Genomic DNA, 432,592 nt, shown 5'->3' on the forward strand with positions numbered 1-432,592 from the left:
GAAATAAAAGTATAACGAAGAAGAGGAGAAAGGGCAGGAGAAAAGGTAAAGGAGGTAGGAGAGGAGGAGGAGGAGGAGGTGGGGGAGAAATAGAAGTATAAGGAAGAAGAGGACGAAGGGCAGGAGAAAACGTGAAGAGGTAGGAGAGGAGGAGGAGGTGGGGGGAGAAATAGAAGTATAAGGAAGAAGAGGAGGAAGGGCAGGAGAAAAGGTGAAGGAGGAGGACGAGGAGGAGGTGGAGGAGGTGGGGGAGAAAAAGAAGTATAAGGAAGAAGAAGAGGAAGATCAGGAGAAAAGGTGAAGGAGGGAGGAGGGAGAAGGAGGAGGAGACGGTCCGGGAGGGAGGGAGGCGGAGGCAGTGGGGAGGAGAGAAGGAGGGAGGAGGGAAAGCGGCGGGGAGAGGAGAGGAGAGGAGAGCGGAGAGGGTCGGGAGGCGCGGGTGGTGGCGGTTGTGTGGTCTGTGTCCATTCTGTTTGGGTGTCCGGAGCAGGGGGGGGGGCGGAGGTGGACGGGGCGGAGGAGGAGGAGGCGGAGGAGGAGGAGGAAGAAGAGGAGGAGGAGGAGGCGGCGGCGGCGGCGGCTGGCCATGGCGTCCAACTTTAACGACATCGTGAAGCAGGGCTACGTGCGGGTCCGCAGCAGGAAGCTGGGGGTGAGTGGCCCGGGGGGCGCGGGGGGAGGGGGGGGGCACCGCAGAGAGGGGCGTCCGTTCGGCCGGGACACTGCCCCGCACCAGCCCGCGGACCGGGCCCCCCCCCCCCCCAACCTCCGACCATTGGGGTCACATTTCTGCGATTGGGTGGGTGGGTGTGTCTGGGTGGGTGGCTGGGTGGGTGTGAGCATCTAGGGGAGAGGGAGTTCGTGTAGGTGTCTCCGTGCAGCTCTGTGCGCTCTGGGTATACGGCCCTCTCTCTCTCTCTCTCTCTGTGTGTGTGTGTGTGTGTGTGTGTGTGTGTGTGTGTGTGTAGGTGGGGGTGGGGGCTCGGGGGCGTGGACGGGGCTGATGCCCGGGCCGGGACGGGCTGGGCTGGGCTGGGCTGGGCTGGGCTAGGGGCGAGAGCCGGTCCCATGCAGAGGGAAGGGCGTGGGCGTGGGGATGGGGATGGGCATGGGGAAGGGGATGGGGAAGGGGGTGGGGATGTGGAAGGGAATGGGCGTGGGGCTGGGGATGGGGACGTGGAAGGGGATGGGGATGGGACGATTGGCTGGGTGGCTGGATGGCTGGGCAGGGGGCCGGGCCGGGCCGGACCTGCTGGAGGGGCGGGGGGAGGGGGAGGGGTCCGCCCTGCAGGGGGGTGGTCTGCCCGGGGTCCGCCGGGGGGTCTGCCAGCCTCCGCACGGGCTGTCTGGGCGGGGAGGAGAAGGGAGGAGGCTCCCGGGCTGAGAGGGGCTTGGACAGGAGGCTGGGCCTCAGGTGGACACTTCTGGGATGGGGCTGGGGCCGGACTGAGCCCGGGCCTCCCTCTCTCTCTCTCTCTCTCTCTCTCTCCCCCGGCTCTGGGGTCGTCCTGGCCTGGGCTGGGCTGGCTGATGCGCTGAGTACAAGGCAATGAGCGAGCTGGGCACGGCCCGGACCTGGGACTAGAGCTGGGGCTACAGCTGGGCTACAGCTGGGGCTACGGCTGGGCTACAGCTGGGGCTACGGCTGGGCTACAGCTGGGGCTAGAGCTGGGCTACAGCTGGGGCTACGGCTGGGCTACAGCTGGGCTACAGCTGGAGCCGGGAGGCCATCGGTGCCCAGCCGGGACCTGGGCGGCCAACACGGGGAGGGCGGACGCGGAGGGGCCCGGACGGGACCCACAGTCAGGGCGAAAAATGCCGCGGACCCCCCACTGACCCCCACCGGCCCCTACACACCCGGACGCCGCCCGGCACCGCCTGGGCACCGCCCGGCTCCGTCGTTGGGTAGGGACCGTCTCTAGCTGTTGCCCGATTGCACTTTCCAAGCGCTTACTACGGTGCTCTGCACGCAGGAAGAGCTCAATAAATACGATTGATTGATTGAATGAATGACAAACCTGCCCCACCTCTCCTCCTGGGACTGGGGGGGGGTGTGAGCGTGTGTGTGTGTTGGGAGAGGCTTAGGAGGAGGAGTGTGTGTGTGTGTGTGTGTGTGTGTGTGTGTTACGAGAGGCTTGGGAGGAGTGTGAGTGTGTGTGTGCGCGCCTTGGGAGAGGCTTAGGAGGAGTGTGTGTGTGTGTCAGGAGAGGCTTGGAAGGAGTGTGTGTGTGTGTGTGTTAGGAGGGGCTTGGGAGGAGAGTGTGTGTGTTGGGAAAGGCTGGGGTGGAGTGTGTGTGTGTGTGTGTGTTAGGAGAGGCTTTGGAGGAGTGTTTGTATGTGTTTGTTGGGAAAGGCTTGGGAGGAGTGTGGGTGAGTGGGAGTGCAAGTCAGTGGTATGTATGTACGTATGTACATGAGAGGGTGTGTGAGTGTGTTTGTCAAAATGCAAGCACATGTGTGTACAAGTGCATCTGTGCATAAGTGTGGGTGTGCATATGTGTCAGCACTTGAGTGTGCAAGTGTGTTTGGGTGTGGGAGTTGGCACCCGTGAATGAGAGTGAGTACGTCTGTGACCACGTGACTCTGTATGTAATGCCCATGCGTGATGGGAGACAATACCTTTGTGTAACAGTGTGGGACACTGTGCGACAGTGTAGGGGTTTGTGTGCAAACCCTCTCCGTTTCGGCCATAGCTGCGGAGCCCGGGTCCCCACCCCGGCCCTGGGTCCGGCCCAGGCCGCGGGCCCATCGCCGGTCAGCCGGCCCATCCGTCGGCCAGAACGGCACACCCACTGACCCTTGTCGCCCACTTTGTTTTGGACTTTTGGAAAGAGAAATGGGACCGTGCGCTTTGACCCTAAAATCCTAAAATCCGTATGTGTCCATCCTGGCTTTGTCCAGGACTAGCATTTGTACCAACCACCCCTTTAGAGAGGCCTCGTCCATGTGCACTACTGGCAGCAAAAGTTCACACTGCAAAGCTTCAGGCAGAGGGTAGTATAAGCTTGGTATGGAAAGAGAGGAGGCAGCAAGGTAAAACGGAATATTAACAAAGGCTTTTCACAACTAGGCAAGGTTTTCCCGTGCAGGAGAAAAACTTGGGTCAGAAACTACCACTGAATTGCCGGGATTGTTGTGCATTTACAATTTTGAAAGGAGGTAGATGTGATACATTATCTATAAGTCATTGCATTTCGTGAAGAGAGGATACGTTTCAATACATGTCTCAGTGGCTGATGTTCAAATGTTATTTGATTGTTGATGAGAATTGAGGGGTTACTTTATTTTGAAAAGGCTCGTAATGAATATTTAATTGTGCACACTGATTTATTTTATGTCAGTGAATTGTGTCAAGAGATAATTAGAATAGTACTGATGATAATAATGATTGTGTTTTTTGTTAAGTGTTTTCTATGTGCCAGGCACTGTATCGAGAGCTGGGGTGGATACAAGCAAATCAGGTTGAACACAGCCCCTGTCCCACATGGGGCTCACAGTCTTAATCCCCATTTCACAGATGAGGTAACTGAGGCACAGAGAAGCAAAGTGACTTGCCCAAAGTCACCCAGTGGAGAAGCAGCAGAACGGGGAATAGAACCCAGGTCCTTCTGGCTCCCAGGCTTGTGCTCTATCCACTGGGCCACTGGGCTATCATTGCCCATCACAGGTTCCTTGGCATCTGTTCATTCATTCATTCAATCATATTTATTGAGCACTCACTGTGTGCAGAGGACTATACTGAGCCCTTGGAGAGTACAATAGAACAATGAACAGACATAGTCCCTCCCACCAGGAGTCTGAGATTCTGAGGAAAAGCCCTAAGTGGCTGACACTTAGAACTCTCTTAATCAATGCTATCTATTGAGCGCTCACTGTGTGCAGAGACCTGTCCCCAGCTACCTGTTTTGCTCCATCGATCATCAATTATTGGTATTTACTGAGCACTTACTTTGTTCAGAACACTATACTGAGCACTTAGGAAAGTGCAATACAGTTGGTAGATGGGATCCCTCCCCTGAGAGACCTTATGATCTAGCCAGGGAGACAGATAGTCAAATAAATTACAGGTAACGAAAGCAGCATATATGCTCTAATCACACTCACTGAATTTTCAGGAGTAAAATTCATATCCAAGCGATGTCGACTCAGGCTAAAGCTTATCTGCTACCAAGGCTCTCTAATCCCATTCAGCCTCCTTGCTTATCTTTGGGTGTTGCCGCCTGCATGTTTTCATAGCTCTTTAGATTGGTGTGAGCATGATAGAAAGAAGACCGTGCCAGGAACACATTAAGCACTCCATAAATACGATTGAATGAATGAGTGAATGACCAGGACCTTGGGTTACTCAGGGGGTTAGGTACTGGCATCCTGGTCTCCTGGTGTCTTGCCATCTGCACAAACCCCTCTGTCAGACCTCTTAGAAAGACCCGGCCAACAGGGGATACCGGGGAGAAGTCTTATTCATTCATCCAATCGTATTTATTGAGCGCTTACTGTATGCCGAACACTGTACTTAGCGCTTGGAAAGTACAATTCGGCAACAGAGATAATCCCTACCCAGCGGGCTCACAAGTCTAAAAGGTGGGAAGACAGACAACAAAACAAAACAATGCAAGTGGACAGGCATCAATAGCATCAATATAAATAAATATAATTATAGATGTATACACATCATTAATAAAATAAATAGAATAATAAATATGTACATACATACACAAGTGCTGCGGGGCGGGCAGGGGGTGGGATAGAGCAGAGGGAGAGAGCCGGGTCGATGGGGAGGAGGAGCAGAGGAAAAGGGGAGCTTGGTCTGGGAAGGCCTCCTGGAGGAGGTGAGCTTCCAGTAGGGCTTTGAAGGGGGGAAGTGTGCTAGTTTGGCCGATGTGAGGAGGGAGGGATTTCCAGGCCAGAGATAGGATGTGGGCCAGGGATCGAAGGTGGGACAGGTGAGAACAAGGCCCAGTGAGCAGGTTAACAGCAGAGGAGTGGAGGGTGTGGGCTGGGCTGGAGAAGGAGAGAAGGGAGGTGAGGTAGGAGGGGGCGAGGTGATGGAGACCTTTGAAGCCCAGAGTGAGGAGCTTTAGCTTTATTTGAAGGTTGATAGGCAACCACTGGAGATTTTTGAGGAGTGGGGTGACATGCCCAGAACATTTCTGTAGAAAGATAATCTGGGCAGCAGAGTGAAGAGTAGACTGAAGCCGGGAGAGACAAGAGGATGGGAGATCAGAAAGGATCCTGATGCACTAATCTAGTCGGGATATGATGAGGGATTGTACTAAAAAGGTAACGGTTTGGATGGAGAGGAAAGGGTGGATGTTGGTGATGTTAATAAACTGAGACTGGCAGGTTTTGATGACAGATTGGATAGAGAAGCAGCATGGCTCAGTGGCAAGAGCCCGGGCTTGGGAGTCAGAGGTCATGGGTTCAAATCCTGGCTCCGCCAGTTGTCAGCTGTGTGACTTTGGGCAAGTCACTTCACTTTTCTGTGCCTGTTACCTTATCCATAAAATGGGGATGAAGACTGTGAGCCCCATGTGGGACAACCTGATCACCTTATATCCTCCTCAGTGCTTAGAACAGTGCTTTGCACATAGTAAGCACTTAACAAATGTCATTATTATTATATGTGAGGTGAATGAGAGAGCGGAGTCAAGGATGACACCAAGGTTGCCGGCTTGTGAGACGGGAAGGATGGTAGAGCCATCCACAGTGACGGGAAAGTCAGGGAGAGGATGGGCTTTGAGAGGGAAGATAAGGGGCTCAGTCTTGGACATGTTGAGTTTTAGGTGGCAGGTGAACATCCAGTTGGAGATGTCCTGAAGGCAGGAGGAGATGCGAGCCTGGAGGGAGGGAGAGAGAACAGGGGAGGAGATGTAGATTTCTTATGGGATGATATTATGTACAGTAAGGTATCAACTGCTGAATCTTAGCTTAATTAACAGAATAGTTCTACACTTTAATTGACCAAACAGTGCTGGTGGCATGAGGTGTGCTGGACATTCCAGGAATGATTGACAGGGCAAGTAAATGAGTCTCACCAAAGGTAATGAAGGTGTGTCACAGAGAAAGCCTTGCAGTTGACCCACGCAACTCACACCTATCAGTGCCCTTAGCGTTCCGGGCACGCCTTTACCCTGGCTGCTCTCTAAATCTTGCCAGGCATATTCTATGATCTCCAAATCTGGTTAGTTACTTGAAGTAGTAGTAGTGCTAGACTGTGAGCCCACTGCTGGGTAGGGACTGTCTCTATACATTGCCAACTTGTACTTCCCAAGCGCTTAGTACAGTGCTCTGCACACAGTAAGTGCTCAAATACGATTGATTGATTGATTGATTGATAGTAGTAGTAAGAGCCCTAGGGTTGTGTCTACCAACTCTGCTAAACTGCCCCAAGTGCTTAGTACAGTGGTCTGCACACAATAAGCACTTAGTAAATACCACTGATTAACTGACAGTGATTATTCAGGGCCTTCTTACTGTGGGCTTGTACTGTACTGTACAAGCTATTTGGGAAGTACAGAATATTGAAATGACACATTCCCTGCCCACAAGGAGTTTCCAGGCTAACAGCGCCCAGATTATCATCACAAAAGCATGGCTAGTAGATAGAGATGGGCCTGGAAGTCAGAAGGACCTGGGTTCCAATCCCAACTCTGCCACTTGTCTGCTGTGTGACTTTGGGCAAGTCACTTGACTTCTCTGGGTCTCAGTTCCCCTCATCTGTAAAGTGGAGATTAAGGCTATGAGCCCCATGTGGGACGGGACTGTGTTCAACCTGATTTGCTCGTATTAACCCCAGAGCTTAGTAAAGTGCCTGGCACAGAGCAAGCCCTTAATAAATACCACAATTATTATTATTACTATTAGAGATGTGCCTGGGCACTCTGGAGCCCATGACAATACCGGACTTATAGCTACCCCTCACCCTTCTCTCTCTCTCTCTCTCTCTCTTGCTCTTTCTCTTGCTCTCTCCCCCTTTTTTCCCTACTCTCTTTGCTACTTTCTCTTCACCATCTTGAAAAGTAGTGGTGGTTGGGGATTGTTGCAGTTATTTGAAAATCTTCCTGGCTTTGGATAGCTGAAGCATCGGTGATGTACTGGTAATCTTGATAAAAGTTGCCTGACAATAGTTTAGGAGGTTGGACAAGCCAAATGAGGGATCCCATCGGTCCCCTAGTCTGCTCTATGCTTACACAGTAAGTTCTCAATTAATACCATTGATAGATTGCTCCATCTGACCCAATCCTGCTCCACCCCAACACTGCCCTACTCAGCTCTGGATGGGGGGCATGGACGCCAAGCTGGAATGTCTTCTGCCCCGACTAGCTGATTCATGAAGTAAAGCAGGAAGGGGAGAACATTGTGATTTTCTCTTCCCTTCTCCCTCATCCTTCTCCCTGCAAGCTATTCAACAGGAGGCTGCCTGAAATACCTTCATTTCTGAGGTGCCACAAACTCTCCGGGAATTCTGAGTTGGTCACGTGCTCCCTAGTCATCCCACTTGGCCGCACTTCACAGCTGCTGCAGATGCCAAATGGGCTAAGACCGTTCAATCCCTCTCCAGGCTGTGCTGCATCCTGACCTCACAGGGTCAAGAAAGCAGAAGAAACTGCTAAAGAAAAATCACCGGGAAAGTAGAGTGGTAGCAATTCTGTGAGCCAATATCAAAAAATCGTGTATGGGAATTGAAGCTTTTCTTGCTGATTAGACACCCTGGAATGAGAGATCTAGGGTCCGTTTACCATGACAATTAAAGCCGCTTAAAATCACTCTTCCCAGTGGTATCCCTGGCTCTTTGTTCAACTTTCAGAGTAAAATCCTGTTTGATGTGTTATCATCGCTGGAAAGTCACAAAAAGGAAAGCCCTAATTTTTCGGGATGAACTCTGGGAGACTCTTGCCAACTAGATTTGATTGTAATGGGATGTGCTGTTGGGGTCATACTCGTGTCATAACTGGGACTGCCAAAGGGACCAGTTGTCTTTATCTCCCGGAACAATGTCAAGTGATGTCAAACTAAGTGGCAGCCGGTGGCTGCTACACAGAGAGGCTGATACCGCCGTGAGAGAGTTCAATCAGCCAGTCAATCAGTGGTATTTATTGAGCATTTACTGTGTGCAGAGCACTGCACTAAGCATTTCAGAGAGTACAATACAACATTGCCGGCGGACACAATCTTGTTTTCTTTTTAATGGCATTTGTTAAGTATTTACTGTGTGCCAGGCACTGTTCTAATTGCTGAGGTAGATACAAGGTAAAAATGATGATAATAATTATGGTATGTATGAAGCACTTACTATGTGCCAGGCACTGAACTAAGCACTGGGGTAGGTACAAGCAAATCAGGTTGGACACAGTCCCTGTCCCATGTGGGGCTCATAGTCTCAACGTCTATTTTATTGCCTATTTTACAGATGAGGGAACTGAGGCACAGAGAAGTGAAGTGATTTGCCCACGGTCACACAACAGACAAGTGGGAGAGAAGGGATTAGAACCCATGACCTTCTGACACCCAGGCCCCTTGTCTAACTACTACGTCATGCTACTTCCCGATAATCAGGTTGGACACAGTACCTGTCCAACATGGGGCTCACAGCCTTAATCCCCATTTTACAGATGAGGGAACTGAGGCCCAGAGAAGTGAAGTGAGTTACCCAAGATCTCACAGCAGGCGAGTGGCAGAGCCTGGATAAGAACCCAGGTCGCTCTCACTCCCAGGCCCGTGATCTAACCATTAGGTTATGCTGCTTCCCTGCCACAAAGAGCTTACAGCCTGGAAGGGGAGACAACTATTAAAATACATTATGGTTATGTGCGTAAGTGCTGTGGGGCTGAGGGTGGGGTGACTATCCGGACTTTGAAGGGAACAGATCCAAGTGTAAGGGTGATGTAGAAGGGAGAGGGAGTAGGGGGAATGATGGGTTAGTTGAGGAAGGAGTGTTGGAGGAAATGTGATTTTACTGGAGTTTAGAAACTGGCGAGTGCAATGGTCTGTTGTCCAGGGTGGGGGAGGGAGTTTCAGGCCAGAGGGAATATGTGGGCAAAGGCTCAGGAGCAAGATCAACAGCCTCAGGGTGCGGTTACTAGGTTGGCATTAGAGGAAGGAAGTGTGTGGGCTGGGTCGTGGTAGAAAATCAGCAAGTTAAGATCGGAGGGGGGCAAGGTCTGAACCTCCTGTCTCTCCACACTCCAGTCCATATACTTCACTCCGCTGCTCAGATCATCTTTCTCCAGAAATGTTTAGGACATGTCAGCCCCCTCCTCCAAAATCTCCAGTGTTGCCTATCCACCTCCGCATCAGACAGAAACGCCTCACCGTTGGCTTTAGAGCACTCCATCACCTTGCCCCCTCCTACGTCACTTCCCTTCTCCCCTTCTCCAACCCAGCCTGCACACTTCACTTCGCTAGTGCTAGCCTTCTCACTTTGCATCCATCTCGCCTGGCTCGCTACTGACTACTTGCCCACATCCTTGCCTCTGGCCTGGAGCACCCTTCCTTCTCAAATCTGACAATGACTCTCCCCACCTTCAAAGACTTATCGAAGGCACATCTCCTCCTAGAGGCCTTCCCAGATTAAGCCCCACATTTCCTCATCTCCCACTCCCTTCTGCATCACCCTGACTTTCTCCCTTTGCTCTCCCCCACCCCTAGCCCCACAGCATTTACGTATATATCTGTCTTTTTATTTATTTGTATTGATGTCTGTCTCCCCCCCAGACTGTGAGTTTGCTGTGGGCAGGGATTGTCACTGTTTATTTTTGTACTGTAATTTCCCAAGTGCTTAGTACAGTGCTCTGCACACAGTAAGTGCTTAGTAAATACTATTGAATGAATGAATGAATGAATGAAATGAGTGCTTTAAAGCCAGTGATAAGGAATTTCTCTTTGTTATGGACATGGATGGGTAACCACTGGAGGTCCTTGAGGAGTGGGGAAACATAGACTGAACTTTCTTTTAGAAAACTGATTCAGACAGCAGAGTGACTGGGGTGGGGAGAGATAGGAGGCAGGTTTGGTCAGCGAGGAGGCTGATACCATAGTCAAGCCAGTCTAAGATAAGCACTTAGTTCAGTGCTCTGCACACAGTAAACACTCAAAAAATATGATTGAATGAATGGATCAACGAGGTAGCAGTTTGCTTGGAGAAGAAAGAGTAAATTTCAGTAATGTTGTAATGTATGGGAGAGATGAGTCAAGGATAATGACAAGGGTAAGGGCTTGAGAGCTAGGGTGACTGGTAGTGCTGTCTACAGTGATGGGAAAGTCAGGGGGAGGGCTGAGTTTAGATGGGCAGGTGAGGAGTTCTGTGTCGATTTGAAAGTGTGGTTCCTTGCTGTCCCTACCCGGGCTAAGCTGCCTGTGATCTTCCTCCCTTTAAAGCCCTACTGAGAGCTCACCTCCTCCAGGAGGCCTTCCCAGGCTGAGCCCCCTTTTTCCTCTCCTCCTGCCCATCCCCCTGGCCCTGCCTCCTTCCCCTCCCCACAGCACCTGTATATATTTGCACAGATTTATCACTCTATTTATTTTACTTGTACATATTTACTGCTCTATTTATTTTGTTAAAGATGTGCATATAGCTATAATTCTATTTATTCTGACAGTTTTGACACCTGTCTACATGTTTTGTTTTGTTGTCTGTCTCCCCCTTCTAGACTGTGAGCCTGTTGTTGGGTAAGGACCGTCTCTATATGTTGCTGACTTGTACTTTCCAAGAGCTTAGTACAGTGCTCTGCACACTGTAAGCACTCAATAAATCATTGAATGAATGGATGAGAAGCAGTTTGGACCCCTGGAAAGAGCACAGCTTTGGGAATCAGAGGAGCAGGATTCTAATCATTCATTCATTCATTTAATTGTTCTTTTTGAGAGCTTACTGTGTGCAGGACACTGTACTAAGCACTTGGGAGAGTACAATATAACAATAAACTGACATATCCCCTGCATACAGTAGAGCTTACAGTTTAGAGGCGAGCTTACAGTCCTGGCTATGCCACTTCAATCACTCAATCAATCCACTGTATTTATTGAGCACTTACTGTGTGCAGAACACTGCACTAAGTGCTTGAGAGAGTACAACACAACAATATCACAAACACATGCCCTGCCCACATTCCCAAACTGAGCCCCTTTTTTCCTCTCCTCCCCATCCCCCAGCCCTACCTCCTTCCCCTCCCCGCAGCACTTGTATATATTTGTACAGATTTATTACTCTATTTATTTTACTTGTACATATTTACTATTCTATTAATTTTGTTAATGATGTGCATATAGCTATAATTCTATTTGTTCTGATAGTTTTGACACCTGTCTTCATGTTTTGTTTTGTTGTCTGTCTCCCCCTTCTAGACTGTGAGCCCGTTGTTGGGTAGGGACCGTCTCTGTATGTTGCCAACTTGTACTTCCCAAGTGCTTAGTGCAGTGCTCTGCACACTGTAAGCACTCAATAAATACGATTGAATGAGTGAATGAATGAACAAATGAGCACTTGCCAGCTATGTGACCTTGAAAATTCACTTCATTTTCCTACACCTCAATTTCCTCACCTGTAAAATGGGGATTCATTACCTATTCCCCCTTCCCATAAGATGGCAAGCTTCAAGTAAGACAAGGACTGTGTCCAACTCAGTTATCTCGAATCTACCCCAGTGCTTGGTATAATGCTAGGCGTAAAGTAAGCACTTAACCGAGGTTATTATTATTATTACTTATAACACCAAGAGTAATAATAATAATGATAATTGAAAAGGCCTCTCCTATATTCCCAAAGAGGTGACTGTGAGATGAAAAAAATTCTGCCTCATGAATGAGCCCATCAGTGGAAATCAGTGTTGCCTGGGGACTCACATTTTCTTCCGTTTCTGCTTCTGATATCATAAGCCATCTTTTCCATCTCTGTGGAGATGAAAACCATTTGAAGGAGCAGCAATTCAACCAAAAAAATCAAGCAATCAGTAGCAACTTCTGGGTGTGTGTGTACTGTGAATATACCATGTGTGTTCTGCCTGTCAGCATCTGGGAGAGTATGCTAGATTTAGTAAGATGGGATCAGTGGCCTAGTGGATCCCATCTAGTGGATCCCATCTAGTAAGATGGGATCAGTGGCCTCAAGGAACTTACATTCTAGCCGGGGAGACTGACACCAAGATGGGAGAAAGAAGCAAAATTGGGTGTGTAGGTGAGAGAAGTAAGATCTGTGAAATAAGATTTGTATGCTACATACAGTCCAGTCCCTTGGATTGTGGGAGCCAACCCAACTGCTTCTATTTTCTAACGCAATGAGCGGGACTAGGGGCTAAGTGGCTCATTTGGTAATTGAACACGATTTTCCAAAGAGAAAATTGTATGGGCCAGTTAACCTTAAGTAATAAATAATGGACTAAAGTGAGTAAAATATTTTTGCCACTAAGAAAACTCTTTTTTACATGCTAATAAATTATCCCTGGAGTAACAAATAGCTCATTAAACATTGGGTTAGTATGTTTCCCCCTGGTTTTGGAACTGATTGGAGAGACTCGGTGGATTGGTTGGGATTTAGCAAGAACACTGCTTACAATAGCAACCTCAACCTGCAGCCTCTTCAGTTTGAAAACCTCCTGATAAATAAGGCTCAGAATGAGAGTGCCAGACAGAAAAAGCCATTTTGGTTTTCTTAATTGATATTTTGGTGTGGACACATGATGCAGCTACAGATATGTTTGGTTTTGTTCTCTGTCTCCCCCTTTTAGACTGTGAGCCCACTGTTGGGTAGGGACTGTCTCTATATGTTGCCAATTTGTACTTCCCAAGCAGTTAGTACAGTGCTCTGCACATAGTAAGCGCTCAATAAATGCGATTGATGATGATGATGATGATGATTTCACCCAACTTGAAATCCCAGTGGTGAAGTGTTAGGTTTACGGAAATTACCGTGGTCTAAGCAAAGGGAACTGGACACTTGAAAGATGCTCTTCAATGCCCCTGGATTGCTGGAGCTTGTGCTGAGCTAACACAGTAGCAGTGTCTGTCTTGGTACTAGACTGATCAATTAGACTGTAACCTCCTCCTCTAGACTGTAAACTACTTAATAATTATGGTATTTATTAAGTGCTTACTACATGCCAGGCACTGTTTTAAGTACTGGGGTAAATACAAGCTAATTGAGTGGTACACAGTCCCTTTCCCCTGCGGGGCTCATAGCCTTCATCTCCAATTTCCAGATGAAGGAAGTGAGGCACAGAGAACTGAAGTGACTTGCCCAAGGTCACACAGCAGACAAGTGGAAGGGCCAGAACTAGAACCCATGATCTTATGACTTCCAGGACCATGGTTTATCCACTATGCCATGCTACTACTTGCGGGCAGGGAATGTGTCTACCAACTCTTCTGTACTGTACTCTCTCAAGCATACAGTTCAGGACTCCGCACACAGTAGGCACTTAGTAAATATCATTGATGGATTGATTATTAGAAGAAATCATTTGATCACCTTTCTGCAGGCTGACTGGTGGTGAGAAGAGGCAGGAAGGGGAGGGATAGGTGGCAGGCACTGGCATTTGTTGGGTTAGGATGCCATCCTAGTATCCTTGATTTTAACTTCAGGACCCTAGCAACAGTGACTTCTCTCAAAGCACACTGCCTGTGATTCCATAGATCCTCCCAGCTCTCCTCAGGAAATAGTAATGATGGTATTTATTAAGCACTTACTGTGTGCCAACCCTGACGTAGATATGAAGTGATCAGATCAGACACAATCCCCATCCCACAAGGGCCCCCCATTCTAAAAAGATCAGGTATCAGAGCTCTATTTTACAGATGATGGAATGAAGCCCAGAGAGGTGTAGATTCTAGGCCAAGATCACACAGCAGGCCAATTGGTGGGGCTAGAGTTAGAACCCAAGTCTACTGATTCCTCAGCCAGGGAATCTGCTAATTTCCCAGCTTTTTTTTTCCAGTTTTTCAGTTTCGTGGTAACCCTGTACTGTGCTATCCATCCAGTCTTTGCAAACAGAAGAATGCGTGCATCCCAGAATCCCCATTCATTGTGAGTGATCCATATTCTTCCAATTTGGATATTATTTTCTCTAATTCCAAATTTTTATCTGCCCCATGCAGAACTTGGAGACTGTTCTTACTCACCCAGCATCAGCCACACAGCTCGTCCTGGGGCTTGAATTTTCTCTGGATTTCACATGCTCTCCTGACATCTGAAGGGTAGAGTGTGAATTCAAGACACTCAGAATTCTTCACTATCTCCTGCTCTCCTGCTTTAGAGCAGGGGCACAGGCAGAACCTTATCGGTGTCAAATCACCTCTGTTAAATTGTATTTTCCCAAAATTTAGTACAGTGCTCTGCACACATTGTGTTCAGTATATTTTTATACTTTTTAAATGCTTACTATGTGCCAGGCACTGTACTAAGTGCTGAGGTGGACAAGCTAATCAAGTTGGTTGCAGTCCATGTTCCACATAGGACTCACAGTCTTCATCCCCATTTTACAGATGAGGTAACTGGGTCCCAGAGAAGTAAAGTGACTTGCCCAAGGTCATACATCAAACAAGTGGAAAGGCTGGGATTAGAACCCAGGCCCTTCTGACTGTCAGGCCTGTTCTCTATCCACTAGGCTATACTGTCGGTTGATTGATAATTGATGGATTACTCCTCCAAGTGGAATCAGTAAACCACTGCCTTTGCAGGGCCCTTCCTCTTTCCATTTCCATTCAATTCAGCCTTTTTAAGCACCACAGGATGGTCTTGGGGTTGACTAAATTGCGGGATAAACCCCCCCCACTAAATTTAATTGAGAAAACTACTTGCATTGTACACTGCCCCTCCACCACGATTACAACAGCAGTGAGAGTTTCATCTGGTGTGGGACCCTCTCCCTATTTCTATTCTATTAAGCTACTCCCCCATGAGAAAGTGACTCTAAATAACCACTAACTACACTTTGGCTTTAGCAGCACTTTTGATACTGATTTCTCTCAAGGTTCAGGCAACTTTAAAGTGACATTTTTGCGATGGCACATTTAAAGTTAACTTGCAAAGCTCTCTTTCATCCAGTGATATAGTGATTTTTGGAGCAAAATATTTCCAGGGATATCTGACTGACCAAATAGCTTTATTTTAGACTGGGCACAACTCTTTTCTTCAGTGTTGACAGACAAAGAATGCTCAATCTCAAAGAACAGTAGCTGGCAGCTCTAACCTGGTGCTGAATTTAGGTCATAGTCTACTTTCATTGCGGTCAACCTGTTGTATACTGGATTTGTTCATGTGCCTCCCAGAAGAATGAATCTTGCAGGTTGGGATTTGGGTGTCCTGCTCTGGTGTGGAGCCAGCATGAATATTTAAAGTTTATTTACAAGAAAATGAGAATCTCTTCATGAACACTTTAAAATATTTTCACGGGATCACTCCGACATGTAGGTTACTACACATAAAGAAGTGAGGGTGGCCCTCAGTATTTTGAGAATGGATTCCTCCTTGGATTATATATACCAGCTTCACCAATCTACTAAAGCACCGTTGTTAAGTCTCCAGCAAGTCCAATTGTAGTACTGACTGTGTTTGCCAAATGAAGCCTCACTGTTGAGCTTAGTTGTTAATCTACAAATCCGAGGATTAGTGTGAATTTCCCCCTCTGCTTCATGGAAGCTCTGCCAGATGGGCCCCTCTGGGAACCCCAACCATTTACTGCTTGGATGGCTCCTTTCTGAGGTTAGTGTGCACATGTGAAGGTCTCGGATCCTTCCAAGAATTCCCTCATTTGTGAAGAAGTCAAAAGGAAAAAGCAAATCCTTCTTTGAAGGCAAGGACAGCTGTGAACTATCAGACCATGTGAGCAACGACTGGGTGGTGGCTGGGACCCAGTGCCTGATACTTCCCTAGGGGAAAACTGGGACTGACTCTGGAGCAGTGGCCGCAGTGGCTATGGGTGCCGGAGGAAAGAAAATTCACTTTCTGGGATGAGATTCCCCTGCCAGACTAGGAATGAGCATATGTGGCCTTGGGGAGAAGGAGGGGGAGAGCTCCTCAAACGAGGCTGGGCCTAAGCATTTAGTATAAGCTTGTCGTGGGCAGGGAATGTGTCCCTTTATTGCTATATTGTACTCTCCCAGGCATTTAGTACAGTGCTTTGCACACAGTAAGTGCTCCATAAATGCAATTGAATGAATGAATGCAGTGCTCTGTACGTAGTAAGTGCTCAATAAATATGACTGATTGACCAACTAAATATGGGGGGCTCACAGTCTTCATCCCCATTTTCCAGATCAGGTAACTTAGGCACAGAGAAGTGAAGTGACTTGCTGAAAGTCACACAGCTGACAAGTGGAGGAGCTGCCCATTGTGGGCAGGGATTGTCTCACTTTATTTGCTGCATTGTAGTTTCCAAGTGCTTAGAACAGTGTTCGGCACATAGTAAGCATTTAACAAATGTCATCATCATCATCATCATATTTACTATTCTATTTATTTTGTTAATGATGTGTATTTAGCTTTAATTCTCTTTGTTCTGATGACTTGACACCTGTCCACATGTTTTGTGTTGTTGTCTGTCTCCTCCTTCTAGACTGTGAGCAAGTTGTTGGGTAGGGACCGTCTCTATATGTTGCCGATGTGTACTTCCCAAGCGCTTAGTACAGTGCTCTGCACACAGTAAGCGCTCAATAAATACGATTGAATGAATGAACGGGCTCACAGTCTAGATGGGGGGAGACAGATATTAATACAAGTAAACAGGCATCAATATAAATAAAGAGACAAAGTAACAAAAAACCCTCAAGGAGCTTACACTACTGAGGGAGGCAAACATAAATATTTACAACAAGTAGTCAAAGTGAACAATTGAGTATATATTCATATGCTAAGGAAAGTTTAAATATGTTCATAAATGCTCAAGTTAGCAGGGGCTTCAGGGGACTGGGAGTTCACCTGGGGAAGGCTTGTTGGAGGAGGTAGGGTTTTAGGAAGGCTCTGTGTCCCTCTAGACTGTAAGTTCATTGTGGAGAGGAAATGTATACTTATTGTTATATTGTATTCTCCAAAGTGCTTAGTGCAGTGCTCTACACACTGAAAACTGCTCAATAAATATGATTGATTGACCAACTAAATACGGGGACAGATGTAGGGAGAGAAGGAGAAATAAGTTCGGGGAATTGCAGGAGTTGGTGGAGTGGAGGTGGGAGAGTCAAGAGCGAAGTACAGCTAGAAAGTACAGCAGATATGTTGGGGTCTCAATACATCAGCCCAATAATAATAATCTTAATAATAATACTAATAATATGATTTGTTATGCACTTTCTATATGTCAGTCACTGTACTAAGCACTGAGGTGGATACAAGTAAATCTGGTTGGACACAGTCCCTGTCCCACCTGGGGTTCACAGACTCAATTCCCCTTTTCCAGATGAGGTAACTGAGGCCCAGAGAAGTGAAGTGACTTGCCCAAGGTCACATAGCAGACAAATGGCAGGGCTGGGACTAGAGCCCGCCCATGATCTTCTGACTCCCAGGCCTGTGCTCTAGCCACTAGGCTGTACTGCTTCTCATCAGGTCATGCAGCTGAAGAACTGAGCCTCTAGGGTGATAGAGAGGAATTTGACAGGAAAGTGCCTGCTTCCTTCCAAGGAGACTAGCACACCCTTTGGCCCCCCTGCCTCACCTCGGCCTCACAGAAAGAGCAGTGAGGTGGTGCGGGGAGGGGAGATCCAGCAGTCCCCTCCAGGGAGAAAGGTAGGAGAAGTGAAGGGAGGTGGGAAACACAATCTGGGGGTGGTGGAGATTATGCTACCCCTGGAATTCCATAACATCGAGTCTCACTGCACCCCAGAAGTTCAATACTCTCATTTTTTCCATTTGGCCTGCTCACTGATTTATTAATTTGGGAGAAATTATACATGGGATCTTTTTTGCAGTTTCAAGGTAGTATTATAACATTGTGATATTTAGTATACAGGGATAAGGGGCCAAGTCCTGGGATACATTCAGGCCATTTTTCCCCTCTTCTCAAGAATCTCCAGCGGTTGCCCAGCCACCTACGCATCAAACAGAAACTCCTCACCATTGGTTTTAAATCACTCAATCACCTTGCCCTCTCCTACCTCTTCCCACTATTCTCCTACTACAAGACAATCCTCACACTTTGCTCCTCTAATGTTAAAATTCTCACTGTACCTCGATCTCACACACATCCTTCGTCTTGCCTGGAATGCCCTCCCTCCTCATAACTGACAGACAATTACTCCCCCGACCTTCAGAGCTTATTGAAGGTACATCTCCTCCAAGAGGCCTTGCCTAAATAAGCCTTCCTTTCCTCTTTTTCCACTCCCTTCTGAACGCCGGACTCTCTCCCTTTATTCATCCCCACTCCCAGCCCTAAGGCACTTATGTACATATCTGTAATTCATTTACTTATATTAATGTCTGTCTCCCCCTCTAAACTGTAAGCTCACTGTGGACAGGGAATGTGCTTGGTTATTGTTAAATTGCACTCTCCCAAGTGTTTAGTACAGTGCTCTGCACACAGTAAGCCCTCAATAAATACGATTGAATGACTGAATGCATGACTGATAGGTAAAAGTTTGAGAGCCTGCATGCTGTCCCTGTGCCAAAAGGGGTTCACTACTTAGCTCACTCTGTAGATAAGGAAACTGAGGCCCAAAGAGGTTGTGATTTGCCCAAAGTCACACAGTATGTAACTGGAAATCAAGTCCTTGTTCCTGCAACCAATCCTGTGTGCTTTCCATAGACCACCCCTCCTCTCTGCTCAATTTGAAGTGATATAATATGTGCCCCCTTCTCCAGCAGAGCCCATTAGAGTCTCTGGAAACTAATCATTTCTGGACACTCAGTTGACTCAACCAGGAGATGCAGAACAAAACTGATCTGAGCACTAGCTTCAGTTCTCCATAAGTCGAGGCTGGCTGAATCGGAGAAAGATTTGTTCCATAGTTCCAGCCTCATTCCATCTGCCTCAACTTCCGTGAAATTTCTTGAGGGAATTTGGCTTTGTTCCCACCCACGGGGCGCGATTAAGCTACATCTCTAGCCAGGATGATAGTTAATCTCGGTTTCTCTTTAAATGATAATGAAACTGTCCACTGCACAAAGTAAATAAAACCCCCAATAAAGCACAGTATTAAGATGTCTCAGTTATGCGTTTTTACACTGACAAGTCAATTTACATTCCTAGAGAAAGGCAAAGGAAAAGGCTAGCCTAGAAAGATTACCCGGCAACAACTGCAGTTAGAGGGAATTGTGAATTGGCACTAAGTAGGACAATCAAAGGTCAAAGTCAAGGTTTTGCCTGCTGTCCTTTGAGTCAGTCAGTCATATTTATTGAGGGCTTACTGTATGCAGGGCATTGTACCAAGAGTTTGGGAGAGTACAATATAGCAGACACGTTCTCTGGCCACGACGAGCTTACAGTCTAGAGGACTCCCCCCGTCCTTCTGTTTTCTCTCTCTTCAGTACCTCTGCCCTCTCCCAAGCTTTGCACCAGAAGAGAGTGAGCTGAACTTGTGCTGGTACCTTTAAGCTGGAGGTTCAGGGTCTGTGCTGTGGGAGATGGGTCTGTAACCATCGGTAACATGCGTAGAAGGTGGACGGGTTTACAGAGTATTTACTGTGTGCGGAGTACTGTACTAATTGCTTGGGTGCATACAGTAAATAGGAATCAATTAAGGACATTTATTGAGCACTTACTGCTTGCAGGGAACCGTACTAAGCTCATGGAAGAACACAGTACAATAGAATTGGTATACACTCTCCCTACCCACAAGGAGTTAACCAATTTTTCTCCCTTGGGCTTTCCAAATTTTTTCCTTTCTCTGGTGAAAATTTGTTGAGTAGGGATCGTCTCTATATGTTGCCGACTTGTACTTCCCAAGCGCTTAGTACAGTGCTCTGCACGCAGTAAGTGCTCAATAAATACAATTGAATGAGTGAATGAATGCTTGTTTCAGATTGCATTGTCCCTCTCCCTGCAAAAGAAGTTGGAAGATGAGAGAAGGTGAACATTAAACATTTTAATATCTTTTGGAGCAGGTCTCACCCAAGGTTTTGGATCTGATTAGCTGCCTCTTCACCCTGCCTACAGGAGGCATAAATTAGTTGAGGCTTTTAGGATCGGGACTCCTGACAACGAAGACTTTTTGATTTATTATTTGCTCTAATCTTCCATTTCAACAGCTCTGGCTGATAGATACACTTAATCTTTCACTCGTGTTCGCCCACAACTCTCCCAAAAACGTACAAGGCGAAGTGTTACAGCAAAATGGCATCAGATTTCTCCAAAATTCAAGGGTTCCTGATTGCTATCTTTGAAATGTAACTTCTCGTGATAAAGAAATCCTATGTTGTTGGAGCTCATGGAGAGCAGCTTGCTGAACCAGATGTGAAGACTGACCTTAGCCTCCTGCCCAACCCCACAGTTAAAATGATTAGTGTCTTATCATTCACTCCAGATTTCAAGTATAAAATTTGAACATAAATGCAGATGTTGGAATTGTTTAGATATGAATTTCCTCCTGAAATAAAGGATGAAAGCTGAGTTTATCAGAAAAAGACACATCGGCACTCAAAAACACCTATATCTGCATTCAGATGCTATAAGAAAAGATGCTTAATTGTCCTATTTTAGTAAGTGGGTGTTAGTAGGTACCCATCTTTGTTGTGGCTTTTGGAACACACAGACTCAGACTAGTTCAAGCTATACTGTCTTAACTGTTGGTTCTACACTGCAGTTTTTACTAGAAAGTCTTGGTTCAAGCTGTAATTTGTTAACGAGAGAGAAAATGTATCATTTACATAAAGTGTAAGGATTTAGGGCAGACATTTCTGTAATATACACGATGACAAACTGGATAAAATATTGCAGTGGGTAATGATCACTCTGCTGTTTTAAACTAATGAATGCTCTTTCTCTGAAGAGAATACCAAGAAAAATGGTGTATCGTTGTAGCTCCTTCCCAAATAAATCTATAGTTAAAGTGATAGTTGGATGTCTTACATCATCGATTCCCCAGGCTCTTAATTATCCAAAAGCTTTTAGCCTGCAATGGGACAAACACACCTATTAACTCTACATTGTGTCATGAGGTCTAGAATTGATTTGGGAATAACAGAGAAAAGGGGGCCAACGTGTCCTAAAGCTTGTCCCTGTCAATTCTTTCCTCTCCCTGATTTCCAGTTTTAGATCATTTGGTAAACATAGATCTCCATTTCAGATAGCTCAGGTAGAAGGATAGGTTTGACCAAAAGGAAACATATTGCATTTTGGCATGTTATTTGAAAGGTTGTTTTGTTCATAAGGCATAAAAACATTTAAATGCTTGTCACACTTTAAATAGTTCCTCAACTACCAATTAAGCTATTTTAAAATATGAAAAGAAGAGGGGGAACAAAATATGGAGAGGCAAAGATAGAGAGAGAATGGAGATGATTTTTAAAGGGAATCACCACTTGGATGGGGATATATGCAGTAACCCATGAAATATTTTTGAAGAATTAGTTGTAGAGGAAGAAGTGTGCAGTAGTAGTAGCTGATTGCTACTTCGCATAAAAACAGCATTAAACATAAAAACATAAAACATTCGCATAAAAACAAGTATTTTATCCCCATTTTACAGATAAGAAAACTGAAGCTCAGAGCACTTAAGTGACTTGCCCAACATCACCCAGCAGGCCAGAGACAGAGCCAGGACTTGACTTTGGGCAAGTCACTTCACTTCTCTGTGTTTTGTTTACCTCATCTGTAAAATGGGACTGAACACTGTGACCCTCATGCTGGACAGATACTCTGTCCAATCTAATTAGCTTGCATCTACCCCAGCACTTAGTGCCATGCCTGGCATATAGTAAGTGCTTAACAAATAGCAAACCCAGTGCTTAGAACAGTGCTTGGCACATAGTAAGTGCTTAATAAATGCCATCATCATTCTAATTAATTAATTAATTCATTCATTCATTCAATCGTATTTATTGAGCGCTTATGAAATATTTTTGAAAAATTAGTTGTAGAGGAAGAAGTGTGCAGTAGTAGTAGCTGATGGCCCACTACAATCCAGCAGGTTCACTTCACTTCATACCAACCTACTCACTGTACCTCGATCGCATCTATTTTGCTACGGATCACTTGTCCACATCCTGTCTGTGACCTGGAAAAGCCCTACCCTTTCATATCCAACAATCAATCAATCAATCAATCGTATTTATTGAGCACGTACTGTGTGCAGAGTACTGTACTAAGCACTTGGGAAGTACAAGTTGGCAACATATAGAGACAGTCCCTACCCAACAGTGGGCTCACAGTCTAGAAGGGGGAGACAGAGAACAAAACCAAACATAGTAACAAAATAAAATAAATAGAATAGATATGTACAAGTAAAATAAACAAATAAATAAATAGAGTAATAAATATGTACAAACATATATACATAAATACAGGTGCTGTGGGGAAGGGACGGAGGTAAGACGGGGGGATGAAGAGGGGGACGAGGGGGAGAGGAAGGAGGGGGCTCAGTCTGGGAAGGCCTCCTGAAGGAGGTGAGCTCTCAGTAGGGCCTTGAAGGGAGGAAGAGAGCTAGCTTGGCGGATGGGCAGAGGGAGGGCATTCCAGGCCCGGGGGAGGACGTGGGCCAGGGGTCAATGGCGGGACAGGTGAGAACGAGGCCTAACGGTGAGGAGATTAGCGGCAGAGGAGCGGAGGGTGCGGGGTGGGTTGGAGAAGGAGAGAAGGGAGGTGAGGTAGGAAGGGGCGAGGTGATGGACAGCCTTGAAGCCCAGGGTGAGGAGTTTCTGCCTGATGCGCAGATTGATTGGTAGCCACTGGAGATTTTTGAGGAGCGGAGTAACATGCCCAGAGCGTTTCTGGACAAAGACAATCCGGGCAGCAGCATGAAGTATGGATTGAAGTGGGGAGAGACATGAGGATGGGAGATCAGAGAGAAGGCCGACAGTCACTCTCTCCACCTACAAAGCCTTAACGAAGTCCAATCTTCTCCCTGACTAAGCTTTCATTTCCCAACTCCTTCTCCCTTCTGCATTGTCCTTGCACTCGGATTCATATCCTTTATCCTCTGTACTTGCAGCCCCGCAGCATTTATGCATGTATTCATGATTTATTTTAATGTCGGTCTTTCCTTCTCCATTATACACTGCTTGTGGGCAGGGAACTTATCTACCAGTTCTTTTATATTGTACTAGGGAGCAGTGTGGCTTAGTGGATAGAGCTCAAGCCTGGGAGCCAGAAGGACCTGGCTTCTAATTCCAGCTCCACCACTTGTCTGCTTTGTGACCTTGAGCAAGTCACTTCATTTCTCTGTGCCTTAGTTACCCATCTGTATCATCTATCATCTCTATGCCGATGACACCCAAATCTACATCTCTGCCCCTGCTCTCTCTTCCTCCCTTCAGGCTCGTGTCTCCTCCTTCTTTCAGGACATCTCCATCTGGATGTCTGCCCGCCAACTAAAACTCAATATGTACAAGACCGAGCTCCTTATCTTCCCTCCCAAACCCTGCCCTCTCCCTGACTTTCCCATCACCATAGATGGCACTACCATCCTTCCCATCTCACAAGCCTGCAACCTTGGTGTCATCCTCGACTCTGCTCTCTCGTTCACCCCTCACATCCAATCCGTCACCAAAACCTGCCGGTCTCACCTCCTCAACATCACCAAGATTCACCCTTTCCTCTCCATCCAAACCTCTGACCTTGCTGGTTCAATCTGTCATCTTATCCCGACTGGATTAAGGCATCAGCCTCCTCTCTGATCTCCCATCCTCCTGTCTCTCCCCATTTCAGTCTATACTTCATGCTGCTGCCCAGATCAACTTTGTGCAGAAACACTCTGGCCATGTTACTCCCCTCCTCAAAAATCTCCAGTGGCTCCCTGTCAACCTACGCATCAAGCACAAACTCCTCACTCTCGTCTTCAAGGCTCTCCATCACCTCGCCCCCACCTACCTCACCTCACTTCTCTCCTTCTGCAGCCCAGCTTGCACCCTCCACTCCTCTGCTGTTAACTTCCTCACTGTACCTCGTTCGCACCTGTCCCAACGTCGACTCGTGGCCCACATCCTTCCCCTGGCCTGGAATGTCCACCCTCCACACATCTGCCAAGCTAGCTCTCTTCCTCCCTTCAAAGCCCTACTGAGAACTCACCTCCTCCAAGAGGCCTTCCCAGACTGAGCCCCCTTTTTCCTCTCCTCCTCCCCATCCCCCCGCCCTACCTCCTTCCCCTCCCCACAGCACCTGTATATATGTTTGTACAGATTTATTACTCTATTCATTTTACTGTACATATTTACTATTCCATTTATTTTCTTAATGATGTGCATTTAGCTTTAATTCTATCTGTTCTGATGACTTGACACATGTCCACATGTTTTGTTTTGTTGTCTATCCTCTCCTTCTAGACTGTGAGCCCATTGTTGGGTAGGGACCATCTCTATATGTTGCCAACTTGTACTTTCCAAGCGCTAAGTGCAGTGCTCTGCACACAGTAAGTGCTCAATAAATATGATTGAATGAATGAATGCATGAGTAATAATAATAATAATGATGGCATTTATTAAGCACTTACTATGTGCAAAGCACTATTCTAAGCACTGGGGAGGTTACAAGGTGATCAGGTTGTCCCATGGGGGGCTCAAAGTCTTCACCTCCATTTTACAGATGAGGGAACTGAGGCCCAGAGAAGTGAAGTGACTTGCCCAAAGTCACACAGCTGACAAGTGGCAGAGCTGGGATTTGAACCCATGACCTCTGACTCTAGAGCCTGTGCTCTTTTCCACTGAGCCACGCTGCTTCTCTGAGTAAGAGAGAGGGAGAACAGGTATTTTATCCCCATTTTACAGATAAGAAAACTGAAGCTCAGAGCACTTAAGTGCACCCAGCAGGCCAGAGGCAGAGCCAGGACTTGACTTTGGGAAAGTCACTTTACTTCTCTGTGCTTTGTTTACCTCATCTGTAAAATGGGACTTAAGACTGTGACCCTCATGCTGGACGGATACTCTGTCCAATCTAATTAGCTTGCATCTACCCCAGCACTTAGTGCCGTGCCTGGCATATAGTAAGTGCTTAACAAATAGCAAACCCAGTGCTTAGAACAGTGCTTTGCACATAGTAAGTGCTTAATAAATGCCATCATCATTTAATTCATTCATTCAATCGTATTTATTGAGCGCTTACTGTGTGCAGAACACTGTACAAAGTGCTTGGAAAGTACAAGTTGGCAACATATAGAGACGGTTCCTACCCAACAGTGGGCTCACAGTCTAGAAAGTGGGCTCACAGTCTAGAAGGTGGTCTCACAGTCTAGAAGACTGTGGTGGGCTCTCTCCAATAGGTCACATCACCTGAAATTCCAAGTATGGGTCACCATATCAGGAAGGACAGAACAGAGATAGAGAAGGGCCAGAGAAGGGCAGCCATGGGATCACAGGCAAGGAGAGGTTTTCTTATGAAAACAGGGTGCTCTTCAATCTGGAAAGCACCTTTTGGAGAAGAGGCAGAATTGAAATTGAGAAAAACATGAAGGATGTCAATGAGGAGGGCATGGAATTATTGCTCACTAACTGCCCAATGCCAGGCTGAGGGCACTATTGAAATCCAAATAAGGCAAGTAGCACACAAGCAAATGGAGACACTTCTCCATGTGAGAAAAATGGGACTTTTCTTCTATCAATCAATCAATCAATCAATCATTCATATTTATTGAGCACTTACTGTGTGCAGAGCACTGTACTAAGTGCTTGGGAAGTACAAGTTGGCAACATATAGAGACGGTCCCTACCCAACAGTGGGCTCACAGTCTAGAAGTGGGAGACAGAGAACAAAACAAAACACATTAACAAAATAAAATAAATAGAATAGATGTGAACAAGTAAAATAAATAAATAAATAGAGTAATAAATACGTACAAACATATATACATATATACAGATGCTGTGGGGAAGGGAAGGAGGTAAGGTGGGGGGGTGGAGAGGGGGAGGAGGGGGAGAGGAAGGAGGGGGCTCAGTCTGGGAAGGCCTCTTGGAGGAGGTGAGCTCTCAGTAGGGCCTTGAAGGGAGGAAGAGAGCTAGCTTGGCGGATGGGCAGAGGGAGGGCATTCCAGGCCAGGGGGATGACGTGGGCCGGGGGTCGACGGCGGGACAGGCGAGAACGAGGCACGGTGAGGAGATTAGTGGCAGAGGAGCGGAGGGTGTGGGGTGGGCTGTAGAAGGAGAGAAGGGAGGTGAGGTAGGAGGGGTCGAGGTGATGGACAGCCTTGAAACCGAAGGTGAGGAGTTTCTGCCTGATGCGCAGGTTGATTGGTAGCCACTGGAGATTTTTGACTTCTAGACCGTGAGCCCACTGTTGGGGAGGGACTGTCTCTATATGTTGCCAACTTGTACTTCCCAAGCACTTAGTACAGTGCTCTGCACACAGTAAGCGCTCAATAAATATGATTGAATGAATGAATGAATATGAGAAGGGGGTGAAGCATGGAATGTGTTCCCACTGGAGCTTGGGATAGCAGAAAATATCAACAGATTCCGGAGGGGTTTGGATGATACAGAGAGAAGTGGTCCATAATGGGTTCCTATGTAGAAGATTAGGGATGTAGAGGGGAAAAATGATTGCTAAATGGTCTATTCTTAAGCATTAGGATGGGCAACCAATTAGATCTTCTATAACCAGCTTCTTTAAATTTATATTTGGTCCTATTAGACAAGTCCTGGGCAAATTGTGAGCTGGCCTAAGAAAAGTGTTTTGGCTCTATATTCACATGATTTCTTTTTTTTTTTTTTGACTGCATAGTTTATTGTTCTTGTTCTACCTAAACCAGATAAGAGAAATAAATGGAAACATTAAAGTAATGGTAATAATTGTGGTATCTGGTTACTCTACTATATGCTATATGCTAAGCACTGTACTAAGTTCAGGGGCAAATATAAGATAACCAGGTCCCACATGGGGCTCATAATCTAATTAAGAGGGAGAAATAACAATCATTCCACATTTTGTAGATGAGGGAACTGAGGCACAGAGAACTTTAGTGATTTGTCCAAGGTCATGCTGGAGACAAGTGTCAGAGGTGGGACTATTATTATTGGGGTTTTTTTGGGGTATTTCAGCACTTAATATATGCCAGAAGGCACTGTACTAAGTGCTGAGGTAGATACAAGGTAATCAGGTTGGGCACCATCTGTGGTCCCACATGGGGCTCACAATCTTATTCCCCATTTTACAGATGAGGTAACTGAGATACAGAGAAATTAAGTGACCTGCCCAAGGTCATATAGCAGAAAAGTGGAAGAGTCAGGATTCGAACCCAGGTCCTTCTGACTCCCAGCCCTGTGCTCTTTTCAATAGGCCCCGCTACTTGTAGTAGTAGTAGTAGTCATAGTAGTAGTAGTAGTAGTAGTAGTAGTAAAGGTATTTATTGAGCACCCATTAGGTGCAGTGCCCTGTACTAAACTCATTCCTCCAGTTTATTTTCTTAGTTTGACTAGGGCTAGGGTGATTTGCATGTGTGTGTGTGTGTGTGTGTGTGTGTATGTGTGCGTGTGTTTGTGTGTGTATGTACCTGTGTGTATGTAGGGAAGTGAAAGGTTGAGAATGATATTCTTCTCATCTGCCATTAATCTTATGCTGAGCTTGACAAATCACATAGTGGTTGTTGACATATGATTAATGAGATGGATAGCGCTATTCTACAAAACTTTGTTTAAAAAAACCTGAAAGTTCAGAGCAATGAAATGTCTACAGATATGAAATAAATAGAAAGTAAAAGCTCTATTTTCCTTCAAAATAGAGGATTTTATTTCCTTCTCATTCAGGTAGTTCTGAAAATGGTGTCTTTAATTGAAACCTCTATGTTGGAACCAATTTTATCTTTGGAAAAATGTTATAAATGGGGGATTGGTCCCTGAAATAAGGTCAGATACCCTATTTTTAAAGAAAAGTATGCATGATAGTATAGTCAATTAATTATAGATGAGTGCCCTGAGTATATTAATGTATTTGGATTGAGTCAGAATGAGGGTAACTGACTGTGACTTTACCAGAAAGAAAATGGCTATTTTGCCTGTTCCTGGTGATTCCCCAGTCTCCACACCCGGTCATCTCCCACTCTGCCCTCTCCTGCATCTATAAAGCTTCCCTCACTTCCCTGTCCCTGGTCGAAGCTTTTAAAATTGATTCCACATTTTTTCTTTGCTTGTATGCAACTATCACCTGTCCCCATGGATCCATCTACCCTCCTCTTCTGGAGCTCCTGAATCCTCCATCGATACGCCATCCTGCAATGACTCCCTTTCTCTTCTCCCATCCAGGCTGTAACCAGGAGGAGCAGTGTGCTTAATGGATAGAGCATGGACCTTGGAATCAGAAAGACCTGGGTTCTAGACCCGGCTCCACAACTTGTCTGTTATGTGATCTTGGGCAAGTCACTTCATTTCCCTGTGCCTTAATTACCTCATTTGTAAAATGAGGAAAAAGAGTGTGAGCCCCATGGGGGACAAGGACTGTGCGCAAAGTGATTAACTTGTATCTTCTTCAGTGCTTAGACGGTGCTTGGCACACAGTAAGTGTTTAAAAAGTATCATGTAACAAGCACTTAGTACAGTGCCAAGTGCTTAGTACCATGCTCTGCACACAGTAAATGCTCAATAAATACGATTGAATGAAACTACCATATCTAACACAGGCCGTGACATGAATTGTAACCAGAAACGTTGAAGTTGAAAACTGCCTATATGAAAAAGAATCAAATTTCACATTTCATGATCCTTCTACCTGGGCATCGTATGAAGACTATGCTTCTAGACTGTGAGCCCGCTATTGGGTAGGGACCGTCTCTAAATGTTACCAACTTGTACTTCCCAAGCGCTTAGTGCAGTGCTCTGCACACAGTAAGCACTCAATAAATACGATTGAATGAATGAATTACATGAGTAGGAGGGTGTGCCCGTGTTTGCATAGAAAGAGTGTGAAAGAAAGAAAGACAAAGAAAAAGAGAGAGGGAGTTGTCCTTTGGTTTCAGCATGGTTTAGTGGAAAGAGCAGGGGCTTGGGAGTCAGAGGTCATGGGTTCTAATCCCGGCTCTGCCACTTATCAGAAGTGTGACTTTGGGCAAGTCACTTAATTTCCCTGTGCCTTAGTTACCTCATCTGTAAAATGAGCATTCAGACTGTGAAACCCACATGGGACAACTTGATAACCTTGTATCTACCCCTGTACTTAGAACAGTGCTTGGCACATAGTAAAGCACTTAAACACCATCTTTATTATTAATGGATGGATCCTACCTAAGCGTTTGAGTGGGATTGAGAAGACTGATTCGTGGCCGAGAAAGTCTGGCACATCGTTGGCACGAGATGGGTAGATGTTTGCTGTGTTAACGGGTTTATCCCATTCAGAGCCTCTTTCTGCTGCATCTCTTTGAAGTGTTTTCTGAAGGAGATCATTCCCTCTCCCAGTTGCTGCATTCCAGGCTGTTCTGTCATCTTAAGTGGTCTCCCAACAGTTCATGGCCATTTTGCCCTGTCTGAGACTGGGTTTTATGATATCTTTACTGTTTTTCTGTCCTTTTGACTTCTCTGTGCCCTCTTGCACTTCGTCATTTTCATGAAGCTGAGCTGAGTTGCTGTGAGCATTGTTTCAGTGCTGGTGATCAGACTGTACTCTTGGACCTTATTGTTGACAATCTTGCCCTGGAATAGGAGAAGCAGCATGGCTTAGTGGAAAGAGCACAGACTTGGGAGTCAGAGGTCATGGGTTCCAATCCTAGATCCGCCACTTGTAATTAATTAATTAATTAATGATGGCATTTGTTAAGTGCTTACTACATGCAGAGCACTGTTCTAAGCACTGGGAGGGGGGATACAAGGTGATCAGGTTGTCCCACGTCGGCCTCACAGTCTTAATCCCTATTTTACAGATGAGGTAACTGAGGTCCAGAGAACAATAATAATAATAATAATGATAATAATAGTAATGATGGCATTTGTTAAGCACTTACTATGTGCAGAGCACTGTTCTAAGCGCTGGGGAGGATACAAGGTGATCAGGTTGTCCCACGTGGGGCTCAGAGGCAATCCCCATTTTACTGATGAGGTAACAGGCACAGAGAAGTTAAGTGACTTGTTCAAAGTCACACAGCTGACAAGTGGCAGAGCCAGAATTAGAACCCATGGCCTCTGGCTCCCAAGCCCGTGCTCTTTCCACTGAGCCACACTGCTTCTCTGGCTTGTAGGCTGTGTGACTTTGGGCATGTCACTTAACTTCTCTGTGCCTCAGTTACCTCATCTGTAAAATGGGGAATAAAACTGTGAGCCCCACATGGGACAACCTGATTACCTCATATCTACCCCAGCGCTTAGAACAGTGCTTGACACTTAGTAATTACTTAACAAATACCATCATTATTATTAGGTTTTGCATATAGTTTGTAGGTGCTACTGGTGAAACTCCCGTACAAGATGGTGGATGTGTTGTCAGCGATATACAGTCCAGGGATGAGCAGATACACAAAGAAATATAAATCAAAACCAAAAAAAGTGTTTGGTCACATGTGACATCAAGGCAATCATTGACGTGTCTTAAGCTGTCAAGTCATCTCCAACCCAGAACACCCCACCTCCAACTGCAATCCTTCCAATAGTGTACCCATAGAGTTTTCTTGGTAAAAATATGGAAGTGGTTTACCATTACCTCCTTCTGTGCAGTAGGCCTAAGTCTCCACCCCTGACTCTCTCCCATCCCGCTGCTGCCCAGCACAGGGGAGTTTTGATTTGTAGCAGATTGCCTTCCACTCGCTAGCCACTGCCCAAGCTAGGAATGGAAGGGTAGGCCTCTGCTTGACTCTTCCTCCCATAGTTGGGACAGGTAGAGTACTGGAAACTCACCAGGTGCAACCCTGAGAGGGGCAAGGCAATCATAGTGTTCAATTTTCTTTAAGGAAAATTGGTAATAACAATAATAATAGTAATAATGACTAGCGTACTTCTTACTATGTGCCAAGCACTGTTCTAAGCACTGGGGTAGATATAAGTTAGTCCCTGTCTCACATGGGGCTCACACTCTTAATTCCTATTTTACAGATGAGGTAACTGAGGCTCAGAGAAATGAAGTGACTTGCCCCAGGTCATACAGCAGACTTGTGGCAGAGCCAGGATTAGAACCCAAGTTCTTCTGACTCCTAAACCCGTGCTCTATTCACTAAGCCATGCTGCTTTTCCAGCAGGATACCTAAACTATAAACTTCGTGGGAGCAGATATCTCACCTACCTATTCTATTATATTGTACTGTCCCAAGCACTTAGTACAGTGCTCTCTGAACATAGTAAGAGCTCAGTTAATACTACTGATTGATTGTACTCTCCCAAGCCCTTAGACAATATTCTGAACATAGTAAGTGCTCAATAAATATGATTGACTGATTGACTGATGGAGAACTGAAATTGGGAAACTCAAAGCAAGTAAAGAGTAAAAGTATTAAGGGCATAATGAAAAGTAGCTTCAGGCAATGCTGCAACCCAGGTGAAAATTGGAAGTCACTTCCCAAAGACAGACTAGAATGGTGCACTGATTTCAAGGAAGGAAAAGCTTTTTTTTTGAGCTAAGCTTTGTAGGAAAGGAGAGACAAGGAGACAAAAGAGGAAAGAGTACTAGGCCAGTCAATCAACCCTATTTATTGAGTGCTTACCCTGTGCAGAGCACTAAGATGTTAGGAAAGTACAATGTAACAGACACATTCTCTGCCTACAATGAACTTACATCTAGAGTAAGCTCCAGATGTAAGCTTCTAGACTGTGAGCCCGTTGTTGGGTAGGGACTGTCTCTATATGTTGCTGACTTGTACTTCCCAAGTGCTTAGTACAGTGCTCTGCACACAGTAAGTGCTCAATAAATATAATTGAATAAATGAATGAATGAATGAATAGAAGAGGAGACAGACAATAGGCATTCCAAAAAGCAAGCATAGCGATAGCTATTTGAGTATCCAGGGTTGTGGGTCCCAGGTTGGCCTTTTAAGCAGAATACACACCCATAGAAAAACAGTGTGGCCAAGTGATGGAGCAGAAGCCAAGGAATCGAGGATCCTGAGATCTAATCCTGACTCTGCTTGGCACATAGTAAGCACTTCAAAATATATAAAAAAGAAAAGGGACAATCATAGATGTAATAGATGTCTTAAGATGGCTCCCACTGATAGGATGATGTTGCTGGTGCTGTTTTTCTTTTTTCACTAAAGTATGGAAATCGACAGAAGAAGCAGCCTTTGGGCTGTATGTGAAAGCTCTGCTTGAGCCCTGGGAAGCTTTCCCTCACAGGGAGGCATTTGGGATTAATCATAATAATGATAATAATAATAATGACATTTGTTAAGCACTTACTATGTACCAGACAACTGTACTAAGCACTGGGGTGGATACAAGCAAATCAGATGGACACAGTCCCTGTCCCATGTAGAGCTCACCATCTTGATCCCCATTTTACAGATGAGATACCTGAGGCACAGAAAAGTAAAGTGACTTACCCAAGGTCACACAGCAAAGTGGCAGGTCGCAAAAGAGAAGAGAACACACTTTTGCTCAGCTTTGCTCTTGAATTTGAGTGTTGGATGTCTGTGAGTGGATCTGTGGACTGATGAGGCTGACACAAAGACTGAGGAAGAAAAAAAAATAAAGGGGAGGTTTTGTTGTTTATCAAGCAACTTCAGCCGAAGCCTCACTCAAATGACCATCTCTGGGAAAGCAGACCAATGGATGGGCAAAGAAATGGGAAAATCAGGATTCAGTAGCAAAAATTTCACCAAACTGACAATTTTCTAGTCAGGCCTGTAATTCATATATTGAGGAACATCACTTATTAGATTATAAAGTAAACTGGAATATGTCATGTGGATGCTCTGCACAGAAACTAGCACATTGTAAGTGTTCCATTAATAGTAAACAATGTGTTAGTCACCACAATTGTAGCAAGAAGAATCAAAAAGAAAAGAAGAGATGCCCTATTTCAAAACTGGGGATTGTTCTTTGGGAGAATGATTTTTGACTTCAATCAGTATTTTTGACAACATAAATTAACAGATCATCTCACCGTAAGCTAAATTTCCTTCAGTCAAATTGCAAAGGGAAGACTTTTTTTCCAGAATACATGGTTTGTTCCTCACAAGGTGAGCTGGAGAAAATCAATGGTAAACTAATTTTCACCTCTTTCTTCCTTTTTATTTCTTTCTTTCTCTCTTTCTTCCTTTATTTCTTTCTTTCTCTCTTTCTTTCTTTCTTTCTTTCTTTCTTTCTTTCTCTCTCTCTCTCTCTCTGTCTCTCTCTCCTTCCCCCTTCTCCTCTCTCTCTCTCTCTCTTTCTCTCTCTCTCTTTCTCTCTCTCTCTAACCACCATTCCTTTTAATCAATCTTATCCAGGAGTATGGGAGATGGAAATGATACTTTCACATTTAGACATAAAAAAATACCAGCTATCACTAACCATAGAGAGGAGGCATTGAACATCTCCAAACTCTGTTAATCAAGAATCATAAATCAATGCCCAAGTGGGCTCTCACAACTAAACTTTTGCCTCATCCACATTTTGACTTTCTTTTTTCCTCTGACCTTTCCCCCAAAGGATCAATTAAACTGAGTAATCAGCTAAAACAAATGTTTTCTGCATTATTATAAGGTCTACTGACTGGGAATGGATTGTATCTTTATCTGTGCCTGAGTGAGTATGAAAAGAAAGAACACATTTTCAGGGGTTATTAAAGATAAAACGACACCTACATGTATGTATTAATTTTATCCTTCATTTTGCAATCCAACTGTTTTAGAATAAATTTCATCTTGCACTAGTTCTGTACGTTTCTGAATTACAGTCTGGGTTTTCACACCAATCTGATATTGGAATCTTGACAATGAAACGCTTTCATATGAATTCCAATTCATGTTGTTACTAGGCTTTATCTCATTACCTATTTTATGAAGGACTTCCTTTGATTTAAACATAAAAACTGACCTCTTTTGAAGAGGAAGTAATGTGAAGTGTTCCCCAAGAATTCTGTGCATGCTTCCTGTTGGATAGGATTGTACCCACTGTTGATCCCACCCTCAGCCCCACAGTATTTATGCTTGTAGCTGTAATTCATTTATTTATATTGATGCCTGTCTCCCTCTCTAAACTGTAAGCTCCTTGTGAACAGGGAGCATGTCTACCAATTCCATTATATTGTATTCTTCTAAGTGTTTAGTACAATGCTCTGCACACAGTCAGCACTCAAGAAATGTAATTGATTGATTCATTCATTCATTCATTCAATCATATTTATTGAGTGCTTACTGTGTGCAGAGCACTGTACTAAGCACTTGGAAAATACAATTCAGCAACAAAGAGAGACGATCTCTGCCCACACTGGGCTTACAGTCTAGAAGGGGGTAGACAGACATTCATTCATTCATTCAATCATATTTACTGACCGCTTACTGTGTGCAGATCACTGTATTAAGCACTTGGGAAGTACAAGTTGGCAGCATATAGAGAAGGCCCCTATCCAACAATGGGCTCACAGTCTAGAAGGGGGAGACAGACAACAAAACAAAACATGTGGACAGGTGTAAAGTCATCAGAACAAATAGAATTAAAGCTAAATGCACATCATTAACAAAATAAATAGAATAATAAATATGTACAAGTAAATAGAGGAATAAATCTGTGCAAACATGTATACAGGTGCTGTGGGGAGGGGAAGGAGGTAAGGCCGGTGGGATGGGGAGGAGGAGAGGTAAAAGGGGGCTTAGTCTGAGAAGGCCTCCTGGAGGAGGTGAGCTCTCAGTAGGGCTTTGAAGGGAGGAAGAGAGCTAGCTTGGCGGATTGCGGAGGTAGGGCATTCCAGGCCAGGGGGAGGACGTGGGCTGGGGGTCAATGGCGGGACAGGCGAGAATGAGGCAAGGCGAGAACGACATCAAAACAAGTAAACAGGCATCAATATAAATAAATAGAACTATAGATCGATACACATCAAAACAAACAGGCATTTATGTATATAAATAAAATTATAGATATGTTCATATATACAGAAGTGCAGTGGGGTGGGGGGTTTGAGCAAAGGGAGCGAGTCGGGTTGATGAGGAGGGGAAGGGAACTGAGAAAAGGTGGGGCCTAGTCTGCGAAGGTCTCTTGGAGGAAGTGAGCTTTCAGTAGGGCTTTGAAGAGGGGAAGTGTGCTAGTTTGGTGGATTTGAAGAGGGAGGTTTTTCCAGGCCAGAGGTAGGATATGAGCCAGGGGCCGACGGCGGGACAGGCGAGAACAAGGCCCACTGAGGAGCATAGCACCAGAGAAGCAGAGTGTGTGGGCTGGGATGTAGAAGGAGAGAAGGGAGGTGAAGTAAGAGGGGGCAAGATTGACTGATTGATTGATTGATAGTAGTAGTAGCGGCAGCAGCTGCAGGAGCAGGAGTAGAGGTAGTAGAAGTAGAGTAGTACCTGCTGTTGGGTAGGGATTGTCTCTGTTGCTGAATTGTACTTTCCAAGTGCTTAGCACAGTGATCTGCACTCAGTAAGTGCTCAATAAATATGATTGAATGAATGAGAAGAAGTGGTAGCAGTAATAATAATAATAATAATGGTGGTATTTGTTAAGCTCTTACTATGTGCTAAGCACTGTTCTAAACACTGGGGTAGATACAAGGTAATCAGGTTGTCCCACGTGGGGCTCACAGTCTTCATCCCCATTTTACAGATGAGGGAACTGAAGTAGCAGAACTAGTAGTAATCAAACTGGTTCTGGCAGGAATAGTACAATACCTGGCACATAATAAGTGTTTAAATACTATAATTATTACAGTAATTAGTATTAATAGAAGTAGTGGTAACAGGAGTAGAAGTAGTAATAGAAGTAGTGGTAGCATAAGCGGTAGCAGGAGTAGTGGTAGTAGCAGTAGTGGTAGCAGCCGTAGCAGTAGTGGTAGCTGCCATAGCTGTAGTAGAAGTAGTGGTAACAGCTGCAATAGTAATAGCAGGTGTAGCAGTAGTAGTAGAATTAGTGGTAGCAGTGACAGTAGTAGTAGCAATAGTAGTAACAGTATTAATAGCATTATTAGTAGTAGTAGTGGTAACAGCTGCAATAGTAATAGCAGGTGTAGCAGTAGTAGTAGAATTAGTGGTAGCAGTGACAGTAGTAGTAGCAATAGTAGTAACAGTATTAATAGCATTATTAGTAGTAGAAGTAGTGGTAGCCAGAGTAGTAACAGCAGGGTAGCAGCATGGCTCAGTGGAAAGAGCATGGGCTTTGGAGTCAGAGCCCATGGGTTCGAATCCCAGCTCTGCCAATTGTCAGCTGTGTGACTTTGGGCAAGTCACTTAACTTCTCTGTGCCTCAGTTCCCTCATCTGTGTAATGGGGATTAAGACTGTGAGCCTCACATGGGACAACCTGATCACCTTGTAACCTTCCCAGCACTTAGAACAATGCTTTGCACATAGTAAGCGCTTAATAAATGCCATTATTATTATTATTATTATTAATATTATAATTAATATATAAAATATTATATAATATTAATAATAATAATAATAGAGGCAGCAGCAGAGGTATAGCAGTTAGCAGCTTGCTAAAGAGTATTTTGTGCCTTCTAAATAATAATAATAATAATAATAATTATGGTATTAAGTGCTTACTATGTGCCAAGCACTGTTCTAAGCTTTTAGACTGTGAGCCCACTGTTGGGTAGGGACTGTCTCTATATGTTGCCAACTTGTACTTCCCAAGCGCTTAGTACAGTGCTCTGCACACAATAAGCTCTCAATAAATACGATTGATTGATTGATTCTAAGCACTGGGATAAATGCAAGGTAATCAGGTTGTCCCACAAGGGGCTCACAATCTTAATCCCCATTTTACAGATGAGGTAACTGAGGCACAGAGAAGTTGTGACTTGCCCAAAGTCACACAGCAGACAAGTGGCAGAGCCGGGATTAGAACCCATGCCCTCCGACTCCCAAGCCTGTGCTCTTTCCACTAAGCCATGTTGCTAAAGTCTGCAGCTGAACCCGAACCGTGCTACTTACCTGCCCATACCTAGTTGTTCTGCCAAATTTTCATGGTAAACATTTTAATGAAAACTGATCTGGATATCTTCAGGGATTCTCTCACATTTTAAAATATCAAACATGAAATTCCCTGCAAATCAGTTAATCAGTTGCATTTATTGAGTGCCCAAATGTGGCAGCATCAAGCCCCCGGGGACAAGCTTTTGTAATAGAAAGCTCCCATTTCCTATCTGTAACCTGCAAAATTCCCTGTAAAGTTGGCCTGCAAAGTTTCCACTCGGCACAGTTTCAAACGAAACCTTGACTTGGGAAAGTGTTGAGTCGGCCAGCTACGCCAGTCTCGTGACTGTCAATCTTTAAGGGATTCTCCAAATAGCAGGATCACTGCCAATAAAGGTGCCGTTCCTTCGTGGGATTGCAATGGCTTTTAGTGAACGCCTCTGGCAGCAGTGTACTGTAGTTGTGAAGCACAAAACAAGCGACACATTTCCTGCCTACACAGAATTTACAGTCTAATAGAGGAGACAGACCTAAAAATATTGACAAGCAGAATAATCCCAATAAATCCTGACTGAACAATTCAATCAATCAGTAGTGTTTGAGCACTTGGTGGGGAGCACTATACTAATTTCTTGGGACAGTACAATACAATAGACTTAGTAGATACAATCCTTCCTCTTAAGGAGCTTACAATATAGTCACATATTTGTCATCTTTCTTCAGAAAGGCTCCAGAGCCACCACTGACAGTAGATATTGTGCAGAACAACAAAGTAGACTAGCATCACTGGGACCCCTATTAATGAGAGAGGAAAGAGGCAGTATGGAACACTGTATCCAATAGATTTCAGAGGCTGTCTCCTGGCCGTTTCCCTGTGAATCTGGGAGAATTGAACATCTGTGTGATGACATAGAACAAAATCCTAGTGGTCAGCACTACGTACCCACCTCCCAAACTTTCATTTGATGAATGAATCAGAGAAAACTCTGGCCCACACAGGGAAGTCCTTTGCTGTCACAGGGTATTGGATCTTGATAAGAATTTTCCATGAGCCTCTAGTCATGCCATAGAGAGGGAGCTTCCAGCAGGTTGTATGCATGTCACTACGCCTGGTCTTACTGATGGCACATGGCTATTTCTCCCTTCCCTTGGAGAGAAATCATAAACAAAAGCATTGGAAAATCCTGCCTGAGTTTCAGCAGAAAGCGCCAAAGCAGCTGAACAGACACTCAGCCCATGATTCTGCTCTCTGTGACGTATTTGCAATCTGATTTCATCCCAGTGAGGCTAATTAACATGAATAGACTACTTGGAGCCTCTGGAAATGACCAAAGGATAAGGAACTAGCTTTAAACTTTCAAAATTCACTTGAAACGTCTATGCTTTTCCTGGTAAATTTCAGTTTCTTTGGTGATTCATGGAGACATTAAATCAGTCTTCAAAGCCCACATAAACCCACACTTCACATCAGCACAGGCTGAAGTTAAGGGAACATTTCATTATTGTTACATTATTGAATTACCATACTATTGTTGAAAACAATAAAAATTAGTCTGACAGGAACTCTAATAAAGACAAGCTTAATATTCATAATTCACAGAATGATTGATTTTCATAAAAAAAGGTTTTGCCAAGGTTTGTTTGAAGTTAGATGTTTTCTCTGTCAGGCACTTAATTTGTTTCGACTGTTCAAACAGATCTGCCACAAGCATTCTGGATGTAAGAGAGGACGAGTAACCCCCTGAGCACAGTCGGGGTTCATAAGGCCTGGCTGAGTTTCCATTTTCAAGGGAAAAATTGGCTTTCCTGGAAATTTCAGAAATATCAGAATCTCAGAAAAGAGTGAGAGTCCAATCTCTCTCTTCCTAGGGAAAAAAATGATGCACAAATAACCCCCCAACTTTAGTTTGATCAGTGACTTCAATCTCCACTCTATGGCATCGTTCAGTAGTGCCACCCCGAACAAATAGCTAAACTGACAGTTTGATTTCATTTCTTCTCCCTTCTGTCACCCTCCCCTCTTCCTCTCTTGGAAGGTTGAATGATGAAATGGTTAAGGGGTAATACAAGGAGAGGAAGGAGAAGTCTGAGCCAGGATCTTCCTGCCCTTGAGGATAAGCATATTAACTAGACTATATACAGTTCAATTTCTGCATCAGGACAATAGTGCATACAGCCAAGGATTGTATCTCCGACAGGAACACCAGGATTCTTGGAAGGACGATGCTCAGGCTTCCTTTCCAAATGCCCAGCATCATGGCTATGGATAGTCCATCTCACAGCCTTATTGAAGGCACATCTCCCCCATAAGATCCTTCCCTAACTAAGCCCCCCATCCTCTTCTCCCACTCCCTTCTGCGTTGCCCTGACTTGCTCCCTTTATTCATCCCCCTTCCCAGCCCCACAGCACTTATGTACATATCTGCAATTTATTTCTATTAATGTTTGTCCCCCCTCTAGACTGTAAGCTCACTGTGGGCAGGGAACATGTCTGTTTATTGTTATATTGCACTCTCCTAAGGGCTTAGTACAGTGCTCTGGACACAGTAAGTGCTCAATAAATACGATTGACTGAGTGAATGAACAGTCCTAGTTTTCCCCATCTACAATCCAAATGTCCCCTCTGTTGATCCATTATCAGCGTGGTTCAGTGGAAAGAGCACGGGCTTTGGAATCAGAGGCCATGGGTTCAAATCCTGGCTCCGCCATTTGTCAGCTGTGTGACTTTGGGCAAGTCACGTAACTTCTCTGTGCCTCAGTGACCTCATCTGTAAAATGGGGATGAAGACTGTGAGCACCCCATGGGACAACCTGATCACCTTGTAACCTCCCCAGTGCTTAGAGCAGTGCTTTGCACATAGTAAACTCTTAATAAATGCCATTACTATTATTATTATTATTCATTAAGGTACCCATGCCCTTCGTGAATCTGCTGATGATTTTTTGCCAAGACAGCTTTCTCTGAAAATAAACTCCTAATGTTTACCCCATCATTGGGTGAAGAAGTGTCTTGAACTTGAGAGTGTTTTGAACTTCATACTCTCCAGGGGAAGCCCCCTCATCCTGGTGCTGGGGATAGTAAATGCCAATTCTGGGTTCACCTTGTCCACCACTCTCATGCTTTTGTCAACCACGATTTGTCCCTTCTCCATTTCTGAAGAGTCCCAATGCTTTCAGTTCATTTTCAAGAGGAAAATGGTTCCAAAGCACTGGCTCTTTAAGGCTGAATCCGGCATCCAAGTAGAGCTGTCCTGAAGGCAGGAGGAAATAGCGCACTGCAGAGAAGGAGACAGATATCAGGGCTGGAGAGGTAGATTTGTGAATCATCTATGTAGAGATGGTAGTTGAAGCCATGGGAGCAAATGAGTTCTCCAGGGGAGTGGGTGTAGATGGAGAACAGAAGGGGACTCAGAAATGAGCTGTGAGGGAATTCCACAGTTAGAGGGTGGGAGGCAGAGGAGGAACCTGTGAAAGAGACTGAGAAGTAGCATCCAGAAAGATAGTAAGAGAACCAGGAAAGGACAGTGTAGTGAAGCCAGAGTTAGATAATGTTTCCGGGAGAAAGGGGTGATCCACAGTGTCACTGGCATCTGAGAAGTTGGAAGAGGATTAGAATGGAATAGAGGACATTATATTTGGCAAGAAGGAGATCAGTGGTGACCATTGAGAGAGATGCTTCCGTGGAGCCAAGGGGGCAGAAGTCAAACTGGGTTAAGCAGAGGATTGAGGCAAAGTGGAGGCAGTGGTTGTAACTAATAATAATAATAATAATAATAGTATTTGTTAAGCATATACTATGTACCAAGTACTGTTCTAAGTGTTGGGGTAAATTCAGAGTAATCAGGTGGTCCCACGTGGGGCTCACAGTCTTAATCCCTGTCACGAGCCCCCGGCTCGTACCAACCAGGACCTTCTTGGAACAGGGGAGCCTTGGTGACACATAGTAGAGTTCAAACCACTCCTCTAATTACCAAGGTTACTGTGAAAAGTTTTTTGCTTAGTTTTACCAGTGTGCAGAGTGGCACTTGCTCATGCTCACTCATTCCACCACCCAAGCGTCCAATATCAGTCTGTGGTCAAACAAGCCCGTCTGTCAATCCTTCTTCTTTCTGTTTCCAAGTGCTTCTGCCTTCTGCTGCTTTTCAGTGTTACTCTCAGCATGCTTCCTTCTTGCTTCTCTGTATGCTTCTGCTCCTCTGCATGCCTCCATGCTGCCTCCACGTGCCTGCTTTTTGGCGTGCCTCCTGTGAGTCAAAGGAACCACCTTTTATCTGTCTTAGGTGTTGCAGCTGTGGCTCTATGTGGCAGTTATTGATTGATCCAGGCCTGTTGCTGGGTAGAACAGGGAGAGAAAGCTCCACCTCCCTCCATGCTCCACCCCCACTGACCCTCAATCACCTGTCCCAGGTAGAGTCCACGAGTGCCTTAGCAAAGTCTCTCCCTTGTTGTTGTTCACGGGCTCATAAACAGTCATTAATAAGGCAGCTTGTTGTGGGCTCACCAAAATCCCCATTTTACAGATGAGGTAACTGAGGCACAGAGAAGTTAAGTGGCTTGCCCAGGGTCACACAGCAGGCAAGTGGAGGAGCCAGAGCTCTAATTAGAACCCACATCCTCCAACTCCCAAGCCCGTGCTCTTTCCACTAAGCCACGCTGCTTCTCTAGTTGTAGACAACAAGTCTCTCAAAAAGTTTGGAGAGGAATGCTGGGAGGGAAATAGGGCAATAACTGGAGGGAGCAGTGGGGTCAATGGAGGGTTTTTTTTTAGTTAAGGGGATACATGAGCATGTTTGAAAGCAGTAGGGGAAAAAACCATTGGAAAGTGAGTGGTTGAAGATGATGATGATGATGGTATTTGTTAAGCGCTTACTATGTGCAAAGCACTGTTCTAAGCACTGGGGAGGTTACAAAGTGATCGGGGGGGGGGCTCACGGTTTTAATCCCCATTTTTGCAGATGAGGTAACTGAGGCACAGAGAAGTTAAGTGACTTGCCCAAAGTCACACAGCTGACAACTGGTGGAGCCATAATTTGAACCATGACCTCTGACTCCAAAGCCCAGGCTCTTTCCACTGAGCCATGCTGCTTCTCTGGTAGATGGTCATCCAATGTCCATACAGCAGGTCACACCATGTTTTAAGCTGTTTGTCCTACTGGTGGACAGGGAGGGAAAAAAGGAGTGGGAAGGTGATTTGATAAGATGTGAAGGGATGGGTTGAAGGTGCAAGTGAAGCGGGTAGATTCTGAGAGGATGTGGGAGATCTCTTCATTTTTATGGTATTTGTTAAGAACTTACTATGTTCCAGGCACTGTACTAAGCAATGGAGTAGATGCAAGCTAATCAGTTTGGACACAGTCCATATCCCACATGGGGCTCACAGTTTAAATCCCCCATTTTACAGATGAGGTAACCGAGGCACAGAAAAATTCAGTAACTTGCCCAAGGTCACCTAGTAGACAAGTGTCAGAGCTCTCATTAGAACCGAGGTCCTTCAAACTCCCAGTCCTTCACTCTATCCACTAGACTGCTTTTGAGATACTCTTGAGATACTGCTGGGGAAGAGGGGAGGATGAAAAAAGGGACAGGAGAAGGGAAGGACTAGAGTGTTGCAGGGGAGATATAAGGGAGATCATGTCTTATAGTTTCAAATTTACCAGTAAAATATGTGACCAGGCCATTAGGGACAAGAGATGGAGGGCAACAGGAAGAGGGAGTTTGAGGAGGGAGAGAAATGTCAGGGTCATCATTAGACCTAGATCCTTTAACGGATCCTTCTTTTTCTGTTTTATTGGAAAGGTAACCTCCATCTGGGTTGCAGCTGGAGGGGAACGAGGATTAGAGGATAAGAGGAGGGGAGAGAGGTTCCTTAAAACCTTTCAACAGTATTTCATTAAATATAGGCCTGGTCGTTCCTAAGATGAAGATTTATATAATGCTGTCATGTGGCTCACTAAATAAAGAGAATGTTGTTGTCCGCTTCCGCACGGGGAACAAGTCCTGATAAATATACCAGGGCAGAGCCCTCTTTCTCCTCTCACCTGCTTCATTCCTGAAATGCAGGCTGTGACGTGGAACCCTGTGTCAGTCAGCCAAAGATTTGCCTCACCAGGGAGGAGGATGTGTGATGGATAGGGTTGTTTGTTTTTCAATATGGATGTTACGTCAGAGCCAAGTAGAGTGGTAAGATTAATTGATAGCAGATGAGCTGTGTGGAAAGCTATGGGGGAAGCTATTTGAAATTGAAAGTGCTGGCAGAAGCAGCCACCTGCAACTGCACCAGAGAGGGATTGGCTTCGGAAAGTCAAACCATGGGGATGTCAGCGACTTGTACTAGATATAAATGCTTAGGACACCACGTATCTGTAATCAATTCATTTATATTAATATCTGTCTCCCCCTCTAGGCTTTAAGCTTGTGGTGGACAGGGAATGTGTCGATTTATTGTTATATTGGATTCTCCCATGCACTTAGTACAGTGCTTGGCACACAGTGAGCACTCAACAAATATGATTAATAAGATGAATGAATGAATGAACACTCTGCACAGTCTCAATAAATGCCATTTATTGATTGATTAATGGAACGTATCAAGCTCTTAGTAGAGTGCTCTGCACACAGTAAGTGCTCAATAATTACGATTGAATCTACCCCTCTAGACTGAAAGCTTGTTTTGTGTAGGGGATGTATCTACTAACTCTATTGTATTGTACTCTCCCAAGTGTTTAGTACAGTGCCCTGCCCACAATAAGCATTCAATAAATACCATTGATTGGTTGGTTGATTAAACAACAGCAAAAACAGGACTGTTACAACTGATCTTGCCCCTCTCTCTTCCTTGGGTTTTTTGGGGGCAATAGGAAGCGTGAAGAAGTTAGAAAAACCAAAATGCCTAATGAGCCTGGGCTCAGAGGTCAAAACCCTGTGGACATTCTGTAGTTTTGGGGCAGCCCCAAGGAACAGGTTTTCCGTTCTGCTTTCTTCTTATCCTATTGAACAATAAGAGCTTAACATACAGAACAATTAGGCATTTACAATGCCTTTCCCCATTCTAGAATGATAATTATGGTATTTATTAAGAATTTACTTGTACTAATTCATTCATTCATCAATCGTATTTATTGAGCGCTTACTGTGTGCAGAGCACTGTACTAAGTGCTTGGGAAGTACAAATCGACAACCTGTAGAGATGGTCCCTACCCAACAATGGGCTCACAGTCTAATGCTGGGGTAGGTTACAAGGGTACCAGATCGAATGCAATATAATAATGTATATAAAGCAGCAGCGTGGCTCAGTGGAAAGAGCATGGGCTTTGGAGTCAGAGGTCATGGGTTCGAATCCTGGCTCTGCCACATGTCTGCTGTGTGACCTTGGGCAAGTCACTTAACTTCTCTGAGCCTCAGTGACCTCATCTGTAAAATGGGGATGATGACTGTGAGCCCCACGTGGGACAACCTGATCACCTTGTATCCCCCCCAGTGATTAGAACAGTGCTTTGCACATAGTAAGCGCTTAATAAATGCCATCATTATTATTATTATATAATATATAATAGCATAATAATTATATAATATAATGTATATCATAACATAATACAATTAAATAATAATATATAATGATATGATGATATTGATGATATTAATCAGAAGCAGCGTGGCTCAGTGGAAAGAGCACAGGCTTGGGAGTCAGAGGTAATGGGTTCAAATCCCGGCTCCGCCGCTTGTCAGCTGTGTGACTTTGGCCAAGTCACTTAACTTCTCTGTGTCTCAATTACCTCATCTGTAAAATGGGGATTAAGAGTGTGAGCCCCACATGCGACAACCTGAACACCTTGTATCCTCCCCAGGGCTTAGAACAGTGCTTTGCAAATAGTAAGTGCTTAACAAATACCAAAATTTTTATTATTATTAATAATAATATAATAATCTCTAGACTGTAAACTGGTTGTGAGCAGGGAATGTGACTTCACTGTTGTAATGTACTCTGTCAAGCGCTTAGTACAGTGCTCTGTACCCAGTAAGTGCTCAATAAATATGATTGAATGAATGAATAATACGAGAATCCATGTCTCAGGTGGTATTCACAGTCTAATGGGGAGAGGGAGCAGGTGTTTAATCCCTATCTGAGGAAACCGAGGCCCAGAGAATTTAGTTGTCTGTCTCAAGGTCATACAACTGGCAAGTCCCAGAGCCAGGAATAGAACCTAGGCCTCCTGACTCCCAGTTTTGTGCTCTATTCATTAGGCCACAATAATCATTCATTCATTCATTCAGTCGTATTTATTGAGCGCTTACTGTGTGCAGAGCACTGTACTTAGGTGCTTGGGAAGTACAAGTCAGCAACATATAGAGACAACCCCTACCCAACAATGGGCTCACAGTCTAGAATTCTATTTTATTTTACTTCCCCTATATTATACAGGTGAAGCAGTGTGGCCTACCGAAAAGACACGGCCTTAGGAATCAAAGGACCTGGGTTCTAATTCTGACTCTGGCACTTGCTTGCTGAATGACCTAGGGCAAGCCACTTAACTTCTCTGTGCCTCAGTTCCCTCATCTCCAAAATGGGGGTTCAATACCTGTTCTCCCTCCTACTTAGAATGTGAGCCCCATATGGGACCTGATTATTTTGTATCTACCTCAGTCCTTGGCATGCAGTAAATATTTAGCAAATACCTCAATAATTATTATTACTGTTATGATTATTACTCTCTCAATTGCTCAGTGTAGTGGTTTGTACACAGTAAGCAATCAATCAATCAATTAATAATATTCACTGAGTACTGTGTGCAGAGCACTCCACTGAGCACTTGGGAGAGTACAGTACAATAAAGTTCCCTGCCCTTAAGGAGTTTACAATCTAGACAGGGAGAGAGATATTAAAATAAATTATGGATATGTACCTAAGTGCTGTGGGGTTGAAGGTGGGGTGAATATCAAATGTTTTAGGTCTACGGATATGTATAGATCCAAGTGCATAGGTGACACAGAAGAGAGAGGGAATGAGAGGAAATGAGGGCTTAGTCAGGGAAGGCCTCTTAGAGGAGATGTGATTTTAATAAGGCTTTGAAGATGGGGAGAGTGGTGGCTTATCTTATGTGAAGTGAGACTGAATACCGGGTCAGATCAAGGATGCGGGCAAGAGGTTGGCAGTGAGATAGATGAGATGGAAGTACAGTGAGTAATTTGGCATTAAAGGAGAGATATGTTTGGGATGGCTTTTAGTAGGAAAGCAGTGAGATAAAGTAGGAGGGAGGAGAGCTGATTGAGCGCTTTAAAGTTGATGGGAAAGAATTGCCATTTGATGTGAAGGTGGATGAGCAATCACTGGAGGTTCTTGAGGAGCGAGGAGAAATGAACTGATCTTTTATTTTAAAAGAGCAGTAGAGTGATGTCAGGACTGGAATGGGGAGAGTCAGGAGACAGGGAGTTCAGTGAGGAGGCTGATGCAGTGGTCAAGATAGGATGTAAGTACTAGGATCAGCAGAGTAGCAGTTTGTACGGAGAAGGAAAGGTGGTTTTAGTGATCTCGTGCAAGTAGAATCACCAGACTTTGGTGACAGTTTGAATACGCGGACTTAATGAAATCGATTTGTTGATGATAATGAATGCCAAAGTCCCACATAGGGCTTGCAGTCTTAATCCCTATTTTAAAGATGAGGCAACTGAGGCACAGGGAAGTGACACTGTCAACCACCCCATACTCCCGGAAACATTATCCAACCTTGGCTTCACTGACACTGTCCCCTCCTGGTTCTCCTCCAATCTCTGTGGCCAGTCATTCTAAGTCTCTTTTGTGAGGTCCTCCTCTGCCTCCCACGCCCTAACTGTGGGGGTCCCTCAAGGTTCAGTTCTAGGTCCCCTTCTAGTCTCCATCTACACAAACTCCTTTGGAGAACTCATTCACTTCCATGGTTTCAACTACCACCTCTATGCAGATGATTTCCAAATCTACATCCCCAGCCCTGACCTTTCTCTCTGTCTGCAGTCTTACATTTCCTCCTGCCTTCAAGACATATCTACTTGGATGTCCTCTCATCACCTCCAACTTAACATGTCCAAAAAAGAGCTCCTTATCTTCCCACCCAAACCCTGCCCTCCACTGATTTTCACATCACAGCATCGTCCTCAATTCATCTGTCTCCTTCAACCCACATATTTAATCTGTCACTAAGTCCCATTTGTTCAAGCTTCACAACATTGCTAAACTCCACCATTTCCTCTTCATCAAACTGCTATTACATTAATCCAAGTACTTATCCTATACCGCCTTGATTTCTGTATCAGCCTCCTTACCTCCCATCTCTCCTCACTCCAGTCCATACTTCACTCTGCTGCCTGGATCATTTTTCTACAAAAATGTTCAGTTCATGTTTCCCCACTCCTGAAGAACCTCCAGTGGTTGCCCATCTGCCTCAGTATCAAACTGATACTCCTTAACACAGGCTATAAAATTCATTCACCTTGACCCCTCCTACCTTACCTAGCTGCTCCCCTACTACAACCCACTCGTCTAATGCCAACCTACTCAATGCACCTCGATCTAATCTATCTCGCCACCATCATCTCACCCATATCTTGTCTCTGGCCTGTAATGCCCTCCCTCTTCTTAAATGACAGACAATTACTCTCCCCACCTTCAAAGTCTCATTGAAGGCACATCTCCTCCAAGAGGCCTTCCATGACCAAACCGTCATTTCTTCTTCTCCCACTCCCTTCGGCATCACCCTTGCACTTGGACTTGCTCCCTTTATTAATAATAATAATACTAATAATAATAATGGTATTTGTTAAGCACTTACTATGTGCCAAGTACTGTTCTAAGCCCTGGGGTAGGTAATCAGGTTGTCCCACGTGGGGCTCACAGTGTTTATCCCCATTTTACAGATGAGGTAATTGAAGCACAGGTGGCTTGCCCAAGGTCACACAGCAGACAAGTGGCAGAGCCGGGATTAGAGCCCACATTGTCTGACTCCCAAGCCTGTGCTATTTCCACTAAAGCCATGCTGCTTCTCACCTTTATTCACCCCTCCATTTGTCCCACAGGACATTTATTTATTCATTTGTTTATATGGCTCTCCAACTCTCCAGCAAGGTTGGGGGGAATTGAACTTTTGGTCATGGAGAAAAGGATAGCAGGGTGATGTCACAGTGGCACAGAGATTCATCATTGAGCGATTCAGCCGGCAGCTCCCCTGCACAGACAGGTGGAGGGGGCAACTTCTCTGTCTGCAGTACAGTTCACGTAAGAGTCATTCATGTAAGAGTCATATGCTTACTGAGCTCTAGCAAAGCGGAACAAAATGAGGCCACTATCCTGTTCCACTCAACTTAATGCTCTTTTCATTCTTGCCCTTCTTCCATCATTCTCTGTTACTCTTCCCCCCTTCAAAGCCTTATTGAGGGCACATCTCCTCCAAGAGGCCTTCCCAGACTAGTCCCCCCACCCCTTTCCTCCTCTCCCACTCCTTTATGCATTATCCTGGCGTTCCCTGTGCTCTTCTCCCTGCCCAACCCCACAACATTTATGTACATATCTCTAATATATTTATTTGTATTGATGCCTGTCTCTCCCCTCTAGACTATAAACTCATTGTGGGCAGGAAATGTGTCTGCGTATTGTTGTATTGCACTTTCCCAAGCACTTAGTACAGTGTTCTGTATACAGTAAGCACTCAATAAATACAATTGAATGAATGAATGAACATGTTTGCCTGTTGTTCAAGAGACTTCTCACTCCCAAAGGGAGGTGGGTTTATTGAAGCATAAGATTCAAGCTGAAGTCTCCATTTGTAGTCGCCTGGAAAAAGGCACTGTGCCATTCTTGGAAATAGCCTAGGCATGCTGCAAGCATTCTACAGTCTACATTCTTAGATTGAAGAAGATTTTTATTCTCTGCCCCGATTACGTGGTACTTTTATCGTATGCCCCGAATGCCTAGTTCAGTGTTCTGCTCACTGTAGGTGCCTAGTAAGATGCCTAGCTTATCATAAGTGCTCAGCAGCTACTTAATCAATACTCTGAATGGTAGTGATGATGGGTAGCCTTATGGAAAGACTGGGGAGCAGGGAGACAGAAATTGAGGTTGTAGTTCCAGATCCACTACCTGACTATGTGCCTCAGTTTCATCATATGTAAAATACCTGTTTTCCCTCACTTTCAGCCTGTGAGCTTCATATGGGATAGGGGCTGTGGCCTATGTGATGCTCTTCAATCTCCCTGAGCACTGAGCGTGTGTCTTGGCATCTAGTTAACATTTTAAAAATATGATGATGATGATGATGATGATGGTGATGATGATAATGATGATGATGATGTAGAAAAGGAGGAAGATAAGGGATGCAGCGTGGCTTAGTGGAAAGAGCCTAGGCTTGGGAGTCAGAGGTCATGGGTTCTAATCCTGGCTCTGCCACTTAGTTGTGTGAATTTGGGCAAGTCATTTAACTTCTCTTGGCCTCAGTTACCCCACCTGTAAAATGGGGATTAAGACTGTGAGTCCCACATGGGACAATCTAATTGCCTTGTATCTGCCCCTGTGCTTAGAACAGTGCTTGGGACATAGTAAGCACTTAACAAATGCCATCATTATTATTATTATTATAAGGGGAGGAAAAATACTTCCTGCACTACCAAAACAGACTGTTGGTTAGTTGAGTTAATATACTCACCCTCACTCCCTTAATTCTGCAGAGCATTCCTATTGACAATTCATTACTTGCAATCCTCCCTAGAAAGACCGTAATTAAACCCACTCTGTGAGAACGATATATTCAGCAGACATACACACAGAGACTGTCTGTGGACAAGGAGGATCAAATAAGAAGAACTGGACTTAAATTCAAGCATGAGAGGTTCTCGTTGCAGTAGTAAAAGGGCTTTGGGATCAGTAGAGTGGAAAGTCCTCACACTGGTGATCCTGCGAGGGTGTGGGATCTGGATGTCGGGAAGGAGCAAGAAAATCCTCTCTGGCCTGGGGGATAGTTACCCATCTGACTTCAGGGAGGGGATTGGAGCAGATGACCTCTCAAGGCACAGCGTAGGACTTGAATTCTACAAAGTTATGATCTGGATCCAAAATATCTCAGCCTTCCCTAAAATTTCCCCATTTCCCAGTGGCTTAAATGCTACATTCAGAGGTTTGTTTTACAGAATGTGCGCGTTTTCGAGAGCCGGAAGGCCAAGATTATTTCTGCGTGTGGCGTCATGGTCAATATGCCTCTTCGGAAAGCAATGGAGTGGGAAATAGAATATAATGCATAACAGAGGAAAAAGGATGGTGCCATTCTTCTATTGTGCTTTGCATTTTTATTTATAAACATAAAGTGGAATAAATCAAATTCTCTGCATTTTGGAAGGGCCTTTAGGATCCAGGTGCTGAAAGCCAAAGAGATTTTCACTTCTCTTGAGGGTGAACCTCATCCCAGTTGCATCTGGGAGTTAATGGATATCATTGGATAGTCCTCTGAACAGTAAGCTCATTGTGGGCAGGGACTATATGTGTTATATTGTTATATTGTACTCTCCCAAGTGCTTAATACAGTGATCTGTACACAGCAAGCACTCAGTAAATGCAACTGACTGACTGATATCAATTCCAGGATCACTGGTATTTACCAAATCCAGAAACTGTCCTTCACTGATGGTGTCACAAACACATTTTGCACCAGGAGACCAGTCAGACTGTTCAGGTTGAAGGTGATAAATCACAAGTTAAATGTTGAAAGGCCAACTAATTGATTGTTTCTTTACCCCATGCGATGGCAAGAGAAGCTTAAACAGCTTGTGTGCTGAGTGGATCTGAGCTGGGATCCAGACTGAGCTGTGAGCCGTTCTCTCCACTGGACTGTGCAACTAACCGGGACTTTTGTGTTGTGTGAGGGACACTGGGCTTGGGTTTTGGCATTGGGGTTTAGTGTTGGATCACTCAGGGAAGCAGAAGGAGATGTGATTATTAACCCCTCCCCTGTCCCCCCTCTCCGCCCCCTGAAGTGGCTCCAGGGGAGGTAGGTGGAAATTCCTGGAAGGCAGAAGGTCATGGTTTCTAATCCCAGCTCTGCCACTTCATAATAATAATAATAGTAGTATTTGTTAAGTGTTTACTTTGTGTCAAGCATTCATTCAATCATTTATTGAGCACTTACTGTGTGCAAAGCACTGTAGTAGAAGCAGCATGGCCTAGTGACAAGAGCACAGGCTTGGGAGTCAGAGGTCCTGGGTTCTAATCCTGATTCTGTCACTTGCCTGCTGTGTGACCTTGGGCAAGTCACTTCTCTTCTCTGTGTCTCAGTTACCTCATCTGTAAAATGGGGATTGAAAGTGTGAGCCCCACATGGGAAACCCTGATGACTTTGTATCTCCCCCAGTGTTTAGAACAGTGCTTGGCACATAGTAAGCTCTTACCAAATACCATTATTATTATTATTATTATTATTATTACTAAGCGCTTGGGAGAATACAACAACAAACAAGCACTGTTTTGAGCGCTGGGGTAGATACAAGGTAACAGTCCCTGTCCCACACAGGACTCACAGTCTTAATCCCCACTTTACAGTTGAAGGAACTGAGGCACAGAGAAGTTCATTCATTCATTCATTCAATCAATTGTTTTTATTAAGCACTTACTGTGTGCAGAGCACTGTACTAAGTACTTGGGAAAGTACTGTACAGTAGAGTTGGTAGACATGATCCCTTCCCACAATGAACTCACAGCCTAGGGGAGGAGAGACAGAGCTATACATAAGTGTTGTGGGGCTGGGAGAGGGGGAAAGAGCAAAGGGAGCAAGTTAGGGTGAAGCAGAAGGGAGTGGGAGATGAGGAAAAGTGGGGCTTGGTCTGGTAAGGCCACTTTGAAGAGCTATACCTTCAATAAGGCTTTTAAGAGGGGAAGAGTAATTGTCTGTTGGGTATGAGAAGGGATAGAGGCAGAGGCCAGAGGGCAGGATAATGCCAAGATTATGGACTTGTGAGACAGAGGATGGTAGTTCTGTCTACAGTGATGGGAAAGTCAGGGGAAGGATATAATTTGGGTGGAAAGATGAGGAGCTCTGTTTGGACCTGTTAAGTTTGAGATGTTGGCGGGATATCCAAGTAGAGATGTCCCAAGGCAGGAGGAAATGTTTGACTGAAGAGGAGGAGAAAGATCAGGGCTAGAGATGTTGACTTGGGAATCATATTCATGGAGAGGGTAGTTGAAACAATGGGAAAGAATGAGTTCTCCAAGGGAGTGGGTGCAGTTGGTAGTTGAAGTAGTAGATATAGTGGTGGTAGTGGTAGTAATCATAATACTGATATTAAGCCTTTACTCTGTGTCAGGGACTATACGAAGTGCTGAGCTAGATGTGATAAGATGATCAGACACAATCCCTGTCCCGCTTGGGGCTCACGATCTTGGGGGGAGGGAGAACGAGTGTTTTATCTCCATTTTATGCATATGTAGAAACTGAGGCCCAAATTGACACAGCAGGGAAGTGTCAGAGCCGGGATCAAAACCCAGATCCTCCGATTTCCAGTCCTATGCTCTTTCCAGTAGGCCACACCGCTTCTCCATTGGCTCCACAACCTCATTTCTCCCCTCAAGCCCAGCCAGGGAAGGGATTCATACTGGTTTCATTACAGCCTCAACCCACCTTCCAACATGATTCTTCATGGGAACCAGGCTTCCGTCCACCATTTATCCATGGTGATAATAATAATAATATAAATAATAATAATAATAATACTTGTTAAGAGCTTACTGTGTGCCAAGCACTGTTCTAAGCACTGTGATAGATACAAGTAAATCATGTTGGACACAGTCCCTGTCCCTCACAGTCCAAGTAGGGAAGGGAACAGATATTTATTCAATCGTATTTATTGAGCACTTACTGTGTGCAGACCACTGCACCAAGTGCTTAGAAAGTACAATTCAGCAATAGAGACAACCCCTGCCCACATTGGGCTTACATCTCAGTTGAGGAAACTGAGGCACAGAAAAGTATCTCGCCCAAGGTCACACAGCAGACAAGTACAGAGTTGGGTTTAGAACCCAGGTCGTCTGACTCCCAGGCCGGTGCTCTTTCTAGGTAATGAGAGGGTCAGGGTCACTACTGCCCTCTTAGAGGTCTTGGAGGTGTGGATCAGACTCCTACTGATGCACCTGGTGTCTATGTGGCCTCCAGTGCTTCCCATGTCCCTTCTGCCTCAAGCAGAAACTGCTTCCCTCTAGTTTCAAGCCTTGTCCATGGCTCTCTCTATCCTATTTATCAGTTCTCTTCACTAGTTACTCCCCAGCTTGGACTCCTTTGGTCCTCCCAAGAGCCCCTTCTAACTGTTCCAACCCCTCAATTCCCCTGCCTCTGACCCCTTCCTCACTGCTATTACCTCTACCTGGAAATCCCTCCCCACCCAAATCTGCCAGACCTCATCTTTCCCCATCTTCACAGCCATCCTAAAATCCAATATTTCATTCATTCATTCATTCAATCATATTTAGTGATCTCTTACTGTATGCAAAGCACTGTACCAAGCACTTGGGAGAGTACAATAGAATAATAAACAGACACATTCTCTGCCTACAATGAGCTTACAGTCTAGAGCATCCAGAAGCTTCATCTAATTCATTCACAACACCTTGCCTCAAAAGCTCAACACTCAACTGTAACACTTGGGAATTTTATTCCTATCCCAAACGCTCATATACAAGCCATTCCCAAATGCCTAGTAAAGAGCATTGCATCAACTTAGTGCTCAATAAATGCTTCTAATCAATCCATAAATCAATGTTATTTATTGAGCATTTACTGTTTCCAGAGCAATCATTCATTCGGTTGTATTTTTGAGGGCTCATTGTGTGCAGAACACTGTACTAAGCCCTTGGTACTATACTAAGTGCTTGGGAGAATACAATATAATAGAGTTGGTAGACATGATCCTTGCCCACAAGAAATTTAAGTCTTCTTCTTCTACTACTACTATTACTACTACTGCTACTACTATGTATGCTACATTCATAATTAGGTATATCTTCACTTGTTTAAACATTTTATTCACATATTTATCTCTGCATTCAGTTGTTTATTCTGCTGTTACATCATCAAATAAACATCCAGTTCATACAATTGATTGACTGATGTGTTTGTGCTATTTCCTATTTTAACCTTGTTTTCCTTCTGCTTTCACTGTGTACACACTTTTTTTCCTGCCTTCCCCATTAAATATTTTCCCAAGCACTTAGTATAGTGCCTAGCACTCAGTAGGTGTTCAGTAAATAGCATTGACTTATTGATCAATCAATGGTGTTTATTGTTTGCTCTGTACAGAGCACAGTACTAGTATTTGAGACGAAAATAGAGTAAGTAGACACAATTTCTGCCTTCAAGAAGCTTACGGTCAGCAGGGGAAACAGAAAATAAAATACAGTACCATAATCAGAGACACATACGTAAGTGCTTAGGGTGGTGGGTGTGAATAGCTAAGTGCTAAAAGATAAAGCTCAAATGCATAGATGATGCAGTATTAAGGGAAATAGGGTGGGAGGTGAGAGATGATTATTCAGGGAAGGCTTCCTGGAGGAGATGTAATTTTAATAGGGGTATGAAGATGGGGAGAGTGGTGGTATGTGATTGATGTCTAAGATTCTCAACTTACAACCAGCACATAATGAACCTGTGCTGTGATGAAGGGAAGGAGCGTGGCCTAGTGGACAGAGCACGAGACCGAGAGTCAGAAATTCTGGATTCTAATCTCAACTTTCCCACTTGTCAGCTGAGTGACCTCTCACCCATGTCCCGCTTCTGACCTGGAACGCCTTCCCTCTTCATATCCAACAGAAGATTACTCTCCCCACCTTCAAAGCCTTATTGAAAGCACATCTTCTCCAAGAGACCTTCCCCAACTAAGCCCTCATTTCCCCTCCTCTGACTCCCTTCCACCTCACCCTTGCACTTGGATTTGCATCCTTTCTTCACCCCTCATCCCCACAGGACTTATGTACATGTCCATAATTCATTAATTATATTAATTTCTGTCTCCCTCCAAACCGCAAGTTTGCTGTGGAAAAGGAACATGTCTACCAACTCTAATGTACTGTACTCTCCCAAGCACTTAGTACAGAGCTCTACACACAGAAAGTGCTTAATAGAGATGATCAATTATTTGATTGATTGACCTTGGGTAAGTCACTTAACTTCTCTGTGCCTCAGTTACCTCATCTGTAAAATGGGGATTAAGAGTGTGAGCCCCACATGGGATATAGACTGTGTCCAACCTGACTAGCTTGTATCTACCACAGCACTTAGTACAGTGCCTGACACATAGTGAACGCTTAACAAAAACCAATTCTATTAAATTTATATATATATAAACTAACCCTTTGAAGTGGATTTTCCACCAGAGAATAATGCCTGGATTTAAATGTCCTTCAGTAGTTATTATTAACTCAGTGTAATAACAAAAGATTGACTTTACTGAATATGGAAAATAAGATGATTTCAGTAACTCCCAAGAGGGAGTTAAAATTAAGACATTTTTGAACTGATTGTTTAAAAACCAATCATGAGAAATGTATTAGGTTGTAGAATTCCAAACCCAGATTGAGGGTGAAAATCTTCAACCATGTAGAGGTCTGTTGATGACTCAGTCTTCCAAGACACTCTAGCACTCAGGGACCGTGTTACAGGATCTGGCAGCAAGCTGCCATACAGAGGAGCTCCTGAATGATGGTCTGAAGAACTTCGGATGAAACAAATTAGTCCATGTTTGAGGATTCCCAGAGGTCTGGAAATGAAATCTAACACCTCTCCATGTTTCCTTTTGAGTTCTTCAGCTTGGCAAGACCCAGTTAGCCTCCAATGGACCTATTAATCTCTCTTCACTCACAGGAAATGAGGCGGCTCAGACTGACCGTCAGCAGCTCTGGCACTACTGGCCGTTATCATCATGGGGGTTACTTTGACATCTCTAAGAACTTTCCTGGTAACCTAAAACAGTTTGATAACATCATAAGACCGGAATCAGGGGCACAGCACAGATCAGAGAAGCAGCGTGGCTCAGTGGAAAGAGCCTGGGCTTTGGAGTCAGAGGTCATGGGTTCAAATCCCGGCTCTGCCAACTGTCAGCTGTGTGACTTTGGACAAGTCACTTAACTTCTCTGTGCCTCAATTACCTCATCTGTAAAATGGGGATGAAGACTGTGAGGCCCATGTGGGACAACCTGATCACCTCGTAACATCCCCAGTGCTTAGAAAAGTGCTTTGCACATAGTAAGCACTTAATAAATATCATTATTATTACTATGATCATGTCCACTCCCCTACGGCCCCTCTCCCAATCCACCAGCTCTCTCAGCCAATTACCACCTCAGACCATCTTTGAGCTAATCAGAGCAGTTGGAGCCAACGATCCAGGCAGCAACACTCTGGGGAAGATGCAGCAGTTCTCCCAAAGGTCTCCTGGGGAGGGCTGTGTGAAACGATTCTTGTTAAGCCTGACACCAGGATCACAGGACCAGATGATTCAAAATGGTAGTAAGGGGAGGGGAACTTTGGGAAGAAGAAGCCGATGTCTATTCAGGAAGTTCAGGAAAGTTACCTATTTGCAGGGTTAATAGTAACCCAAGAGCTGGCAGTTTTGTAATTTCATAAAGCACATTGCTATGTAATAGGCTGTGATGTAAGTAAGAGGCCATTTTATTCTGTTTTCAAATGAAATGAACATTTCTGTTGTTTCTTACCGTGGGGCTCATTATTACTTCATGGTTTAACCCCTTGATGTGATTATAGTGATTCATGAAGCTTTCTCTGGTTTATTTGGTATACAGTTGCCATTATATAATGGGAGAAATTTAATGTTTCTCATCGTGAAGGAATTGCCTTCCTTTTATTTGATTCCACTTGGCATCTGATCTTCAGGAAGAAAATGATAAATTCCTTTATGACAAATACAGGCACAGTGGTTCTATTTCCACTAAATCTGAATGCCATACTTTTTTTTCCCCCAAAGGAACAGTACTGGGTTGAATTGGATAGATTTGGGTTTCAAAGCCATTCTTTGGATGCATCAGTCTAGTCTTCTTCCTTAATGCATGGAGATAGATGTCTCTTATGAATCTAGATTGTAAGCTCGTTGTGGGCAGGGAATGTGTCCATGTATGGTTGTATCGTACTCTTCCAAGCACTTAGTACAGTGCTTTGCACACAGTAAGTACTCCTCCCCTCCTCCTTCTCCCCTCCCCATCTCCCCCCTCCCTCTGCCCTACCTCCTTCCCCTCTCAACAGCACTTGTATATATTTCTACATATTTATTACTGTATTTATTTTATTTGTACATATTTACTATATTTTATTAATGATGTGCATATAGCTATAATTCTATTTATTCTGATAGTATTGACACCTGTCTACTTGTTTTGTTTTGTTGTCTGTCTCCCCCTTCTAGACTGTGAGCCCGTTGTTGGGTAGGGACTGTCTCTATATGTTGTCGATTTGTACTTCCCTAGTGCTTAGTACAGTGCTCTGCACACAGTAAGTGCTCAATAAATACGATTGAATGAATGAATGAATAAATACTATTGGGTGAATGAATGAATTAAATTTTGCAGAAAAAGTGCTAATCATGGAATGACTCCATATACGATTGCCTGTACGTTCAGACCATTGCCTGTTACATTCAGACCATTGGGTTGTGTGTGTGTAGCTGTATGCTCTGGGAAAGTTTAAATACTATAAGTATTTATCAAGGGCCCACTGGGGGCAATTCACTGTAGTAAGCACTTGGGCAGTGCAAAACAAAAAATGGCATTTTTCATGCTTACAACAAGCTTACCCTCTAATGGTAAATTGGAGCTGAGGGTCTCTTCTCAAACACTTTTGGTTCCATTAATACCTGGTGGTACTATGCTTCCTGGTCAACCCTGCAGTGCCCTCGGCTGTCTTCTGGCTCTCTACTTGCCCCCTTCCCTTTTGGGGATATTTGGGTTGAGACCCAGGTGGTGCAGACCAAACTGCTATGAAAGAAGGAGCTAAGAGGAAAGCAGCTGTGCAGATGGTGCTGCGTGCTGGATGGAATTGTTTTGATTGTGGGAGGCAAACTCAGTAAAGGAATGACAGAAAACCAAAGAGAGGGAATGGAGACAGGAACCAGGAGGTAGGGCACAGTGATTTGATTTTTTTTTTTTTTGGTCTTGCAAATAGCTTCCTTTTAATAATAATGATGGCATTTGTTAAGTGCTTACTATGTGTGAAACACTGTTCTAAGCCCTGAGGGGGGATGCAGGGTGATCGGGTTGTCCCACGTGGGGCTCACAGTCTTAATCCCCATTTTACAGATGAGGTAACTGAGGCACAGAGAAGTGAAGTGACTTGCGCAAGGTCACACAGCAGACAAGTGGTGGAGCTGAGATTAGAACCCATGACCTCTGACTCCCAAGCCTGGGCTCTTTCCACTGAGTCACACTGCTTCTTTTGTCTCCAACCATCAGATTAACAATCCTGGCTCTGCCACCTGTCTGTTGTGTGACCTTGGGCATGTCACTTAACTTATCTGTGCCTCAGTTACCTCATCTGCAAAATGGGGATTGAGACTGTGAGCCCCACGTGGGATGGGGACTATGTCCAACCCAATTTGCTTGTATCCACCCCAGTGCTTAGTACAGTGCCTGGCATGTAGTAAGTTCCTAATACCATAATTATTATTATTATTATTTTTTAATTATTTAGTCTTGAGGAAGAAGAGATCAGTGTGTGGGAAGAGTTTTGGTTATTATTATTTTTATTGTTGTTATAATTGCTAACATTTATAAAGCACCCACAATGTGCAAATGTGCAAAGTGAAATAGAAGCAAACCGATTCAGACAAAGACTCTGCCATGAAGGCCTCACAGCTCAAGTGGGAAAAGAGTGACACAGATGCTTAGAACAATAATTCCCAATCAGTAACTAGCAATGGTTGCCCATTTCCCTCCACAACAAGCAGAAACTCCTGACCATTAGCTTAAAGACACACAATCAACTTTCTTCTTCCACTGCACACCAGTTCACACTTTGGTACCCCTCAAACTTATCTTCATATGTTACCACAGTCCTGCTTCTCTCTAACCTCTCACTTACACTCTCCCTTCTGCTTGGAACCTTCTCCTTGTTCATATTCATTCATTCATTCATTTGCATTTTCCACAAACCACTTCTTCCCCCAACTTCATAGTCCTTCTGAAAACACAGCTCCTCCAGAAGGCCATCTCTGACTTACTTCTAACCTCGCCACCTTTTATCTCCAATCAATCAATCCATCATATTTATTGAGCACTTATGTGTGAAAGCACTGTACCAAGTGCTTGGGAGAGTACAATATAACTATAACAGAGTTAGAAAAACCGTTCCCTGTCCACAGCACGATTAGAGTCTAGAGAGGGAGACAGATATTAATTGAGTACAAATCTGTACATAAGTGGTTTGGGGCTAAGGGAGGGGTGAATAAAGGGAGCATATCAAAGTGCAAGGGAAACACAGAAGGGAGTGGAAGAGGAAATGAGGGTTTAGTCAGGGAAAGCTACTTGGAGGAGATGTGCCCTATTGTAGACAGCACCACCGTGCTTCCTGTCTCCTTGGCATTATCCTTGACTCCTTTCCAACATTCAACCCACAAATTCAACCCATCACTAAATCTTGCCAGTCGCACCGTTACAACATTGTTAAAATCCACCCTTTCCTCTCCATCCAAATTGCTACCTCGTTAATACAATCACTCATCCCAACTGGATTATTGCATCAGTCTCCTTGCTGACCCCCAAGCCTCCTGTCTCTCCCCACTCCAGTCCATACTTCACTCTGCTGCCCAGATCATTTTTCTATAAAAACATTCAGGACACATCACCCCACTCCTCAAAATACTTCAAAATATTCCAGTGGTTGCCCATCCACCTCCGCATCAAACAAAACCTCCTCACCATTGGTTTTAAAGGACACCACCAACTTGCCCTCTCCTACCTTACCTCGCTACTCTCCTTCTACAACCCAGTCCACACAATTTGCTCCTCTAATGCTAACTGTGCCTCTACCTCACCTGCCTTACTGCCAACCTCTACCCCACATCCTGCCTTTTCCTGGAACTCCCTCTCTTCTCAAATCCAACAGACAATTACCCCTCTCCCGCCACTTCAAAGCCTTATTTAGGCACATATCCTCTAAGAAGCTTTTCCAGACCAAGCTCTCCTTTCCTCTCCTCCCACTGCCTTCTGCATCGACTTGACTTGCTCCTTTGGTTCTTCCCCACTCCGAGCCCCACAGCATTTTAAGTACATAGCTGTAATTCATTTATTTGAATTGAAAGCCGTCACCACTCCTCTTGACTGTAAGCTCGTTGTGGGCCAGGAATGTGTCTGTTCATTGTTGTATTGTACTCTCCCAAATGCTTAGCACAGTGCTCTGCACATAGTAAGCTCTCAATACTATCGAATGAATGAGTGTAGTAAGTTGAATTGATGGCTGTCCCCACCCTTCTAGACTGTAAGCTCGTTGTGGGCAGGGAACATGTCTGTTATAATATTATTATATTTTATTCTCCCAAGTGCTTAGTACAGTGCTCTGCACACAGTAAGTACTCAATAAATATGATCGATTGATTGATGGACTTTTTTTAATGGTAAGTGTTAAGCCCTTACTACGTGCCAGGGACTGTAACAAGCACAGGAGTAGATACAAGCTAATAAGGTTGGACACAGTCTATTGATCGCTGCCTGAGTGCTGAGTAGTATACTGAGTGTTTGGGAGAATTCAGTGGAATCAAAGAAGGGGAGGAAGGAGGTGACCGGGGGTGAAGTGGGACTGAGAGCCTGGAGCCATCAGGAAACCAAGGAAAGAGGAAAGTCTGTGGCAGAAGAAGCAGGGTTGAAGATAGAGGGGCAGAGCAGAGATAGTAACCTCCTCATCGCAGACTGCACATTTGGTGATCTGTCAGCCAGTCAGTCAGTCGTATTTACTGAACACTTATTGTGTGTAGAGCACTGTACTAAACACTTGGGAGAGTACAATATAACAACATACCAGATACAGTTCTTACCAACAATGAGCTTACAGTCTAGGGATCATCCCAGGTAAATGTGTTTTTTTCACTTTCCCCAAATATGCTGTATTTGGAGACTATACTGTTCAGAGCCTGGTAAACAGGAAACTGAAAAAAGGAGCCACTGGAACCCAGAATCATAATATGAATGATAATTATGATATTTGTGAAGTTCTTACTATGTTTCAAGCTCTGTTGTATGGACTGGGTTAGATACAAGAAAATCAGGTTGGGCACAGCCACTGTCCCACATGGGGTGCACAGTATAAATAGGAGAGAGAGAGCAGGTATTATATCCCCATTTTACAGCTGAGGAAATGGAGGCATAGAGGAGCTGACTTGCACAAGATCACACAGCAGACAATTAACTAGCAGAACTAGGATTAAAACCCAGGTCTTTTGTCTTCCAGACCTGTGCTCTTTCTACTAGCCCACACTGCCTCCCTGTTAATTCATTCATTCATTCATTCAATCGTATTTATTGAGCGCTTACTGTGTGCAGAGCACTGTACTAAGCGCTTGGGAAGTACAAGTTGGCAACATATAGAGACGGTCCCTACCCAGCAGTGGTTAATCATCCCTTAAAAGATAAAGAATACCATAGAGAATACTATTGTTAGCTTCCACTAGTGCAGTACTGACATGCAAAACTTTCAGGTTTCATGAAGTTTCATTCAGAAATTGAGGTTCAAAGGAAATTTAGATATTTTAGGATTTAAGCTTGGCTCTTGAGAATGTGCATGTTGCCATGGAGAGAAAAATTGAATGTACTGCAAGCACTTATTCACTAGTCATTTTCAGGGTCCAGGTTTAATGGTTGAAACACTATTGTAGACTTATTCAGCAGTCTCCCACATTAGAGAGTAAGGTCTTTGTGGACAGGGAATGTGTTCACGTCTTCATTCTGTACATCCCAAATGCGTAGTACAGTGCAGGGCACCCAGTGGAAACTCAACTAATAGGATGTCGAAAACTCTGCAAGTGCAAGTGCTTAGTTTTTTTAAACTCTCCCCTTTAGTAATTCCACTGTGGGACATTGAACACTCTCTAATCCATTAGAGAGGAAGTGCCTTTAGGGCAGGGAATTTGTGTTTTGCTTCTGTTGTACACTCCAACACACCTAGAACAGTACTTGACACTCAGTAGGGGCTCTATAAATACCATTGATTCATCAACTGACACTTTTGGGACATTAAATGCTCAGAGCTAGAAAATGTAATAGGAAGTTTCCCAAACCTTCCCATAGTATATATTCAGTGTACCAGGCTTTATGTAACCACAAGGAGAGAGCTGGCACATTCAGACCTAGATGGACCTATAAAATGCATTTCAAAGTTTAAGACATGAGGTGGAATGGATGGCAAATTTCCCAGCGTTCGGGAGGGCAGGGCAGTTGGAAGATGGTGGATGCAGTCATTATGTAGAAGCACAAGCCAGGGAAAGGTAATCTTTGGTGGACTGACTTCCTCCAGATACTACTGCTTGAGCATTACTCTGTCTGGGAATAGAATCCGCATCCGTACTCCGGGTTCCCAAACCGTGTCTCCCGAATCCATCAATCATTCAATCAATGGTTTTTACTGAGCGCTTACCATGTGCAGAGAGAACTGTACTAAGCATTTGGAAGAGCACAATATAACAGAAGTGGTAGAAATGTTCCCTGTTCATCAGGAGTTTATTCATTCATTCAGTCGTATTTCTTGAGAGTTTACCGTGTGCACAGCACTGTACTAAGTGTTTGGAAAAGGACAGTACAACAATAAACAGTGACAATTCCTGCCCGTAATGAGCTCACTGTCTTGTACTTCCCAACCACTTAGCACAGTGCTCTGCATACAGTAAGTGCTCAGTGAATATGATTGAATGAATGAATGGAGAGGTGGAGACAGACATCAATACAAATAAATAAAATTATAGAACTATCCATAAGCGCTTAACAAATACCATCATTATTCAGCAGGCTTTGAACAGGCAGAGACTTTTCCAACTCAGTGAGAGCATTTCTGCATGTGAGCATCCTCTAGCAGATTTGAGTTGGAATAAACTGGATTATCTGCTCTCCCAGGCAACACAGGGCCAGTGAAAACACTCCTCTCCTTTTCCTTCCTCCTCAGAAAGGAAGAGTTGATCTCCATCATTAGCTCCTTCTCCTCCTCACCCGGACCTGCTCAGAACATTCATTCATTCATTCAGCCGTATTTATTGAGCGCTTACTGTGTGCAGAGCACTGTACTAAGTGCTTGGGAAGTACAAGTCGGCAACATATAGAGACGGTCCCTACCCAACAACAGGCTCACAGTCTAGAAGGGGGAGACAGAGAACAAAACAAAAAATGTAGACAGGTGTCAAAATCGTCAGAACAAATAGAATTAAAGCTATATGCACATCATTAACAAAAATAAATAGAATAGTAAATATGTACAAGTAGAATTGAGTAATAAATCTGTACAAATATATACAGATGCTGTGGGGAGGGGTAGGAAGTAGGGCGGGGGGGACGGGGAGGAGGAGAGGAAAAAGGGGGCTCAGTCTGGGAAGGCCTCCTGGAGAAGGTGAGCTCTCAGTAGAGCTTTGAAGGGAGGATGAGAGCTAGCTTGGCGGATGTGTGGAGGGAGGGCATTCCAGGCCAGGGGAAGGATGTGGGCCGGGGGTCGATGGCAGGACAGGCGAGAACTGGCCTGCCTGGAACTTCCTAAGGAAATACCTAATAGAGACGATGAGATGAGTCAAAGGGGCCAGTCTCCTGTTTCAGGGATAATAATAATAATAATAATGATGGTATTTTTTAATGGCATTTATTAAGCGCTTACTATGTGCAAAACACTGTTCTAAGTACTGGGGAGGTTACAAGGTGATCAGATTGTCCCACAGGGGGCTCACAGTCTTAATCCCCATTTTACAGATGAGGGAACTGAGGCACAGAGAAGTTAAGTGACTTGCCCAAAGTCACACAGCTGACAATTGGCAGAGCTGGGATTTGAACCCACGTCCTTCTGACTCCAAATCCCATGCTCTTTCCACTGAGCCATGCTGCTTCTCGTGACAAGTTAAGTGACTTGCCCAAAGTCACACAGCCGATAAGTGGCGGAGGGATGGGGCCAGCACTTTACCTTTGAGATCAAAGCCAAACTGAAGCATACAGTTTCATTTTCCTTACACGAAGACCAATCTTTCTGCCTTTTTAGCAGGATTTCTCACATTGGATCACCCATTAGGGCTATTTTCTGCTAGCCATCCAGTCCCCGACATCTTTATCAGCCCATTGGCCTAAGGTTAAAGGCTTGTCTCTGTTCAGCCAGTTGCTAATGCATGTTTCCTGAATCACAGGCTAAAATGCACTGGGCACCTGGGAGCTTTCTTGACCCCTCAAGATATGTCTGTGTTGGAATGATTATTTTTCTTCCTAATTAGCTTTCAGCTTGTTCTATCCACAAGTGCAAGGAATTCTCTTTCCCTTTATTTGCACCATCACCCACCGGACTAAAATATGGGTGCTGCATTCTCCTGTTTACCCCACGGGTCATGGAGGTTGTGGTTTGAATCGGGAACTGGGAAAGGGAACTTCTAGCCTGGTCTTGCTCTCCCTCAGCCTGTGGACAATTTTGAGGGACAGAGGATTAGTAATTAGAACTCTCACATTTTGAGGAAATGCAAATATTTACAAACATTTTCCCTCATCTGCAGCATTTGGATGGAAGACTTTGCACCTGGGAAACAGCAGGGCAGGGCCTCCTGGCCCCACATGTAGAAGTGAAGGATATTATACTTCCCATGTGACCTTGGGCAAGTCACTTAACTTCTCTGTACCTCAGTTTCCTCATCTGGAAAATGGGCAGTGTGAATGAATGAATGAATAATGGCTAAAGTATGGGCCTTGGAGTCGGAAGAATCTGGGTTCTAAGCCTGGCTCCACCACTTGTCTGCTTGAATTTCCTCATCTGTAAAATGGGGATTGAGGCTGGGAGCCCTATGTACAACAGGTACTATATCCGACCTGATTATTCATTCATTCATTCAATAGTATTTATTGAGCACTTTCTTGGTACAGAGCACTGTACTAAGCACTTGGAAAGAACAGTTCAGCAACAAATAGAGACAATTCCTGTCCACAGCAGGCTCACTGTCTAGAACGGGGAGACAGATATCAAAACAAGTAAACAGGCATCAATGGCATCATTATAAATAAGTAGAATTATAGATATATCCACATCATTAATAAAATAAATAGAATTATAAATACGTAGCTGGGTTGTAGAAGGAGAGAAGAGAGGTGAGGTGAGAAGGGGTAAAGTGTTGGAGAGCTTTAAAGCCAATAGTGAGGAGTTTTTGCTTGATACAGAGGTTGATAGGCTACCACTGGAGATTTTTGAGAAGCGGGGGAACATGCCCAGAACGTTTCTGTAGAAAGATAATCTGGGCAGCAGAGTGAAGTATAAACTGAAGTGGGGAGAGACAGGGGGTTGGGAGATCAGAAAGGATGCTGATGCAGTCGTCCAGTCGGGATATGATGAGTGATTGTACTAACGTGGTAGTGGTTTGGATGGAGAGAAAAGGGCAGATCTTGGCGATGTTACGAAGGTGAGATCGGCAGGTTTTGGTGACGGATTGGCCATGTGGGGTGAATGAGTGAAGTCAAGTGCTTAACAAATACCATTATTATGATTATCTGTTCTCCCTCCCCTTTTTATGTGAGTCCCATGTGGGACAGGGACTTCATCTGATCTACTTATATTGTACCTTACCCCATCTTGGAACATCAATTAACAAATATCAATCAATCAATCAGTCGTACTTGTTGAGTGCTTTCCATGTGCAAAGCACTGTAGTAAGTGCTTGGGAGAGTATAATACAACAAAGATGATATATGCATTACCTGCCTACAGGAATCTTACAGTCTAAAGGGAGCTTACTCTGTTACTATTATTATTATCATTGTTGTTATTGTTTTTTTTTTTCCCTTCCAATCTGTAACCTGTTTCAGTGTCTGACTCCCTAATAAGATTGTGAGGTTTTTAAGGACAGAGATCCTGTTTACTAATTTGACTGACCTCTCGCAAAGGATTAGTACAGTGCTTTGCACTCAATAAATGCTCAATAAATACTATTGATTGATTGGTTGACATTCATATGCTTTCAAGTGTGAAAATTGAGCACTCATTGCCCTTCAATGTCTATCACTGAAAATGTGACTTAAGTTAATTCTTCAGTTATTTGTGGGGTGAGATTACAAGAAGTTCCTTCTTGAAAGCTTACAGCAAGAAGAATGGGAATTTAATAGCTGTAGCATTGAAATGGAAAAGATTTGTGCCAAAGCCAGAGGGAATGTTCCTCATTTTGTCAAGTGATTTCTAGCTGGATTTAGGATTTTAATCCATAACACACATTAAATATTCAGAAGTGTGATTGACTATGTTTTGCATGGGAAATAAATGTCAAGGGCTTAGGTAACACTGGAGCAATTTCTTTCAATTATTTAGACATCACTGTTAAATATTTACATAATCTAGATAGAATGAAAGTAAAAATCATGTGCTTCGTTCAGGCAAATGTCATTTTTCCAAGGGAAAATAATCTTTAAAAGCTGGTTCCCAAACTATTACAGATGTTCCAAATAAGGCTCCATGATTCTAGTTGTACCCATCCATGTTTTTGTAAGGGTTTATTTGTATTCCTTTTTCCTAACTGCTGGTTTATTCAGCCCTAACTAGGACCTCACAATTTCATGAAGGATAGTGGTTATGATCTCAAAATGATTGTATCATCACAGATTGTAAAATTCCTATTAGATTGCCAGCTCCTTGAGCACAGGGACCATTCTCTTATTCGGTCATTCTATCCCAATCTATAAATATAGTGTTTGGCACATAGTTTGATACATTTGATTCTTTTCTGTGAATGAATCTGTGTCCTGGAATGAATGAATCAACCAATAGTATTTATTTGGCACCTGAGAAGTAGCGTGTCCTAGAAGAAAGAGCAGGGCCTACAAGACAGAAGACTGTAAACTCATCATGAGTAGGGAACATGTTTACCAACACTGATAGATTGCATTCTCCCAAGTGCTTAAGTTCAGTGCCCTGCAAACAGTAAGCACTCAATTAATACCATGGGTTGAAATGATGTTGCCCAACCAAAAGCCAAATGTTGGCAGCAAACTGTCTCTGACTGCTCTTTCAATCAGCCTGCTTGGGCCTCAGTTATCTCATCTTTAACATGGGGACATTTTGCCTGTCTCTTCCTACCTCACAGGGATTTTGTGAGGGTCAAGTGAGACAATGAAAGGTACAGGGCTCTTGGAAAGTGAAAAGCACAATTCAAGTCAAAGGGATGCAAATTATCCAAGGCCCTGGGCTCTACCTCCGAATACCACCCATCTCTTGCCTTATGGCCCACCTACTCTGAGTCATTTCCAAGTCATTAGGAGTTTCTGAAATTCAGGTTTTCTGCCTGTAAACTATGGATAAGAAAAGTTTTGTTAAGTTTTGGCAGCCTTCTTTTACAATTCTGCAAAATGGTTGCTTGAAAGTGTGGAAGAGTGCATTTAGAGATCATAAATTAAGCATGAATTCCTTTCATATTTGAAAGACTGAAATAAATGAAGCAGGTGGGTTCTGTATTTTTTTTTTTTTGGTTTGATAACTTGCAGTCTCCTTGTGCCTATGTTTATTCCCCTTCAGTAGGCCAGGCATTCTGTCTGGAGCCTTTGGGTCTTCCAAATCTCTGTAGTGCTCACAGAAATGCACTGAACTGGCTTTCTAGAGGTCTATGAGACTTATTGCTCCTCCCACAGGGTCTGTCTAACTCTCAGACACAACCTGAGGCTCTGGGAGAGTTGGACAGTGAATGGCTTAAGAGAATTAGAAAACTATAAGGCATTATTCAAAAACATAAATACTTAATGTCTCATAGATCACCCTGTGATTCACTTTAAAATGTAGTAAAGCTAATTTTCATTAACTGTCAAGTTTAAAGGAGAAATTCCAATTAGTTTTGTAATTTTTTTACAATGAAATATTCAAACCATTAAATATTTTACTGTATTTAACAGGAAAATGGAAGTTAGAATTGGCTTGTTTTTAAGCAAAAAGTGATGCCTCTATTTATAAATTTTTAAGGCACAGTGTAGGCTTTGGGTAGACCAGCATTGTCATTTCACTTCCAGACTGTTCAGAAACTGTTCCCCTGTTGGTCTAGTTTGATAGACTGCATAAAATAGTGCAGGATTCTGAAATGACCGATTGGCCACAGCGATGGGTGTTTCTTCCAAGGATTGAGCTCTCGGCGGAGAAGTAGAAGGTGGGATCCATTGTTATTCTCAAATCTGCTTTTAGCAAGGGTTGGTCGCTACTGGAATGGGGAGAACCTGAACTTGTTCATTCATTCATTCATTCAGTCGTATTTATTGAGCGCTTACTGTGTGCAGAGCACTGTACTAAGCACTTGGGAAGTACAAGTCGGCAACATCTAGAGATGGTCCCTACCCAACAACGGGCTCACAGTCTAGAAGGGGGAGATGGACAACAAAACAAAACATGTAGACAGGTGTCAAAATCATCAGAACAAATAGAATTATAGTTATAAGCACATCATTAACAAAATAAATAGGATAGTAAATATGTACAAGTAAAATGAATAGATTAATTAATCTGTACAAATATATACAAGTGCTGTGGGGAGGGGAAGGAGGAAGGACGGGGGGATGGGGAGGAGGAGAAGTACTTATAAGAAGAGCTATGAGATAGTCATCACTGGTTGGCACTGCCTGTATATAATAAGCCATGAAAGCTCCTCATCTAGACTGTAAGCTGTTTGTGGACAGGGAACATGTATAGTCAGTCAGTCAATCATGTTTATTGAGCGCTTACTGTGTGTAGAGCACTATACACTATAACAATAAACAGGCACATTCCCTGCCCACAACTAGCTTAAAGTCTAGAGGGGGAAACAGACGTTAGTATAAATAAATTACAGCTATGTATACAAGTGCTATGGGGCTGGGAGAGGGGATTCATTCAATTGTATTGCTATTCTTTCATTCAATTGTATTGCGCGCTTACTGTGTGCAGAGCACTGTACTAAGCGCTTGGGAAGTACAAGTCGGCAATACATAGAGACAGTCCCTACCCAACAGTGGGCTCACAGTCTTAGAAGGGGGAGCCAGAGAACAAAATAAAACATATCAACACAATAGAATAAATATGTACAAATAGAGTAATAAATATGTACAAACATATATACAGGTGCTATGTACAAATAAAAGAGAGTGAGACAGGGTGGTGCAGAAAGGAGTGGGAGAAGAGGAAAGGAGGGTTTAGTCAAGGAAGGCCTCTTGGAGGAGATGTGCCTTCAGTGAGGCTTTGAGAGGGGGAGTAATTGTCTGTAGGCTTTGTTGTACTCTACTAGGCACTTAGTGCAGTGCTCAGCACATGGTAAGCACCCAATAAATACAACTGATTGATGGATCGATTGACTGATTGGATTATTCTAGGCTCACAGCACTTCTCCAGTCAGCTGGACCAATTTCCTTATAAAGTGTTGGCTGGCCTCCCCACCGGCTGGTGCATCTTCTGGTGTCTGTTTTCCTCCTTCCTTGACTCCATCTGATATTCTCGTCTCCCCCACCCTGTGGCCTGTTCCTAACTCCAGTGAACCCGGGGGTTACCTGGGCCTCAGCCATTCTGCACATTGGCACAGCAAAGCTTCAGCTCTGTCTGCCTCATCGGCCGGACTAAATCTTTATAAAGGGGAAGGATTGTATTTGAATTGGCCTGATATGAAGTTTCATTATATAAATCTCTTTTCTAATTTCATTAGTCCACCAGTTTCTCGCTATAAACAGAAAATGATTGATTCTAAAACAAGGGGACAGGTAAGAGTGGTGCCTGCTATACTGAGGAAATGTGATTTTCCCATATTTCTTTCTCTCCCATCCTTCCTGAAATGCACTTGGGAAGATCATTTATCTTGGGGATGTGACCAACATAGAACACCTCTGGCTTATCTTCCAGCCAGAGGATGTTATAATTCATCTGCAGACGGTGACACATTTGGCCTCGCGTGTCCTGACAGGGCATCCTGCTTTGGGCAGAGGAGAGACGGTAGTCCTTCTGTCATGGGAGCAGGTGGGTTCAATCTCTTTCTTTTTGAGGCACTGAGTGAGATTTCCCAAGGTTTTCTGGCATCCAGGGACCCGTGAACTGAGCCAGGACTGCATGTTTATGTTGCCCACCCTTGGGGGTTAGAGAGTCAATCAATCTATCCTCAAAATCTGTCTATCCTCAAAAATCTCCAGTGGCTACCAATCAATCTGCGCATCAGGCAGAAACTCCTCACCCTGGGCTTCAAGGCTGTCCATCACCTCGCCCCCTCCTACCTCACCTCCCTTCTCTCCTTCTACAGCCCACCCCACATCCTCCGCCGCTAATCTCCTCAGCGGGCCTCGTTCTCGCCTGTCCCGCCATCGACCCCCGGCCCACGTCATCCCCCAGGCCTGGAATGCCCTCCTCTGCCCATCTGCCAAGCTAGCTCTCTTCCTCCCTTCAAGGCCCTACTGAGAGCTCACCTCCTCCAGGAGGTCTTCCCAGACTGAGCCCCTTCCTTCCTCTCCCCCTCGTTCCCCTCTCCACCCCCCCATCTTACCTCCTTCCCTTTCCCACAACACCTGTATATATGTATATATGTCTGTACATATTTATTACTCTATTTATTTATTTTACTTGTACATATCTATTCTATTTATTTTATTTTGTTAGTATGTTTGGTTTTGTTCTCTGTCTCCCCCCTTTTAGACTGTGAGCCCACTGTTGGGTAGGGACTGTCTCTATATGTTGCCAACTTGTACTTCCCAAGCGCTTAGTACAGTGCTCTGCACACAGTAAGCGCTCAATAAATACGATTGATTGATTGATCTATCACTCGATCAAAAATCTGTATGCTTCCCTCCTGCTTTCCTCCTGGGTTCCCAGTGTGGTTGAGCTTGTCCGGCTCCTCCACTTGTCTGCTGTGTGACCTTGGGCAAGTCACTTCTCTTCCTCTGTGCCTCAGTTACCTCATCTGTAAAATGAAGATTGAGGCTGGGAGCTCCACATGGGACAGAGGCTGAGTCCAATTCGATGTGCTCGTATTCTCCCCAGTGCTTAGTATCATGCCTAGCACATAGTAAGCACTAACAAATACCATTATCATCATCATCATCATCATTAGTCCTAGATCATACTGAGCTATCTTCCCAGCTCTTGAGGGAAGGGAGGTGCCACGGGCTTGGGGAGGGGTGTCAAAGCTTAGTACAGTGCCTGGGAACATAGTAAGTAGCGTGGCCTGTTGATAGAGCCTGGGCCTGAGAGTCAGAAGGTTCTGGGTTCTAGTGCCAGCTCTGCCACTTGTCTGTTGTGCGACTTTGGGCAAGTCTTTTTAACTTCTCTGTGCCTCAGTTACCTCAACTATAAAATGGGGATTAGGACTGAGTCCCATGTGGAACATGGACTGTGTCCAATCTGATTAGTTTGTATCTACCCCATTGCTTAGAACTGTGCTTGGAACAACCCAGAATGCTCACTTCACTCCTCCAATGACAACTTTCTCACTCTACCTCAATCTCATCTCTCTTGCTGCCATTTCCTTGCCCAAATCCTGCCTTTGGCCTAGAACTCCTTCCACCCCACATATTCGATAGATCACCTCTCGCCCCACCTTCAAACCACATCTCCTCCAAGAGTCCTTCCCCAAATAAGACTCATTTCCCCAACTCCCTCTCCAAATGCCACAGTTCTAATTATGGCAAGCGCTTAACAAATACTATTATTATTATTTGTGTTTGGCTAAGTGAAGTAATGCTTTAGACGAAGATGAAAGTCTGTATTTTAGCGATACTGTGAAGAGAGACCCAGCATTATTTGGTAACAGATATAATATGTGGATTGAAGGAGAGAGATGAATCGAGGTTAATTCTAAGGTTACAGGCTTGTGAGACAGGGAGGATGGTGGTACTGTCTACAGTACCTTGAAGGCAGAGAATCTGTGGGATAATTCTATTGTGCTCTCTTAAGCACTTAGTATAGTGTCATAAGTAGACTCAACGAATTCCATAGATTGATTGTAAACCTCTTTGCTGGATTGTAAATCGAGGAGACAGGGATCATATCTACCAATCCTATTGTACTCTCCCAAGTGTTCAATATTGTACTGAACAAACTAGTGTGCACTGATTGCTTGATAGACTGGGAGTGCAGTGCTCTGCACACAGTAAACGTTCAATAAAAACGATGGAATGAATGAATGATTGAGTTGTGTTCATTGTGAGCAGTGCTCGTAGACACTGGAGGGGAGCTGCTGAATGCTGCCTAGTGAAACTTTCTGCTGCTCCTAGAACATATTCTTCTACACCTTCCACTTCTCAACTCTGCAGAGAGCTCTATATGCTTGGACAGAAGCCGTCACTAACAGGATCACCATTCAACTTTCTTACATAGAACTGTTTGATCTCTAAAACTAGATATTTAGTTCCATTACCATTTTACGCTTGTCCCAAGGCATTAAACTGGTGAGGCACTGACCGTCCGTGTGACTCTTCTTGACTAAAGTCCATGAGAAAACTGATTTTCCAGAGGCTGTGATATTGGGCAGATGTACGCCCTGGGTCTTGAGTGGACAGAGCAGTTCAGCCTTGGAGGCCCATCTTGGCTCATTTTGGGGCTGGCCATGGACAGTCAGAGCAGAAGTTGGGGGGAGGACAGTGCTTCTCCATCAAACATCCTTAACCGGCCACCTTGCTCTTCTGCCTCCACATCTTACAGAATAGATCCCTTTCACTGTGGAAAGCTTAAATCCTTTACTTAGCTCCCTCCCCAAATCACTGTCTTCGTTTCTCCCATACTAACCTTCTAAAACTAATTGGTTCTTGACTAAATGTTTACTACAGTGCTTTGCCCAACATAAGGTTTCAATAAATATGATTGAAGCAGCATGGGTAAGTGGAAAGAGCACGGGCTTGAGAGTCAGAGATCATGGGTTCTAATCCTGGCTCTGCCACATATCTGCTGTGTGACCTTGAGCAAGTCATTTCACTTCTCTGAGCCTCAGTTACCTCATCTGTAAAATGGATATTAAGACTGTAAACCCCACGTGGGACAATCTGATCACCTTGTATCCTCCCAGTGCTTAGAACAGTGCTTTGTACATAGTAGGCACTTAACAAATGCTATTATTATTATTATTATTAAATGAATGACTCTCCCTCTACCTTGTTCATGCTGTTTCTCCACTTTGGACCTTCCTCCCTCCCTCCCTCCCTGTAACAGACAGACCACAAAGCTCCCCATGCTCACAGCCCTCTAAAAACCCCACCTCCTCCAACAAGCCTCCCTACTTATTTCTCACACCTCAAGTCTTAGAAAACCATTAGCCAGCTCTAGCAATTACAATCATATTTAACCTCAACATTAGCCCTTCTGTACACCAATGTATTCAATTACTTATTCTGTTATTGATCTCGATTAGTTGCAAATATTTTTATATTTGTCTTCCTCATTAAAGTGGAAGCTCCTTATGGGAAGGAAATGTGTTATTATGCTTACTAAGCTTAGTACCGTGCATTATTCATTCATTCACTCATTCATTCAATCATATTGATTGAGCGCTTACTGTGTGCAGAGCACTGTACTAAGCACTTGGGAAGTACAAGTTGGGAACAGATAGAGACGGTTCCTACCCAACAATGGGCTCACAGTCTAGTAGGGAGAGACAGACAACAAAACAAAACAAGTGGATGGGTGTCAAAATGTCAGAACAAATAGAATTAAAGCTAAATGTACATCATTAACAAATAGAATAGGAAATATGTACAAGTAAAATGGAGTAATAAATCTGTACAAACATATATACAGGTGCTGTGGGGAGGGGAAGAAGGTAGGGCGGGGGGGATGGGAAGGAGGAGGGGAAAAAGGGGGCTCAGTAGGTGTTCAAAAATACTATTAATACTACTGGAGGGTTTCAATTTTTTTTTTATGCAGCACTAAGAGATAAGAAGTAAAGTCCCAAACAGATGCAGCTGAACTCTATCTGATCTGATTTTATTGTACCTACCCCAGTATTTATGGGGAACATCATGGCATAGTGGATAGAGTACAGGCCTGAGAGTCTAATCCCGGCTCTGCCATATAATAATAATAATGATGGCATTTATTAAGCGCTTACTATGTGCAAAGCACTGTTCTAAGCACTGGGGAGGTTACAAGGTGAAAGGTTGTCCCACGGGGGGCTCACAGTCTTTATCCTCATTTTCCAGATGAGGGAACTGAGGCCTAGAGAAGTTAAATGACTTGCCCAAAGTCACACAGCAGCCATATGCCTGCTGTGTAGGCCTGGGTAAGTCACTTCATTTCCCTGCACCTCAGTTCCTAATAATAATGATAATAATAATAATAATAATGGTATTTGTTAAGCTCTTACTATGTGCCAAACCCTGGGGTAGATACAAGGCAATCAGGTTGTCCCACGTGGGGCTCACAGCCATAATCCCCATTTTACAGATGAGGTAACTGAGGCACAGAGAAGTTAAGTGGCTTGCCCAAGGTCACACAGCAGACAAGTGGCGGGGACAGGATTAGAACCCACAACCTTTGACTCCCAAGCCCGTGCTCTTTCCAACAAGCCACACTGCTTCTCAACTGTTAAATGGGGATTAAGACTGTGAGCCCCCTGTGTGACAGGGACTGTGTCTAACCCAATTTGCTTATATTCATCACAGCATTCAGTACAGTGCTTGGTACACAGTAAATGCTTAATACCACAATTTTTATTTTTAGTAATTAGCATATTGCACTTAAAAATACTTATTATTAGGTTATGATATGTTATGTTAATTATTTTAGTTATTGTTATGATTATGATTATTCTCCATCTGAACACTTTGCTTGGGGCTGGGCAGCACCTGTGGCTGATAATGCTCATTTGTCCTCAGGTTTTTGTTCAATCTATCACTCACTCAATGAATAGAATTTATTAAGCACCTACTGTGGGCAAAGCACTGTAATAAGTGCTTAGGGGATCACAACAGAATTAATAGACAAAATCCCGACCCTGATAGAGTTTACAGTCTAGTGGGGGGAGATAGAGAGTGAGTCTTGTCTTGTCTCACGCCATCGAGTCGTCTCTGACCCATAGCGACTCCATGGGCACATCTTTCCCAGAATGCCCCACCTCCGTCTGCAATTGTTCTGGTAATGTATCACTAGAGCTTTCTTGGTAAAAATATGGAAGAAGTTTACCATTGTCTTTTCCCACACAGTAAACTTGATTCTCCCCCCTCTACTCTCTCCTACTACTCTCTGCTACTGCCCAGCAAAGGTGAATTTTGACTTGTAGCAGTTTGCCTTCTACTCACTAGCCACTGCCCGAGCTAGGAATGGAATGGATATGCCATTGCTTGACTCTATGTCCCTTAGCCAAGACTGGTAGAGTACTGGAAACTCTCCAGATGTGATCCTGAGAGGGTTAGAGAGTGAGGGGGCACTTAAATGATTTACAGGTGGAAAGAAGAAGGAAATGGAGCAAATGTACATAAGTCAGTGGGGAGCAGGGAGAAGAGCTGGGAGGGTGGGAGGGGAGCAGGGAGACTGGGTGGGGATCAGGGAGGAGAGTTGGGAGGGGAGCAGGAGGAGAGTTGGGAGGAGAGTTAGAAGGGGAGCTGGGAAGGAAGCTAGAAGTGGAGCTGGGAGAGGACCTAGAAGGGGAGCAGGGAGGGGAGCAGGGGGGGAAGCAGGAGAGGAGCAGGGAGTGGAGCTGGGAAGGGAGCTAGAAGAAATGGTTGGGGAGCAGGGAGGAAAGCAAGGGAAGATGTTCCCTTCTCACTCTACCTAGGGCAGTGGAACTGCAGGAAGTACGGTCCCTCCTCCAGAACATCCCTGAATATGGATGGCTCTTGGGGAGGGACGGGGAGAAGGTGGAGAAATAAAATCCCAGAGATGCTCAAAACCTGATCTCAGTTAGTCACTTTCTTCCCACAAGGCTTTCACCGGAGCAGCTACCCTTAACCTCCTGCTGGAGAGGGGCTCACAGGCAGAGAAATGACCCATTTGGGAAGAAGAGAAAGATGAAAGGTGTGGGCTTAGATCAGGGCCTTGGGAACTCCTCTAGCATTTTCGTGCAAGGCCTGAAGGGGGTTTGGTGAAAAGGCCTAGGCCTGGTAGATTGCTAGAAAATAAAATGATTTGCAAAGTGTGATTTTTGCGTCCCTAGACCTTGTTGCTATGTTCAGACAACTTCAGCCAACCAGTTGTCAATCAATCAATGGTATTTATTAAACGCTTACTAAACACTTGGGAAAATACAACAGAGTATGTAGGTGGGAACCCTGCCCATAAGAAGCTTACAGTCTACAGGGGAAGACAGACATTAAACTAAATTACAGATTGAGGAAAGAGTAGAAGGCTATGTTCATAAATGTCTTGGGGCTGGGATGACTATCAAACTGCTTAAGGAGTATACAGCTAAGTGCAGCGGTGAAGCAGAGGAGAGGTAGTAGAGGGGAAATGAAGACTTAGGCAAGGCCTCTTGGAGAAGATGTGATTTTAGGAGGGTTTTGAAGGCTGGGCAAGTTGTGGGCTGTTGGATATGAGTGGGCAGGGAGTTCCAGGCCAGGGGAAGCATATGGGCAAGGGGTCAGAGGTGAGATAGATAAGATTGAGGTACAGAGAATAGAAGTCCTTGCCACTGCCTCTGCTGCTGTTCCTACTTCTGCTGCTGCTTCTTCCTCTCTGGTCCTCCTGCTCCCAAACTCCAAAACCCACAAGGAGCTGCCTGATTCTCAGAAACACAGATAGCATGAAATGTAAAAGACTCCACTTGGGGTTCCCTAAGCCCCAAACCCTGCAGTAGTCTGTGGTGTTGTGTTCAGGGAAATGTTAGGGTTAGAGAGGGATGGATGTGTGTGTGTGTGTGTGTGTGTGTGTGTATGTATGTGTGTGTGTGTGTGTGTGTGTGTGTCTGTGTACCACGGGTTAGTGAGGGAGAAACACATGCCTGATGTTATAGTCAAATACTCCCCTCGCCTTCGAGGTTTACGCAATTAAGAATGAAATATGTTCGGCGAATCCCTGTTGAACATGCAAGTCACTGAGAATTTACATTCCTAAACGTGGGTCACCACAGAAATGATTTGACCTGACATGAGAGGACAAATCCATTCGACATGAATAACTGCCATCCAGGATCACAACTTTTCTGTGTGAATTCACTGGCGACAATCCAGACATTTTTATGGGGTGATGCTTTATACCTGCCAGACAGAAGGACATTAGTCCGTTTCTTACGCCTCCGGAATTTCAAATTATATATCCATAAAATATTCAGTATGCTTATTTATCAACATAAATACTAGCAAATCTGTGTCATTTTGTTAGAAATTCAACTCATCTGCACTTATTCATCCAGCTTAAATTAATATTTCAAGGAATAAATTGAACATCTAATCAGTTAAGTTATTTAGGATTAAATGAGTTTGTGAGTGTACTAACACATTAACAACTTTTGATAATGACCTGTTCCCCGCTGACTTATCTTTAAATGTATCAGCCCTTCTGATAATTAACATTGAAATCAGGCCATAGAAGGCTCACAGGAAATCCAATAGACTCACAGAAAATCCAACAGATGCAAAGAAAATGAATAATCATTTTAGTGTCCAGCTTCATTTCAAAATATTGGATCGGGATGTTGGTTCCTCCTTCAGAAATGATTCAATATTATGCATTTAACTAGTGTTTGTTATGCTTTTTCCTCCTGGTAGAACCGTTTGCACATCACCAGGGCTGATTAAGAAAAGTTCTTTGAACAACTTTCGCAGAGGAATAACATGCCATGGCATAATAGACTTTTGATTTTCATTGATTAGAGAAGCAGCGTGGCTTAGTGGAAAAAGCCCGGGCTTGGGAGTTAGAGGTCATGGGTTCTAATCCTGACTTGCCACTTGTCAGCTGTGTGACTTTGGCCAAGTCACTTCACTTCTCTGTGCCTCAGTTACCTCCTCTTTAAAATGGGGATCAAGATTGTGAGCTCCAAGTGGGATAACCTGATAACCTTATATCTATCCCAGTGTTTAGAACAGTTCTTGGCATATAGTAAGCACTCAACAAATACCAACATTTTTATTATTATTTGGTTTGGTATGATGCCTTCCACAGAGCAAAATAGTCTCTCTTCTTTCCCTGTCATCCTGACCCTTGGTCAGGATAGGTTTTATCCCCATTTTTGAGGGAAATCTAGGCCCACTGACATGTGCAGAATCACAGAGCATGTGCAATAGCACCCACACCTCTGGCCTGAGGCCTGCCTCTGGAGGGAGTAGGCAGGCCCTCCTGGAAAGGATTCAAGTCCCACTGTGTTGAACAGGGTCGGGGGCAGGGGTGGTCGCATATGTTAAGTGCACACTTCATACCAAGCACTCTACTATGCACCTGGGCTGTTTCAAGATTCTCAGATCAGATTCAGTCCTTGTCCCAAATGGGGATCGCAGTCTAAGGAAGACGGAGAACAGCTATTTCATCCCCATTTTGCTGATGAGGAAACTGAGGCACAGAGAAGCAGCATGTCTCAATGGAAAGAGCATGGGCTTTGGAGTCGGAGGTCATGGGTTCAAATCCTGGCTCCTCCACATGTCTGCTGTGTGACCTTGGGCAAGTCACTTAACTTCTCTGAGCTTCAGTTCCCTCATCTGTAAAATGGGGATTAAGACTGTGAGCCCCCCGTGGGACAACCTGATCACCTTGTTTCCCCCTCAGCACTTAGAACAGTGCTTTGCACATGGTGCTTAGCAAATACTATTATTATTATTATTATTATTATTATTATTATTATTATTAAATGGGGGCTATGCACATCCAGGCCTTGGGGGCCTGGGTGAGTATGAGGGGCATTGCAGAGATGGTGGGGACAGATGTGGGAGCACTGGAGGTAGGGAAAGGAAATGAAGAAACACTTTTAAAAGCTGGAGGGGAGTGGTTAAAAGAGAGGACAATTTTAAAAGGAGGCGGCAGAATGGGAGAAGCCAGAGAGCAGGAGCAGAAGGGGGAAGAATTGCTGGAATGTGTGTTATATTGTTGTTCTGTACTCTCCCAAGCACTTAGTACAGTGCTCTGCACACAGTAATGCTCAATAAATACAACTGACTCATTGACTGACTTACTGGTCACCAGGTGAAGTTGCCAGCCAGTTTGGGGACTGAAGTAAAATCCAGCTCCGATCCCCTGGGCCCCTCAGAGGGCTGCAGAGGGAGAAGACCAGGAGCAAAATAGCGGGGCAGGTCAGGCCTCTAGCTGTGGCATCGCAGCAATGGTGAGTTGGTGGCTTCCCAGCTTCCGGAAAGGTGAAGACAGATTTGTCATCCAACACCACCAGGACATTATATTGGACAGGCATGATCTGGGGGCAGATGTACAGTGACTGAGGTGAGAGGCCAGGATGGGACATGAGGCACTAGAATTTGATTGCTTATCCCATTTGTAAGTGAATCAACGAGTCAAAATCATACAGAAATCCTCAGTCCGGAGGAAGCTCCCAAACTAGAGCACTGGAGGAGCCAGGGTACTGTGGCCCTAGTTGCAAGCTTGGCCAAGCAGAGTGGCCTAATGGATAGAGCATGAGCCCGGGAGTCAGAAGGACCTGGGTCCTAATTCTGGCTCCACCACTTGTCTGCTGCTGTGTGACCTTGGCAAGTCGCTTCACTTCTCTGAGCCTCAGCTACCTCATTTGTAAAATGGGGACGAAGACTGTGAGCCCCATGTGGGACAGGGACTATGTCCAACCTGATTACCTTTTATCTACCCCGGCACTTAAAACAGTGCTTACTGCCTAGTAAGCCCTTAAGAAATAATAATAATAACAATAATGATGGCATTTGTTAAGCATTTACTATGTGTCAAGCACTGTTCTAAGTGCTGGGGGGGGATACAAGGTAATCAGGTTGTCCCATATGGGGCTAACAGTCTTAATCCCCATTTTACAGATGAAGTAACTGAGGCACAGAGAAGTTAAGTGACTTGCCCAAAGTCACACAGCTGACAAGTGGTGGAGCTGGGATTAGAACCCATGACCTCTGACTCCTAAGCCCATACTCTTTCAACTGAGCTGCACAGCTTCTCTACCATCATCATCATCATCATCATCACCTGGCCAGAGGAGGGACCCAGCAAAAAGTGTTGTGGTTGAAGCCCTAAAATAGTTGTGGCAGACATGGCATTTGTTGTGTGTCCATTTGGTGCCATACACAGTAATAATAATAATAATAATAATGGCATTTATTAAGTGCTTACTATGTGCAAAGCACTGTTCTAAGCACTGGGGAGGTTACAAGGTGATCAGGTTGTTCCACAGGGGGCTCACAGTCTTAATCCCCATTTTACAGATGAGGTAACTGAGGCACAGAGAAGTTAAGTGACTTGCCCAAAGTCACACAGCTGACAATTGGCAGAGCTGGGATTTGAACCCATGACCTCTGACTCCAGAGCCCGTGCTCTTTCCACTGAGCCATGCTGCTTCTCTGGGAGAATACAATATACAATAGAAGCTTGAGACAGAGTCCCTTTCCCCAAGGAGTAAGTGTTCACTCTCTAGTTTGCACGCATAGGATGCTGGCGGATCCAGTCCCTGGGTGTGTAAGTGCATCTATGTGAGTGTGCCCCTATGTATGTGTGTGTAAGTGCTTGTGATTGTATTGAATGACAGGGTTTTAGGAAGTGCTGTGCTGACCTGTGGGATGGGAATGGGGCAAGCTAGCATGTGATCTTCCCTCCAGAGGGGAGGAGGGAAACAATAACCCCCTCCATAGTTTGGAGGCTGGAAAGACAAAATCATGACGCAAGTGAGTTTATATTTAGTTTTGAGACATCAACTAGGTCATCCTACAACTATTTTTAAAAGTTTGATTGTCTTGGCTGAGTTTCTTTGAGGTATAGTTGAAGGAGACCTAGGACCTACTCGAAAAAATATGAGTTCACGATACGTAGTTCAAAATGAACTGTGTGGAGCACCAACATGCTCACTGTGGGAAGGGTATAACTCAGCCACCATTGCTGCAAGAGGAATAGCAGCAGTAAAGTAGCAGACACTCGTTGGCTCCCTGACAGAATCCAGCACTAGTTGCTGCTAGTTGCTGGATCAAGGTTGTTGAACTGTCCTGATCCCTGCCCTCCATGAGTTTTCAATCTAAGACAGACATCATGGGATAGAAAGACACAGACTATAGTCTAATGGATACTCAGCCACCAAGTAAATGAACCAAGTGATAAGCTTGCGAGAGACAATTAGTTCAGAGCCATCCTTCATATTTCAGTTTGATGGTATCAATGGTTCAGTGCTATCTCAGCATGCAATTGAGGCTGAAAAGATCAATGTATAAATCGAGGACCTTTTCCCAAATGTATACATGGAAGGATAGTTCCTTGCTACACAGATCCATATTCATCCTACTACTTGTGATTGTTGTCTTCTCTTTCTCCTCTTCTTCACCTCCCTCCTCCCCATCCTCTCCCTCCTTCCTCCACCTTCTCCTTCTCCCCCCCTACCCCTCACAAGCATGTAGAAAGCTGCAGAGCACAATCAATTAAGCAATAGTATCTACTGAGAGCTTACTGGTTATGTAGCATTACACTAAGCACTTGGGAGAGTACAATATAACAGAGGTGGTAGACACAATCCTTGCCCACAGAGAACTTTCAGTCTAGAAGGGAATACAGACATTAAAAGAAATTATAGGAAAGGGAAAAGTGGAGTGTAAGGATATGCACCTAAGTGCTGAGGGGCTGAGCAAATCTGAGCCCCTGAGGGGCAAATATCAAGTGCTTAAGGAGTACAGATCAAAGTACATAGGAGATACAGAGTGAGGGCTTAGTTAAGGAGGGTCTCTTGGAGGAGATGTGATCTTAGGACAGCATCAAAGGTGGGGAGAGGGGTGATCTGTTGAATATGAAGGGAGAAGCATTCCAAGCCAGAGTAGGCAAGAGGTTGGCAGCAGGATAGACACGATGGAGGTAAAGCGAGCATGTTGGATTTGGAGGAACAAAGTGTGTGGGCTGAGTTGTAGTAAGTTGTCTGCAGGTAAGGTAGGAATAGGGAGAGCTGGTTGAGTGCTTTCAAGCTGATGGTAAGAAGTTCCTGTTGGATATAGAGGTAGATCACTGGAGGCTTTTGAGGAGTGGAGAGGTATTTTTTTTTAGAAAATTGATCCACGCAGCAGAGAAATATGAACTGGAGATGGGAGAGACAAGAAGCAGGAAGCTCAGAGAGGAGTGGATAATAATAATAATAATAATAATGGCATTTATTAAGCACTATGTGCAAAGCACTGTTCAAAGTGCTGGAGAGGTTACAAGGTGATCAGGTTGTCCCACGGGGGGCTCACAGTCTTAATCCCCATTTTACAGATGAGGTAACTGAGGCACAGAGAAGTTAAGTGATTTGCCCAAAGTCACAGAGCTGACAATTGGTGGAGCCAGGATTTGAAACCATGACCTCTGACTCCAAAGCCCGTGTTCTTTCCACTGAGCCACACTGCTTCTATGATGCAGTACTGGATGCAGTAATCACTGCGGAATACAATAAGTGGATCAGCATGGTAGAAGTTTGGAAATGGCAGATTCTTAGAGGTGTTGTGAAGGCAGTACAGACAGGATTTGGTGACGGATTGAATATGTGGGTCAAAAGGGAGAGATGATTTGAGGATAATGCCAGGGTTATGGGCTTGTGAGACAGGCAGGACAGTGGTGTTGTCTACAATGGTTGGACAGTCAGGTGTAGGATAGGGTTTAGATGGGAAGATGTAGGGACCTCAAACTACTCCTACCCCAATCATCTCAAGTTCAGGCACAATCAAAGCTTCCCAAAGTTCTGAAATTCCTAGAGATCTCCTGCTGCTATACTTTCAGTCGCACAGCCCGGTACATATTGGAAGCAGAGGCATAGGTGCACTATGGGAAGGTGCAAGCTTTTCCCAGTAATTTCATCTGCTTCACGGATGCAGATGAAAAAGAAAGCGTGAAGGGGAAGACAGAAGGCGGCGGGATCTCAGGGAGCTCTGAAGATTGCTAACCCCTCTCCCTGAGGCAATAACATATTTATAGAAAATATTTGTTCACTTATTTCATTTGGCCAAATATCTCATTATTTCAGAGCAGCAAATCTGTATGACAGCACTATTTTTTAAAGGCAATATGCAATTTTAGATTACGTGTTTAGGTTGATTAAAAAATGAATCATAATGTGAGAAACCTATCAGCATTTAGAGGTGGACCATATTTCACTGGGAAACCTGACTTCTCTGGGAACTGCCATCCCATTCTAAAATAGATTAGAAACACACATTTCATATTTTATTTGTACTAGACTGGCAGTAAGCGGCTATGGAAAAGCTAGAACACTTGTCTCCATTTTCAATAATGTCTACTAAAGAATTCACAAATAATGGTGTCCGTTGGCCTCATTATTATAATGCCACGTGGAAATGGGGCATAATAGAGCCATATATTTATTTACATTTATATTTAGAAGGCAGCTGGATCCCTCCAATAATAGCGATTTTGATGATCGGGTTGTGAAGAAAGCAGTTTGTTCTGTTAAAGCGCTGAATATCCCAGAGCGCTTAGTCAGTGAGGGAAAGAAAGTCCAAACTTGAGGTGTGAATCTGAGGAATATTGCGCTAGTACCTATGGATCTGTATCCTTTGGGAACTTGATATACATTCCACCCTCAGCCCCACAGCACTTATTGATGGCTTGACTGATTGATTGATAGTGCCACTTGAATATCTGTAAATGTCTGTGTGGCATTCATCCCCAGAGTCAACAACAGGAGTCTCATTAGAGAAGCAGCGTGGCTCAGTGAAAAGAGCATGGGCTTTGGAGTCACAGGTCATGGGTTCAAATCCCAGCTCTGCCAATTGTCAGCTGTGTGACTTTGGGCAAGTCACTTAACTTCTCTCTGCCTCAGTAACCTCATCTGTAAAATAAGGATTAAGACTGATCTGCACCTGGGACAACATGATCACTTTGTATCCTCCCCAGCGGTTAGAACAATGCTTTGTTCATAGTAAGCACTTAATAAATGCCATCATCATTATTGTTATTATTACAGTCCATCAAGAAATTAAACTAGACTGTAAACTCCTTGAGGACAGGGATCCTGTCCCCCAACTTTATTGTATTGTACTCTCACAATCACTTAGTACAGTGCTCTGCACATTGTAAGTGTTCAATAAATACCAGTAGTTGTTTGAACAAATCCCACTAGAATGTCCCAAGCCAGGGCTGGGACCCCCAGGGTCCTTGGAGGGTCTGGGAGAGTATCCCAAGACCCAGAGCTGCTAAAATCTCCAGGAGGGAAATTGTTTTTTTTGTTTTGTTTTGTTTTAATGGTATTTGTTAAGTACTTACTTTTTGCCAGGCACTGTTCAGAGCTCTGGGGTAGATACAAACCTTCAGTGCTTGGAGGGGGCTCAGTCTGGGAAGGCCTCCTGGAGGAGGTGAGCTCTCAGTAGGGCTTTGAAGGGAGGAAGAGAGTTAGCTTGGCGGATATGCGGAGGGAGGGCATTCCAGGCCAGGGGGAGGACGGGAGCTGGGGGTCGATGGCGGGACAGGCGCGAACGAGGCACAGTGAGGAGGATAGCGTCAGAGGAGCGGAGGGTGCAATCTTAGGGCTATCTGCTCTAAGGATGCTGCTATATAAAAGAAACCATGGCCACCTATCAGTGCACTTGCGGTGGCCCACAGCTGGTGTGAGAGAGGGAGGGAAGAGTACGGGAAGGGAATCAGAGGAGGGGAAATGAAGGGGAGGAGCAGGGAAGAAATTAGGACGAATGGTTCCCTGCCCACACTGGGCCACGATAGAGCTGCACGAGCACTCTGCCACTGGGACCTCGCCACCCAACTGCCACCGTTGTCAGGCTTGTTCCGTCAGGGTCTGGTTCCATCAGGGCCTGAGGGTCAGAACCAAGACTGCAGCCCTCCACCTGCCCCACCCCTCCCCCAGGGGACAGTAGCCCTGACTCACCCAACCCATCCTGGGCCAAGCACAATACCTACTCCCATTGCAGGAAGTGCAAGTTCAGGAACACCTCCAGGAGGCCTTCCCAGACTGAGCCCCTTCCTTCCTCTCCCCCTCGTCCCCCTCTCCATCCCCCCCATCTTACCTCCTTCCCTTCCCCACAGCATCTGTATATATGTATATATGTTTGTACATATTTATTACTCTATTTTACTTGTACATATCTATTCTATTTATTTTATTTTGTTAGTATGTTTGGTTTTGTTCTCTGTCTCCCCCTTTTAGACTGTGAGCCCACTGTTGGGTAAGGACTGTCTTTATATGTTGCCAACTTGTACTTCCCAAGCGCTTAGTACAGTGTTCTGCACACAGTAAGCACTCAATAAATACAATTGATGATGATGAAAGGAACTCAGTGGGCCTCGGAGTCAGAGGACCTGGGTTCTAATGCCATCTGCTTACCTGCTGTGTGATCTGGGACAAGTGACCTAAAATCTCTGTGCCTCAGTGACCTCATCTGTAAAATGAGGATGAAATACCTGTTCTTAGATGGTGAGCCCTATATGGCACAGGGACTGTGTCTGACCTAATTATCTTGTATTTATCCCAGTGCTTAGCACAGGGCTTGTCATATAGTAAGTACTTAATAAATACCACAATTACTACTAACACCTTTGCCCTGGCAGTCCACTGGTCTGCCTGGAAACTACACAAAAATTGGGTCCATTACTTTCTCAGGGCAAAAACAAACTAAATGTGCCTTAGTCACAGTCATGAACTAATAGGTGGACAACTCATTTTTGGAAATTATGAGGCTTTTCCAAATAGATAAATTTAATTCATCCTCTTGTATAATTATATTGAATCTCATTTGGCAATATGAATCATTTATATGAACATCTAAAGTAAGTTTAATCCATTATGTATTTTGAGAATTGATCGTCACTGTAATTTATAATTTTTGAATCGTTTGCCTTCGGATAGAAGAATAAATTGTTTATTCTCTGCAAGAGCTGGAGCAAGAGATTTTATGAGATGGGAATAAGAATTATTTATTAAAGTGTTTGGATAAATGTTAAATTCTGTTTTATCCTAAATGAATAATTGCAGCAGGAATACTATGATTTATTTCAAAGCAAAACCACAATACGGTTTTTCTAAAATATGACTAGTTTCAGATTAATTAACTCATTACGATAACATGGTTTAGTGGAAAGGGGACAAGATTGAGAATCAGGAGATCTGGGCTCTGACCCCAGCTCTGCTCCTGGCCTGCTATGTAACCTTGGGCAAGTCAGTGAATCTCTGCATATCCTAGTTTCCTCAAATATAAAATGGGATTAAGATATCTACTTTCCTTTCCTCTTAAAATAAGAGCCTTTATGGGACAGGGTCTGTGCCCAATCCAATCATCTTGAATCTATCCCAGGATTTAGCAGTTGGTTAAGTCCCTTAACTTCTCTGTGCCTCAGTTACCTCATCTCTAAAAATGGGGAGTAAGACTGTGAGCTCCATGTGTTACATGTACTCTGTCCAACCTGATTAGCTTTTATTTACCCCAGTGCTTAGTACAGTGCCTGGCACATAATAGGCACTTAGCAAATACCATTAATAAAAAGACTCTTACAACCAAATGGGTCGAGAAAGGGTGCAGGCTGTCATAAAGAAAGGGCATTATTCGTTCATGGTTACTAGTGTGTTAACACTTCCTTCAAAACAACCTTTGTGGTTGATAAAGTGATCTTTTTCTTTTCTTACAAATCCAGTTGGAATAGCTGGTGTCTGAAGGTTCCAAAGAGCTATAAAATACCATTTTTCTTCTTTTAGAGGCATACTAGGGCAGGTAGAAGAGTGGTTTTTAAGACATTTTTCATGCGACCTGGGGCTGGGCTCCTCTAAAATGGCATTTTAGGTACTCTGAGGATGCACTGATCCTTGGAACTACCAGCTGAGTCCATACTAGATGCTCACTAACCTAAGCCCTAATGAGACTGCCTTTCTCCTGAGCCTTAATTTGCTGTCAAAATGGCTTTCATTTCTGCAGTGCCCACGTTCACCCTCCCCCCCCCCCCCCCAAGTCCATTTGGCCTAATTTAATCCAGATAAATAAGAGTAGTAATAATAATTACTAAATACTACTAATATTACTAAATACTCCCTATGTACGAAGCACTCTACTAACTGATGGGGTATGTATCTGCACCTTAGCCACTGGTGACATAGCCAGTCAAGCCAGGAAAGACCGAACTAGATTATAAAATGCTTATGAGATTGCAAGCTCATCAGCGCTTAGAACAGTGCTTTGCACATAGTAAGCACTTAATAAATGCCATCATTATTATTGTGGGCAGGGATCATATAATTTCCCAAGCCCTTAGTACAGCATTCATCAGAAAGTGCTCAATAAACACCATTGACTGAGGCAAGGTCACACAGTTCACTCCCATTCATTCCCAGTGGGAAATGAATGAAGCAAGCATGGCCTGTCCATCTGGGACATGGACTGTGTCCACCCTCATTAGATTATTTCTACCCTAGGACTTGCCACATAGTAAATGCTTAACAAATAACACAAGGAGCAGCATGGCCTAGTGGATAGAGGGTGGCCTAATGGCTAGAGCACAGACCTGGGAATCAGAAAGACCTGAGTTCTAATCCCAAATTCGCCACTTTTCTTCTGTGCGACCTTGGGCAAGTCACTTCACTTCTCTGTGCCTCACTTACCTCATCTGTAAAATGAAGATTAAGACTGTGAGCCCCAGGTGGGATAGGGATACTTCCAACCTGATTACCTTGTACCTACCCCAGCACTTAGAATAGTGCCTGTCACATAGTAAGCACTTTACAAATACCTTTAAAATAAATAAATAAGTAACAGGACAAAAATAATGTCTGTCTCCCCATCTAGACTATAAACTATCTGTTGGCAGGGGACTGGTCTATGAAATCTGTTGTATTGTGCTCTCCCAAATGTTTAGTACAATATTCTACATACAGTAAACACTCAATGAATACTACTAATTGATTGACTGATTCAATCAATGAATCAATAAATCAGTCAATCTACCAACCAAGCACTCCTTACTGAGTGCTTACTGTGTGCACAGGAAGGAAGTTGTCTTCACAACCTCCATTTGACTTTTTTCATGGTTTACTCCTCTCTGCTTTTCTAGCAGGCTCTCCACTACTCAGCATGGCATAGTGGATAAAGCATGGGCTTGTGAGTGAGAAGGTCATGGGTTCTAATCCTGATTTGTCTGCTGTATGATCTTGGGCAAGCCACTACCCTTCTCTGTACCTCCGTTACCTTATCTATAAAAAACAGGGATTAAGACTGTGAGCCCAATGAGGAACAGTGCATAGTACTAAGCCAGGCACATAGTAAGAACTTAAATACCACAATTATTGTTATTATTATTATTACTGTCACAAGTTCTCAGTTCATACCAACCAGGACCAAGGGAATCTCAATGACACATAGTAGAGTTCAAACCACACCTCTGATCACCAAGGTTACTGTGAAAAGTTTTTTACCTAGTTTTTCCAACCTGCAAGGGAGTGACACACACACACACTCATTCACTCCACCACCCAAGGGCCCAATACCAGTCTGTGATCAAAGAAGCCCATTTTGCCAATGCTTCTTCTTTCTGCTTCCAAGTTCTGCTGCTTGTGCTGCTCTCCAGTGTGCTCCTGTGCTTCCACATATCCCCTCGCAGTTCAAAGCAACCACCTTTTATCTGGTTTTGATGTTGCAGCTGTGGCCCTACGTGGCAGTCACTAATTGATCCAGGCCCATTACCCAGTAGAACAGGGAGAGAAAACCCCACCTCCCTCCGTGCTCCACCCAGCAGGCCCGTAATCACCTGCCTCAAGTTGAGCCCATCAGTCTGTTCTTTGTTGTTGTGTACAGGATCACAAACAGTCTCTGACAAGGTAGCTTCTTGTGGGCTATCCACAATTACTCCTAAGGGTAGGCTGAGCAGAAGGAAACTGGGAGTCAGTTGCTGAGAATGACCAGCATGGCATGCTCCTCTTAAAAAAGGAGTGGCTTTTTTTGAGCAAAAACTTCCTAAAGAAGGACACATAGGGAGTTAAAAGAGAAAACAGCCCCAGGCACTGTAACCATTAAGCAAGACCACACAAAGAGGGGCAGTCCTTTTTGTGGGCATGATGTGGTTGGGAGTCCCACATTGACATTTTCAGCCACATATGCACTCGTGAGTGAATTTAACTGTTCCTAGTGACTTACTAGCAGCAGTAGTGTTAGTAGTAGCATTTATTAAGTGCTTAGATTGTGCAGAGCACTGTACTAAGATCTGGGAAAGAGTCAAACATTGGGAATTAGATGGGATCCTGTCCCTTGAGGGCTCACAATCTATGAATAAAGCTGGTCGGGGGCAGTCATATTTATTGAGCACTTACTGGGTGCAGAGAACTGTACTAAACGCCTGGGAGAGTACAATATAACAGTAACCAGACACATTCCCTGAAAGGGAGGGAAGACTGGAGGTAAACAAACTGTTTTCTTCAAGTATCAGGGACAACTCTATGGCAGGAGACGGGAATGAGAAATTTAGTTGGGCTATCATCTGAGTGAGAAATGTTACCCTTTCTTCTGTCAGTCATCCAAATCCAGATGCTGGCACTTTGAGCTCCCACCCATTCTCAGACATGCCCTTGGTTTCCCCTCCTCCATCTCCCATTCAAGGCGGAAGAGAGATTTTAGCTCTTGAATCACTTTTACCATTTCAGTGAGTTTTCAATGACTTTCTCTGAAATATGTGACGATTCTATCAACCACTAATTATGAAATGGAACTCTACCTCAGAGAAGTGTCTCCACAGGGATGTTATTTATATGGAGACATTAAAAGCACTCAAACCGTTCCATTTAGAATTGGGTGAGGGGGGAAATAAATGATGGGAGGCTATGTAATAGCCTGGAGAATTTATGAAATGGTCGCATTTTGTTCTCTAATACCAGAACATGACTGAATATGATGAAAGTAAAATTCAACAGAATGAGAATGAATAAAAGGATGTTTCATTTTAATGCTTCAAATTAATTATTGCAAGGTTTTGTTGAGGAAAATAAGAACCTCATTTCTAAACCTGCTTAGCTGAGACATTGAGAATGGCAGAATATAATTTGCATAGTTTGGAAAGTCACAAATGACTAAATGCCTCTTCATCGAGCGAACTGATCACTAGTGTGACCTAGAAAGGAGTGCTTCCAACCACCTCCGTAAGATTAAAGTTATTCTAGAAAATTGTGACAGATGATGGATTCTGCAATTAAGCAGAAAGTATAGGTGCCTGGTGAAAACAGTCAGGGGACTCCATGGACCACTCCATTTTCCGTAGAACAAGATTGGCAAGGGCTGCCCATGATAATAAAGGATGATTCAGTTTTGGCATCATCAGCACGACACTTGCCACTGCCACAGACATTGTGCCCGGCTTTTTGGCTAGTTTGATTGACCATTCTGTCTTCATGTTGCAAAAAAGAATACCTAAGAAGGAGTGCACAGGCCAACTGGTCAGCCTTGATGATGATGATAATGATAGTACTTTTTAAGAACTTACTATGTGTCAAGCACTGTTCTAAGCACTGGGGGAGATACAAGGTAATTGAACATGACAGATGTATGACCACTACCTCCTCCAGCATGCGCAGTTCTATCGTACAAACATGGACCGACACATGACCACCGTCTCTTCCACACTACACACATACACACCATCCAAACGTAGATGGACACATGACCACCATCTGGTCTTCACTATATGCATGCACACCATCTGAAAATGGAAAAATATATGACCATTGTCTCCTCCAGAATGCACAGTTGCATCATTCAAACATGACTGACACATGACCACTGTCTCTTCTGCACTACATACTTGCACATCATCTGAACATGGACCAACACGTGACTACCATCTCCTCCACACTACATTTATGCATACCACACTAGTGCAGGAGCTGCACTGACGATTACGCTGAGATTAAGATGGAGAAAATAGAACTGCTACTTTGGAAACAGATGTTTGGGGTGAATCTCTGGGAGTGCTCTGTATTATGTTTGAAATCTGAGGTGTGGTGATTGGATACTTCCAGAAGCTTTGAGGGCACTGATTTTGTTACTAACAAGCAGGAGATATTTATTTTAGCTCAATCTGTTCTACCTGGCAGAAAACTAGATTCTAGAAGATGTCAATCAAATTCCTGAGGTGTTCTGCATCTCCCGAGGGAGCCAAGAGAATATCTAAACCTAAGGGTGCATTTTCCTCAAAGAAAGTGACATGAAAGGATTGGGTCTCCTTAAATGACCAAGTAGGAAAACTGCAGATGTGAAAAGGAAATTTTTTTATCCCGGGTAATTTAGACACCATGAACAATTCCGTTTAAAATGTGAAATCTTGCCTTGGGCCTAGACTTTGTAATTTTTAAATAATCTGCACTGTATTTTTTCCCAAGCCTTAAGGAAATGGAAAACCACCTTAAGAAGGATAAAAACAACCTCATGGTGCATGCTGCCAACTCACCTAATAATTAATAATAATTGTGTTCTTTGTTACAGGTTAAATATATAAATCAAAAACTGTGCTAAATGCTGGCCTAGATACAATGCATTCAGTTTGGAGACAGTTCCTGTCCAACAATGGGGATCTCAGTTTAAGGGAGAGGGAGAATAATAATAATAATGGTAATCATAATAATAATAATTGTAATAAATGTGGTATTTGTTAAGCACTTACTATGTGCCAGGCATGGTTGTACAGTGCTTTGCACATTGTAAGCGCTTAATAAATGTCATCATTATACTAAGCACCGGGGTAGATGCAAGTTAGTCAGGGACACAGTCCCTGTCCCATGAGGAGCTCACAGTCTTAATCCCCATTTTATAGATGAGGAATCTCAAGCACAGAGAAGTTAAGTGACTTGTCCAAGGTCACACAGCAGACAAGTGATTGAGTCAGGATTAGAAACCAGGTCCTTCTGACCCCAAGGCCTGTGCTCGAATTCCCATTTTACAGATGAGGAACAGAGGCACAGATAAATTAGATAAATAAATTAATCTGTGGTTTTTAATGAGCACTTACCACGTGCAATCACTTTACTAAGTGCTTGAGAGAGTACAACAGAACAGAGTTAGAAGACATATTCCCTGTCCACGTAGAGCTTACAGACTAGAGGGAAACAATGACTTGCCCAAGGTCACACAGCAGGTAAGTGGCAGAGGCAGGACTAGAATCCAGATCCTCTGACCCCCAGGCCCGGGATCTTTCCACTAGGCCACGGTGCTTCTCACCTGGGAGAGATCCCGTTTCTCTGAACTGGAGGTAAGGCCGTAAGAGCAGGTAGCTGGAGCTGTCGGAAGGGATTGTGTCCACCAACTCTTATAGTAATAATAATAATAATAATGTTTATTAAGTGCTTACTATGTGCAAAGCACTATTCTAAGCGCTGGGGAGATTACAAGGTGATCAGGTTGTCCCACGGGGGGCTCACAGTCTTAATCCCCATTTTACAGATGACATAACTGAGGCAAAGGGAAGTGCTTACTTAGTACAGTGCTCTGCACACAGTAAGCGCTCAATAAATACAATTGATTGATAGAAGTGACTTACCCAAGGCCACACAGCAGACAAGTGACAGAGCCAGGATTAAAACCCATGACCTTCTGGCTCCCAGACCCATACTGTATCCACTAGGCCATGTTGCTTCCCAGAAAATCTAGTAAATCACCTGCCTGAAGGCAGGGGGCTGGACCAGATGACCTTCCAAGGTCATGTCCAGCTAGATAAATCTAAAATTGTAAGAACCTTAAAATCTCCCAAGGGTGTGGAATGGCTGAGGAACTCCTGGGAAGGCCCGTAGGGAAGGCCCATTGCTAATACAACTGCAAGAGCCGTTTTTCATCAACAGTGACCGGCTGATGCGGCATCGCAAGATGAACTGCATTAACTTCAGAGAAAATGAGTTAAATTCCTAGAATAAAATCTAGTTTTCCTGCAATTAAATGCTAGATCAATTCTTACCTCTTAAAGTCCCAAATCCTCCGTTTAATCGAAGATCCTTTCCCGTGTCATTTTTTTCTTGTGAAAAAAAATCAATTCAGTCATTTAATAAAGTTAGATCTGTTCCAATTTGCCCCATTAGACAAGGGTCCATCTGTCAGTTGCTTATTGGCTTAATTATTTAAATGATTCAGACCCAGCCACCTCTTTCATTTTACTTCTCTCTCTGTCAGAAATGAAATCTGGAAGTGGTCAGTCCAGATAGGCATGGCCAGACGGGAGCCAGCGGGAAGGGAAAGCTGGTTCTCCTAAGGGCCAGTAGGACAGAACATCACTTCATCACTTCTGGGAGTCAGAAGGAACTGGGTTCTAATCACGGTTCTGCCACGTGTCTGCTCTGTGAGCTTGGGCAGGTCACTTCACTTCTCTGGGCCCAATAAGCACCACTGATTAATGGATTGATCAATCAATCAATTGTATTTATTGAGCGCTTACTGTGTGCAGAGCACTGTACTAAGCGCTTGGGAAGTACAAGTCGGCAACATATAGAGACAGTCCCTACCCAACAGCAGGCTCACAGTCTAGCTCTGTCTCTATATGTTGCCGACTTGTACTTCCCAAGCGCTTAGTACAGTGCTCTGCACACAGTAAGCGCTCAATAAATACGATTGATTGATTGATTGATTGCTTTATCCCTACAGCAGAGCAAACCCTGTTTCGACGAATCAGGATGTCCATAATTTCCTCTTAGCCCTACAGGTATGAAGTGGGCTCATTCATTCATTCATTCATTCATTCATTCATTCATTCATTCATTCATTCATTCAATCGTATTTATTGAGCGCTTACGGTGTGCAGAGCACTGTACTAAACACTTGTAAACTACAGGAATGTGTGCTCCATTGGATCCTGGGAAGATATTTCAAATTTCCCCTTTTGATGGGGCAGCATTAGCTCAAGAGATTTCATTGTCCCTCTATTTCCTTTCTCTTAATGATAATAATAATAATAATAATAGTAATAATAATGGCATTTATTAAGCACTTACTATGTGCAAAGCACTGTTCTAAGCGCTGATAATTATGGTATTTGTTAAGGACTTACAATATGTCAGGCACTGTACTAAGTGCTGGGATGAATACAAGCAAATAGGGTTGGACATAGTCCCTGCCCCTAGTGGGGCTCACAGTCTCAATCCTCATTTTACAGGTGAGGTAACTGAGGCACAGAGAAGTAAAGTGACTTGCCCAAGGTCACACAGCAAAGTGTTGGAGCTGGGATTAGAACCCATGACCTTCTGATTCCCAGGCCCATGCTCTATCTACTACACCATGCTGCTTCCCTCTCTTTCTCCTCTTACACACACGCACACACACACCCCTCTCTCTCCCTCACACAAATCTTCACATAGTCTCTCTTTCCCTCATACACACACCCACACACCCACAAAATCCTTATCCCATTCACATTCATTTATGCACTCTCTCTCTCTGTGTCTCTCTCCCTCACACACACTCAGTCTCCCTCTCCCTTTCATACACACTTACACACGCCTGCACACCCATGTGTGCACACAGTCTGTCTCTCTCAGACATACACACATAGCCACACCTCTGATTCTTCAGCTGTCTCCTTTCCCTAGAAACATTATCTATAGACTCTGTTCAATCATCCTGTCAGGCAGACATCTGTGGAGGAGAGGCCAGAAAAGCAGGGTTGGTTACCCATCAAACTGTCACACAGATGGAACAAAAAGAAGTAGGACCTATTCAAGACTGTCACTACTGCTGTAATCTTGATAGGACTGCAGTTCATGTGCTGATCAGTCTCACTGGGCTTCTAGCTGACTGCATTTTGACATCATGTAAGCTGCTTGTGGGTAGGAATACCCCAGTGCTTTGAACAGTGCTTGGCACATAGTAAGCACTTAACAAATACCATAATTATTATTATTATCACTAACTTGTCCTGAACTAACCAAATGCTTAGTATGGTGCATTGCACCCCTTCATTCATTCATGCATTCAATCATATTTATTTATTCATTCCATCAAATTAAATGAGCACTTTCGTGTGCAGAGTGATGTACGTTTTGAGAGCTTACTGTGTGCACTAAGCACTTGGAAGAGTACAACAATAAACAGACACGCTCCCTGCCCATAAAGAGCTTACAGTCTAGAGGCAGAGAGATAGATATATGCATAAGTGCTGTGGGGCTGGGAGAGGGGAAGAACAAAGGGAACAAGTCAGGGTGAGGCAGAAAGGAGTGGGACATAAAGAAAAGTGGGGCTTAGTCTAGGAAGACCTCTTGGAGGAGATGTACCCTCAATAAGACTTTGAAGGCGGAGCAAGTAGTTGTCTGTCAGATTTGAGGAGGGAGGGCATTCCAGGCCAGAGGCAGGACATGGGCAAGAGGTTGGCAGCAAGACAGTCAAGATCAGGGCACAGTGAGAAGGTTAACACTAGAGGAATGAAGTATGTGGGCTGGGTTGTAGAAGAAGAGTAGTGAGGTGAGGCAGGAGGGGGCAAGGAGGTGGACTGCTTTAAGCCAATGGTGAGAAGTTTTTGTTTGATGTGGTGGTGGATGGGTGCTCAATAAATACTATTATTACAAAGTGAGGGACTCCAAGCCCCTACATGGCACAAACACCAGTGTTCCTTCAGACTTCCCCACTGTATATTTTGCTGCTTGGCAGCACTTTGGGAAAGGCATTAATCCTTTCAGGGCCCATACTATTTATATGAAAGCATAAAGGCAATAGTTTACTGCTCTGCCATTAAAGCCTCCATAAGCCTGAAAAATCAAGATTATTTATTGAGCACCTACTGTGTGCAGGACATTATACTAAATGCTTGGGAGAATACAATAGAATTAGTAGATATGGGCCCTGCCCTCAGAGAGCTTGCGATCTAGCTGGGGAGACAGACACACTAAGAGTTTATGGATAAGGGAAGAAGGGAAAGAGGATATGTTCATGACATAGTATTTAAGTAACAGGGTGTGTAAGTAATTTTCAAGTAATTTTGAGCACACAGGTATGTGGTTGGCAAAGAAGTGGTAAAGTGGCAGTTATGGAGCTATAAACTAAGGAGAACAGAAATGAAAAGCCCACATTGAGAAATTAAGTTATTATTTTAGCTATGTAGGACTTTTGGGGTAAAATGAATATGCCTCTCGCTTAACGGATTCTAGGGCACAACTCTTATAACAGGAAAATCTGACTGACTGACCACTGCCTGACTAACTGATCACTGACTGACCACTGTCTAACAACTGTTTGTCTGATGTCCCACTGTCTGACTGATCATTGTCTGACTGACCACTCTCCAACTGACTGATCACTGTTTGAATAACTAATCACTGTCTGAATGACTGACTGACAATCAGACAACTGTTTCTGAACACTTGCTCAACCATGCCAGTACCATGAAGTATCCCAATGCTTTGAAGGAAGACACAGTCTAAACATTTTTGCCTTTTTTATAAAGATGGTTGCTCTCCAGTGATTTACAATTTGAAAGGATGTGCTTAAAGAATATAACTAATTCTCCTAACAAGAGACCAAGGAAAGGGACGCATGCTGTACAGCACCTATAAAAGCATTACTGCTCATTAATGCTCTCAAACTGCAACACCCTATATATCCTAGGACTCTAAGTGCCCATTGGAATAGAAGTACCAATCCATATTTCATGGGGCCTTTACTCTGTCACACTATCTCTCACCTTGTGAACTCTTCTGGAAGGAACACGAAAGGAGACATAGTCTGCATTTTCAATATGGTTGGAAAAGTCTTGCATTCTGCCCTAGTTTTTAACCGTGTTACAATTCGCATCTGACTCACAGATTGCTTCCTAGCAGGCCATCAGCATGTGAAGTGTAATTCACAGGTCTTTGTTTTCCTGGTGATGAAAGTTTGTGTCTTCCTTTGTCTTTCTTTACTCCATCCTTCGAAGGCAAACAGGAATCAATGAGGCAGTTAAGAGTCACCAGGGAAAGCAACTCAGAAGGTGGTTTAAAGGTGTAGATTAGGCAGAGGCCTAAAGGATGTCTATCAATCAATTTTATTTATTAAGCATCTACCGAGTGGAAAGCACTCTACTAAGCATGTGGGAGAGTACATCAGAAGCAAAACACACAGATACAGCCCTCGAGAATAAGGAGAACAGAACATTTTACAGATGAGAAAACCAAGGCACAGAGAAGTGCTCCCAGTCACACAGCAGGGAATTAACAGAACCAGGATTAGAACCAGGTCCTCTGATTCCCAAGCCTGTTGTCTCTCTACCAGGCCACACTGCTTCTCTGCTTCCTACTTTTCAGCCTGGGCCTGAAACAGAACAGAGAAAAAAAATCACAGAATCATCTACTCTAAAATCCTATTTCTGGCAGTGGAACCGAAAGATACCTTGAGGGTTGCCCTCGTGGATGTACCTTCCTTCGAAAACCCATGTACTTACGCAAAATATTCTCCAAAATGCTGGTGTTTTCAGTCTGCAAGGCATCTCATGGAAATGAGATGCCATCCATTGTGAGAAAAAGGTTTTCCTTTTATTTGGTTTGAACCTTCCATTCCTTCAAGATTCCATGGATGTCCTGTTGTAAGTTTAGGGAACAGCAATTCTGTCTCCACTCTTTCCACAGTTTGAGACTTCATAAGTTTTAAACATGAACCTTTCCAACCACTGTCTTTTCAGAATGAAGGGTTCTAATATCTTCAGCCTCTCCTCATAGAGAAGCTGTTCATCAATCGGCCATCAGTGCTATTAATTGAGTGTTTGTGTTGTGCAGAGCACTGTAATAATTACCTGAGAGAGTACAATAGCATTAGTAGAAGCTCGTTGTGGGCAGGGAATGTGTCTATTCATTAACTCATTCAATCATATTTATTGAGTGCTTACTTTGTGCAGAGCACTGTACTAAGAGCTTGGAAAGTACAATTCAGTATCAAATAGAGACAATCCCTACCCAATGGGCTCACAGTTTAGAAGAGGGGAGACAGACAACAAAGCAAAACAAAGCAAGTGAACAGGCACCAATTGCATCAGTGTAAATAAGTAGAATTGAGAAGCAGCGTGGCTCAGTGGAAAGAGCCCGGGCTTTGGAGTCAGAGGTCATGGGTTCGAATCCCGGCTCCACCACATGTCTGCAATATGACCTTGGGCAAGTCACTTTACTTCTCTGAGCCTCAGTTCCCTCATCTGTAAAATGAGAATTAAGACTGAGAGCCCCACGTGGGACAACTTGATCACCTTGTATCCCCCCAGCGCTTAGAACAGTGCTTTGCAGATAGTAAGCACTTAATAAATGCCATTATAATAATAATAATAATAATAATAATGATAATTGTAGATATATACACGTCACTAATAAAATAAATAGAATAATAAATCTGTACATATATACACAAATGCTGTTGGGCAGGGAGATGGGTAGAGCAGAGGGAGGGACTAGGGGTGATGGGGAGGGAAGGAGGAGCAGAGGAAAAGGGGGGCTCATTCTGGGAAGGTCTCTTGGAGGAGGTGAGCTCTCAGTGGGGCTTTGAAGGGGGGAAAAGAGCTAGTTTGGCATATGTGAGGAGGGAGGGCATTTCAGGCCAGAGGTAGAATGTGGGCCAGGGGTTGATGGCGAGACAGGTGAGAACCAGGCACAGTGAGGAGGTTAGTGGCAGAGGAGTGGAGTGTGCGGTCTAGGCTGGAGAAAGAGAGAAGGAAGGTGAGGTAGGAGGGGGGGAGGTGATGGAGAGCTTTGAAGCCAAGAGTGAGGAGTTTTTGTTTCATGCCAAGGTTGATAGGCTAACACTGGAGATATTTGAGGATGGGGATCACATGCCCAGAGTATTTCTATTGTTATATTTCACTCTCCCAGGGGCTCGGTACAGTGCTCTGCACACAGTAAGCACTTAATAAATACGATTGAAGGAATGAATGAATGAATAAATGTTCCCTGCCCTCAAGGAACTTATAATCTAGCCTCTGATGGGTCAGATGTCCTTCTCTGTCCCTTATCCAGCTCAATTTTGTCCTTCTTGAAAAGTAGTGCCTGGGACTACAGAGAATAGCTCACAAAAGATTCAGTCTGGCTCACCCTTTCCATCCCACTTGGTTAGTGGAGAAGCAGCATGACAGAGTGGTTAGAGAACAGCCCTGGTGATGGTTAGATCACAGTTGTTAGTGGTTAGAGTGGTTAGATAACAGAAGGTGATGGGTTCTAATTCCAGCTCTGCCACTTGACTGATATGTGACCTTGGGCAAGTCACTTCACTTCTTTGTGCCTCAGTTCCCTCATCTGGAAAATGGGGATTGAGTCTGTGAGCCCCACATGGGACAGGGACTGTGTCCAACTCAATTTGCTTATTTCCACCCCAGCACTTAGTACAGTGGCTGGCACATAGTAAGAACTTTTGACACCTGTCTATGTGTTTTGTTTTGTTGTCTGTTTTCCCCTTCTAGACTGTGAGCCCGTTGTTAGGTAGGGACCGTCTCTATATGTTGCTGACTTGTACTTCCCAAGCGCTTAGTACAGTGCTTTGCACACAGTAAGTGCTCAATAAATATGACTGAATGAATGAATGAAATACAAGAATTATTATTTTTTATATATATGATATTTGTTAAGCACTCACTGTGTTTTAATTGCTGAGTTCTAAATTCTAAAGCACTTGTTCTAAATTATGCATTCAAAGCAGTTCTAAGCACTGTTCTAAACCTTTTGGGATACTGCCCCATATTGGACAAAGCAGATCTCCCCACCCATAGGTCTTTAACATCAGTGTCAAGTAATTAAACGATGAGTTGTTTGCCAGGGACATGGCATCCCAGTAACTACTGATTATCTCCACACAGAGAAACTGAGCTGGCTTATTCTTAATAACTAAGATGGAGTGGCACACTGAGGGATTTTTTATAGTTATAAACATTTGGTAGAAAAGGCAGCACTTGTTTGAATCAATAAAACATGTAAAACATAAAAATACAGAGCATCTGTAAATTGAAAGTAATTATCTTTGTTTCTGAGAGGATGGTGAGGCTATTTCCACTTGCAAGTCCTGCAAAGTCAACACAGATAAGGCAGCGGGCTGCCTGTTTGCCTTTTTATTTTGTAATGGTATTTGTTAAGGGCTTACTGTGTGCCATGCATTGTACTAAGTGTTAGGGTGCATAAAAGCTAATCAGGTTGGACATAGTCCCTATCTTGTATAAGGATCACAGTCTTAATCTCCATTTTGTAGATGAGGCAATCGAGGCAGAGACTAGCAGTAATAATAATAATAGTGTTTGTTAAGCACTTACTAATGCCAATCGTTGTTCTAAGCTCTGGGGTGGATACAGGCAAATTAGGTTGGACACAGTCCCTGTCCCACGTGGGGCTCAATCTTAATCCCCATTTAACAAATGAAGTAACTGAGGCCCAGAGAAGTGAGGTTACTTGCCCAAAGTCACACAGCATAAATGTGGCAGAGCCAGAAGTAGAATCCATGACCTTCTGACTCCCAAGCCCATGCTCTATCTGCTATACCATGCTGCTTCTCTACTATGCCATGCTAAGTTAAGTGACTTGTCCAAGGTCACACAGCAGGCAAGTAGTGGAGCCAGGATTAGAACACAAATCCTCTGACTCCTGAGCCCGTGCTCTTTTCACTAGGTAATGCTCCTTCTCTTGCCTTAAAATGATCTTTCCCCCAGAGGATCCTCTGTTGGCTGGTTTTCCCTCAGAGATGCTGTTTGGTGACTTTACAAAGTGAATATAGGCCAGAAGGATTTGCATTTCTACTGCAAATGAACTGGAGCTAAATTGCTACCTTCACAGTTTCTTATTACTGCAAAAGTCTCATTTATAATTCAAACTCTCAATTACATTTTTTTTTTGCTAAAATGAAATCAATACCCAAAAGGTTCGAAGTAGTTTGTTTTAAAAATGTTCTGGAGTGAACTCAGAGTTGAGGCATTGCAATGGCAAAATCTGTGCAGGATGGAGATCGTGATAATCAAAATCTACTTGCAAGTCCATTTGTAGACTAGGAAACTGGGTTCCTATATTACTTGGGAAATGCTTATAAGTTTCACTGATTTCCCTGCAGAGTCTCTGAGTCATATAGAATGGTCGGAAAGTTACATTTGAAGTCATTGCTGAACATCATGTTTTCTTCACGTAATCTGCTCTAAGTCAAAACTCACCTATGCTGGGCAGCAGCGGCATGGGAGAGAGTTGATGGTGGAGACTCCGCTTTACTGCACAGAAGGAGGCAATGGAAAACTCCTTCTGTATTTTTACCAAGAAAATTCCATAGATCCACTACCAGATTGCAGGTGGAGTTGGAGTGTTCTGGGAGAGATGTGTCCATGGCGTCACCATGGGTTGGACATGACTCGACAGCATAAGACAACCACAACAACTGTACTTTAACAAGTAATCAGTACAGTACTCTCAATCCACTAAGTGCTCAATACATATGATTGATTGATTGATTGCTAGCCCCAGAATTCTGTTGGAAGATTTTGTTTGTTTGTTTGTTGCTTCAGGACTGAAGCAGTCTCTTTAGCAGGCTTAAGCAGGATCAACAAGAACTGGGGCAAGAAAATTCCCATTCCATCCATATGGGTTTTACAATTAAGAGAAAACCTGAAGATGTCTGAGTGGGATGGAATTTTGGGATATTGACCCAGATATTTGGGAAATGTAGGAAAGATGCAATGCTTCTGGCTCTGTCCGTTTTCCCCCCATTGCCTAGTGTTTCTCTGGCTGTGCTGTAGCAATTGAGGGAATGAATCTACCAGCTCGATGTTGACCCTAGTCAAGCTTCAGCCTAGTGTTGTTGGCACAGGGATGGGTGGGTCAACCCGGGGCCAATCTTAATAATAATAATGAGAGCAGCATTTGTTCAGCCCTTACTGTGTGCCAAGTACTATACTAAATACTGGGATTGATATACTCCCTGACCTGCAAGAAGCTCACAGTGGAAGGAGGGAGAACAGGCATTGAATCTCCAGTTTTAACAGATAATAATAATAATAATAGTGGTTTTTGTTAAGTGCTTACTATGTGCCAGGCACTCTACTAAGTGCTGGGGTGGATACAAGCAAATAGGATTGGACTTAGTCCCTGTCCCACTTGGAGCTCACAGTTTCAATCCCCATTTTACAGATGAGGAAACTGAGGCCCAGATAAGTGACTTGCCCAAGGTCACACAGCAGACAAGTGGCAGAACAGGGATTAGAACCCAGGTCTTCTCTTTTTTTAATTGCATTTATTAAGCTCTTACTATGTGCCAGCACTGTACTCAGCACTGGGGTAGATATGTTAATCAGGTTGGACACAGTCCCTGTCCAATGTGGAGCTCGAAGTCTTAATCCTTGTTTTGCAGATGAGGTAACTGAGGCATGGGGAAGTTAAGTAACGTACCCAAGGTCACTCAGCAGACAAGACACCCAGGCCCATGCCCTTTCCATGAGGCCACACTGCTGTTCCATTCTTTTCATCTAAGGATGTGAGGTCCTGGATGGCAAGACTCTTGTCTAGCGATGCAAGGATCCATACATCCATAGCTGGTTGGTATTCACACCTCAAGATGGTTATCATTACCTTTTTTGGAAACTATATTTACTTCCCAGGAGTAAATGTTTTTTGGGGTGTTTTTTTGCCTTACTGCCTATTTCAGCATTTCTTTCACAGTTACTAGTTAATAGAACACTCATAAGGGAGACAAATTGGACCAACTGACAAGAAATTTCCATTCAACCCCTAGCCATTTCCGCTCTATGGTAATAGAAAGTTTGAGGCTCAGGAGGGACATAGAAGAGGGCTTTATTTGTTTCTAATCTTTTCAGGGGGATGTTGGCATTGATATTTTTCATGCATAATCTTGTTACATCTTTGAGGATACTTTAAAATACAGTCACACATTTTCAATACTAAATTTGGAGCATTTTGCAACCTAACCTTAAAAGAACATTTATCTCAAGTCTGAATAACCCAAGGAAATCTCCAAATGACCTGTTTGGGAAATGGAATCAAGAAGTTCTATGTGGGCCTGATTAAAAACTAATCAGTCAGTGGTATTTTTGAGTTCTTACTGTGTGCAGAGCAGAGTACAATACAACAGAATTAGTGGACAAGTTTCTTGCCCACAACAACCTTACAATCTGGTACTTCAGAAGTTGTATGGAAAATAACTTATTTCCCACCTGCGGGGCAGAAAGCTGTGCGTTTGTCACTGTAACACAATCCAGTGCTAGGGACTTGCACAGTAAAATTTCTACAGTGTAGTTGTTCTGGCTTTTGTTGCAGAGAAATCTTCTTCAGGTTTGAAATGACAGAGCTGTGTAATTCCTAGGGACAAATTCAATATAATCCACTGAACTCTATTGCTCTGGCATTCATTAGCACAGAGCTACTAGTCCTGTTTGGGGGTGTGATATGCTACGAACTAGAATCCCAGAGAAACAAATATGGGGTGATATTTGTCTTTCAATTAACCTCCTCTTTTTTTTAAATGGTACTTGTTGAGTGTTTACTATGTGCCAAGCACTATACTAAGCACTCATTTATCTTGCTATCTACCCCGTTTCCACATCCACCCTCTGGACTGGAACTCCCTCCCCTTTCATATTCATTAATTCATTCAATCATATTTATCGAGTACTTACTGTGTGCAGAGCACTGTGCTAAGTGCTTGGGAGAGTACAACAATAAACAGACACAGTTCCTGCCCACAACAAGCTTACAGTCTAGAGCTTACAGTCCATATATGCCAGACCACCACTCTCCCCAACTTCAAAGCCTCATAAAGGTCACATCTCCTCCAAGAGGACTTCCTTGATTAAACTTTCTTTCCCCAGATCCTGATATCTACTGTATTATATATGCAGCTGGATCTATGATCTATGGATCTACAAGACCTTTGGACTTTTGATATTCACCCCAACCTCAACCCCACAGCACTTATGTATATATCAAACTCTTTTGTACTGTACGTTCCCAAATATTTAGTACAGGGTTCTGTACACAGTGTGTGTCAATGTATATATAGCTATATATCTAGATATGTAGACATGTAGATATATATAGATATATATGTGTGTGATTACTATGTGCCAGTCACTGTTCTAAGCACTGGGGTGGATGCAAGCTAATAAGGCTGGACACAGTCACTTTCCCACAGGAGGCTCACAGTCTCCATCTCTGTTTTAAGGATGAGGTAACTGAGGCACAGGGAAATGAAGTGACTTGCCCATTGTCACACAGCAGACAAATGACAGAGCTGGGATTAGAGTCCTTCTGACTCCCAGCCCCCTGCTCTATCCACTAGTTCACACTGCTTCTCTGGATATATCATTAATTGATTGATTGATTGAAGTAGAAAAAAGATAATCAAGTTGGACACAGTCCCCATCTCGCATATGACTCAAAGTCATTCCTTCATGGTACCCCTTCGTGGGGGTGGGGAAGAAGGTAACAGCTTTACCTCCCTTCAACACCCACACCTCGCTTTATCCTCAACATCCAAAACAGTGCTCTGCACACAGTTGGCTTTCAAAAAATACAACTGACTGATTCATTAATTCATTCATTCAGTCATATTTATTGAGCACTTACTCTGTGCAGAGCACTGTACTAAGGGCTTGGGAAGTGCAAGTTGGCAACATATAGAGATGCCCTACCCAACAGCGGGCTCACAGTCTAGAAGGGGGAGACAGACAACAAAACAAAACATGTAGACAGGTGTCATCAGAACAAATAGAATTAAAGCTAAATGCACATCATTAACAAAATAAATAGAATAGTAAATATGTACCGTAAATATGATTGATTGATCTAACATCTCCCTGCTAAGCTGAATGAAAAATTACAAGAAGTAGTCACGATCCTCTCTAGATGCACACCTGAACAGGACAAATGGCCGTGATTTCCTGGGTGCTTTACAGAGTTTTCCTCTCATGCCTCGTAAGTCGGATTGTTCTCACTGAAACCAAGAGATCCCCCAGGGATGTCTCTGGCTGTGTGTTATAGAAAAGTCATGTGACTCATCTTCATTTCTCCTCATCTTCTGCCCAGAAATGGCTGTGGAAGGAGCACTATTTTTGCCAGGAATGTACAGATTGATTGAATTGCCTCCTCCTGAGTTTTATTAAATCAATATCGCTGTACGCAGGGCTAATGGAAGCAAGAGCCATGCTGATGATTAGATAGAAAGTCTGCCTAGTGATGATGTTCCTGGGAGATAAATATCCTAGTTTGTGGTGCTCAAGCTTATTCTTCTTTTCCACTTGTTTTGGCTAATATTTGATCATCTTTAAATGCATTCCAGCTTTCTTATTAAACATCTAGAGCAACAAAATGTGTATCTGTCATATTCAAAAGGATGCCAGCTCTTGATTACTGTCATTTTTCTTATTGCCATTAATGGAAACTCGCAGCATTGCTTTTATTTAATTTTCTCCTTTAAATAATGGAAACATCTCCTGTCAACGGTCAAGACAGGGCAGTACCGTGGAGGCCCTTACTTCATGGGTATAAGCATTTCCTGATTTATTCCCAGGAGCCTCTTTTTGATGGCATTTGGGAAGCACTTACTATGTGTCAAGTACTATTCTAGGCGCTGGGGTAGATACAAGTTTATCAGGATGAACACAATCCCTGTCTCTCAAGGGCTCACAGTCTAAGTTAGAGGGATGAGGGTTTACTCCCCATTTTACAGATGAGGTAACTGAGCACAGGAAAGTGAAGTGACTTGTCCAAGGTCATACAGCAAGCAACTTGCAGAGCTGGAATTAGAACTCAGGTCCTCTGACTCCCAGTCTCGTGCTCTTTCATTCATTCATTCAATTTTTCATTCAATCGAATTTATTGAGCACTTTCTGTGAGCAGAGTACTGTACTAAGCGCTTGGGAAAGTACAATACAACAACCAACAGTGACATTCCCTGCCCACAACAAGCTCACAGTCTAGAGCCGGGATGACAGACATCAATACAAGTACACCACATACACACACATGCACTCAGAGACACACCTGACCTGTCCACTAGGTCATCCTGCTTCTTCCCTGAGTTTAAGCATGGTACACACAAAGGAGTTTTACACTGTATAGAAAATTAATGGGATTGTAGGTTTTAGACCTGATGGGATCTAAGCTAGCAACTTCCTAAAGCAACTCTTGCATGCGTTGTGGATTGTATCATTTAGGAAGGACAAAGTGGGAAGGGTGAAAGGGATATTGGAGGGATCCGGCTCTCTGCTTGCAGATTGGACTCATCAGGTTTTGGTGGTTTAAAGGCAGGGGTGGATATTCCACATTCAGCATTTCTTGTCATTCCAAACATCCTCCTTAGCCTCCAGGAACCAAGCGTGAGGGAAGAGAGAGAAAAGAGAGAGCAGCAGCAGCAGCAGCAGTTCATAATGGATTGGGAATTGAGGTTGGGGACAGAAAGGCAAACATTTACTCATGCCTCGGGTATCCATGCCTTGGGTTAGTAGCACCCCTAAACAGTCAAACACAAGGGCACAGACAAGTTCCCACAAAGACACATATACATACACAGAAACACACATATGTACACAAACATATCCTTAGAATAATAGTAATAATCATAATGATGGTATTTGCCAAGCACTTACTAGGTACCAAGCACTATTCTAAGTGCTGGGGTAGATACAAGGTAATCAGGTTGTCCCACGTGGGGCTTACAGTATTAATCCCCGTTTTTCAGATGAGGTAACTGAGGCACAGAGAAGTTGTGACTTGCCCAAAGTCACACAGCTGATAAGTGGCAGATCCAGGATTAGAACTCACATCCTCTGACTTCCAAACCCATGCTCTCCACTAAGCCATGCTGCTTCTCTATAATGGCATTTGTTAAGTGCTTACTGTGGGCCAAGCACTGTTCTAAGCACTAGGGTAGATAGAAGGCAATCAGGTTGTCCCACATGGGGCTCAGTGTCTTAATCCCCATTTTACAGCTGAGGTAACTGAGGCACCAGGAAGTTAAGTGACCTACCTGAAGATACCACTCTACAAGTGGTAGAGTCAGGATTAGAACCCATGACTTCTGCCTCTCAAGCCCATGCTCTTTCCACTGAGCCACGCACCTCTCCCACTCCCCACAGGAGTGCCTTTCCCTCTCAGCTTTGCCACACCTCATCAATTCCCCTTAATAATGACAATGGTATGTATTAAGCACCAGCTATGTGCCAAAAACTGTACTAAGCATTGGGATAGATACAAGATACTGAGATCAGACACAATCCCTATATTCATTCAATCGTATTTATTGAGCGCTTACTGTGTGCAGAGCACTATACCAGGCAGAGCCCACTAACTCAGAAAGATGGCAAACAATTCTTCATTCCCCACATTATAGATGAGAAAACAGGCCCAGGGAAGTGCAGTGATATTCCTAAGGTCACACAGCAGGCAAATGGCAGAGGCAGGACTAGATACCAAGTCTTCTGACTCACAATCCCACACATTTTACATTAGGCAAAGCAGTCTTCCCATCCTTCAAAATTCTCTTTTAAGAACCTTTTCTTCTAGTCACTTCAGCACAAATGTGTCTGATTATTAAATCTATAATTATTCTGCTTGGCATTTTGACCTATTTGCATTGTCTTCAGTATTGCTTATTCATCAACTTATCGCAGTCATCCCCATTATTATCAACATTATCGATGATATTGATTGATCAACTACTGAGTGTGAAGCCCACTACTAAGTAACTGGCAGAATACAACAGAGGCGAGACATAACATTCACTCTGGTCCAGGAATTTACAATCCAATACAATTTACCCAAATTGGCCTAGTGATGAGAATGCAGGCCTGAGTGTCAGAGGACTCCCATCTTCTTACTATGGGAGTCCTTGAGGGCTCAGTTCTGGGTCTGTTTCTATTCTCCATCTATACCCACTCCTTTGGAGAAACCCTTCACTCTCGTGGCTTCATCTACTCCCTCCATATGCATGATATTCAAATCTAAATCCCCAGCCCTTCTTTCTCTCCCTCTCTGCAGTCTCGCATTTCCTTCTGCCTTCAAGACATCTCCACTCGTATGTCCCACTGACATCTCAAACTTAACTTGTCCAAAACAGAACTCCTTATGTTCCAACAAAAACCCTGTCCTTCCCATGATTTTCCCATTACTGTGGACAGCACCACCATCCTTTTTGTCTCTCAAAGCAATAACCTTATAATAATAATAATAATGGCATTTATTAAGTGCTTACTATGTGCAAAGCACTGTTCTAAGTGCTAGGAAGGTTACAAGGTGATCAGGTTGTCCCACATGGGGCTTACAGTCTTAATCCCCATTTACAGATGAGGTCACTGAGGCACAGGGAAGTGAAGTGACTTGCCCAAAGTCACACAGCTGGTAATTGGTGGGGACGGGATTTGAACCCATGACCTCTGACTCCAAAGCCCGTGCTCTTTCCACTGAGCCACTCTGCTTCTCATTGGCATTTTCCTCGTCATTTTCCTTGACTTTTCTTTCTCATAGTCACATATTCAGCCCACATAGTTAATCCATCACAAAATCCCGTCGGTTCAACCTTTGCAACATTGATAAAATCCACCATTTCAATCCAAACTGCTAGCACTTTAATCCAAGCACTTATCCTATCCCTTCTTGATTACCATATCAGTCTCCTTACTGACTTCCCTGCCTCTTGTTTTCCCCCGATCCAGTCCATAGTTCATTCTGCAGTTCAAGTTATTTTTCTATAAAAACTTTCAGTCCATGTTTCCCCACTCCACAGGAATCTACAGTGGCTGCCCATCCACCTCCACATCAAACAGAAAGTCCTTAAGATAGGATTTAAAGCACTCCATCACCTTGCCCCCTCCTACCTTACCTCGCTGTTCTCCTATTGCAACCAAGTCTTCACATTTCCCTTCTCTAATGCCAACCCGTATTCACTGCACCTCAATTTTGTCTATCTCATCACCAAATTCTCACCCATGCCCATCTTTGGCCTGGAATGCTCTCCCTCATCATATCCAACAGGCAATTACTCTCTCCACTTTCAAAGCCTTCAAGACATCTCCTCCAAGAGGCCTTCCCTGTCTAAGCCTTCATTTCCCCCACTCTTTCTCCCTTCTGCATCAGTCTGATTTGCGTCCTTTATTCACCGCCCCCCTCAGCCCTACAGTACTTACATACATATTCATAATTCATTAATGTCTGTCTCCCCTTCTAGACCGTGAGCTCCCTGTGTGCAGGGAATGTGTCTACCAAGTCTGTTGCATTGTACCAGCACATAGTACAGTACTCCACACACTGTAAGTGCTCAATAAATTGATTGATTGTAAGTGCTCAATAAATTGTCATTCAATTGATTGATTGACATAGGTTCTAATCATGGCTTGGCCACTTGCCAGGTGGGTGACATTGAACAAGTCATTTAAATGATTTGTGTCTCAGTTTCCACACTTGTAAAATGGGGATTAAATCCTATTTCCCTCCTAATTAGACTGTGAGCCCCATTTGGGACAGTGACTATCCCTGATAACTTTGATTCTACCCGAGCACTTAGTTCAGAGCTTAGCAAATTGTATATTTAACAAATATAATTATTATTATTATCATCCCTAGTAATTGTTTACCAATATTGGGGTTAGGAGGAAGAATGAAGATCTAACAGAATGTAGTAATGTCTCAGGATGATCTATCTGAATGAATATTTAAATACAATATACCAATAAAGAAACAATATTTTAATTTTACCTCAAGAACTAAACTAAGTAAATGGAGAAATTAGGTAATTAAAACTTGTATATCTGTAATTCATTTGTTTATTTATTTATATTAATGTCTGTCTCCCCCTCTAGACTGTGAGCTCGTTGTGGGCAGGAACGTGTCTGTTGTTATATTGTACTCCCCCAATCGCTTAGTACAGTGCTTTATACACAGTCAGCGTTCAATAAATACGATTGAATGAATGAATGAATGAAATGAATGAAGACCTCTCTAAGTCTTTTGTAAGGTGGTGATATTTATGTTGCATTAGAAAATGTAGAATATAAATGCAGTCCAAAATCAACTAAAATGTTGACATGCTTTATGGCTTTCTTTTGTCGCTTAATGAAATTTTCTCCGAAGGCTCTAAAAAAGGCATTTATCCTGCAGATGTGTACATTAAGCAAAGGGGCACTCTAGGCATGGATTTTAGAAGTCAGTTTATACACAAGGAATGCTTGCTTTCAGCTACAAAGATGAGTATCCTGGAAAAATGTTCTTGGCAGTAATTTGATTTTTTTTTTCCTGGAAAAGGAAACATCTATTCTGAAAAAAGATCCTATGTGCAACTGTATCTTGTCAGTTTCCATTTGTCTCTGTGTTAATCCTTCACCCATTACTAGAGGCCAAGACACCAATACAGATATTAGAATAGGGTTGTTGGGCTGCATTGGCATCCTGCTTCAGTCCTATTGTTCCTTCTTGAGCCCTCCGTTATTTGTTAGGCAGAGATGGAGGCGCAAGAGATGTTTCTATTTAATGAGCCTTGCTGCACATAATCTCATCCATGCCCCCTGCCCTCTCTGATGTACTTTTTACGGTATTTGTTAAGGCCTTACTACATACAAAGCATTACATTAAGTCCTGGGGTAAATACATGAGAAGCAGCGTGGCTCAGCGGCAAGAGCACGAACTTGGGAGTCAGAGGTCATGGGTTCTAATCCCTGCTCTGCCACATGTCTGCTGTGTGACCTTGGCAAGTCACTTAACTTCTCTGAGCCTCAGTTACCTCATTTGTAAAATGGGGATTAAGACTGTGAGCCCCACGTGGGACAGCCTGATAACCTTGTATCCTCCCTAGTGCTTAGAACAGTGCTTCACACCTAGTAAGCACTTAACAAACACCATCATTATTATACAAGATAATCAGGTTGGACACAATCCATGTCCCACATTCATTCATTCATTCATTCAATCGTATTTATTGAGCGCTTGCTGTGTGCAGAGCACTGTACTAAGCACTTGGGAAGTACAAAGTTGGATGGGACTCACAGTTTTAATCCCCATTTTACAGTTATGGTAACTGAAGCACAGTGAAGTAACTAGCTCAAGGTCACATAGCAGACAGGTGACAGAACCAGGATTAGAACCCAGGGCCCTCTGACTCCAAGGCCCGGGCTCTAACCATTAGGCCATGCTGCTCCTCTGTACTTGGACAAAGTACTCTGTTCTGTGCTTGGACAAAGAACCAGGGCCCTGGGGCCTGGTTCATTCAGTCTATTTATTATTATTTGCTGTCTGTCTCCCCCTTCTAGACTGTGAGCCCATTTTTGGGTACAGACTGTCTCTCTGTGTTGCCGAAATGTACTTTCCAAGTATTCTGTATTCTGCACACAGTAGGTGCTCAATAAGTACAATTGAGTGAGTGAGTGAATGTACTTATCACTCTCCTCCTATCTTACCTGGCTGATTTCCTGTTACAACTTGGCATGTTGACTTCATTCCTCTAAATGCCAATCTACTCACTGAACCTCAGTCTCACCTATCTCCCTGCTAACCCCTTGCCCATATCTGGCCTCTGTTGTGGAACTCCTTCCTCCTTCATATCCAACTCATCATCACTCTTCCCACCTTCAAAAACTAATTAAAATTACATTTCTTCCATGAGGCCTTCCCTGACTAAACCCTCATTTCACCTACTCCTTCTCCCTTTCTGTGTTGCCCTTCCATATTTATTGAGCTCTTACTGTGTGCAAAGCACTGTACTAAGCACTTGGGAGAGTACAGTACAACAACAGACACATTCCCTGCCCACAATGAGCTCACAGTCTAGAGGGGAAGACAGATATTAATATACATAGATAAATACCAGACATATGCATATGTGCTGTGGGAAGGGAGGAAGGATGAGTGACTTGCCCAAAGTCTCATGACAGGCTAACGGCATGGCTTTGACTCAAACTTGGGTCCTCTGGCTTCTAGACCAACTCTCTGCCGCTTTGCCACACTGCTTCCCCTAAGAATGGACTTAACTAAGTATGGAGTATGGACTGAAGTGAGGAGAGAGAGGAGGCATGGAGGTCAGCAAGGAGGCTGATACAATAATTAAGGCACTTGTTTATATTGGACTAGATTTTATGGAGTTTGGATGGAGAGGAATTGGCAAATTTTAACGATGTTGTGAAGGTAGAACTGACAGGAGTTAGTGATGGCTTGAATATGTGGGTTGAATGGTAGAGTGAAGTCAAGGATAACACTGGGATATGTACGCTTCATTTAGCCCACCCTCAGCTCCACGGCACTCATGTGCATATCTGTAATATATTTTAATGTCTGCCTCCCCCTCTAGACTGTAAGCTCCTTCATTCATTGATTGAATCATATTTACTGAGCACTTACTGCATGAAAATCACTGTACTTGGGAGAGTGTGATATAACAATAAACAGACATATTCCATGCCCACAACTAGCTAATAGTCTAAAAGGGGAGACAGACATTAATGTACATAAATAAAGAAATCAAAGATCAATACATAAGTGTCATGGAGCTGGGATGGGGGATGAATGAAGTAAGCCAGGGTGATGCAGAAGGGAGTGGGAGAAGAGGAGAGGAGGGCTTGGTCAGGGAAGGCCTCTTGGAGGAGATGTGCCTTAAGGCTTTAATGGGGGAGAGTAATTATCTGTTGGCTATGAGGAGGGAGGGTCATGATTAGAAAAGCCAATTCAGGACCCACAGTCCTGCTCATACTGTGCACAAGGAAAGACTCTCTCTTTCTGTGTTGTCCTGCTTTATAGTTGCAGCACCTCAAGCTGTTTTTACTACTACAACCTCAAGTTTCTTACAAAGGTTTTGCTCCAACAGAACCATTCCCCTTTTTGATGGCAGTGCATCATGAGGTCTGTCTTCAGCTACTGACTCCCAGTTTTCAGCTGGGATTCACTATTCCCTGAGGCTTTATTTTACCCTGTTCTTAAAATGTTTCCTCTGTCCTCCTTGCTTTTCATTCATTCAATTGTATTTATTGAGCACTTACTGTGTGCAGAGCACTGTACTAAGTGCTTGGAAGAGTACAGTACAGCAATAAACAGAAACAATCCCTGCCCACAATGAGCTTACAGTCTAGAGAGGGGGAGACAGACATCAATACAACTAAATAAATTACAGCTTTGTGTCTAAGTACTGTGGGCTGGGAGGGAGGAAGAAAGAAAGGAGTAAATCAGGGTAACACGCAAGGGAGTGGGAAAAGAAGACAGTGGGGGCTTAGTTGGGGAAGGCTTCGTGGCAGAGACGAGCCCTCATTAAGGCTTTTGAAGGTGGGGAGAGTAATTGTCTTTCAGATTTGAGGAAGGAAGATGTTCCAGATGAGAAGCAGGGTGTGGGCTAGTGGTTGGCGGTGAGATAATAATAATATTAATAATAATAATAATAATAATGGCATTTGTTAAGTGCTTACTATGTGTTGAGCACTGTTCCAAGGGCTGGGGGGGGATACAAGGTGATCAAGTTGTCCCACATGGGGCTCACAATCTTAATGCCCATTTTATAGATGAGGTAACTGAGGCTCAGAGAAGCTAAGTGACTTGCCCAAGGTCACACAGCAGACATGTGGCAGAGTCGAGATTCAAAGCCATGACCTCCAACTCCAAAGCCCGTGCTCTTTCCACTGAGCCATGAGGTGAGATCAAGGCACAGTGAGAAGGTTGGCATGAGAAGTGTTTGGGCTGGGTTGTAGAAGGAGAATAGCAAGGTGAGGTAAGAAGTGGAGGTGTGCTTTAAAGCTAATGGTAAGGAGTTTTCATTCTATGTGGAGGTGGACGGGCAACCACTGGAGTTTTTGAGGAGTGGGGTGACATGTCCTGAATGTTTTTATAGACGAATGATCTGGGCAGCAGAGTGAAGTATGGACTGGAGTATGGACAGACAGGAGGCTGGGAGGTCAGCAAGGAGGCTGATGCGGTAATCCAGGTGGGATAAGATGAATGATTGTATTAATGTGGTAGCAGTTTGGATGGAGGGGAAAGGACAAATTTTAGTGATGTTGTGAAGGTGGGACCAACAGGATTAAATGATGGACTGAAAATGTGGGTTGAATGAAAGAGAGGAGTCAAGGATAACACCAAGGTTATGGGCTTGTGAAACGGGAGGGATGGTGGGACCATTTCAAATGTTGGAAAATTCAGGGGGAACACAGGTTTTGGATAGGAAAACAAGGAGTTCTGTTTGGGACATGTTACACTTGAGGTGACCGGAGGACATCCAAGTGCAGATGTCTTTAAGGCAGGAGAAAATGAGAGACTCTAGAGAGGGAGAGAGATCAGGGCTGCAATTGTTTCGGTGTCCTGCTGTTGCTCCTTCTCATTACTCATCCCACCCAGTATAGCTTTTTCTTTTATGGTATTTCTTAAGCACTTACTATGTGCCAGGCACTGTTCTAAATGCTGGGGTGTAGATCCAAGGTAATCAGTCCGTGTCCCACGTGGGGCTCACAGTCTTAATCCCCATTTTACAGATGAGAACTGAGGCACAGAGAAGTTAATTGATTTGTCCAAGGTCACAGAGCAGACAAGTGGCAGAGTCAGGATTAGAACCCTCATCCTTCTGACTCCCAGACCCCCGGAAGTGATCATAGTTTCCATGTTAGGAGACAGATTACATTCCAGAACTTCACTGTTTGTGATATGCTTCGGATGGTGCTCTGCCCCAAGCAGAATCTCCATTAATACTTTTGAATGAATAAATGAGGGACTGAGACCCCTCCCCTCACTTCCTCCAGGGAGCAACTTAAGCCTGGAGGGAAACTCCTACCCTTGATTATGATTTTAGTATCCATATCACCGTCCCTGACACAAAAGCAAATAGTTTTATTGTTTTCACAGCCATCCAGAATATTCCAGAGAGGACTTGCAGAATACTTGAAGGAAGAGCAGGTAGTTCATCTTTTCCCAGATACTTTACTATTAAGTTTTCTGCTGCCCGGACAGCAGTCGGAGAGAAAATATCGAGCTCTCGATTGTCTGCTGACCTCATTCAAGGTAGCAGCAGATGATGGATGTTCCACCCAAGCCGGGAAGAAGCTGAGCTGTCAAAATAGATCATGAGACCTCCAAAAACCTAAAGAACAGTGTTTATCAATCACGATTTCATTAGAAACCATCGACGCTGTCTTTCCAGGACAAGGGTGTTGGTGAGTGGAGAAGTTACCTGTGCTGAAACTAAAAAGAGTTTCTCAGCAACGGCAAATTTCATTTTGGCTCTGAGGAACCAGATGCTCTCTCCTGAATCCCTCATTTCCCTTTGTCTGGCTGACGATAGGGGGATGTTAGCCCAGTGTGCCATTTTTCATGGTTCTCTGGGTCTAGCAGCAGCTGTTGGCCTCTGCAGACCTTCTGAATTAAATCCCCTGCTGATGGGAGCAGTCGCTTCTACCAATCAAAACCCCAAGCCCTGATGTGGCACATTTCATGTTGTGGCACATTTCATGCCCATGGACTCTGAAGGATGGCAAATAATGTAGACAGGAGGAGATTTATACTCCAGATCTTCTTTTTCCACACTGGTGTGTTGTGAGACTGCCAGATTTTTTAAATATTTAGCCATCTGCTACACTACTTGAAATAAACGGGATCACACATACAAAGCTCTTCATTTCCCAAACCAACATGCCTCTGATCAAGCTGCTGATCACGTTACACATGAGCATCATACTGCTTCTACCCTTGCTGTACTGGCCCCGGAAGGAGAGAGTATCGGGAACAGCGTGTAGATGTGTAATGACAGAGAGTTGGTCGCGGCGTTCGTGGTGTGATAACCTTTCTGGCGTGAAGGTGCAGTGTGACCCAGGCAGTATTTCCTCTGCTTTGAAAGGAAGTCAGATTCTTAGTCAGCCACCCATCAGCCTCCCTGTTCGGTGCAGCTAATTAGATAACCTGCCCCTCTGTCTCTGTCTGGTCGATCATTTATCTTGACGTCTTTGTGTTTCACAGCTTTTCAAGGTATCATTTCAATAAGAGAAGCAGTGTGGCTTAGTTTAAACAGCACACACCTGGAAGTCGGAAGTTCCCGGGTTCTAATCCCAGCTCTGCCACTTGTCTGCTGGGTGACCTTGGGCAAGTCACCTCACTTCTCTGGGCCTGTTACCTCATCTGTAAAATGGGAATTAAAACTGTGAGCCCCGTGTGGGATATGGATTGTGTCCAACCTGATTAGCTTGTATCTACCCCAGTACTTAGTACAGTGCCTGGCCCCTAGTAAGTGCCAACAAATAACATAGATAAAATGAAATAAATAAGAAAATAATAAGGCTGAGTGAAACACTGCAAAGCGTGAGCACCAGGCTGGTAAGTGTCCCCTTCTCCATGAAAGAGCTATTTTGAATCGTTCTCTTTGCTTTACTGCAAAGACAGTTTAAGGAAAAAAGGGGAAACAGATTACGGGTGACTGTCCTTATGCTCATGGCGATGAACATAAATTGAAAAAGAGAGGAAGAAGACAGGGAGGAACAGTACAGGAGGAGGTCCAAAAGTCAAATGCTCTGAATTCTAATCCTGCCACTCAGTGATCGCTGTGTCCTCTGAGAGTTTCTGTGTTAGCTGCGGAGTGGTAGGCCTTTTCATAGCAGCTTTATGGAGCTCTTAGCCAGAGCATCAGAACCGGGAATGTTGGTGCTAAATTGGTTTTCTTTGGGCTAAGAGTAGAGAGTGGACTTGCAAAGAGACATGTGTAAACCTTACCTGTCACTCCTGTTACATCCCAGCCTGGAGTTGGCACAGTTAGACCCGCTCCCTCTCAGAGGCCAGCATGGTGTATGTTTTTATTGCCAAGTACCAATCCAGTTCTCTGCACAATGTCTAAATCCAGTACAGTTTTTGTCATACAGTGAAACCTCATTAGAATATTCTGCATTCAAAAGGAGGTCAATACAGTGTGCTGTTACCCAATAGACACCCAATACAGTGCTCTGCACCTAGTAGGAAATCGGTTTGGTGCTCTGTACCCAATAGGCACCCAGTAAAGTGTTCTTTACTCATTAGATAATCAGTACAGTGCCCTAGACCCAAAAGGCACCAAGTAAGCAGTCAAAACAGTGCTATGCAATAATAATAATAACAGTATTCGTTAAGTGCTTTGTGTCAAGCACTGTTCTAAGCACTGGGATAGATACAAACTAATCAAGTTGGACACAGTCCTTGTCCCATGTGGGGTTTACAGTCTTAATCCCCATTTTACAGATGAGGTACGTGAGTCCCAGAGAGGTGAAGTGATTTGCCCAAGGTCACACAGCAGACAAGTGGCAGAGCCAGTATTAGAACCCAGGTCTTTCTGATTTCCAGACCTGTGATCTATCCACTAGGCCATGCCGTTTCCCTGTCCAGCTGCACAGGTACAAAATAGGCCCCCATTGAGCAGTCAGTACAATGCTCTGTACACAAGAGGCTCCCAGGATCATGCTTTCCTGTGGTCACTGTCAAGGTGTCTGTGGCTGGCGTGAATGGCTGGCCCTGAGCTGAAGTCTGCCCTCCCCTACCCTGGTTTCTCTCACAGAGAATCCCATGAGGAACCAACCAAACCCGTTTAGGGGCCCCATAAATAGTAAAATAAGAAAACCTTCCCCTTGGACCAGATTAGATGAGAGAAGCTGTGTAATCTAGTGGACAGAGCACGGTCCTGGCAGTGGGAAGACCTGGTTTATAATCCTAGCTTAGTCACTTGCCTGCTGTGTGATCTTGGACAAATCAGCATAGTCCTGTGAATAGAGCCCAGGCCTGGGAGCCACAAGGACCTGGGTTCTAATCCTGGCTCTGCCACTCATCTGCTGTGTGACCTTGGGAAAGTCACTTCACTTCTCTGAGCTTCACTTCCCTCATCTTTAAAATTGGGAATTAAGAATATAAGCCCCATGTGGAACTGGGACTGTGTCCAACCTGATTTGCTTGTATCCATCCCAGCACTTAGTACAGTGCCTGGCACATAGTAAGCCCTTAACAAATAGCACAATCACAATTATTTCTCTCTGTGCTTCAGTTCCTCATTTGTAAAATACGGATTCAATACCTATCCTTTCTCTTACTTAAACTGGGAGGCCCCATGTGGGACAGGTCAGTATGGTCTTGTGGATAGAGCCCAGGCCTGGGAGTCAGAAGGATCTGGGTTTTAATCCTGGTTCTGCCACTTGTCTGCTGTGTGCCGTTGGGACAATCACTTCACTTCTCTGGGCCTCACTTCCCTTGTCTGTAAAATGGGGAATTAAGACTATAAACCCCATTTGGGACAGGAACTGTGTCTAACCTGATTTACTTGTATCCATTCCAGCGCTTAGTACAGTGCCTGGCACGTAGTAAGCCCTTAACATAGTAAGCACAGAGAGTAATAATAATAAAAAGACCACAATTATTATTGTTACTACTCTCTGTGCTTCAGTTCCTCATTTGTAAAATGGGGATTCAATACCTGTTTTGCCTCCTACTTAAACTGAGAGTCCCCATATGAGACATGTATTATGTCGCAGTTGATTAATTGATATCTACCAGAGTGATTAGACCAATGCTTAACACATAGTAAATGCTCAACAAATACTATGGTAATAATAACAACCAGTTTTCCCAGAACATGTGCAGCTGGCTGCATATGTCACCAGTATCCATGGCAGACTATCAGAGATTCCAGTAAGTTGTCACAGTAGCTGGGGCCCCTGGACCCCAAGGTCTCTGCCAACATGCCCTACAAGCACATACCATTTCCAGTGTCGAAATGGGCAGCAGAATGGTACTAGGTACAGTGCTCTGCACATAGTAAGCGCTCAATAAATGCGATTGATGATGATGATGAGGTAGGTGGCAGCATCCCCATTAAAGAGCAGTAGTCCCCTTCCCAGATTCATTCATTCATTCATTTAATCGTATTTTTTGAGTGCTTACTGTGTGCAGAGCACTGTACTAAGTGCTTGGGAAGTACAAGTTGGCAACATATAGAGATAGTCCCTACCCAACAATGGGCTTACAGTCTTAATCAGAGAAGCAGTGTGGCTCAGTGGACAGAGCCCAAGCTTTGGAGTCAGAGGTCATGGGTTCGAATGCCGACTCCACCAATTGTCAGCTGTGACTTTGGGCAAGTCACTTCACTTCTCTGGGCCTCAGTTCCCTCATCTGTAAAATGGGGATGAAGACTGTGAGCTCCCCGTGGGACAACCTTATCTCATTGTAACCTCCCCAGCGCTTAGAAAAGTGCTTTGCACATAGTAAGCACTTAATAAATGCCATTATTATTATTATTATTATTAATCAGGTGGCAGCAGGAGCACAGTTTGCCCAGAGATGGTGCAAAGAAACTGTGGGGGAAACCTCCGTATGTCCAGATGACCAGCTCACTGCTGTCCCACTGTCTGAGCCTGGGCTTCTCTGCCTCATGGAAATACAGCTTGAACCACTTGGCTTGTGTGTGCCCTCATGCAGTTTACTACTACTACTAATAATAATAACTGTGGCATTTGTTAAACACTTACTATGTGCCAAACACTGTTCTAATCGCTGGGATGGATACACGCAAATTGGTTGGAAAGAGTCCCTTTGCCACACGGGGCTCACAATCTTCATCCCTATTTTACAGATGAGGTAACAGGCACAGAGAAGTAAAGTGACTAGCCCAAGGTCACCCAGCAGACATGTGGCAGAACTCAGATTAGAATGCAGATCCTTCTGACTCCCAAACCCATGCTCTATCCAATAGGCTATGCTGCTTCTTCACTACAAAGCAGCTATTTGAAGACACTGATTAGCCCATTCCCCTCCCTCATCTCATCGGGTGAAGCTCAGCTGCAGTAAACTAAACCTCAAGGCAGACAAGCTGCCTGGGGTCTAGCCGTCATTGTTGGTACCTTGCTTTGCTGTTAGAGCTCGGCTCACAGTCGAAACTGATGAGACTGTTCAAGAACCTGGATTATCTCCAGTGGTAAGTTCAAGTCTCACCGCCATGTGAAAGGTTAGATGGCCCTATTTATTTTGTAGACCTTCAATTTAGTGCAAAGCCTGATGCCCTGCTGTTCATTAATTCTGTCTGTCAATCTCCCAAAAACCATGCTGACCTTTTTCATTCCATATTTTACCTCTTCATCTCTCCATGCATGGTCGGAGAATGGACTACGGAGAGAGTAGAAATTGCTGACCGCATTATGTTCCGGGTTGCCACTGAAAATATCTGTAGGGTTTTCCAGGTATAAGGTGACCGATAAGTTCAGTTTCCTTCAGTTGTAGTTGTCAGATCACAGCACCAGGTCAACACTGCAAAGAGATCTATAAACATTTGCATGCTGTCCCGGGTCCTCACCTCAAGGGTACGGCTGTCGCCATACAGCAGTTTCTGGATTGCTCTACCTAAGACTTTTGGTGATGCTTGTTGCCCGTTGAGTGGGAATAATTTATCGGTGGATTAGAAGTGGATTTCTGCTCCAACTTCACAGATTGATGGATCAGTCAATCAATCAATTGTATTTATTGAATGCTTACTGTGTGCAGAACACTGTACTAGCTCTTAGAACAGTGCTTTGCACATGGTAAGCGCTTAATAAATGCCATTATTATTATTATTACTAAATCCTAGGGAGAGCACATTATAGCAGAGTCAGTTCCTTGCCCACAATGGATCTTACAGTCTAGAAGGGGAAGACAGACATTAATAGAAATAAGTAAATTATGGATATGTACATCAGTGCTGTGGGAATGAGGGTGGGGTGAATGAAGGGGGCAAATCCAAGTGCAAGGGAGATACAGAAGGGAGAGGAAGTGGAGGAAATGAGGTCTTAGTTGGGGAAAGTGCTTTTAATAAGGCTTTGAAGTTAGAGAGAGTGACCTTCTGGCAAATCTAAAGGGGGAGGGAGCTCCAGGTCAAAGGCAGGATGTGAGAGAGGGGTCACTGGTGAAATAGATGAGATCATCATTATATCCACAAATATGGTGGCACTGTAAATTGACTAGGACTAGACCTACCTTGCAACCTTGTTTTACTTCCCAGATGTTAGGAAAAAGGTCAGACAGAGCACCTTCAAGCCTGATTTGGTTAATCATTCTAAAATGGAGTAGCTTAATTATTTTGGTGAACTTCTCAGAGGAGCTGAATTTATGCAGTATTTTCCAGAGTCCTACTTTACTAATGGCTTCAGTAACACTTTTAAGGTCTTCGCAATCAACATTGTGTCCTGAATTTTTCCTGCATACATCCCTCCGAAAAGATCATATCTGCTTCGGCTTTCTTCTGCAATGCCCCGACTTTCTTCCTTTATTCATCATCCACCCTCCCAGTCCCACAGCATTTACATACATACCTGTAATTTATTTTTTTATATTCATGTCTGTTTCCCCCGCTAGACTGTAAGCTCAGTGAGGGCAGGGAAGGTGTCTCATACTGTGGTACTGTACTCTCTCAAGCACTTAGTACAGTGCTCTATACACAGTAAGTGCTCAATAAATAAAGTTAACTGATTGATTGGTCAGGTAGTGCTTTGGTGGCTAAATTACTCAGATACCAGGATCAACAGGCAGAATTGGCTTCTTTTTTTAAAGTAGATTTAGGTAGGTTTTAATTACCTGGTAGGCTTGGACATTAGACTATTTTTGTGCATTGTGACTAGCAAATGACCTTTCACAAAACTTTAGCCTAAAATATGATGTCGGATAATCCCACTTTTTACCACTGAAATACTTGCATAGGTTTTCTATTGACCTTTCCCATATGGATTGGCTGGATGAATTTTTTGGTGATTAAAAAAAGTTTCAATTAAAAACGGATTATTTTAAAAATAGTTTTCTAAAGAATACAGTGCTTCCAATTTTTGAATCATGAGAAAAGAAGCAGACTAGTAATAAGGCAGTGCACATCATCTAGACGTATCCCTGTAGGTAAGTAGTTCAAAGAAAGGAAAATGACTCAAGTGACCTAGACAGAAACAGGAAGACAAATACAAGGTAGTGCCCTTAGGGTAGAAAAAATACAGAAATCCACGATTGAAAAGGCTGGCCTGCAAAAGTTCAGCAGAAATGGCCCTGGGGCCAGAGCTGTTCACGACTCAGAAGAGAAAGACTGGTTCAGCATGAACTAGTGTAACGAGCAAGGTTCTAAAAATCAGAGGATCTGTTTTTTAATCCCAGCTCTTCCACTTGATTGCTCTGTGACTCAGGGTAAGTCACTTCTCTGGGCTTCAATTTCCCCTTCTGGGTATTCAATATATTTCCGCCCTCCTACTCAGACTGTGAGCCCCATGTGGGACGGAGACTGAGCCTTATTGAAGGCTCATCTCCTCCGAGAGACCTTCCCTGACTAAGCCCTCATTTTTTCTTCTCCCACTCCCTTCTATGTCACCCTTGCATTTGGATTTGCTCCTTTTATTCACCTCTCCCTCAGCCCCACCGCACTGATATACATAGCCATAATTCAGTTATTTATATTAATGTCTGTCTCCCCCTCTAGACCATAAGCTCACTGTAGGCAGGGAATGTGTCTACCAACTCTATTACACTGTACTCTCCCAAATGCTTAGTACAGTGTTCTGCATATACTAAACTCTCAATAAATATGATTGATGGATTGATATTGTGTCTGACCTGATTACCTTGTATGTAGAACACTACTTACCACCTAATGAGTGCTTAAATACCACAAATATTATTATTTTGGGTGGAACAGAAGGTAATAGACAGCAATCATTCAAATAAGCTCTGCCCTGGAGAGACCCAAGGTACAGTTCTGCATCCTGGTTGGTCACTGCATTTTAAAACCGGGTACACAGACTTTAGAAAGCTTGAGCAAATTCCCCAATAGTGCTGAAAGGCCTAGAAATAGACCCTGATCACAAGATCAAGAGGAAGTGGAGAAGAAGGAGCTCAGCGAGGACTCCATAACTCTTTTCAGATGTCTGTCACTTGGACGGTCCTCTTTTCCAGGAGGAAGTGTTCAGGCAACTCTCCAGGGGCCCCTCAAGCCCCTTGTCAGAAACCCAGGATGCAGCATGGTGAGGGGAGACCTCAATAGAAACACTCACAAGGGGATGTACTCACCCTTAGCTAGATAGATCTAAATCCTAAAACCATTGCCCAGCCCTTACCTCCGAGTTCATTCAATCCCCACCAAAACAGTACCATTCTCCAAATCTCTCCATTTTGTTCTAGAACAAGAGCCACTTTATCTATGCTGAGAATTCTGGACATGCTGATTCCAGGCTTTTGTCCTGGCAGGAACTTCCTGTTAAAGACCGACCCTGATGAAATGGTCATCCTGAAAGCAGGACACAGTCCAGTGGGATATCGGGAAGATTTCTCAACTGTCAGTGATGGAGCACTCAGGCTACCAAGAGACACTGTAGCATTTCCACTCCCACAGTCAATCAATCAATCAATGTTTTCTGGGGATGCCTGCTGTTAGCAGAGCAGTGTAGTGAGTACTTGGGAGAGTAGAATAGAATTATCATTACAATAGAATTGGGAGAAGAGACATGATCCTTGTCCTCAAGGAGCTTACAGGCTAATCTTGATGGGTTAGTCACATACTTTACCAACACCATCTTCGAGTCCCCAGGAAAATGAAAGCCTTCAAAACTGCACCCACAGCCATAATGCCACTATACAATTGCTGAAAATCATCTTTCAGTAACAGGATAAAAAATGATGCCCCCCTGCAAGTTGTCGAGAACTGGAATGCCTCTCATAGGTACATTCAAGCTGGTAGCACAACCAGCATCTTGAAAAATGGCCACCAAAATCCAGCTAGACCTATGTCAAGATCCTGAAGAATGAGGGCCTTGTGAGGAACCTGTGACATCAGAGTTCCATTAGAACAGAGAATCCCAATTTCAAATATCAGCCTAAGGTATCTACAGCCTCTGATCTTGCCAACATCCTTATTGATAAAAATCAAAACTAGTAGGTGTAAGCAAACCAAATTCTTCTCCCCCTCACGCCTTCCAGCTCCTTTCATGCCCATCTTTATTCTCTCAGGTTTCTCAGGCACATCTCAAGAAATCTTCCATCTTTTTTCAAAAAAGCCACTCCCTCTAATTGGGCCTTTGATACCATAACTTCTTACCTTTTACAAATGATGTCTCTCTCTTCTCTCCTCTTGGACTACCATCTGCAACTGCTTACTCTTTGATGGCTCCTTGCCCACTCCCTGCATACATTGACCCAACCCTAAAAAAAAAAGTATCCTTTGGATCCCACCACATCATCTAGCTTCACACACTCAAAATTAATCGATGATATTTACTGAGCACTTACTGTGTGCAGAGCACTGTACTAAATGTTTGGAAAAATGCAATGAGTTGGTAGACGTGATTCCTGCCCACAAGGAGCTTACAGTCTACAGGGAGATGGCCCATCATCTCTCACCAATCCATACCAGACCAAACTCCTTGACTGGGGTGTAAATACCCACTGTCTAGATTTCCTCTTCTCTGACTCCCTTCTTTACTTTCTGCAATTCCATCCCCTTCAGTCCACATATATTACTCTCTCCATGGTCTCTAATGACTTCCTTCTTTCCAGAGCTAAAAGACTTTCCCCCATCCAAATCCTCCTCCATCTCTCTACTGCCCTTGGCACTGTAGCCTGTTATCTTGTGAACACTATCTAACCCGGGTTTTACTGGCACAGTTATCTCTTTGTCCACCTCTTTTCCCATTTAAAGGAATAACTTGAATGGCAGGATAGGAAGCTACTGTTTTTAGTACCCATTTGGTTTAAACCAAAATTACTGCACAAGAGAGACCTGCATTTTGCAGTCATGCCATATAGTTCTATGAAGGAGAAATTCAGTGGCAGCCTCAAGATCACCACCTCATCTTTACAGCTCTTATACCATTGTTTGACACCATTCACAGTGCTAAACTCTGGATTTTGGTAGCCATTAAGCAATATGGTTGCCCTGTGAAATTCTCCTAGATGGCCGGGCTACTAACATAGGTGTTGCAAGAGGTAAAGACTTCAGCAGAAAGGCCAATTTATCAGAGCCCACAATGTGGAATGGATGCAGGGGATTGGAATAAATTGTCTCCAAAAGTGTCTCCCTACTCCATTACTCAATGATTCTGGATTTTGGTAATTATCTGAACAGTTGTTCTGTCAGCATTATCCAATTTATACATTACCAAATTGCTATGAAATCTTTTTACTTGAGCTAGTGGCAGTAGACGACTCACATCATTTCAGAAAACAATAAATGAATATGGCCTAAAAGCTTGGTATTGATTTGGAAATTGATCTGAAATTTCTGCTGTTTCATCATTCATTTCACAGATGCACTTGCACACTTATTCTTCCTTCTCAGACAGCCAACAGGTGGAAAGTAGGGAGATTAAAATACACTGTTGGCAGAAATCAAATAGAATCATGCTAAAATAAGTTTTCTGTAACTCCTGCATAATGCATTGTGTTGATGACCATTGGGTGTCAACATGGTTTAGATCTACGTTGAGATCAGTAAGGGCTTGCTATGTGCTAGTAAATTAGTAACATGTATTAATCTCCTTCGCCAATTTACGACACTTCAGCATGAGCCAATGTGATGAAGTACAGGCAACATGTATACGTCATGTATGTCATGAGGTCTTAATGTAGTAAGTACCTCATTGCATTCAACATTAAGAATTGAAATTCTACTCTACTGATGTAGAGCTGAAACAACTTGAGTATAAAGAAGAAAGAGGCAATCATTTCCCATTTTACTGGCTTTGCTATTGGCTTTTACAGCTCCTCAATAGACAATGAAAAGGTTTTATCGAGCATGGTCTGTTTCTTTCATACCCTCTCTTTCAGGAACTATTTGCAGAGCCATCAAAAGTCAGGCTTTTGGTTGGATACTATCTGCAGGTTAAGGAAACCTTCAAGAAGCAGCATGGCCTAGTGGGAAGAGCCCAGGCCTGAGAGTCAGAAGGTCCTGGGTTCTAATCCCGGCTCCATCACTTGTCTGCTGGGTGACCTTGGGCAAGTCACTTCACTTCTCTGTGCCTTGGTTACTTCATCTGTAAAATGGGCATGAAGACTGTGAGCCCCATGTGGGACAAGATCTGTGTCCAACCCGATTTGCTTGTATTCACCCCAGCACTCAGTACAGTGCCTGGCACAGGATATGTGCTTACTTAATACAACAATTATTATTAGGAGCTAAAAGACGTGTAAACTTTGGGTTGTTCATAAGCACATAAATAAGTCCTTTCCTTTTTTTCATGAAGTAGTTATTTAGATGATAAAAGTGACAACCAATTATCTTCTAAAAATATCTTTAATTAAGAGAATAATAATTGTTGATATCCTAGTTCAGGTATGCAACTGGATCACTGCTTATTCTGAGAGCTTCTGGGTAAGGCTCATCTTCTGGAATTTTGAAGTCAAGTGTATTTTTTATGCAACCCAAACTGTGCATGGAAAGATGCTGGGAGTATCCATTAATGTTCAAGTCTTGGGGAAAGGGCCTCAGCACAGGGCATATGTGTCGATTGGATCAAAGTGATTTTCACGGGGAAATTATGCTGTAGCTGAAATGAGCAGTAGGTTTCCAGGAAACTGAACACGGAAAAGCAGATGCTGCTTAAGGCCCTTCTGTGGGGGTAAGAGGGATTTGAATCAAGTTTAGGCTAAGATCAAATTAGAGAGTCTGGAAACTGGATGCCAGTTCAGTTGCAGGATTTAGCCAGCAAAGTAGCTGAGGAAGGGAGCTCCATGACCTGCCCCTGGAAGAGATTCAATTCTGCATCAGAGTAAGTGAGATTTGGAGTGGGAGAGGAAGAAAAAGAATAAGATCATAATAATAACAATAATAATAATATAAAGATGATACTCAATAAGCACTTGTTCAAGCTCTGCGGTATAGGCAGTATCATCAAATCGGTCAGAGTCTCTGTCACGCCAGGGCTCACAATCTAACACTAACCAAAGGGTTAATTCCATTGGCTAGTGATCATACTGGAAGTGAGGATTCAAATCAAATCCTCTGTTTCATGGTCCTTCTTAGTTGTGATCTGAGATGGAGTCTAAGTTATTGTCATTTTTTTAGCTGCGGAGTGGGCAGGGGAAGTAGCTGGTGGGCTCTGAAACAGTTTAGAAATGATGATTTTCCCTTGGTGAATGTAATCATGGTTGACAGCTTGATGGGAAAAAACAAAACTATCATTCATTGCCACTGGCTTCTGAATCCCCACAGCCCTCACCCTCAGGCGACAGCAACACTCACTCTCTGTTCCTGCTCCAGTTTTTTCTCAGAACTCCAATTTTTGTGTCCTGAATTTTTGGACAAATCAGTCCCCTGAACTGGAACTAAAAATGACCATTTACTTTTCCATATGGGTCTTTACATTTGGATTTGGTCAAACTCGAACAAATAATAATTGCACTGAGAGGGAAATGGTTCCAGAGGCATTGGGTGACTGTATTCAGGTAAGAAATCACCTGAACAGCTTCGGGAAAGCAATTTAACAATGGGTTTTCTGGAATTAGACTATTTATGAATCGGTAGTATTTACTGAGCCCTTAATGTATGCAGAGAACTGTACTAAACATTTGAAATAGTTTGTAGATTACTGGAGGGCAGTGGTTATATCTTTTACTCTTATTGCAGTCTCTCCAGTGCTTAGTACTGTGATCAGCCCTTGTCTGCTCTGAGATCTTGGGCAAATCACTTAACTTCTCTGTGCCTCAGTTACCTCATCTGTAAAATGGGGATTAAAACTATGAGTCTCATGAGGGACTGGGACTTTGTCCAACCTGATTTGCATGTACCTACCCCAAGGTTTAGAACAATGCCAGCACATAGTAAGCACTTAAAAATGCCACAGTTATAATTATTATTAGACCACATATCGGTGACTGACTGATTGGAAGAGTTGGCATTTGTATTCTATAGCATGATGGAATTGCATGAGCCAAGCGCTGAGAAATCATCTACTCTCCAATATGGGGCTTTCTGAGCATTTAGAGACGGGTAGACAAACCCCATTTCCTATTCTAAAGCAATAGCATGATTCTCTCCACTGAGTGGAGGGAGACCAAAGCAACACACGTGTGTAGACACTACTACCCTGCCCTCGTTTACCCAGAAAGGGAGGGCACTACCACTCCTCCCTTGGCTCCCATTACACAGATCGTTCAGAGTATTCCTGCAGAGAAGCCGAATCCCAGGAGTAGATTTAGTTCTGTTATGGGATGCATCCAGACTGGGAACTCAGTAGTGGGTTGGCTGCTGGAACTCCCTCTCCTCTTCATATATGCAACACCACCACTCTTTCCACCTTCAAAGCATTACTAAGGTCACATCTCTTCCAAGAGGCCTTTTCCAATTGAGCCCTCTTTTCCCCAGCTTGCTCTCCATTCTGTGGTCAGACTTGGTAGACAGGTTCCCTGCCCATAACAAGCTTACTCTTACTACTACTGAAAATAATAATAATGATAGTAATAAAAATAACAATTATGACATTTATTAAATACTGTGTGCTAAGCATGGGGGTAAGATACAAGGTTAACAGGTCAGACAAAAGTCCCTGTCCCACATGAGGTTTACAAGCTTTCTTATCCCCATTTTACATATGAAGAAGCAGGCCTAGAGAGGTTAAGTGACTAAGAGAAGCAGCATGGCTCAGTGGAAACAGCCTGGGCTTGGAAGTCAGAGGTCATGCACTTGGAAGTACAAGTTGGCAACATATAGAGACAGTCCTTACCCAACAACAGGCCACTTAGCTGTGTGACTTTGGGCAAGTCACTTAACTTCTCTGTGCCTCAGTTACCTCATCTGTAAAATGGGAATTAAGACTGTGAGCCCCTTGTGGGACAACGTGATTACCTTGTATTCCCCCCCCCCCCCACCCCACCCCCAGGCCTTGGAACAGTACTTGGCACATAGCAAGCATTTAACAAAAACCATCATCAGTATTATTATTATTATTACCCAAGGCCAGTGTCAGAGTAGGGACTAGAATCCAGGTATTCTGACTCCTTGTTCTTTGTTCTCTAGACCACACAGAAAAGAAGGGTGGGTTTATTGCTCTCCTGATGTAGGATCCAGTTTATATACGATGGCTGAGGGAGTCTTTCGCTTTTGATAAACAAAACATTTGCAACCATACCCACAAAATTGGAAGTGCCAATTTTAGGCAATGAAAGAGCCTGTTCATGCTGAAGTGTCTATGGAACTCTGCACTATTCTCCAGGTTAGCCAGGGAACACAATGGGCAGAGTCGTTGATGGTATTTTTTAAGTGCTTACTGAGGTAGATACAAGGTAATCAAGTTACACACAGTCTCTGTCCCACAGGGAGCTCACAGTTTAAATCCCCACTTGACTGATGAGATAACTGAGGCACAGAGAAATTAGATGACTTGCCTAAGGTCACACAGCAGACAAGTGGCGGGGCTGGAATTAGAACCCAGGTCCTTCCAACTCCCAGGCCCATGCTCTATCCACTAGACCACGCTGGGTTTTTCCCAGAGTCTCCACTGCTGTAAGGCAGTGGAGGGACATGGTGTCAAAATAAAAACTGTTAGGGAACCCCAAATAACAAGCATGGTGTACAACCTAATCAGAAAAGATATTGCAACTGGACAGTATTAAACATTGCCTGGCTAAGATGAGGAAAGTAAGTTGGCGATTCTAGATACGGTTGGAGAAGATGTATAACTAGGGCAGATAGTAATAGAGAGAAATTTCAATTATCTTCACTAGATTGGCTGAATAATTCAACTGGCCTGGAAGTGGTGGTGGGTTTCGGGGTAGGTTAAATGACTATTTTTCTCTAACAACTTGCCAGGGAAGAGCATTAAAATCTGAAAAAAAAGTAATTGGATAAAGTGCTACTTCAGTTAAGAAACAGATGAAAAGAGTTAACTTCAAAGAAGAAATGATAAGAGTCATGGAGACTATCTTAAAACAATTGGAGATGTCCAGGTAGAAACTACGTTTCAGAAGAAAAAATCCCACAGAAATGGCCCTCTAAAAAAGGGTAATAAAACTGAAACATTGATTTGTAAACCAGCCAAGTAAAAGAGATCAACAGAAGGAAACCTTCCTCTCCCCCTCGTCCCCCTCTCCATCCCCCCCATCTTACCTCCTTCCCTTCCCCACAGCACCTGTATATATGTATATATGTTTGTACATATACATTGTACATATATATGTACATGTTTCCTTCTAAGCCCACCCCGTACCCTCCGCTCCTCTGCCGCTAATCTCCTCACTGTGCCTCGTTCTCGCCTGTCCCGCCAGCGACCCCCGGCCCACGTCATCCCTGGAATGCCCTCCCTCTGCCCATCCGCCAAGCTAGCTCTCTTCCTCCCTTCAAGGCCCTACTGAGAGCTCACCTCCTCCAGGAGGCCTTCCCACACTGAGCCCCTTCCTTCCACTCCCCCTCGGCCTCCTCTCCATCCCACCCATCTTACCTCCTTCCCTTCCCCACAGCACCTGTATATATGTATATATGTTTGTACATATTTATTACTCTATTTATTTATTTATTTTACTTGTACATATCTATTCTATTTATTTTATTTTGTTTGGTTTTGTTCTCTGTCTCCCCCTTCTAGACTGTGAGCCCACTGTTGGGTAGGGACTGTCTCTATATGTTGCCAACTTGTACTTCCCAAGTGCTTAGTACAGTGCTCTGCACACAGTAAGCGCTCAATAAATACGATTGATCGATTGATTGATTGATTGAAAAAATTATATTTTAAAACATGTTTTTCCAACTGAGGACATTAAAGTTCATGAAATGTTTCAGGTAGCTGGAAATAAGAAATTAGGCTGTGAGCCTGCTGTTAGGTAGGGACCGTCTCTATATGTTGCCAACTTGGACTTCCCAAGCGCTTAATACAGTGCTCTGAACATAGTAAGCACTCAATAAATAAGATTGAATGAATGAATGAATGAAAGGAGTTTTAACAGCACCTTATACAGAACACCCAAGCTAAAACTAAAAGATTCTTCAGTTCTCACAAAAAGGGTATGTTGATTGGGGAATTAGTGGGGCCACTTGATGAGCGCTTAGTACAGTGCTCTGCACACTGTAAGTGCTCAATAAATATGATTGAATAAATAAATGATTGCAGTGTCAAAGATGAGCACAGGGGTGAAAAGAAGAAATTTGGGATCCTCAACGAATTCTTTAATTTAGTCTTAAGCATGAAGATAAGAGGAAGAGTCCTCCCAAAAACTTGAATTTTCTAGCAGACAGGACAGAGGATCTATGTTAAATTGTTATAAACACAGAGGATGATTTAGACTAAATAAACTAGCTATCAACAAATCAATAGGCCACATGACATTTAGTCAAAATTTCCAAGATGCTCAAAGGAGGTTGGATGGGGAGGGGGAGGAGGGGACTAGGAAAAAGAGGGCTCAGTCTGGGAAGGCCTCCTGGAGGAGGTGAGCTCTCAGTAGGGCTTTGAAGGGAGGAAGAGAGCCAGCTTGGCAGATGTGTGGAGGGAGGGCATTCCAGGCCAGCGGGAGGACGTGGGCCGGGGGTCGATGGCGGGACAGGGGAGAACGAGGCACAGTGAGGAGGTTAGTGGCAGAGGAGCGGAGGGGGCGGGCTGGGCTGTAGAAGGAGAGAAGGGAGGTGAGGTAGGAGGGGGTGAGGTGATGGAGAGCCTTGAAGCCGAGGGTGAGGAGTTTTTGCCTGATGTGTAGGTTGGTTAGTAGGAGATTTTTGAGCAGGGGAGTAACATGCCCAGAGCGTTTCTGCACAAAGATGATCCGGGCAGCAGCATGAAGTATAGATTGAAGTGGGGAGAGACAGGAGGATGGGAGATCAGAGAGGAGGCTGATGCAGTAATCCAGTTGGGATAGGATGAGAGATTGAACCAGTAGGGTAGCAGTTTGGCTGGAGAGGAAAGGGCGGATCTTGGCAATGTTGCCGAGGTGAGACCGGCAGGCTTTGGTGATGGATTGGATGTGAGGGGTGAACGAGAGAGAGGAGTCGAGGATGACACCAAGGTTGCGGGCTTGTGAGACAGGAAGGATGGTAGTGCCATCAACAGTGATGGGAAAGTCAGGGAGAGGGCAGGGTTTGGGAGGGAAGATAAGGAGTTCAGTCTTGGACAGGCAAGAACAAGGCACAGTGAGGAGGTTAGCAGCAGAGGAGCCGAGTGTGTGGGCTGGGCTTTGGAAGGAGAGAAGGAAGGTGAGGTAGGACGGGGGAAGGTGATGGAGAGCTTTGAAGCCAATAGTGAGGAGTTTTTGTTTCACTTGAAGGTTGATAGGCAACCACTGGAGACTTTTGAGGAGGGGTTGACATGCCCAGAGCGTTTCTGTACAAAGATAATCCAGGCAACAGAGTGAAAGTACAGACTGAAGTGGGGAGAGACAGTAGGAAGAACAGCAGTAGCAGAAGATCTGTGCCTGGGGAGCTAGAAGTTCAATTAACCAATCAATCAATAGGGTATTTACTAAGTGTTTTCAGTGTGCAGAGCACTGCACTAAGCACTTGGGAAAGTACAATACAGTATAATACAATAGATATGATCCCTACCCACAAGGACCATTCAGTCTAGAATTCAGGTACCAGGTACCACTGGCAGGAAGGGGACAGATTTGGGTTTGGGTAACAGACTAGCTCTGATTAGGGAAAGATTGCTTCCCCACATAGTATAGGATTAGATACCTTTGACTGCTTCAGGATCAACCCCTAAGATCCACCCCATCCACCCTTTTCCCCTTTCTCCTCGGTCCATACATCATCACCCGTCTCCATCCGCCCCATCTTACCTCCTTCCCTTCCCCACCGCACCTGTATATATGTATATATGTGTGTACATATTTATTACTCTATTTATTTATTTATTTATTTTATTTGGACATATCTATTCTATTTATTTTATTTTGTTAGTATGTTTGGTTTTGTTCTCTGTCTCCCCCTTTTAGACTGTGAGCCCACTGTTGGGTAGGTACTGTCTTTATATGTTGCCAATTTGTACTTCCCAAGCACTTAGTACAGTGCTCTGCACATAGTAAGTGCTCAATAAATACGATTGATGACGATGATCATCCTCTCACCCTGGACTCTGAACTTCTAGAGCTGGCTTCATCCTTCTGACGTGAACAGCCCTATTTGGGAAATTTGCCAAGAACTAATTGGTCTAAAAAGTCACTGATGCCCATGAAATGCCATGAAATCCCATTGAATATCATGGGATCCCATAAAATCCCATGAAATGCCATTGAATTTCATGCGATCCCACAAAATCCCATGACAGTCCAAGAAATCCCATGAAATTCCATGAACTCATCAGGAGCTCATTTCTTTGTCCCAAGTAGGTAATGTAGGCAGAAATCAATATTGGCATAGGTATTCTAGGCAGGATGCCAGGGCTATTGTACAGTGTTGGGCCTTCCTGAAAATGGCTCAGATGGGGCCGCCTGAAGAGGAAGGTGAGTCGTAAAGGTGACGAACAGACTTCTTAAACTAAAAATTACATTTCTGAGGTGAATACGGTCAAATCGTTGAACAGAGATTTTCACAGCCAGAATATCCTGACCCACTGCTGCTATTTCTCTGCATGGGGACATCATCCGCACACCAAGAGACTCTTTCCTTGGGGCATAAAAAATAAAAATAAAAACCACCCAAGCCTGAAAGCCAATAAACAGATCTGACTACACATCACCCATTAAAACTTAATGCAACAAGTTGGAACATACGTCTCTTTCGATTACATATTCATGTTTTTCTGACTTTTATAGATGCCGATTAATAAGTCTGGACTGAATTTACTGAACCAAATCCATTCAAAGGTGTTCTGGGGTTAGAACTAAAGTTTAGCAGTCCAGTGATTAAAACCTTGCTCAGGACTTTCACACACAGATCGATTCTGTGGCCTTGCGATTTCCTTGTAATTATGATGGTGGTTAAAGGAATGAGATAAAACCAAATATCCACTGATGAGCGTAGCTTTTCTTGAAACCCATGTTGGTCCAGGTATTGTGACTCACCAATTCATCCTCAGCCCAACAGGCTGATTATCCACCATGCCCTCACTAGCTGTGAGAAAACACAGATTAATTCTTGACTCTTGAGTGACCTAATCCTGGAGTGTTCCATAAACTGTCAGTGAAAAGGCACTCATTGGCCCTGGGCAAATGATGGAGTCAATACCGATGATCTTTTTACTACTAATGATAATAATTAAGGTATCTGTTAAGCACTTACTAAGTACCAAGCACTGTTCTAAGCACTGGGGTAGGTATAAGGTAATCAGGTTGTCCCACATGGGGCTCACAGTCTTAATCCCCCTTTTACAGATGAGGTAACTGAGGCACAGAGAAGTTATGTGATTTGCCCAAAGTCACACAGCTGACAAGTGGCAGAACCGGGATTAGAACCCACATCTTTTGAGCCCCAAGCCCATGCTCTTGCCACTAGGCCATGTGTTGCCACTTTTCCATTTTTCTCTGCCCATTCAGGGCATGGCTAGACTAACCCATTGCATTATACGGAAATGCTTGTTGAAGCTCTCCTTACTGGCTCAGAACTCAGTGAGCCACAAGCTCCTCAGATCTAGGTCTAGTGAAAATTGCAAGGGATTAACATTACAATTAAAGCACTTTGTGTGTCCCCAAACAAGGCCAGAGAGGGTTCAACTCCTACACCTCCCTCCTCCCTCTTCTAGGCCCTTGGGGTTCATCCTGGGATTTCCCAGGAGTGCTTTCAGACTGGATCTGACTCTGGTTCTCCAGTTAGACAAAATGCATCACTGACCTCTGACGAGTAGACACAAGGCTGGTCTTTGTTGTTATGTTCTCCCAATATATATAGCTTTTCTTGGGTTTTGAAGATGATGCTACTGATGGTAAGAAGCAGCATGGCCTTGTGGATAGAGGACGGGTCTGAGAGTCAGAAGGACCTAGGTTCTAGTTCTGGCACTGCTACTTGTCTGTTGTGTGACATTGGGCAAGTCACTCTGCCTCAGATATGTCATCGGTAAAATGAGGATTAAGACTGTGAGCCCCATATGGGACATGGACTGTGTCCAACCTGATTTGCCTGTGTCTGCCCCAGAGCTTAGTACAGAGTGTTCATTCATTCATTCATTCTTCAATCGTATTTATTGAGCACTTACTGTGTGCAGAGCACTGTACTAAGCTTTTGGGAAGTACAAGTTGGCAGCATATAGAGGTGGTCGCTACCCAACAACGGGCTCACAGTCTAGAAGGGGGAGGCAGACAACAAAACAAAACATGTGAACAGGTGTCAAGTCATCAGAATAAACAGAAGTAAAGCTAGAAGCACATCATTAACAAAATAAAATAAATAGAATAGTAAATATGTACAAGTAAAAATAAATAGAGTAATAAATCTGTACAAACATATATACAAGTGCTGTGGGGAGGAGGAGGATGTAAGGCGGAGGGGGTGGGGAGGGGGTGAGGAAGGAGGGGGCTCAGTTTGGGAAGGCCTCTCATTTGTTCAATCATATTTATTGAGTGCTTACTGTGTGCAGAGCACTGTACTAAGCACTTGGGAGAGTACAATAGAACAACAGAATGGGCACATTCCCTGCCCACAATGAACTTTCAATTTAGAGGGGGAGACATATTAATATAAATAAATAAAATTACAGATATGGACATAAGCGCTGTGAGGCTGAGAGGGGGGAATGAATAAAGGGAGCAAGTCAGGATGACGCCTAAGGGAGTGGGAAAAGAGGAAAGAAAGACTTAGTCAGGGAAGGCCTCTTGGAGGAGATGGGCCTTCAATAAACCTTTGAAGGTGTGCAGAGGAATTGTCTGTCAGATTTCAGGAGGGAGGGCGTTCCAGGCCAGAGGTAGGATGTGGGCCAGGAATCAGCCCCAAGATAGGCGAGATCAAGGTACAGTGAGGTACAGACTAGTACATAGCAAGAGCTTAATACCATTAAAAAAATACATGTTCGCCCTCTTACTTAAGACTGCGGGACCTGATTGCCTTGTATCTACCCCAGTCCTTAGTTCAGTGCTTGTCATATAATAATAATAGTAATAATAATAATAATGATAATAACAACTGTGGTATTTGTTAAGCATTCACTATGTGCCAGGCACTGTGCTAAGCGCTGGGATGGCTACAAGCAAACCGAGTTGGACGCAGTTCCTGTACCATGTGGGGCTCGCAGTCTCAATCTTCATTTTACTGATGAAGTAACTGAGGCCCAGAGAAGTAAAGTGACTTGCCCAAAGTAAAACAGCGGACTGGTGGCAGAGCCAGGATTAGAACCATGACTTCCTGACTCCGAGGCCCATACTGTGGCCACTAAGCCATGCTGCAAATAGTAATCGCTTAACAAATGCCACAATTATTATTATTAGAGGGCAATGATCATGGCTCTTACTTATGGTGTACTCTCCCAATCACTTAGTACAGTGTTCTGCACATAATAGATGGTCAGTAAGTACCACTGATAATAATGATTATGACTTTTCTGAAAACCTATTTTGAAGCCACAGTGTGACTTTGCACATCCTACCTTCTCACGAGTAATATTTAAATTTATGGTGAACGGATTGCTGCTGTATTCATTTTGAGAGTATTTTCTCTCAGATCCATTGAACATGTATGGCAGGCTAAATGCATACAATGTATGCACCTGGATTCCCATTTATCTGTTTGGCCATAGCTACTCTAAAGGAACAATTACAATCTGGGGGACTGATAATGCACAGATGAACGGTCCCAAAGGCCATCTGATACAATAGCTTGCCATGTTTCCAAAGCAGGATGCCACATATTGTGTTCATGAGCTGCAAGTCATGGGGAGATTGTTTAATATTTTTTTTCTTTCTTCACTTTAGTCCCCCTCTGAGAGAGTCCTAATGAGGAGCTCCTTAGCAACGTGATAATGTACAGACATAATTCTACCATCAAATGCATTCAGCCTTCTTATTAGAACTATGAAGACAAGAATGCTCAAAACGGTGGGGGAAAGCCTACTTAGCAGTAAATGGGATTCCATCCCTCAGCCAATTGGTGCTCATTGAAGGCTGACACAATGAAACCAAATCTCAAACAATGTGGCATAGCAGAGGGCATCAGGATAATAGCCACAAACAACAGACCAGCCTGGCGTAGAGCAATCGGCAATGGGGTAGCTCTCTTAGAACAAGGATTTGGGCAACACTAACACAAAGAGAGAGAAACAAAATAGCAACAGGAACATTTTAGGCACTTCACTGAAAAAATCCCCTGTATGACCACAAGCACAATGAATCACTCAATCAGTGGTATATATTGAGCACTTTGTGCAGAGCACTGTACTATGCATTTAGGAGCATACAATATGGTTGGTAGCCATGATCCCTACCCTTCAAGGATCTCACAGTCTAGCAAACTAACCTCCACTCATGGACACGACTATCATGGAAGCACTGGTGACAATTCGAAGACTGTGTCTGACTTGGTTGCCCTGTATCTACAGTCATCACAGTGCTTGGCACGTAATGAGTGCTTAACACAAACTGCAAATATTAATGGACTGTTCAATGGACTGAAAACAGGCTCTGAATGTGGGCCTAACTAGAAACGGGTGAATTAGTGGCCTCTGTACAGTGTGGCTGAGCCCACCTTTGGGATTCACGTGGCTCAGTGGAAAGAGCATGGGCTTGGGAGTCAGAGGTCATGGGTTCTAATCCCGGCTCCAGTACTTGTCAGCTGTGTGAACTTTGGGCAAGTCACTTAACTTCTCTGTTCCTCAGTTCCCTCATCTGTAAAATAGGGATTAAGACTGTGAGCCCCATATGGGACAACTTGATCATCTTGTATCCTCCCCAATGCTTAGAAAAGTGCTTTGCACATAGTAAGCGCTTAACAAATGCCATCATCATTGTTTAGACAAGCTTATGTCGGTAGCAGAAGGCTGCTCTGTACGATGCCAGAGAAGCCAGGATAATCATATGTGTTTAGGGCTAATGTTGATAAGGGGTGTCAGTCCAAGACAAGTCTGAGTTTTTTGGTTTTGATGGTATTCATAAAGTACCAACTATGTGCCAAGCACAGAGGCACAGAGGAGTTAAGCAACTTGCTCAAGATCACACAGCAGGTAAATGGTGGAGCCTGGATCAGAACCCTCATCCCCTGACTCCAGGTTTGTGTTCTTTTGGCTGGACCAAACTGTTTCCTGAGTGTCCTTCAACCTCGATGAGTTGCTCCAGGTTACACCTATCTTCAAGTGGGGGCAAAGGATCCACTTCACTCTCTGCATTGCTTTTCTCCTCTACATTCCCCCTGCCTTAACTCCTTCCCTCCCCACAGCACCTGTATATATGTATATACGTTTGTACATATTTATTACTCTATTTATTTATTTATTTTACTTGTACATAGTCTATTTATTTTATTTTGTTAATATGTTTTGTTTTGTTCTCTGTCTCCCCCTTCTAGACTGTGAGCCCATTGTTGGGTAGGGACTGTCTCTATATGTTGCCAACCTGTACTTCCCAAGTGCTTAATACAGTGCTCTGCATACAGTAAGCACTCAATAAATATGATTGAATGAATGAATGAATGAATGAATGAATGAACGAAAAGCTGCTGGTCTGAGCCCCATGTGCAGTGGACTTCGAAGGACCAGCAGGGACACACGCAAGTCTCCGTGACAGGCGCTCTTTCTGAGGGATAATCACTCAAGTCAAGCATGGTGGCCTCAGACCCCAAATTATAAATTCCCAAATGCTTAGTCTTGAGGATAAAAATCAGAGAGTTCAGCCATTTCTTATCCCTAACCAGAGTCTGCACTGCATGGCCTAGTGAAAAAAAAAATCACGGGATGGGGATTCAGGGGCTTGGGTTCTACTCCCAACTCTGCTGTTTGGCAGAGTTGAGCAAATCTGACCTTGAGCAAATCACTTCCCTTCTCTTTGCCTCAGTTTCCTCATCTGTGAGCAGTATGGTGCAGTGGAGAGAGCACGGGCCTCAGAGTCAGAAGGTTGTGGGTTTTAATCTCGGCTCCAAGGTCTGATGTGACTATGGGCAAATCACTTCATTTCTATGTGCCTCAGTTTCCTCATCTGTAAAATGGGGATTGAGGCTGTCAGCCCCACATGGGACAGGACTGTGTCCAACCTGATTTGCTTGTATCCACCCCAGCACTTAGTACAGTGTCTGGCACACAGTAAGTGCTTAACAACTGCCAGAATTATTAGAATTATTATTATTGAGATCCAAATACCTATTCTCCCTTCTCTTTAGACTGTGAGCTCTATGTGGGCCAGAGACTGTGTAATTATGTTTCTCTACCCTAGTGCATAGCATATAGTAAGCACTAAGTAAATATCACTATTGTTATTATCCCTATTATTATTCACATCATCATTTCCTTTGGAGCTGCTAACTCTAAGTAATTATATTCATGTGCTTTTTCGCTTTCCAGAGATTTTCCTCAGTAGAAAGAGGCCTTTCAGAGGCTAAGCCCTGGTGACTCAAGAGCTCATCTCTACAAAGCAAGGAGTTTAAACAGACTCTGGAAATGGGATGGGGTTCTTTATTGTGCTTTAAAAACCACGACTAGGTAGTAAGGCAGTTATGAGCTGTGATGTTCCCTGTGGGTAGAAGCCAAGAGGCTTATCTTGCCACTGTTCCATCAGGGCATATGACATCAAATGAGAGCTGAAATATTAGGTGACTGCCTCTCCAATTATCCCAGGGGAATTGCTCATAACTCAGTTCAGTTATCTCAGTGTTTAAGAGCAGAGAATTATGGCAACTTCCTAGTCTACCGGCCGACAGTCTAGGGATTTGTGTCATTCCTAGACTTCTGCACTATTGCTAACTACATTCCTTCCACGTCTCCGATTGGTATTATATGACATGAGGTCCTTTCTTTTAAAGGGGCTCTAAAGAAAATGAATCTTTCTAGTTACCCACAAGGCACACTCTACAAACCTCCAATTGATGTACAGGGTTGCACTGGGCACGTCACTTAGGATGTCCAATACTTGATGTGCTTGGGGAGACGCTTCGCTAATAGGGAAATCATTTCCCTCTGCATACTGACAGAAGTGAATGTTGAGTTTGGTTCACCTGTTGATATCATGCTGAGGGTGGAGGGTGGGGAGGGTCAGGACGTGACCCAACTAAGCCAAATAGAATGGCTGAATCGGGCCATGGTCTGTGTTCTCATGGGTGTCACCATGTGGACTCCCGAGAGCGGCCACTGCCAGTCTGACTGTGAAATGTCCACTGGGTGACCATCCTGATTGCCCTAGAGTCATTCCAACTGACCAGGCTTGAGGAGTGGACATTACATTGTTCCCCCATCACTGCAATCACATGACCAAGGGCAAGAGGTCACCATGGAATCACCATACCCCCAATGGCCAGGCAGGGCTGGAGGGGCTGTAAGCTCATCGTGGGCAGGGATTGTGTACTATACTCTCCCAAGTACTTAGTACAGTACTTTGCACACAGTAAGAACTCAATAAATACAACTGACTGACTGACTGACAGAAAGGGCTTAGAGCTCAGGTGTCAATCATGTGTCTGTCTGGGTATTAGCATGGCCACTGGAGGCTCTGAGGGAAAACTTCCTTGGACATTTCTCCAGGTGCGCAGCTATCCCCAACTCAGTGTGATTCGACTTTGATAGTGATATTGATTGGCCCAAGCAGACTTGGGTCACCTGAGGAATCTTAATTCCTTTCAAAAAGCTCTCCTGACCCAGACCACATCCCAGGCCAGGCTTCCTGTAGCCCAGGATGCTTAGTCAGGTGTCTGGTGGAAGTCACTGCCTGCCACTTATGCTATTGTCGTGGCAACTGCCTACCGGCTGGAGTCCAGTGAAGAAAAAGTGAGGAAGGGGCCCAACTCCCACGCAAGACCCTTCCAGAGGGTCCTAGACCCCCTCACTGCTGCTCCCACAACTTTGGTGGGCCAGTTGGGCCCAGGTCCAGTGTCTCTGGCTGGGTGGACAGCTCTGGGGGGTAAAGGCAGCAGCGAGGCCTGGATGCTTTAGCTTCCCTCCCGCTCAGTCTTCCCAGCCTCAGGACCAAACCGAGGGGCCCCAGTGTTAATCATCCAGCCAGCCATGTCCAAATGGTCACCTCAGTTGGTCACTTGGCCAAGAGGTGGCCAAGTGTAAAAGGAGCATGGCTACCTGAAATTCAAGCCCACAGAGTGAGGCATCCATCCCCAAGCATTTTAGAAGCCACAACTGATCAATCAATGGTATTTTTTAAGCACATACTGTGTGAAGAGCACTGTACTAAGCACTTGGGAGAGTGCAATACACACTGTCCTCTCCAAAGTACTACCACGTTAATCCATACACTTATCCTACCCCACCTTGATTACTCTATCAGCCTCCTTGCTGACCTCCTTGCCTCCTGTCTCTCTCCACTCCAGTCCACACTTCACCCTGCTGCCCTAATTATTTTTCTACAAAAACATTCAGTCCATGTTTCCTCACTCCTCAAGAACCTCCCATGGTTGCCCATCTACCTCCACATCAAACAGAAACCCCTTATCATCGGCTTTAAAGCACTCAATCAACTTGCCCCCTCCTTCTTCACCTCACCAGTCTCCTACTACAAGCCAAACCAAACACTTCACTCCTCCCATGCTAACCTTCTCTCTATCCCTCAACCTCGTCTATTTCGCCACCAACCTCTCACCCATGTCCTACTTTAGGCCTGGAACACCCTCCCTCTTCATATCCAACAGACAACTACTCTCCCCTTTCAAAGATTTATTGAAGGCACAACTCCTCCAAGAGGCCTTCCCTGACTAAGTCTTCCTTTCCTCATCTCCCACTCACTTCTGCTCCACCTTGACTTGCTCTTTTTATTCATTCTCCCTCCCAGCCCTACAGCGCTTATTTATATACATAGCTGTAATTTTATTAATTCATATTAATGCCTGTCTCTCCCTCTAAACTGTAAGCTCGTTGTGATCATGGAATGTGTCTGTTATATTGTACTCTCCCAAGTGCTTAGTACAGTGCTCTCCAAGCAGTAAGTACTCAATAAATACAATTGACTGACTACAATGTAACAGAGTTGGTAGACATGTTCCCTGTCACCATGTCATGGCAGGGATAGCTGTGCTGAGGAGAGGCCACGGTGGGAATTCAGAATGTCTTTTGCCTATGGTGAGCAAAGCACTGTAATAAGTACTGGGAGAAAAAAAAAGGAATCTAGTGAGAATTAAACAAACCCCGGGTTTCAAAAGGATAATTAGATAGATTATCTATTGACACAATCTCCTTCTCCATACCAGGCTTCCTTGGCTACAAACCTGCCAGGTGCCTTGATGAAAACTATTTCTAGTTCTGTGGCTGAACAGAGCAGACTTGCCCAAGGTCATTCATTCATTCAATTGTATTTATTGAGTGCTTACAGTGTGCAGAGCACCACACTGAGCACTTGGGCAACTGCAATGTAACAATAAGTAGAGCCATTTCCTGCCCACAATGAGCATAATGTCTGGTCGGGGGGGCACACAGCAGGTAGATGCAGAGTCAGGATTAGAACCCAGGTCCTCTGACTCCCAGATCTGTGCTCTTTCCACTGGACCCCACTGTTTCTGTGTCCATTTACGGTACCACGTTTAACCTCAAGTGTCTCCAAGGAAAGGAAAGGAAACCTTGCCAAATTCAAGTATCTATCATGAGCTAAGGATAATTTCTCTCACATTAATCCTCAGGGGGATGGGATCGTGTCCAACCTGATCATCTAGCATCTACCCCAGAGCTTATACAGTGCTTAGCATGCAACAAGCATTTAATAGCGCTCAATAAACACTATTGAATGAAGGAATGAATGAATGAACAAATAGATATTGTAAGTGTCTTGACGACAGGGATGGCATCTCCCAACTCTCTTGTATTGTGTTCTGCCAAGTGATTAGTACAGTGCTCTGAACACAGCAAGTGCTCAATAAATGCCAGTGATAAATTAATGATTGATTAAATCCTGGTTCAGTGGGTGCTGGCATCCACTGAACCAGGAAAGCACTGTTACCTAGTGGAAAACGCATCGTCCTGGGAGTAAGATGACCTGGGTTCCAATCTGGCTCTTCCATACATCTGCTTTGTGATCTTGGAGAAGCAGCATGGCTTAGTGGAAAGAGCCCGGGCTTGGGAGTCAGAGGACATGGGTTCTAATCCCAACTCCGCCACTTGTCTGCTGCGTGACCTTGGGCAAGTCACTCAGCTTCTCTGTGCCTCAGCTACGTCATCTGTAAAATGGGAATTAAGACTGTGAGCCCCATGTGGGACAACCTGATTAGATTGTATCTACCCCAGTGCTTAGAACAGTACTTGGCACATAGTAAGCACTTAACAAATACAATTATTATTATTCATTATGCCATAGTCCCTTCATCTGCAAAATGGGGATTCAATATCTGTTCTCCCTCCTACTCAGACTGCAAGATCCACGTGGGTTCTGATTATCTTGAATCTGCCCCAGTGCTTAGTACTATGCTTGGCACAGCATAACAAATATCAAATATGATACACAAATATCACAATTATGATGCAGTTCTGGACCTCCATAGAGACCTACAATATCCTGCTGGCTGTACCCTGACCAGAAGCCAGGAAGAAGCCCCCCTATGGTGGAAGAAGCAGGCCAGATTGGGCTGGTGATGGAGGTGTGAGTTGCCCAGAATGGGGAGAAGAGCAGCGAGGAGGGTGGAAGAGCAAGCTGGTGCCACTTCTTAGCTAGAAATACTCCCTCCTTCCACCCCAGAATTCTCCCTTCAGAAAATTACCCACTTCCCCAAGCCCCAGTTATCCTTCTCAAAGTCCAAGCACATTTACCAGGAGCAAGAGTTTAGGAGATCTCATTTATTAATGATAAGAAAAATAATAGTAATAATATTTCTTAGGCACTTACTATGTGCCAAACACTGTACTAAGCACTGGGATAGATATAGGAGAATCAGGCCCCACATGGGGCCCATAGTCTAAGCAGGAAGGTGAAGAGGCATTAAATCCCCATTCTCCAGATGAAGGAACTGAGGCACAGAGATGTGCCCAAGGTCATTCATTAATTCAATCGTATTTGTAGAGTGCTTATTGTATGCAGGGCGCTTGGCCAAGTACAATATAACAATTAGTAGAGATATTTGGGAAACACTGCAGATAGATGCAGAGTCAGGATTAGAAACCAGGTCCTCTGATTCCCAGGCTTATGCTCTTTCCACTGGACCACATCACTTCTGTGTCTATTTAAAGTGCCTACCATGTACTGCACCAGGTTTCTTCCTCAGTGTCTCCAAAGAAAGGAAAGGACACCTTGCCAAAGCATGGGCCTTCACTGTTTACACCACCAGTAGGCATTTCCAGCTTTTGAAGTTGCCAGGTTTCTGAAGAGGTTTGGTGTACTGGGGCTGACTAGAGGACAGAGTCTGAGGGGATTTTACTGGGATATTTCCGGTCATTTTACTGAATCCCAAATATGAACCATTGATCCCGGGATGGCCTGGTCAACTGGCTGGACCTGGGAATGTGCCATCACCAGAGGCTTGTGAAATTGCCTCCCCTGAGATCTTTAAACAGGAGTTCAGACACTCATCCATATGGGCTTTGAGACCATGAACCGGAAGGGAAAAAAAACCAAATTAGTGCTTCCTGCTCCGTTCAGCTACAGAACTGGGAATCATGACCATCAAGACACCTGACCGGTTTGTAACCAAGGAAGCCTGGTGTGGAGAAGGAGACTGTGTCAATAGGTTTGCCACTGGCATCAAGTTCAAATGTGGACAGGGATGGGCTAACCAGAATCAGTTCTGAAGTCTTTTTTCCCCGAAGTCCACCCTTTCGTCACAAATTTTTTTTCACGTAAACATCTTCAGTGTATTGAGGATATATTGATTTGGGAAGGAAAGTATTTTCTGTAGCGGCCATTTGTTAAAATTACTCGAAGTACTAATTATTAGTTCTACATAATGCATTCACTCCAGGATGCAATTAGAAATAGATTATTTAGATTGATTCATTTTATATTACAGAACCTAATGATTGTATCCATCTAAAGACTCCTTCACTCTCTAGCACTGCGGGTGGTGTTTAAAGCAAAATGATTTTCTGTCATTCCTAGTTTACTCCAAAATTGGAATCCTTTTCATTTGCTCGAGATTGCTTCTTACCACTAAGAGGGAACCACCAGAACTGAATTTTTGCCACCATAGATCAGGGGCTTAAATGGTAGATGGGCATCTGGGGTCCCATAGGAAGCCTCCGCAAGTGGAACTATATCATGATTAGTCAGTACTAACCAAGCATTTACTGTATGAAAACACTATGCTAAAAAAAGGCTGAAGTTCATCAGATCGGGTCCAGAGTCAATCTCATACAGAGCTCAAATTCTGAGAGATAGGGAGAGAATATGTCTATTTTACATATCAGGAAACTATGGTCCAGAGAGAGGTTAAGTGACTTGTCCAAGGTCACCCAGCAGGCAAGTGGCAGACCTGGGACTAGAACCCTGATCAGGAGACTCCCAGTCCTGTGATCCTTCCACTAAGCTGATGAAATCTGAGTGACTTAGGTTCAGTTCCCCTAGGAACAGAGAAGAGAAAATTGCATTTTTCATTGAATTCACTTCTTACCTTGGATTCTACCGAAAAAGCGGTAGGAGTCCCAGCCAGAGACACAACTGGTATGAAAAGCTCTGAATGATGGAATCATTCATTCATTCATTCAATCATATTTACTGAGCACTTACTGTGTGCAGAGCACTGTACTAAGTGCTTGGGAAGTACAAGTTGACAATATACAGGGACAGTCCCTACCCAACAGTGGGCTCACAGTCTGGAAATCAATCAGTGACTCTGTCCACAGCTGTTTTACATCAATCAATCAATCAATGGTATTTATTGAACACATAATGTGTGCAGAGCACTATATTAAGAGCTTGGAGAAGTACAATACCATGGAGTTGGTAGACACGATCCTGTCATCAGATCGGGTCCAGAGTCAGTCTCATACAGAGCTCAAATTCCAAGAGATAGGGAGAGAATATGTCTATTTTACATATCAGGAAACTATGGCCCAGAGAGAGGTTAAGTGACTTGTCCAAGGTCACCCAGCAGGCAAGTGGCAGAGCTAGGACTAGAACCCTGATCAGGGGACTCCCGGTCCTGTGATCCTTCCTGTGACACGATCCTGGCCCACAGGGAATTTCAAGCCTATAGAAGACAAGCCAGATGAGCCTGGCTGCTGCTGTTTCATCCGTTGCAGGGGCCTGGAAGGAAAGCCTAGTGGTGTCTTCATCCCCACTCCCCTACCCTGGAATACTGGCTCCATCTGGGTCAAGGCCAGAGACTACGATAACACAGACAGATTCCCCAAATTGGCATAGGGGTCATGCGCTTCCCTATATTCAGGACGACATTAAGAATAAAACTACAGTCATGAAGAAGTGTGTGTGTGTTCACTCTGTTTTTCTCTTAGTTGACACTCTTCTCTCTGTAAATTTAACCACAAACTCCTGAAGCTTTTCCGATACCTTGATTGTGCTCTTTATGCCATTGCAGAAAGAATATCTAACAGTCCCTGAGCAACTAAGTTGACTTTCCCTCAGTGACAAGAAGCCTCTCTCCCACCACCCAGGCTGATGGAGGATTTATTCACCACTTCTAGTAGCCCTTTAGGGGTTGTGGGAGACAAGAAAAGGCCAGGAAGAGTCACTGGAATTTCTCCCGAAGTTAGTCCAGAAGGTTAGCTAGTCCTCCCACTAGATTTCATTCTTAGGTTGATGACCCAGAGCCATGAACCAGAACTCTCCTGCGGCAGTCTCTCCTCAGACTCAGAATGCCCCAGAGAGTAGCACTGTCACACTGAGAGACCTCCCATAGGACAACCAGCCCCCATCCTGGCTCCCAGCAGAAGGGCAGCACCTAGAATTACCTAACCATATGCCTTCTTCTGAAAATTAATTAATCAGTTGATCATATTTATTGAGTGAGTACTGAGCTTACGGTCTAGAGGGTGAGACAGACATTAATATAAATAAATAAATTACAGAGAGGTAAACAAGGGCTGTGGGGATGGGGGTTGGGGGAGGGGGCGTTGAATAAAGGGAGCAAGTCAGCATGATGCAGAAGGGAGTGGGGGAAAAGAAAAAGTTTTCCCACCCTAACCCTATCCTCCCCATGACTTACTTATCACTTTCTCATCCCACCACCATCACCACTGTCTCACAAGTCCATAACTTTGGCCTTTTCTTTGACTCATCTCTCTCAGCCAACCCACATATTCAATTTGTCACCAATTTTTATCATTTCAGCCTTCACAACATCTCTAAGATCTGCCCTTTCCTCTCCATCCAAACTGCTATCACATTAATTGAAGCACTTAGCCTATCCCACCTTAATTACCGCAATCAACATCCTGGCTGATGATGACGGCATTTATCAAGCGCTTACTATGTGCAAAGCACTGTTCTAAGCGCTGGGGAGGTTACAAGGTGATCAGGTTTTCCCACAGGGGGCTCACAGTCTTAATCCCCATTTTACAGCTGAGGTAACTGAGGCACAGAGAAGTTAAGTGACTTACCCAAAATCACCCAGCTGACAATTGGCAGAGCTGGGATTTGAACCTATGACCTCTGACTCCAAATAATAATAATAATGATAATAATAATAATAATGGCATTTATTAAGTGCTTACTATGTGCAAAGCACTGTTCTAAGCACTGGGGGGATATAAGGTGATCAGGTTGTCCCACGTGGGACTCACAGTCTTCATCCCCATTTTACAGATGAGGTCACTGAGGCTCTGAGAAGTTAACTGACTTGCCCAAGGTCACACAGCAGACATGTGGCGGAGCCGCGATTCAAACCCATGACCTCTGACTCCAAAGCCCGTGCTCTTTCCACTGAGCCAGGCTGCTTCTCTAAAATAATAATTTTGGTATTCGTTTAGCACTTACTATGTGCAAAACACTGTACTAGGCGCTGGGGTAGATACAAGGTGATCAGGTTTTCCCACAGGGGGCTCACAGTCTTAATCCCCATTTTCCAGATGAGGTAACTGAGGCACAGAGAGATTAAGTGACTTGTCTAAAGTGGGGGCTCACAGTCTTAATCCCCATTTTCCAGATGAGGTAACTGAGGCACAGGGAGATTAAGTGACTTGTCTAAAGTCACACAGCTGATAAATGGCGGAGCTGAGATTAGAACCCATGACCTCTGACTCCCAAGCCCGTGCTCTTTCCACTGAGCCACGCTGCTCTCCCTGCCTCCTCTATATCCCCGCTTCAGTCCACACTTCACTCTTCTCTATGGAACATTTTTCTTTAAAACCATTTAGTCCGTGTCTTCCCACTCCTCTAGTGATTGTCCATCCACTTCTGCATTAAATAGAAACTCTGTACCATTGACTTTAAAGTGTTCAATCATCTTGCCCCCTCCTTCCTTCCCACCCTGATTTCCTACCATTACCCAGTCTGCATACTTCATTCCTCTAATGCCTACCTACCCACTGTATCTCCAGCTCATATATCTTGTTACCAATCCCTCATCCACATTCTGCCTCTGGCCTGGAACTCCCTGCCTCTTCACATTTGACAGGCAATCAGTCTCCCCACCTTCAGAGCCACACTCTCCTCATCTTCAAAAACTCATTAAAATCACATGTCCTCCAAGAGGCATTCCCTGACTAAACCCTCATTTCCTCTTCTCCTACTCTCTTCTGAGTCACCCTTGAACTTGCACACTTTATGCACTTACGTACATATTCACATTATTTATTTACATTAATGTCAGTCTCCCCCTCTAGAATATAAGCTCCTTGTTGGAAGGGAACATGTTTACCAACTTTGTTAGATTGCACTTTCCCAAGCGCTTAGTACAGTGCTTTGCCCACAGTAAGTGCTTGATAAATGATGGACTGATTCATCATCATCATCAATCGTATTTATTGAGCGCTTACTATGTGCAGAGCACTGTACTAAGCGCTTGGGAAGTAAAAATTGGCAACATATAGAGACAGTCTCTACCCAACAGTGGGCTCACAGTCTAAAAGGGGGAGGCAGAGAACAAAACCAAACATACTAACAAAATAAAATAGAATAGATATGTACAAATAAAATAAATAAATAGAGTAATAAATATGTACAAACATATATACATATATACAGGTGCTGTGGGGAAGGGAAGGAGGTAAGATGGGGGGGATGGAGAGGGGGACGAGGGGGAGAGGAAGGAAGGGGCTCAGTCTGGGAAGGCCTCCTGATTGATCAAGCTAAGAAAAAAATATGTGTGGTGGGGTTCAAAGCAGAAAAGTCTCACTCTGCTCAGAACACCACTGAGCTAACCATTTCCTGATGTCTCTATCTGGGTTTAAATATGTTTGCTACAGCACCAGTGAAAAGTTTAGAAAAATCAATGGTATTTATTGAGCATGTAATGTGTGCAGAACACTGAGCTAAGTGCTTGGGAGAGTACAACAGAATTGGTTGACACATTCCCAGCCCACAAGATGCTTAACAGAAGGAGAATTATAAAGAGGTGACACTTGCAAACAATTGAGGATGATAAGCTAGGAAGAATAATTAACCTGTCAACATGTGAAGATACTGAGAGAATCAATCAATCAATCAATCATATTTATTGAGAGCTTACTGTGCGCAGAGCACTGTACTAGGCGCTTGGAAAGTACAAGTTGGCAACATATAGAGACAGTCCCTACCCAACAGTGGGCTCACAGTCTATGCAAGAAGACAGTGGACTTGGTGTCATCTTCCTCTTTTTCTCTTCCTTTGACAGTAGCTCTTAGCCTCCTTGTGTCTGTAATATTAATAACTAGTGCATTTGTTGAGTGCTTACTATATGCCAGAAACTGTACTAAGAGCTGGGGTGGATATAAGCAAATCAGGATGGACACAGTCCCTGCCCCAGTGGGACTCAAAGTCTCACTCTCCATTTTCCAGATGAGATAACTGAGGCCCAGTGACTTCCCAAAGCCAAATAGCAGGCAAGTGGTGGAGTCAAGATTAGAACCCATGACCTTCTGACCCTCAGGCCCATGCTCTATCCACTACGCCATGCTTTTTCCCCACCACAGGCCGACATACCCCCTTGAGACCATAAGCTCACTGTGGGCAGGGAATGGATCTACCCACCTTCTTGTATTGTACTCTCTCGAGTGCTTAGTACAGTGCTCTGCATACAGTAAACACTCAGTAAAGCAGCAACAATGAACTGAGAAGCAGTCACATCATCAGCAACACTAATAAGATTTTTAATGAGTTCTTTTACCTTACCAAATAAATGCTTGGCCTTATCAATATATTTTTTAATAGAGAATAAGTAGATAATTTAAAAAATTAGCAAATTTATTCAATGCTGTTGAATATGCAATTTATCATAATGAAGATAAGGGTTGTTCTCCAGCAGGCATTTAGTTGAAGTAAGGTTGGCTGTTAGGATGCCAAGACCACTTTGCTTCATTAATTTGATTTTTAGATTATTTTTTTTTCTTTTTGCCCAAAGAGCTGTTCTCCTCTTTGATTACATTGGTCTCAGCAGTCGATGAATAAATAATGTATCTAAAAATTAATGACATTAAAACTGGTGTTCCCTTTGCCTTCATTACTCCAGCTATCAATTCCTAATTTATTCATTGTTCTTCCTTTAATTTTCTAGTTATTCTTAGTTTGTGTTTCTCTCTCTGACACCCCAATCCTTATAGATTGTCAGTCCTCTGGAGGTCAGAGGTGGTGTGTTAATTGTCCTTATCCCTTTGCCCAGTGCTTAGTAGAGGAAAAGGCCCAAAATAAGGGTTCAGCAAACAGTAACAGGAATATAACAGCAACAATGATAATGATAAGGTGGATGATCAAGTAATCAAAATGTTGATCAAAGACAACAGCAACAACTTAAGATTTTACTTTGCAGAAGAAGGCAATGGTAAACCACTTCAGCATATTTTACCAAGAAAATTCTATGGATTAATCCATAAAGTTTCTATGAATAGGGAATGCCTCAATGACATTTAATGAAAAAGAAAAAGAATTATAATAATAATAGTAATCCCACCACCTCATGGAGAAAATGCAAAGTAATTATAATGATGGTATTTGTTAAGTACTTACTCTGTGCCAAGCTCTGTTCTAAGGACTGGAGTAGATAGTCTTAATCTCTATTTTACAGATGAGGTAACTGAAGCGAAAGTTAAATGACTTGCCCAGATCACACAGATGACAAGTGGCAGAGCTGGGATTAGAACCCGTGTCCTCTGATTCCCAAGCCCATGCTTTTTCCACAAAGCCATGCTGCTTCTCTACATTACTAGAAGCATGGCGTAGTGGATAGAGCACAGATTTGGGAGTCAGAAAATCATGGGTTCTAATCCTTGCTCTGCCACTTGTCTGCTGTGTGGCCTTGGGCAAGTCACTTCACTTCTCTGTGCCTCAAATACTTCATTGTTTAAAATGGGGATTGAGACTATAAGCACCACATGGGACAGGGATTGTGCCCAACCCAATTTGCTTGAATCCACCCCAGCGCTTAGTACAGTGCCTTGCACGTAGTAAGTACTTAAGAAATACCACAATTATTATTATTATGATCTTCCAAAAAGTAAACCTTGAGCTAAAATTCCAGTTTTACCTCTTTTGCCTACATCTAAACCCATATTCTCAGGGAGTCTATATCTATTAATAGTCTTCAGGTACAGAAACCTGCATATTTCAAAGTACAAAAGTATTTGTGCCTACAAAATCCAGAGACCTGAGACCCCAGTGTATTTTTAGGTTTGAATTACCAGCTTCCTTTTAAATAAAACATGCCCAACCTCAGTTATAGGACTCAGTTTCCCTCTAGACTGTAGACTTGTTATGGGCAGGGAATGTGTCTGCTAATTATGTTGTATTGTACTGTCCCGAGTGTTTAGTATAGTGTTTTGCATATAGCAAACAATAAATAAGCCCAATGTGGGCAGGGATTGTCTCTATTGATGAATTGTACTTTCCAAGCACTTAATGGAGTGCTCTGCACACAGTAAGTGCTCAATAAATGCGACTGAATGAATGAATGATTGATTGATTGAGTCAGACCTAGAATAAGCCGCTGCTGAGGAAATTTAAACTAACTCTGAGCACATGTAAACCTTTAGACAAAACTCATATTAGTTATCTTTCTGGGAAAAGAAGGACCTGCTACATCTGAGTGATCTGGCTTTCTGTGAGGAAATAATAAAATCCAATGAGAGGGAATCCTCTTAATATTTTCAGACTGTGCCTCATCTCATTGTAGTGTATCTAGCCTAGCACTTAGCACAGGGCTTGTAATATAGTGAATGCTTAACAAATGCCCCAATTATTATTATTATTGTTATCATCATTATTATCAAAATTACCATTATAAACTTGATAACTGAATCACCAATGGGATTTGGATATTTGTCCAATTTTTCATAGATTCAGAATCCAAATCTACATAGGGTGACTCTACAGTCATCACAGAGAAAGTCCTATGAAGCCCCAAGAAACATGGCATCAGTCTGATTGGCGGATATGCTTCAGACTTCTCATCATCATCAATCATATTTATTGAGCGCTTACTGTGTGCAGAGCACTGTACTAAGCACTTACTGTGTGCAGAGCACTGTACTAAGACTTCTCCTATATCTAGTCTTGTTTCTTTACCCTGTTGCCACCTTTGCCAGCCTCTGGACAATTCCTGGTGTTCTCCCTGGTTGGTACGTGGTTGGAAGCAGTCCAGAGATCCCTTATACTGTTGGGAGAATATCAATCAGAAAAATGCCAGGACCAATCAAGAAGCCTACTTTTCACACGATAGCCCAATAACAAATAGGACAACAGGACAATAACCCCTGCTTTTAGGAGGTGAGGAGATTTTTTCACACACAGCTCTTGAAGCATCCTGAGTTTGCTTCTGAAATTGATATTATCCCCAAATTCAAGTCTTTGAAGTTATCCGTCTTTTACTAAGAATGCACCAAACATTTGCCCAAAACGTCAGGGAAAAAATGGGTTTCAGCGTGACCTAGAGGAAATCACCCAGGATTAAGACTCAGGCTAAGGGTCCGGGTTTCAGCCCTGCCTTTTTCTGGGCAAGTCACTTTAATTTCTGGGTGTCTTAATTTGTAAATTAAAAATAAAGTGTATGTTCTCTCTCCCACTTAGACTGTGAACCCTGGGTTGGGCAAGGACTGTGTCCAATTCGATTATTTTGAACCTACCGTACCCATCGTCGAAGGGTAGAAATGCCCATTAAAAATAAACTTTTAAATAGAGTGCTAATCTTCTAAACATTAGAGCTGTTGGAAAACTCAATAAATCAAGCCAAAATTGATTTTAACATTTCTTAGCATATAAAAATGAGGATATAAACACTTCAGCACACTAAAAGACAGATTTGAAAATGGGCATGTGTGGCTTGTATGAGGTTATTTTACTTTTTCATTTGAGAGCTATGTGTTGCTTTTATTCTTAGTTCAGTGCCGGGCATATAGTAAGTGCTCAATAAATACAATCATTAACAATTTACTCCCCTTACAGTGATTGAAAGTCCTGGGCGACAGGTAACATTACGGATGCTAGGGTGGGAGAATGGGAAAATGCGAGGAAATACCTGGAATAAGCCGGGATCCCTGCTGTATAAAGAAGCACTAGAATCTTATCATTTTGGTCATATTGATATCTAGCCTGGGTATTTTCATAAGTGCAGCTCAAAATATAAAATAGGAATAAGGTGTGGCCTCAGATATCTGTGTATCAGAATGAAAGTATTGTGAATGTCACATTTTTTGGATATATGCTCTTTGTTGTCACTAATGAGACATGGGTATTATCCCAATTCAAAGAGAACTAGAGTCTTTAATATCACTCATAATGCAGTTCCCCAGCAGGGGGATAACTCAAGGTTATCTGAATGTTTCATCTCCAAGAAATTCAGGCGATTGATCGTCAATGAAAGCACATTAATCTATTTTCATCCATAAAGATTATGTGCACAGAGAACTCTGAAAAGTTATAACAATCATCGTTAAAGGGTAGAAATACCCATTAAAAATAAACTTTTAAATAGAGTGCTAATCTTCTAAACATTAGAGATGTTGGAAAACTCAATAAATCAAGCCAAAATTGATTTTAGCATTTCTTAGCATATAAAAATGAGGATATAAACACTTCAGCACACTATAAGACAGATTTGAAAATGAGCGTGGGTGGCTTGTATAAGGTTATTTTACTATTTCATTTGAGAGCTATGTGCTGCTTTTATTCTTTTGGGGGTACTGAATTCAGTTCTCACATGACTAAACTTTAGGATACAACTTCATCCTCCAAGGCTGCACTTGACTGGAAATGGCTGACTTTTATGATTACCACTTACATTAGCAATTCCTCTTGTGCTCCACAATCCATGCAATTCATTTTAAACCTAATCCTGAACATACTCTAGTAGTAGTATTAATAGTATTTATTAAACTCTTACCGTGAGCAGAGCACTGTATTAATCCCTGAGAAAGAAGCAGCAAGTTATAGTGGATAGAGCCAAGCCTGGGAGTCAGAAGATCCTGCTCTGTGACCTTGGGCAAGTCACTTCACTTCTCTGAGCCTCAGTTACCTCATTTGTAAAATGGGGATTGAGACTGTGAGCCCCAATTGTCCAACTCAATTTACCACCCCAGCACTTAGTTCAGTGCCTGGCACATGGTAAGAACTTATTAATAATAATAATGATAACAATAAATAATAATTATGGTACTGGTTAAGCACTTACTATATGCCAAGCACTGTTCTAAGCACTGGGTTGGATAAAAGGTAATCAAGTGTGGACACAGTCCCTGTACCACTCTGGGCTCACATTCTTAATCTGCATTTCTTACAGATAATAATAATAATAATGGTGGAATTTGTTAAGCACTTACTATGTGCAAGGCACTGTTCTAAGCACTGGGGTAGATACAAGGTAATCAGGTTGTCCCACATTGGGCTCACAGTCTTAATCCCCATTTTACAGAGGAGGGAACTGAGGCCCAGAGAAGTGAAGTGACTTGCCTAAGGTCACACAGCAGACAAGTGGCGGAGCCGGGATTAAAACCCATGACCTCTGACTCCCAAGCCCAGGCTCTTTCCACTGAGCCATGCTGCTTCTTACAGATGAGGTACCTGAAGCACAGAGAAGTTAAGTGACTTGCCCAAGGTCATGCAGAAGACAAGTACTGGAGCAGGGATTAGAACTCATTCCCTTCTGATACCCAGGCCCATGCTCTATCCACTACATCACGATGCATCCCAGCACTTAAATACCATTATTATTATTATTATTATTATTATTATTATTATTATTATTATTATTATTACTATTATTATTATTTATACACAGGTAGATAGCAATGTAATTCCAGCATCAGTTTTCAAAAGTCAGTTGGGCAAAGACCATGTAAGAACAGGTGTGGAGGAACACAAGCTTTGTATTGTGCTTTTGTGAAAGGGATTTTTGTGCAATAAGGTGGAGACCAACAAACCCAATGACTGGAGCAGGAAATTTTGTAATTGAGAGCTTGGAGACAGGGGATCTTGGTGGCTGCACAGAACATTCTCTGTCCAGGAACATCCAATTTGATCCCAGGGATGGGGTTGCAGACTGAGCTAGAACTCCCAGCTCTAATATGAAGGTGAATGCTGTAGTTTGGGTGGAGTTGCTGAGGGAAACCCAGTGGAAGTCTTTGTGGAAAGCACTTGCGGTTGGCTTGGTGTGTGCGTCATCCTTTGTTTGCTTTCCCGAGTGACTGCTCCATAGCTATTCTACCAACACCACACTAACATCACATGGACCGTTGAATGCTAGTCCACCCACCTCTGCCTTAACCTCAAGCGTTTCTTTAGGGGAACCTCTGACCCCAGTCTCTTCCCGAGCCATTGGTTCCACCCTCCGCAGGGCATTGCTTACCAAGTGGAGAACTTGGTGGCAGGACCTGAGGGGTAGGGAGGATGGTTAATTGAAATAAAAATCCAGCACGTAAGGGCATCTGGTGCTACGTCAGTAATGGGCGGTGGACCAACCAGTTAAAAACCAGGCTATTCAGGGTAAGGCCAGATGAATAAAAATAGAAAGAGTGTGGCTCAGTGGAAAGAGCACAGGCTTTGGAGTCAGAGGTCATGGGTTCAAATTCCGGCTCTGCCAATTGTCAGCTGGGTGACTTTGGGCAAGTCACTTAACTTCTCTGGGCCTCAGTTGCCTCATCTGTAAAATAGGGATTAAGACTGTGAGCCACATGTGGGACAACCTGATCACCTTGTATCCCCCCAGCGCTTAGAACAGTGCTTGGCACATAGTAAGCACTTAACAAATACCATCATTATCTCCCCCTTCTATACTGTGAGCCCATTGCTGTGTAGGGACTGCCTCTATATGTTGCTGACTTGTACTTCCCAAGTGCTTAGTACAGTGCTCTGCACACAGTAAGCGCTCAATAAATACGATTGATTGAATGAATGAATGAATAGCCACACTAGCTCCAAGATCCAGGGGGATGCAAAGAAATTGGTTTGGGTGGCCTCATCACAGATCTCCCATGCAAAAAACTGTAAGCTCCTTTAAGCCAGGGATCATATCTCCCTACTCTACTGAACTCTCTAAGTGTTCTATATACAGTAAGCACTCAATAAATACTCTAGACTGTAACCTCTTTGTGGGCAGGGAACATGCCAACCAACTCTGTTGTACTGTACTTTCCCAAGCACTTAGTACAGTGCTCTGCACACAGTAAGTGCACAATAAATACCACTAATTGATCCGAGAAGCCCAGCAGACCATTACTCTTCTCCATCTTCAAAGCCCTACTAAAAACCACATCTCCCCCAGGAAGCCTCCCTAAGTCTCTCATCTCCCCCACCCTATTTCCCCCAGAACTGCATTACTTATGGGATTGAGTCCTTACCGACTAATCACTGAGATACTCACCTCACCCTCTAGCCAATGCAGTTACTTATGTACATATCTTTAACTTGATTTAGTTTCCCCTCTTCAAGTAATGTTCTTTAGTGTTTATCTGCCTTACTACACTGTAAATTCCTTGAGGGCAGGGATCAGGACTACTAATTCCATTGTACTCTCACAAGTGCTGAGTACAATGCTCAACACAGAGTAAGTGCTCAATAAATATTATTGATGGATTAATAGGAGACTGACTGGTTCAACAGGGAGTTTGAGGCTGCCTCGAGGTTGGGGGTGGGAGGGATTCCCTCCAATCTTTCCTGAATTGGTCAGGTCTCTAACCTGCCTGGGAATTAAGAGAGGGTTGATAATGATAGTGGAGAGCCAATCCAGAATGTAGAATACATTCAAATGGATGGGAAGCCAACTTGTTATGAGCCTGATCATCATTGAGCATTTTAGAAAATGGTCTTTTTATAAATTAAATAATCCTTTCTTTAAGAGCTCCTTAATGAACAACATGTCAAGGGCCAATTAAAATTGCAGTTTGAGAGGATTCTTCATTCTTCATCAAAGATGGCTGCTTTCATTGAAATTGCTTCACAGTGGATTAATTGAACCAGACAAATCAGGTTTCTAGTGCTCATAAGCTTGTTTAAGGAAATGTGTAACAAGAGTCCTTCACTTTCTTGCAGATATTCAGGAGGTGTTGGTTGGTTTTCAAGAAGGCTTCTAGCAAAGGACCCAGAAGACTAGAAAAATTTCCAGATGAGAAGGCAGCTTATTTCAGAAACTTTCATAAGGTATGTTACAACCTTTGTTTCCTTGGGGAATAATTGAATCCAACATCGGTGTGGAGGGGAGTATTCCCTTTGACAAGATGTAAAGAAAATGGCCACTCCAATATCTCAAGATGTCCTTCCCATAGGAAAAGTCCCCATAGGAAAAGTTCCTGCTCCCTATTGTTATTTGATGAGCTTGTCTAAAATGCTGGTGGTGTCCTGTAAAATGGAGGGACTTCTCTCACTACCATGCTGCAAAAACAGGATGGTGCATAAGTCAACTTGAAAATTTTCAAAATGCTTAATAGGCATATTGTTCCAGCTAAGCTTAACTGTGTATTTACTGGGGTTATTCAAACCATAGACCAAGTCTGGGGTATGCCAACCATGGAGTTTAGTTGATAGTATTACTAATTCTATCAAGATCTTAGATGCACCCCATTTTCTCCTATCTTTTTACTGCATTTTGGGCCCTGGGAACATCAAATAGAGATGTTCCACTACACCACCTAAAATAGTTAATTCACTGATAGTTCACTGCAGGGGATAGAGTGCTCAATTTTGGCTTTTACTGAAAATAGACTTTCCTCTCAGGGATGTTTACATGAATCTTAAACCACAAATAGCAGCACTGTGATTTGAGACTGAATGAACCTGGAGAACTTGTCCTCAGCTTGTTCCTGGTCATATCTCATCATGGCATTGAGATTCTTTGTCCCACATTGGCAGGGGAGTTGCTCGGTCTTCTACTTCTCCTTAGAAGATTTGGCCAAAGAGAGCCAGCAGGAAAAGTTGCTATTTCATGAGAATAGCAGGAAATTTCCTGTTCTGAGTTTGCCAAAGAAGACTTCAAAATTATTCCTTGTCTTGGACCTGGTCAGCCTATTCTCTTTGGCCAGAACAATCAGTCAAAATCAATGGTATTTATTGAGAGCTTACTGTGTGCACAGCACTGTACTAAGCACATGGAAAAGTACAATAGAGTTGATAGACATAACCCCTGCCCACAAGGATTTCACAGTCTACAGGGGTAGACAAACATTACAGATAAGAGAAATAGTAAATGGTAAGGTTATGATAATAACTGCTGGGGGATGAGATTATTAAGATTATTATGATGATATTTTCTAAGTGCTTATTATGTGTCGAGCTCTGTTCCAAGCACTGGGGTAGATATAAGTTAATCAGGTCGGACCCAGTCCCTGACCTACACGGGTATCACAGTCAAACAAGGAGAAGAACAGTCACTGAATTCCAATTTTTCAGATAAGAAGACTGAGGCACAGAAAAGTTATTACTTGCCAAAGTTCACACAACAGGCAACTGATAGAGTAGGGATTAGAACCCAAGTTCCCTGACTCTCAGATTTGTGATCTTTCCACTAGGTGAAGCTTCTCCCCTAAATTGGTGTGCTTAGGGGGGACATAGTCAAGTGCAGAGTAGCACAGAGGGGAGGGTGGTTAGAGAAAATGAAGACTTAGGGAAGCCCTCTTGGAGGAAATCTGATATTAGGTAGATGTCAGACTCATTAGATTAGTCTAGGTGGCTAATGCTATTATGGAGATGGTGATCATTTTTTGAAAAGGTAGCATTAGCCACCTAGACTCCAATCCAACAGTCTCCCTCTGTTCTTTCACTCAAATCTTGGTATGTCTTTTCTAATCATTAGTCCTCTTCTAGGTCCAAAGCCTTGTTTGGTTTAAAAATTGAAAGTTTTACTAAAAGAAGTAGCTTGGTTTAGTGGACAGAGCACAGGCCTGGGAGTCAGAAGAACTTGGGTTCTAATGCCAGCTCTGCAACCTTGGGCAAGTTACTTAACTTCTCTGGGTCTCAGTTACCTCATCTGTAAACAGGATTAAGAGTGTGAATCCCATGTCACATAGGGACTCTGTCCAACCTGATTAACTTGTCTCTACCCCAGCACTTAGAACAGTGCCTGACACATAGTAAATGCTCAACAAGTACCATAATTATTATTATTATGATTATTATTAGTGGCTCTACTGTCTCGGCTCCAGGCATGATACCTACTAATTCTCCCTCTCAAAACATGAGCCCAACAGACTTTTCAGGCATTCTTAGGTAACACGGATTACGTGAAATGTCAGATTTAGAGAGAGTAGGTGCCAGGCGAAACATTAATCACTCATCCCCTCAGAAACTGTTGAAGTCCCACACCCTTTGAAGATATTTCCAGGAGGCAATGAGGCCAGTCCAAAAGAAACAAATGGACCTTAACTGAACTAAGACAAAATGAAAGCCCCAACGCCCTGCCACCACAAAATCCAGGCCAAGAACATTGCTACCGCAGGAGCTGCTTTGATTACAACCTCACTATTCTACCTTCGAGGAGGGGATACCAACTTTTGAGGAATTTTGGGGGTATTTCTGTCTATCGGCTTACTCCTCCTCTGTCCCTCAAAGGAAAGAGAAAAAACAGATGTGAACTTTCACTGTGAATCCATTCACTCTCTCTGTGTTCATTAAAAAACAAATAATTGATCTCTATATATGATTAAATAATGGAAGTGCAGCTCTCTAATGTCCTCTCTTCAACAAGTATCATTTCCTGCTGATTCTACAGATGCTTCCAGTATCCATCAGAGAAAGAATATCCAAATAAATCAAAAACAAAGCACCCAGGTTTTCCATATGACCAGGCTGCATAAATGCCCTGTCCTAGTCTTAGCCACCTTATTCCAGTGTATTTGGAATAAGCAGCGTGGCTCAGTGGAAAAGAGCCCGGGCTTTGGAGTCAGTGGTCAAGGGCTCAAATCCCGGCTCTGCCAACTGTCAGCCATGTGACTTTGGGCAAGTCACTTCACTTCTCTGTGCCTCAGTTCCCTCATCTGTAAAATGGGGATTGTCTGTGAGCCCCCCATGGGACAACCTGATCACCTTGTATCCCCTAATACCTTAGAACAGTGCTTTGCACATAGTAAGTGCTTAATAAATACCATTATTATTATTATTATTATTATTATTATTGTTATTATTGGGAACATAGGGACTCCACCTGATAGTGGTCACTTCCTAGAGCTTAATGGTTGCTCCCCGTAGTTATAGAGCATGGGCCTAAGAATCAGGAGCACCTGGGTTCTAATCCTGGCTCTACCACTTGTCTTCTGTGTGACCTTGGGCAAGTCACTTCACTTCTCTGTGCCTCAGTTACCTCATCTGTGAATTGGGGATTGAGACTGTGAGCTCTATGTGGAATAAGGACTGTGTCCAACCCTATTTGCTTGTATCCACCCCAGTGCTTAGTGCAGTGCCTGGCACATAGTAAACACCTAACACATACCACAGTTATTATTATCATTATTGTTTTGTTATTGAGGTTTTATCTGTTCAAAATATATTATTGCCAGGGCCAATTTGAAGGGAAAGCATGCAAAGCACTACTTACACTTTGATTTAAAACTGCAAGCTATTATTTTCCCAATTTGTAAAGGAATACACCAAGGCACACTTAATTTATTGGTGGGATGTACCTAGCGGGGAAGTGGCAAAGTCTAGAACAAATCCTAGACCTCTTGATGCCCAGTATCAAATTCTATTTCATCTCCCACTAAAACTCCAAAAAATGATTGAGACATTTCATTCATGGATCGAACAACCAGTGGCATTTAATGAGTTCTGTACTCAGCCTCTGAAAGAGTATATTAAAAGCAAAAAATACACTCATTCCCTGCTGCCTTCGAGGATCTTACATTCTAATTTTTTCCTCATTTAAATAAGGCATAAATATAAGGTGCTTAGTTTTGAGTTTTTTTGGATTTTTTTTGGTATTTGTAAACTGCTTATTATGTGCCAGGCACTAAACTAAGTGCAAGCTTACATGGTAGGACACAGTTCCTGTCCCACATGGGGCTCTTAGTCTTAATTCCCATTTTAGAGATAAGGTAACTGAGGCACAGAGAAATTGTGACCTTGCCCAAGGATACAAGTGGTGGAGTCACAATTAGAACGCAGACCCTCCTGACTCCTGGGCCCATGCTCTAACCATTAGGTCAGAATGCTCCTCTGAGTTTTCACAAGTCATCTCTTTGACCCCTCCCTGCTGAATATTTTCTCATCTTGTGTTGCGCAGATGGTTGAAATGGTGCCCCAGTTTTTCCTACTACATGGGCACTGGTTGTATCTTCTTTTGGGTCATTTACTCTGCTTGGAAACTATTTGTTAGCATTGGCAAATCCAGTAATTTACTAGAAACTCTGGGAGTTTGAGGTGGGAAATTGGGCAAGGAGACAACAGGCAGTAGTTGGGATGGCTGTCTTCAAAGAGGTGGCAAATTACAGAAAGCACCATTTAAATGAGAAACTGCTAGTAGAATAATGGTTAAAATGTTAAATGTTCTGCACACCAAACCATAAAATTTATGGTAATTATCAAGACTCTCTTAAATATAAAGCTATCTGCACAATGTAATTGTTCTAAAGAGACATCCTCTGTACCCAAAAGCAAATTACAAAATAATTGGAACTGTGCAAGCCATAAATGTGTTATTGGAGATTCAGGACCCCAGCAGGCAACAGGTGAGATAATACTGGGAAATCCCTTTAAACTTTAGTAGCAGCTAATGCATTTCCAGATATGCCATGCAGCAAGAACTTGGTGTCATAAAAGCCTCTGAGAAAGACAGCTCATAAGGCCCATCTTCACATAAGCAAGAAAACAAATAATCAATTTACTCATCCAATTTATAAATGAAATCCAGCCAACAATCATTCTTTACAAGTCTTCCTATAACAACATAATAATACCTCTCCAGACATTTCAGTTTTTGAATGGTAATGATAAGAAAATTAAAGATAGAAAGGGTGCTTGTGTTATTAATCAATCAATCAATCAATCAGTTGCATTTATTGAGCGCTTACTATGTGCAGAGCACTGTACTAAGCGCTTGGGAAGTACAAATTGGCATCACATAGAGACAGTCCCTACCCAACAGTGGGCTCACAGTCTAAAAGGGGGAGACAGAGAACAGAACCAAACATACCAACAAAATAAAATAAGTAGGATAGAAATGTACAAGTAAAATAAATAAATAGAGTAATAAATATGTACAACCATATATACATATATACAGGTGCTGTGGGGAAGGGAAGGAGGTAAGACGGGGGGATGGAGAGGGGGACGAGGGGGAGAGGAAAGAAGGGGCTCAGTCTGGGAAGGCCTCCTGGAGGAGGTGAGCTCTCAGCAGGGCCTTGAAGGGAGGAAGAGAGCTAGCTTGGCTGATGGGCAGAGGGAGGGCATTCCAGGCCCAGGGGATGACGTGGGCCGGGGGTCGATGGCGGGACAGGCGAGAGCGAGGTACAGTGAGGAGATTAGTGGTGGAGGAGCAGAGGGTGCAGGCTGGGCAGTAGAAGGAGAGAAGGGAGGTGAGGTAGGAGGGGGCGAGGTGATGGACAGCCTTGAAGCCCAGGGTGAGGAGTTTCTGCCTGATGCGCAGATTGATCGGTAGCCATTGGAGGTTTTTGAGGAGGGGAGTAATATGTCCAGAGTGTTTCTGGACAAAGATAATCCGGGCAGCAGCATGAAGTATGGATTGAAGTGGAGAGAGACACGAGGATGGGAGATCAGAGAGAAGGCTAGTGCAGTAGTCCAGACGGGATAGGATGAGAGCTTGAATTAGCAGGGTAGCGGTTTGGATGGAGAGGAAAGGGCGGATCTTGGCAATGTTGCGGAGCTGAGACCGGCAGGTTTTGGTGACGGCTTGGATGTGAGGGGTGAATGAGAGAGCAGAGTCGAGGATGACACCAAGTTTGCGGGCTTGTGAGACGGGAAGGATGGTAGTGCCGTCAACAGAGATGGGAAAGTCAGGGAGAGGACAAGGTTTGGGAGGGAAGACAAGGAGCTCAGTCTTCGACATGTTGAGCTTTAGGTGGCGGGCGGACATCCAGATGGAGATGTCCTGAAGGCAGGAGGAGATGCGAGCCTGGAGGGAGGGGGAGAGAGCAGGGGCAGAGATGTAGATCTGGGTGTCATCAGCGTAGATGTCATTATCTGTTTAATGTTCAAATCTTATGCAAGCACTCTCTGTACTGCTATTTTAACATTCCATGACTCTAGCTATTTTTAAGACATTACTTTAATCCATGCAAGAACACCAAACAGTGTTAAAAACATCAGAAGGCATACCCTAACTGCAATAAGCGGCTATCAATCAATCATATCTATTGAACACCTACTCCGTGCAGAGCACTGTATCAAACGCTTGGAAGAGTACAATATAACAGATTGGTTGACATGTTCCTGTCCACAATGAGCTCACAGTCTAGACGGGGAGACAGACAGACATAAATAAATTATGGATATGTACATAAGTGCTATGGGGCTGAGGGAGGAGTGAATAACAGGAATAATAATAATAATGATAGTGATGGTATTTGTTAAGCTCTTACTATGTGCCAATCACTCTTCTAAGCGCTGGGAGAGATACAGGGTTATTAGGTCATCCCACTTGGGGCTCACAGTCTTGATTCCCATTTTACAGATGAGGTAACGGAGCCCCAGAGAAGTGAAGTGACTTGCCCAAAGTCACACAGCTGACAGGTGGCGGAGCTGGGATTAGAATTTACGACCTCTGACTCCAAGTCCGGGTTCTTGCCACTAAGCCATGGACAGTGGTAAATTACTACAGTTCTTTTTCAATGAGATTTAAAACCCCACTGCTTGAATCAGCAGCCAGTGGTAGAAATTTTTAAATTGTAGGCTTTATTGTCAATAGTCGATGAACTGATTTAAGATCTTTGGCAAGTAGGAATGGGTAAAAGGTGTGTTGCACAGGCAATAATAATTAGTATACATTACATTCGCATTACTTTTAGACTACCCATTTCCAAAAGTTGAACACTTATATCAGGTTTCGATTTGTTTGGATGGTCACACACAGAAGCATTTACTAAGCCTCTGGCAGATGTCACACACACCCAACTGTACAGATTTTTAGAACCAGTTGCAATAACAAGAGATCCTTAAATTATGAAAAATATCAAAGTGCTATATTAAAAGCCTCCCACCCAACAAACTGAATCCACTCCCAAATAACTTCCTCTTTGTTCAGGTACGTTTCTCCATCTAATAGAACCAGAAGCATAATATAAAATTAAAGCATTATCTAGCATTTGCATGTTGTTAGCAATGCCACACAGAGAGTTCCAGTTAAACTCTAGTTGGATATTGCTAGACTTCATTAAAAATAGTACTGTTGTAAGAAAAATGCTGGCAGATCCTATAACATCAGTAAGAGGTATGGAATTAGAAAAAGGAGGATTTTTTTACAACTTTCAGGTTCCTCATCGGGTTGGCTCATGCAAAGTCAAAATGCAGCTTAAGATTCCAGGAAAAAACTCCAAAGAGCTGCTAAACATACTGGGTGTGTAAGGTAATAATCATAAGTGTATTTGTTAAGTGCTTGCTGTGTGGGAAGCACTGTACTGTGCTGGGGTAGATACAAGATGATTAGGTCCCACACGGGGCTCACTGTCTAAGTAGGAGGGCAGATATTGAAACACCACTTTACAGATGAGGGAACTGAGGCACAGAGAAGTTAAATGACTTGTCTAAGGCCAGGCAGCAGATAAGTGGCACATCCGGGATTGGAACCCAGGTTCTTCCGACTCCGGGCCTTTTTTCCATCCACTAGACTGTGCTCCTTCCTGAAGTAAGCACTTAGTGAATACTGTTACTACCACTATCCTTGGTTCCTGTGTCAAACATCCGGCTCTGAACTACAGCCCCAAACCAGTAACCGACCATTTGTTCCTCTGATTTTAAAATATGGAGCTATATAATAACATGAATAGTTCCTTGGGAATGGTGAAGGAAGATGTCAAGTGGATGAATATGTGAATAATTAACAATTACGGTACTTGGTAAGCACTTAGTATATGTCAAGCACTGTTTAAGCACTGGGGTGGATACAAGATAATAAAGTTGGGTAGCATCTCTCTCCCACTTGGGCCTCACAGTCTAAGAAGGAGGGAGTACACATTTACAGATGAGGAAACTGAGGCACAGAGAAGTTAAATGATTTACTCAAGGTCACAGGAGCAGACCAATGGAGGAGCCAGTATTAGAACATACATCCTCTGTCTCCTGGGCCATTGCCCTTTCCACCAGGTCTTGCCACTTCCCTGAACTACCAGATTGTGCAACTCTTAAAAGAGTCATGTCCCTTCTGTATTGACCATCCTCCTGTTAGAGAACAATGTCATCGTTGGATCAGGTTGCTATAAAATGGTTGGCAGGAGGATTGTAAAGAAGGGAGTTTGGACTATCAACTTCATGGTGCAAATGGGCTGTTTTTGCCTCCTCTTCCCAGAGGCCATTGTTGAGTCTGAGAAGAAGCTGCCAATAGTAGGAAAGTGAGTTCTCCTTAGAGAGGGAGAAAGGAGAAGTGAACTAGTTGGAGTTTCCTATGGTAAGGCTATCTGGTTGTCAGCTCCTCTAAGAACCAGCCAGAAGAGATTTCCATTAACAATGTACTTTCAGTGGCTTAAGATATACCTGGAGTGAAAAGGTAGCTAAAATGAGTTCATCTGGGGGCCATTTTACCAACTCGATCAGCCAGTCAGTCAATTGTATTTATTGAGTGCTTATTGTATACAGAACCCTGTACTAAGTGCTTGGGAGAGTGCACTATAACAATATAACAGACACATTCCCTCCCTCCACAAGCTTACAGTCTAGAAGGGAAGACAGACATTATTATAAATCTATAAATTACAGATATGTGAGTAAGTGCAGTGGGGCTGGGACAGGGAATTAATAAAGAGAGCATTTCAGGGCACCACAGAAGAGAGTGGAAGAAAAGGAAAAGAGGGTTTAGTAAGGAAAGGCCTCTTGGAGGAGATGTGCCTTCAATAAGGCTTTGAAGGTGGGGTGACTAGTTATCCCCCCCAACACGAGAAGCAGTGTATCTCAGTGGAAAGAGCATGGGCTTTGGCGTCAGGGATCATGGGTTCAAATTCCAGCTCTGCCACTTGTCAGCTTTGTGACTTTGGGCAAGTCACAACTTCTCTGTACCTCAGTTACCTTATCTGTAAAATGGGGATTAAGACTGTGAGTCCCAGGTGGGACAACCTGACCACCTTTTAACCTCCCCAGCACTTAGAACAGTGCTTTGCACATAGTAAGTGCTTAATAAATGCCATTATTATCATTATTGTTATTATTATCCTCAACCAAGATCTCAGGTAGCCACATGACAAGAACATATGTTGTCTGGCTTTTGTTGATCAGATCATCAGGTTGGCCCCGGCAGTCTTTAACTTCAGTGCCTCGAAATGTTACCTTTGAAACCCCAATTTTAGTATTTTTGGTTGTTTTCCTTTCTAATTTGTGATACCAATTAACCACTGACTTGCATCAAGATTGTGTTTGGAATATGGTCACTGTGGTCTTCACAGAACTCTCAGATGGCTCCTGGCTGGAACTTTTAATCCCACATCTTCTTTGCCTCATCCAAAATAAAGTCTGATTTGGGTGCTCATTTGGAACTAAGCAATTTTGCTCTCCTAGGATAAAGGCCACAGAATTTAATACTTCCCCTTGTTCTGTCCCCTAAACCCCATCCTTCCTTTACTTTAAACTGAAGCCCTTCATTTACATTGAATTTTCTCCAGGATGCTACCCTTGGGTTAAACTGCAGTCCTGTTGGTATGTCCCTTTCAATTCTCCATAGAGCAACTTCCTGAACATCTTGCAGTCCATCCATCCTCCTCTCATACCCACACAGTGCAATACTTGGGGAAGCGTGTGTCAGTAAGATCATCTCGAGATCTGAAGCTACTCTGCTCACCATCTTCCCAACGACTCCAGCTCTCTGTGGGCTCTGAAAAAGCTTTGTCTAATCGGGAAATCCACAGGTGGGAATCAGCAGATGGGCCGAGTGAGAAGCAGCATGAACTAGTGAAAACATCCCAGGCCTGGAAGTCAGAAGGACTTGGATTCTAATCCCAGCTCTGCCACCTTTCTGCTGTGTGACCTTGGACAAGTTGCTTCACTTCTCGGTGCCTCAGTTACCTCATCTGTAAAATGGGGATTGAGACTGAGAGCCCCATGAGGTACAGGGACTGTATCCAACATGATTCGCTGGTATCCTCTCCAGCGCTTAGTACGGTGCCTGGCACAAAGTAAGTGGTTAACAAATACCACACTCATTATTAATATTAATATTGTTATTATTATTATTAGGAGGGCAGGGAGCCTACGCCGATGGCCTGAATGCCCTCCAAGCTGTTGTGCTTCTCTGCCACTCTTCCCCAAGTGGTCCGCCATAACTCTGCTGCACCCTGCTGCCCCCAATGACCCCCGCTCTCCCCCTAGCTAGGTGCTAGGCAGTAGACAACACATAGACATCTGGGGCTCCCCCCAACTCCCTGGGTACTTCCCCCACCAGGACCAGACTGAGTGTTCAAAACAAAACCTGACATAAACTGCGTGACATCTGTGGGCAACAGGAGACTGGAGAGGGGAGGGGAAGACCTCTGATGAGCTCTAGACTGTAAGCTCATTGTGGGCAGGGAATGTGGAGAAGCAGCATGGCTCAGTGGAAATAGCCCAGGCTTTGGAGTCAAAGGTCATGGTTCAAATCCCCGCTCCGCCACTTGTCAACCGTGTGACTTTGGGCAAGTCACTTAACTTCTCTGTGCCTCAGTTCCCTCATCTGTAAAATGGGGATTAAGACTGTGAGCCCCCCGTGGGACAACCTGATCACCTTGTAACCTCCCCAGTGCTTAGAACAGTGCTTTGCACATAGTAAGCGCTTAATAAATGCCATTATCATTATTATTACCAACTCTGTTGTATTGTACTCTCCCAAGTGCTTAGTACAGTGCTCTGTACATGATAGATGATGGCTCTGTTGGAAGTCTCTTTGGGTGGGATAGGTGTCAGACCCAGCCCATCTCCACTAAGTCCCAGAATCCAATGGGAAAAGTACTTTGACTCTTGGCTGTGGCAGAGGCCAAGGTTTGGGATTAGTTTAGCCAGGAGGGGCTCACCCAAGAGGAGAGTCTTCATTTTCCCATTTGAAGAATATTACAGAAATCTGTAATTTTTCCATAGTGTTGGTGAGTCCCCAGGCCTAATTGTGTCAATAAATCAAATGACTAAATTCCACAAATGGAATGTTTCCAGCCCAAATTAGACATTGCTGAGGAACAGGAAAGCAAGGGAACATTTCTTTATCAACTTTAATCTTTTTGCCATGCTATATGGGGATTATAAATATTGCAAACCGTATGGGTATTAATGGGCTCATTTAAACATTTGATGTGTTTACTGCAGGAGGAGATCTAGCTACATAACTCAATTTTTAAAAATATGAAAACAGCTATAAAAACGGTAATTTTTACTTCTTGGTAGAAAGAAATTTGAAATTCAAATCATTGGCTGGTGAAGGAAGTTATTAAAAATACATTAGGGCTGAAAATGTAGCTGTATATAATTGTCATAACAGATATTCAAAACAAATCTATCCTCAGTGAAAACCGAACCAGAGGAATTTACATAAAATCAGCTAATAAATCCCCCTTAATTCCTCCAGCAGATGAAAACGTAGCTGCTTCAAGGGACTTTAATCAAATAAATCCCGGTGCTGTCGATTTATGGTGGAGTTGAGCCCACTCCCCAGAGGGAGGAGGGAGGGAAGGCCTGGGCTGAGGAAATTGCAGGTGGCCAGGGATTCTAGGAGGAATGGATGACACCAAGGAATTCCCCACTCCCCTTTGTCCTCCTGAAGCCGGTCCCATAAATATGGGCTTCATTTCTAGGCCAGAGATGGCAGGATTTGATGTAGAAGGAGGCTGGGTGTTTAAAAATGAAAATACCAGCACAAAGCCAGTCAGTTGTATTTATTCATTCATTCAATCGTATTTATTGAGTGCTTACTGTGTGCAGAGCACAGTACCAAGTGCCAGGGAAAGTAAGCAACGTGGCTCATTGTTAAGAGCACAGGCTTGGGAGTCAGAGGTAGTGAGTTCTAATCCCAGCTTCGCCGCTTGTCATCTGTGTGACTTTGGGCAAGTCACTTAACTCTATGGGCCTCAGTTACCTCATGTGCAAAATGGGGATTAGGACTGTGAGCCCCACGTGGGACAACCTGATTACCTTGTATCTCCCCCAGCGATTAGACCAATGCTTTGCACATAGTAAGCACTTAACAAATATCAAAATTATTATTAGTAGTAGTAATAATAATAATAATAATGATGCTTGTTAAGTCCTTACCACATGCCGAGCACTGTTCTAAGCACTGGGGTAGATACAAGTTAATCAGGTTGAACACGGTCCCTGTCCTACATGGGGCTCAGGCCCATCCCCAACTTGTACTTCCCAATCGCTTAGTACAGTGCTCTGCACACAGTAAACGCTCAATAAATACGACTGACTGATTGATTGATTGATTTATCCCCATTTTACAGATGAGGTCATTGAGGCACAGAGAAGTTAAGTGACTTGTACAAGGTCACACAGCAGACATGTTTTAGAGCCGGAATTAGATCCCAAGCCCTTCCGACACCCAGGCTCACGCTCTATTCACTAACCCATGCTGCTTCTCAATATTGAATACAATATAACAATAAACAGGCACATTCCCTGCCCACAACGAACTTACAGTGTAGAGGCTGTAAGACTCCCTGGACCACATCAGTACCCTAAAAGGGACCTACCTGAAGATTGTAAGCTCCTTACAAGCAGGGACCGTGTCTTTTCCCTGCTTTCCCAAGCACTTAGTACAGTGTTCTGCCCACAGTCGCCACTCAATAAACACCATGGATTGATTGAAGGGTTCGACCAGGTGAGAAAGAACTTCTGCCGTGAAATCAGACGTATGACTTCACTACAAGCGAAGCAGGCCAGAATAAAAGGCAGTCTTCTCCTTCTCAACTCCCCTCCGACCTCACCCAGGCCTGGGGACGGGCACGGATGGGCCCAGACTGCTTGGTTAGCAGGAGCTGGCTCCGTCTTTCGGCACCCACCCCCAGGAGAACCCCACTGGCCCAAGAGTCTGAGGGAATATTTGAGCTCCCTGATCAGCAGCAGGAGCAGCGGCAGCAGATGGACATTCTCAACCAGAGATGCAGGTTGGCCTCAGACCCCAGTGAGGTACAGTGGACACCAACTTTGCTACCAGCCATTACGAGATTATCACCGGGAAGGATAAGAAGAAGCAGTGTGGCTTAATGAGAAGCAGTGTGGCTAAATGGTTTAGAGCACAGGCTTGGAAGTCAGAAGGAACCTTGGTTCTAATCCGGGCTCCGCCGCTGTCTGCTGTGTAACCTTGGGCAAGTCACTTTACTTCTCTGTGCTTCAGTTACCTCATCTGTAAAATGGGGATTAAGACAGTGAGCTCCCTGTGGGACAGGGACTGTGTCCAACCTGATTAGCCTGTAGCAACCCTAGCGCTTAGTACAGTGCCTGGCACATAGTAAGCACTTAGCAAATACCAAAGTGATTATTATTATTAAGACTGCTGCACAATGTCCCTATGCCTTACCAATGCATCCACACCTTCAGAAGGCTCAGGCTTGGCTACTGAAAAAGAAGGTTGCCATGGGAAATCTACCAAGAGAGGTAAGGTGGTCTGATGAGAAACAAACATGGGACTTTGGGAGCAAGGAGGCCTAAATTCTAGTCCCACTTTGCCACTTATCGGCTGCGTGACCCTGGACAAGTCACAACTTCTCTGTACCTCTGTCTTCTCATCTGTAAAATGGGGATAAAATACCTTTCTTCCCTCTTCGACAATGAGCCCCAGGGAGGAGAAGGACTATGTCTGGTTTTATAATCTTATATTCATAGCACTTGGCACATAGTAAGCACTTAATGAGTCCCTTAGATCTCTCCTAAAATCACTCCAGGATGATACATCTGGTTGTGACAGAATTAGACAAGCCTTGTACAATCTTGTTCTCATCCCCAGTGGAGTGAAGTGGGGCTGGGGATTGAATCTTGATTTGCTTGCATCCACCCCAGTGCTTAGTACAGTGCCTGGCACATAGTAACTTTAAAAATACCATCATTATTATTGGCTCAGTGGAAAGAGCCTGGGCTTGGGAGTCAGAGGTCATGGATTCTAATTCTGGCTCCGCCATGTGTCTGCTGTGTGACCTTGGGCAAGTCACTTCACTTCTCTGTGCCTCAGTTCCCTCATCTGTAAAAGGGGGATTAAGACTGGGAGCCCAACGTGGGACAATGTGATTACCTCGTATCTACCCCAGTGCTTAGAACAGTGCCTGGCACATAGTAAGCGCTTAACAAATACTAACGCCTACTTGTTTTGTTCTGTTGTCTGTCTCCCCCTTCTAGACTGTGAGCCCATTGTTGTATAAGGATGGTCTCTATATGTTGATGATTTGTACTTCCCAAGTGCTTAGTATAGTGCTTTGCATCCAGTAAGTGCTCAATAAATATGACTGAATGAATGAATTATTATATAATATTCCTCACAGCAGCCATATTTGGGGACTCAACCAGGAATCTAGCAGCTAGTGTCAGAAGCTCTTCCAAAACTCCAGGAAACTTTCAATTCCATTGGCTGAAAGCTTCTTCAAAGGACCTTGTGCCACCCAACAGGAAATCAATTGAGCAATCATACTTACTGAGTTCTTTCTCTGTGCAGAGCACTGTACTGAGCATTTGGGAGAGTACAACTCTGCAGAGTCAATAGACATAGTCCCTGCTCACAATGAACTTACAGTCCAGAGGGAACTCTTGTATGCCAGCTTTGCTCCTGAAGACTGCATGCAGAAAGATGTGTGGAAAATAAGGAAGCACTTCTTAGAATCAGCAAAGTGCTATGGGCTCACAATTAGTCTGAAGAAGACCAAGTTTAAGGGGCAGTTTAGACCTAGCAAACCCTACATATACCAAGGATCTCCACTGGAGACTCAGAGGTGACGACTCATGGAAAACTAAATCCACAACCCTAATGTGTTCTTTGGAAGATCAAGAGTGGGCCAGCGTGGCACCATTATTCAAACCAAAATTAAGGTCTGCTGAGCAATTGTACAGGTCAACCTTCATGGATGTGATATTTGGATAGATTAGAGAGGCCACACCCAGTTTCTAGAGAGGTTTCATTAGTGGCTGGAGAAGCAGTGGGGCTTAGTGGATACAGCATGAGCCTGAGAGTCAGAAGGACCTGGGCTCTAATCCCGGCTCTGCCACTTGTCTGCTGTGTGACCTTGGGCAAGTCATTTCACTTCTCTGTGCCTTAGTTGCCTCATCTGCAAAATGGGGATGGAGACCATGATCCCCATTTGGGGCAGGGACTGTATCCATCCTGATTTGCTTGTATGCCATCCCCACGCTTAGTACAGTGCCTTAAAATAGTAAGCATTTAACAAATATCATTATTATTATTATTATTATTAAACTGTGCACTACACGTCATTAAATGGCAGATAAGATAACAAACAGTAACGTCCTGGAGCACAGATAATAATGATAATAATGGTATTTGTTAAGCATTTACTATGTGCCAGGCACTGTACTAAGCACTGGGATCAATACAAACAAATAGGGCTGGACACAGTCCCTGTGCCACATGGGGCTCACAGTCTTAATCCATCATAATAATAACAATAATAATTGTGGTATTTGTTAAGCACTATGTGTCTGACACTGTACTAAAAGCTGGGGAAGATACAAGGTAATCAGGTTGGACACTGCCCCTGTCCCACGCTCTCAGACTTAATTCCCATTTTACAGATGGGGGAACTAAGGCCCAGAGAAGTGAAGTGACTTGCCTGAGGTCACACAGCAGACAAGTGGTGAAGCTGGGATTAGAACCCAGGTCCTTCGAACTCCCAGACTTGTGCTCTGTCCACTAGGCCATGCTGCTTGCATTGCATTGCATCACAACTGCACGGGGTGAGACATTTGCAAACAACAAAATATTGTTAGTATTATTACTATTATATTTGGTAAGCACTTAACTGTGTGTCAAGCACTGTTCTAAGCACTGCTTATACAGTAAAATACCCAAGTAAAGCTATGGGCACCTGAATAGGGAAGGTTTATAATCCCAGCTCTACCACTTGTCTGCTGAGTGAATTTGGGCAAGTAACAACTTCCCTGTGCCTCAGTTACCTCATCTGTAAAATAGGAATTAAAACTGTGAGCTTAATGTGTGATTGTACCCTTGTACGACTGTATTGGATACAAGGTCACGCAGCGGGCCGGTGGCAGAGGAGGGATTAGAACCCAAGGACTCCCAGTTGCATGCTCTCTCCACTAGTTAATTTGTATCTACCCAAGCACTTAATACAGCACCCAGAAAAACCTTAAATGGCATGGCATAGCCATGGACTTTTGGTCGACAGCAGTAAAAGTCAGGCCAGCCTGCTGTTCAGCATGTAGAATTGGGACAACTCTTTGAGAACAGAGGCTTTTGGAAGATTCCGAAATCCAGGTGGGAGAATTGAAAATGATATCGGATGCACTGAGTAGCAAATACAACAATTCAGCAGGGGTGATCTTTATGTGCACATGATATGGAAGGAAGCATTGGGCTTATCACTGATACCCAAACATGCAGACAAAATCAGCATAGTGTCATCTTCAGCCAGAAGGATGGCTTCATGTAAATAGTAACTTAAAAATCTATTTGCAACCAAGATGGATGGTAGTGACTGACTTGGATTATACTACACAAAGCCAGGTTTGAAGGATTTCACCTTTCAGCATCTAACAAGATTTGATTTTTTTCTTAAAGGCAACATGGAGCTTTAACTCTCATTTGACCAACTCATGACACTGGGAATGAACGACCACTGTAAGCCAATTAGGGCTAACTGGTTTTCTTGCCTCCCCAGTGGGCAATGTTACTGCTGGGTATTTTGAGGTGAGGTAAAATAGCTTGACTTCATGATAGCTGTGCTCTTCTGTCTAATGGCTAGTAGTCAACATTCCTAATTAACCTGATGAAATCCTTCCAAGCAAGAAGACAATGAAATGGGCTTTGAGCAATATTCAGTGGGCTACCAGCAAACTAAAGAAGCCAGGCCACAGGAAATGATCCAATCAATCTTGTCAGCAGCAGTTAGGCATTCCCTGCCAGATATAGTCCACTGAAGTCGCCTGTTACTCAAATACCAATCCCTCTCCTCGCTGCAAAACTTAGACTGAATTTCAACTCTACCCCAGGCATCCCGCATACCCTTCCCTCTATATCTTCTCATGTCCAGACTCCAGTGCTTAACTACGCACATATATCAACAGCAATATTTATCATATGCTTGCTATTATGGTAAACATTGGGGAAGATCACAAATTATCAGACAGGGTATGGTCCCTAGCCTTCACGGGAACTGCAATCTAAGGGATTGAGAGGGCAATCATTGCATCCCCATTTTACAGATGAGGAAACTAAGGCCCAGAGCATAAGTGGCTTGCCCAAGGTCACACACAGCAAGTCACTGGCAGAGCTGGGATTAGAACCCAAGTCTCCTGATTTCCAGGCCCATGCTCTTTCCACTAGACCATCCTGCCTCCTTTTTAAAAAAAACAAAAACATCTAACTTCTATCTCCAGATGAAATCTGTGATGAGTCTTTTCTCCACCACTGAAAGAAGCTTAACTGCTTCCCCCCAGTCCTTTAAACCCCTCTCAGGACCACACCTGGAGAGTTTCCAGTCTTGGCTCTGGAAGGGAGAATCAAGCAGAGGCATACCCATACCATTCCTACCTTGGGCAGTGGCCAGTGAGTGGAAGACAATCTACTATAAGTCAAAACTCACCTGTGCTGGGCAGCAGTAGCATGGAAGAGAGTGGAGGGAGGAGACTCTAGTTTACTGTGTGGAAGGAGGCAGTGGTAACCAAGTCCAGGTTTGTACTAAGAAAACTCTATGGATATACTACCAGAACAATTGCATACAGATCATTCTAGAGAAGCAGCGTGGCTCAGTAGGAAAGAGCACGGGCTTTGCAGTCAGAGGTCATGGGTTCAAATGCCAACTCTGCCAATTGTCAGCTGTGTGACACGGGACAAGTCACTTAACTTCTCTGTGCCTCAGTGACCTCATCTGTAAAATGGGGATTAAGACTGTGAGCCCCACAAAGGACAACCTGATCACCTTGTAACCTCCCCAGTGCTTAGAACAGTGCTTTGCACATAGTAAGTGCTTAATAAATGCCATTATTATTATTATCATTATTATGCGTTCTTGGAGTCGCCATGGGTCGGAGACTACTCAACAGCATAAGACAAGAGAAGTCTTTTAAAAGTTGCAAGTGCTTATTTATTCACAACTGTACACTGACCTGATCTACTGGATTTTTTCATTCATTTATTCAATTGTGTTTATTGAGCATTTACTGTGTACAGAACACTGTACTAAGCTCTTGGAAAGTACAATTCAGCAATAAACAGAGACAATCCCTATCCAACAATGGCCTCCTAGTCTAGAAGGGGGGAGACAGACAACAAAACAAAACAAAGCAAGTAAACAGGCATCAGTAGCATCAATATAATAAGATTTGAAATAACTGAAACTTTCTTTATTTGATATACGATATGGAAGTGGAGATGGGCAGTGAGGTCAGGGTGTGGCCTAGAGGAAAATATCACAGATGTGGGAGTCAGAGGACCTGGGTCCTAGTCTCAGCTCTGCCACTTGTCTGCTGGGCCACTTTAGGCAAAAGGCAGCATGGCATAGTGGGTAGAACTTGGGCCTAGGAGTCAGAAGGTCATAGGTTCTAATCCTGACTCCACTTGTCTGCTTTGTGACCTTGGGCAAGTCACTTCACTTCTCTATGCCTCAGTTTCCTCATCTGTACAATGGGGATTGAGACTGGGAGCCTCTTGAGGAACCGGGACTGTGTCCAACCCAATTTGCCTCTATCCACCCAAGCGCTTTGAACAGTGCCTGGTACATAGTAAGTGCTTAACAAATACCAAAATTATTATTATTATTAAGTCATTGAACTACTTTGTGCCTTAGTTTCCTCAGCTCTTAAATCATCATCATCATCAATCGTATTTATTGAGCGCTCACTGTGTGCAGAGCACTGTACTAAGCGCTTGGGAAGTACAAGTTGGCAACATATAGAGACAGTCCCTACCCAACAGTGGGCTCACAGTCTAAATGGAGACTCATTACCCATACTTCCTCCTACTTAGACTCTGAGCCCCATTTGGGACAGGAACTATATCCAACCTGATTATCTTGCATCTACTCCACCATCTGCTGGGGTTGATTCAAACATAACAAATCAATCAATCAATTAATGGTATTTACTGAGCACTTACAATGTGCAGAGCATTGTACTAAGCACTTGAGAGAATACAAAAAAGATGGCAGATACATTCCCTGACCACAATGAGCTTATAGTCTACAGGGAGAGACAGACATTAATATGAATAATTTAGAATATTCAGTTCCAAGACACGTACACAAGTGCTGTGGGTCAAACATCAAATACCAAAGGTCACAGATCCAAGTACATAGATGACACTGAAGGGAGAGGGAGCCAGGAAAAGAAGGCTTAATCAGGGAAGGCCTCTTGGAGGAGATGTAACCTTAATAATACTTTTAAGCTTTGAAGAGTGGTGATCTTGTGTATTTGGAGAAAGAGGGAGTTCCAGGGTAGGGGGGAGGATGTGGGAATGGGGTTGGCAGTGAGATAGACAAGATTAGATCAGCCTCCCTCTCCTCTCTGCCCCACTATATGAGATTTACAATTTGTGTTGAAGCAGAAAGATAAAAAACTACTGTTACAAACTGACTGTAAACAACTATCAGTCAATCAATCAATGGTATGAATTGAGCACTTATTGTGTACTTCTCCAATACGCTTTCTCCCCAGCCCTTTTTCTTGGCTTGAAAGTTATATTTTGTTGAATTTTCTCATCTTTTTTCTGTTCTCTTCTCTGCTGCCTTTTCCTCCGATGACCATACAAGGGCCAGCCCTCTGTCCCTTGTCCAGATGTGGGTCTGTCCACGGGCACCAGGCAGGCCTGTCTGCTGCTTTAGGGTCTCTGTGAGAGGCAGGGGGCTGGTGTAGCACCTGTATATATGTATATATGGTTGTACATATTTATTACTCTATTTATTTATTTATTTATTTATTTTACTTGTACATTTCTATCCTATTTATTTTATTTTGTTGGTATGTTTGGTTCTGTTCTCTGTCTCCCCCTTTTAGACTGTGAGCCCACTGTTGGGTAGGGACTGTCTCTATGTGTTGCCAATTTGTACTTCCCAAGCGCTTAGTACAGTGCTCTGCACATAGTAAGCGCTCAATAAATACGATTGATTGATTGATTGATTGATTGATTGATTGGTGGAGGAACCCACATAGGGAAATGAGTCCTTTAGGTTTCCTGGGCTCAGCAGATAGCAGGGCTCTTAGGTGGAATCATCATCATCATCAATCGTATTTATTGAGCACTTACTATGTGCAGAGCACTGTACTAAGCGCTTGGGAAGTACAAATTGGTGGAATTTCAGAAAGGTTCAAGATACCTGCTTCACAGGAGAAACCCATTACTGTGACTTCAGAGCAAAGCTAGTCGGGGACATGAGTTTATGGTTTTCTTTGTTTCAACCCAAATGAATGATGCATTGGGTGACATTGTTTTCTCTCTTGGGCACATGTAATGATGCTACATCCAGGCAACCCTGAATTCCATTGTTCTGTGAAGGGCAGCTGAGCTGTTTGGGAGTTTATCTTTTGGGGCATATTATTACGCGGGCTGCAACCAGACATACAGGCAGTAAAAGGTGTTGAAGTGGCAGTGTAGGTTTCTGATATTCTTGAAATCTTTCTCTTCTCTCATTGTCTCCACCTGTCTTAATCCTCTCTATTTCTCTTTCGACATCTCCCTCAATTTTTCTTTCTCCCTGGCAGATTTGCATGTAAAATGTATTTCTGTTCTTATACATTCCATTCCCAGATCATTGAATGGAGACAGAAAATGAGGTTTTTGCCAGCATCCTTCCATCCCTAACATTTCACGTCTTCCTTCGAGGATGGATTCTCCTTCCTGGAATTATTTCTCCACCGGACTTGGCTTGCTCTTTAGTAAATCCCCCAGACCTTTCTAGAATCAACCCTGTGATGTAGGTCTCTAAATTATTTTGGTTGAAGTCTCTTCAATAAGGTTTTTCATAATGGGCATGGTGCTCTGAGAGGCTTAAACTGGTTGTTAATACCGACATTCAAGCTCAGAAACCTGCTTAGCAACAAGATTCAAGACTTGCCATCCTGAGCACAGCAGGGATTTCTCAGATCTTTCGACGTGATGGCCATATTAACGACTTCTTCCCAAATGGCTCAAGGGCCGCCTTGATATATTATATGGCAAAATAGCAGGGCCTGTGGTGATGGAAGCCACTCTTTCTTGGGGCCCAGATGTGGCTAGAAATATTTTTTAACAATCCATCATTTTTACATTGATAATGTCTTTTCACTGATGTTATTGTTGCTGGGTTCAGTTTTTTCATTTCCTGAATAAGCAGTAGAGAAATTATTTTGTAAATATTATCCCCAAAATGGAGATTTATGTTTTTTTCAGAGAAATACCAAGCTCTGACCAGTTGAAAATCTGCAACTCAGAGAGCAAGGTGAACAAATTATGGACAAAGGCCAAATTCAATAAAATTTCTATTTTCATCCTTGACTGGAAAATCCATTTTCCTGGGCTAATGAAACCTTTGGGTTCACTCAACCCAACATTAGTTCATTTTGCCCCCAAATAAGACTGTGTCTTCCAAAAACCTGAGGGAACTCCAGAAAATATAAGGTTTAATTAGGATAAGTAGCAGAGTTGCAAAGTAGACTTCAATTCCAGTTCTTCTAACTCTCCTTAAAAACATAATCCAGAAGTTTTGTTATATAATGAGAAGCAGCATGGCTCAGTGGAAAGGGCCCGGGCTTTGGAGTCAGAGGTCATGGGTTCAAATGCCAACTCCTCTGTCAGCTGTGTGACTTTGGGCAAAACACAACTTCTCTGTGCCTCAGTTACCTCATCTGTAAAGTGGGGATTAAAACTGTGAGCCCCACATGGGACAACCTGATCACCTTGTAACCTCCCCAGCGCCTAGAACAGTGCTTTGCACATAGTAAGTGCTTAACAAATACCATAAAAAAGCTAATTGCCTTTAACCTTTAATAAGCTAGGTAAACTAGAAAAATGAAATATGGCATTTAAGGAGTCAAGCCACTTATTTCAATTTTGTGGATTGTGGATAGAATGACAGATGAGAGGTACTTTAAAGGACAAAAAAAAGATTATCAATCCATTTTCCCAATCATCCTATATTTAGGGAAATGTGAAAATATAATTGTTATATAATGGAGGGTGGGGAAATGGGTAAGACACTATTGATTCCAAAGTTCTGGGACAAATATTGGTATATTCATCAGCATTTCCCCAACTACTACATTCATAAACAAAACTAAAAATTAATTGCATGCATTCTGCAGTTAATGGACCCAGGGTTATATATTAATCAATAGTATTTATGAAGCACCTGCAATGTACTGAGTTTACAATCTAGTGAGTAGCAATATACAATCTATAATCTATAAATTACATTCCATAATAGAGCTGCAGTGTTGACCAATAATCTGGGAATTAAAAAGGACCTGGTGTTGAATCCTGGTTCCATCACTTGTCTGTTGGGTGGCCTTGGGCAAGTCATTTAACTTCTCTGTGCCTCAGTTAACTAATCTGTAAAATGGGAGTTAAGACTGTGAGCCCCATGGGAGGACATGGATTGAGTCCATTCTGATTATCTCGTACCTACCATGGTGCCTGGCACATAGTAAATGCTTAACAAAGACCATTATAAAAAATCTAGATGTGGAAAACACTGGACAAAATGAAGGTACTCTTCAGCCTCAGCAGTTTCTCTTTGAATGCTGGGCCCCACATCCGCTTTGATCAGATTTCTCAATGTTATGCTCAGAGGGCAATCTTTAGAATTCTATTAGAAGATCCAATTGTTCCCTTCGTTAATTTGAAAAACACATGGGTTTCAATGAAAGGAAAGTAAGTTATAAAGCACCATTCTTAAAAGAACAGCTCACACTGTCTCAGTCCATTCACTCTAACAGGAATTTTAAAGTCCCACAACATGCAGAGGTGTCTGTTCATGGACACTAAGACCTTACTAATTTGTAAATAATACTTACATCAGCAAGAGTCGGGGAAGCTCGACAGCTGAACAAACCCTCAACATTGTGTTTGTGATGTTTTATAGTACTCAGAAAAATAGCATTTGAGGGTCCATTAGATGCAATATACTGGATACTTGGGAAGTACTAAACAAGCAACATATTCCCTGTCCACAAGGAGCTTGTGCTCTAGTGGAGACAGATATAAAGGTATTTAAAAACAGATTAATAAAAATAAATGATTGATTGTTCAGTTAAATAAATGCATATATTTAGGACAGGGAAAAGTAAGAATAAGTGTAACTTTGGATGTCATTATTAATTTATTTATATTTATTGAGTGCTTACTGTCAGCAAAGTTCTGTATTAAGTGCTTGGGAAAGTATAATATAATAATAAAGAGAGACAAGCCTGGTTCACAATGAGCTCACAGTCTGCGGGGGAGGGGGAGGCAGACATCAATACAAGTAAACAGATACCAATATAAATAATAAAATTATACTTATAAATATAAATTATATTTATGAATTTAATAATAATAATAATGTTGGTATTTGTTAAGTGCTTACTATGTGAAAAGCACTGTTCTAAGCACTGGGGAGGATACAAGGTAATCAGAGTTGTCCCACGTGGGGCTCACAGTCTTAATCCCCATTTTACAGATGAGGTAACAGGCACAGAGAAGTAAAATGACTTGCCCAAAGTCACACAGCCGACAAGTGGCGGAGCCGAGATTTGAACCCATGACCTCTGACTCCTAAACCCGTGCTCTTTCCACTGAGCCATGCTGCTTCTCATTTAGTATAAAATTTAGTATATAATATAGTGCTGTGAGACATTAATTTTCTAGTAGAAGGAGGAGGTGGAGGAGGATGCAGCAGAGTACTTACTGAGCATCCACTGGCTACAATGCAAGACCCTCTGGACAAAGGGAACCAGTTACACAGGGTGATTTATGGAACAATTCAACACTGAAAAGACCATGCTTCGGTGGGCAGTCACACCTCACCTTTGGCCAGAAGGATCGTCGCCAGGGTAGGGAATGCCGGGAGACCGTGGCATGCTGAGTGTTTGCCAGGCATTGACTGCATCCCAGGATGTAGATGCTTCCTCCTCCCTAAGGTAAAGGAACCAGAACTAACAAGAGATGAAAACAAAAGCCCCAGAGGCAGAGGTTGGGATGAGATTTCCAATGTCAACCATGTTGACTGGGCTTCACTCTCCCTGTCCAGGCTTCAGGGCCCTTTATATGGCCATATTCCTGGCCCCAAACATGGAGAATTTTCATTCTCATATCTTGTCCTTCCTCTCACTCCCTTTCAGCACTCAGGAGTGGGGAGAAGAGTAGAGGGTGAGTGGGAGAAAAGGTGTTAAGAGGCCCTTTCAGCAAGCCTTTTCTTTCTTAAGCTCATTCTGGATAATAATAATGATGATGATATTTGTTAAGCGCTTACCATGTGCTGAGCACTGTTCTAAGTGCTGGAATAGATACAAAGTTATCAGGTTGTCTGTCCCATGCGGGGCTCACAGTCTTAGTCCCCATTTTACAGATGAGGTAACTGAGGCACAGAAAAGTTAAGTGACTTGCCCAAAGTCACCTGTCTACCAATTCTGTTGTATTGTACTCTCTCCAGTGCTTAGTACAGTGCTCTGCACACAGTAACCGCTCCGTAAATACCACTGATTGATTTCTTTCAGGAATTTATTGAGTGCTTACTGTGTGAAGAGCAATTTACTAAGGGCTTGGGAAAGTACATTACGATTTGGCAGATTCAGTCCCTGCCCACCCAAGCTTACAGTCTAGAGGAGGAGACGATTTTATGTGAATGCATTAAGATAGGGGCATCACACCAGGGTGGGGTGGGAGGAGGAGAATTCATTCATTCAATCGTATTTATTGAGCACTTACTGTGTGCAGAGCACTGTACTAAGCGCTTAATTGAACGACCAAGATTGTTCTAACCAAACTATTGATAGATATGTGATTTTTCCCCATTTCCAATTACCAGGGCTCTTGAACTAGATCCTTAGAATACAAGGTCAGGGCTTGTCAAACTTGGTTCTGCACTAGTCGCGGCAGACTGATTTAGCCAGAGCCAAATCAATCAGAAAGACATGCAGGTCTGGATACCTGAGAAGATTCAACCCAGCAGACAGAGTAGATAAAATTGAAATGCAAAGGATGTTACTAGGCAGGGGCTAGAGAGGAATTCCTTTGACTGCTGAGCTGCTTTGCATTTTCCAGGGCAATCGTTGGGAGTACTTTTTGTTTGTTTCTTTTGTGCCAGGCACTGTACTTAACGCTGGGGTAGATACAAGATAATCAGGTTGGACACAGTCCCCGCATCACACAGGGCTCCCAGTCTTAATCCTCATTTTATAGACGAGGTAACTGAGGCACATAGAAATTAAGTGGTTTGCCCAAGATTGCAGACAAATGGTGGAGTCGGGATTAGAATAATAATAATAATAATAATTGCATTTGTTAAGCGCTATGTGCAAAGCACTGTTCTAAGCGCTGGGGGGATACAAGGTGATCAGGTTGTCCCGCGTGGGGCTCACAGTCAACATCCCCATTTTACAGATGAGGTCACTGGGGCTCCGAGAAGATAAGTAACTTGTCCAAGGTCACAGAGCAGACGTGGCGCAGCCGGGATTCGAACCCTCAACCTCTGACTCCAAAGCCCGGGCTCTTTCCACTGAGCCACGCTGCTTCTCAATAATGATAGTATTTGTTAAGCGCTTATTATGTGCAAAGCACTGTTCTAAGCGCTGGGGGGTATACAAGGTCATCAGGTTGTTCCAGATGGGACTCACAGTCTTCATCCCCATTTGACAGATGAGGTAACTGAGGCACAGAGAAGTTAAGTGACTTGCCCAAGGTCACAGCTGACAAGTGGTGGAGTCAGAATTCAAACCCATGACCTCTGACTCCCAAGCCTGCGCTCTTTCCACTGAGCCACGTTGCGACTCCCAATCATCATCATCAATCGTATTTATTGAGCGCTTACTATGTTCAGAACACTGTACTAAGCGCTTGGGAAGTACAAATTGGCAACATATAGAGACAGTCCCTACCCAACAGTGGGCTCACAGTCTAAAAGGGGGAGTCTAAAAGGGCGGGGGGGGGGGGAGTCTAAAAGGGGGATCCCGTGATCCCGTGATCTTTCCACGAGGCCATAGTACTTTTCAAGCAGGTGTGAAAGGTCATCGAAGGTGGCCCAGATGTGAGCACAACAGTCTTTGGGTTAACTCTTCTGTAATTCCAAAGGGCAGAGAGCTTGCGTTTCCCCTGACCATACTTGGATTCCAATGTGATATCAGATGGGCGGGTGCCTGAACTCACAGATCCTAGCTTGAGAAATGCTGTCCGTTGGATAGAGAGGGCAACAGACTATTGACCTTCTCAAAGCATGAGGGGCAGGATGACTTTTAACAGGGAGAGAGTGGAAGAAAGAGATTTGAAGTGTCAGACAGCCTTTCAATCATTCCAGAGGCTTGCCAAGGATCTCCTTCCCTTCTCCCTGCAAACCTGCGTGGGGTAAAAAGTCTTTGAACTGTGGCAGAATCAGCTGTTCAAAATATGCTCTGCTTTGCACTAATAATAATAATAATTGATAATTATGGCATTTTTAAGCCCTTACTATGTGTCAAGTGCTGTTCTAAGTGCAGCTTGGCTCAGTGGAAACAGCATGGGCTGGAGAGTCAGAGGTCATAGGTTCTAATCCCAGCTCTGCCACTTGTCAACTGTGTGACCTTGGGCAAGTCACTTAACTTCTCTGAGCCTCAGTTACCTCATCTGAAAAATGGGGAATAAGACTGAACCCCACGTGGGACAACCTGATTACCTTTTATCCCCCCCCAGCACTTAGAACAGTGCTTGGCACATAGAAAGCGGTTAACAAATACTAACATTATTATTATTATTATGCAAGCTAATCAGGTTGGATATAGTCCCTGTTCCACATCAGGCTCACAGTCTTAATCCCCATGTTACAGATGAGGTAAGTGAGGAACAAAGAAGTTAAGTGACTTGCCCAAGGTCACTGAGCAGACTAGTAGTGGAGATAATAATAATAATAATGATGGTATTTGTTAAGTGCTTACTATGTGCCAAGCACTGTTCTAAGCACTAGGGTAGATACAAGGTCATCAGGTTTACCCACAAGGGGCTCATAGTCTTAATCCCCATTTTACAGATGAGGGAACTGAGGCCCAGAGAAGTGAAGTGACTTGCCCAAGGTCACACAGCAGACAAGTGGTGGAGTCGAGATTAGAACCCAGGTTCTTCTGACTCCCAGGCCCACGGTCTATCCACTAGGCCATGCTGCTTCCCTCTTTGAGAGCCCAGATGTTTCTGCCATTAATGAATCAGGAATTCAGAATCATTTCCACGTATGGCCTCTGGTTTTTGTCCCTGCACAGACTCAGAGAAGTCAGTGCTTCTGGGTTTTCACAAAATCCTCCAAGGCAGAACCCAGTGACACTCAGAATCTAACTGCATATCATAAGAGTGTTTGCAGTACTAGTACTTTGTGGTACAGAGATTTGCCCTCGCCTTCAGTATTGCTATTTACTGCTGGCAGTTCCTGAATCACTGCAATTCCTCTACACTGTCTCAATATGGATCAACAACGACGAGGAACACAGGTTTTTCAGAGCTATGCTGTTCTGACATCTGTTTGAAGTGGTTGGCTGCAGCCCTAAATGACAATTTTCCAGGAGAGCAACCCCTTTGTCTGAACTATATAGCCAGTAATGGAGCCTGCACCTGTCAGAGAAGCTAGCCGACGACACCACCTTGGATTTGGGTGACCCGCTCATTAGATAACGTTTCCCGACCCACCCTTTTATGAAATCATCTTAGAGGGCCTGGAACAAAATATACACAGGAGAAAGATAGAGAATGTAGAATCAGTGACAACTGCTTCAAGGCCACTTTTCTTTGGAAAAACCCCATTCTAAGAAAGGCTTTAGGACAGGTGAGCTGATGTTCTTTAGGGGACTTAAAACAGGAAAGGGGTTTTAGAATCAAGGAACCCTCTCCCCTTTGTTTATAGATCTATAGAGTACATTGAAATGAAGATATAATAATAATAATAATAATAATAATAATTGTGGCATTCATCAAATGCTTACTATGTGCCAATCCTAATCTTAATCTAATCCTAGCTCTGCCACTTGTCTGGTGTGTGACCCTGAGGAAGTCACTTCACTTCTCTGTGCCTCAGTTACCTCATCTGTAAAATGGAAATTGAGACTGTAAGCCCCACGTGGGACAGGGACCGTGTCCAACTTGATTTGCCTGTATCCACCCCAGCGCTTAATGCCTTAGTGCCTGGCACATGGAAAGCGCTTAACAAATATGATCACCATCATATGCCAGGAACTGTAGTAAATGCTGAGGTAGATAACAAGAAAATCGGGTTGGACACAATCCCTGTCCCACAGTCTTAATCCCTATTTTATAGATGTGATAACAGGCACAGAAAAGTTAAAAATTACTTACTCTGGAGGTCACAAAGCAGACAAGTGACAGGGCCAGGACAAGAACCCAGGTCCTCTGACTTCCCCACTTGTACTCTTTCCACTACATCCTGTCGAGATCACCCAATTCTCAGTTTGCTCCCTGAAAGAGCAGAGTAGCTAGCATCAACATCTCTGCCTTCAAGGAGCTTACAGTCTAGTGGGGGGAGACAGATATTAACACAAGTTACCCATAGGAGGTAGAAAGAAAATGCAATAGGTAGATAAGGGAGTGTTTTAAGTAACAGGATCTGTAAATCCAGATGGACAGAAGCACTACAGGTAGTTGTGAGAACCCAATGCAGAGGTGGTCCTGAAGTGGCTTTAGGGGAATGTTAATGGGGAGATTAGAAACGAATCAAGGAAGGCTTTCTGGAGGAAATGTGACTTTAAAGGGGCTTTGAAAATAGGGAGAGCTGTGTTCTGGCTGATTTAAAGAAAGGAGTTCCTGGAAGGAGGAAAGGTATGAGCAAGGAACTGGCAGTGGGAGAGACAGAAATGAGTATATCGGCTACAGTAGAAGGAAACTATCTGTGATTTCCTATTGGCATAACTATCATTTTTCCAATTTCTGTTGGCAAACTGCATTTCAGTCAAACCTGATACAGTGAGCTTGCTTTCATGCTCAAAGCTGATGCAGTTTTAATCTCTATTTCCTCAAGACTGCTCAGAAACTGTGTTCTGCTAGAACTCTGGCTGCTCTTTGGCCACAAATGATAATGGGGGAAAAAGAGATTCCTAACAGAGCATATATATCTGACCATAAAGATGTTTAGAGAGTACTTGATAAGGGTTTATAGACTTCTGATGCCTTTTTAAACTTTTTAATCTGACCTTTCTTTTTCCTATCCTGTTCCATGTGGACACACATGGCTTCGATTTTGAATGTAAGTGTGATGGAAGTTAATGGTCTAGGTCATTTTAATAATTCCTGTTTAAAACCCACAGTGCAGTTTGTGCTGTTTCATGTGCCCAGTGGCTACTGTCAGGCCCAGCAGAGTTGACCACTGATTGTCACGTATGGCAGTGCCTTCGATCAGCACTGCCTACCATGGTGCTTGGCTCTCTCTCTGAGGTTCCTGAGAATGTGGCACTTGCTCACTCTGGGAGTCTGAAGCCAGAACACACTGGCCATCAATAATAATTGTGGTATTTGTTAAGTGCTTACTATATGCCATGCACTGTACTAAGTGCTGGGGTGGATACAAACATGGGGTTGGACACAGTCCCTGCCTCACGTGGGGCTCACAGTCTCAATCCCCATCTTACAGTTGAGGTAAATGAGGAACAGAGAAATAAAGTGATTTGGGCAAGGTCACACAGCAGACAAGTGGTGGAGCTGGGATTAGAACCCATAACTTTCTGGCCCAGAGAAGCAGCGTGGCTCAGTGGATAGAGCACAGGCTTTGGAGTCAGAGGTCATAGGTTCAAATTCCGGCTCAGCCAATTGTCAGCTGTGTGACTTTGGGCAAGTCGCTTAACTTCTCTGGGCCTCAGTTACCTCATCTGTAAAATGGAGATTAAGACTGTGAGCCCCCCGTGGGACAACGTGATCACCTTGTAACCTCCCCAGTGCTTAGAACAGTGCTTTGCACATAGTAAGTGCCTAATAAATGCCATTATTATTATTATTATTCGGACTCCCAGGCCTGTGCTCTATTCACTAAGCCATGCTGCTTCTCATCAGCCCTGCATGGTCTGCCCTTGCCATTTCTGCCCCATCCCTGAGTCAATCAGTCAATCTTGTTTACTGAGAGCTTACTGTGTGCAATGCACTGTACTAAGTACTTGGGATAGTACAATTCCACAAAAAACAGTTACATTCCCTGCCCACAACGATCTTACAGTCTAGAGCAGGAGACAGACATTAATATAAATAAATTACAGATATGTACATAAGTGCTGTGGTCTGGGAGAGGGGAGGAATAAAGAGAGCAAGTCAGGGAGAAGCAGAAGGGAGTGGGAGTAGAGGAAAAGAGTGCTTCTGCACTGACTATCCTGCCCTGCCTCCAACCTGACCTCCCCCTGCCCTTCACTATCTACCCTGTGCCTGCCCTACACTGCCATGCTCTATCCCTCTTCCTCTCTTTAAGCTTAGCACAGTACTCTGTTCAGAGTAAGAATTCATTCATTCAGTCATATTTATTGAGTGCTTACTGTGTGCACAGCACTGTACTAAGCGCTTGGGAAGTAAAAGTCGGCAACATATAGAGACAGTCCCTACCCAACAATGGGCTCACAGTCTAGAAGGGGGAGACAGGCAACAAAAAAAAAGCATGTAGACAGGTGTCAAAATCATCAGAACAAATAGAATTAAAGCTATATGCACATCAAACAAAATGAATAGAATAGTAAATATGTACAAGTAAAATAAGTAGAGTAATAAATCTATACAAATATATACAAGTGCCATGGGGAGGGGAAGGAAGTAGGGCCAGGGGATGGGGAGGAGGAGAGGAAAAAGGGGGCTCAGTCTGGGAAAGCCTCCTGGAGGAGGTGAGCTCTCAGTAGGGCTTTGAAGGGAGGAAGAGAGCTAGTTTGGTGGTTGTGTGGAGGGAGGGTATTCCAGGCCAGGGGAAGGACGTGGGCTGGGGGTCGACAGCAGGACAGGCAGGAACGAGACACAATGAGGAGGTAAGGGCTGGGCTGTAGAAGGAGAGAAGGGAGGTGAGGTAGGAGGGGGCGAGGTGATGGACAGCCTTGAAGCCGAGAGTGAGGAGTTTTTGCTTGATTCGAAGGTTGACAAGCAGCCACTGGAGATTTTTGAGGAGGGGAGTAACATGCCCAGAGCATTTCTGTACATTAATATAAATAAATGAATAAATAAATAAATAAATAACAGATATGTACATAAGTACTGTGGGCTGGGAGAGGGGATCAGTAAAGGGAGCAAGTCAGGGAGAAGCAGAAGGAAGTGGGAAAAGAGGAAAGGAGTGTTACTGCATTGACTCCTCTGCCCTGCCTCCAACCTGCCCTCCCCCTGCCCTTAACTATCTACCCTGTGCCTGCCCTTTACTGCCATGCTCTGTCCCACTTCCTCTCTTTACATTTAGCACAGTACTCTGTTCAGAGTAACAACTCATTAAACATCATTAGTGCTTAGTACAGTGCTTTGTCCCTCTCAGGGTAACACCTGGAGGGTTTCCAATACTCTACCAGCTTCGGCAATGGGAAGGAGAGTCAAACAGAGGCATACCCATTCCATTGATAACTTAGGCAGTGGGCAGCAAGTGGAAGGCAATCTGCTACAGATCAAACTCACCCATGCTGGGCAGCAGTAGCATGGGAGAGACTCAAGGGCAAAGACTCAAGTTTACTGTGCGGAAGGAGACAATGGGAAACCACTTCTGGATTTTTACCAAGAAAACTCTGTGGATACACTACTAGAACAATTGCAGATGAAAAGCGGGTTGTTCTGGAAGAGACACGTCTGTGGAAATGCTATGGGTCATAAACATCTTGACAGCTTAAGACAAGACGTTGCTTTGCACACAGTAAGCCTTCAATAAATATGATTGAATGAATTAATTGATCATCAATGACCTGAGTCTGGGCCATGGACTGGTACCACTCAGTACCCCGGACCTTGGCTCCATCACTGGCTCCATTCTGAGTCAGGGTCACTAGAGGTCAAAACCAGATGTCCTGTGTGTGGTGGGGCAACTACAACCCCCAAGTAGGTCCCTGTTCTCTGGTCCGCTCCCACCTAAACAGTGTTTGCTTAGGTGGTGAATAAAGGGAGCATATCTGGGTGATGCAGAAGGGAGTTGGAGAAAAAGAAATGAGGGCTTATTTAATCTCATCCTATCCTGACTGGATTACTGCATCAGCCTCCTTTCTAATCTCCCATCTCCCTGTCTCTCCCCTCTTCAGTCTATATTTCACTCTGCTGCCCGGATTATCTTTGTACAGAAACATTCTGGACAGGTCACTCCCCTCCTCAAAAATCTCCAGTGGTTGCCTGTCAACCTTCGAATCAAGCAAAAACTCCTCACTCTCGGATTCAAGTCTCTTCATCACCTCACCCCCTCCAACTTCACCTCCCTTCCCTCCTTCTACAGCCCAGCCAGTACACTCTGCTCCTCTGCTACTAACCTCCTCACTGGGCCTCATTCTCGCCTGTCCCGCCATGGACCTCTGGCCCACATCCTTCCTCTGGCCCGGAATGCCCTCCCTCCACACATCTGCCAAACTAGCTCTCTTCCTCCCTTCAAAGCCCTACTGAGAGCTCACCTCCTCCAGGAGGCCATCCCTGAGCCCCCCTTTTTCCTATCCTCCTCCTTCTCCCCTCCCTATCGCCCCCTCCCTCCCTCTGCCCTACCCCTTCCCCTCCTCACAGCACTTGTATATATTTGTACATATTTATTACTCTATTTTATTTGTACATATTTACTATATTTATTTTATTAATGACGTGTATATAGCTATAATTCTATTTATTCTGATGGTATTGACACCTATCTACTTTTGTTCTTTTGTCTGTCTCCCCTCTTCTTGACTGCGAGCCCATTGTTGGGTAGGGACCATCTCTATGTTGCTGATTTGTACTTCCCAAGTGCTTAGTACAGTGCTCTGCACACAGTAAGCACTCAATAAATATGATGGAATGAATGAATGAAAGGGAAGACCTCTTAGAGGGGATGTGCCTTCAATAAGGCTTTGAAGTTGGAGAGAGTGATTGTCTGACAAGTAAGAGGAGGGAGGGCGTTCCAGGCCAGAGGCAGAATGTGGACGAGAGGTCGGTGGTGAGATAGATGAGATCACGGTATAGTGAGTAAATTGGCATTAGAGGAGCTAAATGTGTGGGCTGGGTTGTAATAGGAGAGCAACAAGGTGAGGTAGGAGGGCCAAGGTGAGTGAGTGACTTAAAACTCATGGTAAGGAATTTCTGTTTGGTATGAATGTAGATGGGCAACCACTAAAGGTTCTGGAGAAGTGGAGAAATATGGAACGAACATTTTTGTAGAAAAATGATCTGGGCATCAGAGTGAAGTATGGACTGGAGTGGGGAGAGACAGGAGGCAGGGAGGTCAGCAAGGAGGTGAGGTCAGCAAGGAGGCCGATACAGTAATCAAGACGGGAGAGGATAAGTGCTTGGATTCAAGTAGTAGCAGTTGGGATGAATAGGAAAGGAAGGATTTTAGCAATGTGAAGGTTGAACTAACAGGATTTAGTGATAGATAGAATATATGGTTTGAATGAGAGAGAAGAGACAAAGATAACACCAAGGTTGTTGGCTTGTGAGACAGGAAGGATGATGTCTACAAGATGGGAAAATCAGGGGAAGGACAGAGTTTGGTGGGGAAGGAAAGGAGTTCTGCGTCGCCCTGATTTGCTCCCTTCATTCACCGTCCCACCTTGCCCCAACACCACAAGTACTTATGTAAATATCCATAATTTATTTATTTATATTACTGTCTCCTGCTCTAGACTGTAAACTTGTCACGGGCAGGGAATGTGTCTACCAACTCTGTTATATTGTACTCACCCAAACATTTAGCACGCAGCTCTCCACAGAGTACGTGCTCAATAAATGATTAATTGATTGTCAGTCTCCCTCCTGAGGCATGTAGGGAATGCTGTATCAGTGCCACTAGTCCAGGAATGATTGGCCTCTCTCACTGGGAAGGGACTTAAGTGGATAATTGGAGAGGGAGGGAGAGGAAGAGTTGCATGTGCATGCACACACACACACACACACACACACACACACAGAGTTTCAGTCAATTGTATTAATTGAGCACTCATTGTGTACAGAATGCTGTACTAAGCACTTGGGACTGTACAATATAACAATGACAGATACATTCCCTGCCCACAACAAGCTTACAGCCTACAGCAGGAGATAGATATCAGTACAAATAAATCAATTATTGATACTTACATAAATGCTTGTGGGGTTGGGGCAAGGGGGCAAGAATAAATTGAGCAAGTCAGGGTGATGCAGAAGAGAGCTGAAGAAAAGGAAATGAGGGCTTAGTCAGGGAGGGTCTCTTGGAGGAGATGTGCCTTCAATAAGGCTTTGAAGCAGGGGAGAATAAATTATCTGTTGGATATGAGGAGAGAGGGCATTCTATGCCAGAGGCAGGACATGGGCGAGAGGTCGGGAGCAAGATAGGCAAGACCAAGGTAAAGTAAGGAGGTTAGCATTAGAGGAGCAAAGTGTGTGGACCCAAAGCCTGTTGTTTTCAGAACAGGGTAAACAGGGAGAGAAAAGAGTGAGGTTTGACAGCACTGAAAATCACTGATCATCCCTCTCAAGGAAGGAAGAGTGTCCTTTTCTAGGAAAAACCAGAGTTCAAGGAGAATCACCTTCCTATTTTTGTTTATGCAGCATTTCAGGGTCTTGGTATGAATCCCAAACTCCAGTTGTAACACCCTAGGCTCACTTACAGTTTCAAAGAAGCCGTAAGGAGACCCAATTCTGCCATTCTTGAGAGAGCTGGCAGCTAGTCCCTGCCACGCCTACTCATTAGAGGTTTGGGCGGATCTAGTGAATGTGCTCGAGTAAGCATCACATTCATTAAAACGTGCCTTTCTCCCTTTCCAGGTAACCGAACTGCACAACATTAAAAACATCACCAGACTGCCTCGGGAGACAAAGAAGCATGCAGTAGCAATTATCTTTCATGATGAGACGTCAAAGACATTTGCCTGTGAGTCAGGTAAGCAATTACAAGCATATTTCCAGCTTGCAATGATGGAGCTGCTTTTGAAACAGTGGCCCAGATCGATTAAGATCCCACCCAGAATAGGATGCCATATCGCCATGGGAATGGGCTTAACTAAAGGCATATAATAATAATAATTGTGGTATCTGTTAAGTGCTTACTGTAGGTCAAGCACTGCACTGCGCACTAGGATGGTTACAAGCAAACTGGGTTGAACACTGTCCCTGCCCCACAAAGGACTCACAGTCTTAATGCCAGTTTTACAGATGAAGTAACTGAGGCATAGAGAAGTTAAGCGACTTGCCCAAGGTCACACAGCAGATAAGTGGTGGAGCCTGGATTAGAACCCAGGCCCTTCGACTCCCAAGTCCTTGATCTATTCACTAGGCCACCCCACTTCTTTACGGGCATATGTAAGAAAACTCTGGAAGTGTTGATTTCTCAGTGATTAGAGTCTTTGTTTATGATCTGCCAGGATCTGGAGAGTGCTCCCAGGGTCCTTGAGGGTTTCATCCTAGCATTCAAAATTAAGGACGTGAGGACTGGGGAATACCGGAAAAGTTTCTGTGGGGGCAGCCCAGATCTCACCCACCATCGCCACAGACTTGTGCTAAGGCAATACCATTGCTGTCACTGCAATAACAATGGTGGTATTTGTTAGACTCCTACTGTGTGCCAGGAACTGTTCTAAGTGCTGGGGTGGATGCAAGCAAATTGAGTTGGACACAGTCCCTGTCCCAGTTGGGGTTCACAGTCTCAATCCCCATTTTACAAATGAAGTAACAGAGGCAAAGAGGAATGAGGGGACTTGCCCAAGGTCACACAGCAGACAAGTGATGGAGTTGAATTAGAACCCATGACCTTCTGACTCCTAGCCCATGCTCTATCCACTACATCATACTGCAAAATCTCCAAACATATGGAAACTGAACTTTGGGCAATTTGTAGCCCACAGTGGCTCTTGGTTCAACAAATAGATACACTTTTTAGGGTGGATTTTGGCCTCCAGTTCACCAAACTGCAGAAGCAATAGAGCCATTGTTTATGCACACCTGGATGCCTCTTTGAAAGCTCTGTCATAGAGAATCCAAGTTGGCTCCATAGATGATCCTGAAGGTCCTTTTCAATCCAGAGATTTGTTCATTTTGTAAGAGGCAGAAAGCAAATTCTAGAAAGACAGGCCAGGTTGGCAGGAATGGGTGGCATGGGTGGAGCTGAAACAGCTTAAATACAGCTGGATTGAAATAGGCATTTGACCAAAGTTCATTCATTCATTCATTCAATCGTATTTATTGAGCACTTACTGTGTGCAGAGCACTGTACTAAGCACTTGGGAAGTACAAGTTGGCAACATATAGAGACAGTCCCTACCCAACAGCAGGCTCACAGTCTAGAAGGGGGAGACAGACAACAAAACATATTAACAAAATAAAATAAATAGAATAAATATGTACAAATAAAATAAATAGAGTAATAAATACTTACAAACATATATACGTATATACAGGTACTTTGGGGAGGGGAAGGAGGTAAGGCAGCGGGGGATGGGGAGGGAGAGGAGAGGGAGAGGAAGGAGGGGGCTCAGTCTGGGAAGGCCTCCTGAAGGAGGTGAGCTCTCAGTAGGACTTTGAAGGGAGGAAGACAGCTAGCTTGGCGGATGTGCGGAGGGAGGGCATTCCAGGCCAGGGGGATGACGTAGGCTGGGGGTCGACAGTGGGACAGGCGAGAACGAGGCGTGGTGAGAAGATTAGTGGCAGAGGAGCAGAGGGTGCAGGCTGGGCTGTAGAAGGAGAGAAGGGAGGTGAGATAGGCGGGGGCGAGGTGATGGAGAGGCTTGAGGAGTGAGGAGTTTTTGCCTGATGCATAGACTGATTGGTAGCCACTGGAAATTTTTGAGGAGGGGAGTATCATGTCCAGAGCATTTCTGCACAAAGATGATCCGGACAGCAGCATGAAGTATGGATTGAAGTGGGAAGAGACAGGAGGATGGGAGATCGGAGAGGAGGCTGATGCAGTAATCCAGTCAGGATAGGATGAGAGATTGAACGAGCAGGGTAGCGGTTTGGATGGAGAGGAAAGGGCGGATCTTGGCAATGTTGCGGAGGTGAGACCGGCAGGTTTTGGTGACGGATTGGATGTGAGAGGTGAACAAGAGAGCAGAGTCGAGGATGACACCAAGGTTGCAGGCTTGTGAGACGGGAAAGATGGTAGTGCCATCAACAGTGATGGGAAAGTCAGGGAGAGGGCAGGGTTTGGGAGGGAAGATAAGGGGTTTAGTCTTAGACATGTTGAGTTTTAGATGGTGGGCAGACATCCAGATGGAGATGTCCTGAAGGCAGGAGGAGATGGGAGCCTGTAGGGAGGGAGAGAGAGCAGGGGCAGAGATGTAGATTTGGGTGTCATCAGCGTAGAGACGATAGTTGAAGCCGTGGGGGTGAATGAGTTCACCAAGGGAGTGAGTATAGATAGAGAACAGAAGGGGACCAAGAACTGACCCTTGAGGAACCCCTACAGTAATGGGATGGGAGGAGGAGGGGAAGCCCGCAAAAGAGACTGAGAATGAACGGCCGGAGAGATAAGAGGAGAACCAGGAGAGGACAGAGTCTGTGAAAGCCAAGGTTGGATAGCATGTTAAGGAGAAGGGGGTGGTCCACAGTATTGAAGGCTGCTGAGAGGTCGAGGAGGCTTAAGATAGAGTAGGAGCCATTGGATTTGGCATGCAGGAGGTCATTGGTGACCTTTGAGAGGGCAGTTTCTGTGGAATGTAGGGGACAGAAGCCAGATTGGAGGGGGTCGAGGAGAGAGTTGGAATTGAGGAATTCGAGGCAGAGCATGAAGACAACTTGTTCAAGGAGTTTGGAAAGGAATGGTAGGAGGGAGATAGAGAGATAACTAGAAGGTGAGGTGGGGTCAAGAGAGGGTTTTTTTAGGATGGGAGAGACATGGGTATGTTTGTAGGCAGAGGGGAAGGAACCAGTGGAGAGTGAGTGGTTGAAGATGGAATTTGATCACGTCTGGATTACTGTATCAGCCTTCTCTCTGATCTCCCATCCTCCTGTCTCTCCCCACTACAATCCATACTTCACGCCGCTGCCCAGATTGTCTTTGTCCAGAAACGCTCTGGGCTTGTTACTCCCCTCCTCAAAAATCTCCAGTGGCTACCAATCAACCCATGCATCAGGCAGAAACTCCTCACCCTGGGCTTCAAGGCTGTTCATCACCTCGCCCCCCCACCTCACCTCCCTTCTCTCCTTCTACAGCCCAGCCTGCAGCCTCCGCTCCTCTGCCGCTAATCTCCTCACCGTGCCTCGTTCTCTTCTGTCCCGTTGTCGACCCCCAGCCCACATCATCCCCCTGGCCTGGAATGCCCTCCCTCCCAACATCTGCCAAGCTAGCTCTCTTCCTCCCTTCAAGGCCCTACTGAGAGCTCACCTCCTCCAGGAGGCCTTCCCAGACTGAGCCCCCTCCTTCCTCTCCCCCATCCCCACTCTCCATCCCCCCACCTTACCTCCTTCCCTTCGCCACAGCACCTGTATATATGTATATATGTTTGTATGTATTTATTACTCTATTTATTTTACTTGTACATATTCTACTTATTTTGTTACTATGTTTTGTTTTGTTCTCTGTCTCCTCATTCTAGACTGTGAGCCCACTGTTGGGTAGGGACCGTCTCTATATGTTGCCAACTTGTACTTCCCAAGCGCTTAGTACAGTGCTCTGCACACCGTAGAGCTCAATAAATATGATTGAATGAATGAATGAAAGTTAAGGAGGAGAGAAGGGATGGAGCGAGAGATTTCATAAAATGAGAGGGAATGGGGTCAGAAGCACAGGTGGCCAGAGTAGCACTTGAGAGGAGGGAGGAGATCTCCTCTAAGGATACTGCTGGGAAGGATGAGAGAGTAGCAGAGAGCATTGAGAGCCAGGGGGTTGGAGAAAGCGGGGGAGTGACTTTGGGGAGCTCAGACCTGATGGATTTAATTTTATTAATGAAGTAGTAGGCCAGATCGTTAGGTGTGAGGGAAGGAGGAGGGGGAGGAACCGGGGGCCTGAGTAGGGAGTTAAATGTACGGAAGAGCTGACGGGAATGATGGACATGGGTGTCAATAAGGGAGGAGAAATAGTTTTGTCTGGCAGAGGAGTGGGCAGAGTTAAGGCAGGAAAGGATAAACTTGAAGTGAAAGATCTGCTCGTACAGCTGACGGTCACTGAAGTTCCCAGAATCCAGGGATCGTCAGAATTTTTCTCATTCCTAAGAAGGCAAAAAATTTGCACTCTGCTAATAGGCAGAGTCTACAAACCTGCAGTGAGACAGCCTGAGCCATCTGAGAATATTGAACGATTTGAGTAACTATGCTAGGAAGGTTTGCAAAGACGTTTGTTACATGTAACAAACTGGATATGGATCGCCAAATCCATTACCAACTGTGCAAATGTCATGGGTCTTCTTTCCTTTCAATCAGCAGAAAGATTTTTGCTGCATTAAATGGCTGTGAGGTTAGCATCTATAAAGCAGTGTCATTTTTACTAGGCACTGAAGTTAAATTGTAGTTTGGTATGCCATTTCCCCTACATAGAAAATCCTTTGCCCTTTATAAAAAATCACTCCACAAAGGATACAAGTTCTCCCTTAGTAACTCTCTTTGCTCTTTATGAAATGGCCCCTACCTCCCAACCTGTCTGGGTGGTATTAAAGACGCATTTCAGAGAAAAACATACTGCTCTCAGTTTTGGGGAAAAGAATAATCTGAAATTGTGTTTAAGTATCTGGAAATCTCCCTTAGATATTTTCATTTAGTAGTCTGTGAAGCTAATAGTGTACTCTAACAGTTTCAATGTCTTTTACCATTTAAGCATGGATCTATGCTGTGAATTGCCAAGAGATACCACTCTGAAGGATACTGTAGACCCTGAAACAGAAGACTTTTCTAACTTTATTCTTCAGAAATCATCTCTTATCCTTATTTCTCCCTACTGGCTTTATAAACCAAGGCACATCTCCTCCCTGACTAAACTCTCATTTCCTCTTTTCCCCTCCCTTCTGTGTGGCCCTGGTTTGCTTCCTTTATTCACCCCTCCCTCAGTCCCTCAAAACCTATGTAAATGTCCATAATTTATTTTTCTATATTAATGTCTGTCTCCCCCTCTAGTCTGTAAACTCCTTGTGGGCAGGGAATTCATTCATTCTGTGTTTATATTATACTCTCCCAAGCACTTAGTACAGTGCTCTCCACACAATAAGTGCTTAATAAATAGGATGGAATGATTGATTAATTTAAAGCTGGGGCACATACCTTGGAGCCTGAGGAAATGGAGTCCTCCTACAACACAGATCTCTTGGTAAGGAGCTGTCTTGCTTGTGTGCCTTGGAACTACTTAGCTGTATTCTAGAACCTAGAGGTCATGGGTTCAAATCCGACTCTGCCGCTTTTCAGCTGTGTAAGCTTGGGCAAGTCGCTTGACTTAGTTGTGCCTCAGTTATGTCATCTGTAAAATGGGGATTAAGACTGTGAGCCCCCCGTGGGACAACCTGATCACCTTGTAACCTCCCCAGCACTTAGAACAGTGCTTTGCACATAGTAAGTGCCTAATAAATGCCAGAGTTATTATTATTATTTTTAATCCTGTCCTGCAATTTGAGGTTGAGTGTAACTTCTAGGTGGCACTAAAGAAACTACTGCTACCTGAGGACAGGGGACATGTCATTTCTTGATTTAATAATGATAATAATAATGATGATATTTATTTAGTGCTTACTATGTGCCAGGCACTGAACTAAGCACTGGGATGGATACAAGCAAATAGAGTTGGACACAGTCCCAGTCCCCATTTTACAGATGAGACACAGAGAAGTGAAGTGACTTGCCCAGGTTAAAAAGCAGCCAACTGATGGAGCTGGGATTAGAACCCATGACCTCTGATTCCCAGGCCTGTGCTCTATCCACTATGCCATGCTGTTTCACCTAGCTCTTAGTACAGTGCACTGCACCAAATGGGATACTGATATAACTATAACAGGATGTATCTTCTCTAATAAGTTCAGGTCACCATCATTTTATTGTGAGATGGACAACCCAACAGCCTTGCAGATCTTCAACTTAGTATAGAACTTGGTGTCCCATTTTTCACCTGTCTTTCACATTCCCCAAATTATGATGATCACCTTGATATTACTTTCTACTTCTTAGCCTATCTGTTATTCCTTGAAAGTACATTCTCTCCAGAAAGAAAGACCAGCTAGATAGGTAGCAAACTAGCAATCAGGAGAGGAATAGCTCTCCAAAAGCAAAGACTTTGAGAAGTTCAGGTTACCCTGTGGGGGACTTGAAAACTGAGACATGTCTTGCTTGAGGCACATGTTTTAATGCAGCAAGGTGTTGCCTTAGTGGAAAGAACATAAAACTAGGAGTCAGGGAAGCCAGGGTCTAGTCCTAGTTCTGCCTCTTTCATTCATTCAATCATATTTATTGAGTGCTAACTGTGTGCAGAGCACTGTACTAAGCACTTGGGAAGTACAAGTTGGCAACTTATAGAGACGGTCCCTCCCCAACAACGGGCTCACAGTCTAGAAGACTGCCACTGGCCCGCTGTGTGAATCCTGCACATGTCACTTAACTGCTATAAGTCTCATTTTCTTCACCAAGATACCTGTTCTCCCTCTCTGCTTGACTGTGTTCCTTGTGTGGTCAGAAACTGGGTTCAAACTGATTATCTGCCATATAATAATAATAATGATTGTATTTGTTAAGCTCTTACTATGTGTAAAGCCCTGTTCTAAGCAATGGGGTAGATACAAGATAATCAGGTTGTCCCACTTGGGGCTCACAGTCTTAATCCCCATTTTATAGATGAGGTAACTGAGGCACAGAGAAATTAAGTAAGTTGCCCAAGGTCCACAACAGACAAGTGGTGGAGCCAGGATTAGAACCCAGGTCCTCTAACTCCTAGGGCAAGGCTGTTTCCGCTAGACCACACTGCTTCTCTATTAGTCCAAGATAGTGGACAATGGGAATAAATAATACAAACTCCAAATAACTGGTTATGTCACAGGAAAGAAAACTTGGAATTATTACCACCTACTCTATTAAATTACATGCAGTGGCTGTGAAGAAGCAAAACAAAATGTTCATCTTCATGATGAAGAAAAGAAACAAAACAAAAGGTAAAACTGCCAATGCAAAAACCAGGAGAGCCTCACTCCTCAAATATTGAAGGGACTCCTAGTTTCCACATTTTAGGAAAAACATAAAAGAATAGAAGAAGGTACAGGAAAGGGGAATGAAGTGTGGGGAAACCTCCTAATGAGTATAAACTGAGACTATTTAGATCCCTTGCCTGGAAAGATGAAACATGAGAGTGGATGTAATTGACAGAACCTCGGAGAGTTTGGATCAGGGGAACACAAAATTGTTGCTCATCAAATCCCACGGCAACAGAACCCTGGAGCATCCACTGAAGATTAAAGGCAGGCTTAAAACAAACAGGAATTTGTTACCGCAGGAAATTAGTAACAGTGGTTTTTACCATGGCCAAGTTGAAGCTAAACCTAATAATGAGGAGATGGGTTCTTGGGATAAAATAATAAGCATTTATGTGGGTCAGTCACCAAGCTTTCAGAGGACAACCAGGCCCTGCCTCACATCACCAGAGAAGCAGCATGGCTCAGTGGAAAGAGCACGGTCTTGGGAATCAGAGGTCATGGGTACGAATCCCTGCTCTGCCATGTCAGCTATGTGACTTTGGGCAAGCCACTTAACTTCTATGTGCCTCAGTTCCCTTATCTGTAAAATGGGGATTAAGACTGTGAGCCCCACATGGGACAATCTGATCACCTTGTATCACCGCCCCCCCCCCAGCACTTAGAACAGTGCTTCACACCTAGTAAGCACTTAACAAATACCATCATTATTATTATTATTATCACCATGTACAAGTGATGGGACAGCCTGCTTTCCTCCACCCCTGCTTGGATGCTGTTACTTAAGTTAGTTTTGAAAATTCCCCCTTTTCAGCCTCCTAGTCTCCCCAGCATCAGAATCTTACTGAAGGCACATCTCTTCTAAGAGCCCTTCCCCAACTAAGCCCTTCATTTCCTCTTCTCCCAATACCTTTGGTGCTGCCCTTTCACTTGGATTTGCACCTTTTTATTCAACCTCCATCAACCTCACAGCATTTATGTCTTATGCTGTCGAGTTGCCTCCGACCCATAGCGACACCATGGACACATCTCTCCCAGAACGCTCCAACTCCATCTGCAATTGTTCCGGTAGTGCATCCATAGAGTTTTCTTGGAAAAAATAAGGAAGCGGCTTACCATTGCCTCCTTCCACTCAGTAAACCTGAGTCTCCGCCCTCGACTCTCTCCTATGCCACTGCTGCCTGACACAGGGGAGTCTTGACTTGTAGCAGATTGCCTTGCACTTGCTAGCCACTGCCCAAGCTAGGAATGGAATGGATACCCCTCTGCTTGACTCTCCCTCCAGTAGTCCAGACTAGTAGAGTACTGGAAACTCTCCAGGTGCAACCCTGAGTGGGTGAGTACTTTCCTACATAGAATAATAATAATAATAATAATAATAATAATAATAGCATTTGTTAAATGCTTACTATGTGTGAAGCATTGTTCTAAGAACTGGGGGGATACAAAGTGATCAGGTTGTCCCATGTGGAGCTCACAGTGTTAATCCCCATTTTACAGATGAGGTAACTGAGGCGCAGAGAAGTTAAGTGACTTGCCCAAGGTCACACAGCAGACAAGTGGCAGAGCAGGATTAGAACCCATGACCTCTGACTCCCAAGCCCGGGTTCTTTCCACTGAGCCACACTGCTTCTTCATTTATTCACATTAACATCTGTCTCCCCCTCTAGACTGTAAGCTCGTTGTGGGCAGGGAATGTCCAAGTGCTTAGCACCATGCTCTGCATACAGTAAGCATTCAGCAAATATTTTTAAAGGAATGCTTAGGAATCCATAATGTTTGAAAGCCAACTTCATCTGTTTTCCATGGCATTCACTTCCTTCTACAGTTTGCAGTTTTGCATGAAATCTCCACTTTTGGCCTTTAAGAATCCAAAAACAAGGTAAAATATATTTAAAAACAAGGTAGGAAAACATATCTTCAGCCTTCAGAACTGCTGCTTAAAGGAGTCGGTAATTGGGAACAGTCAAACCAGAATGGGCAGTTAGGGAACTCAGATGAAGCGGTTTTCTAGCAGGCTGGGTGTATTGTAGGTGTGTGTAGACTGTAAGCTCACTGTGGGCAGGGAATGTGTCTACCAACTCTGTTCTATTGTATTCTCCCAAGCACTTAGTACAGTGCTCTGCATACCGTAAGAATTCAATAAATATGATTGATCGACTGAATTGATGGAATACTTGGACTGTGAGTCCCATGTGGGAGAGAGATGGTGTCTGACCTGATTAACGTGAATCTACCCCAGCACTTGGATCAGTGCTTGACACAAACTGGGTGCTTAACAAATACGACAACTATTTACAATTGTATGACTGCTCCAAGCGTTGTGTGCTACAGGACTGGGAGGACATTCCCTTAAGGTTTGTTGTGCGCTACATGAGAAGCCCCAGGTTCCTCTGAGGGTCAGGAAAACCCAAGGGATCAGAATTGTAAGATCTGCACCAGGGTGGATCCTCTCTGTGTCATTGACAGGTCCCTGTCTCCTTACCTACAATAGTGGTAGCATTTATTGAGCTCAAGCAAGTGACACATTCCCTGCTCACCTGGAATTTATACTCTAAAGGGGGAATTGTACTGCCAAAACCAACAGCAGTTTCCAGCAGGGGTTGGACGAATTCCAGAAGATTCATTTATAATGAGTATTAGAGGGAGAATTAGGGATGAAGACAGGAAAGTGCAGGACTGTTAGGTGGTTAATCACTCAATCAGTGGTATTAATTGTGCATTTACTCTGAGCAGGGCACTGTGACACCCTAAGAGACTAGATTGTGAGCCCGTTGTTGGGTAGGGACTGTCTCTATATGTTGTAGACTTGTACTTCCCAAGCGCTTAGTACAGTGCTCTGCACACAGTAAGTGCTCAATAAATACGACTGAATGAATGAATGAATAAATGAATGAAATAGAGTCAAGCAGCAAGGCCTAGTCTAGCAGATAGAGCACAGGCCTAAGAGTCAACAGGACCTGGATTCTAATCCCACTCCACCATTTGTCTGCTGAGTGAGCTTGGGCAAGTCACTTTGTCCTCGGTGCCTCAGTTAACCTCATCCGTAAAATGGGGATCTGTGATTCCCATATGGAACATGGGCTGTGTCCAAGCTGATTAGCTTGTATCTACCCCAGCACTTAGCTGAGCGTCTGGCACACAATAAGTGCTTAATAAATACCATAAAAAACTAGGATGGACTGAAAACACGGTGGCAGCCTAGGCAAAGCAAAGCAGTTGAACATGTGGAGAGAAGCATAAATTGGAAAGAGCAGAATAACTCCCTTGGCAACTGACTAGATTCCCTATGTGCCAGAGCTGGTCCTGTTGGGATGCATGTCAAAGAGGGCGACCACTGCATGCTTCCTCCAATTATCTTATATCTACTGTCAGACAGAGAAAACTGGTCTGAACCAGCAGTGACATTTCTTATGTTCTCATCTGCTGTGAAAAACATTTCAGGAGACCACAGCTTATTTCACAGGTTTCTGGACTGAATCGGAGACAATTTCCCAAAGTACAAAGCAAAGAGGTAGACTAAGGCAGATGCACACATTCATTTGATTCTTCTGGATAGGGAGCAATTAGCCAAGTTACTAAAAGTGGACAGATTCCTTTGTGGAATGCGCACAGTCAAAATTCAAAATCCTAAGGGAAAGGAGAGATATAAGCTAAATAAAAGAATGTCTTTGAGAAAGCAAATTCCATCAGTTCAAGGCTCTGGTGGTTAGTGTATGATGGGGAAAAAAAAGCCAAAGAGATAAAGGCATCTTGAAAGACAATTCTGCTGGCTCAAGAACAAACTAGGAAAAGCAATAAAGGTGACAAAATGGTAAGATGGCTTACTAGAACTCTACTGAGACTTGAAAGATGGGAGAGCAAGTCATACAATCCCAAATGCTTAGCACAGCGCAATGCATCCCGTTGGTATTGGTTGCTGTGACTATAGGTATACTGTGGATTCCATATCATGTTGAGACTGAAATTCTACTCCCCAATCACAGGTCCCTATTGACTTCAATTGTTTTAATTTCATGTATTGTGAATTCATTCCTTATGCTGTTTTTAATGTTTTATTCTTTCACTGCTCACTAATAATAATAATGATGGCATTTGTTAAGCACTTAGTATATGCAAAGCACTGTTCTAAGTGCTGGGGGAGATACAAGATGATCAGGTTGTCCCACATGGGGCTCACTGTCTTAATCCCCATTTTACAGATGAGGTAACTGAGGCTCAGAGAAGTTAAGTGATTTGCCCAAGGTCACACAGCAGACATGTGGCAGACCCGGTATTAGAACCCATGACCTCTGACCACTAATCACCATCATCAATTATATTTATTGAGTGCTTAATGTGTAGAGCTCTATAATAAGCATTTTGAGGGACAGTGCAATACAACTGGGTTGGTAGACACGTCCCCTGCCCACAACGGGTTTGTGGCCTAGACAGATGATGACCATATCACTGTTTCTGTCTCTTGCCCCTTATGCTGTTCTACTGTCTTATTCCTTCATTGTTTCCCATGTGTCTGTCACTAGCCTTCTCCCCAATCTATATTCACAGATTCAGCCCCACAGGAGACGAAAGTCCTTGTCAAAATAACACCTGTATATTCTTTCCCAGTACTTAATACTCTGATCTGCACGCTGTAGGAGTCTATTAGTAGTATTATTATTAGAGAAACAACGTGGCTTAGTGGAAAAACCATGGGCTTGGGAGTCACAGGACGTGGGTTCTAATTCAGCTCCACCACTTGTCTTCTATGTGACCTTGGGCAAGCCACAACTTCTCTGTGTCTCAGTTACCTCATATGCAAAATGGAGATTAAGACTGTGAGCCCCAAATGGGACAACCTGATTACCTTGTATCTACCCCAGTGCTTGGCACATAGCAAGTGCTGAACAAGTACCATTATTATTATTTTTATTATTATTATTACTACTGTTAGTATTGTTATTACTACTACTAAAAGTGGAGATTAGGCCAGATCCCTGAAGACTGTCACAAGACCTACTGAATGCTGAGGATTCTGTTCTTAAAGAACAAAACACAAGAAGATGTGCAGATGATAACTCAGAGTGCTCATTTAATTATTTATTATTATGGCACATGTTAAGTGATTATTCTTTGCCAAGCACAGTGCTAAGACCCACCTGGGACTCACAGTCTAAGTAGGAAGAACAAGCAAGTGATTGTAAAGTACTTCACTGAAAGACAAGCAAATGATTAGTAAACCGCTTCGAATCAGTCAGGCACCTTGGGATGACGATAAGCCTTAAGAAATCTCAGATGAAGTATCAACCTGCAACCGGAAAGCTATACAACTAATAAAAAATTATTATTGGTAATGCAGAGCTAAAAGCTGTGACAGAATTCTGTCACCTAGGAAGCACACTGACAAACAGAGCCTAGCAACATCCTTCAGGAGACCGTCAGAGTGTGGTGGCAGTAAGCTAAGTCCAAACTCCCAATTGGAAAGGCAGGAAAGTCTAGAAGGATGGGAGCCAGAATACCCACGTTCTTATCGCATCTCTAGCACTGAATGGCTGTTTGATCATTTAACGTCTCTGTGCTTCAGTCTCCTCATCTGTGAAATTAGGGTAAAATGTTTGTTCACCCTGCATCATAGACTATGAGTCTCCTGTGGGCCCCATTCTGCTTCTGGTCTGATCATCTTGTATTTACCCCAGCACTTAGCACCATGACTTGTGCATAGTAAGTGCTTAATAAATACCATAACAAAGGTAGGAAAATAGCTGTGGAACAGTATCCAAATGGACAGATGAAAGAGTCATAAGGGAGTCATCACCAATCAAGATAAGAAAGACTGGCTTGACAGTCAATCGACAAAGTCCCGGAGTTCATGAAGAAGCCAAGAAAACCAAAGTATAGATACAAGTCCATCTTATCCTCTCCTACTTTACATCAACTTTTGGTCTAGTCCTGATCCCAGAGAATGTAGAAAAAGCCTTCTGGAATGTCTTACGCTTCTGATCAATAGTGTACCCAGCCACTTTTCTCAAAGCAGCATGGTTTGGTGGATAGAGAATGGGCCTGGAAGACAGAAGGTCATGGTTTCTATTCCTGGCTTGGCCACTTTGCTGTGTGACCTAGACTAAGTCACTTGACTTTCCTGTGCCTGTTACCTCATCTGTAATATGGGGATTGAAAGTGTGAGCCCCACATGGGACAGGGAGAGTGTCCAACCTGATTTGCTTGTATCCACCCCAGTGCTTAGTACAGTATGTGGCACAGAGTAAGTGCTTAAGTACCATAATCGTTGTTATTTTCTCCAAAATGTATAAACCAATTCAAAATCACCTGGTCTTCTCCAGGCTAGAGTAAGTGTCAATGGAGTGCCCTCCAAAAATAATTTTGAGTTCGTTAGTAAGTCCCTGTCACTTGAAAAGTGAGGTGCGCTGAGTCCTTTTGAGCCAAAGTAGAAAATCCAGTAGCCTTAATTATTATAATGTGAAACCTGGGGATTTCCATATTTCTAACTTGGAAGTCTCACATAGTCAAGGAGCTTATAGTGCCGTAAGCTTGGTTTCATCCTTGACTCCGCTCTCTCATTCAACCCACATATCCAATCCGTCACCAAATCCTGCCTGTCCCACCTTCACAACACCACCAAGATCCACCTTTTCCTCTCCATCCAAACCACTACCATGTTAGTACAATCATTCATTTTATCCCACCTAGATTACTTCGTCAGCCTCCTTTCTGACAAACCAACCTCCTTCCTCTCCCCACTTCAGTCCATACTTCACTCTGCTGACTGGATTATCTTTCTACAGAAATGTCCAGGGTGTGTCACCCCTATCCTTAAAAGTCTCCAGTGGTTGCCTATCCACATACATATCAAACAGAAACTCCTCACTATTGGCTTTAAAGCTCTCCATCACCTTGCCCCCTCCTACCTCACCTCCCTTCTCTCCTACATCCCAGCCCACAGACTCCACTCCTCTGGTGCTAACCTTCTCACTGTGCCTTGAGCTCGCCTGTCTCACTGCCAACCCCTGGCCCACATCCTACCTCTGACCCAGAACACCCTCCCTCATCAAATCCCCCAGACAATCACTCTTTCCCCCCCTTCAAAGCTCTACTGAAGGTGCACCTCCTCCAAGAGGCCTTCCCAGACTAAGCCCCATTTTCCCTCAGCTCCCACTCCCTTCCGCATCTCTCTAACTCACTCCCTTTGCTCTTCCTGCCTCTCCTCACCCCACAGCACTTATGTATATATCTATAATTTTATTTATTTATATTGATACCTGTTTTCTTGTATTGCTGCCTGTCTCCCCCCCTTTAGACTGTGAGCCCATTGTGGGCAGGGATTCTCTCTATTGCTGTATTGTACTTTCCAAGTGCTTAGTACAGTGTTCTGCATACAGTAAGTGCTTAATAAATACGACTGAATGAATGCCATTAGGCAAGGGAAACATGAATGTTCTGAGATATACTTTAAGGTACCAAAATTAATACTATCACCAAAAGCTGTTCTGTACAGTATTCACTATAGCCACAAAGGATCCTTTCCACCCAATGCCCCCCTTGCCGACAGAGGCCTTTTCACACCAAAGCTGAATTTCAGACATTAACAGTCACCTGCAATTAGGCAACAGTGCTCAGCATTGCAATGAGCTCCCTGCAGGGGAAGGAATATCCACTATTTAGGGAGTTTGGAGTCCAAGTTTCAGTAAAGATTTCTTGGGGAGTGGGGAGGTCTCCCTCAGAAAAACAGGCAGGGAAAGAGATTTGGGTGAGCTAGAAAAGCCTTATTGTGAAATCCCCAGTGATTTCACAATAAGATGGTAATTCTGTGAAAGCACATCAACTGTGAGGTGAAGCACTCTTTAGCTTCTGCATTTCTTGGGATACTTTGGAAGAAAACCCTTTCTGATTGCAGGACACTTGAAACTTTGGCTGGTAAAAAAAATCCCCAGGCATTTATGTCCAGTGACCTGGTCATAGATTACTAAGAAATGGAATCTGTCAAAAAGAAATTTATGAGGGCTTGGGTAACTGGCCTGGCTTGAGGCAGAGGGATAGACTAGATGACTTCTCCAATGTTAACTTAAGAATTATAGTGTTTGTAAAGTGCTTGCTTTGTGATAAATTTTAAGGTAAATGAGAAGTAGCATAGTGTAGTGATCCAGCACTTAGTACAGTGCCTGGCACATAGTAAGCACTTAAATACATTAATTATTATTATTATTGTAAGACCACAGGCCTGGGAGTCAGAGAACCCGGGTTCTAATCCTGGTTCTACCACATGTTTTCTGGGTGCCTGAGGCAAGCCACTTTACTTCTCTGTACCCTAGATACCTCAGTGGTTAGAACAGTGCTTTGCACATAGTAAGTGCGTAACAAATGCCATCGTTATTATTATTATTATTTACCTCATCTCTAAATGGGGATTAAAACTGTTTGCCTCATGTGGGACCTGGATTTGGTTCAACTTGATTATCTTTTATCTACACTAGCGTTTAGAACAGTGTCTACCACATAGTAAGTGCTTAACAAATAGCATGAAAAAAAAGAGGTAGACACAAGATTATCAGACTAAACACAGTTCTTATCCCATCTGGGGTTCCCAATCTATGTTATCCCTCTTTGCAGATGAGAAAACTAAGATCTAAGAGGTCGAGTGACATGCCCAAGGTCATGCAGTAAGTCAGTGGTCAAGCTGGGATTGGAGCACAGTCCCTCCTCTTTTCCACTTAGAGGTGCTCCCTTCCTGAGTTGCGGACTGGGGGATAGTGCTCCCTCCCATCCCAGCCTCCAGGTATCTGGTCCCTACCCTGAGCCTGTGGCTATTACAGTCTCACCTCACAAAGGTTACCTGGGCCTCCACCACCGCCTGTTGGCTACTTCTGGCCCTCGGCACCCACAGGCCCAGGGTGCTTGGGATTGAAAACCTTCCCCCCAACTGGAGAAGCACTGATGAGCCGCCTGCTTTGAGGTGAGACTGCAGGGCTGCTCTCAGTTCCTGACCACTTGCCCAGGGGCTGTGACTGCTCTTTGCACCGAGGATGCCAGGGTAAGCATTGTTTTGAGAGAGGGAGAGAGAGAAAGAGAGAGAGAGGGAGAGAGAGAAAGAGAGAGAGAGAGAGAGAGGGAGAGAGAGAGAGAGGAGGTGTATGTGTGTGTGTGTGTTTGTGTTTATGTATTGCCCATGAGGTGAGAACAGCACTTTTTCAAGTCTGCCACAATACTAATACAAATTTCACTCTTTTCTTTCCATGGCTTAGATTTGTTTACAAATTTGAAAATGTTGAATAGGTAGCCCTGAATTTTATCAGTAAGAAGAAGAACTGTGGGATTTGTTAGATGAAGCATCCTCCTCTGGCCTGGAACGTTCTCCGTCTTCATATCTGATAGACAATTACTCCCTCCACCTTCAAAGCCTTATTGAAGGCATATCTCCTCCAAAAGGCCTTCCCAAACTACACCCTCCTTTCCTCTTCTCCCACTCCCTTCATTCAGCCTCATCCTCCGACTGGGCCCCACAGCACTTAATGTACATATACGTAATTAATTCATTTATACTGATGTCTGTCTCCCTATAGACTGTAAGCTCATCTTGGGCAGGGAATGTGTCTACCAACTCTGTCATATTGTACCCTCTAAAGCGCTCAGTACAGTGCTCTGCACACAGCAAGCACTCAATTTACACCACTGATCGATCAATTGATCCTATCAAACATAGTCCCTCTCCCACTTGGGCTCACAGTCTAAATGGGAGGCAAAGAGAGAGGTTTTTTAATCCCCATGTTACTCATGAGAAAACTAAAGCCCTGATAAATTGACTCCAAGGTCACATAGCCTGCAAGTGTTGTTTTGCAAAGTAATTGAACACATTAAATCACATGAACAATGAGGGTTAGTCATTGTCACTGTTCATTAATCATTTATTTTAATGTCTTCCTTCCCCTCTAGACCATAAACTCATTGAGGGCAGGGAACTTGTCAACCAGCTCTGTTGCAGTATACTCTCCCAAACACTTAGTTTAGTGTTCTGCACCCAGTAAGTACTCAATAAACACCACTGATTGATTAAAGAATTCTGATTGTGAAAACTATCTAGATCCAGGTCTAACTAAAGACCATGAGTGACACTACCCTGGATAGCCCCATGGTACATCAATCCCAAGAGTGTCTACAGCAGAGCGGAGTAACGGTTACCCTCATGGCTACCCATCCTCTTGGTTAAGGATGGACCACCAAATAAGCCTGACTATCCTCTCTTTTTCACATACACTTCATAACCTTTCCCTGCCACAACACACTGGTTCATGTAAATCCATCTTTACCTATGGGTATATAGTCAACCTGCCCACCTTCCTCTGATAAAAACATTCCATAACCTTTATAACGCACTGTGTGAAAAAGTATAAACTGTATTCTTTTAAATAATTCAATTCCTCATATTTTGGAGCATTAGACTGATGAGAAATAAGACTCAAGGTAACAGTACCGCAGCCCAAGTTCAGCAGATAATTCTTCAAAGTTTCTGGGTCAGTTTGGAATTTAGACTTTTGTGTTTTCCTGAGGACTTAAGTTATGTTATTAATGATGTTTCCAGAGGCTCTGTTGAGCTCTGAATATTATTTAATGACAATTTGCAAGTAGACATTTCTTGCAAAGCCTACTTATAAGGAATTGTCTGTGGCTTTTGAGAAAATATATCCAGGAACACGATTTTATTATTTTGTCATCTGGAAGGTTTTATTTGGATTTATGTTGGCCTTCAGAAGGTTGATTTCACCTTCAATTATAAGCGGGGAATATCTTTAGCTTTAAAATGAAATTTTAATTTAAGTGTTTTCCTAACATCCACTGGGAATAGCAGACTATTTTCGATGTCTAAAATGTCAGAAACATAAAGAGGGATTAGGGCAGAGGATCATCAGACTCTTGTTATATTCAGGTGCTTGTGCTTTCTGGTAGTTGATACAGCGCTAACCCTGAAGAACAGGAGAAGGGGAAGAAAGGATGGGAACAAGTCCAGAACTGGGGCAAGGAGAGTAATGAGGACAGAAAGGAGAGGCAACAGGATTGGCAGTTGAGGAGGAGTTAGGGGAGGAAGAGGGGGTGAATCTTTTTCCTAAAGCTCCATAGGGGGCTACGCACCATCTCCTCCCTGCCCCATTCACAGACCACTCCCCACCTCACCTTCTCCGGCAAAGCACAGGAGATGCTTCAAACCAGCTCCACTATTCACCTGCTGTTTGATCTTGGAAAAGTCACTCAATTTTTCCGTGCCTCAGTTTTTTCATCTGTAAAATGGAGGTTAAATAGTTGCCGACTTGTACTTCCCAAGAGCTTAGTAAAGTGCTCTGCACACAGTAAGCACTCAATAAATACGATTGAATGAATGAATAATAATAATAATAATGATGGCATTTATTAATGGTCTCTCTCCCCACTTAGACCATGAGCTTCAAGTGGAACAAGGGGTGTGTCTGATCTGATTACTTTGATCTACTCCAGCACTTAGCAAAGCGCTTTGCACCTAGAAAGCATTTAGAAAAAACAAAATCATGATTATTATTATTACTGTTCCCTGGGTGATTGGGCTTGTGATAGCATTTCCTTCACTAAAGACCAGACCTGATACATGCCTTCATCAATTATTCAATCATTATTGAGCACCTACTGTGTGCTCTGTACAGTGCACTGTACTGAGCACTTGGGAGAGCACAATGGAGAAGTAGACATGACAACATAAACTAGACATAAACTGCCCTCAGGGAGTTTACATTCTGGCCAGAGAGACAGGTACTGAAATAATGGCTAGGAGAAAGGAGGAGGATAATCATCAGGATAATAATAATAATAATGAAGAGGAGGAGGATTATAGCACTTAAGCACTTACTATGTGCCAAGCATTATTCTAAGTGCTGCGGCAAATACAACTTAATTAGGTTGCACAGAGTCCCTGTCCCACATGGGGCTCACACTCTTAATCCCCATTTCATAGATGGGGTGAGAAGCAGCGTGGCTCACTGGAAAGAGCCCAGCTTTGGAGTCAGAGGTCATGGGTTCAAATCCCGGCTCTGCCAATTCTCAGCTGTGTGACTTTGGGCAAGTCACTTAACTTCTCTGTGCCTCAGTGACCTCATCTGTATAATGGGGATGAAAATTGTGAGCCCCATGAGGGACAACTTGATCACCTTGTAACCTCCCCAGCACTTAGAACAGTGCTTTGCACATAGTAAGCGCTTAATAAATGCCATTATTATTATTATTATTATTATGAGGCAACTGAGGCCTAAAGACTTGCCTAAGGTCTCACAGCAGATACGTGGCAGAGCTGGAATTAGAACCAAGGTCCTTCTGACTCTCAGACCCATACTCTTTCTACTATCTTGCTTCTACCCCAACACTTGGCACATAGAAAGCACTTAACAAGAACAATAATAATAATAATCAATAGTATTTATTAAGCACTTGCTATCATCATCAATTGTATTTATTGAGCGCTTACTGTGTGCAGAGCACTGTACTAAGCGCTTGGGAAGTACAAATTGGCAACATATAGAGACAGTCCCTACCCAACAGTGGGCTCACAGTCTAAAAGGGGGAGACAAAACCAAACATACTAACAAAATAAAATAAATAGAATAGGTATGTACAAGTAAAATAAATAAAATAAATAAATAGAGTAATAAATATGTACAAACATATATACGTATATACAGGCACTGTGGGGAAGGGAAGGAGGTAAGATGGGGGGATGGAGAGGGGGACGAGGGGGAGAGGAAGGAAGGGGCTTGCTTGCTATGTGCAGAGCGCTGTTGTAAGTGCTTGGAAGAGTACAATACACAAGTATTAAGAGACAAGTTCCCTGCCTATAATGAACTTAGAGGGGGAGACAAACAGTTTTGGCTTATGCTGTCCAGTCGTCTCCAACTCATAGAAACACCATGGACACAACTCTCCCAGAACACCCGTCTGCAATCGTTGTGGTAGTGTATCCATAGAGTTTTCTTGGTAAAAATATGGAAGTGGTTTACTATTACCTCCTTCCATGCAGTAAATTTGAGTCTTCTCCCTGACTCTCTCCCATGACACTGCTGCCTGGCATAGGGGAATTTTGATTTGCAGCAGATTTCCTTCCACTCTCTAGCTACTGTCCAAGCGAAGAATGGAACGGGTATGCCTCTGCTTGACTCTCCTCCCGTAGTTGAGACTGGTAAAGTACTGAAAACTTTCCAGGTGTGACCCAGGTAGACAGACATTATTATTAATAAATAATTTATAATAAAGATATGTGCGTAAGTGATTTGGGGTTTGGGGTGGGGCAAATATCAAATATCCAAAGGTCATGGATCCAAATGCATAAATGAAGCAGAAGGGAAAGTGAGTCAGGAAAAAGAGGGGAAGTCCTTTTGGAGAAGATATGACCTTAATAATCCTTTGAAGGTGGAGAGAATGGTGGTCTGCTGTATATGGAATGGGAGGAAGTTCCAGGCTAAGGGGAGGATGTAGGAAAGGGTTTGGTGGTGTAATAGATGAGATGGGGATACAGTGAGCTGGCACCAGAGGAACAGAGTGTGCCAGCTGGGCTGAAGGAGGAGATGGGTGAGGTGAGGTAGGATGGGGTCAGCTGATGGAGTGATTAGCAATAATGAGAAGTTGATATGTATACACATTAGGAAAAAAAAGTACGATTGACTAGGTTTCTCATCAGCTGATAAAAGCACCCTGAAAGGAATTCCTGCTAATGCTTCTAGTTCTATGTTTTCAGGGAATAGACAGCACGTTGTGAAATCTGGGCACCATCCCAAAGACAGCCAAAATGTAGCTGGCTCACGGGGGGATGGAGGGCTTGACACTCAGCTGAGTGACAGGACACATAATGGCATTGCAAATCCATCAGTGCTATTTATTAATTAATGGTAGGTGGTTTGGAGACTGATCCCAACAGCCTCTCTCCCAGTCACAGGGTACTGAGATTCGGACCAAGCACCTCCCATTCCTTTGCACCACACTTGGCTTCCCAGCAAGCACAGAAGTCCATTACAGTACCATTATCAGCATATTTAGTTTCAGGGAAATGGATTCTCACATTGCACAATCTCCTTAAACCTAAAAAAATCCCATCACTACATTCTAACCCTTTTCGTCACTGTGCAGGCTGAAGGTTGGGCTCCCCTCTAGATTGTAAGCTCCTTGTGAGCAGCAAATATTGTTTTTTGTATTGTGTTGATTTTCATTCATTCATTCAATCGTATTTATTGAGCATTTACTGTGTGCAGAGCACTGTACTAAGCAATTGGAAAGTAAAATTCAGCAACAAATAGAGACAATCCTTACCCAACAACGGGCTCACAGTTTAAAAATATGGACAGAACACAGGCCTGGGAGTCAGAAGTTCAAGGATTCTCATCCCAACTCCACCACTTGTCTGCTGTGTGACCTTGAGTAAGTCACTTCACTGGGCCTCAGTTACCTTATCTGCAAAATGGGGACTGAGACTGTGAGCCCCACATGGGACAGGGACTGTGTCCAACCCATTTTGCTTGTATCCAGTGGTAGGCCCATGCTAAGCACTTAAATACCACAATTATTATTATTACTATTATTGCTCTTCACATAGTAAGCGATCAATAAATATCACTGCTTGCTTGATTGGTAGGGATGTTAGATGGGAGGCACTTTAATCTACTAGTACATGTTGGGTGCCTTCTCAGATCAAAGACAACCACCCAGTGAAAATGACCTGCACACCGCATAGAAGAATGACTTTTCTGATGTGGCTGAGCGGTCTGCTCTTTCCATTCTAGTCCCTTGCTTGGAGACTCTGAAAACCACAATCCGGCCTGGAGCGAAAGCAAGGATGATGTCATAGAGGGGCAGTGTGCCAGTATTTTTAGAACAGACCCAGCTTTTTACTCTTTCCCATAAGCTGCCTTGCTGAAAGAAGAGTTGGGACATACCTAAACATGTATTTATTTCCATTCCTTTTCTTTAGGCAGTGTAAATGGACAGCTCCAAAGGATTTAATTCAATATTTTGTTTCTGGCTAAACTGCCTCTTTCCTCCAGAGTTTCCTGATCTCACTGCTGTTTTTCCAGTCAATCCGGGTCTGGGGATACTCATAGCACTTCACACCTAAGAGAGTTTCCCCCCATCAGGGCCCCATTTGGGTCTCAGTTCCAAAAGGTGATCAAACCTATTGTTAAAAAAAAATGGGTCCATGGAGGAGCTGGGAAACCTCACCAGCATAGTACAATAGCCATTGCTTATCTCATGAATGTAAATTCATCCTTGTGTTCAGAAAAAATTACAGAAAAAATAGGCCCTTAGTATCAGGTGTTCCTGAATCAACTCGAGTACTGTACTACTAATACCATTTTTTAAAGCATTTATTCTGTGCAGAGCAATGTATTAATAATATACAGGTGGGAATTAGACACCCCTGAGGAGCTCACAGTATACATGCTTCTGAAAGAACTTCATTCTGTATTTTAACATTTCTAATGTTAAACCCAGAGCTACTCCCCAAAGTTCAGGTTTTGCTAGCTCTGTCCTAATAATAATAATAATAGATATTTGTTAAGTGCTTAATATATGCTAAGCACTGTATTGTGTGCTGGGTCAGATACAAGAAATCAGGTCCCACAGTTTAAGTAGAAAGGAGAACAGACATCGAATTCTTTTTTCGCCGATGAGGGAACTGAGGCACGTAGAAATGACTTGCTCAAGGTCACATGGCAGATAAGTGGTGGAGCTGGGATTAGAATCCAGCTCCTCTGACTCCTAGGCCTGGGGTCTTTCCATTAGGCCACACTGCTTCTCTGTGCTATACCAGAAATTACCTGCCATTGCTCTCAGAGCCCATGTAGGACCTAACTGGTTTCCAAGCTCCCAGGTACAGTATCCCATTCCTCCAAGGGTTTTTTCGATCAATCAGTGGTATTTTGGCTTAGTGGTTAGAGCACGAGCCTGGGAGTCAGAAAGTCATCGGTTCTAATCCCAGCTCCGCCACGTGACTGCTGTGTGACCTTGGGCAAATCACTGCACTTCTCTGGGCCTCAGTTACCTCATCTGGAAAATGAGGATTAGGAGTGTGAGCTCTAATGGGACAGGGACTGTGTCCAACCTAACTTCTATCTACCCCAGCAATTGGCACATAGTAAGCACTTAAGTACCATAATTATTATTGGTATTACTGAGTGCTTACTGTGTGCTGATCACTGTACTAAACTTTCATTTATTCATTCAATTTTATTTGAGCACTTACTGTGTGCAAAACACTGCACTGTAACAACGAGCTTACAGTCAAGAGCGTCTGGTGGGGGAGACATATCAAAACAAATAAATTACAGATGTGTACATAAGTGCTGTGGGGTGGGGGCATTGGAGAACAAAGGGAGACACAGAAGGGAGTGGGAGAAGAGGAAAGTGGGGGCTTAGTCTGGGAAGACTCTTGGAGGAGATGTGCCTTCAGTAAGGTTTACATGGTGGGGAAGAGAGGGCAGGAGTAATCTGACAATTGTCCATCAGATTTGAGGAGGGAGGACATTCCAGGCCAGAGGAAGGACATGGGCTTGTAGTTGGCAGCAAGATATGTTTGGGAGACTACAATATAAAACAGGGTTGGTAGATGTGATCCCTTCCCTCAGGGAGTTTACAGTTGACAGGGGGTAGGCAGACATAAAGTGGATTAAGGATAGGGGAAATAGAGTATAAGAATATGTAAGATAATTATGGTAATAATAATGGTATTTATTAAGAATTTATGTGTGACGCACTGTACTAAGCTCTGGGGTAGAAACAAGAAAATTAGGTTGGTCACAGTCCCAGTCCCACATGGGGCTCATGGTCTATAAATAGAAGGGAATAAGATTTAATCCCCATTTTACAGATGAAGAAATTGAGGCCCAGAGAAGTTATGTGACTTGACTAAAGTCACACAGCAGGCAAATGGCAGAGCTGGGATTAAAACCCAGGTCTCTGACCATATCTCTCTCACACACACATGCACACACTCTCACACACACACATTGTGGGACAGGGGTGAGAATTCACTCTCTGCTTCAAGGCTCTCCATCACCTCACCCCCCCCACCTCACCTCCCTTCTCTCGTTCTACAGCCCAGCCCACACCCCTGGCTCCTCTGCCGCTAACCTTCTCACTGTGCCTCATTCTCCCCTGTCCCGCCATCAACCCCTGTCCCACATCTTTCCCCTGCCCTGGAATGCCCTCCCTTCACACATCCGCCAAGCTAGCTCTCTTCCTCCCTTCAAAGCCCTACAGAGGGCTCACCTCCTCCAGGAGGCCTTCCCAGACTGAGCCCCCTTTTTCCCCTCCTCCTCCCCATCCTCCCCCAACCCTACCTCCTTCCCCTCCCCGCAGCACTTCCCTATATTTGTGCAGATTTATTACTCTATTTTACTTGTGCATATTTACTATTCTATTTATTTTGTTAATGATGTGCATATAGCCATTTGTTCTGACTATTTTGACACCTGTCTACATGTTTTGTTTTGTTGCCTGTCTCCCCCTTCTAGACTATGAACCCATTGTTGGGTAGGTACCATCTCTATATGTTGCCGACTTATACTTCTCAAGCCCTTAGTACAGTGCTCTGCACACAGTAAGAACTCAATAAATGATTGAATGAATGAGTGAATTAAAATATTTAAGAGGTACAAAGCCAGGCTTTTCTCCAGCTGATCAATTCTGTTCTTGAACAACAGTGTAGCTCATTGATATTCACTCCCAGTCCCATAGCACTTAAAGTATATATCTTTATACTTGACTATTTCCCCTATTGTTATTATTATTAAGTGCAGTCGAGTCATTTCTGATTCTTAGTGACTCCATGGATATACTTTCTCCAGAACGTCCTGTTCTCTGCCATAATCTGCAAACTTTCTAACGGCTCTTCCGTTATCGTTGTTACAGTTTCTATCTATCTAACTGCCTGTCTGCCTCTTTCGCATTTACTTCCCAAGCGCTTAGTACAGTGCTCTGCACATAGTAAGCGCTCAATAAATACGATTGATTGATTGATTGATTTTCCCTGGACTTTTCCTAGCATTAGTGTCTTCTCCAGAGAATTAGTCCACCTGATTATTTGTCCAAAATATGCTAATCTATGTAGAGTCATTTGGCCTTCCAAAGACCACTTTGCTTTAATTTGCACCAAAATCCATTTGTTTGTTTTTTGGGCAGTCCATGGTATTCACAAAAGCCTTCTCAAACACCATATTTCAAAATAATCGATGTTCTTTCTATCCTTTGTCCAGCTTTCTGAGCCATACATTGTCAGTGGAAATACCATAGAGTTGACAATTTGCATGTTTGTGGCTATTGTTACATCAGCACATTTCCTGACTTTTTCTAGGCTCTTCATAGCAAGTCTCCCTAACATTATTCTTTGGCATATTTCTTGGCTACTAGTGCCTTTATTGATTATCGATCCCAGGAGAGAAAAATTGTTAACTATTTTAATCTTCTCTCCATCCACTATAAATGTGTTCAAACTTTCAGTTGTCATGATCTTTGTTTTCTTGACATTGGAAACACAGGCCCATCTTTTTGCTCTGCCTTAACTTTTACGAATAAGCCCTTCAAATCTACTTCATCTTCTGCTAGAAGGGTAGTATCAGTATAACAAAGGTGGTTTATATTCCTGCCTCCAATCTTTATTCCCCATTCATCTTCATCCAATCCAGCTTCTCTCATTATGTATTCAGCATAAAGGATGAACAGATGAGGTGATAAGATGCATCCTCCTCTTACACCCTCACTAATGGGAGACCAATCTGTTTCTCCATATTCTGTTCTTATTGTAGCCTCCTGTTTGTCACACAGGTTCCATATTAATGCAATTAATGGTCCAGCAAGCCCATTTTCCTTATTGAGCTCCATGATCCACGTAGTTAGAGGCCTTACTATAATCGATAAAGCACCTACTAACTTCCTTTTGATATTCGCTTGTCCTTTCAATTATCCAACAGACATCATCATCATCATCATCATCAATCGTATTTATTGAGCGCTTACTGTGTGCAGAGCACTGTACTAAGTGCTTGGGAAGTACAAATTGGCAACATATAGAGACAGTCCCTACCCAACAGTGGGCTCACAGTCTAAAAGGGGGAAAACATCAGCAATAATATCACACATCCCTCTTCCTTTTTGGAATCCTGCTTGAACATTGAGCAACTCGGGCAACTATTTCCCCTATTTAAAATTTATTTTAATGCTTTTCTCCCCCTGTAGACTGTAAGCTCCTTTTGAGTAGGGATCATGTCTACCAACTCTATTATACTGTACTTTCCCAAATGTTCTGAACACAGTATGTACTCAATAAATACCATTGATTGAGCAAGTTTTCCTTTGAAATGAGTCTTTTAAACAGGAAAAAGCTCCATAGTTCTCTATCTCATCTAAACCAGAGAAAACACAAACAATGAACAACCATGCAAATAATTACTTCAATCCCAAGACAGCCAACGCTCATTTGAGCCACAATGAGAACTGTTCATTCTTAGTAATGATACTGTCTTGCTGTGTAGAGCGTATTTTATTTTTCTAAAGCACTTGCATATTAGTTCTGTCATGTTACCCTCACAACACCCTCCGTAAACAACAAGAGGGAGCATGAGGTACCTCATTTAATTGATGAGAATACACAGGCATGGAGAAGAGCTAGGTTTTTCAACCAGGTAGAGTTAGGATTTTGAAACTCGGGCCTCCTGTCTCCCAGACCCCTGGGAGGTCGAAGAGTAGACCGCTACTATTTTAAGACTATTTCACAGTGAGTGTTTATCTGCATCAGTTCCTGTCCCGAGGTGACCCTTGGGTACTGGCCATCTCAAGGTCAAAAGCTATCTCATGACCACCTGAGCCAGCAGGCAGAACTCGGAAGTGAGGGTGGGATACCGCCCCCACGACCAAATCTGCTAGATTGACAGCCCAAGCCGAGAATACAGAAGGTGTCCCTCGCCCCCGTGCCAATCAAGTTAGGTATGGAGGAGGGGGGATGGCAGAGATTGGATAGACTGAGGCCGGAAGCTGGAATGGCCTAGGGGCACCAGCAATAAATACCTGTCGCCTCTGACCTTTGGGGTCAGAACACCAGGATACACAGCAGCAGCCGCTGCAGCAGCAGTAGCAGTCCACGTGTCTCTCCCTGCCCAGAAGGCCAGATGCCCGCTCTACAACCAGAACCAACACACTGAGGCAAGGGCCGCGGAACGGGTGAGTGTCTCATGGGTGGGACCCAGGTACCCTGCTGCTGATGGGAATCATGAGTGGATTCCTCCCATGTAGGGAGAGCACACTGTGAGAGCTAGCCGCCCACCACGTGTGCGGGTAATGTAATGAATTCTTCCCATGTGGGAAAGTAAGTGGATTCTTCCCGAGTGGGAAGTGCACATGGGTGAGAGCTAGCCAACTCACCCACGTGCGATTAACATATCATTGTGTTCCTCCCGTGTAGGGAAGCTCTAATATTGCCAATTGATTATATTCCTCCCGAAAGGGAAGTTCAATCCATTGCGCCTAAACAATTACATAAATTCAATTCACCTCGCGGAATAAATTTTATATAAAACTTAGGCTTTCCATCCCCGGCCTCTCTCTCTCTCGCCTCGCCGATCACTGAACGAACCTGTCCCCGGATGGTGGGTGACAGTTCCTCAGCTAAACAAAGTCGATTCAGTATAAGCTAGTGTCAGTTTAAGAAGGACAAATTGAGCATTCCTAGAAACTCACTGAGGGAAGAGTTGGCTATGACTGGGCTTTGTCTCCACTCCAGGAGAAGTGGAGGCTTGACAGCTATAAACAGCAGTGTTGTGATTGCATTTCTTCCTTTACGCCAAGGAGCTTTAGAATCTGAGTCATTTTGTTCATTAAAATAAATTTCTGATGGAGAAATGGGAGAATATAGGAGAAATGTAGAATAGACTATAAGAGAAGTAGCATGGTCTAGTGGATAGAGCAAGAGCCTGGGAGTCAGAAGTTCTTGGCTTTTAATCCAAGCTCTACCACTTGTCTTTATCATTATTATTATTATGGCATTTGTTAAGTGCTTACTATGTGCAAAGCACAGTTCTAAGTGCTAGGGAGGATACAAGGTGATCAGATTGTCCCACGTGGGGCTCACAGTCTTCATCCCCATTTTACAGATGAGGTCACTGAGGACCAGAGAAGTTAAGTGACTTGCCCAAAGTCACACAGCGGACAATTGGCAGAGCCGGGATTTGAACCCATGACCTCTGACTCCAAAGCCCGTGCTCTTTCCATTGAGCCATGCTGCTTGTCTTCTGTGTGACCTTAGGCAAGTCACTATTTCTCTGTGGCTCAGTTCCTTCATCTGTAAAATTGGCATTCAGGCTGAGCCCCATGTGGGACATGGGCTGTTTTCAACCTGATTAGCATGTCTCTACCCCAGAGATGAGTACAGTGGCTGGCACATAGTAAGCCCTAATACCACACACACAATGAAATCTCAACATAGAAAGAAGGGTGAATAGGACAAATGGAGGCCTAGTCAGGGAAGGCTTTTTGGAAGAGGTATGATTTTAGTAGGGCTTTGAAGGTGAAGAGAGGGGTGCCCTGTTAGAAATAAGGGGGAAGTGAGTTCCAGGCAAAAGGGAGGATGTGGTCAAGGGTTTGGTGGGGAGACAGACAAGATTAAGGTAGAGTGAGTAGGTTAGCATTAGAGGAGCAGAATTTACATATTGGGTTGTAGTAGGAGATAAGTGAAATGAGCAGAAGCAGCATGGCTCAGTGGAAAGAGCAGGGGCTTGGGGGTCAGAGGTCATGGGTTCTAACCACAGCTCTGCCACTTGTCAGCTGTGTGACTTTGGGCAAGTCACTTGACTTCTCAGTGCCTCAGTTCCCTCATCTATAAAATGGGGATTAAGACTTTGAGCTCCACGTGGGACAACCTGATCACGTTGTATTCCCCCCAGCACTTAGACCAGTGCTTTGCACATAGTAAGTGCTTAACAAATGCCATCATCATTATTATTAGGTAGGAGGTAGAATGCTTGATTGAGTGACCTACAGGTAGTTGTGAGGAGTTTGATGCAGAGGTGGACAGGCAACTCTTGGAAGTTTTATAAGGAATGGGAAAACAAATGAAATTTTTTTTTGAGAAAAATTATCCAGACAGTAGAATGAAGTATGGACTGTAGAGGGCTGAGAATAGAGGCAGGGAGACCAGCAGGGAGGCTTATGCAGAAGCCAATGCAGAATATAAGATCTTTGATCAGCATGGTAGCAGTTAGATGGAGAAAAGAAGAGACAGATTCTAGAAATGTTGTGAAGATAGAACTGACAGGATTTGATGAAGGATTGAATATACCAGTTGAATGAAAAAGATGAGTTGAGAACCAGTTGAATTGGGCATGCTTCATTGAACTGTAATTATTGAGCAATTACTGCGTGCAGAGCTCTGTAGTAAATGCTTGGGAGAGCACAATATAACAGATTTGGTAAAGAATCAGTGTGGCCTAATGGCCTGGAAGTCGGTAGGCCCTGGATTCTAATCCCTGTTTTGCCACTTGTCTGCTATGTGACCTTAGGCAAAATCACTTATCTTTGCTGTCTCTCAGTAACCTCATCTATAAAATGAGGTTTAAGACTGTGAGCCCCATGTTGACATGGACTGTGTCCAAGCTGGTTTGCTTGTATCTCACCTAGCACATAGTTCAGTGCTTGGCACACACTAAGCACCTAAACACACCACAAAAAAGCCACATTCCCCACCCATACAAGCTTACAGTCTTGGGAGGGGGAGGCAGATGTATTAAATTAATCTGTAAATTAAATTACATACAGTAAGTGCCCAATAAATATGATTGAATGCATACATACATAATGATGTGAGGCTGAGGGAGAGTTGTTTAAAGCATACAAATCGTAGGGCAAGGGTGACAGAAGCCAATGGGAAAAGTGAAAATGAGGGGTTAATCCCAGAAGGCCTCTTGGAGATGGGCTTTTAATTTGGCTTTTTAGGTGAGGAGAGTGAACGGCTATCGGATATGAAGAGAGAAGGAGTTTCAGCCCAGAGACGGAATGTAAGCGAGTGGCCAGGAGCAAGATAGACAAGACTGAGGTACAGTGAGTAGGCTGGCAGAGGAGTGAAGTCTGCAGGTTGGGTTGTATTAGGAAATCAAGGAGGTCAGGAAGGAGAGAGCAAGGTGATGGAATGCTTTGAGGCCTTTATTAAGGAGCTTTTGTTTGGTGCAGAGGTGGATAGACAACCACTGGTGGCTCTAGACAGGTGGAGAAATATGGACTGAATAGTTTTACAGGAAAGTGATGAGAAGCAAAGTGAAGTATGGACTAAATTGGGGAGAGACAGGAGGGTCAGCAAGGAGGCTGGTGCAGTAATCAAAGCTGGTAGAATAATTGCATATATTAAGATCATAGCCATATGGATAGAGAGAAAAGAACACATTTTAGCAATGTTGTGACAGTTGAACTGAGAGGATTTGGTGACAGACTGAATATGTGGGTTGCATGAGAGAGAGAGAGAGAGAGAGAGATGAATAAAGGATAATAATGAGGTTATGGGCTTGATAGACAGGGAGGACAGTGGTGCTGCCTACACTGATGGGAAAGTCGGGGGAGGACAGGGTTTGGGTGGGAAGATGAGGAGTTGTTTTTTCTGGATTTGTTGTTTGAGGTGTCAATGGGACATCCAAGTATAGATGTCCTGAAGGCAGAAGGAAATATAAGGCTGCAATGAAGGAGAGAAATCAGGTCTAGAGATGTAGATTTGGGAATACCACACAGAGAGATGCTAGCTGAAGCCATGGAAGCAAATGAGTTCTCCAAGGGAGTAATTGTAGATGGAGAATAGAAATCTTCAGAAACCCAGTACATTGGTGTTTATTACTCATTAAAAATTTCTTGGGAAGCAGCTTGGCTTACTGGAAAGAGCACAGCCTGGGAATCAGAAGATCTGGGTTCTAATCCAGACTCTACCACTTGCTTACTGTGGTAGACAAATCACTTAACACTATACTCCAGTTTTTTCATCTGTATTCAATCACCATTTTACCTGTTCTCCCTCCTATTTAGACAGAGTCCTATACGGGGCAGGGACTGTGTCAAACCAGATTGTCTTGTCTCTACCCCAGGGTTTAGTTCAGTGTTTGACACATAGTAAGAGCTTAAGAAATACCACAACTGTAATTATTACTGTTGTTCATCAGTCTTATTTATTGAACACTTACTGTATGTAAAGCAATGTACTAAGTGCTTGGGAGAGTGTTGTTCTTGTTAGAAGAATGGCATTCTTTGATGTCAGGTTTCTGTACATGTCTCCATGTGAAGTTTCAGACAAATGCAAGGACTTTGAGTTTCAGTTCACAAATGTCCTGTGTTAGGTTTTAAATTGTTCTGAATCAGAAGCAGAGGTCTGACCCACCATGTGCTCCTTGAAGGTTGTGAAAGGAAGAGGCAGACGTCACTGCAAAATGAGATTTAATACTGGTCATTATCACCTCAGACTAAAGCTTGAAGGATATCTGAGTTCTAATTCTGGCTCTGCAACTTGCCTGCTTTATGGTTTCTTCATCCATAAAATGGGCTCTGTTCTGCCTTCTCCTTGAGTAAGAGCCCCATGTGGGACAGGGTATGCTTGTCACTTAGTACTTAAATGCTACTAGTATTATTATTATCCTATTTGTTAAACACTGGGATAGATAATAATAATGGAATTCGTTAAGTGCTTACTATGTACACGATAATCACACTGAACAGACTTTCTGTCCCACCTGGGGCTCACAATCAAGGTAGGAGGGAGAATGGATACTGAATCCCCATTTTAGAAATAAGAAAACTGAGGCTCAGAGAAATTATAACATGCCCAAGGTCACACAGCAGGCAAGTGGCAGAACCAGAAATAGAATCTGGGTCTTCTTTTACTTCCAGGCCCTTGCTGTTTCCGCTAGGTGACATCGCTCTTCTAATTGCTCCTTTCGTTCCTTTCCCCCCCGCTTCCCAGTCCCACAGCACTTATGTACTTACATATCTATAATTTGTTTGTATTGACATCTGTCTCCCCACTCTAGACTGTAAGCTCATCGTGATCAGGGAATGTATGTGTTTAGTACTGTATTGTACTCTCCCCAGTGCTTAGAACAGTGCCGTGCACTCAGTAAGCCCTCAATAAATACGACTGAAAGAATGAAAAATTATAGCATTGGAAAAAAACCTGAATGAAGACAGAAATAAAAATTGAGATGCTGAGATTTAACAATCAATAGGGAGGATAACTGTCATTTTGGGTGGATCCAAGCCACCTTAGACATTTCAGAAAATGCAAATCAATGACTCTGAGAAAGGACCCTGAGAAAAATCCAGACTTAGGAATTCAGGTTGAGATGATGATGGAGGACAAGGTTGAAGGAAGATTTGTCTGCCTTCCAAGGTACCTAGTGTCACTTCCACAAGGTAGCAGGTGGCCATTTAGACAATTCTGGGAATTTCCAGAAAGAGCCTCAGATAGTCACTGTCCCACATTCAAGGAAAAGGTAATTCTTGATAGTCTATGTTCACTACGATGAGGGAGCCAGGACAACTTTGGAACATATTAAGGATAACAGATGTCTCAGTAATAATATCAACAGTGTTGACTTAGTGCCTACTATGCGAAGAGCACTGTATAAAGCACTGGAACACTGACAGAAGCAGGATGGCCTAGAGGAAAGAGCTGAGGGCTGGGCATCAGATCGAGATTCTAATCCTGGCTCCATCACTTGCCTGCTCTGTGACAACAAGCAATTTCTGTGCTTCAGTTTCCTCATGGGTACAATGTGGATTAAATATCTGTTCTCTCTGAGCATTATGTGAGAGTGATTTTATTCATTGATTTTTATCAAGCACCATTTGCAGTCACTGTACTATCATCATCATCATCAATCGTATTTATTGAGTGCTTACTGTGTGCAGAGCACTGTACTAAGCGCTTGGGAAGTACAAATTGGCAACATATAGAGACAGTCCCTGCCCAACAGTGGGCTCACAGTCTAAATAAGTACTAAGTGCTTGGGAAAGCACAATGCAATAATGACATGATTCCTGCCCTCAGAAGCTTACCATCTAGTAAGAGACATTAAGTTACAGATTGGGGTAAACAGCAGTGTATAAAGATGTCTGTATATAAGTGCCATGGGGCTGAGGGTGGAAAGAGAATTTAAGTGTTTAAGGGGTACAGACTGTGACAGATCAGGTTGTGGTCTATCCCAGTGCTTAGTACATTTTAAGTGGTTAACAAATACCACAATCATTATTATTATTCTGAACATACAGAAGAAATTTAAGGCATGAGCCCTGCCCTTTAGCATCTTACAATCTAATGAGGAAGATATACAGACATAAGTTGAAAGACACAAATGTTGGAAGTCCCAAGGAGTTTGATATCAAAAATGCGATCACAAAGGTATTCTAGAACATAGCAACAACCCTGAGGCAATGTTTAACATATCAGATCTTCCCTGGGAATGATATTGGTGGGGAAATGCACTGCAGTAGGAAAGCTGAATAGCTACTCAGTTGTTAGCTGAAATGGTATAAGAATAAAGATAATGGAAAGAAGAAACTGTGTGGCCTAGAGGAAAGAGCCCAGGACTGGAAGTCAAGAGATCTGTCTTCAAGTCCCAGTTCTGTCACTGGCTTGCTGTTTGATCTTTCGCTAGTCATTTGACCTCTATGGACATCGATTTTCCTCATCTCTAAGAGGGTATATAAAGTGGAGTGTGAGCCTCTTATGGAATAGTGATAAACTCATATCTACCCCAGTGCTCAGCACATAGTGTGTAATAAATATCATAATCTGTCTCCCCCTTCTAGACTGTGAGCCCGCTATTGGGTAGAGACCATCTCTATGTTGCCAACTTGTACTTCCCAAGCGCTTAGTACAGTGCTCTGCACACAGTAAGCGCTCAATAAATATGATTGAATTAATTAATTAATTAATTAAGAGCATTGGAGAAGTCTTAGAAAATAGGGTGGGGAGATGATAAATTAATCAGGAAAGGCATTCTGGAAAGATGCTTTTTGGAGGGTTTTTAAGATGGGAAGAAAGGTGGTTATTGGGGATTTAAAAAAAAAATGCTGTGTGACAAGCACTTCTCTAAGCAGTGGAGTAAGCATAAATTTATCAGGGTGGGCACAGTCCTTCTCCCAGTCCCACACAGGGCTCACAGTCTAAGTAGTGGGGAGGACAGGTATTGAATCCCCATTTTACAGATGAAGAAACTGACACAAAGAAGTGAAGTGACTTGCCCAAGTTCACACCACAAACAATTGGCAAAGTCAGGATTAGAACCCAGGTGCATGCTCTTTCCACTGGGCCATAACAGCAATAATCATAGTATTTGTTAAGCACTATGTGACAAGCACTGTTCTAAATGCTGGGCTACATACAAGGTAATCAGGTTGGACACAGTCCCTGTCCCTCATGGGTCTCACAGTCAATCCCATTTTACAGATGAGATAACTAGTTGTGTGACCTTGGGCAAGTCATTTAACAGACAAGTGGTGGAGCTGGGATTAGAACCCACAAGGTTCTGCCTTCCAGGTTTTGGCCATGCTGCTTCTCCCACATACAGCTGGCCTGCTGGTTAGGAATGGGAAGGGAGTTCCCGACAGAAGGGAGGGCATGAGTAAGGGGGAGGAGGGGAAAGAACAGAAACTAGTGTCTTACTATGTGATAAATTCTGGGGCTGACAGGGGCCTCATTATCTTATCCCCACTTTACACATGAGGAAACCTAGGCCAAGAGGAATAAAGTGACTTGCCCAAGGCCACACACAGTGGGCCAGTGGTAGAGCTGGGACTGAGACCTTCCAACTTGCAGTCCTAGACTATTTGGATGACACCATACTGCTTGCGTGGCTGGAAAGTGCTCAAACTGGACATCCTTGCCCTCTCCATCCCCCCACCTTACCTCCTTCCCCTCCCCACAGCACCTGTATATGTGTTTGTACATATTTATTACTCTATTTTACTTGTACATATCTATTCTATTCATTTTATTTTGTTAATATGTTTTGTTTTGTTGTCTGTCTCCCCCTGCTAGACTGTGAGCCCACTGTTGTGTAGGGACCGTCTCTATATGTTGCCAACTTGTACTTCTCAAGCGCTTAGTACGGTGCTCTGCACACAGTAAGCGCTCAATAAATGCGATTGAATGAATGAATGAACCTAGCAGGGAGGCAGCCGAGTGCTCAATGGAACTGAATCTCCTTTCCTCAAAGTCTAATATTTCCCATTTGGCTTTCCAAGGACACTGGAACAAGCATCTCAAGTGTGAACAATAGTGGAAGAGGAAGGGAGGCAAGAAATTTAGTAGGCATAGACATTGGGAAGAGTCTCCAGTAGCTTACAAATTAACCAGTGTTTTCAGAGCACACAGAGAAAAGGCCATTGTAATGAACTATTGACAATCAGGAAATCATAGTTTAAGAACAGTCACATTCAATCATCGATTGTTAAAGGACAAGTCAACCAATTAATGAATCCTAACCCTGTGTCCTGGTCCTATTTATTTTGCCCTAACCTAGTGTGCTTTGGGGGAAACTGACTGTTAGTGATTGAACTTTGATTTTTGATCACATCAAGACCATATTCCATACATTATTTGTCACTCCGCAGGGAAAACTGCTGCAAGGAAACATTATATCAATCAGTTGTATTTATTGAGCTCTTACTGTGTGCAGAGCACTGTACTAAGCGCTTCATTATATGGAAATGAATCCACACTCCATAGTTCTAAGTAATAGTGATAGTATTCATTAAGCACTTACCTTGTGCAGAGCATAGTACAGACCACTGGGAAAGTATATACAGGTGGGCACACAAGGGGCTCAGTCCATTTATTCAATCATATTTATTGACTGCTTACTGTGTGCAGAGCACTCTACTAAGATTATGAAGAGAATGTACAGATGAAGAGAATGTACTAAGTGCTTGTGAAGCACTTCTCTGTTCTAAGAGAAGCAGCGTGACTTACCGGAAAGAGCCAGGGCTTGGGGATCAGAGGTCATGGGTTCTAATCCCAGCTCCGCCACAGATCAGCTGTGTGACTTTGGGCAAGTCACTTGACTTCTGTGCCTGTTTGTTACCTTATCTGAAAAATGGGGATTAAGACTGTGAGCCTGACATGGGACAACCTGATTACCTTGTATCTCCCCCAGTGCTTAGAACTTACATAGTAAGTGCTTAAATACCAACATTATTATTATTATTATGAATCAAGGTGGGAGAAAGGACTGGAAACAGACACATGATGACCAATGAAACAATAAAACATTAACAACATAAAAGGACAAATGAAATAAAAACAAAAGTCAATGGGGATCTTTTGTTAGAGGAGCAGAATTTCAGGCTCCTCATGATTCAGAGTCCACAGCATACCTGTAGCTACAGCAGTGGCTCCCACACTGCATATGACTTCCATGAATTTCTATGAAGTCTCATGCTGCAGGTGCTGCTCTTCAGCTGCAGTCGTGGGGAGGGCTGAGTGGAGAATGTGTCAGGAGGCAAGGCTACAGTTACCAGATGGCTCATTTGGCTGTGGTAGAAAGGAATGATTCATTCCTCTAGGATTGCATGAGGCTAGATATGGATTAGCCTCCAAAAGTGATCCCAACCTTTCCAGCGCTTCAACTCTTCTTTGGCTTGAAGGTTGAAGCTAAAAACTTTCCTTTTGCATTTACTCTTTCCAAAAGGGTATTTTCCTTTCCAGGGACCCATTGAAGAAGTTATCTCTGTAGGTTTGAGTGAACTAAGGCAAGGCTGCCATTGCTAGTCAGTATACGATGGCATTTTACCAAATTTGAAATTGTTATGCTGAGTTTTTTTTAATGGTATCAAACTTAGTATGTGTCAATCAATCAATCAATCATATTTATTGAGCGCTTACTATGTGCAGAGCACTGTACTAAGTGCTGGTATAGATTCAAGCCTCGTGAACTAAGAGTCTGCTGGGTGCAGAGCAATCAGTCATTTATTGAGCACTTACTGTGTGCAAAGCACTGTATTAAGCACTTGGGAGAATACAACACAAAAAGCTTACAGGCTGTTCTGTTGGAAACATATGAGAAGCAGTTTTTCCTAATGGATAGAGCAAGGACTTGGCAGTCACTTGTCTACTGTGTGACCTTGGGCAAGTCAACACTTCTCTGTACCTCAGTTACCTCATCTGTAAAACAGTGTTTAAGGCTGAGCCCCATGTGAGATATGGACTGTGTCCACCCTCATTACTTCATATCTACCTCACATATAGTAAGTGCTTCACAAATAGCATTAAAAAAAATACATGCATCAGGAGGAAAGGGCATCATCCCAGGTCCTCTAAGTGCTCCCAAGGTCCTCTTGTACTTCCCAAGCGCTGTACTTCCCAAGCACTGTACTTCCCAAGCGCTTGTACTTCCCAAGCGCTTGTACTTCCCAAGCGCTTGTACTTCCCAAGCGCTTAGTACAGTGCTCTGCACATAGTAAGCGCTCAATAAATACGATTGATTGATTGATTGCTCCCAGACTACTCATTCTAAACCCCTCGTTCATGAGCTTATTGAATCATCCAACAGGAGAATGCAGTAAACTTTTTGTATTCCCCCATTAAATCCTACCACAGAATACTTCAGAGTTCTACCTATATAGTATACTATGTATACACACACATACACACCTGAAGTGTAGTCATACCCTTTATAGAGTATTTTTTCAGGGTTAGTATCCCTGATGGCCACCTGAGTCCTTGAAAGGATGACTGGAAGAATCATCAATCTCCCCCTTCTGGACTGTGAGCCCACTGTTGGGTAGGGACCATCTCTATATGTTGCCAACTTGTACTTCCCAAGTGCTTAGTACAGTGCTCTGCACACAGTAAGCGCTCAGTAAATATGATTGATTGATTGATTGATCAACGCCTAGGCCACCTGCCACTCCCTGGTAGAGAAGCAGTGTGGTTTAGTGGATAGAGCACACACTTGGAAGCCACAAAAACCTGGGTTCTAACTCCAGCTACCCCTCTTATCTGCTGTGTGACCTTGAAGTCACCTAATTTCTCTGTGCCTCAGTTACCTCACCTGTAAAATGGGTATAAGACTGTGAGCCCCATGTGGGACAGGGATGGACTCCAACCTGATTAACTCATATCTACCCCAGCTCTTAGAACAATCTCCTGTCTCGCTATCAGTCCCCTTGTTCTTATCCTCCCTCTCTGTTCATATCCACTGGACCTTCACTCTCCCCATCTGTCACTGGCTTGCTGTGTAATCTTAGAACACATAAGCGCTTAAATACCATCATTATTATTATTGGATCCAGATCACAGTTTTCCCAACAGTTTACATTCTCAAGGTACCCCTCTCTGTATCCCTGTTCACATGCATCCTGCCTGACTGTCCCAGAGCAGTGCTTCATCAATCACTCCACTGTATTTGAGTGCAGAGCACTGTACAGTAAAATATAACAGACTTGGCAAGCTTGTTCCCTGCCCACCGTAAGCTTATAGTTTAGAGCTATAGCTACTGTTTCCCCAGCTTAGTCCCTTACTCCAAGGGCAACCTCCAGGGCGAAGTAACTAGTGAAGGAATCTTGAGCTTTGGAAAGACACTTCTGCTGGGCAAAGACCCCAGAAGGCTTGCAGCCCATGTGCTTCCTGGGAAGCCCCAAGCACTTAGTACACCATGGTACTCCCCACATATTCAATGATGAATGTTGGTACTCCCAACATTCGTCATTCATTCAATCATATTTATTAATCACTTACTGTGTGTTTTTAGACTGTGAGCCCGCTATTGGGTAGGGACTGTCTCTATATGTTGCCAATTTGTACTTCCCAAGCACTTAGTACAGTGCTCTGCACATAGTAAGCGCTCAATAAATACGATTGATGATGATGATGTGTGCAGAGCACTGTACTGAGAATTTGGGAAAGTACAACCACCATTGTTGGGTAAGGATTGTCTGTTGCCGAATTGCACTTCCTAAGTGCTTAGTACAGTGCTCTGCATACAGTAAGTGCTCAGTAAATATAATTGAATGAACAACAAACAATAACATTCCCTGCCCACAACAAGCTCAGTCGGGGGCGTGGGAAGGCAGACAAATACAAATAAATAAAATTACAGATATATACCTAAGTGCTTTGAGACTGGGGAAGAAGAGAAAAGGGAGCAAGTCAGAGCAATGCAGAAGGGGGTGGGAGATGAGGAAAAGTGGGGCTTAGTCTGGGAAGGCCTCTTGGAGATGGGCCTTCAATAAGGCTTTGAAGGGGGAGGAGAGGGCAGTGGGGAGATTAATTGTGGGGCAGATTTGAGGAGGGAGAGCCTTCCAGGCCAGACGCAAGAGGTGGGCCAGTGGTTGGCAACAGGGGCACAATGAGAAGGTTAGCCCCAGAGGAGCAAAGTATGCGGGATCATTCTTCCTCCCTCCCAGCCCCACAGCACATATGTATATATCTGTAACATTGATTTATTCATTCATATTAATGAATGTCTCCCCTTCTAGATTGTGAGCTCCTTGTAGGCAGGGAGTATGTCTGTTTGTTGTACTCTCCCAAGCACTTCATACAGTGCTTTGCACACAGTAGGCACTTAAATTGTACTTTCCAAGTCCTTAGTACAATGCTCTGCACAGTAAGCACTCAAATATGATTGAATGAATAAATATGATTGAATGAATGAACTCACCCAGAGGCAGGATTTCAGCTATCGGTAGATGAAAAAACAACTGGGGCAGCAGAGGTGTCAGTGAATGGCATGCTGATTTACTGCCCTTCCTTTCAAACACCAGCTCCATTTTTCATGTTGTGCCATTTCCTGTTCTCTCTCAATTCACTCTGGCTACTTAGGCTGCGGGAGCTCCCTAGTGCAGTAGATAGATTAGCCATTTCAAGATGCTTTCAACAGGCTTCATCTGTCACTGAGCAAGGTTGGGCATCCCCGCCTGGGTAGCCGGCTTTTACCGCCAGCAAAATAAACCAGCATTGTAAAAACTCACCAGTGACTCTGCCCTTCCCGCCCAACTTTGAACATTTCCCTTCTTTCCTCCCACCTCCTCATTGCTTTTAAAATTGCTTTCTCATTTCCCCATGGCCAAGACTTGGTATGATTTATTTCCTCCTGAAGGAAAAATCAGACCCAAAGCTGCACTACTGCTTAGATTTTACCTAGCCAGAAACTTTTGAGGCATAAGTGAGTTGAACATGGTGATCATGTGGAAACCTCACTGAGCTGGCATCCATTAAACCACTGAGGTGGGTTTAGGAATGGAGGAACTTGCCAAGGTTTGCATCCGTTACACTGTTGCGGGGTATTTAGGAAGGAAGGGAGGAAGTGTAGTTTCTGGAACATGTGAACTACAAGTACCAGCATGCTTCTTCATTGCAAATAGTAAAGTCCAAGCATTTAGTGAGAAAAGCAGTTGAGGGTGGTAAAAGGCCCATTACTTACAGCTGCCCTGCCTTACTACTTTCCTACCCCACTGCCCTACTCTGACACTATCTTACCTCAGTGTCCTCTGTCTCGTCATCAGTCCCCTTGTTCTTATCCTCCCTCCGTTCATATCCATTAGACCTTCACTCTCCCCATCTTCAAATTCCTACTTAAATCATGTCTCCTCCAAGAAGCCTTCCCTGACTAAGCCCTCATTTCTCCTATTTATAAACCCTTCTGCATCACCTACTCTGTTGTATTGAACTTTCCTAAGCACTTAGTACAGTGCTCTGCACAAGTGCTCAAAAAATACCATTGATCGATTGTGCACTTTAGTCTGTACCCCTTAAGCACTGATTTTCACCCCACCCACACAGCATGCATGTAGATATCCATCTGCAGTTCATGTGAATGTCTCTCTCTCCCCCTTATCTGTTCGCTTCCTGTGGACAGAGATCATGTCTTTCTACTCTATTGCACTCTACCAAATGTTCAGTACCATGCTCTACAAAGCAATAAGCACTCAAATACCCCCGATTGATTCTGAAATTGGGCAGTCTAACGTGATTGTAAACTCACTGGGGGCAGGATCAGGCCTATTAATTCTATTCATGCTCCCAAGCACTTGATACAGTGCTCTGCATTCAGAAGCAATAGGAAAGGTACGTAGAGGCCAGTAAGCAGGCCTTTTGGAGAGTTGTGCAGAAAAACCAAAAGAATAGAAAACAAAGCACATTTTCCTCTTTGCTTATCACTCAATATTCTTTAAGAAGCTCCTGCTATGTACAGAGCACTTTTTTAATGGCATTAGTTTAGCACTTACTATGTGCCAGGTGCTGTACTAAGTGCTGGGGTAGATATGAGTTAATCAGATTGGACACAATCCATGTCCCACATGGGGCTCACAGTCTTAATCCCCATTTTGCAGATGAAGTAACTGAGGACCAGAGAAGTAAAGTGACTAGCCCAAGGTCACGCAGCAGACAAGCAGCAAAACCAGGATCAGAATCTAGGTCCTTCTGACTCCCAGGCTCTTTCACAAAGGCACACTGTTTCACTGTTTTAAGTATTTGAGAGGGTGCAACAAACTTAGAAAACACAACTACTACCTGCAAAAAATTTATGACCTAGCAGACCACATTAGATTATTTTAGACAATCTGTAAGGGAGGAACCAGCCCATACTGTGCTGTGTTAGGGAATAGCAACATTTACTGGAGCAGAGAATAAGCTGCTTTTCACCAGGCAGATCTGAAGATGCAAGGCCCGTTTGAGGATGGATGCCCATTTTCCAACCACTCTGCTCCTGGCAGCAGAACTAAGTGCTGCAGAGGTAGTGGTCCTATCCAGTATTTAAAATGAAAACCACTCAGAAGCTTTTTTCTGGGGCTGAAAAAATCGAGGGCATTATAATTGGGGAAAACCATTTTATGGGTCTCTGAGGTTTTGAAAATCAGGTGGGTGGAACACAAAATGGAAGGAAGAAACATCAGAACAACTTAGGCATTTGCACACTGGGCTCCTTCTAACAGTGAGTAGTGTGGCTAAATCAACAATGCAGGCAAGTGAGGCTTCTTACCCCTTAAGGGTCTCCCAGTGGCATACAGTGTTTACATCTAAGCCCTCATTTCCTCTTCCCACTCCTTTCTGCTTCACGGTGACTTGCTCCCTTGATTCACTACTCCACCCCCCACAGTAAATATCTAAATTTCTTTATAAAATATATAAATACTCATTATGGACAGCGAATATGTCTGTTATATTGCTGTTGTGTTCTCTCTAGTGCTTAGTATAGTGCCCTGAAAAGTAAATTCTCAAATGCAATTGTTCTCACCACTTATTCACTAACAAGTACATGGCCTGAGTTCCTTGTACCTCTTACTTGTAATTTATTTCAGTGGCAGTCTTCCCTGCTAAATTTCAAACTACCAGAAAGAAGAAGACAGCCTTTTTAATTTCATTGCCCTTTCCCAGTCACTTGGTTTGAACATTCTGCACATACTGGGTGCTCAATAAATCCTACTGGTCTTGGGAAAAGCAAATAGAAGTACAACTGGGATAAAAAAATCTATACAGATTTTCCAAGCCACACTTAGCTAAGATGTTATTTTTAAAAAAAGTCAACTTTCTTCTGCCACTTCATTTAAGGGTAAGCTTCTGATTTAAAAAAATAATCTGGACTCACACCAATAGAGAATCAACTTGTTTTAATCCCTTTTGTCAAGACCACAAATATTCTACTGGGTTTTGAACTCCTTGAGATCAGGGTTTTGGTCTACAACCTCTATTTTACTCTCCCAAACTATTGATATCATGTTCTGCACATAAAGGGCACTCAATATGTACTCTTGATTGACTGGTCAAACTGAAGGCAAAACACACTTGAGGGCTTCAAGCAGGCAGAGAATATGTCTGCTAATTCTGTTATATAATAATGGGATTTGTTAAGTGCTTACTATGTGCCAAGCACTGTTCTAAGCACTGGTGGGGGGATACAAGGTAATGAGGTTGTACCACGTGAGGCTCACAATCTTCATCCCCATTTAATAATAATAATAATGGCATCTGTTAAGTGCTTACTATGTGCAAAGCACTGTTCTAAGCATTGGGGGGATACAAGGTGATCAGGTTGTCCCACGGGGGGCTCACAGTCTTAATCCCCATTTTCCAGATGAGGGAACTGAGGCTCAGAGAAGTGAAGTGACTTGCCCAAGGTCACACAGCAGACATGTGGCGGAGCTGGAATTTGAACCCGTGACCTCTGACTCCAAAGCCCGGGCTCTTTCCACTGAGCCACAGATATGGGACTCTCCCAAGAGTTTAGTACAGTACTCTGTCCATAACAATCATTTAATAAATGCAATTGATTAAAAATGTCCCCCTACCCAAATCTGCCCCATCTCCCAGCACTAAGCTGATGTAGCAGGGATTCCCCCCTCACCAGGCTAGTAACAAATCACTGCTTTAAAACTGCTACTGTAGCAGCCCTCAGAGCTCAGCCCCAGACACCCCAACATCTATCTGAGAAACAGGCAGGATTTAAAGTCTTTCTGGTCCTAAAACTGCTGAGCATCTGGGAATCTTCTGATTCAGTATGGTTCCTCTTACACCTCCCCAGTTCAGCCACACCATGGTTGATATTGTAACCGGTATTTAAATGTATAATACACAGAGCATAGCATTTCTTGATCAGGTAATTCCAATTCAAACCCTGCCCGCCCTGCCAACCCTTAAACTACCCCAGCTATCAAAGGGCTAGCTTCCCCTTTTTTTCTCCTACCCCAAGCTCTTCTTATGTACTTGCAAGAAATCCTAGTGTTCAAGCCACTTCTACCACCTCCCTTTTTTTAAGGCATCTCAGAAGGAAGGTAGCTCTCCTCCATAACTCCACCTTCTCCCTTCTCATACCAATTTTTGTCTCTTCTGTTAACAAATGCAGCCCCTTCCTCCTGAATCCCCTCTCTAGTTGGCTTCTCCCTTGATGGTTCAGGTGGAGTTCAGATCATCAATTGTCACCACCTGCTAGTTAAGTACCTCTCCTAAAGAGTATGTTTCCTGCTAATTAAAGTTATCTGGGAGAGTTCACCAAGCAAACAGTATCTTCTGGTTTACTATAGGTTCCTAAGTCTATCTTAAGATACACCTCATAATGATAAACTTCAACTTATCTCCAATGTATTAATATGGGGTGTAGCTAAACATATCAATCTAACAAATAAATGGTTTCCTGCCTCCAACTTCATTCATTCAATTGTATTTATTGAGCACTTACTGTGTGCAGAACACTGGACTGAGTAAGGACCCTCTTATCTTCCCTGTTCCCTCTCTGGCTCCTCCTGTTCCACATAGATCTAGAGATATCTGGAACTGGCTAAGCTCAGACACAGTCTTGGGTGGAAGACTTTCATTCTGTAGGAAAAAAGAGCCACTACTTTCTATACTGTTCCTACCGGAGGACCTGGCTTTGAATTCTTGCTCCACCACTTGCCTGCTGTATGACTTTGGGCAAATCACTTAGTTTCTCTCTGTCTCAATTACTTCATCTTTAAAATGGGAATAAAATAGCCCATCATCATCATCATCATAATAATAATAATAATGACTCTGGTATTTGTTAAGCACTTACTATGTACTAGGCATTGTACTGAGTGCTGGGGTAGGTACAAGTAATTGGGTTAGACACAGTCCCTGTCCCACATAGGGCTCACAGTCATAATCTCCATTTTTCAGAACAAGTAACTGAGGCACAGAGAAGTGAAGTGACTTGCCCAAGATCACACAGCAGACAATGGGTTGAAGTGGGATTTGAACCCTGGTCCTTCTGACTCCCAGGATAGTGCTCTATCTACTAGGACACACTGCTTCTCATCATCATCATCATCAACAACAATAGCATTTATTGAGTGCCTACCATGTGTAGAGCACTGAATTAAGCACAAGTGAGAGTACAGTACAACATAGATGGCAGACACATACTCTGCTCACAACGAGCTCCCGAGCTAGAGAGGAGACAGACATTAATATAAATAAATACCTGTTCTCCCTCTCTCTCATACTATGCATCTCATATGAGGGAGGGACTGGGTCCAATCCACTTATATTGTATATGCTCCAGTGCTTAGTTCAGTGCTGACACATAGTGCTTGGAACATAGTAAGTGCTTGACAATTATCATTATTATTATTATCATCTCTTCTTTGAGCCGAAAGTTGTATGCTTTGCCTGATAGGAAAGAGAAGCATTCATTCCTCTGGACTGTAAGCTTGTTTGTGAAGGGATGCATGTCTGCCAACTCTGTTGTTTTGTAATGATAATAATAATAATAATAATAATGATGGTATTTGTTAAATGCTTACTAGGTGCCAAGCTATGTTCTAAGCACTGGGATAGATACAAGATAATCAGGTTGTCCCACGTGGGACTCACAGTCTTAATCCCCATTTTACAGATGAGGGAATTGAGGCACAGAAAAGTTTAGTGACTTGCCCAAAGTCACATAGCTGACAAGTGGTGGAGCCAGGATTAGAACCCAGACCTCTGACTCCCAAGCCCAGGCTCTTTCCATTAAGCCACACCCAAGTGCTTAGTGCAGTGCTGTACACATAGTAAATGTTCAATAAATACCACTGATAATGATGCTGATTAGTCAAATACTGTACAGTTCATTTCCTTGTCATTCATAATATCATCAAAATAAACATCATTCCCATTATCATCATCACCATCATTCTCCATCATCATCATCAACATCATCAAATTCTCAGTCTTCATTGCAGCATATCATTACTCTGCTCACCATCTTTGTTATCATCACATTCTTAAGCTCTAAAATGTTTGTTTTCCCCCAGAGATCTCAAACACAGAATTCATTGTCTTCATATGTCTAAAACCACCCTGACAGAGAAGTAGATCTCAGTAAGTAGGAATGTAAAATTCCATTCAGAGATATTTAAGCTGTTTGGTAAGATGAGATGTTGCATTTCTTAGTTTCCTCAGAAATGTTTTATTTGCTAAATAATCCACGTATTATCTTTACAAAGTTGTCCCCTAACTCTCCTCTCTCCAGAAGCTGCTGACACCCTTCCGTGGTTTTGGACAATATTTGTTCTTACATTTGTGTCAGTAATTTAAGAAACTGTTTCAGTAATAGAATAGTAACAGCATTTATTAAGAGCTTACTATGTGAATAGAGTATAAGCACTAAATTCTGAGAGAAAATTCATGGTCCATCATACTCCAGAGCTTAACAATCTAAAGATAAGATGGGGAATGTTTTGGAGGCTTATTCCAAATCTTTAGATTTCAAGTTCCTGGAGGATTTGGGAATGTGTCCTCTACTCCCTTCGAGAATCCCCACTGGGTCTCAGATAGTGGGGCTACCCGGTACCTGCTCAAATTCTGTTTCCCTGTCTGATTGTACCAAACTCTTAGGGCACAAACACCAAACGCTGAGTTGTAATGATGTGTTTGGTTCATCATTTTCCTTTAAAGAGTGAGGAGTGTGCTTGAACATTTGCAACCAGGGGCCTGACCCAGGAAGCTTTCTCTTGGGCTCTTGTTTGGCTATGCCATGCTGTACTCACCCCTGCAGTGATTTTTTATTCTTTGTGGTTATTTTCAGAGCTGGAGGCAGAGGAGTGGTGCAAACGTCTCTGTGCAGAATGTCTAGGAACCCGGCTGAATGACATAAGTCTCGGGGAGCCTGATTTGCTGGCGGCGGGGGTTCAGCGGGAGCAAGATGGTAGGTGCGAACCCCGGGTGAGCGTTCCAAGTCCAGCAGCCTGGTGGCCCTAGGGGAAACCACCAGGTGACTGGTAACCCATGTCTTGGGAGCTGCTGCAGAACACCTGGAATCTCTAGTCATTTTGACTGTCATGAATCAAACTCGATGGTCAGGTGTGCAAGTGTGGTATCTGTATGTTGGGGGGATGTTTGTGGTCTTCCAACATGGGTCATGTCCTGCTCCAAAAGGGTGGTTATGAGGGGTTCAGCCCACCCTACCCCTTCACCTGCCCTCAGACCATCCATCCCTTGGAGTCCCAGTGTGGAGATTGGTGGAACAATTCTAGGGGGCGGTCAGGTGGGGTTGTGTCTGGACCAAAGTCCCAGCCAGGAAAGATTAACGTGGTTAGAGTCCCAGTCACTGACCCACCCACACTGTCCATTTTCTAGTCCATTCTGATCAATGGCGAGGCAGAAACAAACCTCCATAAATGGAGCAGGTGGGCCAACCCCATCTCTGGGGAATCATTGATCAATGATGGGGTCAGCATGTCCAGCTGGGACTTCTGTCCAACCCGCCGGGCCTGATCCGCAGAAGCTTCCCCGGTCACAGAGCAGCCCCCTCCCCAGGACTGCTGCTTGGCTAATAGTAACAATAATGGGGTCTTTCAATTACTGCAGAGCAGTGAGAGATACGCAGCAATGGACTTGACTTTGAAGTGAGCCTTTCTGAACCAGGCACATCATTCATTCAATTGTATTTATCGAGCACTTACTGTGTGCAGACCACTGTACTAAGCACTTGGGAAGTACAAGTCGGCAACATATAGAGACGATCCCTACCCAACAATGGGCTCACGGTCTAGAAGGAGGAGGCAGACAATAAAACAAAATATGTAGACAGGTGTCAAAATCATCAGAACAAATAGAATTAAAGCTATATGCACATCAGAGTTGAGGGGAACTGCATCATCTATGTCATTAGAAGAAATCTCTGAGGGTTCTGGTCAGGTGAAATCTACATTTCTAATAAAAAAACAACCATGCCCAACAATCCATTAAGTATCATTAACCTGAGGTGGTAATCTGGGCAGGGTGTAGGTGTATAATTCAGCTCTGGGGGTTGACTTGGTCTGTGTCAAGCAGGCCCCTGACTCTTGGCAACAGGACTAGGATTTTTGTTGCTCTGAAGAAATCAAGGAATTTGGCCAAGCCATCCTAGTGCCCAAGATCACATGGCAGGAAAGTGGCAGTGCCAGGATTAGAACCCTGGGAGTCCTAGGACCTGCATTCTACTCCCAGCTCTGCTCTTGCTTACTGCATGACCTTGGGCAAATCACTTTACTTCTCTGTGATGTAGTTTCTCATCTGTAAAATGGGGATTCAATATCTCTTCTCTCACCCACGAGTCCCATGTGGGAAAGAGACTGTCTGATCTGATTATCTTGTATCTATCTCAGCACTTAGTTTAGTTCTTTTCATATAGTTAGTACTTCTCAAATCTTATCATTATTATCATCATCATCATCATTATTGAAATAATGTGAGGGCACTCCTTGAGGGCAGGGAGTCTACAAACTCTATTGTGTTCTCTCAAGCTCTAGGTACAGTGCTGTATCCACAGTAAATGCTCAATAAATACGATTGATTGATGGTGGCTGAAGATGATGTAAAACAGTCCTCGTTGATGCACTGGAGATACAGTACAGGGCAAGGACTTGTCTAGTTTTCAGTTTAGACTTCTATAAATAGCACGGCAGAGCCCCTACACAGAGCTTTGAAGAGTTGTGATGGCAGGACCTTCTGGCCTTTAGAAGGTTTGTCCCACCTTTCCACAACACTACAGAGGCTAAGTACTCCAACCCAAATCAGCAGGAGCCATGTGAGTCACTGCTTCTGCCTTCATGATGGAACCACCGCTAGACTGTAAGCTCCTTGAAGGCAGGTATCATGTACAATAATTCTACTGTGCTCTCCCAATAACTTACTGCAGTGCCCTGGGCAGAGCAAGAGTGCAATAAATGCCACTGATGGATTATCTCCCAAGAGGACAACTTGAGGCAGTGACAGGGATGCCATAGCACATGTCCTGAAACAGAACAACAGAAATATTGTCCTCAAGGTCTTGGACTGACCTGCTTCTGTTGCTGATGGAAAATATTAGCATTTTGGAAGAGCATGAAAGTGGACCCAGTAAATGGGATTGGGGGATAGTTCACTTTCTTCTCAGTGTATGAGTCTCCACCTGGCCCAAACTGAGGCCAGGGAGATTCCAGGTTTACTCTGGTCTGGAAAATGTTAGCATTTGGGATGAGTGAGGATGTGGACCCAATAAACAGGATTGGGGATGGTTTTCTTTCTCTTCAGTTTGAGTCTCTACCTGGCCCGAACCGAAGCCAGGTAGATTCCGGGTTTATTTGGACTGGCTATCCTTGTTTGGTTCGGTGTGGTGTTCGGAAGAGCAGTCGGGGCAAGAGGAGTAATTAATGGCCTGTCCCTGGCTCACCAATGTCTTACCCGTAAGTCCGATTGAAGTATACATTTTTTATTATGGTATTTGTTGACCGTCTACTGTGTGACAAGCACTGCTTTATGGAATCAATCATAGTTACTGAACATTTACTATGTGCAGAGAACTGTACTAAGCACTTGGGAGAATACAGTACAACAGAGTTGGTAGACCCAATCCCCGCCCATAACAAGCTCACAGTCCAGGGGGAGAGACAGACATTAATATAAATAAATAAATTACAGATATATACATCAGTGCTGTAGGGCTGAGGAAAGGGTGATGCAGGTGATAAATTGGGATGATACAAAAGGGAGTGGGAGATGAAATTGGAGCTTGGTCAGAGAGGGTCTCTTGGAGGAGATGTGCCTTCAATAAGGCTTTGAAGGTGGGGAGAGTGATCACCTGTCCCAGATATGAAGAGGGAGGATATTCCAGGCCAGAGGCAGGATGTGGGCGAGAAGTTGGCAGTGAGATAAACAAGATGAAGGTACATTGAGTAGGTTGACATTGGAAAACAGAAGTGTGTGGGCTGGGTTGTTGTAGGAAAGCAGCAAGTTTAGGAAGGAGGGGGCAGGCCAGTGGAATGCTTTAAAGCTAATGGTAAAGGGCATCTCTTTGATGGGAAGATGGATGGACAACCACTGCTGGTTCTTGAGGACTGGGGCAAAATGGACTGTAGAAAAATTAGCCAGGCAGCAGAGTGAAGTATGGACTGGATTGGATTGGGAATAGAGAGGAGACAGGGAGGTCAGTGAGGTCAGTGAGGATAGGATAAATTTTGGGATTAACTTAGGAGCAGTTTGAATGGAGAGAGAAAAGGGCAGATTTTATCTCTAAGCACTGATTTCATCCCTGTGACCCATCCTTGTTTCTGTTGTTGTATCTGGTTAATAATAATAATAATAATAATAATGGCACTTATTAAGCGCTTACTATGTGCAAAGCACTGTTCTAAGTACTGGGGAGATTACAAGGTGATCAGGTTATCTCACGGGGGGGCTCAGTCTTCATCCCCATTTTACAGCTGAGGTAACTGAGGCAGAGAGAAGTTAAGTGACTTGCCCAAAGTCACACAGCTGACAAGTGGCAGAGTCGGGATTTGAACCCATGACCTCTGACTCCAAAGCCCGTGCTCTTTCCACGGAGCCATGCTGCTTCTGGTTCCCCTCAGAACCTGTTTAGTTTGCTGAGGAGATAGGCCAGACAAATGTGCGTGTGTGTGTGTGTGTGTGTGTGTGTGTGTGTGTGTGTGTGTGTGTGTGTGTGTGTGTGTATGCATTTGTCCATATGTTGTGTGTGGGGTGGGGGATAAGGGGGAGAGGAATTGAGTTGGGGTATAGGAAGAAGGGGCAGGGCTATGGGAAAGGGGATCAGAAACCCCTCAGCTTGCAGAACAACTCTGCTTGGACAGGAGCCCCTCTGTGGAAGAAAGAAATTGAAATGGACATGAAAAGTTGCTCTCCTTGTTTCGACTTTAAATAGTGTAGAACTCAGAGGGCAGCGGAGCACCAGGTGTCTTCACCTGCTAATGAAATGGCATCTGGGGGACTAGAGATGTAGTCTGTGGATAATCCAAGCCCCTTCCTCAGCCTCTCCCTTCCCCTGCCTGCCTCCTGGGGCCCCTGCTAATAAACAGAGTGAGGAAACAAGTCACTCCTACCAGTCGCATCCACCAGAGCCATCCGCCAGCCATGCCCACCAGTCACATCCTCCAGTCACTCCTGCCACCCACCTCTGCCAGTTGTCAGTCACATCTGTGAGTTACACCTACCAGTCACACCCACTACTCACAACCACCAGTCACACCCCCAAGTTACCCCTGTGCCAGCCACGCTCACCGATCCACCCCGCCAGCCTCCCCTGACAATCATATCTGCCAGTCAAAACTACCCATCACACCCACCAGATGCCAGCTATGCCCACCAGTCACCCTCTACCAGCCACTCCTGCCAATCAACCCCACCAGTCATATCTGCAGACACACGTAGCAGGCGCAGCTTCCAATCACTACCAGTCAGGCCCACCAGTCACCCCTGACAGTCACATCTACATCAAAGAGTAACTCCTTACCAACGGCTTTAAAGCAGTCAATCAGTTCACCTCACTAATCTCCTACGCCAGTCCAACCCGCACACTCTGCTTCTCTAGTGCCAGCTTACTCAATGTGCCCCAATCTCACACTTCTCACCACCGACCCCTTTCCCACATCCTCCCCCTAGCCTGGAACTCCCTCCCCCTCTATATATCCCAGACCACCACTCTTCAAAGCTTCAAAGCTTTATTAAAGTCACAACTCCTCCAAGAGGACTTGCCCAGTTAAGTCCTCTTTTCCCCAACTTGCTCTCCATTCATCATGGTCTGTACACTTAGATCTGTGAACTTGGGTATTTGATATTCACCCTACTCTCAACCCCGCGGCACTTATCTACCTAGCTTTAAATCATTTATTATAAAATATTTATTTCTATTAATATTGTCTTACCCCCTAGACTCTGAACTCATTATGATCAGGAAACATGTTCATTCGATCAAAATTTATTGCACGCTTACTGCATGCAGAACACTGTGCTAAGCACTCGGGAGAGTACAATATAACAATAAACAGACACATTCCCTGTCCATAATGAGTTTACAGTCTAGGAGGCATTTTTACTAATTCTGTTCTACTCTCCCAAGCAGGTAGTGCAACGTTCTGCTCATAGTAAGAACTCAAGAAATATGATTTATTGATTGAACTGCCAGTCACACCCACCAGTGACTCCCACCAGTCTCCCTTGTCAGTCACACCCACCTGAGAATAACATTGACATAGTTTGGGGAGGGACTCTAAGACAAATGAGAGTTAGGATTTGTTAAGGAATGCTTGAACCAAGGACCCCTGGCTCCTGGAGCCTTCTGAATGCCCCTCAGGCAAGGCCTGGCTTGGGTCTCACTGCCAAATCTTCAACCTGGTCCACTGTAGCCCAGGACTTGCCTCTGGTGGGCTGCTGGGAGCACTCATTGTCTCTCTTACCTCAGTGCCATCTTGGCCATTCATGTGGATGGGACAAAAATGCACAGTCAATGACACAGACACATATATACGCACACAAACACACACACACAGCGTGTTGCCTATTGGATAGGGGACAGGGCTGGGTGTCAGAAGACCCAGGTTCTGATTTTGGCTCTGCCACTCATCTCTTGTGGCCTTATAAAAGTCACTTAACTTGTCTGTGACTCAGTTTCCTTATCTATGAAATGGGGAACAGCTTGGCCTAGTGGCTAGAGCACAGATCTGGGAGTCAGAAGGGCCCTGGTTTCACAACTCCTCTGCTGTGCAACCTTGGGTAAGTCACTTCACTTCTCTGTGCCTCAGTTACCTCATCTATAAAATGGGAGTTAAGACATGGGGGCCCATATGGGACAGGGACTTTATCTTGTATCTACTTCAGTGCTTAGAACAGTGCTTGGCACATAGTAAGTGCTTAACAAATACCACAGTTATTTTTATTATTATATCTGCTGTCCCTTCCCCTTGGATGGTGAACCCCTCCTGGGACAGCATCACTAAGCAGCATGGCACAGTGGGTAGAGCAGGGGCCTGAGAATCAGAAACTTCTAATCCCAGCTCCACAACCCAGCTGCTGTGTGACCTTGGGCACGTCACTTCACTTCTCTGTGTCTCAGTTACCTCATCTGTAAAATGGGGATAGAGATTGTGAGCCTAACATGGGACAGGGACTGTGTCCAACTCAACCCACCCCAGTGCTTAGAACAGTGCCTGGAACATAGTAAGCACTGTACTAAGCATAGAAGACATGGTTCTGTCGTCAAGGAGTTTACAATCTAAGCTTATGAACTTCTCATATGGAGCAGAAGATTCAGCCAGACTGTTCTCCTCTGGCCACTTTGAAATCCACTGCAGGTCCAGGGTGGGAGAGGATGAGGGAGGAGCCTAAGGCAAGAAGGCAGTTTGGGAGCTTGGTTATGGCAATAGCCGCAGTAGGAGTCCTGCATTTGTCTTGTTTACATTGCTTCTAAGTTATCTCTTCCATCCAGGTTGAAGAAAAGAAATAAAGATGGGCGAAAAAAGACTAAGCCCTCAGAAAGCAGTAAAATATTTGACAACATACTTAAACCTGGGATCTGGCAGTGAGTGAAAAAGTTTGGCTGCCTGTGAAATGTATCAAAAATACTAAATTGTTTCCACAGTAACATAGCTGGCTGTGTCAGAATTGGAGTGGGCTTGTCTCATTGGTTTCCAGAGTGTGAACCCCATATAAGACAGCGACTGTGTCTGATCGCATTAACTTGAATAGAGTAAGCATTTAATAACCTTATTGTTGTTTCCATTATTATTATCATTATTTTTAGCATTACCACCAATACAATAAAGGAGAGTTTTGTGCTCCTCAGGCTATTCTATGCACTAACAAAGCTGGATCACAAAAAATGAGGTCCCCAACCACCAACATTAGGGTGACGTTCACCACATCTCATCTTCAGTGGGAGGGACACGTAAGGGGAATGGACAGCTGTTCTGGCTGAAATGGGAAATAACCAACAGTGAGGATCGATAAAGCGCTCTGAAGTCCCAATGAAGTAAAGCCTGAAATGATATAGTAATGGATGGTTGGGAGCCATCAGCAGAAGGCAGGTGAGACTGATGGGTAGGGGTCAGAAATGAGCAGACTCCCTTGGAGCAGAAGCTGCTGGGAGACAATCATGCCTGCAAGAGAGACAAACATAAACAGAGCCAGGCACTGTGGTCACAGATACAGCAGGCAGGAGGGATTACCAGTAACAAAATGGTTTCATCAGCGGCCCTCCCACCCCCTAGTAGAAATCTTCTCTTCAGTGGCGTCATCTGTCTTCAAACATGAAAGTAGGGAAAATGAAGAAATATTTGAACTTGGCTGTGAAAACACCCCTCAGCTGTGTTCCTGTAACTCTAGAGGAACAGTTTCTCTAGTTATTATTTGGGTGATTGCAATCATGTGCACAGCTTGGAATATGAAGGAATTCTGATAGAGAATGCCTTAAAAGTAGCCTCATGAGAGGAGTCAAAGAAATATTTAATTCTGTAAGTACAAATGAACAGAACTAACAGCAGGACCTGTGATTCCATGATAAGGTAGCTGACTTTTACTGGAAGTAAAAGAGTTCCACTGACCCCCCCTGATCATTAGAGAAGCAGCGTGGCTCAGTGGAAAAGAGCATGGGCTTTGGAGTCAGAGGTCATGGGTTCATATCCCAGCTCTGCTAATTGTCAGCTGTGTGACTTTGGGCAAGTCACTTAACTTCTCTGGGCCTCAGTTCCCTCATCTGTGAAATGGGGATAAAGACTGTGAGCCCCCCGTGGGACAACCTGATCACCTTGTAACCTCCCCAGTGCTTAGAACAGTGCTTTGCACATAGTAAGCGCTTAATAAATGCCATTATTATTATTATTATTCCATCTGGCAACCAGGTGAATGGCCCCATGCTCTCCCTCCCTTCCTTCCCTCCCCCTTCCATCTTTAAACTTCCAACACCTTTTTCATCATGGCCCAGGAGGCTTTCAAAACCATTTTCCTATTTGTCCTGATTCCCATGTTTCCCTCCTCACCTCTACTCTTCTCCTAACTGCTTCTCAACTGGGCTACCCCCTTCACCAGATTCATCCTCCCCGGTCCAGACCACCATAACTACAGGGAACAGAACAGTGCCATCCTGATTGTTTTGTACCTTCCCTAATGCTTAATACAGTGCTTGACATTGAGAAGGGGCATGGCTTAGTCAGGGGACCTTTGTTTTTTTTGTTGTTTGTTTTAAAGGTATTTCTTAAGCACTTAATGTGTGTCAAACACTGTTCTAAGCACTGCAGTTGGTAAAGTTAATTAAGTTGGACACAGTCCATGTCCTGCATGAGGCTCACAGTCTAAGTAGGAGAACCCAGGTCCTTATGAATCCCAGGCCCATGCTCTTTCCACTAAGCCATGCTGTTTCAGGGTTCTAATCCTGGCTCTAAACAATGCTTGCCATGTGACCTTGTGCAAGTCATTTAACTTCTCTGTGCCTCAGTTTCCTCAACTGTAAAATGGGGATTCTGTTCTCCCTCCTAATTAGACTGTGAGTCTCATGCAGGACAGAGTTTATGTCCAATCTTGTTAATTGTATTAATCCCAGCACTAAGTGCTTGACACATAGTAAGCACTGAACAAATGCCATAAAAAGTAAGTGCTTAACAAATATCACAATTATCATTATTGGAGAAGGTGGTGGTGGAGGAGGAGGAAGAGAAGTTAAGAAGGAGAAAAAAGAGGAGTGAGAGGAGGAAAAAAGTGGGATAATAATAATAATAATGATGGTATTTGTTAAGCATTTACTATACTGTTCTAAGCGCTGGGGGGGATACAAGGTGATCAGGTTGTCCCACGTGGGGCTCACAGTCTTAATCCCCATTTTACAGATGAGAGAACTGAGGCTCAGAGAAGTTAAGTGACTTGCCCAAAGTCACACAGCTGACAAGTGGTGGAGCTGGAATTAGAACCCATGACCTCTGGTTCCCAAGCCCGGGCTCTTTCCACTGAGCCACGCTGCTTCTCTATGAGAGGGTATATGTGAAGCTTCCTCCTCTTTCTCCTTACTACTAGGCTGCCATCACCTCAGATGAGAAGCCCCGTTACCTCAACCAAAAATGGGGGCCATTTGGCTTTTCAGATGACAGGACACAACCTCCAAATTGGTCATCAATCCACCAAATATGAGGCATCCTTTTCAAAGATTTCAGGGAATTTATGCGCAAATTTTTTTTTAAAGAAGAAATACTTGGAGTGAGTTTTTCCTCCCAGAACAGATTCAAGCAATTCATTTTGAGGGCATTTTTATAGTAAAATATGCATTTTGTCAAAAACCTGATTCTGCTTATGAATAATTCATTTTGATCACATTTGACTGCTTGTTTTGATTTTGAAATTGCTCAGCCACTGAAGGTCCGTACACTTGCATGGCATTCATCAGTACAGCTTGTGAATGAGCTGATTCAGCACAAAACATGTCCGGACAACCTAGAAATGGGACAGCATCTCCAAATATGGACCAGAGAATCTTCCTGACATTTAAGATTGCTACTGCTCTGGAAATTTTCCTAAGTCATCATGGAAATACCATAAGAAAAAAAAATTATGGCTGTGTACCCAGAATACCAGGGTTCTAATCCTAACACTTCTAGTTGCCTGCCGTGTGACCTTGAGCAAATCCCTTAACTTCTTTGTGCCTCAGTTTCCTCAACTGAAGAAAGAAAAAAACAGGGCTTCAATACTTGTTCGTCTTAGTAATAATAATAATAATAATAATGGTATTTGTTAGGCAGTTAATATGTGCAAAGCACTATTTTAAGTGCTGGGGAGGTTACAATGTGATCAAGTTTTCCCACAGGGGGCTCACAGTTTTAATCCCCATTTTACAGATGAGGGAACTGAGGCACAGAGAAGTTAAGTGACTTGCCCAAAGTCACATAGCTGACAGTTGGCAGAGTCAGGATTCGAACCCATGACTCTTTCCACTGAGCCCACGCTGCTTCTCCTTCCTACTTAGACTGTCAGTCCTATGTAGGACAGGGACTCTGTCCTTCATGATTAGCGTGCATTTACCGCAGTGCTTAGAACAGTGCTTGACACATAGTGATTAACAAATACAATAAAAAATAATTCATTCACCCAACGTATTTTTATCCAGAGGGAAATTAGTTAAGAATAAGCATGTACTGCAAATGAGCTATGAATGGGTGAAAGATAATAATGATAAAAGGTAGAGAAGCAGCAATGCCTGATAGATAGATCACGGTTCTGGGAGTCAAAAAGACTTGAGTTCTAATGCCGGCTCCGTCACTTGTCTGCTGTGTGACCTTGAGCAAGTCACTTAATTTTTTTCTGTGCCTCAGTTACTTCTTCTGTAAAATTCATTCATTCAGTCGTATTTATTGAGCACTTACTGTGTGCAGAGCACTGTACTAAGCGCTTGGAAAGTAAAATTCAGCAACAAATAGAGACAATTCCTATCCAACGATGGGCTCACAGTCTAGAAGGGGATTAAGACAGTGAGCCCCATGTGGGATATGGACTGTGTCCAACCTTATTAACTTGTATCTATCCCTGCACTTAGTACAGTGCCTGGCACAGAGTAAGCACTCAATAAATCCCATTTAAAAAAAGTGGAATGGCTGTTCCTGAAGTCAAAGAAAGAGTGGCTGACTTCCTTTACCATAGTTGTCTGTGCCTATGAAATGGGTTTCTCTTTGAAACTGAGTAAAGTACTGAGCTCTGCACACTCTAGGAGCTTATTCTCATCCGGGAATGATGATGATCTAAACTCTCCTGGTCTCAGCCCAGGGTGATTGACACGTTATTGTTCTCAGGTTAGAATAGTTGAGGTAACTGTTTTGAGCACTTGTAGAAGTCCCAGGAAAAAGCTTCATCCTGTCAATAATAATCACGGGACTTGAATGGAGCCTTCTTTTTGACCTGCATTAGAAACTCCATTGAAAACTGAGCTAAAAAAATAGCCTCTACTCTTTGGAATTTTTCCAACAGTGCGAGCAGTACCATAATCCTCTAGGGGCCCCAACCATCAGAGTGGTAGGTCGAGGGTACAAAGCATTTGGCCTCGGGCTTTGAAGGAGTGAAGGCAAAGAAGGAAGAAAAAGAGAAGAAAAGCAGCAAGGGGAAAGAACGACAAAGGAGAGTGAACGTGGGGAAAGAAAGCAGGGGGAGGAGGTACTCACTGTCCAGCTCCTCCTCCTTCTACTCCAACACTTTTAGGGTCCTTCCTAGAATCTGGGGCTGAGTGGCTCAGGGAATCTGCTGGGGAGAGACAGGAAATGGAGCTTCAGTTCCCCCCAGGGCCATACAAATCATACAAGACCTCTGACTGTGAGTCCCTTGTGCTACAGTGTCTGCATCCAATCTGACTCAATCAATCAATCAACTGTTTTTATCAAGTGCTTACTATGTGCAGAGCACTGTACTAAGTTCTTGGGAGAGTACAGTATAAAAGAATTGGGAGACTTGTTCCATGCACACAATGAGCTTACAGTCCAGAGGGGGAGACATAAATTAATATAAAAATATTATAGATATGTATACAAGTGTTGTAAGGCTGAGGGTGGAGTAAATAGGGAGCAAATCAGGATGACAGAGAAGAGAGTGGGCAAGGAGGAATTAGGGCTTAGTCAGGGAGAGCCTTTTGAAGGCAATGTGCCTTCCAATAAGGCTTTGAAGCTGGGGAGAGTAATTGTCAGATAGGTAGAGGGAGGGAATTCCAGGCTAGAGGCAGGAAGTGGGCCAGAGATCAGTGGTGAGTAAGTTGGTATTAGAGAAGCAAAATGTGTAGGCTGGGTTGTAGTGGGAAATCAACCAGGTAAGGTTGGAGGGAGCAAGGGAATGGAATGTTTTAAAGCCAGTGGTAAGGACTGTCTATTTGTTATGGAGTGGTTGGGCAACTACTGAGGTTTTTGGAGGAGTCGGGAAACATGGACTGAACAGTTTTGTAGAAAAATGATCTGGGCAGCAAAGTATGGATTGGAGTTGGGAGAAACAGGAGGCAGGGAGGTCAAGGAAGAGGCTGACACAGTAATCAAGGCAGGATGAGATAAATGCTTGGATTAAAGAGGTAGCAGTTTGGATGGAGAGGAAAGAGCAGATTTTAGCGATGCCGTGAAGGTTGAACTGACAGGTTTAGTGACAGATTGAATAGATTGATTCTCTTCTAAATACCTCAATGAATCAATCAGTCGATTGTATCTATTGAGCTTATGGTGTGCAGAGCATTGTACTATGAGCTTGGGAGAGCACAATACAATAAAATTGGTAGATGCCATCCCTGCCCACAAGGAGCTTACAGAAACTGTATGGCCTAGTGGATACAGCACAGGCCTGGGAATCAGAATGACCTGGGTTCTAATCCCAGCTCCATCACTTAATGATGACATTTATTTAGCACTTACTATGTGCAAAGCACTGTTCTAAGCACTGGGGAGGTTACAAGGTGATCAGGTTGTCCCTTGAGGGGGCTCACAGTTTTAATCCCCATTTTCCAGATGGGGGAACTGAGGCACAGAGAAGTTAAGTGACTTGCCCAAAGTCGCACAGCTGACAATTGGCAGAGCCGGAATTTGAACCCATGATCTCTGACTCCAAAGCCCGGGCTCTTTTCCAATGAGCCACGCTGCTTCTCTATGTCTATCACTTGTCTGCTATGTGAACTTGGACCAGTCACTTAACTTCTCTGGGCATCAGTTACCTCATCTGTAATATGGAGATTGAGACTGTGAGCCCTATTTAGGACAAGGACTGTGAACAACTCAACTACCTTAGCTCTGGGGCAGATGCTAGTTCAGTGTTTGGCACATAGTAAGCACTAAACAAATACCGCAATTATTAGTAGTAGTAGTAGTAATACAGTCTACAGGGTGACAGGCATTAAAATAAATTGCAGATAGGGGAAACAATAGGGAACAAAGGATATTTACTTAAGCATTATGAGGCTGGGATGGGTATCAAAGTGTTTAAGAGGTACATAGCCAAGTACATAGCCAATGCAGAAGGGAGGGTGAATGGGGGAAATAAAGCCTATGTCTGGGAAGGCCTCTTGGAGGCGGTGTGATTTTAGGAAGATTTGGAAGGTGGGGAGAGTGGTGGACTACAAGATAAGAAAGGGGAAGGAGTTCCAGACCTGAAGAAGGATGAGAGTAAGGGGCCAGTGTTAGGATAGACAAGATCAAAATCCAGAGAGTAGGATGGCGTTAGAAGAGCAGAGTGTGCAACCTGGGTCACAGTAGATGAACGAGGTAAATGTGAGAGAGATAGCTGATTAAGTGTCTTAAAGCCAATGGTAAGGAGTTTATGTTTGATGCGGAGGTGGATGGGCAGCCACTGAAAGTTCTTGAGGAGTAGGGAAACAGACTGAATGGTTTTGTAGAAAAATTACCCCGGGAGCAGAATTAAGTATGTCTACTTGTTTTGTTGTCTGTCTCCCCCTACTAGACTGTGAGCCCGTTGTTGGGTAGGGATAGTCTAGCTGTTGCTGAATTGTACTTTCCAAGTGCTTAGTACAATGCTCTGCACACAGTAAGCACCCAATATATACAATTGAATGAATGAATGGGAGTTGGGAGAGATAGGACGTAAGGAGATCAGTGAGGAGGCTGATGCAGTAGTTGGGCTCACAGTCTAGAAGGGGATTAAGACAGTGATCCAGGAGATTGATAGATGTTTATATCAGCATGGTAGCAATTTGGATGGAGAGGAAAGGGTGAATTCTCAAGATGTTATGAAAGAACCAACAGGATTTCGTGACTGCACACAGTATGTCCTTAATAAATACCAATAATAAGATGATGAATTATTCTTGCTAGCCAATGTGCTTTCTCTTGTCCCAATCAATTAATGGTGTTTATTGAGCACTTAACTGTGTGTGGAGCACTGTACAAAGCATTCTGGAGAGTACAACACAGTCGGTAAACACTTTCCCTGCCCACAGTCAGCTCACAGGCAAGAGGGGAAGACAAACATGCGGGTGGCCTGGGGAGGTGATTTTTTTTTCCGCAGAATTTGAACCAGAGTACCTCAGAACTCTTGCTGGAGAGAAAGACTGTCCAAGCCTGGCCTGGACATGTGGACAGAATACACATCCCTCTTTTTTTCATATGACACATAAGACCCTTTGGTCTTCTTTGGGGTCATATCTCTAGTGATTAATTGTAATGGTGGTAATTGTTAAACACTCATCATGTACCAAATACTGTTCCAAACCCTGGGGTAGGTACAAGATAAGCAAATCAGATGCAGTTCCTGACCCACATGGGGCTCACAGTCTAAGTAGAATGGAGCGTGGGTATTAAATCTCCATTTAAGGCAACTGAGTCCCAGAAGAGTTAAGTGACTTGCCCAAGGTTCTACAGAAGACAAGGCAAGACTAGAACCCAGGTCCTCTGACTTGGCCTGTGCTTTCTCCATGAATGCCAATGTTGTTTCTTTGTCCATCTAGGAGCCAAAGTCCAAAGACTAAGAAATCTAAAATCTGGGATAAATACAAGCTTATCAGAACAGTTGTGGTCTCTGTCCCATAGTCTTCTTAGGAAAGTAGCTTCGAGTTCTTGGAATATCAATGAGTTAAGACAGGCAGAATTTGACAATGTGTGAGCATTTCTGTTTAAAAATTAACTTCCATCTGGAAGATGTCCCTGTTTGGGGTTCAAACTAACAATTAGAAACCTGAAGTCTGCTCTTTGAGAATCTAATTTTGTTCTTAATAATTCCTAATATATCTTATTCTTTACCTCATCCTCAGAAATGAACTCAGGTATTCCCCTCTGTATTTGTTAATGCTATTGATTTTCCTCTGGTGGTTAACAAAAACAACATGGCCTTGTTAGACAAATAATCTTGGAAGTTTGGAACTATTGAATTTAGATCAGCACTTTCCTCTTCACTCCCTAAGTAGTTAAAAAAAAAAAAAGACATCCTTCCCCATTAACCCCTGAAAAGTCTACCTCTCCTGAGTGATGCCACCTGGATTCAACGGGTCTTTCTCCCTCAGCTCCTTTCTTCTTCTTCAAATGCCTTTGGGTCATTTCTGATTCAGAGCAACTTTTTGGACATTTACCCGTAGAGTTTTCTTAGTAAAAATACAGAAGTGGTTTACCATTGCCTTCTTTTGCACACTAAAAACTTGTCTTTGCTATTGCCTTTGATCAGCATTTTGATCAGTTGACTGACTCTCTCATGCCACTGCTGCCCAGCACAGGTGAATCAACTTTGTCTGACACTTTGGCTTTGTTCTTTTTATTATGGGTAGCCCTGATGAAAGAGTAGCTCTAAGCTTCATTAGCGTACATAAACTCTTGCCACAGTAAGGTGTTTTCATAGGAGAGTCCAGCCCCCTTAGCACATGCATACATAATTATCATTATTATTAGTAGTAGTACTATTGTTTTTGTTAAGCCCTTACTATTTCTCAAGCACTGCTCCAAGTGCTGGGATAGCTAAAAGACCCTGTCCCATATGGAGCTCCTAATCTAAGTAGGAGAGAGAACAGGTATCTCATCCTCATTTCACAAATTAGGAGACTGAGGCCCAGAGAAGTTTATTGATTTGCCCAAGGTCACAGAGCAGGCAACTGGCAGAGCAGGATTAGAATTCAGGTCCTCTGACTCCCAAGCTCATGCTCTATTTGTGTTGTTGGGAGCTTTCTCTTCTACCCTTTGTCAGTTGTGCTCCATGTCACTCCTCCACTGTAGTCTTCAAGGGCCAGGCCTGAGTTGTGGGTCTCCTTATCTATGATTTGTGTATGTCTGTCTCCTCATGTAGACTGTAAGCTCCTTTACCATTATGGTATTTGTTATATGCTTACTAGGTGTCAAACACTGTTCTAAGTACTGGGGGAGAACAAATTATTCTGTAAATTCAAAATAATAATAGTTATGGTGTTTGTTAAGCACTTACTATGTGCCAAGTACTGTGCTAAACACTGGAGTAAATACAAGGTAATCAGGTTGGACAAAGTACATGTCCCACATGGGGCTCAGAGTCTTGATCCCCATTTTTACAATGAGTTAACAAGCACAGAGAAGTGGCTTGTACAAGGTCACACAGCAGATATGTGGCAGAACTGGGATTTTTGACCCACATCCTCTGATTCCCAAGCCCGTGCTCTTTTGACTAGGACGGGCTGTCTCTGTCAGACCAATCAATTTACAGTCATTATTGAATGCCTGCTGGGTGCAGAAATGATACTAAGCACCTGAGAATATAACAAATGCAAATTATATCATCCCTGCCTTCAAGGAGCTAATTTCTTTTTATGGCATTTGTTCAGCGCTTTCTATGTGCTAGGCACTGTATTAAGCCCTGAAGTAAATACAAGGTTGGACACAATCCATGTCCCACATGGGGCTCACAGTCTTAGTCCCTATTTTACAGATGAAGCAACTGAGGTCTGTCACAAGCCCCCCAGTTCGTACCAACTAGGACCCTCCTGGATGGGGGGAGCCTCAGTGACATGTAGTAGAAGTCAAACCACACCTCTGATCACCAAGGTTACTATGAAAAGTTTTTTACTTAGTTTTACCAGCATGCAAGGACATGACACATATACACATTCTCACTCACTCCACCACCCAAGGGTGCAATAGCAGTCTGTGTTCAAAGGAGCCCATTCTGCCAATGCTTCTTCTTTCTGCATCTCAGGGCTGCTGCCTACTGAGTGCTGCTCTCCTGCTGCAGATGCTTCCCCCTAGGTCTTCTGCGAGAGACTCCATACTGCTTCTAGGTGTCCCCTCTTTTGGCAGGCCTCTTGTGACTCAAAGGGGCTGCCTATTATCTGCCTAAGGCATGGCAGCTGTGGCTCTATATGCAGTCATTGATTGATCCAGGCCTGTTGCTGGTTAGAACAGGGAGAGAAAGCCCCACCTCCCTCCATTCTCCACACGCACAGGCCCAAAATCACCTATCCCAGATATAGTCCATCAGCACCTTAGCAAAGTCTCTCCCTTGTTGTTGTTCACTGCATCACAAACAGTCATTTAAAGGCAGCTTGCTGTGGGCTCCCCACAAGGCCCAGAGAGGTGAAGGAACTAACTCAAGGTCACAAAGGAGATGAGTGATTTAGCCAAGATTAGAACCCAGCTCCTTCTGACTCCTAGGCCAGTGCTCTATCCACTAGGCCAAGCTCATTCATTAATGGTGGAGGAAAGACTCGCCTGAGTGTGGAGCAAAGTGGAGGGGAGAGTTTGGGGTGGGGGATGGTCCATCTCTCAACATGAGGATGGGGTGTAGGGGGAACAGCATGACAACTGTCACATGGTTCCTCCAAGTGTCCCTGGTGTTGTTTCAGAGCAAGCCTTTGAGTGGATGGGGCTTGGGGATGACCTGGGCTGGAATCTCTGTGAGGCTGACCTCCCTGGGGTGTGCACATAGAGAGAAGGTCTGATTTTGAGCCCCCCGAAACAATTTTGGGCTACTAATTAACAATAATAATAATAATGGTACTTGTTCATTCATTCATTCGGTCATTTTTAGTATGGGCTTACTGTGTGCAGAGCACTGTACTAAATGCTTGGGAAAGTGCAATACAACAATAAACAGTGACAATCACTGCTCCCAATGAGCTCACAGTCTAGGGGATGTGCCGCATACTATTCTAAGCACTGGGGTATATACAAGATAATCAGAATGGACCAAGTCCCTGTCCCACATGGGGCTCACACTCATCCCCATTTTATAGAAGAGGAAACTGATGGACAGAGAAGTTAGTGACTTGCCCAAGATCACACAGCAGCCATGTGGTGGAGCCCGGATTAGAATCCCGGTCCATACAATGTCTTAGAGATACACAATGGTACTTATGAAGCATTTATGATGGGCCAGGCTCTAAGTGTGTTGAACACTGGGGTAGATACAAGATTGGGCACTGAAGTTCAAGAAAGTCAAGATGGCAAAATGTTGAGATTGGGAACTGTCCCTGTTCCATAAAGACTCATTCATTCATTCAGTCATATTTATTGAGCATTTACTATTTGCAGAGGACTGTACTAAGCACTTGGAAAGTACAATTCAGCAATAAAGAGAGACAATACCTGCCCACACCGGGCTTACAGTCTAGAAGGGAGGAGACAGACATCAAAACAAGCAGGCATCAATATAAGTACATAGAATTATAGACATGCACATAAATATACACATGCTGTGGGGTGGGGAAGGGGGGAGCTGAGGAAAAGGGGGGGCTTAGTCTGGGAAGACCTCTTGGAGGAGGTGAGCCTTCAGTAGGGCTTTGAAGGGGGGAAGTGTGGTTATTTGGCAGATTTGAGGAGGGAGGGAACTCCAGGCCAGAGGTAAAGATGTGGGCCAGGGGTCGACGGCAGAACAGGTGAGAATGAGGCACAGTGAGCAGGTTAGCACAAGAGGAGCAGAGTGTGTGGGCTGAGATGTAGAAGGAGAGAAGGGAGGTGAGGTAAAAGAGGGCAAGATGATGGAGAGCTTTAAAGCCAACAGTGAGGAGTTTTTGCTTGATATGGGGTTGATAGGCAACCACTGGAGACTTTGGCGGGGGGGCGGTGACATGCCCAGAACCTTTCTGTAGAATTTGAGGAGGGGAGTGACATGTCCAGAATGTATCTTTAGAAATCTTATAGGAAGGGAGACCAAGAACTGTATCCCTATTTTACAAATGAGAAAACAGCCGCAGAGAGGTTACTTGATTTGCCTAAGATCCCTCAGCCGGCAAGAGGTAGAACCAGGATGAGAACCTGGATCGCCTTTGACTCCCAGCCCCCTGTATTTTCTCTCTGCCACCCCTAACAGACAAAAGACTTGAAAGACACTCTCAATGCTAACATTTCAATGCTTTAAAGTGGATGGAACCACGAGCAGGGAAGTATGAGTGGCCAAGGTCATCTCCCCACAGCAATCCAGCAGAACCCTGGGTGAGTGCCATTTGGAGCCTCCCACAGCCCCAGGGAGTCGCAGAGAAGTGATGCAAATCAAGCACACCACCAGTCAGTCATATTCACTGAGCACTTACCATGTGAGGAGCACTGTAGTAAGTGCCTGGGAGAATACAATAAAACAGATTTGGTAGACCTGTACCCTGCCCACAATGACCTTAAAATCTAGAGGGGGAGATGGACATTAAAATAAGTGCCGTGGGGCAAAGGGTGGGATGAATAAAGGGAAAAAATCCAAGTGCAAGTGTGATGCCGAAGGGAGAGGGAGTGGACTTTGGAGGGAGAGAAATAGGGGGAGAGTGAGAGAGACAGAGAGAGAGGGAATTCCATCCTGCTCTCTGCTGCCCATGTCTCAGGAAACCTATAGCCCCAGTCAATCCCCCAGGAGAGTAGATGTCCAGGAGAACTGATCCTGAGCTGAAAGATGGTTGCTCCTCTGGGTGCGTCCAGGCTTCATCTTAACACAACCAGTGCCACCTGGAGTCCCAGCAGAGCATGACCTAGTGGAAACAGCACCGGCTTGGGAGTCAAAGGATGTGGATTCGAATCCCGGCTCTGCCACATGTCTGCTGTGTGACCTTGGACAAGTCACTTCAATTCTAAGTACCTCCGTTACCTCATCTGTAAAATGAGGATTAAGACCGTTAGCCCCATGTGGGACAGAGACTGGGTCCAACCTGATTATCTTGTATTTATCCCCGTGCTTAGAACAGTGCTTGGAATATAGTAAACACTTAACACATATTATTATTAGGAGAGAGGGCATAGTTGCTGCCTTCTGCTACCTGGTTTGGTTTGGTTTCTTTGGCACTTGCTGAGCTGTTGAGCTCCCAAATGATTGACCCAGAAGGATGATAGACTGTAAGCAAGGACGTGTTTCACCGCCATCTCACATTCACATAATAATAATAATAATGATGGTATTTGTTAAGAGCTTACTATGTACAATCAATCAATCAATCAATCGTATTTATTGAGCGCTTACTATGTGCAGAGCACTGTACTAAGCGCTTGGGAAGTACAAATTGGCATCACATAGAGACAGTCCCTACCCAACAGTGGGCTCACAGTCTAAAAGGGGGAGACAGAGAACAGAACCAAACATACCAACAAAATAAAATAAGTAGGATAGAAATGTACAAGTAAAATAAATAAACAGAGTAATAAATATGTACAACCATATATACATATATACAGGTGCTGTGGGGAAGGGAAGGAGGTAAGACGGGGGGATGGAGAGGGGGACGAGGGGGAGAGGAAAGAAGGGGCTCAGTCTGGGAAGGCCTCCTGGAGGAGGTGAGCTCTCAGCAGGGCCTTGAAGGGAGGAAGAGAGCTAGCTTGGCGGATGGGCAGAGGGAGGGCATTCCAGGCCCGGGGGATGACGTGGGCCGGGGGTCGATGGCGGGACAGGCGAGAGCGAGGTACAGTGAGGAGATTAGTGGTGGAGGAGCGGAGGGTGCGGGCTGGGCAGTAGAAGGAGAGAAGGGAGGTGAGGTAGGAGGGGGCGAGGTGATGGAGAGCCTTGAAGCCCAGGGTGAGGAGTTTCTGCCTGATGCGCAGATTGATCGGTAGCCATTGGAGGTTTTTGAGGAGGGGAGTAATATGTCCAGAGCGTTCTAAGTGCTGGGGAGGTTACAAGGTGATCAGGTTGTCCCATGAGGGGCTCACAGTTTTAATCCCCATTTTACAGATGAGGTAACTGAGGCATAAAGAAGTTAAGTGAGTTGCCCAAAGTCACACAGCTGACAATTGGTGGAGCCAGGATTTGAACCCCTGACCTCTGACTCCAAAGCCCGTGTAGCCATGCTGCTTCCCCACATCCTACCTCTGTCCTGGAATGCCCCCCCTCCTCATATCAGACCTTATTGAAGTCACATCTCCTCCAAGAAGCCTTCCCTGACTAAGCCCTCCTCTCATCTTCTCCCTCTCCCTTCTGCACCACTCTTACTTGCTCCTTCATTTATCCTTCCTCCCATCTCAACACCACATAGGTATATATTTGTTAGTATCTGTAATTTATTTACATATTCATTAATTTATCTATTTATGTATTCATTTATATAAATATCTGTCTCCCCCTGTAGACCCCCTTTCAGGGTAGCACTTGGAGAGTTCCCAGTACTCTATCAGTCTCAACTATGAGAGGGAGAGTCAGTCAGAGGCATACCCATTCCATTCCTAGCTTGGGCAGTGGCTAGTGATCGGAAGGCAATCTGCTACAATTCAAAACTCACCTGTGCTGGGCAGCAGCAGCATGGGAGAGAATAAGGGCGGAGATTAAAGTTTGCTGTGTGGAAGGAGGCTGTGGTAAACCATTTCCATATTTTTACCAAGAAAACTCTACGGATCCATTACCAGAATGATTGCAGTTGGAGGTGGGGTGTTCTGGCGGAGATGTGTCCATGATGTTGCTATGGGTCGAAGTCGACTCAACAGCATAAGACAAGAATCCCTCTGGACTGCAAGGTCGTTGTCGGCAGGAATGTGTCTGTTTGTGGTTATAGTGTACTCTCCCAAGCGCTTAGTACAGTGCTTTGCGCACAATAAGCACTCAATAAATATGATTGAATGAATGAGAACTTTACTGTGCTCTGGGAAGACTACTCAATCAATTCTGCAGTCGGTTTGTAATTGAAGAAGGTATCCAAGCAGTGTGGCATAGTGAATAAAAAGCATGGATCAGGGAGTCAGAAAGCCATGGGTTCTAATCCCAGCAATGCCACTTGTCAGCTGTGTGACCTTGGGCAAGTCACTTAACTTCTCTGCGCCTCAGTAACCTCATCTGTAAAACAGGGATTGAGATTGTGAGCCCCACATGGGACAGGGACTGTATCCAACCCGATTTATTTGTGTCCACCCCAGGACTTAGTACAGTGCCTAGCACAGAGTAAGCACTTAACAAACACCAGGATTATTATTACTATGAAAGACAGCCATCAGCAAAGGGAGAGCAAACCTCTAGAGCAGTGAGGGATTAATGGGGGTAGGAGGCACCCCAGCCCATTGCCAGATCGAGATTCAGATGCCAACAGCTCTGCTGCCATTTTGGAGAAGATAGAGCTGGGGTTACTGATCTGAATTAGTTCTGTGGGGCGTGAGGCTCGGAATCAATGGGCCGTTAGATTTTCTTTTGTCTAAACAGTCCCAGGACTAGTGTGCAGAAGTTACAGCCATATGGTTTGTAAACTGGGTCCGCACATGCATATATTACATCTGATTGGATCCAAGCAATATTGCTCTGCGCCACTGAATCCGTATTGTATCTTATGTAAGAAAAAAGAACCCTCATATTGCATTGTACAGGCAATCCCAGCTGAGCCCAGCCAACCATTAATCGTTCCAAAGCCTACAATCCATACTGACAATAAACAGTGCATTTCCAGGCCTATCACTCCTCCTCCAGCTGTGCCTGGGTATCTCTCCGAATAATTAATTTTGCGACTGATGAATCCCTTGACGGTTGTTCCCTGGGAGCCCTTCCTGGCGTGTTCACCCACCTGCCACCCCACTCTCAAATTGTCATCTGGGGAATTTCTAGGGAAGGAGACCCTTGATACACTTAGTCTTTTGACATCATTTTTTTCCAGTAGTGGAAAATTAAAGAAAAGAAATGATTAACGCAGGGACCAACCTGATCCCTGGAGATAATTTTTGCATTGAATGTACCAAGTCTTTGATTCCGGCTGCATGCTAGGCTCCTCTGCAAGCGACTTAATACTTTTAAGTGCCCAGGAACCATGGGGCAATTCCAGCATCCACGATCCATTTAATATCCTGGGAGTATTGGGTGCCAGCATCCATGATCCATGTAATGTCCTGGGAGTATCGGGTGGTTTCCATGCATGGGTTGAGTAAGAATTTCCACCTATGAGGATGGGGCTCAGGCCTAAACCGTCAGGATGCTGGGGAGGATCCAATGTCCTTTCTAATCCTGCAGGACAAATGCAACAGCTAGGAGCACGGGCCAAGGAGTCCAAGGACCTGGGTTCTAATCCCTGTTCCATTTCTCGTTTGCTGCGTGACCTTGAGCAAGTCACTTTCATTCATTCATTCAGTCGTATTTATTGAGCGCTTACTGTGTGCAGAGCACTGTACTAAGCGCTTGGGAAGTACAAGTTGGAAACATATAGAGACGGTCCCTACCCAACAACGGGCTCAGTCTAGAAGAAAGCACTTACTATGTGCAAAGCACTGTTCTAAGTGCTGGGCGCATACAAGGTGATCAGGTTGTCCCACATTGGGCTCACAGTCTTAATCCCCATTTTACAGATGAGGGAACTGAGGGAACTATGAAAGATGCAACAGCCATCAACAAAGGGAGAACAAACCTCTAGAGCAGTGAGAGATTAATGGGGGTAGAAGGCACCCCAGCCCATTGCCAGATCTAGAGTCAGATGCCAACAGCTCTGCTGCCACTTTGGAGAAGATAGACCTGGGGTTACTGATCTGAATCGTCTCTAGGGAACTGAGAAGTTAAGTGACTTGCCCAAAATTGCACAGCTGACAAGTGGTGGAGCCAGGATTAGAACCCATGACCTCTGGCTCCCAAGACCATGCTCTTTCCACTGAGCCATGCTGCTTCATTTCTCTGTGCCTTAGTTCCCTCATCTGTAAAATGGAGATTAAGACTGTGAGCCCCATTTGGGACATGGACTTCATCCAACGTGATAAGCTTCTATCTAGCGAATGTCAGAAAGACTGTTAACACAAGGACCCCCTACTTCATCAATCAAACAATGGTATTTACTGAGCATTTACTATGTGCAGAGCACTGTATAAAGTGCTTGAGAGAGTACAATATAACAAAATTAGCAGTCACACTCCCTGCAATTGAATTGTTAGAATTGTGAATTGCAATTGTTGTTAAATTGTACTCTCCCAAGTGCTTAATACAGTGCTTTGCACATAGTAAGCACCCAGCTCCACCACGTCTGCTGTGTGACCTTGGGCAAGTCACTTAACTTCTCTGAACCTCAGTTACCTCATCTGCAAAATGGGGATTAAGACTGTGAGCCCCACGTGGTACAACCTGATCACCTTTTGTCATCTCCCCCAGTGCTTAGAACAGTGCTTTGCACATAGTAAGCACTTAACAAATGCCATCATCATTATTATCATTATTATTATTATTAATTGAATGAATCACATGCTTGGGTTCTTGTCCTCCCTGGAGAAAGAGAGTAGGTGCTCACCTACCCTGGACAATCCCAAAAACTGAATTCAGTGTAAATCACTTATTTATATTAGTGTCTGTCTCTCCCTCTAGAATATAAGCTCACTGTGGGCAGGGAACGTGTCTGCTAACTCTGTTGCATTGTACTATCCCAAGTAACTAAAACAGTGCTCTGCACATAGTAAGTGCTCAATAAATACTTGTGATTGATTGATTGATTGATCGATCTACCCTAGCACTTATTACAGTGCCTGGCACACAATAAGCTCTTAACAGATACCACTGAAAACAAAATTGGCATCTTTGACTGATCTCTGACTCCACCTTCTTCTTGCTCCACAGAGAGATTCAACGTGTACCTAATGCCCACGCCCAACCTAGACATCTACGGGGAGTGCACCATGCAAATCACCCACGAGAATATCTATCTCTGGGATATCCACAACGCCAAGGCCAAGCTGGTGATGTGGCCGCTCAGCTCCCTGAGGCGTTACGGGCGAGACTCCACGTGGTTCACCTTTGAGTCGGGAAGGTAAGCGGTCTTGTCCACGTGGCGCACCAAGGACTTCTGGGGGCCGACGGGACTGAGTGGAGGTCAGCGTCTGCCTCTGGAGGAGATCCTGGGGGTTTCTCAAACACCTAGACAGAATGGCCCAGTGGAAAGAGCACAAGTCAGGGCATCAGGAGATGTGGGTTCTACCCCAAGCTCAGAGACTGACCTGCTGTATGATTCTGAGCAAGTCATCTAACCGCGCTCTCTGCCTCAGTTTCCTCTTCTGTAAAATGGGGATAAGACATCTGCTCCTTTTCTCTCCCCTCCTTCAAAGTCTTACTGAAGGCACATCTCCCCGAAGAGGCCTTCCCAGACTAAGCCCTCTCTTCTTTTGCTTCAAGGCCCTCTGCACTGGGGTGGATACAAGCAAATCAGGTTGGCCACATGGGGCTCACAGTCTTAATCCCCATTTTACAGATGAGGTAACTGAGGCACAGAGAAGTGAAGTGATATACCCAAGGACACACAGTAGTTGAGTGTCAGAGTTAGAATTAGAACCCAGGTCCCTTTGACTCCCAGGCTGGTGCTCTATCCATTAGGCCATGCAGTCCACTGTGCCGTCAGCTTTCCTGGGAATGAGAACACTAGTAGCTCAGACCATCCCTGCCCCCATTCTCCAGCCCTGTGTCACTTGGAGATTGCTGTGAGGGGGTGGACATGTAGGCAGCCTATTCAAGGGCCCGAATCCATTTTCCCTATTAAGAGTCTGCCTCTTTGAAAAATTACATAATATCGAAAATGGCGCATATTAAGAAGTGAGTTGCTATGGTCTTTCATTACCCACAAATACACTTAATTAAGGCAATGAGCTGGAACATTTTGGAAGGAAGTCACAGAGTTCAGCTGGACAGGGGAAAGTTGGGTGAACAACTCACATATTCCCTTAAGTAGAAAATATTTTAACACCCTTATGGAATTTCTCTTATTTTGTCAACAAAACGGCCTTTCCTCCTCCAAGGAGGAACAGTTCACCTGGCCCAGAATGCACCCAGGACAGGGGAAGAAGCCATTATTTTCAGATCAGTCCATGGCAACGGGCAAACAATGGGAACCTGCTTAGCTGCAAATGAGGTGAGAAGGAGATTTTGATTCATTAAATCTGAATGCAGAATTTTGCTGCAGTCACAAGAGAATGAATATCATTAGATAAAGAGAGCATTTCTGGGGACCAACTGAATGACTCCCAGCATATAAATATTCCAGGGGGAAAGTCTGTGGGTCAGAGTAACCCAGGCATTCTGGTTTCTATCAGTAAGGTTCACCCTGCCAGATGGAGAATCTCCAGCCTCATTTTCTTCTTCCCCTCCGACAACACCCTTGCCTTTTTTTACTGGGTAGGTTCAGTGGGGTGCTAAGGGGAGAGAGTTCCTAGATTTTTTGGGGTGTTGATATAATGTCTGCAGGGCAGGCCTCCCCTCTGAAGGAGCAGGCCCTTCAGAGGAAAGGAGCAGGACCAGTGGTTATCAGCAGAGAGATGTGGGACGAGTTCAGACTCTAATTTCCTTGTGGGTAGGGAACACCTCTACCAACTCTCTTGTACTGTACTCTTAATAAAATGCTCTGCACACAGTAAACACTCAATAAATACAACTGATTGATTGAGTCACCGGCCAGACCAAGAGGAACAATGAGATCCTTGGGTCAGGAGTACAGGAAGTAGTCTGTTCCAAATCTGGGCTCACCTGCTGAGTGAGACCAGTGGGACACAGTGTCTCCTCAGTGACAGGCGCTGGTTATAAAGAGTTTTTGGGGCCACTCTTCCCCTCTCTACTCAGACCTCCTCTGGTTTCGTTTCTCAGTAGATTCATCTACTGTTCTTTCTGCCCAAATCATTCTTCTTCCCACTCCTTCCTCACCCCACCCCACTCAAGACCTGCTGTGGGCAGGGATTGTCTCTGTTGCTGAATTGTACTTTCCAATCACCTAGTACAGTGCTCTGCACAGAGTAAGCACTCAATAAATATGATTGAATGAATGAATGAAGTACCTCTTCCCTCAGCCAGGCCATCAGCACTGTATAGGTGACCCATTAAAATACCAACCTTTGGTTACAATCTGAAAAATCCGGTTTCCTGTGAAGCCAGCAGATCAGAATTTTCCATCTCAGTTCAAGACATATGTAGAGTTTGGGGCTCTAGGTGAAATGAGCTCACCAGTCATTGTCAAGAGCCCATCCAACCCAAATAGATGATCAAATTATTTATACAATCTATGCCTTTGTGAAAGAGCAGGTCTTCAATTTAACTTTCTGCAGGAACAGTGGAAATATGGAATCCTAATCTCTTCTGCAGAGGAGCAATGTGAACTAGTGAACGATTGATTGAGTGATTGATCTGATTCTGCCTGTCTTTCATGTGCACCAAAAAAACAAGAGAACTTCAAAACTGGTTTCTAATCTAAGTTGATTGCCTGACAATTAATGGATAGAGCATGGGCCTGGGAGTCAGAAGGTCATGGGTGCTAATCCTGGCTCCACCACATGTCTGCTGTGTGATCTTGGGCAAATCACTTCACTTCTCTAGGCCTCAGTTATCTCATCTGTAAAATGGGGACTAAGAGCAGGAGCCCTGTGTGGGACAGGGACTGTGTCCAACCTTACTAACGTGCATCTACCCCAGCACATAGAACAGTGCTTGGCACATAGTAAGCGCTTAACGATTACCATAATTACTATTATTATCATAATCAATCGTATTTACTGAGCACCTACAGCACTTAGAACAATGTCTGGCACATAGTAAGCACTTAACAAATACCATAATTATTATGATTATCAATCATATTTACTGAGAATCTACAGTGCTTAGAACAGTGCTTGGCACAAAGTAAGCGCTTAAAAAATACCATCATTATTATTATTACTGTAATAATTACTTGGGAGAGTACAAGAGTTCTTTGCCCACAGTACTAATAACAATAGTGGTATTTGTTAAGCACTTACTATGTGCCAAGCATTGTTCTAAGTACTGGGGCAGATACAAGATATTCGAATCGGACAGAGTTCCTGTCCCACATGGGGCTCACAGCCTAATCTCCATTTTACAGATGAGGTAACTGAGGCACAGAGAAGTTAAGTGACTTGCTCAAAGCCACACACAGCAGACATTTGGCAGAGCTGGGATTGGAACTCACATGCTTTGACTCCCAGGGCTGTGCTGTTCCCCTTAGGCTACACGGCTTCTCAAGGAGCTTACAGTCTAGAAGGAAAGACAGGCACTAAACTTTTGTTGCCTGTCTACTTATTTTCTGTTGTTGTCTGTCTCCCTCTTCTAGGCTGTGAGCCTATTGTTGGGTAGGGATTGTCTCTGTTGCCTAATTGTACTTTCCAAGCACTTAGTACACTGCTCTGCACACAGTAAGCACTCAATAAATATGATTGAATGAATAAATGAATGAATATTGAGGAACGGGAAGTAGCATGGGCCCGGAAGTGAAAGGACCTAAGTTCTAAACCTGGCTGTGCCAACTGCCTGGTGTGTAATGTAGTGCCTCAGTTTCCTCATCTGTAAAATGGAGGATTGAATACCTGCCCTGCCTCCTACTTGGACTGTGAGCCCCGTGTGGGACAGGGACTGGGTTCCACCTGATTGACTTGTACCTACCCCAGTGCTTAGAAGAGTGCTAGACACGTACTTAGTAGCTTAATAAATATCATAAAAAATGGGGAGATGCGGGTAAAATGATGCTTTAGGAACATGCTTGGTTGCATCTTAAAAATATTTTACAACCTCGTGAAGTAGCGTCTTGGATTTCATCTATAATTTATTGATTTCAGTTTAACACTGGCCATCTCCAAGTAAAATCTCCTTTTATGTCTCACATTTCAGTTAGTCAAACTTTTAAGCAGAGGCAGATCCATCTTGGAGAGCCTGAAATTCCACAGGGTGTCATTTAAGGCCTTGTTTTTTTCCAAGGTCTCAAGAGTTTCTTTACTTTAAATAAGGAATGTTAGTGTTAATTAATTAAGGTAGGCTGGTTCTCACTTGGGATATTTGTGGATGAATAGGAAATCTTTCTGGAGGAGAAGGATGACTATTGCCATTCAATGTAAGCATGTATTCTGAATTTTCCTTTTTAGGTTGTTGATTGGTCATGTATACTCCAATCATTTTTCCCTCTTTTAGATTGTTTTATATGTAAAGAAGCAGCATGGCTTAATGGAAAGAGCACGGACTTGGAAGTCAAAGGTCATGGGTTCTAATCCAGGCTCTGCCACTTGTCAGCTGTGTGAACTTTGGCAAGTCATTTAACTTCTCTGGGCCTAGTTACCTCATCTGTAAAATGGGGATTAAGACTGTGAGACCCATGTGTGACAACCTGTTTACCTTATAGCTACCCAGCACTTAGAACAGTGCTTGGCACATAGTAAGCGCTTAATGAATAACATCATTATCATTATTATTATTATTCCTCTATATTTCCCTTAAACGTTTAGCTCTTTGAGGGCAGGAAAAGTGTCTACCAAATCTACTGCACTCTACCTTCCCAAGCACTTAGTACAGTACTCTGCATATAGTAAATGTTGAATAAATGTCATTGATTGATTGACACATATGTAGGAAACTTTATGCCATCTGTCTCTTCGGCATTGGATACTGATTCTACTCTGAAGGGAGGACATGTACTCCCCCATATTTAGCTTTAAAACAACTCAATTCTGCACCCATAATCCTTTCCCAGAGTATCCTCTTGCCTTTGTTCACTCTGCTCATTTTCTGAAGTATTTGGTGACCTTGAGTAATAGTTCTGTTTAAAGACTCAATAATTGTCCAGTTCATACTCTAAGTAGCTTTTAGAACAGTGCTTTGCACATAGTAAGTGCTTAACTAATACCACAATTATTGTTATTTTAAAACAACCCAACAGATTTCCTCAAAGATAATGCCAAAGCCCATCAGCTTGTATCTTTAGTAAAAGAGATTATGTAACAAGAATAGAAAGTTCTCAGCAAACATCCATTCTTTTTTTGAAAATGGCATTTATTAAGCGCTTACTTCGTTCCAGACACTGTACAAAGCGCTGGAGTAGATACAAGCTCATCAGGTTGGACAAGGTCCATGTCCCACATAAGGCTCGCGGTCGTAATCCTCATTTTACAGATGAGGAAACCGATGCGCAGAGAAGTGAAGTGACTTGCCTAGGTCACACAGCAGACAAGTGACAGAGGTAGGATTAGACTCCCATTCCTGTGCTCTATCCACTGGGCCATGCTGCTTCTCATGTCGGTGAATCTTTTGACGCAGGCCAGAGAGTTTCAAGGGGAAGCTGCAAAGGTGGAAATCCTATCTTCTACCAGTGCAATCCACTAGCATTTTTATACTTAATTATTCCCATCCTTAGTCTTACAGAAATGGACTTTGTCAATTTTGCCTTCAATTATGTATTTTGAGTACTCTGTTTGTAGATTATGCCTGTTTCCCCCAGTAGAGTGTAAGCACCTGGTGGACAGGGAAAACATCTCTTCCTTACATCATATTCTTTCTGGGGCTTTGAACAGTGCACTGTGCCCAGCAGCTGCTGAACTAATGCTATGAAAACTAAGACTACTACCACAGGCGGATCCAACATTTGTGAATAGCCCCTCGTGCACGTTTACAACAGTATTTCTTCTGGAACACTGATGCCAACCCCCAGAACAGTTTAACATCCTTCCGTTTTTGTCCACCACATGTGATCTATATCTGAGAACATCTGCAACGTTTGGGAACAGATTTTCCACCAGATCCTGATTTTAGGTTTGCTAAAGATATCATACGTCCCCTCACAGATGCTGTGACATATCTTAATATTCCTGAGCAAACAGCCGTTTATGCCAGTGTCTTGAGAAGCATCAAGTCTAAATTGAATGTGCCAGTTTCATTAACAGACTCCTTAACTGAGCTCCCCAAGGCTGACAGTGTGGTAGTTCCTCACGGTTTGAGAAATGAGAGTTTATTTAACAGCTCTTCCTTCACCCTGTTTCCCTCTGTCCTCAACAGAGGCACCCAGCCTTTCAAAATGAACAGCATTGGAGACATAAGTCTTGTTGGGTACTGATGGTATTTAAACTTACTGAGGACGCCTTTGTTTTTTGATAAATGAGAGAGGCCGGAAGTGGAATTGGCCTCAGTTGCTCATTTTGAAGCTATTTTCTCTATTTCATTTGTTCTGTGTCCCCATGACAGGACAGTATGGCCTAGTGGATAGAGAATGGGCCTGTGAGTCAGAAGGACATGGGTTCTAATTCCGGCTCTGGCACTTGTCTGCTGTGTGACCTTGGGCAAGTCACTCCACTTCTCTGTGCCTCAGATCCCTCATCTGTAAAATGGGGATTAAGACTGGGAGCCCTATATGGGACAGGTACCGTGTTCAACCCAATTATCTTGTATATACCCCAGTGTTTAATAAAGTGCCTGGCACATAGTAAGCAGTTAACAAATACCACAGTGATTATTATTCTTATTATTTTTAGGATAGGGCAGGACAGGACAGTGACAGCCTGCAGGATTTTCCTGCTGTACCAACAGGCCCCAGGAGGGCAGTGACATTATCATTTATCCTAGATGAAAGCTAAAAAGGCTTAGGAGGAGACTGCTCTGCTCAATCAATTGATTGTTCCATCAAGGGCATTTATTTATTGAGTGCTTCCTGTGGGAAGAACACTGGAGTAGCACTTGGGCCGAGGGCAATCAGCCAACCAAGAGCCCAACTTACAAAAGAAGGCAGGGTTTTCATTTCAGGGTAAATGTTCATTTGGAAGGACAGCACAGAACACCAGCAGCTAAATTGAGGGTGCGGGCAAGCCCCCTGCTAGGATTGTTTCTGGACCTAGCCTATTCCCATTTTATTCTGGTTCAGAGAAACAGATTCTCATTCCCTCTAGACTCTACATTTTGCTCATTGATAGTCCCGTTCATGGTGGTGAGCGTGTTGGCTCAGCAAAGTGACCTCTTTTACTTCAGCGATTGGTTCAGGTGTATCATTTCCTGTTAAAGGTGGCCCCTGATCTCAGCTCCATTTCCAGCAATGCATTACCAAGGAATCCCAATTCCGATATTTTTCGTGACAATTCCTCCTCCTCTTCTTTTTCAGTATAGCACAGCATCTCTCTTTCTTCTTCTTTATAGCCCATCCAGGAAGGAAGAGGAGAATAGGGGCCTCCAGTCCATGGCCTAATGGATAGAGCATGGGCCTGGCAGTCAGAAGGACCTGGGTTCTAATCCCAGCTCCGTGACTTGTCTGCTGTGTGACATTGGGCAAGTCACTTCACTTCCCTGGGCCTCAGTGACCTCATCTGCAAAATGGGAATTAAGAATGTGATCCCCTTGTGGGCAGGGACTACTGTGTCCAACGCAATTACTTTGTATCTATCCCAGCACTTAGTACATTAATTCAATCGTATTTATTGAGCACTTATTGTGTGCACAGCACTGTATTAAGTGCTTGGAAAGTACAATTTGGCAACAGATAGAGACAATCCCTACCCAACAAGGGGCATACAGGCTAGAAGGGGAAGATAGACAACAAAATAGAACAAGTAGACAGTGTACAGCGTATCATATCATAATACAATGACTAGCACATAGTAAGTGCTTAAGAAATACCACAATTATACAATGTTGTGGGCATAGTGGGGGCAGGAAAAGGCACAGAGAAATGGGGTGTTGTCCTTGGGCATACAGTAGCGTTGGCACAGATTACCTTTAGAGGTAATTACTGGGGATTGGCCAAAGCAGGGTGGGTGAGCTCAGCTTCCTACCATATGTTCTATTCCCCTCTGGCCCCTGCCACCTCCCAGAGCTCTGCCCTCAGACATTTTGGGGAGCAGCAGAGCAGGCAGGGAGGGTGCCACTAGCCAGGAGGTGATTCCAGCAGAGGAAGGAAGAGATGGGAGAGACACTGGTTGTTCCCTCCTCAGCCCCAAGGAATATTGTGTCCCCTCAAGCTCTCACAGGAGAAATGACCTTCCTGTTGACTTGAATGGAAATGTTTTTTGTGCTTGAAAATCCTCACACTGATTGTTGGAGAAGCCAGCAAATTCAGTTCCAACCCCACAAATTGTTATTATTGTATTAATACTATTATTAATAATAATATTGTCTGCCAAGAGCTGTGTACTGAGTACTGTACTAGATACAAGTTAATCAGGTCCCACAATCTAACTAGGAGGGAGAACAGTTATTGAATCCCTGTTTTACAGTTGAGGAAACAGAGGCACCCAGAAGTTAAGTGACTTGCCCCAGATCATGCAGCAGGTAAATGGCAGAGCGGGGAATAGAATTCAGGTCCATTGACTCTCAGGCTCATCTATCCACTATGCCATGCTGCTTCTCAACCAAAAACCTAAGTAAATCAGAAGCAGCCATCAATGGTATTTATTGAGCACCTACTGTGTGCGGAGCCCTGCACTAAGCGATTGGGAGAGTATAATACAACAGAGTCAGAATAAACATTCCCTGCCCATAATGAGTCTATAGTCTAGAGGCAGAGGTAGACATTAATATAATTATATAAAAATTATGATATAAAAATTATGATATATAATTTTGAGGTATGTAGATAAGTGCTGGGGGGCAAATATCAAATAGACGAAGGTCACAGATCCCAGTGCCTAGATGATACAGAAGGAAAGGGTGCCAGAGAAAAGAGGGTTTAATTGGGGAAGACCTCTTGGAGGAGGTGCGATCTCAATAAGATTTTGAAGGTGGGAAGAGTGGTGGTCTGCTGTTTATAGAGGGGGAGCACGTCCTAGTATTCATTCATTCATTCAGTTGTATTTATTGAGCGCTTACTGTGTGCAGAGCACTGTACTAAGTGCTTGGGATGTACAAGTTGGCAACCTATAGAATAAATAGAAGAGTAAATATGTATGGAATAGTGGATAAAGCACGGGCCTGAGAGTCAGAAGGTCTTGGGTTTTAATCCCTGCTCCACCACTTAATAATAATAACAATATTGATGGTATTTGTTAAGTTCTTATGAGCCAGGCACTGTACTAAGTGCTCGGCACTATACTAAGCACCTGTCTACTTTGTGATCTTGGGCAAGTCACTTCTCTTCCCTGCGCCTCTGTTACCTCAGCCGTAAAATTCATTCATTTATTGAATCGTATTTATTGAGCACTTACTGTGCACAAAGCACTGTACTAAGCACTTGGGAAGTGCAATTTGGCACATATAGAGACAGTCCCTACCCAACAAGGGACTCACAGTCTAGAAGACTAGGGATTGAGATTGTGAGCCCCACGTGGGACAGAGACTGCACCCAATGTGATTTGCTTCCCAGACTTCCCAGACTGAGCCCCTTCCTTCCTCTCCCCCTCGTCCCCCTCTCCATCCCCCCATCTTACCTCCTTCCCTTCCCCACAGTACCCGTATATATGTATATATGTTTGTACATATTTATTACTCTATTTATTTATTTATTTTACCTGTACATATCTATTCTATTTATTTTATTTTGTTAGTATGTTTGGTTTTGTTCTCTGTCTCCCCCTTTTAGACTGTGAGCCCACTGTTGGGTAGGGACTGTCTCCATATGTTGCCAACTTGTACTTCCCAAGCGCTTAGTACAGTGCTCTGCACACAGTAAGGGCTCAATAAATACGATTGATGATGATGATGATGCTTGTATCCTCCCCAGTGCTTAGTACAGTGCCTGGTACATAGTACGCACTTAACAAATACCGTCGTCATTATTATGTACCCAGGCCAGAAGGAGGATGTGGGAAAGGGGTCAGTGGAAAGATAGATGAGATTGGGGCAGAATGAACAAGTCCCTCAAAGCCATCCCACATTTGAAATGTCATCAACAAAGTCCTGGCTGGACAGAGTCTACAGGAGCAAAGTAGTGGGCTGGACTGTACTAGATCATTGAGGGAAAGACACAAGAGTAGGCAAGCCAATTGAGTGCTTTAAAATCCACGGTAAGGAGTTTCTATTTGATGTGCAGGTGGCTGGGCAATCACCTGAGATTCTGGAGGCGTGGGGAGACATGGACTGAACTTTTTTTAGAAAAAATGATCCCTGCAGCAGAGTGAAGAATGGAATGGAGTCAGGAGAGGCAGGAGGCAGGAAGTTCAGCAAGGATGGAGATGAAGTGGTCAGAAAGGAATAGGTGGAATAGGATACATGCTTGGGCTTTGGAGTCAGAGGTCATGGGTTCAAATCTCGGCTCCGCCAATTGTCAGCTGTGTGGCCTTGGGCAAGTCACTTAGCTTCTCTGTGCCTCAGTTACTTCATCTGTAAACTGGGGATTAAGACTGAGAGCCCAACATGGGGCAATCTGATCACCTTGTCTCCTCCCCAGCACTTAGAACAGTGCATAGCACATAGTAAGCACCTAGCAAGTGCCATCATTATTATCAGTGTAGTAGTAGTTTCAATGTAGAGAAAAGGGTGAATTTTAGCAATGTTGTAAAGACACCCCAGTGTTAAGTATAGTGTTCCGCAAATAGTAAGGACTTCATTATGATTATTATTATTATATCACTCGTTTATAATTTCTATTCCTCAGAGTAACTTCTTGCATAGCCTACTGCTTTCTAGCATACAACAGCCAAAATTCAGGCCATTGTCAGCTGATCATGTTCTGATTCCTCCTGCCCCTTCCGTGTCTTTATCCCTGGTCCCCAATTCCCAGTGTGGGCCCTAACACAAAGGCCGCTTCACTAGGAAGACAAGAAATTGGCATGAATAAAGTCACAGAGATTTTCCTCCATGTGTTTCTGGGAGAGGAGAGGGGAGTAGGGACAGCTCAGTTTCTCCCTGTCCAGACAAAGGCAAGTGGAAACTAGGCACCACCCTGTTTATAGGGTACCTTCGTTTGCCCTCTGAATTGGGCAGGACCATTCTATTTTGGGGGTGTCCGGATGAGGCGAGGGAGAGCTGTATTATGGCAGCTCAGATCTGGCCTAGTCAGAGAGCTCCTCAAAGCCATCTGATATGTGGGATGTCAACAACAAAGTCCTGGCTGGATGGAGCCTGGAGCCAATCTAGGTTAGGGCTTGCCACTCTTCTTACAGTCTAGTGGCAAGTCTATTGCTCGCCTGAAGCCATCTGATATGTGGGATGTCAACAACAAAGTCCTGGCTGGATGGAGCCTGGAGCCAATCTAGGTTAGGGCTTGCCACTCTTCTTACAGTCTAGTGGCAAGTCTATTGCTCGCCTGTTTCTTGCAAATGAGAGATCCTCCAAAAGACTTTAAACTTGGGCAAAAAAAATTGAAACATAAGAATGGTACAAAAAGGAATCTGCAAAGACTGAAAAAATCATAAGGCTTGGTAACCAAAACTCTTGAGAGCAAAATTGGAATTGAAGAAAAAGAGGTAGTTGATGAAGTAAAAATGAGGAGACATTTATCCCTTTTGTCGGCTGGACACTGAGCTGCTTCGCTAACTGAGAAGGACTCCGTATCGGGTCCAAAGCTGACTGGGTTCAGAACTGAAACTAGTCACTGGCTTTTCAGGGGAGAAGCCAAAAGACACCGGTTCCCCTCACCATCAATGCTAAGGTTGCCTAGAGTCGATCTGAACCATTGAGTAATCCAGAGGATGCTGCTTATGGTCAACTGTTTGTACACACTGAGTTTAAGTTGGGTTTATTCCTGAGTGTTTTGTTTCACTAATGGTATTTGTTAAGTGCTTACTATGTGCCAGACATTGTACTGAGTGCTGGAGTAAATACAGGATAATTAGGCTGGACACAGTCCCTGACCCTCACAAGACTTGCAATCTTAATCCCCATTTTACAAATGAGGTAACAGAAGCACAGAGAAGTTAAGTGTCTTTCCCAAGGTCACACAGCAGTAAAGAGGTGGAGCTGGGATTAGAATACAGCTTTAAGAAGCAGCATGATCTAGTGGATAGAGCACAGGCCTGGGGGTCAGAAGGTCATATGTTCTAAACCCACATCCACCATTTGTCTGCTGCATGACCTTGGGCAAGTCACTTCACTTCTCTGTGCCTCAATTACCTCATCTGTAAAATGGGGATTGAGACTGGAAGCCCCATATGGGACAGCAACTGCATCCAATGTGATTTGCTTGTCTCCTCCCCAGCACTTAGTACAGTGCCTGGCACAGAGTAAGCACTTAACAAATACCATAACTATGAATTATTATCAGGAGTGTTTGAGCAGGCTCACCCCCTCATCCACCCCTTTTCCAGTGACCTGTCCAGTTTCCCATCTCTCTAGCTTGCCTGGCTAGCCCTGCTCTCGGTCTACCCAGGTGTACTCCAGTGTGAGGAGGACAGGAATGGATAACAATAGCAGATATTCATGCATTAGGGGGAAAAAACTGGAATAGATGGCAACAGCTGTAGATCTGGGCCATCACCATTCTCCACCATCACCATTCTCCACCCCCCTACAACCACTGGCCATTTCAATCCCTGTATCCACTAGTCATTCTAACCCCTGTAACTACTGGTCAGTCTACCCACATACCACTGGAGATTCTCACCCTGTCTCCCTGAGTATTCTAACCCCCAAATCATCAGGCATCCATCCCCTGCACCATTGGAAATCCCATCCCAACACCATTGGGAACCCCCAGATTGCTGGGCAACATGGCTTAGTGGAAAGAGCACAGGCTTGGGATGTGGGTTCTAATCCCAGCTCCACTACTTGTCTGCTCTGTGACCTTGGGCAAGCCACTTAACTTCTCTGTGCCTCAGTTACCTCATTTGTAAAATGGGGATTAAAAGTGTGAGCCCCACATGGGATAACCCGATTACCCTGTACCTACCCCAGCACTTAGAACAGTGCTTGGCAAATAGTAAGCCCTTCAGAAATACCATTATTAAGTGCTTAGTACAGTGCTAAGTGCTTGGTACAGCACTCTGCACACAGTAAGCACTCAATAAATATGATTGAATGAATGAATGATTGGACATCGTACTGTCACTCCATTGGGTATTCTACCCTCACTCAAGTGGACATCCCCAGACTAGTGGGAATCTGACCCCTAAAATGCTTGGGCATTCTACCTTCCCACCATTGGGCTTCCTACTTCCAAACCACCAAGCAATCCACCCAAATATGTATGCATTCGCAGAAGGTTAATGCATCTTCAAAATCTCAGAAATGATGCATAACTGTAAATTTAAACCTCACCCAACAGTCTCCTGATAACTGCCTGGAAGAATGAAGTGCCCAAGACCAACTATTAGCCCAGCTGAAAAAGACCCTTTCCGTTCCCATGGAAACTAATTCACTGAGACAACGAGAAATATTTTCATTACTCTTTATAGCACCGATGAATACTTAATATGCAGGGGGTCTGGGTTGGGTGAGCCTCTGGAAACATTGGTGTTTGCCTAGATTCGTTTTGAAAAGGACAAAAGGGAGAATTTCCCGGACCTTAATTCTACTTGCGAGTAAATCACACAGATGGGCCCTGGAGATTCGAGGCAGCGTGTAAGTTATTGTTACGGACGGAGCTGCACTCAGTTGGAGAGATATCGGCCTCGGCCAAGTGCATTTCTAAATTAAAATGACATCAGCAGTAGGCAAAACACAAAAATATGGACCCCGGAAGGAGGAGGCTAATTATTTCTGAGGAACGGAGATGGCAGTCCCGCACAATAACCTTTGGGTAATTTAGACACTGGATACTGCCAGCCAGCAGCCTCAGGACATTACAGTGGAGGCCATAACTTTGCAGCAGGAAGAGAAAGCACTTGTTTTGGGTCTTGACTAGATGAGAGTTTATATTTGCAAAAAGTTGCAGAGAAGGGCCACTGCAGAGACACCCCCAAGACTCAGGACTCACAGTTATTTACTCGGCAATTTGTTCCCAGGAAAGACAAAACTCTTCATTTTTGAACTGTTGAAAATGCTGAGACAGCATTTCCTCTCCTTAAGGCCTCATAAAATATGTCCGATCAAGAAAGCCGGGATCAGATGTTCTGCACCAAAAGCTAGGAGAGCACCTGGTCCTCTGGGGGAAAATTGTCAGACAAAAGGGGCAACTCCTGGGTTGAGGGGTGAGTGGTGACTCTCCTTGTGCAATGGGTCCGGGTCCTCGGCATTTAGCTCTGAGGTGGGCTTCAGCATTTCCTAGTCTTCTCCACTCTATCCCCTGCCACCCCAGCACAACCGTGATGGTATTTGTTAAATGCTTGTATTTGTTATGTGCTTACTACTTGTCACAGGACTATGAGGTCCAGTGTGTTTGGAACCATGTGCACCCCCTGGACTATAAGGTCACTGTGGGCAGAGATCATCTCTGTTTATTGTTATATTGTACTCTTCCAAGTGCTTAGTACAGTGCTGTGCACACTAAGTGCTCAATGAATACAACTGACTGAGTAATGTGGAGGCACAGGCTGAGGAGTCATTGTGAATCTCATCATCAGTGTATCGTGTCGAGCCTTGGGTGTTGGCTTTACATCATGAGCGTGGAGATGAAATGGGGTGGGGGGGATTTTAGTGGGGATGATCGCCAGGAGGGGCTTGACTTCAAAGGTCTAACAGGATGGATACCTCATCCCCTGGGGCCTCATCTTTCCTGATGGGAAACTTTGAGATCTAGTCAGAGCCCTGGGTTGAGAGAGACAGGTAATCTCTGTCAAACAGATGACTGCACCATCACTCCCATGGGGTGGGCACCTGCCTCCTGCACCCTCTCCATGTGTGGCTCAGTGGAAAGAGCACAGGCTTGGGAGCCAGAGGTCATGGGTTCAAATCCCAGCTTTGCCGCTTGTCAGTTGTGTGACTTAGGGCAAGTCACTTAACTTCTCAGTGCCTCAGTTCCCTCACCTGTAAAATGGGGATTAAGGTAGTGAGTCCCACATGGGATAACCTGATCACCTTGTATCCCCCCAGCACTTAGAACAGTGCTTCGCACATAGTAAGTGCTTAACAAATACCATAATTACTATTATTATTAATATTATTATTATTATTATCTGGAAGCCAGACTGGGTGGGTGTGTGGAGCAGAATCATGCTGAAATAATAATAGTGGTATTTGTTAAGAACTTACTATGTGCCAGGCACTGTTCTGTTTGTTGGGGTAGATACAAGACATAGTCTCTGGCCTACATAAGTCTTACAATCTTTATCCCCATTTTACAGATGAGGGAACTGAGGCCCAAAGACAGGAAGTGACTTTCCCCACATCACACAGCAGACAAGTGGTGGAGCCAGGATTAGAACCCAGGTCCTTCTGACACTCAGGCCCATGATTAATCCACTAGGCCATGTTGCTTCTGGCCTAAGCGGGCTTCAGAAAGGTGAAGGAGGCCCGGCTCCTCAAAGCCTGGACCTCATGGTCATTTAAGCAGTTCGCTCAATCCTGACCACAGCACGTATGGAGGTATCCTTATACTCTGCTATTTCCCCTATCTGTATTTCACTTTAATGTCCGTTTCCTCTTTAGACAGTACCTAGCTCTCAATTTTGTGCTAGAGAGAGGGTCTGTGTCCTCCGGGGTCACCTCGGCCTGGGCTCGCTTTGGTGCCGGAGCCCCTGCCCAGGGTCACCAGGTACACTAGTTCTTGCTCCTGCCCCACCACTCCATTACTGGCTGTGGTCCTTCTGAGGTGGCAGTTGGCCCGGAGAAAGATGGCAGGTGTGGGAAAGACTAGGAAATGCTGAGGCCCACCTCAGACATCAAGGCTTCTGTGATCAAAGCTGCCAGTGGAGCCTCCACTGTGCCGGGCATTTCCTGGTTCTGGGGCTGTGCTTTCCAAATGCTTAGTACAGTGTTCTGTTCACAGTAAGCACTCAATAAATATGACTGAATGAATGCTTCCTTAGCCTTTGCTGTTCAGCACCATAACAGCAGCTCCTGGCCCCAACAGAGAGTCAATCTGGGCACATGCTTGTGGATGATGATGATGATGATGATGGAATTTGTTAAGTGCTTACTATGTGTCAAGCACTTTTTAAAGTGCTGGGGGTGGATCCAAGCTAATCAGGTTGGACACAGTCTCTGTCCCACATTGGTTGGGTTGGGGGTGGGGGGTTCACAGCATTAATCCCCATTTTATAGATGAGATAACTGAGGCACAGCGATGTGAAGTGACTCTCCCAAAGTCGCACAGCCAACAAGTGGTAGAGCCAGGTTTAGAACCCATGCCCTTCTGGCTCCCAGGCCTGTGCTCTATCCACTAGGCCATACTGCTTCTCCATGAAAATACTCAATTTTAAGACAATCCTTCCTGCCCAACCTGAGAATAAAGACCGTCTACTTGCAAACCCAACATCAGTGGTATGATTCTCTAAAAGGGAGTCCTCTCCAGAAGACCATGTAGCCATCCCCACAGATACAAATTAATCCAACCTGATTAGCTTGTATCTACACCACATCTTAGAACAGTGCTGGACACATCGTAAGCACTTAACAAATGCCATCATCATCGTCATCATCAACAGCCCCTCCAGACTGTAAGCTCCTTGTGTACAAGGTACATTACTAATGCTGTTGTACTGTACTCTCTCAAGCACTTAGTACAGCACTCTGCACAGTAAGCACTCAATAAATGCCATTGATAAATTATTCACCTTATTGTGGGAGCTTCCTGTCATCAGGTTGTCTAGTCTCAGTCAGTGCCCTGCCTCTGGCCAAGTTCAGGAGATATAAGTCTAGTCCTTTGTGAATGATTGTCATTTGCTTTGTCAAAGAGGGTCTGGGTGTTTTGTGATACATAGTTGCTTTCTCCCCTCTCAGGGTCGCACCTGGAGAGTTTCCAGGACTCTGCCAGTCTCAATTACCGGAGGGAGAGTCAAGCAGAGGCCTGTCCATTCCATTCCCAGCTTGGCCAGTGGCTAGCTAGTGGAAAAAAAAATTGATATTTGTTAAGTGCTTACTATGTGCCAAGCACTGTTCTAAGTGCTGGGTAGATACAAGGTAATCAGGTTGTCCCACATAGGGCTCACAGTCTTAATCCTCATTTTCCAGATAACAGGCACAGAGAAGTTAAGTGACTTGCCCCAAGTCACACAGCTGATAAGTGGTGGAGCTGGGATTAGAACCCACGACCTCTGACTCCCAAGCCAGTGCTCTTTCCATTGAGCCACAGTATGAGTCAAAACTCACTTGTGCTGGGCAGTAGCAGCATGGGAGAGAGTTGAGGGCAGGGACTCAAGTTAACTGTGTGGAAGGAGGCAATGGGAAACCACTTCTGTATTTTTTAAATCAAGAAAACTCTATGGATCCACTACCAGAATGATTGCAGATAGAGGTGGGGCATTCTAGAAGAGAGGTGTCCATGATGTCACTATGAGTCAGAGACAACTCGACTGCATAAGACAAGACAAGGTTGCTTTCTATTCCATTTCTATTTGTTATAGCTTTGCAGAGCTGATGAGGGGAAGTTAGTTGTGTGGGGAGTTTGGGGTGGCAGGTAATTTTTAGGTCTCTCCTGATTTGAAGCAAGTAGTGCATTCTTAAACTGGGTTATTCAGATACTTAGATATAGCTGTCCTTTATTTTCAAAATTCACACCATCGATAGGGAACTTCACCTCAGGACTACGTGTGTAGCTGAAAGGTCCAATATTGGATTCATAGTCCACAATGGGCACACAAACATGTTGTCCCTTGTTGTGTTGTTGAACTTTGTACTGCCTGTCACTGTTATTTTGCCTCCTTGTCTCTCTTTCTGCATGAAGCTATTTCTCAGGCAGCCACTCCCCTCTTGACGGCAATGCACCATGCATATCTATCCTCATTCATTCAATAGTATTTATTGAGCGCTTACTGTGTTCAGAGCACTGTACTAAGTGCTTGGGAAGTACAAGTCAGCAACAGATATAGACGGTCCCTACCCAACAACGGGCTCACAGTCTAGAAGGGGGAGACAGACAACAAAACAAAACATGTTGACAGGTGACAAAACATGTAGACAGGTGGTTCTGATGTCTGTCTCCCCGCTTCTAGACTGTAAGCCCAGTGTGAGCAGGGATTGTCCCTCTTTATTGCTGAATTGTACTTTCCAAGCACAAAGTACAGTGCTCTGCACACAGTAAAGGCTCAATAAATATGATTGAATGAATGAAAGATTCTAAGAAGAGTCTTGCTGGTGGTCCTTGCCTTTTCAAAGAAATCCTAGTATTTTACCTCCCACTGACCTCAACAAGGAACTCTTTCATTACATTGATTGGTTTGCAAAATGACTGTTTGCCTGCTGGAAACCCAGGACTCCTCAAGCTGTGGAGCTATGAGATGGTGCAAGCACCAGGAATCCAGACTTCCTTAGCAAGTATTAACCATACTTATCAATGAAGCAGAGAAAGAGCCAGGATCGTGGCTTAGTGCAAAGAGAACCAGCTTGGGAAACAGAGGTCATGGGTTCTAATCCCGACTCTACCACTTATCAGCTGTGTGACTTTGGGCAAGTCATTTAACTTCTCTGTGCCTCAGTTTCCTCATATGCAAAATGGGGATTTAGACTTTGAGCCCCAAGTGGGACAACCCCATCATCATGATTTCCTTAACTCTAATCAATAAATGGTACTTATTTAACTAGTCAATCCTATTTATAGAGTGCTTACTGTGTGCAGAGCACTGCACTAAGTCCTTGGGAGAGTAATACACAACAGAGTTAGTAGACATGTTCCATGGCCACAAGGAGCTTAGAGTCTAGAAGGATGCTTTCTGTGTGCAAGGCACTGTACTAAGTGCTTGGGAGAGTACAGTATAATAGAGTTGGTATATATGATCCCTATCCAGAAGAAGCTTCATGCTAGATTAACTGATTGATCTAGAGTGGGAGACAAACATTAAAAAAATTACAGAAAGGGGAAATGGCAGGGTATAAGGATATGTCCAAAAGTGCTATGAGCTGATAGTAACATATGGCGGTCTGGCCCCAGATGCATACATTGGCAACACAGAAGGGAGTGTGCATAGGGGAAATGAGGGTCTAATCAAGGAAGGCCTGTTGGAGGAAAAGTGGAATATGGGAGGGGCTCCCAGGATGTCCAACCCAAAGTTCATGGCCCCAGCTGAGGGCCTCATGCCTCTTCCATGAAGTCTAGAAATACCTGGACCAATGACCCTAGGGGGCAGCTGACAGATTGGCCAAACTGAGTATCTAGGAGAACCTAGGAGCAGATCCGATTTCTGAAAAAACTCGGTTTTGTTGATTTCCAACTGGGTTGATCCGGCCGGGTCTCTGAGGGATAACAGTCTGCTCATGTCTCTGCTATGAGGGCACTCTAAGGTCCCAACTGTTCGGCCTTCCCAGTTCCAGACTGTCATACCCGGCAAATCCTCAGACGACTGGCATTCCAGCCCCAAACTGGGAGTCGATTGCCGAGGATAGACCAGCATAGCGAACGGCGATTCACAAAAGGAATAGCTCTTTCTGGGCAAAGAATTTCCAGGTTTCCAGGGCAAGGAGGTGAAAGCAAAAACAGCAGTGGGTGCTATGAACATTAAGTCTGACAGGACAGTGAGGGGCAAACTGGGTGTGTGCACAAGTGTGGCCGGAACCATAGATCCTGTACTGATCTTTCCGATCGTATTTGCAACTTCAACAGTGTCTTCTGCAAGCAGTGTAAGATAAAGCAAAGATCTGGGAGTCTGAAGGTCATGGGTTCTAATCCCAGCTCTGCCACTTGTCTGCTGTGTGGCCTTGGGCAAGTCACTTCACTTCTCTGTGCCTCAGTTCCCTCATCTATAAAAATGGGGATTGAGACAGAGCTCTATATGGGCAGGAACTTTGTCCCACCCGAATATCAGGTATCTACCCCAGTGTTTAGTACAGTGCCTGGCATATAGTAAGTGCTCAACAAATGCCACAATTATTATTATCATTATTACTAAGAGTAAAGGACAACTATATGTATACCAGAGGGAAGGCTGTTTAACTAAGGAAACAGGACAACATCACTGGAGCTGAAACAATGTCAGTTAAGAAATTGGGTGAAGGAACTGGGATCGAGGTGAGGGGATAAAACCTTTTGGGTTAAGAAATAAGGACTTCTGACTTTGCAGACAGAAGCTGGGAGGATTAATGTTCTTGGGGGAGTTTTAAAAATAATTACGGTATTTGTTAAGTGCTTACTACATGCCAGGCACTGTACTAAGCACTGAAGCCATGTGAGGAAGCATGGGCCCGTGCGTGGTTAGGAAAGTAACCGAGAGACTGAGATCCAGGTTTGGTGCCTGTGGAATAGTACAGAACATGGGAGAGATTTGCATTCTGTAACTAGGTTTATTTCATGCTTGGTTAACCTAGTGCTGATGCAACCCTGTTATTTACTGTGAGCTCGTTCAATTCTAATTGCTGTTTATCATTTTTCCCTAATTCAGAAACCAGCTTTCTTTCCCTAGTAAACTACATTTTAATCATATCTGTGATACAAAGGAGAGTTTGTGTGTCTTCTACACAGGGACAATTTTGAATTCAGAAATACCATTAAACACAGCTACCAGACCCACAGTGGGATGACTCAATAATCAATGGTATTTATTGATCACTTACTGTGTGCAGAGCACTATATTAAGTGCTTATTAATAACTGTAGTATTTCTTGAGTGAGTGCTGCGTACCAAGGGTTTATTGTACTAAGCACTGGAGTAGATTATAAGATAAGCAGATTGGACACAGTTCTGTCCCACCTGAGGCTCCCGTGCCTTTCATTCCAACCACAGAATTGGGGTAATCATCAACCTGAGGAAACTGGGGGCTCTAGTTGGATAGGATTGCTGCCAGAGGGTGAAAGAAAAGAATCTTGACAGTTAAACAGTGACAGTTCAGGGCATGGAAATTCCTGCCTGGTGAAGGGAGTAGCGAGCCTTGAGTCAACACAGAGGTGAACCCTTCAGAAGGGCTTTGGGCAAAGAGGCCCCAGACTTCATCCCGACCTACCCTACGTGCTGTCCAGAGTGTCACCCTGTGGTCACATCGCTACCGTGCATTTGAATTCCAAGTTTCTTTGTTCCTCTCCAGATTGGACCCTCACCAGGGAACCATCTTCTATACATCAAGGTACAGCCTTGTTCCCAATTTGGCTCAAGACAGTTTGGAAAGCCATGAGAATGAATACTACTACTAATCATAATATTGGTACTTGTTAAGCACTTAATATGTGCCAAGCACTATCCTAAGTACTAGGACATTTACAAGTTAATCAGGTTAGACACGGTCCCTGCCCCACACTCTTATCCCCATCTGACAGATGAGCTAACTGGCCCAGAGGAGTTGAGTGACTTGCCCAAGATCACACAGCAGAAAAGTGCCAGAAATGGGATTAGAACCCAGGTCCTTTTAACTCGCAGGCTCGTGCTCTATCCACTAAGCCATGCAGCTTCTCATAATTAGGCTAAGTATGACCCTTGTCTCTGTCACGAGTCCCCAGTTTGTCCCAACCAGGACCTTCCTGGACCTGGGGAGCCTCAGTGACATGCAGTAGAAGTCAAACCACACCTCTGATCACCACAGTTACCATGAAAAGTTTTTTACTTAATTTTACCAGCATTCAAAAGAGTGACACATACTCACTCCACCACCCAAGGATCCAATACCAGTATGTAGTCAAAGGAGCCCATTCTGCCAATGCTCCTTCTTTCTGCTGCAAACTGCTGCTATGTGCTGCTCTTCTGTTGCCTCAATGCTTGCTTCTCTCTGCATCTCAACATGCCTCTGTCTGCATGCTTCTGCCCTGGTGGCCTCTATACTACCTCCAGGTGCCCCCACTTTCAACACGCCACAAAGCAACCGCCTTTTATCTGCCCTAGACATTGCAGCTGCAGCTCTGCGTAGCAGTCATTGATTGGTCCAGGCCTGTTACTGGGTAGAACAGGGAAAGAAAGCCTGCCCTCCCCCACCCCTCAGGCCAGCATTCACCTGCCTCAGGTAGTCAGCTGCATCAGTGCCTTTGCAAAGTCTCTTCCTTGTTGTTGTTCGCGGGATCATAAACAGTCATTCAAAAGGCAGCGTGTTGTGAGCTCACCACAGTCTCCTTTTATATCCATTACTCAGTGGAGTATCCCCTAGATTAAGCACAAATCAGCCTTCTCTGTTCCCCATCCCCCCGGTCCCCTGCCCTTAATAATGAGAGTCATCACTGCCACACCTTTGACCTTTTGGGTGGAGCCCTGAGCCAGAGGGGTTCTCCTCTCCCTCCACCCCCACAGAAACCCCATTCTCTCTCCCTGCCCCATGCACAAAGCCTTGCTCAGAAATTCAGCTAAGCAAATGATGAGAGTAGCTTGACTAACGAAACATCTGTAAGACCCATCCCCATTTTAGACATTGGTTTCCATCTCTGTCCCCTTGAAACCTGTTACCAAGGCTATGGCCAGGGAGGGAAATGGAGTTTTACCCTCTAGTGTATCCTGCCACCCTCTAGAAGGAACCAGTGTGCAGGGAATGCTATAAGGACAGCAGTGGGAAGGCAGGCCACAGCCCAGCTGGATCAGTAGTCCTCCGTAATGAGAAATGGACTGTCAGGTGGATGTCTCCCACAGATGTCATTTAAGGATGTTTGAATACAACAGCCATTTCATTCTCAACTCAAAAGATGATATTTCAGCTGAGGTTATTGATTTACAGAAAACAATACTGCCCTTGATGGTACATCTCCTTTATGTCAACGCTGTTGAATTAGCAGATACAGAAATCATAAAGGTCAAGTGAAAGAGCACTGTTCAGAGAGCCAAGTAATGGCTCAGAACAGAGTGGGTTGCCTCAAGATGTGAACACTAGCCAAATCGATCTGCATTACTGGCCAATAGTCCACATTCACCCCAGGGCATCTGCAGAACATTTCAATTCCTCTTCCTAAGGGGGCAGACTTTGCTTGGAGCATTCATGAGCAGCTGGTTTGTGCTTTTTGATGAAAGCAGTTGACAAATGAGGTGGCCCTATATTTAAAACATTTTCAGTGGATGGATACTGACTACTACCTCACCTCCCGACAATACCATTTATTCAACTCTCTATTCTTATGGTCTTCATTCATTCATTCAATCGTATTAATTGAGTGCTTACTTCATGCAGAGCACTGTTCTAAACACTTGGAAAGTATAATTCAGCAACAATTAAAGACAACCCCTACCCAACAATGGGCTCAGTCTAGTCATGTTTGCTTGATGTTATTGATTCTTCCCACCTGGATCTATCATGTGGTGATGATGATGATGATTCTCTCCAATCTGGCTTCCTCCCCCTTCACTCCAGGGAAACTGCCCTCCCCAAGTTTGCCACTGGTCTTCTTTTTGCCATATCCAACAGCCTCTACTCCAGTCTAATCCTCCTCGACATTTCCATGCCTTCAACACTGTGAACCACCCCCTTCTCCTGGAAACAGTATCCAACCTGGGTTTCATTAGTACTGTCCTCTCCTTGTTCTCCTCCAAGCTCTCTGGATACTCATTCTCAGTCTTTTTCATAGGCTCCTCCTCTATCTCCCACCCCCTAACTATGCAAGTTACTCATTCTCTCTCATGTCTTAAACTACCATCTCTATGTGAATGATTCCTAAATCCACAACTCCAGCCCTGATTTTTCTCCTTCCCTGCAGTCTCGTATTTCCTCCTGCTTTCAGGACATCTCTACCTTGCTGTCCGACTGATACCCCAAACTAAACACATCCAAAACAGAACTCCCGATCTTCCCACCCAAACCCTGTCCTCCCCCTGATTTCCCACGAACATAGATGACATCACCATCCTCCCTTTCTCACAAGCGTGTAACATGGCCTTTCCTCAACTCGTCTCTCATTCAACCCACATATTCAATCTGTTACCAAATACTGTCGGTTCAATCTTCACAACATCATTAAAATCTGCCCTTTTCTCTCCATCTAAACTGCTACTACACTGATCCAAGCATTTATCCTATCCCTCCTCAGCTACTTGACTGCTGCATCTGGCTTCTTGCTGATCTCTCTGCCTTCTGCCCCTTCTAGACTGTGAGCCCACTGTTGGGTAAGGACTGTCTCTATATGTTGCCAACTTGTACTTCCCAAGCACTTAGTACAGTGCTCTGCACACAGTAAGCGCTCAATAAATATGACTGATTGATTCTGTCTCTCCCCATTCCAACCCTTATTTCACTCTGTGGTCCAGATCATTCTTCTTAAAAAGGTTCAGTCCATGCATTCCCGCTTCTCAAGGACCTCCAATTATTGCCCATCCACCACATCAAACCAAGATACTCCTTATCATTGGCTTTAAATTACTCAGTCACCTTCCACCCTTCTATCTTATCCTGCTGATTTCCTACTACAGTCCAATCCACTGACTTTGCTCCTCTAACACGAACCTACTCATTGTACTTTGATCTCATCTATCTTGCCACTGACCCTTCATCCACCCTGCCTCTGACCTGGAACTTCCTGGTATCACTCCCCCTTCATATCCAACAGACCACCACTTTCCCTATTTTCAAAGTCTTATTAAAATTGCATCTCCTCCCCAGTTTAACCCTCATTTCTCCTACTCCCTCTCTTTTCTGCATCACCCTTGCATTTGGATTTGTACCCTTTATTCACCCTTCCCTCAGTCCCACAACATTTATGTGTGTACCTGTTGTTTTTTTAATGTCTGTCTCTGTGTCTATGCTGTAAGCTCCTTGTGGATAGAGAACATGTCTACCATCTATGTTGAATTGTACTCTCCCAAGTGCCCTGCACACAGTAAATCCTCAATAAATACAGTTGATGTGATTGGGAAATATTTCTACCAACTCTGTTATATTGTACCCTCCCAGATTCTTAGTACAGTGCTCTGCACATAGTAAGCACTTGATAAATACCAGATTGATTGATAAATACGATTGATTGATTGATTAAATGGTGGTGGTGATGAAATCTTCTATTAAGAGCATAGACAGACCATAATTCTGAGAATTTAGAACCTGTGGAAAGGAGAGGATGATGGTGCTAATGGTTTGTATGGTGCCACTCGTTCTCATAAATGCCAAGCCTATTCCCTCTGGGACACTTTGCAAGTAGGCAGGAAGTGGAAGCAGCACAGCTCAGTGGAAAGAGCCCGGGCTTTGGAATCAGAGGTCATGGGTTCAAATTCCGGCTCGGCCCCTTGTCAGCTGTGTGATTTTGGGCAAGTCACCTAACTTCTCTGGGCCTCAGTTACTTCATCTGTAAAATGGGGATTAAGACTGTGAGCCCCCCGTGGGACAACCTGATCACCTTGTAACCTCCCCAGTGCTTAGAACAGTGCTTTGTACATAGTAAGTGCTTAATAAATGCCATTAAAAAAAAGTGGAGCAGCATATTTAGAAGTGAACTCAGAGATCATTTTTACATGCAGGACCCATTTACAGTTGAAGTTACTGCTGGATGGTGCCAGGACTTAGAAGGTGGTTGCCTTGGTAGCCACTGCAGCCTACATCACCTAGCTCTTCCACTTATTTTTCAGGATATTCCTGCCACACCTGTCCACCTCTCAGAATGCACAAGGTGGATCTTATATCATTCCCCGAGGAGGCGTTCCTCTAGTTCAGAACAAGGCCTGGCTTCCACACTGCAGAGAAGCAGTATGTCTTAGTGGATAGATCGCGGGCCTGGGAATCAGAAGGACCTGGGTTCTCATCCCAACTCTGCCATTTGTCTGTTACATAAACTTTGACAAGTCACAACCTCTCTGTGCCTCAGTTCCCTTATCTGTAAAATGGAGATTAAGATTATGAGCCCCATGTGGGACAGGGACTATGTTCAACCCAACAAATTAGTGTCTACCCCGGTGATTAGTACTGTGACTGGCACATAGTAAGAGCTTAAAAAGTACTACAAGTATTATTATTGTTATCATTATTATTACCTCTGGTTTCCAGAATTTTGGTCTTTCTACAGGACCATCAGCATAGTTGGCATTTGTTATTGATATTAACTCTTGCACTCTTTAAATAATTGTTTATCCATCATTGTATGAGTCACGAGCCCCCAGCTAATACCAAATAGAAGTTTCCTGGACCAGGGGAACCTCAGTGACACATGGTAGAAGTCAAACCACTTCACCAACTACCAATGTTAATATGGAAAGGTTATTACTTAGTTTCACCAACGTGCAAGGGAGTGACACATATACACTCTCACTCATTCCACTCCACCAAGGGTCCAATACCAGTCTGCTGGTCAAAGGAGACCATTCTGTCCATTCTGTCGGTGACACAGCAGAGGATTGGGAAAAGTTCCTGACGGCCACTGATGCTGCAAGCCACTTTCCCCAGCCACCACTTCCCCCAAACACTGCTTCCTCTCTGCTTCCAAATGCTGCTTCCTTCTGCTGCTTTAGAGTGTTGCCCTCTTGCTGCTTCGCTCCACATTCTTCTCCCTCAAGGCTTGTTTTCTGTGTGCTTCTTTCTTGAATGCTCACCTCTCTCCACGTGCTTCCTTGTGATTCAAAACTACTGCCTTTCTCTGCCTTAGGTGTTGCAGCTGTGGCTCTATGTGGCAGTCATTGATTGGTCCAGGCCAGTCACTGGATAGGGCAGAGAGAGAAGGCCACACCTCCCTCCATCCTCCGCCCCCACAGTCCAGCAACCACCTGTCCTCAAGTAGAGCTCATCAGTGCCATTGCCAGTCTCTTCATTCATTCATTCAATCAATCGTATTTATTGAGTGCTTACTGTGTGCAGAGCACTGTACTAAGCACTTGGGAAGTACAAGTCGGCAACATATAGAGACGGTACCTACCCAACAGTGGGCTCACAGTCTAGAAGGGGGAGACAGACAACAAAACAAAACATGTAGTCAGGTGTCTTCCTTGTTGGTGTTCACAGGATTCATTCATTCAGTCGTATTTATTGAGCACTTACTGTGTGCAGAGAACTGTACTAAGTGCTTGGAAAGTACAGTTCAGCAACAAAGAGAGATGATCCCTGCCCACACCGGGCTTACAGTCTAGAAGGAGGGAGACAGACACCAAAACAAGTAAACAGATATCAATATAAATAGAATTATAGGTATATATACAACAAAACAAGTGAACAGGCATCAATATAAGTAGAATTATAACTATATACATATATTCATAAGTGTTGTGGTGCGGGGAGAGGGGCGAAAAGCAAAGGGAGCAAGTCGAGGTGATGTGAAAGAGAGTGGGAGCTGACGAAAAGGGGGGCTTAGTCTGGGATTGCAAATAGTCACTAATAAGGCAGCTTGTTGTGGGCTTACCATAGACTGTCCACTATCACTTCCAACATGGGACTGCCATCTCTTTGAGGACAGATGTTACACCTTTATCTCTTCAGTATGCTCTCAAGTGCCAATTCACTGCTCTGTCCCCAATAAGCACTCATGGCAATTTCAGAATGCTCATGATCATGATGAGGATTGTGTTCAGTGAGGAATGAAGCAGAGTGCAGCTGCACAAAGCCAGCAGGCCTGGGGAACTAAATTATTTACTAACTGCACAGTAAAACAGGGGTTGTGAAGATGGCCGTTTATACTTCTCTGGCTTCTCTAGAAAGTTTTTCTGGATACTGGTCTTGGATCTGGTGAACCTCAGTAAAAAAACGAATTTCATCACAAACCTCCTTGAGATAATTTTTTGAAGCAACAATCTACGAGACTAATTGTAAAGCACTCATTTATCAAACTGCTCAGTAATAACCATAACAATACCAGAGCCAGGTGAAGCATGGAGCACTTGAAATGTGGTAGCCATTAGAAATGGCCCTGTGGAGGCAACAGTTGATCTGACTATTGACCAAATCCCAATTCTAAGCCTCTGCCACCTGTCTCTCATTACCATAGTTGGCCATTAAAGGGAATCGTGTATTCTCCTCCAATGTTTTGCCAAGTCTGTCCTGGCCCATCCCATCTAGATCCAGAGTCCAGGGATACTGATGCTCTACTAATTGTTGTCAGTAGATGATTGTCACACCTGATTTCTAAAGGACCTCAGTCATGCATCTGTAAGCCCTGTGCCACATACCCTTCAATACCATTAGATCCAAGAAGTCATTGCCCTTTCCTGATTTAAAGCTTTGAGCCTGCCCCTCCAGAAACAGTCTTCACCTGCCGAATTATCCTGGCAGCATTCTAAATTTAAAGCTAAAATCCTACCTGCGGATCCCTCTTTAACCAGTGACAGGCAATTGTTTTGGGCAATTTGATCTAGAAAAGAGATGCCTTCTGCTATTGATTTGGTCTATGAGATGAGCAAATTTCCAGATCAACTCTGCACATTCCAATCAGTATTGGTCAAAGTGCAGTGATGTGCAGTCGGAGGCCATGTTTAGACTTATCAAATAAAATTGCAGTCGGCTTCCAAGCTCTCTACCATCTGGCCCCAGTTTACCTATCTGCTGTCTTCTCCCACTACTTCCCAAACATCCATCTTTGCTCCTGCTAAGCTGACCTTCTGCCTCTCCTCTGAGCTGTCTCACCTCTGTCCTCTCTGTTCCCCTGGCTTAGAACTCCCTCCCTCCCCACATTGGAGAGACCTTTTGACAGAGATGTCTCTTTACCTGAGCTGACTGCTGAAGTCTTCGAGGACTGCCATTTTAAAATAATGTCTATTTAATTATTATGATTTTGATTTGCCACTAGGTCATAAAGCTGATGCCAGTGTTACTGCATCTTGTTGATTTTTTTCACTGAAGAAAACTGGCCTTTAATTTGATCTAATTCTAGCCCAATTCCCGTATCTCTTTAGTTAAGAAAATACCAAATCTCTGGCCTGTTTTCCTACAATCCACCCATCTCCTTGAGTACTACTACCATTGTAGAAATGGTGCTTTCATTTCAGAGTGAGCCTTGGGAGAAGATATTGCATTTTGTTTTGCATGTTTTCTTTTAAAGAAGGAGCTTTCCATTTTGATTATCCAGTCCTAAGAGTTTGAGTTTCATTCATTTTATTATTATCATAATATACCATAGTTCAAGTTCAGGTGTATTCTTTAACTGCCATAAGCACTTTCATCTCCTGTGCCTTGACAGAAGTCATCCATCAAAACATGCTAATTTTATTAGTTCTTTCCTCAGGTGTATCCTTTGAAATGAAATTTCAGAAATGCAGAGGAAGCATTATTGTTCTTTTGTTTTCAAGAATCCATTTTTTTACTCTTATTGAGGGCATTCAGAGCAAAGGGGAACTTTTCCAGGCCTCTGGTGAAGTCACCCTGCAGAGCAGGAAAGTTGTCTAAGCAATTATAAGGGGCAGACAGAAGTGTGAAAAAAACAGCCTGACCTTACTACTCAAAAGACCTTTCCTTTCCATTCAGTCTGATGTGTCGGGGAGGGGACTTTCCTCTCTCTCTGTCTTTCTCTTTTTCTCCCTCTTTCACACACACAAACACATGCACACATTTTTTATTTCTGGTGTGGGCTGTAAATTATCATCCACTCAGGCCGCACTGGGCCTTTCCAAAAAGGCTGCCCGAAACATCGATTCCATCAGCTTGACAACCCCTATGTGACAACTCAGCATCAACTTCTGGCTGTGGAAACCTGTGTGTGTTTGTGGAGATGAGTTCTCTCATTGGAACACTAGGGTTTATGAGAAGTGCCATAACAGGGTTGCCATGTCTTAATGGAAAGAGCATGGGCCGGTAGTCAGAGTACCTGTGTTCTTAATCCTGGCTCAGCCACTTACCTTCTGTGGGACTTTGGGCAAATCACTTAACTTCTCTGCACCTCAGTTTCCTCATCTGTAAAATGGAAATTCAATACCAGTTCTCTTTCTCCCTCCCTCTTAGACTGTGAGCCTCCTGTGGGACAGGGGCTGTGTCCAATCTGCTTATCTTGTATCTGCTTCAGTACTTACTGCAGTGCTTGGCACATAATAAAGTGCTTAACAAATACCACAATTATCATTAGTAATAGTAGTACTAGTAGCAGTAGTAATAGTCCATCCAAAGTCTCTTTTCCTGCCCAGCTGGGTGATCACAATAATCACTGAACTCTCTGGGCCGCCTGTGACTCCGTGGGCTGCCTTAATAATGTTGACAAGGTCTGCCTGTTCATCTTTCCTATATTATGTGTATGCATAAATCCACTGGAGACCCAAACTTACTCCTCAAACTGGTTAAGCTCTTCCTTATTAGTCACTTATTTTTCCTGTCAGAGTGGAGAGCTTTGTCTTTCCCCAATTTCATTTGAAAACTCTGCTCTTACTCTTCACTTATTTCCTCTTAAGGATGGCCGGTGACACTCAGACACTATTGTTCTTAATGGTTTTTGAGAAGCACTTGCTATGTGTCAAACACCATTCTAAGCACTGGGGTAGATAGAGGTGAATTAGGTTAGACACACTGTCTGACAGAGAACTCACAGTCTAAGGAGGAGGGAGAACAGAACTGATGCCCAAAGAAGTTTAGTGACTTGCCCAAGGTCATGCAGGAAGCATCTGGCAAAGCGGGGATTGGGACTCAGGGCCTCTGACTCTCAGGCTTGTGCTCTTTCCACTAGGCCATGCTGCTTCTCACTGGCCAATTCTCACTGGCCAATGCTTGGGGTTACTAACTGGCCCTTACATGTTTATGTACTGTTTTCAAAAACTGAGCTGGGTGGCAAAGCCCTCCCCAGACCTGGAGAGCTGAATGGTGGGGAAGGGAAGGGAAAATGCAAAGGCCTAGGCAGATGCGGCCTGCTGGAGCACCAAGAGCCTTTGCCTGAATCCTGAAGTCCTTGGGAACTTTGGGAGCCTCCATCCCAGCCCCAGAGCCCAAAAGGAGCAGGGAGGAACCAGGCCAGACTCTAGAACCAAGAGAGAAATACCATCAGGATCCAGAGTAGGGACAGTAACCTCTCTTGATTCCAGAGCTGGGACAGAAATTCTGCTAGAGTTCAGAGTCGGGGCAGGAAACAAGATAGGGGAGTTGTGACCCAAAAACAGGGAATGATTATTTTGGTTCCACTCCAACCCCCATATGTCTCCCCACCCTTCTATGCTGCTTTTACACCCTTTATCCATTCCTCCCTCACTTCCACAGCACTTATGTACATATCTGTAATTCATTTATTCATATCAATGTCTGTCTGTCCCTCTAGATTGTAAGCTCACTATGGGCATTCATTCATTCATTCAATCGTATTTATTGAGCGCTTACTGTGTGCAGAGCACTGTACTTAGCACTTGGGAAGTACAAGTTGACAACATATAGAGATGGTCCCTACCCAACAATGGGCTCACAGTCTAGAAGCGGGAGACAGACAACAAAACAGAACATGTAGACAGGTGTCAGAGTCGTCGGAACAGAAATGTGGCTACCAACTCTGTTTTATTTTACTCTCCCAAGCACTTAGTACAATGCTGTGCACACATAAATACGATTAATTGAAGAAGTGGGTTAGCTATGACTCCCCACTCTGTCCTCCAAAAATAAGGGGCAAACTGAGGTGTGCTGTTGACAAAAAAGCCAGGCTTTTATTTCTCTCTTTCTGTCCTACTTGTCCTTTCTTGCCTTAATTTTAAAACCCCCACTGAATCTCATGAGAATGAAGACTGTGACAATCACAGTCCGAGGGAAACTGCGAAGACAGTGGAAATGTGAGGATTAATCCTGGAAAGATATTTCAAAGATTTCACAGATTTCCTGCCAATTCTTGGCTGCATCATAATGGTAATGAGGTCTAGAAAGCAGTACAAGACACTGTGAAACAACCCTCCAACCATTACCCCTACAAAAAGGAAAATGGAAGAATGAGTATTCTGGTTTGGGAAAGCAAATAAGATTCTGTTGGTCAGGGAGGCAGACTTCCTGATAGATCAGAATGGCTTCCAGAGCAATCAAAATTTTAAACTTATGGGTAGGATCTCACCCTGAAGAGCCTCACCTTCAATCTGACAGGCAGTTCTGCATTTCACCAGGAAAAGCTGATCCTGTGAAGGGTGTTTAGAAAACCTGTGACTCCAGATTCTGAGACACTGACAAATCAGATAGATCAACTCAGATTCTGAGACTCTGACCAATATAGATAGATTGACACCTCAGATGATCATCAAATCTCAAAGGTAAAGAGTCTAGTCTTCCTGAACTATTCCTACTGCACCAGAAACAGAAATTATAGCTCCAGCTCATTGGTTTGATTCTTGTTTTTTCTGTTTTCATAAATCTCCAGGGTTTTTTCACTGACCTTTACGAGCCTTCTCCTGAGTCATCACTCTCCCAACTCTGCTTCTGCTTTTTTTCTTCATCTTTCACTCACTGACCTTTTCCGGACACTGACATCTCCCCATAACCCTATGCGTTTTACCATCCCCTCAGCCCCTTGAATCTAGCCTCTGCAGTCTCTGTGAACTGTGACCCTCTCTGAGTATCAACCCCTTCTGTTCTCTATCTACATTCGCTCTCTGGGGGAACTCATTTGCTCCCACAGCTTCAACCATCATCTCTACGCTGATGACACCCAAATCTACATCTCTGTTCCTGCTCTCTCTCCCTCCCTTCAGGCTCATGTCTCCTCCTGCCTTCAGGACATCTCCATCTGGATGTCTGCTCGCCATCTAAAACTCAATATGTCCAAGACTGAACTCCTTATCTTCCCTCCCAAACCCTGCCCTCTCCCTGACTTTCCTGTCACTGTAGACGGCACTACCATCCTTTCCATCTCACAAGCCCACAACCTTGGTGTCATCCTCGACTCAGCTCTCTCGTTCACCCCACACATCCAACCCATCACCAAAACATGCCAGTATCACCTCCACAACATTGTCAAGATCCGCCCTTTCCCTCCATCCAAATGGCTGCCCTGCTGGTTCAATCTCTCATCCTATCCCGACTGGATGACTGCATCAGCCTCCTCTCTGATCTTCCATCCTCCTGTCTCCCCCTCTTCAGTCTATACTTCACTCTGCTGCCCGGATCATCTCTGTGCAGAAATGCTCTGGGCATGTTACTCCCCTCCTCAAAAATCTCCAGTGGCCGCCGGCCAACCTACGAATCAAGAAAAACTCCTCACTCTCGGCTTCAAGGTTCTCCTCACCTCACCCCCTCCTACCTCACCTCCCTTCTCTCCTTCTACAGCCCACACCCTCTGCTCCTCTGCCGCTAACCTCCTCATTGTACCTCATTCTCGCCTGTCCCGCCGTCAACCCCCAGCCCACATCCTTTCTCTGGCCTGGAATGACCTCCCTCCACACATCCGCCAAGCTAGCTCTCTTCCTCCCTTCAAAGATCTACTGAGAGCTTACCTCCTCCAAGAGGCCTTCCCAGACTGAGCCCCCTTTTTCCTCTCCTCCTCCCCATCCCACCACCCTACCTCCTTCCCCTCCCTACAGCACTTGTAAATATATTTGTATAGATTTGTTACTCTATTTCACTTGTACATATTTACTATTCTATTTATTTTGTTAATGATGTGCATATAGCTTTAGTTATATTTGTTTTATTTTGACACCTGTCTATATGTTTTTTTGTTGTCTGTCTCCCCGTTCTAGACAGTGAGCCCTTTGTTTGGTAGGAACTGTCTCTATGTGTTGCCAACTTGTACTTTCCAAGTGCTTAGTCCAGTGCTCTGCACACAGTAAGCACTCAATAAATATGATTGAATATCATGTGCTCAGTGTTAGCCTCTCATCCAGAGGATAGGGAGACAGTCTCCAGAAACTGGCCTGCTTGTCCAGGGAGGAATATGGATTGTATAGGCTAGCCACTGATGGGCCCCTGTATACCAAATAAGGAGACATGCATAACTTCACCCCAGTTACTACTGGCACTCAGTGAAACATGATAGCGCATTGGGCACCATTTTCTGACTTTCACATGATCCTAAAACATCTCTCTGGGCCCTATGAGCCCTCTGGTTTCTCCACAGCCTGTACACTCCTTTTCCAGATCAGTAAGAAGGTTGGCATAGTGCCCAAGTCTTGGAATTCAGCAGCTGGGGCCATGGCATTGGAGAAGCAGTGTGGCTTAGTGGAAAGTGCACAGGCTTGGGAGTCAGAGATCACAGGTTCTAATACCAGCTTTGCCACTTATCAACTGTGTGACTTTGGGCAAGTCACTTAACTTCTCTGTGGCTCAGTAACCTCATTTGTAAAATGGAGATTAAGACTGTGAGCCCGATGTGGAACAATCCAATTAGCTTGTATTTAGCCAAGTGCGTAGAACTTTGCTTTGCACATAGTAAGTGCTTAACAAATACCATCATTATTATTATTACTAGTAGTAGTATTATGGCAGAAGGAGATGTGGACCAACTCTGTGGAAACAATGATGTGGCACTAATGCTGAAGAAATAGCATTACTGAATGGAAAGAGCACAGGCCTGGGAGGCAGAAAGATGTGGGTTTTAATCCCGGCACCACCACTTCCCTGCTGTTTAACCCTGGGCAAGTCACCTAACTTCTCCGTGCCACAGTTGCCCCATCTGTAAAATGAGGATTAAGACTATGATGGAAAGAGAACAGGCTTGGGAGTCAGAGGATGTGGATTCTAATCCTGGCTTCACCACTGGTCTACTGTGTGACCTTGGGCAAGACGCTTAACTTCTCTGTGCTTCAGTTACCTCATCTGGAAAATGGGGATTGAAACTGTGAGCTCCACGTGGTAAAAATCTGATTACTTTATACCTACCCCAACACTTAGAACAAATACCATCATTATTATTATTATTATTATTAAGTGGGACATGGACCATGTCCAGTCAGATTAGCTTGTATCTATCCCAGCACTTGGTACAGTGTCTGGCACATAGTAAGCATGTAACTATGTTTTTTTTAATGCCATAAAAAATAAAAGCAACAATGGAAAGAAGGCCAAAACATCATCCGATTCCCTATCTGAATGGGGCAGAGATCAAGCCAGCTGAAAACCAGCCTGTCCAGTATAAAGCAGCATGGCTTAGTGGATAGAGCATGGGCCTGGGAGCCAGAAGGAACTGGATTCTAATCCCAGCTCTGTCACATGTCTGCTGTTGTGAACTTGGGCAAGTCACTTAACTTCTCTGGGCCTCAGTTACCTCATCCGTAAAATGGGGATTAAGAGTCCTGAGCCCCATATGGGACAAAGGTTGTGTCCTACCTGATTAACTTGGATCCACCCCAGTACTTGGCATGTATTAAGCGCTTAACAAGTTCCATAATTCAATCATAATAATAATAATGATGGCATTTATTAAGGGCTTACTATGCGCAAAGCACTGTTCTAAGCGCTGGGGAGGTTGCAAGGTGATCAGGTTGTCCCACGGGGGGCTTACAGTCTTAATCCCCATTTTACAGATGAGGTAACAGGCACAGAAAAGTTAAGTGAGTTGCCCAAGGTCACACAGCTGACAATTAGCGGAACTGGGATTTGAACTCCTGACCTCTGACTACAAAGCCTATGCTCTTTCCACTGAGCCATGCTGCTTTATACTGGAAAGTCTGGTTCTCAGCTGGCATATTTATTGTGCTCTTACTGTGTGCAGAGCACTGTACTAAGCGCTTCATTTTAATTGTTACCAGCAACTACTCACCCACTTATAAACAAACACAGATAGACAGTCACCACAGCACAGAGCTTGGGAAGGATGGTCTTTTTGGGGAAAGGCATGAAGGGCAGGTATCTCTAATTGAGTGGCACAATGACCCCACCATCTGTTCCAGGTTGAAAGAAACTAAGCATTCATTGACTCTGGCAGGAGACAAGAAAGCTTATATGTGCTGGATGAACAGTGTACTGGCAATTCCAAATCATCAGCCTTTAAAAAATTTTATGTTAGGTGGAAATGGACCAAAAGGAGGAGGGAGTGGAGAGGAGTTAGTGAAATGGAGCCCCTGGGTAGATAGAGGAGAAATAGAGGAGAAGATGCAAGGGAAAAGGCAAAACACAGTAAACAATGAACTGGAGAGTTACAGAGAGCCTTCAGGGCCATTGTTCCAGGAGACCACTGCATATTTAAATTACATCTGGAAGAGTAGGCCATTTTAGAGTTGTCACGAGCCCCCCGTCATACCAACCATGACCTTCCTGGACCAGGGAGCATAGTAAAATCTTTGCAAAGTCTCTTCCTTATTGTTGTTCACGTGATCACAGTCAATCATTAATCAGGCAGCTTGTTATGGGCTCAGCATAAGTGTTCCATCCTAATATTGGTTTGCCCTGTGGCCTACTGGAGTGGAAGTTTCCCAGCCAATTCTGTAACATGTAGTATTTTGCTTTATTACATTGTTAGATAAGCTGTACCATCACACTCTCACCAACATCTCCATTACTATTATTATCTTTATAATATCATTATCATTCTATTTTTAAACACATACTATGTGTCAAGCACTGCTGTCCTAAGTGCTGGGGTAGATTACAAGTTAATCAGTTCAGGCACAATTTCTATCCCACATGAGGCTCATAGTTAAAGTAGGAGGGAGAACAGGCACTGAATCCTATTTACAGGTGATGAACTGAGGCACAGAGAAGTTAAGTGGACTTGTCCAAAGTCACCCAGCAGCCAACTGACCCAACTGGGATTAGAATCCAGGTCCCCTGACTCTGAGGCCTGTACACTTTCCTTTGTCCAGGCTGCTCCTCACCACCACCATTATTGTTATTATTGATGTTGTTAAATCTATTAATAACCATTTTGATGGAACAGATACTCAGGTTTACAGCGGACACGGATTATCCAACAACATATGAATGCTTATGGAAACAGAACAATCTAGTAGATAGAGCATGGTTCTAGGAGGCAGAATGGTCTGGATTCAAATCCTGCCTCTGCCGTTGTGCGCTTTGTGACCTTGGGCAAGTCACTTCACTTCACTTCTCTGTGTCTCAGTTACCTCATCTGTAAAATGGAGATTAACTGTGAGTTCATCATGGGACAGGGACTGTGACCAACCTGATTAGCTTGTGTCTACCCCAGCACTTAGAACAGTGCCTGGCACATGGTAAGTGCTCAGCAAATACCATCATTATTATTATTGTTATATGAACGGAAATATCTCTCCTTGGCACAGGGGTCTCATTCCATTTTTCCAAGAAGAAGGCTGAGGTTTACCAATATTTAAGCATTTTTGGTCAGTCAACCATAAATGAGTAGCAGAGTCCCCAATTTCCCTTGGGGTTGATTCCATCAAGCCTATTGTCTGCTTCATCCCTGAGATCCCTACCTGAACTCCTAACCTGACTCATCCCTGAGATCCCTACCTGAACTCCTCACCTGACTTGGCTTTCCTGCTTGGTTCCTTCATTCCCTTCAGCCCCATTATTAAACTCCCACCACTGAGCAGGGGCTGGAGAAGAAAATATGAAACTCGAAGTCTTTGCCAAACATCACAGAGTAATTGTGATCTTTGTTCAGCAGTATGTGCCAAGCACTGGGTTGAGTGCCGGGGGTGATACAAGATGATAAAATCAAATCAGACACAGTCTCTCTCCCACACGTGAGTCACAGTCTAACCAGGAGGGAAAATGGGAACTTTTTATGGGAAATTTGCTCTCTTGTCCCAATTGGTGATTCATTTAGGACAGCAGGGTTTTCCTATTCTGTGAGAAAATAATAAGTGCAATCAGCTTCCATTAAAATGATTAACCAGGAACAGTAATTTTTGGAAGAGCACAATAGGTAGGTGATGTTGTCTTTAAAGGAAGTTTTGATCAGTCAATCAATGGTCTTTATTTATGCATTCATTCATTAATTCAATTGTATTTATTAAGTACTTACTGTATGCAGAGCACCATACCAAGTGCTTGGGAGATTATAATATAATAGTAAACAGACACATTCCCTGCATTGAGCATTTTGGGCTGAGCACTGTACTAAGTACTTGGAAGAGTATAATGCAACAGAGTTGGTAGAGACTTTCCCTTCCCACAGTGAGTTTACCGTCTAGAGTGGGAGACAGACATCAATATATAAATATAAAATTTATGATATGTAACATATATATGTACGTAAGTGCTGTGGGGTTGAGGGAGGGGCTAATACCCAAAACACCATAGATCATCCATCCAAGTGCACAGATTCTTTCATTCATTCATTCAATTGTATTTATTCAATGCTTACTGTGTGCAGAGCACTGTACTAAGTGCTTGGAAAGTACAATTCGGCAACAAATAGAGACAATCCCTACCCAACAATGGGCTCACAGTCTAAAAGGGGGAGACAGACAACAAAACAAAACAAGTAGACAGGCATCAATAGCATCAATATAAATAAATAGAATTATAGATAGATGCACATCATTAATAAAATAAATAGAATAATAATGATGATGCTGCACTGATGATGCAGAAGGGAGAGGGAACAGGGTGAAAGGCCTTAATCAGGAAAGCTCTTTTGGAGATGTGAACTTGAAGGTGGAGAGAGTAGTGGTCTGGCGTTTATGGAGGGGGAAGGAGTGCCAGGCCAGAGGGAGGGTGTTGGAAAGGGGTCGGCAGCAAAATGGACAAGATGGGGGCACAGTGAGCAAGTTAGAGCTAGAGGAGCAAAGTGTGCGGGCTGGGCTGTGGTAGGAGATCAGTGAGGTTAAGGTAGAAGGGAGCAAGGTGATTGAATGCTTTAAAGCAGATGGTAAGAAGTTTCTATTTCGTAGGGAGGTAGATGGGCAACCACTGGAGGTTCTTGAGGAGTGAGGTGTCATAAAACCACTCATTTTTCACTTATCAGTTGCCATTTTGGAGATAGAGAAGATAATACAATAGAGATCTGCCTGAAAGAGAACATTGGTTTTTAGAGAAGATGCCCTAGGCTACTTCTCTGTGCCTTAGTTACCTCACCTGTAAAATGGGGATTAAGACTGTGAGCCCAACGTGGGACAACCTGATCACCTTATAACCTCCTGAGCACTTAGAACAGTGCTTTGCACATAGTAAGCGCTTAAAAAATGCCATTATTATTATTATGTGTTATAGAACAATGTAATCTGAGCCTTTTTACTGAGCAACAGGCTTTGTCAGTAAAGGTCAGGACTTAGTGAATTAGTGGTCTCCTTCTCAGTCTCTTTTACTGATGCTTCTTCTGCCTCTCATTCATTCTGTATCAATCTATCAATCATATTTCTTGAGCACTTACTGTGTGCAGACCACTGTACTAATCACTTGGGAGAGTACACTGCAACAGATTTGATAGGCTGGGTCCTTGCCCACAAAGGAACTAACTGTGGTGGTCCTTGAAGATGCAGTTCTAGGTCCCCTTCTCTTCTCAATCTACACAATTCCCGCACCTTCAACTACCCTCACTAAGCGGATGACTCCCAAATCAACCTGTCCATGCCCCCTGCACTCTGGAATTTTCTCCTGCCTCCAGAAAATCTCTTCATGGATGTCTTGTTGGGATTTCAACCTCAATGGGTCTAAATCTTAACTGCTCATTTTCCACAAGGTCATACCCCTGTCCTAGTCTTCGGTGCACCTAGCCTGCTTTGACATAGAGAAGCACTGTGGCCTAGTGTGAAGGGGACAGGTCTCAGAGTAAGAGGTCCATCATCCAAGGCTTGGTGGCACTTGTCTGTTATCATCAATCATATTTATTGAGCGCTTACTATGTGCAGAGCACTGTACTAAGCGCTTGGGAAGTACAAATTGGCAACATATAGAGACAGTCCCTACCCAACAGTGGGCTCCCTTGGACAAGTCACTTGACTTCCTAGGGCCTCGGTTTCCTCATCCGTAAAATGTGGATTCAATACCTGTTCTCCCTCCTTCTTAGACTGTATTATGGAGCCAGAAAGCATACAGCTGGGCTATTAAAGTCTTCCTGGCAATGTGACAGATGGAGTACACTATGTTCATCCTTTCAGGAACTAAAAGGGTTATTTCAGGCACTCTCAGACCCCCTAATCTGGGATGAAATACTATCAGGCTGTGGGCTCAATTTAAGTCCTTGAGTTTCAATTATTGAACACGTGAGAAGAATTGGTACCTCAGTGTACCTTCTTCAAAAACTGACAATCAAGGCTTTTCAGTAGTACAATTGACAAATTTCTGCCTCCAACTCCTATCAATATCATCCAAGGTTTGGATGTTGCTACTGCCTGCTTCCCATACCCCACTGAGTCAACAAAGAAATCTTGTTTTCTTTCTGTCTGCAAAAGCACCTCGTTTTTTTTCTAGGCTTTCTATTTCACGCTGTTTGGATTTTATTAAGATTTCTTTCCAGAAAACCTAAGCACTAGCTCTATGGTGCCCAAAGGGATGCCAAATACTTCTGCCATAATGTCACAAATCTCATGAGACTTTCCATGTCTCCTGCCAGCTCCTTGAAGATCAGAGGGAAGAATAGGAAATCTTTCCAGGGCTTGGAGAAAAACTTTAGCTCGAATGGAATTTTACACCAGTCTTCTGCAAGAATAGCCTGAAAGTCAAAATAACATCAAGCTAGTTAGGAGTCAATGATAGCTCTTATCACAATATCTTAGTAATAATAATGATGGTATTTGTTAAGCACTTACTATGTGCAAAGCACTGTTCTAAGTGCTGGGGGGGATACAAGGTGATCAGGATGTCCCATGTGGGGCTCACAGTCTTAATCCCCATTTTACAGATGAGGTAAACTGAAGCCCAGAGAAGTTAAGTGACTGGCCCAAAGTCGCACAGCTGACAGGTGGCAGAGCTGGGATTAGAACCCATGATCTCTGACTCCCAAGCCCGGGGCTCTTTCCACTGAGCCACACTGCTTCTCTAGCCACGCAGCTTCTCTGCTGCTTGGGTCCTTTGGGGGTTCAGTTTGGGTCTAGTTTGGGGGCTGTTTGGATGCTGGTTGTATGTGTTCAGTGAAGGCCAGAGCCATGTTTGGGTTGCCTCTATAATAATAATGATAATAATAATAATTTTACTTGTTAAGTGATAAATATGTATCAAATGCTGTTCTAAGTGCTGGGGTGGATACAAGCTAGTCAAGTTATTCATTCATTCAATTGTATTTATTGAGCACTTACTGTGTGCAGAGCACTGTACTAAGCGCTTGGGAAGTACAAGTTGGCAACATAACAACTTAGGTCAGAGGTCTACCAGAGGTTATCTTAGGTCTCCCTGAGAGACTTTGCAAAGCACCAGATACATTTTGGGGATGTGTCCTGTGCACTCTGTTCACATTTTTGTACCCCCTACCCTGGGGAAAATTCAGCCTTAATTGAAACATGGTTCACGCCAACAAGGCACAGGCCTCTGTAGACATGAGCCCCTGGCTCACCTCAGAGCTCTTGGGATCCTGCCCCAGCACATCCCCCTGGTTGCCAGTTGGAATCTTGGGATTTTCCAGTCCTGAGGTCTAGGCCTTAGGGTCAGCTGACAGCCCACGTGAACAGGTGCCTGGCCCAAAGTTCACTCCTTGGTCCTGGGAGAAATAGCCCTCAATTAGCCACTTGAATTAGTCCTTTTGATGAACACAGTTGTGGTAGAAGTAGTATAAATAGTAGTACTAAGCGCTTAGTCCAGTGCTTTGCACGCAGTAAGCACTCAATAAATATGATTGAATGAATGAATGGTAGAAGCAGTAGTAATGGTATTGATTAAGAACTTATGATGTACAGAACAGTGTACTAAGTGCCAAGAGAGAATACACAGGTGGGAATTAGACATGGTCCCGGTCCTTTGGGGACCCCTAGTTTACTAAAGAGAGTTCCTGCAGGGAGGACATTGGAAGGGGGTGGGTGACGGGCTCAGACTCTTGGAGCCAGAAACCCTGCTAAGCCCCCTACCCTGCTTCCTCCAAGGGAGATAGGTGGCTGGATGGAGGAGGAAGTAAGAAGGGTTGAGCCTTAAGGCAGGCCCAAATGACTTCAGAAATGTTTGGGGAAGGAATTCTGGTGTCCCCCTGGGCAGATTTGGCCTTGATGGGGTCCTGTTTCTGCTCATTTGTTCTGGTTTTCAGAAATCTACATCCCAGACCTGAGAGTCCTTGTATTTCCTTTTCATTCAATCATATTTATTGAGCGCTTACTGTGTGCAGAGCACTGTGCTAAGCACTTGATAATGATGGCATTTGTTAACTGCTTACTATATGCAAATCACTGTTCTAAGCACTGAGGAGGATACAAGGTGATCAGGTTGTTCCACGTGGGGCTCACAGTCTTCATCCCTGTTTTACAGATGAGGGAACTGAGGCACAGAGAAGTGAAGTGACTTGCCTAAAGTCACACAGCTGACACGTAGCGGATGTGGGATTAGAACCCATGACCACTGACTCCTAAGCCCGGGCTCTTTCTACTGAGCCACGCTGCTCTGGCCTTTCCTCATCAATCAGTCAATGATATTTACTGAGCACTTTTCATGAGCAGAGCACTGTAGTAAGTGCCTGGGAGAGATCAATATACTAGAGTTGGCAGAAATGATACCAACTCACCAAGCACACACTTATTATCAGAAGATAACAATGTTAAAAATATTTGTTAAGCACTTACCATGTTCCAGGCATTGAACTAACAGGTAATTTATCCTTAACTTCCAGGTGAGGTTATGGAGGCACAGAAAAATTAAGTGTCTTATCCAAGGTCACACAGTGGGCAACTGGCAGAGGAAGGATTAGAACCCAGGACCTCTGACTCTCCATCCCATGCTTTTTCCACTCAGCCATGCTGAGAGGAAGATCAATTCCAACCCAGATCTTCCCATTCTGGGTTCCTGTCCAGGTCTCTGCCTGTGGGAGTCTCTTTGACCTGAGACCAGAATCTGGAAGAGATGATGTTTATTGATGAGCCTCTCAGATACCTGTGGGGAAACTTAGGAATGAATTCTGAGGAGGATTTTCAAAAATGTCCCATAGTGCCCCAAATTAATCAGTGGTATTTGTCAAGCTCTGACTCTGTGCAGAGCACTTGGTTTACACCTCTGAAGACTTGTGCTAAATGAGCAGCTCACTGAGGCCTGCACCTCCTAACTCTGCTCCTCTCCCTAGATTAATCAATGGTATTTATAGATCACTTACTAAGTGCAGAGTACTGTAATAGTAATTGTGCATTTGTTAAGTGCTTACTATGTGCCAGGCACTGTACTAAACCCTGAGAGGGAAACAAGCAAATTAATTAATTCAATTGTATTTATTGAGCACTTACTGTGTGCAGAGCACTGTACTAAGCGCTTGGAAAGTACAAATTGGCAACATATAGAGACAGTCCCTACCCAACAGTGGGCTCACAGTCTAGAAGATCTAGCAAATCAGATTAGGCACAATCCCTGTCCCACATGGGGCTCACAGTCTTAATCCCCCTTTTACAGATGAGGGAACTGAAGCACAGGGAAGTGAAATGACTTACCCAAGGTCATACAGCAAACAAGTGGAGGAGCTGGGATGAGAACCTGTGACCTTCTGACTCCCAAACCTGTGCTCAGTCCGCTCGCCAAGCTGCTTCAGCACTTGGAAGAGCACAATTCAACAGAATTAGCAGATACGTTCCCTGGCCACAACAAGCCCAGCTAGGCTGAGTCTGTTGCTGGCCCGTGGGGTGGGAGGAAGTAAGGATGTCTCCAACCAAGGCTCAGTCTTCACACTTTTTCCCGGGCTTTGTTGAGTGACTGTTGTCAGGATGCAACTGAGGCCATTTCCCACCTTCCCACAGGATGTGTGACACAGGCGAGGGGCTGTTCACCTTTCAGACCAGGGAAGGAGAACTCATCTATCAGAAGGTCCACTCGGCGACCCTGGCGATAGCGGAGCAGCACGAACGCTTGATGCTGGAGATGGAGCAAAAGGCCCGGGTAAGTTCTCCCCTTTCCCTCTCCCTGACCCTTCTACCGCCTCCCATGCTTGGACAAGAAGTATAATAATGATAATTGTACTTGTTCAGAGCTTCTCATGTGCTAAGCACTGTACTAAGCACTGGGGTAGATTCAAGGTAATCAGGTTGGACACAGCCCCCACATGGGGCTCGCAGTCTAAGGATGGTATTTGGAGCTGTGGGTGTAGGGGTGGGATGGGTATCAAAATGCATACAGGCTACAGACTCAAGTGCATAAGAAACACAGAAGGGAGGGAGAATGGGATGGGGGAGATGAGAGGTGAGTCAGGGAAAACTTCTTGGAGGAGATATGATTTTGGTAGGGCTTTGAAGATGAAGAGAGTTCAATCATATTTATTGAGAGCTTACTGTGTGCAATGTACTGCACTAAATTGCTTGGGAGAGTACAGTATAGCAAATAACAGACACATTCCCTACCCACAGAGAGCTTACAGTCTAGGGGGGAGACAGATACAAAGAAATCATGAGAAGCCTTTTGAGGGTGGGGCAGAGACTGCTTTCACTTGACAGTGGCCATCTAGCACCAATCAGGGCACATGGATCCCCTCACCACCCACTCCCAGGTTGGATCTCTACAGAAACACCTGCAGCCTTGCATTACCTCTCTGAAGTTTCTCCCCAGATGCCCTGGTGCTACCTTTGTTCAGTTTCCAGGCCCTGGAGGATTGGTTGGGATAACTGAAACCACTGAGTAGCTGGGCTCCCCTTCCAGATCTTTCTCCCAATCCAAGTCTCCCAACCCAACCTGGCATCTATCAAGGAACAAGCCCAGAAAAGGGTGGGGTGGTTTGTGGAGGGAGGAGGTGTCATCTCTCCCAGAGGCTGGAGGATCCCACAGGGTTAGGGCAAGGGTCCCAGGGGTGTGGACGTGGGCCCGATTCCCATCTCCCACCCTGGTCTCTCCCAGTTTCCTGCTCAGTCAGTGGTATTGATAGAGCACTGTTCACTGGCTAGGTGCCTACTGTGTATAGGCCAAAATGCTAGGACTGGAGAGAGTAAAGTAGAAAGCAAAGACTGCCCCTGTCCTTAAAGTGCTTACAATCCAATGGAAGAGACAAGTTGAATATGTAGATCGATGGGGGGGGGGGGGGCGGTACATGCGCACATACTGAGGATGGGTGCAAATGGCTATTAGGTTGATGCAATTTGGGGTGGTGGGCAGTAATCAGGGAGGATTTCTGGAGGAGGTGGGCTTTTAGGAGGGCTGTAAAGTTGGGAAGAGCTGTAGTTGGTTGGATTTTAAGGGGGTGGGAGTTCCAAATGTGAAAAAAGCAAGAGGAAGGCACAACAGGTAGATACAGGTCCAGTGAATGAGTTGAAGATTGAGAGGGGGCCTTTAGGAGATCCAGGAGAGTAGTGCTTCAGGAAAACCAGCATCAAAACATCCAAGAGGCCAAGGAGGGTTGGGACAGAGTAGAGTCCATTGTATTTGGCTACAGAGGGGTCATTGGTGATCTCGGGCAATGTGGATTCAGTGGCGTGAAAAGGTTCAGTACAGGATTGTAGTGGGCCAGGAATAGAGTTGATAATAATAATAATAATGATGGCATTTATTAAGTGCTTACTACATGCAAAGCACTGTTCTAAGCGCTGGGGAGGTTACAAGGTGATCAGGTTGTCCCACAGGGGGCTCACAGTCTTAATCCCCATTTTACAGATGAGGTAACTGAAGCACAGAGAAGTGAAATGACTTGCCCAAAGTCACACAGCTGACAATTGACAGAGCCGGGATTTGAACCCATGACCTCTGACTCCAAAGCCCGGGCTCTTTCCACTGAGCCATGCTGCATGGATAGACAGGGGACACTCTTGACAATTCAAGTGTCATAGCTTACTCCATTAAATCAATCAGTGGTATTTATTGAATGCAGAGCACTATACTAAGAACTTGGTGAAGTACAATATAGTAGAGTTGGTAGACACTTTCCCTGCCCACAGTGAACTTTTAGCCTAGAGGGGGACACTGATATTAATACATACATAAATAAGGTATGGATAGATACATAAATTATCCGGATAATGTATTTACTAAAAGCAATAAACATGATCACCACCCATTCTATAGTTACCCAAGACCTGGGATCCATACGTGGTTCAAAGTCCTAAACCACTGGTGCCATAATAATGTAAAGAAAACCAGGGACTTAAAAGCCAAGAACTTAGAGAAAACCTGCAGTGTTAAAGCCAAATGAATAGAGAGAATCAAGAATGAAAAAGACAAATGAACAGAGAACCAGAGATGTAAAATACAAATTAAAGAGAAACAGGAAGATAAAAGCCAAATGAACATTAAGAAACAGGAGTGTAAAAAGCCAAATTAAAGTACAGAGAACTAGGAGTGTAAACTTATCCTAATCCTCCTCAACCTCTCTACTGTGCTCAGCACTGGACCACCCCTTTCTCCTGTAAACATTTCCAACTTTGGCTTCACTGTCACTGTCCTCTTCTGGGTCTTCTATCTCTCTGGCTGCTCCTTCTAAGTTTCTTTCACCAATTCCTCCTCTGCCTACCACCCTCTAACTGTAGGTTTTCCTCAAAACTAAGTTCTGGGTCCCCTTCTATTCTCACTCCATACCCAACTCCCTTGGAGAATCATTTGCGCCCATAGCTTCAACTTCCCCCTCTACATGAATGATTCCTGCTCCATATGCATTCTGACTTCTAACTCGGCTCCTCTCTGACTATAATCTAGCACGTACACTGTGCTCTTCTAACACCAATTTACTGTACTCAATCTCATCTCTCTTGCTCACATCTGCCCTCCTGCCCGGAATTCCTTTCCCCTTCAATCCAACAAAGCACAACTCTCCCCTTCTTCAAAGCCCTGTTGAAATCATAACTCCTCCAGGAACCTTCCCTGACTAACTTCTCATCTCCCCCACCCCATTCTCTCTCCCTTTTAAAAATAATACTTATGGTATTTGTTAAGTGCTTACTATATGCCAGTACTAAGCACTGGGGTGGATACAAGCAAATCGAGGTGGACACAGTCCCAGTCCTGCAAAGAGCACACAGTCTTCATCCCCATTTTACAGATGAGGTAACTGAGGCACAGAGAAGTTAAGTGATTTGCCCAAGGCCACACATCAGACAAGTGGCAGAGCCGGGATTAGAACCCATGACCTTCTAACTCCCAGGCCTGTACTCTATCCACTACACCACACTGCTCCTCTTGTGTTTCTTATGCACTTGAGTCTGTACCCCCTAAGCACTTTGATACAAATCCCACTTCTGCACCCGCAGCTCTTAATATTCTGCCGCTTCCCCTAGAGGAAGTGAATTTTAATAACTGTCTCCCACTCTAGACTGTAAGCTCTTTGAGGGCAGGGATTGTGTCTACCAGCTCTATTGTAATGCACTCTCCCAAGCTCTTAGCATAGCACAGTAAGCGCTAAATACCATTTATTGATTGATTGAAAATAGAGAAAACCAGGAGTGTAAAAGCCAAATGAAAATTGAAAGAACCAGAAGGGTAAAGGTCAATTGAACTGAGACCCAGGAGTGTAAAAGTCAAATGAATAGAAAAAAAAAAACAGGCGTGCAAAAGCCCAACGAAAATAGAGGAACCAAAAGTGTAAAATCCAAATGAACACAGAGAATCAAGAGTATAAAAGTCAAAGGAATAGAGAAAATCAGGAGTGTTAAAAGTCAAATGAAAATTGTGGGAACTAGGAGTGTAAAAGTCAAATGAATTGAGAGAATCAGTAGTTTAAAAGTCAAATGAACAGAGAAAACCTGAAGTGTAAAAACTGAGGAAAGTAGAGAGACACAGGAGTGTAGAAGCCAAATGAACAGAAAGGAATGAAAGGATAAAAGCCCAGTGAAGATAGAGAGAACAAGAAATATAGCACCAAATGATCAGAGTGAACCAGGAGTGTGAAAGCCAAATGAACTGAGAAAATTGGGAATTTAAAAGCCAGATGAACAGAGAAAACCAGGAGGGTAAAAGCCAAATGAAAATGGAGAGAACCAAGAGGGTAAAAGCCAAATGACCAGAGGAAACCAGGAGTGTAAAAGCCAAAGGAACAGAGAGAACCAGGTATGTAAAATTCAAATGAACAGAGACAACTAGAGGTAAAAAGCCAAACGAATTATCAGTCAATCAAGTAATTGTATTTACTGAGTAATTACTGTGGGCAGAGCACTGTACTAAGTGCTTGGAAAAGTACACTACATCAGAGTTGGTAGAGATGATCCCTGCCCACGGAGAGATCTTACAAGCTGCAGGGGGAGACAGGCATTAAATTTAATTATGGATAGAGGAAATGGCCATGTGTAAGGACAAGTACATAAATGCAGTGGGACTGAGAGTGAGGTGAATATTAAGTGCTTAAGGGGTACAGATCTAACTGCATAGGAGATGCAGTGGGGAGAGTGGGTATGGAAAATGAGGGTTTTGCCTCTTGGAGAAGGTGTGATTTTAGAAGGGCTTTGAAGATGAGGAGAGTTGTAGTCTGTCAAATATGAAGGGGGTGGGAGTTCCAGGACAGAGGATGGACATGGACAAGAGGTCAGGGGACAGATAAATGAGATTGAGGTACAAAGAGTAGGCTCGTGCTAGAAGAGTGGAGTTGCACTAAGAGATCAGCAAGGTAAGGTAGTAGTAACAGGATTTATTAAGTATTAACTTAATGCAGAACACTGTTCTAAAAATATACAAGTGGGTATTAGAAATGGACCTTGTCGCTTGAAGGTCTCACAGTCTGTGAAAATAGAAGGTTGGGTAGGACTGGAGACAGGCACATCAGGAACAATAAAACACTAAAACATTAAAATGGCATAACAGTTAAGGACAGAAATGCAGTGCACGAAATTAAACAAAAATCAGTAGGGAGCTGTAGCTAGGGGGGCAGAATTTCTCCTTGTGATCCAGGGTTCACAGCAATAGCTAAACAGCCACTAGCTCTCATAAGGCTGAATGAGGTCTCATGCTGCAGATGCTATTCTCGTGCCTGCCAAGGTGATGGAAAGCAAGGAGGGATGGAGTCTTCTCAGTGATGTGGCAGGGAGCTGATGCCCACCCTGGGCAGGAAATGTGTCTGTTTATTGTTGTATTGTACTCTCCCAAGTGCTAAGTGTAGTGCTCTGCATACAGTAAGTCCTCGATAAACACAATTGAATGAATTGAATGAATGAATGATGTCCCTTAGAGTAAGGAGTTTCTGTTTGATGCAGACATGGCTAGGCAAACATTGGATGCTTTTGAGGAGTGGGAGATGTGGACTGAATGTTTTTATAGAAAAATGATCCAGGCAGCCGAGTGAAGTATGAACTGGAATGGGAAGAGGCAGGAGGCAGGGAGGTCAGCAAGGAGACCAATGCAGTAGTCATGGTGGGATATGACAAATGCTTGGATCAGCATAGTAACAGTAACTTACCATTTAAAACATTGAAAACTGAGAGGTCAGGGAGGAAAGAAGGGAGGGAGCAAGTGTTTTGATAAGGTGGGAAGGGAAGGGTTCAGAGGCACAGGTATAGTAGGTAGAATTTGAAAGGAGGCAGGAGTCTTCTTAAGATACTTTGGGGAAGGATGGGAGAATCAGAGAGAAGAAGAAGCAGGAGCAGGAGAAATTTTAGGGAGGTCATGCCTAATGGTTTTACTGACAAAGTATGCAGCCAGGTCATTTGGCTCAAGAGGTTGAGGGGTGGGGGACAGCAGATTTGAGGAAGGAGTTAAACATCTGTAACAGCTGGCCTGGGCAATGGGCATGGGAGCCGATAATGATGGCGAAATGATTGTGCTGGGCAGAGGAGAGAGTAAAAGCAGGTGAGTATTAATTTGAGATGGAAGAGGTTGGCCTGGTCATCTGGATTTCCACCAGCAACACTCCACAACTTGAGCACAGGAGCAGAGGAATGATATTGTGGAGGTGATCTGGGGTTGTGAGTTAGTGGTACAAGATGAATGGGGGAATAGGGGAACAAAATAATTGAATTCACTGGAGAGGGCAGTGTGGAGGGCAAGGATATTTTTGTCAAGAGAAGGTGGGTTGAGAAAGGAGACCAAATGCAACAAGATGGTTTGGAAAATTGGAGAAAGTCAGACGATTGGCAATCTCGAAGGGGAAATAGGGAAGATTTGTGAAGAGGGGTGTTTGGGAGAGATGCCAGGTTAGGAAGTTGTGGTCGGAAGGTGGAATTTCAGAGTTGGTGAGACTGGGGATTGTGCAGTGACTAGAAATGATGAGATTGAGCATGTGTCCAAGTTGGTGGGTGAGTGAGGGGTCAGGAGCAGCAAAAAGTCAGTGGAGTTGAGGAGACAAAGTGAGTGAGTAAGATGAGTGAGAGAAAACCAGGAGTGTAAATGCCAAATGAAAATAGAACCAAGAGTATAAAAGCCAAATGAATAGAGAAAACTATGTGTGTAAAGTCATATGAAGAGAGAGAACTAGGTATGTAAAATCCCAATGAAAATAGAGAGTATAAAAGCCAGATGAAGGGAGAAAACTGGGCGTGTAATGATCAGAGGCTAATGATCAGAGAGAGCTAGTAGTGTAAAAGCCTAGCAAGTGAGAAAACCGGGAATGTAAAAGCCAAATGAACCAAGTGTGACATGAATTACAAGTGAAAAGTCAGGCCACTGCTGCTCTGCCTCCCAAACCTAGCCTCTCACTCTTCCCCACCAGACCTCTCTTGGTGAGGCTTAAAGAGGACTGTGTGACAGCATAATAAATTCCCCTTCCTCACCAGTAGATCACTGTGGCGGTGCCTTTCTGACACCCATTCTTAGCCCCTGCTGACCAACAGGTGGATGCCACTCTCCCCTCACCCTGCTCCAAATCTCCACTGCATCCTCCTCGTAGCTCATTGACCTCCCTGTTCTCGGGCATCTGCAAGCACCACACCCACTGCCCCCTACAGCTCAGCGTGGCTCAGTGGAAAGAGCACAGGCTTTGGAGTCGGAGGTCATGGGTTCAAATCCCGACTCTGCCAATTGTCAGCTGTGTGACTTTGGGCAAGTTACTTAACTTCTCTGTGCCTCAGTTCCCTCATCTGTAAAATGAGGATTAAGACTGTGAGCCCCACGTGGGACAACCTGATCACCTTGTATCCCCCCAGTGCTTAGAAAAGTGCTTTGCACATAGTAAGTGCTTAACAAATACCATCATTATTTTTTAGAGAAGCAGCATGGCTCAGTGGAAAGAGCACGGGCTTTGGAGTCAGAGGTCATGGGTTCAAATCCCAGCTCCACCAATTGCCAGCTGTGTGACATTGGGCACATTACTTAACTTCTCTGTGCCTCAGTTCCCTCATCTGTAAAATGGGGATTAAGACTGTGAGCCCCCATGGGACAACCTGATCACCTTGTAACCTCCCCAGTGCTTAGAACGGTGCTTGCACATAGTAATTGCTTAATAAATGCCATTATTATTATTATTATTCCCTGACTCTCCTCCACCAAATCCCCCATGCCTAGGGGGATATCTTCATCCAACTCCACTCTAGGGGGATACTACCCCTAGTTATTTTTCTTATGACTTAATAATAATAATAATAATGGTATTTGTTAAGCACTTACTATGTTCCAGGCACTATACTAAGCACTGAGGTAGATACAAGGTTATCAGGTTAGACACAGTTCCTGTCCCACATGGAGCTCACAATCTTAATCCCTATTTTACAGATGAGGTCACTGAGGCACAGAGAAGTGAAGTGACTTGCCTAAGGTCACACATCGGACAAGTGGAGGAATGAGGGTTAGAATCCAGGTCCTTCAGACTCTCAGGCCTGTGCTCTATCCACTAGGCTATGCTGCTTCACAGACCCACACTACCAGGTGCAATGAGGCTTCCAAAACCCCAGACCTATAATAATAACAATAATAATAATAATGGCATTTATTAAGCGCTTACTATGTGCAAAGCACTGTTCTAAGTGCTGGGGAGGTAACAAGGTGATCAGGTTGTCCCACGGGGGGCATCCAGTCTTAATCCCCATTTTACAGATGAGGTAACTGAGGCCCAGAGAAGTTAAGTGACTTGCCCAAAGTCACACAGCTGAAAATTGGCAGAGCCGGGAGTTGAACCCATGGCCTCTGACTCCAAAGCCCGTGCTCTTTCGACTGAGCCACGCTGCTGCTCTGCTTCTGCTTCTCTCTGAGAGACCTGTCTCTCAGCCCAGGAAGGAGCCAAGGAAGCTCCCCGAATGGAGCGTGGGAGACCACCGTGTGAGAAGCAAGGCCTCCACCAGGAACCAGAGCCAAAAGAGAAGCTGTCTGTAACCAAGCCTGTCCTCTGAAGGAGCAACATAAATATGGAAGTCTGCCAGGTCTCTCCTGCCCTCAACATAACAAGGGCACATGTCCCAGGAGCTGGATGGGTAAAGTTGAGACAGAACCTGGCTCCCAGGTCCCAAGACCAGAAACTTCCAGGGTTCCATGGCGATAGGAGTGGGGCTGATACTCACTACGATGCTCCCTGTAGGCCTAATCTCAGGACTGTGACCACAATTGTCCCTCTTGTTCCTTATGAGTAGCATGAAGCCCATAGCCGGACATCTCCATAATCTCAATGGGATAATGTGAGTGTTCTTGCTCCAAGAATTTGGTTTGTTTGAGAAAATCTGCCAATACCTTAAGGGAAAGAATACATTTGCCACAAAAGAGGGAGGGGAAATAGAGAAAAATAGGAAAAGATATGCCTTCTGCTCTTCAAGATCTGGAAAAGCACTGCTGGAGGGGAGCCAGTATAGATTTGTTGTGAAACCTGTCTGTCAATTGCTACACAGAAAGGCATGGGTTCTCAACAGAGATACATCATGTCAAGATCTCATTTTCACATTCCCCAACCCTGCCCTGGCTGGCTTATTATTATTATCAAGTGCCGTCAAGTCATTTCTGATTCATAGAGATGGCTTACCTGGATGGCTTATCTTCTCAATCATTAGATCTTCAAGGTGAAAGAGCAAAATCTGCATTTTAGGCAGCACAACCACATCTCCAATAGGGACTAATACTCATAGAAAGACAATATTCTTTTCTCGCAAAGGATACCTGATTTGTAAATATTTTTGAGTCTGTCTTCCCCATTAGAAGGTAAATATTTTTCAGGCAGGGAATGTATACTGTGTTTCCGTTACATTTTGTTAGGTGCTTAGCACAGTGCATTTCACCCAATTGGAAGCTCACTAAATACCATCATTAGAGGAGAAAAGAGAGAGAGGTGGAAAGGGAAAGAGAAATAAAAAGAGAAAGATTGAGAGAAACGGGGAAACTGTCATTTGTTTTCAAAGATGATGTACCAACACTGAGATAATACTCATGCCTGGGCACATGGATAAAGAGACCAATGACCTACTGACATTTGCTTCCACGTGGTGTACACAGTGTTCTCATAAAGATAGATACTTGCCATGCTGAGTTTGACCAATGCAGAGCTTGCTACCTGTTAGCATCCCATTTTTTTTCCAAAGCTTATGCTCAAAGAGATCAACCCCTCTCCCAATTGCTTCGTGCCAGGCTGGTCCATCTGTGCAGTGGTCTTCCAGCCAGCCAGTGTTAAAAATCTCACTGTCTGAAATATCTACTGGAGAGGAGAAGGAGCGGGATTGATACCTCAAGCAATTATCTAAGTAGACAATCCCCTCCTGGCTGCTAGTTTCTGCAGAAAAGACATCAGAACTGGATTTTTCCATTTTTTTTGGTGTGTCAGAGGGAATGACTCAGAGGTCAGAAGTCCTGGGTTCAATTCCCAGCTCTGCCACTTGTGAGCTGTGTGACTTTGGGCAAGTCACTTCACTTCTCTGTGCCTCAGTTACCTCATCTGTAAAATGGGGATTAAAACTGTGAGCCCCCCGTGGGACAACCTGATCACCTTGTTACCTCCCCAGTGCTTAGGACAGTGCTTTGCACATAGTAAGCGCTTAATTATTATCATAAATGCCATCATCATCACTATTATCATTATTATTGTTGTTATAAGTGACAGAGTCTGGATTAGAATCCAGATTCTTCTGACTCCCACACCTGTGCTCTTTCCACTAGGCCACACTGCCTCTCTTCTCGAGGGCAGAGTTCAGTTCGACTACCCCTATCATCCATATGCTCCCTAGGACTTAGTGCAGTGCTCTGCACATGGTAAACACTGAGTAAATACCAGCAACTGATGGGAATGAAGAACAGTCAGTAGGTTTGCTTGGGAGGAACCAGGAGTGCAGACGGTGTTGCAGAGGGAGAGAAGTGAGAATAAGCTTGCAATAGGCAGGGAAAGTGTCTGCTAATTCTGTTGTTTCATTCATTCATTCATTCAATCGTATATTGAGTGCTTACTGTGTGCAGAGCACTGTACTAAGAGCTTGGGAAGTACAAATTGGCAATATATAGAGAGGGTTCCTACCCAACAATGGGCTCGCAGTCTAGAAGGGGGAGACAGACAACAAAACAAAACATGTGGACAGGTGTCAAGTCAAGTCAGAACAAATAGAATCGTACTCTCCCAAGCAGTTAGTAAGGTGCTCGTATATAGTAAGCGCTCAATGAATATGATAGATTGATTACTTAGTAGGGGGGCCTCTGGCCTGGAATGCCCTCCCTTTTCCTATATGACAGACAATTACTCCCTCCATCTTCAAAGCCTGTTTGAAGGCACATTTTCTCCAAGAGGCCTCCCTGACTAAGCCTTCATTTCTTCTTTTCCCACTCCTTTCTGCATGGCCCAGCCCTACAGCACTTAGGTACATATCCATAATTTATTAATTTATAATAATGTCTGTCTCCTCCTCTAGAGTGTAAACTCATTCTGTAAAGGGAAAGCATCTGTTGTATGCTCCCAACTGCTTAGTACAGTGCACAGAACCCAATAAGTGCTCAATAAACAGGATTGATTAATTGGGTGGAGAGTGCAGATTGAATAGCTTCACTTTGTCTTCCAGCTTCAGACCAGTTTGACGGAACCAATGGCGCTGTCCAAGTCCATCTCTCTCCCCCGGAGCGCCTACTGGCATCACATCACTCGGCAGAGCAGTGTCGGAGAAATCTACAGTTTACAAGGCAAGTCACTGAGCGATACAAGGCGCTTCCATCCATGTGTCTCGGGCAGACCATAGTGGCCACCGCTGACTGGAGTTTCTTAATAAATGATGGTATTTGTTAAGCATTTCCTAGGTGCCGTACTGCTGTAGATAAAATATGATAATAATAACAATAATAATAATAATAATAATGGCATTTATTAAGTGCTTACTATGTGCAAAGCACTGTCCTAAGCACTGGGGAGGTTACAAGGTGATCAGGTTTTCCCATGGGAGGCTCACAGTCTTAATCCCCATTTTACAGATGAGGGAATTGAGGCCCAGGGAAGTTAAGTGACTTGCCCAAAGTCACTCAGGTGACAATTGGCGGAGCCGGGATTTGAACCCCTGACCTCTGACTCCAAATCCCAGGCTCTTTCCACTGAGCCATGCTGCTTCTCTAAGATGATCAGGTTGGACACAGTCCCTGTCCTTCATGGAGCTCACAGTCTAAGGGGAAGGGAGAACTGCTATTTAATCCCCATTTTACAGATGAGGACATGGAGCCCAGAGAAGCTCAGTGACTTCTCCCCCTCTAGACTGTAAGCTTGATGTGAGCAGGGAATGTTTCTCTTTATGGCCATACTCTTCTCTCCCAAGAGCTTAGTACAGAGCTCTGCACACGGTAAGAACTCAATAAATACGATCGACTGACCGACTTCCCCAAAGTCGTCCAGCAGCTAAGTAGTTGAGCCAGTATTAGGACTCAGACCTTCTGAATCCCAAGATCTTACTCTTTTCACTAGGCTTCACTGCTTTTCTGGAAGGTTTCTTTCCACTGAAGTTTCCCAGCCGATCCTGGCCATCCCAGGAAGATGAGAGTTGTAGACAAGGCATTCAGCTCTTCTGCATACTAATAGCAGACTGTTACTGAGGAGCACTGCTATGTAGGCTGAACAGTTAACTGGGCCCAGAAATTTCCATCCGACAGCAGACAATGCAATGCAAATTCTCAGTAGCTAATGCATTTCTCCTGGCTGGCTCTATTACCTGCTGAGTCCTGCATTTAGACTTTTCCTTAGCATCTCTTTTCACCAGATTGAATGTCTGTGCAGGAGTCCGAGTTCCTAGGGTGCCACAATATCTACATACAACTTCTGCATCAGTTTCAGGGCCTAGCCGTCATCCGGAAATAGAAACAGTTCAGGGTCTATAGTCAAGTCGAGGTTGTTCCTAGAGCTGCTGTGTGATTTTTGTAGGGTTTACCACTGGTACAAATCAACAGAGAAGAATTGAGCAGAAGAAGCAGGCCCCTATCCATTAGCCAAATACCCACTTCAGCCTGAACTGCCTTCTGAAAGAGGGATCATCCTTTCTCCTGAGAGTTCTCTCCAATAAATAATCTTCATCCAGGGAAGATGTGATAGCTTGGCTTTCTCTCTCCACCAAAGGCTGCATGGATTGGGCCAGTGCCTACAGTACTCCACAGGAAATACCTCAGACTCGAGGGCAGGGAATATGTCTGTTGTATTGAGAAGCAGCGTGGCTTAGTGGACAGAGCACTGGCCTGAAAGTCATAAGGTCATGGGTTCTAATCCTGGCTCTTCCACGTGTCTGTTGTGTGGGAGCAAATGAATTAACCAAGGGAGTGAGTATAGATGGAGAACAGAAGGGATCCAGAACTGACCTTTGGGGAATGCCTCTAGTTAGGAGACTGGAGGGGGAGGAAGGGCCTGCAAAGAAGAATGAGAATGAATGGTCAGAGAGATAAGAGGAGAACCAGGAGAAGACAGAGTGGAGTTAGGCCTTGCGCAGTTTACGGTCGGAGTAGACACTGTCCTTTCAGTTTCTAATGCAGTGCAGGGAGCTTTGTCAATCAGGACTCATTAATAAAACTGAGTTAAAGCTACCCATGGCTACCCAGCAGTCCCCCTGTCAGTGATGTCTCCTCTGTGGTTTAGAAGAGAGGCTCGAGGCTCCACAAGGGGCAGCTGACCTGATGGGGAAACAGCTGTAGACTGCAAAGAGATGACCATTCAGGTGTCAGGGAAACAGCAGGAGTGAGAGGAAACTCAGTAAGAGAATTTTCTCATTACCTGATGCAGCTAGCTCACTGTGGCTTTGTGATAAATACGGATTAAACTCGGGAGTATTTCATTCAGAAGGAAAGAGAAACCAAAAAAAAACCAACTATGACTTGTATTTGAGAGTGGAAAGGAACAATTCTTATTAATCGGGGCAGACAAACAGGATGGAGTGAAAGCAGTACTTTCAGATTGAGCTTCAGCTATAATTTTGATTGCCCTTGAAGTGCTAAAGCCCCATTTTCAGCGCCATATATTTGTGTCCGTTTCAAACTCAGGATGCTATCGGTGTAGCACCTGGTGTGTGACCAAGGATGCCATTTCAAAATTCCTTCTTTGCTGTAAACCAAGTTGTTGTGTCAGAGAATGAAAGATAATCTCTGAACAACTTCCAGGAAGCTTCCAAATTAATAAAACAGGGCATGTTTTTTATGATTATCCTGGTATTAAACCCCAAGGGGCTTGGAAACAGAATGATCAGTGCAGGATATAATTAATCCATCAGTACTATCTATTGAGTGCTTACTAAATGCTTGGAAGAGAACAGTATAAATGTTGACACATTCCTTGCCCACAGTGAGCTTACAATGTAATAATGTCCTGACTTAACAGCTGCCCATCTGTATGATGGTCTTTCTCAGAGAAAGGTCATTTGATAGATATTTGGCAGAGAAGCATTCTTCAGTTCCACACATTTTGTGGAACTCAATACCTGTTCTCCCTCCTACCTCTGCTGTGAGCCCCATGTGGGAGAAGGACTGTGTCTGATCTGCTTATAGTGTATCTACTCCAGCACTCAGTGCAGTTGCTTGGAACAGTGTAAGCACTTAACACATAGCAAAGTTATTACTATCTGTGGTTGAGGCTGAGTTGTCCTATTCTTCTGAACTGCCCCTCTGCTAGATGCAAGGATCATGATGAGTGTTAACAATCCATAAATACTGTCACACCTCTGCCAACAGCAGTCCATTGTGGAACATCCTTGATGTCTCTATACTAAGACAAATTCACACCTAGGCAATGGAAGGAAGAAAACTATGTCTGTTCTGCTTGCGTTTTCCAGCCTCATACACAGTACCACGATTATTATTATTACTGCCCACTTCAGCTCAGTTCTGATTTCCAGCATGGTACTTCTTTATCCAGGACTGTGTTTCCCAGCAATGTTAACACTTCCTTGCCTGTGGGCAGTGGGTTCGTATTCACCTTCAGTCAATTTGGATTGAGTTCTGCTCTGTTTGTGGACTATTTATCCCCTAAGTATGGAATTTCTTTCAATACAACTTTTCATTTATCTTTATTCCTCTTCATACTCATTTCATAGATGTCAGTTCATAACTGTTCAAAGGTTCTACCATGTTTGTCTAGTTTTACACCCCAATCAATGTCAGCAATAAGATGTACTTTAAGTGCTTACCTTAAGATACACCGAAAGTAAGTAAACATAACTATGTGCCAAGCACTATACTAAGCACAGGGTTAGATACAAGTAAATCAGGTCCCACAGGGGGCTCCCACTTTAAGTAGGATGGAAAACGGGTAATTCTGCTAATTCTGTTGTATTGTACTCAAGTGCTTAGTGTAGTGCTCTGCACACTATAAATGCTCAATAAATATGATTGAATGAATGAAGTGTTTAGTACAGTTCTCTGCACATAGCACTCAAGAAATACAATTGATTAATTAATTGAAATACAGAGAGGTTAAGTGACTTGCCCATGGTCACACAGTAGGTATGCAGTGGGTCGATGATTAGAACTCAGATCCTCTGACTCTGTGGCCTGTGCTCTTTCCTCTATGTCACACTGCTTGGCAGGACTCTGGAACTGCATCAAGAAAAGAAAAGGATTTAACCTCCGCCATTGGACCAAAAATGTCTTCTATCATAGGTCTGGGAAAGTATTCTTGGTTTTCAAGGAGATCTAAATACTAGCTGAACTATTTGTCTATTTTCTACCCTATCAATAATGATTGTGGTTGTACTCATTTTCGAGGTTGATTACTTTCTCCGTTATTCTTTTCATTTGTAATTTACCTTCCTTTTTTTATTTTTTCCTTTAAGTTAATGGTACATTCATTTGAGCATGTATTACTGCAATGTAATCTCCCTCAAGATCACTTTTACAGCTCATGCATAACTTGCCTAAGTGTCAATATCTCTTAACATCAATTTCAACATTTATATTACCTTTCTTTTCAGGAAATTTATGTCATCTTTTAATTGACACAAGCACTTACTGGGTATGCAATCCCACAATTACCACACAACTTCTTTTAGCAACAATAAATCAGAAGATTTCTCATCCTTAAACTGCCCCAATATAATAGCCCACTGAAGTAATGTTATTGCTAGGGTATGAGATAAGAATTGTTTCCAAGCATTCAAAAACTTCTGGTTTAATTTTTTTTTTTAAATTTGGGGTGGAATAATATGTATTTGGCCAGCCAGTTCAAGTACAACCCTTCTGCAGGTCCATTCAGCATTCACTGTCCACTCCGATCTGTACTATAATAATTTAATGGTGGTATTTGTTAAGCACTCACTCTGTGCCAAGCACTGTACTAAGCACTGTGGTAGATACAAGATCATCAGGTCAGATGCAGTCCCTGACCCCTCATTGCCCTCACCATCTAAGTAGGAGGGAGACAGGTAGTGGATACCCATTTTACAGAAAACTGAGGCACAGAGATCTTAAATGACTTGACCAAGGTCATACAGCAGGCAAGTGGCAGTTGCAGGATTAGAACCCAGGTCCTTCTGATTCCCAGGCCTAAGTTCAGTCCACTAGGCCACCCTGCTTCCCTACTATTTATATTGGGTCTTATGTTTCACTTCCTTTCTCTTCCCTTCCCTTCTCCTTTCTAACTCAGGCTGTAATCAGTTAATCAATTAATTGTATTTATTGAGCTCTTACAATGTTCAGAGCACTGTACTAAGCACTTGGGAGAGTATAATGCTACAATATAACAGAGACATTCCCTGCCCACAACAAGTTTACAGTCTAGAGGGGGAGTGAGACAATAATATAAATAAATAAATTACAGATGCGTACATAAATTCTGTGGGGCTGGGGTAGCAGCAGGGTCGGGGGGAAGGGTTTAATGGAAAGAGCAGAAGCTTGGGAGTCAGGGGTCATGTGTTCTAAGCCTGACTCTGCCACTTGTCAGCCATGTGACTTTGGGCAAGTCACTTTACTTCACTGGGCCTCAGTTACCTCATCTGTAAAGTGGGATTAAGACTGTAAGCCCCATGTGGGACAACCTTGTATCCCTCCCAGTGTTTAGAACAGTGCTTGGCACATTGTAAGCGCTTAATAAATACTATTATTATTATTAGTCGTAGTAGTAGTATTTTTAGTATTATAAGCACCAGGTGGGACAGGGACAGTGTCCAACTTGATTTTCCTTCATTTTCCTCATCATTTAGTACAGTGCTTGGCACATAGTGAGCACTTCACAAATATCAGAATCCATATTATTATTATATTTCCTATTATCATTTCTGTCTTTGCAAATGCACATGTGTCTTGTCCAAGATGTAGAATAAGATGCTAACGTTCTTAAACAATTGTAAATGTTGCTTCCACAATTCCTTTCATTCTAACAAATTATTGTCAAATTATTTTTCCATTGCAGCAGTGATAATTTTTTTCCAAACTTAGTACATTGCTGTAGTTGATAACTTCTACCATAACATTTACAACTTCATGCCATTTGGCACATGAGAGGAGCCATTTTGATGCAGTAATGGAGCAATAGAGAAGCAGCGTGGCTCAGTGGAAAGAGCTCGGGCTTTGGAGTCAGAGGTCATGGGTTCAAATCCTGGCTCTGCCAATTGTCAGCTATGTGACTTTGGGCAAGTCACTTAACTTCTCTATGCCTCAATTACCTCATCTGTAAAATGGGGATTAAGACTGTGAGCCGCCCATGGGACAACCTGATCACCTTGTAACCTCCCCAGTGCTTAGAACAGTGCTTTGCACATAGTTAGTGATTAATAAATGTCATTATCATTACTATTATTACTATTAATGGAGTGCCTGAATGTATGAAGCTGGTCCTTATGGGAGAAAAAACAAGCAGAAATGACTAACCAATTAAATGTCCAATCGTTGTAGGTACATGACTAATAAGTAGTAAACCCCCAGTAGATACATTAAGCAATGAAATGCAGTAAACAGAAAAATGCATAAGAATGATGAAGTTAATGAGGGAGTGGTCAGAACAGGAGGAGTAATCTGGAATAAATTCCAGATTTACACTGTGTGCAGAACACTGTACTAAGTGCTTAGGAGAGTACAATATAACGGAATTAGTAGACACATTCCCTGCCCAAAATGAGCTTACAGTCTCATGTGTAATTTCTCTGTAGGTTTCAGGCAAAGGAACCCACTGAAACTGCCAGTAATAACTAGTTATTTCATTAGGCCAATGTGAATTTGGGGGACCTGAATCATTTGTGAGCATTCAGACGTGACTTGCAGTCTTTTTAAGAAAGCAAAAATGTTTTGTTTCCTTATCCTGCAAATTTTAAAAGAGACTGAAGAAAAAGGAGAAGAAAGCAAGATGTCTAGAAAAATGTTTTTATTCTACTCCTGGGTACTTTTCCAAGAAATCGAGACTGATGAACTGCCACTAATGTCAATGAATGGGATTGTCATAGGGCAATTCTGTAGCGGGTTTTAAAAGGGTCCTTGGAGCCTGGTCTCTTTTTAAGTGTTGTGGAAAGCATTTGCTCATCAGTGGATGTGTACATAAAAAATTGGATATTACTGGGAAGAAACTAGAGCAGCATTCTGTGCCACTGGCATTCAACCTTCCATTTCAAGTGTCATATTTGTGGAAGTATCCCCCAGGGGGAGGGATACCTATGGCTCCCGTTTACCTACCAGAAAAGAATTAGGCAAAAAGAAGCAAAGCAGATCGAGCACATACTGATGGGACCAAGTGAATTATTGATTTGCTTTTAGGTGAGCAATTTCCCTGTTCCTATTTCATTGACTTTCTTGTGAGGTAACTGACAGGCAAGGAATTCTGCCAATGCCACTGTCCTGCTTGGATACATATCTGTAATTTATTTATTCATATTAACATCTGTCTCTCCCTCCAGACTGTAATTGCATTATAGGCAGGGAATGTGTCTGTTTATTGTTCTATTATACTCTCCCAAGCTCTTAGTACAGGGCTCTGCACACTGTAAAGTGCTCAATAACAATGATTGACTGCCTGAATGGTTTGAGTAATTGAAGAGTCAGTAGCCATCTCCAAAAGCCCCAGGATCATGGTTCCCAGCAGGCCCCACCGGCCCCATGGGACGCCAAATCGTCAGCTCCTTGCAGGCAGTGATCATGTCTACAGATTCTGTTGTACTGAACCCTCCAAAGTGTTTAGTACAATCCTCTGCACACAGCAAGTGTTCAGTAAATATCACCGATTGACAGAGTGATGCCTGAATGCACCTCTCCAGCCCAGCTGGTAGGGGAACAAAGTTGCACCCAAGGCTCGTGCCTTTTATATGCTAAGAAACCCACTTTATTTTAGCAGTCCTCATGTCCTCTTCCTCTTTACAAGCCTCTAGGCCTCCCCACCGTGCTTATGTCCATTTCCTATATTTGTAATTTATGTAATTTCCTGTATTTGTTTGTCTCCCCCTGTATATTGTAAACTCCTTATGGACAGAGATTGTGTTTCCCAGAGACAGAGGATGGCCAGGAAGAAAGGCCCTCGGGGCTGCATAATAAGCCTGTTTGTGTTGCATTGTACTCTCCCAAGCACTTAGTACAGTGCTTTGCACACAGTAAGCACTCAATAAATACGATTAAATGAATAAATGCTTAGAGACCTCTCTGAGGGAGATGTGGGCCTCAGAGACCTATAGAAAGACCCTAGGCTGCAGAGTAATGGAGAAACCCAATATAAGTCCCAAGTACTTAAGGGATATTGGAAGTGCAGGAGTGGTAGTAGAAATAAGATGGGGAGATGAGAAATGAATCAAGGAATCAATGAATCTCCTGGAGGAGATGTGATTTCAATGAACTTTTAAGATGAGAAGTGCAGTAGTTTGCCGGATGTTAAGAAGGAAGGAGCTCCAGAGAAGCAGTGTGGCCTCATGGAAAGAGCTCAGGCCTGTAGGGACTGTCCCTATATGTTGCCAACTTGTACTTCCCAAGCACTTAGTACAGTGCTCTGCACACAATAAGCGCTCAATAAATATGATTGATTGATTGATTGGGAGGCAGGGGACGTGAGTTCTAATCCCAGACTCATCACTTGTCTGCTGTGTGACCTTGGGCAAGTCACTTAACTTCTCTATGCTTCATTTCCCTTATCTGCAAAATGGAATTCAATACCTGTTCTCCCGCTATTTAGACTGTGAGCCCGGTGTGGGACATGATTATCTTGTATCTACCCCAGCACTTAGAACAGAAGCACTTAACAAACATCATTATTATTATTATTACTGTTATCATTATTCCAGGTAGAAGGTGGGTTATGAGCAAGAGGTTGATAGGAAGGGAGACAAGAACTAGGCACAGTGAATAATGATAATAATACAAATAACTGAGGCATTCGTAAAGTGCTTACTCTGTACCAAGCACTGTACTAAGTGCTGGGGTTGATACAAGTTGATCAGATCAGACCCAGTCTCTGTCCCACGGGGGCTCAGAGTCTAAGCAAAAGAAAAAAGGTATATTGAATCACCATTTTACAGAAGAAGACACTAAGACACAGAGAAGCCAAGTGACTTGTCCAAGGCCACACAGCGAACAAGTGGCAGAGCCTGGATTAAAACCCAGGTCCCCAACTCTCAGGCCCCGGGCTCTATCCACTAGACCATACTGCTTCCGTATGGAGCACCACGGCAGGTGGAAACTTCCTTTCTGTTCGGTCCAAGAGAATGTTTGAGCTCCACTCTGCCCTAACCTGGGATTTTCTTCTTTTCCACCACCCTTTTTTTCCCTCCTCACCCTCCCTGGTTGAACAGGGCCCAAACCATGACTGAAGAACAGGGGGCATCTGGCCACCTCTCTGTTACTGGCATTCCCCACTGGTAGGAAGCAAAAGTCACTGCTTTGCCCAAAGTGGTACGATGACATCTTAGTTGTGAGATTTAATTAGTTAATGCTTTAGAAGCACTTAGAGGATAATTGCTAAGTACCATCATCAGGAAAAGAAAGAGGTGTCTCAAAATGGATTTAGATCTTTTCTAGTCATAAGACAAGAAAGGCTTTATAATCTTGCAAAATGCTCAAGTACCCCCTGGTGTCTGGAGCTCCAGAGAGAGCAATGAAGTAAAGCGAGGGATGGAGAGGGGAGAGTTTGGGGATATTGCATGAGGATGGAAGTCCATGAGGACAACCATCCCATGACTCCTCCTAACATCCCAGGACCACTGTCCGAAGCCGAGCCCAGGGCTTGATGAGCCGTGGCGCTGACCCAGGGTGGCAGTCACTGTGACTGATGATCCCATAACAGGGCACCCCCTATGTTATTGTTTTGTTGTGAGACCTACAACTCACTGTAATCTAGTTCTTGGAACAGAAACTCTCCCTCACACTTTTTTTTAATGTTTTTTCCTGAGTGAAATAAAGGGTACATGAATATTAAATTTGGTACCTCTCCTCTTCCCACCGCAAGAGACTGCTCCCATGTACCCATAATGCGGCTGGCTTAGCACAGCCTGTGAGGAGCAGCTTGGCCTAATGGAAAGGGCACAGCCTGTGAGTCAGAGGACCTGGGTTCTAATCCGTGCTCCACCACTTGTCTGCTATGTGACCTGGAGCAAGTCACTTCACTTCTCTGTGCCTCAGTTACCCCATCTGTAAAATGGGGATTAAGACTGTGAGCCCTAATGCAGAACAGGGACTGTGTCCAACCTGATTATCTTGTATCTACCACAGTGCTTAGTGCAAGGCCTGGCACATAGGGACCATCTCTATACGTGCCGACTTGCACTTCCCAAGCACTTAGTACAGTGCTCTGCACACAGTAAGTGCTCAATAAATACGATTGAATGAATGAATGAATGAATGAATGAATGAACATAGTAAGTGTAGAACAAATACCACTAAAAAAAACCCCAAAAATTTGTTTCGGGGTTCCCATAGGCTGGGCCAGGGAAATTGCAGGTATATAAATCTCTGCAGCAAGGCAACCATTCATTCATTCATTCAATCGTATGTATTGAGAATTTACTATGTGCAGAGCACTGTACTAAGCGCTTGGGAAGTACAAGTTGGCAACATTTAGAGATGGTCCCTACCCAACAGTGGGTCACAGTCTAGAAGACTGTGACCAACCAGTAATAAATGCTACTACTACTACTGTTGCGATTACTACTACTACTATGACTAACATGCTTTTACCACTCACCCATTCCTTCACTCACACTAGCCTCCTCCCCTTGGAAGCATTTGGCTATATTTGATTTGGCTAGGGGTGAAGCAGGAATGGAGAGGGAAAGAGAAGGGATGGGGCAGTGACACGATAGGGGCCATAACTTTCCCTGGCATCATGGTGATGGTGATGATTAATAATAATGCTAATGCAAATAATAATAGTAATGGTATTTGCTGAGCGCTTCCTATGTGCCAAGCCCTGTACTAAGCACTGGGATAGATACAAGACAATTAGGTCTCACATGGGGTTCATGGTCTAAGTAGGAGGGGAGAACACCCCCATTTTGCAGATGAGGGAACTAAGGCACAGAGAAGTTTAATGGCTTGCCCAAGATCACACAGCAGGTAAGTGATGGTGTTCATTCATTCATTCATTTATTTATTAATTCATTCAGTGCAAAGGATCTTCCCCACCCCCATCATGTACCCACATCCTAATGTTTGTTTTCCGGCCCAGCCCAGCAGGAACTTGTGAATAGGGCCAGGTAAACTGCAGATGTTTGGGTCTCAATCAACCAATAGTATTCATTGAGTATCTTCTGTGAGAAGAGCACTGTACTAAGTGTTTGCAAGAGTATAATAGCACAAATAACACTCTCCCAGACATTTAGTACAGTGCTCTGCACAAAGAAAACGCTCAATAAATACTCCTCATCAGTGCTTAAAAAATAGACATGATTTCTGCCCCAAACCCTGGAATCCCTGGAAGGTTCTAGAAGGTGTTTATGAATCAGGCAATCAATCAATAATATTTACTGAGGAATCAACTGCCTGCAGAGTGCCATACAGAGAAGCAGCATGGCTCAGTGGAAAGAGCCCGGGCTTGGGAGTCAGAGGTCATGGGTTCTAATCCTGTCTCTGCCACTTATCAACTGTGTGACTTTGGGTAAATCACTTAACTTCTCTGTGCCTCAGTTACCTCATCTGTAAAATGGGGATTGAGACTGTGAGCCCCATGTGGGACAACCTGATTACCTTGTATCCACCCCTAGTGCTTAGAACAGTGCTTTGCGCATAGTAAGTGCTTAACAAATACCATTTAAAAAAAAAAGTGATCAAAAGAGTACAGTAGAATTACTAAACAAGATCCTGCCCTGAAGAAGTTTGCACTACGTGGGAGAGATGGATACTAAGTACTTTACAGACAGAAAGAAAATGGAAAATAGATTGGTGAGTGCTTAAGCAAAAAGGTTATCTACAAAAGGGCTCTATGTGGCTGGGAAAACACAAGCAGGTATGGTTAGGGTGGTCGTTGCAAGGATAAAAGCAAGAGCAAATGAATACCTTGGATTTGGTCTCTGTCCTCCACCATGCTGACTGTTGGCCTCGATTACTGTAAACTCCTCCATCCCCTAGATTTTCCAAGTTGGGTGGCTGGCATCATCAAAACATCAGGCAAGAGAGGCAACAGAAGCTCTCTTTTCCTGAATTCAAGAGTTCTGACTGCTAGAATCAGGCTCCAGAGGAACCCTAATATTCCAAACTCTCTCACTGTGCACACAGCCTTTCATGCCAGCTGAGTGATCTTTCCTGCCATACCTTCCTGCTCGAAACCTCCAAAATTACACCTCCACTTTCAACGTTGCCATAGAAGCCCTGGGCTCCCTTGAAACGAACGCTGAAGTCCTGGCAGTCATGCTAACAAGACGTTAGTAGCGGGGAGAAACTGTAAAGGATATTAAAGGGCCCCAGATCCTGTTATGCTGGAAGTTACTCTATGCTTGAGCTCTGGAGGAGGTGGCTGGGAGGAGGGTGGAGGAGAAGAGAGAGAAGAAGGCCTGAAACTGGATTTCTGAACATGAAAGCTGCAGGTTAATCCCCTGTTGCTGGCAGTCTACTGTATGGAATGATTAATTCTAGGGCCAGATGGATTGCAGTGGCGTTTTCTGTGGTATCCATCTCGCCGTGGAGAACTACGGAATCGTAGCCCACACCAAGGGAAAGGACCTAATGAGAAGTCCAATTTGCATCCATCTACCACCTAGAGAGTTTTCAGAGCAGGCAGAAAACAGCCTTGCTCTCTCTCCCGCCTTTCCTCTCCTCCAGACTAGGAAGCCGTGGGGAACAGACTCAGCTGGTCTCGGCTGAGCAGACTGGAGAAGAGACTACATTCTGAGCCGTGAACCATATTTATCATTCACTCAGTGCCTAGGGCATCAGTGAGAAAGATAGGCTGTCGCTAGAGTGTTTCTTTCAGAGGAGAGAGAAATTAAATGTCACAGCAATTATCTGAGCAGCAGACAGGGACCAGTAGGAGTCCGGGTCCTCACCCAGTTCCTGGATCAGGCCAAGACTGCGGTGGGGATGGCTGAAGCACTGGCAACTCTGAAATTGAGATTTTCCATTCTGCAAGGAATGGTGCAACCTGGCCTAATGGAAAGAGCACGGGCCTGGGACAATAGTAATAATACTGAAAGTATTTGTTAAGTGCTTTCTGTATGTCAATCACTGTACTAAGTCCTAGGGTAGATACAAGATAATCAGGCCCCACATGGGGCTCCAAGTCTCAGGAGGAGGTAGTAAATCCTCATTTTGCAGATGAGGGAACTGAGACACAGAAAAGTTAAGTGACTTGCTCAGGGTCACAGAGCAGATAAATGGTGGAATCAGGATTAGAACCCAGGTCCTTCTGACTCCTAGGCCTGTGCTGTATTCACTAGGCCATGCTGCTTCAGTATCCCCCACTAGATTCTGGGCAGGGAACGTGTCTACCAACTCTGTTGAACTGCTCTCCCAAGTTCTTAGTACAGTGTTCTGCACACAGTAAGTGCTCAATAAATAAGATTGATTCATCTATTGATCAAGGTACAGTGAGTAGGTTGGCCCTGGAGGAATGAAGCATGAGGGCTGTGTTGTAGGAAGTCAGTGAGGTATTATAGGAGAGGGACAAGCTGATTGAGTGCTTTAAAGGTGATGGGAAGGAGTTTCTGTTTGATGAAGAGGTGGATAGGCAGCCATTGGAGGTTTTTGAGGAGTGAGGAGATGTGAACTGAATTTTTTTTTAGAAAAATGATATGGGCAGCTGATTGAAGCAAGGACTGGAGTCAGGAGGGAGAGGAGGCAGGGAGTTCAGTGAGGAGGCTGATGCAATAGTCAAGGAAGGACAGGATAAGTACTTGGATCAGCATAGTGGCAGTTTGGATAGAGAGGCAAGGGTGAATTTTAGTGATGTTGTGAAGGTAGAATCAATAAGATTTGAAAACAGATTAAATATGTTGCTGAATGTGAGATGAGTCAAGGATAATGCCAAGGTTATGGGCTTGTGATACAGAGTAAACAATCAATAGTGTTTATTGAGTGCTCACTTGCTCTATTTCTTCATTTATTTACTTAGTGGTATTTGTTAAACATGTCTATGGGCCAAGCAATATATTGAACACTAGGGTAGATGCAGTATAATCAGTTCAGAAACAGCCCCTGTCCCACAGAGGACTCACAGTCTTAGGGGGTGGGAGAACAGGTATTGATCTCCTATTTGACAGGTGAGGAAATTGAGGCACAGAGAAGGGAAGTGACTTGCCCAAGGTCACTCAGCAATCAAGTGGCACTTCAGGAGTTAGAGCTCAGGTCCACACTCTTTCCACTAGGCTATGCTATGCGAAGCAATGTGCTAAGTGCTTGGGAGAATGCCATAGAGTTAACAGATATAATAACAATAATAACAATGATGGTATTTGTTAAGCACTTACTATGTGCAAAGCACTGTTCTAAGTGCTGGGGAGGTTACAAGGTGATCAGATTGTTCCATGGGGGGCTCACAGTTTTAATCCCCATTTTACAGATGAGGGAACTGAGGCACAGAGAAGTGAAGTGACTTGCCCAAAATCACACAGCTGACAACTGGCAGAGCCAGGATTTGAACCCATGATCTCTGACTCCAAAGCCTGTGCTCTTTCCACTGAGCCACAATAAGAAACCAATACTTGAGAAGCTTTCAGTCTAATGCATGACAGACCATAAAATAAGTGACAGGGAGGAATGTACAGACAGTGCAAATATTATGTATGTAAGTGTAGGGGTTGTGGGTGGAGTGAGTGTCCAAGGTGAGATGAAAGGGGCTGAAGCGGCTTTGAAATGTGAAATAGGGTGTGGAGTTGAAAGAAGAATGGGAAAAAGGCTCCTGAAGGAGATGTGATTGCAGAAAAACCTTGAAGATGGGGAGAACCACCCACATCAGCCTTCTCTCTGATCTCCCATCCTCGTGTCTCTCTCCACTTCAATCCATACTTCATGCTGCTGCCCGGATTATCTTTGTCCAGAAACGCTCTGGGCATATCACTCCCCTCCTCAAAAATCTCCAGTGGCTACCAATCAATCTGTGCATCAGGCAGAAACTCCTCACCCTGGGCTTCAAGGCTCTCCATCACCTCGCCCCCTCCTACCTCACCTCCCTTCTCTCCTTCTACAGCCCACCCCGCACCCTCCGCTCCTCCGCCGCTAATCTTCTCACCATACCTCGTTCTCGCCTGTCCCACCATCGATCCCCGGGCCACGTCATCCCCCAGGCCTGGAATGCCCTCCCTCTGCCCCTCCGCCAAGCTAGCTCTCTTCCTCCCTTCAAGGCCCTGCTGAGAGCTCACCTCCTCCAGGAGGCCTTCCCAGACTGAGCCCCTTCCTTCCTCTCCCCCTCGTCCCCCTCTCCATCCCCCTCATCTTACCTCCTTCCCTTCCCCACAGCACCTGTATATATGTATATATGTTTGTACATATTTTTTACTCTGTTTATTTTATTTGTACATATCTATTCTATTTATTTTATTTTGTTAGTATGTTTGGTTTTGTTCTCTGTCTCCCCCTTTTAGACTGTGAGCCCACTGTTGGGTAGGGACTGTCTCTATATGTTGCCAATTTGTACTTCCCAAGCGCTTAGTACAGTGCTCTGCACATAGTAAGCGCTCAATAAATATGATTGATGATGATGGAGCACAGTCAAGCAACCTTCACTGAGGCCTTGCACCTGCCAAACTATCTTTGCTGGGTGGGTCATCAGAAGAGAATGGACAATTTTAACATAGATGACAAGGTGAATAGGGTGTCTAATGAAAAATTGGATCTTTAACTTCAAGAAGCTGGAGACCAGTCACAGGAGAGTTCCTAGTAGAGTCACATGAAGATAATGTTCCCCTGTGTTTTTAGAAGAGTTCATCAAAGGCAACCACAGGACTGAGAAAACCCAGCTGAACAACTCCCCAAAGAGAAACTGCACAGTGAATAGATCCTTCCCACTGCTTTCAATTCCTTTCCTTCCAGGAGCATTCCCTGGGAAGCCATTCCCACTCCACTCCAGCTAGTATAATTACCTCAATTTGCTTTTCTTTTAAAGTCAAATGGCTTGGAGAACCAAGTTTTGTTTAGCATCTGTGGGTGTCTGAGCCCAGAGCAGCTGAGACAGAGCAGCTGAGCAACTGTCTCGGACCAGGTCTGCGGCTAATGGCAGCCCAGAGATGATTTAGGCTTCTGAGAGAGCAGCACCTTGGATTTATTACACTGAAGCTTTCACAAAGGACCGCAGCATCCTGATTACTCCCGACATTGATTCTGCATGATAAAACCATTCTAGTTACACCCCATGGCCAGAGCCTATTGTTAAAGTAGTTTTCTCCTTACAGCTCTCTTGCTAGAGACATTCTTAGCCATTGGATACCATGGTATGAACCTATTAGACTTATTCAGGCAGAGCGAAAGGATTACTATATTCCTTTCTTCGTGGTAAGGAAGGGAACAGAGGAGGAAACGCTCTCGCTTTTCAGGCTCTTCCCTGGAACAACCCATTTTTTGGGGTACTTTGAGAAAGAAAATTCCAGTGAAGCTGAGGAAGGCAAAGAACTCTCTCAGCATTCAGGCTGGCCTTCTGGTCAAGTGAAAGATGGGAAAAATCAAAGGGTAATGCCTTCGTCTGATAAGAAAATGAAGATCAGAGTTCAGAGTTCCTGCCACCACTACCCTCATCACCCCTTTCCTGAAGCCTATTTATATGACACAACAGCCTGGCTCAGTGGAAAAGAGCACGGGCTTTGGAGTCAGAGGTCGTGGGTTCAAATCCCGGCTCCGCCAATTGTCAACTGTGTGACTTTGGGCAAGACACAACTTCTCTGGGCCTAAGTTACCTCATCTGTAAAATGGGGATTAAGACTGTGAGGCCCCCGTGGGACAACCTGATCACCTTGTAACCTCCCTAGCGCTTAGAACAGTGCTTTGCACAAAGTAAGCGCTTAATAAATGCCATCATCATTATTATTATTACACAACATGTTGTCTCTGTCTAAACTGCTACTGAAAAAGGACCAAAAGCCTCACCACCTAAGCTCTGGCATTCCTGGGTCAGTCAATTGTATTTATTGAGTACTTACTGTAGGCAGAGCACTGTACTAAGCTCTTAGTACAGTGCTGGGTTATCCAGCCCCAAACTCTGTCTTAATGGCATGGTGTGATGGTTGCCCTCCTACACAGCCATCCTCCCTCTGGGATTGGACTGTGCAATATCCTGAACTCTCCCTTATCCATCCCTCACTGTCCCTCATGGACCTCTCTGGGTGCTATTTTTTGAGTGCTTACTATGCACAGGGCACTTTACTAAGCGCTTACCATCTTCCCCCTTCATTTACCATCGTTGCCTACCCAGCAGCAGAAACTCTGTTTTTAACATATTGGGCAGATATCTTTCTTTTAACATATTGGTTAAGCACTTCATTATAATTTATTATCTTCTAGACTGTGGGCCCATTGTTAGGTAGGGACCGTCTCTATATGTTGCCAACTTGTACTTCCCAAGAATTTAGCACAGGGCTCTGCACACAGTAAGTACTAAATAAATATGATTGAATGAATGAATGAATGAATGAATGAATTATGGTACTTGTTAAGCACTTACCATGGGCCAAGCACTGTACTAAGCAATGGGGTAGATACAAGTTAATCAGATTGGACACAAACCCTGTCTCACGTGGGGCTAACAGTCTTAACCCCCACTTTAATAATAATAATAATGATGGCATTTATTAAGCACTTACTATGTGAAAAGCACTGTTCTAAGCACTGGGAGGTTACAAGGAGATCAGGTTGTCCCACAGGGGGCTCACAGTCTTAATCCCCATTTTACAGATGAGGGAACTAAGGCACAGAGAAATTAAGTGGCTTGCCCAAACTGTCACACAGCTGACAATTGACAGAGCTGGGATTCAAACCCACGACCCCTGACTCCAAAACCTGTGCTCTTTCCATTGAGCCACGCTGCTTCTCGATGAGGCTTTACTGATGAGATAACTGAAGCACAGAGAAGTGAAATGACTTGCCCAATTAGCTATTAGCTGAGAACCCTGGCTGAGTGTCGATAAACTTTTTACATCTGAGATGTAAGAGGATTCAAGAGAAGCAAGCTAACCTAGTGGATAGAGCAAGACCCTGGGATTCAGAAGGACCTGGGTTCTAACCCTGGGCTCCGCCAATTGTCGGCTGTGTGACCTTGGACAAATCACTATACAAATCACTTACCACAGCTACCTCATCTGTAAAATGGGGATTAAGACTGTGAGCCCTATTGGAACATAGACTGTGTCCAACCTGATTCTTCTGTGCCTGGTACATAATAAATTAAAGCACGGGCCTAGGGGTCAGGAGGACCTGGGTTCTAATCCTGGCTCTGCTGCTGTGTGACCTTGGGCAAGTCACTTAACTTCTGTGTGCCTCAGTACCCTCATTTGTAAAATGGAGATTAAGACTGCGTGGGACAGGGATTGTGTTCAACCCGATTATCTTGTATCTACCCCAGCACTTAGAACAGTGTCTGGGTCATAGTAAGTGCTTAACAAATGCCATAATTATTATTAGTAGAACCCTCTTTCAGGGGATTATGTTTCCACTCTAACTGGCCCCTCATTAAATGGAGGAATAGATAATAATAATAATAATAATAATAATAATAATAATAATAATAATTACAATAATAATAATGGTACTTATTAAGCACTTACTATGTGCAAAGCACTTTTCTAAGCACTGGGGAGGTTACAAGGTGATCAGGTTGTCCCACGGGGGTTCACAATCTTAATCCCCATTTTACAGATGAGGTAACTGAGGCATAGAAAAGTTAAGTGACTGGCCCAAAGTCACACAGCTGACAACTGGCGGAGCTGGGATTCAAACCCATGACCTCTGACTCCAAAGCCTGTGCTCTTTCCACTGAGCCACACTGCTTCTCTTAATAGATGGTCCTGAATAGATGGTCCTGATGAATCAGTGGCAGTGGGAGCAAAGGGATGAGTGGATGGAAGAAGAAATTTAAGAGACTTTTAGAACCTTAAATGCCTGGATAAGAGGGAAACAGAGAAATATTGTTTGGCAAACTAACTGTGGGTGTCCCTCAAGGTTCAGTTCTGGGTCCCCTTCTGTTCTGAAGTTTCAACCACTCACTTGGAAAACTCATTCATTCCCATGGCTTCAACTATCACCTCTATGAGGATGATTCCCAAATGCACATCTCCAGTCCTGATTCATCTCCCTCTCTGCAGTCTCGTATTTCCTCCTGCCTTCAAGACATCTACTGTCACCTCAAACTTAACATGTTCAAAACAGAACTACTCATCTTCCCACCAAAACCCTGTCCTCCCCATGACATTCCCATCACTGTAGACAGCTCCACCATCCTTCCTGTCTCGCAAGCCCATATCCTTGGAGTTATCCTGGTTTCCCCTCTCTCATTCAAACCACATGTTCACTAAACCTTGTCAGTTCAACATCCACAAAATCACTAAAATCTGCCATTTTGTCTCCATCCAAACTTACCACATTAATCCAAGCACTTATCCTAACTCGCTTTGATTCTGTATCAGCCTGCTTGCTAATCTCCCTGCATCCTATCTCTCCCCACTTCAGTCCATACTTTGCTCTGCTGCCTGGATTATTTTTCTACAAAAACATTCAGTCCATGCCTTCCCACTCCTCAAGAAACTCAGTGGTTGCCCATCCACCTCCACATCCATCAGAAACATCTTACCACCAGGAGAATGGAGCAGAAAAAAAAAAAACGGCAACCTGACTTCACCTGCTGATCTACAGTTCTGTTACTTCAGGGAAGCAGTTCCCATCTAAGTGGGACTCCTCCAGATGGCTATTTCTTTCCATGATTAAATTGCTCATTTCCCAAACAGTATGGTGTTGGTTGGAGGCTGTGTGCTTGGTGAATGTCTGCTTGGTGAATGTCTGGCAGAATGAACATGCGTTTCCTTCACTAGCTTCTCTTTGGATGCCAGAGAAGTATCATGGCCTATCAATCAATCGATCAATCAGTGGTATTTATTGAGTGCTTAATATATATATCCCCTACAGATTCTTGTAGCTGTCATCTACCGTCCCCCCTACCGACCCCACCTCCAACTTCTTTAATGATTTTGACCCCTTCCTCACCTTCCTTCTCTCCTTTTCCATGCCCACTCTGCTCCTCGGAGACTTCAACATCCACATGGTTATCCCTGATGACACTCAAATCTACATCTCTGTCCCTGCTCTCTCTCCCTCCCTCCAGGCTCGCATATCCTCCTGCCTTCAGGACATCTCCATCTGGATGTCTGCCCGCCATCTAAGACTCAACATGTCCAAGACTGAACTACTTATCTTCCCTCCCAAACCCTGCCCTCTCCCTGACTTTCCCATCACTGTTGACACCACTACCATCCTTCCCGTCTCACAAGCCCACAACCTTGGTGTCATCCTCAACTCCACTCTCTCATTCACCCCTCACTTCCAATCAGGCACCAAAACCTGCCAGTCTCACCTCTGCAACATCGCCAAGATCAACACTTTCCTCTCCATCCAAACTGCTACCCTGCTCGTTCAATCTCTCATCCTATCCCGACTGGATTACTGCATCAGCCTCCTCTCCGATCTCCCATCCTCCTGTCTCTCCCCACTTCAATCCATACTTCACACCGCTGCCCGGATCGCCTTTGTGCAGAAACGCTCTGGGCATGTTACTCCCCTCCTCAAAAATCTCCAGTGGCTACCAATCAACCTACGCATCAGGCAAAAACTCCTCACCCTCAGCTTCAAGGCTCTCCATCACCTCCTCTGCAGCTAATCTCCTCACTGTGCCTCTTTCTCGCCTGTCCTGCCATCGACCCCCAGCCCACATCATCCTCCTGGCCTGGAATGCCCTCCCTCCGCACATCCATCAAGCTAGCTCTCTTCCTCCCTTCAAAGCCCTAGTGAGAGCTCACCTCCTCCAGGAGGCCTTCCCAGACTGAGCCCCCTCCTTCCTCTCCCCCTCCTCCCCATCCCCATCCCCCCCACCTTACCTCTTTCCCCTCCCCACAGCACCTGTATATACATATATATGTTTGTATGTATTTATTACTCTATATATTTATTTATTTTATTTGTACATATTTATTCTATTTATTTTATTTTGTTAATATGTCTTGTTTTGTTGTCTGTCTCCCCCTTCTAGACTGTGAGCCTGCTGTTGGGTAGGGATCGTCTCTGTATGTTGCCAACTTGTACTTTCCAAGCGCTTAGTACAGTGCTCTGCACACAGTAAGCGCTCAATAAATATGATTGAATGAATATGCAGAGCACTGTACTAAGCACTAGAGACAGTACAATACAGGAGAATTAGCAGACATGTTCCCTGCCCATAACAAATAGTCTGAAGGGGGAGACGTATTAATATGATAAAAAGTAATTTAAAGACATGAACGTAAGTGTTGTAAGGTTGACGATGGGGAGGATATCAAATGTTCAAAATTCACAGATTCAAGTGGAAAGAGCACAGGTCTGTGAGTTAGAGGACCTGGATTCCAACCCCAGTTCTACCACTTGTTTGCTGTGTGACCTTGGGCAAGTCACTTAACTTCTCTGTGCCTCAGTTCCCTCATCTGCAAAATCGGGGGGTCAATATATAATTTCCCTCCTATTTAGTCTGTGAGCCCCTTGTGGACCTGATTATAGTAACTGTGATATTTGCAAAGTGCTTACGATATGTTATATAAAGTCTACCCCAGCCTTTATTCCAGTGGTTGGCACATAGTAAGCTCTTAACAAATGCCACAATCATTTTTATTATTAGACTCTGTAAAACATTTTACTGCCTGGAAAGTCTGAATTTTCTCTGCCTGAAGGAGCTTAGGACCGTGGCCCCTTCCCTGCTTTCAGACCACTCCCAGATCCCATGCCAAACCAGGAACATTCTTTACAGGAAGTAGGAGGAGGAGGAGGAGGAAGAGGAGAAGGAGCAGGAGAAGCAAGAGCAGAAGGAGAAGTCATAGTAGAATAATAATAATGGCATTCATTAAGCTCTTACTTCATTCATTCATTCATTTGTGTTTATTGAGCGCTTACTGTGTGCAGAGCACTGTACTAAGCACTTGGGAAGTACAAGCTGGCAACATATAGAGACGGTCCCTACCCAACAGTGGACTCACAGTCTAGAAGGGGGACTCACAGTCTAGAAGGGCAAAGCACTGTTCTAAGCACTGGGGAAGTTACAAGATGATCAGGTTGTCCCATGGGGGGCTCACAGTCTTAATCCCCATTTTACAGATGAGCCAACTGAGGTCCAGAGAAATGAAGTGACTTGCCCAAAGTCACACAGCTGACAAGTGGTGTAGCTGGGATTTGAACCCACGACCCCTGACTCCAAAGCTCGGGCTCTTTCCACTGGGCCACGCAGCATGGTGTAGCGGATAGAGCCCAGGCTTGGGAGTCAGCAGGTCATGGGATCTAATCTGCCACTTCTCTGCTGTGTGACCCTGGCAAGTCACTTCACTTCTCTGGGCTTCGTTTACCTCATCTGTAATATGGGGATTCAGACTGTGAGTCCCATATGGGACAGAGACTGTGTCAACCCGTTATGCTTGTATCCACCCCAGCACTTAGTACAGTGCCTGGCACACAGTAAGCACTTAACAAATACTCCAATTGCTAATATTATTATTAATAATAGGAGTACCAGTAGTAGTGATAGTACTTACTAAATGCTTATTGTGTGCAGATCCTGGTCTATGTGCTGGAAAATTATACATAGTGAGCAGGTTTCCTGGACCTCAAAGGGCTCATAATTTAAGAACAGGAGCAGGGGAGAGGGCTGGCAATGGACACACGAAGAGAAAATAAAACAGCAAAAGCCCAAAATGAACATAGAAGAGGAGGCCAGGGATAAATACAAAGTCGAATAAAAGGTATCTTGTGCTGTGTCTAGAACAACAGAGAGTGTCAGCACTCTGGCATCTCAGAGTCCAACGCCTTAGCCACAGTGCTGGCCACAGCTGCGGTCTTCCCAATGTTCCATGGAGATGCCGGGCTGCCTGCTGCTGCTGTTGCTGCTACTGCCAAGTATTCTGTCCATCTCCCCCACCCACCCACCCTGACTGTGGAGATGAATCCAGGCAGGTAGGGAAGGAGGATCAGGGAATATGCTGTCAGGGAGCAGAGCAGGCCGATGGAAGGACTCAGCAGGGTGACCGGGGGTGGGGGACCCTACGGAAAATGACATAGTTTATGCATTTGCATCTCCCTGGCTGGTGAGGTAGTCGCTCATTTGAAATGCTAAATAATAGTGCAGGGGAAGAGAGAATCCCGTAGCACTAGTCACAAGGCATTCTCTACCAGACTGGGGACTTGTGCTTTGAGTCAAATCTTGCCTCAGGCGACATCTCATAATTTTAAAATCCAGTTCTCCAGCTTTGTTGTTCAAACACTGCCCAGGCCAATCTTGTCTGGTTAATAGATGAGTTTATCTGACATTGATCAAGCAGGAAAAGGCCACCAGACCATGTCCTGGGATCTCATTATCCTTTGAGAATCTCTAGAAACAGACATACATTTTCCATCTGTTGCGGCAAAATAGATCTCAAATCTGTGTTCCGAACAAAGAGGCGGACGTTAGAAGTTCTGGGGCAATGGTGGATGTTTCATTTATCATTTCTCTATGCTCATGGTCCCAAATGGTCTCCAGGGTCAATATTCCTCACCGCCGGGGACCAGTGTGAAGGAGGACATGCAGTGCAGCCAGTGAGATCTGTGCTTGTGGAAAATGACCTGCTGGCTCAGGGATGAGATGGAATGCAGACTGGATTTCATGTTCTTGCCAAGTGCCAACACATTAACTCTATCAAGCACACTTTCAACACAGAAGCCCAGTGCATATGGGCACAGTCAGAGCTGCAGGGGCAGATCGGGGCTGGGGGGGCCGGGCGATACTTTCTAGGAAACTATCCTCCACTCACTAGCCATTTATCAGGCACCTACTGTGTGCAGAGACCTCTATTAAGGGCTTGGGTTAGTGCAACTGAATTAATGGATGGGATTCCAGCTCACTACTTGCTAAGAGTCTAGCAGGGAGACAGACACTAATGTAAATGAACACATGCTTGCTCCCGAGGACCTGTTCTATGTGGTCATGCCCCTGCGGCACAGTGGGAGAGGAATCCAGGTACTAACAAAGGCGAGGAGGGTTGGGCAAAGTCAATAGCAAGTCTCTTGGTAAAGCAAGGATAGCGGCAAGGACAGGGCTGACTGGTGAAGACTGACCTCTGGTGGGGTGATTCAAGCCTACACAAAGTGCAGAACATATAAGAAGCCAAAAGAGGGAAGGTAGAGATCTAAATGATAAAAACACAAATGATAAATCTAAAAAAAAAAAAAATCAAACCAATCACTAGCAAGAAAATAAACAGACATATCCGAATACTGTGATGGATCAATAATGTGGCATGGGCAGCTTGGTAAGGATTAGTCAGGGAGGAAACCTTTTGTTTTTTGAATATAATGGTAATAATAATAATAACAGTATGCTTTAAGCGCTAACCATCTGCAAGATATTCAGACCATGCCAGGATCCTGTTCCACCCAGGAATTGTGCTCTAAAGAGGAGGAAGTACAGTTATTTTATCTCCATTTTACAGATGAGGAAACTGGGGCACAGAGAAGTCAAGTGACCAGCCCAAGATCAAACAAATTGGAAGTGGTGGATCTCCTACTCTGGGTGCCTTGCTCTTTCCATTAGTCCATGCTGAGCTTTGAAAGTGGAGAAGGGTGCATGATGCTCAAATCAAATAATAATAATAATGATGATGGTATTTGTTAAGCACTTACTATGTGCAAAGCACTATTCTAAGCGCTGGAGGGGATACAAGGTGATCAAGTTGTCCCACGTGGGGCTCACAGTCTTAATCCCCATTTTACAGATGAGGGAACTGAAGCTACATCCCCAGCCCTTCTTTCTCTCCCTCTCTGCAGTCTCACATTTCCTTCTGCCTTCAAGACATCTCTACTAGGATGTCCCACTGACATCTCATTGGTATTTTACTTGTACATATTTACTATTCTATTTATTTTGTTAATGATGTGCATATAGCTTTAATTCTATTTGTTCTGATGATTTTGACACCTGTCTACGTGTTTTGTTTTGTTGTCTGTCTCCCCCTTCTAGACTGTGAGCCCGTTGTTGGGTAGGGACCATCTCTATACGTTGCCAACTTGTACTTCCCAAGCACTTAGTACAGTGCTCTGCACACAGTAAGTGCTCAATAAATACTATTGAATGAATGAATGAATGTGGTTTGGAAGGTTTGAGGCAGGAGCAATGAGGCAGAGATGGCAAAGTTTCAAGCAAGATACAATTAGGAGATTTTTTTGGGAAAAGTGAACAGGGTGAGCCAGCATGTAGCCAAATGAAGTGGAAATAAAAGAAAGAGAGAGCTAGTTAGGAGTTTTTGATTTATGTGTCCTTTGTATTTCTCTAAAGTAAATGTTGATTAAACTGGCTAATTTCTTGGCCAAAGGGCAGTCTATAAATTTGAGATCCATTAGGTTAGCCTTTCCCATCATGATGGAGGATCTTCTCATTTGGAACTGTGATCCTTGGGTATTTGATATCCACTCTACCTTCAATCCCACAGCACTTATGAACATATCATTAAATTATACATTATAAAATATTTATTTATATTAATGCCTGTCTCCCCTCTAAGCTGTCAGCTCGTTATGGGCAGGAAACTCTGTTGTAGTGTACTCTTCCAAGTGCTCAGTACAGTGCTCTGCACATAATAATCGCTCAATAAATACCACTGACTGATTAATTGATTGGTGGAGATAACAGATAATTCAAATGCCTGTTCTGGCAACATGCTGATGCCATGAATGATGGGAGTTTCTGAGGTGTCCCAAAGGTGGGTCTCTCAGTGCAGTGGGACCTGAGCTACTTTTGAGACTTGGTAAATCTTCTATCCAAGTGGAAATGAGGCTACTGGCAGTGACCTCAGGCCCTTCCTTGACTGGAAGCTGCAGTGACTGCCCTTTGTGGTGTGGCAGGGGTGGCAACGGCAGCAGGCAGTGGAAGATGGCAGCGGCAGTGAAAGGGAGTCTCTTTGCCCTCCATTTTCTCTCATCCCTCTGCACCTTCAGACCCCCATCTCCCTCCCACCTGACCCATTTCTAGCCCGTGGTCCCATAACTCCTAAAGTTCTGGTCACCTGATTTGGAAAAAGATGAAAACTATTAGAACATTTGCTAGTGGGCACAGGGTTTTCACCCACAAGGGATGGCCAACAAATCATGATGCCAGCACCAATGCAGTGAACTATCTATTTCCAAGTCTCCAGTGGATATCCGTTTCAGAACCCTAAAGCAAGATTCTCTTAAAAACCTTCTTTGAACTAGAATCAATAATTAATTAATTCATCTGGTGACCTCCCAGTATTTTATGAGGTTGCTCTTTTTACTCCTTTGGATTGATTATTGAAAGGACTGTATTTTCTGATCTTAGGTCTTTTTGAAATTAAGTATGTTTTTTCAATTTCAGAATTTAATTCTTTCAGAATCACTTTAGGGCCCTGGATCTTTCATTGTTCCTCAGTGAATTTCTTCTGAAGTTGCCAAAAATCTGCAGTCTCATGTGCAGGTTGAGTGACTGTTTTTTTCTTCAAAATCAAAGAAGCATCAAATGTCTTGCTAAGCCAATAGTACGGACTCTATCTTTTCCTCGATTAAAGTTACTATCAATTATTTTAGACCACAGAGAGGCAGAAGACTTTTGAGTAAAACAGCCCCAAAACCTAAAACAGTTGCTGCTACCAGATGAAATAATTTTTCCACAACCCACCCAAAATAAACCATATCGATGGGATCCGGTTAGGGGTTAGGGTTGGGGGCCTTGGCCTCAGAGGATCAATGCCATGTGGAGTGAAACTGCCTTTTTCTTTTCAACGGCAGGTCTTACTCATGATGAACACACCGCCAGAATGATATCTGAAGAACTGGGAGGTTGAAAGTCAAACTGAAATATCTACCAAAATAGTTGAAAGTAAACTTCTCCAAAGGAGCAGTTTCTACTCACAGGGGAAATGATGTGTACTTTCCCCTTTGTACAAATTACTATTGTGTAAAAAGTGGCTGTTGGTTCAGTTCGGGAATTTTTTCTAATCATCTGCTCGTACTTATAAGCCAAAGGAGCCCGGGTTCCAGCAGCAGCAGCCCCCAGCTTCCGGGCACCAATGTGGTTTATTCCAGAAATGGCCACATTCCCCTCTCAGGGAATCATGACAATGAGTCCAAAATTGAGTGACGGATCAATCAATCATTTATATCTATTGAGTGCTTATTGCGTGCAGAGCACTGTGCTAAGAGCTGGGAGAGTACAGCACAACAGAGTTGGTAGATAAGTTCCCTGTCCAAAATGAGCTTATAGCCCAGAGGACTGGATCAAAGGTGGTCTCTCATTCATGCCCGGAACATCTTCTGCTTGGCATGGGGAGGAAGTTGGCATGGAGGAATCCAAGTGCTGAAGGTCTGATGGGGGCAGATGGGGCAGAGTCAATCAGTCCAGTCAGTCATATTTATTGAGCATTTACAGAGTGTAGAGCACTGTACTAAGTACTTGGGAGAATACAATATAACAGACACATTCTTGAGGGAAGAGAGAAGGGCGGGGGTCCTGCACTCCCACCCTCCAAACCCAAAAATCTCAGTTGTGTCATGAATTGGGCTGCTTCCTCTAGGCTGTAAGCTCACTGTGGGCAGGGATTGTGTCTATAAACTCTGTTATATTGTTATATCATACTCTCCCAAGTGCTTAGTATAGTGCTCTACATACAGTAGTGGAAAGAGCACAGATCTGGGAGTCTGAGGACCTGGGTTCTAATCCTGACTTCACTTACCTGTTGTGTGACCTTGGGCAACTGATTTCACTTGTCTGGGCCTCAGTTCCCTCATCTGCAGAATGGGGATTCAATACCTGTTCTCCCTCCCACCTAGACTATGAGCCTCTTGTGGGTCCTGATTATCAGGGAAGGCCTCTTGGAAGAGATGAGGTTCCTCCCCCGGGACTGGTGCCAGGTGTCCCCCTGAGAGAGACCCTCAGACCTCCAGCAACGACCGCCAGGAACCTCAGCGCTGACGAGATGGCTGTGTTTTCATGGGGAGAAACTCCCCGAGGCACCGAATCATGGCAAACAGCATTCCCCAAGGGCTGGATTTCTTGAGCCTCAGGATCCCGACTGTGACATCCCCTAGGAGGCACTTAGCATCACCTCCCTTGTCTCCTCATTGCAAGGTGCCCGTTAGCGGGTCATTCTTTTTCTGGCTCACCATCACCCTGCTGCCTGAGGGAGAGTTTCCTCCTTGGCTGACCCTTCTGTCCCGGTTCACTGTCTGCTCTGGAGGATTCTGAATGGGTGCCATGCAGCCTGGACTCAATCCAGTGGCCAAAGCCCTTAGCTAACCCCCGTGACCCTACCTGCTTATGCTCTCTGCCCTCCCCACCGCCTCCCTCAAGGAGATGGTGCAGGTAGTGGTCAGGTCCCTGCTGCCCCTTCAGACTCCACTCTCAGACCCCGCCATGCCCGGCCCCCATCCCCACCTTTCCCATTGTGTCCTGGGCAGGAAGAAGAGGGATCTTCCAAAAGCAAAGCTAGAAGTAGCAGCATGGACTAGTGGATAAAGCACATGCCTGGGAGCCAGGGGACCTGGATTCTAATCCCGCTCTTCCACATGCCTCCTGTGTGACCTTGGACAAGTCACTCAACTTCTCTGTGCCTCAATTTCCACAACTACAAAATGGGGATTCAATATCTATTAGTCTTCCTATCTAAACTGCGAGCCCTTTGTGGGACAGGGACTGTGTCTGTCCAGAAAGTCTTGTTTCTATCTAGCACTTAGAACAATGCTTGACATACAGTAAGCGCTTAACAAATGCCATTAAAAAATGACCCTGGTTGCCCCCTTTTCCCTTATTTCAAGGAGAAATAACCACCCCAAACCATTCTCCTGGGTACAGCACCTTTCCGTTATGCATCATCTTTCTGTTCAGGCTTGGAGCCCAGGAGCCTTATGCTGAGGTAAACGGTTTTACCTCCTAGCTAATTAAGATTTGGAGAAATCTCCTTTGGCCTTGCTTTGCCGGTTTACACTGAACCATCCTATGAATAATGGAAACTCAACGGGTTTGCCTTAAATGTCACGGCTCTCAGCGGGAAAGGAACGAGGAGGGGCGAAGTCAGTAACCCTGACCTGTTCACAAAGAGCCACTGCATTCCCAACAGGAATGGAGGCCTTGGCTTGGGGTCGAACTACTAACTAACTCTGCCCTGGTCCATCCTAGCCAAACAGGGCAGGCCGGAGAGGGCGCGACCAATACTCCGTGCTTCCCTGTGCAGCCTTCTACCTCTCTTTGAGCAGCAGCACTTCCTGGTATCATGACCAATCCTGGGGCCGTTGGGTGCTGGGATATCACAATTTGAGAAGTACCTAAGCAGCGTGGCCTAGTGGATACAGCACGGGCCTGGGAATCAGAAGATCCTGATTTCTAATCCCGGCCCCTTCACATGTCCATTGTGTAACCTTAGGTAAGCCCCTTCACTTCTCTGGGCCTCAGTTACCTCATCTGTAAAATGGGGATTAAAACAGTGAGCCCCCATGTGGGACAGGGACTGTGTCCAACTTGATTAACTTGTATCTATTCCAGAGTTTAAAAGAGCACACGGGACATAGTAAGAGCTTAACAATTAACTTGTATCTATTCCAGAGTTTAGAAGAGCACACGGGACATAGTAAGAGCTTAACAAGCAGCATAATTATCATCATTATTATTATTATTATTATCATGATTACTTCCTTGGAAATCAGACTCCATCCATCATCATCCCCAGTGTCAACACTACAATAGGCACTAAGTGCTGGAAAGCACATCATAAAAGTAGGAGACATGTTTCCTGTCCTCAAGGAGCTTATAGTCAGTCAGTCAGTAAATCATATATATTGAGTGCTTACTGTGTGTAGAGTACTGTACTAATCACTCAGGAGAGTATAACATAACAATAAGCAGAAACATTGCTTGTAAATGAGTTTAAAGTCTAGAGGGGAAGGCAGATGGTAATATAAATAAGTAAATTTCTTGACTGTGAGCCTGTTGTGGGCAGGGATTGTCTCTATTTGTTGCTGAATTGTACTTCCCAAGTGCTTAGTACAGTGATCAGCACACAGTAAGCACTCAATAAATATGATTGAATGAATAAATTACAGATAGATGTACATAAGTGTTGTGGTCCTGGGAGGGGGGAATGAATAAAAAGGAGCAAGTCAGACTGATGCAGAAGGGAGTGGGAGAAGAGGAAAGTAGGGTTTAGTCAGGAAGGCCTCTTGGAGAAGATGTGCTTTCAATAAGGTTCTGAAAAAGGGGAGAGTAATTATTGGATACGAGGAGAGAGGAGGTTCCAGGCCAGAGGCAAGATGTGGTTGAGAGGTCGGCAGCAAGATGGAGGAGATCGAGGTACAGTGAGAAGGTTAGTCTAGCAGACCTGTTTTATTGTGCCAAGAGGTGTGGTCTCACAAGGGTGAAGTTTGGACATGCCTGCCAAAGAACAGGGCTCCGAGTTACACCTCCATCAGGAGTAACAAGAAATGTAAGGGACCTCTTGGCTCCCTCTCCATTGCCCTGCTCCTCCTCCAGAGACCCTTGGGACTTGTGGGGAACAATGAAGTTGTACAATTGGGAGAGGCCTCATCCCCCGCCCCCTGCCAGCCTGCACGATTTACTCCTCAGATTCGCCTTAACCCTCCTTCCTGTGTCGCTCATTCCAGCTGCAGCAGCACTGGGCTCATCATCAGGGGCTCATCACCAGGCAGAGTAGTCATGTGGTCATCCATTCATTCATTCAATCATATTTATTGAATGCTTACTGCATGCAGAGCACTGTACTAAGTGCTTGGGAAGTACAAGTCGGCAACATATAGAGACAGTCCCTACCCAACAACGGGCTCACAGTTGAGAAGGGGAGACAGACAACAAGACATGTAGATAGGTGTCAAAATCGTCAGAACAAATAAAGCTATATGCACATCAGTAACAAAATAAATAGAATAGTGAATATGCACGAGTAAAATAGAGTAATAAATCTGTACAAATATATGCAAGTGCTGTGGGAAGGGGAAGGAGGTAGGGCAGTGGTGTGGGGAGGAGGAGAGGGAAAAGGGGGCTCAGTCTGGGAAGGCCTCTTGGAGGACATGAGCTCTCAGTAGGGCTTTGAAGGGAGGAAGAGAGCTAGCTTGGTGGATGTGTGGAGGGAGGACATTCCAGGCCAGGGGAAGGACGTGGGTCGGGGGTCGATGGCAGAACAGGTGAGAACAAAGCACAGTGAGGAGGTTAGCGGCAGAGGAGTGGAGGGTGCTGGCTGGGCTGTAGAAGGAGAGAAGGGAGGTGAGGTAGGAGGGAGTGAGGTGATGGAAGAGCCTTGAAGTCGAGAGTGAGGCATTTTTGCTTGATTCATAGGTGGACAGCCAGCCACTGGAGATTTTTGAGGAGAGGAGTAACATGCCCGGAGTGTTTCTGTACAAAGATAATCTGGGCGGCAGAGTGAAGTATAGACTGAAGTGGGGAGAGACAGGAGGATGGGAGATCAGAGAGGAGGCTGATGCAGTAATCCAGTCGGGATAGGATGAGAGATTGAACCAGCAAGATAGCGGCATAGATGGAGAGGAAAGGGTGGATCTTGGCAATGTTGTGGAGGTGAGACCAGCAGGTTTTGGTAATGGATTGGATGTGTGGGGTGAACAAGAGAGCGGAGTCAAGGATGACACCAAGGTTGCGGGCTTGTGAGATGGGAAGGATGGTAGTGCTGTCCACAGTGACAGGAAAGTCAGGGAGAGGGCAGGGTTTGGGAGGGAAGATAAGGAGTTCAGTCTATCCACATCCTAGTTCCAATTTCTACTGTCATGTGGAAGCAGTGTGGCTCACTGAATAGAACACTGGCCTGGGAGCCAGACAGACCTGGGATCTAACCTGGCTCTGCCACTTGGCTGCTGACTTGCCACTTGGGCAAATCAGTTCATTTCTGTGGGCCTCAGGTACCTCATCTGTAAATAGGGATTAAGAACTGTGAGCCCTATGTGGGAGTGGGACTGTGTCCAACCTGATTACCTTGCTCAGTACAGTGTCTGGCACATAGTAGGTGCTTAACAAATACCACATTAATATTATTATCATTATGACAGGAAGACACACCCTGCCACCCACTCAGGGCAGAGGGCAGGGAAACTAGTTCAATTTGGAGAGCTCTGATTCCAATCCTGCTGAGGGTGGCTTCATCGCCAATCTACCTGGCACAAGAGTGAGGTGAGGGATGAGATCTGAGCTTCCCAGCACAAGGCACACCACTGGCACTGAAGTGGTTACACTTAGGCACCCAGAGTGATTCCACTGCTTTGCTTTTTAAAAAATATTTGGTTGGTATTTGTTAAACACTTACTATGTACTAAGGACTGGGATAGATATAAGCTAATCATGTGAACACAGTCCATGTCCTACATGGAGTTCACAGTTTTGATACTCATCTTACATATGAGGAAACTGAGAAATAGGGAAGTGAAGTGAATTGCCCAAGGTGATATAGCAGACAACCAGTGGTGGAACTGGGATTAGGACCCAGGTCTTCTGACTCCCAGACCCATCCTCTTTCCATTAAAGCACTGTACTAAGCGCTTGGCAAATTTCAGTACAATAGAGTTGATAGAATCCCTGCCCACAGGGAGCTTCTAGGCTACAGGAGGAATGCCCCCCAAGGTGGGTGGTGGGGGAAGAGCTGACCATATCTCAGTGCTTCTCGGAATGTATGGAGAACAGCCAGTTTAAGTATGGAGCAAAAATCCAAGCTCTGTAGGAAAGGGCCAAGGCTATTAACTAAAGCAATCTGTTCTCCTTGAACACAGGACTGCTGTCTGGAGGAACCTCCAACTAAGCAGAAATTGCATCACAGCCCCCACATCTGACCGATACTGCCTACGAATATTCACATAACTGTCTCTTCCAACATCACATCACGTTCTAACCAGATTGGGGTCCATTGTCGGAAGAGCATCCTTCCTTTCTCAACAGCATGTTAGCCAAAGCACCTACTGGAAACCCGATTTAAAGTGGAATTGACTGAATATGGGTTTTTTTGTGTATTTTTTATGGTATTTGCTAAGTGCTTACTACGTGAGAGGCTAGTTACAGGATAAATCAGGATGGACACAGTCTATGTCACACATGGGGCTCACAGTCTTATCCTCATTTTACAGGTAAGGTAACTGTGGCACAGAGAAGTGAAATGACTTGCCCAAGATCACACAGAGGACACATGGAGGAGTTGGGATTAGACCCAGGTCCTTTTTTTAAAATGGTATTTGTTAAGAGCTTACTCTGTGCCAGACACTGTTCTAAATTCTGGGGGTAGATACAAGGTAAATCGGATTGGACACAGTCCATGTCCCACATGGAGCTCATAGGCTTCATCCTCATGTTACAGATGAAGTAACTGAGGCAGAGAGAAGTGAAGGTATTTGCCCAAGGACACACAGCAGACAAGTGACAGAGTCAGGATTAAAACCCAGCTCCTTCTGACTCCTAGGCTCATGTTCTATCCACTTGGCCACAGTGCTGCTGATATGTTTCATCAAAGGGGGCTCATGGAAACCAAAAGGATAGAATAAATGGTTTAAAGACATGGGTGAGGTTAAATTTCAAGTGACATGAGGAAGCAGAGGATTCTGTTGGGAGACCCTGCAGCAGCCAAACTAACTTGGCCAGTTTCATACTCATTTTTTCCTAATCATTTTTTACAGCAGCCCCGGAGGGAAATCTTATTACCCGGGTTGAACAGATGAAGGGTCTTGAGGATCCGAGAAGTGAAGTCACTTGCCAAGGTTACACAGAAATCAGTGGCAGAGCTCAGATTAAAACCTGCAACCTGCAGTTTTGAGTCTGCTACTTAGCCTGCTCAGCCAAGAGTGAAATCTGGCACGTCGTTTAGAAATGGGATGGTTAATGTCAAGTATGAATACTGGACTAAAGAGGGTTGCCAGGAAAATACTCTGCTGCCTAAGCTCAATGCTTTCCCCTTCCGGTACTTTCTCGATGCTCCTGTGCTTAGTACAGTGCTCTGCAAACAGTAAGTGCTCAATAAATATGATTGAATAAATGAAGCACCTGTTTGCGGGAACCTGAGTTGGTAAATAGGTGGAGAGCTTTAATAAATGAAAAAGACCAGTGGCTATGAAACCTCTGTTCCTACACTATCAGAAGGGGTTTGTAACCTTCTCTAGGAGGAAGGAGGTAGAGGAGTACTGTTTCTCAAATCTCTTGCAGTCCCCGAGACTTGAATTGGTACTGTTGGGCTCCTACTGGGATCCAGGTTGTCCAAAGGAGTTTCCTTCCAGAATCAGTTGAGGACAAGATGTGTTCCCAAGGCAAAGAAGGCCAAAGAACAGCTAACGATAGAGGAAGCTTGAAAACTGGCAATTCTCCTCCAAGAGGCATTCCCTGACTAAACCCTCCCTCCTTCTTCTCTCACTCCCTTCCTCATCGCCTTGACTCACTCCTTTTATTCATTCTCCTTCCAGCTCCACAGCACTTAGGTCCATATCTGTAATTTAGTAATTTAGTTGAATGTCCATCTCCCTTCTAGGCTGTAAACTCCTTGTGGTCACAAGATGTGTCTGTTATATTGTACTCTCCCAAGTGATTAAGTGCTCTGCACACAGTAAAAACAATTGACTGACTGAATGACTGGCTAGAGGGAGCTTGGGAACCGCCAATGACAGAGGGAGTTTAGGAACAGCTACTGGTAAAGAGAGATCAGGAGCAGCTAAAAGCAGAAGGAGCGAGGTCATGAACAAAGGTCATAAGCAAAGTTGATGAGGCTCAAGACATCTCAAGGCTCCACGCGGACCAGCCCCTGCATGACATTTGAAGGAAGACCTCTTGGGTGGGGGTAGGAGGGAAAATCGTGTCTCAACAGATAATAATAATAATAATAATAGTAATGGTATTTGTTAAGCACTTACCATAGCCAAGCACTGTTCAAAGTGTGGGGGAAATACAAGGTAATCAGGTTGCCCCATGTGGGGCTCACAGTCTTAATCCCCATTTTACAGATGAGGTAGCTGAGGCACAGAGAAGTTAAGTGAATTGCCCAAAGTCATACAGCTGACAACTGGCACAGTCTGGATTAGAACCCATAACCTCTGACTCCCAAGCCTACGCGCTTTCCACTGAACCACACTGCTTTTCTGTGAAGTTCTTTTTGGGTAGGGAACATGTCCACCAATTCTGGTCTACTGCACTGTCCCAAGCATTTAATGCCCAGTAACTGTTCAATAAATATGACTGATTGATGTGGAACAAGACTAGGAGAACCAGACCCTACTGAAATTATATTTTTTAATGCTAAAGCCCCAGACGAGAGTGGGGACTAGAGAGGGTAAATCTGAAAGCTGTCACCGGGAAAGAAATGGGCCATTGATCCTCAAGCCAAGGAAACAGTAACTATCTCTGCAAAGGGATCTTGGCTCAGCTCTGAAGGAGGATTGGCTGCTCCCACCTGGGCTCTGCCCCCTGGCCTGCCCCCAGTGTGGACCACCTCCTGTGGGAACCACCCCGGATGGCCCGAGCCAACAGCCCCCAGATACTACTACTTCCCTCACCTGATCACCTGCTCAACAGGCAGAGTCACCAGGGACAGCTGACACATCCATTTTTCTTTGGATGAAGTAAAAGCCATCCTACTGTGGAACCTCTCTCACTCATTATAAATCCATTAAGAGATCTCCATTACTCTTGCAACTGACTCAGTCCACAATTCTGTGTAATTTTGGTAAAAATAGCACTCCAGCCATGGTTCAGGAACCAATTCCCCTCGTCCCCCTCTCCATCCCCCCCATCTTACTTCCTTCCCTTCCCGACAGCACCTGTATATATGTATATATGTTTGTACATATTTATTACTCTATTTATTTATTTATTTATTTTACTTGCACATATCTATTCTATTTATTTTATTTTGTTAGTATGTTTGGTTTTGTTCTCTGTCTCCCCCTTTTAGACTGTGAGCCCACTATTGGGTAGGGACTGTCTCTATATGTTGCCAACTTGTACTTCCCAAGCGCTTAGTACAGTGCTCTGCACACAGTAAGCGCTCAATAAATACAATTGATGATGATGATGAATTCCCCATTGAGAGCATTCCTTCCATGAGAAGCAGTGTGGCCTAATGGATAGAGCATGGGCCTTGGAGTCAGAGGACCTGGATTCCAATCCTGCCTTTACCACTTTCCTGCTGTGTAACCTTAGGGAAGTCACTTCACTTCTCTGTGCCTCAGTTACCTCATTAGTAGAATGGGGATTAAGAGTGCAAGCCCCACATGGGACATGGACTGTGTCCACCCTTCATTCATTCCCTTCAATCATACTTATCAGACATTTACTGGGTGCAAAACACTATACTAAATGTCACGAGCCTCCCCTGGTTCATACCAACCAGGACCCTCCTGGACCAGGGAAGCTTCAGTGACACGCAGCAGTGTTGCTCAGTGGAAAGAGCAAGGGTTTTGGAGTCAGAGATCATGGGTTCAAATCTTGGCTCCGACAATTGTCAGCTGTGTGACTTTGGGCAAGTCACTTAACTTCTCTGGGCCTCAGTTACCTCATCTGCAAAATGAGGATTTAAACTGTGAGCCCCCCGTGGGACACCCTGATCACCTTGTAACCTCCCCAGTGCTTAGAACAGTGCTTTGCACATAGTAAGCACTTAATAAATGTCATTATTATGATTATTATTATTATTTGATCACCAAGGTTACTGTGGAAAGTTTTTTACTTTTACCAACGTGCAAGGGAGTGACACATACACACTCTTACTCACTCCACTCCATCACTGGTCCAATAGCAGTCTGTGGTCAAAGGAACCTTTTCTGCCAATGCTTCTTCTTTCTGCTTCCGAGTGCTGCTGCCTTCTGCTGCTCTTAGTTTGCTTCCTTCTTGCTGCTCTTAGCTTGCTTCTCTCAGCCTGCTTCCTTCTTGCTGCTTCTGCGTACTCCAGGTGTCCCCTCGCAATTCACAGCAACCAACTTTTATCTGGCTTAGGCAATGCAGCTGTGGCTCTACTTGAGTCATTGATTGGTCCAGTCCTGTTACAGGGTAGAACAAGGAGAGAAGGCCATACCTCCCTCCATGCTCTGCCTCACAGGCCGGCAATCCCCTGTCTCAGTGCCTTTGCGAATCTCTTCCTTGTTGTTGTTCATGGGATCACAAACAGTCACTAATGAAGCAGCATGCTGTGGGCTCACCATGCTCAGTGCTTGGGAGTACAATAATACAATAAGCAGACACATTCCCTGCCCACAACAAGTTAACAGTCTGATTAGCATCTATCTACCCAGTGCTTAGAACGTCTTGCCCAAAGTAAGGCTTATCAAAAAACATTGAAACAAAAAAAAAAACACTTCTTATAACATTTAGGCACTTAGATGCTGGTTTCAGGGACCAACTACTTTCTGGCCTGAGGACAGCTTGTATTCACTTATCCACCCACCTGTCAATCCATACTTTGCTAATCGTAGTTTTATTCATGTTCTTCCTCCTCCTCCTCAACTTTGTAAATCATTTCTGCAGAGGGTGAGCGCCTTGCAGGCAGGGATCGCTTCTGTCAGCTCTGTCGTATTGTAGTTTCCCAATCGCTTAGTACAGTGCTCTGCGAAAAGTAAGCACTCAATATGTAGCATTCTGCCTGTCTCCCCACCATCATCATTAGGAGAGGGAGCCACAGTGAAAAGCTGTGCAGGGCCCAGCAGCACATCCCCAGCTAGGGTCATGGCCCCCTGGCAACACATCTGCAGCTGGGTAGTAGTGGGGTCACTGAACCCCTGGCATGATCACTCGGTACAGGTGTGTTTGGATTCCACGGTTAACACCTCTATCTCTCTTGCTCGCAGGTCACAGTTTCGGCTCCACAAAGATGTCCCGGGCCCAGACGTTCCCCAGCTACGCCCCTGAGCAGAGCGAGGAGCTGCAGCAGCCCCTGTCGCGGTCGAGCAGCTACGGGTTCAGCTACAGCTCCAGCCTCATCCAATGACACCCAGAGAGCTGAGCTGCCGCCGACCAGAGACAGTCTAGCCCGGAGCCTGCCTGCGGGGCCGGGAGCCTGTCCGCGCCCCGCCCTCTGCGGTCACAGGAAACCAACTGCACTCTCCGTCCTAGTCCCGTAGCAGTCGAAGGTTCCAAACTGGAGTTGTGCTTCGTTGAGTCGAGGGCCGAGGCTTTTATTTATTGAATATTTTGGGGGATCCATGCTAAAACCTTTGAGGTGGAAGGGAGTCATTTCAGCCAATGGAAACCTGAAGGTGTGCAGTGGCTCGGCCTGGTGGACACGGCCCGGACCACCTGGGAGCCCGACATCCCTCCCCCACCCCGGGTCAGGGTCTCGCTGGCTGCCGCCACTTGGACCTAAGCTGTCCGGTGGCTGTCCTGTGGCGGGGCTGGCTCGGACCTCTGGGGAGCTGTGGGAGCTGACCAGAACAGAGTCGGTGACCGTTCCCTATAGCGTCATAGCTGTCCATAGTTAAATCCACTGCTAGTCAAGGTCCCAGGAAATGACAAAACCCACATTTAGGCAGGACCCCTTAGCTCAACTCTGTGTGTCTGTATGTGTGTGTGTGTGTGTGTGTGTGGAAGGGTGTGAGAGAGTGTGTGCGTGTGTATGTGTGTGCGTGTGTAGAAAAAATATAGATCTGGGTATCGGTCTATCCATCTATATATATGAGTATCTATAAAATGTGTGCTGAGGGTGACAGGTTATGCTCACTTAAATCGTTGACAAATGTAATTTGGTGCATTAAAACCAAGATTGTTATGTCGAATATCTATTTTTAAATTAGTGCTGTAAAAAGGCTTCTCTCTCACTCACCCAAGTGTTTATGTAGTCAAGTCTGCTGTCACAAATCCAGTGGGGCTGAGAGAGGGAGAGGGTGGCAGAACCAGCAAGGCCCCTCGGAGCCCCTCACACCCAAGCTGCCCCTCCCTGCCTTTCTGGGGAGAGATGTCTCGGCTTCTGATGGCCTGGTCCAGTCCAAAGTCAGCAATTTGAGCCATGTTACAAGGACCTGCTGCATCACTGAGCGGCTCTCTGCTGAACCTCTAGAAATTCAGAGCAATGATGGGGAAGGGAAGGGGAAATTGAATCCAAGATAAGCTGGCTTGGGAGCAGAGCTGGAGGCAGTGAATAGATCATGGGAAAGACACCCCCATAGGAGTAGAGACATTTATTTGAATTTTCAAAAATGGCGTGAACTTTTTCACGCAGACTGTGATGCTCTCAAGTCCTCAACAAGAAAAGGGCTTTGCTTGAGACCTTTGGCCAGATCAGACCTCAGGCATGCTTCCTGGTGGAGAGATGGCAAAGGGTTTCTGAGAAACCCATTTTATTCTCCTCGAGGCCAGGGGCACTCCACCAAAAAAGGAGGAAAAACCTGGCAGTAATCTAGGGGGCCTGGGGTTCATGGACCAGTGAGCTGGATAATTCAAGAAAAAAATAATCCCATTTCCCTCTATTGTTCAACCAATTCACAGAGAAGCCAGGTTGCATAAACCTGAATGACCCGCTAGCTCTGTTGTCAGGGTTTTTGTCTATTAATTCCATTGTACTCTCCCAGGTGTTTAGTACAGTGCTCTGCACATAGCAGATGTTCAGTAAATACTATTGATTGATTAATTGTGGCCTCCAGCAGGTGTGCCCAGCCAATGATAATAATAATGATGATGGCATTTGTTAAGTACTTACTATGAGCAAAGCACTGTTCTAAGCGCTGGGGGGGTATAAGGTGATCAGGTTGTCCCATGTGGGGCTCACAGTCTTAATCCCCATTTTAAAGATGAGGTAACTGAGGCACAGAGAAGTTAAGTGGCTTGCCCAAGGTCACACAACAGACAAGTGGCAGAACCGGGATTCGAACCCATGCCCTCTGACTCCCAAGCCCATGCTCTTTCCACTGAGCCATGCTGCTTCAGTGATACATGGAAACTCAGACCTGACTGGGCAACTATTTGGGCAAGTGGCTCAGATTAACCACTCACATGGTTTTTCACCTCTCTGCTTCCTTGGAACAGATAGAGTCAGTCTGCAGTGTTACCAAGAGGAAGTTTGTAGCCCTGCTAGAGCTTCTGCCTTGTGGTTAAAAAAAAAACAAAACCAGAATCTACAGGGGTTTTACTTTGCTACAAAGGAAGCCTCAGCCCAAGGCACTGAGGACTCTACCCTTCAACTCCTTGCTCAGCTGACTGAAGGCTGCTACGCCTCTGTGAACATCCACTGCTACTAAGTATGTCTGAGCGAAATATCCCCATCCCTTCCGGGCACGATTTATAAATCCTCTGCCTCCGAATTGAATATAAAACAACTTCAGGAGGGGGCCAGCCTTCCTACCAGCACATGGCAATAACTCTCCACAGCTCTCAGGGGAGGAGAGTCACCTCCTTACCCCGGGCCATAAACTTTGCAGAGACCGCACGTGGCAAAATGGCCAGTGGCGGGTGGCCACCTCCCCTGAATGGCCAGTAGCATGCAAGGTGCAGCACCCCTGAATGCCTTTCTCCAGGGCAGCTCCGGCTGAGACAGGTTCATTGCAGCCCCAGCCTTCTGGTGCTCTCCTCTAGAGAGGCTGACAAGCTCCCTCTCAAGCCGGGAATAGGTGGCAAGGTGTTCCCTGTGGGCAGGTGGCCTGGTGTCTCCACCCGAGTCACTGGCCCTTGGATCACGGCTCAGCTTCATTAGCAAGCCAGGCGCTTGGGCTGATGGCAGGGAGATGCCACTGTGCAGGTGTCTCAGGCGGGCCTCTGAGCTGCCATGCCTCGCCCAGCCTCACCCCTGGGTCTTTCATCACCAGTGCCCCTGACCCAGGAGACTGGGCTGTAGGTCCAGTCTGGAACCAGTTCACTCCCAAAAGGTCCAGAAAATGCTTCTTTTCCAACATTCACTGGGCCCTCCTCCAACCGAGGAGACTGGCTATAGAGGACCCCGGGGCGCCATTCCTGAGATTGTCTCTGGGTGGCTTCACCGGCAATCAGACCCCGGTCCCCAGGGGAGCTGAGCAAAACTGCATCCGACTAGTGACAAAAGGCAATGGGCACTGTGATGAAAAGGACAAGCCGGTGAAGACGAGCTTAATGTTAGCAAATGATGAATGTGGTTCCTGGGCTGATGGCCTGGGACTTTGTGTGACTGAATCAACCTGGGATCTAGTGGTCCTACTAGTGACATTGTGCACACAATGTCAAAGCACTGTACTAAGCACCAGAGAAAGGTGCAAGGACCTGACTTAGACACTGTCCACCCCAACATGGGGCTCACAGGCTCCAGTAGGAAGGAGCGGACAGATACACAAGGAAAGCAAAGCAGGATCAATTCTGCCAGATCAATGTCAATTAAACAGAATGAACCCAGTCTTGAGTCTCCTCCCCGATGCAGGCAGAGCCATGCTGGGTCCAAGCCGCCACGTTTTCCCTGGGCTTTATAGGTTCTAACTGTCACAGGGGCCCTGGACCAGACAGCTGCTGCTGCAATGCTTCCTGGGCTACTGCTGAGGAGAGCAGGGAGAAAAACACTAGGCAGGTAGACTAGTCATTACAGTCAGTGCCCACTGCTCATTGACAACTCTATCTTCTTCTTCCCTTTAGGAAAGTGCCCTTGGCCAGCATTTTTTTTAAGTGGTACTACTATGTTTTAAAAACTTACTGTCTGTAGAGCACTGTACTAAACGCTGGGGAAAAAAAGAAAAAAAAAAAACAAAGGGGAAAGTTAGACATGGTCCCTGACCCTCCAAGGACTCACAGTATCAAAATAAAGAGGAGAAAGATTTGGTGACAGATCTAGGAGAGATGAAAATATATAAATATAAAACAATAGAAACTATAAAGTTTGAAGTGCATAAAATCAAGTGGGAAAGGGAACCTGTAGGGATTTCTGGGGCTGCCACGCAGGAAGTTGAGAGTCCAGTTACAGCCAAAGCTTCCCAATGATCAAAAATATTTGCAAATGATATCCCCTTAGAGCTGGGGGAGGAACTTGTCTGCAGGTGCCTCTTGGTACTTTCTGAAAATGGCCACCTTTGGGGGGAGGGGAGGGAACCTATAGGGATTTCTGGGGCTGCCACAAAGGAAGTTGAGAGTCCAGTTACAGCCAAAGCTTCCCAACGCTCAAAAATATTTGCAATTGACATCCCCTTAGAGCTGGGAGAGGAACTTGTCTGCAGGTGCCTCTTGGTACTTTCTGAAAATTGCCACCTTTGGGAGGAGGGGAGGCTGTCTCTGCAGCATGTGAGGGGCCAAAGAAAGTGGCCGTAAGCCCCATCTCTGAGGAGGAGAAGAAGCCAAGTGAAATGTGGGATCTTCTCAGACTCCAACAGAGAATTGTATTCTTTGACAAGGCTTCAAAAGGCCGTCTATCCATGGATTTCCAGACAGAGTGTTTCTCTGCCCTGAGAGCCCCATGTAAATAAAATAGACGAAATTCTGGTCTCCCTGGTAGTCAGTCTCAATCCCATGGAGGAAAGAGATTCCCTTTAGGCACTGACCCAAATCTCAGCCATCTGGTTCCTAACATTTGTGAATCAAGAGCTTCTGAACTTGTATTGGGAAAACTCAAGGTGATCATTGATTGGTTTGAAATTCATTGACCAATTATAAAATTCCATCACTGCCCCTTCTGACCTGCTGAAAAGACGGAGGGTTTATAGGAAACAGCACCCTGCCAACTGTATCCCACACTGTATTACCAGCTGTAACTTTCTGGAGGACATTGAAAACTTTTTCATGAGAACCTGGGGTTCTTCATTTTGCCTCAGTCCCTCTAAAGCTTGGCTGGAAAAGCTTGAACTGGCACTGTGAACTCTCCGTTCACAGTGAGCAATAAGGAAACTAGAGAGAATCAGCTGAGAAAATTGCATCCCTGGGAGAAAGAAGTCCAGTTTCAGCTGTTGTTGTTTTAGTGCAGGAAAGCAGTGAAATGCTTTCATTATGACTGAATTTTGCTTTAATGCTTCAATGTGTCATGATGAGCATCGGAAGAAATCCTGCTCACAGATAAAGCTGCGAATTTTTCTGACAGAATGGAGGCTTGTGCTGTACAATAATTTCTGAACTTACTCTTTTCCTACTTTTCTGATTGGGCTGGGGAGAGGAGACAGAGAGTGCATATACCATCCAAGAGACAAGGGCCTGGGCACCAGGACTCAAGCGGTCAGGGAAGGACCCTATATGGAAACATGTCTACCTGGCCCTGCCAGACTATGGAAGCCCCTCAGTGCATTTGGGGTGAGATGGGTATAGGCTAGGAAGCTGGGACTGTCACCACTTGAACACCAAGTTATGACAGAAAATGGAAGGGAAAAGCAAGCACAGATGTAAGGGAACAGGTTTTCTGGAGATCAGGAATGGGTCCAGTGACAGTTTAAAACTCATTGAAGCTTTGGTTCTCTCAGTTTCTTGGAAGGATGGAACCAAGAGAATTGAAAGGTACCACGTTACTTTGTGATTTCCAAAGACTTTTTCACCTTTTTCAAGTTTGACATCTCATCAACATTTGAGTGAGAGGGTGTAGAATCTATTTCAAGTACAGTTTTCCGCCTTCTTTAGAGTCTGAGTTTGATTAATATGTTTTCATTTGCAATTATTCTCTGCACTCCTTCCCACTTTAAGGTTATGAAGAGATTGGATTCGTTTGAAAGGGGGTTCCTTTTCTGATTTACAAGTACATTCTATCCATTTTGAATAGTTGACGTGTTCATGTTCTCACCCTGCATTTCATCATTCAGCATTACCCCTCTCCAAGAGAATTGAACAGAGCTCAGAGTTGGGGCATTTTCTTGACAACAGTCATAGCGCCTCCTTTGTCTTGCTAGTTCTGGTCGCAAACTGGATGAGGACAGAAAGACAATTGATCCCTGAATCAACCAATCAATGGTATTTACAGAGCACTTACTGCATGCAGAGCACCATACTAAGTGCTTGGGAGATTACATACAAAAGGGTTGGCAGACATGTTCCCTGAAACCAATATGTCACTGCACTGAGGCTTTGTTCCATTGTCAGTCAGTCAGGCAATCCTATTTATTGAATGCTTACTATGTGCAGAGCACTATACTAAGTGCTTGGGAGAGTAGAGTATAACAATAAACAGTCACACTCCCTGCCCACAACGAGCTTACTTACAGTTCTATTCCCTTAAGCATATGCTAATAGCCATAGACCCAGAAGGAGAAGGATCAGACAAGGCGGCTCAAGTCTGGTGCAGAATATTCATACACCTCTTTCTACATCTGTGCATCAGTGATGTCTGGGCATTAAAACAACTTTGGCGTGGCATGCATAAGTGAACACCATCCTTGAAAGAAAAATGGGAGCCTCTGGTCAAAACAGAGAAGCCAGATGATAATAATGCAATAAAAATGTAGGGAATCAAATGAAAAAGACATAACTAAGTACGGACTCTTCCCGTTGCCGGAAAAAGAGGAGCAATATAGAGTTTAGCTGCAGGAGTAATGGTGTTTTATAAGATCTATTTATCCAGTTCCTTGGAAATTAACAGAGACTGCTGAGGTTAGTTCAATGTTAACTGACATGTTCTACTGGAAAAGAATCAAAAAGGAAATCTGCACTCCATTTGGTGATAGGGTCATTAAACTGCCACAACTATCACACATGATTAACCCTGGGGCTACTGAACTCCAAGACTGAGAAACCCAGGTGAAAATATTTATTATTGACCGAGAGTTTGTATTAATAACTTCAAGGGTAAATGAACATTCCTCTGCTTAAATGGCAATGATTCTCCTGCCTGGTCCTGGTTCCAATCATTTGTATTTATTGAGTGCTTACTGTGTGCAGAGTGCTTACTAGGCACTTGGGAGAGTACACTATAACACAGTCATGGTCTGCTTGGATGCTTGGTTCCCACGAGTTCAACACTGAACAGATTTCTGATGACCTTTAGATCGTCACCCAATACCCACTCGCTGGCTTGCTATTTTTCAAATAAAGGTTAAAGTTTGCCCTTTATCCAAGATAAGGTCACTAAGAATTAATTATGTATTTGTTGGATTTTCCCTCAGCACCATTTTATCCTGGGCCATTGTTAGTAGTGAGTAGGTGGCACTGTAGACTGAAATGCAATTTAGAGTCAATCCCCAAGTGATCTCAGGGGTCACTAGTCATGCCCAACCCCAACACCATGGCCTTCATCCCCATGAGGCTGGATCAGCTAATAGCCCTGGTTTGGAGCCATCGGCCTTCCTGGGCAGTGTTAGGCGGGGTTGTGTTTTCTACTTTTGTTTTGGATTCCCGAATGCGGTGTTTTTTCTCCTTGGAAAAGCCACACATTTAGATCCATCTTATGTGCCTCACTCCCTCCGTCCAGTGAGAATTTGGGAGACTTGGGAATTTCCCGTGAAATCTGGAAATGAGAGAGCTGCCAAGTCAAGGAATCTGTCCTCCAGTGCTCTGCAGTAGCCTAAAGATGGGGTCTGAATGGAAATGGACTCCACAGCCTCGTCACCCATCCTGATTTAGGTGGGTTGCCTCTGGGTCATGTAGGTAATTAGAAAATGACATCAGTGATTGTGGATTGGGCCTGTCCCAGATAAACTGGTCAGCCTGCCTTGAAATGGCCTCCACCTGCTCTTTCTCATTATCCTTGGAAGGCCGTGTCTAGGTTGGAGCATGCTCAATCCATGCTCAGATTAGATCTCACAGAATTCTGGGATTTGTACTAAAGGTGCCCGCCCCCAACCCCCTCCTTTTTCTCTCCCATGGTCACTGTCTCTGAGAGGGAAAGAAGATGATTGTGACTAGACAAAATGAAGCTTGTGGGGATCAAAGTGTTAGGTAGAGTTGATGAGGAGGGTGACCATCCCTTTCTCCCAAAGAATTCAGATGCACCAGCATTATCTTTCAGATTTCTATGCCACTTTGCTTCATATATTCATTTGATGTCTGGACGTAAATATTTCTGTCCTCTCATGGGGGATCTGAAACTCTTCTGGGCATTCACTGTCTCTGCACTGACCACTGAGCCATGGGATTTCTCCAGCCTTTCAGAGCCATGACTATCCTCACCCCCATTCCCAGGATTCAGCAAACAGCCTTTCCATCAGCTGGCTCTTTTCCCTAAAGAAACCTGCTCGCCACAGTTGAAAGGCAATCAGAAATGCTTCCAGGGTCTGTTAGTGCTTCCCTAGAGGCAGCAATCATCAAATATGCCCCAGCAAGGGAGGCACTGAAGATGCAGATGTAACAATGAAAATAACTGTGGGATTTGTATATTTGGGATTAGGTGTCACTGGTTACTGAGCATCCAGTGATTTCATGTTCAGGACCTACTAGAAATCTGGCACTGTAATTCATGAAAATCGGTGAGTAGTAATCAGTGGAACTAAATTGTATCAGCAGATTATCTCCTTTCGGGTCTCCTTTTTGGGGAAATTAAGGAACCTGAATGTATCTTTCAGGCTTGGGGATGACAGAAGGAGAGGGGGGATACTGAGAAATGGAGGGAAATTTGAGGGTCAAGGATAATTTGCATAGGACTAATGGTTTCTGCCCTGAGTGGCCCTTGGTATTTCAAGTTCAGTTTGCAATGACAAGGTCATTGCTGTTTGACTGCTCCAAATCAAAACACTGATGAACTTCCTTTCTTGTTTGGACATGCAGTAATTCCTGATGAAATGGGACATTTGAGTGTGAAATTAGTGCAGAATATGATCAGAGGTGCCACTTTTTAATTGTAAGTGTGGGGACTTTAGCAGAGTTGAGGACTTTTAGTTCTCCCCCTTTTAGACTGTGAGCCCACTGTTGGGTAGGGACTGTCTCTATATGTTGCCAATTTGTACTTCCCAAGCGCTTAGTACAGTGCTCTGCACACAGTAAGCGCTCAATAAATACGATTGATGATGATGATGACTGAGAGGGGGAGGGCATCAGTAAGTCAATAAGCCAAAAATCCACCATTTGGGATCATCACAGTAGTCTCGGTTGGAAAGGACACCCGGCATGTGATCATTCCCAGTAGTCCTGTGGGGTGGGCACTCATGAACATGATGGAAGAATAGGGAATTCATGCCATAATGCATTCATGAATTGGGCATCTCATGACGTGGTTCTGTACCAAAAAGCTTTCAAAGTAGCTCTGCATTGTGTTTTTAAGAAACCCTGTATCAGTTCATTAGCACTGTCTAGGGAACAGCTCATGCTTAAAGTTTACACTTGTCATATGTTGCTGGAAAAAGTGAACTTTAAACAGTTACAAATTAGTTCCCTGTCAAACACTAATGATCAAGTGATTCCTTAATCCCCCTCCAAAACTGTTTCAAATGCTTTCTAGCCATCTTGATGATGATGGTATTTGTTAAGCACTTACTCTGTGCCTGGCAGTGTACTAAATGCTGGGCACTGCCCCTCACCCCTTGCTTACGACTGAAACAGTGAGTGTCAACAAGGCAAATTTTTGTCAACTGTTTTTCTAATATAACAATCATCATGTGATAACAAGAATGGCTGAAATAATTTTACCCTGATAATAATAACTTTACCCTCAAGGGAAGGGTTGAGTAATATCAGAGACCTCAGTTCCTCCTCCAGTAAGCTTCAGTTATTCTGAATTCACAGAAGTTGGCTTTTAAAACTCATTCAACCAGGAGCCAACAGCATTGCTCTTGGCTCCAATGAAGGGTAAGTACAGGAGCTTATGGGAGACAATTTTTCTGCTCCAGTTGGTTGGAAATTGGAGCGGAGAGGGAGAAGGGAAGGGGAAAGTCAATCTTCAGAGATGGCAATCGCAGATCAAATACTGTTCTAGAAATGCTGTGCAATGTTAAACAGCCACAATTTCTTAGCCTGCACTGTCTAGCCACTGAACACTGAATATGGGATGATGGCCGACATCCAAAGAAAAGCTGTGTTTGTGTTGATCACTAGACAAAGCCGACAGGTCTACCCATTCAGTTAGGTTGACGGATGTTTCTTTGCCTCTGATTCTGACTGGGAGAAAAACTGTATTCAAATGGTTACCAGTATGATAAGGTGGTGTCTGTGAGAATTGTGCTTTTCGAGAAAAAATTCACTGTCGGTCTGTGAGGGTCGTCCACTGGAGAGATACTGACACAGACTTGGGGGATTTTTCCCAGGTGGTGCCCAGAGCACTCTCAGAAACAAACCAGAGGCAGAACATAAAGAGAAACCAGTAATACCACATCCAATCAAGCCAGCCTAAGTCTTCTCCCTGACACCAGATGCACTTAGACGAAATGTCTCAAAAGACCCCCTACTGGAAAGAAGACCCTCCACGTCCCCTGAGCCATTCTGTCCTTGAAAGGGGGCTGGCAGCAGCATCCAGATTATGACTTAGGTATAAGTCATCGAGATCTCTAACTGGGAAACTCCAGCCCAGTGGAATTAATTCATGTAGTCTCATTTCGGAGTTGCACATGGAATTAATTCATGTAGTCTCATTTCGGAGTTGCAAATGAAAATGAGATCACCAGATCTTTGGTCAGCAAATAGGCCCAATGCTACAGGGTTTTACTTGTAATACTGTGCACAATTTAGCTTGATCTGGGAAGACATTCGATAACTCAGGTAAAATCAGCATTACTGGTAGTACACATTGATGTCTGTTCATGAGCATAATGCAACAACTCCACGCACCATGTGACCACATTTGTATTCCCTAACTTAGATAGGTGGAAGACGATGGGCCCTGTAAGGTGCACTGGTGTCCTGGAGGGAGAATTCAGCTTCTAGCAGGGCTGACAGTGTAGATGATGAAACCTGGAGATGTGGACAAAGCTTCAGGTTGGGGGGTGGGGGAAGGAGAAGGGAGGGTGGGGCTTCGGGGGTGGGTGGGGAAGGGGGTCACTTCTTGTTTTTCTGGAGCTCAGTCAGCCCTGCCAAAGGGCCCAATGGCCATCCATGCCCAGGGTAGCTTCCTGGCAGAACCCAACGGTGACATGGTTGGCTTCCCCCAAGAAAATGCCTTCCCCTGAGTGGGTGGGTGAGATTCCCCCTGTGGTTTGTGGCCAGGTTGAGGAGGTGTCCCAAGGAGGCTTGGGATTGATGCTCCAGGCAGAATGACTTTTTCCTTTCCCTGTGGAGTGGTGCAATCCCCCGTGCCCTTTTGACTGCTACATGTTGAGAATGGGGCTGCCCCTCCCTGTTGCAGCCCCAGGGAAATTGGGGACCAGAGAGTGGTGGGGGCGGGGGGGAGGGCGGGGAGGCATAGGACACAAACCCAGATCGGGGGAAGTGGGCCTCGCCCTTCTCTTTCTTTCACATTTCAGTGACTGTCCAGTTCATGGAGAAGCGTTTCACCAGAAGCACTTGGGTAAGGGGTCCCAGCAGGATGTGTGGGCCCTGTTTCTCAGGTCTGCCTTCTGCATTTCTTTTCTTTTCCTCCCTTCTGCGGTGTTCTCTCTTTGGTAAATTTTGCAGGATTTTCTTTTTTGGTAAAAGTTCTTGATCATGCTGATTCTGCTTTGCCTCATCTTATTTATGTAGCCTTCCGGTACTCATTTATCTTTTGTGCAATTAAACCTTAAAATAAATTATTATTAAGTATCCCTAACCTGTGAGTAATTCTCCCTGTGACTTGTTTGGGGTCTCACTGCCATTATCCTAGGGAGGTTTGTCCCCACCTGGAGATGCGACAAGATGTCAGACCTTGAGAGGCAGAGGGAGCTTTGAGGATCCTGAATGGCCATACAGTTCCTGCTCCCTCTCCTGGCTCAGTCAGCTGGGTTTATTTATTGTCTCCCAAAGGGTTCCAGAGAGATGATCTCAGCAGCTCGCATTAAGGGCTAGAAATATCCACAGCCTGGAAGCAAGCTCAGAAGCACTGATCCTTCAACTGCAGCAGCAGCAACAGCAGCCTAGTGGGAAAAGCACGGGCCTGGGAGCCAGAGGACTGGATTCTAATTCCAGCACTCCCACTTGGTAGCTTGGGCAAGTCAGTTCACTTCCCTGTGCCCAGTTTCCTCAGCTGTAAAATGGGGATTCAATACCTGTTCTCCCTCTCACTTTAGATTGTGATCCCCATGTAGGAAAGGGACTGTACCTGACCTGATTGACTTGTACCTTCCCCAGGACTTTGAACAGTGTGTGACACATAATAGGTGCTTAACAAAGTACCATAAAACAAACTAACCAACAGTGGCAACGGAGGCATCAGAAAGACAGGAACAGTGGAAACTGAGGAAGAAAGAAGCCAAGAAAAGGAGAGGATAGGGCAGAGGAGAAAAAACGCAAGTCACAATCAATCAATCAACCAATCAATCAATCATTTTTACTGACTGCTTACTGTGTGCAGAGCACTGTACTGAGTGGGAGAGTACAATCCAACAGAGTTGGCAGGCATGTTCCCAGCCCACAAGGAGCTTGCAGTCTAGATGGAGGATCTGAGTTTATAGTCACCCAAGAGGAAGTTGAAAATCTTCAGAAAGAGAGCTAGCTGGGAAAGGAGGGAGAGGGAACCAACTATTTCTGACTTGTATCTTCCTCCTTAAATATCCAGGACCTCTGCCTCCCCCCTTCTCATACCACCATCCCACAATGACCTTGCCTTCTGCCTCATCGACAAAATTGACATCATCAGGTCTGAGCTCCTCTAAATCTCCACAGACCATGACCCTTCCAAGACCCATATCCACTCACTCATCCTTCCCACTCATCTCCCAAGAGGAGATCTCTCATCTTTTGAAATTTATCTCCTTTGCTTGTGCCTCTGGTCCCCTCCCTTCTTCCCTCCTTAACCACCATATTCAACCACTCATTCTCCATGACTTACTTCCTCTATGCTCTGAAATACATTCATCTGTCCCCTAGCCTGAAAAAGATATGCAGTGTGGCTCAGTGGAAAGAGCACGGGCTTGGGAGTCAGAGGTTATGGGTTCTAATCCTCGCTCTGCCACATGTCTGCTGTGTGACCTTGGGCAAGTCACTTAACTTCTCTGAGCCTCAGTTACCTCATCTGTAAAATGGAGTTTAAGACTGTGAGCCCCACGTGGGACAACCTCATCACCTTGTATCCCCCTCCAGTGCTTAGAACAGTGCTTTGCAAATAGTAAGCGCTTAACAAATGCCATTATCATTATTATTATTATTATTATCTCCTTTGACCCCACTTCACCCTCCAGTTATTGCCCTGTCTCCCTCCTGTCATTCCTTTTCAAACTCCAAGAGCTAGCTGTTTTCACCTGCTGCCTCCACTTCCTCTCCACCAACTCAGTCCTCGGCCCCCTGCAATCTGACCTTCAGCCCATCCACTTCACAGAAACTACCCTCTCTGAAGTGGCCAAGGATCTCCTCCGTGCAAATTCCAATTGAGTCCAATCCATCCTAATCCTCCCAGATGTCACAGAAGTCTTTCCTAGTGTGGACCTGCTGGAAACACTATATAACCTTGCTGTCACTGACACTGTCCTCCCATGGTTCTCCTCCTTCTTCTCTGGTCACTCCTCAGTCTCTTTCATCAGTTCCTCTTCTGCCTCCCACCCCCTAACTCTTGGGGGTCCCTGCAGACTCAGTTATGGGTCCCCTTCTAGTCTCCATAAACACCCACTTCCTTGGAAAACTCATTTGCTCTGATGGCTTCAACTACCACCTCTACATGGATGACTCCCAGATTTACCTCTCTAGCCTTGACCACTCTCCTTCTCTGCAGTCTCATGATTCCTCCTGCTTTCAGAACATCTCTACTTAGATGGCCTACCTCTACTTCAAACTATCAGCTATAGGGCACGCTTTCAGCATTCTCCCTCTTACCTATCCTTGATCTTCTCCCACTCTAACCCAGCTTAGACACTTTGCTCCTCTAACATAAACCTACTTACTGTGCCTCAGTCTCATTTCTCTTGCCAACAACCCCTTGCTCATGGCCTCCTTCCTTCCTGGAACTCTCTCCCTTCATATCCAACAGATCAGCACTTTCCTTGTTTTCAAAGCCCTCCTAAAATCATACCTCCTCCAAGATAACTTCCCTGACTAAGATAATCTCTTCCACCTAATTCTCCCACCCATCTGTGTCACTTCTGCATTTAAGGCTGCATCCCCTCACCACTTTAATGCTCACCCCACCCCCACCCCAGAGCACCTAATGTACATAGTCCTTATACTCATTGCTTCCTCTACCAGTAGTTTATTTTAATATTTGCCTTGCCCACGAGGTTGTTAGCTCTTCAAGGACAGGGATCATGTTAGCAAACTACACTGAGCCCATGTGGGCAGGGATTGTCTCTATTTGTTGCTTAATTGTACTTTCCAACTGTTTAGTATAGTGCTCTGCACACAGTAAGCATTCAATAAATGTGATTGAATTAATACATTGGACTCTCCCAAGCATTTAATAAATGGATTATCCATTCATTCATTCACTCATTCACTCATATTTATTTAGCGCTTACTGTGTGCAGAGCACTGTACTAAGTGCTTGGGAAGTATAAATCGGCAACATATAGAGACAGTCCCTACCCAACAATGGGCTCACAGACTAGAAGGGGGAGAAAGAAAAAAAAAAACCGAAACAAGTAAACAGGTGTCAATACCAACAGAATAAATAGAATCATAGCTATATACACATCATTAATAAAATAGAATAATAAATATGTACAAATATACACAAGTGCTGTGGGGAGGGGAAAGGCGAGGGGGGATGGGGAAGGCAGGAGGAAGAAGAGGAGAGGAAAAAGGAGGGGCTCAGTTTGGGAAGGCCTCCTGGAGGAGGTGAGCTCTCAGTAGGGCTTTGAAGGGAGGAAGAGAGCTAGTTTGGCGGATGTGTGGAGGGAGGGCATTCCAGGCCAGAGGTAGGACATGGGCCAGGGGTCAACTGTGGGACAGGTGAGAACGAGGCACAGTGAGGAAGTTACCGGCAGAGGAGTGGAGGGTGTGGGCTGGGCTGTAGTAGAGAAGAGAGGTGAGGTATGAGGGGGCAAAGGGATGGAGAGCTTTGAAGCCCAGAGTGAGGAGTTTTTGCTTGATTTGAAGGTTAATAGGCAACCACTGGAGATTTTTGAGGAGGGGAGTGATAATGTCCAGAGCATTTCTGAACAAAGACAGTCTGGGCAGCAGAGTGAAATATAGACTGAAGCGGGGAGAGATAGGAGGATGGGAGATCAGAAAGGAGGCTGATGCAGTAATCCAGTCGGGGTAGGATGAGAGATTGAACCAGATTTCCCCTCCCTTTGCCTACTCAAGTGCCCTAAGTAAAAGAAAGAATCAATCAATTAATAAAATCAATGGTATTTATCGAAAGGTCACTGTGTGCACAGTGCTTAAGTGTTTGGGAGAGGACAATACAGGAGTGTTGGAAGACATAATCCCTGCCTTCTAAGATCTTGTCTTCTCTGCTCTGGTCAGGCCCAGGCACAAGCTTAGGGGAAACACCAGAAATGAAACACCACCAGATCAGCTTCACACTGAGACTGAGCCCTTAATCTCCTCCTGGATGGTTTGTCATGTTCCATGTCACTGGCATGCTGGTGTCCAACTACTCCCAGACTAAGACAAGAAGACTGGAGGTCTGTAAGAAATTGGATCAGCTCTGCCTTTCCTTGATAATAATAATGTAATAAGATTGTATTATTATTATTATCGTACTTGTTAAAAGCTTACTGTGTGCCAGAGGACTGGACTAAGCCCTGGTGAAGATTCAAGATTATCAGGTTGGAAACAGTCCCTGTCCCACATGGGGCTCCCAGTCTGAGTAGGAGGGAGAACAGGTATCAGAATCCATTACTAAGACCCAGCACGCTCTCCGGTCAATCCTGGTACATTCCCCAACTGTGTCCATCTCAGAAATGTCTGTCAGTCTTCTTGACTCTTTTCCCCTCTCTCCTGCCCTTTCCCTCTGGGGCAGCAACTTGTGTAGACTCTGCAGTGCACATGGACACCTGCCCCTGTCCAGTTTTGAGAGCTCACCATTCCCAGGAAAAGGGCATGTATCTGGTGGGAGATGTTGCGGAGATTGAACCAGCAATTGATTAAATAAATACCATTTCTTGATTGACATTGATTGGATGAGGGCCAGACTGGGAACATGGCGTAGTGGATAGGGCACAGGACTGGGAGTCAGGAGGTCATAGGTTCTAATCCCAGCTCTGCCACTTATCTGCTGTGTGACCTTGGGCAAGTCACTTTATTTCTCTGTGCCTCAGTTACCTCATCTGAAAAATGAGGATTGAGACTGTGAGCCCCGTGTCCAAACTGATTTGGTTATATCTACCCCCAGATCTTAGTACAGTGCCTGGTACATAGTAAGCACTTAACAAATACCACTATTATTGTTATTATTATTATTATTATCCCAACCAAGGATAATGATGTTTTGAAAATCATAATAAATTAAAATGCATATATCAGACAGATGTTTCTCCACTTGGATTTAGGAGTTGTATGTATAATATGAGCCTCACTGAGATCAGTGAAACAAAAGCATAGACATAATGTAGTATTATCACCACAGGTGGAAAAAGGAGGCATTTCTACAATGTCTGGTATTCTAGTGAACTGATCTGCTCTTTCCTCAGTTCAGGCAGAAAGCAGTGGGATGATGATCTAAGTGCTCTGGATTATTTCTTTATTTTCTAAGGGTCTGTCATCTACCCACTGCTCTTGAAGAACACAGCTCTTACTTCATTGTATTGATACCATGCTGACATGAAAACTGACTATAGAATGTGGAAAAGTGTGTATTTATGTGTCTGCTTAAATTGAAATGTTTATAAAATACACAGGATCCCTTGGAAACCCAGCAGCCTTAACAAGTTTTAAGTAAAGTGGATGAAAGGAATGTCCTCCCTTTCTTGCCCAGTCTAAAATTTCCCCTCTAGTCCTGAACCCTGAGTGCCTGAACTGCACAAAGTCAATTTTCATCCAGGTGTCTGTGGGATGGTGAAATACAATTGGGACATCTGCAGAGAGTGTGAATGGTGAAGGGAGGGTAGGGGGTGTTGATAATTATTATTGCTATTAATAATGACAACAATATTTTAAGTGCTTTCTATGGACCACGTACTGTCCTGAGCACTGGGGCAGATAGAATATAATCAGATCCAACACAGTCCTTTGTCCCAAATGGAGCTCACAGTCTAAGGGGTGTGGTGAACAGACAGTTTCTTCCCATTTTGCAGATGGGAAAATTGAGGCAGAGAAGGTTAAGTAACTTGCTCAAGGTCACACAGCAGACAAGTGGTGGAGCCCAAAATAGAACCATGGTCCTCAGATTCTCAGTCTTGTGCTCTTTCCACTAGACCACGCTGTTAGTGTATGTGGTTCTGGTGGAAAATGGGAAAGGAGTGAGAACGGCACTGGACAGTTATTGACAGGCACCACTATCCTCCCCAGCTCATAAGTCCATAACTTTGACATTATTCTTGACTCTCTCATTCATCCTACACATTCAATCTGTCACCAAATCCCATCGGTTCTACATTCACAACAACTCTAGAATCTGCCCTTTCCTCTCCATCTAGACTGCTACCATGCTGATCCAAACACTAATCATTTCAGACCTGGACAACTGCTTCAGCCTTCTGGCTGACCACCCTGCATCCTCTCTCTTCCCTTTCTAGTCCACATTTCACTCTGTCGTCAGGATTATTTTTCTGAAAAACAGTCCCATCCATTTTCCCCTACTCCTCCAAAACCTCCTATGGTTTCCCATCCACCTCTGTATCAAACAGAATATCCTTACCATTGGCTTTAAGGCACTCAGTCAGCTTTCTTCCTCCTACATAACCTCACTGATCTCCTACTACAATCCAACCTTCACATTTCACTCCTCTAACACCAACCTACTCTCTGCACCCGAATCTCATCTATCTTGCCACTAACCCCTTGCCCACATTCTTTTTCAGGACAGGAACTCCCACCCTCTTTATATCCAACATCACACCACTCTCTCAGCTTTCAAATGCCTCCTAAAATCACAACTCCTCCAAGAGGCCTCCAGAAGAAGCTCATTTTTTCTCCTATCTGCCCTCCCCTCTTCATCAACTAAGGACAGGGCTGTGCATCCCTTTATGTACTTTGATACTGTCCCCAGGCCCACAGTACTTATGCCAATATTCTTATACTCTACTATCTCCCCTTTCCCTTATCTACTTTAATGTCTGTCTCCCCCTGGAGACTATAAGCTCCTTTTGGGCATGGATCATGTCTACTAACTCTTTCGTATTGTTTGCTCCCAACCACTTAGTACAGTGCTCTGCATCATGCAAGTGCTCAATAAATACTATATTGACCGATAGATTGATAGATGTCCGCTGTCACTGTGGGATAGACCTGATCCTCCTGTGCCCACTCACAGCCCCTGAGAACCTCTCCCCCTTGGGATTGGGATTGCCAATTGCAGCAGCAGCCTACCCTGTATAGGGACCCCCACCCCCAGACCTCACCATTAGAGACCCATTTTTTTTCCCACCCCCTCCCTTGCTCCAGGCGGGACTTGGCTTTCTGAGTCCAGGAATAGAGGTCTTAGAGGACTGTGACAGTGGAATTTCCCCTATTGAGAAGCAGCGTGCCTTAATGGATAGTGCACGGGTATGGGAGTCAGAAGGTCATGGGTTCTAATCCTGGCTCTGCCATTTGTCTGCTCTTTGACCTTGGGCAAGTCATTTACCTTCTCTGAGCCTCAGCTACCTCATCTGTAAAATGGGAATTGAGACTGTGAGCTCAACGTGAGACCAGGACGGTGTCCAACCCAATTTCCCTGTATCCAGCCCAGTGCTTAGTACAGTGTCTGGCACATAGTAAGCACTTAATGAATACTATTATTACTATTATTACTGACTCTGTGAGTTCAGCTGGGCACCTGGGCTCTCCCTTGCACTAGGCTGGGATCTGTGCAAGCCAGTGCACGGAGTCTGTAGCAGAAAACTCTGGGGACTCACTGATCTGCTGAAAAGACTTGTTTTAGACAAGGTGTGCATCAACAGGACCTGGAGATTGCTTATTCCATGGGTCAAGGACTGTCTGCTGGGCATCATTCATTCAATCATGCATTCAGTAGTATTTATTGAGTGCTTACTGTGTGTAGAGCACTGTACGAAGCACTTGGGAGTACAATATAACAATAAACGACACACTCCCTGCCCACATCGAGCTTACAGTCTGGGTTGGGGGAGACAGACATTAATATAAATAAATAAATTACAGATCTGTACATAAGTGCTGTGAGGCTGGGAGGGGGGGAAGAACAAAGCGAGCAAGTCAGATCGACGTAGAAGGAAGTGGGAAAAAAGGAAGGGGTTGGCGGGGGGATGTAGTCAGGGAAGGCTGTTTGGAGATTTGTCTCCAATAAGGTTTTGAAGCTGGGGAGAATCATTGTCTGTCAGATTTGAGAAGGGAGGTCGTTCCAAGCCAGAGGCAGGACATGAGCCAGGAGTTGGCGGTGAGACAGGAGAGATCAAGGCACAATGAGAAGGTTAGCACTGCAGACTGGGTTGTAGTGGGAGAGTAGCAAGGTGAGGTAGGAGGGGGCAATGTGATTGAGTGCTCTAAAGCCAAATGTGAGGAGTGTTTATTTGATGCAGAGGTGGATGGGCAACCACTGGAGTGTTTTGAGGAGTGGGGTGATATGTCCTGAACATTTTTGAAGAAAAATGATCTGAGCACGAGAATGAAATATGGAATGGAGTGGGGAGAGACAGGAGGCTCAGAGGTCAGCAAGGAAGCTGATGCAGTAAACCAGGTGGGGTAGGATGAGTGATTGTATAGACTTGGTAGCAGTTTGGATGGAGAGGAAAGTGAGGATTTTAGTGATGTTGTGAAGATGGGTCAGACAGGATTGAGTGATGGATTGAATAAGTGGGTTGAACGAAAGAGAGGAGTCAAGAATAACACTAAGGTGGGAAGGATGGTGGGGCCATCAACAGTGATGTGAAAGTCAGCGGGAGGACAGGATTTGGGTGGGAAGATGAGGAGTTCTATTTTGGACATGTTAAGTTTGAGGTGATGGGAGGACACCCAAGTAGAGGTGTCTTGAAGGCAGGAGGAAATGTGAGGCTGCGGAGAGTGAGAGAGATCAGAATTGAAGATGTAGATTTGGGTATCATCCGCATACAGGTAGTAGTTGAAGCCATAGAATTGAATGAGTTTTCCAAGGGAGTGGGTGTAGATGGAGAATAGAAAGGGGGGCGGTGAGGGCCCAAGCAGGGAGAGGGGAATAAGGGGTGGCACTGGGACAGCATTACAGGGATCGGGTGGGGGAGGAGAGGTGGGCTGGCGGAGGGGACAGGGGAGGTGTGGAGAGAGGAGAGGAATGGGACGGGGTGACAGGACTGGGGGGATTGAAGGGTCATGGTGGGGTTGGCGAGGTAAAAGACAGTAATAACAACTTAATCTAGTGATACCCAGAGGAGATGGTTGAATTGTCTTTAGATCATTGAGAATGAAAAGGCCAGTGATTAAGAGAACCTGAGGAGTTGGTTGGAGACTTCATCACTGGGACTCCAGCTAGGGTCACTGTGGAGCAGTGAGCCCCCTGGCCCCGGAAGCTTCACTCTGCCTGCCTTGGATATCTCCCTGAGCTTTGTGGCTTCAAATCACTTGAACTGTTTGCGCCCTAGAGGGGGTCTGGGGTCCAAAGGAAGCACAAGTCCAAAGCAGCAAGCTTTTTCAGATTTCAGTCACTCGTTTCTTATCCAGAGGAATGGATCAATTGTTTTCGTCGAAGCTGGAGCAGAAACCAGGTGAACAGGGAGAAAGCATAGTTATCTGTGCCATGGCTTTGGTAAGCATGGTTGACTTAGTCCAAAAAAGAAATTTCAACGTCTTGTTTTTTGATTCTTAGAGAAGGAGAGGCAATTGATGTAGATGTCTTCATCTGCCTGGTTTTGAGGCTGGTTGGGGAAGTCAGGTCTCCCATAACTGTTGCAAGGCTAAAAGAGAACCAGGAACCAGAGTGTTAGAAAGCTGGGCCCACACCATGTCTCAGTAGCTCTCGGGATCTCAAGTGTAAAATTGTGAACAATGCAGGCCTCCCTGAGCCAAAGGGCTCTACGTGCACCCTAACTTGTAATTTATTATAGGTTTGTCTCCCCAGCTCCTTGAGGGCAAGGATTGTGGCTACTAACTCAATCGGACTCTCCTAAGCACTTGTACAGTGATCTACACACAGTGAGCACCCAATAAATATAACTGATTGACTGAAAGGGGAATTTACAAAATGGTGGCTTGAGGCTGCTGCCCTGTCCTAAAAACAGGTCTGGAAGCCCAGAAGCAAACATTCTAGCTCGAGGAGGCAGTGAAAGGGGCCAGGTGTGGGCAGCAGGGAAGAAGGACCAGGCTGTTGGTGGGAGGGAGAGAGGGAGAGGGAGAGGGAGAGAGAGAGAGAGAGAGGGAGAGGGAGAGGGAGAGGGAGAGAGGGAGAGAGAGAGAGAGAGAGAGAGAGAGATAGTGACAGTATTCTGTTCAATTTCTGCAACATTTCTTCACAGCAGGCCCTGCAGCAGGAAGTCTCTGGAAATCTCTTACAAACAAAGATTTCTCTCTGGAAAATTCTTTACCGAGAAAGAAAAAATTAAATTTAGCCAACTTCCCAATGCTGTAGAGCAGCCTAAATCCAAACTCCTTACAGTTTCCTGGGCTCATCTTGTTTCTTATCCTGTTTGCCCATTATCAGAGTAGTAGATCTGCCTTAGCGTTCATAACCCCCAGACAACGTAGGATCCAAAGGACAAATCAGGAAATGTTTTAGATTCCTCCCGAGGCTGTGGCTGTTTCTCAAGGTCAGTTTCCCCTTTTCAGCCCCTCAGGGCTCAGTGGAAGGTGAATCTTAGAAAGTAGGGGGCAAGGGAGAGTTCTAGACCCAAATGAAGGAGGAAGGGGTAATTTACCAGGTGTGGAAAGTCTTGGGCCTGCTCTGGAACTGAGCCTGCAGTGGTGTAATGGTTCCATTTCTGGTTTTTACTATTTTCTAGATCGTAGCATTGCCACTGATAAAGGTCACTGGGCATCCTGACAGAAGAGACAAACGCAGAAACTAGGAATCTGCCTGCCTCCTACCAAGGTTCTCCAGGACACAATCAGCTTGTGAAAAACATATAGAGAAAGATGGTGGGCTGAGAAGTGGGCATCGGTCAGGAAGAGGAAGATGCTAATGCTAACCTTCTCACTGTACCTTGATCTGGTCTATCTTGCCACTGACCTCTCACCCACATCCTACCTCTGTCCTGGAATTCCCTCTCTCCTCAGATCAGACAGATAATTGCTCTCCCTCACTTCAAAGCCTTCTTGAAGGCACATCTCTTCCAAGAAGCCTTCTCTGACTAAGCCCTCCTCTCCCCATTCCCTTCTGTGCCACACTCTAGCTCCTTCATTCATCCTCCCTCCCATCCATGCTGAGAAGCAGTGTGGCTCAATGGAAAGAGCACGGGCTTGGGAGGCAGAGGTCGTGGGTTCTAATCCCGACTCTGCCGTTTCTCTGCTGTGTGACCTTGGGCAAGTCACTTAACTTCTCTGTGCTTCAGTTACCTCATCTGTAAAATAGGGATTAAGACTGTGAGCCTCATGTGGGACAACGTGATTACCTTGTATCTACCCCAGTGCTTAGAACAGTGCTTGGCACATAGTAAGTGCTTAACAAATACCATTATTATTATCCCCAAAGCACATATGTATATGTCTATGTATACGTAGATATATACATAGGTGAAATTTATTTATTTGTTTGTTTATATTAATGTTTGTCTCCCTCTCTAGACTGTGAGCTCATTGTGAGCAGGGGATGTGTCTGTTTACTGTTACATTGTCCTCTTCCAAGTGCTTAGTTTAATGCTTTGCACACAGTAAGCGCTCAAAAAATACATTTGAATGAATGAATGAATGACTGGAAGTTCCCAGAGGGAGCAATCAGGCCAAATTTTCCCTCTGCTCATGGGGATGAGTTGGGGGAGGAGTTTTGAGGGATTCAGGTATGCAAGGACTGGCAGCCCTTTTTCCCAGGACATGGAGTACAGGCTGGTAGCCTGGTGGGGTCCTGATTGGGGATCACATGGTTTTCTAAGACCCCAAGGCTGTATAAAGGTCATGGGAAGGGTCTGGACTCTACGGGATGCAAAAGTCCCCCTGGTGCCCACCTAACAATAATAATAATGATAATGGTGGTGTTTGTTAAGCCCTTACTATGTGCCAGACACTGTATTAAGTGCTGGGGTGGATACAAGCAAATAGGGTTGGACTCAGTCCCTGTTCCACTTGGGATTCACAGTCTTAATCCCATTTTATAGATGATGTAACTGAGGCACAGAAAAGTTAATGTGACTTGCACAAGGTCACACAGCAGACAAGTGGTGAAGCCTGGACTAGACCCCAGGTCCTTCTAACTCTCAGGCCTTTGCTCTATCCACTAGGCCATGCTGCCTCTGCTTCTCTTGGGGATCCACTTGGGTCCCCAAGCTGGAGGAGCACTCTGAGCTTCGAGGATGGGCTGGGTGTAAGAGAAGTCTATGGCCTAAACTCAGATCCCAGCAGAGCTGAGAGGAACCCAGCCCCAGTGAGAGGAGCCCAATAGAGGTGAGAGGAAGCCTGTGGGTGACAGGAGACCTGTGGGAGTGAGAGGAGCCTGGAGAGGCTGACAGGAGCCCCTGTGGAAGTGAGAGGAGCTTGGAGGGGCTGAGAGGCTCTCAGAGGGGCTGGGGTGGGGGGCGGGGGAACCTTATGGGAGTGAAAGGAGCCCAGAGGGGATAAGAGGAGCCCAGAGGAACTGAGAAGAGCCTAGTAGGGTCAGAGGAGCCTGGAGGGGCTGAGAGGAGCCTGGAAGGATCAGAGGAGCCCAGCAGTGTTGAGAGGAGTCTGGTGGGGAAAGGGGAACCCAGTGGGACGAGAGGAGCCATATCCACTCAGCAAGTTCCAGAGTTCAGGTCTGGGTGTCAAACATCAAGCCCAGAGAGCAGGCACTTAAAGGGAGCTACAGCCACTGGAGCCCCAAGACCAAGGGCCATTGGAAACTCAGTTGCCCACGGCAGTGTGGAATGAGGCTTGAGCAAACATCTGGAACTTTGATTCCTAGCAGCTGTGGGAAATTCAGGCCTAACTCCAGCCTTTCCTTAATCCCCGTTTTGTGGCTAAAACCTCTCTCCTATTCTCCTGACTGGGAACCCCTAAATCTAGTATCCCAGGAGTCAGGGCTCAGTGCCTTCTGGGGCCCGAAGCTAAGAAGTGCAGAGACCCTCGGAAGCCTGATGGATGTGTTTCCCTGCAGGATCCCTAGGGTCCCTCACCATACACCTTTGGGGAGATGCCTGGGCTTCAGCATAGAGTGATTACAGCATTAGTGATGCAGGGATTTGGGAGGCACTGAGTTGGATACCCCTAAAACCTGTGTTGGAAAAGTGGGAGAACTGGAGGGATTTAGGACACAATGGGGGTTGAATGGGGTACTTAGACATTCCTACAGTGATTCTAAAGTGGGCTCTTTCAGCTGGAATTTAGGGCTGTAACATTAACTTCACACGTTTTTGCTCTGTTGACTCCCTGCTTCCAATGCCCAGGGCTGAGCTTCCAGCCAGTGTTGGTTGACAAGGGAGGGTCTGGTTCACAGCCGGCATTAACAGCCTCTGACCACGCTCCCAATCCCACCGTCAATCCCCAGATCTCATTTTATTCCCAGAATGAGTCGCTCAGCCTGGATTCAGGGACACAGACAATGCTGGGGCCCCTAAGGCACAGCAATCGAGGATTTGTGAACTTTTAGTGGGGATTAAAACATAGCTATTAACCCCAGAAACTACTGTTTTATGAGAGACAGCCAGTGACAGGGCAAACACCCCGAAATCTCTGCCTAAAATATTAACCTCAAAATGGCCTCCTTACCCGGGTCTGGAATTCCTGCAGATCCTTGAACAGTGCTTTCCTCTTCCTCTTCCTCTTCCTCTTCCTGGGAACACAATCAATTGAGAGTTAGGGACACACTCAAGTTGAATACTGGAAGTCTAATGTGGCAGTAGCCCATGTCAGAAACATAACCGATCACGGTGAACTATATTACAAATGACTGCAAAGAACTGGAATGGTCTATCTATTCTTTAAATCCCAGGGGGTCACCTCCTCCAGGAAGCTTTACCCTCACTGTTCCCCACCCACACCTATTAACTCATTCTTATATTCATACCCCTCCCCTCCCTTTTCATGATATTTAAGTGCTTACTATGTGCCAGACTCTGTACTAAGTGCTGGGGTATGTACAAGATGATCAGGTTGGGCACAGTCCATGTCTCACATGGGGCTCACATTTTTAGTTTCCATTTTACATGAGGTAATTGAGGCACAGAGAAGTGAAGTGACTTTCCCAAAATCACATAGCCGACAAGTGGCAAAGCTGGAATTAGAACTCAGGTCCTTCTAACTTCCAGACCCATGGTCTAGCCATTAGACCATGCTGCTCCCTCCTCCGTGAACCCATTTCTGGGCTGGACAGGACCAGTTACACCATTTGGGACAATCCATCCTCAGAGTCAGGGTTTGGCTGTTCTGTCCAACCCCACTAGGCTTGCTGCTGGTTGCGGGCAATTATCTGATTTGTTTGCATCCACCCCAGCGCTTAGTACAGTGCCTGGAACATAGTAAGAGTTTAACAAATACCACAACTATTATCAGCTCCACACCATCTCCCACCAGACACCTGCCCTTTTCCTGGGAATGGTGAGCTCTCAAAACTGGACAGGGGCAGGTGTCCATGTGCACCGCAGAGTCTACACAACTTGCTGCCCCAGAAGGCAAGGACAGGAGAGAGGGGAAAAGAGTCAAGAAGACTGACAGACATTTCTGAGATGGACACAGTTGGGGAATGTACCAGGATTGACTGGAGAGCGTGCCAGGTCTTAGTAACGGATTCTGATACCTGTTCTCCATCCTACTCAGACTGGGAGCCCCATGTGGGACAGGGACTGTTTCCAACCTGATAATCTTGAATCTACACCAGGGTTTAGTACAGTACTCTGGCACACAGTAAGCTTTTAACAAGTACGATAATAATAATAATAAAATTTTATTGTATTATTATTATTAAGGAAAGGCAAAGCTGATTCAATTTCTTACAGACCTCCAGTTGTCTTGTCTTAGTCTGGGAGTAGTTGGACACCAGCATACCAGTGACATGGAACATGCCACACCTTCCAGGAGGGGATTAAGGGCTAAATCTCAGTGTAAAGCTGATCTGGTGGTGTTTCTTTTCTGGTGTTTCCCCCAAGCCTGTGCCTGGGCCTGACCAGAGCAGAGAAGACAAGATCTTAAAGGACAGGGATCATGCCTTAGAGAAGCAGCGTGGCTCAGTGGAAAGAGCACGGGCTTCGGAGTCGGAGGTCATGGGTTCTAATCCCAGCTCCACCACATTGCTGTGTGACCTTGGGCAAGTCACTTAACATCTCTGAGCATCAGTTACCTCTTCTATAAAATGGGGATTAAGACTGTGATCCCCACGTGGGACAACCTGATCACCTTGTATCCCCCCAGCGCTTAGAGCAGTGCTTCGCACATAGTAACTGCTTAACAAATGCCATCATTATTATTATGTCTTCCAACACTCCTGTATTGTCCTCTCCCAAACACTTAAGTACTGTACACACTCTCAATAAATACCACTGATTTGATTAATTGATTGATTCTTTCTTTCTTTTACTTAGGACAGTTGAGTAGGCAGAGGGAGGAGAAAGCTGGTTCAATCTCTCATCCTACCCCAACTGAATTACTGCATCAGCCTCCTTTCTGATCTCCCATCCCCCTGTCTCTCCCCGCTTCAGTTTGTACTTCACTCTGCTGCCCGGATTATCTTTGTACAGAAATGCTCTGGGCATGTCACTCCCCTCCTCAAAAATCTCCAGTGGTTGCTTAACAACTTTCGAATCAAGCAAAAACTCTTCATGCTCAGCTTCAAAGCTCTCCATCACCTCGCCTCCTCCTACCTCACCTCCCTTCTCTCCTTCTACAGCCCAGCCCGCACCCTCTGCTCCTCTGCCGCTAACCTCCTCACTGTGCTTCGTTCTCACCTGTCCTGCAGTCGACCCCTGTCCCACGTCCTTCCTCTGGCCTGGAATGCCCTCCCTCCACACATCTGCCAAACTGGCTCTATTTCTCCCTTCAAAGCCCTACGGAAAGCTCACCTCCTCCAGGAGGCCTTCTCAGACTGATCCCCCCCTTTTTCCTCTCCTCCTCCTCCTGTCCTCCCCATCCCCCCCATGTACCCCCTTCCCCTCCCCACAGCACTTATGTATATTTGTACATATTTATTACTCTATTTTATTAATGATGAGTAGATAGCTATAATTCTATTTATTCTGATGATACTGACACCTGTTTACTTGTTTTGTTTTGTTGAGCCCGCTGTTGGGTAGTGACCATCTCTATATGTTGCCAACTTGTTCTTCCCAAGCACTTAGTACAGTGCTGTGTACACAGTAAGCGCTCAATAAATACGATTGAATGAATGAATGTGTCTCCCCCTTCTAGACTGTAAGCCCACTGTTGGGTAGGGATCGTCTCTATATGTTGCTGATTTAGACTTCCCAAGTGCTTAGTACAGTGCTCTGCACACAGTAAGCGCTCAATAAATATGATTGAATGAATGAATGAATGAATGAATGAATGAATGAATGAATGAATGAGAGAGAGAGAAAGGAGAAAGATATGGAGCTGATTGGTTGGCCTATGAGCATCTATGCATCAATCAATCGATGATTGGTGCTAACTGAGTGCTTATTGTGAACAGAACACTGTTCTAAGAGCTTGGGAGAGACAGTACAGTAGAGTTGGTAAGCATGCTCCCTGCCCACAAGGAGCTTACACTCCATCTGTCTCTACAAGTGGAAACCAGTTTCAGGAACATAAAGGCCCTCTCCCTCTACAGCCTTTCTACAACTCTCCAGCCTGATAATAATAATAATGATGGTGTTTGTTAAGCATTAACTATGTGCCAAGCACTGTTCTAAGCACTGGAACACTTTCCTAAGTGCTGGAGCACTGTTCTAAGCGCTGGATAATAATAATGGTATTTGTTATGTGCTTACTATGTGCCAAGCACTGTTCTAAGTGCTGGGGCAGATACGAGGTAATCAGGTTGTCCCACGTGGGGCTCACGTCTTAATCCCATTTTTTCAGATGAGGTAACTGAAGCACAGAGAAGTTAAGTGACTTGTTCAAGGTCACATGGCAGATAAGTGGCAGAGGCAGGTTTAGAACCCACATCCTCTCACCCTCAAGCCCATGCTCTGGCCACTAATCCATGCTGCTGCAGGTAGACCCCAGCCTTAACCCCCCTTCCTCTTCCCTTTCTCCCCCCACACCCCACACCATGGTCTGGAACTCAGGGCCAGAACAAGGACTCAGTGGCCATGTTCCAGGGCCCGCTCCTCTCTCTGCAGTGTCAGACAGTGTGTGAGGGAGAGGGAGGAGCTTAATGTCCCAGTGCTCCCAGGACTTTTAGCCCCCACCTCCCCGGAGACACTCAAGAGAGGAGCCCACTTCCCCTAGCAAATCCATTCCCCAATCCTCTGATCTTTGGGGTTCCTCACCCTCCCGACCCTCTGGCACCAGGGAGAACAGGACTTAGGGAAGGCTGGCACCCCTTGGCCCTCTCCATTCTGATGAACCACCTTTGCCCATTTCAGGCTACACGTGGGAAGCAAAGGAAAGATGATGGCAGGAAATGTGTCTGTTATATTGTTATATTGTGTTCTCTCAAGTGCTTACTACAGTGCTCTGCTCAAAGTAAGTGCTCAATAAATACAATTCACTGACTGACTGACTGATCAACTGATTGGCAAGGGCACCGCACGGTGACAGCAAAGTGAGACCCTTTATCCCAAGCCCAAAGGACTTCCCTTAGAGATCTTTCCTTATATGGGTGTTCAGGATGCAGAGGGGGCTTCAACAGATAATAATAATAATAATAATAATAATGGCATTTGTTAAACACTTACTATGTGCCAAGCACTTTTCTAAGCTCTGAAGCACTGTTCTCAGCACTGGAATAATTATGGTATTTGTTAAGTGCTTTACTATGTGACAGGCACTGTACTAAATACTGGAGTAGAAACGAGCCAATCGGGTTGGACACAATTTCTGTCCCACCTGGGGCTCACAGTCTCAATCCCCATTTTCCACATGTGGTCACTGAGGCCCAGAGAAGTGAAATGACTTGCCCAGCATCACACAGCAGAGAGGTGGCACAGCAGGGATTGGAACCCATGACCTCCTAACTCCCAAGCCCATGCTCTATCCACTAAGCCATGATTCAATTTACAGGGGTCTACTGGAAAAACTGTTGGGTGGAGTTTCATGAGGAGAGAGTTGTTGTAGAGGGGGATTGTTTTGTCGCAATTCTGGATCTTGCCATCTTGACATCAGATTGACTCCTTGCAGGGAAGGCTGGAGATTGGGGCCATACTTACCAGTTGCAATAAACGGTCAGAGCTGCAAGCAGGATCATCAGTAATGAGAGAGAGGCTACACCTCCAGCAATGAAGTAAACATGGCTGTGACCCAGTTCTGCTAGGAGAGAGAGGGGAGAGTGGGTTAGCCTGACTGAAATATAAGAGGAGAAAACTCCACATTGTTGGTGGTGTCATTGGTATTTATTAAGTGCTGACTATGTGTCAGGCACTGTTCTAAGTGCTGGGGTAGATACAATGTAATCAGGTAGTCCCATGTGGGGCTCACAGATGTAGGGGCTCACAGCAGACAAGAAGGAGAGGCAGGATTAGAACCCATGTCCTCTGACTCTTAAATCTGTGCTCTTTCCACTAGGTCACATTCTGCGGGCACAATTTCCAAAGGGATGGTGTGCATCTCCTTCCTGCCCTCTGCTGATGAGCTGTGCCTATCAGACAACAAGAGAACAGTGTTTTGGGGAGTTTTTAATAATATTTGCTAAGTGCTTACTACATGCTAGGCCCTGTTCTAAGCTCTGGGGTAGATACAAGGCAATCAGGTTGGATAAGGTTCTTGTCCTGCATGGGGCTCACAGTCTTCATCCCCATTTTACAGATGTGGGAACGGAGGCCCAGAGAAGTTAGTGACTTGTCCAAGGTCACACAGAAGACAAAGGGCAGAGCAGGGATTAGAACCCAGGTCCCTCTGACTCTCAGACCCGTGCTCTCTCCATTAGGCTGAACTGCTCCTGTAGCACTGCCAGCTCCTCCCAGCTCTACCCAACACACCACCATAAAGAAACTGAGGAGCCTTTGGAATAATAATAATAATAATGGCATTTGTTAAGCGCTTACTATGTGCAAAGCACTGTTCTAAGCACTGGGGACCTGTATAAGCACCTGTATATATGTATATACCTGTATATATGTTTGTACATATTTATTACTCTATTTATTTTACTTGTACATATCTATTCTATTTATTTTATTTTGTTAATATGTTTGGTTTTGTTCTCTGTCTCCCCCTTCTAGACTGTGAGCCCACTGTTGGGTAGGGACTGTCTCTATATGTTGCCAACTTGTACTTCCAAGCGCTTAGTACAGTGCTCTGCACACAGTAAATATCGGAGAAGCAGCATATTGGAGAAGCAGCGTGGCTCAGTGGAAAGAGCATGGGCTTTGGAGTCAGAGATCATGGGTTCAAATCCCAGCTCTGCCAACTGTCAGCTGTGTGACTTTGGGCAAGTCACTTCACTTCTCTGTGCCTCTGTTACCTCATCTGTGAAATGGGGATTAAAACTGTGAGGCCCCTGTGGGACAACTTGATCACCTTGTAACCTCCCCCGGCGCTTAGAACAGTGCTTTGCACATAGTAAGTGCTTAACAAATGCCATCATCATCATCATCAGTAAGCGCTCAATAAATACGATTGATTGATTGATTGATTGATTGGGGAGGATACAAGGTGATTAGGTCATCCCACGTGGGGCTTACAGTCTTAATCCCCATTTTACAGATGACGTAACTGAGGCCCAGAAAAGTGAAGTGGCTTGCCCAAAGTCACACATCTGACAGTTGGTGGAGCGGGGATTAGAACCCATGACCTCTGACTCCCAAGCCCGTGCTCTTTCCACTGAACCGTGCTGCTGTGGAAGAGACTATGCTTGTTGTAGGCAGGGAATGTGTCTGTTTATTGTTATATTGTACTCTCCCAAGCACTTAGTACAGTGCTCTGCACACAGTAAGTGCTCAATAAATACGATTGAATGAATGAATGAGTGAAGTCATGAGAAGCAGCGTGGTTCAGTGGAAAGAGCATGGGCTTTGGAGTCAAAGATCATGGGTTCAAACCCCAGCTCCATTAATTGTCAGCTGTGTGACTTTGGGCAAGTCACTTCACTTCTCTGTGCCTCAGTGACCTCATTTGTAAAATGGGGATTAAGACTGTGAGCCCCCCGAGGGACAACCTGATCACTTTGTAACCTCCCCAGCACTTAGAACAGTGCTTTGCACATAGTAAGGACTTAATAAATGCCATCATTATTATTATTATTACTGGGTTCCCCTTTCCCATAGTCCTCTCGCTGCCCACATTCAGGCCAGCCTGCAGCCCTGTGCCCACACTCCCTGCAGGGAAAGCAGCTTTGGCCCAGGCTGAGACCACTTGGGGTTGATGTCATGGTTTCCACCTTGTTTCTCGGGTCTTCATTTGATGGATTGAAGGCCCAAGGGGCCAGAACCATCCCTCCTCTATTTACCTGGTTCGCACCCAACATAAATACTGCTGCAGCCATTTAAAATCGACAGACAATGAAGAAATGACTCATTCACTGGTAGAGGCTGCTCCAGGCAGGTATTTACACTGCCGATATTTACAGAGTGCAAACCAGAGCCGGTTCGGAGATGGAAACTCTGCCACAGCCCCTAGCAGCTGCCGTTGCCATTACCGTCTATGATTTACTGTAGACATAAAACATGCATTGAGCAATTTAGAATCCTGGAGAGTGGGCTAGACTCTTCTAAAAATAATGCATGAAATAATTTTGCTGGGGCCAGCCCCCTGGGAGTGGGACAGCAGTTTGAAATTGACAACTGACTTGCACTTATTGAGAGCAGACAGACCGTCCATCCTGTATGGAAAGCAGCGTAACCTAGTGGGAAGAGTATGAAGAGTATGAAGGAGTGTGAAGAGAAGCAGCGTGGCTCACTGGAAAGAGCCCGGGCTTTGGAGTCAGAGGTCATGGGTTCGAATGCCGGCTCCACCAATTGTCAGCTGTGTGACTTTGGGCAAGTCACTTCCCTTCCCTGGGCCTCAGTTACCTCATCTGTAAAATGGGGGTGAAGACTGTGAGCCCCACGTGGGACAACCTGATCACCTTGTAACCTTCCCAGCGCTTAGAACAGTGCTTTGCACATAGTAAGTGCTTAATAAATGCCATTATTATTATTATGAGCCTGAGACCTGAGTTCGAATCCCAGTTTCACCACTTTGCTGTGACTTTGGGTAAATTGCTTAACTTTTTGGTGCCTCAGTATCCTCATCTGTGAAATGGGAATTAAATCCTATTCCCTCCTACTTAGACCATCAGACTGTGAGCTTATTAGGGTCAGGGATCGTCACTCTTTATTGTGGTATTGCACTTTCCCAAGAGCTAAGTATAGTGCTCTACGTACAGTAAGCACTTAATAAATACAAGTAAATGAAGGAATGAATGAATGTATTGAGCACTTACTGTATGCAGAGCACTTTATTAAATAATAATAATTATAGTATTTGTTAAGCACTTAACTATGTTCCAGGCACTGTACTAAGCACTGGAGTGGATACAAGCAGATCGAGTTGGACACAGTCCCTGCCCCATATATGGCTTACAGTCTTAAACCCCATTTTATAGCTGTGATAAGTGAGGCACAGATAAATGAAGTGTCTTGCCCAAGGTCACACAGCAGGATAAGTGGCAGAGCTGGGATTAGAACCTTACTCCCAGGCCCATGCCCTACCCATTACGCCATGCTTCGTCTTGGGAGAGTACAGTATGACAGTATAACAGACATATTGTCTGCCCAAGTCCCATGTAAGGTTAGGACTGTGTCCAACCTGATTATCAGTACCCAGGAAAGCGAGCTCCCCAGAAACATAGGATAAATCCACAGGTTCCCTCTGGTTATTCTACACGCTCAGCTATGGCCACCCCAGGCTTCCTTGAGCCCTGAAGCTCTCTAGCTAGCTGAGATTCTCTCCCGCCAAGTCACCCCAAGCTGAGCAGCTCTCTCAGCTGAGTGATAGGGGAAATAAAAAGCTGAAGGTTAAAATGAAAATGTGTCTTTGTTCTTTGGAAATATGCTCAACCCGTAAAAATGTTCTCAGAAAAACCATTCATACTACCCCATTCTACCTCTGGCCTTTGATAGCAGCTAGTACTGAACCACAAAAACCGAGTGATGATAAATGTATGCATTTAAGAAATGTAGGGGAGTTAGATTTTCAAACTTCAAGCGAGAAAGACAGATTCTGTTTTCAGAATGAGTGTCTCATTCCAGCCTTGTCAAGGCATACATTCCCACCCCTGCCACCAGAGAGCCCTTTCGGACAAGAAAGGGGATGAAATCCATTCTGTGTTGCCCATGGCTTCGAGGTCCAGAATTGTTTCTGGTTGACTGTAAATGCCCTTGACTGTGCCATTTCAAAGTCCAGCTTGAGAACCAGCTCACTCACCTACCATTTTTACTCTCAGATTGGTCCCTATTTTTGCATTATATCCACATCATTACAAACAGCAATGGGTCATGCAAGTATCAAGTCTAGCAATAAGGACTGGAAAAGAAAAAGAGGGGAAGGAAAAAAGGAGGGGAGAAGGAAAAGGAAGGTAAGAGGACACTTGAGACTGCATCTATTACTCCTATTTCACTTTTCCAAGTGCTGGATACAATAGAGACTCAATTAGTCAACATCCCCCTACCACTGTGTCCTTATGTTACCATCCTTCTGTTCTCCCTCCCCTGGCCAGTGACAGTCTTAACTCATTCATTCAATTGTATTTAATGAGCACTTACTGTGTGCAGAGCACTGTACTAAGCACTTGGAAAGTACAATTAGTGCAATGAATTAACTCCCCACCCCATGCTGGATTGTTTCCACTCTCCCACTTTGGGTCATCCTCCTCCTCCCCAGCATCAGCAATTATCACTGCTTACAATTATGTGTTGCCAAAATATATATATATTTTTGCGGAGGTTGGAAGGGAGCAGTTTTGTGGTAGAGGCAATTATCCAAGGAAATTTGGCATCTGGTCTGAGGTGAGATGCTGTAATCAGTCAGTAGTATTTATTGAGCATTTACTCTCTAGAACACTGTACTAAGCCCCTGGGAGAGGGCAATAGAACAATATAACAGACATGTTCCCTGCCCATAACAAGCTTGCAGTCTAGAGTGGGAGACAGACGTTAATATAAGTAAATCAATTTCAGATATGTACATAAGTGCTGTGGGGCTGTAGAAGGGCATTATGATAATGGGTGGTATCAGTGAGCTTCCTGGACTTTACTTCTTAGAATGCAACTCAGACCTGGGAGGTTAGGAATAGTCTGACACTGGAGTCTTTCTTTGGTGATTTCTGAGCAGAAGTCTCAGGGCTAGAACCAGAAAACAGATCCCAGGATGACATCACTGCCACTGCAGCTGTTCTTTTAACTAGACTTGTGTTCGGCTAACCAGCCCACTGGAGATTATGTGTAATCAATTCAATGTCAAGTATAAACCCTTCTGAGATCTCTGCAAATCTCCCTGACAACGCAACAGCTCTGCCTCTCACATCTGGCTCTCAGCCCTAAAGCCTGAAGTCTCTCTGGCCCAGCACCCCATGAGTTAAGTCACAGGAGTGAACTGGTTTGCTTCTAACAAAAACACAAATGGTTCCCTTTCCGTTTCAGTTTTTGCTTGGGAGCATCATTTTGATCAAAACGAATGATCCTGAAGTAGAAATAAATCCTTTCTGGACGTAGTTCCAACAACAACCATTTGCTTCTGATTGTGGCTGTGAGCAATGGTCAGCCCCAGACAGCTTCATCCCTGAGGAGGTCATTGAGTCAGAGACATCGATGTTCGTATGTTTGGGCACTGTCAAACATGGGCTGCTATTGAAGTGGTGGGAGCCTGGTTATGGGCATTGGTACGAGTCTGTGCCCAAAGCACTAGGCTATCCAGTCAAATCAGTGTAGGAGAAGTGATCCATTTAGTTTTGACCCATGGAACATTACTGGTGGAAAAGGTGATGGTGAGGGAAAGAAGGGAGCATGCGTCCCGCCTCCCATCCCTTCTCCACTAGGCTCAATAAAAGACCACAGCTCAATCCTTTCCCCGTTGAGCATCTTGGAAGAATACTGGATCCCATTTGAAGACTATCAACTGGGCAATCCTCACTTGACTCATTGGAAGACCACTGGCCAGTCACTTGCCCCCTGGACTTACTGGAAGATCATTAGTAATTTCCTTCATTGCCAGACTCATCAAAAAACTATCAGCCAGTGAATTCCCCACTGGAAACCTTCAATTAATCGATCCAACAACACCCTAACAAATATTTTTTTCCAGTCCCTCCACTGCCCAAGGAGACGAGAGATCCAGGTTTGAGTTGCAAGACTAACTTCACTCCCAAACCAATAGATGGCTGCCCCAGAGAGTGATTTATCTGAGGATGGCCACCAAATCCTGTATGTCTCTTTGGGCTGAGCTCTTTTGTGCCTTTAGTGAGCTCATTCAGTTACTCTGATTCCCTGACTGACTTTCCAACTATGGCCCTAGCTGCACTTGTTCTGGGGAAATTGGGTTAAATATAGATCAATATTACTTCAGTTTTGGTCTGCCTGACTAACTGTCCAGGGAATGTTGGACACAGATTAACTAGGCTGTTTGAAAGCTGTTTTTTTTCTTGTGATTTAATTCAGTCTAAATAATCCTTCGTAACACCCATTTCAACTTCATCTAAGGGCAGGTTCATGAGGAACTGAATGCTTGCTTCCTAGTCTTGCAGAATCTAAAGAGGAGGGCATGATCTACCCCTCTTGCTCCCCAACTCCAAAATACAGTTTGCCCCTTATACATCCCAACAAATACATTTTTCCAGTGCCATCACTGCCCAAGGATATGAGAGATCCAGGTTTGAGTTGAGAGATTTTGGATGCGCTCCCAGCCGATAGATGGCTGCCCCAGTGAGTGTGATCTGTGGTGGCTACCAAATCCTGCATGTTTCTTTGGGCTGGGCTCTTTCATGCCTTTAGTCAGCTCATTCAGCTAGACTCAATCAATCAATCATATTAATTGAGCACTTATGTGCAGAATGCTGCACTAAGTACTTGGGCAAGTACAATATAACAGGGTTTGTAGACAAGCACCCTGCCCACAAGGTTATAAACCCTGTTATATTGTCTAGTCTAGTTTTGTATGGAGCCTTTCAAAGCCCAACCAGACTTGAGCATGGCGGTATACTTGACTATTTGCCTGGAGTGCTCAGGTCAACATTTTCTTCTTGTCAAGAGCTGGGAAGAAACAATGGAGACTCAGCAACCACAGCAATAACAACAACAACGATTATGGTGTTTGCTAACTGCTTACTATGTGCCAGGCACTGTACTAAGCACTGGGATGGATACAAGCAAATCAGATTGGACACAGTCCCTGTCCCACATGGGGCTTGCAGTCTCAATTCCCATTTTACAGATGTGGCAACTGAGGGCCAGAGAAATGAAGGGACTTGTCCAAGGTCACACAGCAAACAAGTGGCAAAGCCGGGATTAGAACCCATGACTTTAAGACTCCCAGACCCATATTCTATCCACCAGGCCATGCTGCTTCACAGAGGTGGCAAGGGTAACAAAGAGGAAGTCAACCAAAGCCAAAGCACACTTAGCAACGATTTCTTGGGATTCGAGCATCTTTCTACACAGAAACAAAACAGCACCTTCCTCTTATGATCATCACCCATCGGCAGTGTCGTGAAATGAGAATTATGTTATTTGTTAAGCACTTCCAAAGGCACTTAAGAGATACTGTAACAGGGAAAAAGGCAGATCTGTTGGAGTTACCATAAATAGATAACACAGAGTGATAATAGATGATGCCTAGAGAGATGGATGGCATATCAATAGAAAGACAAATGGCACATCAGTGGAAAGATGAATGGATGATACTTTCAGATCTGTAGTCTGCTGCCACAAACAATGTCTGTGTTTGTGCAGTCAGGACTCCACATTAGAAATCCTGTCCCAAGGTGACAGTCTGGCTCAGGGTGTAACCCACCTGAGTGTTTTCTGTGCTCTCAGAGACTTAGTGGTGGTGCTCCCTCTCTATTTGTAGTGGCAGCAATATGGGAGATGTTCTGTGATGTGCTACCTGCTCCCCCAAAAGGCACAGAGGGTTCAAAGCACTAGCAATCAATCAATCAATCAATCAACAGTATTTATTGAGCCCTTACTTTGTGCAGAGCACCTTACAATAAGTTTGCGAGAGTAAAATACAATTGAGTATAGGCACATTCCCTACCCACAAGGAGCTCACAATCTAGCATTTGGATCTGTGTCCTTGTGACATTTGATATTTGCCCCACCCCCAGCCTCCAAACACTTATCTACATATCTTTCTTTAAATTATATATTATGAATTATATATATTAATAACTATCTCTCTCTCTCTCTAGACAGGAAGCTCATTATGGGCAGGGAACTTGGCATTAATTCTGTGTACTGTACTCTCCCAAGCACTCAGTAAAGTGCTCTGCACATAGTAAATGCTCAATAAATACCACTGATTGATGGATTGATTAGCAAGCTGTCTTCTTCCCTCTCGCAATTCAACCATTTGTGGAATATTAATATGAAGAAGCAAATGGGTATGATTCATGTCTTCCCTCTCCTCAAATTCCTCTAGTGGTGGCTCATTTCTCTGGGCATCAAGCAGAAACTGCTCACCACTTGCTTTAAAGCAGTCAATCAGCTCTCCTCTCCCTATTTACCCTCATCCCTCTCCCACAACAACCAAGTCCGCATGCTTTGCTCCTCTAAAGCCAGTCTCCTCTCCTTGCCTCACTGTCTTCTCTCAGCCTTGACCTCTTGCTCAAACCCTCCCTCCTGCCTGGAACATTCTCTCTTTTCATATCCCTAGACTACAGCTATCCCCTTCTCAAAACCTTCCTAGAATCACACGCCCTCCAGGAAGCTTTCCCTGACTAATCTCTCACTTCCACATCACCTACGCATTTGATTCCTCATTCCCTACATTTATCTGCATAATTTATACTGGGTTATCCGAGAAAAAAACCTAGTTCTGCTGTTAAACATGTAAGCAGTTCATTCTCCCTATTCTCCCTCCCTCTGTGACACCCATGCACTTGGGGCTGTACACCCTAAACATTCATATATTCACCCCAATCTCACCCCAATGCCACCTGTGTGTATTGTTCTCTCCCAAGCACTTAGTACAGTGCTCTTCACACAGTAAGCACTCAGTAAATACAATTGACTGACTATTATCCTCTCTGCTACTATCCTGTCCTATCTGGTATTATAGAGAAGCAGCGTGGCTTACTGGAAAGAGCATGGGCTTGGGAGTCAGAGGTCATGGGTTATAATCCCTGATCCATCACTTGTCAGCTGTGTGACTTTGGGTGAGTTACTTGACTTCTTTGTGCCTCAGTTACCTCATCTGTAAAATGGGGATTAAGACTTGTGAGCCCCACATGGGGCAACCTGACAACCTTGTATCTCCCCCAGCACGTAGAACAATGTTTGGCATATAGTAAGTGCTTAACAAATACCATTATTACTATTGTTATTATTATTATTATTACCATTATCCGCATATTCCATTTCTTCCTCTAATGTCTGACTCCCCAGCTAGACTGCAAATTATTTGAGGGCGCCAATTGCGTATAGTGTATTCCATCAAGCACTTAGTTGAGTGCTCTGCACAGAGTAAGTGCTCCACGAATATGATCAGTTGGTTGATGGATCGATTGTTTGGAAGGAGTTGGAGCAGAACTGGCCGCAGCCCCCATTTCTCACCCCGAGGCATCGCACTGGGCTTGGACCACTCACCAGCAGATACGACCAGCCTTGTCTCGCAGGTCATGTTCAGGCCCGTGCTGGATCTGAAGGTGCATCGGTACAGGCCTGAGTCTGAGGCCGTGACGTTGTGGAGGACCAGGAAGCTGCTGCTCATCCTCTGGCTGCAGGGTCCCTGGATGTGCCCATGGTCTGGGGAGCCATAGCTCATCCCAAGTGCCAGCTCGCAGTGAAGGAGGGTGTCCACCTGGTGAGGCCGGATCCGCTCCCACGTCACGTAGAGGACAGGCCGGCCCCCTGCCCTCACCGCCGGCCCCTTGCAGGTCAGGTTGGCTGTCTGCCCAGGTTCTGACCACATGAGGCTACCTGGTGACCGAGGGACCGCAAAGTCATCTGCAAGAGACAAGGAAATGTTTCTCACAGACTAGCCATGGCAGGAGAGAGGAGAGTTAAACACACCCAGTTCTCCTAGCACATGAGGGTTGTGTTCTCAAGATATGTGGTGGAGAAAACTCATGCTCCTAGGATTTGCCCATTCAGAGTCTTGTTCCAGATCACAAAATGTTTCTGTAATAGCATGGTGCACTGGCCCTGAACACACTCACAACGTTGGAAGAATGCTCCCTAATTCCTTAATCACATTCCATCCAAAAATGCCTTATTAAGAATATGCATCACAACCAGAGTGCATTCTATTAGTGATAATAATAATGGTGTTTGTTAAACTCTTACTACAATAATAATAATAATAATAACAATAATAATAATAATAATACTGGAATTCGTTAATTGCTTACTATGTGCCAAGCACTGTACTAAGCACTGCAGTGGATACAAGCAGTGTGGTTTAGTGGAAAGAGCAGGGGCTTGGGAATCAGAGGTCCTGAGTCCTAATCCCTGATCCACCACTTGTCAGCTGTGTGACTTTGGGCGAGTTACTTGACTTCTCTGTGCCTCAGTTACCTCATCTGTAAAATGGGGATTAAGACTGTGAGCCCCACGTGAGACAACCTTGTTACCTTGTCTCTACCCCAGCACTTAGACCAGTGCTTGGCACATAGTAAGCACTTAACAAACAACATCATCATCATCATCAGAAGAAGACCTACATTCTAATCCCCATTCTGCAACTTCTCTGCTTTGTGATGTTGGGCAAATCACTTAAATCCTCTGGACCTCATGCTTTTACTCTGCCCTCTCCTCTGCCCAGCAAAATTATTTCTCCATCCTTATTGACACACATGCCCATTGACCGCGCCAGTTGTTCCAGATATTTATTTACTCCTCAAATCCCTCTCCCCCCGCCTCCCCCATCCTTTCCCCTAATAATCTGGCCACCTACTTTATTGAGAAAATTGAAACTCTCGGGTACGATCTCCCTAAAATCTCCCCTACTCCTCACCAGTCCCTCCCCACTCCTGTGCTTTCTTCAACCTACCCTTCCCAGCAGTATCTCAAGAGAACTGCCTTCTCTCAAAATTTACACCCTCCACCTGCACATCCACTCCATCCCTTCTTACCTTATCAAACTGCTTGCCCCCTCCATTCTTCCCTTTATAACTGCTATCTTCAACTGTTTGCTCTCCTATGGCTTCTTCCCCACAGCTTTCAAACATGTCCATGTCTCCCCTATCCTAAAAAAAAAAAACCCTCCCTTGACCCCACAGCTCCCTCCAGTATTTCCCCAATCTCTCTCCTACTATTCCTCTCCAAACTCCTTGAGTGAGCTGTCTACACCTGCTGTCTCAAGTTCCTCTCCTCCAGTTCTCTCCTTGATCCCCTCCAGTCTGACTTCCATCCCCTTCACTCCACAGAAACCGCCCTCTCAGAGGTCTCCAGTGATCTCCTTTTTGCCAAATCCAATGGCCTCTACTCCATCCTAATCCTCCTCATCCTCTCAGATGCCTTCAACACTGTCAACCACCCCTTTCTCCTGGAAACGTTATCCAACCTTGACTTCACTGACACTGTCCTCTCCTGGTTCTCTTTCTATCTCTCTGGATGTTCATTCTCAGTTATGGACTCCTCCTCTGCCTCCCACTCCCTAACTGTGGGTGTCCCTTAAGGTTCAGTTCATTCATTCATTCAATTGTATATATCGAGGGCTTTCTGTTTGCAGAGCACTGTATTAAGAGTGTACAATACAACAATAAACAAACACATTTCCTGCCCACAATGAGCTTACAGTCTAATAATAATAATTATGGTATTTGCTCAGTGCCAACTATGTGCCAGGCACTGTACTAAGCACTGCAGTGGATACAACCAAATTGGGTTGTATACAGTTGCTGTCCCACATAGTCTCATAGCCCCATGGCTCTAAAAGAAAGCCTTCCCCGGGTTCTATTCCAGTGGTGTTTATTAAGTGCTTACTATGCGCCAGGCACTCTACTAAGTTCCGGGGTGGAGGACACAAGCAAATCAGGTTGGACACAGTCCCTGTCCCATGTGGGGTTCACGGTCTAAATCCCCACTTTACAGATGAGGAAACTGAGGTACAAAGAAGTGAAGTGACTTGCCCAAGGTCACACAGCAGACAAGTGGCAGAGCCGGTATTACAACCCATGACCCATGATTCCCAGGGCCCACTCGCCATGCTACTTCTTATAATAATTGTAGTATTTGTTAAGCACTTATTGTGTGCCAGGCACTGTACTAATCGCTGCAGTGGATACAAACAAATCAGGTTGGAAACAGTCTCTGCTCTATCCGTGCTCTATCCACCACACCACATTCCTTCTCTATGTTCATTTCAGGAAACACGTCAGACTGTGAGCCCGTCTTCTAGACTGTGAGCCCGTTATTGGGTAGGGAGCATCTCTATATGTTGCCGACTTGTACTTCCCAAGCACTTAGTACAGTGTTCTGCACACAGTAAGCACTCAATAAATATGATTCAATGAATGAATGAATGAATTTGGAAGGGCAGTGCAGAACACTAGCAGCTAGAATTAAGGGTGCACTCGACTGTAAGCTCATTGTGGGCAGGGAACATGTCTGTTATATTGTACCATCCCAAGAGCTCGGCACAGTAAGCGCTCAACAAATACGATTGACTGACTGACCGATTGCTGTCTGGTCCTAAAGGCACACCTGCCTGGCACTGGATTGGGTAGACTGATCATGAGACGTTCCCTGACCTCACCCTGCATGACTAGAGATTTGCTCACACAAGGGCAACCATTGCCTTTCTTATCTTGTGGCCACTGCGACACTGCGATCCACGGGTCATTCATCTCATTTTAGGAAAGGGATCACAGGCTCATTTCTTGGGGCTCTGGGATGGCCCATAACTCACTTTAAATTGGCTGCATCACAGAGCTCAGGATTTGTTCTCTCACTGCCAAATTAAAGCTGTGGGTGCTAGATGGAGAGGGAAGGAATATAAATCAACAGGACTTTTTCTTCCAGAGCATTTATCCACATTTCTCTCACCCAGTAAATTCTCAGTCATTCTGGGAGACCAATAGGACAGAACACAACTCTCGAGATTTATCATAGAGTTCGCAGAGCCATGTTGGGCTGGAGCCACTTGGAATTCATCCTGGGACAAACAGAACCTCCAATGCCCAGAGCCGCTTGTTCGAGATAAAATCCATTTCCCCGTCCCAGCCTCCATCTCTTCCACCCTCTGCAATTTCATTTCCACTAAAATCAGTTTAAATATTTTAAAGACATCATATCCCGCTCTCCATGTTCCCCCTCACTCTCAGTAATGGTCCCCAGATGTATTACTGCATTTATCATATTTATTGGCTGGACTTTAAAAAAAAAAAGCCACAGCACTCTAAAGTTTCTGGATCTGGTGTTCCAGGTGCTCCAGTGCTGGAGATTTGGCAGGCAAATCCCACGGGCTCCAATCAAGTGCAGTTAATCCCAGTGGGAATCAGCCAGTTAGGAAGGGATGTGGCTACAAAAATCATTATTGGCAGAGTAAGGTAGCTGTCTATGCAACTGTGTCCCACTAGAAATCAATTATTCCCAGTCCTAAATTAAACCTGTGACTTGGCTAGAAATAAATCCCCGGGGAGTTCAACCACCCCATGGCTGATAAACCACAATAGAAGCTGTCACCAGTGTTTGATTGACGGGTTATGAGATAATTTAGAGAAGATACTCTCTTCTTCCTCTCCTCCACTTCTTCCCCTCCAATCCCAATCTCACTAATTCCCACCAATGAACTCTACGTAGGACCTGATTGTTTTGTATTTGACACATAGTAAGCACATAACAAACACCATAGTTATTATCATTCTTATTTTCCTGATCTGCACAATGAAGATTCAATACATGTTCTCCCTCCTATTTAGCTTGTGAGCCCCATGTAGGGCAGGCATTTAGTCCAATCTGATTATATTGCAGGGAGCAGCTGTCGAAGGGGAGGGGCCTGGGGGTCAGAGGACCTGAGTTCTAATCTTAACGCCACCATTTGCCTGCTTTGTGACCCTGGGAAAGTCATTTAATTTCTCTGGGCCTCCATTTTCTCATCTGTCAAATGGGGGTTCAATACCTCTTCTCTCCTCTACTGTGTGCTTCTGAACTGATTGTCTTGTATCTGTCCCAGTGATTGGTACTTGGCTTGACACTTAATAAGCTCTTAACAAATACCACAGTAGTAAAGACCACAATAATATTGTATCTACCCAAGGATTAGTCCCAGTACTTTGTACAGAAGCAGCGTGGCTTAGTGGCAAGAGCGCGTGTTTGGGAGTCAGAGGTTGTGTGTTCTAATCCCAGCTCCACCACTTATCAGCTGTGTGATTTTGGGCAAGTCACTTAACTTCTCTGGGCCTCAGTTGCCTCATCTGTAAAATGGGGATTAAGACTGTGAGCCCCACGTGGGACAATCTGATCACCTTGTAACCTCCCCAGCGCTTAGAACAGTGCTTCGCACATAATAAGCACTTAAAAAATGCCATTATTATTATTATTACATAGTAACCATTTAACAAATATCATTATTATTGTTATTATCATCATTTATTGTCACTATATGACTTTGGGACATCCCTACCTTCCATCCTACCAAAAAACAAGGAGATGAGCAGGGGGTTGTTCAAGCAGGTTCAGTTGTCCCAAGTACTGACTGTAGAAATAACAAGGAAGCAGTACCCCCAGTCCCCTTTAAACTTGTTTGTCAGCCTCAGTGACTGATAGAAAAGGAAATCAAGTTTTCTCTGACCTGTCTTGACAACCTGTATCGCTTTTCCCCAGAATCCACCTGGGAAAGTCTGAATCGAGCAGTAATGAATGCCGATGTCAGCTCCAGAGACCTTCTTGAAGGAAATGGACATATCCTTTGATGATTTAGAGGAGTTCAAGAAATGTACCCTGCCCTGGTAGGCCTCCGTGATATGCATGCCATAGACTGGGTGGAAAATGGCGATGATCTCCTTTTGAGTGTCAGCAAACTTGAACCATTCCATCTGGGTTAAAGACCCATTGCCCGGGTACACACATTCCAAGATCATGCCCTGGGCAAGTTTAACCACCGATGTCACCAAAATCTCTTTGGCAATGGCTGAAAGGCACAAGAATCAATCAATTAATCAATGGTATGTATTCATCATTCATTCAATCATATTTATTGAGTACTTACTGTGTGCAGAGCACTGCACTAAGCGCTTGGAAAATAAAATTCAGCAATAAAGACAATCCCTGCACACATTGGGCTTACAGTCTAGGGAAGGGGGAGACAGACATGAAAACAAGTAAACAGGCATCAATATAAATTAAATAGAATTTTAGATATATACATATATACGTAAGTGCTGTGGGTCAGAGGAAAGGGGAAGAAGAGCAAAGGGAGCTAGTTGAGGTGACACGGAAAGGGTGGGGAGCTGAGGATACGGGGGATTAGACTGGTCTGTATTGAGGGCTTCCTGTGTGCAGAACACTGTTCTAAACAAAGTACCATAGAGTACAATTCAATGGAGTGGGCAGGTACAATCTCTGTTCACAAGGAGCTTACAGTCAAGAGGTGGAGACAGACATTAAAATAGATTATGGACAGGGAAAGTATAAGGATGTGTACATAAGTGCTATGGGGAGGGGGTGAAGATCAAATGCTTAGAACAGTGTTTGACACATAGTAAGCGCTTAATAAATACCTTAAAAATGTGCTCAAGGGATACATATTTAAGTGTATAGGTGACACAGAAGGGAGAGCTAGTAGGGGAAAAATAATAATAATAATGATGATGATGGTATTTGGTAAGCACTTATTAAGTGCCAGGCACTGTATTAAGCACTGGAGTGGATACAAGCAATTCAAGTTGGACACAGTCCCTGTCATGTGGAGCTCATAGTCTCACTCCCCATTATACAGATGAGATAACTGAGTCCCAGAGAAGTGAAGTGACTTGCCCAAGGTCACACAGCAGAGAAGTGGCGGAGGCGGGATTAGAACCCTTCACTTTCTGACTCCTAGGCTTGTGCTGTATCCACTAAGCCATGCGGTTTCTATGAGAGAAATGAGGCTTTATTCAAAGAAGGCCTCTTTGAGGAGATGTGATTAATCAATCAATCGATGGTATTTGTTGTACAATACAATAGAGCTGGCAGACATGTTCCCTGCCCCCATGGAACTTACAGTCTAGAGGGGGAGACAGACATTAAAATAAATTATACATATTTACGTAAATGCTGTGAAGTTGGATATCTAGTGCTTAAAGGATACAGATCCGTAGGGATAAGCATGACACCAAAGTGAGAGGGAGAAGGGGAAATGAATGCATAGTTAGGGAAGGACTCTTGGTAGAGATGTGATTTTAATCATGCTTTGAAGGTGGGGAGAGTGGTGGTCTATCATATATCCGCCAAGCTAGCTCTCTTCCTCCCTTCAAGGCCCTACTGAGAGCTCACCTCCTCCAGGAGGCCTTCCCAGACTGAGCCCCCTCCTTCCTCTCCCCCCTTCCCCCGTCCATCCCCCTCACCTTACCTCCTTCCCTTCCCCACAGCACCTGTATATATGTACATATGTTTGTATGTATTTGTTACTCTATTTATTTATTTTACTTGTACATATCTATTCTATTTATTTTATTTTGTTAATATGTTTTATTTTGTTCTCTGTCTCCCCCTTCTAGACTGTGAGCCCACTGTTGGTATGTTGCCAACTTGTACTTCCCAAGCGCTTAGTACAGTGCTCTGCACACAGTAAGCACTCAATAAATAAGATTGATTGATTGATTGATTGATATATGGAGGGAGAAAGAGTTCTAGGCCAGAGGGAGGACATGAGCTAGGGGTCAGCGGCAAGGTAGATGAGAATGAGGTTCAGTGAGTAGATTGGCATTAGAGGACTCTAGACTGTAAGCTCATTGTGGGTAGGTAACATGTCTACCAACTCTGTTATATTATACTCTCCCAAGTGCTTAGTACAGTGCTCTACACACAGTAAGCTCTCAATAAATATGATCGCTTAGAGGAGCGATGTGCGTGTGGTGGGTTGCACTAGGAAGGGTTTTGAAGGAGGGAAGACTGTTGGTCTGCCTGATATGATGAGGTTACCAGTTTAGACCACAAGCAGTCAAAAAGCAGCATGGCCTAGCGGAAAGAGCATGGGCCTGAGAGTCAGAGGACCTGAGTTCTAATCCTGGCTCCTCCACTTATGTAAAAGTCACTTAACTTCTCTGTGCCTCAGTTCCCTCATCTACAAAATGGGGATTCAATATTTGTGCTCCGTCCTACATAGACCGCGAGCCCCATGTGGGACCTGATTATCTTTTATCTACCCCAGCACCTAACACAGTGCTTGGCACATAGTAAGCATTTACCAAATACCACAATTATCACAGTGGATAGAACATGGGCCTGGGAGTCAGAAGGTCATGGGTTCTAATTCTGGCTCCACCACTTGTCTGCTTTGTGACCTTGGGCAGCTCACTTCACTTCTCTGTGCCTCAGTTACCTCATCTGTAAAATGTAGATTAAGACTGTGATCCCCATGTGGGACATGGACTGTGTTCATCCTGATTAGCTTGTATCTACCCCGGCACTTAATGCAGTGCCTGACACATAGTAAGCATTTAACAAATACTATTAGTAGTAGTAGTAGTAGTAGTAGTAGTAGTAGTAGTAGTAGTAGTATTATATGGCACACTCGAACATCGTGCAAAATCATAAAAAAACTCTACTAGATTGTAAGATACTTGTGGACAGGGATCATGGCTACCAACTTTCTTGTATTCTCCCAAGCACTTAGTACAGTCCTTTGCACACATCAAGTACTCAATGAATACCAGTGATCGATTGCCAACAGAAAGGCCGACTTCACAGATGAAAACCCAGTGAAATCTCTATTTAGGTCACCGACATTTACAACTTTCTGTTTCTTGGGCTACTCGGGATCATCATCATCTGAACAATTCATGAATTCTGAGTCTACCTTCTATGCGAAAAGGGGAGACAGTCAGAAGCAGAGTGGATCAGTGGATCCTCAGGCTTTGGAGTCAGAGGTCATGGGTTCAAATCCCAGCTCCGCCAACTGTCAGCTGTGTGACTTTGGGCAAGTCACTTAACTCCTCTGTGCCTCAGTTACCTCATCTGTGAAATGGGGATTAAAACTGTGAGCCCCCCGTGGGACAACCTGATCACCTTGTAACCTCCCCAGTGCTTAGAACAGTGCTTTGCACATAGTAAGCGCTTAACAAATATCATTATTATTATTATTATTATTATTATTATTATTATTATAAAGGTGGGAAAGGATTTCTTACTTTGGTGTAGCTGAAGAATAGCAATAAGAAGAGCGAAGGACTCCATCTCTGAGCGAGGCAAAGTAGAATATCCTGCATGAAATCAAACAACAGGAATGAGTTGTCTGCCCACACCCTACACGATGCACCACTTCCTGCCTCTGAGAGACCATTGACATCAAAGTGCTTTACTCAGGTTAGAACTCCGGAAGAGCTCTAACATCCGAAGAGATCTCTCCTTCTACACTGCTGCACCGGGGCAAAAGAAGCATCCTTCCGGGAGCCTGAGTCCTTTGACCAGCTCGAGGCAGTTGGGGGCACAATTAAGTTAGGAATGTACAACCATTGGCCACCTTAATCTATGCAACCCCCCAAGTCACTAGATTCAGTGACTGCTTTGATTTTATGTAGCTTTCGATACGAAGCCCTCGACAAGAGCGAGTGATCGTATTCTTTTCGGGTCGTTGGGCAGAACTGTTATTGTTATACACAATAATTCATAATGATATAATATAGGGTTATCATTACAATAATGGTAATTGTGGAATTTGTTATGGGCCTGGTACCAAGGTGGCTGTCTTGCCCTAGGAGCTATGGAAGCAGAGAAAGCCTGTGTCTGACAGAACAGTGAGGCCTGGCCCCTGCAGCCTTGGTTTCAGGATGCAGAGGGGAGGAAAAGGCTGACACATATGCAGTGTGTTTTTGGGACCCTTATCTGCCTCGCAGTTCTTCATCCGTAGCTCCATCTTTCTTTTCTCTTCTTCCTCCTTTCTAAAATGATTTTAGTGTCTGTCTCCTCCACTAGACTGACAGGTCCTTGAGGGAAGGGATGGTGTCTACTAACTTTATTGTACTGCACTCTCCCAAGCAATCAGTCATATTTATTGAGAGTTTACTGTGATACAATGTACTAAGGGCTTGGGAGAGTACAATATAATGGAGTTGGTAGACATGTTTCCTGCCCAAAATGAGTTTACAGTCTAGAGGGGGTTACAGACAATAATATAAATAAATAAATTATAGTTATATATGGAAGTACTGTGGGGCTGAGGGGTGAATAAAGGGTGCAAATCCAAGGTCAAGGGTGATTCAGAAGGGTTTGGGAGAAGAGGAAATGATGGCCTAGTTGAGGATGGCCTATTAGAGTAGATATGCTTTTAATAAGATTTTGAAGGTGTGGGAGAGATCATCTGTCAGATATAAAGAGGGAGGGTGCTCCAGGCCAGAGGCAGGACTTGGATGAGAATTAGGCAATGAGATAGATGAGATTGGGGTACAGTGAGTAGCTTGACAATAGAGGAATAAAGCAAACTAAGTTGTAGTAGGAAAGCAGTGAAGTAAGGTAGGAAGAGACAGATGATTGTTTTAAAGCTGATGGTAAGGAGTCTCTGTTGAAGATGGATGGGAAGCCACTGGAGGTTCTTGAGGAGTGTGGAAATATGGTCTGAATGTTTTTATAGAAAATGATCTGGGCAACAGAGTGAAGTATAGACTGGAGCGGAGAGAGATAGGAGGCTAGGATAGAGTGGTTACTGCTTGATAGAGCAGTTGAAAAATGGTACCCCTGGGAGAAGCACTCAGAAAATTCCAGATCAGCCCAGAAGTGGATAAAGGAGATTGAGGAATGAGAAGACAAAACCATTCCCAGTGTTTCAGAAATGAGAATACCTGGTGGATTAAAGAAGAGAGACAGCAGAGAAAGAGAACTGCCTCAAGGGGTAGGTGTGGCTTTTGGAAAATGGGAAGCATGAACGGGATGGTGGGGTTGGGCAGGGGGCTTCTCTTTCTCCAAATGCTCTCCTTCCCCCCAGTTCCTCACGGGAGTCATGGCCCAATCCCTGGCATCAGTACTTCAATACCTTCAGCCCGGAGACTTTAAAAGTGGCTGACCCATAAGGCCCAGGTTATGCAGGAAGGCCCCAAAGTCTCTCCTAAACATTCACTGGATTGAATCTAGGACACCAACTGATATGCACTGGAAGGCTTAAAAGCAGTGCACCTGTTCCTAATTAGGAGAGACTGCAAACTGCCTGAGCCAGGACACGTGCCCATATGGTCCTCATAGGAGAAACATTTGGGCTTGTTTCACCATTGATTCAAAAGCTGAAACAAAGGTAAACCCACTTAAAAACTCAAGATGGGTGTGCTGAGGAAAAGAGTAGGAGAGGAAGGGCTGGAGGGACGGGGGAGAGAAAAGGAGAGAGAGCAAATTTGGCCTGGTAGATGGAGCACAGGTCTGGGATCCGGGCTCTATTTCTGACTCTGCCACTTGTCTACTGTGTAACCTTGGGCAAGTCACTTCACTTCTCTGTGCCTCAGTTACCTCATCTGTAAAATAGGAATTATGACTGTGAGCCCATGTGGGAGAGGGACTAGGTCCAACCTGATGAGCTTATATCTACCCCAGTTCTTAATACTGTGCCTGACACATAGTAAGCACTTAATGAATACCATAAAAAAGTGGGGAGGAAGAGAAAAGGAGATAAAGCATAAACTTCCTATTTCTTGGGATAACAAAGGGAAACACTCTGGAAAGGAGAAATTGGAAAATCTCCAAATACTCTGACAGACATTAATGATTGTTCTTGTCACCAGTATATGTTGAATGCCTTCTTGGTGGCTAGCGCTGTGCTAGATGCCTGGAAATAAACAACTTCACTTGAAGGCAGTACCTGCCAATGAGTAGCTTAGCAGTGTGGCTCAGTGGAAAGACCACGGGGTTTGTAGTCAGAGGTCATGGGTTCAAATCCCAGCTCTGCCAACTGTCAGCTGTGTGACTTTGGGCAAGTCACTTAACTTCTCTGTGCCTCAGTTACCTCATCTTTAAAATGGGGATTAAAACTGTGAGCCCCCCATGGGCCAACTTGATCACCTTGTAACCTCCCAGCGCTTAGAACAGTGCTTTGCACATAGTATGCGCTTAACAAATACCATTATTATTATTATTATTATTACTATCAACAGAGGAGCAAAAGATGGCAAAAACAAATAATTAAGCACAAGACTGATTCTTTTCTTTCCCTTCCTCAGAAGCAGCAAAGGTCTCATGTTTCCTCCTGTGCTCCAGGGGAGGAATCAGACTTTGGGAGGGGCTTGTGGGAAGTGGGTGGGTGAGGATGGGTTGGGGGAAGAAGAAACCACAAGCCTTCAAACGGCATGGTCATGAAAGAAAGTCAAGTAAAATGTGCTTGAATTATGACACGGTCTATTAACCATCTTGCAGGATAGGGGCTGTGTCAGACCTGCTTTAGGTGTCTGACCTATCTTTCCCAGTGCTTAGCATAGTGCTCAGCACATAGAAGGTGCTTATGTAATACCATAATCAATCAACCAATTGAGAAATACTAATCAGCCTCATTTATATTTCCAAACTTCACAGGAGGCCCAATGTGACATCAATCAATCAATCATATTCATTGATTGGTTGCAGTGTGTAGAGAACAATAACTAAGCACTTGGGAGAGTACAACAGAACACTAAAACAGACACATCCTTGGCCCGCAGTGAGTTTACAGTCCAGAGGGGAGACAGACCTTAATATAAATAAATATATTATGGATATGTACACAAGTGTTGTGGGCATGGGGGTGGGGGTTACAAATGAAGGGAGCAAGCTAGGGTGACACAGAAGATGAGTGGGAAAAGAGGCAATTAGGGCTTAGTCATGGAATTTTCACTGTATCCTTGATCCAACATTTACAAAAACATCTCTTGGATCCATTGTTCAACTCCCTTTTCAGCCTTTTTGAATAATAACAATAATAATAATAGCATTTGTTAAGCACTTGTGCTGCGATAGGTACAACACTATCAGATCACACCCAGTGTCTATGTATGAGGTTCACTAAGGGGGAGGGAAAATAGGTATTTAATTCCCATTTTACTGTTCAGGGAACTGAGGCACAGAGATGGTCACTGACTTGCCTAAAGTCACACAGCAGAAAGTTGATGGAATGGGATTAAAACCCAGGCCTGTGCATTTTCTGCTGGTCACATGGCCTAATGAGCAACATTTTGACCAGAGGGAGGGCTTTCTGAGTGGGTAGGATGGACAGCCCTAACCTCACAGGAGCTACTGTTTCTGGAAGTTCAGCTGGGCTGGACTGGGCCAGGCTGGGCCAGGCTGGGCCGGACCAGGCTGGCCAGATCAACTTCGAAAGCAGGTCCACCCAACAATAATAATAATAATAATAATAATAATAATGATAATAATAATAATAATAATAATAATAATAACATTTATTAAGCGCTTACTATGTGCAAAGCACTGTTCTAAGCACTGGGGAGGTTACAAGGTGATCAGGTTGTCCCACGGGGGGTTCACAGTCTTAATCTTAGAGAAGCAGCGTGGCTCACTGGAAAGAGCATGGGCTTTGGAGTCAGAGGTCATGGGTTCGAATCCCAGATCCACCACATGTCTGCTGTGTGACCTTGGGCAAGTCACTTAACTTCTCTGAGCCTCAGTGACCTCATCTGTAAAATGGGGATTAGGACTGTGAGCCCCACGTGGGACAACCTGATCACCTTGTATCCCCGTCAGCGCTTAGAACAGTGCTTTGCACATAGTAAGCGCTTAACAAATGCCATCATCATCATCATCATCATCATTAATCCCCATTTTACAGATGAGGGAACTGAGGCACAGAGAAGTTAAGTGACTTGCCCAAAGTCACATAGCTGACAATTGGCGGAGCTGGGATTTGAAACCATGAACTCTGACTCCAAAGCCCGGGCTCTTTCCACTGAGCCACACTGCTTCTCTGGGGTAGTGCTGGGGTATCTTGTCTGGAGGCCAGGAGAAAAGGGCAGACATGATAGTTGTGAGCCTGTGGTGTGACTCCAGAGCACAGGCCTGGGAGTCAGAAGGACCTGGGTTCTAATCCTGGCTTTGCCACTTGTCCACTATATGACCTCGGGACAAGTCACCTCAATTCTCTGTACCTCAGTTACCTCATCTGTAATATGAAGATTAAGACTGTGAGCCCCATGAGCCCCCTCCTCCCAGATTGAGCCCCCTCCTTCCTCTCCCTCTCCTCCCCCTCCCCATCCCCCACCTTACCTCCTTCCCCCCACACAGCACCTGTATATATCTATATATGTTTGTACATATTTATTACTCTATTTATTTTACTTGTAAATATTTATTCTATTTATTTTATTTTGTTAATATGTTTTGTTTTGTTGTCTGTCTCCCCCTTCTAGACTGTGAGGCTCTCACCTCGCCCCCTCCTACCTCACCTCCCTTCTTTTCTTCTACAGACCAACTCACACCCTCTGCTCCTCTGCCGCTAATTTCCTCACCGTGCCTCGTTCTCGCCTGTCCCACCGTCATCGACCCCCGGCCCACCTCATCCCCCTGGCCTGGAATGCCCTCCCTCTGCCCATCCCCCAAGCTAGCTCTCTTTCTCCCTTCAAGGCCCTACTGAGAGCTCACCTCCTCCAGGAGGCCTTCCCAGACTGACCCCCCTCCTTCCCCTCTCCACCCCCCCTGCCTTACCTCCTTCCCCTCCCCACAGCACCTGTATATATGTATATATGTTTGTATGTATTTATTACTCTATTTATTTATTCTATTTGTACATATTTATTCTATTTATTTTATTTTGTTAATATGTTTTGTTTTGTTCTCTGTCTCCCCCTTCTAGACTGTGAGCCTACTGTTGAGTAGGGACTGTCTCTATATGTTGCCAACTTGTACTTCCCAAGCGCTTAGTACAGTGCTCTGCACACAGTAAGTGCTCAATAAATACTATTGAATGAATGAATGAATGTTGGGTAGGGACCGTCTCTATATGTTGCCAACTTGTACTTCCCAAGCGCTTAGTACAGTGCTCTGCACACAGTAAGCGCTCAATAAATACGATTGATTGAAATACGATTGAATGGATGAATGAATGAATGTGGGACAGGGACTGTGTCCAATCTGATTAACATGTATCTACCCCAGAGCTTAGTACAGTGCTTGAAACATAATAAGCGCTTAACACACATCATCATTATTATTACAATCAGCCCTTCAGTCCAGTTGGACACCAGTTGCCCACTGGCTAGACTGTGAGCCCACTGTTGGGTAGGGACCGTCTCTATATGTTGCCAACTTGTACTTCCCAAGTGCTTAGTACAGTGCCCTGCACACAGTAAGCGCTCAATAAATACAATTGAATGAATGAAAAATGGTAGCAAAGGGAACTCACAGAGGCTGGGGTATGTCCCACTTTCTCCACCACTGACCAGGGACAATGCAGAGGCCCCTGGCTGGGGAGAAATCTGAAACTCTTCCCTACCCCTACATCTGCTGGGGAAGCATAGTGGCTCAATGGAAAGAGCACGGTCTGGGAGTCAGATTACCTGGTTTCTAACCCCAGCTCCACCACTTGGCTACTGTGTGACCTGGGGCAAGTCATTTAACTGCTCCATCCTGAGGTTTCTTCATCTGTAAAATGGGGATTCAATATGTGTCTCCTTCCCCCTTAGACTGTGAATGGCATGTGGGACGGGGATTGCATCTGTCCTGACTCTCTTGTCTACATCCAGGTGCTTAGTTCATTATTATTATCTTGTAGTCCACAGTTCCTCCGCAAAGGGAGAACAGCGGGACAGAGCAGGAAGAGCATGGCTCTGGGTGGAAGTTGGGGGAGCCGGGTTCTAGTTCCAGTTTTGACAGGTGCTTTCTGGGAAATCTTGGATGAGACATTTAAATACTCTATTCCTCAGTTTCTCCATTTATAAAATACCTACCTCCTCCACTTTTCAGGGTGCTGAAAGAAAAAATTGAGATAACATGAAAGCCCTTAGGGAACGAAAACACTAAGGAAAATCCAGGTTATACTAGTCCTCCCTAGATAGAGCCTCCCTGCCAATCACCCCCCAACCCCCACCCTCACTGAAAGCTGCCATCACTCTAATCAATCCATAGCGTTTAATGGAGCACTTGCTGTTTGCAGACCACTGTACTAAGCATTTTGGAGAGTACAATCAGTCAGACAGTTAATCATATTTATTGAGTGCTTACTGTGTGCAGAGCGCTGTACTAAGTGCTTGGGAGAGTATAATGTAACAATAGAACAGAAACAATCCCTGCCCAAAACAAACAGAGTCTAGAGGGGAAGACAGACATTACCATAAGTGAATAAATTACAGCTATGTACCTAAGTGCTGTGCAGTTGGGAGCAGGGTTGAATAAAGGGAGCAATCAAGTAAGAAAACCTGATTCCTACTCTCAGGAACGTACAGTTCAGCAGAGACCCACACAGAACACACAGGGGCATACCTTCAAGATGAAAACTACTGGACCCCCTGAAAGGTCCAGAAATCCCTCATCCTCTTCCTTCCCCCAACACAGCTGACCCTGGGGATGCAGAGAGCTGTAGGCAGGGGGCCGAGATCTGGGCAGTGGCTCAGCCTGCAGGTCTTGGTGGCCGTATCCAGGGACACACGACAATCGTCACAGCATGAACATCCAGCCGGCGTGGTCAGAGACATGAGAGCAGCATCGTGCTCTTTTCAGGTGTTATCTGCGGGCTAGACTGAGAAACAGAAAATAAAATGAATTGTACAACTCCTGTCCTTGCCGGAGTGAAACTTAGGACTTCACTTATGCGCGGGGTTTCCGACCCATCAGAGGGACAAACTTTCCCAGAGAGTATAAAGGAAGCTTCCCCTGGGGACTTGTGGGTAGCCCACACTTTCCGCTTTTCATAGTGAGCAGGGGAATGGTCTGACAGATAAGACGTGTAAGGGTGTTATTTCATGAAAAAGCACAGGACTGGAAATCAGATCTGGGTTCTCATCCCAGTTCTGCCTCTTGCCTGTCATGTGACCTTGGGTTAGCTGTTTAACCTTCCCGTGCCACAGTTTTCTCATCTGTAAAATGAGTATAAAATACCTTTGTCTACTCCACTTCATCTGTGAGCCCCTTGTGGGACAGAAACTGTCTCCGAACTGATTGTCTTTTCTCAAACCCAGGGCATAATATAGTTCTTGGCACACAGTAAGCTCTTAATGAATGCTTATTATTATTATTGTTGTTATTACTGTCATTATTATTAATATCTACTGATGTACTTTAGTTCTGCTCTACCTCAGAGTGACATCCCCAAAAGAACATCAGTGCCCAAAGGGCTACCCTCACTCACTTCCCTGCCCCTCCACCAGTTCGTTCATTCATTCAATCAATCACATTTATTGATTGATTTACTGTGTGCAGAGCACTGTACTAAGCACTTGGGAGACTGCAATACATTCAACAGACACATTCTCTGCCCACAATAATATTACAGTCTAGAAATGGGGAGAAATCAGACATTAATATAAAAAAAATTATAGATACGTACATAAGAGAAGCAACGTGGCTCAGTGGAAAGAGCACGGGCTTGGGAGTCAGAGGTCATGGGTTCTGATCCAAACTCTGCCACTTGTCAGCTGTGTGACTTTGGGCAAGTCACTTCACTTCTCTGTGCCTCAGTTACCTCTTCTGTAAAATGGCGATGAATACTGTGAGCCCCACATGGGACAACCTGATTACCTTGTATCTACCCCCGTGCTTAGGACAGTGCTTTTCACATAGTAAGTGCTTAACAAATACCACCATTATTATTATTATTGTTAAGTGCTATGGGGCTGGGAGGGGGAAAGACCAAAGGGAGTAATCAGGGTGACAAAGAAGGGAGTGGGAGAAGGGAGAAGGGGGGGCATCATCAGGGAAGGCCTCTTGGAGGAAATGTGCCTTTAATAAGGCTTTGAAGGAGGGGACACGCATTAACAAGTGCTTAGTACAGTGCTCTGCACACAGTAAGCGCTCAATAGATACGATTGAATGAATGAATCTGTTGGATTTGAGGAGGGAGGGTGTTCCAAGACAGAGGCAAGACATTGGTGAGGCGTCAGAGTCAAGATAGATGAGATCAGGGCACAGTGAGAAGGTTAACATTAAAGGAGCTAAACGGATGGACTGAGTTGCCGGAGGAGAGTAGAAAGGTGAGGTAAGAGGGGGCAAGGTGATTGAGTGTTTTGAAGCCAATTTTTGTTTTCATGTGGAGGTGGATGGGCAACTACTGGAGGTTCTTGAGGAGTGGGAAGACATGTCCTGAGCATTTTTGTAGAAAAATGATCTGGGCAGCAGAGTGAAGTAATGGACTGGAGTGGGGAGAGACAGCAGACTGATGCAGTACTCCAGGCAGGATAGGATGAGTGATTGTATTAGCAGTTTGGATGGAGAGGAAAGGGGAAAGCCCGCAACCTTGGTGTCATCCTCGACTCCGCTCTCTCATTCGCCCCTCACATCCAAGCCGTCACCAAAACCTGCCGGTCTCAGCTCCGCAACATTGCCAAGATCCGCCCTTTCCTCTCCATCCAAACTGCTACCCTGCTCATTCAAGCTCTCATCCTATCCCGTCTGGACTACTGCACCAGCCTTCTCTCTGATCTCCCATCCTCGTGTCTCTCTCCACTTCAATCCATACTTCATGCTGCTGCCCGGATTATCTTTGTCCAGAAACGCTCTGGGCATATTACTCCCCTCCTCAAAAATCTCCAGTGGCTACCAATCAATCTGCGCATCAGGCAGAAACTCCTCACCCTGGGCTTCAAGGCTGTCCATCACCTCGCCCCCTCCTACCTCACCTCCCTTCTCTCCTTCTACTGCCCAGCCCACAACCTCCGCTCCTCCACCGCTAATCTCCTCACTGTACCTTGTTCTCGCCTGTCCCACCGTCGACCCCCGGCCCACGTCATCCCCCGGGCCTGGAATGCCCTCCCTCTGCCCCTCCGCCAAGCTAGCTCTCTTCCTCCCTTCAAGGCCCTGCTGAGAGCTCACCTCCTCCAGGAGGCCTTCCCAGACTGAGCCCCTTCCCTCCTCTCCCCCTCGTCCCCCCTCCATCCCCCCATCTTACCTCCTTCCCTTCCCCACAGCACCTGTATATATGTATATATGGTTGTACATATTTATTACTCTATTTATTTATCTTACTTGTACATTTCTATCCTATTTATTTTATTTTGTTGGTATGTTTGGTTCTGTTCTCTGTCTCCCCCTTTTAGACTGTGAGCCCACTGTTGGGTAGGGACTGTCTCTATGTGTTGCCAATTTGTACTTCCCAAGCGCTTAGTACAGTGCTCTGCACATAGTAAGCGCTCAATAAATACGATTGATTGATTGATTGATTGAAAGGGTGGATTTTAGTGACGTTTGAAATTTTTTATGTACAGAGGAAGTCTGAGGCACACCCAGGGTCACAAAGGTGGTCTCTATTAACACTTCAATACTTCTCCTCCCTTAAAGACTATTTCTAATGTCCCCAGAGTCCATCTCCACAGTGACCTTTACAGCACATGTTTTCCTTCTCTGCCCTCGTGCACTCCTGAGGTACATGTCCTGCCAATCCCAGTGAGGTAGAGCCAGAAAAAACTGAAACCACAAGCTCACTTCAGGTCAGATGCCTTTATTCCCACTCTCTCCCATGAAGTCTTAGTATGGGTCCACATGCCCAAGGGCTAAGCAGACATTGCTGCAGACCTGGGCTTTTATCCCTTTGACAGTTTACACATTCCCAATAATAATGATAAGCACAGTAGTTTTTTTAAGTGTCTAACACTTGGCAAGCACTGTACTAAACATTGGATACATATGAGATAATCAAATTGTATAAAATCTCTGTTCCACATGGGCCTCACAATTTAAGTGGAACACCATGGTTTAGTGGAAAGAGCCCAATTATGGGAATCAGAGGACTTGACTTCTAACCCTGGCTCTGTCATTTTCCTGCTGTGTGGCCTTGCACTAGTCACTTAACTTCTCTGAGATTCAGTTTCCTCATCTGTAAAATGGGGATTCAAGACCTGTCCTCCCTCCTCCTTAGACTGTGAACCAGGTAGAATGGGGACCCTCTTCTGGTTCTCCTCATCTCTCTGGTTGCTCATTTTCAGTCTTCTTTGTGGACTCCTCCTCTACCTCCCACCCCCTAACTGTGGGGATCCCTCAAGGTTCATTTCTGGGTCCCCTTCTATTCTCCATCTACATTGACTTCCTTGGAGAAGTCATTCGCTCCCAAGGCTTCAACTACCACCTCTAGGTGGATGATACCCAAGTCTACATCTCCAACCCTAGTGTCTCTCCCTCTCTGCAGTCTCGCATTTCCTTCTGCCTTCAAGACATCTCTACTTGATGTTCTCCCAACATCTCAAGCTAGTCATGTCAAAAACAGAACTCATTATCTTCCCACCCAAACCCAGACCGCCTCCCGACTTCCCCATCACTGAAGACAGCACCACCATCCCTCCTGTCTCACAAGCCCATAACCTTGGCATTATCCTTGACTCCTCTCTCTCATTCAATCCACATATTTAATCCATCACTAAATCCTGTTGGTCCCATCTTCACAACATCGCTGAAATCCGCCCTTTCCTCTCCATCCAAACTGCTACCACATTAGTACAGTCACTCATCCTATCCCACCTGGATTACTGCATCAGCCTCCTTTCTGATCTCCCAGGCTCCTATCCTCACTCTCCACTCCAGTCCATACTTCACTCTGCTGCCTGGATCATTTTTCTACAAAAAAAACTCAGGACATATTTCTTCATTCTTCAAGAAACTCCAGAGGTTACCCATCCACCTCCAACAGAAACTCCTTACCATTAGCTTTAAAGCACTCAATCACCTGCCCTCTCCTCAAATCTGAAAGACAATGACTCTCCTCCACTTCAAAGCCTCATTGAAGTCACATCTGCAAACCGCCTTCCCTGACTAAGCCTCCCTTTCCTCTCTTCTCCCACTCCCTTCTGCATCACAGTGACTTGCTCCCTTTGTTCATCCCCCCTCCCAGCCCCACACCACTTATGTATATATCTGTAATTTGTTTATTTATATTAATGCCTGTCTCCCCTTCTCTTGACTGTAAGCTCACTATGGGCAGGGATTGTGTCTGTTTATTGTTGTACCGTACTCTCCCATGTGCTTAGTAAAGTGATCTTTTAGACTGTGAGCCCACCTTTGGGTAGGGACTGTCTCTATATGTTGCCAACTTGTACTTCCCAAGCGCTTAGTACAGTGCTCTGCACACAGTAAGCGCTCAATAAATATGATTGATGGATTGATTGATTGATCCGCACATCGTAAGTGCTCAATAAATATGATTGAGTGAATGAATGAATCTGATGTGATTATCTTACCTCCACCCCAGCCGCTTGACCCAACATGCTAACAAATGTCACAGCTATTGTGATTATTGATAGGTGCTCAATAAATACTGCAAATTAATTGATTGATTTATGATGCGGGACGGTGCATTCTCAGACAATGTGACGTCCTCCCTAACAGCTGAGAGACAACTGAAGCATATGGACAGGACTGATAAGCTACACTCAGAAAGGGAGCTTCTCTCTTCGAACAGAAACTTTGAGAGGATAAAAAGACAGAGATGAAAATGAAAACTGTTCACAGCAAATGTTTTAACACTACAAAGAAAAATTTTCTAAGTACCTTCATTGATTGGGATTGGCCAACACACAGTCTCACTCTACAGTCCTCTCCAAGCGCTAAATAGAGTGCTCTACCCTCAATAAGTGCTCAATAAGTAATAATTATGGTATCTCTTAAGAGCTTGCTTTGTGTCAAGCACTGTTCTAAGCACTGGGGTAGATAAAAATTAATTGGGTCAATGTCCCACATGGGGCTCATAGTCTAAGTAGGAGGGAGAAGAGGTATTGAATCTCCAAATACCTTTGAATGATTGACTGATCAACATTTTCAGCCACAGTTCATTCATTCAATCATATTTATTGAGCGCTTACTGTGTGCAGAGCACTGTACTAAGCACTTGGAAAGTACAATTTGGCAACAGAGACAATCCCTACCCAACAATGGGCTTGCACACCAAAGGGAAACTCACTCCTCAGTGGCTTTATCTATGAAGACAAAGAGCAAGTCCTTCTCCTGGGAGAGAAGAAGCATCTGGATAAGAACCTTGTACCCAGGGCCATCAGTTCATTCATTCAATCGTATTTATTGAGCACTTACTGTGTGCACAGCACTGTACTAAGCACTTGGGAGAGCACGATTCAACAATAAACACACACATTCCCTTCCCACCTTGATTATCGTAATTTATTATGGTGTCTGCCTCCAATGCCAGATTGTTCACTCACCAAGGGCAGTTCTTGGGGGAGTACAATATAGTATCATCAATCGTATTTATTGAGCGCTTACTGTGTGCAGAGCACTGTACTAAGTGCTTGGGAAGTACAAATTAGCAACATATAGAGACAGTCCCTACCCAACAGTGGGCTCACAGTCTAAAAGAGTGGGCTCACAGTCTGCCCCAAGGAATTTACAGTCTAGAAGCTGTATGATCTAATGGACAGAGCATGGGCCTGGAAGTCGGAAGACCTGAGTTCTAATCCCATCTAGGCCAACTGCTTGCTGTGTGACCTTGGGCAAATCATTTCACTTCTCTGTGACTCAGTTTCCTCTGTAAAATGGGAAGTCAATAGCTGTTCTCCCTCCTACTTAGGCTGTGAGCCCCACTTCTAGACTGCAAGCCTGTTGTTGGGTAGGGACTTTCTCTTTATGTTGCCAACTTGTACTTCCCAAGTGCTCAGTACAGTGCTCTGCACACAGTAAGCACTCAATAAATATGATTGAATGAGTGAATGTGGGACAGGGACTGTGTCTAATCTAATTAACTTTATCCACCCCAGTGCTTAGAACAGTGATTGGCTTATAGTAAGTGCTTAACAATAAAATAATAATAAAAACAATAATAATAATGATAGAGAGGGGGATAGACATTAACATATATGACAGTTGAGGAACCTAAGGCCCAGAGAAATTAAGTGACTTGCCCAACTCACAAAGCAGACAAGTGGCAAAGCAGGAATTAGAACCCTGGTGCTCTGACTCCAAAGCCCTTGTTCTTTCCACTAGACCACACTGCTTTAAAGGAAAAGTGGTTATGTATATTTCAGTTCTTATGAATTAAGGCATTATAGTACAAATTGCTACAGGTGGTTGTAAGTATACAACTGCAGACATGCCCCAGAAGTGCAGAGATGGTCACTGTGGAGATGCAAACTGAGGATACAGAAGGAAACTGAGGAAGACCTCAGGGAGGAGATATAATTTCACAACATTTTTGAAGATGGGGAGAGCTATGATTTGGGAGATTTGAAAGAAGGAGGGAACTTCAAGCAAGAGGAAGGACTGGAAGAAAAGATTTGGAGGCAGGAGAGATGAGAACAAGACAAATGGAGAATGAAACTGGCTAAGTTACCTGGGGCAGGTGTGGTGAAGTTTTTTTCTATTACCTTTAGCTTAAGCTTAAAATGGAAGCGAAACCATGCTCTGTTGGAAAGAAAATCTATGGGGTGAGTGGATGGAAGACATGGGGCTGAGGATTCGAAACTGGAACTGGGAGAAGACCAAGACTGAGGAATATTAATAGACAGAGGAATAATAGAGAAACTGCAAGTCAGACCCTGTTGGAAAAATCAGAAGTAGAATGGGGATGATTGGGCAATTTCACAGAAATGAGAACCATGAGAGAGGAGAGTTTATGGAAATGCAACTTAAGAGTGTCATTCTGGGATTGTGTCTACTAACTGTTATATTGTATTCATTCATTCATTCAATCTTATTTATTGAGCACTTACTGTGTGCAGAGCACTGTACTAAGCACTTGGGAAGTACAGATCGGCAACACATAGAGACGGTCACTACCTAACAATTGTATTCTTCCAAGCGCTTGGTATACTGCTCTGTGCACAGCGAGCCCTCAGTAAATACCACTGATGGATTCTCTTGGGTAGCATGATCCAACAGGGTGCCGTCTTGTTTACTGAACTGAAGAAAGGATCTCTCTCAATCATTTGGATCCTTAGTTGATTTTGGATTTCTGAATATTGTTTTGCTCATCTCTAAAATTGGAAATCAAAATATAGAATTAGAGAGTTTCTGAGAAATCCTGCCAATGTAAAACCTAATATTCATTAATATTTCTCCACCCACAAAATAGAATTTACATCCTCCTATTAAGTAATAAATCCATTAGAAGAACCTCATCTGTAAAATAGGGATGCAATACCTGTTCTCCCTCTCTTCGAGACTGTGATTTCCATGTCAAAGAAGGGACTATGTCCCACCTAATGATCTTGAATCTACCCTAGCACTTAGTACAGTGCTTGGCATATAGTAAATGCTTAACCAATACCATTATCATTATTATTGAAAGGCACTAGTTGTCAATCAATAATAAGTATTGAGCCTCCACTGCACACGGAGTACAAAGTAATGTATCTTCTGGTGGGGGGGGGGCATAACAGATTCTCACCTGAGAAGAAGCGTGGCCTAGTGTATAAAGTTTGGGCCTGGGAGTTAGAGGACCTGGGTTCTAATCCTGGCTCTGACACTCGTCTGCTGTGTGACCTTGGGCAAGTCATTTAACTTTTCTGAGCCTCAGTTACTTCATCTGTAAAATGGGATTAAGACTGTGAGCCCCATGAGGGACAGGGACTCTGTCCAACCTGATTTGTTTTTTCTCCCCTCCTCAAAAATCTCCAGTGGCAACCAATCAATCTGCGCATCAGGCAGAAACTCCTCACCCTCAACTTCAAGGCTGTCCATCACCTCGCTCCCTCCTACCTCACCTCCCTTCTCTCCTTCTACAACCCAGCCCGCACCCTCCGCTCCTCTGCTGCTAATCTCCTCACCATGCCTCGTTCTCACCGGTCCTGCCATCGACCCCCGGCCCACGTCATCCCCTGGGCCTGGAATACCCTCCCTCTGCCCATACACCAAGCTAGCTCTCTTCCTCCCTTCAAGGCCCTACTGAGAGCTCACCTCCTCCAGGAGGCCTTCCCAGACTGAGCCCCTTCCTTCCTCTCCCCCTCGTCCCCCTCTCCATCCCCCTCATCTTACCTCCTTCCCTTCCCCACAGCACCTGTATATATGTATATATGTTTGTACATATTTATTACTGTATTCATTTATTTATTTTACTTGTACATATCTGTTCTATTTATTTTATTTTGTTAGTATGTTTGGTTTTGTTCTCTGTTTCCCCCTTCTAGACTGTGAGCCCACTGTTGGGTAGGGACTGTCTCTATATGTTGCCAACTTGTACTTCCCAAGCACTTAGTACAGTGCTCTGCATACAGTAAGCGCTCAATAAATACGATTGATTGATTGATTGATTTGTTTGAATCCACATTGATGCTTACTGCAGTGCCTGGCACATAGTAAGCACTTAACAAATACCACACTTGGCAGGCCAACCACGAACTTGAGGTCTTCATTTTGAAAATTACATTTAACCACCCTGCCCATCCCCTCTACTTGGCTGGAGGGACCTTTTCTGCCATCCTTTCCACCTACCCTCTCTACAAATGCAGCCTACTTTGGTTGAAAAAACACGTCTGTGGCCATTTTCCATAGCACTTACCAATCATGGTACCTAGACCAGCGATCTCATCAATTCCTAAAAATGCCCAGGTCTGTATCAATCAATCAATCAATCAATCATATTTATTGAGTGCTTACTGTGTGCAGAGTACTGTACTAAGCGCTTGGGAAGTACAAGTTAGCAACATATAGAGACGGTCCCTACCCAACAGTGGGCTCACAGTCTAGAAGGGGGAGAATGATATGATGATGTAGCAGACCAGCAGGCAACACAAAAACCATCCAGTTGTCACATTGATGATAACAGTAACAGTTTTGAGCTGAAGGTACAGGTGTTGGATTATCATGGCTTTGGTTATTGACAGAATTTCCGAAACTGGGGAAAAACCTATACCTCCGAAGGTATACTCAGATTACCGATTACTCAGAAGGTGGGAGCTTCCATCTAGCCTACCGCTATGCTAGGAATTACTTTGCAACCAAATATCTAGAAGACTCCAATCCTGGTTGGGTTGTTTTCGACAAAACAGTCTTGATGTTATATCTCCACTGCCTTATTCCCTTCTTAATGACTTCCTAATAATCAATCAATCATATTTATTGAGTGGTTACTATATGCAGAGCACTGGATAAAGTGTTTGGGAGAAAACAATACAACAGAATTAGCAGACACATTCCCTGCTCATAATGACCTTTCTGTCTAGAGGGAGAGACAGACATTAATATGAATAAATAAGTAATTTATAATATATAACAAAGGTATGTACATAATATTCATTCAATCACATTTATTGAGTGCTTACTGTGTGCAGAGTACTGTACTAAGCACTTGGAAAGTACAATTCGGCAACAGAGACAATCCCTACCCAACAACGGGCTCACAGTATAGAAGGGGGAGATAGACAACAAAACAAAACAAGTAGACAGGCATCAATACCATCAAAAGAGATGAATAGAATTATAGATATATACACATCATTAATAAAATAGAGTAATAAATGTGTACAAATATACACAAGTGCTCTGGGGAGGGGAAGGGGGTAGAGCAGAGGGAGGGAGTAGGGATGATGGGGAGGGGAGGAGGAGGAGAGGAAAAGGCGGGGGGCTCAGTCTGGGAAGGCCTCCTGGAGGAGGTGAGCTCTCAGTAGGGCTTTGAAAGGAGGAAGAGAGCTAGCTTGGAGGATGTGCGGAGGGAGGGCATTCCAGGCCAGGGGGAGGACGTGGGGCAGGGGTCGACAGCGGGACAGGCGAGAACGAGGCACAGTGAGGAGGTTAGCAGCAGAGGAGCAGAGGGTGCGGGCTGGGCTGTAGAAGGAGAGAAGAGAGGTGAGGTAAGAGGGGACAAGGTGATGGAGAGCCTTGAAGCCGAGGGTGAGGAGTTTCTGCCTGATGCGCAGATTGATTGGTAGCCACTGGAGATTTTTGAGGAGGGGGGTGACATGCCCAGAGCATGTTATAATAATAATAATAATGATGGTATTTGTTTAGTGCTTACTATGTGCCAAGCACTGGGGTTGGGGTGGGGCAAATAGCAATGTCCAAAGATCACAGATCCAAGTTCATAGATGATGCAGAAGGGAGAGCAAGCCTGGGAAAAGGAGGCTTAATCAGGGAAGCCCTCTTGATGGAGATGTGACTTTAATAAAGCTTTGAAGGTGGAGAGAGCAGTCTGGCCTATATGGACAGGGAGGGAGTTCCGGGCCGAGGGAGGATGTGGGAAAGGTGTCGGCAGCAAGTGGTAAACTGGTGCTAGAGGAGCAGTGTGTGGGCTGGGCTATAGCAGGAGATTAGTGAGGTGAGGTAGGATGGGACAAATTGATTAATTTAAAGCCAACGGCGAGGAGTTTCTGTTTGATGTGGAGGTGGATGGGTAGCCATTGGAGGAGCGGGTAGATGTGGACTGAAATTTTTGGTTGAGAAATGATCCATGTAGCAGAGTGAAGTATGGACTGGAGTGAGGAGAGACAGGAAGCCAAGAGGTCAGTGAGGAGGCCGATGCAGTAATCAAGGCGGGAGAGGATAAGTGTGAGGATCAGCATAGTAGCAGTTTAGATGGAGGGGAAAGGAAGATTTTAGCAAATGTTGTGAAGGTAGAACCGGCAAGAGTTATTGACAGATGGAATATGTGCAAGGAATAAGAGAGATGCATCGAGGACTAGGCCAAGGTTATGGGCTTGTGAGAAAGGAAGGATAGTGGTGCTGTCTACATTGCTGGGGAAGACAGTGTGACAACTCTAATTGCTTGGGAGAGTACAATGTAAAAGATTTGGTAGACACATTCCCTTCCCACAAGGAGCTTACAGTCTAGAGGCAATGTATCTGTGAAGCTTCCATTCCCTGATGTTGGACTATGAGCCCCATGTGGGACAGGGACTGTGTCCAACCTGATTACCTTATGACACAGTCCCTGTCCAGCCTGATTACCTCATATCTACCCCAGCGCTTGGAACAGTGCTTGACACGCAGTAAGTGCATAACAAATACCATTATCATTATTATTAAGAAGCAGCATGGCTCAGTGGAAAGAGCACGGGCTTTGGAGTAAGAGGTCAAGGGTTCAAATTCTGCTATGCCAATTTTCAGCTGTGTAATTTCTCTGTGCCTCAGTTACCTCATCTGTAAAATGGGGATTAAGACTGTGAGTCGCCCGTGGGACAACCTGATCACCCTGTAACCCACCCAGTGCTTAGAACAGTGCTTTGCACATAGTTAGTGCTTAATAAATGCCATTATTATTATTATTATTTACTTGTAGGTGTCCCACTCTCCATACGGCCAATGTGAGTCATAGACGCCTTTGTGGTTAATTCTCAATGAGTCTTCATGAGGGTTTGGAAATCACTTTGGGATACATTAGTGTATTGCTAGAGAAGCTTGGGATCATATGAGTCAATGGTCGGGCCAGCATTCACCCCTCAAATGGCTGCAATGGCCCATTCACTTTCCAATCCACCCTGAAAGACAATGCTACTGTTGCCTCACATACACATGAGGTATAGGTTTTTCCCCAGTCTTGGAAACTCTGTCAATAACCAAAGCTGTGATTACCCAAAACCTGGACCTTCCATTCAAAACTGTTATTGCTATCATCAACTCTCTAAAACACGATAGAAAAAACACCACCCTCATTTCTCTCCTTTTACAACCCAGCCCACACACTTCACTCCTCTAGTGCTAACCTTTTCACTGTGCCTCCATCTCACCTATCTCACCACCGACCCCTTGCCCACATCCTGCCTCTGGCCTGGGATGCCCTCCCTCCTCAAATCCGACAGACAATGACTCTCCCCGATTTGAAAGCGTTATTGAAGACACATCTCCTCCAAGAGGCCTTCCCAGACTATGTCCCACTTTTCCTCGTCTCCTACTCTCTTCTGCATCACCCTGACTTGCTCCTTTTGTTCATCCCCCCACCTCCTGGCCCCACAGCATTTATGTACATACCTGTAATTTTATTTATTTGTATAGACTGTAAGCTCATTGTGGGTAGAGAATGTGACTGTTTACTTCTGTATTGTACTCTCCCAATCACTTAGTACAGTGATCTGCACACTGTAAGGGCTCAATAAATGTGAATGAATGAATGAATGAATGAATGAATGAATAGATCTTCATTTTTCCACCCCTGAATTTTACTCTCGCTTTCGGTTCTGTTTAAACTTTTCATCATCCGAATTGCTAACATTGTTGCTATTATCACAGAGCATAAGGTAGAAATATTTTCATTTTTTGAAGGTGTAGCCCTTTCGTCTGCAACTAATAAGATGGAGGCAAATGATAAGTTGAGACCATGAATCACAGCATGCAATAGGGAAAGGACGATCCCAGGCATAACCACATTTCCATTGCCTCATCCCTTTTTTTAGCTTTTACACTTTTCCCCCTCTGGTTTGGGACAGTCTTCACATTTGTTTTTTCTAACAGTACAGGTTTTGATTGACACTGCTGCTGCCAGATGTGATAACTAAAAACCAAGAGTTAGAAAACTGTCAGGTTATCTGCAGGTTTTGGGTTTTCACACAGATAAGGTGATGAAAAACAGGCTTCTTTTGTTTCTACATCATTGGCTTTTCCAACAGTTAAAATATGCAGAATCTTGTATTATTTTCAAAAAGCTGAATGGGACCCCCTTCTGGAGATGATATTGAAAGAGAAATCCAAATAGTACTGTTTCCTAAAGCCAGTTGTCATTACATTTTAATTTGCTGAATAACATAGCTAAGATCTCTTTTTTTACCCCAAGAGTATCATCAATATTTGAACTCTGACTCAAAGGACAAAAACAAACCCTCCTAACTTTCACAGGGGTTTTATAGAGATTCATTTGTATAGATGGCTCAATTCATTTTCAAAAGTCCAAGGTACTATTTTGGAAAAAAAGATAACAACATTAGGAGTTTTTGAGTACTTTTCAGGTGACAGGTCTTGTCCTGCCCACACAAAGCTTACAATCTAACTGGGAAGACAAATGAGCACGATAACAAATATACAATAAACATAAGAGAAAGATCAACAGATATGAATGATAAAAAGAAAAGTAGACATCTAAGTGCACACATGAATACATTTTTAATATACGTGAAAATATTCATATATAGAAGCTTCATGTTTCACAAATGAACTTCAAATGGGGAGCTTATTATGGTATTAAGTGCTTAATGTGCCACGCACTGTGCTACTCAATGGGGTAAATACAAGATAATCAATTCAGACATTATCTCTGTCCCACAAGGGGTTCACAATCTTAGTGGGAGAAAATAGACACATGGAATAATAAGAATGAATTAAGAACAATAAATTGCAAACAATAAAGTTAAAAATGAAACCAGACAGATCACATGATTCAAATTAGATAGCAGGATTGTATTTGAGATCGAGGTTCCTCGTTATTCCAGTCAAGGGTCCTTGATTTCAAACTTCAGAAACCTTGCCCAAATCCCGAGGGTTCCTTTGAGCTTTGTCCTAGAGGGTCAGTAGGATAGAGTCTGCCCTGCCTCCAGACAGTCCCCTGGGGACCCTGGAGCTCCTAGTCTTCTGGGAAGTCTGGGCCCATGGCTGTGCTTCTGCCCATCCCCACTCCTGTGGGGAACCGGGCTTGCCCCTGCAGTGGTTAGCGGGAGGAGAGAGACTGGGCTGAGCCCCTGAATGAGGAGCTTGTTGGTCCTTCTTAAACCACTCCAGTTGACATCTGACCACTGGACCCCAGGGGACAACTTTCTGCCCAACTCAGAGAGCTGCCCTGAAGTTGGCTAGTGAAACCCAGGAAGGAGCGTGATGTAGTGAATACAACACTGGCCTGAGAGCCAGAAGATCGTGGGTTCTAATCCTGGCTCCACCACTTGTCTGCTGTGTGACCTTGGATAAGTCACTTAACTTCTCTGTGTTTCAGTTACCTCATCTGTAAAATGGGAATTGAGATTGTGAGCCCCACGTGGGACAGGGACCGTGTCCAATTCTTTGCTTGTATCCACTCCAGTGCTTAGTATAGTGCCTGGCACATAGTAACAAATACCATAATTATTATTATTTAGCTCGAAGTATGCAGCAAGGAACAACCCATGTGTGGCATACACTATTATCTTCCATTAGAATCAGTGCACTAGAATATTTATTCTCTCTCTCTCACTATATAGAATATATGTGTATATATAAATACAATTGAAATTCACTTTCAATTATCATACAACAGATGATTCTAATCCACCAGATTGTAAGGTCCTTGAGAGCAGGCAACATTATCTACTGACAATTGCACTTTCCCAAATGTTTAACACACTGCTGTGCACAGCATAAGTGCTCAATAAACACTAATAATATTAATTGTGGTATTTGTTGAGCACTTAATATATTCAAGGCACTGTTCTAAGGAAAAGGGTGGATACAAGCAAATCAGGTTGTACGCAGTCCCTATCCCTCAAGGAGCTCACAATCTTCATGCTCATTTTACAGATGAGGGAACTGAGGCTCAGAGAAGTGAAACGATTTGCCCGAGGTTACACCACAGACAAGTAGGGTGTACTGTGCACTCTCCCCTAGGCATGGTGCTTCTTTATTGATTAATGAAGTTACTATGTATGTGACTGGGATTAAAAAGAGTGAATCTAGGTCTTCACATTGGGATAGGGTGTATGTGTGTTGTGTGCATGAAGTGTACCTTTTTTGTGGCTCTGCTGTCTATTTGAAAAGAACATATCATCACTAATTGCAGCTGTGCCTCTCCACCTCAGGAGGCTGCTAACCACTATCCCTGCCTGGGTAACTCTGACCAAGTCACCAGCTCTCTTTGGGCCCTAGTTTTCTAAGTAAAATGAAAAGAGCAGCGAGGCCTAGTGGAGAGAGCACAGTCCTGGGAGTCAGAAGGACCTGGGTCCTAATCTCGGCTCTGCCACTAGTCTGCTGTTGCCAACTTGCCAACAGTTGGCTGTTGCCAACTTATGTTGCCAACTTGTACTTCCCAAGCGCTTAGTACAGTGCTCTGCACACAGTAAGCGCTCAATAAATACGATTGATGATGATGATGATGCTGTCTTCCCCCGTTCAAAGCTGTACTGAAGGCACACCTCCTCCAAAAGGCCTTCCCAAACTAAGCCCCACTTTTCCTCAGCTCCCCCACTGTTCAAACATCACCACAACATGCTCCCTTTGCTCTTCCCTCCCTCCCCACCCCATAGCACTTGTGTATATATGTATATATCTATAATTCTATTTAATTTATATTGATGCCTATTTATTTGTACTGATATCTGTCTACCCCCTCTAGACTGTGAGCCCATTGTGGGCAGGGATTGTCTCTTTTTATTCCTAAATTGTACTTTCCAAACGTTTAGTACAGTGCTCTGCACACAGTAAGTGCTCAATAAATATGATTGAATGAATGATTGCATGAATGACCTTGGGCAGGTCACTTAACTTTTCTGTGACTCAGTTCCCTGATGTGTAAAATGGGGATAAGACTGTGAGCCCCTGGGACAGGTACTGTGTCCAGCCTGATTACCTCGCATCTACCGCAGTGCTTAGAACAGGGCTTAACAAATATTATTACCATTATAATTATTATAGACTCACCCAAACACGATTCCAAACCCTGCTGCCGAAGTTAAGCTTAGGGAGGGCTTTAGGAAGATCTAAAAGATAAAGCATTGTCAGTCTGGAGGAGAGTCTATATCCCTAGGCCAATTGATCAATCAAAGGTTCAGAGCACCATACTAAACACTTGGCAGAGTTGGTAGACATTCTCACAAGGAGCTCACAGTCTATATCCACCACTGACTAGCAGTGAAATCTTAGACAAAATGTTTAGAAAGTCATTTGACAACTCTGTAGGTTAAATAACCTTAGTTCATTCATTTATAGGTGGAGATACTAGCAATAAGAAATCTGAAGATCTTTGTATGAAAGAGTGATGGATTATTGGAGAGACCGAATTTTAGAACGAAAAAGAGGAACAGATGGATCTTTATTAGGCAAAAGAGAAGGTGTCTTTATTCTATCACTGCTAATGGACTAATACAGTTCAAGGGTAAATGGCAGGTTAAATAAATGCTTGAACATATAAAATCCAATAGATTTTTCCATCTGGGAAAATGATGCCTTTCCAGCTAATTATGTTTCACAATTTTCAGTTTAAGAAAAACATCACTAAGGGAGGTGAATTCAAACCTAGAATCAGTCACATAACATTGAGATTCTTTGCAATTTATTCTTCACGGGTAGGGTCAGAGAGCAATTAAAAGTAACATCTTGGCATTTTATAGTCAGTCTCATCCCCGTATTAAATCTGCTCAGTTTATGATCCAAAACAAGATTGCTCTAATGAACTATCCAAAATGGAAGCTCTCTTTTTCTCACTTTATTCAGCATTGCCAAGAATTTATAACAGGAAATTTTTGATGGTATTACAAATCTGGATGGAACAAAACAGGATTCACAAGAAAGCCCTGTGATCAGTACTAAAAGAGCAAGGAAAAAGCCAAAAATATAAAATAAAAGGGCTTGTCTACGCACATTTTGGCTTACCTTTCCTTCAGTGAGGAATTTATTCTCCGCTTCTGCATTTATCTTTTAAGGAAAATCTTTAAAATATTCCCGAATTTGCTGATCCCTGAGAGAGGTTTCTAGAATGCAGTTCCATCGAGTTCAAAGGAGTTGAAAATATTTGTGTGTTTGTGGCAGGATCATAATGAGTCCTAGAGCTGGCTGCTGAGTGCTAGAATCACAAGATTCTATGACTTTTGGCTCATCTTCCTACTCCCAAGGATATCATTAAGGCTCAGTCAGCCCCCATGGAGCCCCTCATGGCTTTGTCTTCTAAAGACTGGAAATCAAATCTCATCTCTGATAAGGCACAGTCCTTCATAGCACCCCAAAATTCCACTTTGTGAAACCCAACTATCTACATCTAAGGATCTTGGTAGTCAGGATAAATCATAATTCTGTTTACAGCTGATCCCAAGGGCCAACAGAAAAATGAGGGAACTAGGAAAATTTTTCCAGGAGTTTATATATATTTTTCGTTAGAGTGCCATTATTGTTATCCCAGAAGGAAAAGCAACACCCTCATTCCAATGTCCTCAGTTGATGATTGTCTCTATCTGTTGCCAAATTGTACTTTCCAAGTGCTTAGTACAGTGCTCTGCACACAGTAAGTGCTCAATACTGTATCTACCCCAATCCCTGATAATGCTCAACAGATACCACAGCTATTACTCCTGGAGGTCCAGCAATAATCATTGGGGGTGCAATCATTTACCAACTTTACATAATTATCATTAATAGAATCAAACGTTTGTAATGGGTGAGGCAGTGCATCACACTCTGGGGAGATGACCGGAAAACCAATTCAGAACCAGTCCCTGCACCAAAATGGCCTAAAATCTAAATAAAGGCTGAACCCTAATAAAATATATAATATAATATAATTAATATAATTAATATAATATAATATAATATAATAATATATAATAAATATAATATGATATGATATGATATAATATAATATAATTAATATAATAATAATTAAGTGCTTACTATGTGACAAGCACTGTACTAACTGCTGGGGTAGATACAAGATAATCAGGTCAGACACAGTCCCTGTCCCACATAAGGCTCACTAGAAAATAATTGAATAAATAATAATAATAATAATAATGGCATTTATTAGGCACTTACTATGCGCCTTTGCGCATAGGTTAAATTTCTAAGATACCAATAGTAAAATAGGCAAGCTAAAGATCAATCAATCAATCAATGGTATTTATGGAGCATTTACTCTGTGCAGAGCATTGTAATAAGCGCTTGAGAGAGTAGGAACAAGAGAATTAGCAGAGATGTTCCCTGCCTGTGACAAACTTACAGTCTAAAGGGGTAGAAAAAGATGATTTGGACGAGACAGACTTCAGGCATCACACCACTCCTTTCTCGGTGAGAGGCTACCACAAATTTTGCTAGCATGCTATCAATCAATCAAATAATCAATCAATTGTATTTATTTTTTAATGGTATTTGTTAAGTGCTTACTATGTGCCAGGCACTGTACTAAGCACTGGGATAGATACAAAGTAATCAGGTTGGACACAGACCGTGTCCCACAATCTTAATCACCATTTTACAGATGAGGTAACTGAGGAATAGAGAAGTGACTTGAAGGTCACACAGAAGACAAGTGGCAGAGCCAGGATTAGAACCCAAAGAAGCAGCATGGCCTAGTAGGGAAGCAGCATGGTCAAGTGGAACGAGCCTGGGCCTGGGAATTAGAGGACCTGGGTTCTAATCCCAAGTCTGCCAATCACTCTGCCAACTGCTAGGTGTGTTATAATAATAATAATAATGATAATGGCATTTGTTAAGCGGTTACTATGTACAGGCACTGAACTAAATGCTGGGGTGCAGCATGGCTCAGTGGAAAGAGCACGGGCTTTGGAGTCAGAGGTCATGGGTTCAAATCCCAGCTCTGCCAATTGTCAGCTGTGTGACTTTGGGCAAGTCACTTCACTTCTCTGTGCCTCAGTTACCTCATTTGTAAAATGGGGATTAAGACTGTGAGCTCCCCGTGGGACAACCTGATCACTTTGCAACCTCCCCAGCATTCAGAACAGTGTTTTGCACATAGTAAGCATTTAATAAAATGCCATCATTATTATACAAGCAAATCAGATTGGGCATAGTCCCTGTCCCATGTGGGGCTCACATTGTCAATCCCCATTTTACAAATGAGGCAACTGAGGCACAAAGAAGTGAAGTGACTTGCTCAAGGTCACACAGCAGACCAGTGGTGGAGCCGGGATTAGAACCCATGACCTTCTGACTCCTTGGTCCGTGCTCTATTCACTATGCCATGCTACTTGTTTTACCCTGGGCAGATCACTCACTTCTCAGTGCCTCAGTTTCCTCAACGGTAAAATGGAAATTCAATACCTGTCCTCCCTCCCACTTAAGGCTATGAACTCCATGCGGGCCAGGGACTGTGTCCGACCTAATTGACTTGCACTTTACCCAGCACTTAGAACAGTGTTTGGCACATAGTAAGCGGTTAACAAGTACTATCCAACAAAATAACGGTTCTTTTGAGTCCCAGGCCCATGCTCTATCCACTAGTCAACACTGCTTCTCTATTTATTGAGCATTTACTGTGTTCAGAGCACCGTCCTAAGCACTTGGAAGAGTACAATATAACGGAGTTGGTAGACACGTTCCTTGCCCACAATGAGCTTACAGTTTATTAGCTCACCTGCTAATAAAAAGGCAGGTAAGTGCCCCTCTCTTCCATTCATACACGGGGGGAGGGGGCTTCTCTGCCACAATGGCAGGAGTCAGGGAAGAGCTGGTCCTACCATCTTTCTCGCCCTCCCTCCCTTCCACTCCCTTCCTCCCCAAATCCGACAGACCGCAGCTCTCCCCACGTTCAAATTCTCCCCAAAATCTCGCCTCCTCCAACAAGCTTTCTTCAGTTCATTCCCCAGCACACTGAGCTATATCATCCCAAGGCAAAGTCTTGAAGAACTTGATCTTTACTCCACCCTCAGCCCTACAGCACTTATATTCATTCATTCATTCGTTCATTCAAATGCATTTATTTAGTGCTTACTCTGTGCAGAGCACTGTACTAAGTGCTTGAGAAAGTACAATACAACAACAAACAGTGACAATCCTTGCCCACAATGAGCTCACAGTCTAGAGGTGGGGAGACAGACAATACAAATAAATAAAATTACAGATATATACATAAGTGTTATGGGGCTGGGGGTGAGGGGAAGAGCAAAGGGAGTAGGTCAGGGTGGCGCAGAAGGGAGGGGGAGATGAAGAAAAGTGGGGGCTTAGTCTGGGAAGGCCTCTTGGAGGAGATGTGCCTTCAATAAGGCTCTGAAGGGGGGATTTGAGGAGGGAGGGCATTCCAGGCCAGAGGCAGGATGCAGGCCAGCGGTGAGACAGGTGAGAGCGAGGCACAGTGAGAAGGTTAGCAACCAGAGGAGCTAAGTATCCAGGCCGGGTTGTAGAATCAATCAATCAATCAATCAATCAATCGTATTTATTGAGCGCTTACTATGTGCAGAGCACTGTACTAAGCGCTTGGGAAGTACAAATTGGCAACACATAGAGACAGTCCCTACCCAACAGTGGGCTCACAGTCTAAAAGGGGGAGACAGAGAACAAAACCAAACATACCAACAAAATAAAATAAATAGGATAGAAATGTACAAGTAAAATAAATAAATAAATAAATAAATAAATAAATAAATAAATAAGTAGAAGGAGAGAAGCGAGGTGAGATAGGA

General features: G+C 44.3%; 2 protein-coding genes and 3 non-coding genes across 5 annotated transcripts; 2 read left to right on the forward strand and 3 right to left on the reverse strand.

The window, feature by feature from the left end:
- Positions 1 to 586: 586 nt before the first annotated feature.
- On the forward strand, positions 587 to 358,436 carry DOK6 (docking protein 6). Its single transcript, XM_038746957.1, has 8 exons — positions 587 to 652; positions 157,587 to 157,694; positions 192,886 to 193,000; positions 239,744 to 239,863; positions 264,337 to 264,526; positions 307,871 to 308,009; positions 318,920 to 319,037; positions 356,712 to 358,436. The coding sequence occupies exons 1-8, from the start codon at positions 587 to 589 to the stop codon at positions 356,849 to 356,851; spliced, it is 996 nt and encodes a 331-aa protein (XP_038602885.1). The 3' UTR covers positions 356,852 to 358,436.
- On the reverse strand, positions 30,759 to 30,895 carry LOC119929226. The gene has a single exon (XR_005451360.1). It is a non-coding gene; the product is annotated as a small nucleolar RNA SNORA7 (small nucleolar RNA).
- On the reverse strand, positions 75,397 to 75,534 carry LOC119929408. The gene has a single exon (XR_005451534.1). It is a non-coding gene; the product is annotated as a small nucleolar RNA SNORA7 (small nucleolar RNA).
- On the forward strand, positions 260,908 to 261,045 carry LOC119929278. The gene has a single exon (XR_005451410.1). It is a non-coding gene; the product is annotated as a small nucleolar RNA SNORA7 (small nucleolar RNA).
- Positions 358,437 to 377,576: 19,140 nt separating the features above from the next.
- CD226 (CD226 molecule) lies at positions 377,577 to 404,495 on the reverse strand. Its single transcript, XM_038746130.1, has 6 exons — positions 404,450 to 404,495; positions 400,912 to 401,250; positions 395,763 to 396,122; positions 386,196 to 386,295; positions 381,625 to 381,688; positions 377,577 to 377,690 (listed from the first exon to the last, which is right to left on the reverse strand). Exons 1-6 carry the CDS (start codon positions 404,493 to 404,495, stop codon positions 377,577 to 377,579), a joined length of 1,023 nt encoding a protein of 340 aa, XP_038602058.1.
- Between the last annotated feature and the right edge of the window lie 28,097 nt (positions 404,496 to 432,592).

Source organism: Tachyglossus aculeatus, chromosome 5 (assembly GCF_015852505.1).
Source record: "Tachyglossus aculeatus isolate mTacAcu1 chromosome 5, mTacAcu1.pri, whole genome shotgun sequence".
Classification (NCBI taxonomy): Eukaryota; Metazoa; Chordata; class Mammalia; order Monotremata; family Tachyglossidae; genus Tachyglossus; species Tachyglossus aculeatus.

What these genes read in the sequence shown, in the direction of transcription:
- CD226 (XM_038746130.1), bottom strand. Translation starts at nt 404,495, where the DNA reads ATGGAGTCCTTCGCTCTTCTTATTGCTATTCTTCAGCTACACCAAA. An exon ending in CTGACCGTTTATTGCAACTG is followed by an intron (nt 381,689 to 386,195) that starts GTAAGTATGGCC and finishes TTGTGTTCCCAG; the next exon opens with GAAGAGGAAGAGGAAGAGGA. An exon ending in TGCAGGAATTCCAGACCCGG is followed by an intron (nt 377,691 to 381,624) that starts GTAAGGAGGCCA and finishes GTTCTCTTTTAG; the next exon opens with CCTTGCAACAGTTATGGGAG.
- DOK6 (XM_038746957.1), top strand. Translation starts at nt 587, where the DNA reads ATGGCGTCCAACTTTAACGACATCGTGAAGCAGGGCTACGTGCGGGTC. An exon ending in GACATTTGCCTGTGAGTCAG is followed by an intron (nt 193,001 to 239,743) that starts GTAAGCAATTAC and finishes GGTTATTTTCAG; the next exon opens with AGCTGGAGGCAGAGGAGTGG. An exon ending in GGTTCAGCGGGAGCAAGATG is followed by an intron (nt 239,864 to 264,336) that starts GTAGGTGCGAAC and finishes CTTGCTCCACAG; the next exon opens with AGAGATTCAACGTGTACCTA.